The 576716-nt window shown below is 34.5% G+C and overlaps 1 protein-coding gene across 1 annotated transcript; it reads left to right on the plus strand.

The window, feature by feature from the left end:
• The first annotated feature begins 175010 nt into the window (after positions 1-175010).
• Positions 175011-178920, plus strand: LOC149530652 (transcription factor MYC2-like). Its single transcript, XM_089811021.1, has one exon. It carries the CDS (start codon positions 175267-175269, stop codon positions 177781-177783), a length of 2517 nt encoding a protein of 838 aa, XP_089667147.1. The 5' UTR covers positions 175011-175266; the 3' UTR covers positions 177784-178920.
• Positions 178921-576716: the final 397796 nt, after the last annotated feature.

The following is a 576716-nucleotide window of genomic DNA, read 5'->3' on the forward strand; positions in this document are numbered from 1 at the left end:
GTGAAAACCACATTGTGGTAGTGTTAGAACCTAAAATAGTAAAATTAAAAGACATATCCAAGGGTGAAAACCTCTCTGAGCCACCTACAGATGAGATATTTGATGCACTTCCTAGTCATTTTTAGGAAAGATCACTAGTATTGATAGAGTTAACACAACCAATTAACTTGGGAATAGAAGAACAGCCTCACGTGATACATCTTTCACAGTCATTATCTCCTAAGGAAAAAGAGAAATTCATTGCTTTCTTCCAAGAGAAAAAGATAAATTTTGCATGGACATACTCAGACATGCCATTATTGGATCTTGACCTCATAATGCATCATCTATCTATTACACCAAGAGTTAAACCAATTAAACAAAAACTTAGAAAAATGCATCCTCATGTTGCATTGTTGGTCAAAGATAAATTGAAAAAGCTTCTAAAAGCCTTTTGCATCTATGCTATTAATTGCGTTGAATGGATATCGAACATTGTTCTAGTCTCCAAGAATGAAAATCTATTAGAGTTTGTATAGATTTCTAAGATCTGAACTTAGCATGTTTGAAGGATGATTTTCCACTCCCCAACATTGATATGCTAGTGGACATGATAGTAGGATATGAAATGTAGTCACTCATGGATAGATTTTCTAATTATTATCATATCAAAATTGCACCAAAAGATTAAGAATATGTTTCTTTCAATTATGCATGGGGAACCTTCTATTGGAATGTGATGCCATTTGTTCTTCAAAATGCTAGTGCCACATATTAGAGGGAAGTTACTATAATTTTTTATGACATGATGCATAAAAAAATGGAAGATTATGTGGATGATACTTTGGTTAAGAGCACAAAACACAACTCTCACCTTCAAGATTTGGGACCTATCCTAGATCACATGGAGAAATGCAATCTAAGACTCAACCCCAAGAAATGTTCATTTGGTGTAACATCTGGGAAACTAGTTGGCTATATTATGTCTACAAAAGGAATTGAGGTTGATCCAAAGAAAGTTCAAACAATCATGGACATGTTTCCACCCCGTAATATCAGTTAGATGAGGGGCTTACAAGGAAGACTTAAACCTATTCGTAGATTGATCACAACCATTTACTGAGACTCTACATAAAGGTGTGAAATAAAGTTGGAGCCAAGAGTGTGATCAAAGTGTAACATAGATAAAGCAATACCTTGCTAATCCATTGATCTGGATGCCTCCTATCTATGGGAAACCTCTTATTTTGTACATCTTAGCAACAGAGTCATCTCTTGGCATTTTTATAGCTCAAGAAGACAATGACAATAGGGAAATAGTTATCTACTATCTGAGTTGCGTGCTAATTTCTTATGAAATGAATTATAGCATCATTTAGAAGGCTTGTTTGGATGTTGTCTTTGCTTCCCAAAAGCTAAGACACTACATTATTACTCATACTATGTGACTATTGCTAAAATTGATCCACTAAAATGCTTACTCAGCAAGCCAACTCTAGTAGGAACGTTAGCTAAGTGGGTCATGATACTAAGAAAATTTGACATTCAATATGTTGAATGAAAGGCCATCAAAGAATAAGTGATTTCTGATCAATTAGTAGAAGTGCTAATGAAGACTCTTCTCCCACTAAACATTGATTTCCCAAATGAATCAAATTCTGATGCTCACACATCAAAATTGGGTGATGTTCTTTGATGGTTCCATCACATAATAGGGATCTGGTGCTAGACTATTGTTTATAACACCACAAAAGTATTCACTTCCTAAGGCATACAAGTTTCCATTTCCTTGTACAAACAACATTGCAGAATATGAAGCTTTGATTAATGATATGAAGATCACAATTGAATGGAGAATGGATGGATTAAATGTTTTTGGTAATTCACAACTCATAATCAACCAGGTCAATGATGTATATCAGACAAAGGATGAGAATTTGATCCCTTATAAAAGCATGCTGGATGACCTAAAGAAATAATTTGTTCATATAATTTTTCAACAAATTTCTCAAGTAGACAACAAAGTGGTTGATGCCATGACTACTCTTACTTCCTTGTTACAAATACCATAAAATGATCTTCAACATGAGTTCTTGGTGGAAACCTTACTCTACCCTAAATATAATTCCCTTGAATCTTAGATGATCTATTTTATTGTAGGACATGACTGATCCCGCTACCATCATATATACTCTTACTTGCATGACCAAACAATTCTGGATGGTCTAAGATCGAATAAAAATGTCACCTTATTTGCAATGCTTCATGGTATGTTATTATTGTTGATGATTTGTTTAGGAGAGATCTCAATAGAACACTCCTTAGGTTTCTAGAACCTGATAAGTCCAAATACACATTAATTGATGTACATGAGGGCATTTGTAGATCACACTCTAATGGATTGACACTAGCTCATAAACTTATTAGAGCTGGTTACTATTGGTTGAATATGGAGCAAGAGGCAATCAAATACACCAAATCTTGCAAATAATGCTAGCTCCATGTGAATCTAATTCATGCTCCAACCAAGGATTTAATTCCATTTATCACACTATGGCCATTCCAACAAATGGGCCTTTGATCTTGTGGTTTAGATTCACTCGTCTTTTTCAAATGGACACAAGTTCATCATTATAACTATAGACTACTTCACTAAGTGGGTAGAGGTAGTCCCCCTCTCTATGGAAAATGGAAAAATTGTAGCTCTATTTATTATGAATTACATCATATGCAAGTATGGTGTACCTTCCTCCATTATTATTGATAATGGAGGACAATTTAAAAACAAGGACTTTAAGGAGTTGTGCAAAAAGTTTAGAATCACACAACATTGGTCTTCTATTTATTACCCCTTGGGTAATGGTCAAGGGGAGGCATCCAGCAAGGTGATCCTTAAGATCTTGCATCACACAATTAACAAATCTGGAAGGGACTGGCACCTTCAAATTAATCCAACTTTATGGGCTTATAAAACAAGTATTAGAACGCTAATGAGTACAATGCCCTTTGCTTTGGTATATGGAGTGGATGTTGTACTTCCATTGAGGTTGAGATTACTACTCTAAGAATCTCAATGAAGGGCCTCATTATTGATGATGACTATAGAATATCTCAGCTTCAAGAGTTAGAATTGTTAGATGAGCATCGACAAGTGGTGTGTGATCATCTTAGAGCTTATCAGTAGCATATGTCTAGAAGCTAGAATAAGAAAGTTAAGCCATGTAACTTCCAACTAGGTGATCTTGTTTTGAGAGAAAACCCTAAGAATCAACAACTACGAGTAGAAAAAGGGAAGTTTGAACCCAACTAGATTGGTCTAGTTTTGGAAGCTCTCTGTATGTACTTAAATGTCTTGAAAAAAAGTCTACAAATTGAAAAAATTCCTTAAAAAATAATTATATTAGTGAAAACCTAGAAATAGGTGCCTTGGAAATACCAAAAACATTTAAAAAACAAAAAATAAAAAAAAAAGAGAAAAATACAAAAAAAAAATGAAAAAAAGTGCTACTGATGAAAACTTGGCAAACAGGCATCATGGTAGGGAAAAAAAAAACTTGGTAAATAGGTGCCTCTTTTTTCCAATGCTATATCTTGCATTGCATCTTTTGGCTTCCTGTGCAGTTGCTTTCCTACTTTAGCTTCCTACTTACACTCATGTATCCATAGATTGAATATTGTCATAACTCAAGGGAAACACCCTACAGTGACATAGGAATCTCTCACATTAGTCACCAGTTGTTCTAAGTATGTCTACCTACTGTCACTTGTGTCACTTTGGAAATTCCTCTCACAGAACATCTCCTATGACAGTCACTAGTTTTTCTAATTGTGTCTGCCTACTATCACTTCTGTCACTTTGGAGATTACTCTCATGGAACATCTCTCATGAAAGTCACCTATTGTTTTAACTGTGTCTACCTACTGTCACTCGTGCTACTTTGGAGATTCCTCTCATGGAAGATCTCCCACAAAAATTGCCAGTTATTCTAACTGTGTCTACCTACTGTCGCTTGTGTTGTTTTTGAGATTCATCTCATGGAAGATTCATCTTTGACTTCAATCACCAATTGTCCCAACTATGTCTATCTACTGTCACTTAGTTTCTGCTAAGGTTCTTCTTATTAAAGATTCCTCTTTGACTTTAGTTACCGGTTGTCTTAACTATATCTGTCTATTGTTGTCACCCTACTAAAGAGATTTCTTTCATGCATGTTATGAACATTGACACTTGACATCAATCCTATAACAAAAAAAATGAACTCAAAATGATGAACTTGTTTGGATATGTTGAGCTTTTCTTTTCTTGTTTACTTTTGCTTTATCATGTCTCTTTGAGCAACTCGATGATGTCTCTTTTGACTAGAGAAGCAAGGACCAAGGGCATGATATTTTCTTTTCTTTTTGTTTGATGCCAATGATTTGAAGCATCCTTATAACATGGGTCTCCACTATAAGAGCCTCCATCTCATATCAGATGGTCGTGCATACCTCAACTCCTTTTATATGGACTCTTCATTGAATTTGGTTCTTTTCCTTGCTTTTTTGAGTGAATTTTCTATGCTACAATAAATACTGATACTTGTTCTGGTAAGTGAATGTATGGGTCACTACGAGTATACTTAGTACACTTTTGTCTTAGGTTACGAAAGTAAGGGTTCTTGCGGATATAATACCTATTGATTACTTAGCATAAGAAGGATCTCTCATGTGTCTGGTGTGTCTATATGCAAGAAAAATTCCATTCATCCTAGCATTTATGCTCTAATTCTTATGTTCACTTGCTACATCAAAAGGGACAAATGTTCTAGTCATTTTGGCTTCTTGTGCCTCAAATGCTTATATTTAATCCTAACAAAACTTGATCATGTGTCATATTCATATTCCTATGATTGCAATGTCAGTTAGAATTTTATGACGTGTGGGATTTTGTTACATGCTCAATAATGATAATGTCGAAGCTTGGTAACCAAACTTAAGGTTGCATCTAGCATAAGACTACAATGCATATACACATGGTTTGATCATTAATCTAATTGCATCCTTCATGATGAGGGAATTTTTACTTCTTCAAATTATCATGTTTCTTCATGGCTACACAAACATTTGGTTTTTTGGTTTATCCTATCAATCTCCATGGGATATGTATCACTATTAACAAAGCAGAACACTACATGAGATGTTAGTTCATTTACATTTTGCATTTCATACATAATTCCATAATTCATCTCATCTACACTATGTTAAAATATCAAATCAAATTTTCATTCATAAATCATAGCATAAACATCTCCTGTACAACAAACTATAAAGAGATAAATTGACACATATAGAGGTACTCGAATCAAAATATCATATATGTATATCAAGTCAAAAGTGTACATCAGTGCAAAAAATGGATGCTACTCGAGTGCTATCGATCTAAAAAATGATACAAAATGGTGCTAGCACACCAATCGATACATAGCCAAACCAAAATTAGAACAAATAGAGCTAACTTTCTCCTTCCCCCTCACCCCCCACTACCGGAGGAGGAGGAGGAGGCATATCTGGTCTCACAAGACTTCATGCACCCCCTGACTCTTGTGCATGCTAGGAAAATCAAGGCACCTACTCTACCTCATCTAGCACTACCATCGTATATGCCACAAAATAGTATGTTGCTCTAGCTTACTGCATCTAGATCTCATCTTACTATTGCTTTGATCTTCGAGCCTCTTGCTCTAGGTACTTTTGTAACTTATAAATCTCTCAATCCTACTCTACAATCTTGGTGTCTTGTACTACAACCTATATATGCAGCTCTCCTAGTTTCCCACACCTACTCTTGAGACTTCCTTAGGGCCTCTTGGGTTTGTACCAAGATGTCTCTACTCCGTAGCCCTGCAACAGGCTGATCTTGCATCTCCTTATCATCTCCACCCTACTTTGCCTACTCAACTAGACACTTCACCTCTATGTGTGGCCTCTAGGTGTCTCCTCCAATGGCTCCTAGGGAATGCATATCACCTTGAGGACATCTCTATCTTGTACCACTCCTACTAGTACCTAGGTCTACTCCCATCTGTTGAGGTAGAATAGGCACCTACTGTGTCCTTTTCTTGACTCTCTCCTTCTATGGCTATTGTAGTGGTCCTTGCTATATAGGTCTAGCCATCCCTATTGGGTCTATGACTAAGGGAAGGGATGACTCACAAAATATGCTTGATATGTAGGAGTCATCTCCCCATCTACTACCGCCACCAGGTAATCCCACTATGTTGCAAGTAAGTTGCGTACATCAATCATCGACCGACCTGGATCTAACCTTGGGGACCACCCATTGTCCAAATATGTAGCTAGCCATGTGTATGAATAGTATTCTTGTGCTATATCTTGAGGTCAACCATACTGTCACCACACATGAGTCAGTGGGAATCTCTCTACAATTTTTACAGAGTGACCTATCAGTGGTTAAGAAGCAAACATATACCCAAGCTCTCTAAGTGTATCATCTCATGCTTTTGTCTCCCTCTATGGCCACCATACTACTACTACCAGGTCATCTGTTCAACCTCTCCATTGATCAATCTTCCTAAGAGCTACATGGATCAACTGACCTCTATACCTACATATGTAGGGCTCCACGGGCTGCCTCTCATATACAAAAATGGGTTTCATCACTGGAAGGTGCTCCCATGCCCATATCTAAATAACATAGACCCCAATGGCCATGCTCTTCCTCTCACAATATACAATCTCATGCATCTCATGGAACATGTGGGTGAGCATGTACTAACCCCATCCATATCTCTCGAGTGTCTCTAACATCGGTTGTAACATCCAACCCCATCAACACTCTAGCCCATGCCGACCTCTATCTAGCATTAGGAAGCAACTGATAAATATACTCAATACTAATGGTAGCCTATGTGTAGGTCCATATGTATGAACTAGCTCTTCCCATGAGATGGCTCTACCCATGTTCAACTCTTCCTAAAAAATGGTCCTGAGTGCCTCTGTACCTATCCATGGTACTATGTCATACACCACCTATGGCCCATGGAATGGGATCTACAATATCTTGTAGATTTCCTCTAGGGTGATCATCATCTCTCCTTATGACAGATGGAAGGTGTTCGTCTCTGAATAGAAATGCTCCACCAGTGTAGTCAAAAGGTCATGATTCACTAGCAATGTTGAGATTTGGAAAAGATATGACACTCCTAGAGCATCAATATGTGCCATGTCGACATCATCTGACTATCACAATAGAGCTCTATTAGGTAGATAATGAGACTTGAATCTAACATTGGGAAAGGTAACCTACATGCACAACAACAACGTGCAAACAATTAGTCTTACATAGGCAAAATGACAAAAGAAACTATAAAATAAAATGACAAAAATAAAATTTTAAACATTTAAACTGTAACAATACACTAGTATTTTACGTGAAAATTCAAGTTCCTGTGCGTGATTTCACATTTTCATGCAAGCATACACTTTATTACACGAAAAGTGATCAAACAATAAGCAAAAAAGTTAGCATTTTTATGGTTTCTTGTGCGAAATATGGACATCTTCTATGTGAGGAAACCCATAGAACAAGGAAAAGAAGTATTGGCCTGGTACTTCTTTGTGTGAAGGGTGATTAGGCTCATGCAAGGAGAGACATCCTCATGTGAAAATTGATAGGAAAACTTAAAACTTCCCTAAAATGTGCTAAAAAATGCTCAAAAAGCATAAAATTTCAAAAACAAAGCAAGATTATTGACTACTCACTAGATGTCCATACTTTTCCAATTAGCTATGTTGTTGAGAGTGCTTGAATTGATGTGAATGCATGGGGACCACCATATTTCTCCTCAAAGCTCTCTTCTCCATAAAAGAAAAAAGTACAAATGGACTGGAAATGACCCTTTGGGCACTTATATAGGTGTTGACTTAATTTTTCAAAGTGCTTTGATTGGCGTGAAACTACCCCCCTAGCTAATTTGGATGTTCTAAACTCATTTTTGTCATCAAATTTGAAATTTGATACACTTGAATAGCTCAAAATTACATTTTAAAATCTTGGGACTGATGCAATTGAATGCTTGTGCAGTCCATTTTTTTGATACTTTATGCATTTTGGAATCTTTCCAAATCATATTTTCTTCAAAATTTCCAATTTTTTTGGAATAAGTCAACTTAAGTCAACTCTAGTCAACTTTGGTCAAGCTTGGTCTTTTGGACCTCGAAATCACTCCGAATTGACTCCAACTTTTCTTTAGATTCCACTGATCTATTCTAAATTTATTTTAAATCTTAGATTTCTTCAATATCTCTCAATCTACTATTGTGCATCACTATTTTGGTGTGTCATCTTTCAATTTCACTCCCAAGGGGGCAGGATGATTATATCATTGAATCTTTCAAAACTAGCTTCATCTCATCACTTTGAATCTTATGTCCTCAGCACTTGGGGCATATTGTTCCTCTCTATCTAGCATCTATCTCATCTATGTCATCTTTTCATCAGCTAATCAATCTTATAACAATCTTGCCAGAGTTTGATGGACAGGTATCGGGATAGTCTAACCCCGACTCTTGAGGATCAAGTGTTGTTCTAGGGATGATTCTATGACTCATGATTGGATCTTGTTATCTTTTATGGACCAGTATTTAGGTGTGCTATCTAGACCTTGGGGGATTGAGCTTTGTTCTAGAGATTATTCCAAATTCTTGCTAAGGATTAAACTTCATTTCGAAGATAACCATAACTCTTGTTTGTGAATTAATCCTCATTCTGGGGATGATTATGAGCTCTTTCTTTTAATCACTATTCAATGGACAAGTATTAGGATAGTCTGAACCTCAAATCCTAAGAGTTAAGCCTCCTTCAAGGGATAATTCTATGAATCATGATTAATCTTGTCATCTTCTAATGGACAGGTATTGGGACAGTCTAAACCCCGACTTTGGAGAGTTTAGTCTTGTTCTTGGAACAATTCTATGAAGTTTGACAATCTTTGTCTTATCAATCTTGGTATCTAGGTGTTTTATCTGGATCCCTTAAGGTTAAGCTTTGTTCTAGAGATAACCTTAAAAATCTTATCAATTGGCCTCTATATTATCAATTTCAGAACCAATCTCATTTCTTGATCTATGCTTCATACTTCTTATTTCTTTGAATTGAATATGCTACTCACACATTTATTTAAAGAGGGGCAAATGTAATTACCCCAAAATTGGCACATTTCCATGTTAACCAATTCTGGTCTATTTGATCAATCCTAAATCCTATTTTACTATGCAATTCTAATTCCAATACTCACTACTTGACCAAAGTGTCAGATGCAGAAAACCCTAATCTATATTAATCACACTCTTTATTTAATTCCTAAGTATTGACTCAAATTAGCTACATTAAACCTATAAATTAAGTTTGATTTAATTATAAGTCTTCATACTTTGATTAAATTAATCTTGCCTCTTTAGCTAATGTATGAATGAATTAAATATATTTAATTTAATAAGATAATGTCCTTATTTTAATTATTGAGTTTAATTATTCAATTAATTAAGATTATGCATTTATGAGGTCATATTCTATTAAATTAAATATCTTATCCAAAATCTTCTCTTCATTTCAGAAATGGTAATTCTGAGTGAACTAGAACTCAAAATGGAATTAACTTAGATAACTCCCAATCACACTCAAATTTGAATCAGTCAACTTCACCTACACAAGGAATTCTCCATTCTGATTGAATCTCATTTTTAATCTTGACTGTTCATTCTAATTGATCTCAACCATCGATTGATCCTGGGCTTCTATTTAAGGAGCCCTCAATTCCTCATTAGAAAAAGGTTGAATTGATTTGGCATCAAATTTATGTTGAAATATCTACTCATTTTGTTCATACATCCATAGTTTAATTTCTTGCATTATAATCTCATATTAGGTTAATATGCATACATATAGTATAATTTTTTTTCTTTCATTCTTAGATTAATTGCATCTCATCTAGCATAATATTGCATTCTCATATAGCTTTTACAAAATCCTTTGTACTAGAGCTTTGGTTGCTAGCTTCTCGTTCTAAGAGCAATAACATAATCCTTCTATCTAGAAGGGAACAAATTGATTTGCTGAATTTTTTAGGTGAACGAATCAATGTTCATCCCATGATGGTTTTGCATGTAAGGATCATGTTGAAGTTTTGTTGATTAATAGGCCATAATTAATGCATACAACTACTAAGCCCCATATTATGAATGTCGAGTTGCATTCATGAACTGAGTTACATTTAGATGTTGAGTTACAAAATGAAGTTCAAACACATTCAAATTTTGAGATTAGTGTGCATGAAAGAAATGATGAACTACCTGATAGAGATGTACATAGTGACTCAAAAGTTGAAAGACCAAATGAAGAAACTAGAGCTGAACCAAGATTGTCTAAAAATGTCAAGAGACATCATATTGCTGCACAAATCATTGGAGATAAATATGCTAGACCAATGACAAGGAACAAGTTGAGAAATGATACATTTTTGTTGAGCATGAAAGAACCCAAATTTGTGAAAGATGCCTTAGAAGATGTGGACTGCAGTAAAGCCATGGAAGAAGAGATTGAACAAAGTGAGAAAAACAAGACACAGACTCTAGTTCCTAGACTAGAAGACAAAAATGTGTATGGCACCAAATGAGTATATAGAAACAAGTTAGATGAAAATGGTGATGTCATAAGGAATAAGGCAAGATTAGTCTGCAAATAATATGAACAAGAAGAAGGAATTGAATATGAAGAAACATTTTCCCCTGTTGCTAGATTGGAAGGAGTAAGAAGTCTGCTCGCTTATTCTGCATACAAAGGTTTCAAAGTTTATCAAATGGATGTTAAATCTACATTTCTAAATGGTATATTAGAGGAAGAAGTTTGCATAGAACAACCATAAGGATTTTTTGATGTTAACAATAAAAACATGGTATGTAGATTACATAAAGCTTTATATGGTTTGAAACAACCAAGGGCATGGTATGAGAGATTTCATAATTATCTTGTGAAAATTGGATTTGAAAGGACTAATGATAACAACAATTTGTACTTGAAGATAGAGAAAGGCAAAGGTATTTTGTTGTCTAAATTTTTTGTTGATGATATCATATTTGGAGGTCAATATGTTTTATGTAAGGCTTTTGCAAATGAAATGAAGCAATAATTTGAGATGTCTATGTTTGGAGAGATCAAGTTCTTTGTGGATTTGCAAGTACATTAGATGAAATATGGTAGATACATCACTTAGTCAAAGTATGTCAAGGAGATACTAAAAACTTTTGGATTGGAGGTTTCCAAACTATTAAGTATCATTACTTGAGAGAATTAGTTCAAGATAAAGAGGTGAAGATGGAATATATTAACACAAAAGAGCAAGTTGTTGATATCTTCACAAAAGCATTACCTAAGGATTCTCATGAGTATCTAAGAGGTAAACTAGGGGTGATACTCCTATCAAAGGCTATCTGAGAAATAAGAGGAGTTCCTTGCATCAAACATGTTGATTGACATATGTTACACATTGATGTAGTGGATATTAATTTAAGAGCTTCCTAAAGTAATCAAAGAGTTGAAACTACAAATCAGTCATAAGCAAGGTGACAAAGATAGAAACTAAAGTTCTTATCTACATATTAAGATGACAAGTCTTTGGCATTATTGTCAAAGAGGGAGACTAGAACTAATCAAAAGAGACATATAACTAAAGGATTTTACATATAGGATAAGGGAGATTAGAACTAATCAAGAGAAATAGTATGAGAGAGATAGACATTGAACAAAGAGGGAGAAAGCCTAACACATAGTATGAGGGAGAAATTTTTGACTATTAAGAAAGAAATTGTATCTACTGATTACATCTACCTAGTAAGAGGAAGATAAAGTTGAGGGAGATATAAGAATTAATTCAGAGGGAGGCATAAGGATGTGTTGATTATTTGTTGATCATAAAATAATAGAATTGTGTAACCTATTTAGAAGATGACAGTTGCTGATAGAGGGAGAGATTTCAATATAAGGACTTATTTTCTTTTTGGTATTGTGTTGATCTTACTATTTAAACTAAGTTAGTTTGGTTTTCCGTCAATTCCAAAGAAGGAGATTGTTGAAAATATATTGATATAACTATGATATATGTGTTTCAATTGTTGTTTTGTCACTAATGTCAAACTTGCTATTTGTTCTTAAGAAAACTGCTTATATAAATTTAGTACTATCAATTATTTGATTGATGAAGAGGATTTGATCAAATGATGTAACAATAGCACCTAGAGGAAAGGTTGAGTTATGATATGGAAAGCGAGTACAAGAATCAGCTAAGATAGTGATATCATAGTGCATTGATTATCTACTTAAGGTTGCAAAGGTTGGTTATACTAAGCAAGTTCAAAAGAACAAGTTAAACAAAGTTTGTCTACCAAGCTTGACCAAATGGATAGTAGGTGCCAAGAAAAGTTAGTGCAAGCTCAGCAAAAAATTAGTTGGAGCCGAGTAAAAGTCTATTTTAGTGTATGCTGAGTAAAACAGTTGATGCCAAGTAAAGTTTAGTTGATGCCAAGAACTAGTAAACTTTAGTTTGTGCTAAGTGATTTTATAGAGGATTCTGAGAAATGTAGTTTTTGTTGAGCATCAAAAGCAAGTTAATGCCGAGTGTTAGCATTATTAAAAAGATCATGAATTTGATGGATCTAAGCTAACACATTTGTTTTCTTAGATTGTGTGAACTAGGTGGAAGATAAGATTAATGAGTTGATGGTACAGAATTCATGGTAAATTTTTTTGAGGCAAATTCAAAGAGGATTGAAAGAGAAGTTTCTAGAAATGAAATGAAATGAGGGGTAGATTCATTTAATCCTACCTAATTTCTGCTAACCCTAAATTGGATGATGGAGAATGAACAAAAAAAATATGTTAATTCTCTATTTATAGGGATGGCTGGTCAAAAGCAAGGATTGTCATGTGTGAGAACCTAAAGAAGATAAGGAGTCTAGGGTATTGCTTCATTCAACTACCTAAGTGAAGAATCTACATTGGAAAGCTAAGAAATAAGGCTTAATGGTAGGGATTCTTGAAGGGTAAACAAGCTATCAGAGCTAAAGTGTGTGAAAGCCAAGTAGAATGGAGGATTGAAATAGAGATTTTTAATTTGCAAATGGAGTTGTAAGTAGTTGTTATCAGATCAAGCCTTACTATTGCTCTCTAACAATTGTATCAATCCAGGGTAAATCCTTTGGATTAAGGTTGACCTAACAGTCATTTGTAAATCCTTTAACTGAGTGGCATTCCAAGTGAATGATCTAAAGTCCTCTAACAAGGCTCACTCCTAAAAGGGTGATTGAAATCCTTTAACTGAGTCACATTTAATAGTGTGCATTGTAACCTTTAATAGGGCTAGCCTTTCATAGGGCATCACTTTAGAAGAGTGAGAAAGAGTAGCATGTTACTAGTGGTTTTTCCTAAATTGGGTTTCCACATAAATCATTGTGTCAAATGTGTTATTGAATCTGTTATGTTTCATGTTTACATTTTTGCAAATTGATTTGACAATAACCTACAAGTTTTAAGTGATTTCATAATATTATGGATGCATGCATGATGATAAATGTTTTATGGGTTCACTACGCCGCAAAAATATTTATTTGTACATGTGGACCTTGGATAACTAATTCACCCCCCCTCTCAGTTATTCTAAATAATTCCAACATATATCTCTCTATTTTAATCAATAGTCAATTTCATTATTAATTTGGTAACACACTGATATTACTGATAACCTAATTATTAACCATTAACAATTCATGCAGTCCATATTCTTGAAGAAATTGCATCCTATGTATTGGTTATTCATTTTTTTGTTGAACCAAATGGGCTGCTCTCCCCACTCTCCTGCCCAAGCGCTTTTTCAAACTGGAAGATCTATTGCGACTCCCCTGTCTCCGTCCTATTCTAGCATGGATGCTGGAGTCACTTCTGCTCCTCCTGCGAGTGGGGCTTCTTCTATGGGTGGGGCTAAGGCTCTTTTTGCATCTCGCTCGACCTCTTTCGTGGATGGGGGTAGGGTCCCGTTTGCCCCTCTGTTGGCTTCTGGTTCTCTTGCTCCTGGTTCAGGCTCTTTTGGTTTCGGGGGAAGAACTTACACTGACGTTGCCGCCTTTGAGGCTGGGCTTCATGGTGCTTTCCCTCATGTTAACTCATCTGGCCCCTCTCTAATTTTGCCTATAAGTGCTTTAAAGCCTATTAGGGTCCCTTTGGATCCAGATTCAGTTGAAGACATTTTCCAAATGGTAGATGACCTTTCTTCTTTTGCTGCAATTTTTTGCTTCCGTGGCTATTGGCCCTCCCTTGCTGATCTACATGGCTGGATCTCCAAGAACTGGTTGCCACTGATTGATAATAATGTTCACATATTTTTGTGTGCTAAAGGTTTTTTTATAGCTAAGTTTTAAGATTCTAATGACAGGAAGATTATTTTATGTCACAATAATTTCTCTTGGCAGGGCAGATTTCCACTTATGGCCAAACTGTGGCATATGGATTTTGATCCTCTCTCAGAATCCTTTAATAAGTACCCTATTTGGGTTCGGCTCCCTAATCTTCTGATTCATCTTTGGCAGGATTCAGTTTTTGAATCTATTGGGAATGTTATTGGGGATTTCTTATATGTGGATGCTGACACTTTGGATATTTTCCACTCGACTTGTGCTCGCTTCCTTGTTGACTTGGATATTTCTAAAGGACTTCCTGAGGCGGTCTGTTTGGATTCTCCGAGGGGGTCTTGGTCTCAAATGTTGGATTTTGAGGGAATCCTTTTTCATTGCAGGAAATGCCACTTGATGGGTCACGTTGCTACTCGTTGTGTAGCTGGAAAATCCAAACCCAGGCGTTCCTCCTCTTGGTGGACTGGGGCCTCCTCTAACCATTATACAGTGAAACAATCCTTGATTGCTCCTGCAGTTTCGGAGGCTAAGGCTAGTGTTCCTTTCATGCCAGTGGTTTCGGAGGTTACTTTGGCGTCTCATCCTGTGGATTCTGTGGTTGTGGGAAGCATTCTTTCCAAGCTGGTGGTAAAGGATTTGGTCTCTTCCCCTGCTTCGGTTGACCCTCCTAGGGGTCAGTTATCATCTGGGTTGCTAAGGCCTCCGCGTCCCTTGGGTGCCACGGGTCTTTTTCCTCTGAGGATTGGGTGACCAAGGTAGCGAAGTTTGAGGACAGTTGGATTGCGGTTAAAGGGAAGAAGGCTAAGCCTTCTGCTCCCCCTTTAGATATGACCCTTCGGTCGTGTAAGGGTAACCTCATTTTAAAAGGATAATCTTTTGTTCCCTTATGCTGACTGGTTCTTCTGGGTTGGTGTTATGGTCTTGTCACTGGTTTTCTGGTATTTGGTTTGGATAGCCTTCCTGGCTGCTTTGTTCCAGTCTGTTTGTCCTTTCAGATTCCAGAGTTTTTGGTTAATTTTACTAGTTATATCTGCTAGTTTTAGGTCCCTGCAAAACTCGGTTTAGTTGTTTGGCTGGTTTCAGGTCCTTTTAAAACCTGGTTGTGCTTAATGGTTTATCTTTCTCTTTGATGTAATGGGTTTCAGGGCCCCTTCAAAACTTGCTTTTACCTTAATCTAAAACCATTAACAATTCACATGCATGAAAATGAATAATAATCCATGAAACTAATGAACACCCACATAACACTTAGATTTGGTATCACTTAAAACCCTTGGATAGAGGGAAAAAATGTGGTGGAGATAGAACCCAAAAAAATTTCACTATAGTCAAAAAGATTTTTTGATTAGGCATACAATAGTGTTTTCTTCTAAGAAACTTCACCTTGTGAGAAATGAATGATATAGTGCTAATTATATCTTTATCCTATTAGGACTACTCAGCTAAAAGCCAATTAAGTATTTGTACAAGATAACTTGACCTATTCAATTCTTCTCCCTTAAGATTATAAGATCCAATTGTTTTTCTTGTCCTTTCACTATGATGTTCTTGGTTTTTGTGCTTCTTGTTCATGAATTTATCTCTCTTGAGGTTTTAAAGGTTGAGAGAAATGTATCTAATCAAAAATTCATGTTAATGTGCCACATCGTAGTACACTGCATGTTCAACACAACATAAAGGGAAAAGTTCCAAACACTTATGCAATGTATATCCAAGATTCTATCACATTGGTCATTGAATAAGCATCACACCCTTAAAGAAAAAGTGCCATTTATTGATCCAAAATAATGTCTTGAGGTAGATAAAACCCACAAACAAAGTGTAAAAATAAGTGTTCATGACAAGTGGAATTGAGAAGTTTACTTGTCATGATATAAAATAAATTGAAAATCTAACAAATGGTGTTCATGCTACATGTGTGGAAGGAGAGTAATTATATAGGTATTACCCATGCTAGAGTAGTTTTAACAATCTCCATAACAACAACATATTTTCATATGATATATATAAGCCTTTTTAGTTTTAGCAACCTTTTTTGGTTAGAGTTAGAGGTTTTTTTCCTATATTAGCTTGTAGGCACATTATAATACATGAGTTTTTCCCACTACATTTGAAAGGTAAAACACATAAAAATGGCAACAACACCATTATTAGACCTTTTTTTTATTATATTAAATAATAAAATAAAATATATCAAATTGTGTTGATTTTTCCTCTATTGTGTATTTACTTTGGCTTTGTGGATGATTTTAGTTCTCCATGTAATTCTAAATTAACACAACCCTTAATTGTTGTAGTTTTCAACTTTTATAATTTCATCACAGATACATAGGTTTTTGAATATGTCAAAAATTTGGATAGGGGGATGCATGAAAATGATACAGAGTTATAATTTATGGCAACATATACCTACTATCAAGAAGGAAAAACATGATATTAAGTTTTGGATACTTCGACTTAGAAAATTTTCTAAGTGATATTCAACAAAATTATCAAAATATTTTATTTAGCATGGTTTACTAGAAGAACTTGAGACTATGAATGGTTAAGGGAAGGAACTACAAGATGTATAAGGAATGTGGTTAAAAGTGCTCAAGAAGATTTTTCGTACGAACAGAGTCATGTCGAAATTACCAGGTATAGGTCAAAATTAAAAAAATAAAGAACATGATAGAGTAAAGGCATTTTGGTTAAGGGATTTTTTTGGTTCACCAAAAAATATACTTAACAAGGTTAGGATGACATCCTAGATGTTAACCCTCAGTTAGAAAAAAGTTACTTCAAGTTTTGGGAAATGTGCAAGGTATTGAAGACCGATTGGTTAAGCAGTTGGTATAAAGGAAAACACTTTTTGTTTGCAATAAGTGTGGCATTGCATTGTAATTATATAATGCTTAAATGTGCACTTTTTATGATCTATATTGATGCAAATCCGCTGATAGTATAGTATATTATGGATGCATGATCATTTTTTGTGAAGAGAGATATAAAGGAAAAATAAAATATTGAGGATATCATAACTGTCAGAAATGTTTTTAATCTACACCTTTTGCATACATATTTTACTATTGTATGTGCATATTTGAGAAGTGGGCTCAACTTGCTACTTTTGTATTTTAATAATGACTCTAATAGGGTTGAGGCTTCCAATGAGGCCTAATATTTTAACAAGGACATATACACTATACAAACATAATATATTCCTAACAGGGTCAATATCTTTCATAAGACTTTTGATTAGTAGATTATTTTTTGTATACCATCCCCACTGGGGTTTTCTCTTAGCCTGGGTTTCTTTAGTTAACAAATAACGGTGTTATGAGTTGCATTGAATTACTATTATGTTTACTTTTTAGTTTGATCATATATGCAAGTTTAAAGATTGTTAATGATATCCATAGTTGGGAAAAATCTTGTGGAACACTAATTCCACCCCACCCCCTCTCAATATTCCCTATTTATAACAATTAGTATTAGAGTAAAGTTACTTAGAGGAGGCCTAACAACTTGAGCAAGATCTTTATGGCTATGGATCAGTTATAGAAGAATCTTGAGGAACTTGATATAGTTACAAAGGAAAGAAACAAAATGAAGATAAAACTTAGAGATGCAAATATTGCATTCAAAAATTGAAATTGTAGGTTGAATCAACTAAATCCAAGAAGAAAGAGTCACATGATTAGATTAGGGACTCTAAAGCAATTTCTAATATGATGGAGAATAAAATTTTGAAGCATGAGATTGAGATTACAAACTTGAAGATGAGTATGATGGAAGATGAAAAGTAAAATCAATCCGATTTGAGATATGAGAATGTAGATCTAAATCTAAACTTATCAAAGTGACATATGAACTTGAGACTAATAAGCTACAATACACAAAACTTGAGAAGTACAACACTATTGTGAAAGGAGAAATTACAAAAGCAAAGAAATATCTTGAGAATTTATATTCAAGCATTGAAAATATTGATGAGAAGAAGTCATATATAGAAGGTGAAACATCTAAAGTATCTGAAGTTACTATGGAACTATATCTAGTGAACCAAAAACCTAAACAATAGGAAGATCTGAACAAAGAAGTACCTAATAAACCTAATCAACTTGAATAAGTAAGGAAAAAATTTAATGGAAGATTCTTTGCATGTAATCAATTTAGAAATATGAAGAATGATTGTATAGATAAGTATTCTAAATCCTTTTCTAGTCATTGTTATAATTGCTTTGGTTATGAACATAGAGTTAATGAATGTAGAAAACCTAAATTTAATAATAATAATAATGGAATGCATGTAAGTACTAACCTTGAAGCTAGTGGACCATTGGGAATAACAAATTTCATAAAAAATGAAGTTATATGTTATAACTACAACAATTTTGGACATATTGCTAGGGATTGCAAATTGCATACTAATCAATTTGAACCTAGATATGGAAACAATGTTATAGCATGTTAGATTTGCATTAACTTGGGACATACAATAAGATTTTATAGAATGAACAACATGAGAACACCAAATATGAGATCACAAAATATGAAATTTTGAAGGAATGTAAACAACAATGTTAGAAGGAATGAAGACATTGAAAAAAGGAAGAAGGAAAAAATGAAAGAACAAATAGAAAATTTCAATGAAATATTTGTTAAAGAAAAGACACCTATAAGAACAAAAATATGGGTTGAGAAGACAAATGGCACATCTGAGAAAAAGTTGAAATCAGTTGTAGTAGCTAAAAATCCTCATAAACTCAAGCAATTAGTTCATTAAGAGAAAATAGGGGATAACACACCAAAAATTCATCAGAACCTAAATTGGTTACATTAAATTTTGTGTACTTGGGAGAAGCTAGGAAAAGTGTTTAAAATAAACAATTAAGAGTGCATAAATAATTGAGATCATATGTGAGCATGAGAATGAAATTCAGCCTATTGCATATAAAATCAGCTCTTTGAGTTTTGCATACTAGCACAATTAATATAGATTGGATTTGTGGTAGTTAAAAGGACATAAATCAAAGTAATTAACCACCATTTGAGCATTTGGAGCCAATAAAATTTGTGGAGGATATTTGAGAGTGAATTGATGGAAATTTGAAGCATTTGGAAAGAAAATTTAAACAATTTATGCAAAATCCCTAATTCTATGATTTTAAGGTATTTATCTACATAGTTGAGGCTATAATGTGAAGTAATTTGAAATTTGTAAAATGAATACCTCTTTACTTCATGATATCATGAACAAACCAAGATTTAAGTTTAAGAAAGGTTTAATTACATATTTGGAGATGACCCCGCTAGGGCCCATTTTCAAAAATTCTTGAAGGAGTCTTAATTGTAGAGGATGTATGGTCTTATATTACTACAAATCTGAAACATTAGGAGATTCAACCATTTCAGTTGAATTTGACAAGGTATATAGGAAAGATGTGATTTTTAAGGATGGACTAGAACACCTAGGGCAATTGAGGATTGTGCAGTTCATATTCAGATATGAGTTTGACAAAAAAGATTGGGAAAGAATCATTTTAAGTAAAATTCATAATAAAAAGTTATGGATTAGAGATCAAGTAATTGAGATAACTAGTTACCTAATATATAAAGTGATTGTTTAAGAAACAAAGGCAAGATACCAATTAATGAGAAAAATGTGAAGAAAATTGTACAAGAAAACACTAATACTAAATGGAATAGAAGATGTATGATGTTAAGTGTGATTCATGAGCAAGATGATTTGAGATTCATTAGCAAAATCTTGGCATACAAGATGAGTTCCAGCTCAAGTGAAGACAAAGTCACAACAGACTTTATTAATGTAGCATATAAAATGTGTGTTGAGAGAGTAGAAGTAAACTTGTGCGAAATTATGAAACAACAACTCTTTGACAATTTAGAGAGGATAAAAAAGAGAAAGTATGAAACATTATGATTTGGATCTTTGATAACATATGTATTCTTTCATGTCAGGAAGAGATTCCCTTCTATGCCAATAACAAATTAGAATAGATAAGTGCACTATGGAATCAATTAGTTATTGTTATAGAAAGTCAATAGAAGATTTCATGACCAAAAGAATGTTAGGCATGATTAAGACATTTTAGACAGAGATGAGTGAAAGAGTAAGGATCCCTATGTCTGTTGTAGAGATGCATAAAAAGTAGATATGTTTCATAGTAGAAATCGACAAGACCTTTATAGAAGAAATTGTTCCAAGAGTCTTGTTTGTTGAACCCTTGAGATATGAGGCTACTAAAATAGAAATAAGTTCAAGTATGTTAAAGATATTTTGAAGGAAGATGTTGATGAAGATAGTGACAAATGGAAGACTATAGAAGAAATATTAGCAGAAGCACAACAATTGTATACCTCTAAAGAATCTAAGTGAAAGGTATTAAAATTTGTAAGAGAAATGCTTAAGGAAACTGAGATGAAAAAATAAGAATATGTTAAAGCTAAGAAAATAGTGGAAGAGATAAAGGAAGATGTTAATATCTTACTAGTTCAAGCACTATCATCAATACCTAGTTCATTATGACCAACAATACTTACCCCTGCAACACCTATAAGTGTTGTTCTATGAGGAACAAAAGATCACCCAACACAAAAATAGTATGCGATAGGCATCAATGGGAAGAGCACCCCTACAATTTCTAGAAAGTCTACAAGGACCTCACAATTAGTAATTTTAGCTCCAATCAAGAAAGAGAAGGAGGAGGAGAAAAAGGAGGAAGTGAAACCAAACAGATCTAGAAGAATAAAAGAAATGGCTATTGGTCCAGGTACTAGGAAGAAGTCTAAAGTCATGATGAATTATGTTGGGAAGAAGTCTCTAGAATCAGAAAAGATAGAGGCAACACCAAAGAAGATGAAAGGGTAGATCACACCACCATTAGTTGAACCATTAGCCAAACTAGAATTAAACCATGGAAAGTAGAGAATAATGAAAGGAAAAGAGAAAGTTGGAAACTAGAGATTGGTAGAATGATTCAAATAATAGTTAAGGATGGAAATCTTACACAATTGAACAAGTATTATGACTTGTATGACACCTTGCAAAAGAGATAATTAGAAAATACATTTTCAAGATATATGATAGATTTCAAGAAACTATTTGTTTACATTCATTGTAACATACGAGAGGAGTTGTACAATAGATTAGTAGAAAAGAAGGCCTAAACAAAGGTAGAAGATAAGAAAATTAGTGAGCATGCCATTAGAAAGCTATGTGATATTCCAAGTGATAATGAAATGGAAGAAATAATGAAGAAGATTAAGACACTATTGAGAAATAAGAAGAAATCAATATTAATAATTAGAGAAGAGTATGGGCTAGTAACTAAGGAGACTGAATTTGCAATTGTGAAAGTGATGACAAAAATAACTTCTACACCAACATCAGCAACAATAGTTGAGCCAAAAGACACCTCACCAATGGATACACATGATGACAAAATGATGATAGGGGGAACCACAATTACAATAGACACTAGTGAAGATCCCTTTGCTAGTACTACTAAAGACCCCTTTGTAAGTCACCAAGATGATTAGGTTAGTAATTTGGTTATAGGTAATGTAATAGATTACTCCAATTGCAACAAGTAAGAGTGCATTGAGAACACTTGAGGAAATGACTGGGAAAATTTAGGATATCATTTAGATTTAGCTTAATGAGTCTAACATAGAAATGAGAGTAGAAAAGACTATGGAAGAATTTAATATGAGGTTCTCTACATTAGTGGAAGTTACAACAGTTAGGATACAAATCACTCATGATGCTAAACTATTTAGCACTATCTGCAACAACATCACTGGTGATATATTAGTTCTTGATACTTGTATCAAGGAGCTAAGGAGATGCCTACAAGAAGGAAATGATTTATATGGAAAATGTGAACTATCATTTGCATATACTCAAGGAATTCAAAAGGTGATAAAGGATAATGAGATAGAATTGAAAAGCATTACTGATGAACTAAAAGATCAAATGCACATATTACTGATTTAGAAAGAAGAATCAGTAATACTCATGATGAGTTGAGGCTATTGGAGTTGTAGAAGGAGAGAACCATAAATAAGTTTTCATTGTTAAGGAAATAACTTGCATTGAAAAGTTATCAAGTACATAGGAAGCTTAAAGAGTGCACAAATGTAAAAGACTCATATGGTAGATTGGTGTATTCTGATCTTAATGTAGCCAAAGATGCATGTTATGGCTTATGTGCATTGATCAAAATATTTGAGGTAGTCATTGATACATGGGAGAAAGAGTTCACCAGCTTGAAGTAGAACTTTGGAGAGTGCATGACACTCATTAATAATCAACAAGCTTGAAGAAGAGGAGCTAACCAGCTTTTTTACATGTATATAAGTTTTGACTCACCTTTTCCATTGATGTCAAAGGGGGATAGTATTGAGGAAAATTTTTATGTATAAGGAGGTATAAGAAGGATAAAGTATAGTATAAGATGGTATACATTTTTAAGATGATCCACAAATTTTGAAAATTTCCCAATGCCACAAAATTTGAAGTTTTTGTAAGTTGCCAATTATCCCACATGTTGCCATAGATGTGAAAGGGGGAGATTATTGGAAATTTGGCTTGGAGGATGCATGAGGATGATATAGATTTTTCATCTATGGAAACTTATACCTACTATGAAGAAGGAAAATTTTGATATCAAGTTTTGGATACTTGGACTTAGAAAATTGTGTAAGTGATATTCAACCAAATAGTAAACAGTCAAGGTATTTTCTTTAGCATGGTTTACTAGAAGCACTTGAGACTATGCACAATTGAGGGAAGGTAGTACAAGATGTATATGAGATGTAGTTAAAAACACTCAAGAAGATTCACTCTATAGACATAAATTTTAGGTACAGGTCATGGTAGGAAGAATAGAGAAGATGATAGAGTAAAGGTATTTTGGTCAAGGGATTGTTTTGGTTTACAAAAATAATGAATTAAAAATGTTGGGATGGCATCCTAGATGTTAATCCTCACTTTGCAAAAAGTTATTTCAAGTTTTTTGAAACGTGCAAGGTATGGAAGTTTGACTAGCTAAGCGATTTGGTATAAAGGAAGATACTTTTTGTTTGTAATAAGTGTGGCATTGTATTGTAATGATATAATGTTTGCACACTTTGTATGATCAATATTTATGCAAACTTGATGATAGTACAGTAAAGTGCGTATGCATGATCAATTTTTGTAAAGAGAGATACAAAGGACAAATGAGATATTGAAGATATCAACACTGTCAGAAAGGTTTTTGTATCGATACCTTTTTGTGTACAGATCCTACTATCGTATATGCATATTTGAGCAATGGGCTCATCTTGCTACTTTTGTAGTGTAATAAAAACTCCTAACAAGGTTGAGGCTTCTAACAAAGCTTAGTCCTCTAACAAGGACAAATACACTATACATATGTAATAGAATCCTAACATGGTTAATATCTTTCATAATATACTTTTAATTAGTGGATCATTTTGTGGGTACCATCTCCACTAGGGTTTTCCCTTGGCTAGGGTTTCCCTAGTTAACAAATAATGGTGCTATGAGTTGCATTGTGTTACTATTATGTTTACTTTTTCAGTTTGATAATATATACAAGTTTAAATATTGTTAATGATACCCATAGTTGGGAAAAAATTTGCAAGACATTGGCTCACCCCCTGCCCCCTAACCCCCTCACTATTCCCTATTTCTTACATAATCACATTTCATACTTTCTCAATCATCTTTAATACTTTTTAAATTTTGGATAATACTATGTCATTTGGTGAGTGAAATTCACATAGAGTAATTATTATTATGAGATAATAGGAACATCTCCTATGAACCTTAATGAATGCTTCTCATAAGGAGCTCTAAACATTTTCTCTATTATTGCTTAACTTTTTCATTTTATTCCATTTCCACTGATGAAGAGTTTATGGCATTTTGTGCTCAATCTTCTAAGGTCGCTTGTTCCTTTTATTTCTTAAAGGAGTTACAAAGTTTTGTCAAAGTTGTAGTGCATTGCCTTGTTTAGCTATTTTAATTTTTTTTTCCTTCTTTATCCTTTCCATCCCATTTGAACACAAAGTGTAAGCTTCTAAAATCCCATAGGTTACTTTGCATGATGCGTTAGGTCCCCAATATGCAAAATTTTCCATAAGGCTTTTTCCCTTAGGTATAAACTTTAAGAATTGGTACATACAAATGGTGCAATTTAAATTGATAGTTAGCACATGACCTAAGTCTTTATCGATCTCCATTTGCACACAATTTGTATTATTTCAATCTTTGCATTATTTCATTCTATTCATTTGATTAGATTCATAGTTGCACAAACAATGTAGGTCAAATTTGTAATAACAAACACTACCATTAAAACTATAGCATTCAAAGTGATATTTAGATTCATCTTAACTCTCCCACATAATCGATATATACTAACTCAAAGTATAAAATATTTTATTCATTACTTTTGTATTCTATTCAAAAGAATAACCATAGCTCATTTTACACTCTTTAAAAAATGTAAATAAAATAATAAATAAAATTACTATATTATCTACTTACATGAACAGAGAAAACACATGGTACATTTTTGCTTAATTTAAAAGTACACAACCATCCTTGTCACATGCAAACTTTAAACACCCCAACCAAGTGTTTGTAACAAGCACAGAAAATTATACTAAGCTAAAGACAAACATTTGAAGATTTCTAAAATTAAATTCATTGATCTAGATCAAATACATACTTGTTAGATTTCTAGATACATTCAATTAATCTTATATTTGTAAAAATGACCCATTTCCACAATAAACATAAACTTTATTTTCTAAGCATGAACAAATCTCTTCATAACATATAATCCTAATCTATGTTCATCGATATTCCAATCTAATATTACTTTTTGATTATTTAATTTCCTTACACTGAACTCCATATATAATCAGAACTCTTATCTCAAACAAATCCTTAGCATGACAAAAATGTATTTTATTCCCCTTTCAAAATCATGAACGTGTTCCACATCTTTCAACTTATAAATCAATTAGTCCACTTCAGTTTCGTTAGCAAAACGGTTTCCTTGGCGTGAAGACACATACGAGATACTTTTTAATTTTTTCGTATTATATGATTAGATGTTATGTGGAAAAAGGAAGTAGATCATTCACATGTTTTACATGTTCATTTCAACGTGTTCATGCACCGAGGAGTCCATCAATTTTCATCATGAGCTCAAATTCAAATTTCATGGAAGAATTCTAGACCTTGTTCAATGACTTTTTACATGTGATTGACTAGTAAGAGCACAAAATTCAAAAAGAATAAAAACTAGTCCCTCCTTTTGGAGAGATGCCATTTATTTTTAAAATAAAAATTCAATAATTTTGCTGCATAGACTTTTAATTACTTATGCATTCATTCATTTATAAATGTACAAGTTTCCTATTGAGAACTACTTTTGATTTAGAGTTATCAATAAGTGGAAACTAGAGACATCACTTTCATTTAACAAAGTTGATGTTCAAACTCGCAAATACTCTAAACTAGAGAAGGCACAAGCTCATGATCATGATGGTTGAGCCAAAGCTTGAACCTTGGTAGAAAACACACCAACACTACCATGTCACCAACAAACTAGTTGATACACCCTTATAATTTACGAATTAAACAATAAATTTAATTATAAATATTTAGATTTAATCTTACATTTTGATTGTTGGATTAATTGTCGTTAAGGACATTCCAAATATTTTATCAATGGAAATATAGATGAAACAAGAGCTTGGTTTGAGCTTGAGTCCCTACCTTTAAAGAGTGAAAAATAGATTTTGAAGGAAAATAAATTACTAGAAACATAGAGATTTTAAAAGAAAAGAAATTGCTGGAAACATAGATTGATGGTGGTTAAAATAGGAGTTTGCTAGTTTAAATATGAGTAAATAGGTTTGATTTGATTAGCAGAAAAGAGAGGGAGGTGCCTACAAGCAACGTTGAATGAATACACATATTTGCAAATGTTTATTTCTAGGATTTAAGAAATAATATGACTATTTTTCAGTTTGCTAGATGCAATTAAAAAATTTCATATACCTTAAACTTTTTATCAAAATGCTCCTGAAGAGTAGACTTTTACTTTTAGTAGTAGACATATGATCAAAGATTTATGCATATGAATATGAGAGTAGTAATGTCTATATATTTAGCAAAAGTAGAAGGGCATTGTATTGGAATAAAGATAAAGTGCTTACCAATTTGAGATTTAAATAAAAATATGTATCTATTAGAAATCTAAATTGTACAAGGAGTTTTGAAAAATCTATTAAACCATCATCAATAATAATGGAAACCATGAGATATAGTAGCATACACACAAGACAATAATAATGACAACCATGAGATATATTAGCCTACACACAAGACAATCGATGAAAAAATGTGACGAATTCTTTAATAGTTGAGAAGTTCAAAATCAATAAGTGTTGTTTTTTTTTTGTTACATTAAAAATAACAAGAGTAAATAGAAACTTGACAAGATGTTTTTTGTGAAATTAAAATACAATGAACTTTTTTTTTCTCAATGTGTTTTTTGTCTTGAACTTCCTTCATTTAAGTGTAATCTTCAAAAATCGCCATTGTTCTACTTGTTAGCATTAATGTTGATGGTATTCCTTTAGGTGAGTATCCTAAGCATTGGAGAGCATGTAGCAGTATTTGTTGGAAATATAAGAGGAGTAACTAAGAGAGAAGAGGTGAATTAGTTACTACTAAAACAAATCCAAATCCTTTAGATGTCAATAATAACTTCCTTGAAACACACAACTCGGTTAGAACTAGAAATCCACTATAACTCATTTAGCAAAGCAATCTAATATATTAATGTGCATTAACCTTTAGTAACTTAGTTGCAGAAAGATAAAGCAATAAGAAAATAACATGAACACATGGGATGCCAAGATTTAATGTGGAAACCCAATTTGGGAAAACCACCAATGCAACTGGTTACAACTTTTCACTCTTCTAAAGTAAGCTCTATTAGGAGCCAACCCTATTAAAGGTTACAAAACACACAGTTACGTTTGACCCTGTTAAAGGATGTAAATCACCCTGTTAGGAGTGGCCTTATTAGAGGTCTTAAGACACTTCAATTTAGAAACATCACTTAGTTACATGATTTACAAAATGACTATTAAGTCAACTCTATTAAGAGATTTCTTCACTACTACAATTGTTTGAGAGTAACAATGATTGACTTAATTTATGAAGCAACTAGATTGTAGATTCATATCATCATTCTAGTTTATCCTCTAGATCCCTCTTGATCAAAATATTCTTTGTAGCTCCTTGGATATTTTGTGCTTAATTAGATATACTTCTCTATTTGCATCTTATCTTCTTCAACACTTGCACATTATTCAATCCACATCTTGACCTTTCATATATATGAAATACAATGTCAAGTCGACTTGAATATTCTTACAAATAAATAAATAACATCCATTGAGTCATCTTACATAAACAAAATAAATAAAGAAAATTATTTTGATGTAGGTCGTCATGAACTAAAACTGAGTCACTCGGTTACCACTGAGTTCTTTGGTAACCGACTTGACTCGGTTGACACTGAACTTCTAACTTGGTCACAAGTGAACTCCTTTGGTGACCAACCTAGCTCAACTGCAACTAGATCACTAAACTTGTCTTCTACTTCACTGATATAGGAGTCTTCAAAGCTCGGTTCCAACTAGTAGTGCTCGGTTAGAGTATAACATTTGTGTAATATCAATGATAATATACAATTGAATAATTGTTATCAACAATCTCCCTCTTTGGCACTAATGGCAACACACCATGTCATTATGCAAAGAAAACTTAGAGCAATCAAATGATTTAAAATATTTTATAATATCCTTAGTTTCATTCTAATTCTATATCTATCCATGAGAACTCCCTTTGAGATTCTCCCTTTGACATCTTATCTTCAGACTCCATCAAATCAAGTTCTCCCTCTTTCTGATATGCATATCACTTCCTCTAATCAATTTCTCCTTCAATGAACATATGACATGATTCAATCTCTCCCTCTTTGACATCACATGCCAAAGACTTGACATAGTACTTTTACAATGTACCTGATGTACTGATTCATATGTAATGGGATTTGACTTCTTTGCTTCAATTTGATAGTTCTTCAATGAAGCTCAGTTGATGCATCACTAATCTATACTCTAGTGAGCATCAGATAGGGGAATGACCCCTAGCTTTCCTCTTAGATACAAAAATGTATTCTTAGGTAAAGGTTTGGTGAATATGTCAGCAACATGTTCCTTTGCATTAACATATTCCAATCTAACCTCTTAGAAAATGATACTTGATTGCAATATATTTTGTCTTGGTGTGCATTACTAGATTTTTGGATATGTTGATTGCACTTGTGTTATCATAATAGATAACCACTGGATATGTTGAGTGTAGTTGTATTAACAATAGGTGATCTCTTCTCCAACTTGGTACATCATCGGAATTCATTAACACGAGGCAAAAACTAGAACTAAAAGGTCGCACAATCATAAGAACACAATAAAACCATTGGCTCCATTATCATTCATGAACATGTATTCACAAAAATAACACACTCCAAAAAGAATAACTACACTCAGATTGGCTACACTCTTTGTGCTTCTCTAGACCAGTAACACTCATGGGGAGCAGAGTATGTGTGGTGAGCAGGAAAGAGGAATTCAAAAATTTAGGAGGGAATGGGGTAGGATCATCTAGATCTAGAGATCAGGTAGGGACGACTTTAAACTCTAAAAAGGGGAAGGATCCCAATGAAGGTGGGACAACAAAGGATTCAAGGGGGGTCTCGGGCCTTTTGTTTTTCTAGTAAAAAAGTGGTCCAGGTTTGGTATCAAGTTGGTAGGTAAGTCCTTCTTTCCACTGGTTAAGAATATTTCTTTTGATCAGAAAGGTATGTTAACATTGGAGATCCCAAATCAAATCATAGATAGAAATATTTCTAGAATGGATTTGACTCTGGTTGGAAGCTTTTTAGGAGTCAGGTCCAATATTGAGGTTGTTCATGCCTTTTTTTAAAGGAAATGAATTTTGAAAGGCTAGGTGGACATCGCTACTATGGCTAAAGGATGTTTATCCTTTAGCTTTTCCTGTGAAGAAGATAAACATGAGATTCTATGCAATGGTCCTTGGGTTGTGGGTAAACATACCTTGATATTGCATAAATGGTCACCAAATATGAACTCTAATGATAAATCTATGATTTAAGAACCCATATGGATTAGACTGCCAGGGTTACCTCTAGAGTTTTGGGTGGAGGATGTGTTTCAAGATATTGCTAATGCTTTTGCTGAACTTCTTTCTATGGACCTAGTTACAGTTTCTAGAAGAAGATTGACTTATGCTAGAATTTGTGTGGGAGTTCTTCAAGGAATGGATATGCCAAAGGTTATTTCACTCAAATCTAAACTAGGAACTTGGAAGTATAAGATAGAGTATAATCCATTCCCTTTTCCTATTCACATTACAAAAAATTTGGTCATTGGACGAAAAATGTCCATCTTTGATTGGAGCTCAAAAAACATTTTTAAAAATTTGGGTTCACAAAGGATTGAATGATAAAGTAGAAGTTTTGCAATGCTTCTCTAAGGAAGGCAATACTCAAGAGGGTAGTGGTATTAAGAAGGGGACTTTTGTGTCTAAATTTCCTGAATAGGTTGAATATACCCAACAAGATAAGAGTGTTGGAGTGGAGAACTAGGATCGAGTACCTTCGGATCATAATAGGGAAGTACCATAATGGCACCAAAAAGAGGTGTGGGAAGTCTCAAAAAATGGGATGAAGAAGTGGATGGTGAGATTCGAAGTGAAGATTTTAATAGTGACAATTTTGATTCCCATGAGAAATAGGACTGTATCATTATAAGGAAGGAAACTCAAAGTTTGGTTAGACATCTTTCAGATGTTACAGCTATAGAGAGTAATAAAAAATGGGGGTATGTTGAGGACATATCTAAAGATTTTTTTGGGGAGGATGATGACTTTGGTGTAGACTGGACGAAAGTGGGGGCTAAAAGACCACAAAACCAAAAAAGAAAAATGAGGTTTCATCTTCTAAAAAGAATAAAGAGAATGCTCTATTGAAAACTAGAAGTAATAAGATAGGGGATATCCTCAACACATCATTTGGAAAGAGCATTAAAAAAGGTGATCTTAAGAGCAGAAAAGCTAGGGACTATTGTTTACCTCCAACACTACTTGGGAAAGGTATCAAAATTCAAGACGTTGGTTTATCTCCTACCTCTATAGGAAGACCCTTTAATGTGCAGAGAAGAATAGTGGAGACTAATAGGAGTATAGCAGATGGTAGTTAGAGGACTATCTCAGATTCAGAATCTTTCCATAAGAAATGAAGTTTATATCATAGAATGCCAAAGGATTAAATAATCCTCACAAGCAAGATATAGTGAAAAATATGATTAGGGATAAAAATCCATATATTGTTTTTATTCAAGAAACAAAAATGTTAAAGGATAAAGTTGAAGGTTTTTTCATTTTTTGGGGAGGTATGGTTATTGCGAGTGATTTTGATGGGGCCTCAAGTGGTATGGAAATTTATTGGAATGACAGATGTATTAATGGGGAATTTATCTCTCAGAATAGAAATATGATGAACATTAGATTTACCAATTCTAAGGATGGCTCTTCTTGGGTGCTTACCAATGTTTATGCCCCCAATTCCAAATGGGGTAGAAAGGCACTTTGGGAAGCCCTTACTAATTAGAGAATGAGAAGATGAGAGGAAGTTAGACTAACTTGGATAACATATTAGAGTTGATGGATTTTATTGATAGTCATCTCTTGCATGATATGGATTTGCATGGGGTTGATTAAACTTGGACCAATAGAAGATTTGGTAAGTACATCATCCAAGTTAGATTGGATAGAGCCCTTATTAGTAGTGACTGGTTTTTGCAATAAAAATGTTCTCTTTTTGCTCAAGTTCGAGTTGGATTAGATCACTACCCCATTTTCCTTCTAATTGACCCTTAACTTTTAAGAATAATTATCCCTTTAGGTTTGCAAAAATGTGGACTCTTCATCTGAGGCTAGAAAACCTTGTTAAAAAATGGCGGAGTATTCAAGTAGAGGGAACAACCATGTTCAAAGTTGCTAATAAGTTGAAAAATAGTCAAAAGAATATCAGAAGATGGAATAAGGATACCTTTGGGAACATTTTTTACAATAATAGGAAGGTTATTGAGGAACTTAAAGAGATTGAGGATAGTATTCATGTAGAAGGGTATGGGATAGTTTCCAAGGAGGAGAGCTTGAAATTGACTGAGATGCATGATATTATCACTAAGGAGGAGATGTATTGAAGATAGCGGTCTAGAAAAGTTTTTTTGAAGGAAGGGGATCAGAACACTAAGTATTTTCACATGACTACCTTGAAGCATAGAATGGTTAATAGAATTTCCATGCTTATTGCTAATGGGGTTCCTACAAAGGATGAGGAGATTATGAAAAGGGAAGCTATGGATTTTTTAAGTAATTTGTTGAAAGGTGATCACAACCTGGATAAGGATAAGAAAAAAAAGTTTCTTGATTGTATTGCACAATGTATTTTAGAGAATCAAAAGAATTTCCTCACTATTATTCCATCTAATGATGAAATTACCAAGGTTGTCTTCTTCTTTGATGGTGAAGAGGCTTCTAGTCCAAATGGGTTCCCTTTCCTATTTTTTCATAAGTATTGGTGTATCATCCGAGAAGATTTTTATAATGGGGTTAAGGAGTTCCTTGGATCAAGGAAAATTCTCAAGGAGTTGAATGATACTTTCCTCACTTTGATTCCTAAAAAGCTTGGAGTTGATTGCATGGATCAGTTTAGATCAACCAGTCTTTGTAACTCTTTTTATAAAGTTATTTCTGAAGTTCTAACACTCAGAATTTTATCTTTCCTTCCTAATTTGATTTCTAGATAGTAGAATGGGTTTGTTCTTGATAGGAAGATTTTAATTTCTATCATCTTCGTGCATGAGAATATTCATTCTCTTACTATATCCAAGAGAGAGGGGTTCCTTCTTAAACTTGATTTATCTAAAGCATATGATAGGGTTGATTGGAATTTTTTACAAAGAGGGTTGGAAGCTTTTGGTTTTAATAAGAGATTTTTGGAGTTGGTCCTTATGCTGGTTTCCTCTACCACCTTCTCTATTCTTGTTAATGGTTCTCCAACTCCTTTTTTTTTAGCTTCTCATGGGTTGAGACAAGGGGATCCACTTTTTCCTATCCTCTTCATTCTCATGGTTGAATGCTTAGGTGGATTTGTGGAGAAAATGGTGTTTGTGGGGGATTTTGTTGGGCTTAGACCTTCATCTAAAGATCTGACTTGTTCCCATCAGCAATTTGCGGATGATTCCATTGTGATAGGAGAAGCTTTTGTTAGGAATGCAAGGAATATCAAGAAATATCTTGAATATTATGGGCATGCCTCTGGCCAAATTATCAATTGGAACAAAAGTGTGATATATTTCATCAATGTTAATAATAATAGGTATAATAAAATTAAAAGAGTTATTGGCTATGATATTGGTACCTTATCGAGCTCTTATCTTGGTTTACCCCTTTATTTTGACCTACCTAAGATTTTTTGGAGTTCGTTGATTGATAAAATCCATTCTAAGTTAGCTGGTTGGGAAGGTTATCTCCTTAGCCAAGCTGGTAAGGTTATTCTTCTTAAATCCACCCTACAAAATGTTTCGTTGTATGCTTTGAGTGTTTTTAAGATCCCTAGAAAGTTTTCTTTGGCAATTGAGAAAATTCAAAAACTTTTCTTATGGACGGGTATGGAAAAGAAGAAAAGATTAGCTTTGATTGCATGGGAGAAAGTATGCATGTCTATCAATAAAGGAGGTCTTGGTCTTAGAAGGGTTGCTTCTATGAATGGTTCTTTTCTTGCCAAGCTTATATGGAGATGGTATAAAAAGTAGGGAGAATGTAGAGACATTTGGAATGATAAATATAATAGTTAGAATCAAGATCTTAAACTCTTCCTTAGAAAAGAGACTTTACAAGGAGGTTCAATGATTTGGAAACACACATAGAAAAATAAGGAGATTATCAATAAAGGGATCAACTATAAGATGGGAAATGGGAGGACTATTCTTTTTTGGGATGATATTTGGATTCTTGACCATTCCCTTAGTTTAGATCAAAGATGGAATGGCTTTATGAAATAGTATAACAATTTCTTTAGGATTGACATGAACAGATTTCCACAATCAAATAAAGTATTAAGATGAGTATTCTAGATTCGATTGTGTGCCATATTTTTGCATCAACGTTTCAAATCACACTATGTGATCCATCATTAGGATATGCAAAAGCTTTTCATATCCTGATGATGGATCACAGAGTGTGATTTGAAACATTGATACAAAAATACGACACACAATCGAATCCAGAATACGCATCTTCATTATTTGGGATTTTTGTTGAGGGCTATTGGAAGCAGAATAATTGGGTTAACCTCAATAGAGCGGATGATAAACTTAATGATCTCAACAAGATTCTTAATGATTTTTTTTGAGCCAAGAGGAGGATACTTTGATATGGAAATATAATCCTAATAGGTTATTTTTTGTGTCTTTAGTGTATGCTAATGCTTTTGAAGAGAATCAAGAGCCTTCCTAGGTCAAAAATACATATTTTTTTGGATTCGTTTACAGGATAAAATTTTGACCACAAAAAATTTGTTGAAGAGAGGGTTTAACATTGGCAATAGATGTTATCTTTGTAAGGAAGCTAATGAATCGGTTAATTATATGACTATTCATTGTTCTTATACTAGAAGATTATGGGAAAAGGTTTGTGGGTTGTTGAATATTACTTGGGTTTTCCCCCTTACCATTCAAGAGTTTTTCAATGGTTGGAAGACTCCCTCTACTAATACTTTGGTTATGAGGTTGTGGGATTTCATCCTCCCATTCCTTTGCTAAGGCGTTTGGAAGGAATGAAATGATAGGGTGTTTAGGGGTAAGGAAACTAATTCAAGCTAGCTATTCTACAAGATAAAGAATATGGTGACAAAGAATATTAGATCTTGTGGAAAAGGGCACCAACCTCAGAATGCTTGGGAAGAATTAGTGTTTTAGAACTAGAATTTGGATGGTCTTTTTCTTCTTCAAAAAGGTCTTAACCTCAAGGATTTGGCAAGATGGGATTTTCCTCCTAAGGATTTGTGTAAGATTAACTTTGATGGGGCTTCGAAGGGAAACCTAGGAACAATGGGCTCTGGTGTCATCATTAGGAATATGAATGGGGATAGATAGGGTTCCTATTAGAGTTCAAACTAATCATGTGGTGGAAGCAAATGTGGCCCTCTATGGTCTTCACTATGCCAAAAGTTTGAATTTGAATAAGATGTGGCTTGAAGAGAACTCCCTTAATATAATAAATTGCCTTAATAAAGTTACTAATACTTCTTGGACTATTAATAATATTATAGGAAATGCCATTGATCTTATCAATTCCTTTGAAAATTGTGTAGTCACTCACAACTATAGAGAAACTAATCAAGTTGCCGACTGGGCTGTTAATGTGGCATGCAAAAGTGATGAAAAGTTACTTTGGAATCAAAGTCACATTATTCCTATCGAGGGGTTTTTATTGATCAAGCATAACAAAGCTAGAAGTAAACAAAAGTTTCATTAATGATGAATATTCCATCAAGGATTAATAATGATATGGGTAGGATTGGGAAGCGACAGGTTATTATGAGACAGATAGTGTATTGTGATTCATTACCACACAAATTATGGGTCTTATTTCCCACTAAAATCCTTAGCTATGATTTTGATTGTGGTCTCTTATTGCAGTGGGTATTTTTGAGAAGTGAGAGCCCTATTTTTAGTGTGAAGAAGATGGGAGGAAGGAGAAAGAGAATTGAACCAACGAGCTACAAATAATGGAAGAAGAAGAGTGAGATTTGGGACATTCTGAAACAAGGGCATTTTATAGGATTTATGGAGAAACTGAAAGGTATTAACCCTGTCATTACTCAGAAATTCATTAAAACTTGGAAATACAGGAGTATATTGGTGGGTAATTAGAGGATGGAGATTTCTAAAGATATTATTGTTGAACCAACAGGTCTCAACACTAAGGATATTAACTTCTACTAGGATGAGAAGCTTTCATATTCGGCAGTTGAAGAGTTTGTGAAAATGGCTAAGGAGAGCAACGAGATGGTCAAAATTGGTAATTCATACTTTAGCCCTATCTCCATTTCTCCCCCTTGGATATTTTTTATGTTTGTGGTGATTGAGTATCTTACTTTAGATGGCCACTTTACTAAGATATATGGATACTATTTTATGTTGGTTAACCATTTTAGGCATAGGGTTAGGCTAAATTTACCCTTCTAACTCAGATAATCTTTGGGTAACACTATTTTAGCCATTCAAAATGATCCTGAGGGTGATCATGCTTGTCATGAGGGGTTAATGGTTCTATTTATGAACCTTCTGAAATCCAAAAAAGTGGATAGACCCTGGTAGAGTAAGAAACATTTAGATTGTGAGATGGAGGGAAGTGAACCAAAGGAGGAATTTTATGAGGATATAGAGGATAAGATTGCTGAGGTTAAGATGAAGCAGAGGAAGAAATGTGATATTGGGAGCTCATCTAGGAAGAAAAGGAAGGATACAGAGATTCATTCTGAACAAGACATTGATTCTGAAGAGGAGCAGGAAGAGGGTATTAAGAAGATAGGAACATTGGGCAAGGTTTTGAAGAAACGAGGGGAAGAATGTTCAAAGGGATTATGCCCCCTCTGATGATGAAATCCTAATTAAGATGGTGGAGAGAAAAAGGAAAAAAGTTCTTGCCCATGATTTGGATGTTGATAAAGAGCTTAAGGAGGCTAAGTTGGATAGGAACAAAATAGGGGGGCATAAGGATTACCTTGTGCATAACATGGATGAGGAAGACCAGGGCTTTCTAAAGGGAATATTTAGTAACCCAGGGATTATGATGAAGGATATTGGCAATCTAAAGAAAAAAATGTAGGACATCTCAAGGGGTTTTTATTAGCTTAGTAGGACAGCTAAGGGGGAGAGAACATTGGGTTAGCACATTGACAAACTTTATGAGGTTATATACAATGTTGAAGAGATAAAGAATTTGATGAAATGTGTTCCACCACTTGAAGCCAAGAACAAAAATTTAGATCAGCTAGGAAAAGACCTTCAAAAAAGAGTGGATAGTTTGGATACCAGAGTGCATAACTTGGAGAAAATGGTTAAGAAATTAGTCGATAAGAACTACACTATCTTGAACACCCTACTCAACAAGCTTGAACATGGTAAAGGCTAAGACTCTAAGGATATGAAAGAGAACTAGGGTCTGAGCAAGAAAACAAGAGCTAATTCTAAGAAGAATGAGGGCATGGAAACAAAAAAGTTGGAAGATATGAAAGCCTCTATAGAAAACATGAACATCCTGGCAAATCAAGTAGTGAATCTTTTGAAGACATTGTAGTTGTCTTGGGGCTATCTTTTTCCTTTCCTTTTGTTATCTTTTCATGTATAGTTTTATTCTAGCCTCTTGTTTTTAACTTTTCTATTCTATTATTTTTTCGGCTATGAGGCCTTCTATTTTCTGAGCTTCTCTGCTCTTGTTTGTATCATACTTTGCACAAGGTTTTAGGTCCTTTAAAACCTATTTTTATGTAATCAAAACTACACTCAGAATGAGAGAACCAATATCATATATTATTGCATAAAAATAATGGCTTGCACTACATATTACATCCATGTATTTATAAGAAATCATCTCCTCCATTTGTATTAGGAGAGAGAGTTCATAAAATGTAAGTGATGCTAAAGACTAATAAAACAAATCTAATTATATATGAACTGACTCTCTAAAAGGTGGTAAGTAGGTCTCCATCCCTATTTATATCAATTAATGGGTGCGTAAGCCTTTATATCACTTAAAACAATAAAATAAGAAGTATAGAAGAACAAAGGAGTTGTAATATGATCTAGGAGTCTTTGGAAGCTCTAAAAATGGAAGCTTAGCCTTAACTGGGCATTTTTGGGAGTTGAACTACTATCAAAATGCATTTCCAGTGCATGGAATGCTCTAAATTAGGAACTACTAGTTAACTATTGGTGCACTACTTCTTCTTCAAAACTTTCAATGCACCTCTATGAAAAGTGCAACTATGCCCCTGCATGATAGATTCTAAAAATGCAAAATTTTCCTAAGTGTCAAAACTAAATTTTCAGCATCTGGGTTTTCTTTCTCTTTATACCAAAATGATGTCTAGATGTTTTGTCTTGAATTTATCTATTATTTCCATCACTTAGGTATTTTTTGTAAAATCCAAGGCTCCACATTTTTCCTTTGCTAATTGTTGATAGTTGTTGACCTCTATTTGGGTTGCCATAAAATCCTCAAGTTTAGTGTCCAACTCCAACAATGCCTCTTATGTCTTGAATGCTTGCCTAATATCTTCATCTGGAAAAGCACCTTCAAAGGTTCCTTAGAATTGTATGAATATTGATTGCAACGTATTGAGCTTAGTCTTTGACTCATCTTCAAAAATCTCAAGGTAAGCAACATTGTAATACCTTTCTACTTCCAAAATTTTCTCTTTAGGTTGGTCTCTTATTTTCTAAATATTTACGTGTAGACCCTCCATGAATTTATTGCCAGCATCTATCTTCTCTATCCAGTCATCCTACTTTTCAAGCTCCTCAGTGATGAATACTACAATGAGTGTATGATACCATTGGCCTTTTATTGATTGGAGTGCTTGTAAGTCTTTAGCCCAGGTATGCACCTCATCCATCGATCCAAAATCCTGCTTCACTATGGATACTAGCTTATCCATACTTGATTGAATATGGTGCAATAGGTTCAAGTTATTGACATTAAGGTCAATTTTTCTATCAGTGACTCAACACTTAGTCAAATGGTTACATTTCTACCAAGCTCTATAGTTGCTACAAAGATTATCATTCATCTACCAGTGTTAACCAAGTACCTCAGCTATTACCAAGCTAAAAGACAATTTGTAGTTCATGTTGAGCTTTAGCTTCAATTGAGTGGCAAAGTTTCTTGAGTGTTGATAGTGTTTACCAAGTATCATAACATCATTGAGTTTCTCTTCAGAACTTGAGTTACAAAAAATGGATTGACTTTGTGAATTATGATGAATTTGGTATTGCAACTGACTCTAGAAGATAATGAATTGGATTAGTATATATGTAATTCATTGTATCATATCCAAATAAGTATGTGAAATAGAATAAGGTGTGTATGAGTGAGAATTAAAGAAGACTACAAGCAGTATAAGAGAAAACAAAGATTTATCTATCATAGCCAGGTGATCATTGTAATACAAGGAATCTCATTATGAAAATATAAGTTGCAGATCAGAGATCAGCCACTAATTCATCCTAACAGGTGCATCAATCAAATCCTTTAATAGGGTAGACTTAACAATCTTTTGCTAAATCTTCTAACAGAGTGCACACTTCATTGTATGTTTGTAAATCCTTTAACAAGGTGGACCTCATAGTCCTTATTGCTCCATAAAGGCAGAACACTAGAAGTAGTCCATTGTAAGCCTTAATAGGTTAACTTTATACTGTAGTACTAAAGCTTGTGGGTATCATCCCCATGCCAATTTTACTTTCTAATTGGAAGGTTTCTAGGTCACCATATCTTGTGTCAAATTGGTATGAATGTTTTATTGCTTTCATTCTTTCATGCATGCAATTAGATTAGAATAATATATGAAGGATTAATTGGTGAAGTAAGATAAAGTTTTATTTGTTCTTGATTCACCCCTCCCCTCTCAGTAACCTAGCCTACCTTATATTTCCAACACTAGTTCCCTTGTATTATTTGTACACCTTTCTTCTTAAAATTGTCACGCCATTGCTCACATGCCTTCAAAAATGGGTCTAAGTGTACATTCCTCTTTTCTTTCCTCTCTAATGCCACAACTAGAGTGATCTTTGGATTATCCTAATCTATAGGGCCTAGAACTCCATACAAATAGCCCCTTAAAAAGTTGTTCTATTTTTGCAATTTAATCAACTTGAACTCATCTGAATCCATATGTATAAACACCTCTTTCATCCTTGTAGTGATCATCACTTGAGTAGTATCTATTGTGGGTCTACACAACATGACCTCCTTTATTTGATAGCCCTTAGGAGTAAGTTGTTCGGTGTCCACATGCAAAGGAAGAATAGCTATGTGCACAAGCAAATCCTAATCTTGGTACTTCATTATGAAGGCCAATTTTTGTGCATCATACATAGGTGGCTTAGGCTTCTTGATGGCTTTGACTAGCTCTCTCATTCCCTCCTCAATAGTTAAATCCAACTACTTCTTTTTATCAAAACATAACCTCCCTCTTCAACCATGTCAGTGTAATGCCCATTAAAGACATATACTTGACTGGAGAGAAATATCACCAATTAGATTCTCTTTATTTTCTTGGGCTAAGGTCCTAGCCTATGTCATGTGAGGATTTTATTGAGGCTCTTCAATTATTTTCCCTTCCTCTAATACTTTATTAACTTGTAGTTGTTGGGCTTAGCTTCGTCCATTTCTTGTTCTTCTATTTATGCAACCTAAGGAAGTGGTGTTACTAAGACTTTATCCAAGAATGTTAAGTCTTGAGATGGTGGTGGAGGAATGCGTAAAGGTCCTTTAGGTAGAGGCAACATTTTATTCCAGTACTCTCCTAAGGGTCACTCATAGGAGTATCTCTTATCTTCTCTCTTAGTACCTACTAGCATGAAATCAAAATTGGAGAGGTTGAAAACATCTATTTCTTGACCCTCTATATTAGTTATCCACTATTGTTGCTTATTCTTCTAATTTTGAAACTTGAATAGGTTATTTTGGAGAAAATGGAGGTGTCATTGTTGAGATTTTTCTCCTTTCCTCTTCCATTTCCCTAGCTACATGTGTTCTTTGATTCAAGGGGAAATATTCAATATACTCCCCTTCAACTTCTTTTGTGTCAGCTTCTAGGATTGTTTCAGGGACCTTTGTGTAAGAATTTTCCTTAAGGAAAAATCACCCAAGATCAAGGAACTCAAGCACAAGCATAACAGTAGACCAATAAGGTATGATCAAAATAACAATATCCAAAATTGATGTATTCTCATTCAATGTTCTGTCATGTTCATACACACTAGGAGTGCCTAAATATAAAGGCCTTTGGAATGCTTCTAAAATGCCTAGGAATCAGTATACTGATAAGTCTTACAACAAGCACATGTCCACTAGGAGTGGATTATCCTCCATTAAGCATAGGAGTAAGTGTGATGATGAGAGGATAAGCCTACAAAGGTGTAGCATGTAAAATTATGTTATAGAACTATGTGCTAAATTAGGAGTGCAAATAAGTGTGTTGTCTACATGAAAACTCAGTTAATTATGCAAACTCTAGTGTTGTAGACACCATGTGCTAAATTAGAGCTGCTTACTCCAGTGTTGTCAACATGACAACTCATAAGAGTATGAAAACTCCTAAGTGTCTCACCTAAGAAATAATAAAATAATGCATTAACCTAAGTAAACTTAAGTAAAGTGTAAATAGTGAATAATTATTTACACAAACACTCCCCCTTAAGTTCAACTTAGGGGAATGCAATTAAGCTTATGAAAGCTAGAATGAATATGCATAATGGGTCCTAGCTACTAGGCCATGTTAGGTACCCACATACAAAATGCAATGAAATCTCTCATAAAGTAGAGAAAGAGGGAAAAACTCATGGGAAAAACCCTCCCCCAAAAAGAGAGATGAAGAAACAAGATGCATGGATGGATGGAGTGATTAAGACCCCTTCATTATGACATACATCAAGTATATACAAACTAGAAGTAGAAGGACAAAACCCCATAAGAGGAAAAAGTCCCCCCATAAAAGAGAAGAAGAAGGAGACAAGGTAGTCCCCCCCTAAATGTAGAGTGTCAATCAGTGAGAGCTACTTCAATGTAGAAGTTGATCCATGACTATTGAATAATGTTTCTCCCCTTTGGAAGAAACAAAGGCATAGGTAAAAATGACATGCTTTTCCTATTATAGAAAGAATCTCAATGATGAATGGTGCCTCTAAAGCCCGCTCAACTATCCCTATGTTGATATTGATGGTTGCCCCTTCCAAGACTACTAAAAAGAACAAGTGCATATCTAGCAAGGATGGATGTAGAACATGTCCCAAAGAACCAACTATCTCCTCAAATGATAAAGAAACCTCCTGCAACTATTGTACATAAGGATCCACAATCACATCAACCTATGAAGACTGATCATGTACAGAATGGATAGGAGAGTCAGAGTGAGCCCTTGTGACAACTAAAGAAGATTCTTCTTCATCAAAGAGAAGATATATATCATCAATTTTGTCTCCCAAATCTGCTATGTATGACTTCACAAATAAACCTAAAATATATGTCAAGAAGTCATCGACTAATGCTAGAGTTGGAAGACAAGGTGTACCCTACTATGTTGGACCAATCATTATGGAAATGGATGAAGTATTCACCTCAAAAAAGAGAAGAAAAATGTCATCGATGATGTCTCCCACATCTTCAATGTGAGACTCCACAAACATCCTTGCAATGTGTGGAAGGAAGTTGTCCCATGAAGCTTAAGTAGGAAGACATAGTGTTTCCTACTGCACTAAATTAGAAACATCTATGGCTAGAACTAGATCAGTAGTAGCAACAGGAGCATCAGGAGGTCTAATCTGATTTGGAGAGGATGCAACTATAGTTGGAGCTAAAAGATCTTTTGGAAATGGAGGAATGTGTGGATCTCCATACATCTCCCAAAGATACATCCAAATATCATATAAATCAATTGACTTCATTCATCAAGTGAATCCATAACCTCCATATCCATATGTATAAAGAAGGCATGAAAAATGATGGAACTAGTGTCACCATTGTATGAAAGTCCTTTTCCATATGGAAATTCATTATGCTGACTAAGATAAGAGAACCAATTAACTCCACTACTTATAGTTTTTTGTTGTCAAGGTAATTAAATCTTCCTCATCCATGATGTACTAATCAATGTACCCCCCAAAATGAAAAAAAAAAAAATCAACCCTACCCCTAATGTATGATTTGGTGCTTTATAGATAGTGCATGTACAATAGACCACTTGTCAGAAATGTACAAAGTGGACTTTTGATTTTGATGTTTACAACTATTTTTTGGTGTTCAAATCTGGAACTTTACAATGTAGCTCAGAAATACAACAAATTTGAAACAATATAATACAAAGAATGGACCTATTTATGAAAGTGATATTTCTATCCACACAAGCCTATAATCTGATTGCAAATTTGCAAAGTAGACGAAAAATGATGCACTTTCAAAAAAATGGAACCTGATTATGTGTCTAGATGAGCCCATACTAAGCATTTGAAGTTGCAAAATTTGGGATTTGTGATTTACAGAAAAATTCAGGAATAGAGAGCTCAAACATCCTACACCAATGTGTAGATCATGAAATTCTACCCCAAAACAAAAATAATTTCTCAAAAAAAGGAGTCCATATGAAGGAGATATGGCTATTTGAAAATCATCTCTATAATTATTTTTCCTGAATCGCCACCATCGCACCTCCAAAAATCAAATAACTCTAAATTTCACCTTATATGTCTGATTTTGGTGAAACATAAGTTGATTTGGGGGGTTTTTTGACCTTTTAAATATGATACAAATATCTGATTTGCACCAGCAAGCTCTAATCTTCACCTGCAAAAAACTCTCCTACTAGCCTGATGGCCAAATTTTTTTTGGACAAAATATACAAATCCAAAAAGTAATGTAGAGAAATTATAGAGATTAAAATAATGAAATATGTAGTTCTAAAAATTAAATTTAGAGATCTAAAATGATCATACCAAATTCTACAAATCGAGGCCTTTGGGTGCTGGTTTGCAAAAAAATTTGCCTCAAAATCGACTTTGGCCCAATATAGGTGAATTTATAGTCTATTTTCACTGAATCGATGCTCTAGATGTAATGGTGATGTTTGTTTTGGTTCTAGATTCTCCAAATATCTATGGATTCTTTGGATCTAAGTCAACATGTCCTTAGAGAGGTGAAGCAAGATTGATCTCCAATGGCTATGAAATGATGCCTCTATGGCTCTAATACCATGTAATAATTTGGTATAACTCTAATACCATGTAAGAATTTTCCTTAGGAAAAAATCACCCAAGATCAAGGAACTCGAGCACAAGCACAATAGTAGACCAACAAGGTATGATCAGAATAACAATATCCAAAATTGATGTATTGTCATTCAATGTTTTGTCATGTTCATACAAACTAGGAGTGCCTAAATGTAAAGGCCTCTGGAATGCTTCTAAAATGCCTATGATTCAACATACTAATAAGTCTTATAACAAGCACATGTTCACTAGGAGTGGATTATCCTCCATTAAGCATAGGAGTAAGTATGATGATGAGAGGATAAGCCTACAAAGGTGTAGCACATAAAATTATGTTGTAGACACCATGTGTTAAATTAGGAGTGTGAATAATTGTGTTTTCTACATGACAACTCAGTTAATTATGCAAACTCCAGTGTTGTAGACACCATCTGTTGAATTAGAGTTGCTTACTCCAGTGTTGTCAACATGGCAACTCATAAGAGTATGCAAAATCCAAAGTGTCTCACCTTAGAAATAATAAAATAATACATTGACCTAAGTAAACCTAAGTAAAGTATAAATAGTGAATAATTATTTATACTAACACATTGGGGGTGGAGTGTACTTCTTTAGTCTTCTCCTTCATGTTCCCACCATAGTCGATTTGATCCTTTCCCTTCTAAATCTGGGGGGAGGCTTCTTCCTCTTGTGTAGTTTTTGGTGGCACCCTCTTCTCTTTTAGCTACCCTACTCCTTTCTTTTCATCATGTACTTGTTCTTCATGTGGAGGTACTTGTGGCTCTTAGTTGGGCTCTTGAGCTTAAGGATTAGCTTGTGGCTCTTGTTCTTGTTGATATCTTTGGGATGTTTGATCCTTTTCCTTTGTAGACACTCTCTTCTTTTTGTTCTTTCCCTTATCCATCCTAAAGTATTCAACCTCCCTCTCATGTTGACGTACCATTTTTGGCTGTATTGGAGATTTAGCTAGGAAGGTTGGTACTATGAAATTTTCACCTTTATCCTTAATAGGTCATGTGAAGAGGAATAGCTTGAGGAACTAAATCAAGTCTAAAAGGTTTGTTGATCCATTCCTTTGTTGATTGTACTAGATGGTGAGCTCTATGATTAGTATCTACATTCTCATCTCTTTTAATTTTTGCATTCATTATCAATCTATCATAGATTTTATCCCTATTATATAATTGATCCAAGATGTCTTTGGTATCCTTTTTTACAACCTTTAATAGGATCTTCATTTTGGGCACTTTCTCTACTAGATATAGATTCATCCTACAATAATCCCTTATTCATATATCATATTCATCTACTACATTCATCTAATGATCTTCCAATGCATCATCCTATACAAATTGATTCCCTACCAAATGCTACACGATCCCTGTGTTGTCGAAGTAAGGGTGAGGGGAGTTGTACTCTTCCAAGGGATACTGATCCCATTCTAAACCAAAGGTCATTGTATCCTACTTTTTTTGACCTCAAAAGCATCGATCATTATAGGCCATACCCATGTCTTTTTGTGTTTCTTTCTCACTCTCTCATATGCAGATGTGAGTTGTTAGGAAAACTCTAGAAAAATGAGCCTATCTGATGGATATCTTATGAGCTTCTTAAGGTTTTCCAATGTACTGACTACCCTTAGGTAGGTGAATGTTTTGAATTGGATGTAGTATGCACCAATCTCTATGATCTTGGTCACTGCTTCTACTAACATCCTTTTAGCATAATCACCTTCAATGAATTAGATGATTGCAAATATGAAACTATCATTCACCACCCTATATTTTATGCTCTTCTTTGAGAGTTTGTTCCTCACCAGTTGAGGGTACACCACATAAGGCTAGATATTAGCATGTTGCATACTTCCCTTCTTATAAATTCTTGGTTAGTTTGTAGTTCTAGCTGCCAGTACGTACACCAAATATGATGTCATAAAGAATCTTGGATTGACTTTGACAAGTATTAGTTGCTTATCTAAGTTATCACTTAGAATAGTGGCCCAATCAATTAGTATCTTTGTCATCATGATGGTTTCTATGAAGTGGACCATCTAGGTTTAAAGGTTTCTTGCTACTGGTAGTCCCATGACCCTACTCAAAAGCACAATGGCATATGCAATGTCATCTTTCATATACCCCCAGGTCATGTCTACTTTGTTGACTCTACAACCCACCGGTGTTCTATTAATTAGGAAGGATGGTTGAATTGTCTCTCTAGCTTCTTTCTCATTCTCTTGGTACCATCTCTTAGCTCCATCATAAGGAATCATCAAATACTAATATGCCCTAGAGAGATGAAATACTTTCTCAATGTTCTAAGGTTGGAGGTTGAGGACTATTTCTCATGTGACACACTTAGTGACATTTTCTTTGGGCACATAGTTGTTTGCAAAATCCATTATTAGTTTTGAAGATTGAATATATTTTAGATATGATGTTGTGTTTACAAGACCTAATATAATAAGAGTTGACACTATCACAGATCATTCTTTAAGTTTGTTTCAAATGGTAAGGAATGTGTTCCAATCTATATGGCCAAGTTTGGTATCTCTAATCTCAACATGCTATGAAAAAGATTTCTTTGGTGCACCTTGGTACTTGAAAAAAATGGCTTTGGAGCTATCTTTTCTACCATTGAAGAGGATGATGATGCCATCTTATTTGCACAAGACAGAAGATAGTAGTCTAGAAAGCTAAATTTTGACCTAAAAAAACCTAATTAACCCTAAACAGGTGAAAAAACAACCCAAAATAGTCAGAACTTAGTTAATTCCCATCAAATGCCCCATTTTTCTTCTTAGCATACCCATTGCACCCTTATAGGTGTGCTAGTGTGCTAAAATGGACCCAATTTAGTCATTTGTGCATAGTTGTGCACAAGCGCATGTGCACAATTGTGCAAGTGTTGAATGGGGGAATGAACTTAGTTTTGATTTTAGCTTTAGGCATCGGTTGATGAGGTACTCATGTGCACACCCTGATATGCCTTTAAGTATTTTATGCAGCTTTAGGAGGTGCATATGTGCACACCTTCACATTGGCTTAGGTTCTTTTTAACGTTGTTTTAGGTTTGATGCTTAAAAGGTGTGCACATGTGCACCTTCTTATGTCTTAAATGTTAAGTCCCTAGGGTTTAGGTTTTTGTTTTGTATTTTAAGGTTTGAAAGAAGTTGTGCACATGCGCACCTTCAAGAGATGTGCATGCACACACCTTCTTCATGATTTCTAACCTTGTTTGTGTTGGTAGGTTAGGAGGGGAGCTAGGATGTACACATCTGTGGGTGCAAAGGTATGGGAGTCTAGAGAGTGTGGAGTTAAATGTGATGGAGGGAGGTTTGAGGTCTTATATAGACTTTGAGCCCTAGTACACACCTCTGTGGGTGTGTTGCATACCCTTTGCACATGTTCACATGTGCAAGTGTCCATCTTCAAAAAGAGATGAATACACACTTGCATACTAAATGCACCTATACACCTTGAAAAGGTGTGCATGTATTCTAGTGTACATTTTAGCACTTAAAACACTTAAAACTTTATTTTTTCAAATATTAGGCTCTCCAAAATTTCCTAGATAGAGACTGGGATTGACCTAGACTCCTAGGGGAGTCCAAAAATGATCCAGGACCTAGACTAGGGGTCTAGGAGACAAAATAAAAATATTAAGGTTACTATGGGGTCCCTATTTCTAGGAGAAATGGGGTGTGCATTGTGAGACCACAACAAATAGCCCCATAAAAAGGGAGGAAATAAAAAAGGCATTTCTCCATCAGTAATTAACATGTATCAAATAAAAACTAAATTCTAAACCCTTCAAGCAACCTTCAAGTTCCTTCATAGTCAAAACTTTAGAATCTTGAATCTTCAAGCTCAATTTGTGCATAGTGTAGTCATTTTCTTTGACATTTCAAAGTGCAATCTATCATGAGCTTTTAGAAACTCAGAGACAATATTTCACTCCACGAGTCCATTCATCAAGAATCTTTGTAAAACTTTTGTTTCAATCACTATCTAACTACATGAGAGAATCTATATGAGAGATCTTGACAAGTTATAAATTTTGAATTTTAGGTCCTCAGATATCTCTTTTGATTCCACTTCATGAAGCTCACACATTTCCATTTGATTCTTCTATGAAGAAATTTGTAGATATGATGGATAGCCATTTTGAAGTGCATATCCCTATTGCCTGATTACATTTTTAGATCCTTTGGAATCTTTATTTTTGAAACACCATTTTTTTCCTTTTTCTTTCTTTTGTACCCTAACCATGCTTAGACTATGTGGCCAAGGCATTGGTGTCATTTCTTAGATTCTATCTTTAGTTTGATGACCCTTGCATTCCTCTTTTAGGAACCTTTGGATATTCTCATGCCAAACAGTGACCTTAGCAGTTCTTTGGAAAGACCTTTTGTTTGAATCCACAAGTTTGGAATATCCTTTCCTACTGTAGACCTTGATTTGAAAATACCATGATAGTTAGTCTTTAAATTTGTAAAGTGTTAAGCAATATCAATCTACAATTCTAATTTCAAGACTAAAAGTCCTTTACAACTATAAGTAATGTCCATTTTTTAGTTGGTACAAGAAACAAAATCATTTTAATGATTTGACAAATAAATACCTCTTCCCAAAAGTCAAAACCAAAAGAAGTGATCTATGAAATATGTTAAGAAAAGATCTTGATTTTTCCTAACCCCTTGACTGACAAGAAAAGATAGACACAAATTTTAAAGAAAAAACATAACTAAAAGTAAACACATAATTGAAAGAAAACACACTCTCATAAATAAACACACTTGTAGAAAATTAATTAATTAATTAAGTAATTTTTTGAAATGTTTCCACCTTCATGCCTTGAAGTTATGTTTCAAGAATTGGCCATTGACTAGAAATGGGAACAATTCCCCTTGTAGGGAACTCGACCTAAAAGTATTTTCTCCCAAAATCTCTACAATTTGATAAGGGTCAATCCACAATCATTGAAACTTAGTGTGACTACTCAGATTTTCTTTCTCCTTGTCTCATAGGAGAACAAGATTAGATATTTTGAAAGATTTGATTATGTCTGGCTTGTGGAACCACCATTTGATGATAGCTTGATGTTTCAGCATATGCTCCAAAGTTTATGTCCTTCATTCATTCAATTCCAAGAGATTAATTAATATGATCTAAAATATATCAATGCCCTCAACATATTCCTTAATAAATTTCAAAACTAGATTGAGTGGGAACACGGGTTCTTGTCCATAGATGAGTGAATATGGAGATTTCCCCAAAGGATTTTTATCCTAACTTTGTCCATCCATAATGAATATTTTAGTTGAGTGTGCCAATCTTTTGGGTTTTCCTATAGCAATTTATTTATTGTTGTAAACAAGTTCTTATTGTTGGACTCAACCACACCATTCCCTTCAAGATAATAATTAGAGGATAACTTGATTATGACATGATTGTTTAATGCCCATTGAGTAAGGAATGTTGACAAAAAAGATGACCCATTATTGCATACAAGGAAGAATGACATACCAAACTAGGTAACAATATGTTCTTCCAAGAAATTTTAAGGTTCACTTTTGCTGTGCAATTTTGAAAATTTTTAGCTTTTTTGTATTGTGTGCAATATTTTATAGCTGTGAGGATGAACATATTCCCTGTAGATGATGGTAAGTTTAGTGGACCAATAAATTACAACACCCACTTAGCAAAATGGTGTAACTCAAACACTGGTTGTAGTAGCATAGCTAGATGTCTTTTTCTATTGGCACTTGCCTAATAAATGAGGCAAGAAGATACATGTTCAAATGTATCCCTAAAGATGATAGGCCAAAAGTAACTAGGTCTCAAAATCATGTGAGTTGTAGCTTCTCTTAATCCATGTCTTGTGCCATACCTATCATGAATGTTAAAAAAAGGAATTACTAGGGGGAGGGGGTAAACTAGTAATTTACAAACTTTAGTTCCCAATTGGATATTATTTCTTACTTTAAACCATACATAACAATGTAATAAAGTAATGCTAAATAGTAACAATAACCATGAACAAAGATAACTGATAACACCATTTTTTAAACTAGGGAAACCCTGGCCAAGGGAAAACCCTAGTGGCGATGATACCCACTAGATAATATACTGATATATAAGTTCCTTGTTAGAGAATGGACCCTATTAGGATTCAATGAGAAAATTTAGTATAGAGAGTCTCTATTAGGAGAATCTAAATCCCTATTAGGAGATTTCAACCCTATTAGGAGTTGTGCCAACTGTGTTAGGATTTTTAGTACAATAGATACAAGATAAGCCCACTACCCAAACATGCATTTCCAATTACAAGATGAGTTCACTACTCAAAAAATTAATCAAACTTCAATAATATAGATTCTTTCTCAGTTCAATCTTGGATCACAAAATAGGTTCAAAAAATTTGCATATATTGCTTTCACAAAAAATTGCATACTATTGCTCAACACAATTTCTCTAAGGTATCACAATTGCCCACTTTTAGTTCACAAGATGTCCTTTGCATATATACCATGCCTTTACACAAATTGTTTCTAGTTTGGCTAAGACCACAATACACTTTTCCAACTTAGAGTAAACATCTAAGATGTTGGCCCTAATTGGACAAGTAATTATTTTGCAAACAAAATAATTCCTTTCCTTTAATTCTGTTGTCTTCTTGTATTGGTAAAATACAAATAACTCTTTTCTATAGATTTTATACTAACTTCTGTGGTTATACACATCATCAACAACATGTATACTATCTCCATCTAACTTTTCTAGTCATAATATGACATTAGCAACAAGTTACAAACAAAACAATACATTGTTGCATACCAAATTCATACTTAGATAATTTTCTGAGTACCAAAAGCTAAGTATCTTTAGTTCCAAGGTTTCTTGTAAGCATGTACATCATGTGTTTCCATAAATGAAAACAATTTCATATCCTCATTATCCAATTGTCAACAATCTCCCCCTTTGGCATTGATGGCCAAAAAATAGGGAAAATTGCCTAAGTATCAAAAACTCAAAATAAATAACATATAAACATTACATCTATTACAATTTTTCCATCTTAGATATGCTCCCCCTTACAATATGATTTCATACTTTTCTCTTTACTTGATTTACAATTTTCTTATGTACTTTTCCCCTTAACAATTTTCTTATGTAATTCTCCCCCTTTGACATCAATGTCAAAGGTTAAAATGTCAACAACTATCTAAAAACTATCCATCTATTGTCAAACATTATGTACTTCTACCTTAAGCTCAAAGTATCTTCATGCAATCATCAACATTTTCTTTTAGACTATCCATACCTTTAGTCCATGTATCTTTGGTTGCTTTAGCAAAGGTGAGAATTGCACATAGAGCATATGATGCAATCTCAACTAAATTAAGGTTAGAGTATAAAAAGTTAGAATAACTATCCTTGGCCTTAACACATTCCTCCAACTATTTCTCAAAAAAAGATATTTTTAGAGTAATAGACTCTTTGAAGTCCAATACTCTCTTCAAAAAAATTTCCTTCCAAAGTTCTAGTTTCCTAATATTACTCTGACTATTGGCCACTTTTCCTTCAAAATCATCAATTTTACCAGCATGAAGTTGTAATTTGCTAGATAGAGCTTCTAGCTCACTCATTTTTCCTCCAATATGGCCATCAATATCCTTAGTCAATTATAAGATAGGGTACACTTAATATATAGTATCTTCCCATCTTGTTGATACTTCCAAACTTCCTTGATACAAGTATCAAGGCTTATCAAATCATTCTTAATATTTTGACAAATGGTGCTAAACAAGTTAGCATCATGTGTGATCTGTGCCTTTGATTCTCTAACATTCAAAAAAATTGTGAATTCTTCATCAAAAGACTTTAGCACTACTTGTGCCCTTAGTTTTGGATCTTCTTCTATGTGTTACACTGCTAGAGTACTATATAATCTATTAGTAACCTCCATCAAGGTTCTCTACAGGCTCTTCAATGTCTTGTTCTTCTAAATAAGTTTTGATCATTAGTTGCTAGGCTAGCAAGAGAAAGTGGAGTAGATGAACTAGAAGTTTTAGTGTCATCTTCCCTTCACTTCTTTTTAGTTGCATCTTTGACTCTTCTTTCTTCTTCCTCTTTATCTTCCCTTTCCTTTCTTTCTTTATCTTTCTTCTTTTCCTCTTCTAATCTATACTTTTCATCTTCTTCTATTTTCCTTTTCATTTCTTCTTTAGCTACTCTTTTATTTTCTTCCTCTTCTTCCCTTTTCATCTCATCTTCAAGCAATTTATACTTGGACTCTTCTATTTTCTTTTTCCCTTCTTGTAGTAACCTCTTCTCTTCTTCAATTTGTCTCAGTTGTTCTTCAATATCCTCGGTATGAGGTTCATTTTGTTTGAAACCTTAAAATGGATTTGTACAATCAATTTTAATGGTAACAATGATCTGATCTATCTACATTGTGTTACCACTCACTGACACTTCTGAGGTTTTGGGTGCTAGTGAAGATGTTTCTTTAGACTCTGTCATCATCTAACATATAGCTATTGTAGTTTCACTTCTTATCTTATCTTTCTCACCCACCATAAATAGAAATGGTCTTACCTTATTTCTTAAGTAAGACACTAGATTGTTTAACAATCTCTTGACTTCTTCTTCAACATCAGTCTTGCATATTATCCTTAACATAGACTTCTAAAATTCTATGTCCTCTTCTCTAGCTAATGCCTTCTTTTCAATAAGTCTATCATAGAATTTCTAGTGTACTGTGCCTTCAATATCCTTTAGTTTCAAATCGTTAGCTATAATTTAACTCATAGTAGAGATATCAATTTGATCGTTCTCAAAGTCATTATACAAATAATAGAATTTGTTCATCTGAACAAAGTTTCCTTCATTATCAATAGTTGAGTTTATATTCTCTATCTTTGGCTTCTAGGGTGGCTGCTTAGAACTTGTTACCTTCTTTCTCTATTTAATTCATTGTTCTTGTTCTTCTTCTTTGCTAGACTCAACAATTGTCAAAAATGTCTTTTGTCTCTTGCTTGGTCTAGTGGCTTGTTGCTTGACCCTTTTAGTCTTTATAGTCATAGCTTCCACTAATCTCTCATATTTTCTCTTTGGTTCACTTGGTTGAACATCAGACTCTACTATATAAGGAAATCTCTATTCCAAAGATGTCTTTGCAATAAACACTAAAAATGGTTGCACACTTAGTATACCTTGCTTCATGGTTTGCCTAACTACTTGTGACTCACTCTCAGTCATACTGGCCTCTGATAAATCTTTCTTCATTATAGATTCTATCTTCTTGTGATATACCTTCTCCAAGGATGCCTGATGAGCTGATTGGGTAATCTCATCATAAGTTCCAAATATGTGTTCAACTTGGTCCTTTTTTTATTTCAACAGTAAATAAATATATCCAACTATTGTTTCATCACTCAATTCATAACCTAAGGGATCAAGAAATGTTTCTAGAGGTTCTATTGCTTGAATACAAGTAAAATCTATATCAACCATAACACAAATATCTTCCTTAAAACCATCTACAATTGTAGGTGCAATTCTGAATCTCTATCTCATTTCATTCAGAAATGTCTTCATTATCAAGTTCCCACTATCTAATATCTTATCTGTTGGATGTCTTCTACACACTTCTATGATCTCCATTGTACATCTATCACTACTCATAATCTCTATGACTAACAAATATGGAAATCTTTTAAGCACGTGAAAGAATATGTGATTAATCAATGACTAAAATATAAACACACCATTCTAAGTCCTCTTGATCTTTTCTAGGTTCTCCAGAAGTTGCATTCTTAGTACTTTAGTGAGATTAACTTGTTCCTTCTCAATACATATCATGTAGGCTACATAGATGAAATTGGCTGACAATTCATCAATCTTTGAACTTGCACATACAAAGTAGGCAATGATTCTACTCAAGAATCTTATATCATCTTGCTTAATGGTGCTGATCACCATGGCCTTTCCATTATATACTGCTTTGGTGAAGCTCTCAACTTTCTTCTTAACCATTTTTTCACCTATAGGTACATTTCCTTGTTTACAAAGACTAGTTACCTCATGAATAAGGTTGGTTGAGATATCAACTACACTATCTTGCATCGATAGTTTCCCATCATGTATTCTACTCAGTATGATCTGTGTCCAATCATCTATGTCCAATTCATGGTAGAAATGATATTTGAATAGGTTTAGTTCCTTCAAGTGTTCAAATCCATGCTTCATAGTCATATTGTGGTTAAAAAATAATTCCATATCCTTTTTCATTTATTTACTCCTAATAGATTCAAACTTACAGGAAAGATAATTTCCTACATCTTCCAAATACACTACATTGTTTAGAGTAATGGATAATGTTGAGATAGGGTTTCCTTCTATAGAATTCATGGAAACAATCTTTAATTTTGGTCTCTTCTCATTCTCAACATTTTGAACTACTAACATATCCATGATTCTATCAAATATGAACTTTTATCAAATAAATTCTATGGATAAATGATAAAATACCTCTTTCATAAAATAGGGTTTGCTTTGAAATCTCCTTAACAAGTTGCTTCTAAGTGCTCTCTACTTTAGATGTAATCACAATAAAGTAAAAATAAAGTCTATGCTCCATTTATTCCATCAACTTGAACTTGCATTAATTGCGTACTTTGCAAACACATAAAATCTATCAATTATATTATGTGATCAAATAACTACTCAATATTTTCTATCTAATTTTTAGATGTTACTTGAGGTTTTCCATAACTTCCTTTCATCATGAAAAAACTCCACAAAACTTTGCTCCATGAAATTCTTAGCAAAAACATAGTTTTCATCTTCTGCTACAAATTTAACTTTCTCTGTAATAATAGTAACTCTCAATTCCTTTATAACTAGTTTAGATAAGCTCCAAATTACAATTGATCTTAGATACTATATAAATTTATCTTAATACACCTTTTCCCAACTTCACTACCCTTACCTCAATCTCTGAGTGAAGTTACAAATTTTGGTGTTGTGAACAAGCTTAATTCAACTTATTTGAATCAAACATGATAACTAACTTTGATCTTCCTATCTCATCATCTTCTAGATTTTATTTAGAGATGTCTAGTCCTTTTACAAATGCCTCATTGAGTTCTTCTCGAACTTTACTAACTACATTTCTTTGTTCCTCATTGTCTTTGTTAGTTCTATAGTTCCTCTCATGGTTCCTTCTATCATTTCTAACATTTCTTCCATCATTCCTTATATTTCTAAAGTTTCTTCCATTGTTCCTTCTATCTCCAAAGTTTTGATCCATTCTACAATACTTTGTTATATGTCTGAAGTTCTTGTACAACTGACATACTAGAGTTCTACTTCTAGGATTTTACTGATCATCAAGTGCATGACAATTCTGAGCTATGTGTCCAAAGTTGTTACACTTATAACACATGATCTTTCCTCTTATCTTATTAGGTCTTCCTTCTCTTGATGTCCTTTCATTAGATCTTCTTCTATCTACAAGGTTAGTATTTCTAGACATTCTACTATTTCTTCTATCATTATCATACTTAGGTTTCCTAAAATCAATTGCTTTATGACCCATACCATGACAATTATGATAATAAAAATCCTTAACATGATTAAATGACTTATTTGTACAATCTTTTTTCATATGACTTATTTCATTACATGAAAAACACTTATCTCTAGATTCATACTTGCTTTTCTTAGAAGATTCCACTTTTTTTGGTTCATCCAAAATTTCAACTTCCTTGTCTTGTCTAGCTTTTTTAGGTTTATTAGAAGATTGACTGGATTCAATCTTATCATCAAATTTATCTTTTTCTTTTGGATCTAATATAATCTCAGGTTTCTTTCCAAACATGTTAAATAAATAACCAAGACTAGTATTATCATAAGTAGGTCTTTGTATTGAGATTGAATCATCAAGATTTCCTCTACTAGAATAAAGCTTCTCAAGTTGTTGCTTGCATTGAGTTAATTAACCTTTAACAATTGTATTGTATTTCTGAAGTTTTTCATGATCTTCTTTCAATGTTTCAAGCTCAGATGTCTTCTTTGCCAGACTTATTCTAAGATCTGCATTCTCATTTTTCAAATTAGATTCAACTTTTCTAGGATCATTCCTAAAAGTCAACTTCAGATTTGTAATCTTCAATTCATGCTTTAAGATCTTGTACTTTGTCTTCAGCTTTGAATAATCACCATTACTAGTTTCAAATTCAGTAGATTCAAGCTTGGATTTTAGATGTTCAATCTTTTCCTTCAATTGTCCAATGTATACTTTGGAGTCTTCATATCTATCCTTAAGCTTATATATTTTTCAGTAAGGAGATCAATTTGTTCAAGTTCATCTTCAAGTTTCTCGATCAATTATTCCATATCCATAGGGATCTTACTCAAGTTGTTAAGCCTCTTCTGAGTAACTATGGTCTAACACCAGTTGTTACAAATAGGAATTACTAAAGGAGGGGTGAGTCAGTAATTTACAAACTTTAGTTGCCAACTAGACATTATTTCTTACTTTAAACCATACATAACAAAGTAATAAATTAATGTTTAATAGTAATAGTAACCATGCACAAAGATAACTCATAACACCATATTTTGTTAACTAAAGAAACTTTGGCCAAGGGAAAACCTTGGTGGGGATGATACCCATTAGATAATTTACTAATCTATAAGTTCCTTGTTAGAGGATAAACCCTATCAGGAGTCAATGAGAAAATTTAGTATAGAGAGTCCTTGTTAGGAGACTTTGAATCCCTATTAGGAGATTTCAACCCTTTTAGGAGTTGTGCCAATCCTATTAGGAGTTATAGTACACTAGATGCAAGATGAGCCCACTTCCCAAATGTGCACTTCCAATTAAAAGAAGATCTCACTGCCCAAACAAGTAATCAGACTTCTAAAATATAGATTATTTCTTAGTTCAATTTCAGATCACAAAATAGCTTCACAAACTTCACATATATCACTTTCACAAAAGTTCGCATACAATTGTTGAACACAATTTCTCCAAGATAGCAAAATAGTAGAATTGCACACTTTTAGTTCACAAGATGTCCTTTGCATAAATATCATGCCTTTACACAAATTTCTACTAGGTTGTCTACAACCACAATACACTTTTCCAACTTAGATTAAACATCTAGGATGTCAGCCCTAATTGGACAAGTAATTATTTTGTAAATAAAATAAATCCTTTCCTTTAATTTTTTGTCTTTTTATATTGGTAAAATACAAATAACTCTTTTTTGTACATCCTATACTAACTTCTAAGGTTATACACATCATCATTATGTATACTATCTCCATCTAACTTTGCTAGTCATAATATGACATCAACAACAAGTTACAAACAAAACAATACACTGTTGTATACCAAATTCATACTAAGACAATTTTCTAAGTACCAAAACATAAGTATCTTTATTTCTGAGGTTTCCTATAAGCATGTACATCATGTGTTGCCATAAGTGACAAAAATTACATATCCTCATTATCCAATTATCAGTAATGAAACTATTCCAAAAAATTTGTTGCTTCTTTGCATCCCAAACAATTCAAATAAATTTTGTCATGTTTCTTTTGTAAAGTTTTATATCTTGAAGCATATAGGATTAACATTTCATGTTGTGTCATCAATGCTGGGAGCTATTCATCTAGTTAGGGTATTGATTTTGTAAAAGATAATAGACAATATCTTGATACCACACATCTATAATTATTCCTTGATCAATATCCACTTGAGATACTATGATATTTTGTTGATTCTTGGTGTTGATTTTATCATTAAATTGAGCACCAATCTCATTATCAGCAATTATCTAAGTTAGTCCTATTCTTCTTACCAATTTCATTGGTTTAATCTCTAGGTCAAACTCTTGTAATATAGCCATCCATTTTCCTCTTCTTTCACTTGATTTATTCTACATTAGCAGTGTTTTGACTATAGGGGCATGCACAATAGCATATACCTTACTCTTGAGTATGTAATGGTGAAATTTATAAACTTTCTTTATCAGGGAAAAGGATTTTTTTTCAATATTGGAGTAATTCAAGTCAGCATTCTTCAAGAGACAACTCATGAATGTGATAGGTCACTCATCCACTTTGTCTTTCTTTTCAGTGAGGATCCTGATGCATGAATGTTCTAATGCAAATGAATAGATTTTGACTAATAAATCATAATCTGGACTAAAAAGAATTGGGGCCATAGAGATTGCTCCTTTGATCTCTTGAGAAAATTTCTTTATTTTAGGAATCCATTCAGTCTTTTCTCCTTTCTTAAGAAAGGCATTAAGAGGTCATACTATCTCAGCAAATCCACTAATGAACTTACATAAAAATTTGATTTTTCCAAGGAAATATTTCGGCTCTTTATGACTATGAGGAGGTGACAGAATAAGAATTTTTTCTATCCTTCTAGGATCAATTCATATCCCAACTTTAGAAAATAATATGACTGAGAAGATTTGCTTTTGTGATCCTGAATGCACACTTTTTTGGATTCTTTAATATTTCATATCTTCAACATTAGTTGAATACTTGTTTCAAGTCTAAAATATGAGTACTCCTATCTTTGGAAAATATAGTAAGGTCATCCATGTGGATAACTATACATTTTTTTATCATCTCTTTGAATGCTCCATCCATCACTCTTTGGAATGTAGCTCCCACATTGATCAATCCAAAACACATCCTTTGGTATGCAAATGTTCTCCATTTTTTTGTAAATGTAGTCCTCAAATTTTCTTCTTCATCTACCATTACTTGGTTATATTTGGAATTTTTTCCATCTAGAAAAGACATCATTTCATACCCATTCATAATTTTTAATACTTCATCAAGCGAGGGCAGAGGGTAATTATCCTCCTAAAAGCCAACTTCACATTGTGAAAATCCACCCAAAGGTGAATTTCTCTAGTCTTTTTCTTTACTAGAGCCAAGTTAGAAACCCATGTAGAATGTCAAATTGGGACGATAATTTTAGCATCAAGTAACTTTTAGACTTCAATTATGGGATTCACTGGTCTTTATTTTTGACAAAAGGGTTTGGCATCAAGCTTCAACAGAATGTCATGAGTGATGATTTATGGATTGTACATCTTGAGTTTCTCATAACTCCATGGTATGACATCTTTGTATTCTATAATAAATTGAATCACACTTTCTCATTCCTGAGGGTTACATGCCTTTCTGATTCTTACTAACTTAGGAACTTCTTCCTTACCCAAGTTATATGAATCACATTCTTCAATCCCCTTTTCTTCAACATTTCTTTTAATGCATGTTGATTCATCTTGATCAAAGATACATTCCAACTCTACCATCCCTTTATGGATAGTATTGGTCTTCAATTTTATAATCCCATCTTCATCCTCTATCTCATCATCTTCAGGTTTGTCATTGGGAGTATCATCAATCTCTTATCCTTTGAAAAGGTCATTGCACATAATGAACTCAAGAATATATTGGTCATCTTGGAAGACTTGGAAGTTCCTAATATTGTTTATAATAGATGAGGAAATGGCCAATTCAATTGAAAGTCTCTTTATCTTTGTTCCTTCAATGGGTTGCAACACACTTGCCGAAATGCCAAGAGCATCAGATACCATGTTATTCTTCTTTGGAATGGACCTTATGTTCAATGCCTCAAAACCTTCCATAAAGTCCCAAAATCTTTTTGGTATGCAAGTAGTCTTCAATTATCGCAAGAGTAGATTGATTTCACCTATCTAATAACCAACTAAGAGTCTCCTTCAATTATGAGAGCTTTGACATCTTTCTCTAATGCAAAGAGAAGTTTGTAAATCAAGGTTTCATACTCTAAAAAATTGTTAGTACATCTAAATTGTAAGTTATATGCTACATAAAATGACCTATCTTTGGGATTAATTAATTCAATACCTACACTAGCTTCTACTTTGCATTTAGATTCATCAAACTTGAGTGTCCAAATTAGTGGTTCTTTGGGATTTCGAGACTTGTGTTTATTTATACATAGCTTTTCCTTAACTTGAGTTTTAAAAGATTTTTTCTTTGGGATCCATTGCAATCTTTTACATAGTGGGATTAGTGAGTTTCCATAGTTTATCTTTGATATAGGGGCCATTTATTTCTCTTATTGACTTTGAAAATCTTTCATTAATTAGGTAACTTTATCAATTTGGGGTTTCAAATGAACAACCATTGAGGTCCAACCTTGTCCTTGTAAAAAATGTCTTCTCCTTAGGACTTTGATCATCCTAGGTGGAGGATTAGATAAACCCCCACCATCTAAAGAAGTGTCCATATAAGTTGCATTAGAATCTTCTTTTTCTTCTTCATCAAACCCCACAAATTCATATATGCACATGGAACTTGAACTTTTCTTTTGTACCTCATTTGGAGTTTGACCATTTTTTTATTGCATTATCTAAGTGAGTACCCTAGAAACTACTTCCTAACAATACAAGCATTCAAATTCTAAATGACTAACTTTGTGTAACCTACAAAATCCTAGAAGAAGAAAAATATCCGGGTCTGCTTCCTTGCCTAAGCATTGTAAGTTTTCAACCATACTATCTACAAATTGAGTTACGAGTTCTTCTTTTGGGGGAGGGATCCTAGATTCTTTATTCAGACAGTCGAGTCTCTTGGTTGAAGTTATGTCAAGAGACATCACTTTGTGGAAACTCAGCTTGGAAAAATGCTACTTGATTTGCTGCATTGTATTATGTGATAATTGTCTTTAACTATGGATCAACATCAATCTTGATCTGATTATTCAATCCCTTCCAAGATAGCCATAGTTGAGTAAAATCAGTTCAGAACCATCCTCTTAAGTGCTTTGTCCATTCTCTACTTAGAAATAATCTGTATGTTTCTAGGATTTCCACCACATGTATGTCTATAATGTCTTGAATTTGGGGGCCTAGAATTAACTGTATTCTAAAATCTTTCAATATCTCAGTAAATTTCACTTCCATCTTGTCAAGTTGTATAACTATCTGATTTGAGGGTTGAGGAGTAACTCCTACCCTTTGAGCTATCAAAAGTGGTATGATGTTACAAGAAGCTCCTAAGTCTATAAGAAAATTATGTAGGTTCTTTCTAAAAAATTTGAGACTGAGCAAATAAGGAGGCACTTTAGCCTTTTCTTTATACATGGTAGGCATTGCTTTTAAAGTGTTGACTTGTTGTGATGTTGTCTTTTGAGGAACTATATTTGTAGTAGGTATTGCCTTTTCATAATCAATAGTCTTTAGCATTTCTTCCCTTTGATTAGGACAATTTTGTAGCATATCAAAAATGGACATATTAGCTTTGGTTCTATTTAGATCTTCCACTACACTATACTTTTCAATTTCCCATATAGGGTTCTTTGGAATTGTATGCATGTTCGATTCATTTTTATTTTGTTGTCCAACATAGGTTCCTCTAGTAGGTACTAGATTGTTATTAGCTCTTGGATCAGGAGGTGTTGGATTCAAGGTAGGAAGAATCCCATTAGTCATAGGTTCCCTTTAGTTACATAAATTGTAACTATTATGATTGTCATTTTGAAAAGATAACATCTATTTTGTTTGAGGATTCAATTCTTGACTAAATGAAAAAGTAAGTTCTTCATTAGTTGGTTGTTCCATTTTAGCTAGGGATTTATCTTTGTGCTACATAGAAGACTCAATATTATTTCCTTGTGAAATCTGGTTCAATTCTTGATTTCCATTGAAATATGAGCTATCATCATTAGGTATATTTTGATTACTGTCATACTAGTTGATGTCCAGAAACTAAGTATTATTGTTATTATTAGTAAGGATGCTTCCATTGTTTGGACCGAGTATTCCATTGTCGACTCTCAGCCTTTGAAAACCATTGTTACAATATAGAGGATTATAATTGTTCCCTGCATTATTATTTCTTATATTTTTATTTATGCTGAAATTATTTTTGTAATTTTGAGCATAGTTGTTGTTGTAAGGAGTTGCATTCATTCTCTAAAAGTTATTGTTTTTCCCTTGTGACAACCTCAATCCCTTGTGACAACCTCAGTAGTCTTCTTCATTTGACCAATCTTAGATCTGACATTATTTTCTACTTCAGTGGATATTTTTGCCTTATGCTCAAAGAAAGAAAATTTTGGAGGTTCATATCCTATGTAAGTTATGGTTGGAACTGGTATAGTTGTTTCTTGTTGTAGTGGGACTAGATTCATCAAAATGAATTAACTAGGCATCACTAGTGCTCTAGGAGGATATGTTAGTATCATTTTAGTAGCTTGAGCTAGAACCATCAATCCTCCTTCATTAGGATTGGTTTTTTTGGTAAAGGTAATTGCTTCACTAAAGACCTTTTTGATGTTTGCAATAGGTAGCCTTTGTAGAAAGATACCAGTGAGATAGTCCATAGCATTAAGATAAATCTAGATTGCAGCTTGAATTGGTATAGAATAGGGTGTTTCCAACTTGCAGTAAGCCATGTGAAAGCAATGATTAACATTTGAAATGGTCTTCACTAGATCCATTTTGATTGATATGAATTCATGATATATCATGGTCATGTTGATGAATGTTTTAAATTGATTGAGGAACAACTTTTCAATGATGGCACAATTCTGGATACATTCTAGTGGAAAATTTATGTACTAGTTAAAAAAAACTTCTCCCAATGAGTATGGGAATAAATAGAGGACCACATTCTCCTATTTAACTTGCTTTTGAGTGCATATTTCTTTAATGACTTTGATATGGTCCTCAGATGTTCGTGTTTCTTTGCAGATGAACCTTGGACAAAATTTCTCAGGATTCTTGGGAAGGTCATTAAGTGCACCTTGCAAGTTAATTAGTGAATCTACTATGTTTGCTAAAAAGGCCATCAATGGAGGATTTGGTGGAATAATGGATGGATGTTGGTTCAAAGGTGGAACTAGAGAGGATGAAATTTGGAATGAAAGTGGTAGAATTTTTTGTAGTCCTTTGTTGCTACAAGGCTTATGAAAATGATTAACTTCTATAAATTCTAGTTCACTATTTAAAGATCTTAAAGCTTGCTGAAATAGAGATAGTACATCAAGATCTTTCAGTTTGTGTCAATTTTGGAAATGGTGCACCTTTAAAAAAGCACACTCTCAAAATAGTATGCTTGCACACCTTCTGATAGTTTCAAAAGAAATTTTTTCTAAACTTTTGAAAACTATAGAATTTCAAAACAGTGAGTTATTTTTTCTTTTCTGAATGGTTTATGGTCTCCTTCTAGCTTCACTTCTATTGAGTTATCATTTTGCACGATGCTTAACGATAGGAATCCTTTCAAACTCCTCTCTTGAAAAGCTACTCTAGGATCAACTCCAAGGTTTTGAGTGATCTTATGACCTACTAAAATCTACTCAATTGAAGATAAATGTGTATGTTCACAAGGATGCATTTCCTAGTTTGAACCAATTGTAGATAAGATGTTTGATCTGTTGTTTGAAAAGTAACCACAAAAGAGATATATTTTTAATATTTTACATTTTATGATGAATGTAATTTATTGATGCACCAATATGAATTCTTATTTTAACCAAGTGTTAGAAAACCAAATAACAAAGATAAGGTAACAAGAGATTATAACAAATAACTTGAAAGGGAAATCCCTAACGAACATAAATCATGGTAACAACATGTCTGTAAGTTAAATTGTCAAAAATATCAGGTAGAAAACCAATGAAAATAGGAGTAGCACTTCCTCAATTCTACTAATGGAATTGTTGATGAGAACTCAATAATAACCAAAAGATTTTTTACTTCTCATAAAATTGCAAGGCCAAAAATAGTGCACTCATGCGAGACAAGAAGTTATGCAGGAACAATAGGTGATCTTTTCTCCAACTCAATACATTAGTGGAATTCATTAACATGAGGCAAACACCAGAAATAAAAGGTTGCACAATCATAAGAACACAATAAAACCATTAGCTCCAGTATTGTTCATGAATCTTCATTCACAAAAACAACACACTCCAACAAGAATAGCTACACTCAAAATGAAAGCACCAATAGCATATATTATTACATCAAAATAATGGCCTAGGGTACATATTACATCCATGTATTGATAAGAAATCATTTTATCCCTTTTTGTTAGGAAACATAGTTCTTATAATGAAACTAATGCTAAAAACTAATAAAATAAATCTAATTATATATGAATTAGCTCTCTAAAAGGTTCTAAGTAGGTCTCCACCCCTATTTATATCAATTAATGGGTGCATGAGCCTTTACATGACTTTAAAAAAAAAAATAAGAAATAGATAAGAAGAAAGAAGTTGTAAAATGATCTAGGAGTCTCTAAAATCTCTAAAAATGGAAGCTCAATCTTAACTGGGCATTTCTAGGAATCAAATTGTCGTCAAAATGCATTTATGGTGCATGAAATACTCTAAATTAGGAATTGACAGTTAACTATCGGTGCATTGCTTCTTCTTCAAAATTTTCAGGGCACCTCTGTGAAAAGCACACCTGTGCACCTTGATGATAGGTTTCAAAAATACAAAAATTTCCCAAGTGTTAATTAAACTAAATTTCAACATCTATTCCCCTTTATACCAAAATGATGTCTGGATGTTTACTCTTGAATTTATCTATTATCTCTATCATATGGGCAGCTTGTGGAAAATCCAAAGCTCCATATTTATCCTTTTCTAATTGTCAATAGTTGCTCACTTCTATTCAGGTTGCCATAAAATCCTCAAGTTTAGTGTCCAACACTAACAATACCTCTTTAGTCTTGAATGCTTGCTTGAAAACTTTATCTAATGAAGCATCTTCAAAGATTGCTCAAATTGTTGGACTACTAATTACACCATGTTGAGCTCAGTCTTTGACTCATCTTCAAAAATCTCAAGGCAAGCAACATTGTAATACCTTTTTGCTTCCAAACTTTCCTCTTATGTTTGGTCTCTTATTTTTCAAATATCTACATGTAGACCCTCCATGAATTTATTTTTGGTAGCTATCTTCTCTATCCATTCATCTAACTTGTCAAGCTCCTCAGTGATAAATACGTCCATGAGTGTCTAATACCTTTGGCCTTTTATTGATTGGAGTACTTGTAGATCTTTAGCCCTAGTATGTACATCATTCATCAATTACAAATCTATGGTTACCATCTTATCTGCACTCAACTGAATATGGTGCAATATGTTCAAGTTCCCCTATATTATTTGTACACCTTTCTCCTCAAAATTGTCATGCAATTTCTATCATGCCTCCAAAAATGGGTCTAATTGTATATTCCCCTTTTCTTTCCTCTAATGTCACAACTAGAGTGATCTCTATATTATCCAGGTCTATAGGGTCCACAAATCCATGTAAATAGCCTCTTAAAATATCATTTTGTTTCTGCAATGCAATCAACTCAAACTCATCTTAGTCCATATGTATTGACGGCTTGATTTTTCATTTAGCGAAAAAATTGTCATATTTTGTGAAATCAAGAAGAAATTATTTTCAGGTTGCTTAGGGTTTCTAAATATTTGTTTAACCTAATGAAACCCTAGGGAAATTTTTTTGTCTTTTGTGTGGATTGAAGTTCATTCAAAATTGACTTGAAAACTTTAAATAGGGATATGTGAAAAAATCTTGCTTATATCTTTATATCCCTAAGTTTTTGAGCTAATGTCACTTTATATCTCATGCCCTTTCTATCCATTAAGTTGCGATGCTACAAAATTTCTTTCATCGCAACATCACTCTATTTTCCTCACTAACCACTATTGAGGGGTTTGAGAGTGCAAAATAGCCATCAGCATGGTTAGCATAGATTCACACCTGCTAAGGTCAAATGGTGAGATTAGGTTGCCAAGAAGAAATAATTTATTGGTTGCAAGGTTGCAAGTAGTATCTGACTTAAGATGTTATGAGTTGTGATTAAGCGATGAATGACAAAGCAGTTAATTTCTATAGTTATCACATGATCATGGGCTAGTGATGAATTAAAGGATTTTAAGTTGTGATGGTGTGCACAAAAGGAAGAATTCAACAAGATGGTTATCACAACATCGTTGGGCTAGATGAATGTAAAATTTTATAGTTGCGAGGTTGTGATCAAGGGAAACAATTAACTTCAAATAGTCATTGCAAGGTCATAGGCTAGAAATAATTGAGTACATTTTAAGTTGTGATGGCACAAAAGACATAAACAATAGTCTAAATATAAATTGGCACATGATCACAAGCATTCAGAGTAACTCTAAAGTATAAACCATGAAGGTGCAAAAGAAGGACAATAGTGGTTAAGTTTTAACACTAGCACATCTTTACAGGTAGTTAAGAGAAAACTTGGGTTAAGGAGGTGAGGCTGGGAAAGCTTGTAATTGCTCTTTCACAGGGTTATTTGTTGAGTTATCTTTTAAAGTCACAAATCAGTGACAATGAAGAAAATAGTCAAGTTAATTATTGATCACAATATCATAAGTGTTTGAGTTATAATAAAATACTAAGTTGAAAGCTTGCGAGATGAATTTAGAATAGTTAAAGTTAAATGCTAGCACAAGATCACAGGGTTTTAGTCATAGTAAAGGTATTTGGTTATGAAGGTGTGAAAAGAAGCGATATTCAAACAAAGAAAAAATTACATCTTCATGGTTCAAAAGCTATAGTTAAGGAATGAAGTTACGAGATGAAAAATAATCAATGTGTTACAGTTAAAGGTAATCATCACATCTTCATATGGCTTCATTTTTTATTAATACTTTAAGTTTTGAAGTGGTGAAGAATTTTTTATCACACTTTTGCAAGCTTTCAAAGATAGTTAGAATATTAAGTTGTGATATTGCGAGATGAAGTAGTAGTCAAAGAGAAAGGTTAATGAAACATTGTATGGTTAGAGTAAGCATCATGTTTGGCAGTTGTGAGGAAGTGACAAGGTAATTATATAAAGTATCACATCATTGCAAACATGAAAGATGTTAGGTTCCAAACTATAGTGAAGATGTGAAGTAATAAATAAAGAGGTCATCGCTAGATCATAGTAGTCAAAAAGATAAAGTGTTAGATAGTTACAAAGTAGTGAACAAAGGGAATCACAATGTCACAAGCTAGACTTAGTAGTTAAAGAAAAGATTAGATATGTGAAATAGTACAGATAGTCTTATTCTCATGATGATTTCTAGAGATAAGAAAAGAAGGGAAACCATGGTGAGGAAGCAATAAAGAGGTAATTGCATTATCACAACTTGTAGTTTGTAACTTATAAAATGGTTTTGAACAACCATGTTAGAGATGGGTAAAATGAGTATGAGTTGGAAGTACAAGACATGAAAAAGAAAATATTTTGCTAGCTTTTTGAAGATTGATAGGTTTTGAAGTGTTCTGACTTAAATTTCATTAATGTCAGACTCTTTTTGTAGAGACAGATAAATTATGACAAACATAGTGATTTTCATTGTCAGTTGCCTAATTGTGTGAGCTTTCATAGTGAGTTTGACTTATAGAGTGATTTGGAGAAATTTCTTAGCAAATAGTTTTCTAAATATTTGAGATAATTTTGAAGAGATGGCTAAGAAAGAAGGTGAATTGATTACACAATTCCAGATTGAAGAATCTACATCACAAATAAAAACACCTAGTTTGTTTGTTGAAGAATGGATGCATATTCTACCTAGTTCTACTAATGCTCAATCTGCAAATGACCACACCTTTAGAGATCCATATGCATTCTATAGAGATGTAGAGGTTCTAGATAGGAATTGATATGAATTATTATGGTTCTTTTACAAGAACAAAATAGAGAAAGTTCCAATTTGAAACCCTAGGGTTAGAAATTTAGGCAAACTAATTATGCCAGAAGTATTTGTGGATATGGACCTGGTAAAAGCATTAATCAAATATTACAATCCAATCAGCAAGTCATTCAATAGGAGAGACAGGATCATTTTCCTAGTCCTAGATAAAGAGATATTCATAGAGGCATTCGATCTGGGAGGCTCGATGTCATTGCCTATTAACATTAATGACCTAAATGAGAATTTCAAAATCCAAAAGAGCTTTTACATGGGTATGGAAATGAAAAGACACATCCCTCTATCTAGAAAAGAAAAGGGAGAGATTCCAAAGAAGAAGGAAGTAGATAAAATCATGCCTCTCAAATTCTTTCAAAGGTATTTCTAGAGTATTATCTTTCGCCTCAAAAAAGTCTTACATTTAGATAGAACCATGAATGCCCTAGGAGGACATTATGTCATGGCCTTGAATATTCAAGATCTTAACACCAATGTTGGGTATGATTATGTGAGATATATCATTGACAAGATACATGAGGAGATCATTGTTGCACAACAGGGACAATTAGAGAATTTCAAGTTCCCTCATTACTCTATGGTCATGTATTTGATCCTTGTAAAAAATGCTAATTATTTTGATCAAATATTCATCAAATGCATAGATAAATGGGGATGAAGGCTATCGTTAGCCATTTTTGTTCCCTCTACCAATATTTTGAATTTTTAGGGTGATTAGCATGACCAATATTCAAATTTGACTACTCAAATATCTCAGGCCATGCAAGCTCAATAGGAATATGTAAAAACCTTGGTTATACCCCTTATAGTCCTAAGTCTTCAAATTTTTTAATATTTTCATTCTATATACTTATGAAAATTCAAGTTGTGATCATGCACTCATTCCTCTTCCCACATAGTCACAGGTAGTTAGGGAGTAACTGTTAGTCAAGTCACAAACATTCAAAATATTCATAACAAGGTAGGTCATGGCCTCACAACTCAAGGGAGAAGTGTTTAGTTCCAGGTTATGAAGGTGCAACTAACCATCAGTGCAACATCATAGGTGGCTCAGATTGATCTGAGGTTAGGGTTGCAAGACAATGAAATCCCTTGATCACTCATTCACAAGGTTAACATCTGGGTTAATTATTCAAGTGGTGACATTGTGATTATCTCTTCATCGCATCATTGCAAGGGTCAATTTTGAAGGATATGTTAAATAAAATCAAATAAAATCAATAAAATCAATGTAATTCCATTCAAATGAGCTTTAGTGATTTAAGATGTGAAGGTGTGATAGTCAACAGCTATGATAAAATTCAATGCTTTCACACCGTCGCACTTGGTTAAGGATCGACCAAGGTTTGAGTGGTGATAATGCAAAATGATTTGATCACTCATTCACAAGGTTAAATAATGGTTAAGATTTCTAGTAACACGGTTGCAATTTAATGTAAATATTAACTCCTTGTGGCTTTCGAAACATCTCTAGGTTAAATGATAGGAAGTAACAAGTGGTCATGATGATGTGCATAGTCAGTTTGAAGGTTAATCACAGCATCACAATGATTAGTTTAAAAGGATGGAAAAGGGTTGTAATGCTATGATTATCAATTATGATTTGTTTTCATAGATTTTTAGGTCAATATAGTCAACAAAAGAATTAAGTGGTGAAGTTGCAATCAAAGGAAAATAGTTAGCTTCAGAGGGCATCACAACTTCACAAGGTATGTTAGCAGTTATGTCAAATGGTTTCAAAGGAAATAGATCATTAGACAATCGAGAGGGTAGTCTTCACAAGGTCACAAACATTTGATTCCAAGAAAGAAATAAGTTGTGAACGGGTGACAAAGGCAAGAGAGCTAATTTTTCATCTTCACACATTTTATTAAAAGATAGGCTCTAAATGTGGAGAGGTTGTGAGAAGGCTCATTCTGTGATGTTTGCAAGGTCACAATGTTCAAGGGGTTGAAAAAACAAAGGGTTGCAAAGTAGTGATTGACATAAAACATGAAGGTTTCAAAGTTTTGTGAGGAAAAATAGTTAATAGATAAGATGATTCACGAAGCCATGAATTCAAGTGGTTGGTAGGGTGGTGAACCACTTTGAGGACATTAGGCCACATCACAAGTTAGATGAGTGAATTTAATTGATAAATCTGATTTACCTGATCTAGCATGTCAAGAATATTGTAAAGAGAAACTCTTTAATGGTGAACCAATTCCTTGATCATTTGCAACTACTTATTGATAATCTTCATGCTTGTTAGATACAAAAGACACTCTGAGTTAGCTTTCTAGCTAACTATATAGTTATGACAATCATTTCTATCTCTTCGAGGTTAGAATTAGTATGAAAGACATGATTTTCTACATATGGGAACACAATTGATCTAAAAAAATTTGGATTAGTAGTGATTGTTCTCTAGGAATTAAATGGTAGTACTTAAGCTTGGCTTAAGGAAGAAGTTTTCTTAGTTATGCTTGAGCTATAAAAGCAAGTGTTGTAACCCTTCCAAGGGTCATTCTTTTATCTAATTCTATAGCATTGTATTCTATGCTTTACTATAGTAATTTCCCTTTTTCCTATAAATGAACATAATTCTATATTATATCTCTGTATTTCATTAATATATTGTGCAATATCTTCTTGCCTTATATTGATGTATTACTTTCATTCTTTGTTTATGCACTATTTATATTTATCTTTAGATGATATAGAGTGAAGCTCTTATATCATTTTATTGATCTTTGACTTGTGCATGATTTATGAGTCAAAGTTAATATAGAATTTGTATATCTAAAAATTATATTGATGAATTGTGCTCCCCTGGGTAGAGATAAGATTGAACAATACTATTTGGTGTATTACCCCCTCTATATTAGAATAGGTAGTTTTCTTTTATACATTCCTTCTCCTTTCTCCTCTCAAGAAGTATTTAAGTACACCCTGATAGTAAGGAATTCTTCCTTCTCCAGAGACTCAATATCTAATTGCAAAGTCCCACACTTTCAAAAAAAATTCCATGTTACATGAGGTCACCTTTAAGTAAAAACTTTAGGCTTGGGTGCAAACTTTTGTGTCAATAGTTTTTGGCACGCTTGGTGCGACTCATATTGAAGCATTCTTAAGTCTATTGGTTCACTAGTGTCAAAACAAAAGATCTTCAAAATAATGTTGAAGAGATAGTGTTGCTCTCAACATTTAGGCCTTCAAGATGCTCACATTCAAGCACTTAGTGACTCTACTCTACTTCTACATCTTGGTTTCAAGCTAGAATTATTGTGATTCATGCCCAAAGCTCACACAAGGGCATCTTCTAGAGGTACTTTTCAATATATTGAACTTTCATTTTTGAATCCTAGAAGAAAGAGAACTAGACTCTCTCTATCAATAGTTAGGAGTTCAGCAACAACACATGCACCTACAAGATCTTTTTCTACTCCTCATGTTGATAGGTCACAGCCTAGGGTACTATATTTTCATCTAAATAGATCATTATTTCACATGGATCTCCCTATAAATCAAGTTTTTTCCACCTTCAATGGTGGGAGTCCTCTCATTCTATCCCAAAGACATGATATCCCAGTATCTTCTCTTAAAAGCCTACCTAATTTTATTGGTGAAACTTCCATCTCTCCTATGGAGCACATCCAAGAAATTCCAAATATCTATAATATACATGGCATTATAGAGGATGGTATTGTTGTTAGACTTTTAGATTCATCACTAAAGGGAAAATCCTTACAATGGTATAGGAGATTAGCACATAACTCTATCATTGATTGTGATGGGCTAGGAGAAACACTTTTTAAGCACTTTGAAGATAAGAGTGATCATTTGTCACTTTTAGAATAGCTAACCACCATTAAGAGAGCACGCCATGAATATATAACTAATTTTAACTATAGATTTTAGAAAACATAGGATAGAATACCTATTGTAGTAAAGCATACTCTTGGTAATGCCTTTTTGCATTACCTTAGAGCATTTAACACTGATATTGCTACAACGGTGCAAACTATAGGAGGGGACACTTTTCCAGTTGCATATGAAATTGCTATAAGGGAAGAGAATATCTTGATACAAGGAGGAAAATTAGCTCCAAGACCTCCTATTCCTTTCTTTCCTGACACACCTAACCATCAGCCTATAATAGCCACTATTCCTATCACATCTACAAGTCAACCTCTTGCTATAGCTTTGATAGCTTCTACATCTTCTAAAGGTGTAGGTAAGATCGAGGCCATGATGCAAATGGTGATGCAAAATATAGACAAAAAGTTGAAAGATTGAGAAGACAAGATGGAGGAAAACTTCTTAGTGGTGCAAAAGATGAGCAATGAGTTGGTGACCATTAAGAGACAACAAGCTCAAAGCAATAGGCCTCCCCAACCTCATTATCAAGGTCCCATATATAATAGACCACCAAATCTAGGTCAGGGTTATGCTCCACACAAATAAAATAGATCTATTAGTAATCCCCCTACTGCAAATGTAAACACAAATCCAAATAGGGCATTAGTCCCCTAGAACAACCTTTCTTAAGAGCAAAAATTTTATCCTTCTTGCAACTATTCCTATGGGCATTGTATGTGTCAAAGATCAGAACCATCTCAGGCATTGGTCACATAGGATCAAGTAGTAGAACTACAATGTAATGCTCATCAATCTATTGATGTTTATCATATATAGCAACATGGTGATTATTCTTGTAAGAATTTGCCTTAGGGAAAAGTGAAACCAAGATCAAGAAGCTCAAGAACAAAGCGCAATATGGACCAAATGATGTATGATCATAATAACAATATGAGAATGAATGAATGTACATGTACACTAGAAGTGCCTATATATAAAGGCCTCTAGAATGACTAGGAGTTGGCAAAATAATAAGCCTCACAACTAAGCACATGTCCACCAAGAGTGCATTATCCTCCACTAAGCACAGAAGTTTGTGCGATGATGAGAGGATAAGCTTACATAGGTGTATCACATTAAAAGATGTTGTAGACACCATGTACTTAATTAGAGTGCAAACAACTATGTTGTCTACATGAAAACATAGTTGAATATGCAAACTCCTATGTTATAGACACCATGTGCTAAAATGAGTTGCTAACTGTTGTGTTGTCAACAAGACAACTCATATGAGTACACATGCTGTTAGGTGTCTACATGAAAACTAATAAAATAATGCATTTAACCTAAGTAAACTTAAGTCTAAATAGTAATTAATTATTTACACTAACACCCCCCTTAAATGCAACTTAGGGGAATGCACTTAAGCTCACAAAAGCTAAGATGGAAATGCATGATGCATCCCAACTACTAGGCCATGTTAGGTACCTAGGTACAAATGCAATGCTCTATATATAATGAAATGTGTTGCAATGAAATCTCTCTAAAAATGGAGAAAGAGGGAAAACCTCATGGGAAAAAACCTCCCCCAAAAAGAGATAAATACAATACAATAAAGAAGAGAAGAGTCATGTGACCCCCCCAGTGAAAAATCTCGCACCCCCAATAGATCTTGCAAATGAAGATACTTGACCTCAATGAAGGGCTTGGTGAAGATGTTAGCAATCTATTGCTCTGTAGGATAATACTGCAATGTAATGACCCTCTCATGAATCAGCTCTCTAATGTAGTACATATGAACCTCAATGTGTTTTATGTGTTGATGTTGCACTGGATATTTTTGAGATTTCAATAGCACTATTATTATCACAATGTATGACTATGGGTCTAGGTAGATCAAAACCAAACTCGTTCAGAATCTGTTATAACCAAATAGCTTTTGTTGCCATATTGACAGCTCCTCGATACTTAGCCTCAGTTGATCAAAGAGCAATAGTATTTTTCTTTTTACTCTGCCAACAAATAGGACTAGAACCAAAATGAAACATATATCTTGAAGTGCATTTGTGAGAATCAATATGTCCTGCATAGTCTGAGTCTGTATAACCCACTAACTATAGTCTATTACCAACTTCATAGCATATACCATATGTATGTGTACCCTAGATATAGTGTAGGATGTATTTGGCTACATTCTAGTGAAGTTCATGTGGCTCTTGCATGAAGTGAGAAACCATGCCAACTACAAATGATATGTTAGGGTGTGTATGTGTCAAGTAGATGAGACTTCCAACCAAATATCTATACAAAGTAGCATCAACAAGTGGAGTGGAACACTTTGCTTCTAACTTAACACCTAAAAGAAATGGAGTAGATGTAGCCTTGCAGTTACTCATGTGAAATTGAGCAAGTAGATCAAGGGCATACTTGGGTTGTGATAATGTAATCCCTAATGAAGACTTATGTATCTCGATACCAAGGAAATAATGAAGTAGACCCAAGTCTGTCATCAAAAATCTATCTTGCAAAGTAGCCTTGACACTATCAATAATGGATGTTGTACTTTCTGTAATGACCAATTCATCAACATAAAGCACAAGTAGCAAGTGAGAATTTTCTCGCCGAAGAATGTAGATATTCAAATCAGAATAACATCTAGTGAACCCTACTTAGAGAAGGAAAGAATTCATCTTGGCATACCAAGCTCTTAGAGCTTGTTTAAGTCCATAGATAGACTTTTTCAACTTGCAAACAAGGGTAGAATCCTGAATGAACCCCTATGGTTGCCCTATATAAATTTCCTCATGAAGATCACCATTCAAGAATATGCTCTTCACATCCATCTAATGAACAACCCATCTCTGAGTTGCTATTATAGCTAGTGTCACAATAATGAAGTTCATTTTTGTAGCTGGTACAAAGATCTCAGTGTAGTCAATGTTAGGTACCTAAGAGAAACCTTTTGCAACAAGTCTAGCCTTGTGCTTATCAACACTTCCATCTGTGTCAAACTTGGTCCGATAGATCTACTTACACCAAACCAATTTTCTTCCCTTAGGAAGAGAGACTAAGTCCCATGTATCATTTCTCATAAGAGAAATATATTCTTCCTCAATGGATTTATCCCATTCTAGAATACTTGAAACCTCTTTGAATGATTGTGGATTGGAAGTAACTGTAATATAAGCATGATGCAGTGATTTGTGTTGTGATCTTCTCCTCCTAGTATCTGAAGGATTCCCTACCTATGGTCCTGCCGCATCCAATGTTAGCTGATCTCATTTAGGTCTAGTGGAAGAAGATGTAGAAGGGATATCCTCAACCTTATCTAGTTGATGCCTCTATTTTGGACATGGACAAACATCTTCCAAGTCACTGTCATCACTGTCACTCTTGTTAATGAAGGAGGAAGAAGGAGGAGTTGAAGAAGTAAAGTTAGGACAACTTTCTTCAAAGTGTACACTCCTCTCATAGAAAATATCATGTGTCTTTGGATCCATCAATTTGTAGGCTTTATGAGAGTCTACATAACCAACAAAGATGCAAGGTTTACTTTGAGGTTCCAATGCCTTGCATTTTGGTGGAAGTATTCATGCCCATGTTGGACAACCAAAGACTTTGGAGTGCTTTACAAAATGTTTCGTTCCGCTTCAAAATAAGTTACACCATCTAAAGCTTTATAAGAACTCCTATTCTAGATGTGGTTAGCACAATTCATTTCTTTAGTCCAAAAAACTTGATCAAGAGACTTATAAAGTAGCATGCAAGTGGTCATCTCCTTGAGGGTTCTATTTTTCCTTTCAGCAACACCATTCTACTGTGGCATGTATGGCACTGAATGTTGAAGGTCAATACCCTCTTAAGTGCAAATTTCTATAAGCCTAATTGCTTTTCCACTTGAGCCTTGAAGCTAAGAAATCATTCAAACACTTCACTCTTATGAGCCATGAAGAATACCCAAGTATATTGAGAGTATTCATCAATGAAGGTGAGTGCATAAAGAGATTTTCCAAATAAGTGCACTAGAAATGGGCCCACCACATCACTATGAACTAGTTTAAGAACACATTGTGCTCTCCAAGACTTCCCCCTATCAAACATTTTTTCTAGATGATTCCCAAGTGTGTAACCTGAACAAACACCATATGAAAATTGGACTTGAGGTAGACCATGAACCATGTTCTTGCTACTAAGCTATTGAAGATACCTATAGTTGAGATGTCCAAACCTCTCATGCCATGGTTTGCTTTCTATATTTGAATGCATTAACAAGGCTTGTGCATTAGATTTAGGCACAAAGAAAGAGAAAGTGTAAAGCCTTGAATCATGATTAGCTTCACCTATTGCAACCATAGAATCATCTTTGATTCTTTTCACTACCATTGAATCTGGAAGAAATTCAACCTTATTTCCACATCCATAGTGATTGATTTGGTAGAATAAAAGAAGGTTGGAGGTAAGATTAGGAACATAGAGAACATCTTTGAATGCTCCATTTTCCATCTCAACTTCACCTTTTCCTTCAACTTCCACTTTACTATCATCTCCTACAAAGATGTTAGGGACCTCTAAATGTGTCATGGAAGAAAAATCTCCCTTTGAAGCACCCATGTGATGTGTGGTACCTGAGTCAATAATTCATTCTTCTTGACTAATAGTGTTTATGAGTAAAGCTTGCCCTTTACTCTTAGAATCTAAAGATAATGACTATTTCTCCTTATAAGCGTTAGGCAATGGAACATTGTATTTCTTCATGATGTTTTTCAATTCATCAATCTTCTTTTGATAACACTAATGTTCATCATGACCAATTCTTTTGTAATAGGCACACTTCTTCTTTTCCTAATTATTGTCCCCATTTTTGTTGGTATTACAAGAAGACTTTCCTTTTTGTTGATTTGATGTTGGAGTTGACTTTTCTATGCCTTCTTGTTTCTCATCTTTCCACTTTTTCTTTTTACTCTTTCCTTTGTTTTAACTTTCACCAACTAAATGTTTAGAGCTCTCATTGTTAGCCATCAATGCCTTAGACTTTGAAGAGTTGAGAATCTCCATTATTATCAACTTAGCTAGTTTTTCATCCTCTAACAATTGAGCATAGTCGTCAAAAGTGATTTTCTTATGGGAAGGCCCTAAGGTAGTATTTTTGGTGTTGAAAGAAGAGACAAATGTGGAGCATTCAGATGGTAGCTTATTATGAATGAGATAAATCAACCTGTCATCCTTAACGGGACTACCAAAATCATTAAGTTTTGTTCTCAACTCATTCACCTTAATGATAAAATCTTGGACAGAATCGAAGCTCTTAGGATCTACAGAGACAAGCTCATCTTCAATCTTGTAGACATCCTCCTCAGTCACTTTCCCATATAGTTTTTTAAGGACATCCCAAGCTTCCTTGGATGTGTTATATTTTATGATCTGATAGAGAATCTTGTCATCAACCCCTAACCTAATGAGTCCTAGGGCTTTCCTATCTATTGTTTCCCAAGCATTGATATCACTTTGAGATACTTGATCACCTATTGGTTTAGGAAAAGAACCATCTGCATATTGAGAAACTTCTTTATTCATCAATTCACACCATTTTTAAACTGACCATGTGGCATAGTTATGTGGTGTTAATTTTGGAGTCTTAAGATTTCCCATAGTGCAAGAAAAGAAAGATAATAATAATAAGAGAGGAACACAACTCCAAGAGACACCCCTCCCCTTTTCACTCAATAAACCCCCCCCCCGCCCCCCAAAAAAAAGAATTATTTTGGCACTTTGTACTTAGTGCATTTACAATAGCCACTTGCCAATTTTGGCCTTAGTGGATTTCTAATTTTTCTATTTACAACCTCCTCTTGGAGTTCAAATTTGGTATTAAGCATTGTATCTCAAATGTACAATAATTTTGAAGTTTGATTAAAGCAATACAATGCAAAAAAAAGGGACCTATTTATGAAAGCATTATTTATATCCATGCAAGCCTTTAATCTAATTGCAAATCTAGAAAGTAGACAAAAAATTATGCACTTTCAAATAAATAGAACCTAAAAATGTGTCTAGATGAGCCCATACGGTGCATTTGAAGTTGCAAAATGTAGGATTAGATAGGTATAGTCACCAAATACTGAATTTTCTAACAATTCTATCTACCAAAACTAGAAAATAATAGCATCACTAAAAAATTCAAGAAATTCTAGCAAAAATTTTTTAAAATGCACCTGATTTGGAAAATGGATGACTAAGATATGGCCTCTTGAACTCGGACTATCAAATCAAAACTACATATGGCGAGGGGTCTACATAGCAAAAAAACTATGTTAAAATTGACATCAAAATAGCCATCACAATAGTGCAATCTGGCCTATTGGTGATTGTCAAATGGCCATCAAATTTAGGCTCATGAACAAATGATGTCAATGAAAGAAAGAGCCCCTAGGTGATGTGGCAGTATAGATGATAACATCAGTAGGTCTGCATGGTAGTACAGATGATGACATGGCCCATACAAGTTGCATGTTTGTGATGATGTGTCTGTGTAGGGGATTGGGGAGATGACATAGTGAATAGTTGGATGCACATATGTGGCAGCATCAATGTGGAGCCGCATGGAGCAGACATAGCTTCCTGTTGGTTGGTAGAGGCAAAGCAGTGCTTGGAGTCATAGAGGTTGATGGATAGCAGCCATTGTTAGAAGCTGGTAGGTGGTGTGGGATTAATCCCACATGCACCCCATTTTGGTGCTTTTGAGTGTTTAAAAATAATGTGCCAAAGAGGGTGCAATGGCTTGAAGGTCGTCGGGTTTATGTGAGATCTATCGTGGGTTTAGCTACCAAGATTTGAGAGATAAACACTAGAAGTTATGAAGTCAACAGTGTCGGTTACCAAATATGTATAAGCCACCAAGATATGATGAAGTTCCAGTCATGGGTCCTAGGAATTGATCACCCAGTTACCTACAATAAATGCTCTCTATAGGCCTAACAGCCAAAAAAAATTGAAAAAAATCCAAAAAGTCTAAAAATTGCAGAGACAAAAATTAAAATATGCAAATCCAAAAATTAAATTCATAGATCTAAAAAGATCATACGAATTCTACAAAATCAAGCCTTCGGGTTCCAGTTTGCAAAAAAAAATTGCCTCAATTTTGACTATGGCCTAGGGTAGGAAAACTTATAGTCAAAATTTACCAAATTGACGCTCTAGATGCAATGGTGAGGTCCACTTTGGCTCTAGACACTCCCAATAGCTACATATTCTCTGGATCTTAATCCAGATCCTTCATGAGGTGAAGCAAAAAATGGTCTCCAATGGCTATGAAATGATGTTCCTATGGCTCTAATACCATGTAAGAATTTTCTTTAGGAAAAAATGAAACCAAGATCAAGAAGCTCAAGAACAAAGCAAAATATGGACCAAATGATGTATGATCATAATGACAATATGACAATGAATTAATGTACATGTACACTAGAAGTGCCTATATATAAAGGCCTCTAGAATGACTAGGAGTTAGCAAAATGATAAGCCTCACAACTAAGCACATGTCCACCAAGAATGAATTATCCTCCATTGAGCATAGGAGTTTGTGTGATGATGAGAGGATAAGCTTACATAGGTGTATCACATAAAAGGATGTTAGGGACACCATGTGCTTAATTAGAGCATGAACAATGATGTTGTCTACATGAAAAATCAGTTGAATATGAAAACTCTTGTGTTGTAGACACCATGTGCTAAAATGAGTTGCTAACTCTTGTGTTGTCAACAAGACAACTCATATGAGTACCCATACTCCTAGGTGTCTACATGACAACTAATAAAATAATGTATTTAACCTAAGTAAACTTAAGTAAAGTGTAAATGGTAATTAATTATTTACTCTAACAATTCTTTTAGTAGCCATCAAGCAGAGGAGCATTATCATACTAGTCACGATGTCATAGCTCACAATACTAGAAGCAAGAGAATAGTTGTTGAGGATGCCACACCTCCTTCTCCAAATCAAGCTTCAACTTTAGGTATTGTTTCTCACATACTTGTGATGAATGCATAACCAAATGTTTCTCTCTAATAGAGGCAAGATATGGGTAACAAGAAGTCTACAGAACCTTAGACTACTCACTTTTAGTCATCAGACCCTATAGCTCCCAAGGTTGTGGGTACTCCTCTCAACATTATAGACCAAATAAAGAAGACTACTATTAATATATCCATATGGTATGTTGTTTCCTCTATACCATTGCAAAAGAAACTACTTTAGCAAGAGTTAAAAGGCATAGGAGTGGAATATTAGTCAGCCAGAGAGGAAAATGCAACAAGCCTGGTGCAGCCAACAAAAGAAGGAGAAACAAGTAAGAAAAATAGACCTCCTCCTTTTTATGTCTATTTAATCATAGGGGACAAGCTAGTCCATAATTACATGATTGATTCTAGGGATAGTAGCTCTATAATGCCTAGGTGTATAGCTGACCTCCTTGGTATCAAATATGAGTCAATGGTTAAGGATGTGCTCTAGTTAGATGGGAGGTCTATTAAAATAGTAGGAATCTTTAAAAATGTAGAAATGACCTTGCATGCATGCCCTAGTTGTACTATTACACAAGAGATATCAGTAGCTAAGGTTGAGCTACATTTTTTCATTTGCCTTTCTAGGTATTTCACTACACAAATAGGTGGCTATATTTCATTTGACTGGTCCTATATATATTTTAGAACAAGTTATGGAACAAAAGACTCCTTAAGAGCTAAACCTTTAGCCCTCAATCATATAGAAACTTACACTCCCAGCCCCATAAACATGAATTATACAATCTAGGAGGAGGATGAGGAATTCATAACTCATGAATTTTCCACTTTCTTGGTGGAAATGCTTAATTATCTTTTGGATGATTGGGCTACTACTTAGCAATTTGATCTAGTGTAGGAAGCTCTAGAGATAGGACTTGGCACTTATTGTATATTTGAGGAGAATGCGCTTATCCCTAGTCTCATAAAAACAAAAGAAAATACAAATGGGTTGTGGAGTTTGTTATTTGATGGCTCAAGGAACAAAAATGGTTTAGGTATGTTGGTAAACAGATTTGTTCTTTCAAATTATAACTCTTAGATGCCCAACTTGGAACAATATCTGATCACAAATAGTTGAAAAGTTGCCTATAGATAATTTGGGTTTTCTTTGAATTAGTAGGTACAGCTCCCTAAATAGCTTTTCAATTAATTATGTTTTCTTCCTAAATTAATTTGGGGGTATTTTCTTGACCTAAGAACAGAAGAGGTATAACCAAGCTAGACCTAAATAGAATCTAACTTAGGCAAATAGAAGTTTTGAATACTAAAATAGGTTTATGCATTCACACCTCTTATGAATTCATAAAGTTTATCCAAATAATCGCTAATATTGAACTAAGAAAATTTGAATCCAAATTGTGATTAATAAATTGAAAACACTGAAGAGATTTCTCTTTGAATGAACAATAACAACACCTATTACATTCATTCATTGCTTCAAAACAAGGGAGATGAAACTTTGTTCTTTCCTTGTTTTGACTCTAACAAAAGAGAAAACTTAAGACTAAATATAAAAGCAACTAGAACAAGAAATAATTGACATAAAATATCATTCAATTGTCTCGGCAACAAAAATTATTGCATACCAAAAATTTGCTGACCTTTCATTAATCTTCCAATTTCATACATATAGAGTTTTGAGATTACCATTACAATAGAAGCTCAATTGGTTCATCTTCTAAAAATGACAAATGGAAAGATGTCAGTTTGTCATATGACAAAATTAAAAAATAAAACCAAAAAAGGGCATAATATGAATCATTTGGACTTCTTCCCCTTTTCTGTTTTCACTCTATATGCCTTAGCAACAACTATTACTAGAATGAGCTCCTCATGGTTGGGCACGTGTATATTGGTGAATCTCAAGAGCCATTTTGAATGTTCCCTTCCCAACTCTTTCATAGCATTCAACTAATTTGGCAACTCCTCTACAGCCACATGTATACAACCACTGAGTGTCTAGAGTTCTGCAACTCTGTTTTGACTACTGGAAGTCACTCCAGACAGATTATCCAAAAATGTAGAAAAGTTATTTTTCATTATATCTACTCCAATGATAATCTTGACCACTATTTTTTGAATTAGTGTGTAACCCTTTCATGAGTTTGAATCCTCTATCTTGAGTCTTCTTTGCTTTATCCTCTATTTCCTTGAGTTCCTCTTTAGCTAACTGGATCATTTATAGCTAGAACTGCATGCTTTGGAGCCATTCAAACAGAGGTTCATTTCCCTTCTTCAAAATCTTCACTTCAACTGCTTCTTTTGCTTTCATCTGGATGATCATCTTTAGAAGAGAAATGCAATCATCACATTTGAACCTTTCTCCAACCAGAGTATTGCTATTAGACATGATGTTTTCCTTTTCTATTTCTAGTCCGAGGATAACATTACCAATTTGATCTATGAGAGAAACTCCTTTTGATTTTAGTTTCTCAATCCATTCTTTTCCAATATGATCAAAGTATCTATCCTCCTAAAGTTGAGAAATAAGAGCTTGTACTTTAGTAGCAATATGATTTTGGGTTACTGACACACCAGAGATAGTTTCCAGTGGGATGACTAGTTGCCTAATGAATTTTTTCAACTCTTCTATCTCAGCTTTCATTCTAATCTTTGATAACTTAAGGCTTTTCGATTTTCATTCTATTACTTCATTACTTGACCTCCACAATCCAACCTTTCTGTCATGTTTGGCCTCTCCAAGATCAATTGAATGCAGAGTGAAATCATCAGTCGTCATGTCCTCGATTCTCCCTCCTTTGTTTGGCTTGGCTATTTCCATTGTCAAATGCCCTATTTCTAGATCTTGCCCAAGTATTAACAAAGTCTTTTTCTTCTTAACTTTTGTCAATGTAGTCCCAAAACAAACTACAAGAGATACAATATCTTTTGTGGAAACACTTTCATCCTTTCTCTTTCTCTTCCTTTCCAAAGTATCTTCCAACTAGGAATTTGTTTCTCTCACACTAGAAGCTGTTCCAAGTGATTCAACACTGAACATCTTTTTCTTAACTAGAGTTGTTGTTATAGTAGTTGAAGAGAAAGGATTTTTTAGATCTTGAGAGATTAACCTACAAGAATTCTAGCCCTTCTCTACTTCTAGAGTCTTCTTCATTGCCTCATCTAACTCACTAGACTCATTGTTGCTACTCTTTCCATCCCCTTAGTCTAGTATCTATATAGTGGAACCACTTGGCCTCATAAGTGAAGCATTTACTAATGGAATGAGGCTATGATAAGGAGATGGAATTGGAGTGGTATGCAGAGAAGGAACTGGGGTAGTGTGGGGAGATGGAACTGGAGTAGTATGAGGGGATGTGACCAGAGTGGAGGCATTGTCCTTTGGTTCTTCCATCTTCTTCTCTTCAGTACCAGTCTAGATTCTTAAGACTGGTAGGGAACCATCATAATAGGTTTTAGCTATAGGGAAATTCTTGTCTAGAGGTTGATCACCTCCTCTTGAAGGTTGAGCTAGCCCTTGAGTGGAAGCTATGGTCACACCTGGTGTAGTGCTTTGAGATGAAGTAGGCATTGCAACTACTGGAGAAGCTTGAGTGGTTGCACCTTTACTCTGATTCCTCTTGGTTGTCAACTCAACCCATTTCCCCATTCTCTTGGTGATTCTAGCCATCATGATATCAAGATTCTCTTCCACATCCACATATGGCTCATAACTAATAGGAATCCCCCTTAACTTAGTCAAATATGTATTGCTATACATATTTTGACCATCATCCTCCAATCCTTCAACATTGAGATCAATACCATATGTCTTTACTTGTTCCACTATGAGCCTAGAAAAAGCACAATCGTAGCTCTCTAACTTATCCTTGCAATTTTCCCAATAATCTTCCATAGTGGTGGCATGCTTGATCACACTCCCAATTTGTAGTATCTCTCTTGTATATCCATTTTGGTCAAACATAGGTCTCACAACCTGATATTCTTCCAACTTGTACTTAGTCTCAAATGCCTTAAGCATATGTTTGGCATTTGACTAAGACACATAACTATAAGCTCCAACCTTCATAGGGAATTCATACCCTTTCTTCTTCAAGCTTGCACTTAGCATGTTCACCTGGATCACTTACCTCACAATATCTATTAGCATAATCAAATTACTTGGGTATCTGGGCAGCTTCAAAGGAAATCTGTCAAAAGCTACAAGATGCAAATATGAAAAGGATGAGAACTAAATAAAATAGCTATCAAACTGATTGATGGTTGCCATTTCTTCCAGGCTAAACCTCCTCTTTGAACATCCTCGGAGTTCCCTGCAAATCCTCATTGTAAACAAGTCATTAACTTTGACATATTCTACATAACTATTTTATAATTGCAAGCATGGATAAAATTCATAACTTGTCACATCATTAGGGAAGTTCTCTACTCTAGGAAGGCCTAGCCACAATTGTAGAGAAGCTAACATATAAATCAGGAAAGAAGACATGTAGAAGGTATTGTAAAACTTTGCAACGCTGAGGGCTTTGGACAAATGCTCACTTACCTCATATGCCCAATCAATATAATGTGCATCTAAACAGATGATTTGTACCAAAAATAAATATTTTTCAACAAAATTGAGTGCTTCTACCTCACCTTTCAATCGATGTAAGAGAACTAGAATGTCTACGATCTTGGGCTTGAGATTGATGTCGAATAGAGTCTTACGAACCTTACTCTTAGCTCCTTGTGGATTTTAGAACCAGGACCTCATAATTTCTTTTCTCCACACCATTTTCTTCAAGGAGAACTCAGACATAGCTCCTCCTACTATCAACTTTGAAAATTCTTCTTGCTCTGGAACCTAGAGGCAATTTACTACAGTTTGCCTATCAATGGAAATTAAAACTATATGGCTGGGCAACAAAATTTGTCTGGTGTCCAGGTTGTAATGATTTATACATTTGACAATCAGCTTAGGAGCTTGAACTTCCACTAGAAATCTAGCTACCTCCACTAGCCTACTTCCTTGGAACTTTTCAGTTATGGGGTGAATTGGCTCCAACCTCAGCCTCCTTTGAAAGTCTTGCATGTTGAAGAAATGGAGCAAGGTGTCTATAACATTTTGCAATTTTCATGCCCTAAAATTTAATCTAACAAAACGCAACCATTTTTTTATTTTTTATTTTTTATTTATTTATTTATTTAATTTTATTTTCATAAAATTTTACATATACATATATATATATGCTCTTTATTTATTGTTATCCCAAAATTACCCAAACTTACTAATTATGTATTTGTTGAAAAGATCCTAAGTTCACAACTAAATAAGTAACCATCTAACTATACTAGGATATTTCAAATGTTAACATAGAAAGTGGAGACAATAACAACACATCATCCAATACTCCTATCACACTATTTTAAATATGTGACTTCCTATAAAAATATTTCTTTTAATTTATTTTATTTATATATATATATATATATATATATATATATATATATATATATATATATATATATATATATATATTTTTTTTTTTTTTTTTTTTTTTTTTTTTTTTTTTTTTTTTTTTTTTTTCCTATGGTTTCCAAGGCTATCTCATAGCCAATTAAGTAATTAAATTAATTAAATTCTTACAACTAACTTAATTATCACTTCCCTTCATACCTATAATGATTAGCTCATTTAGTTCTAATCTATTTTCTTAAATCTTAAAAACATTAATAACTTATGTTAAAGTTTCCAATTATTATGGCATGCCTCCTTTTTACAAATTGATGGTTAAAAATGAGATCATGTGTCCCCTAATTCTCTTTGCAAATATATTGCATAGTAAAATGGGGTAGCAAGGAAAGTTATTGCGGCACGTTTTGATGTTGGTCACCTTCACCTTGGAACACTCCCACCCTAAGCTTGTTTAGTATTCACTTCACCCCAAATCGACCCTCAAAGCAAGTGCTCACATGGTCAATTCGCATCACTCTGCTCCAACCCATAATGGGTGCCTGAATCGTTGGTCAATGATGGGACGTATCCCATACTCCCTAAGCACCTATCACAAATTAAATAGGCCCCTTTAGCCAAATATGGATGTGTGCCCCTAGGTATTGTTGTTTTCTGACATGACATGGTCAGATACACTTACAAAATTTTATTGGGTACTATGGATCTTGACGCCTAAAAGGATGGGGAAGTGTAAATCTTTTTTTTTGTTTGTTTTTTTTTTTTTTCAAAAAGGGAAGAAGCTTAATATTATTATATTTGTATATGCTTTTACAAAACATACCACTTAGCATCCTTGGGTAAACTTTCCTAGGTAGGCGTAGTGTCAGTAGTTTAACTATATATTGATTATTTTTATTTGTTTATAATTTTAAACAAGAACAATTTTCAACGGCCAATAAAATGGAGGTACTTTAGTTGTCTTGTATCATTTTCTTATGAGTTTAGCATTTATTATATTTTAGGATTGTCTTGGTATTGGTGTGATACTGTGGGTCACGTGGCACAATGAGTTCTTAATGCCATCCAATATAATGTCTTATTTTATATGCCTACACCATTTTATTTAAATAGGATTTTAGTACCTAGCATACCTACTATTATTTTATTACTCTGTAATCTAGTGAAAAGAATTACTTTCTATCCCATATATTTTCCAGAGAGGTGAAATTCTCACCTACAGCAAAATTGCCAAAGAAGATATCACAATGTCTTCCTTTTCAACTACTCATTCTTGCTTGTTTATCTTCTCAATTTATTTTATTTTTTTGTATTTGTCTATATCATCCTACAACCTTTAGGTAAATATTATATTTGTTGATAGAATGGGTTTGATTTCATAGCAAGTAGTGATACAGAAGAATCGAATACCTAGGTGAATTCCCATGTAAAAATAATAATAATAATTTCATTCCAAGCTATGGAATATACAACATTTAAACATTTACAGAAAACTTTATTCCAAGTAAGATATAAACATACAACCTTTCACATCTTTTTTTTTTTTCAAGTTTCAAATGATAATCAGGATGTTATTACATTTTACATTATACATATACACATCTTCCATTACTCATGAATTTCAAATGTTCATTTCTCAAAAAGAAAGGGACATACATATGCATCATTTTCTACTTCTTCCTCTACCTATTCACAAAGTATGATACAATGTTCCTACATCACAATGATACTTCACAAGAGGCTCTTCAAATCAAGAACTCTGAGAAACAAGAACATTGAATACATGGACATTAAAAAAAAACTCATATACATTGGGCCTTCTTTACACATTTGGTTCTTCACTTTGACAAGGATGAAACCCTAATGCTTCACAGCATGAATCTTCACAAATCCTGCAAAACAACACAAAACTTGGAACCATGGAGGCTCACCTCCCAACCTAGGCTCCTTTGGAGCCACCCACCGAGTAGGGGAAACAAGGACCAAACAGGTTACACACATGCATCACAAAATTTTGCATGAATACACAACACAAACACAATCAACACCCTTCCATGGCTTGCACAATGATTCACCATTGGAATCATAAAACGTTGGGTGAAGGTGGGCTCTTCAAAGAGGAGAAATTCTAACAACATAAATATCATATTGCCAATGCATTTTGCCTCTCAAAGCCACCACAACATAAACAACATATAGCCACTGCATTGCCTCCCAAGGCCTTCAAAACAACCATCTTCTCCTCATCCACAAAACCTCCTTGTACCTCTCAAACAACAAGATTCATGGCCATGATGGAGCCCTTGCTCCATGATAATAACAAACCTCATCATGAGGTAAAAAAAAAAAATTCCTTTCTCACCTACAATGTCAAGCCCAACTTATGCCCTTCACCCAAGACTTCTCTACCCTCCCAAGGGTGAGTGAAGCCTTCACACCCATAGTCACAATCAACACTCACATTCAAACAAGAAATAGCAACAAAACACATGAGGAACAAAAAAAAAAAACCAAGAAAGGATCTCCAAAAGCACAAAACGCATTCCCTTCTTCCCAACACAATGACAAACTCATAACACAAGATTGACAATGCAATGCATACTCCATTGATAACTTTTCACATTTGCATATTTTCTTATCCATACTAAAGAAAAGAAATAAAAGAACATGCTTGAGTCACAAACCTTGGTCCAAGCTAGGGTAAGGATAGTTGTAGAAGAGCTCCCTTAATCTCCCTCCAAAACTTAGCTGTCTCTAAAATTAGAGAGTGGGTGAACCACCCATTAACTTGTCACTCCCCCCCTAAAAGACTCTCCACTAACCATTTTTAGTAAGAACATCAGGCCTCCCTTTCTTACATTGTTGCTCCTCCAAAATAAGAAGGTTGACCAAGTGGGGTTGTGAGGTTTCTATCATGGAAAAACTCCCAATTTCGAATTGGTCTAAGTTAGCCTTGTTTAAGGGGTTCCCAAAACTAGGAAAACATTAAAATAATTAAATTTAGGCCCCTAACATACTATACTACCATTAGGGTGGCTTTTTAACAACAAAGTAACACCTTAGGATCCCATTTAGACCCCCCAAAACTCCTTGTCGAGTTTGGATTCGAATTCTAACATGATGTGACCCATCCAAACACTCTCTCCCAAATGGGAGTACTTAAGCATTAATTTGAAAAGAAGGAAGAGGACCAAGATTGAGTAACCTTGAAACCAACACTATAGGTGACATGTCATCAACACATAGACTATACAAGTGTCAAGTGACACACCTAAAAAAAATGCATTACATTTTCCTTGACATGCCCTTAATGCACCTAGGTTATGATTAAACATATTCACAAGCAAGCAAGCAAGCATGCAATTATGCAGAAAATTACTTCCACAATGAGGCTTTTGAATCTTCAAAAGATTCACCTTGGTTAAACTATGTCACAGGGTTTGGAACTTGTTTCCCCCAAGAATTTCCATGGTTCCACTTCCTGCACAATAAACTCGAGCATCAGTAGTCCAAGGAGTCATATAACATATATAACATATAAGTGTATAGTGATAATCATAATTCAGGTAATTTTTTTTTTCTATTTAAATCATCCAAGATGTTAGAATAACAAATCTACATAACATAAGTCATCAGATAAACATCTATGTGCATATTAAAATCAATTTATCATTTACTAGTGTATCATAAATCATCATAACTGCTTCTCTGACTATCATAATCATCCATCTCATAAAGCATCATAACAAAATTAACATCTATCCATAATCATCTTATCATTTAGCATCACATAAAAATTCTAATAATATCAATTCATGAAATTGCATCCACATATTTCAACCATTTCCTACACAATAGTAGGTTCTAAGTGCATATGATAATGTAAACCACTACTACTAAGTATCAAGGTGCGTAAATAAATAATCCAAAATCCATCAAGTCTCAGATAACTGTCAAAATATCTAGATCCTAAATATCCAAAATGTAAATAAAATATCCATGCTATGACGAGTCGGGGTGAGGCCTCACATCCTCCCCCCCTAGTTATGAACTTCCTTCTGGAGTTCATCAAAAAGGTATGGGTACTATGCCTTTATCTGAGCTGTATCCTCCCACGAGGTCATGACCTCGTTATAAAAATCCCATTGGACCCTAACCTAGTCCATCTCTCTGCCTTGAAGTTTGAGGGTCTGCCGACCCAATATGCATATGGGCTCCAATGATATCTGACTGTCCGACTCTACCTGCAAAGCATCCCAATCTATAATGTGAGACTCATCATAAACATACCTCCTTAATACAGATACATGAAATGCATTGTGGATGCATGACAAGCTAGGTGGCAAGGCTAAACGATAAGCTACTAGTCCTATACGCTCCAAAATCTCAAAGGGACCCACAAATCGAGGTGCTAGCTTAGAGCCTTTTCCAAAACAGATTGGGCTCTTATGCATTGTCCATCACTAATTTAATGGGAACACCGAACCTAACTAGTATGCTTTCCTTTATGAATTTGCATACCACCTCAGAAGAATTTTTTGTGGTAGCTTTAGCTTCTACCCACTTAGTGAAGTAGTCAGTTTCTTTTATTTTGTGTTGGTGATCGACACTAAATGTAGGACTTATTAAACCAATAAAGTCAAGACCCCATTGTTGAAAAGGTCCTTTGATGATGATAGGTCTCAATGGAAAAGCAGCTAGTTGAGGGCACCCAGAGAACATCTTGCACGTCTCACATCTTGCTACATAGGCATAAGCATCTTTAAACATTTCAGGCCAGTAATAGCATTGCCTTAGTATTTTAAAAGTTGTGACTAAAGATGAGAAATGTCGTCTGCAAGCTTCATTGTGAAATGTTCTCAACAGTTTTCCTTGCTATTTTTTGTCTACGCACCTAAGGAAAGTGCCATCAATGGCTTTTTTGAATAATTTACCATCCCAAATCACATACTTAGCTACTTTCAATTTAAGATCTCTTCTTTGTTTTGTAGTGAGGCCTTCTAGTCATTCACCATATTTTATTAGATAAGAAATATTCTCAAACCATGAATCATAGAGACTTAAAGCTAACACCAACTACTTCTCCCCCGATTCTTCTGATTCTTCAGTGATCTTGTTTTTTGCAATCGCCTTGCATAGAGAATTTCCCCTTATTAGCTTGGTAGGCTTGACTTCTATATCATACTCCTATATTATTGCTACCCATGCTCCTCTGACATTAAACCTACATGTTGTTGTGTCAACACACTCTTTACTGCTACATCTAGGACAAAAACTACAAAATGTGAATGAAGGATATAGAATAAAAAAAATTGAGTGCCTTGCCCACTACATAAGTGTGTTTTTCATTCTATGAATATTTTAGTTCACGATTTTTCAAAGGTATGTTCATGAAAGCTATTGCGGCTTGTACCCCTTCGCCATTATTTTGCATAAGTATTGCAGATAGAGTATGTTTACAAGCGTAACAATAAATGATGAAATATCATTTATAATTTGGGTGACATAAAATAGTGAATTGGTTGTAAATCAAATCAAGAATCAAAATTTCACAAAGAAAAATCTTCTCAAGTTATACAAATATTGGGTATGGAATTTTCTTGAAGGTTTTCAAGCATTCAACATTCAAAGTATTCCTAGGAATAAGAACAACCATGCTAATAGGCTTGCAGTGATTAGTGATCATCATGATATACTAGAGCATTGCTAATGAAAGCGAAAAAAAAATTAGAGTTTTTGTAAGGTTTTTTTTCCCAAATAATTGCACAAATTGGAAAGTGTTTGATTTCGATGTGCAAATTGTCAATTTCTTGCAAAATGAAGCAAATTTTTTTGCCAGAAACAAATCCAAGCTACAAAGTTAGTATAGGGACTAGATTATAAACCTGAACTCCGAAAATTTTCCTAAAGGTCTAGTCACCTTGGAAGGCATATACAACTCTAATAATCAAGCAAAGGGAAGAAGCTCAAACTTGACTACAAGGAGGGGGGATTACACACCTCTTACTATTGATGATGGAAAGACTGTCAACTTGGGAAAGGTATGCACTAAGGCTGAACAAGAAGTCTTCATTAAATTATGTGAATAATTCAATGACGTTATTTCTTGGACATATAAAGACTTAAAAAGTTTTGACCCAAAATTATTTCAGCATACCATAGATTTAAACTGTGATGTTAAGCCTGTTAGGCATAAACAAAGGCCAGTCAACCCCAAGATTGAGCCATTAATGAGAAAAAAACAATCAAAGTTCATAGAGGCTAACATTATTTTCCTTACCAAGAACTCCTCATAGGTGGTTAACCTTGTTCCTATTACGAAGAAAAGTGGAGAAATTAGAGTATGTGTAGAATTTAGGGACCTTAATAAAGCTTCTCTTAAAGATCACCATCCCCTTCCTTCTATGGAACAAATCCTTTCCAAGGTTAGTGGGTTAGAAAGATTTTCTTTCTTAGATGGTTTTTCAGGCTACAATTAGGTGTTAGTCCAAGAGTCAAACAGATATAAGACAAAATTCACTACCAAGTGGGTTACCTATGCTTATTGTAAGATGCCATTTGGACTAACCAATGCAGTGATAGTTTTCAAAAGGCATAAAGATGGACTTCAAGGGTGTGCTAGAGAATTTTGTGCTAATATATCTTGATGATATAATTGTCTTTTTAGAACATGTAGCTGATCACTTTGATCATTTGAGATACATATTCATAAGATGTAGAGAATATGGTGTGTCCTTGAATCCCAAGAAATGTGTGTTTTCCACTAACCAAGGAAAGCTCCTAGGAAACATTAAATCAAGAGATGGGTTAAAAATACAACCATAGAGAGTAGAAGCAATCCTCTCTCTCCCACTTCCTAGCCACAAAAAAGAATTGCAATTTTTTCTTGGTAGGATAAAATTTGTAAGGAGGTTCATCCTTGAACTTGCTTCTATGGTGAAGCCTCTCCGCTATGTTGAAGAAGAATATGATGTTCACCTAGACTAAGGAAGGGAAAGCCAACTTTAAAGAGATCAAGAAATTGATTGCATCATCTCGCAGTCTTGTCAACCCCAACTTTAAAAGAGATTTTATCCTCTATTCTCTTGGAGGAGAGTCAAGCATTTCAACCATTCTAACATAGCTAAATGAAGAGAGTTTAGAACAGCCCATTGCTTTCTTTAGTGAGGGTCTTAAGGATTATGAAGGTAGATACAACTATTTAGAGAAACAAGTCCTTGTTGTTGTAAGGGCTCTAAAAAAATTTAGACATCTTCTGTCTCATGATAAGGTCCAACTCTTGGTCCCACATGCAAGTGTGAAGGATTTGCTACTGAACAAAGATATCATTGAAAAAAGGGATGGATGGATTAACAAAGCCAAGAGAAGACAATTCAAATTGCAATCTATTCCTTATGTCTTGATGAATGGAGTAGTGTTTAGAAAGGATTCTGATAGACTCCTATTGAGGTGCATATAGGGTGATCAGATCAATAGATTGTTAAAAGAGTTTCATGATGGCCCTATTGGTGGTCATTTCTCAACCATAATTATTGCAATGAAAACAATGAGGGTTGCTTATTATTGGCTGACCCTATTCAATGGTTGTCATAGATATGTGAGGAAATGTGATAAATATGCTTTCTTCTTAGGAAAGAAAAAATTGGTTGCCCTTCCTCTCCATCCCATTCAAGTTGACCAACCCTTTACTCAATGGGGGTTTTATTTCATTAGACCAATAAATCTACCTTCTATTTCTAGTCATAAATGGACTTTGGTAGCCATAGATTATTTCACAATATGGACAGAGGCAGTGGCTCTATAAGATGCATTAGAGGCTTCTATGGTTGAATTCCTTGATAGAATTGTGACTAGATTTGGTGTTCCATAAACTATAATATCAGATAATGCAAAATCTTTCATTAGAGCTCATATATGCTCTTGGGCCCTAGAACATAGTATATATTTGAGCACTTCCTCAAACTACTATCCTCGAGGGAATGGTTTGGCCAAATCCTCTAATAAGAACATCATCATAATCATTAAGAGGACAATTGAGGATAACTAGAGGTGTTGGCATGCCAAGTGGAAGACTTGTCTTTGGGCTGACAAGATTACACCCAAGAGAGTAATTGGGAATTCACCTTTAATGCCAATATATGAAAGGGAAGCAAGGATTCCTATTTCACTAGAGTTCCCCTCTTGAACTAGCTCATTAATTGGAGCTAGCTAAGAACAATCTCATGATAGTCATGTTAGGATTAAACCACAGACATAAATAACAATTACATGCAAATATAACCCATAATAGAAAATAATAGATCACACAAAAAAGAACACAAGACACCAAGATTTAACATGGTTCACCCAATCCTTAGTCTTTTTTCACCAAATAGGAAGTTTGATATTATTAGGATCCAGTGATATTAACCTGATTACAATCTATAATCCCTTACAGCTCAATACCACCACAAGAACCAATTTCACATAACAGCTCTAAAATAATCCCTAACCCTAAGCTCTTTTATACAAGTATTTTTACCACTTTAGGGTTATAATCAATAATTACATGTTGGCCCAAAATCCTAATAAAATAGGGCCCCAAAAAAAATTTTGAGGTGATGCCACGAGCCCTAAAGAATTATGAAGTATGTACAGTACTTTCCTAATCAATCACCATAATCTAACAATCTCCCACTTGGGAAATGATCAGGCTCCGCACTAAAAAAAAATCTCCCTCTTTGAGAGTGATCTTTTAGCTATGTCGCTATTCCATGAGGTTCCCACTAGATCAAACCACCCTAGACTCTACTATTCTTTTATTCATGTTCAGTCTAGAAGACCAACCAAAGCTGAAGAGGAGTTCAACTTCTCCCTTGTTACTACCTTTGTCAACATATCTATTAGATTTTCATTTGTATGTATCTTCTCTAGCTTTAACTATCCATCCTCCAAAACTAATCAAATGAAACGGTACCACAACTATATGTGTTTGGTCTTTGAATGTAGAGCTGAATTCTTTGCAACATGAATGGCACTTTGACTATCTATAAACAATAATTATCCTTTTGAGGGTGTCCCAATTCTTCCAAGAATAACTAAAGCCATATCATATCCTTGGCTACCTCTGTAGTAGCTACATACTCTACCTTTGTAGTGGCTAAAGCATAAACCTTCTATAACCTAGAAACCCATCTCACAGATGCCTCACCAATAGTAAAGACATAACCTATAGTACTTCACCTGGTATCAATATCTCCTGCCAAATCTTAGTCAACATAGCCCTGTAAATTAGTAGTAGAGCCCCCAAAGTGTAAGCACTTATTAGATATTCCTCTCAAATATTTGAGAATCCATTTGACGATATTCTAATGCTTAATTCTGGGATGACTCATATACCTGTTAACGACTCCCACTACATGTGCAATATCTGGCCTAGTAAATACCATAGCATACATCAAGCTTCCTACAGCTGAAGCATAGGGTATTGTGGACATCTTATCCTCTTGTTCTTGTGTCTTAGGAAACATCTCCTTAGTCAACTTTAAATGACCAGGTAAAGGTGTGCTGACAGCTTTAGCATTCTCCATAGAGAAACATTGCAACACCTTCTCAACATAATCAGCCTGAGATAGAATCAATGTTCTATTCTTTCTATCTCTACAAATCTTCATACCAAGAATTTGTTTTGTTGTCCCCAAATCCTTTATAGCAAATGCATGTAATAATTGGCATTTTAGCCCCTTAATGTGATCCATGTTAGGCCCAACTACAAGCATATCATCAACATATAAACATAAAATAATGTAGCTTTCATCATTCAACCTCTTAAAATAAACACAATGATCTGAATGACACCTATTGTATCCATGCTCATGCATAAAACTGTCAAATTTCAGATACCATTGCCAAGGTACTTGCTTCAAGCCATATAAAATTTTCTTCAATTTGCCTATGGTTGAGCCATATTAATCTCTTCATCCAAATCACCATGATGGAAGGTTGTTTTAACATCAAGCTACTCTAAATGAAAATCTTCAGTAGCCACAAGACTTAAAATAGTATGGATAGAACTCATCTTAACAATAGGAGAAAATATTTCATCAAAATCAATGCCTTTTTTCTATGCAAATCCTTTCGCAACTAACCTGGCTTTAAATATTTTCTTACCTCCATCCTCTTCTTTTAACCTATAAACTCACTTATTTTGTAAAGCCTTTTTACCTACAGGCAATTTGCATAAATCCAAAGTCTTATTTTTCAGCAAAGAGTCCATTTCTTCTTTCATTGCAGACTCTCACTGAATCTTAGTATCCACCTGCATGGCTTCATCATAACATTCAGGTTCACCAGCATCTGTTAATAAAATAGAATACAAAGAGGGAGAAAATCTTTCTAAAGGTCTAATTTTCCTTGTTGACCGTCTAACATTCACCGGTTTTTGTGGTGTTTGTCGTTGTGGTTGTTGCACATCATGAGGAATGGTTGGAACATTAGCTTTTGGAGTATCATCTAGCACTACATAATCATCTTCTTTCTTCTCATGTTGCTGCAATAGATCTTTGTACAACACTTTCTCATTGAATATGACATCCTTGCTTCTTAAAATTTTATGATTTTCAAAATCCCAAAGCCTATAACCAAATTGATTAATGCAATATCCAAAAAATACACATTTCTTTGACTTAGCTTCCATCTTGGTTCTATTTTTAGAATCTATGTGAGCAAATGCTTCATAGCCAAAGGTTTTGAGAAAAGAATAACTCACCTTCTTACCAATCCATCCTTCCTCTGGCATACCACAATCCAAAGGAGTAGAGGGGCCTCTATTAATCAAATATATAGTAGTATCGATAGCCTCCACCCATATGTGTAAGGGCAACCTAGCATGCAACCTCATGCTCCTTGCGCACTCCATTATAGTCATGTTCATGTGTTCAGCCACTCCATTTTCCTGTGGAGTCCTTGGAACAATTTTTTGTCTACAAATACCATTAGTGGAGCAATAATCTTCAAATTCACAACTGCAATACTCACCACCATTATCAGATCTGAGACATTTTAATTTCTTACCAGTCTCATTTTCAACCAAGCATTTCCATTTCTTAAAAGTATTTTCTTCTAAGGAAATAAATTTGTACCTTTCTAGTTGTGCCATCAATAAATGTAACATAATAATGAGAGCCTCCAAGGGAAGATACTAGAGCTGGTCCCCATACATCGGTATGCACAAGCTCTAATTTCTCCTCTTTTGTTTCCTTCCCAATCTTTACAAAACTCACTCTCTTTTGTTTTCCATACACAAAACTTTCACAGAAATCCATATTAATACATTTTAGACCTGGTAAAACTTTCTTTGAATGAATTACTTTCATACCTTTCTCACTCATGTGCCCAAGTCTGTTGTGCCATAGCGCTGTATCAAAATTTATAGTAGCTATTTGTTCTCCCTACTCAATTACAACAATTATTCCTGAACATTCATTTTTCTCTGAAACAATTAAAGTAGAAGGAACAATATGACCTATACAAAGATATAAGGTGCCTACTTTCACACCTTTTGCTACTACAATGGAACCTTTTGAAACCTTCCAATTTTTATCACTAAAAGTAACTACACAACCCTCATTATGAAGTTGCCCTGCTGAAATTAAATTCCTACTCAGCCTTGGAACATGTCTTACCTCATTTAGTAGCCAATGATTCCCATTCTGCAACTTAATCTTAATTTTTCCCTTTCCAACAATCTGACAGGGTTCATTATCCCCCAAATAAATAAGTTCAAAATCCCCTTGGACATAATCAATGAAATAACCTCTATGAGGTGTACCATGAAATGAAGCACCAAAATCTAAAACCCATGAATCATCAACACTTTCTAAAGATAGAAGCAAAGCATCCTCTTCATATTTGTTACTTACCACATTTTCCTCCTTGTCTCCATCTAGTTTATCTCCTTCATTTTTCTTTTGATTCCAACAATCTTTGTTTTTATGCCCTAGTTTTCCATAGTACTAGCAATCATTCAGTCCTCTCGATTGAGACCTCCTCCTCTTTGACTTTCCTCTTGATCTCCCATGATTTCTAAAATTACTTCCTCTCTTAGTCATTATGCCCCTACTTTGTGCATTCAAAGCACTTTCTAATGTAGATCCACCTAAGGATTTCCTATGAGTTTCCTCACTCAAAATAACACCGATCACATCATCATATTTTAGGGTACTAGATCGAGGAACAAAATTACTCACAGCCATTACCAAGCCATTCTAGCTTTCAGAAAAAGAACACAAAATCAAGAGAGCCCTAATTTCTTCTTCAAAATTGATACCCATAGAAGATAATTTCCTAGTAATAGTATTAAACTTATTTAAATGATCTGCAGTAGATCCACCTTCTGACATTTTCATATTAAATAAATGCTTCATGAGAAATACCTTGTTTGAAGCAAAGGGCTTTTCATATAGTTTCACTAGGGTTTGCATCAATTCTTTTGTTGTCTTTGCTTTTGTAATATTAAATGCCACTAATGGCGCCAAGCATAATCAAATGCTTCCAAGTGCCTTTCTATCCAAAAGATCCCATTCATCATTTGACATAGATCCCTGATTCTTGGCTTTTCCTTCTAACGGCTTCCATAAATCCTTCTAATAAAGATAGTCTTCCATTGGCATCTTCCATAACTGGAAGTTCTACCCATTAAACCTATCAACCCTCAGCTTACCCTTGTCTACCATCCCTTCCACTCAACCATCAGACTTTCTTGGAGAGGATAATTGAAAAAGAACCTCACTCTGATACCACTTGTTAGGATTAAACCATGGATAGAAATAACAATTACATGAAAATATAACCAATAATAGAAATTAATAGATCACATAGAAAAGAACACAAGACACCAAGATTTAATGTGTTTCACCCAATCCCTGGGCTATGTCCACCAAATAGCAAGTCTAATATTATTATGATCTAGTGATTATAACCTGATTACACTCCATAATCCCTTACAACTCAATAGCACCACAAGAAACAATTTTGCATCACAGCTTCGAAACAATCCCTAACCCTAAGCTCTTTCATACAAGTATTTTTACTCTTTAGGGTTATAATTAATAATTACATGTCGGCCCAAAATCCTGATAAAATAGGGACCCAAATTTTTTTTTTTGGGGTGATGACCTAAGCCCCAAAGAATTTATGAAGTATGTACAGTAGTTTCCTGATCAGTCACCACAATCTAACAAGTCAAACTGGTAGAATAGGTTGAATTAAAAGAGAAGAGACAACAAGCTATGCATACACTTGAGGCACGTCAGTGGTAGGTCAAAATAAGTTTTGAGAAGAGGGCTACAATCAAAGCATTCAAAGGAGACCTTGTCCTCAAGTGGGATGCATATAGAGCTGAGCCTTTCAGGCACTCCAAATTTGATGCTATGTGGAGTGGGCCATATGTTATTATCAATTGTAAAGAGGCCAATGCTTTTTAGCTATCTAGGCCTGATGGTAATATTTTTCCAATTCTAGTTAATGGAATTTACCTTAAGCATTGCTTCTAAGGAGGGTTAAGGTTTTTGTATATAAGTAGAATATTTTCCTTCTTTTAATAAGTGCATGGACATAGGCTTATCTATGAGAGATAGCAGTTCTTTTAGAGTTTTGCGGTTGTAGAGGAAACGAGTTTTTGTGAGATTTTAGGCCATTTGTGGACTCATTTTTTCTGTGACTCTAGCCTAATGGATTTCTAAAGGCCATTGGTCCATGCTTAGCAGGAAAGCATCCCCTCTAAGTTTGTAAAATTGTTAGCTATTTTTGTCCCCCAACCAATATTTTGAATTTTTAGGGTGGCCAACATGACCAACATTAAAATTTGACTATTCAAATATCTCTAGCCATGCAAGCTCAATAGGGATATGTAAAAACCTTGGTTATACCCCTCACAATCCTAAGTTTTCAAGTTTTTAATATTTTCATGCTATATCCTTATGAAAATTCAAGTTGTGATCATGTGCTCATTCCTCTTCTCACACAATCATAGGCAATTAGGGAGTAATTGTCAATTAAGCCACAAGCATGCAAAATAGTCAAAACAAGGTAGGTCATCACTTTATAGCTCAAGGGGTAAGTGTTTAATTATAGGTCATGAAGGTGCGACTGACCATTAGCATAGCATTGCAAGTGGTTAAGACTAATCTGAGGTCAAGGTTGTGAGACATCAAAATCCCTTGACTGCTCATTCGTAAGATTAACATTTGTGTTAATGATTCAAGTGGTGACATTGCAATTATATCTTCATCACATCACCACGAGGGTCAACTTTGAAGAAGATGTTAAATGAATAAAATCAAGTCACTTCAATCAATGTGATTCCATTGAAATGAGCTTCAATTATTGAAGTTGTGATGGTGTGACAATCAATAGCTCTAGTCAATTTCAATGCTTTCACAGTGTCACACTTGGTTAAGGATTGACCAAGGTTTGAGTGGTGATGATGCAAAATGCTTTGATCACTCATTCGCAAGGTTAAATATTGGTTAAGATTTATGACTATAAGGTTGCAATTTTATGTAAATGTTAACTCTAGGTGGCTTTTGTAACATTTCCAGGTTAAAGGACAAGAAGCAGTAGGTGTCACAATGATGCTACAATAAGTTTGAAGGTTAATCACAGTGTCATAGTGGTTGAAAAGGATGCCAAAGCATTGCAATGGTGCGATTATTAGTTACGAGTCATTTTTATAGATTTGCGGGTCAATATAGTCAGCAAAAGAATTAAGTGGAAAGATTGCAATCAAATGAAAATAGTTAGCTTTAGAGGGCATTGCAGCTTCACAAGGTATGATCTACAGTTATGTCAAATGGTTGTGTAGTTACAATAGATCATCAAATAGTCGAGAGGGTAGTCTTCACAAGGTCATAGAGATTTGATGCCAAGAAAGAAATAAGTTTCATAAGGGTGATAGAGGCAAGAGAGATAATTTTCCATCTTCGCATGGTTATCTAAGAGATAGGCTCTAACCATGATGAGGTTGCAAAAAGGCTTATTCTATGATGTTCACAAGGTCACAATGTTCAAGGGGTTGAAAAAACAAAGGGTTGTGAAGTCGTGATTGTCATAAAACATGAAGGTTTCACAGTTTTGTGAGGATAAATAGTTAGTAGATCAGATGAGTCACAAAGCTATGAACTAAGGTGGTTAGCAAGGTGGTGAAACACTTCAAGGACATTGGGCCATGTGGTAGGTTAGATGGTTGACTTCAGTTGACAAATTCAATTGGGCTGATTTGGCACGTTGAGAATACTATAAAGAGAAACTCTTTAATGGTGAACCAATTCCCTAATCATTTGCAACTACATTTTGATAATCTCCATGCTTGTTTGATACAAAGGACACTCCATCTCCACTCTAAGTTAGCTTTCTAGCTAGCTATGTAGTTATGACTATAATTTCTATCTCTTCAAGGTTAGAATTAGTATGAAATACATGATTTCCTACATATGGGCACACACTCAATGAAGTCTTCTTTGGATCAGTAGTGATTGTTCTTTGGGAATTAAATGGCAGTAGTTGAACTTGGCTTAAGAAAGAATTTTTCTTAGTTATGCTTGAGCTAGAAATGAAAGTTTTGTAACCCTTCCAAGGGTCAGTCTTTTCTTTGATTATATAGCACTGTATTCTATGCTTAGTTATTGTAATTTCCCTTTTTCCTATGAATGAGCATAATTCTTGATTGTATCTCCTTTCATTAATATATCATGCAATATCTTATTGCCTTATATTGATGTATTACTTTCAATCTTTGGTTATACACTATTTCTATTTATCTTTAGATGATATAGTGTGAAGCTCTTTTCTTATATTATTTTATTGATCTCTAATTTTTGCATGATTGTTGAGTCAAAGTTAGTATAGAATTTGAATATCTAAGAATTGTACTGATGAACTATGCTTCCCTAGGTAGAGATAAGATTGAACAATACTATTTGGTGTATCACCCCCTCTATATTAGAATAGGTAGTTTTCTTTTATGCATTCCTTCTCCTTTTCTCTCTCAAGAAGTAGTTAGGTGTACCCTAATAGTAAGGAAGTCATCTTTCTCTGAAGACTCAATCTCTAGTTGCAAAATTCTCACACTTTTGAGATTATTTCCATGTTACATGAGGTTTCCTTAGGTAAAAACTTGAGGAAAGGGTTCAAACTTTCATGTCAACAACTACCAGTGCAAAGATGGACAAGGGTATGACAAAGGTTCTACCCATATTCTAATTTTATTTCCTTTTATAATGATTTTGTCCATCTTTTTTTTTTTAAATGATAGGATTGGCTAATGAAAGAATACCTAGGAGTGTTAGGAAGGTTGTTAAGCCTAAGTTGTGTTTTGATGCTGGAAAACAATTGACACATGATTGGGGAAGTGTTTTTCTTTTTGAGGAGTAAATGATTAATAGAATATATGGATGCTCTCAACCACCTTAAATTCTTCCCAAATATGTCCCACAGAGACTAGAGTTTGTAGAATTTTTTTGGCAACTAATCTCATTAAACAAAGAATATCTAGGCAAAGTTGTCAAGAAAGGAACATTTTTGTGTAGATGCACTAAGGTAGGAGAGTTCGAGATAGAAAAGAATGCCATTGAGGAGATTGATGCCTAATTGAGAGGCTATAATTTTCCAATTGGACCAGCAAGAACATATGACCCCTGTAATGTAGTTAGGCATGCCCTAAACAACATGAGGGGATACAATTTACCTCCTACAAAACCTCTATGGGAAGAAGATGTCATTGCTAATAGATTGAATGAGGATGTTTGTAGAGAGAGAGAATGATAAAATATAGGGATGTTCTCAATTTTGAATAGGATATGAAAAAGGTAGATCCATCTTTTAAAGGATTCTATGTTGAGGAAGATTACTGGTCAAGATTGGATAAGTGTGTAGAAATGTTTAATGAGATCTCAGCACAAGTGCCTAAGGATATAAGGAAAAAAGTTGATCTTGACTGCTCTGATGAAAACATTGTTTTTGAAGTTAGTGATAATGAGGAAGATCAACCTAAGAGCTCAAAGTAGGCAGAGTAGGTGAATAAGAAGGAGAAAATGGTGGAGATTCCATAAAAGAATTAGCAAAAGGCCTTGCAAATCTTGCTTAGGGGTAGATAGTATTTTGATGATGTTATAAGGAGATATTTGATATCTTAGGCCTCTGAGGATGAGAAGTAGGCTAAGAAACTGTAATTAAAAATGATTGATGACAGGATCATAGAAACAAACATGTTTATGAGTGATGATAATTTCATCAAGACTAAAGAATTTAAAAGATTCTTATTCAAGTTGAAATAAAATGAGTTGTCTCTACAAATTAAGTGAGGTGATTCTGATGAAGTAGTTTCTAAGTTAGTGTAGAAACTACAAGAATATGATCCTACTAGTGAAACCCTCATTGCAAAAGAGGGCAGAGACCTAGTGAGAAGAAGTGGCGTGATTTTCTTTCTAGGATGGGATAGTAGTTCCTCTTGTCTACTAGACCAAATGAGGAGACATGACAAGTCAATTTCTTTTGAAGATGAAAATCAATTGGGAGAATTGAGAAGGTCAAGTTACAACATTGATGCTCAAACAATGGCTATATGGAGTTGAGCTACAGAGCATCAAAAGCTTTCCCTTATGAAAATCAAAGCCCCCAATGGGGAATGTGATATTTTGGAATGTGCACTCCACTTCTAGTAGTCAAATATATGGAAAGCAAAAATCTATGGCACTATTGGGAAAGAACCAAATGGATGTGCTTAAAGCACAGTTGGAGGGAGCTTATGAGAAATATATCAAAACCAAGACGCACTATGAGGAAGAAATGAAGAAGACTTATTTCTTAGAGTAGAAAACCCTCAGATTGGAGAATAAAATAGTAGCACTCAAAAAAACTATTAGATTAGCTATAGAGATTAAAGACTGGGGCATCTAGATAGAGGGCCAAACATCTGAGATACAAGGTACATCAACTCAGGTCATGGAAGTTGATGAAGAGAATTTTGAATTAGGCAAGGAGATTGAAATTAGAACCATCAAGAACTTGTTGGCTCACAAAATAAATGCATTGAAATTGGTCTCCAAGAATTTGTACAATAACTATCTTGTGTTGCAAGGAGAAAAATACAGATGTTCAGAGGTAGTTACCCTACTATCTCCTCTTTTTACTAGATGGGGTCTTTACACTCCATTTTTTGATAGACTTGTACCTTTTTGGCATAAAAGAAAGATCTACACAAGGTAATTGTAATAAATAATAGAAAAATGATAAACAAGGTAAAGGATCTGAATGGTTTCTTTACTAGAAAGTTGCAATTAATTTAGAATAAGATGAGAGCAATTTCCATAGGAACAACCAATTTTGTGCCTAAAATTTTGTGAAATGATGGGAGAGTTAAGGACTAGGAGGAATGATCAGTGTCCTTTGATGGTATTCTAAATCATCTCATGTTCATGGCATATTGTAATGATGAAGCAAGTATATTAGTGCTGTATGATTTGATTGACATGCTCAACAAATTAGAGTCATAAATGTCAAAGATAACTATAGAGTTTAAGCCAATAACAAATTCCAAATGACACAAATGCCCCAAAGATTTAGATACAATTAGGGATTCTATTAGAGAAAAAGGATAATTTAATTTCATTTATTAAATTACCTTTTCTCCCTTCTTAAGATGTCACTTTATGCATTTTTTAGATTTCTCTATTTAATAATTATTAAATAACTTTCACCTTTAGGTTACCCTTTGTAACTTATTAGGTTACCCTTTTCGAGTTTTCATCTCCTTTTATAAGGATTGATCTCTTTGTAATTATCAATCTCTTTAATCTTTTCTTCATCTGAATATATAATTTTCATGTTTTCAAATCAAACCCTTGCCTCTTCTTGTCTTTTTCTTCTCCATGATAGGCTTTCTGCATGTAGGTATTCTTGGGCTTTGTGGATTCAATTTGCATATTTGCTCAAATCCTACATATGCAACTTGGCTTGATGTGGACTTTGACATAGCCATTTGGGAAGTCATTGCATATATCAAAGCTTTACCATCCAATGACAGTGACTAGTATGGCATAAAGATGTAGTTAAAGAGTAGAAGAGATAAAAGGAAAAGAAAAGGTAAGGAAAGCAATAGAGCTTAAAGACAAACAAAATTTTCTCAAAGACACCTATAGAAAGAACCACCTACCAGTTTTGTAACTGCATCCAAAATTATGATAAAGGTACAAAGAATGTTTGTATTGTAAAAAAAGATAAAATATATTTGTATTTGGTTTCCAATTCTTTTTTGACATTTTTCCTCCCATCTAAAGCTTATTGCAATCCTTCCTATAAAAGGATTTCCAAGATGTGAAGTGAGGGTTTGAAGTCTGTACAATCTTATTTTTTATGCTATGTTGCAATTAGACTAGTTAGTCTTTGTGTCAATTTTTGTGATGTATTTAATTTTGTAAATCTAAGAATACAAGTGAGTATTGAATGAAAGTTTGTCATATCTTGAACTATTCTTGAGTTTATACCAGTATTGTATAATTTTCAAGGAAGATTAATACAAAGGAATGTTCTGCAATATCTATGTCTCTGATTTTTTTCTCCATTTTCATATGTCTAAAATTTTGGAATTGAAAGGAACAAGGTTCTTTCATTTTAATGTAACTAGGATAGGTTTGTATATCAATTTTACTATTACTTTTAATTCAAGAAATTAAGTAAATTCTTCATAAATTGATAGGGTTTCTAGTCATGTGAGAGTTATATCATAAGAATGAAATTTAGAGTTAACTGGTGATAAAATTGATTGTAAGGTAATTAATTAGGTCAAGTTTTGTTGATTAGACTCTGTATAGAAATGGATAAGGCATTGATCATCAGTTTAGATGTAAATTGAAAATTTTATTTGGTTACACAAATTACATTTAAAATCAAATCAATATTTACTTTTCTGTATGAAGAACCAAACTCCTAGTCATCAATTATTTGTAATAGTCTTCCTATGAATTATAGTTAGCTGTTGTAATCAAGGAGTCATGACAAATCTAAGAAGAATTGTGACCATTTTCTTCTATAGGGGATAGATCTAAAAGAAGCATATTAGAGCACATGTTTGAAGAGAAAATAAAAAACTAGTCACATTTCCATCCCTAAGGTGTAGCTGCTTTGGCCCTATAGAGCCTAAAGTGTAGAAAGTCCTCTGTGATTCTATTGAAGTTGGTCTAGTTCTGAAGAAAATTTAGTTGAATATAAGAGATAGCTAACCCTTTGAATGAATTTTTCCTTCTACATCCTAGTATTGGGTCTTTTGTAACTTGGTAGTTTTCAAACACCAACATGTCTAAACACCTCTTTCATCCCCATAGTGATCATCACTTTAGTAGTATCTACCATGGGTCTACCCAATGTGAACTTCTTTATTTGATAGTCCTTAGGAGTCAATTTTTTGGTTTCAACATGCAGAGGAGGAATATCTACGTGCATAAGTAAGTTCTAATCTCAGTTCTTCAGTATGAAGGCCTAAGTTTGTGCATCACTCATAGGTGGCTCAGGCTTCTTGATGGCTTTGACTAGCTCTCTCATTCCCTCCTCAATAGTTAAATCCAACTATTTTTTTGTCAAAACATAACCTCCCTCTTCAGCCATATCAGTGTAGTGCCCATTGGAGACATATACTTTACTGAAGAGGTAGTTTCCACTATAGACCTTTTTCCTTCATTTGTCCTCTCTAAAGTCTTTTCCATTGAGAAAGGTCACTAGTTGGAATCTCTATGTTTTCTTGGGATAAGGTCATATCCTTTGTATTGTAAGGATTTTGTTGAAACTCTTTAGGTATTTTCCCTTCCCCTAATACTTCATCAACTTACAGTTGGTGGGGCTCAGCTTCCTTCATCGCTCGTTCTTCTATTTTCATAGTCTGAGGAAGTGGTGTTATTGAGCCTTTATCCAAGAATGTTAAGTCTTGGGATGGTGGTGGTGGAATGCCTAGAGGTCCTTGAGGTAAAGGTGGCATTTGATTTTAGTCCTCTCTTAAGGGTTCACTCATGGGAGTATCTATTATCTTCTCTCCCACCATCTCAATACCTACTGGCATGAAATAAAAAATGGAGACGTTGAAAACATCTATTTCTTGACCCTCCATATTAGCTATTCACTAGTGCTACTAATCTTTTGCTATTGAAACCTGAATAGGTTCTTTTGGAGTAGATGGAAGTGTCACTGTTGAGCTTCTTCTCCTTTGCTCTTCCATTTCCCTAGCTGCACATGTCCTTTTATTCAAGGAGACATATTCAATCTACTCCCATTCTTCTTCTCCTATATCAGCTTTTTGGATTGTTTTAGGGACCTGTGGGAGTGATGTGTTCTTCTTCTTTAGTTTTCTCCTTCATGCTTCCACCATAGTTGATTAAATCATTTCCCTTTTTGGAGATAAGGGAGAGGCTTCTTCCTCTTCTATAGCTTCTAGTGGCATCCTCTACTCTTTTAGCTACCCTTCTTCTACATGTTCATCCTAAACCTATTCTTCATGTGGAGGCAATTGTGACTCTTGGTCGGGCTCTTGTTCAGGCTCTTGAGCTTCATGCTTAGCTTGTGGCTCTTGTTCCTATTGAGCTACTTGGGATGTTTTCTCATTTTCCTTTGCAGACACTCTCTTCCTTTAATTTTTCTTTCTCTTATCTACCCTAAAGTATTCAACCTAGCTCTCATATTGATGCACCATTTCTAGCCTCACTAGAGATTGAGTTAGGAAGTTTGGTATTGTTAATTTTTCACCTTTACCCTTAATATGCCATGTTGTGGCTTGAAGAGGAATAGCCTGAGGAACTCAATTAAGTTTGAAAGGTTTCTTGATCCATTCCTTTTTTAATTGGACTATATGACATGCTCTATGATTGATATCTACATTCTCATCTCTTTTAATTCTTGCATATATTATCAACCTATCATAGATTTTTTCCCTACAATATAATAGATCCAAGATGTCTTCAGGATCCTTTTCGATAGCATTTAATGGGATCTTCATTTTGAGCACTTTCTATGCTAGATATATAGTCATACTATAATAATCTCTTATTCAAATATCATAGTCATCTACTATGTTCATCCAATGATTATCTAACACATCTTCATGTACAAACTGTTTCCCTACTAGATGTTGCACTATCCCTATATTTTAAAGTAAGGGTGAGGGGAGTTGTACTCTTTCGAGGATCCTTAGCCCACTTTGAATCAAAGGTCATTATATCCTACTTTTTTTGACCTCAAAAGCACCAATCATAAGGCCATACCCATATCTTTTTATGTTGTTTTCTCACTCTCTCATATGCACACATGAGTTGTCGAGCAATCTATAGAAAAATGAGCCTATCTAATGGATATCTTGGAAGTTTCTTAGGGTTTTCTAATGTACCAGCTACCCTTAGGTAGGTAAATGTTTTGAATTGGATGTAGAATGTTCTAATCTCTGTAATACTAGTCATTACTTGTACTTACATCCTTTCAACAAAATCACATTCACTAAATTAGATGATTGCAAATATGAAACTGTCATTCACCACCTCATATTCTATGCTCTTCTTTGAGAGTTTCTTCTTCACTAGTTGAGGGTACACCACATAAGGCAAGGCATTAGCATCCTAAATAATTCCCTTCTTATAAAGTCATGGGTAATCTATAATTCTAGCCTCAATTAAGTACACCAAATATTATGTCATGTAGAATCTTGGATTGACTTTGACGACTATCAATTTCTCATCTAAGTTATCACTCAGAATAGTGGCCCGATCTATTGGCGTCTTTGTCATCCTGATAGTTTCTATAAAGTGGAGCATCTAGGTTTGAAGGTGTCCTCTTGTTGGTAGTCCCATGAATCTTCTCAAAAGCACAATAGTGTATCCAATTTCATCTTTCATATACCCCCATGTCATGTCTACTTTGCCAACTCTATAGCCCACTAGTGCTCTATCAATTAGGAAGGATGATTGAATTATTTCTCTAGCTTCTTTCTCATTCTCCTAGTACCATCTCTAACTCCATCATAAGAAATATATAAATACTAATCTTCCCTAGGGAGATGAAATACTTTCTCAATGTGTTGAGTTCAGAGGTCAAGGAATCTTTCTCTTGTGACACTCTTAATGACCTTTTCTTTGGGCACATAGTTGTCTACAAGAGTCATTATCAGTTCCAAAGACTGAATGGGTGTAGGATGTGATGTTACATTTACAAGACCTGATCTAATTAGAGATGACACCATTGTAGATCATTCTTTTAGTTTGTTGCAATTGGTAAGGAATGCATTCTAGTCTATATGGCCAAGTTCGGTAATTTTCTTTTGGCATTTCCATCTTGTCCTTGGTACACCTTAGTACTTGAAAATAATGGGATTTAGAGCTATCTTTTCCTCTATTGAAGAGGATGATGATACCATATATCTACACAAGAGAGGAGACATTAGTTTGGAAAGCTAAATTTTGACCTAAAACAAACCTAATTGACCCTAAATAGATGAAAAAGCAACCCAAAACAACCCAAAATAGTCAGAACTCAATCAATTCCCACTAAATGCCCTATTATTCTACTTAGTACACCTAACACACCTTACAAATGTGCTAGTGTGCTAAAATGGACCTTATTTAGCCATTTGTGTGGAATTGCACACATGTGCAGATGTGCACCATGGTAAGATGTGCACATGCATAGCTAAAAACATGCATTGTGCAAGTGTTGAATGGGGGAATGAACTTAGTTTTGATTTTATATTTAGCATAAGGGTGCGCACATGCACACCTTGATGAGGTGTGCATGTGTGCACCCTAATATGCCTGTTAGCCAATTTTTCCCCCCCTCCCCACCCCCCCATTTATTTTCTTGACACCATCATAAAATCCAATCAAAGATACCTTTCATGGCATCAAAACCATTTAGCTCGTCAAAATCTGCTAACCTAGCTCTTTGTGCCTTTTAATTTTTAAATTTTCCATCAGAGCTATGATCTTACTATCAAGTGCTTTATCATCTAGTCATAGGCCCTCCTTGTATTTCCTTTGATTGTATGAAGAATAGTGTATTGGGTCATCGTAAGGTCAATTTCTCAGCACCCCGATCTCATAATCCTCCTTATATCTTTATATCTTAATATCTTAGGTTGTATTTTGAAATGGTGCAATCTTAAGATAAGTTCTCCTATCATATGATTGTAGGTTTATTTAGCTAATGATAAAGTGAGTTCTGAAGCCATGATGTTATAATCTTATGATCGATAGTTGATTGTAAGATCATCGGGCAAACTAGGAAAGTTCATGATATTACAAAGCCTTGTGGATTGTAAGATCATAGAGAGGCATGTTGATTTTTGCATAGGATGATGTTTTCATAGCATCATAGGGTCAGATTTTCATAAGCTTGAATTTTGGGTCCCTCGATGTTACGAAAAATACAAGATCATAAGATCTCAAGGCTGATTCCCAAGGCCCCTGAAGCTACAAAGTAGGGTGTTCATGAGTTCATGATGTCATATCATAATGAGATCATCAAGTCATAAGGGAAAAAAGGAGTATTTATAGTTGTGATGGTGACTGTTAGATCTTAGAGGATCAATAATTGGTGTATGTGTGCTTTTTGAAGATGAACAAGCTTTAACTAAAGCGAAGAAGCGAGCTGTTGCCATGTGGATTTGTAGGACCTATTTCATTGTGTGTGTTGAAAAAGATGAGGGATGTGTTAGATTTTTGATAGGTTGGTGGGTTTCTATCTAGTTGTATTAATTTCACCAAGGGTTTTCGGTTCTTTGGCAGTCATCAATCAGATGAAGATCTAGAATCATCATATTCCCACATTTCCAAAACGCTCAAGGTTTAACTAAAGTGGGGAAATGACAATCTGCCATGTGGCATGGTGTGTTAGAATTAGAGAGGCCCTCTTTTCTACATCATTACAAAGGTAATACATCTAATTGAGTGAAGTCTTTTTCATTCAATTGATATATTATTTCAAAACAAAAATTAAGGGTTTCAAGTCACGAGGTTGCGAAGTTAACAATGGTCAAACCCTATTGTCGTAGCATCATGAGTATGATTTTCAAAGGAGGATGTGTTGATGTTATGAAAATCAGTTGATTCTAGGATCACAAAGGCTATTCTTCCAACTGAAGATGCTATGATAAAGAGGATATCGTAAGATTGTAAGGCAAATGCTAAAGGGTATGACCATATGAGGTAGTTGTTGTCATGTCATCGAGGTATTGTAACGTCAAGCAATTGTAGGATTGTAAGAACATAAAAGTTGAAGAAGGGTTTTGATGCTATGATAAGGTAGTTGATCATAAGATCTCAAGTAAAAGTGGATTGGCTTATAATGCTATAGGAAATAGTTTTTCGTGTGGTCATGATATCATAGGATCATGGAAAAAATAAAAGGGTAAAGGGCCAATTTCAAGGCAATCTCCCATCGGATGAAGAGATAAAGGTTTCAATTGAAGTTTTCATTGATAGGGGTAGGTAAAGAGGTGTTCAAATCCTATGATGAAGTATTTTTCATACGATCGCGAGGAGAAAACAACACACTATCAAAGATTCAACAAGGAGTTAGCTCACTACAATCATAAGATCATAAAGATAAAATTGTTTGTTGTCAATGTTATCACAGACTATGATCGTGAGATCATAAGGTCATTTTAACTATATCATAGCATCATGAGGAAAGAGGAAGGGTCTCACAACACTATGCTATAGGTGTTATCGTGTGGTCGTGACATTGTTAGATCATAAGATTTTGGATGTCTAATACATATGCTATGCCAAAGGCATTGTCATGTGTTCGTGTGTTCATGAGATCAAGCAATCATGAGATGAAGTGCAAGAGAAATGTGACCCACAACCAAACAAAGTAGTGGTATATCATGAGATCATGAAGGTAAAATTTGATGTTTTTGAGGCTACGATAAGGGTCTAGTTTTTTAATTAATCATAAGATCATAAGGAACAGGTCCCCAACTGAAGATGATATGAAAAGGGTTGGCTTCATTCATGATCATAAGATCATAGGCCCCTAGGTTGACTAAAGGGTTTTTTTACTTGTTCGAGCTAGAAAATAAAAGGGTCTTCGACTAATGAAATTGCAAGAAAGGTATAGAGCGAAAGTTGAATATTGTTGACTTGCTGATTTTTCTAACTTGGCATGCTAAGAACAAAGAAGAACATCTCTTTAATGGTGAATCAGATCTTTTTGATCATCTACAATTTTTTGTCAATGTTCCCCATGCCTAATTAATGCAAAGGACTCTCACGCTACTTTGATTACTTTCTTATCCAATCAAATGATTATGGTTGTCATTTTGGTCTTCTCAAGGCTTTATTGGGTGAAAAAAGCATGATTTTCCTACATTTGGATGTGTACCATGATGAAATCTTCCCTAGATTTGTAGCACTTTTTCTCTAGAACTTCAATGTAGTTATTGAGCCTTGCCTTAGGGTAGAATCTATCTTAGTTATGCTTGAACTATAAAAGCAAAATTTGTAACCTTTCTTAGGGTTGAGCTTTCTTCTAATTCTATAGCATTGTATTCTATGCTTTTCTACTATAATTTCCTTTTTTTTATGAATGACTGTAATTCTTTTTTGTACCTCATTCTCCCATCAATACTAGTGCAAATCTTCTTGCCTTTGTTGGTGTTTTTTTTTCATTCTTCAATTTGCATGATAGTATCTACTCCTACTCCTTGAATGTCATAGAGTGAAGTCCCTTCCTTATAGTATCCATTTGGTTTCTTATCTATATGTGGTTGTTAAGTTAATGCAAAGGTGAATCAGTTTATTTTGAGGTTATGTTAATGAATAGTGCATTGTTAGGCAGAGATAAGGTTGAACATACTATTTTGGTGTATCACCCCCTTTAGATTAGATTAGGCAGTTTGTTTTCATGCATTCCTTCTCCCTTTTCCTCTCTAGAAGTAATTAGTTGTACCCTAATAGTAAGGAATTTGGCCTTCTCTAGAGACTCAATCTCATTGTTCAAGTCCCACAATTTGGAGATTATTACCATGTTTCACAAGGTTGCCTTTAGGTAAAAGATTTAGGCGAGGGTACAAGATTTTGTGACAATAGTTTTTGGCATGCCTAGTGGGACTAATATTAAATCATTCTAAGTCTACTAGTTCACTAGTGTCAAAGAAGAGAACTTCAAATTCATGCTAAGAAGATAGTACTTCTTTAAGTATTCCAAGCCTTCAAGAGGCTCATTTTCAAGTACTCGGTGACTCTATCTCTATATTATAGTTTCCAGACCAAAGTTTTTGTGATTCATGCCCAAGGATAACCTAAAATATATTAAGCTCTCATTTTCAAACCCTAGAAGAAAGAGAAGTAGATTATCCCTATCACTAGTCAAGAGTTTATTAGTAACACATACACCTATAAGATCTATCTCTACTCCTCCTATTGATAGGTCACAACCTAGGGTGCCATCTTTTCATTTGAATAGGTCATCATTCCATATGGAACTTCCTAGAACACATGCTTTTTCCACCTTCAATTGTGGAAGTCCTCTCCTTTTGGCCCAAAGACATGGTATCCTAGTATTAGCTCTTAAAAGTATACCTAATTTTACTTGTGAAACTTCCATCTCCATTGTAGAACACATTCAAAGATGTTTAAAAGGAAAGGCTTTAAAATGGTATAGAGGTTTCCCCTGATCTCCTTGGCACTATGTATGAGCACATAGTTAGGGATGTCCTTCAATTAGATGGTAGCTCTATAAAAATTGTAGGGATCCTAAAGGATGTGGATATGGCATTGCATGCATGCCCTAGTTGTACTATAACTCAAGACATATTAGTAGCTGAGATTGAACCATATTTTTCCATCTGTCTTTCTAGAGATTTCACTACACAAATAGGAGGTCATATTGCAAAAAATTGGTCCTATATGTTCTTCAGAACAAGATATGGGACAAGAGCTTCTTTAAGAGAAGAGCCTTTGGCCCTTAATCACATAGAAATTTATACTCCAAGCCCCATAAACATGAATTGCATAATTAGGGAGGAGGATTAAGGGTACACAACTCATGAACCTACTAGTTCCTTGATAGAAGTGCCTAATCATCTTTTGGATGAGTGGGCTACTGCTTATCAATTTGATCCAACACAAAAGGCTCTAGAGACAAGTCTTGGCACATATTGTATATTAGAGAAAGATACTCCTACTCCAAGGTTCATGAAAACACAAGATTACACTAATGAATTGTGGAGCATGTTCTTTGATGGCTCAAGAAATAAGAATGGCTTAGAGGCTGGTGTCATGCTCATTTCCCCTTAATTGGAGAAGTACTATTTTTCTTATAGACTCCAATTTAGCTGAACCAATAATGTGGCGGAGTATGAAGCTCTGATCCAAGGTCTCAAACTTGCACAAAAGAGAAGAATCAAGATCTAAGGGTATTTGGGGATAGTGAGTTGGTTGTCTTGATCAAGTAAGGAGCTAGAATATCACCAAGAACAATTTTCTTAAATCATATAAACATAGATTGTGGAATCTATTGAAATGCTTTCAGGCTTTCAACATCCAGAGTGTTCCTAGAAGAGAAACCAAACATGTTGACAAACTTGTAGCCATTTGTGCTCATTATGATGTACCTGAGCATGTTGAGGATAATAGAGAACAACAAATCAGAATGGTTGTAAGGCTTGTTATCCTAGACAATTGCAAAATTTGGCAAGTTTTTAATTCTAATGTCCAAATTTTCAACTTTTTGCAATGTGAGCCAGAATTCTCTAAGAGGAATCAAGCTAGGCTACAAGGCCAATATGGTGATCAAATCATGAATCTTAGTTCCAAAAGGTTATCCAAAGGTCTAATCACTTTGGAGAGTATATTCAATCCTAGTGATCAAGCAAAAAGTAGAGGGTTGAACTTGGTTACAAATAAAGATGATCACATACAAGTTGCCATCACTGATGGAAAGACTCTCAATGTGGGAAAGGTATGCTCTGAAGTTGAACAAGAAAATCTTGTTCATTTATTTCAAGAATTCAATGATGTATTTGCATGGACATATGATGATTTAAAGGGTTTTTACCCAAGTCTATTCCAACATACCATAGACTTAAGTAGTGATGCAAACTTCTTAAGAAAAAGAAAAGACCAGTCAACCTTAAGATTGAGCCCATGATGAGAAAGGAGTTATCCAAAGTAATGGAAGCTAATATTATTTTTTCTATTAAATATTCCTCTTGGGTATCCAACCTTGTGCCTATTAGGAATAAGAGTGGAGAAATTAGATTATTTGTATATTTTAGAGACCTTAATAGGACTTCTCTTAAAGATCACCATCCCCTTCCTTCTATGGAATAGATCTTGTCCAAGGTCAGTGGTGCTGAAAGATTTTCCTTTGTAGATGGGTTTTTAGGGTATAACCAAATGTTAGTCCATGATTCTGATAGATACAAGACTGCTTTCACTACTAAATGGGGCACTTATGCCTATAGCAAGATGCCTTTTGGACTAACCAGTGTAGGTGCTACCTTCCAAAAAGCAATGGAAATGGCCTTCAAGAGCATGATTGAGAAGCTTGTCCTAGTCTACCTATATGATATAACAAAATACTCCAAGAATGTGGCAGATCATTTTGATCATCTAAGGTAGGTATCCATCAAATGCAGAGAGTATGGTGGGTCATTGAATCCTAGAAAGTATGTCTTTACCACCACATATTGTTTTTAAAGAGGGTTTTACTATTGATCCATAAAGGACAAAGGCAATTTTTGCTCTCCCACTTCCTCCTCATAAGAAAGGGTTGTAAAGATTCCTTGGTAGAACCAAATTTGTAAGGAGATTTATCGCTAATCTTGCTACGATGGTCAAGCCTCTTATGGCTATGTTAAAGAAGAATATGATTTATACCTAGAGAAAGGAGGGGAGAGTCAGTTTTGAAGAAATCAAAGTAGCAATAGCATCAACTCCTACCCTTATCAATCCCAATTTTGATAAGGATTTCATTCTCTATACTCTTGGAGGAGATTCAAGTATATCAATTGTCTTGACATAGTTGAATGATGCAAATGAGGAACAACCTATAGCCTTTTTTAGTGAAGGGATAAATGATTATGAAGGAAAGTATAGTTATGTGGAGAAATAGGTCCTCTCTATCATAAGGGCCTTGAAGAATTCAGACACATACTATCACATAACAAGATCCAACTCCTAGTTCCACATGCAAGTGTAACAGACTTCTTCTTGAATAAAGATGTCAATGATAAAAAAGTTGGATGGATCACTAAGGTCATAGAGTATGACATAGATATCAAGATCACTAAGTTGGTTAGAGGTAAAGGACTATGTGAACAAATGATTTCATCCTAGAAGACAACTAAGGAAGTTTCTCTAGTTATGGAAGATGTAGAACTAGTAAGGGATGGAAATCTAAATAATTGGATGCATGATATGACAACCTTCTTGTTGGGAGGAGGATATGGACAAGGATTAAGCAAAGCTAAAAGAAGGAAATTCATATTGTAGTATATTCCTTTTGTCCTATTGGATGGGATTCTTTTTAGAAGAGATTTTAATGGAGCCATATTGAGATCCATTACCCCTGAGAAAACTAATAGAATGATCAAAGAGTTTCATGATGGCCCTGATGGTGGCCACTTCCTAGCTAGAACAACAACCATGAAGTTCGTGAGGGCTGGTTAATATTGGCCAAATTTTTTCCATGACTGTCATAAACATGTAAGGAAATGTGAGAAGTGTACCTTCTTCTTAGGTAAAAAAAGGTCGATAGCTCTTCCTCTTCATCCTATTCAAGCTGATCAACCATTTATTCACTAGGGACTAGATTTTGTTGGTCCAATCAATCCACCTTCCAATTCTGGTCACAAGTGGATCTTAATTGTAACAAACTTCTTTATAAGGTGGACAAAAGCAATGGTTTTGAAGGATGCCATAGAAACTTTAGTGGTTGAATTCCTTGATGGAAATGTCACTAGGTTTGGTGTCCCTTTAACAATAATATCAAATAATTCCAAATCTTTTGTTGGGACCCATATTTGTTCTTAGGCAGTTGACCATGGTATCTATTTGAGCACTTCCTCAAATTACCATCCCCAAGGTAATGTCATGGTCGAGTCCTTTAATAAGAACCTAGTCAAAATCATGAAGAGGAAAATTAAGGATAACAAGAGGTGTTGGCATTCAAAATTAAAGATAGCCCTTTGGGCTAACAAAATTACACCTAAGAGAGTAGTTGAGAATTCACCTTTCATGTTGGTTTACGGAAGGGATGGCGGGCTTCTTATTTTACTAGAGTTCCCCTCTCTTGAATTAGCTCATCAATTGGAGTTGATTGAAAATTATACCATGACAACCAGGATGGCAAAACTAATGGAGCTAGAAGAAAAGAGACAACAAGCTATACAAACACTTGAGACACATCAACAACAAGTCAAAAGAAGCTTTGAAAAGAAGGCCAAAGCTAGGGTTTTCAAAGAGGGAGACCTTGTTTTCAAATGGGATGCAAAGAGAGCTAAACTAGGCAAGCACTCCAAATTTGATCCTATCTAGAGTAGGCCTTATGTTATCACAAACTTTAAAGAAACCAATGCTTTTCAGTTGTCCAGACCCAATGGTGATATTTTACCAATTCTAATTAATGGAATTTACCTTAAGCCCTACTTCTAGAGAGGGTTAGGGTTTTTTGTATATATTAGAGTAGCTTTATCATTTCCCAAGAAGTGCATGAGCATAGGTTATTTCTCTGTAAGATAACCAAGTTTTGAAATTCTTGTAGTTATAGAGGAGTAGGATCCATTTTTCTTATGACTCTATAGCCCAATGGATGCTTAAGGTCACTAGTCCATGCTTATCAAGCAAGCATCCTTGTAAGAAAATTTGCAATAAAGAATATAACTATTTCCACATAACCCATAATAGATCTGAAATAAATATGGAATTAAAATCCACATGCAAGAGAATAGACAACATACCCACAAAAATTGTGACACAAGATATACCCTGGGAAACCCTTGTTGAGGTAAAAACTCAACCTCCAAAAGCATCCAACACCATGTATTATTCAACAAAAATACCATTGTAATAAAACCATGGAACCCTTCAAAGTCATAGCCACAACCGAGCAATCCATGTGAACAAGAATGAATCCACACATCCCATGTAATGCTTCTAACCTTCACAAATGCTCCCTTGGCTAACTTGTCAAGCCTTGTCCCACTTGACTCTTGCCTTTTTTCCTTTTTCTTCTCACTTCTCACACATCAACAACCACCCTTGTGGTTGCTTATATAATATCAAGTTCCACAAACCCACCAAGTGGTATTACATAAACCGTGTACTACCCAACCCATTGACCCCACATTTAATATTAGAAATTTCATTCTTTTCCATAATATTAAATAATTACATGAAATATTATCACAATTTTATAATATAACTCATCAAGTATATCCTCTAGGAATCTTTCCATGGTGCATGTCCATCTAGGTATAACATTACATAATAAAATAAAACAATACAATATAAGAGATATTATGCAATGTGTGCAACACCCGTTATCTCAACAATCCCCTCTTAGTCACCAGAAATATTAGCCAATTTTTCCCACCCCCTCTCCCTTATTTTCTTGACACCATCATAAAAATCTAATCAAAGATACCTTTCATGGCATCAAAACCATTTAGTTGGTCAAAACTTACTAACCCTAGCTCGTCACGCCTTTTAAGTTTTAAATTTTCCATAAGAACTATGATCTTATGATCAAGGGTTTTATCATCTAGTTGTAGGCCCTCCTTGTCTTTCTTTTGATGTTATGAAGTATAGTGTATTGGGTCATTGTAAGGTCAATTAATCAACCCCCCAATCTCATAATCTTCCTTGTATCTTAACATCACAAGTTGTATTTTGAAAGGGTGCGATCTTATGATAAGTTCTATTGTTCTATGATCATAGGTGTCTTTTAGCTGATGGAAAAGTGAGTTCCAAAGCTACAATGTTAGGATCTTATGATCTATAGTTGATCATAAGATCGTTAGGAAAACTAGGCAAGTTCATGATGTTAGGAGGCCCTTTGGATTGTAAGATCATAGGGAGGCATGTTGATGTTTGCATAGGATGATGTTGTCATAGCATCAGGTTTTTGTGGCATTATAGGGTTGGACGTTCATAAGGTTGAATTGTAGGTTCGTCGATGTTATGAAAAATGTAAGATTGTAAGATCTCAAGGTTGATTCCCAAGGTCGCCAAAACTATAAAGTAGGGTGTTCATGAGTTCATGGTGTCATATCATCTCATGTTGTAAGGGAAGAAAGGAGTATTTATAGTTGTAATGGTGACCATAAGATCTTTGAAGATCAACGACTAGCATATGTGTGCTTTCTGAAGATGCACAAGCTTTAACCAAAGTGGGAAAGAAAGTAGCTGCCATGTGGATTTATGGGACTAGTTTCATTTTGTGGGTCGTGAAAGCTAAGGGATGTGCTAAAGTTTTGATAGGTTTTCAGGTTTCTATTGGCCAGTTGTATTAATTTCACCAAGGGTTTCTAGTTCTTCAATAGCCATCAATCAGATCAAGATCTAGATTCATCGTATTCCCACATTTCCAAAATGCTCAAGGTTTAACTAAAGTGGGGAAACAATAATCCACCACGTGGCGTGGTGTGTCAAAATCAGAGGGGCCCTCTTTTTTTGCATTGTTGCAAAGGTAATACATCTCATTGAGTGAAGTCTTTTTCATTTAATCGATATATTATTTCAAAAAAAAAAAAGGGTTTTAAGTCATGAGGTTGTGAAGTCAATAATAGTCAAATCTCATTGTTATACCATCATGAGTATGATTTTCAAAGGAAGAAGTGTTGATGTTATGACAATCAGATGATCGTAGGATCATGAAGGCTATTCTTCCAACTGAAGATGCTACAATAAAGAGGTTATCATAAGATCATATGGTTGTAGCATCATAGGGTCAAGTTATTACAAGTGAAAACAATAAGAGTCTAGATGCTATGATGGTTGTTTTTGTGAAATCGTTAGGAAGGTCAGGCTGAGGTAAGATGATACAATGGTCAAGGTTCGTAAGATCAAAGATTTTGAAAATTATGTTGGCGATGTTACGAAGTGTTGTTACCATAAGATCATGAGATTGTAGCATCGTAATGATCATAAGATCATGAGCCAAGAGGAAAACCTACCCAATGCTACAAAGTAGTCAATGATCATAAGATTGTAGCATTCAATGTTCAAGCCTCTGAAGCTACAAAATGGTAAGCCATCATAAGATCATGTGTCTTAATGTGTTACAGGTTTGACAGGTGGATGGTTCCTGATTGGTTAAGGGTGTTGGAATATGTGAAGTGCCTCAACTTTATTGTGATCATCAGATCTGGAGAGATCTATGGCTATTGTATTCCCACATTTTCAAAATGTCTAAACTTAAGCTATTGCGAGAATATAACAAGATGCCACATGTCTAAGTGGCTCAGGTTCAAGGGGTTTTTCTTTTTCACATCGTCATAGGGGTAAAATGTCATTCTTCAAATGAGGACTAATATATTCAATTGATTCTCTCCATTGACAAGCTTCAAGGGACCAAGTTGCAACACTATGAAAATCAAGGACAATTTCAATTTTGATCTCCACTGTCAGATTTCCAAGATCAAGGGCCAGCGTATGCATGCATTTTGAATGTGCATGATAATTAAAAAATGAAAGGAAATGAAAGGATTCCAAATGTTCAAGTTGGTTTGGTCTCTTTAGTTCTTGTTGTCTTAGTGTCACAAGTACCATTTTCAAAGGTTAATGTATTGATAAAACTTAAATTGTTCACTTGACAAGTTTCCATTGAAGAATCAAATCAAGAGATCTCCCAATATCATAATACCCTATTGTCATGAGATCATGAGGGTAAGTGGAGAGAGTCTTTGATGCTATGAAGTACTATGCATCATGAGATCATAAGGAAAATGTTAAAGGGTCATGACCATACAAGGCAGATGTTGTCATGACATCAAAGTATTGTAACATCAAGTGACCGTAGGATCATAAGAATATAAAAGTTAAACAAGGGTTATGATGCTATGACAAAGAAGTTGATTGTAAGATCTCAAGGAAAAGTGGATTGGCTTCTGATGCTATAGGAAATGGTTTGTCCTGTGGTCATGATATTATAGGATCATGGCAGAAATAAAAGGGTAAAGGGCCAATTTTAGGAGAGTCACCTATCAAATGAAGAGACAAAGGTTTCAATTGAAGTTTTTATCGACAAGGTTAGGTAAAGAGTTGTCTCAATCTTGTGATGAAGCACTATTCATAAGATTATGAGGATAAAATAGTAGACCACCGAAGACACAACAATGAGTTAGCTAACCATGATTGTAAGATCGTGAAGATAAAATTATTTATTGTTGATGTTACAAGAGACTATGATCATGAGATCGTAAGGTCATTTTAACTATATCCTAGCATCATGACAAAAGAGGAAGGGTCTTTTAACCCTACCCTAGAGGTTTTTCCATGACATTGTGACATTGTGAGATTGTAAGGTTTTGGATGTCTTTTATTGATGTTATGCCAAAGGCATTGTCATGTGTTCATGAGATTGGGTGATCGTGAGATTGAAAGGAAAGAGAAATAAGACCCACAACTAGAAAAAGTAGTGGTATATAATGAAATCATGAAGGTAAAATTTTACACTTTTGAGGCTATGAAAAGGGTCTAGTTTTTTTATCGATTATAAGATCATAAAGGGTAGGTCCCTAGCTGAACATGATACAAAAAGGATTGACTTTGGCATTGATGATCATAATATTGTAGGCTCTCGGGTTGACTAAAGGATTGTTTACTTGTCTGAGCTAGAAAATAAAGGAGTCTTCAACCAATGAAATTGCAAGAAAGGTAAAGAGAAAAAGTTGAATATTGTTGACTTGTTGATTCTTATAACTTGGCATGGTGAGAACAATGAAGAACAACTCTTTAATAGTGAATCAAATATTTTTGATCATCTACAAATTATTTTCAATGTTCCCCATGCCTAATAAATGTAAAGGACTCACCTCCCTCCACTTTGGTTACTTTCTTATCCAATCAGATGATTATGGTCACCATTTCTTGTCTTCTCAAAGATTTTTTGGGTGAAAAAAGTATGATTTTCCTACATTTGGACGTGTATCAAGATCAAATCTTACCCATATTTACAATGATTGTTCTCAATGAATTCAATGTAGGTGTTGAGCTTTACCTTAGGGTAAAAGCTATCTCAATTATGCTTGAGCTATAAAAGTAGGTTTTGTAACCCTTCTTAGGGTCGACCTTTTTTCTAATTCTATATCATTGTATTCTATGCTCTGCTACTCTAATTTCCTTTTATCTATGAATGAATGTAATTCTATGTTGTACCTCATTCTCCCATCAATACTAGTGTAAATCTTCTTGCCTCTATTGGTGTTTTGTTTTCATTCTTCAATCTGCATGACAATATCTACTCTTGCCCCTTGAATGTTATAGAGTGAAGTCCCTTCCTTATACTATCTATTTGGTTTCTGATTTGTATGTGGTTGTTGAGTTAATATAAAGGTAAATTAGTTTATTTTGAGGATATGTTAATGAATAGTACATTGTTAGGCAAGATATGGCTGAACATACAATTTTGGTGTACCACCCCCTTTAGATTAGATTAGATAGTTTTCTTTCATGCATTCCTTCTCCCTTTTCCTCTCTAGAAGCAATTAGATGCACCTTGATAGTAAGGAATTCAACCTTCTCTGGAGACTCAATCTCATTTTTCAAGTCCCACAACTTGGAGATTGTTTCCATGTTTCACAAGGTTACTTTTAGGTAAAAACTTTAGGCAAGGGTGCAGGCTTTTGTGACAACAATGCCTTTAAGTGTTTTGTGACAATAAAATGGTATGCACATGTGCACCTTTAGGAGGTGTGCATGTTTGAACCTTCACATTGGCTTAGGTTCTTTTTAACATTGATTTCTACGTTTGATACTTAAAAGGTGTGGATGTGTGCACCTTCTTGTGTATTAAGTGTAAAGTCCCTAGGGTTTAGGTTTGTCTTTTGTATTTTAAGTTTTAAAAAAGGTTTAAAAGAAGGTGTACACATGTGCACCTTGAGGAGGTGTGCATGTGTACACCTTCTTCAAGGTTTCTGACCTTGTTTCTATTGTCAATATTGGAGCAGAGGAGTTGGGATGCACACATCTGAGGGTGTGGAGGTGTGGGAGTCTAGAGAGAGTAGAGTTAAATATAATAAAGGAGGGGGGTCTAGGCTCTTATATAGACCTTGGGCCCAATGCACACCTTCGCAAGTGTGCACCCTCTAGAGGTGCACTCCAAAAGGAGATGAGTGCACACTTGCACACTAAGTACACTTTGAAAAGGTGTGCATGTGCACTAGTGCACATTTTAGCACTTAAAACACCAAAAACTTCATTTTTGAAATATTAGTCTCTCTAGACTTCCCTATTTAAACTGTGGATTGACCTAGACTCCTGGGGAAGTCCAAAAATGACCCAGAGCTTAGAGGAGACAAAAAAAAAATTGCTAGGGGGTCCCATTTCTAGAAGAAATTGGTCATGCATTGTGAGACCACAACAGTACCATAGATCATAATCTTGAGTACCTTTTAGATATCTCATGATTCTTTTGATTACCATCATATGATTTTCTCTTGGATTTATAGAGAACCCTGCAAATATACAAACTGCTAATGCAATATCAAATTTTGTGTGAACACCATAATGAAGTTTTCCAATCATAGATCTATAGGTAGTCTAATTTACTTCTTTTGAATCACCATCCTTGGATAACTTTTGTCTATTAGACATAAGTGTTCTAACTAGTTTGGAATCTTCCATTCTAAAGGTCTTCAATATCTCCTTGATATATTTTGACTGAGTAATGCAAATTTCATCTTTCATTTGATGAACTTGTAAACCAACAAAAATTTTTATTTCTCCAAACATTGAAATTTCAAACTCTTTGCTCATTTCTTTAGAGAATGACTTGCATAAGTCATTATGACCTGTAAATAAGATATCATCCCTAAATATTTCTGCTAGAAAAATTGTGTTATGTGGTTCCTCTTTAATATATAGACTGATGTTATAATTGGTTCTTTGAAAACCAATCTTTATTAGATATCCATGAATTCTCTCATACCATGCTTTAGGAGCTTGCTTCATACCATATAAAGCTTTGTGTAGCTTACATACCATGAATGTTTTGTGTGGATTAGTGAAACCTTTAGGTTGATCAATGTAGACTTCTTCTTCTAGAATTCCATTCAAGAAAGATGATTTTACATCCATTTGATACACTTTGATTTCCTTTAAATGTAGCATATGCATGTATTGTTCTAACTCCTTAAAGTCTAGCAATAGGAGAAAGTGTTTCTCGATAGTCTATGCCTTCTTCTTGAGTGTATACCTTGTACTATCCTTGCCTTATTCCTTAAGACTTTTCCATTTTCATTAAATTTATTTATGAATACCCACTTTTTACCAATTACATTTTTATCCTTGGGTCTAGGAACAAGAGTATAAGTATTGTTCCTTTCAATTTGCTCAATGTCTTCATCCACTGCCTCTATCCAATTTTCATTTTTCAATGCATCATTAACAGTTCTAGGTTCAAATTCAGTAAGTAAACATGTGTCTTTTAGTTTGTTTCTTGTCATTGTACCCTTTTTCTTATCTCCAATTGTTTTCTTAGGTGCATGATGCCTTCTAACATATCTAGCAAGTACAAGCATCTTACTTCTAGATTCAAGACTAGATTCACTTGGTTCACATGGTCAAAGGTTCTACGAATTTATAAAAAAATTTCTATTTCTATTGTTTAAGACTTGGTTCCCAAAGACTATGACTCAAGTTCCTCTGTATGAGACTCAATTTGAACTATTTTCAGCTTGGGTTGCATTGGCTACAACTCAATTGACATTCCAGACTTGGGTGATTCAAGTAGAGTAATCTATTGAATGCTAGGTAATGTATTAGGTTCAAAGTAGATAAACTTTATGTAATCTTGAATTTCTTCTCTACTTTGTTCTTTACTCTTTTCTACAAACTCATCAATTTTTTTACATGTGCACTTTATATAACCCTATTAATAGCAAGATTCAAACATTTGTATGCTTTTCTCTTGTTGGAATATCCTAGGAAAATGCCTTCATCACTTTCACATCAAACTTTCTTTTCCTTGATTCTTTCAAGATATAACATTTGCTTCCAAATACCTTGAAATAATTGACATTAGGTTTATAGCCATACCATAATTTATAAGGTGTTTGATATGTACCTTTCTTCAGTTGAACTCGGTTCAAGGTATGAACTACAGTGTTGATTGCTTCCTTCCAGTATTTGGTTGCAACACTTTTCTCTATCATTAGTGTCCTTGCGCAATCCATGATGAATTTATTCCTTCTTTGTGCTATGCCATTCTGTTGAGGTGTACCAGGTGTAGATACATGTCTTTTGATTCCTCTTTCATTGCAAAATTCATTGAATTCATTAGAGATGAATTCTCATCCTCTATCTAATCTTAAGCATTTTAACTTCTTACCTATTTCTTTCTCAACTCTTGCTAGATATCACTTGAATTTTTTAAAAGATTTAGATTTATCCTTTAAGTACATTATCCTTTAAGTACATTACTGTCATCATCCTAGAATAATCATCAACAAACAAAATGAAATTTTTTTCTCCAATATAGCTCTTTATACCTATTGGTCCCTAAAGATCTGTATGGACTAGTTATAAGACTTCTTTAGTATTGTAATTCTTACTTTTGAAGCTAGTTTTACCCATCTTTCCAATCTGACATTGTTTACATATGGCCATTTTAGATTTCTTCAGATTTGGAATATCTCTTACTCTTCTATTTTTTCTTATAGTAACCAAATTATCAAAGTTTACATGACACGTCCTTTTATGCCATAACAAACTTTCCTCTACATGTGCCAAAAATCATGAACTATCAAAGAGATCAAGATAGAATATATTACCTTTTGTCTAATTGCCAGTTCCAACTAAGTTTCCTTTTCCATCCAAAAGCCTAACCTTCCCATTCATCAATACTACCTCAAATCCAATGTTGTCCAATTGTGCCACACTTAGAAGATTGTGTCTGAGTCCTTCAACCTAGTAGGCATTATCACATCTAATTCCATCATTCGATGCAATGCAACCTTTTCCCTTCACATAACGTGGTTCATTGTTTCCAAATTTGATACTTCCACCATCATAGTACTCCAAGTGTTCAAACTTTATTTTACCACCAGTCATGTGATGACAACAACCACTATCTATTATCCATGTGTCATTCTTTCTTACATGAGAAATAAGTGCCATCTTTTCATAATCCTCATCATTTGATTCATCCTCAATAGCAATATATACCATTTCATCTTCATTATCACTGTTAGAATATTTAGCAATATAACAAGATTTCTTACCTTTGTCTATGTAGTCTTTGTAGCTTTTGAAATCTTTCTTTCCTTTGAACTTGTTGAGTTTTCTGTCATCTTTACTTTCCTTGTTTGGACACCCTACAACAATGCGACCAATTTCTTCACAAGAAAAACAAATCAATGGAATTTTGCCTTTATATTTACCTTTGCCTTTTGGTAACCTCCTTGCAAGTAGGGTTACAATGACTTCAAGATCATCATTAGATTGTTAGAGTGTTTTCTTTTAGAGTTTCCTCCCTTTCTACCAAGGTTTAGTTTGGCTTTGAAAGTTGATTCCCTGTTTCAAGATCTAGGATGATAGTTATCAAATTTATCCAACTCAAATGTTGTTAACCTTCCCACTAGTGTATCCAAAGTTATATCTTTTTTGGGATCACATCTCATCTCTTGAATAGTTGAAACTCTGATTTCATAAATAGAAAGAAGAGTTCTTAATACCTTGTTGACTATAGTTTCATCTTCTATTTTTCCTCCTAAGGCTTTAATTACACTCACACTTGCTTTGATTTTGTCACTATATTTTGTAATGTTTTCATTTCTCTCATCTTTATCTGATCAAATTGACCTCTTAAAATTTGTGTTTTGGCTATCCTCACATTGTCATCTCCTCCATAGATCTTTTGCAACTTGTTTCACATTTCATGAGTAGTAGGACAATCTTTGACTTCATCAAATTCAGCATAATTGAGAGCAAAAGAAATTCCAATCATCATTATGTTGTGGTTCTTATTTTATAACATTTGATCCACAACCAAAGGATTAGGAAGTGACACATGCTTAGTGTTTAGGAATTTTAGACTTGTGTCTCCAACAGTTCCCAAATATAGCTTCATGAGATTCTACCATGCTTTGAAGTTATCTTTGTTCAACTTGGGAATCTCTCTTCTGTAAGACATCTTGATCTTTAGCTTAGGTCTTTGAAACCTTTTCTACAAGTACCAACAACTATGATACCAATTGCTGGAAATATAAGAGGAGCAACTGAGAGGAGAGGGTTGAATCAGTTACTACTAAAAAAAATCCAAATCCCTTAAATTTCAATAACAAATTCCTTGAAACAAAAATCTCAATTAGAACTAGAAATCCACAATAACTCGGTTAACAAAGAAATATGATATATTAATGTGTATTAACCTTTAGTAACTTAGTTGCAAAAAGATAAAGTAATAAGAAAATAACATGAACACATGAGACACTAATATTTAATGTGGAAACCCAATTTGGGAAAACCGCCAATGCAACTAGTTATAACTTTTCACTCTTCTGAAGTGAGCCCTATTAGGAGCCAACCCTATTAAAGGTTGCAAAACACATTGTTAGGTGTGACCCTGTTAAAGGTTTTAAATCACCCTATTAGGAGTGGCCTTGTTAGAGGCCTTAAGATACTTCAATCTAGAAATGCCACCTAGTTAGAGGATTTACAAAATTATTGTTAAGTCAACTCTATTAAGAGATTTCTTCACTACTACAATTGTTTAAGAGTAACAATGATTGACTTGATTTATGAAGCAACTAGATTGCAAATTCAAATCAATGTTCTAGTTTATCCTCTAGATCCTTCTTGATCAAAATATTCTTTGCAGCTCCTTGGATATTCTACCCTTAATTAGATATCCTTCTCTATTCACATCTTATGTTCTTCAACACTTGCACACTACTCAATCCACATCTTGACCTTTCATATATATGAAATATAATGTCAGGTTAGCTTGAATGTTCTTACAAATAAAAAAAATAGCATCCACTAAGTTAGCTTGCATAAAATAAATAAATAAAGAGAATTATTCTAATGCAAGTCAGCTTGAACTGAAACTAAGTCACTTGGTTACTATTGAGTTCCTTGGTAACTAACCTAACTCAGTTTACACTGAACTTCTAACTCGGTTGCAACTAAACTCCTTTGGTGACTAACCTAGGCCAGCTTCAGTTGGATTACTAAACTTTTCTTATGCTTGACTGATATAGGAGTCTTCAAAGATTGGTTCCAACTGGTAGTGCTCAGCTAGAGCATAAAATTTGTGCAACGTCAATGATAATAAACAATTGAATAATTGTTATCAATAGTATTTACATGTTGCATTCATAACTATGTTTGTCATTGATGTCAACATAGTAGTAATTCTATGATGACTGACAAAGTAGCAGATAGAGATCATGATCATATGGAGAGATTTTTAATTGTTAGGTGACACACAATTAAGGACATGCTCCACATAGGTTCTTGATGATAAGGTTAAGTGCACATAACGTAAGCTGAAGACATGTGAAAGTTGTAAGTGATTTATAGAGAGTAGTATAGAAACATAATACCTAAGAAGTAGTTTCTAATGATCCTATTATATCATCTGACATAGTTACAATCTGGAGATACATAGTAAGTCATTGATAGAGGATAACCTATTAATGATGTTAGTAATTATGCAAGCCCTAAAGTTGCATGTGTGAATATTTTTATAGACTATGAGCCAATAATGCTATATTTGTGGTCCTATTATAATTAATTGAGAAAGCCTCAAGGCCAATTCATGGGATTTTTTTGATGAGTTGGTATAAAGGAAATTATTTTCCAAGTTTGTAAGAGGTATGGAGCATGCAAAGTGATCAAGGAAGTGTGAATAAGAGCATAGTATTTTGGTAATGCAAGTAAGTGATCCAAGTGATTATTAGATGTGAAGTTCATGATCTGGTACCAAGATTAGAAGAAGTAGAAGTCCAGTTGATAGGACAGAGAAAGAGGAAGGAATAGTATAATTTAATTATATCATTCTATAAGGAATAATACAAAGATCATTTGGATAGTGAGTTCATTGGTCTTGCCCTTGAAGCTATTTGGAAAGTGGGTCCATCTTCTACCACAACTCCTTATAGGGTTGGAATCTCCTAACAAGAATTCAAAGTCTCCTAACAGGGACTGATATATACTAAATGTATTTCATAGACTCCTAACAGGGTCTATCCTCTAATAAGGAATATTTATATTAGTACATCATCTTGTGGGTATCATCCCCACTGAGGTTTTCCCTCTAATCAAGGGTTTCCCTAGTTAACATATCTAGTGTTATTATGCATAGGCATCTTATTGTGGTTTTCGATTATATTGCTCATATGGTTAAGATTTAATAATGTTGATAATTGTGATAATAGTTGTATAACTAATTCACCCCTCCTCTCAGTTATATTGGTGGACTATATATTCTAACACTACTATGTAGAATTCACAAAGGGCAAATTTGAGGCAAGTTAGTAACATGTATTAGATCTTGTTTGTTCAGTAGAATACCAAATGCAAATCAAAGGTATAAAGAAATATTCCATTATTATTTCCATCATTCTACCTACCTCTATCAAAATGGAGCCTTAATTGTAGAAGCCAAAAACTACTTTATTTTCATAGCTATTCACAAATTCTTTCCTTAAAACCAACTATGAACTAAAAAGGATACAAAGTATTGTCTAGCTAGGAGCATTTTAGAAAATGAAATAATTAATAGAAAATTAATTTAATTGTATTGCAGGTTCCCCTATATAAGCATTGACTATTTTAAATGTTAGCCATATATGACTTAAATATTTGGTCGGAAATGCAACATAAAGAGTTACAAAAGTTAGAAAAATATCTATACATGTAAATGATTGGAGTTTTTGAAATTATTTATTGGAATTAAAATAACATGATTACTCTAATTAGTTGTTCAAATTGTTTGTTTGAACAACTATAACAAGTTGTTCAAACTTCGGTAATTTTTTTTTTTTAAATTTTTTTTTTAAAATATTGATTTAACATATTTAATTTTCATTATTATTCTCTTTACAACTTATCACTGATCTATACTCCATGGTCAATGATAAGTTGTAAAGAGAATAGTTATGAAAATTAAACATGTTAAAATGAATATTTTCTTTCTTTTCAATAAAAAATAGTGTTGAAGTTTGAACAACTTGTTATAGCTGCTCAAACAAACTATAAGAACAACTCATCAGAGCTTTTTATTTATCTACTCTAGATTACTATGATGAGTTGTTCAAACAATGTATTTGAACAACTATAACGAGTTGTTCACACTTTAGTAATGGTTTTCTATTGAAAATAAAAAAACATTGATTTAACATATTTAATTTTCATAACTATTCTCTTTACAACTTATCACTATACAACTTAAACATATTTTCATAACATAGTTGTCTTCATGGTCTTTTTAAATCAAGTCTACAATTTAGGTGATGCTAGAATCCCCCTTTCCTATGTGCACACCCTTATTTTAGTTGGTTAAAATCAAAATTTTCAATACTTTAGATTAGAAAATACAAATGAAGATCATTTTTTATATGAAGATGCATTCTCTTTAAAAATAAAGTGTAAGATGTGATTGATTTATTTAATTAATTTTAGAATTTCAATGTATTTTGGTATAAAGGATACATATAATTTACTAGTTTTATGTGAAAACCAAAGTATATATTCAATAGTTATTTATATTTTCAAATTATTATAGCCTTATTATCAAATTAAATATTTAAATCTTTATAATCTATCATCAATGCTAATAATGTACTATATAGAGCTATTATCTTTGACAATTTAAGTAAAATTTGCACACCTATAATATACAATTATGTAAAACCTATTGATAAACCATAAAATATCATAAAATACATATCTTTTACAAGCATACCAATGAAACTATGAGAATCCAAATAAAATATTAATTCATACAATCTTTATATGTTTCTTTGTTCCATTATCATCCATCCCCTTGAGACTATGTTTGGTATTTCTCTCTCAAAAGTTAACACTTCCAAGATGGATTTAATGAGATTAGATTTGTGGTAACTAAAATGCAACTAGGTGAAAGCTGAAATACAATACCATGAAGATGGATATAATAAGCGTATATGAAAGCTAGATGCTACAAATGAGATATCCATGGTTAAACTAAGATGATGAAGTTTGCTCTTCCTGAGCCACCCAACCCCACCAATGTATGGGGTTCTAATGATCATCAAGATCCACCTCTCTTAACTGGCACTGCTCTTGCGATCTAAAGGTTTATACTATTTTTTGATGAATAGTTAGTTGTTGTCTTTGGCCTCAATGCCATGTGGACTCTCATGGGGTGATCTAGTATCCCTTGACCTTTTTTTTTTTAATATGTAAATTTATATTTTAAATTAATAGAAAGGGACTATTTACAAATTTTTTTAATAATATAATAATTTAATAATGTCAAATGTACACAAGATATCTTATAATAAACTAAATCACCAAAATGCTTTAAATCTCAAGAATGTCAAAAATTCTCAATTAGTTTCAAAGTAGGAAAATGAGGTCTATTTATAGGCATTTAATGACTTTGATCCCATCAGGCATAGTTATATGGTTGATATTGAACCTTGGAAAGATGGAGGGATGAAAATTGACTTGGCTAAATGGAAGGAGAAAGAATTGGGAGAATTTAAATGCAAGGGAAATAGAAGGGAGATGTTCCTCCTACTTTAACAAGTTTGAGGAATATGAGGGAAAATAAGTCACTTCTCCAATGTCTCCACAAGACTCTAATAGAAATATGGAAGAATAATTCAAGTTTTTTGAATGTGAAAGGATAAATATGACTCTTGAAACACTTGTCTTATGAGTCAACTTTGACTAGGTAAGGTGGAGAGAAAATTGAGTAGATAATAGGAAATATAGAAAAATACTTAGTCTTGTAAGGGCACATAAGCCTCCACCTCCTTTATGAATAAGGATAATTTTTGAAGATAAGTAGCCTATCCAATTATTAATATAAATTATTTTTGCTAGCCAAATGTGGATGGAATGGCTAAAGAAGTGATAATATCATGTAGATTAGGGGATTTTAAATTTTTCATGTGATAACAAGGGTGATGAAAATGTATTAAATAATTTAAGAAAAATATTTGTTTGATAATTTTAGAAGACTTAGGCTTATAGGAATAAGATAAGATGAATAAATGAGGATAATATCATTTTTCATTTACAAATTTAATTCCATAATCCAAATAATCAATGATGTTAGCTCTAATGATTTGTATATATATGATCTAGAAAATGTGTTTCTTAGCTCTTGTTCTTATTAGTTTCTTATATGTACCATGTGAAGGGGCTACTACTTTGACCTATAGGGCGACATAGTTTTTAGTGCAACCCATGGAAGGACTTTGTTGCAATGGTGTGGGTGAAATTTTAAGTTGGGGAAGGGTACTTGTGCAATTTATAAATCTATTTAAATGTGGTAGGAACCTTGTTCAAGAAGCTCTCATTTTTTACAGTGTGTATTTTGGTTTGGAAAGGGTTTCATCTATTAGGTTCCTCTAACCAAGGAGGTCAAGACTTGGGATTTTAAGGTATGTGCATTAATCATATGGGATTTTCTTTGGGTCTTGTAAGTTCCTAGGAAATGGATATTTCTCATATATCTATTATGTTGCATGTGAATTTTAAAGACTTAACTATGAGCCTTTTCATAGTTGCGCCTCTTCAAAGAAGGTTGCAAAGAAAACAAGAACATATTGATTTGGTTATCCAACTAGAAATAGTTATAGATGATATGAATATTAGAGAAGTCATGCCCTTATCTATATATTCTTAGGACTGCATCTTCTTTACCCATCTAATAATCTTGGGAAAGAAACATATAGAAGCTTGAAGGGGATATAAAGATAATGATTGCCTCCAAAAACCATTTTTGGTCACATTTTCCATTAGAAGTTTGTTTAGTGCTCCAACTTAGGATTCGTAACTAGGGATTAGCTACCTCCTATTTATTATAAGTTGAGTAGTTGTATCAGACATTGATAGATCAGTCTTTTGGTGCAATGAAAACCCCACTTTAAGAAACTTAGTATCAGAGCTTGGTCATAGGTGTGAATCCTTAGACCCTCGGGTAACATTAAGGGGGAGATTGTTAGAAATTTTTTAGTGCTTCACTTGGGATTTGTGGTAAGGTCTTAATTACCTCATGTGTACTATTAGTTGAGTGGTTGTATTGGATATTGATAGAATAGTCTTTTGGTACAATAACAACCCCACTCTAACATTTTTCATGCATGACTAACACACATAAATATTTTGAAGGAGGTCAATGTTTCTTCAACTAGGACGGGCTTTTTGTGAAGCCTTTGCATACATGATTTAACTTTGTTGAGGAGCTTCCTTTGTAAGTTCTATTTTGGATTCACCTTCAAGGCTCTTTTTAGAATTATGGCATGGGAATATTATTCACTTTATTGGCCTTGTAATACAAAAATTAATTAGTATTTATATAAACTCAAGATAACAAGGTAATATCTTATGCTAAAACTTATGTGAAGTTGATTTGAATAACCCATTACCATATTTTGTAGAAATGTGTCTCGGTTCTTCTTCTTGGATCCAATAAATAGATTTTGAGACAAAACCATTTAGGTGTAAAATATTTCATGATTATGGACATCTAAAAAGAATATATCTTAGACATAGGCTTACATTTTTTCTAATGCCCTCTCTATATTATCTAGTTTTGATGTTGATAAAGGGAAAACTACTTTTTCTGAAGGGTCTACTAATAAGGATGATTTTACTACAATTAAAAATTTTAATTAGGGCAATGGCCAAAAGAGATCTTGGATGGATAGGAAGAACAATGGGACATTCAATAGTTTTTAAGTAACACATATCTTCATTCAAGAGGAGGGCATTCTAGTGGAATTATTTGAAGATGCTAGAACCTTGGGAATGATACTAGATGAAAATGGTGGGAAAATTAACTAGAATGAAACTATAGTAATTCAAGTGGATAGTAAAATGTACACTAGTACATGTATCTAAATATTGAATATTTTGCAAAGCCTAGAGGGATTGAGATCTTAAAGGAGGAAATTGTGGTTTCCTTAGATCCTTTATCAATGAAGGAACATCCAAAATCTAAGAAGAGCTCTAAGGTTTCTCTAGCTTTAGACCTTAAATAAAAACCATTTAACAAGGGAGCTATAGAGAAACTATCAATAATTTGATAGAATATGGAGTAGGAGAAGGTTAAAATTATTGGGGATATATTTGTTGACTTTGGGTTGTGACACCATTAATTCACACTTCTCCTTCTGTTATAAATGATTATTTTGTCTTGTAATGTGAGGGGTTATAACAACATCCCTAGACAATAAGTTGTCTAGAATTCAATTATTTCCCATTCTCTTAACATTGTATTCATTTGGAGAAAAAATTATCCATGTGAGATATAGTAAATAAATATGGTAAGACATGATTGTGTGGAGTTAGTCAATATATTGGTGCTCATGGTAGTTATGGAAGAATATCTTATTTCTAGGACTTGAGGAGAGTTATACCTTAGCAATGGATTTCAAGTTGGTCTTCTACTCTTTGACTCCCTCTTGTATGGACTCAAGTGAATGTTTTAGCAATATTTATGCTCCTACTACCCTTTTTGGTAAATCTCATTTCTATGACCATATTAGATACATCCATTCTTTGGCCTCATTTCTTCCCTGCATTATGACATGGGCCTTTAATGTAGTTTGTATTCTAAATAGAAAAAGAGGTGTTGTTTCCAAACATGTCTCCTTTATAATTTTCCTTAATGATATTGTTGAGCTTTTAAATGGTATTGATGTGAAGACAAATACTAGCATGTTTAGTTATAACAACAAGAAAAGTAGATCTGGTAGAATTTATGAGAGACTAGATAGATTACTTGTTTCTTGCTAATGGTGTAGGGACAAACGAAACACTAATATAAATATTTTAGAATGGTGAAGGTCTAATCACTAGCTAATAAATATATATCTTTGCATGATATTGGCACTTCTAAGAAACTCACTCTCCAAGGTTCTCTTTATATTTGGTGGGATGAGGGACAATTTTCTTATGGTAAAACTATGTATTCCTTTGTTAGGAAATCAGAACATATGAATTATAGATTTAAAATATGAAATAGGCAATGATTTTGGAGTTTTCATTATCAGAAGCAAGCAATCCAAGATCAATAGGATTCTATCACTTTCTTGATTCAAGATTGGGGGTGTACTTTGGATTTGAGTCAAGAGGAGGCTAAAGATTTTAGTAATTTGGAGTAATAAAAAATTTGTGGGGAGATCTTCTACAAGTAGAATCCTAGAAATGATCAGCTACAATTACGCTAATATTTTTCATAATTCTATCAAGGTAAGATAGATTAGTAATCTCATTACTTATTTAGTGTCTCTATAGGGAGATCATTTTTCCCTAATGCAAAATATCTCTAAGGCATCTTATCAATATTTTTCTAATCTATTTAAGGAAGTTTAACCTCTTGCTATGGAAGATAAATTATGATTATTGATTACATATTGTCTCTTATTCCTAATCAGAAGAATGAGACCTTTATTCATCTTACCTTAATGGATGAACTAATTATTTTTTATATGAAAAAGGGAAATTACCTAGAACTTGATGTTTTTCCTATAGAATTTTGCTAGGATCACTTTAAAATTATCAAATGGAACATTCTTGAAGTGGTTCATTAATGATAGAAGAATAAGAGTATTATACAAGTTCTAAAATCTACATTTTTCTCTCTTACTCCTGAGAGGGATAATGTCAATAGAATTGATCAATTCGTAATAATCAATCTTTGTGACGTGGTTTACAAGATCATCACAAAATTGATTACAAAAGGACTCTAGATCCACCTAAATGCTCTTATATCTAATAAATAGGGGTTTTTTTCCCCTTTTAGATGAAGTCTTAATGGGGTTCTTATTTCTATTGTGGGAATTCATTCTATAGAAATGTATGAGGAGAAAGTGATGTTTATTAAACTATATGGAAAATGATTATTATGGGGTTAAATGTTCTTTCTTATAGAAGAGTTTTTTGGCTTTTCACTTTAGTGTTAATTGTATGAGTCAGGTTATGAGTTTTATTTCCTCCACTCCTTTCTTAGTCCCAATTAATGGAGATCATTATAATTTTCTTAGTACTTCTAGAGGTATTAGGAAAGGAGGAGTTTCATCTCCTTATCTGTTTATCATAACAGTTGAGGGACTTGGAAAATTTATTAAACCAACTAGAGTTAGAAAAAGTTGAATTCATGGTTAGAGATGGTGTGAGAATATGTCTCCTTATTCCCCATTTTATTTTTTGGATGATATGACCATGATGGGAAGGGGTTAGATCAATGAAGCTATATGTTTAGTTATATGTTAACCTTGAGTAAAATAAATAATGAAGCCAATATATCTATCAGTTCTTTCTTGATACTCTTAACATAATTCTAAATAGGATTTATCAAATCCATAGATTTTATATTGATTCTCTTCCTCTAGTCTACCTTAGTATTTAAATTTGTGTGGGATCCAAAATTGGGAGTTCTTGCAAGATATTTTGGGTAAATTTCATAAGAAGGTTAGTAATTGTACTTGCTGATGGATTTCATTTATTGAAAGAGTGACCATGGTAAAATCAATGGTTCAGGTTCTTCCTATTTAAAAGTTCTTATGAAAGAATTTGATGTTCTCTCTTGTAATTCCTTTAGTATGATAATAAGTTTGTCTTCCAAATGGAGCCTTGTTATATGGATGTAAATTATTAAACCCATGAAAGAGGGTTTTTGGGTATTCAACTTGCAAGATTGATTAAATAGGTTTGAGTTGTCAATTTATATTAGAGATGGTGTACTTTCCAAGATTATGATTGGGTCAAAATTATCACTCATGAGTTCCTTAGGGTTTTAGATGATTTTGACGTACCTTGATGTGATTTGATGGGGAAAGGATCATAATATGGGACTCTAATAAAAGGGGCGCATATTATAAAGGAAGACCTAGTATGGATTTGTAATGATGTTTGAGAGGATCTCTTTTGACATGATTCTTGGGATGGGAACCCCCTGACCATTTCTTAATTTCTTCACCTCTATCTTGTTTGTGACATCCTTTTTTAAGTTGAACGAAGTAGGGTGAAAAAATTGATGAATTATTTTTAGAGGAAATGTATAGGTGACTAGTTTGAAGACCCTTAGGAATAGCTAGTAGATGGCACTACTAAGAACTATTAGACATAATTAGTTAGTATTTTATCTAGTAGGTTATGTAATTATCTTTAGAGAAGAGATATCTTGGCTTGGAGTCCTAATGTGAAGGGAAAATTTATTGTTGATTTTGGATATCTAGAATTGTATAGGAGATATGATGGATAGGGGGCATCTCTAGATATAAATAGGTGTGAAATTTCTTCTCTTGGTGTAAATATAATTTTTCCTTTGGTTGGTCACCCAAATAAAATGTCTCACTTGGGATAACTTATAGAAGAGGGGATTCTAGGGCCTATTGAATATGTTGAATAATTGAGAAGGGGTGAATCATTTATTCCACATACTCTTAAAAACTCCTCCAAATATCAGATATAGAAAAGCTTATATTTATTGTTAATTTATTTCAGTTAATGCACAATAATACAGCATCACTTGATACACATAAAGAACATAGGTACACTGACATAATGAAAACATGATATAACATGGAAACCCAAACTAGGAAAAACATGAAGAAACTAATTCTCATAAAATGAACAACACCAATTAAGGTTTCACCAATTAGGTGATTTGATAAAACAAGGATAACTACCATAAAGTACTGGTGGGAGGCTAACTTCCTGAATAACTACACCTTAATACACAACACAACTCACTTAAAAAATAAAAAATGAGGCCAAAAGAGGTTGTATTGTTAGGCCTCTACAAAATCTAGTTGTAAACTATCTAAACCTCCTTGATCAACTTTACTAAGTCATTCACACTTTTATTACTAAGAACAAATCATGCACCCAAATATGCATACCACTATTAGGAACAATGTAAATTTTTATTCCCAACACACTACATTTATTCACTCTTTTTAATACTTTGTTGACACTTCTTGGATGCAAACAATCTTCCATATATATACTGGTATTCAATATTACCTCTGTCATCCACCAGTAACAATTTTTTTTATTAAACCTCCAATGCATTGATTTTTTTGATAAATTTGATTCTAAGCATCAAACATAAATAAAAATCCTTATCACCATGTTATAATATTACAAAAATAGGTCACACATAAGATTTTTAAAAATTGCCAAAACTGCAAGAATGCTACAACGAAGTCCAAAACATGGAAACCTAAATATCATTAGATAAATCAATAACCCTAGGTAACATGTCAATGAAACAATGAATAAAAAAGTGTATTGATAAGAATAACCAAGTATATAATTCCACCAATAACAAGGAATACTGGATATTATTATTATGTATACTCTTAATGATGACCAATAGAATTATGTCCAGAACCTATACTAGGAGAATCGATATAGAAAATTGAATATACAAAAACCAATATTAATAGAAGATGTGTGTGTTGGTTTGTAGTGATTAGATTAATAAGAGGAGTGAGGGGGTGTGAATTAGTAATTAGAATATCAAACAACATATTCACCTTTTCAACCACAAATGGAAATCAAACTTAAAGAATAAAATCAAACATTTAGCACATGAAATCATTGATATATTTTGACATTGATATTTTGACTGCACAAAAACCCAACATAGATCAAAACCACAGTGGGGATTAGTACACACAAATAATTTGTACTCTTCTAAAGTATGCCCTATTAGTATCTTAACCCTATTAAGAGTTTACAAAGACACAATTAAGTACAATCCTATTAGGGGATTTACCTTTAGCCCTATTGGGAGCTTTACCCTATTATGAGAATCCTTATTAAAGGAATTTAAACACTAGTTAAACTATCATCATGTTAAAGAATACAATGAGGACCTACTAGGATCCACCTAGCTAAGGGATTTCATCTTTTGTAACTATTAGGGAATAACAAAAAGATTAATATATAAAATATCACTACCTACCTATTTAGATCCACTTAATCTCTTCAACTCTTCTCAACTCACTTCTCTTCTTTATAGTTGGTCCACACCTTCAACTTCTTTACACATCAATTAGACCACAGTCAACAATATCAAGCTTGTCCTTCTTTCACCTATTATACTAGTTTTTGCTTCTTCCACCTACTTAACAAAACCCTAAACATATTACAATTGGTAAATTCAAATATCACACTCAGATCCAACTAACATAAAATGCTATCTTATGTTAAAAGTCACTTTTCATGATTGTATCAAATTAATTCAAAGTATTTTGTCAAAGTTCAAGAATGTTTTGACCTGTAATGAAATTCCTCTAGAATCTTCTCCACAAACTCAATCACAATTATTGTGATGCTAGATCATCACCTCTACATGTATATTCATGTCACTAGATTACAACTAACTCATTGCAAGTGATTACAACCTTAATACCTTTAACTAATTCTAGCTAATTGATCATTACTCAAGAACTCATCCTTTATTAACATGTCTAGCTCTTCCTTAACTTGTCTACCACAACTTTACTGATCACATGTCCAACTTGAAACTTTCTCACCTATCATCTTTCCATCCTATAAATTCTTTACCTATCATGATAATGTGTTAATATTTAATGAACCTCTAATTTTGACATATAATTTGAAGTACTAGGAGATATTATTAGTACACTAGGGTTATTTGAAGGTAGGCTTTTGTCTAATTATTTGGTCTTAACTATTATGTTATGCAATTTAGCTTGAAAATGATAGAACTAAGAAGATGAAATATTGTAAGATTGTATTTAAAATGTTTGTTTGATTAGGATATTGAATATTACCTAGCACAAAGAATCTCCCATGATATGTAATAATTGCACGTCTACATGATAAAACTCTAAATCAATCCTAATGATACCATCTATTGTGAGATATGGAGTCCTATGATATGATTATTATTGATGAAATAAATATAAATTGGATATGTATTCATATTGCACCCTCATTTTCCTATAGAATAAAATGTTACCATTTTAGGCATATTCTTATCTTACGATGTCCATCATCACAAAACTATTATGTAATTATAATTACAAAAGGATGCCTTGTTCTTGCTTTAGTATCATACTTTCAATCATGTTTTATATTATTCTTTGAGAACATGAATTTGACACATTATTTATATAAATGTTATAGCTATAAATAAAGGTTCCTTATGATTCATGATTATGATTTTGGTTTAAGATAATCCTACTAATCCATCATGTCTTATATATATATATATATATATATATATATATATATATATATATATATATATATATATATATATATATATATATATATATATATATATATATATATATATATATATATATATATATATATATATATTCTTTTCTTAGATTGTCTATTGGATGAACGGACACCATCATTTTCACTCTCGCAGGATATGGTACTATGATCCACACATGCACCAGTTTTGATAAGAAGTCAATCACCTAGTCTAGGGATTATTTTTACCATTCTATTCGATGATTCAATCAGTGAGGGCTAGTGTTTAAAATTAAGGTGTCTTGGTCTTGATATAAAAATAAATCATGTATTATCATGTGGTTTTCTTATGGTATATGTATGGTAAATTTAAATAAGCATATATGGGTACACACATATATGTCTGCATAAATATACATATTAACATCATTAATGTACTTAATTATTTGTCTATGTTTATAAATTATCGATGAGTGATTAATTAATATTATTGATAATAAAGAGAATTATGAGATAATATAAAAATAAAGAAAATAAAATAATAAAATAAAAAGAATAAGTATCTAAACAAAGGGTAAAACCTAATACCTCATTAAGCTCGCACTGGGACTTAAAATGAATGGTTATACCATGCATTCAAGAGAAAAATCTATAATTGATATGTGTTACCCATGTGAAAATATATGACACTAGAACATAAATGCAACGACACGCATAAAAAATAGAATGTAAAGCACTATGGAGGGTATTTACATCATGGTTGGACTATCTATCCATTATATACCCCTAAAATTTCCTTAATATACTTATCATATGCCTAAATAGCTTGTAAAAAGGTAGTTAATTACATAAACTAAGGTATTTTCAGGAGTTAGAATTATTTTTATTTAAAAGGGTAGTGTCTTTTCACCTAAAGGGGTGTAGAAACTATTCAACTACATATATGCGGTGTAAAACGTAAACACAAAGTGGGGAATGGAAAATCATTTTTTCTTTAAAAAATGGAATTTAAAAAAGATTAAATATTATGAATAAATATAAATAAATGACTAACATTGTCTTTTCTCAATGATTATAATTATATGATTAAAGGATTTGGGAGGCTTGGTGGCAAGGGGAAGAATAAAGAGTGAGTTAGGCTTTAGGAAAGGATCTTCACAAGAATCTAGGTACAATCTACAACCAATGAGACTCTTAAATGTGTGTGTGTGTGTGTGTGTGTGTGTGTGTGTTCATCTACATTTTTGTGTGTCTGTAATTTAAAATGTATAATATTTCATATGATTGCAAAATATGAATACGTATATAGAAACAATGTTAATCATATTTAAAGAATTAATTAAAGGAATGAAATTTCATGCGTATACAATTTGAGTGTATAACTATGGTCTAATTTATAAGTTGGTAATATAAATACATATTTCAATTGCATGAGATATTAAGTATTATCATTTTTGTATGGTTTCTTTAGCATGCCCTTGTCAAGATATTTTGTAATATTGTATTAGTACCAAAGGCATTTATAATATTATTTTTGGATCGACTGTGTTGTCATTTTATGTTTATACTTTGCACATGATGTGTTTGTGAACTTTTGATGTGCTTGGAAGACAAAATAGTAGGGTTAGAGTTTAGGGATATCCTAGGGGTATGCAACCCATGAATGCTTCCTAAACCATCATGTTGAATGTATAGGTGTCTTTTTTGTGCAACCATACATCCTATTTTCATGTTGATCGGGGTTAGTTATTTCAAAATTTTGGCTAAGAGGTGAGTATGGAAATATGTTAAGGTTTTCATGTATGGAATCATATCATGTATATTATGTCCACATATATTACAGATAGAGTTTTCCTTTGAAGACTTAGAAAATTGTTAAGTATCATAGAGTTTATTTTTCAGTACAGATACTTTTTTTATTTGTAAAGTTCATAGACAATTGAATTGGCATGTGTTCACTTGAGGGAAAAGAGAACATGGTATGATGATTCTACATACAAGAGCACAAGTCATTATGGGTAGTATAGATGATGATATTAAAGGTTTAATGATTATAGGTTTGCATAGGAAGAACAAGACAAAGTTAAAGGAAGTCATAATTTTAGTTAAGGAGTTTTTTTGTTTACCAAAATAATTACTTAATCAATCAAGGATGGCATCCTGGATGTTAATCCTAACTTTGAAAAAGTCTATTTTTTATTTTGAGATACATTTGAAGACATGAAGGTCGATAAGATAAAATAACATGGTATAAAGGACAGAGTTTTGGATGCGAAGTTGTGTAATGTCTTTTAGATATTGTTATTTACATGTTTTGTAATGTCAAATTGATGTTAGAGCAAAGAAAGATCAATATATGTAAATTTGTGTACAAAGAACTACAAAGGCCATATCAAATATTGTAGATGTCAACATTGTCAAAGGATTTATATATTTATTCCTTTTGTGTAAAATATATATCATTGTAATTGCATGTTTGGGAAGTGGGATCATCTTCAAAACATTTTGTATATGTAATAATAACTCCTAATAGGGTTGAGGATTATAACAAGGCCTAGTCCTCTAACAAGGAATGATACACTATACATATGTAATAGACTCCTAACAAGGTCAATATATTTCACAAGATACTTCTAATTAGTGGATCATTTTGTGGTTACCATCCCCACTAGAGTTTCCCTTGGCTAGGGTTTCTCTAGTTAAAAAATAATGTGTTGTGAGTTGTGTGTGTCATTACTATGTCTACCTTTTAGTATATTTAAATTTGCATGTTTTAAGGTTATAAAAGATATCCATAGTTGGGAAAAACTTTGTGAAATATTTATTCAGAACCCCTCTCAATATTTCCTATTTCTAACAATTGGCATCAGAGTTTAGTTACTTAGAAGAGGCCTAAAAACTTGAGTAAGATCATAATGGATATAGACTAGTTTTAGAAGAATCTAAAAGAATCTCTTGATGAACTTGATGCAATCACTAAAGAAAGAGATAGTATGAAGAAGAAATACAAAGAGGAAAATAATTACATCCAAAAGTTAAAAAAGGATATTGAATTTACTAATTGCTAGAAGATTGAAGAAGATGATCAAATCAAGGAGACCAATGCAGTTTCTAAGCTTAAGAAAGAGAATGAGATCCTAAAGAATGAACTTGACATTACTAATATTAAGATGAGCTTGATGGAAGATGAAAAGAAAAGTTAATTAGATTTGAGATATGAGAATGTAGAAATGAAATCCAAGCTTACCAAGATAACATTAGAGCTTGAGAATTCAATGTGATAATATGTAGAACTTGAAAAGTACAATACTATTGTGAAAGGATAGCTTACACAAACAAAGAAACATCTTGAGAATTTGTAATCCAACACTAAGAAGCTTGATGAGCATGTTGTAAATTTGATTAGGTTAGACATTCTGGTGTTGTCATCTATGGAAACATATCGTCTATATAAATGTGAGAAAAATAGGAAGATAAAGTTATGGCATGAATACTTAGAAAATTGTCTAAGTGTTACATAGTTTATCTGTCAGATTAGATGTAGTTTTGATTATGGCAATTTACAAAGGCTATATTAGCATGAGCACACTTGGGGATATATAGTACATAGTATGAGGACTCTATAGTCAAGACCGCGGGATAGTATGATCATAGTTATGATGGATTTACCAGTTACAATAGTGTATAAGCAAAACATAGCATAATAAAGAAATGGGTATATTTGGTTAAGGAATTATTTTGTTTAAAAAATAATTACTTAACTAATCAAGGATAAAATCCTAAATGTTAACCGTAAGAGGGAAAAAAAATTTAAAATTTTGATAAAGTATATAAAGGTATGCAGGCTGACTAGATATATATTTGATAATTATCAAGGTATAAAGGATGATTGCTAAATACAAAGTTATATGTGAGTGGATGTGATATTTATGTAATATTTTGTTATGAAAATTTTGATGTATGATCAGAGGAATGCAAATTGTGATAATGTTTTGATGAGAAACAAAGACAGTATTAGATATTGAAGATATCAACAATAGTGTAAACAGGTTTTTGTATCTATCTCTTTGTATTAAAGAACTATATTATACATTGCATATTTGGGAAGTGGACTCATCTTGCATAATTTTTTTAATTGTATATAACAAATACTAATAGGGTTGAGGCTTCTAACTAGGCCTAAGTCCTCTAACAATAATTGTGACACTATATGTATGTAATAGACTCTTAACATGGTCAATATTTTTAACCAAATACTTTTGATTAGTGGATCATTTTGTGGCTACCATCCCCATTGGGCTTTTCCCTTGGCTAGGGTTTCCCTAGTTAACAAAATATGGTGTTATGGGTTACTTTATTGTATGGTTATGTTTATTGTTCATCATAGTTAGTTTAATTTCTCATGCAAATTATAAATCTATTAAACATATCCAATATTGGACTAAAGTTTGTGAAATACTAATTTACCCCCCACCCCCTCTTAGTATTTCCTATTTTGAACAACTGGTATCAGAGTACAATTACTCAGAGAAGGCTTAACAACTTGAGTAAGATCTTTATGGATATGGAAAAATTATATAAGAAGCTCTTGAGAGAATTGATACTCTTATAGAAGAAAGAGATGTTTTGAAGAAAAGATATGAAGATGCTAAAGACTACATTGGAAAGTTGAAAGATAAAGTAGATCATCTAAAGTCTAAGAAAGAGCCTACAAATGAAGTTTCAAGACTGAAGAAAGAAAATAAGATCTTAAAACATGAACTTAAGATTACAAATCTAAAGTTGAGCTTAAAGGATGTGTTGGAACTTAAAATTAAAGCTTTGATTTTGAGTACCATTCTAAAAATTGAGTCAAATCAAGCCCCTATAAGTGTTTTTCATACATGTGTACCTGACTATCATTTCGAGGCCCATGATATATTTTGTGTGTTTCACACCTTTCATTTAGTATATGCATGCATCCCATGATGATAAATTTCCATTCTAAATCATTCTGTAAAGTTTTATTTTGAGCATTGCTCAAATCTACATTTTTGCCCAAGTGTCAAATAGTGACAGTTGCCTAGTTTGCAATTGAATATCTTGCACCCAGTAACGTTTCATGACTCATCACTTTGGAAGTGTTTAGTTTGCATATCAAAGAACCTATGTTTCATATTTAAGTTGTTTCAATATGTTTTGACTAGGTTTTGAATCCATCAAATTTGGTTGTTTATTGTTGTCATGTTGATGCATATTTCTAAGAATTCCAAAATGCCTTGTTTGACCAGTTATAACATTGACCCAGTTGACCAAAAATCTAAAAATTATTATTGCATTAAATTATAGGGGTCAAACACATGTTGTATTCTAGATTTGAGCTTAAGATGAATGTGTTTGACTAGTTTTCAAATGCAATTTATAAAGTTTTACTGGTATCTAAAGGTGTAGATGGATCAGTAGTCATGTTTGGGATGTCATAACTTTGAAACTGTGATTGTTTGAGCCAAATGGATTGTACCACTATGTTCTACTCTAAAAATAATTCAAGTATTCCAATTTTCAAGTCTTGACCAACTTGTCTACATACTTTCCCAAGTCCATTCTATTTGTGAAAATTGATGTTCTATTAGTGTTCACAGTTCTGCATTTCCAAGTATCCCACTTTGAACACCTGTCAAATTCACCTAGTTATTTTTCATGAGCCCAAATCACAAACTTATACTCTCCACATGATAGTGAACTAATGCCCTATTTTTAAGACCCTCAAGTGATCATTTGACCTATTTTTAGAGCCAAATCTGAATGCATTTTATTATTTTCTAACATGTTTGTTTGCAGGCAGTTTGAAAAGTACAACTTTGCCAATCAATAACTTTTGACTAGTTGATTGTCATGAAGTGAGACTTTGTAGAATGAAAGAATGTAAAAAAGATAGCAAGCATGTCAGTTTTCAAGGATATGTCAATTTTTTTGGTCATTTTCTAAAGCCAGCTTCAAAGGCTTCTTGGTAGAAAATCATAGTTGTCGAAACAATAAAAAATGAGCTTTCAACCTATTGGCTCCTAAATTGATAGTTTTTTAATAACCAATGAGAGGGACAAATACATATAGGGGTAGCTAATTTACATGTTCAACATACTCATTCAAACACTAGGGCCAACTATAAGTCTATACTCCTTTAGGCTCTACAAGACCTAGGCAGGTAATCCTATAGATTCTATTATGGTACCAGTTCCCATAAACATAAATCTAAATCTATCTTTAGAAGATAAAAAACCAAATTATTCTAATGCTTATGCAAACAACATAGACATGAAATAGCCAAAATCATGACCTATGAACTTGGTAAACTAAGTGAGGGCAAATCCTTTCAGCTCTTCAACAAAAAGGGAAAAGATATTGATTAATGTGTTGAATATCAACAAAACCAAAGTATGAACAACAAAAATCATAGACTTATAGATGATTGGTGCCTTATTTATTAGGAAATTCCACAAATTACTAACACACATCCTTGAAAATCATTGATGCATCTCATGTATCAAGACTTCTAGATCTATCCATTCACCTTGTAAATCAAACATCTGCATCAATTCTAAATATCATACTTCACCTATCTCTTCATGAAATTTGCAACCCTATTATGGCAAATTAAGCATTTACATGAATCCTTGAATCATATAAGTAAACACACCAAAATATACAACCCAAAATAGATTGCAACTAATATTTGTGCTCTTTGTTCAGAGATCACAAAAGATTACAAACATCACGAATAAGATACAAGAACCAAACTGAAGATAAACTTGTTGCTGTATTTTTTTAAAATTTCCTTAAACCAAATACATAAAGGATGCATGAAATTAACTCAGAGACAATAGAATAAACTAAGAATGCCAATGTTTTCTCATTAGCTATTGTTCATCACATGGGAGAAATGTTGAAGAATGGTGGAATCACAACTATGGAAATTTTCCAAAAGTTTAGAACCAACCCTAAAGATGAAGAAGAGAAGAGAATATCAAGATAGGAAGAATTCCTAGATTAGATTAGATGCTGCCATTTGTCCACTTGAAAATCTTCCACTTGTTGATGGAAAACCTCTCTCTACCTTCTTCCTATAACTAAAAATCAAGTTTTATCCTTGCTACTAAAGAATACTTTGAAAATATCTCTAGAATTACGGAAACATGCAACTAATTTGCAAGAAGATGCCAGGTCTAATTTTAAAACACATGCTAAAATACCTGCCAAAATGACTTTAGAGGCAAAATGAAACTCTCAAAAAAAATTTCCCCTCCCATATTTTCCTTTTGACTAAATTCTAAAGCTTAATCATGAAACTCACTCATTCTATTAAGAATGCCCCCTATTTTACAAAACGGTCTATATCTCTTACTAGTGAATACCTATGCATATTCTGACTACATGTCTAGAAAGCTCATCTTCTCCTAATTCCAATAGTATACTACACTCTATATTTATGATAAAAATGGGCCCTCTAGTGCTTGTCTGAAAACCTGAGGCCCATGACCATGTTTAGAACATTTAAAATGATTTTTTTTTAAAAGTATATAGTTTCAACTATACAATATTTCAAATATGGGTAAATTTTTCATCTCTGAATGCACATGAAATTTTGAAAGAAAAATCAATAAAAATGTAACACCCTACCAAGGGATCCAAAAGAAACGACCTAAAGTTTTGCTAAGTTTGCCAACATTTTTTTTTGAAACAAGAAAGATAAATCATTCACATCAAACACATAGTAGCGAAAGTAATAACATACAATCAACTAAAAACATACATAACATGTTACATTTCTTAAGGATCCCAAGACATTGAATTACATATAAATTTAACCTAATACTAAGTCCATCAAATACCACATCCATATGAAAGAATAATTATAAAGTCCAATGTCCATTTAAATAATATACATTTGTTTTGAATACCTCTTGGCAAATTATTTTGGAATGCTCAATCATCCACTATACATGTCACAGGGTATGAAAGGCTTAAAAAAATATATACATATGTAGAAATAGAAATACATCATCCTCCTCGGATCCATGATACAAAGTACAATAAAATATATGAAACCATTCACCATACATGATACATCCATCCATCATAAAAGATATAACCATCCATCAAATGATACATAGAAAGAATGAAAATAAATGTAGATAAGGAATGCTCTAGCCACAATGACTACGGGTGGATCTCAATGGTAAGAGTGAAAAAGCACTACACCCGACCACGTAGAACCTAAATGGCCCACTCCTAATACACTAAGGAGATAGTCTCAAGTCCCAAACAAGATATCAATCCACATATCAAAATACTCTCTAAGTCCAAGAAATCCAAAAAATATTCTAACTCAAAGGGTTCTAAGATAGGTGGACATCTATACCCAGAGGCACATAAGACACATAGAAAACCTACTATGTAAGTGGGTAAGTGTCATCATACAAATCATGTTGGAGTTACTCTAGCCATCTCTCAGGACCCCTGGGTCCCTAGTGATCCTTATGCGGCCACTAGTATCCTCTCGTACTGACAAGGCATACTACAAAATGCAAGGTCGCAACCAAGCGTTCTCTCTACTCCCATTCTAGTCTGTACTAGCACTCGAGACATGGGCAAGAACATACAAAGACTCTTATTAGGGTCATTTTACTCTCATTTAATGTAATTTTTTCACTTATTAAACAACTTATAATGAGTTACCCTGGCAGCCACTTAGGGCCCCAGCCCCCATTGCAAGCCACTTCCTAACACTACATGTAGATAACCTACCCTAGGCTCATAAAAGTACAAATCAATAATCATATAAAAATCACCTCAGCCCTATACAAGCAACTAGAAAGCATCAAAAGATAATCATAATAATCACATTATTTTTCTGTGAGCAATTGGAAAGCATCAAAGATAAATCACAATATCCATCGGTTCTCAACGAGCAACCAGAAAGTATCCCAATAATACTGATCAATGACTCAAAATGGTTAATTCAAACATGTCACAACATGACATCATCAAGAACATAGCAAACACTTCAGTCCCATCAAGGCGACTAGAAAGTAACCCAAGTATAACTAATCAAGGACACAAAAATGATTAAGCCAAGTAGGTCATACATTCACCTCAGTGTCACAAAAGATCACTAGAAAGCAATAATAATCAATAGATCAACATATATCATAGAGCATACCATCACATTACCATGGTTGGTTTTAAAAGATCGAGATCAACATCAAACATCACACTCACATAACCTCAAGCCTCTGATAAATGTCCTAAATTGGTCAACACTCTAGTCAACCCCAATCCCCAAACATAGACATCACACAGAAAATAGGATAATCTCATAGTCGGGTTTGATTGATAATATATTGTTGAGTTAATGTAAAGTTTCAGTTTTCATTTCAGTATATATTTCTAGTAGGTGAAATTCCTAGTTTTTCCCCACCAACTAATCCATTTTAATATTCAAAATCAAAATAAAATTACCGTTATTAGTTAGAGTCAATTTTCTAAAAATACTCCAAGGGTAAATTTATTTATTTAAATTATTAAAATAATTGATGTAACCACAAGGTTTGCTCTTGCTACCTAGTCCTTTCCTAGGGCTTATAGGTCATTCCTTTGACCTTGATGGTGATTACCCACTCACCAACCTTGGATCAATCCAAGATCCACTCCATTCACCTTGTGACACCAATTGAAACAAAGTACAACTTCATAGGTGGCTGAAATTTTCTTTCACCACATGGCTTGCCAGGTGCTTCCTAGGTAACTGGCCACAATATGCTCTCCAGCCTTTCTTGAGGTTCTTGGTGGTCTTCCCATGCTTCATCAAACTTTTTTTAATCATGTTAAAACCAAAATAAAACACTTTAGAAATATTTTCCAACTTTACAAACAAGTTGGCAAAGTGCTGCTATAATGTTGCCAAAACAAGGCTAGAACATAGACCTTGTATTTTTCCAACTTCCTTCATCCTTGAAGACGTTTCTACTGCCTTAACATGTTCATATTGAAATTATCAAGCCAAGAAACAACTTTTAATAGAAGATCTTACAAGTTCACACAAAGACTTTTACAAATGCTGCTGTCATACAACCAACAAAAGAGGGTTTCAACACTTAAAATCGTGTGCTGCTCACAAAACCTACATAAAAATCCTAAAACAAATTAGGGATATGAATACCCTTTTCAAAAACAAAGATTATTCCACCACGTTTAGGCCTCCACCATATGCCAAACACCCAAAACACAAAAATGCTAAAAACTAAAGCTAGAAGTAGTTTTTGAACCCGGTTTTGCAAAATCTTGCATAACTTTCTTTCTAGAGCAAATAATCACCTCCAATTTCACCAAGAGTACTGTAGGAACATTCCCTACCACTTCCCATACTTGGTTTCACATTTTCAATCACCCAACATGTGATATGTTGCTGGTTACAACAATATTTCCACTAGCCAAGACACTTTTCTTGCCTAGGGCATCAACGAACGATTGTTTTCCTTCATATTTAAGAGCCCTTCTTATTGTAACATAATTTAAATTGTATCTTCCTCCAAATACCACAGCATCATGAGATTTCAATGGTGGAAAATGGAGAAAGAGTCCATTTAATTCAAACTGCTGCTATAAACTAGAAAACTGGCAAAAACTTCAAAAAAACTTATGTACAGTATTAACAAAGCTTGTACTATCAACTTGAGCACGTGAAAAAGATTAAAACTAATGCATATAACTATTCCAAACAAGAAAAACCAGACTTACAACCATATTCAACACCAAAATGCTCATTTACCAAGTGGCTGCCATGAAAAAATGCACACAAAATCCATACATGTATGGCCACTAAACTTGCCAACCCCTAAAACTGATCAAGAATGGACTTATATAGGTGTTTCCAACCTATTTTGGTCATGCTCAAACCCCTAACTAACTCTTTTCACTCATTTTCAACTTTGCAAGAAAAGTTGCAAAAAGTTGCAAAATTGCAATTTTGAGCAATTTTTGCCATAACTTAAAATTCTTAACAAATGAGTTCACCAAACTTGGTAAGAGTTCATATTAGGTTTATTTAGACATTATAAGATGGTTTTTGACCCTTGGTCAACTTTCCTACCACTTTGGTCAACCTAACCCCTGTTGAGCAACTTTTTGGCATAACAGCAACTTAGGAGCAAAAACCCACTTAGCAACTAATGAAACCTTACCTAAGGACCTATTTGGTCTTATTAAACCACTAGTGATGTGGCTAGCATCACTACAAGCCAAAATGACAAGAAAGAAGCACTAGGTACAAACTAGCCTACCTAGGTGCTCCTGCACCATACTCCCCCCCCCCCCCCCCCCCCCCCGGGGAAAGTCAAGCATTTTCAGTTTGAAGAAGGTCCAATGGAATGTTCAGCTTCTTGAAGTCAGCTTCAGCCACCCAAGTAGCCTCTGAGTCAGGTTTACCCTTCCACTTGATGAGGTGTTCAAAATACACCTTTTGCCTAGTAGCCTTCTTGGGTCTTGTTTCTAAAACCTTTTTCGCTTTCAACTTTGTGACCTGTGGTGTAGCAGCAACTTCCACATCTCCATGAACATCTACAGGAGTCTGAGATATATCACCCTTAAAAGCTATCAAATCTTGAACATTAAAAACTGGAGAGATGCCCAAATCAGAAGGAAGTTCTACCTTGTAAGCATTTGCACCATACTTAGCCAAAACTTTGCAAGGTCCTATTCTCTTCATTTGCAACTTGGTGGGAACACCTTTTTGGAGTCTTGCTTTGTTCAAATGTACCATGACATAATCACCAATAGCAAATTGTATATCTTTCCTCTTTTCATCCAATTTAGCCTTGAGTTTTTGAGTGTTCTCTTGGATAGTTTGCCTAACTTGGTCTTGAATTTCCTTCATAGTTTGAACAAAGTCTTCAGCTTGTCCACTCCTCTTATCTAAGTCTCCAAGATTCCTCAACTCACACACACCTCTAGGATGCATGCCATAAACCACTTCAAAAGGGCTTTTGCTGGTTGTTCTATTTTTGCTATCACTGTATGCATATTCAACTTGTGAAATCACCATATCCCAAGACTGACCATACTCCTTTGTAAGGCACCTTAAGAGGTTGCCTAAGGTCTGGTTAACCACTTCAGTTTGACCATCAGTTTGAGGATGGTAAGATGAACCGAAAGACATGTTAGTACCAAGCCTCTTCCAAAGAGTTTGCCAAAAATGACTCATAAATTTCACATCTCTATCGGAAACAATGCTCATAGGGAGTCCATGAATCCTAACCACCTCCTTAAAGAACAAATGAGCAATATGAGCCATTTTGCTGAACCTATCCACTACAACAAAAATACTATCAAATCCTTGCTTGGTTTTGGGTAAACCAAAAATGAAATCCATACTTACACAATCCCATGGACAGTTAAGAATTGGTAAAGGCTGGTAAAGACCTGCATTACTCATACCTCCTTTTGCCTTCATGCATATGATGCATTGCTCCACATACCTGGTAACATCTTTGACAAGTTTAGGCCAAAAGTAGAATCTTTGTACTAGTTCCAAAGTCTTGCTCATGCCAAAATGGCCACTTAAGCTGCCATTGTGTTTCTCTTGAATGAGATTCTCCCTTATAGATCCCTTGGGAACACACAACTGATTACCCTTGAAGAGTAACCCATTTTGCAAAGTATATTCTAAAAACTTGTATGAAAATGGTTCTCAAAATCTGCACATACCTTGTATGCTTCACCAAAAGCTTCATCATCTTTGTATAGGTGTTTGAATGCCTCTATGCCCATGCTATGGAGCTGTACTTCTTGGACTGTCATGATCCTTCTACTAAGTGCATCTGCTACTTTGTTAAGATGCCCTTTCTTGTGCTTAATGGTGAAAGTGAAAGCCTGCAAGTATTCCATCCATTTCAAGTGCATATTGCTTAATTTCTCTTGGGTATTTATGTAACTAAGGGCTTGGTTGTCAGTAAACACCACAAACTCCTTAGGTAACAAGTAATGCCTCCACTTCCTAAGACATTGCACTAAGGCATACAACTCCAATTCATAAGATGAATACCTCTTTTGGGCTTCATTAAGTTTTTCACTATAAAAAGTTATGGGCCTACCCTCTTGACTCAAAACACCACCTATGGCTAAACCACTTGCATCACATTCTAAGGTGAACAACTTCTCAAAGCTAGGTAATTGCAATATAGGCTAGGTAGCTACATGTTTCTTCAACAACTCAAAGGATTTTTCAGCCTCTAGGGTCCACTTAAAATTTGTTTTGACCCCTCCTTTGATAGTATCCAAAAAAGGTGCACAAATCCCACTAAAGTTCCTAATGAACTTCCTATAGAATTGTGACAAACCATGAAAAATTCTTACCTTGGTGGCTGTAGTAGGTGTTGGCCAACTCAAGATAGCAGCAACTTTCTCTTTATCCATCTTCAAAGAACCTTTGGATACAACAAAACCCAAATACACTAGCTCTTGTTTGAAAAATTCACATTTCTCAAGATTAATAGCCAACTTCTCTTCATGAAGCCTCTTTAGGACTGCCTCCACATGCTTGAAATGGTCCTCCTTTGTCTTACTATAGATGAGAATATCATCTAAGTACACCACCACGAATCTACCCGTGAAATCTTTGAGCACTTCATTCATGAGTCTCATGAATGTGCTAGGAGCATTGGAAAGACCAAATGGCATTAAAGACCATCATTTGTCTTAAATGTTGTTTTCCATTCATCTCCCTGCTTTATCCTAATTTGGTGATACCCACTTTTCAAGTCCAACTTTGTGAAGTACCTAGCACCACCTAGACAATCCATTAGGTCTTCAATCCGGGGTATGGGAAACCTATACCTGATTGTGATCCGGTTTATTGCTCTTGAATCAGTACAAACCCTCCATTTTCCTCCCTTCTTGGCTGCCAAAACCATAGGAACCGCACATGGGCTTATGCTCTTTTGAATTAGGCCTTGATCCAACAACTCTTGAACTTGTCTTGCAACTTCCAAATTCTGATCCAGGGTGAGTTTGTACGCTGCTTTATTAGGTAGAGAGGCACCAGGAACAAAGTCAATTTGATGGCTAATGACTCTCCTTGGAGGCAAAGTAGATGGTGTACCATCACTCACATTTTCCTTGTACTTATCAAGCAAAGTTTGAACTTCAAAAGGCAAAGGTTCTTTGACTATTTTTTCTTCATTTTTAGACTTTAGTATGATAGCAAAACCCTAATTTTCCACTTGTTTAAGTTCCCTTAAGAACTCCTTCTCACCACACAACAACACTTTAGGAACCTTTTCTTGTGTTCCCTCTTCTTCTAGTAAAGACTGAATTTTGAAAGTCTTACCTCCTTTCTTGAATGAAATGGAGTTTTCTCTACCATCATACTTCATCTCTCTATCAAATTGCCATGGTCTACCAAGCAAAAGATGACATGCATCCATGGGCAATATATCACACAACAACTTGTCCTTGTAGCTGGCTATGGAGAATTCCACCCAAGCTTGCTCATTAACCAAGATACTTTGCCCCTTATTTAACCAAGTGACCTTGTAGGGATTCTCATGAGGTATCATTGTCAATTTCAGTTTAGTAACAGCCTCTTCAGAGATGACATTATCAGTGGATCCTGAGTCCACTACCACCTTGCATACTTTGCCTAGAATCTTGCACTTGATTCTAAACAATGCCCTTCTTTGTTTGGGTTCATTAGGGGCAGGTTGTTTGATTAGTACCCTCCTATACATCAAACTCTCTCCTTTTCACACTCAAGATGATCTACATCAGCATCCTTGTTGTTTGAACAATCCTCTTGTACAAATGCCACTCTCTTGCTTGGATTCAAAGAAGAAGGCTTCTTAGGACACCTATAAGCAGGGTGTCCAAGCTAGCCACAATTGTAGCACTTCATGCTTGCAAAATAAGAACTTGATCTGCCTACTCCTCTTCCTCTTTGAGAGCTGCTATGATTGCCTCTTCCTCTATTATGACCTCCTCTTTGTGAGGTTTCATTTGGCTGCTCATTGGTCTTACTTTCAGCTTGACCTTTTGGTTCACCACCTCTACCATGGTAGCCTCCTCTTTGCCCTCTTTGGTTCCTTCCTTTTCCTCTAAAACTTGAATCACCTTTCTTTTTGTGCTTCTCCTCCACCTTTATAGCAAGTTGATGGCATCTTTGGACTGTTGTAGGTGTCCACAAACTAAGCTCTTCTTGAATACTCCATTTTAGGCCACTTAGGTACCTTGCAACTTTGATAGGCTCCTCCTCTTGCTTCTTGGATCTCAAACACAATCTTTGGAATTCTTCTATGTAGGAAGCCACATCTATATCTTTTTTTTTCAGTCCTTGCCTTCTTTGATGAAGTTGGATTTCAAAATCCTTCGGAAGAAATTTTTCTTGAATCTTCATTACCATAGCTTTCCAGTTCACTATGGGTGCTTTATCCTGCATAACTCTCTCACCTTGGACATATTTCCATCAAGTGAGTGCTGATCCTCTAAGTCTAGAGGTTGCCACCTTCACCTTTTGAGCCTCGGTTACCCCTTCACACTCAAAATGGTTCTCCATTCCTTCAATCCAATCTAAGACAGCATCTAAGTCCATCTTTCCTGTAAACAGAGGTATTCCTTCCAAAGCTTTGCCACCTAGTGCTTTGATGGCTTTTAAAAATGGCTCTTCTTGCAAGATAGGATCAGGTTCAGGTACAATGTCTTCCTCTGCTACCTTTTTACCCTTACCATCTTCTTCTTCATCTCTTTTCTTGGCTTCCTCTGTAACTGCATCCAATTTTTGCTTCACCTCTTCCAGTGCTTCTTCAAGAAGCCGATTTCTTTCCTTTTGTTCATTAACCTCTTTGGCTAATTCCACATTAGTCACCATCATGGATTCACCTACTGATTCTATAGCTTCAGACATCCACTACCTTTTCCCAAATCTTTAACTTGCTCTGATACCACTCTGATGTAACCACAAGGTTTGCTCTTGCAATTTTGCAACTTTTGCAATTTTGAGCAATTTTTGCCATAACTTAAAATTCTTAACAAATGAGTTCACCAAACTTGGTAAGGGTTCATATTAGGTTGATTTAGACATTCGAAGATGGTTTTTGACCCTTGGTCAACTTTCCTACCACTTTGGTCAACCTAACCCCTGTTGAGCAACTTTTTGGCATAACAACAACTTAGGAGCAAAAACCCACTTAGCAACTAATGAAACCTTACCTAAGGACCTATTTGGTCTTATTAAACCACTAGTGATGTGGCTAGCATCACTACAAGCCAAAATGACAAGAAAGAAGGACTAGGTACAAACTAGCCTACCTAGGTGCGCCTGCACCAATAATTCTTGTTGATTTTCCAAGAAAATAATATATGATTCTATTAAAATCAATATTATAATAATTTAATAAATTTAAGACTTAATTAAATAAATTGCCTTATAAATTACTCCTAATTAAATCATATTTAATTAAGTTAATTAATGAAATACATAAGTTGCAATTTTACAATCCCAAATCATTATAATAATAACTTAATTAAGACTTGATTAAATGTTATTAAAATTTAAGTCACCTAATTAAGTTATTAATATCAATTATTTATTTAAATATAATTTTTAATTATTACTAATGATTATTAATTTATTAATAATATAATAGCTAGTAATTATTTATTACCATTTCATAAATTAAAAACTTATTAATATTTAATATATAAATATATTAAATAACATTTAATATATATTAATTAATATAAAATAAAATTAATATTAATTAATAAATATACTAATAAATAAATCTTAAAACATAAATTTAAAACTTTAATAATTTTTTTTTTAAAAAAAAGAAATTAACATCATACACATTTAAGGTTCGTTGGCCATAATGATTGTGGCAGCTGTTGTGTGACAGGCGGACTGCTACCATAGGCGGTGCCTCCGTGCAACAGTACGCCTGCACACACAGGTTGCGAACATTGAAGGTAAGGGGGTAAGGTGTGGGTGAAACCCACCACTCCCCAATTATTATTTTAAAAAATAAAATTAATTCATTTTTATATAAAAATTTGATTTCCCAAACAATTACACCCCTTCCAATATATATATATATATATATATATATATATATATATATATATATATATATATATATATATATATATATATATATATATATATATATATATATATAATTTTTAAATTAAATGAAATTTGTCTCCTCAAATAAATAAATAAATATATATATATATATAGATAATAAACACTTGCCATTTTAACCTGATAGGAGAAATATAGACAACCATTCAAATTTCTAAATTAAATTTTCTTTTAAATCTCAAACCCTCCCTATTTTAAAACTAATTTTCTTTCAATTTGTAGAACAAGGTCTTCTAAATAGTTTTTCAATCTAGATCCATAGATGGAATTGAATAGCAAAAGATTCAGAACAATAGAGCAATAGATTCATGCATCAAAATCTAGAGAATTGATCTCAACAATCAAGAAGAAGACATGATTATCTAAATAACATAATTCTAACTAGGTGAACAAAACTCAAGAACCTACCTGGTTCTGATGCTAAAATCGCAACGCCTAGAAGATTTGTGAGAGGATTTGCTTCTATCTAAGAACTTCTCTGTAACAAATCTGCCCAAAATTTCCTTTCCAAAATTTGCATCCAAATTCATCTTTCTCCAAAATGAACCCTCAAATTGTGATAAAGAGTTATCTCCTTAAATCGAGGCACTAATTGTGTGTTCACCCGGGAGAACTCTCTGCTCACTAGACTTCAACTCCTATTAACTTTTCTTTTTCTTTTCTTTTTTTCTTCCCATGCACATTTAATGAATTATTAAATAACTTTATTAAATTTTCACTTGACTTCGCTTTTAATTAATTTATTAAATTTAATCCCATGCGCACTTTATGCAATTAAAATATCTTTATTAAATATACTTGTTTTATATTTTTAATTAATTTCTTATATTCTAGTCTCATGCACGCATGTGAACTTAAAATTTTTAATTAAATTAATATATTTTCTACTTTTTAAATTTATTTTCGAAACTTAATTAATAAAATATTTATTAACTTAAATAATAATAATATTTAGTATTTATTTAAAAATGAACTCTAAATATATTATTACTAAATTAATTAAATATTATCATGTTCTAAAATTATGCTTAAAACTTTTATCTTCAAATTTAATTCTTTTTATGTATTTAATTTTCCAATTAATTAAATATAATTAAATATTAAAATATCATAATAATTTTCAATTAAATTAAATCATTAATTTAATCTTTTAATTAGACTTAATTAATAGATAATTCACCAAAGGCTCATAAAGTAAAATACGAAAACTCGTCATAGAAAAACACATACAAAATCAAACTAAAGGGTTATAATCATGAATTAACGTCATTTGACATATTTGAAGGGTACACGACTTGGATACTTGTCCTACTTATCAATCACAACAAATGGCTCAAGGGCTTAGGATTTGGACTTAAGAATTTATCTCCCCTCTCTTACCATTGAGATAATGCGATAGGGTACGCTCATTTAGGCAATTCAGGGAAGTAGATACCTAGTACCTACAACCTACATAAAATCCACGCATATACAAACATGATATATACTAAGCTTAACAAACAATGACAAGAAGTGGTGCATCATGTAGATCCCGACTAGTAGGTGACTACGACTCCCTTCCTTAACCACATCAGAAATGCCATACATAAAGAAAACAAACACGCACACCATACACATGCACTATGGGGTAAGTATCCATAATAAAACACATATGATAATCCATCTACTAATCATCATTAATAACTAAAAACATTGCAATAAACATCATGCATACATGAAATATAGAGTACCAAGTAATCTCATCATATAACCAACTAAATGTAAAACAATATCTAATAATCTTAAAACAATACTACTAGTAATCAAGCATAAAACTGGCCTAAATGAGTTCGGCAATGATAGCAAAAATGTAACTTAAGGGCAAGCACTACAAAAAATAAATTTTTATGATTTCATATATTTCTCTCATCTATAAATCTAGGTCAAACCTGGTTGACCACCTGGGTGCCATGTGTTAATGCCTAATTCATCAACCTCTACAAGTAACTGCCACTTGGGTACTATGTGGCAGCCTCCCATTGGCCAGATCTACCACCTCACTCACTACATCATTAGGCTCTACCACATGTCGACTCCTTGCAACTTTGTGGCTTTAAACCTTAACCATGGCTAAACCCAAGTGACCAAGCAACTAACCATCTTTGCAACTTCAGAGCTTGTTTTCCTTAAACATGGTTTAAGCTTGTAACCCGGTGAAATAAGTTTTTTCACAACTCCAAGGTGGTTTTCTCTGACTTCACATTTAATGTTGTGACAGTGTGATGATGTTAAATCTAACTTTTTGCATTGTTACGCCTCAATCTCCTAAGCATGTGGTTTGAATTACGTGTGCACGATTTGAAGCCACGTGTCCACTAGATGATGCTATTCTTTGGCTTGCGGGTTTGTTCAAATTTTCTTTATTATTTCCTCCAACTGGCCATAGGTGGGCCCCTCCATGCAAGCCTTACATTGCCTTTTAAAAGGCTCATGTCTCAAAGACAATATCATACATTGTGCAAAGGTATTTAAAGAATTAAAAGTCCCTCTGCACAGTGAATGTGGAATTATATGTTTGAAGTTCTTCTCATCAGGTCATCGCTGGAAGAAGATGGAGTGAAGAATCATGACAACCACACCTTGGAAAGAGAGGGGTTAGAAAGGTCGGTTTCATTTGTGATGAATGCCAGTCACTTTTCTCTCTATGTTTCTCTCCTTCTCCCCTTCCATATAACACACTACAATCATTCCCTCACAAGTCTCATCTTCCTTAGTGACCCTGACATTGGCTTAGGTTACCATTTACGACACAATGTAGCTCATTAGTTATACTGCCCATCCTCACTGAGAATACCCTATCTCTGCAATATTTCCCTATCTAATCAAAATGCCCATTAGATTAGACCTTTTCTCATGCCTTTTCATGGAGATCTTTGTACCTTGGGGAAAACTCATCTCCCTCTTATTCATCCTCCTCCCATAAGAAGAGACTAGCTGTATTATTCTCCCATGGAGGGAGAATTTTTGCCTATTCTAGAATTTTGTTAATATCTTCTAAACTCTAAGGAGGGCTACCAGAGTCATCAAATAGGTAGCTTGCTTCTGCACCTTCCATGAGTTCCCTCAGCAAGTTTTTCCTAAACCAAGGGTGGCTCTTAATCTCCTCAATTTTAATCCTCTTGGTGAGATTGGCCACAAAAATTTGGGCAAGAATATGTTTGCACTCAAGAGACACATGTACATAATCGAGAATTGTGTATTGAACATTCATTATATGCTAAACTATTTCCCTAAAAAAATTGGGATCCTCTTGATCCTCAAATGGGTAAGTCCCCACTAACATCACATATAGTGTTACCCTACATGACCAGACATCTGCAAGCTTCCCATCATACTCTTCCCTTGACAAAACCTTAGGGGTAATGTAAGCAGGTGTCTCCACTGTTGATTTGGGTCATGACTGAAGGAGAGAATTCTTTGAGCATTCAAAATTAGTTCTATCTTAATGGTCTAAAAGGTTTATAACCATTTACTTCATAAGATGACTCTTAGACAACAATTTTGAAGGATTGGCCATATTTAAAAAAAAAAATCCTCAACATATGTGCTTAGCATGTTTAACTCTTCCATTTATACACCATTTGATTTGTTATGATCATGGTTCCACACACCAAAATGTTTAATGATCATAATCATTCAAACATATTTTGAGCAACTTCCCTCCCCAACAACTTATTAGCTTGATAGAATTAGTCGGGCCCCAAAGTGGGTCCGGCTAATTTTTTTTTTGAACTAAAACACCTAACCCTTCAAACTAATAAATTTAATCCATCATACTAATTTGATTCAAAATCCATCACTGCATTATCATTTAAAACCTATTTTACCTTATTTTTGAAACTATAACTTTCCGACTGGAAGGCTTTAAGACTGGCTTTAAAAATTGACCAAAACTAAAAATTGAGCTCTAAGATCTGACATATTGATTCTTTGTTCCACATTCTTGTATCCTATCAAATTTCACCTCATGAAAACATCTACGTCAAAAGATATTGACCATAAAAGTTGCCTTCTTTGAACTGCCTGCAAACAAACATGTCTAAAAACCATAAAATGCATTTGGTTTTGGCTTTAAAAATAGGTCAAACAAACACTTGGAGGCATGAAAACTGAGGAATTAGTTCACTGTCATGAGGAGAGTATAAATTTGTGATTTGGGCTGATGATAAGTAACTGGGTGCATTGGGCAAGCATTCGAAGTGGGGTACTCAAAATTATAGAATTGGGAGCATTGACAGAACAATAATTTTCACAAATGGAATGGACCTAGGAAAGTGTGCAGACAGATTTATCAAGACTTGAAAAATGGCACACTTAAAGTATTTTTAGATTAGAACATATTGGTACAATCCATTTAATCTAATCAATCACAGGTTTAGACTTATGACATCCTGAATAGGGGTACTAATCAATCTGCACTTTTAGACACCAATAAAACTTTACAAATTGCATTTAGAATCACATTTTTGAAAACTAGTCAAATGGATTCTTCATAAGCTCAAATCTAAAACATAATAAGTGTCTAACCCATATAATTTAATTCAAAATGAATTTTCTCATTTGGGTGAACTGGGTGAAAGTTATAACTAGTCAAACAAGGCCTCCCAAAATTATGAACAATTTACATCAGCATGACAACAGTAAACAACCAACTCTAAGGGATTCAAAACCTATCAAAAAATATCAAAATGACTTGAAAATTAAAACAAAGGTTTTTTTATATGCATATCAAACAAACCCAAAGTGGCAAGTCATGAAACTTAACTGGGTGTAAGATATTTAATTGTAAACCAGGCCTCATATCGTTGTTTAACACTTGAGCAAAAATATAGATATGAACATTACTCATAATGAAACTTTATGGGATGACTCAAAATGACAATTTATCACCATGGGACACATGGAAATGTTGAGTGTAAGGTGTTAGAAACATAAAACACCTCATAGGCCTCAAAATGACAGTCGGTCTCACAAGCAAGAAAAGCACTTATAGGGGCTAAATTTGACTCAAAATTTTAGAAAGGTACTCAAATTAGGAATGCAATTTTGTGTCCCATTAGTGGATTTGTCTATGCATGCATGTCCTTTTTAGGTATGGCAAGGATTCAAATCTATGGAGGAAGAAGACTCCAAAAAATCTCTCGAACAACTTTATTGAAAGCAAGAAAAATTACTCCTAAATTGTACAAATGATGGCGTTGGGCCACTGAAACTTCAACAAAACTTCTTACCTCTATCATATACCTAATTTTCATCTCCATTTTCATGAGGTAAGCTGAAAATATATTTTTCATCAGTTTCACCAATCAGATTAGTATTCTGAAACAACTCGTTTGGCAAAACAAAATCACTTCACTCTCATAGTGCATATACCAATTGGAATCTACTTCAACATCATGCTCATAATGAGAAGCTGAATCAACATGCTCATATAAACTAACATCAAATTGAAAACCATCATCTACATATGACAAATGCATGCTACTAACCAAAAACATGAAGGCTTCATACTCTACTTTGTTCAAAAAGTTGCTTGTGTCAAAAGTTTGCAACTCACCTTGTGTAACCGGGTGTGAAGAACATATAAAATCTGATTTCTCATCCTTTGTAGTCCTATTACTCATCCAATCAGATTTATCACACACTAAAACTCCTTCACACTCCAATAGTGGATTAGTCACCAAGTTCAAAAAACTATCATGAAAATGCTGACATAAAATATGTTGATCATAATATTCATCAAATAATTCATTAGAGTGAACTTTGAACTCATCAATCTTATCATCACAAGGTTCATCAGCACATAAGGAAAGTTTAGAATCAGATTTACAACTTCCACTATTTTCCTTTCCATCACATGAAACATCAAAATTTATTGCAGCATCAAGAACATGAGAAGAATCTGAAACAATATCAAATTTCCCTTCAACAATATCCCCTATATCTAACAAGTCATCGTGTACACAAACACTTGAGGTACTGTCATATACACCTCCAAAACTTGAAAAAAATAGTTCTGATTCTATATCTCTTTCCACATAAAATTTTGGGGAAATAACTTCATTAAGTGAAGAAACATCATAAGGGAAAATATAAGCATCCTTAGAAATACTTACACATCTTTCAAAATCATGAGCTAACAAAGCTAAAATTTCATCAGCATTCAAAAAGACTTCCTCACAAATCTTCTCCTCTTGGCTATGACTATTATCAGAATGACATGAAGAACTTACAACAACAAAAACATTAATAGTAAAATCTGAAAAATCAAAACTCTAACTACACTCATTTTCATCATAATAAGAATTATCTCTATTGTTGTTACACATTTCTTCACTCTGTCACACACTATCACAAGATTCATTTTTTGGTTACATATCGATCTTTCTCATGTTGATTGCAATCATCTGATTCACTAAAATTTGAATCCTTCTATTCACACTTAGAAGACAACTTATTATTATCTACAGATTCATTACATTCATTTTAACTTTTAGCACATTCATTAACATCATTAGAAGACTCAACATGAATTCTATTGTTATACAAAATACTTTTCATCTTCTTGATGTATTCTTCAACTTGCAAAACCTTTTGTAATCTTAAATGTGTTGGCCAGTTAACTAAATTAGTCATAAAGACATCTAGGAAAATAATAGGTAACGAAGATTCCTTAGGTCTTAAAGAAAAATTCAACTTCATGAGTGTTAATTTGAACTTTATATAAACTTGATGATCTCCCAAACCTTGAATACTTCTTACCATATTCCTTATAAAACTAACAATCTTATTGTAGATTTCCTTTTTTAACATAGTAATATTTTCAACCACACTTTCATAACTTGGTAAATTAACTTCAGATTTGAGATCTAATTCCATTTTGAAATGAAAACTCTACCTCTTTCTCCTAGTGTTGAAAATCACTGAATAGAGGCACTGATTTATAACACTTGACTTTCATGAAAGGAAAACTCATGAAAAGCAAAATAACTTAAGTGTTGAGGTTGAACTCCAATCTATTGATTTGGCACAGGTGCAAACTTCACTTCTTTACACCATTTATCAAAACCATGTAGAGTTGCCACATCCTTGAAGAGGACAAATGAAATCATTGTTGTGATTCTTTCTAACATTCAAATTCTTAAAATATTAGATGCATACAACACTTAAATTTTTCTATCAAGAACTTTTATCTTCTTTTCAAGGAACCACTATCGAAAGCTTTAGATCTACCCATAGAAGTTGAAAGTCCTTCAATTTTTTTTACATGAAATCAACTAGGATACTGGTACAGAGATTTAGAGTCATCACTCACACTTCTGAGAAATAAAATATAATTTGTCACTTGACAAATCTAAACCAGACTTTCAATTTGTAGGAAACATGCAAATCATCAAACCACTCTTGGAGATTTACAAACTTGGAAAAGAGAACAAACACTTTTGCTCACTCTTGACTCTAAAATTTTACAACAACACTTTGAAAATATTATCCAACCGAATTGATTGAAGATAAACTCTCTTAGTAATAATACAATTTACACTCAACCCTCAAAGCTACTATTGTCTTGAATAAGGTAACCACTGGGATGCATGACTTTGAGTAAGAAACTAGAAAGCACACTAAAGACTCACTGCTGCAACTTTTTTCATGCACTTCTTCTATTGTATTGAATCTCTTTTTAGATTCTCAAGGTTTGTCTATCTTACTGATTAATATAGTCCCTAGTAGAGTTGCCATTTTGTTGGCTCCTGAATTGATAGTTTTCTAATAACCTAATGATAGAAACAAATACATATAGGGGCAACTAATTCCCATGTTCAAAACACCCATTCAGACATCGAGTCCAACTATAAGGCTATAGTCCTTCTTCTTCTTCAAGCTCTGCAAGACCTAGGTAGGTGAACCTATAGATTCTATTATGGTACCAGTTCCCAAAAGCATAAATCTGAATCTATCTTTATTAGATAAAAACCCCAATTCTTCTAATGCTTATGCAAACAACATCAACATGAAATAGCCAAAATCATGACCTATGAACTTGATAAACTAAGTGAGGGAAAATTCTTTTAGCTCTTCAACAAAAAGAGAAAAGATATTGATTAATGTGTTGAATATCAACAAAAGCAAAGTATGAAAAACAAAACTCATAAATCTTGTAGATGATCAGTGCCTTATCTATTGGGAAATTCCACAAATCACTAACACACATCCTTGAAAATTATTGATACATCTCATATATCAAGACCTCCAGATTTATCCATTCACCTTGTGAATTAGACATCTGCATCAATTCTAAATCTCATACTCGACCTATCCCTTCATGAAATCTGTAACCTCATTATGGTAAATTAAGCATTTACATGACTCTTTGAATCATAGGCAAAACACACCAAAACATACAACCCAAAATAGATTGCAATTTAAATTTGTGCTCTCTATTCACAAATCATAAAAGACTACAAACATCATAAGTAGCAGACAAGAACTAGACTGAAGATAAAGTTGTCACTACATTTTTATTTATTTCCTTAAAACAAATGCATAAAGGATGCATGAAATTAACTTAGAAACAACTAAATAAACTAAGACTATTACTGTATTCTCATTAACTAATGTTCATTACATGAGAGAAATGTTAAAGAATGGTGGAATCATAGATATGGAAATTTTCCAAAAGATTGGAACCAACCCTAAAGAAAGAGAAGAGAAGAGAATATCAAGACATGAAGAATTCTTGAATCAAATCAAATACTTCCATTTGTCCACTTGAAACTATTCTACTTGTTGATGAAAAACCTCTCTCTACCTTCTTCCAATAACGAAAAGTCAAATTTTATCCTTGCTATTGAAGAATGCTTTGAAAATATCTCCAACATGATGTAAACATGCAATTGATTTGCAAGAAGATTTCAGATATAATTTTAAAACACATCCTAAAATACCCATCAAAATGACTTTAAAGGCAAAATGAAAGTCTCAAAAACATTTTCCCCAAATCTAGAGCCAACAAACTCCCATATCTGCCTTCTAACTCAATTCTGAAGCTTAATCATGAAAATCACTCATTCTATTGAGAATGCCCCCCCATTTTACAAACTATATGTATCTTTTATTGGTGAATAACTATGCATATTTTGACTGCATATCTAGAAATTTTGTCTTCTCTTGATTCCAACAATATACTGCACTCTATGTTTATGATAAAAATGGCCCCTCTAGAGCTCATTTGAAGAATCCAAGCTTGTGACCATGTTCAGAGCATTTAAAATGAGTTTTTGAAAAAAGTATATAGTTTCAACTATAAAATATTTCAAATACATTTAAATTTTCATCTCTGAATGCACATGAAACTTTAAAAGAAAATTTTTCATATTTTTCTCTCATCTCTAAATCCAAGTCAAACCTAGTTGACCACTTGGGTGCCCTATGTTAGCATATAATTTGTTGACCTCTACACAGTCACCACCATCTGGGAGCCATGTGGTAGCCTCCCATTGGCCATATCTACCACCTCACTCACTACATCATCAGGCTCCACCACATATCCACACATCACAACTTCATAGCTTTCATGAGGTGGCCCACTTGTAAGAGATAAAACAACCTTGGGGTAATACCCCTTTTATGATTTCCAAGGTGCTACTAGATGGTTTTGATGCTAAGTGGTTTTTCACCATCTTGTGGCCACCATCATGGTTGTAGTGCCTCTACTAGGCCTTTTGATGCAAGGAGGGCTAAGAATAGCTAGGACCAAAGGTACACCCAACAATCCAACCAACCTTGCAAAGTTAACACAACAAAAGCAAACACACACAAAGAGAACAACACCCAAGAGAGAGAAAACAACACTTTTATTGATTCTTCAAATAATTAGCATACATGCCCAGTTGTAAGGCCTTCTAGGTTATAGCCAGATACAAAATACATTCAAAATCCAAGATCTAGCTTCAAATTCGCACTTCTAGACACATATGCATTGAACTTTCTAAATTCTCCCAATTCTAACCCAAAATATCTACCAAAATCTCTCTCTCTCTAACTCTAAACCTAAACACCCTATTTATGCTTGCCAAAATGACTTACAGAAGATTCTAGAACATTACAAAACAGAAAGGTCGACCCTAAAATGGTCTACACACATCCCAAGAAAATATCTTATCATAAAATTCATGATCAAAATTAATCCCACAAGTTGGCTCTCATTAAAACCAAAACACAAAAAAACTCATCCAAAATGCTGACACTCGGCATCAACAAGTTCACTCAGCACATGAAGGAATGCTTGGCAAATTCTAGATAACTCAGCACACACTGGATAGCTCAACACACACCACAAAACTTGTCGCACACTATAGAGTAAAAAGGGATAACACACTAATATGAATTTTAACATGATATAGAATAACTTCAACTCAGCTTATACTGCAAAATTATTGACACTTGACAATTGTTATAACTTGGTAATAACTGGTAGAATGAACACAAATGAATAGGTTAACATGTCAATCTAGGATGCTCCTACATTAGACAACCAGAGCAGAAAGAAATGATTCTCTTAAATCATTGAGATGTCACAACCTGAGTTGAATCCAACTCAGATTGAGAAATCCATGTAGCATCTTCAACTGGTCTATTTTTCCACTTTACCAAATATTCATAATATTTTTTTCCTCTTGTGCTTTTACCAAGTCTCTGATCCAATATCTGTTCAACCTCTTCAATCTGCTTCTTAGGATAATCATTAGGTACAACAACTTCATACTCTAACTCATGATACTTATACAGATCAAAAACATTAAATATAGGAGATATATCCATGTCATCAAGTAACTCAACTTTATACGCATTTCCACTATTAAACTTCCTCAAGATCTTACAGAGTCCAAACTTCTTCATCTTTAGCTACTGTACGTTCCAACCAGAAATCTTCCTTTCTTCAAATGAACCATCACCTCATCACCAACTTCAAAAATATGATGTCTTCTAGACTTATCATCATTCTCCTTGTACTTCTGATTAATTTGTTCCAACTTCAACTTTACTTCCTTATACAAAGACTCTATAAAATTAACAAATTCTTCTCTCATGGTACTTCTCTTCTCTTCACTAGCAACATCCCTTAAATCTAATACTCCTCTAGGTTGCATCCAATAAAAATCTCAAAAGTTGTCTTCTCTTTACTCCTATTTATTGAATTATTATATGCAAACTCAGTTTGTGCCAATACCATCTCCCAATTATGTGATTCATAGCCAACTAAGCATCTCAACAAATTACCCAAGCTTCTATTCACAACCTCTGTCTATCCATTTGTCTGTGGATGGAATGTACAACTAAATTTCAACTCAGTACCCATCTTCTTCCACAAAGTTCTCCAAAAATAACCAACAAACTTACTGTCTCTATCAAAAATAATACTTCTTGGTAATGTATACAATCTAACAATCTCTTTGAAGAAAAGTTCAACAATATGCTTAGCATCTAATGTCTTCTTACATGGTATAAAATGAGCCATTTTGGAAAATCTATCCACAACAACAAATATAGAATCATACACCTTTGTTGTCTTAGGGAATCCAAGAACAAAATCCATACTGATATCACTCCAAGGTTTCTCAAGAATAAAAATAGGTGTATATAATCCAATATTTTGACTTACTCCTTTTGCAACTTGACAAATTCCATAACTCTTCACAAACTTTTGAACATCCTTATACATTTGTGGCCATTAATTCTTCCCCTTCGACAAACTCAATAACTTATCAATTCCAAAATGTCTAGCTAGACCACCACAATGTTTTTCCTTAATCATATTCAACCTCATAGAACTTCTAGGAATACAGAATTGAATACCTTTGAACAACATACCTTCTTGAATAAAATACTCATCATACTTACTTAGGTGATCTATTAGATTTGGTGCTCTGCACTCTCTCCATGCTTTAGAAAAATCAGGATCAATATCATACAATGTTTCGTTTCATCAAAACCAAGAACTTCAACCTTTATCTCAGTTGACAAACAATGTCTTCTGCTCAATGCATCAACAACTCTGTTAGTAACTCCACTATATGCTTAATCACAAATGTAAAACTCTGCAACTATTCAACCCATTTCATATGTCTCTCACTCAATTTATGTTGACTTCCCAAGTACTATAAAGCTTTATGATCAGTATACAAAAATAATGTCTCCACTTCTTCAGAGCTTGAACAATAGCATAAAACTATTGATCATACATAGAATGTTTCCTTTTAGCATAATTCAAATTCTCACTAAAGAAAGCAATAGGTTTACCTTCTTGACTTAATATAGCTCCCATTGCACTACCACTTGCATCACATTCAACTTGAAATACCTTATTGAAATTAGGTAAAGAAAACATAGGTAACTCAACAACCTTTTGTTTCAAAGTCTCAAAACTTTTTATCAGCTCCATGTGTCCACTTGAATTTTTTTTAATCTCCTCTCATTGTCTCAGTCATAGCATTACAAATAATGTTGAAATTCTTTATAAACTTCCTATAGAAACTAGCCAAACCATAAAATGATCTTACCTCACCCACATTCTCAGGTATAGGCCATTCCAAAATTGTTTTAACCTTCTAAGGATCTATTCTCAAACCATCAGCTAAAATCACAGATCCCAAATACACAATCTCTTATTGCATAAAAGAACACTTCTTCAGATTAATCATCAACTGATTCACTTTCAATCTCTGCAATACTTGTCTAACATGCTCAAGATGTTCTTCCTTAGTCTTATTGAATATCAAAATATCATCCAAATAAACAATCACAAACTTACCCAAGAATCTTTTCAGAACTTCATTCATCAACCTCATGAAAGTACTGGGTGCATTATTCAAACCAAAAGGCATAACCAACCATTCATACAAACCATCTTCTTTCTTGAAAGTAGTCTTTCATTCATCACCTTCTCTGATTCTAATCTAATGATAGCCACTCTTCAAATCAATTTTGGTAAAATACTTTGCTCCACTTGAATAATCCATTATGTCATCCATCCTTAGCATAGGAAACTTATATTTTACTATGATCTTGTTAATAGCTCTGGAATCAGTACACATCCTCTATTCTCCATTCTTTTTGGGTGCCAATACAACATGTACAACACATGGACTCAAGCTTTCTCTAATCAAACCTTTCTGCAACAACTTGTGCACTTTCTTGTTAAGTTCTTCATTCTTTGTAGGTGTCAATCTATATGGTGCTTTGTTCAACAAACTAGCTCCAAGAATTAGATCCATACAATGACTTATACTTCTTACTGGTAGTAAATCATTAGGAATATCCTTTGCAATAATATCTTTGAACACATTCAACAATCCTATAATTTCTTCTGGTACTTAGCCACCACTATCTGTCACTCGGTCATTACCAGCTTTTGTTGCTCGGTCATTACTACCAACACTCAGTCCTCTAGGAACTATGGCAAAACATACTTGATTCTTCGTGACATCTTTTTCAAATTGCTTTCCATTAACCATGCAAACTTTGATTGCAATACAATTAATCTCATCTAGACTTTCAATCAAAGGCAATAATATTTGTTTCTTCCCATTTACCCAAAGAATATATTGATTCAATCTTCCATCACAAACATCATATCTATCATATTGCCAAGGTCTACCCAACAAAATATGACAACAATCCATAGACATAATATTACACAAAACTTCATTCAAGTAATGTCCAATCTTGAACTTCACAACACATTGTTCACTTACCAATATCTTATGTTCATCTTTGATCCATGAAATATGATAGGGTTTAGGATGCTTCAACCTTTGCAACTGCAACTTTGCAACCAACTCTTCTGATGCAAAATTTGTTGAACTTCCACTATCAATGATCACTTTGCAGCATTTTCCAACCATCTTACATCTGGTATTGAAAAGACTTCTTCTAAGGAAATGTTCCTCATCACTTCCTTTATTACATAAGGTTCTTCTCACCATCAGATTTTCTCCAACCTTAGGCCCACTAAGTGAGATTTCAACGTCTTCTTGAATCACAACATTTCTATTACCTTGCCCATGTTCAAAAGATCTACATTCAAAAGATCTATGCCCTTCTTTACCATATCTGAAACAATTACCATGAAATCCACCTCTATAATAAGAATTACCTCTTCTTTGGTAAGAACCAGTACCTCCTCGATATGAACTACCACCTTTCCACTCGGTCTTATCTTTGTCATCATTCTTGCAATCAAATTTTCCTTTATTCTACACAGAACTGTTAGATCTACCACCTTCACCATAAGGTCTACCTCTACCTCTCTAGAATCTACCACCTCTACCTCTTTGTCTTTGTTCATGCTTCTTTGTCAAGATCTCCTCAGCTTTCAACGCATATTGATATGCTTCTTCCACACTTTCCAATTTCACAAACTTATTTCATCTTTTATTCCAAATCTCAATCCATTTAGATATCTTGCAATTTTCTCAACATCATCATCCACATGTCTAGATCTGATGTCCAATCTATATAATTCCTCAGTATACTCCTTCATAGTCATGTCTCTTTGCCTCAAATTTTGCATCTCTCTCAACCAGCTAACTTGGTAATCAACAGGAAGGAATTTGTTCTTTACCTTATTCAACATCTTCACCCAAGTTTTGATCTTTTCCTTTCCTCTCCTTTGTCTATTAGTTTGCAAATGCTCCCACCACAGTGAAGCATGACCTTTCAATATAATAACTATAAGTTTCACCTTCCTATTATTAGGAGTGTTTTCATACTCAAAGAACTTCTCCATATCAGAGATCTAATCCAACACAACATTGGTGTCCAATTTTCCATCATAAGGAACAACTTGTATAGTAGGCTTTGATTGTGCCCTAGACAATACTCTCAATAATCTTTCCTTGTCTTGATCTTCTTTCGATTCCAAATTAGGGTTTGGTGCTACTACTTCATCATCACTCACATCATCAAGATGCGCTCCTCTCCTCTAGGTTGTCTCCACAACATCTAATATGGTTGCAATTTGTCTCGATGTATCCAATATGGGATTATCGACATTTCCTCTACCTTGAACCATCTTTACAAATTAGGTTCCTACAAGATCATAACCCTCTGCAAGTTATAGGTCAAATCCTTAGATCTAAAACCCTATAACCAAATTTGAATTAGGACTCTACATGATCTAATCTCCAGAAGGACAAACCTTAACCTTTGATACCACCTAACACAAGGAGGGTTGAGAATAACTAGGGCCAAGGCACACCCAACAATCTAACCAACCTTGCAGAGTAAACACAATGGAAGAAAAAAAACAAAGAACAACACCAAGGAGAGAGAACAAAAAACTTTTATTGATTCTTCAAATAATCAACATACATGCCCAGTTGTAAGGCCTTATGGGTTACAACCAGATACAAAATACATTCAAGATCCAAGATCCAACTTCAAATTCACACTTCCAGATACATATGGTGTTTTGCTCTCTCTCTCTCTCTCTCTCTCTCTCCCCCCCCCCCCTTGGCGTTGTTCTCTATTTTTTGCTTCTGTTGTGTTTACTTTGCAAGGTTGGTTGGATTGTTGGGTGTGCCTTTGGCCCTAGTTATTCCCAGCCCTCCTTATGTCACCTTTACACACACACCACATTTAAAGCTCCTTGATGCCACTCACATGACTGTCAGGATCCACCCATAGGTGGTCATATTCATCATCTCCTAGTGGTTTTGCATCTAGGTGTCCCACTATTGGTGGTTCTCCTCCTATTGCCTTAGGTTGGCCTAGTTCAGGCATATATTTAGGTTGACCCTCCTCTAAATGGTTTCCCTAGTTTTCCTTGACAATTTGTTTATGTAGAGTGGAGAAGGAAGGGAAAGAAGAGACAACCAATGGGTGGAATATTCCAAACCTTGTGCTTTACCCCACCAATGGTTAGAGAAAGAATAATGATTGAGACCCTTGTTCAGTTGGTACTGAATTAACCACCTAGGGGTTCTCTTATTCTAGGCTATGTCCAAGTTTCTTATGGTTAGTGTTTTTTGGGTTGAGCCAACTTGAGACAATTGGGAAGTGACCTTTTCCTCCCATATCTTAATTTTTAATTGTTATACTTAAGTTTTTAATTTAATGTAATGATAAGCTATTTTCTACAAAAAACGAAAAGAAAAAAAAGAACAAGAAATGCGTGAAGCAAAAATCAAGTTTGAGTTTCAAAAGTTAAATTAAATGAGAACAAATTTTAAGATCATATTATCAACAAACTTCCATGTGAATGATCACTTTAACATACCAGTTGTACTACATATAAAACCTTAATGCATAAAGAACTAAACATGCAACAAAATCCTTGAAGTAATGTAGAGGTTTTCAAATAACTCATACAATAAATTATTTTAGTATAATTTATATCAAATACCTCAAGGGTAAATATTTGGAATGCTAAATAAACAAATAAATTATATAACATATAAAAATAACATATTCCAACACTTACAAGTAATTTAGTGTGATTCGAATTTTCCCATCTGTTAAATGTGAATCGTCAATATTTTAGAAAATTGGGATTTTCAAATTGAATGAATTTAAATATGCTAAAAATATGTTAAGATCATTTTCATGGCTACCAAATTGATTTGATGAGAATGCAAGTTTGAGTCAAACTCGTAAATTTGAATGAAACTAATGATTTTGATTTTTACTAAATTCCATAAGTATTTTATCAACTTGCTTGACATAAAAGTATGCTTTGCATGCTTAAAAGTTCGTGTAATGTCACAAATAGTTATTCCCTTCTATTTAACTCATATAAGATTCTCAATCCCATAAAAAATGAAAGCGATTAGAGAAAAAGAATACTCACAAAGTATGTCTTATCACATTTGTTGTAAGCTGATATCACTAAATGACAATTTTTAGGTTCATGAGGTGCACTAACACATGTTTGATAAACATGTTTGGTAAGGACAAAATGCCCATGAATAATGTCCTATTGCATTGCTATAAGTCGATATCACTAGACGACACACTCCATATTTGTGAGCTACACTAAAACATGTTTAGTGAACACACTTGGACTTGGTGTAATTCACATGTTCTCTATATGTTTTAAGCGAATTAGAATTTGTTTTTAAATATATGCTTTCATATTTTAAATCAACTCATAATGGTCTATTACAAGGGAAACAATTGTACCCGATATTGAAATAAAATAAGATAATTTACACAAGTGCAAAAGTGATAACAATAATAGATCTAGTCTAAAATAAGAAACATATAGATCAAAGATCACAGTTCAAATTTTAAAATAAATAAACAAGAAATATACAAATCACTTTATAAATCAATTAACAAGAAATGCACATCAAAAGTCACTTAAAGATAAACATAAATAAGAACAAATCCTAAACTCAAATTATCTACCAATCTACAACTTCCATGTGACACTAAGGGCCCGTTTGGTGAGCGGAATAGGAATACGTATTCCAAAAATTTTGAATTCCTTGTTTGGATGCACCAAAACGGGATTGGAATACGAAGTAAAATAGGAATACGTATTCCAATTTTGGCCCAAAAATGGAGTTTTGCAATTCCACCCAAATAGGTGTTATTGGAAAACGTATTCCTATTCCATTTTTTTAATTTTGAAAAATATAAATTTTCGAGTCCGCGAATTCGCATCAAATATTGGCTGAACCAAACGGAGAACAAAAATACTTTCTATTCTAGAATACATATTCCAAAATATGTATTCCAGAATATGTATTCCTATTCCACTCACCAAATGAACCCTAATCATCAATATAATTACTAGCCGAATGCAAATAAATCAAATCAAAATTTGTCCAAATCAAACCTAAAACTTTACAAAATATATAACTTTCACCTACACATTTAACCTATTCATTGTTATTATTATTATAATTACTTTTGTTATCCTCAACAACTGCGGCTGGCGGGAAAAGAAGACCCCAAATACATTTTCCCCAAGGACACACGGAAATGACATTTTACCAAAGAAATTATGGATAAGCAAATCCTTAATAATCACTAAACATAATTAACTTGCCTAATGATCTTTTCCCCATGAATAATGTTAATAATCAGAGCTGAATTAAGAATTCTTAAAAAGCACACAAAGTGCCCTTGAGTGATTTGTTGTGACAAGCAAAATTCATGTACGAACAAATTCCATGAATTAAGACAACATTATTATTTTATTAAAAAAATAAAGAGATTTGATATTAATATTAATTAATCAGAACAGACCACATACAATGTAGATTTTTTTTAGATCACGTGAAGAAGATGGACTTTATCTTTTTCCCCACTCGATAAGCCCTTTATACCTTTAAAATATTACTTTATAGGAAAAAAATTTAGGAAAAGAAATATCCTGACACAGAGAAACCCGATTCAGACCATATGAAATTTGGAAGAATTCTACACGCGGATTTGAGACGAGTGCCCAATTGCGCACGCGGAATCCGCAATGAATAAGGCCAAAACGGATCGAATTGACTTGTTTCGGTGAATTCCAAAAGAAACAGTGATATGGATCGATCACAGCCACGAGAGATACAAAGTCAAGAAATGTGGGCGAAATCAATTTGAAAATCTCGTGGGAGAAAAAAAAAGGGATTATGGGCATGAGCACCCAGGGTGTAGCTATGGCGGGAATGAAGCTGTGGAGTGATGATGCAATGGTGGAGGCTTTCATGGCGTCCTCGGCTTCTCAGACGGATTATGGGTGGAGCAATGGTGGCGGCGCAGCGGTGTTGGAAAATGGGGGAAACTCTGCGTTCAATCAGGAGACTTTGCAGCAGAGGCTACAGATGTTGATTGAGGGCGCTCGGGAGAGCTGGACTTATGCAATTTTCTGGCAGTGGTCGTTTGATGCGGGCGCCGGGGCTGTTTTCTGCTGGGGCGATGGGTATTTCAAAGGGGGCGGAGCGGTTGAGGATGAGAGGCAGAGAAGTGGGGCCGAGCAGGAGCTGAGGAAGAAGGTGCTTCGGGAGCTTCACTTGCTCATTAATGGCAGTGGCACGGCGGATCAGCCCGCTTCGGAGGCCGACGAGGAGGTGACTGACGCGGAGTGGTTTTATCTGGTGTCCATGACGCATACTTTTGGGGGCGGAGATGGGGTTGCAGGGCGGGCGTTTGTGAGCGGCGCTCCGGTTTGGCTTTGTGGAGCGCAGAGGATGGAGGGGTGTGCTTGTGAGAGGACTAAGCAGGCGGCTCAGTTTGGCATTCGGACCATGGTATGCATTCCTACTCCTAATGGTGTTGTGGAATTGGGGTCTGTGCTTGTGTTACAGGAGAATTGGGGGCTTCTTCAACAGGCTAAGGCTTCTTTCACTTTTTCTTCGTATAACTTATGGGAAGACAATGGGAACAATAACAATACGGGGAGTATTAATAATGGTAGTAATATGAATAGCAGTGACAACTTTTGTAACAACAACCAGTCCTTGTGGGTTCCAGGGTCACCATTTTTCAGTGGGCATGTCCAGGAATTGCCGTCTGCCGATTTAGGTTTCTTCGGTAGTGAAGAAGGCAGACACCCAGTTCCTAATCTTACCCCAGCCCTAACTCCTATTCCAAGCCCGGCCCCTTTGCTGGCGGAGAAACCCTTACTCGTGCCAGAGAATTCTAGCTCCACCTCTTTTTCTGCGAAGAGAAATACCCAAAGCCCACTGGAGGAACACCGGAGCTCTGCCTCCTTTTCTGCTCAGAAGAACCTCGTAGTCCTCGACGAGCACCCAACGTTTCCACCTGCCCCGAGGAATCCCATCGTGGAAGGGCCGCTTTCGTCCGTTCCAAAGGCGGGGGTATTTGACGAGAAATCTAGTGAAATGTCATATTCTGTAGCTCAGAACATTACCCAAAATCACAATTCTTTGCTCTACCCCGGTGCTGTTCAGGAGCCCACCCATAATCACAGTTCTTTGTTGTATTCTTCTGCTTCTGTCCCTACTCAGAAGCCTCCTCAGAATCACAATTCTTTGTACACTTCCTCGTCTGTTCCTACTCAGAAACCCGCACAAAATCACAGTCCTATGTTGTATTCCGCTGCAGAGAAGCAAGCTGCTGTATGTGATGACGGTAACAATTTCCTTTCATATTTGAACGCTCCGAAACCTGCCGCTTTTAATGGGCCTTCACAGTATTTGAATCACGGTATGGTGCACGTTCTGGATCAGAGCAGCAACGGATCCCCGCCATTCTCTGTCCACAAGGCCGTGGAGGACAAGCGAGGGTTTGTAGCAAAGGAGGAGGAAGCGGAAAATTCAAAACCCATGTTGCGATTTTCAAATGGTGGTATTCAGCAGGACCCTTTTCTAAACGGAGAATCTCGGAGCTTAACGGAAGAGAAGATGAACAAACAAAAGACTCTTGACGAGAAGCATGGTTCCTTGCCTTCTATTTCCTCCAGTGGGTTCTTTGGGGGCGTTCGATCTGGTGCTGAGTCAGATCACTCTGATGTTGAAGCTGCCTCCTTCAAGGAAATGGAAGAATCTGTCGTTGAGAAGAAACCTCGGAAAAGAGGAAGGAAGCCCGCAAATGGACGAGAAGAACCCTTGAATCACGTTGAAGCTGAGCGACAGCGGCGAGAGAAGCTGAATCAGAGGTTTTATGCACTTCGAGCTGTGGTGCCCAATGTGTCGAAGATGGATAAGGCTTCATTGCTTGGTGATGCCGTGTCCTATATTAATGATCTCAGAAGCAAGGTGCAGGAACTTGAGGCCGAAAGAAAGGATCTTGAATCTCAAGTCGAATCTACCAAGAAGGAATTGATGTCGTGCCACTCTGGCTTGTCTGGCAGCAACTTTGGGTTTGTTAAAGATCATTCTATTTCTTCTCGCGTGCCCGATAACAAAGGATTTGGCACAAAGCAGTGCGCTGGATTGGATTTGGATGTCCGAGTTCTTGGTCCAGAAGCCATGATTAGAATCCAATCTGCCAAGAAGAATCATCCTGCAGCAAAATTGATGACGGCATTGCAAGAACTAGATCTTGAAGTTCATCATGCCAGTGTCACAACAGTCAATGAGTTAATGCTTCAAAATGTTATTGTAAAATTGCCAAAAAGTTTGTATACAGAAGAGCAACTCAGTGCCATCCTCTTTAAAAAGTTATCAGATCCAGGGTTTAGTTAACTATGTGGTAGGAAATTCTTATTGTATGAATTGGATCTGTCATCTACTATGATGGCATGGAAATCAAAGTTTCTTTGCAAGGGAGAGAACTGGCTCCAGAAACTCCTTTTCAATAGTAAAATGTGTTTCAATAACTAGTCCTGTAACCTAACTTCCTATTCAGATAGATGTCTGCAGTATCTAGAGGAGGAATGTCTTGTAAAAATTAAAAAATATATACTACCAAGAAAAGTTGACTGTTGGACACTGCTTCCAGATTCTGTTTTCATCTTAGAGGATGATCTTCATGATCAGTATTTTTCTTCAGCGGACTGGGCGGGAAATGAGGTCCGCTCTTCTGGTATCTTGGAGTGTTGTATGCTGCTTGTTTCGCCAAAAGCAGTTGGAACTGCAAACTTGTGTAATTCGCTAAAAGTCGATTCCTCGGTAAGATAATGTCAGCGGATGTAACTCATTGGCTTGTTCCATATTATTAGAGTGCACCATTCAGCTAGATCATTGAGAGAGCTGCAGTCATGTTTCTAGAATGCTATTTCAGATCTCAAAGGTGCATTGATAATGGGTGATGCTTTGTTCATAAGATTGCAGTGGAATTCGATCCAAGGTATGTAGCATGCTTGAATTAGGTTGAGGTGGCATTTGATTCAGTCCTGTAAATTAAGGCGCTGAAATGGATGCCTCAAGTGTATTGTTGGAAAGAAACGCAATCACCTGTAATTGTATCTTTTCTAATGCTAGTATAGGACAAATTGTTTCCTGTAAATGAGTACCCTCCTTACTACTGTACTCAAATAAATAGAAGATAGAATGTTTGCCAGGGTGACTAGGAAGTCAGAAGATATCTGCATCACCGCCCTTGCCAGTAACTACTTTGTAGTTATTTGCTTATAGAGCAAGTTATGAGGTGTCCTGGTCCCCAAATAGTAAATTACCTGAAACACAGTTTCCAATGAACTGGGAAGATATAGATCAACAGTTGATTTTTGAGAACACATTCTAAATCTTTAGCTTTAGCTCATTCAATTTAGTACCAAGCTTACCTCATAAAGAGTGGGTGCTAAAGTGATAATTCCTTCTCCAGCTTCTGGAAACGATGGATGCTACTTCAATAATTTATTAATTTTATTAATTCTGGCATTGAATGATTTTATTACTTCAAAGTTTAAATGTCTCTGCATTGATACTCAGTAAGATTACAATAATAGATCATGCTTTTTGATGCTAGGCTGAAATAAGATCGACGTCTCTTCCAGTGTATACCATGCTCTTGGTGGATCACTAGGTATGTTAGGGGTTGATAGATCCGGAACAATATAAGAATAAACAGTTATATGCAGAAACAATAGAAGAAAACACAAAGAACACAGATAACACAGATTTAACGTGGTTCACCCAAAACCTGTGCTATGTTCACCTACACAGCCTTGAACCTTTCTATTATCCAGCAAAAAACGTTCACCAACATTACAATGCATTATGCATCTCAGCCGCTTATAAAAACATTTTTGGGCAACCTCTAAAATTGATCATTTTAGGGTTTTTACAATTTCGGTTTTATGTTACCGGAAAAAACACTAAAATTTTTTGGCGCTGTGCACCTGCCAGAGGTTTACGGCTACTGCCCCTCACCTCCGGCAACTACCTGAGAAGGCACCACAACATCAACCCCCACTACATGAGCAGTCGCCACAATATCAACATAGGTATACCTATTGCTAAAACATATGGAATATCTTAAGGATAACATTATGAGAAATGAAAATGATATTTCCTTGGTTTTCATAACTCTGTTTGTATTCTTTGTCAAACTTGACTGGATTTACATTCGCCACTTTTAGATTTGGTATAGTTAATGCAAAATTTGAAACATCAGAAACTTGCTTCTGTCTCTCAGCTCTACTGGATTCGTCCATATACTTGATTTGCAATTTAATGTTTGGTATTGTAGTAAATATATTATTCTTTGCCTGTTTTCTTTCTTAAATCAACAATTGTCTTATATTGTATTATAACTCACTCATATTTCATGGATGTCAATTTTATATTTGTTTCACTTGTGATTCAACTATACCTAAGTTACTGCGTACCACTTGGAATTCTTCTCTGTAACTTGACAGTCTGCATGTTTGATCAGTATCGGAAGTGGAGTCTATTCATGTATAATTGTTATTTCGTGGCAAGGAATTGCCATTTGTTCATGCTCATCTTGACTTTCTCAAGTGTTTGTTCATGTTAACAACGCAGACATGTACACCCCATGATATTAATGCCAAGTTTTTGAAACTGACGGTGGCAAGTTACTGCTACTAAATACCAAAATGAGGCTAACAATGTTGATTTTTATATTTTATCCATGTATACTGAACTTCCTAAAATTTGTCTTTGGTATACTGAACGTGAAGTAAATGAGTTGTTCTCTATGACCTATCCACAAGGAAATTAAATGCTAAAATAAATGTTTGAACTCTTAGATCAAAATATTGACCTGAAATATTTGTTTGAGAAGCTTGTCAGTAAGACACATTACTAGTTCCAATAGCTGATGAAATTTGTCTTGCCCGTTTGGGGTGCTTCTTGGATATGGGAATTAAATTAGCCACATTTTCAGGTTATCAAGTTGCTATATATAGATTTGCATTTATGCCTTTTGGCAACAAATGGACTCATTTGCTTGGATAAGTTGCTGCTTACACGTCATGATGTATGCAGAGTGCTCTTAATCTTTTATTTTGTGAAATATCTCTAGGATTAAGGTGTAATTTTTTCCATAAAGCAACATTTTGTCACAAAGCAACATTTATTTTCCACTAGATTAAGGTGTAATTTTTTTCACAAATAACAGCTGGGTAGCAACAACAGCAGCATAGAGCTGGAAAAAAGCTAGCAACAGCAGCAAAAAGTGGAAATTGTAGGAGCTGCACCAACAGTCACAGCAAGAGTCACAAATTAAGGCCACAGTCTCCAGCAATGCATCAAGAAGATAAGTCAATTACAATGGTAGTAAGAGTGGCCACAACTACCATGAACTGACACTTCGTTCCAGATGACAGTGGGATAAGTATGTAAAGAAGAGGAGGGGATACAGATATGTAGCAGCAAAGGTGGACATGAATGTTCATTTAACCCAACATGCTGGAACTTTGTGAATTATATGCATCAATGAACATTTGCAGGGCAATGAGTATCATATCCCTAATTTGTTCATGTCTTGTCTCAACCTGAAGCACCAAAGGCGTGGTGGGCCTTAATAACAATAACTATTGCAGCAGTTTGAGACACAGTGCAGCTGAGGATAGTTGTTGAAGAAACTCTCAATAATCTGGTAAAAACTCTTCATGCCCTGAGGTTGAGATCATAAGTTGTGGAATTGTTTTGCAAGGTCATTAATGCCTTTGAATTGCTCTTGATCTTAATGACTGCAGCAATTTGAAACAAAATACATCCGAGGAGATTAGTTGAAGAAAATCACCCTATAATCTGAGAATAGATAATATGCATAACCTCGAAGCCCTGCATTTGGGATTATAAGTTGTTGTCGTAGAAGCTCATTGTTGCCCTTGAATTGGTTTTTGATCACTATGGCCAGGTTATAATCTGGAGCCATGAATTGGTGTACAATATATGAATTTCAACTAGCTTTCCTTACAATTTGTTTGTGGATAGAGCCTACTTAGTCCCAGACAATAGTTCTCTTTTCATTTTGTTTATATATAACATCTCTAAATATCCCTAAGTGAGACACCAATACCAAATTGAAGGTTGAAGTATCCAGTAATAGTGCCATGTTTCATCCCTTCTAGATTGTTGGGGTCCAGGATGTGGGGGTTAGGATGAGCAATTAAAAACTTTGTTTTAATGTATTTTTAAGTGGAAGCTTGAGGCTACACAAAAGCAATTCCAAGATATCTACAGTACTCTCACTTTTTTGGTAGAATTTTAGATGAAAATAATGTTATCATCATAAAGTGCGAGATGAGTGCCTTAGTATTATTCTAAGAGATGCCTGAAATGAGGTTGTTAGCTTGGGCATGTTGGACGTTTAGAGGTGGAATTAGGGGAGAGGAATATTTATTGCTAACTTAACATTTGCATCCATGAAAACATTTTGATATGATCACATATTTGGGGGCTAGATTCTATCCAAAAAGCTTCTAGAAAATGATGGCTAACATATGCTACTAGAAACTTTATTGAAACCCAACTTGATGAGAAGAACATACTGGGAAGTTTGTTAGGCCCATTTGTTTGTTGTCAAGGCCAAAATTGGTTTGCTCATCACAAATCAGCCATCCAAGGAGCTAGTCTATTTAGATCTCATGATTTGTTGAGTTATGGATCTAATTCTTTGAGCCAAAGGCTTATCAATAATTTTGTAAACGTGTGCAACATTGACCATTAATCGTATCATCTTGTTTGCCCCTCCGTATGATTTAAATTGGTCTTCGAATAATGGAAGCTCCTAGAGATTCACTTTCAATGCTTTCAAGATAAACATTGATAACTAGGAGATAATTTCCATAGCAAGTCAAATTGTGATATTGTTATAAGGATTTAATAGTGTGATTTTGGGTCAAACTCATTGACCCATGCTTCACGAGTATTGATTCAACATGAATCCATCTCTCATGAGAATAAATGGAACACTTGGCACTCATCTGTGAGCATCGCCTAGATCCAATGAGTGCCAAGTGTTCCATTTATTCTCATGAGAGATGGATTCATGTTGAATCGCTAGTCGTGAAGCATGGATCAATGAGTTTGACTCAAAATCACACAGTTAAATCTTGATAGCAATATCCCAATTTGACTTGTTGTGGAAATTATCTCCTACTCATCAATTGATGAGCTTAAGGGGCTTTCTAATGAATGGTTCATAAGGCACAACACTTGGTGAAGGTTTTGCAAATGGGCTTGCAAGCAGAGTGGGTTTAACCATGGAGGAAACTTCGTAGTTAAGTGTGCTCAAGCTGGAGTAGTACTAGGATGGGTGACCTCCCAGGAATTCCTAGTGCTTACACTCTGTAAGCATCACTTGTAATGCCCCACTCGAAGATCCTTGGAACAAGGATAAATATAAGTGAAGATAATTTAAAAAAAAAAAACAAGTATGGATGCACATGACAATCAACATACAAGGATCACAAAGATCACAACAGAGGATGAAACAAACATCCAACACCAACAAATCTCCAAACGCCACTATTGACAAAAAATGACAAACTATGGAAGTCACAAAACACATTCAAATTTGAAACATCTCGAATTCAGGAGGTCAAACACTAGGGTTTGAGAAATTTGTAATGGGTATCCCAATCACCTCTCGAAACCTTTCGGTCAAGTCGAAAAGTGCATGTTGGTCACTTGAGCAGATTTTTTTACAGACCCAGGGAACAATTCCAAACAGCCATGGGCGATACTTTACTAGTATCATATGACATTTCTACAATGGCCATGCGATACTTTTAGGGTTCGAGCGATAAAGTTTCTAAGGCCGTGCAACACTCTTCCAATGTCGTACGATAGTTCTCCAAAAGGCGTGCGATACTTTCTAGTATCGCACGATAAACTTCCCTTGGGCATGCAATACTTTCTAGTATTGCACGATATTTCTTCGTTGGGCGTGTGATATGAAAGTATCGCATGATATTTCTTCTTTGGGCATGTCATACGTTATAGGTATTGCCCAATGTTGGAACACTGTCGCCCAGGAAATGCAAGAAATGTCCCAAGATCACTTAGAGGGATAAAACAGAGAGTTAGAACCTCCACATTGGGGAGTACCAAATCCATGAGTCGAGGCTTGGACACTCGAACACAAGAGCAGCAAGACGGAAATACAACTAACCATCTAAACCATAGTAGCATAAGAAAACGTATTGAAAGCACTCTCGCAATCTACAAAAACAACTATACTCTTGCGCAGTTCCTCCCAACTGTAATTGCATCATGAGACCTTGAAGGCCCTAGCCATCACTTGCGTGTAACACCCCAAATTGTTGACTGAATAGTTGGAGTTGTCTTATGAGGGCGTCACTACTAAACATAATAACATCATTAGAACAAGAACATCTAATCATGCTACAACCATAAAATAGTAGACATTCCCAATAAGTAAATCACATCATCTATCCCTATGCTAACATCATAATAAAGGAATGCGTCAAGTAAACTAACAACATCTAAACATGATATCCAAGCATCCCAATAAAAGCATAAATCACAAGCTAACGTACTCCGAAAATTGAAATACCAAGTGAAACATCAAGCATCGATCGCACTGGAATAATAGATAGTCTCGTTACATTGGTCCCCAGCAGTGGTATAAGTAGCTATGTCTCCCAATCACGTGAACCTTGTAGGTCCACTCCTGCCATGCTGATGGAGATAATGATCCAACCACAACCACACATAAAGCAAACATCCATGACTAACACTCACGCCAGAGAATAAAGATGATTGAAACCAAGATCATGAGACAATGCAAGTGGATTAGGACTTGGTTAGACACTCTATGGGTCACTATGTAATACGCTTGGGATTCCCAAGCTAACCTAGTGTGAAAACACTCTCAAGGGACTCCCTTGGAGGTCATCACACTAGTGTGGAAACACTCTCAAGGGACTCCTTTGGAGGCCATCGTTGAGTGTTCTCGGAATCAAACTGTAATACACTCGCCCTCGAATAAACCAAACAGGCATTTCATTTTATTATCTTAATTTTATTACCCAGTAATTTCACTAGTTATCGCTTGTCTAGAACTTCTTCATGCCAACCTTTTGGGATATAGTCACCAGATTGCGAGAGAAGCACTTCCACTGCCTACCCGATATATACCCATACTCATCACACGATGAGTGCAAGTAGACATGCATATTCCCAACCCAACCCCAATGAACATAACTCCACTGAAATACAATCAGGAGTTCAAGCCTCGCATGTCACTCGACAAATGCACATGTGCACATGCTTGTGTGTGGCGCACCACCATCACAAAGATCATAAAACAAGGGTTGGATGAGAACACAAGCAAAAATCACACTCAATCGAATACAAGCTCGGGAGTACAGATGCGGCACACATCCCAATGCAACATAAAAGTGCAATAGTGGTATGACTGACATTGTACTGATAATCCAAGTCCACGACCTACATTATGCTAAGAAAACTTGAGAAAAGTGGGTGACACACAAATCAAGGTGAAAAACCTCAAAACTTAAAAAGTTCAAAATTAAAACCCGTTTAGTCTTTAGGGCACAAAAGCCATGAAAATTCAATATAATTTAGGTTTGAACATCATATATGAAAATGACCAACATAACAGTGCGAAACTCCAAACCCTCATCTTGAAAAATCAGGAAAACATTCATACTCGGCCAACTGTGCACAACTAAGAATAAAAAACGAAGGGGAACACTAGTTCTCACAGTCTCCTAACATACAACTATCATAAACAGAAGCAGATTTGAAGCAGAAACTTAAAAACGAAAGAGCCCTACTTGACAGCCAAAAGGGCTAAAACGGGAAACAACCAAATATAATAAATATCCAGTGGAAGTTGCCGAAAGTCACAACAATCCAAGGTCTCTCCTAGCTGGATCCAACGAGACCGATCTCGTGAAGATCCCGTGCTCGTAGCTCCTACAACGAATAGAAACACAATCCTCCAGAAGAGGATTTTGCAAAAAGCTCTAATTTTCTAATTTCCAAAAGTGAGAAGGAATAAATTTCCTCTTTGGACACTTATTCATTTTTCGAGTGAATAATCAATTGGTAAATAATTAGATAACCTAGTTAAACCCTGAGTCAACCCAAACGAAAACAGGCTATTTCAAGTAATTGGCATTCATCTATGGCAAAGCTGTCGAGAATTAAAATTAAATCAAATAAAGTTCGAAATTCCCTTAAACCAAAATCACAGAGTTTCTTAAAACTTTCATGACAAATGTGAACCTCTAAATGCACAGACACACTCACAGGTCTAATCACATAATGCAAATGAGTCAGGATTTATTAAATCACTTGAAGGTTTACTTTAAACAATTAAGTAAGATGTGTCGACCATACATGGACGACATTGGCTAGATTTGAACAATTGAATCACTAACTCCATGTGCCACTGCCAAGGATATAAATCTTGCACACTAAAATACACGATCAAGTGCAAATGCATATATTAACATAGCCGAAGCAATAAATGCATTAAATAACTTAATTTAACTTTTTATTTAATTATAGTGAAATAATCTTTTTACATCACTCACTTTCGCATAAAGCATCACAAAGCAAGATTGAAGCAAATTACCATAGCATTAAATCCAACATACAACATAATCAGAGATATGTCCAAATACTGGATAACATATATCATCATAAAACATAATGTCATCTCAAAAGGCATCATCATGCAGTTATGATCGACTGAACAACATAGTAATCTAACATCTATGATACTGGAAATAAAGTATAACATCTAACCCTCAAGTCATCTCAAATATAAAAATATCATGAGTTAAAAGTATCTCTCAAATCAAAATATAATAAGGTACATACTGCAAACACGAGAGGCACTACACCACCTAGATTCAATGAGTGCTAAGTGTTCCATTTATTCTCACGAGAGATGGATTCATGTTGAATCACCACTAATGAAGCATGGGTCAATGAGTTTTGACTCAAAATCACATAATTAAATCCTGATAGCAATATCACAAGATAAACATCGTAAAAATTCTTTTTTCAGATGTGAGACCAAAGGGCCCCACAAAGTTAACTAGGGACTCATCCATATTGGTGCTTATTTTTGTTAGTGTAGTTTTTTATTTTTCCTATTTTGATAGTTTTTTCCTACACTTTTAATAATCTCGCTTAGGTTAATAAAGCATGTCTTATTAGGTGAATGGTTGTGAGGTGTCACCTTCCTACATGTGAGCATCCATTAGCTATCTTGGGAAGATACTTTGCTATCTTTAGTCCAATAGATGGTTGCTCCTCATTGGTTGGTGTTGCCACCTCCTCCCTCTTCCTAGCCTATAGAAGCATGCTACCTGGCTTGTATTTGCATCTCTTGTTTTTGCATCCTCTTAATGCTATTTTGCTTCCAGCATTTGCATTACTCTCTTGGAGACTAACTCTATGATGCTATTTTGATTTTGTATCATTTGCATTCATAGTTTAGATATTTACTCTTTGCACTAGTTTTCTGGGTTATTAATCTTTTCAGATTCTAACATGGTATCAGAGTTTTTCTATGTGCAAGAGTAGATTTTAATTTCCTTATTTGAGAGATTCAGGGGGGGGGGGCAAATAAATTTTATTGTAGTTTTTTGAAAAACAAAGTATGCTCTTCTCTTGCATCTTTGGATGATCCTGAGAATTAGAAAAGTTTTGACAAAAACAGTTTTTCTCTGGGGTTTCAATCTCAAATCTGACAACCAACTTGCATATTTGGAGTTTTCAATCAGTTTTGCAGGTTCCAGCATGCCATTGATGGACTTAAGAAGCTGATCCAACATTTGCATGTCATATTTTGGTTGTTAGGGTCGTTTTTTGATTTTTGGAGCCGTTTTTTACTGTTAAAGGCGTCTAATTTACACTACAACATCTTCTGTTCATCAGCAAGAAAAACGCTTTATGGGTTTTGTTCGCAGCCCCGAAAAACCATCTGGGTATCTTTTAGATTTTGCATGCAAGCTGTACATTTTTCAGAATCGAGCATTCAAAGCTACAGCCATACCCCTCTCCGTTGGCAGTCGCAGATTTGAATGCAGTTTTCAAATGTCTCGTTCTTGCTCATACGGACTCCGATTTTGATGATTCTTGTTATGAACTTGGCTATTTTTTTGTGCTCTATCCACTAGTGGAGTTATTTTTTGATTTTCATGCATGAATTTTTAAAAAATTGCAGATTCTCAGCCGTGACTGTGCACAGTTCTCGTTTTGAAAACTTCGGAGGATCATAACTTTCTCATACGACCTCGTATCGAGGCGATTCTTTTTTTGAAAGTGCATAATTTTTCGAGTAGATTGCAGTGGTGCTATTTGTTTCCTTGATTATTATGCCCAAGTTTCACTTTTAGCATATGCTCTTCATGAGGGTTTGTAATGCATTGAAATCAAGACCACTAAATATCTCTTTCTAGTGGTAGTTGTAAATGCATTAAAATAAAGTGCCAAATCATATTTCTTTGGGGGGGGGGGGGGGGCATTGTCGTGGCTGGGTTCTCTTCTTTTTAGCATTTCTTCTCTGCATTTCTTCATCATGGATCAAACAAATATGCCCATCCTAACTCCATACAATTACTTTGAGTGGAAATCATGCATGACAATTCACTTAAGGAAAGCTGGATTAAATAGGATAACTATGGGACTTGAAACTGAACCTGCTAAAGATGAAGATAAGCCTAAGTGGTTTAACAAATGTGATGAGGCATTTGGAACATTGTGTTTGTCTGTTTCTTTTGACTTTCTATTTCACATTGAGTCTTTGGATACACCAAATGAAGTATGGACAAAGCTAGAAACACTATTTGGCACACAAGATTCAATGAGGGGTCATATGTTGGAAAATGAATTAATTAGTTTGAGTCTAGACAATTTCAACACAATCCAAGATTTCTTCACCAAATTGAAATCACTAAGGCTGCAGTTAAGACAATGTGGAGTTGAAAAGAAAGATGAACAACTGATTCTTAGTATTCTCTCTAAGCTAAGTTCAGAATATTTTGTGTTTGTCTCTACCTTCTATGCTACTAAGGGTGCACTTGGTACTCAATTCACCATGCCATCTTTAGATGATTTTGTTGTCAATCTCACTCGAGAACAGGACAAGCTAATCCAAATGGGCATTCTTAAGTCCTCTAAGTCACATGCCTTGGTTGCCAACCAAGGCACAAAAGAACAACAAGGACAAAGTAGTAACAACAATAGTAAGGACAAGAAACACAAGAATAGCGAGGAGAAGAAGGATCAGATGCTAGTTTCTTCAAAAGCAACTATTGATACACCATCTTCCAAGGGCGATAAGCCTAAGAAAGAAAAGGTCAAATGTGCCTATTGTAAAAAACCTGGTCATGATGAACATAAATGTTTGCAGAAACAACTTGATCACTTGACATACATTCTTGAGAAGAATAATATCATTGTTCCTGAGTCTATCAAACAAAGTTCTAATGAAGGGTCTAACAAGGAAAAAGAAAACATCAAGGGGAAAGGAAAGGGCAAGGCCCTTTTTGCAGTTGCTTCCTCACCATCCACTTGGGTTCTTGATTCAGGTGCTTCACACCAAATGGCTTCATCTAAGGAAGAACTTGCATCCTTGGAGCCGTGTATTATGCCTTCTATTTTGATGGGTGATAACACTCTTGTTGAGGTGTGTGGGAGAGGGTCTGTTGATGTGGGGGATGGTACATTCCATGATGTTCCTTATGTACCCTCATTGTCAACTAATCTCCAATCCTTACACCAGATCACTCACAGAGGTTTAGGCAAGCGGGTTGAGTTCACTCCTAGTTCAGTGGAGATATGTGAGTTTCACAATGATTCTACAGTTGCAGTTGGGAGAGCAGATCATCAGTCACGACTCTATATGTTTTCTCACTTTGTTCCTGATCCTCCTTTGACTGTTTCACTCACTCACTTTAATGATGTGAGCAGATTATGGCATGAGCAGTTTGGCCATCTTAACTTCCACTACTTGCATCAGCTTAACCAGCGGAGCATGGTCACAGGATTGCCTTCTACTTTGACATTGGAGTCACTTGGAATACATGATAGATCTTCTGACGGGTCAGATTCACTTGAGCAGTCTTCTACCTCCACTTTTGATGCAGAGAGTGATTCAGAGGACTCACCTCCTTCCTCTCCTAGTCATCATTCACATGTTGATGATTCTCCTCTAGATTCTCCATCTTCTGGTCCACTTTGGGCTAGACAGACCTTGCAGTTTGCAGGTGATTGGGTTGGGGATCCATCAGACACCAAGCAAACTCGTTTACAATTCCAAGATGCTCTACATATCTTCATTGCTACTGCCTCAAATCCACAATCCTTTCATGAGGCTTCTGGTATTTCTGAGTGGGATATAGCTATGCAGGAAGAGTATAGTTCCTTGATGAGGAACCACACTTGGGATGTTGTCCGTTTTCCTAAGGGAAGAAAACTTGTTCGATGTAAGTGGATCTACCAGACAAAATTTGCAAGCTTTGCTGGGGGTGTGGGATGCTTCATCTTTTGGGGGGGCCTCTTCCTCTCACTTGGAGTCCTAATTTTCTTTGGGGAGTCTCTTTTCTCTCTTTTGGGGGAATTTTATGTACATGGGTACCTCATCAGGCTTGACTTGCCGGGACCCATTTCTACATCCACCTTAGCTTCGCTTATGGGGGGGTGTTAGTGTAGTTTTTTATTTTTCCTATTTTGATAGGTTTTTCCTACACTTTTAATAATCTCGCTTAGGTTAATAAAACATGTCTTATTAGGTGAATGGTTGTGAGGTGTCACCTTCTTACATGTGAGCATCCATTAGCTATCTTGGGAAGATACTTTGCTATCTTTAGTCCAATAGATGGTTGCTCCTAATTGGTTGGTGTTGCCACCTCCTCCCTCTTCTTAGCCTATATAAGCATGCTACCTGGCTTGTATTTGCATCTCTTGTTTTTGCATCATCTTAATGCTATTTTGCTTCCAGCATTTGCATTACTCTCTTGGAGACTAACTCTATGATGCTATTTTGATTTTGTATCATTTGCATTCATAGTTTAGATATTTACTCTTTGCACTAGTTTTCTGGGTTATTAATCTTTTCAGATTCTAACAATTTCTAGGGTTGGGTTGTTCATGCATTCCTCAATCTCATTTATGGAAAGATATTGGTCAAGATATGTGTTGTACTTAGTTAGGTTTGATTATATAGGGGATACAAACAACAATGATCTTTATGATTTGGAATCTTAGAATCATGAGCAGAGTTGTTAGCTAATGATTGCTTGTGATAATCATAGAAAGTTTCCTTAAACATTTCATGGATAGAAGGGGAAGTACCCTTGCCAATTTTGATGAGAAATATGCCCCATTTTTGTCTTTGTTGTCATAATTGGAAAATAATTTGCATGCCTTGTCCACATCTTTGAGTCATTGTAGTTGGGCACACAAGAGAGTACCTCGTTATTATTTTTCAACTTTTTAAGTAGTTGTTCGATGTGGGTAGCTAACTGTTGGAGAGGGGTGCTAAGGGGGCTATTAGACAAGAGGCTTTTGTTGTGCTCAAGTTGCCCCTTATGTAGCTTCTCAAGTCCTCAACATTTAGTTGCAAATTTTCTTCTATATTCTTGAATAAATAGAGTTCAAGTTGTGATTAAAAAATATAGTTTGAGTTGTGGTTGTCTACCACCAATTGACTCATCTATCATGTTAGGGTTTAGATTTAATATTCTCAAAAGAAAGAAGACTGTAAGACAAACTTTCTTTTGAAAATAACATTAAACTTAAAGGCACGATCATTGGGAAGAGTAGGGGGCTTAGAGAGGGATAAGGTGGTAAAGATGGGGAGGTGGTTTGAGACAATGGCTGCAATATCAAGATGTATGAGGTGAGGCCAAGGGAACATGGTTGAATATGGAAGTTAGAGGATGAGTAAAATCTATCCAAGCAACTAGTTTATCTCAAGAAGCCTTCATGAAAGTTGTTTCAAGTGTTGCAATATGACTTTTGAGTCTCTGATTTTCTGTAATGAGGTTAAAAACACCCAAGGATTCGTAGACTACTATATAGGCTTCCAACTAAAATTGGGATTTAGGGATTCTCTTAGCTATAATCAGTTGAGTGCTCAACCACAGTTAAGTTTCCATGGGAGATATAAATGTTTTGGCATGAGAGTTTTATCATTAGGCAAGATGGGGTTGTCAGTTAAGCAAAAACTAGGCATTATATCTTGAAAAAGAATAACAGTTCGAATGCAACGATTATGAGCGCTGGTGTTATTACCTTCAGGTGCAGGAATTGTCATTAGACATTCCATCTCGCCACGTGGTGCTCCTCTGATAAGGTTAGATTGAAGAAATCACCTTCTTGATAATTGGGGGTTTCAGACCATCATTATACGATTCAAAAAGTTTCCAAGGATGAGGATAGGGTGGATTGCTCATCTTAGAATGATCTTTCCTTGGCAGATGGTTCTGTTGTTGTCGTTGATGATACAGATGCTGTCTCTAAGGCGACTTTGATACAAAATGTTGATGATGTCCCTTCTTTTGTTGCTATCTCTGTCCAAAACATTATTGCTGGTGTTGATTCAATTGTCTTATATCCTGTTGCTATGGGTATTGAGGCCCATGTTTCTTCTGCGAGGGTTTTGGAGGTTGGCAATGGTGCTACCCCTTCCCCCCCATGGATAATCTTGCGGTTTTTCTTGGTTCTTCAGGTTTATCTCTAGATTGGTAGGTGGCTACTGAAAAGGTGGAGGATGGATGGACATCAATTAAAGGAAAAAATGTAAAATCCTCCAAACTTTCGTTTGATATGTCATTACGTTCTCAAAAGATTGGACCAAAATGTAAATCTTGATGGTCTTTTATTTTTTTCTGGGTTGGTTTTTAGCCCTCTTGCGGTGAACTTTGGTGTGTCCCTCTAGTTTGCTGGGTGGTGTTCCACAATTGTATTTAGATCCTTCATTGTTATATCTTTCTTGTCTCTTTGTACAAGGTTTTGGGTCCTTTCAAAACATGTGTTTACTCAATCAAAACAATTATGAGAGCCGGTGTTACAAGCGACAATTGATTTGGCAAGTCAAGGGCAAGATCTCAAGCAACCCCCTTGTTGCCCTTAGGATGAGTAGTGTAGAGGAAGTGGGCCTCTTGCTTGATTGTAACCAAGTGTGTTCTAATTGGACAACACTAAATGCTATGTTTGTGTCATTTTGAATAGATTCTTAACATCACACTTTTGAGATGGGATAGACAATTGCCTTACATTCCAAGATTGACACTGATACTTCAGTTGGAAGACTTGAGAGAAATAACATCATCCATGAGGTGACATGGAAACAATTTTTTAATGTATTCACATTTGATAGACTTACATTAAAATTGGTACTCATGGAGTTATACATTTATGTTTGGGTTTTGATTTTGATTATTTATTGCATGACAATCAACAATATGTTCAGAATGATTTAACTTTACATGAAATCATGAATATGATAATTGTAGGTTGTTTTTCACAATTAACATTCTTTTTAATATCATGATTTGATTTCAATTATATTATGTTAAATATTATATTGTTAGGATTTTGAATTAGTAGTGAAAAAAAAAATACAAGTGTTTAATCACGATGAAAACTAAAAGGATACTGATGAAATATTATTATACACTAAATGTGAATCATGTATAATTATGATGGTAAATTTTAACTTGTAAATGTCTATATTAGAGTTAATTATGTGAAATATAGATCGAATAATAAATGATACATTTAAACAATATTGACGCTTCAATTATTTTATAAGAATATTGGTTTTTGTTGGCAACTGTGCAAGTTATGATGTGGCCAATAGAAAACTTTTGAAGGTTCCTAAGAAACTTTCATAATTATTCCTTAGTGATACCATTGCCAATAAAAGGATTCATGTCTTCATTTTTGATAATATTTTTAAATGTGGATGTATACATATTTAATATTTCTTATTTTACTTTGAAGTTATACTATTGGGCTATGCGTATTCTTAGTTACAAATTTTGGATTTGATCTTAACAAATATATTTTAAAATACCATAGAATATTTTTCTTATAAATTAAAAATAATTCCTAATAATGGATACATATGCGATGGGTACTGATTGAAACAAATTTGAATATTTGAGAAAATATTCGGGATGGATGTCAAAATTTGGCATCGGAAAGAAGATTATTTTGAATAGTATCAAACTATTCCTTATTGTGGTTACCAAAGGTGACATGTGAGCATGTAGGTTGCCAAGTAGGGATAATTTAAGAAACCCCCTCTTGGGAAAAGTTGTAAAATCCTGGCGAAGCCTACATTATGTGGGGGGGGATTTTCATATTGATGGCAGATTTCTTTTTCAAATTAGGGGAAAAAATTAGTTTGCATTGTCATTTTCTTTTTCCTACCATAGGAAAATCCCACAAAATCAACATGATTAATTCATTAATTTGGGGGAAAATTATAATATATGAGGCAATTTTTGGCTTTTGAAGGAAAATATATTGGATTGTACAGGGCAATTTTTTCGCTTTTGAAGGGAAATATCTATATTGTATGAGGTAAATGTTTTTCTTGCAAATGATTTTTGTAAATTGTATTGGTGGACATTATCTAATAATAACCACTTTTCAATAGTTGTCACTTGTCATGTTGGCCTATGCCAAATGCCAAGTGATCAAAGACATCACTCTGCCCAATGTTATTGATAAGCGCAACTACTACTATTTGTACCTAACATCCATCTACTATTTGATGGTTATAGACCAATTGTTGAAGTTCTATTTCAGGTTGAAAGTCATGAAGGAAACTTCAATCTTCTACATGTCTCTGAAATGGTGACAGTTATCCTTGCACCTAGTCCCATTTGTAATGACATTAAATTAATGTATTGCCATTGTCAGTGACATTCTCTATCTTTGATACGCTCCACATACACGACTTCTAATTTGGTATTGGCGATATTACTAATAAACCAAAATACCAATTTCGTATAATTGTGCATTTATAATTTTTTTTTACAAAGATTTAATCATTTAAAACAATTGGGACTGGAAGGAAAAAGGAATGAATAAGGTTAGATAAGGAATTGCAAGGTAGTCGAGGCTATTTATAGAAAATCTAGCTTCTTTCTTCCTTAATTCATCTTTGATAGGTAAATTGGTATAGCTACCTTTGGTTTAGGTCATTAATGTAAAGATAATTTGGTTTCTAGGTTTATGAAGATTTCGATGGACACTCCTATTAGACTTAGATGCACATTTGAGGAGGCCTAGAAGGCCTTTTTGGGCTCCTTGTCAGGTGAAACCCTCAATTCAATTTGTAGGTAGGGTGAGCCTTTCATAACTAAAGCTATCAAAATGGTGTTGGGCATGAACACAAACATTATCCTTGAATTTCTAGCATCTCTTCTTGACCTCAGAGGAGAAAAGGTGGACATATTGATGATGGCGAGGAAAGTTTTTAGAGAAGAATACCTCACGGACAACATTGATTTTTTCATATTTGCAGAAATAGAGGGATCCCTTGGGCAACTGAAATACCCAAGCTTCTCCTCCCAAACAAGATGTGGGCATGCAATCTTTTCTATTGGATCTAAATGCTGGGCAATTGAAGCACAATAAGAAATGGGTGCTAACTGCTAGGGATTTAGTTGATTTTTTCTCAATGAAATGGAGGTAGGAATGTACGAAGAGCTTGATAAATTCTCACAATTAATCTTGTCTTTCCACATTTGAAATAACATGGTGGAGTTTTAAAACTACAAGCTTAAAAAAAACACCAAAATACCACATAATGAGATACCTAGGGATCAACTACTTCCCATTTTCAGCAAAACCTATCTAGATCTAGACCAACTAATGAAGCAATAGTGCTTCCTACACTTTAGGCTCTGCTAACGAAGGCGGGTTTAGCTAGGGATTTCAACATTTTTGCATATTTTCACGCTATACATCCCTTTAGAGCAGATTTGGTCTCTTAATCTTCATGAAATTGAAATCAACTGTTGAATTATAACAGCTAAATACAAACTAAAAAGCTATCACAATAAGTGAATGACCAACATATAATTTCTTGTTACAGACTTCAGATATTGATTTGTTTTAAAATGATTTGTGCTACTAAATAATTTCTTCAATTTGCATCCTAACTAATGACTGTGCCTTATCCATTGTTACACATCGTCATTTAAGTAGATTTCGATACATTTAATTGACTTGCAACCAAATATATCAACTACTAACCCTAAATCACATTCTTATGATATCACTTTTATATACTTGGAAATCTTATCAGCTCACTGAAGCATTTACTTATTTACTTGAATTAAAAGAAACAATGAGCTGATATACAACCTATCCAAGCTGCATTAAATGGAATGAACTTTGTCACTCAGTATCAGAATGACAAGTACATGAAAATGGAGACAAAAAATACGGATACCAATATTCAATAACTTCCTTTTGCATTAATCTTCTTGAGAATGATACATATATCTGATATAAGACTCAAAATTAACTTAGGATTTGATAGTATTTCATTCATTCACCATGTTCTTGATATACAAATTTGAAACAACAAAAATCAACACAAGAATTTGGACCAATTGCAAAATAACATTATCATTAAAGAAAATAGAAATTGGACACTCTCTCCACATCTTGGAAATCCTTTTATAAGACAAGGATTGCAAACAAGCTACAAATGGGAGGACACTTGTCAAAATTTGATTAAAAAATAAATACAAAGACATAGAATATTTTCTTTTGCAAAACATTCTTTGTACTTGGATGGAAGATGGGAAGCAGTTTCAAAACTGAGGTGGCAATTGATCTTCAGGTACAGTCTGGGTTTGTTTCTGCAGGTGTTTCCAAGATAAGCATGTGTACAACTCAACAACCTATTATAATCATTGTCCTTTCTCTATATTGTCTCTTTTGCCATTTAGGTACGATTTCTAATTGCTCCCTGTGAATAACCTCGCTTTTTTCCCAACTGCTTAGTCACTATCTTCGAATGGTAAGATTTTATACCAGCTATGACCTCCCAAATTGCAATATCAGTATCAATGTATGGCCAAGTGACATCTCTGATTGTATTCAGTTCATCAAGGCACTTACTCCATTTTGCATATGTTATGACCTTCACTTCTGTAGTCACCTTTACCATCTCCGATTCTATTTTATACAATGAATTAATCATATCATATACTACCATGACATTTGCCTCATTGTTACAATATGCAACAAATCTTACATGTTTTAGAATATCATCAAAAGAGGATGACCATTCTTTCCACCCCTTCACATTTCCATTTTCATCAATGATGTTGGGCACAAAGTTGGGAGTCCCTATGGTAATTGTTTTCATTTTATTCTGGATTAGTTGTAATTTCCCTATCAAAAAACCATTTAATTATTTAGCTTTATGAATCAATTTTCTAACAAGGATAATTACTCTCTTGGGTAAATCCTTTTGTGTCAACATTGGTACACGATTTTCAAAGAATGGTGTATATGGGCCCCACATTGTGAATAAAGGGGATAATAATGAAATTGCTTCTGATCACTGATACTTAGCTCCTTGCAAAGCAATGCAACTATTATGTACATTCTGTGAGGAATGTTTCAAAGAGCCTATCTTATGAATCAACAAATTTTGCATTGTTTTAAATTTTTGTCTCCTTGCTTGATTCTAGGTCTTCCTTGTCAGTGACCATAAGTTTGCCTACTATATCACCTATGTTTGTTGCATAATCATCTATTTGTACAACTTTGTCTTCAATCTCAACAACATGCCTAGTAGTATCTTCCAATGTTTTTACCTCATCCTCCAGCAGAAGATTTCTTTGTTCTAAAACATATGTATTTTTCATCTCCTCCTCATAATGTTTCCTTGTATCCACATACCTCTCAAAGGCTCTATACAATTGTTCCTCCAACACATCAATTCTATTCTTTCCTAGCAATGATGCTGAAGTCATCAGTCCATAAATTTGATAACAGAATGTAGAATGAACATTCCAGAAAATTACATTTCCACTAGGGGAATCTCTAACCTCCATGAGGGTTGGCTTTTCATTTTTTGGAGCCAAGCTCCATATTTCCATGGTCTGTGCATCAATATTGTAACCAAGCCCTCTTAATTCTCCCTATTGGTCAAAAGAAAATTGTCTTCTCCTTCTTCTCATTAGGTCAAGAAAAAATAAAGAGCTGATTTCCCACCCTGGAAAGATGATCATGCCACTTCTCTTTATCAGTTCTCTTGGCTCTTCTATAGTTAAGTTTTCACTCTTAGGATCATACTCCTGTAGCCTTTTGACCATTTCTGCTACCTTTTCATCGGAGTCACCTGGCTTTAATTGTAATTACAATTCATTTTGCTTGATTTTGAAAAGGAAGCTTTTAAAATCTTCTATTTTTATGAAATTTTCATCTTTCATAAATTCTCTAGCTTGTATGATCCTGTCATCTATCATCATGATCTCCAGCTCTATTTTTCTTAGTGTTTTTCTCATCCTTAGTGGCTTGTGCCATAAAAAATCTTTGCCTTGTATCATTGAAATACTTGCTACCCCTTGGCATAACCTATAAGGCTTTCTCCCTTGCCTTTTGAGGAATCTCAACCATTTTTTGTTTCTTCCTACCTCTCTGAGCCCAAGTTGAGCTTTCAAGCTCCTCCTCCTCCTCATCTACTTCTAGTATAATCTTAGGCTTAGGAGATTTAGGATTGACTTTTTTTTAAATTTCTTCAGGAACTTGCACTATAATCTCATCAAAATTTTCAATACATTTATCAAATCTAGGCCAATATCCTTCTTCATGATAGAAACCCTTAAAAGATGGGTAGATTCTCTTCATTTCTTCTTCAAAGCTCATTATTTCCCTCCATTTTATTGTCCTATCTCTACATACATTTTCATCTAGAAAATCTGCAATGACATCCTCTTCCCAATACTTCTTGCTCAAGGGCAATTTATATCCCCTCATTTGCATTAGGGAATCCCTAACAACATCAAAAGGATCATATGTCCTTGTATGGGTAGTTGAAAATTTAAAATTTCTATGGAATGCATTAGTCTCTTTAATTGCATTCTTACCAATATCAAAGTCTCCACACTTAGAACTTCTACACAAGAATGTTACCTTCCTAATAGTAGGTCCCAGATACTCCCTATTTGTAGATATCAATTGCTAGAAAAATTCAACAATCCCTAATCTTTCTAGAACAAATCTAGAAAGGAGATGTGGTGGTTGAGGGCATGAAAAAACCCTAATGATTGTGCAATTTTCCAACAGAAAAACACTTCCCCAATCATGCCCTAATTATTTTCCTTCATCAAAGCACATAGAGGGTTTAAGCAAGTTCCTAACATTTCTAGGAATCCTCTCTACTACAACCCCCAACATATTTAATATAGGGTAGACAAAATCATTATAAAATGAAAGAGAATTTGAGTAAGGGTAGAACCTTTGCCATAACCTAGTCCATCATTGCACAGACAAATTCTCTCCAAGTTCTTCTATGTTCTCAATGAAACTTGGGTCAATGTACCTCACATTCTTGAACAAAATCAAATGCATCAGTAGAGAATACTGATGAAATTTGAAGTTTCCCAATTCTCTGTGCTGAGAAAAGACAATCTCATTGTGAATGTGGTTTGCTATGTAGGTGATAAAATCATATCCAATGTTGGTATGTGGATTCTGAATATTCAATGCCATGATGTAAAGTCCACCATAACCATCCATAGTCCTAGCCAAACCTAAAACCTTGTTTAGACCAAAGACTATACTCTGAAGATATCTTTGAAAGTACCCAAGAGGCATATAATCTCCCACTTTCTTTGCTATGTCTCCCCGTTCCTTCATCGATTTTGCAATATACCTCAACATGGCCTTCCTAGTGTAGAAATTCTATTGCTTCTGGAAATCATCATCAAAATTTTCCAAGTCAATAGGGAATGCCATAGGTCCCCCTATATTGAAAGCCTCAATGAAAGTCTCCTTGTCTAATATGCAAAATATAATTCTGTCCTTTTTGTGGAATGCACAACTAACAAGATTGTATGCTTTGATTAATGCCTTTAACAAATCGACATCAACAAAGACCTTAGGCATAAGCAACTTGCCCAAATTTCTATTCCAAGGGTTTGATATAGGGACCTCACACAATCTCTTGTTATAAAATAAGCAAACAATTCATTCCCATTTCTATCTAGCACATTTGCATCTCTACAAAAACTATATGAGTCTCTAAAAGCATGAGCATTTGTAGATTGAAGATTTAATGAACTTGGAAAAAATTGTAACCATTCATCAAAAAAAGGGCTAGGACCCCTGGCCTTTGAAATACTTGATGGAGCTTCTTTAATTTGAACCTACGCAATCAATCCTCCGTCCTTTTGCACCATTATTTAATCTCTCACAATATCACCAAACTTTGCTCTGGAACCCAATTCTGCTCTGTAATTTCAAACACTTTGCAATTGGTGAGAAAATCCTTGTCCCTTTTACCTTTTATTTCCTTTTTACAAATTGGAGTGTGGCATTAATGACATTAAAAAAATATGCATGCAAATATTTCAGTGTTTCAAAATTTTTCCTACATTTAAATTTTACGTTGCTCGTACTTCCAACTCATCATTTGGTGCCATCTTGGAAATGCACTTTGTTTTCTATTTTTTTCCTTCAAAACATAAGGTAGCGATGTGGCGATTACCCTTTTTCTCCACTTCTCAGCTTCTTTGTGCCCTTCATTAATCTTAGTCGTGACAGCACAAACACGGTTACCATAACCTCCTCCCTGCTTATCTGTCAAATCGCCAACTTCAGCCCAAGATTTCACATTACTCATGCATCTCTGTTTCAACACCATATAATTCTATTTACAATGGAGACCCATGAAGAAATGAAAAATACTTCATAACCTTTCGTGCGACATCACACTAGTTATGAGTTTAACATTTAACATCATGGAGATGTAGCATTAACCATTGAATCATACCTTATCACTCCATCGTAGCTCAACTTTATATTGTTTGCAAGTAACTCGTGAAGTGGTGAACTTGGTCATCATAATCATTTCACAGCTTCACAATCATTCAACTAACTATCCCACTAACTGCAACAACCCAACAATTTTTTATTGTGAACAACAGCTTAACCTTTATCGCCACATCTCATCTTTAAAATTTATTGCAGCTTCAACCTTGCAAAGGCACAATGACCGCCTATCTCTTCATCGCTACTTGTTATCCTTGTTTACCTTTTAGCCTTGCAATGTAGAAAAACTCCCTTTTATGTACATCTCTAGGTCTCCACAGTTTATAACTTAACATTTATCATATTGGAGATGTCATGAAAACTTTATCTTAGCTACTTTGATGCTTCGTAATAGTCAACAACCTATCATCCTTAACCCACACGATGATGCGAACACTACCTTGGAGCTAACCATTACTTTCTTCGCCGCTTCACATCCATAAACTTTAACTCATAACTTAACCTTGTGATGCTGCAACCACTAGTTGTCTCCACATCTCCACTCTCTACTTACTTCACCTTTGACTGCAGGAGATGTAGTGATAAATTGGCTTCTAATCACTATGGTTAAACTTCACAGGTTCACAACTTAAAAATCACCTTGCAAATCATAAGCCAAGACCTCGCAATTCAAAGTTGTTCTCTACTTAGCAGCCTCAACTTAACTATTAGCCTTGCCACCTGAGATGTAGCGTGAACCTCCTGATTGATTGCTTCACAATATCGCTACCATTGAAATAGTTAGAAAATATAATGCAGAGCTTCAGTGATTAAAAGGTGTTCACTGTTAAGGTTGTACCTTTTATCAGATTGATTTTATCATGAGATACCTTGTCGATGGTAAATAATCTTTAAGATATATATATATATATATATATATATATATATATAAATAATATAATATATTATATATGCAATATAATATATATATATATATATATATATATATAATATAATATATTATATATGTAATATAATATATATTATATATTATAGATTATATATTATTATATAATAATATATTACATATATGGTTAACATATTAATATTACATATATGCTTAAAGATGAGTTATACATATGGTTATTTATATTATTAATATATTAACTAATGATGATTAACTATAGAGACATGTCTCCTCCTCTCATATTTATGAGTTCAAATATGCATTTGGAAGATATCAATCACATTGGGAATGTTAGTACATTTGTAAAAAATGATCCATGTTACTTAACATGATATCATAGCCTAGTTGCAAATGTAGAAAAGAAGATGAAACACACAGACTTCAACAACTTTTGCATCTATTGACTTGCCTATCACAAAGTATAGTTGAAGATATCGATTGCATGAGGCTCATAGATATATGCAGAAAATGCATTCAACCAACACCCATAGCATGTTGAAGGTAGCAAACAACGGTTGTTATGTTATTTAAGCAACAACAATAGCTAATCTGAAGTCACAATATCTACACAATGGCATGAAAATTATTTTCATTGAAATGTATATGCACACAACAATTAAGTAGGAGTATCGTGCTTTTGAAGATCCCATTGGGACTTAGTAATTTAGTAACAGTTGGTACCCAATATGGACACAGTTTCAAAATTTTTAATTTATGGTTTCGAACCGCTTTGAACTAAGGTTCAAAGTAGTTCGAAGTGGTTCAATGGTTCAAATGGGCATCTTGCAGGTTCAGTTCAAGAAAATTTCATATTCATGGCTTGAAATGCAAATCTGTTGACTCAAAAAGTTTATAATCCATGATCAAATTAAAACTAGAATTCAGTCTTAGTTCATAATTCAAGTTCAGTGGTTTATTCCGAAAGGTTCATATGTACAATTTGGTAATTTAGGCTAAGATGTCTAACACATTTGTCTCAAGCTCAGTGATTCAGAGATCAAATCCGAAGACCAAGTTCAATACAACAATTTCAAATGCAAATTCAAAGGCTCAACCATCACCATAGAGGCATGTTCCCTCAATTTGATCACATTAATTCATGGGTATGATTTCAAGTTTTTAAATCATAGACCTAGATAATAGGTTTGATTAATTAAATTTTGTCAAATCAACTCAAATCTTATAATTTCTCCCTATTTTGGGAATGGGCTGCATACTGCCATGAAGCATTTTAAGGAAGTAGATACCAACTTAATAATATATATCAAGGGAATCAATTTCAAAGTGGGTATGTTTGTAGACAATTAAATAACAAATGAAGACTTTCATAATTTGCATGGAGTCATACACCATGTGACTCGAAGCCTGGCCTGATGTAACTATCTCATTTAATCTCTATTTTAAATGTTGATGGATGCACTTCCCTAACAGACCCAAGTCCCTATGTGATGGTATTAAGCTTAAAGCATACATATGCGAAGTCGAGTTCTTGACAATGATGCACAAGATAATCATTGGATGCAATGGGTAGCATTGAACTTAAGCAACATGTATGATGCTCAGGATTCACTTTGGTGTCAAGAGTCAAAAGCATCTATTTCACAATTTCACAATACGAGGGACAAAGACATCTAGGGCCCGTTTGGTGAGCGGAATAGGAATACATATTCTGGAATAGAACATATTTTTGTTCTCCGTTTGGTTCAGCCAATATTTGATGGGAATTCGCGGACCTGAAAATTTATGTTTTCTAAATTTTTTTAAAAATGGAATAGGAATATGTATTCCAATAACACCTATTTTGGTGGAATTGCAAAACCCCATTTTTGGGCCAAAAATGGAATACGTATTCCATTTTTAGTTCGTATTCCAATCCCGTTTGGTGCATCCAAACAAGGAATTCAAATTTTTTGGAATACATATTCCAGAATACGTATTCCTATTCTTCTCACCAAACAGGCCCCTACAAAATTCTATGGGCGGTGCCCCAATAGAAATAGCACTCACGGCTTAACATGGAAAAGTACATACTATTGTAATGAATTGATTGTCGAAGGCACAAGTTAAATAATCAAAATATTAGGTAGAATATTAAAAGGGACCCGATGCATTAGATATTGAGTTCCACTGACCTGAATACCTATGAGAAGCTGTAGTGGAGCCAATGCATTGGCTTGGAGCCTAAACTAAAAGTTGAGTGTTAGGCCCACACTCTGATTGGCTCAGGCATGAGACACATGAAATAATTCCCAATGATATTGAATCAGGTTTTTATAAACCCATTTTTTCTGTAATATCGATGAGATTAAAAGCGTGAATAACCCACTCAATCATGGTCGAGAATATCAAAGTAGAGAGTCAGGAAAGTGGAATACCATTCAATCCAAGAATGGAAGGTCAAGTCCCAAACCAGAATGTAGTTACAGTACATGATAGACATAGAGGAATCACTCACAAGTTTCAGGTTCCCGAGGACCAGTACATACTACAAACTGTAGAAGATCAAGATATATCATTACATGGGTGCTCTACAACATGTTTAGTACGTGTGAAATTTGGAGTGCTACACCATCCTGAGGCTCTTGGAACTTCTTCTGAATTGAAGTATAAGGGATACACTCTTCTCTGTGTTGGTTTTCCAGCATCAGATCTTGAAGTTGAAACTCAAGATGAAGATGAGGTTTATTGGCTTCAATTTGGGCAGTATTTTGCTCGAGCACCTATTGAAAGGGATGATTATGCACTTGAGCAGGCTATGGGTGATGAATACAAATTCTTCTCTCTATTAAGCTTAAGTGCTTTGATTGAAATGGGAGATCTAAATCAGTCTATCAAGCCTGATGGAATTACAACTTTAATGATGTCATAAGTTTAATATTTTCTTATTATGAAGGAGATAAACATTATGTTCTTAAAGATTGTAATGTTAAGAAAATAACAAATAACATATTTCCAAGAATCAGTTACTCAAACCGAATTGAAACTGATAGGAGAAAAGATAAATATGCCATTTGAACATGAATTAGAGGTTCCACTTTTTCTTCTTGAAATTGCAGACTATGTGCTATAGTAGGAGGGGAAATAATTGTTCCAGATTATTTCATTTCTTGTGAGGGAGGGAAAGAAGAGCTTATTTTTGAACTATGTGTTAGAGGAAAGGATAAATTTTGATTTGTTTTACATAATTTAAGGGAAGAGCTTTAGTTTTCTTTAGATAGTGACTTTGATTGTAAATGTGTAAGAGGATCTTTATTGTCTTTAAACTTTAGAGAAGGGAGACTGGAGGATAATTGCATCAAAATTTTGATTATGAGGTAGTTTCTTTCCACTGATCACAATCTTTGTATTGTTTTCAGTTTTCTCTAAAATACATTTAATGTCACTATTTTCTTATTACGTTATCATTTCAAGATATATTTAAAAGCTCTAATTTTTCATTTTCTCAAGAGGATGGAAGATACATTCTTCGTTTTCACTTTGTAATGCAACATTTTGGTAAATGAACTTTGTATTATTTTCTGTTCAATTTCTTTCAGTTAGTTAATCTTTTACATCTATTTCATGTTTACGAGTGGATGTTTGTAAAACTTTCATGCTTTCTGGTTAAAAGAATCCATATTTAAATTCATTGTAAACCATGTGTGGGGAGCTGTACCCAATAAATTCAGAGGAAGGTTATCAATTCAATGATAACCTATCCAACTGTTAGTGTTGATTCAATCTTCCTATCTGGGCATTTAGAGTTAATTTGTATTTATTTCTTTGGAGGACAATCTGTTCATGAACAGTAACTATTGTAGAGGACTCCAATGTAGATATGAATCTCTAGCTCTTGCAAGAAAAGTTCAAACACAAATATGTAAAAGGCACGATATGCATCAGTAGCATATGATTCAGAGTAAAACATTACAGGAACATCATGGTCAAAGAAACATTCATAAATGTTTTAAGTCTCCAGCCTAAATGGTTTATAGAAACAATATGCTTGATATATTTTTGGTGAGAACCCAATGATAAAGAAAAAAATATGGTTGAATGAAATACTAGCAATGAAGACTATATACCATATGAAGTTTTTATAAAATAAAGTGTCATTATTCCCAAGGAACTTGGAGGCTCAGCTTCATGACATTAGAGATGCTGTTAACTATTCAAATTCTGATATTGTATTGATGCTAGACACTAATTTCTCAGGATGATAAAATATACAACATGAGTAATAAGAAGATTGGTCTTGATGAAAGGCCTTAAGGAATGCAGTCATGGTCAACTGGGAATTGGCTTCCTACAACATCCTGCATTTATTAAGTGGACAACAATGACCAACAAATCTATTCTTCATTCTTTATTTTCATCATACTTTCATAGGCACTAAGTATCGATACTCCAAAATGAAGCCAAGCGATTGAATGAAATACCTTGAATGTTTAGGGCAGAGATAAACAACATGAGAAAAGTTAATAGGAAGAAACACATGGATAAATATGTGCTACGATCATTGATCACGAGAATTACTTCTAAATATTAACTAAAATGATTAATAATATGTGATATGACAACAAATTAATACTCAACGAGGACTATTACTGGAGTAATAAGCTAATCGTGCTAGGGGTGCTCTTTGGAGTTATTGAGAGTTATAATTTATGAGGGGATCAATAATCAATAAATCAGAGTCTATATCTAATATAGTCAACATTAAATGTACAATCATCATTGCAAATAGGAAGTTATGATCTGACATAACAACTCAATAGGTATCGACAACTAACAAGGATAATTCTCTTAGATTCATTGATAGCGACCTTTGATCACAGACAGAGTACAAAGAATATGAGAATGAACTCTTACTAGTGATCTAGGTGTATAAAATAACTACAATAGCAAGAAAAAATAGGGTGTTAGAATTCTTTTAGAATAACTGAGAGGGGGGGTGAATCAGTTATTCAAGGTCCAATAATGTCCAATACAATTTTTTTAATAAAACAGGGGTGAATCAGAAGTACTAGCCTTTTTACTTTCTTGTCAAATCCTTAATGGCATATAATTGAAATTATCATGCATGCAATTAAACATTAAACAATCATGAAAAGTAAACATGCATCACCTCATAACACAAAGGATTTTGGTGACCCAAAAACCCTCTAGGAATAAGAAGGTAGAACTGGGGTGGGGATGACACCCACAAAATTACTGCATAATTGATTTCAACCACTTCTGATGGTTTTCCCTATTAAAGGCCTGCCCTATTAAAGGCTTTACACACTATCAGATGTGACCCTGTTAAAGGATTTTTACACCTTGTTAGGAGTGTGCCTTGTTAGAGGACTTAAGAACATTTAACTTAGAATGCCACCCTATTAAAGGATTTACACAAAGCTGTTAGGCCCACCCAAGTCCATGGGATTTATAGTCACCTTCTCAAAAGAATCTTTTATCCCTCTCTAAGAATCTCCTATCCTTCTCCCGAGGATCTCTTATCCTTCTCATGGGGATCTTCTATCCTTTTCTTGAGGCTTATCCACCTAGCTATTAAGCTAACCTAGCAATGTATGATTTCAATGTCTAATACAATGGTAAGAAAGTATTAGAAAGGTTTTGACCTGATAAAGATTGTAGCTCTAACCTTGCAGATTTCAGATCACTCTTCAGTTCTTTTCTTTGCTTGGCTTTTCTTTCTTGCAGCGCTGACAACTTGTCCACACTTCAAATCCATCTCCTTGAGTTCTTCCACTTGTTATGCCAATGCACTCTATGGTCACTTGATCAAATCAGAGTCTTGATGCTCTGTGCTTACTCCTCACTATGTCCTCTTCTTGGCACTTCACACTAGCTTTCTCTTGGCTTCTTCACACGACCACACTTATGACCAACTCACTCTCTCATTTTTGATCTCTGACCTGTAACTCCTTATAAAGACGTTCTGTTCTTCATTTTTTGCTCAAGTCTTCCCGCTTATCAATTTGAATTGATTTTGAAATTGTTTTCCCTCCAAACTATTTCTTCTAGAAAATCCATTAGTATTCTCCTTGAATTGGTTTGCATGGTTTACATAAAATTCTGTGACATTTACTCATCATCCCTATCATCCAACTAATTCACACAATTCAATGTAAAAAACTTATCATTACTGATCTGGCAATTCTTTTGACTTAACAAATAATGTAGCAACTCGGCATCATTGGTTTATTGATGCTCGACATTAACTGGGTTACTTGGTTTCTACTACTATTTACTGATGCTCAACACCCTAAGAGATTTTCTCGGCATATAAAGAAATTTTCTTGGCATCCACTACCTTTTTCTAATGCTCGGCACCTGAAGGATTGCTCGACATCTGAAGAAATTTGCTCAGCATCCACTACCTTTTTCTGATGCTCAGCACCTAAAGGATTGCTTTCCATCTGAAGAAATTTGCTCGGCATCCACTACCTTTTTCTGATGCTCGGCACCTAAAGGATTTCTCGGCACTCATAGATGAACTTAGTCAGTCTTTGCAAAAGGTTGAGTCAGAACTTGCATTTTGTAGTGTCCATTCCCTTTGTCTTAAAGTATGTCATTAATACATGATTTCATCATTGTCTTAGCTGATCCTTATATTTCATTACAACATCATAACTTCAACCTTTCTCTAGGTGTTCTAGTTACATCTTGTCAATCAACTAAGTGATAGTATTTTGATCACTTAAGCAATTGTCATTCCTATAGTTAGCAATTTTGACATCAATGAAAAAAAAATGATTGAAAGCATTCTTTACCAATTCCATCATTCTTCATTCAAAGATCTTTTCAATCATATCCAACATAGGGAAAGTCTCTACCACTATTGGTTTTTTCAAATTGTCTCCCTAATATTAAAAAGAGATGGAAGTCTTCATTTAAGAGATGAGAAAGTCTTGAGTATTTTCATACGCTATGAGTCCCATACAAATATGATAGAAGGGAAATTCTCGAACACAAATTTATGGGGACATTCCATAAGTCAAGTCACATGATAAAGATAGTTACATGCGACATTTAAAAATGTACAATGTTATAACATTAGGTCTGACCGCCATGACGAGTAGAGGGTTCCACTATGAAAGGAAAGGTAAGTATATAGGTATGAGTTTATTTCACAAATATTGATTTCTATGTTCAATGTTTATTAGATATTTTTATATTTGATTATTTTGAAATACTTGTCAATTCATATGGCTAAATAGCTAATAAATATAAAATGTGTATGTATGTGGAAATATCTTTTAATTTAATAATTTGACATTATTAAATGTAAAAGGATTAGTTGGTGTGAGCCAAGATAGTAATATAATTTCTTATGAATATAAGTAAATCCTTAAATTAGATTTTTATATATATTCGAACAATCATATATTGTTATGCAAAATTATTTAGTATCCTTCAGTATTTTCTTTAACTAATCAATGAAGTCTCTCTCTTATTTGTATTTTTATAAGAGCTACGTGCCTTGATATTTTCCTTTGAGAATGTTCTTGTAGGAAAAGAGGGAGATTGACGTTTCAAGCAACTTTGAAAGACAAGAAGCATATAGAGGATATGATTTAGTCAACCTTTGGTGATCTTGATCATATTCATTTAGAGGGAGTAAACCACATTGTGATAGATTCATTAATGATATAAATTTGGAATACACAGATTTCAAGATGTGCGTAATATAGGTTTAATCAAAAGATAAAAAAATACCTTTGCATGAAAAAAGGAAAATTGAGTTGTTGTGAGACATCAATGAAGTTTTAAAGAATTCATTTGAACCATCTACGAGTCTCTCTTTGATGAATGAAACTCGACATATGAGTTGTGGATTCATACATGTGGCACAATTATACTCAATCATTATATTGGCATATTATGGACAAGTTTGAGAAAATGGAAGGACATGTTCGTTTCCACTCTTAAACCAAATGAATGTTTGGACCTTCAATGGATGAAAAAAGAAAGTTGGAACTTAGAAAGGAGTTGTCATATTTGATACAAAATTGTTCAACAATATAAGAATGAGTGGAAATTTTACATTGTTGGGGGAATAATAGTCAGTGTTCCATTCCCACTTGAACCTGCTTTAGAGGGGAGATGTTCCATTCTCACAAGAAAAGAAAGTTGGTACTTTACATATGCTACTAGATATTGTGCAGACTCAATCTAATGATAGTAGCTCCAAAGACCTTGATGATCAAGATGGATAAAATGAGGCTCTTGAAGAAAGCATCTTTGATGATTGAGATTATGAGATTCTTCTACATTAAGAGGGAGTATGACACTTCTTTGTGTTGCTTAGAAGATTGATACTCAGAGGGAGTCTAGAAATACATGTGTCTGACTGCATGATTTAGATGTGCATACTCTTGAGTGCATCATGAGAAAGTATTGACTTATCACTAGAAAATCTAAGATTGATATCAAAGTGAAGAGATCTTTTGATGAAGTAACTAGAGGACCTGACTTCCCATGATCGATGTTCAGAGGGAGAATTTTGAGGTGCAATCCTTTGTAAATGATATCTTCTCTATGAGAAGTTCTAAGTAAAATTTAGTATAATGTATTATTCTCTATGAGATAGAATTGAGGTGAAAGTGTTTGCACCGCCCTTTGACCTGGTTCACAGTGGTTGATGATCTTATAATGGTAGACCGGTTATCATGACAATCTTCATTAATTTGTTGTCCTAGAGTATTGGAAATCATGATAACAAACAAACAAAAGGTAACCATTGTAAGGTCATGATCTTATAAATGGTAGACTTGTTATCATGGTTCTTTGGGCCAAAGTTTTTTGGACACCATGATAACGAACTTGTTATGGTTCTTTGGGCCGAATCTTTCCAGACACCATAGTTACTACTATAGACCACACTTAAGGTGGTGTTTTTATAGTTTTGGAAATTACTTCAATTGTGTGTTATGAAAGATGGGAAATTTAGCCTCATAGTGAATTGAATTTCATACTGAGATGATATCTCTTCTTATTGTTGAGAGCATAATGTGTTTTATAAATCCTCCCTAGCTAAGAGAGAGTGTTAAGGTTGTATCTTCTGTCAGATTGATTTTATCATGATATATCTTGTTGATGGTAAATCATCTTTAAGATAAATATCTTATATATATTAAAGATGAGTTATACATATGGTTATCTATATTATTAATATATTAACAAATGATGATTAACTACAGAGCCATGTCTCTTCATGAGACATGTCTCCTCTCATATTTATGAGTCTTCAAATCTGCATTTGGAAGATATCAACCACATTGGCAATGTTAGTACATTTGCAGAAAATGATCCATGTTACTTAACATTCATGACTTCACGACTTAATTTTTTTTAGGACTACAACATTATACCACATGAATTTAAAACTTAACTTAGGGATAAAAACATTTATACGTATAACCAAGGTTTTATCATATCACCCTCTTTAAAATTTGCAAACCAAAATGTTAATAACTTTGAAAAAATCCTACAGTCTAAGTAAAATGAAGTTAGGCTTTCTCCTAGAAATTGGTGAGAACTCATGTAACCCTAATCACAAAGATATATTTCTTCCTGATTTTCATAACAGATAAAAAATTTAAGATTAGTGAAAATTCAGGCCATCAATGGCTCTGTCTAGGGATAATGGATAGCTGGTATCCATATAAGAGTCTAGAATTTTTGGAAGAGAAGACCACATACTTGAAAAAACATGACAACACTTAGAGAGCAACACCTAATAAAGCAGGTAAATACACAAAAAAAACAATAACCATAGGGTTGTACAAAATATACAAAACCCTAAACTAATGTTCATGAAAAAACTAATATCTTCAACATTAGTACTTTTTCAAGAATTGTTCATGAACTAGAAATTCAAGAATATCTCCTAATAGTTCTTTTATGAAATAAGAATCCTCACCATGATTCTCATGAATCAAATATGGACCTAACCATACAGGATCAAACTTTCCATGTTTTCCCTTTTCTTCTTGCCTAGCATTCCATAACAACACTAGATCTTCTGGTTTAAATTTCCTCGCTACTATCTTTTTGTCATATAAGTTCTTTACTTGAATATGCAACTTAGCATTACTGGCCACCCGATATGTAGCATGAACCTCTTGAATAAATTCTTCACAACATCACTACCAAAACATAATGCAAAGATTCAATGCAAACATAATGCAAAGATTCAATGATTAAAAATGTCTTCGCGACTTAAAACATTTTACGACTACAACCTTATACCACATGAATTTTAAACTTAACTTAGGGATAAAAAAATTTATACATATAAACAAGGTTTTATCATATGCTCCTCTTTAAAATTTTCAAACAAAAACCTTAATAACTTTGAAAAACCCTACAATTTGAGTAAAATAAAGTAAGGGCTTTCTCCTAGAAATTGACAAAAACTCATGAAACCCTAATTGAAAATATATATTTCTTCCTAAATGCAAAAATTCACCTTAAATAGTAGGATATCTTCTTGTCTTCTTCTCTCATGCATCCATGGCTTCCATCATGAGGTTTCATCCTTGCATTTGCATATTAGCTTAGATCCATATTTGTTTTCATAGATTAATATGGCATTGTTATTTCCTTTCCTAGATTAGGTTTCTTTTCTTGCATTGCTTTAAATTGTCATCATTTATATTAGTTTACATTTTCATTTTCATGCATATTTTAATTCTTGAATCTTTTGTTTCATGGTGTACTTTCATGGGCACAAACTAGGTCAAACTGAGGGCCTCCATTACAAACTCTTGCACTCCATGAATAGAGAGCTATGAGCTGCCATTTGAGACCTGATTTTTGAGCAATCTTGGATATAATGACTCATAGAAGTGTGCCCACATTTTAGGCATACATATCCAACATATTCAATGAGACATAGGTATATTCTTATGGAAACATATTAATACACATGGACTAAGGTTGAGGCATTCCACAACTATACTACCCAATTCATGACCAACTTCTTGAAAAGTGAATTATCACAAGATTTTGAATAACCTTAATTCTGGTATGTGATAAAAAAACCTATTTTTCTTTGTTAATTCTAATGCAATGGGCATTGGAAAATATAGTAATCATCAAATTCTCATCTAACTATTATCGTCAAGGAAATATAGTTCTTGAGTCTACTGACAAGAATCTGATCGATATGGTTAAATGCTTAATTTATGAGAATATGAAATATTGACACTCACAATTAGAATATGCACTATGGACTAGTAAGGTTAGGGTAATAATGTCATAGGTACCTCCCCTTACTTGTTGGTCTATGGTCAAGGGCATGTCTTCCCAATGAATCTATAGACTCCTGTATTGAAATTCATGAGAGGATATGTGGAAAACAAAGATAAGGTTCAAGTTAGGTTGATGAGTCTTTTGGAACTAGATGAGAGAATAACATTGGCATTAAAAAAAATTGTTGAACATCAAGCTTTTCTTAAGCATTGGTTTGACAAAAGAGCTACAATAAAACATTTTAAGATCCTGACCTAGCTCCCATATGGGACAAGGAAAAAGAGAAATCATGTAGTCACACCAAGTATCAATGCTTATGGATTGGTCTATATAAAATCATGGAGATTTTGGGAGAGAACACTTTCAAGAAAAGTACAATAGATGGAGAGTTGGTCTTTTTTTTTTCAATGGTTGATTCCTCAAATGATATTTTTGGTCCTTAAGAGTGAAAGTTACACCTTGTACCATAGTATATTGTTCTAGGGTTTTTTGGATCTTTTGTCATTATGTTGTGTCTTTTCCTTTTCTTCTAGGTCTTTGAGTAAGGGAGTCAATGTGTTTTTTTAGGGTTATTCCTAGCATGTGGTCCATCCCAAAAACTCTTATCTAATGGAAGAGGTATTTCTTCATCAAAGTGCTCAAAGATCTTGTCTTGCAAGAGACTTTATATAGATATCATATCTATGGAGATGTTGATCTCTGGTTATCAATCTCAAAATCCAAGGTTAATTATTCTCATCACATCAAACACTTAAGCATAATTCAATGGTCATTGATGATCTAGGTGAGTAGTGTTTAAGATTTGTCTACGTTGGTCAACATGTTTGATGGTAGTTCTCAAAGGAATTCTCCATATACTTCTTGGCTTGTGAGTTTCCAGAATTCAAAAAGAGGAATGCAAACAATGGGAGTTAAAGGGAAGAATCAAGAAAGTCCAAACGCATCAGTAGAATAGTCTAATTGCTACCTAGGCATTTCAAAAAGAAAAAAAGAAAAAAAAGGATAGAAGATCTCATAGGGTAGCATAGTTTAATCATTTCCCTGAACACTCAAAATAAGAATCAAGGAGAAATAAAATGAAAACATATGAGCTTACTTGAAATGCAAATATCATATTTTAGAAATGAAAATAAAAATAATTTGACTCATTAAAAAGCCCTGTGAATAGATTCTCACATCTAGTCAGAAAGATAGAGACACATGACTCTAACAATCTCTACTAGGAGTGAAAGGCTTGTATGGTTGTAGAGCAATGTTAGATTGAGTCTATTGAAGTTTATATCAGTTTTAAAGGGTTTTTACTAAATAATTCTTATTTGTGGTTTCCCTCACCTAAGGATTGAAAGAATGAAGACATTGAAAAATATGAAGATGTGAACTTTCTAGTCAGGGATACTTAATTCCCACCAAGAAATTTGTATTTGGTCTAGAATAAGGATTCTCCTAATATTTTTGGATCCTTTGTACAAAAAATATGAGATTTATAAAAAGGTGATTGGTGCAAGAGCACCTCACACAATCAATTTGGAGAAGAAGACTAGGTAGACTTTCAAGACCTTTAAAGAAAATCTAGAGGATGAAATGTAAAAACCGGGTCAATAGATCAAATGGAGTATCTTGGCACCTATAATGTTATTAACATAATGCGTTTCTTCAATTAATTTGTAGTGTCCTCAAAGGACTAAAATGTTATGTTTGTAATGTCCATCAAGGGACTTAGAATTGGATTGTCTTAAATTGATGTTGTCCAAGGTTTAATAATGCTTTCAATAATGTTTTAGGAGTCTAAGCTAGGCATTCAATGGGTCTAGGTCAATAAGGAACAATTAGAAAGGAGTTATATATTCAAAAAAATCTTGTTATGATTTTGAAATTCAAATATTCAAACATAAGTGGTTAGTTAAGGAGTTAGAGAGAATCTTTAATTTGCTATTGTTTTAAGTCTAAACTATTCAACTCAACGATGAAAGTTGGTTGAATTAGTTTCTTAAGTGGTTATAGGGAGTCTCTTATATTTACATTGAAGGAGTCTCTATTTAGAGAGGAGAAAAATTAGGCGTGTATGACAACAAGCAATAAAAATGTAATTTTTGCAGATTTCCTTGATCTTTTGAAGTCTAAAATTGATTGGTCTAGTGTTTTGTTGGATTACATAGTTAATCATTCACTCACTGCCATTATTGGATGAACTCTCCATTATTTTGAAATTTTTGTGGCACTAGTTATTGCAATAAACTTTCTTTAGTTATTCTTATTGTTGTAGTCAAGTTTTAGGTAGAATGAGGATCATCCCATGAACGTAGAGGCCTAACCTTCATGGGATGAAATTGTTAACATGTACTATAAGCTGCTAACAGTGCATATGCAGTTTTGTGGGGTGTAGAAGTGATCACAGTTTGAAGATATATATTGAAATTGAAAGTCGTTTACAATAAGGAATGATTTGCCTGAGTTAGGAGTAGATTCCATGCTTGGGAGCATTTCATTAGAGGAAGGCAAAGTTGTATCCATCACTAAGAGGATTGTGTGGAGACTGGGTATTGAATAGCCTGTTAAGGTTTTGGGTTCAATTTGAGGGAATTTTGTGAAGTGGGAATGGGATTGAAGTAAAGCTCTAGGATTCCCTGAATATAGGCAATTGAAGTCCTTATAAAACTAAACTCCTCATTTAGGATCCTTGAAGGTAGAATTGATAGGTCATTTCTTTGATGAATTTAGGATTGTTGATAGCACCAAGTGTCTAAACCTTTGAAATTTGTAACTCTCATTGTGCATTTAATACCACCACCATTCCCTTTGCATCAGTGATCACCATTCTCAGAGTGGCCAAGCCAAAAAATGGTGATATTGGATTTTGATCTAGACATGTAAAGGCACTCACTTTGAGTTGGATCACCAATCTATTCCCTTTGGATTTGGTTGCACAAAGACCGTAGTTGGTAGCATCTACATAACCTAATAAAGATAAAGGAAAAAAGGTAAATGTTCCTACATAGGGGCAAACTACACCAATAAATCCTAGGAAAGTCTATGGGCATGAGAGGGAGGTTTCCTATGAGCATAAATATGAGATGGCTATACGAAAAGACAAGAAGAAAAAGTTTCAATTGTTGAAGAGAAATTGATAGAAGGATGAGATACACCTAGGAAGCTGATTATAAAGAAGAAAAGGAAAACTCTCATGATGATCATGCATGGACCTATCAAGGGGAAGGAATATTAGAGAAAGAAGGGGAGTTCCACTTCATCTTCGACAATGGGATCCATTCTTAAGGAAAAGGAAGAAGATCTAGAAGACAATGTTCCTCTAATTAAGAGAACTTGGGTGAGTGTAGATGCAAAGGAGGAGAGAAGGAGGAAAATCCAAACACAAAATCCTCTGTCTACAAGGGATCAACCCATTCATATTGATGATTCCATAGATCAAGAACAAAGTGATACACCAGAGGAATGGGGTTCATATGTGTTTGCTCTTGGAGATTTTAATTTCACTCCATAAAGACATGTTGAAGTAGAGGACACTCTCCCTATAGTTTCCCCAATTGTAGAGATGATATAGAAGAAGATGGATAAATAAGGGAAAATATACTTATAGAAGATATTAAGGGAAATGATTCAGAGGTAGTACCATCTACTAAGGAGACAACTTTACTTCCTTTGGAGAATCCTAGAACTCCACCACCTTTTCCTCTTGAGCAAGAAGAGACAGTTTCACCTCAACCTCCAAAAATAGAGAAAGAGGAGATGGTAGCCAAAGAAAGTGTTGATAGTGAGAAAACACCTTAGATTCCTTCTTAAGCTCAAGTAGAAGATTTCAATTTTCAACCCTCTCCACCTAAGAAGCCAAAAGATACAACATTGCAAACAAGGGATACAAAAGTTAGGGTTAAAACAAATCATTTAGTAGATAAGGGAAAGGAAGCTTAGCAAGTTATAGTGTTATCGCTAGAGAATCCAAAGTCATCATCCCATATCTCTAGACTTATTTAGTTGTTCAAGGCTATTTAGCCAAGGAAAAGAACCTACATAGTGGTAGAGGACATGGATATTCTCTTAATGGGTGAGTCTTTTTGGTTGCCAATAGTTTCTTTGGAACACCAAAGAATGTCTTTCATGACATAATATTAGAGGGGTACTTAGAAGGCTCAAATTTTAGTTCCTCCTACTTAAGGGGACACCACCAACCTCAACCTAGAAGATTAAAAAATTGAATAGATAGATCTTGGGCAACCCATTAGCGAGGTTGGTAAGGAATTGACTACATTGGGCATGAATCATCTATTCAAGGAGATAGATAAAGATGAGGCTGAAATTAAATCACTTGGAAGTAGAATGAGGCCTTAAGAGAACTTGTTAATAAAAGAGCGGTCCAATTAACTTGACAAATCTAGATATTTCTTTGAAGGATGCACATGAAAAGTGATCCCATACTACTATTCCTTTATATTCTTTCTTAAGAGTATGCTCTGAACAGAGGCATAATTTTGGTAATTTTGGAGAGAAGTGTATAAGAAAAAGAATGCAACGCATACATTCTATTTTTGATAATGCATCAAGGCTAGCTACCTTGGTAGAGAGCCAAAGAAAGATTTTGGATCAGATTTATGATTGGGTTGTTTTGAGGTTAGGATTGAAGAAAATTAAGAAGAAGAGTTACAAGAAACTCTTGGTCCTATATGATGTCACAAAATTAGATAAATCTAATGATTAGGTTAAGAAAATTGGAGTTGGTGAGAAGAAAATGATGGATATGTTCTTGCAAATATAGGAACTTCGAGGAAAGGCTTCTAATAAAGTAGTAAAAGGAGATCATATATTCAGTAAGGAAATCTTAGAGATCTTCAGGGGTGATTCCAAGATGGAGTTATGATTAGTTACAATGGTGTCACTATAGTTCCATGCCTCATTTAAGACTATCTATTAAGGAGGAGCTACAAGGATTATTCTAGAGAGAAAGTTTTTAGGAAGCTCGATCACAATGATGAGAGTTTTGAGAATACAAGAAAAGAAGTTCAAGAATTTAGAAAGAGGACTACAGAAGAACTCATGGCTTTGTATATGCTAGATTTTAGCATGAATTTTGATGATATTCCTATGAAGGAGTATCCTAGAATTGGTGGAGAATTTGGGAGATTTTTAGTATGCCTATATGTTGCATTCATGGAAGTGTTTGTCATTGATTTTGACACGGGTTATTCTATATAGGTTGACAGAAAAACAAACAAAGATTGAGATTGTGAGGTTAGAGGGTTGAAGACAAGGTCAAGCGTAGTTGAGGATTTGTTCTATAGATTGTTTTAATGACATGGTTAAGTGTGCATGTAGAAATTCATAGATTAGTGATAGTTATCCAATATATAATGAAGTCAGTATATAGATAGAGTTCCTGAGAAGTGTTTCTGGTAATTGGATTATATCTCCTAATAGAGATAGAATCTGGTTAAGCACAATTAGGCAAAGGTAGAAGACATCATGATGATGATGTGGTTGAGTATGTGAAGTTCAAGGTTGTACATGTGAATATTAGTGAAGACTCTGAGTCAACGATGTTATATAATCATGAAATGATGTAATGTAACATGAATTGTTTTATCTTAATGAGGTCCTATTGTAGTCATAAATTGAGAAAGCCTCAAAATTGACTCAATAAATTAATATGAGGAATTGGTATAAAGTGTTGGCTTCTTAATTAATTTTTTTTGAATAACCCAATGATAAGAACACATACACCTAGGGGCAGCTAATTCCCATGGTCAATGCACCTATTCAGACACCAAAGCCAACTATAAGGCTATACTCTCCTTCTTCTTTAGGCTCTGTAAGACCTAGGTGGGTGGACCTCAGATTATTTATATGGTACCAGGGTAAAGGCATATAATTGAATCTATGTAATAGATAAAACCCCCTAATCTTCTATGTTTATGCAAACATTCATGGACATGAAATAAAAAATAACAGGGCACATGAACCTAATAAACTAAGTGAGGGAAACTCCTTTTCAACTCTTAAACATAAAAAGGAAAAGATATTTGATTAATGATTGAATCATCAGCATAACCCAAGTACGCAACAACAAAAACATGTAATCTCCAAGCTAATCAGTCCCTTATCCATTGGGCATTCAATAAGTCAGAACATACACATGGACACCTGAAATACACTCATATATCTAGATATCTGATCTATCTATCTACCTTGCAAATAGAAATCAATATTCAAAATTTTTTTGTACTTATTAGATCTTCCTATGATCCCTGTAGTTCTGCCAATGCAATATCAAGAAAATTTACTTAGGTCCTTGACCCAACAACAAGATATAGACCAACATATAACTTCAAAACAAGCTGCAACTAGACAATATGCACTTTGGGCATATATCAACAAAAAACTACAGACCAACAAAAAAGGAGATAAACTTTAGAATGGAATTTTCAATGAAACTCTGTATTCATTTCTTTAAAATCAATACATCATGGTGCATACAAAACTCAAAAAATACATAACAGATGGCTATATAATCTAAATACATCAAATAATTACACTGCTACTATTCAATACAAAGGAAAATATGTTGAGAATGTGGAATCACAATTCTAGAACTTGAGCCAACCTTATGGTCTCACAGTCATAAAAATTGGAACCCTATTGGTCTCACAATAGTGAGAAAATCTCAAAATTGGAACTCGTACAATGAGAAATGAAGAAATATTTATAGAGAAGAAGAAGCTCCTAGATATGAAATATGATTCTAACATGTGTCATGCTGAAATTTCTTTTCTCTATTGCTATTGAAACTAATCTCCTCCATCTGCCGACAAATCAAATCTTGATTAATTGCTATTGTAGAACATCTGATATATCTACCAAAAGGTAATCAACAAAACCCCTTTCAGAAGGAGACTGATATATGATAAGATGTGTAGAGGTTTTACAATCTGATTTTATTTGTTTTGTTCTACCCTCAACTATAAATCTTTAACTGCTCTTGTTGACAAAACTCATCCTTTGCATTTGCCTTTAAACATATTCAATTCTCACTTTATCGTCATTAGTGCATCAAATCTTATCTAAAACTTATCCAAATCTAATTATATTCCATCAAAAACAATAAATCTACATTATTATCAAGGATTCCTTGAAATCATAAAACCTCATGTAGCTTCTTCTAGTGAATACCTATGTAAAAATTGACTACAAAAATGGAAAATTTAGATTCTCCTAGTTCTGATGGTATATAATAGTCCATATCTCTGATGAAAATAGTGTCTCTGAGGTTGATTTGAAATTTCTAGGCTCTTGCCATGAACATAGCAATAAAATTGAAAAAATTAAAAAGCTATATAGTATAAACTATATCCTATCATTAATTTAATTTAAATCTTTCAATTTTTAATTTCTGATGCATTGAAATATCTCTAGACTTTATTTATTTTTTTCCTTTTCCCTTGCCATTGGATGACACTTGTTGATTCCCCATTGGTCAACTACTTGGGCGAGGCCCACATCTTTTCAAGTATCATTGAAACATTTCAATTTGAACTCATGATCACATGACAATGTCGTATTATCTTGTCTAAAAAATTTCCTATTTATGATCACCCAACACTTCAAATTTTTGTAACATCTTAGACTTTAATGCTAAGTTCTCCAATCTCCCAATACCATGACCTTATGATGAAATTGTAACATCTTAGTCTTAAATTTGATGAAATTGTAACATCTTAGTCTTAAATTTGAAAACTTCTGAACACATGACTGATCATAGCATCACAGGTCTCCATTTTTCACCTCCCAATCCTACACCAATCTTAACTTTGTAACTCAAATTTATTGCCTCTCCTAATACTGTGAACTGCCAATATCATGACCATTTTATACCATCAGAGCTCAATTAATTTCATCTTATGATATCACAAACCCTCTTGGAAATCACATGCATTTGGTCAAAACTTTGTTGATCATGCTGTCAACTGGCCACGATGGGCCCCTCCTTGCATGAGCTTGTGGATTGTCTCTCAAGAGAACACGTTTGAGACACTTAAGGATGTTGTGTTCATAGATTTAAAGTAAAACATACCTCCTCCCACAATGAATATGGGATTAAATTATTTGGCATTTCCCTATTCGAATGCAGACCTTTGCTCACCATTTTCTTTGCATGTGCAAGCCACAATGCCCACCATTTCCCTTGTCCCTACCTGATCATACCATTCTTCTACCATGGACCTTGCTCCACCTTTTTTGTGGGTGTCCTTCATCTCAGATCTCCACCCAACATGATGGAGCTCTCCCTTTACATGCTATTTTCCTACATTGTTCCTACCGTAGACGTTGCTCAAGCTTTGAGCTTCTTCAATGTGGGCTGTGGTCTTTTCCTTCCCTCTTTAATGTTGGTGGAGTGATCCTTTACCATCATCTTTCATGTGGACTACAACATTTATTAACACCGTGGAGATGGATGCCAGTTCTTTCCTCCTTTCCTCCTCATGTGGATGCTCTTCTTTTCATTGATTGGAGCTCTGCTCACCTCCATTGCTTGTTGTGGATGACACTTCCCATGGTCTGCAACCTCTTCACCTTGGTTTGTGAATGGTGGAGGTATCCATGTGATGGAAGGCACTAAAAGTTGCTTCCTTAATTTTACATTTTGAAATTGATGTACCCTTCCTTATACATGATTTCCTCCAATAGTCTTAGTATAAGATAATCTATAACCAAATGAGAATATTCCTTGTCATGGAGCTCTGTCCCAACCACTAATTTTGTATCATGAACAAAATATACTTTTGAAATGGCATGCTCAAGAGAAAGATCCTCACGTTAAAACATTGGTATCTCATTTCCAAAATAATGTACAATTTTAACTTGCCAATAATGTTTTGGGTCAATGACTGTAGCCCTACTGGTGTTTTTTTTCCATTCAACAATAATACTCCTCCAATTGTTTCTACCCAAACTCATGGTGGAGGAACTTGCCCTCTAGTTTTATTTTTGAATAAAGATACCCAATGATTCAATTTTTTTCTTCATAATCCCCTCACTACATTGAGAGATGGGCTTGCACTGCTAGGCAACCTGGGATCATATATACGGTCTAAACATTCTCCTCTCAAATGCATTCAATTTCCTATCACAATGATGCCCCTTGAAATGAAACTCATGGATAAATTGATCAACTTAGAACAACATTCATCCTAACATGCACCATTATTCCCATACAACAAAACATTTAATGATCATAATCATTAAAAGATCTTCTAAGCAATTTCACTCCCTGACATCTTATCAATTTCCTCCATTGTTGGATTTGAAGTTGTGGACAATGTTTTTCTTGATCATGATGATATTTTTCTATTCATACTTGACCACCATATTACCTCTCTACAAATCAAGATCGTTTTAAAACCTCAACACACCTTTAGGATTTCATGACATTCTACCAATCTGAAGCAATCAGTCGAACCCCAAAGCGGGTCTTGCTAAATTTTTTTTGAGCTAAAAACACTTGATACCTCAAATTGATCCACCGACAATTTGGTATTGACTAGAATCAAATTCAAACCATGAAACATCATTTAAAGCTTGTTTACCCTATTTTCACAATCTATGATGTTTTGATAAGAAGGCCTATAGGTTGGCTTTAAAAATTGACATAAACATATAACAAGGCTCTGAAAGCTGATATGCTAATACTTTATTCCTCATTCATTTACCCTATCAAATCTCATCACATTACAACTTTTGGGTCAAAAGACATTAATCATCAAAGTTTCCTAGTTGAAATTGCCTGCAAACCAACATGTTAGAAAATAGGAAAGTACATATGGATTTGGCTTTGAAAATAGGGAAAATGGATACTTGAGGGTATATAAATTGGGAAAATAATTTAATGTCATGAGGTGAACACAATTCTATGAATTGGGCTCATGAAGAATAACAAGATGCATTTGGAAGGCATGTGATGTTAGGTACTTAGAATTGTAGAATTGGAAACATTAGAAGAACTGTGGTTTTCTCAAACAGAATGGACTTGGGAAAGTGTGCAGATGGATTGCTCAAGACTCAAAATCTAGCACACTTGAAGTATTTTTAGAGTGGAACATAGTGGTGCAAACCATTTGATCTCATCATTCATATATTCAGAGTTATGACATCGCGAACAGGGGTACCAATTAATTTACATTTTATGACACCAGTAAAATTTATAAATTGCATTTGGAATAGCATTTGAAAACTGATCAAATAGATTTTTCATAGGCTCAAAATCTAGAACATAGAAAGTGTTTGACCTTTAGAATACAATGAAAATAGAAATTTCTCAGTATGGTCAATTGGATCAAAGATATATCTAGTCAAACAAGACCTCCTAGAATTTAGGGCATTTTGCACCAACATGACAGATATAGGTACCCAACTTTGAGGGATTCAAAACCTAGTCAAAACATATCTAAATGACTTAAAAATTGAAACATATGTTCGTTGATATGCATAAAAAAAAAATCTTAAAGTAGCGACTCATGAAACATAACTAGGTGCAAGATATTCAAATGCAAACTAGGCTTCTTGTCACTATTTGATACTTAGGCAAAAATGCAGAAATGAACACTACTCAAAATAGAACTTCACAAAATGACTTAGAATGATAGTTTTTTATTATAGGATGCATGGACACACTAAATGCAAGGTTTTAGAAACATTAAACACCTCTTAGACCTCAAAGTGATAGACGGGTACACATGCAAGAAATTACATTCATAGGGCTCAAAATGACTCAGAATTTTGGAATGGTACTCAAAATGAGAATGCAATTTTGAGTCCCATCATAAAGAAAAGTTGTTTTTCTTGTTGTTAAGTGTGAAAGTTAATTGTAAGTGTAAATTTTAAATTATATGTGAGTAAGTTCTCTAAGGGATTTATGTGACTCAAGTATCCATATTTGGTATTGAGACTAGCGAAGTGTTTGGTGCTGTAGAGGCACAATGAAAGAGCAAAGTGATTGTATTTTATAGAGAGTGCTAGAGGACAGTTGATCATTTGGTATTGTTTAGAAAAGAATAATACTAAGGCCAATTGGACAGCGAATTTGATGATCTTTCCCTTGAATCTATTTATATAGTGGGTCCTTCCACCTTCCACAAATTGTAATAGGGTTGGAATCTCCTCATAGGGATTCAAAGTCTCCTAATAGGGATTGATATCTATAGAATACATTTCATTGAATCCTAATAGGGTCCATCCTTTTGTGAGGAACTTATATAATAGTACATCATTTTGTGGGTATCATTCCCATAAGGGTTTTCCCTCTGATCAAGGGTTTCCCTAGTTAAAAATTATGTTTCTATTGTGTATGGTTATCTTCTTGTGGTTATTGAACTTTCTCATTACATGTTTAAGATTTAATAAGGTTGATAAGATTTGTTTTAATTGGATAATTAATTCACCCCTACCCCACCTCTTAGTTATCTTGGTGGACTTTACTTTCTAACACTAGATTCATTTGATGTAATGGGGATTATAGAGAGGTTCAACTCTAGATATGTAGGAGTACTCTTGGATTCATAAGGGAGAATACCCAGATCTAAGTTTTTGAAATTTTGGACTTGGCTAGTTTTTTTCACATTTTGTTAATGAAATCTCAAGGCTCCACACTCCAAAACTTTGAAGGAGACTCCATAGCTCACTATGTAGCTTCTAAGGAATATTGAGACTCAACATATGGACATGGAATCTCCTTCAATGATTTTGGTGGTTGACATGTTTATGCATTTTTCACTACCCCTTCTTATTTAGATAGCTTTCTTACACATTTTTTGGTGAGATGAAGTACTTGGAGGTTAAGTATGAGTTTTATATGGATGGGGAAGGTCCTTATATTTTAAGATGCCATATTTTGAAAAGTGAAGCTCAAATAACACTTCAAATGACAAGTTTAAGCTTGAGCTTCAACTTCTTCTTCTTTTCTCTTTTGCTTTAGTTTTCTTATCATGTAATGACCTCATGCACATAATAAATAAATACACTATTGCAGGCCAAGTTAGCATCATTTTAGGAGTTAGTTTTGGATATAATTGAGTTAAAAAATATTATTTTACATACTTCTTGCATGGTTGAAACCCTACCTTTGAAAATCATAAATTTGAGGTTGGTTTTCTATAAAAGCATGATTGATTAATGAATTAAGGGTTGATGTTTTGTGTAGTAGAGATATACAATTGGTGCTTTTATTCTATATGTGGTACATCCTACTTGAATATTGCAACATCATGATTTTTTTATTATTAACGATGAAAAAGAAACTTATTTATTGCATGTGATGCTTGTTGATCTTAGTTTATTGAAGTTTGGCATGATTACTATGGAAACCTCTATAGTGATGAATTGGAAAGGGAATTTTTGCTATCACAATCAAAGTAATTTATCTTGTGTGCACATACACTTGGAGAGATTGCATAATTTTATGAGTTATGAAGATTCATAAAATGCTTGAAAATTTATTTTGACAATTGCATCTACAAATTTATGGTTGTGTTTCTCCTAACTACACAGGCTCCTTACCATTCCCTCATAAATTCAATTTAAAAAAGTATTACATGACGCAAGGAGGGAGAGAAGAACTAGGGCCAAAGGCACACCCAAAAATCCAAACCAACCTTGTAGAGTTAATACAGTGAAAGAAAACACACAAAGAGAATAACACTTTTATTAATTCATCAAATATTAGCATACATGCCCAATTGTAAGGCCTTCTAGGTTATGACCAGATACAAAATACATACAAGATCCAAGATCCAACTTTAAATTCACATTTCCAAATACATATGCAATAGACTTTCTCAGTCCTATAAAATCTCTAAGATCTCTACCCCCAAAAATCTTTTTAAAACTCTAATCCTAAACACCCTATTTATACTTGCCAAAATGGCTTATAGAAGATTCTTGAAAATTACAAAATAGAAAGGCCAAACCAAAGATGGTCTATACACATCCCAAGATAATATCTAATCATAAAAGTCATGATCAAAATTAATCATGCAAGTTTTCTCCCATTAAGAATCAAAATGTAGAAAATGAATCCAAAATGTTGACACTCGGCATCAACAACAACACTTGACACATGAAAGATCACTTGACACATGAAGGATAGCTTGGTACACACTATGTAACTTAACACATACTACAGAGTGAGATGGGATAACATGCTAATCCAAGTGTTAACATGACATGGGATAACTTCAACTTAGCTTATATTGCAAAATTACTAGCACTTGACATTTGCTAGAACTCAACAATGATTGAAACTTGACAACAATTGGAAAAATGAACACAAATGAGCAAGATAACACGTCAACCCAAGATGCTCCTACATCAGATAACTAGGGTAGAAATAAATGATTCTCTTGAATAATTGAGATGTCACCACCTAAGATGAATCCAACTTAGATTGAGAAATCCATGTAACATCTTCAACTAGTCTATTCTTCCACTTCACCAAATATTTGCAGTAGTCTTTTCCTCTTGTGATTTTACCAAATCTATGATCCAATATTTGTCTAACCTCTTCTATTTTATTCTTAGGATAATCATCAAGTACAACAACTTCATCATATGACTCACGATACTTATATAGACAAACAACATTGAATATATGAGATATATCCATGTCATTAGGTAACTCAACTTCATAAGCATTTCCACTGTCAAACTTTTTCAAGATCTTACAAGGTCCAAAATTCTTCATCTTTAGCTTACTGTATGTTCCAATAGGAAATCTTCCTTTCTTCAAATAAACCATCACCTCATCACCAACTTCAAAAATATGATGTCTTCTAGACTTATCATTATTATCCTTGTACTTTTGATTACTTTGTTCCAACTTCAACTTCACTTCCTTATGTAAAGACTCCATAAAATCAAAAAATTCTTCTCCTATAACACTTCTCTTCTCTTCACTAGCAACATCCCTTAAATTTGATACTCCTCTAGGCTTCATTCTAGTAACAATATCAAAAGGTGTCTTCCCTATACTTCTATTCATAGAATTATTATACGTAAACTCAACTTGTGCTAATACCATCTCCCAATTATGTGTTTCATCTCCAACTAAGCATCTTAGTAAATTACACAGGCTTCTATTCACAACCTTTTTCTATCCATCAGTTTGCGAATGGAATGCAGAACTAAATTTCAACTTAGTACCCATCTTCTTCCACAAAGTTCTCCAAAAATAGAAAACATGTTTACTATCTCTATCATAAATAATGCTTCTTGGTTATCCATGCAGTCTAACAATCTCTTTGAAGAAAAGTTCAACAACATTCTCAACATTTGATGTCTTCTTACATGGTATAAAACAAGCCATCCTAGAAAATCAATCCACAACAACAAATATATAATCACACCCCTTTTTTGTTTTGGTAAATCCAAGAAAAAAGTCCATACTAATGTCACTCCAAGGTTTCCCAGGAATTAAAATAGGTGTATACAATCAAGTATTCTGACTTACTCCTTTTGCAACTTGACAAACTTCACAACTCTTCACAAATATATCCTTATACATTTGTGGCCAATAATACTTCTTCTTCAACAAACTTAATGTCTTATCAATTCCAAAATGTCCAACCAATCCATCGCTATGCTTTTCCTTAATCAGATTCAACCTCATAGAACTTCTAGGAATACACAACTGAATATCTTTGAACAACATACCTTTTTGAATAAAATATTCATCATACTTACTGATGTGATCTATAAGATTTGGTTCTTTGCAGTCTCTCCATGCCTTAGAAAAATCAAGATCAATATCATACAAGTCTTTCATTTCATCAAAACTAAGAACTTCAACCTTCATTTTAGTCAACAAATAATGTTTGCTACTCAATGCATCAACAACTCTATTAGTAGCTCCATGCTTATGCTTAATCATAAATGTAAAACTTTGCAAATAATCAACCCACTTTATATGTCTCTGGTTCAATTTATTTTGACTTCCCAAGTACTGTAAAGCTTTATGATCAATATACAACACAAACTCCTTAGAAATCAAATAACATCTCCACTTCTTCAAAGCTTGAACAATAGCATAAAACTCTTGATCATACACATAATACTTCCTTTTAGCATTATTCAACTTCTCACTAAAGAAAGAAATAGGTTTACCTTCTTGACTTAATACAACTCCTATTGCACTACCACTTGCATCACATTCAACTTGAAATACCTTATGAAATTAGGCAAAGCCAATATAGGTAACTCAACAACCTTTTGTTTCAAAGTCTCAAAACTCTTATCAGCTCCATGTGTCCACTTGAGTTCCTTTTTACCTCCTCTCATTGTCTTAGTCATAGCATTACAAACAACATTGAAATTATTTATAAACTTTCTGTATAAACTAGCCAAACCATGAAATGATCTTACCTCACCCACATTCTCATGTGTAGAACATTCCAAAATTGCTTTAACCTTCTCAGGATCCATTCTCAAACAATCAACTAAAATCAAAAATCCCAAATACACTATATCCTCTTGCATAAAAGAACACTTTTTCAAATTAATCATCAATTGCTCGTCTATCAATCTCTACAATACTTGTCTAACATGCTTAAGATGTTCTTCCTTAGTCTTACTAAATATAAAAACCTCCATTCAAATAAACAATAAAAAGCTTACCCAAAATTTTTTTTAGAGCTTTGTTCACCAACCTCATGAAAGTAGTAGGTGCATTAGTCAAACCAAAAGGCATAACCAACCATTCATACAAACCATCTTTTGTATTGAAAGAAATCTTCCATTCATCACCTTTTATACTTTTGATATGATGATAGCCACTCTTTAAATAAATCTTGGTAAAATACTTTGCTCCACTTAAATAGTCCATTATGTCATCCATCCTTGGCATAGGAAACCTATATTTCACTGTGATATTGTTAATAGCTCTGGAATCAGTACACATTCTCCATTCTCCATTCTTCTTAGGTGCCAATACAATAGGTACAATACATGAACTCAAAATTTCCCTAATTAATCCCTTATGTAGAAATTCATGCACTTGTCTATTAAGTTCTTCATTTTTTGTCGGTATTAATCTATATGGTGCTTTATTCAGAAAACTAGCTCCAGGAATCAGATCCATACAATGACTATACTTCTCACTGGCAGTAAACCATTAAGAATATCCTCAACAAAAATTTCTTTATACTCATTCAAAATTTCTATAATTTCTACTCATACTCGGTCAATATCACCAATTTCTACTGTCACTTAATCATTACTACCCAATTTGGGTCCTCTAGGAATTATGGCAAAATAGACTTGATTCCTCTTCCCTTCTTTTTCAAATTGCTTTCCTTTGACCATGTAAACTTGAATAGTAGTATAATTAACCTCATTTGGACTTTCAATCAAAAGCAATAGTATTTTCTTCTTGCCATTCACCCAAAGAGTATATTGATTCAAACTTCCATCATATACAACATATCTATCATATTGCCAAGGTCTACCCAAAAAAATATGACAACAATACATAGGCATAATATCACACACCACTTGATAAAAGTAATGTATAATATTGAACATCACAATGCATTGCTCACTTAAAAATATCTTATGCTCATCTTTGATCCATGAAACATGATAGGGTTTAGGATGTTTCAGCCTCTGCAACTACAACTTTGTAACTAGCTCTTCTGATGCCAAATTTGTAGAACTTCCACTATCAATGATCACCTTGTAGCAATTTCCAGCCATCTTACATCTAGTCTTGAAAAGAATTCTTCTAAGGATAGGTTCCTCATCACTTCTCTTATTACATAAGGTTCTTCTCACCATCATATTTTCTCCAGCCTTAGGTCCACTTAGTAAACTCTCAATGTCTCCTTGAATCACAAAATACCTATTACCTTGACCACTTTTAGAGGATCTACATTCAAAAGATCTATGCCCTTCTTTACCACATCTGAAATAATTACCACAAAAACTAGCTCTAGAATAATAATTGCCTCTTCCTTAGTAAGAACTAGTACCTCCTCAGTATGTACTACCACCTTTCCACTCAGTCTTATCTTTGTCATCATTCTACCATTCAGATTTGCCTTTATCTTCCATAGAATTATCAGATTTTCCACCTTCACCATAACACCTACCTTTGCCTCTCTGGAATCTACTACCTCTACCTCTTTGTCTTTGTTCATACTTCTTTTTTAAGATCTTAGATTTCAAGACATATTGATATGCTTCTTCTACACTTTTCAATTTCACAAAACTCATCTCATCTTGAATTCTAGATCTCAATCCATTTAGATATCTTGCAATTTTCTCAACATCATCATCCACATATCTAGATCTAATGTCTATCTATAGAATTCCTCAATATACTCTTTCAGAGTCATGTCTCTCTGTCTCAAATTTTTCATTTTTCTCAGCAAGCTAAGTTGGTAATTAGTAGGAAGGAATTTTTTCTTTACCTTGTTCACCATTTTCACCCAAGTTCTAATATTTTCCTTTCCTCTTTGTTTTCTATTAGTTTGCAAATGTTCCCACCATAATGAAGTCTGACCTTTTAGCCTAGTAACTAAAATCTTCACCTTCCTATTATCATGAGTATTTTCATACTCAAAGAACTTCTCCATATTAGAGATCCAATTCAACACAACATTGGTATCCAACTTTCCATCATAAGGAACAAATTTTATAATAGGATTTGAATGTGCCTTAGATAGTACTCTTAACAATCTCTCCTCATCTTAATCTTCTTCTGGTTTTGGATTTGGGTTTGGTGCTACCACTTCATCATCACTCACATCCTTAAGATGCCCTCCTCTCCTCTAGGCTATCTCCACAACATCTATTTAGGTTAAGATTTGTCTCAATGTATCCAATGCAGCATTATCAACATTTCCTCTGCCATGAACCATCATTATAAATTAGTTTCTTGCAAGATTGTAACCCTTTGCAAGTAATAGGTCAAATATATAGATTTACAATCCTACAACCAAATTTGAATCAAGGTTCTACATGATCCAATCTTCACAAGGATGAACCTCAAGCTCTGATACCACCTAACACAAGGAGGGAGAGAAGAATCAGGGTCAAAGGCACACCCTACAATCCAAACCAACCCTCTAGAGTTAACACAATAGAAGAAAACACACAAAGAGAACAACACTTTTATTGATTCATCAAAATATCAACATACATGTCTAGTTGTAAGGCCTTCTGGGTTACATATAGATACAAAATACATACAAGATCCAAGATCTAGCTTCAAATTCACATTTCCAGACACATGCAATAGACTTCTTAGTCCTCCAAAATCTCTAAGTTCTCTACCCCCAAAAAATCTCTTTTAACTCTAAGCCTAAACACCCTATTTATACTTGCCAAAATGGATTATAAAAGATTATAGAATATTAAAAAATAGAAAGGCCGATCCAAAGATGGTCTATACACATCCTAAGACAATATCTAATCATAAAATTCATAATCAAAATGAATCATGCAAGTCAGCTCCCATTAAGAATCAAAACACAAAAAATGCATCCAAAATGTTGACACTCAGCATCAAGAGGAACACTTGGCACATGAAGGATAGATTAGCACACACTGTGGAACTTGGCATATGATATAGAGTGAGATGGGATAACATGCTAATCCAAGTGTTAACATGATATGTGATAACTTCAACTCAGCTTATACAAAAAAATTACTGGCACTCAACAATTGCTGTAACTCGACAACAACTGACAGAATGAACACAAATGAGTAGGATAACACATCAACCTAGGATGCTCTTGCATCATTATAGTAGTGACTTATGTCCATTTACATTATTTTAATTTTTAGCAATTTATTTATCTCTTGACACTTTATCTCTTTGCATTTATTGTTTGAATCTGGTTAAACTTGAAAATACATATCAATTACATGTTAGAATTTTTATGCAATGAAAAATAAAAATAAATATAGAAAATATTAGAAGTTGTCTATTTTCATAGTTTTAACAAATTTTCACAATCACACAAAATATCAAACAAACATAGGCCCACTTGTAAACATTCACATTTATCTCCTCTTGAGCTACCCAGGTGGTTGAAAGACAATCTAAAGAAACCTTGGAGTTGATATATTAAACTTTGCAATATAGAAATTTATCTCAAACATCTATCATTGTCATTGTGTAAAAATGACACTCAACAAATACTTACTTTGATAAGATCATTGATAAAAACAATTCATCTTGTGATTTTTTTCTTGTGATATACTTTGTCATTTTATTTTATTAATCATAACCAAAATTGACCATCACTCCAATTGACTTTATCAGATGATTATGTTTCCGTACAATTAGAAATTTCATTAACTTAGTTTTGGTCACTCGCCAATAATGATACCCTCCAAGAAAACATGTACCATTGAAGAAATATTATATAATGCTCTCATGGGGGAAAAGTGAGCTACCTTGGGCAACTTGCCTATCAATATTATATAATGCTCTCATGGGGGAAAAGTGAGCTACCTTGGGCAACTTGCCCATCATCACCATTATAGCATCATGGTAATATGATGGCATAGGAAACCCTATAATCAAATCTATGCCTATAATATCCCACTTTCACTTAGGAATATAATGTGGCTGCAAAAGGCCTATAGGGTAGTTATGCTTTGCCTTCACTCTCTGACACTCAAAACATAAAAAAAAAGAAATAAAAAATATCATACCTCATCCCTAAAAAAAAGTATAACTATCTAAGGTTGGCATGCATCTTCTTAATGCTAGGATATGCAAAATATGGTGCACAATGTACCCCTCAAAAAAACAAAGAACAAAGACTTGATACTAGCATATAAATGCACTCCAAGTGTTACAATAGCTCATCAAACTTTGAAGAGAAACCTATAAAATTCTTGTCAAAGGTATGTCTAGACTCTATCTCCACCCTAACCTCTTACTACCAAGTGTCTCTGGGTGAAGCCTCCAATACACGACTACGAAAATCCACCCCCAACGATAAAAATGAAATATTGTGCCTCCTTTTTCTCAAGGAATACATGAAAACATTATTGTTCCCCTTTATGTAATGAACATCAAAATTATACTAAAAAAATAACTCCATCCAAAAATAATGTTGTACATTCAAGTTTGGATGAGAAAATATATATTACAAGCTATGATGATCACTATACAACTGAAACCTATGAACCAAAATAAAATGCCTTTTAGAAGACTAGTTCATGAAAATCACCTCTAACTACAAATCATGAGTCAGATAGTTCATCTCATGGTCCTTGAGCTTCTTGGACTCAAATAATCACATGTACCTCCTGCATAACCATTTCCTCCATACCCTTTAATGACACATTGGTGCACAACTTGAACTCACCATACAACTAATAATCATGAAGACACCACAATACCTAGCACAAGTAGACCTCAAGCTCCTATTTGGTCTTAGAATAAATTTCTATGTTCTCAAGAAAAATAAGGACCAACTGATTGAGATACATGAAAAATACCTTGCTCATCAAAATTTTGAACACTGATGGTGCATTAATCAACCCAAAGGGTAAAACCATGAACTTATAATTGTCATACCATGTAGGTAAAGCTTTCCAATAAATATCAACATCCTAGATAAAAAGCTCATAGTATCCCAACTTTAAAACTATATTTGAGAACACTCATTCTCCCTTCATGTGATAAGTCAAGTCATCAATCCTCAATAAAGGATATTGGTTCTTCATTGTCACCTTATTCAATTTTAGTAGTCAATTCACAAATGCAAAGATCTATCCTCCTTCTTAGTAAAGATGAATGGTGCACCCTATGGGGATGCAATAGGATGAATATTGCCCTTGGCCAACAATTCCTCTAGCTACAATAAAAGATCATCCAACTCTTTCAACTCTTGAGTAGTCACACAATAAGGTGCCCAAGAAATAGGCTCTTCTCTAGGGATGAGATCAATGTAGAAATCAATATTGTGTTGAGGTGGCATACCTGGTATCTAATCTAGAGACACATCAACATACTCACATAGGAGTGGATGATTTTTGTGTGATACCTCTCGACTCTCAGCTCCATCTAGGTCAGTAAAAAAGACTAAAAACATCTAATATGCCTATCTCACACTCCATTTTAGCTACTTGAATAAGATCATCTAAAATAAAATGTGTCTTTGGACCTCTACATGTTAAACTCACCTACATATTTTAAGACACTATACCAAATTACATCAATAATTAACACTCTCCTAGTGAGGGGCTAATGTTAGTCTAACATGCATCTTTGGAATGAGGAGTAAGAGAAGCATTGAGTGTTGTCATTGATGGCCAAGAACATCTATTTGGAAAAATGTGTCACAACTAGTTGAGAGCAAGTAGGAGAAGGAAGAAGTCTAGAGATACCAATTGAGAAGCACACTAGTTTAAACTCTAGCCCACCTACTGGAAAGAAGTTAGAGATGGATATCAATTGATCTAAGTCATCAACATGATGAGTCACTAGTGATGAAATAGAAAGGAGAAGCTAAAATGATGCAAGTAGGAAAGGATGAAAGGCCACCATTGGTGTGCAACTAGGATTGGAAAAAGATACCATCCTATACCTTAGGAATAGGGTTCACGAGTCTTTCATGAATAAAGAATACATGGAATTCAAAGTGAGAGGGACAAATTGGTTATGGGTAATTGTGCCCTGACATCAACAAAAGGAATACACAACAAAGTGTGAATGTTGTTGTCAAGGTTATAGAAAATAGAGAGGAAAGAAGTCAAAAGAGGGTAACTAATGCAAGGGGAGAAGCAAGAGAAGTAAAGTGAAAGAATAGTAGCAAAAAATTTTTGTAAGAAATTGAGATAGAGAGAGGTGAGGATAAAAGAACTCATGAAACAAGAAGGAAGATAAGAGCTTCTTCAAGGGAGACATAACATAGGTCTTCATGGAAAACCAATACCACATTTAGGTGAAACACTTTTGTATGCTTTCTTACCATTGCATCCTTCTTGTAAGCCCTTAATAGGGCCAACTTCATTTGGAAGCCTATTGTGAAATCCTCTAACAAGGTGTCTTCCTAAAGGAGATTTGTAAATACTTTAACTAGGTAGCTATAAAAAATCTCTAGTAACCCTAAAAAATTGCAAGGATTCCTAATAGGATGTGTTTTTAGAAGAAGCACTTGTAGCTCTTAATCAAGTGACCTTTTATCTATAGTAAAGGGCTAGTAGGTATATTATTCCCACCATGGGTTACATCCTCTCATTGAGGGTTTCTAAGTACAATATACTTGTGTCACTAGATGAATGTTTTTGTGTGAGTGAGTTGACTTGATTTACCTTGATGCATTTATCTTGTTTTTAAGTGTGAAGTATATTTTACTAAGGTTAATTAGATAAATAAGGATAAAAATATATTATGAGAAGTACTAATTCACCCCCAACCCCTTCTTAGTATAGATTGAGACCAACAATTGGTATCAGAGTGCAAATCCCTATTACAACAAGGATAACAACTTGAGGGAAGATCAAATGAAATTACTACAAAGATAGCTAGAAGAAGCCTTGGACACAATTTAAGACTTGAAAGAAAAGCTAAGAAAATCCTTAGTTAAGATAAAGAAGTTGATGCTAAAACTCAATGAAAGTGAAGAAGTTATAGAACAAAAACATAACAATTTAAAAGAGTCAGAGGAAGCCATCTTTAACTTAATGGTTGGAATACAACAACTGAAGGGAACCTATGCCCAACTAATAAAAGAGAGAGATGAGAAAATTAAGGAAGTTGGTAAAGCTTAGGTTGAATGAGATGCAACCATCCTAACAAGAGATGAATCCACTACAACAAAAAGAGAGCAAGTGAACTAAAGACCAAAAAGTGTAGGTGCTTGAATATGGAACAATTCATGGAACTGGTAGAGTAATTTCTCAAATTCACTAAAGAGATGAGAAACAAAAATGAATAAAATTACAAAATGAAGAGATTTAATTAAAGCTCTGAAAAGACTGATTAGCAATTGAAGGCTTAGAGAAGAAATAAAAGTAAATTAGTATTTGTTACCAAGGTGATAGATTGAAGAAGGAGAGACCTCTAGAGAAAAGAATGAGAACATCAGAAGATCAAGGAATAAGTCTCCAAAAGGAAAGGGTATTGATAAACCACATGTAAAATTTATGGTAAAATAGGACACACATATCGCATGTATTGGAATAAACATATGACACTTGTTCAACAATTTACCTACAAAAGGTACTGCAACAACTGCCATCTCTATGGCCACACTAAAAAATAATGTATATCTAATTTTAATTAGAAGTGAATAGATAGAAATTGCTACTACTATAGAAAGTATGGGCATAGAGAAGAAGATTGCCAAACAAAAGATCGAGATAATCAAAGTTCTCCTAAGTCATTGAGTCCCATTGGAAGGGATAAGTTTCTCGCACTAGTCTATATGATCTATGGAAATGAAGGTCACCCAATAACTCAATACAAGATGAGGACGAATCCAAGGAACAAAACTAGACCATGGAAAGGCATCAAAATGACCTATTATATTTGCCACAAAATTGGGCATCTTGCAAGAGATTGCAAATGTAGTAGAAGACAAGGCAACAAGTCTCTAGTCAGAAAGGAGAAAAAATTTGCCACTAAGTGGACAAAGAAGAGTGAAGAGGTTGAGACTAAGCTTGACAAGGTGGAAAAATCACCAGTCATTGGTAAGAACTCATGAAATAATTAAAATCATGCAACTTAGAGGGGTTAAGAGACTAAAGTAACAATTAGAAATTGACCCCTACTACAAAATCAATAGCAATGCACATGAAAGAGAAGGAATGGATACATCAAGCATAACTTGTTGATCAAGTCTCTGTAAAAGTAACCATTGCAAATGACTCAAGGCATTAATGATATATATCCTTTTTAGATAATTGGAAGGGGTGGATTAATTATGTATGTCTAGTTATCTCATTGTCTCTTCAAACATTTCATCACCATCAAAACAATATAAGCATTAACAACATTAAATTTAATATATCCAATCTCTTGGTAGACATTTCCAACTTGAAACTTAACTTATACATCAACTTCTTTGCAAACTATTATCAAACCATTCCTGCATTACCAACTATCACTAAATTTCCATTAATTATTAAAAGATAACTTACTTTTATTTTTGATTAAGGAAAACAAGATTTAATTGGGCCCTACAACCCTTACAAAACATATAAAAAAATAAAGAAGAATGCTTAAAGTATCAAAAGAAACTAAAAGAAAACATCTGAAACAAATCCCTGAAACTAAAAGATAAAACCAATAAAAGGCTAGGGAGTCAAGACAAAAAACTAGGACTAGCCAAAAAAATCAAGGGTGCTCAAGAGATATCTCTCAACATTTATGCTGCACTTATTTCTAGCTCAGTCAATCTACTAGCCGCCTCCTTCATGTTTGATAGATCCTGGCTAGGTTTTAGGGTATCCTTCTTCCTCATGCTAGATCTAGTGTGCTTCCTTGAGCTATGATTAGGGGTCCTGTCCATAGCACTATGGGGAGCAGGGTCATCCTCCTTATTGATTATTTTCTCCTCCATATTGTTAATGAATAGCTTAATATTCTCATTGGCCTCTTTGAGAATATTGTAGCTTTGTTCCACTATAATATGCATCGAGCTCTCCATCATTTGGACTCTGTTCGTGACCTCCTTCACTCTATTATCCATGCTTTTTTCTTCCTCTATTATCTTGTTCTTAAAATTGAAGTTCCCCCTTTCTAGGCTACTAACCCAATATTTGAGCTCTTGGATTTCATAAAAAATCCACTTGGTGGTGTGGAAGCTGTCCACAATGTTGTTTTTGGCATTGTTCAGGACATCCATATCCAGATTTTCCTTTGTAGTGTCACTAAAAATCACCAGGGCTGGGTCTATCAACTCTTCCATTTGTATTTTACCCTCCTCATTCTCTTTGACCAGAGTTTTGATCAAAACATGATTTATCCCCATTCTAGCAGAGGTTGTGTCAAAGTTCCACCACACCACATTCCTATCCTTCCCCATGATTGAGCATCTATATTTGCTGGTGCCGAATTCCTCATGGCCCTACTCCTACTCCTCCCTATCAATCTGATTGGGGTCCCCTTCCACCCCCTCCTTCTCCACCCCCTATTTATCCTCCTTGGCCCTAGATAGGTTCCTTTTCTAGGCTCTAGGAAGTCATGAGTTCGTCCTCTTTATTAGTTATAATTTTGATGATGATGTTTTTCTTGCCCCTCTTCTCCTCCGTGCGTTCTTCTTCTCTAAGATCCTCCTCTTCTTCTGCACTTTCTTCCCCCATGTCCATTCCTTTAGCCTTTTCATTATAATCCCTATCTGAGGATGTGTCAAGGCCTTACTTGGGATCAGGAAGAGCTTTTTTCTCCTTCCTTTTTGTTTTTGATCATTTTTTTGCCAGAGCCCCCTAGAGGGCACTCATCTCTCTCTAAGTCCATATGAATCTCAAGGCTATCCTCAATATCAAAAGGAAAATAGTCCTCTTTTGATTCTTTGGAGTCCCTTCTACCCTTCTTGCCCTCCTTCCTATACTTAATTTGTTTCCCCATTGCCCTAGCCTTAAAGAATTCATAGATTAATAGTAAAATCCCCTCATGGAGTGCTAAATTCCTAGTATGCTTCTCTTGATAATCATTAATTTTCTCATTCATAGAAGAGTATAAGTAGAAGGGGATAGAAATTTTTGCCCCATGCCTAAAGTGGTTAAGTAACACAAAGTAGTGGGTATAAAGGTGGTCAAATCTAGTATCGAAGAAGATATATTTGATGATGCCTCATAGCACGAACCTCCATAGTGGCTTGATGGAGCTGAAGAGATAATGCATTCCTTTCTTCACCAGTGCCTTTTTCTCCTCTTAGTTAAAGAATTCATAGATTAATAGTAAAAGCCCCTCATGGAGTGCTAAATTCCTAGTATGCTTCTCTTGATAATCATTAATTTTCTCATTCATAGAAGAGTATAGGTAGAAGGGGATGGAAAGTTTTTCCCCATGCTTGAAGTGGTTAAGTAACACAAAATGGTGGGTACAAAGGTGGTCAAATCTGGTATTGAGGGAGATATATTTGATGATGCATCGTAGCATGAACCTCCATAGTGGCTTGATGTAGCTCAAGAGATAATGCATTCCTTTCTTCACCAATGCCTTTTTCTCCTCTTAGTCCTTTGTGAATTCCACCACTGCTTGTCCTGAGATTTTCCTATCTCTGGAGAATCTTTTTCCCACAATGAGAATGCCAGTAACAATAGATATGACATCCTCTATCATCATGAAGTTGACCCCATCAATTTTAACTATTCCCTCATTCCAGCTCTTTACCATACTCCTGGTAATGGATGGTTTCCAACCATGAAGTCTTTCAATGAAATTCATGATTCCCCTTTTTTCAGAATGTTCCACACTTTGGAAAGCCTCCACTAATTCTGGGCTTCATCCTCTGGTTCCCTCCTATGTCTTTTTCCCCACCATGTTATCCTCCTCCGTGCAAGCTTAGTAACTAGTATCAAAGCCCTTCAAAATCAAAAAAACTTTGGTGCTCCTCATTTTCTTAGATCTTATTTCCACCTTGTGAATTTTTTGCCCAAAATTGGTCCTTGAAAAAAGTTGATATAAATTGTTGATGTGCGAAGTACAAGTGATATCATACTTCCACATCACAATTATGTACATACCCCATAAGAAAATAAAAATCATAATAAATGTACTCATCATATTTTTGACTACATCCCATAACTTATTAACAATCATGATGAACTTTTTATGATACCCAATCTACCTAAGATCATTTCCCTTTCGATTAACTCATTAATTTCTGACGGGATATAATAGCCATCTGTCCACTTAGCCACTTCATTGTACTTAACTGCCCAGTTAGCCAACTTGTCCGCCACTTGAGATAACTTAGTTATTACCAAGTTGTAATAAATTGTAAAACATATAAATCAACTTGTAAAAAATAACACTGACACAATTTTGATACCAATATTTAACATGGAAACCCTATTAAAGGAAAAACCACCTAAGACCAATAACCCAAAAATTTCACTCTTCTAAAGTGATCTTTGTTAGGAGATTACCTTGTTAAAGGTTACATACACTTTGTTAAAGTGACCTTGTTAGAGGATTTCACCAAAAGATAATCTAGACCTCATCACTCCCTGTCTAGTACTAAAAAGAGTGTCTTAATTTAAAGGACATACAAACACCACTAATTGATGTTTTTGATTAATAAAAATAGGTTTTACAGGGATCTTGAAACCTGAGAGTTTCTACATACTCATTGGCACTCTGGGTCTCCACACCCACACTTTCTTGGTTTGGGTCGTTAGTTCATTCCACCGAGCCCCTAGTCTTTTTCATTTCTCCTTTGATCTTCCTGAGGTCCATGTTGGCCTTTTCTTCCTTTTCCCCACTAATGCCTACCTTTTTCAGTGATTCCTCTAGACTATCTCATTTAGAATGTTAGCAATCACGTCATTAGCTAGGCTTTGGTTCGATATCTCCATCCTTTGCATCCTTTTCTCAAACTTTGAGAGATGATCCTCTTGGTCAGTGAGCTAACCCTAGTTGCTGCTCATCCTATAGCCTTCCCCCTTGCTCCTTTTCTCCTTGAGTGCCTCAATCTCATGGAACAACCACTTGATGGAGCAAAAATGATCTATCATGCCACCACTAATTGATTTTACCATAGAGGATTTCATAAACTTGTTAGGTCCACTTAGTGCTTTTGAGATTTTTTGCTACAAATGTTAAATAGTAATAGTATAACGTGATCCGTTAAGAATAGAAACTACCTTTAATTTTTTAGATCTCTATTCTTGCTCTTTCTCCGTCTTTTACTCACTCAGTTGATTCTATCTTCCATAAACATCTTTCTATTCTTGTCTTCTCTTTGTGCTTCTCATTTCACTTGGCTCAACACTTAGCTCTTTTCTCCTTCAAAAACTTCACACTTCACATAAACTTTTGAGACTCCAATATAATCAAATTTTGGCTAGCAACATGAGATCAACTCCACAACCTTTTGAAATTAGGTCAACAACCTAAAATATTATTTTCTCCTCCTTAAATATAATTTTCAATGCTTCTAGATCCTACCATCTTTTGATTCTTAATTAGAATAATTGATCTTACGTTTACAACTAAATTTATTCATACAATGAATTTAGACACATAGAAAATATAACTTTTCATATAAATTTGTGTCAATCTTTATCCTTATTCAATGTCCTTCATTAGATCCTTCTTGATTTTTCTCCATCATTGATCTTGCAAAAAACTTTGACTCTCACAATAGACCTTCTCAAAATTTCTAAATTTTCCACAAAATCAGCTTTAGATTCCAATTTCTCAAACTTATTCATCTTGCTATCACTCGATAAATATTACAATTATGCAAGCAATATAACTTTGTTAATACTGACTCACTTGGGAAATACTTCTTTCTTATTTCCTTTGCAATCACTTAGGTAATACTGTAGTCACTTGGTGAATATAATCACCCTTCATTAACCTTGTGACTCGATTAGGAATTGTGATCTTCAATATATTACACAAATGCATGATTGCAAAATAATCAAACCAATATTACATCATTATTATCCAACTCATTCAAGTACCCATTGAATACCTTACATATCAACTTCAAATTCATCATACTTTCTAGAAATCCTCTTCATCAATCAAATACTCTTCACCAATCAAATGATATGGTAGTTTCCTAAGTTAGCATAATGTATATCCCATTAAGAATTTGACACCAATGCCAATATAACAACTAATATGACTCTTTTACATACATGAACATAGCATCATCACCTAGCAATCTCCTCACCATCTATTAAACTATTAGTTGGGGATAAAATTCCCCCCCTTTAGAATTGATGACAAAACATAAAATAAGATTTTACATCAAAAAAAAAACATAGGATAATAAGATTGTATGTATGATCAACAATAAAACTTTACAATTCTGGTTCTTCAAACTAGTACTCTGTTTGTTTCTTCAGCAACAAAAAAACATCAATATTATTCCCACTTTGATTATGATCTCTTGTTCATGTTCAATCTTCTATCTTCTTCATTTGATTATTCTCCCATTCCATATCTTCTCCATTGTTTCTCTCTCCCTTACAACATTTTCTCCCCCTTTGACAACAAAGCCAAAGGTCATTATAAATTTCAATGTGAAACTTACAGAACATTGTAGTTACTTTTGTACATTGCATGTACATATTACATCAAATTCATCATAGTTAACTTTAGAACTTTAGAAATAATTTAAAAGTGTGAACACTTCTGCATCAACTTTATAAGATTTCTCAATTCATCCATGAATTAATGCAATATGCAACTTCACCTAGTAAATTTTGAATAGAGGCAAGACCCCCACTTTACCTCTTAGATACTGAAAAGAATCCTTAGGAAATTGCTTGGTAAATATGTCATTTATTTATTCCTTAGACTTTATATACTCAATCCTTACTTGGTTTTCTTGTACTTGCTCCCTCAAGTAATGATACTTGATTGATATATGCTTTGTTTTCCCATGTATCACATATATTTATAACACTTGTGTTTTCATAGTAAATAGTGATAAGCTCAGTTACTTCTTTCATTCCTTCCAAAAATTGTTTGATCCATACAATATTTGAACAATTAATTGCAACATCAACATATTCAACTTTAGCACTAGATTGTGAATTACAATGTTGTTTCTTGCTTATTCATGTGATAAAATTTTCTCCTAAGAAAAATGCTCCTCCACTTGTGCTTTTTCTATCATAAATATTTCTATCCCAATTAACATCTATCTAGACTTTAAGATTAAAATCGTCCTCTTGTTTATAGCATCAGCCATAATCTTTAGTTCCTTTGAGATATTGGAGTATCCTTTTTACAATAGTCATACATGTTTTCCTTGGATTAGATGAAAACCTTCCAACAATTCCAACAGCTAGGGTAATATCTTCTCTATTATGTACAGAACATTGTAGCTTCCCAATCATATATTTGTATTGTGTTTGATCAACTTTACCAATAATGTCTTCTTTTGACAATTTTACTATAGTAAGCATAGGTGTATTGACTAGTTTAGATTCATCTATCCCAATTTTTTTCAAGATTTCCTTCACATACTCAGATTGAGAGTGGTTGATAGAATTGTAAATCTCTCCAAACATCGATATTTCAAATTTAGTACTCATTTGATCAATAAGTGACTTGCTGAACATACCATTTCCACCAAATATTATATCATCAACAGATATTTTAGAAATCAACAAATTGTTTTGTTATTCATTCTTCAAAAATACATTACTATTTTCACTTATCCTAGCAAATCCTATCTTAATCAAGTAAGAGTGTAACCTTTCATACTATGCTCTCGAGGCTTGTTTTAGTCCATATAATGCTTTGTTGAACTTTTTGTCCATGTCCTTCTTAACATGTTCAACAAATCCTTCAGAATGTTCAATGTAGAATTCCTCTCTAGTATTCCATTTAGAAATGTATACTTAACATCCATTTGATATACTTTGAATTTCTTGTATATAGCATAAGACAATAGAGTTCTTATAGCTTCCAATGTTGCAAAAGCCATAAAAGTCTCACCATAGTCAATTCGTTCTTCTTGGGCATAACCTTTGCAAACCAATGTAGCCTTATTTCTTACCACTTCTCCATTTTCATTCAATTTTTTTAGTGGAAATCCACTTTGTTCTTGTCACATTCTTATCAGCTAATCTTAGTACAAGTGTTGACATTTTGTTCTTCTCAATTTGATCAATCTCCTCATTCATAGAATTAATCCAACATTCATCATTCAATGAAACTTTTACTCATCTAGGTGAAAATCAACAAGTAAACATGTACCTTCTTCTTTTTTTCCTTCTTTTTTGTACTCCAACACTTTTATCTTTAATTATTTATTTAGGTGGATGGTTCTTTCTTGCATATTTGGCCAATATAGGTTCAATTGTCTAATTATTAGTATCTTCTTCTATCGGTAAGGGTTTAACTTCCTATTTGGGTATTATCTAGTGCTAGGGTATAATTGTTTGAGACTCAAGTGCTACTATCTATACCTTAGTATTAACTATCTAATGCTCGGTAGGCCTATGCTATAACTCAGGCAGAGTATCTAGTGCATCTTCATAGACATTGTTATAATCTTTAGGTTCTGTTGGCGATCAAAATTGCATTCTCAGTTTGAGCATCTTTTTGAAATTTTGAGTCAAATCAAGTCCCATAAATGCATATGTACTTGACTATACTTTTGAGGCCCAATGGGTGTTTAATGTTTCTAACACCTTGAATTCAACCTATCTAAGTGTTCCATGATGATAAATTACCATTCTGAACCATTTTGTGAAGTCTCATTTTGAGTAATTGTCATATCTACATTTTCACTGAAGTTTCAAACAACGACAGGAGGCTATGTTTGCAATCGAATAACTTGCACCCAAATTTTTTTTAGGACTCACTGCTTTGGGAGTGTCTACTATCCATACCTAAGAACCTATGTTTCAGATTTCAAGCCGTTTCAAGTTCATTTGACTAGGTTTTGAATCCCTCAAAGTTGGTCAGTTATTGTTTTCATGCATTTGCAATTTGCACATAATTCTGGGAAGCCCTGTTTGACATGTTGTAACTTTTGATCAGTTGACCCAAATGTTGAAATTATTTTTACCTTGCATTGTAGACGTTAGAGAATTCCTATTTTTCAATTTTTAAGTCTTGATGAATCCGTTTGATATGTTTTTGAGCGTGATTCCTGTGTGCTAAAATGTTGCCACACTTCTATGAATCATTACATGTAAGAAAAATCAAGAATGAGCCCTCACAAATCGATCCATAGCTCTCTACTCATAGAGTGCAAGGGTTTGCAATGGAGGCCCTCAGTTTGACCTATTTTTGTGCCCATGAAAGTACACCATGAGATGAGAGATTCAAAGAGGAAAAGCAAGAATGCTAGTCTCCATGATCTTCAAATATGCATGAAAATAAGATCTAATCTATGAAAGCAAAATCTAATTAATAAATGCAAGATCTAAGCTAAAAGCCCATGAGGGGTGCAAGAGAGAAAAAGACAAGAAAATAGAAGTTCTCCACAAAAAGATTTTGTATTCAAACTCCTTCAAAAATTGGTCTTCAAACCTGCAGCATAACGATAGCATAATCATGGGTGTCTAACATGAGGAGAGAGCTCTTCCTTATAAAGGAAATTATGGAGGTGAGAGGCTTATCACAACCAATATGGGATAATAGAGCTTGATCCATGTGAGACAAAATTCCACCAATGAGAAAAGAGGAGTGGTTGAGAAGAAAGTGGTTTATATTAAAATTAATTAAAATGATAATAGAAGATATTTAATTAAATTAAAAGAGAGGTTTTTCTCTTAATTAATTAAATGTGGATGAACTGTTTAATTAAAAGAGAGGTTTTCTTTTAATTAAATGGGGATTTTATTTTATTTAATTAAAAGAGAAAATTTTCTTTTAATTAACTAAGACTTGGAATAAAATGATCAATCTTAGAAATGAAATAAATTGAATTTGATCAAGGAAATTGATTTGAATTGATTTAATAAAATATTACAAACCATTGATTCAAAAAAATTGATAAATTGATAAATTGAATAATGGGGGCCCATAGTCTAGGTGACCATTTTTGGGTGCATACAATTCCAAACACATTTTCTATCTTTTTACTGGTGTCAACATTTGCAGATTGTTTGGTACCCCTGTTCAGGACGTCATAACTTGAGATCTGTGATTGCCTAAATTGAATGGATTTTACCACTACGTTTTCCTTTGAAAATACTCCAAGTGTCCCAGTTTGCAAGTCATGACGAATCTATTTGCACACTTTTCTAGGTCAATTCCATTTGTAAAAAATGTTTTCTGTCAATATTTCCAATCCGCAAATTCTGAGTAGCCCACTTTGACCGCTCGCCATTTGCATCTTGTTATTCATCATGAGCCCAAATCATAGATCCATACTCTCCTCATGAAAGAGAACCAATGCCCCAGTTTTCATATTCCCAAGTGTCCATTTGCCTAGTTTTCAAAGCCGATTTTGAACCCAGTTTATTGCTTTCTAATGTGTTTATCTGCAGGTGATTCTGAGAAGGTGACTTTGACAACAAATATCTTTTGACCCCAAATTCGTCATGAGATGAGATTAGATAGTGTAAAAGCATGTAGAACAAAAAATCAGTGGGTCAGGTTTCAGGGCCTAGTCAGAGGTTTGGATCAACTTTTAAGGCCAGTCAATGGACCTCCTGCCGCAAAAGTGACAGGTTGCAAAAAAGGATAAAATGGGTTTCTAATGACAAATTATTGATCGAATTTGATTCTAATCAATTTGAAGCGATCAATAGATTAGTTTGCTAGTTCAGCTGTCTGGGAGTGAATTTTTTTTTAGCTAGACCCACTTTGGGGTCCAACTATTTCTATCTGATTAACAAGACATTTGGATTTTGAAATGTTTAATAAAGAAGAGATGTCAGGATTGTTTTAGAATCATCACAAAGATGATTTTAAATTAAGGATGGTGTGAATGATAATTTGTATTGGCATCTTTTAAAAACAAGGATCAGTTTGTGTACTAACGCATAAAAAAAGGGCAAGCTACAGCATTAAAAGGAAGCTTCCATGCATTGTTAAGAGCATCCAGAGCATCCAGAGCATACAGCCAGTTAGAGAAAGTCAGCTCAAGCAATAACAAGGAAGATGTTGGAAAAAGGCAATCTATAATTTCAATGCCAGAACCGTGGATTAAAAAAAAAAAGTAGAGGGAAATTCAAAGAGTTCATGCCGATGCAAAGATAAAGGCCCACAACTTTCAATAAGGGGAGCTATCTAAGAGACCCACGTAACATTGAAGATCATCACCCATGTGGGCAAAGAAGCTTTCATAAGAAATTGGCTAAATACATATTCTAAGCTGCTGGTCAAAGGCACATTAAAGCCGTAGTAAGCCAAGCTAAGGAAGCCCACGACAGGGGCATTCTTTGGTGCAAGAGAGACAATACAAAACCCACATGATTGGCAGGGGATTGTAGTCAAAAGGAAGTAGCTACATGCCAAAGGAAGAGATAGCAACTAAAAAGAGAAACCTAGCGCCAAAGGGAGCAACTTCATATGCTATTTATAAGAAAAAACACCCACAAGTAGATCACGCCAGTCATTGGCAATCAAACCAAAAGAAATTCATGCCATATGAAGAGGAACAAATCTAATCTATTAATGGCTGTCACAAATTGCAAAGCACCGATGCAAAGGAAGCTCACACTGGCAGAAAAAACCATCTAATGCAAAGTTCTAAAGGGAGAATTTTCAGTCATAAAGGGGGCGTCAACAAAGAAGCTGCCGTATATAGCCAAAACAATAGATCACGCCAAATCAAAAAAGAGACCACGTGAGGCGCAGACCAGAAATTTAAAAAGAAGCTGCCCATGTGGACAATAGCAGCTCATGCAACAACAAGAGAAAGGCACCAACTGAAACAAAGACTCACACATATAGGTAGGAGTGGGAGTTTTAAATAGCAAAGGAAGCATACACGCATTCAAAGCGATGCCAAAATTGAAAGCTGCAGTAAGTAAAAGATGTCAGTAGCAAGTTGATTGGAGAAGCTAGCATATAGATGAAGGAGACCCCACGACTTTGATAAAAGAAGGCTCCAGTCATACCTCCATGCAAGCAATGAAAGAACGCCCAGCCAATCAGAAAAACACAACAGAGCCTCATGTATAAGTGAAATCTGCAGGTTCAAAGAGAAAGGGAAGCCTACACAACACATTGATTTAATCGCACATTTGGAATGTGGTGTTTTTCAAAATAGTTTAAATACAACACAACATGTTCTATAATGTGAATTCAAGATGGAGGCTTTTATAAGCTGCTCATTGATGCAAGGAGGGCCCACTCATCCAACTCAGCCAGTTAGACACAGTCAAAGCATAATTTTAAACAAACACGTAGTCAAAGTTCGTGACATCAGCAGATGGAAGCAACTGAAAAGCTCAAAAATTCGGTGCCTCGCTACTTCGCCAGCCAAAAAATGCAAGGTTTTTCGGCTAGTGAATAGCGAGTTGCCAAAAAATCTCCAAAATTTGATGAAATTTGAATAAGCCTATGGGTCTCGATTGTAGTATGAGCAACGAATCAGATCATACCAAGTGGCAGTGAATGTGAGGCAGGTTGTGATGTGGTGAGTAGGTCTAGAGATGCACTAGATCATGCCACGTGGCAGATTTGAGGGTTCTCGTTAACTCACTATAAGAAAGATGTAGGGAAGATGACATGGTGAAGTAGTGAGAAGATGACACGTGGTGCTAATGAGGATGTCCAATCAAAATGTGACACATGGAACTGCTCAAGTTTGAGCCAATCAAAACATGACACGTGTCACTAGTGGTCAAACTTGGGTTGACCCAAAATTGAAAGGGCTGGGTAAAAAAAAATAAAAAATTTTAAAATCTCTTCTTAAAATAGTTTTTCAAAAACTTGCATGTTAGATTTAAAAAAGTTTCAAAAGGGTTTTTCTGTTCTAAAGTTTTAACTTTAGAGATATTTTAAATTTTTCAAAATTTAAAATTTAAGATGTGCATAGCTGAGTTTTCTATCTGGAGGGCATTTTTCAAATTGAGATCAAATGGGTTTCTAATAAGCAAAATATGCGATATTGTATATCGTCAAAACTGGGAGAATCCAAATTTTCTAAATTTGAGGTCGGTTCTTGCACATGTGTTCACTAGTTCATGCTGTAAGTCAATTTATGTTTTCCAGGGCATTGGCAGTGGAATGAGAAGATTTCTTCATTGATGACCAAAATCAATTACATCCTTTCATCATCAGATTTTTTAGATATTTTGATGCCTTTGAGGGGTGAAATGATGGGGATTTTATTTTTGGTTAGAAGGAGAAGTTAGAAAGAGATTTTTGATCTTCTTGGGAAGGATTTCTAAAGGGACACTTGTCGATTGTAAATTCAATCCGAGAATTGCCCTTTTCATACATATTCTTTCTTCTTTTCTAAATAGGTTGTTGGTTGGTTTTCTATTTTCTAGTTCTTGGAGCTCTGCTCAGGTGGTGAAAGCCACACACCCAACATTTCTCTCTTGTATTGAACAACATTTTATGTTTTATGCAGATAGTTCTTGTCTGTTAGGTGATTTATGAGTTTATTTCTATACATTTCCTATATTTGGTTTCAAGGAAAGAAAATAAAGCACATCAAAGGGTTTCAAATTCAGTCAGAATCTTGTCTCCTGCTCATGGATATGTGATCTTTTCCAGTTTGTGATCAAAGACCATAGATTAGGTTGCATCTCATTTAGTGATGTATGTGATTGAAGTACCTTGCTTATGGAACAAAGAGTCATGTAATTTCTTGTGTTTATCATAGGGTTTATTGATTTCATGAAAGGATTATCTGAGTATGAGATTCAAATATGAAGCAGATGTCTATTTACAAGGTGAAAGATAGATCAGGGATCTTGACGTAGGAATTATGTCAGAGGTTTCCAGGAGATGTACTATTGTAATTCATTTAAATTTCCCAATAGATAAGGCACTGATCAGAGATAGGATCATTAAGTTCTGTTGCTCATATTTGGGTCTTGCTATTATCAACATATTAAATCAATTTTCCCTTTTATGTTGAAAGCTATTCAATGTTAACCTGCACTTAGCTTGCCAGTTTCATGAGTTATGTTCTTAGCTATTTCATACTTGTGATTCCTAGTTAAGTATAGAGGATTTAGGGGTTTTATCTGCTTTACATTAGATTCAGTGTATGCTTTGATAACTGGTACCATATAAAGAATCTATAGGTATACCTGCCTAGGTTTTGTAGAGCCTGAAGTGTAGAAGGAGTGTAGCCTTATAGTTGGCTTAGGTTCTTGGTGAAGTGTGTCCATTCTTGGAGATAGCTTCCCATAGACGCATTCTTGCCTTGCATAGTTGGTTGTTTAAAGATTGTTAAATCATGAGCCAACAGGTTCCTTTATTTTTTTTAGATCATTCTTCTCTGCAAACTCATAAAATCTTACATTTTCACTTTAAATCATCTTGTTAGTAGCCTTGTTCAAATATTTGCAAGCTTTAATCTTAGATGAATATACTAGGAATATACCTTCATTTGCTTTAACATCACATTTACCATTCATAGCATACTTGTGAATATAACATCTATTTCCAAAGATTTTGAAATTACTTACATTCAGTGTATGACCATACCATAGCTCGAAGGGTGTCTTTTCTATTTCTTTCTTCAATTAAACTTGGTTGAGAGTGTAAATAGAAGTATGCTTTCTTCTCTCTAGAATATTTGAGAGACTTCCTTCTCAATCATCAGTGTTCTTGCAGAATCCATGATGGATCTATTTCTTCTTTTAGCAATACCATTTTGTTGTGGTGTCCTTGGTGTAGATAGCTATGTTTTGATACAATTCTCAGCACAAAATTTACTGAATTCAACCTACATAAATTCACCACCTCTATTAGATCTTAAATTTTTAGCAATTTACTAGTTTCTTTTTTAACTCTCACTTTGTACCACTTAAACATATCAAAAGAATGTGATTTCACTTTCATGATCATTATAATCATCATCCTTGAATAATCATCCATGAACTATATAAAACATCTATCACCATAGCAACTATCAACTCCAATTGGACCACATAAATTAGTATTCACTAATTCCACAATATCATTGGAACTCTATGACTTTCTAGAAAAACTAGACTTTTCCACCTTACCAAGATGACATTCTTTGTACATACCATTTTCAATTTTTTGCAGATTTGGTAAGCCTCTAACTCTTTTCTTTCTACTAATTTTCACCATATTTCCAAAGTTTACATGATACAACCTTTTATTTCATAGCCAAACATCCTCAATTCTAGAAAATAAACATGTCTCAACTGTAGGATCGAGGGAGAATAATTTACCTTTAGTTTGCACTCCTATTCCAATCATATTACCTTCATCATCAAAGATATTGACCTTCCTTTCCTCGAACTCTAGCTTGTGACGTGAGTTATTAGATTGAGAAACACTCAAGAAATTATATTTAAGTCCTTGAACCCAATATGCATCATTACATCTAATCTTATCATTCAACATTAGTGATATTTTACCTTTCACCAAATAGGGAATATCACTACCCAACTTAACAATTCCACCATAATCAATTTCTTCAAATTTTTCAAATTTATTTTGATCACTAGTCATATGATGTGAACAACCACTATTAATAATCCTTGAATCATTATTTGTAACATGAAAAATAAGGCTAGTTTCATTCTCATATCTTTCACCATTTGGCTCTTCTTTGATTCCAATATAGACCATTTCAACTACTTCCTTGCCATCATTAGAACTTGTTTGTATGTGTTATTCTTCAACAATGTAGCAGGACTTCGTGTTTTTGTCTTTATAATCTCAATTCTTCCTGTAGTTTTAATATTTCTTTTCATTTCTATCATTTTTATTAGATTTGGCCCAATTAGGACATTTAGCAACAAAGTGACCAACCTCATTACATTTGAAATAGATCAAGGACAATTTACCTATGTATTTGCCTTTATCTCTTGATAACCTTCTTGCAAGAATGATTCAATCTCATCCAGATCATCTTCAATTTTAGATTCACTTTCTTCTTTAGTTTTATTTTCTTTCTTTGTTTGTTTATGGTTAGGGAAGGCTTAATTTTTTTTCCAATTATAACCATACTATCATCATAATTGATCAACTTAAATGCATTCAACCAACCAACTAGACCATCAAGTGTTAGACCATGTTGGAAATGATTGAAATAATTATAAGAAAAGTTGAGGGAGATTGTTGGAATAAAATATGGAACTAGTAAAGAATGTCCTCAATCATTGTTTTGTCATTGATGTCAAACTTGCTACTTGCAGGGATGACAATTGCTTTAGTGATCCAAATACTATCAATTAGTTGATTGTCGAGGTGGAGACAATTAATAAGATGTAACTAAAATACCTAGAGAAAGGTTGAAGTTATGATGTTGTAATGAAGTACAAGGATCAACTAAGCCATTGATGAAAGAATGTATTTGATGACATACTACAAATAATGAGCACACTGAAACATATCAAAGATTTAAGGTTTTAGCTAAGTCTTTTGTAAAGCTCAAACTAAGTTCATTAGAGAGAAGGAGCTGGGCAAGCTAGTAAGAGCCGAGAAAATTCTAGTTAATGCCGAGTAAACTTCAGATGCCGAGTGGTTCCGAGTAGAATCAAGTGCCGAGCAAGTTCAAGTGCCGAGTAAGTTCAAGTGCCGAGTAAGTTCAAGTGTCGAGTAAGTTCAAGTGCTGAGAAAGTTCAAGTGCCGAGCTATTATAGGTGCCGAGTAACACAGAGGTGCCAAGCACCAGTAACTCAATAATGCCGAGTTGCTGCATTATTTAGGAAATCGAAGATTTGCCAGATCTAAGCCGACAAGGTTGTTATCTAGAAATATGTGAATTAAAAGGAAGAGAAGAATGATGAGTTGGTGGCATAGAACACCATCTAGAACATTTTTAAGATACAATTGGCAAAGTTTCAAGAAGAAAACAAGATATGGGGTAGGTACATTGTATCCTACCTAATCAATTTTGAAACCCTAAAATTGAAGAGGGAGAATTGAGCGGTAAAGGCAAATCAGACTTCTATATAAGAAGACATAAGTTAATGAGAGAAAGAGAGAGTGAGAGGGGATAGAAGGAAAGAGAGACAGTGGTCAAGCATAAAAGCATGAAATGCTGAAGAATGTGCCTAGGAGAAGATAGCACAGAAATTCTATTTGTATAGATGACCAAAAAGATGAATGCATTGACATAATGAGTTAGAAGACTCAAGGAGACGAAGCTTGAGAGGAAGACAAGCAGTCAGAGCTAAAGAGATTAAAGCCAAGCATAAGGATTGAACTAAAAGTGTGATCTGAAATCTGCAAAGTATGTTGTAAGTTATATCAGATCAAAAGACCATTATTGTTACTTTCTAGCAATTGTAATTGTAAGTATAAATCCTATGGACTTAGGTTGGTTTAACAGCCATTAGAAAAATCCTTTAATAGGGTGACATTCCAAGTGAATGTTCTAAAGACCTTTAACCAGGTCCATTCCTAACAGTTTGGTGAAATCCTCTAACAAGGTCACATTTAACAGTGTGTTGTAAGCCTTTAATAGGGCAAGCTTTTAACAGGGCATCACTTCAAAAGAGTGAGAATCAAGTAGCATGTTATTGGTGGTTTTTCCAAAATTGGCTTTCCACGTAAATCATTGTGTCATGTGTTGATCTTGAGTGTTTTATCTTTGCATGTTGATTTACTGTAACTTGCTTATATGATTGATTTAAGTTTGAACAGATGAAAAGGGTATGGATTCATTAAAAGTAGTAAAAAGGTATTAATAGGGCATTTCGACCTTGAATAATTGATTCACCCCCCCCCCCCCCCCCCCCCCCCCCCCTCTCAGTTATTCTAAACAATTCTAACAGACCATTTCTAGATATAGCTCTTACTTTTTGAATAGTAGAAACCTTGATAGCATAAACATGCAAAAGAGTTCTCAAGACTTTACTTACAATTTTAGAATCTAATATGGAACCTCAAGTTACTCTGATTGCACTCACAACATCTTTGATTTGGTTCACATATTGTGCAACATTCTAACCTTCTTTCATTCTTATCTCTCAAGCTTTCAACTTTGTCTCTTCTTACATTTCCATATCCTCCATGGACAAGCTATAGTTTATCCCATATATGCTTTGCATTGGAAAAGTTCTTGACATCATAAAATTCAACATCATTGAAAGAAAATGCAATATCAATGATCAAACTATTATGATTCTTCTTTTCATTCATTTGATCCATAGTTAGGGGACTAGCAGGTGTAAAATACTCATTCTCAACTAGTATATGCCATTATCTCCATTACTTCAAAGATGTAGCTTCATTCAATCTTTCTAGGAGGAAAATTTCTTCTTATTTAGCTTTAGTGACTCTCTCTTATACATCTTGATCTTTAGCTCAAGTACTTGTAAATTTATCTCTTCAAGCACTCTTGCTTTGATACCAAGTTGTTAGATAGTTGAGAGGTGGGTGGGGGTTGGGGGGTTGATGAATCAGTTATGTCCAGTTGTCTCATAGTCCCTTCAAAAATTTCATTACCATCAAAGAAATATAAACATTAGAAACATTAACTTCAATATATCTAATCACTTGGTAGAAATTTCCAACTTGAAACTTAACTCATACATCAACTTCTTTCTAAACTGTTAGTTACATTATCGACTATTAGTAAATTTCTAGTAATTACCTAGTGATAAATTAGTTATTATTGAGTTGTAATGAACTATAAAACATGTAACTAAACTTGAAACACAAACAACATTCGCACAATTTTGACATTAATATTTAATGTGGAAATATTGTTAAGGGAAAAACCACTTGGGACCGGCAACCCAAAATTTTCACTCTTCTAAAGTGATCTCTATTAGGAGATTACCTTGTTAAAGGTTACATGCACTTTGTTAAAGTGATATTGTTAGAGGATTTCACCAAAAGGTAATCTAGACATTATCAATCCCTATCTAGGACTAAAAATAGTGGCCTAATTTAAAGGACTTACAAACACCACTAATCGATGTTACCATATAGGACTTCATAGACTTGTTAGGTCCACTCAGTGCTTTTGAGATTTTTAGATATAATGATTAAATAATAATAGTATAAAGTGTTCTATCAAGAGTAACATCTACCTTTTTTTGTTTGGATCTCTGTTCTTTCTCTTTCTCTTTCCTTTATTCACTTAGCTGATTATGTCTTCCAAAAACTTCTTTCTCTTCATGTGTTCTCTCTGCTATGCTCAGTTCACTTAGCTCAACAATTGGCTCTTTTCTCCTTTAACAATTTCACACTCCTCAAAAATTTTTAACAATCCAAAATAATCACCTTCTAGCTAGTAACATGAGATCATCTCCATAACCTTTCAAAATCAGCTCAACAACCTAAACTATCCTTTTATCCTCCTTAAGAATTTTTTCAATACTTTCATATCCTTCCATCTTTTTATGCTTAATCATAATCATTGTTATTAGGTTTACAATTTAATTCCTTCATAAAATGAATTTAGACTCATAGTAAATTCAAATATAAATATAAATTCATGTCAATCCTTATCCTTCTCTAATATCCTTCATCAGATCCTTCTTTATTTTTCTCCATTGTTGATCTTGCAACAAACTTTGACTCTCGCAATAGAGCTTCTAGAACTTTCCAAATTTCTATCAAAAGTCAACCTCTAATTCTAATTTGTTAAAATATTTCATCTTTCTCTCACTCGACAAACATTAAATTTAATTGGGAAACATATAACTCATTTAATACTGAATCACTCAGGAAACCCTACATTCTTCCTTCCTTTGTAATCACTTAGGCAATCCTGTAGTCACTTGGTGAATACAATCAACCTTCATTAACCTTGTGACTCAATTTAGCTTTTTGATCTTTAATACATTACAACAATACATGATTGTAAAATAATCAAACCAATATTACACGATCATTTTCTATCTCATTCAAGTACCCATTGAATGCCTTACATACCAACTCTAACTTCATCATACTTTCTTCAAATCCTCTTCACCAATCAAATCCTCTTTATCAATCAAATGATATGGTAGTTTCCTAAGTTAGCATAATGTCTAGCTAATTAATACTTTGACATCAATGATAATATAACAACTTATATAACATTTTTACATACATTCATAGCATCATCACCTAACAATCTCCTCATAATCTATTACAATATCAGTTGAGAGTGATAGTACTTTGGTAGGCAAGGAACTTTCTGACCATTGTAACCCTAACAATGGAAATATTATGACATAAATACAAGGATCTAGAGTAATTTGACACTTTTCATTGTGAAAAGGCTTGTGCTTTCATACTATAAAATCTTAAAAACTCAGAATCAAGAGATTGTGAAAGTATCATCTACAGAGAGAAATTCTTACAAATCTATTCAATAAGGAAACTTGAATAAGGTTAAATGGAAAAAGAGATTAACAAGGTGAATCTGATTGATAATAAGCAAAGAAGTCCCCAAGAGTATCAAAGAATTATAGCCAAAGGGAGAGATGTTGAAGATGTAACCATACTATCATATTTGCATGATGATATCCCTCTTAGAGAGGATGTGATCATATATCAAGAAGTTGAGATAGAAGAGATCAACAACAAAGAGATAAGGGAACTATATGAGACATTCTGTATAAAAGGTGCCCTCGAAGAAGAATACAAGGATCTAGTGGAGTCAACACTATAAAAAGTGATGGAAATACTAATTTATTTCATGATAAATGGGTAAGAGTTTTTCTTTGCATACTCCATTAGAAATACATGTGGTTGGATAAAGTATATAAGGTCACCAAAACCCTAACTGAAAGGGTAATTGGGTTCAATGCATATGGTATTAATTTTTCTTTGAATGTTGTCTTGGTAAGAAAAACAACCTCATTTTATAGAGAAAGGAAAATACAAGGTGGAATGGGATGCACCATAAGTGGCATTCCAAGTTTAAAATTGAAGTTTTTGACCATGGTGTTGGGATACAAATTTTGCCACACTAGTGAAAGTGACCATGTCCCACATAACATAGCTTACATAGAAGTTCAAATAATACACAACAAGTCAAAAGTTGATCTGTGTAGATATCTTCATAGACATATGCTTGAGAATATTGGAAAGATAAGGAATGATCATCAGAATCAAAATTTGAGATATGAATCCATACCGGTATGCATTTTCTACCTATGGCGAGAATTCCCTAGATCCCCAAAGATCAAATAGAGTAAAGACCAAATGATCATGGATCAAATAGGAGAGCCATATAGAATATTGTAAGGAAAAGGAAATTCCATGATGTGGGATTACTTCAAACATTTTCAAAAGGAAATGAATCAAAGAGAAAGAATAGCCACTAGTCTAGTGGAAATCTACAAGAACATGATTTGGTTTTTGGCAAGCACGAATAAGTGCATCGTGTCTTCAAAAAAACCCAGAGCTCTATGGCTAACACCTTTTGGATATGAGGTCAAAGATGAAGAAGGTAGGAACCATATAGAAAGGCTTCTAGCCTCATAAAAAAGTATCATTCTGCCTAGGTTTGGCACATGTGAAAAGATTAGAAACAAGCTCTTATTGGAGAAACAAGAAACACATAAGTCCACTTAACCAAGAATGACAAGAATTCATGAAACTAAGTCCTCCATAACTATGCCATACAAGAACACAAATGGGATGAAATAATATCTAGCAACTAGTTTTCCTCAAGTGACTACAACAATAGAGAGGAGAAGTGAATAATCTCTTGAGGAACTAGAAGCTAAAGAAATAGAATTAGAAGATGATGCAACTAGAGTATCTATGATCACAAAAGCTATTGAAGAGGAAGCTTTACTAGGGCCTAATAAAGGTAATAAAAAGTCTAAACCAATTCATATTAGCAAGGTTGTATACATAATTGTAAGAAATCATGATTACAGTATTCTTATGAATATATTCACAAGATTTACCAAGGAAAACAAAATAAAAGCTATAAATGTTGTACTATCTAGTCTAAGAATAAGAGACAAAAGGCCATATAATGTTGGGTTAAAATTTCCAAATATTTAAGAAAGTTATTGAATGAAAAATGTAAGCACTGGAGTAAAGGATTATGGAAATATGGTGGAAGATACTCTAATGAAGATGAGACTTAGAATGAGAAAGTCTTAGAAAAAATGTATAATAGGAGCATATAGAGGAAGATTAAATAATACTAGGGATATAATAGACCTCATAACAGGTTGAAAGAACCATTAAAAAAATAATCAACCAAAATTTAAAAGAGCCAACATTAGACATTGATAATTTCCTAAAAGGAAATTAGTTACTAGGAGATGAAATGAGTATGGGAACTGATAGGCCCAAGATAATAGGCATAGAGACCCACTCAAGGATAGAAGTAGAGAGAAAAGAACAAGAAGGGAGACATGAAGCTCCCAATCCTCAAAGAAAGGAAGAGGTCTTAGAAGAAGAGGAAAAAGAACCAGCTCATGCAACTAAAAAGGAGGTAGTAACACATAAGGACATTGAGCTAGACAAGTTTTCCATCAAAATAGAGAAAGATGAACAATTGGTAGAAACCTCACTAGTCACACTAGAGAGTAAGAAAAAGAGAGAGGATAAAGTATGAAAACTGGAGGACATGAATCCTCAAAATATTGATGAAAGAATCAAAACCATGACCATATCTATAGATTCAACACTAGAAAAGGAAGAAGATGAAGGGGAATAATTACCTTTCATATTTCACATACAAGATGAAGAACCTATGAAAGAAAATTCCCCAGTTATGAAAGAGGATGTGGAATCCATAACTAAGGAAGGAGAAAAGGAAAACGAGTTAAAGAGAGAAGGACAAGGTGTCACTATTAGGCCAACACTATCATAATCAAAGGTTTTTGAAAGAAAGACACATAGATAATAAAGTAAAAAGATAGACCTAATCCTATCCAAAAAAATAGGTGGATACCAAGTAAGAAAGAGAAAAAAACCAATCAGATACATGACAAAATATTTATCCTCATCATAATCATCATCTTCTAGCTTAGAAGATGAAAGATAATTTTAGAAAAGAGAAGCTAGGCTAGCAAAGGGAAAAGAGGAGCTAGATGCAGTAATTCTTGAAAATAAAGAGAAGATTTAGGACATGGGAAAAAAAAATGAATATAAGAAACATCTAAAAAGGTAGGTAGAGCTCAAGAATGAGAAATGAGATAGAACATTGGTGATTACCAAAAACATCATTGTAGACCTAGAATCTGATGTCAGCTATGATCCTAATATGGATCTCATCAACCAAATATCTTGTTTGGTTGACAAAGTCAAAGAAGACCAAGTGTAGAAGAAATGGTCGAGAAGAAGCTTGCAACCAAAAGAATTAAAACATTGCAAGAACACGTGGCTATAAAGTGGACTGCCTTACAAGAAATCAAAGAAAATTTGAAAAAAAATTTACATGTCACAACCTTAGTTATGAACAAGTCATATGATCCACATGCCCTATTACTGCTCTATAACAAAAAATTCAATAAGCTCAATAGGAGCTAAAAAATTTGCAAAAAAACTACAAGATAATCACTGACTCTATAGCTGACTCTTTGCACAAAACACAAGGGACACTACATCTCATACATGAAATCAAGGATGAACAAAAGAATAAAACACTTAGGCTCATAGAGGTACAATGAAAACTATCTCCAATTACATGTATCATTTAGGCACAAATTACAAGTATGAAAGTTGTCATCAACAAAACCCCAAACAATGACATGAGTGAATTGGAAACACTCTAGGGTGAGATGAAAAGTGAGATAATTTCTCTCACAAAAATGAAGGCCTTTTAGGACACCCATATTACTACCATCTATAGGATTTGAGAAAAAGTGCATAACAAATCCATAAAGCCCAAGAAAACCTGCATGCAAAAAACTTGTCACGGAGAAGACAAAGACAAGAAGAGGCAAGGGTTTGATCTAAAAAACTCAGATGAAGAAGAAAAATATTATTCAATGGATTCAATAATTTACAAAGAGATTAATCCTTATAAAGGAGATCGAAACTCAAAAAGGGTAACCTAAAGCCTAAAAAAGCTAGGGTTTCATATTATAATTAATAAAATATTAATTATATGTACCTACGAGATAGCTTAAGAAAACTAGAGTAATAGGCAACTTAATTAATTAAATCAAAGTTATTTAATTAATAAGTGAAAACAACTAATTACTCTAACACCCCCCCTTAAGCGAAACTTAGGAGGTAAGCTAACCTAACACAATTATGAAAGCATAAAAGTGGGTCTTGGCAACAAGGCCTGATCAGATACCCAATACAAGGAAATCTCTGTAAACCAGAGAAATAGAGAAAACCACATGGGAAAAACCCTACTCCAAAAAGAGATAGCAAAGAATGTTCCAAAAGAAAGGAACAAAGAGAGATCATGAAGAGAACCACTGAAGCATGAAAAGCCATAAAACTCCGTCAAAAGGTCCTGATCTGTAGAACCTCCACAAAAATAGAAGGCACAAACTAAGCGTGTCTATATGGTAGATGATCCATCTCACTGAAATGCATAGGCAACCAGCCATTGCAATCACCTAGTATGTAGGATCAAGTACTAAATACATATCTCACACTAACAAACCATCAAACTAAGGAAGCATTAGAACCAACAATATAACCCCCCCTTAATGCAGATGGGGTGAGGTGATAGGAAACTAAAAAGATGGGCAAAAAATCTCCTACAACACAGGAACCAAACACATCAAGGGTGAGGTACAAACACCTATAAAGGCCCGTGTCATTGAAATATCATGGGGCCAATGCTGTGGAAGGGACACTCACTTGATAAAGGAAGAGGGCCTAAATGGCAATCAACTATCCCCCCATGGCACTTTATAAAATAGTGCAAGTATAACAAATCACAATGATGAAAAGGATCCTGAAATGTAAGAAGTGGCACTTTATCTCAGTGTGTTTGCATAAAGATGCTTACAATGAATATCAATAATGATCAAAAAAATGATAAGACTGATACAAAAAAAGGTACAAACCAAAACGAAGCATCTGAAGCAACAAAATTGATCCCCAAACTTGAAACAACCAGGATATCCACCAGAATGAAAAAATGCATAAGATTGAATAAAAAGTTCTTGAAGAAGAATCTAGAACAACAACCAACATCACTAGAAAGAGTGCAAAAACAACTTTCCAGCGATATAAAGAAGTCCAAAATTAGAGATCTAATGCTCAAGATATGCCTCCTGGAGTGCAAAATAGAACATCTGACTTTGACTACCAAAACAGGCAACCAAACTACATCAAAACCCAAAAAAAAACTATACCAACATCTCCATCTCATAACCAGCTCTTTGACGCATTTTTTGGATCGAAAAAATATGTCCATATGCTCAAGCTACGGAGAAAAAATTGATAGGGCCTCTGAAAATGCATGAAAAATTATTATTTTTAATTTTTAATTTTTTTTAAAAAAAAGCCACCCCCATACCACCGATGGAGTGGCAGCCAGGATAATGGGAGGGAAAAGGGCCATCGTGGGGTAGAGTGGTGGTGGGGCCGCGACGGGCATCATTGACGGAGCCACTGGCAGACCGCTAGCGGTTTGCTAATTGCCGTGGGTTAAAAACCACATTTTTTCAATTTTTTTTTTTGATTTTTGATAATTTTTGCCTCAAACTACATGCTAGGGGCCATATGGCGCTGTACAACAAAAATATTTTGCCTCCTAGATCAATGTTGTCCAAATGAAATAGATTTTATATCAAAACAAGGGTTTTGATGCCTTTTTAATCCATCTATGACGTCCGTTTGGCCTCAAACTAGTCCAAAAATTAGTGACTCCCTTGTTTTCTCAAAAAAACTTGAAAAAACACCAGATCTGATTTGCCAAACCCTTGTTCTCCCTTTTCCTTGAAACACCGAACAAGCTACAACATATTTGGCTCTGATATCATGTAGGATTTGAGAAAAAGAACATAACAAATCCACGAAGCCCAAGAAAACCTGCATGCAGAAAACCTATCACGGAGAAGAAAAAGACAAGAAGAGGCAAGGGTTTGATTTGTAAAACTTAGATGAAGAAGAAAAATATTATTCAACAGATTCAATAATTTACAAAGAGATCAATCCTTATAAAGGAGATCAAAACCCGAAAAGGGTAACCTAAAGCCTAAAAAAGCTAGGGTTGCACATTATAATTAATAAAATATTAATTATATGTACCTACAAGATAGCTTAAGAAAACTAGAGTAATAGGCAACTTAATTAATTAAATCAAAGTGATTTAATTAATAAGTGAAAATAACTAATTACTCTAACACCATCCAAGGAAATTATCAAGATGCATTCAAAAACCTATAGTCATCCCAAAACTATGTTTTTTATTGATGAAAAAAGGGGGAGAATATCAAAAGGAGAAGAATATATGAAATGTGAGGAAACTATGAAAAGTGGAGAGAGATAGGAAGAACACACAACAACACAAGAATCACTTGAAAGTGACACTAGAAACCAAAGGGACATGAAATAGAAAAACACACTATAAGGAGAATGCCCAATGCATTTTGTCCAAGTTCATGTACACCTTTCACTAGTACAAGAAAAAATAGGACAAAAGGACTTTAAATAAAGAAATAGGGAGCATGGTGGTAAAAATGTATTGACATCAGTGCCAAAGGGGGAGATTATTATCCCCACATGCATGTTTTGCATGAAGAGTAAGATAGGCATCGAGTCTTTTCATTGATGGAAAAGAATGTCTATTTGGGAAAATGTGTGAAAACCAATTGAGAGCAAGCAACAAAAGGAAGAAGTCTAGAACTATTGGTTGAGAGGCACACTAACATACACTTTGATAGACCAACTAGAAAGAAGTCAAATATGGATATGAATTTATTTGAGTCATCAACATGATGAGTCACCACCAATGTGATAGATAGGAGAAGCTAAAATGGTGCAAGTAGGAAAGGACAATAGGCCATTAGTGGCATTTAACTAGGACTAGAAAAATCTTCCAGCTTAGACTCTAAGTATAGGATTCATAGGTCTTTCATGAACACAGAAGACATGGAATTCAAAATGAGTGTGAGAATTTGGTTATGGATAGCCATGCCCTAACATCAACAAAAGGTCATACACAAAAAAGTGTGAACATTTTTCTTGAGGTTGTTAAAAACAGAGAGGAGAGAAGTCAAAAGAGAGAAACTCCCACAGGGGGAGAAGAAAACACATTAGAGTGAAATAATAGAAGTGGAAAACTAATGTAAGGAGGGACATGAATAGGTAGGGCCAAGGGAACACCTAATTATCCAAGAGACTTTCTTAGTAAACACAATGGAAGAAAACACATAAAGAACAACATCAAGGAGAGAGAGAACACACACTTTTATTGATTCATCAATTTTTTAGCATACATGCCCAACTGTAAGGCCTTTTTGGGTTAAGATCAGATAAAAAATACAACTCCAAGATCTACAATACAATTTCAAATTTATATCATTTTCTCTGAACTCTCTAAGTCCCTCTCCGTCCTAAGTTCTAGCCTAGACTAAACCAAATACCTCTCATTATACTTGCCAAAATAACTTACAGAAGATTCTATAACATTAAAAGAAGAAAGGAAAAACTCAAAATGGTCACCACTCATCCTTATACAAGATCCTATCATTAAATTCATGATGTGAATTAAATACAAGAGTTGGCTCAAACTAAGAACCAAAACCCATACAACTTGGTCAAAGAAGGACCAGAGCATCAAAAACACAGGTCCACTCAGTGAACAAAGAAACATTCAGTCAAAAAAGGAAGAGCTCAGTTCAGAATGAAGGAACTTGGTTAAAACTAAAGAAGTTAGTTTACATTGAACTACTTGGTAAAAATTGCAACTCTACAAGGTCTAAAAGAACTTCGTTAGAATTGCAACTTGGTAAGGTCTGAAAAAACTTGGTTAGAACTGCAACTCAAAAAGCATATACAGACTCAATTAAACTATCAGAATGAAAAAATGTGTAGGATACAAGGTAATCTAGGATGCTCCCACATCAAACAACTAGGAAATAAATGATTCCCCTAAATAATACAAGTGTCACAACCTAAATTGAATCCAACTTAGATTGAAAAATCCATGTACTGCCTATTAGAAAAATTAGTCCACCAAGATAACTGAGGTGGGGGGGGGGGGGGGGGTGAATCAGTTATCCAATAATTAAAACATTTATCAATCTTAAACAATCTTAATCACTCAACAAAAGTAAACAAAAACCATAGCAATATGCACATAGATAATCACACTAGATATATTAACTAGGGAAACCCTTGATTAGAGGGAAAACCCCAATGGGAATGATGCCCACAAGATGATGTACTAATATAAATATTCCTTGTTAGAGGATGGACTTTTTTGGGAGTCTATTACAACATTTAGTACATGTGAGTCCCTATTAGGAAGCTTTGAATCCCTATTAGAAGATTCTAACCTTGTTAGGAGTTTTACCAACCCTATTAGGAGTTGGAGAAGAAAAAAGGACCCACTATCCAAATAGCTTCTAGGGGAACATCACTGAACTCACTATCCAATTGACTCTCAACTATTCCTTGTAGAATAATTGTATGTGCTATACTTTAACTTCTTTCCTCTATCTTTCGAACTAGACTAATCACTATTTGACCTTGTAGACCAAGCCATGAACCTTGGATCCAAGTATCCAACTTTGGATTGCACAATAAAACCTTAGCAATGAAGTTTCCTTCACATTATCTCTGCTCTGCTTAACTTCACATTTTTCTCTTTGTGCCGCTTATAATCATTTGTACATCTTCATCATTCATCATACATGATAAAGGAAAATGTCCTTCCTCTATATTTAATCCATAAAATAATTCCTTGAGTTGGCTATTACACCTTCTCAATTAATTATTATAGGACCACATTAAGAACATGTTACACTTAGTGATAACATTAATCTTTTTCCTTGTAACTTGAATATCTTTTTGTACACATATCATTATGATGAGAGAGCTTAGCTACATCATCTCTAGAATGTCTTCTTCACATCTTTAAATTTGGCTTCTCAATATAACAACTCTACTAAGAGATATAAGAAGTTTACTAGAACATGTCTCTATAAACTCTATCTCATAACAGTCTTCACCAAAACTTGCATAACTTCTTCCAAACTTAATACCTTATGATTTTGAGGTTACCTATGTATACTAGACATAAATTATAATGTCCCTTTAACCTAACTACTAAAATTACTCAATGATCTATCTGTACCAACTTGATCTTTCCATTGTTCTTCTGTCAAATACCATTGAAAACTGCTATGTTGACATCAATGAAAAACATAGTCATGAATGTAACATATCATCATGATAATGATCTAATTGAGTTTCTACAATACTCCCCCATAGGAATATCATCATCATTCATTCTTCCAACACCATCTTCAATTGGTCTATTCTTCCACTTCGCCAAATACTCATAGTTATATTTTCCTCTTATTCTCTTACCAACTCTCTAATCCAATATCTATTCAATCTCTTCAATATTTTTCTTAGGATAATCATCTACTACAAAAAAATCATCATCCAACTCATGATACTTATACAAATCAACAACATTGAAGATATGAGATATATCCATATCATTAGGTAACTCAACTTCATAAGCATTTCCACTATCAAACTTCCTCAAGATTTTACAAGGTCCAAACTTCTTCATCTTCAGCTTACTATATGTTTCAATAGGAAATCTACCTTTCTTCAAATGAACCATCACCTTATCACCAACTTTAAAAACATGATTTCTTCTAGAATTATCAACATTCTCCTTATAATTTTGATTACTTAGTTCCAACCTCAACTTCACTTCCTCATGCAAAGACTTCATAAAACCAACAAATTCTTCCCTTTCAACACTTCTCTTCTAGTCACCAACAATATCCCTCAAATATGATATTCCTCTTGGCCACATTCTAGAAAAATATCAAAAGGTGTTTCTCATGTAATCATATTCACATAATTATTATATGAAAACTCAACTTATGCCAATACCAGCCCCCAATTACTTGGTTTATCTCCAACTAAGAATTGCAGCAAAATAGCCAAGCTAATATTCACAACCTCTATCTATCCATCTATCTATGGATGGAATTAGAACTAAATCTCAACTTAGTACCCATCTTCTTCCACAAAGTCCTCCAAAAATAAGCAAAAAACTTACTATCTCTATCAGAAATAATACTTTTTGGTAATCCATGCAATCTAACAATCTCTTTGAAGATAATCTCAACAACATGCTCAACATCTGATGTCTTTTTACATCGTATGAAATGTGCCATCTTAGAAAATCTATGCACAACAACAACTATAGAATCATACCCTTTTGCTGTCTTAGGTAATCCAAGAACAAAATTCATATTGATGTCACTCCAAGGTTTCTTAGGAACAAAAATAGGTGTATACAAACCAATATTTGGACGTACTTCTTTTGCAACTTGACAAACTCCACCACTCCTTACAAAATTCTGAACATCCTTATACATTTTTAGGTAATGGTACTTATCCTTCAAAAAAATAATGTCTTATCAATTCCAAAATGTCTAGCCAACCCACCACAATGCTTTTTCTTAATCAAATTAAGTCTTATAGAAATTCTTAGTATACACAACTAGATTCCTTTGAACAACATACCTTCTTGAATGAAATACTCATCATACTTATGTGATTTGATACATTTGATGCTCTTCACTCTCTCCATGCCTCAGAAAAATTAGGGTCAGTATCATACAATTCTTTCATTTCATCAAAACCAAGAACTTCAACCTTCATCTAAGTCAAAAAAGAACGTCTTCTACTCAATGCATCAACAACTCAGTTAGTAACTCCATGCTTATTCTTAATCACAAATGTGGAACTCTACAATTACTTAACCCACTTCATATGTCTTTGATTTAATTTATGTTGACTTCCCAAGTACTTTAAAGCTTTATGATCAATATACAACAAAAAATCCTTAGGAATCAAATAATGTCTCCACTTCTTCAAGGCTTGAACAATAACATAAGACTCTTGATAATACACATAATACTTCATTTTAGCATAATTCAACTTCTCACTAAAGAAAGCAACATGTTTACCTTCTTGACTCAATACAACTCCTATTGCACTTCCACTTGCATTACATTCAACTTGAAACCCTTTATTGAAATTAGGTAAAGCCAATATAGGTAACTCAACAACCTTTTGTATCAAAGTCTCAAATCTCTTATTAGCTCCACGTGTCCACTTGAAATCCTTTTTATCTCCTCTCATTGTCTCATTCATAGCATTACAAACATAACTAAAATTCCTTATAAAATTTCCATAAGAACTAGCCAAACCATGAAATGATCTTACCTCACCCACATTATCAAGTGTAGGCCATTCTAAAATTTCTATAATCTTCTCAAGGTCCATTCTCAAATCATCAGTTGAAATAAAAAATCCCAAATACAATATCATCTTTGCATAAAGGATTTTTTTTAATGTTAATAATCAACTTCTCTTCTTTCAATCTATGCAATACTTATCTAACATGCTCAAAATGTTTTTCCTTAGTCTTACTAAATATTCAAATATCATTTGAATAAATAATTACAAACTTACCCAAAAAATCTTTTGAGAAGTTCATTCATCAGCTTCATGAAAGTACTAGGTGCATCAGTGAAACCAAAAGGCATTGCCAACCATTGATATGAACCATCTTTTGTCTTGAAAGATGTCTTCCATTCATCACCTTCTCTGATTTTGATTTGATGATAACCACTCTTCAAATCAATCTTGGTAAAATACTTTGCTCCACTCAAACAATCCATTATGTCATCCATCCTTGGCATAGGAAACCTATATTTCAATGTAATCTTGTTAATAGCTCTAGAATTGGTACATATCCTCCATTCTCCTTTCTTCTTAGGTGCTAATAAAATAGGTACAGGACAAGGACTCAAACTTTTTTTGATTAAAAGTTTCTATAAAAACTCATGCACTTATCTGTTAAGTTATTCATTCTCTTTAGGTGTCAATCTATATGGTGCATTATTGGAAAATGAGCTCATGGAATCAAGTAAATACAATGAATTATACTTCTTACTTGTGGTAAACCATCATGTATATCTTCTACAATAAAATCTTTATATTCCTTCAACAAACTTGCAATTTCTATTGGCACTTGGTCAATACTACCAACTTCTGCTATCACTTAGTCGGCACTAACTTCTATCACTTAGCCACTACCAAATAGGACTCACTTATTACTAAGTGTCAGTCGGTTATCATTTTTTTTTGCACTCAATTATGATTAGCATAACTCAGTCTCCTGGGAAGTATGGTCAAATAGATTTGATTCTTCTTTATTTCCTTTTCAAATTGCTTTCCATTAACCATGCAAATCCTTATAGGAGTACAATTAACCTCATCAGGACTTTCAATCAAAGGAAACAACACTTGATTTCTCCCATTCACCCAAAGAGTATATTGGTTCAATCTTCCATCATGCACAACATATCTATCATATTGCCAAAGACTACCCAGAAAAATATGACAACAATCCATAGGCATAATATCACACATAAATTCATCAAAATAATGTCCAATCTTGACCTTCACAATACATTGTTCTCTTACCAATATCTTATTCTCATCCTTGATCCATGAAACATGATAGGGTTTAGGATGCTTTAGCATCTACAAATGAAACTTTGTAACCAACTCTTCTAATACTGAATTTTTTGAACTTCCACTCTTAATGATCACCTTGTAGCTTTTTTCAACCATCTTACATCTAATCTTGAAAAGACTTCTCCTTAGAATAGGTTTCTCATCACTTCGCCTATTACAAAATGTTCTCACCATCATATTTTTTCCAACCTTAGGCCCACTTGGTGAACCTACAATGTCTCCTGAAACCATAACATTCCCATTACCTCATGCATTCTTAGAGGATTTACACTAAGGATCTATTCCCTTCTTTGTCATATCTAAAACAATTACTAGGAAAACCACATCTAGAATAAGAATTACCTCTTCCTTGGTAAGAATTACACATTTCCACTCAGTCTTGCCTTTTTCATCATTTTTCCATTAAAATTTGGCCTTGTCTTGCACATAATTGTCAGATGTTCCACCTTCTCCATAAGATTTACCTCTGCCTCTTTGGAATCCTCCACCCCTACCTGTTTGTCTTTATTCATGCTTCTTTGTCAAGATTTCCTCAACTTTTAAGGCATATTGATATGGTTCTTCCACACTTTCAAATTTCAAAAATCTTATTTCATCTTGAATTCTAGATCTCAATCCATTTAGGTACCTTGCAACTTTCTCCACATCATCATCCACATGTCCAGATCTAATGCCCAATCTATAGAATTGCTCAACATACTCCTTCATAGTCATGTCCCTTTGTCTTAGATTTTGAATTTTTCTCAACAAGCTAAATTGGTAATTAGTAGGAAGGAACTTCTTCTTCACCTTGTTCACCATTTTCATCCATGTCTTGATCTTCTCCTTTCCTCTCCATTGTCTATAATGTTGCAAATTCTCCCACCATAGTGAGGCATGACCTTTCCACCTAGTGACTACAAGTTTCACCTTCTTATCTTTCCTCATCTTAATATTCTTCAAGTTTTGGATTAGGGTTTGGTACTATGGATTCATCATCACTAACATCATCAAGATGTGCTTCTCTCCTCTACCTTGAACCATCTTTATAATTAGGTTCCTGCAAGATCATAATCCTTTGCAAGTTATAGTTCAAATTCTTAGATCTTCCACCCTACAACCAAATTCACTTTGGGTTCTACACAATACAATCTCCACAAGGATGAACCTTAAGCTCTAATAACACTTGATGCAAGGAGAGACATGGATAGGTAGGGCCAAAGGAACACCTAATTGTTAAAGCATCTTGCTGAGTAAAAACAACATTAGAAAACACATAGAGAACACCACCAAGGAGAGAGAGAAAAAACACTTTTATTGATTCATCAAATTTTCAGCATGCATGCCTAACTGTAAGGCTTTTTGGGTTATTACCAGATTCAAAATACAACTTCAAGATCTACAACACAACTTCAAATTTGCAACATCTTCTCTAAACACTCTAAGTTCCTCTTCCTCCTAAGTGCTACCCTACAATAAACCAAATACCTCTACTTATACTTCGCAAAATGGCTCATAGAAGATTCTAGAAAATTTTCAAGAAGAAAGGTGAACCTCAAGATGGTCAACACTAATCTCTAAACAAGATCTAATCATTAAATTCATGATCTAAATTAAATACAAGACTCAAATAAAACTAAGAACCAAAAACTAGACAATGAAGTCAAAGAAAGACTTGAGCATCAACAACAAAGGTTCACTTGGAGAATGAAGAAATGCTCAGTCAATAGAGGAAGAACTTAGTTCAAACTAAAGAAACTTGGTTGACACTAAAGAGCTTGGCTCACACTAAACTACTCAGTCAACACTGAAACTTAGCAAGGTTGGAAAGAACTCCATTAGAACTACAACTTGGAAAGGTTTGAAAGAACTCTATCAGAATTGCAACTCAAGAAGTACATACTAACTTAGTTAAACTACCATAATGAATAATAGTGTAGGAAACACTACAACCTAGGATGCTCTTGCACGAAGAACTACTATAGCTGACTGAGAGAGAGAGAGAGAGGTGAAGATGAAAGAACTCATCAAACAAGGAGGTAGATACAAGCATCTTCAAGAGAGATAGATAATAGATGTACATGGAAGACTAGTACCACATTTAGGTCTAACACTTAGTATTATTTCTTACCATTGCATCCTTTTTGAGCTCCTAACCTAGCCAACTTCATTTGGAAGCCTATTAAAAAATCCTCTAACAAGGTGTCTCTAAGAAGGAGATTTATAAATCCTTTATGTAGGTAGCTATAAAAAATCTCTAGTAACCCTAATAAGTTGCAAAAATTCCTAAAAAGATGCACTTCTAGAAGAAGCACTTGTAGCTCTTAAGCAAGAATCCTTTTATCTATAGTACAAGGCTAGTGGGTATATTATTCCCACCATGGTTTTCATCCTCTCATTGAGGGTTTGTATGTACAAAATAATTGTGTCACTTGATGAATGCTTTTTGTGTGTGAGTTAACTTGTTTTTTTTTTTTTTTGTTTAGACTGCAGGAATCGGTGCAACACGGCCCCCCTATAAATTGCAGTGCACCTGGTAAAATTTTTAACATGATCGATAGTGCTGGCGTGACACGCCCACCGGTACCACGAGGACGGGGGAGACTAGAACCCGTGACCAACCCCCTGCAACAGGGAAGATTTAGCCAACCGAGCTAGGGCCCCTGCCCTATGAGTTAACTTGTATTACCTTGATGCATTTATCTTATTGTTAAGTGTGAAGTAGATTATACTAAGGTTAGTTAGAGAAAGAGGATAACCAGTTTTATGGGTGGTATTGGTTCACCTCTCCCTCTTAGTACCAATTGGGGCCAATAACTAACTAGTCTATACCCAACATAATTTCATATGATCTTAAAGGGTAGGATGTGAAGATCAATGGTGGTGGTGAAGGTGATCAAATCCAACAAATAACAATGAATAGGGAATCCATGGTCTCTTTGGACCTACAGATAACTCTAGCTACCACCTATCTACCTATCATGTTTTCATTAGACCACATCACTAAACAAGATAGAGTGAACTAAAAGGATCTGCAACAATGAAACAAAAAAAAAAGTGGTATAAATATAATGTAATGCACTTGTATTTTAAACTATGATGACATAGTGTTTGTCCTATCAATTATCAACCACCATAAATCCTTTGTGGGACCTACCTACATCCCCAACTATAGGTTCTGACATTGAAACACCCCTTCTCAATCCTATTGATGACTGTTGAGGACATTTTGAAAATTTTTGACCCTTTTGGTCACAAGAAAAGAACACCCCAAAGACATATACTCATCCCCTAAGAGGAGCACTAGTCTAATGAAAAATTCCATACTAGGATTTTTTTGCAAACTCATAATTAATTGACTAGACTACATCTATCTTCCTTTCTTCTAAACATACCCCTTCCCTCTTGTTAGCTCCTTTTTGAGCCCCATTGTTTCAAAGTGATTTTGGAATACGTTTGAGTTTCAATGGTTGTATCTTCTATCTAGTGTAAATGTTTTGAAAACCCTTGTATAGGGTTGTTTCTATTACTAGGTTTTATTTTATAAGAATGGGGTTAATTCTTTTAATTTCCCTATTTTTGTCTACCTATGGTTGCATCCTGGCTAGTTTACATACTAGTTAAATATGTTTGATTAACCCAAGTGACTATATTTTTCTCAATCATTTGATTCATCTCAGATCAATGGATCTCTCTTCATCACTATTACAAGTTACAACCCTTTTAGGTTTTGAAAAAATGCAAGCTTCTGACATCTGTCTAGTGGGACCAAAGAAATGTAGTAATCCTCACAATTAATCTTATTCCTTAGATGCTAAAAGGATCAAAACTTGTTTCTTTTTCATCAAGAAAACTTGTGTATACTTTAACAACTATGACATAGTGATATATTAACATTTGAACATGGTGAGAAGAAAAGACTCTTAAAATGTTACATCATCATAGGACAACTGTCAGGTAGTGGTTATTTTATCACTCAGGCCAAGCATATTTTTTGGGTGACTTCTTGATCCTTGACCACGATGAGAATTCACAGATGTCTTATTTTTTCCATGGAAAGGTACCCAAAATTTAATCCTTGCAAAAATGAGAGAAGCTACCATGTGTTCTTGTGGGTCCCAAAAGGATGGATATGTTTTCATCATAGGTAAAATCTCTAGCCATTGATCAGAGGTGAAATCAATGATTGTTGTATTGTCACAATTTCAAGGTGCATGATGTTTAATTAGAGCAACAAAATGACTACATGACATGTGTCTAGGGTGGGGCTAGGTAGATCACAATTTTCAAAAGGAAAATATCTCATCATAAAGTATATGTGGTATGTTGTGATTTTCCCTTAGTTCATTTTATGCATTGATGAGGTGTTGTTCCTAGCCATTGATTAAAATAGAGATTAATAATCCTGACTTTGTTGCTTTAGGAAGTAGTAAGGTCATTAACCAAAGTGATTCTACAACATGATGACACATGTCCTTGTGGGCCACAAATAAGGAATGGAACTAGAGACTTCCAAATCGTCTGATCAAAGAGGGATCAAAGGTCATTTCTTTGTCGCTATGAAAGATGCTCAAGTTTTAAGACGTGTGACAAAGAAAGAATTTTCCATATGTCCCTAGTGGGCCCACTTCTAAAGAAATACTAAGAAGAAGCAATTATTCCTAATTGTTCGATGCATAGGTGAACAAGGATTATTCCTATCTTGCTAGTTTAAGATGCATAACTTTTAACGAAAGTGACAAAGTGAGAAATTGCCATGTGTCCTACCAAGTGAAAAGATGACTCTATACCAATTTTAAATCACAATCATCAGATTTCTTTCTGATCAATGACCATTTTTAAAATGTCTTGCATTGCATGCTCAATCAAACTATTGTAGGCATTAACGGTGGATTAAGATTTTCCTCATGTGAATAAATTCAAAATAAAATGTGTAGGTTGTTCCTCATTCAGTACAATGCAAGACACACTGGAGCCAAGTAAATAGAGCTTGAGTTTCTAATTCTTTAGATTGCAAATTGTTCTAATTGAGGTAGTTTTTGTTGTGATCAGAAGATTGCAAGTAAGTATTTAAACATTTTTTAAGAAATTTTTTTCCTCTTTAAGATTCTAAAGTTGTAAAGATGCCTCCTCAAAGGTACTTTTCTAGGAAAACACAATATCAAAATGTGAATTTTCATGATTATTTCCTGGATAAACTACCTACTTCAATGAACAAAATGGCTAAAGGCAAGGACTTGGTTCCAAAAGATCCTAGGTTGAAGATTGATGAAGGCTTCTATGATAAAGGAAATTGGTTGAGGGATGTAGAAACATAAATGGGTGGCTTGGAGCTATTTAAAAAATGGTTTTCACAAAGGAATCATGATACATCACTCAACAATGTCTAGGAATTCGACATTGGGAAGCTTGTTGTGCTAGGTGCTTCTATGGATGTTGATCTGTTGACAATGTTGGCCAAGAGATATGACCCTATATTGTGGGTTGTAAAGAACCATTTTGGGGATAACTTGTTCAAAGTTATAGCTAAAGGAATTAGAGAAGTATTTATGTTGAACCCCAACATCGCTCTACATGAGAAGATTGACTTTGATGACTTGTAGGCTAGATATGATGCACAAAGATTATTTCTTTAAGGTGGACCACTACAAGCACATTTTTTTAAGGTAGGGAATCTAACATTGGTGACACCATCTACCCAAGATCCCCTTTTGAAGAAATATTTCAAACCTAGGGTATAGGCTCTATATATTTCACTCTGTAAGAATTTTGGCAATGATGAACAAAAACATGTTCTAGTGCCCCTAGTTTCCATGATGGCACAAATATTACAATATGGAAATATTTGATTTTTCTTCCCATTTAGTTGAAGAGATACATAATGGATTAATTGGCATAAGAAAGGGTAAGGAAAATAAACCTTTTGGTTGGTATTCATTCCTTATATACACGTGTCTACTCAAATGTGTTTTTGTCTTTAGAAAAGATATGAAATTAGAATGCAAAGGGATGGTAAATAGCTACGAGTCCAACTATGGAGTGCAAATGTAACTTGGGAAGTCAATAATGCCAGTTTTGTCCATTTTTATTAACACTTTGCATCTAAGATTAGGGCATTGTTGGTTCAAGACAACCCTCAAATTCCTAAACCCTTACTGGATCTGATCATGCCACAAGATCATGCTAAGGGTTTGAAGGGTAGCCACAATTGAGGAGATATTATCCCATATTCTATTTCCACTATTTTTAGAAAATATAGTTTCCAAGGGAAACATCATTTCCTACCCTACCAAGTACCATTAAAGGTATGTGTTTCTAAATTTCTTTGGTAAATTGGAAAGCTCAAAGAGAGAGAGTTGGTGGGAAGATCCAAAGAAACATTTTTTATGAATTTCACAATTGCCCACCATTTTGTGATAACAAAGGGAGGATAGAGATACCTCAATAAGTTCCTACATAAGTATTGGATGGCCCAATCTCATCTTAGGTTTATAGATTGAGAAGGATTTTATGAAATGTTTAGAGAAAGAACTAAGGCTAAATCTTATAATCACATATTTTACTATCCTGAGAATATAATTAGAAATAAGTTTTTTTTACAAGAACATGATGTAAAGAAGAAAAAATAGAGAGTTTTTAGAAGAGTTCTTGAATTTATTAATGCATTAGATAGTAAAAATGATCCATTAGGTGACATAATTTTTTTGGGAGATTAAGTAAATAAATTGAGGACACATTTTGCTAGGATTATGCAAACCTTGAATGAGAAAAATGAGGCATTAATAAAGGCATATTGGGACCAAGCCAAAGAGGTGGAGAAACTAATAGTAAGAAGAATTATCATTAGTCCAAGGAAATACACCCTCTAGAGAAAGGCTAAATATTTAGTTGCTAGAAATGTGGGGGCACATCCTTTGCCAGTTTATCAAAGGAAACATTCAGAGAGCCCACCTTTAGAACCAACAATTAAGAAGAAAAGGTTGGAAGAGGGATCTTCATCAAGGATGGAAGAATAATCTCACTCTCAAACCCCCATACATTTTTATAATGAAGACTCCTTGAGGGAGTAATTAAAATTAATTGGCAGCTAGGATGATGTTTTAATTACAACATAAAAAATAGAGGATGGAATGCCTCAAGAAGTTCTAATGCCACTCTTAGATCTCACTATTAAGGATTAAAAGGTGAAGGAGATAGACCTTATCATAGAGCAGGCTGCTAGAAAATTTGTGACTAATGATGAATTTTTAAATCTAAGGCCTTCATTTAATTTTTTTGGAGAACCAATATTTCCAATTTTGATGCGAAATGTAAGAAATAAAATTAGAGCAACCTAACAAACATGAATTTGAGATTGAAGAAGAGATTAAGGCCAAAGTAATACATAATTTTGATTAGATGACCCCTGAGGGGAAGACAGTTACTCAAGGATACATGTGTTCTTATATTTCTTGAATGGGACTTTGCTAATGCAATGATTTTTTGAAGCCATAAGAAAAGAAAAGGATACCAAATTTAATACAAAAGAAGAAGTCAAGGAAGCCCATAGAGGGGTAAAATATAGTAAGAATGAAAAAGCCCTAGGTATGTGCCTGATTTAGAAAAAAGATGAATCTAGACTTCAGGAAATTTTAGATGGCAAACATATAGGAAGCTTGGTGGTGTATTGAGTAGCAGATGTAGACAATGGAAAAACTGCACTAATGAATAAGGAGGTGGCTTATTTCAATTTAGTAGTTACCAAAAAGGACAAGTATACATTTATTGAGCTAAATACTAGGTTTGAAAAGGTGTTAGAAGCCTACAGTGATAGAGAAAGAAAGAAAAATGAAATGGAGAAGATCATTTAAAATTTACAAAAGCAACAAGGAAAGAGAAAAATGATGGAAGCGTAAAGCCAACTCATGATTGCAACCTCCCCTACTCCACCTCCTCTCACTAGGCCTATTATTGATATCGTACATACACCTCAACATCAAGAGTTCTATACCATAGATGAGTTAAATAAAGACAGATCTAAACTAAGGGTAACTATAGCAGAGGTGCAAGTGAAATATGAGGATAGGGTTAGGGATACAATCTTGTTTCTAGTTGATAAAATAATTTTTCCTATGTTCCATTTAGAAATATCAAAACTAGTGAACATTTGGAATGAGCTAAAAAGTGATGAAACTACTTTGAGACAAATTTTGAACAAATGGATCAATAGAGAAGATCATATCACTGTTATGTGTTTTACTATTATTGACAAAATTGATGATCAAATTGAGAAAACATATGACCAAGCAAGTGACCTACTGGATTTTGATTTAAAAAGAGAAATGTTGCAAAAAAAGATAAGATTATGTTTCTCCAAATATCTTAGTAGGAGTTTTGATATTTTTCCTCATGTGCTAAAGGGACTTGGTAACATTGAAAGTAAAGAGGAGTGGGGAAATTAATTAAAAGAAATAATGACTATAAGGATGACTGATGTTGTTAAGAAAGAAAACTATATCTAGTTTTCTAGGACTATTGAAGAAGTAGTTAGTGTCTAGATATTCTTTGATTCTTTCAACTAGGAATTTGAGGAAATAAAGAAAATTGCAAATGATGTTCTAAATAAAGAAAAATAAATTCTTAAATTCATTTTTCTAGATGACACTGTTTTCAATAAATGGATGGAAAAATATTCTTCAATTTCAATAGTTTTACAGGTGACATCTGAGATGCAATCAATGGGAAGATCCACAACCACTAAGGAGAAATAATTGATTGACAAGGCTATTCAATAAACCATGGTAGAGATACATGGGGTGGATTTTCAACTGGCACTTGAAGTTGAAGGAAAAAGATCAAAAATAGTTGAGGAAAAGGACATCCAATTATGAACTAAAGAGGCAATAGAATTTGATTAGAGCTGAACAAAATAGGAAAAGGTTGCCCCATCTTCTGAAGGAGATCAAAAATTTGAAGATGAATCATTAGAAATTGTGGTTGAGCAAGAAATGGATAGAACAAAAGAAATACCTACCCCACTAAAAAGCACTTGACGAGAAACTAGTTTGTTGTCAAGAAAAAGACATCATGAATGTTTTTAGTTTTCTTGTGCTCTAAGGATGGTGATATTTTGTCTTTAGTGTAACCTATTTTTCAAAAGGACATATTTCCTTTCCCCTCTATGCCTAAAGCTTGTTGCAATTCATGCTATATAAATGAGTTCCCAAGGAAAAATAAGGGTCAAAGAATCATTTTGTTGAATTAGTTTTGTTCATTTTCTAAGTCAGTCCATGTATATTGTCTAGTGACTTTCATGGTTAGAATGAAAAAGATGGTTAACAATTTTTGAGTCTAGTTGAGCATATCTGCAAGAAATTAAAATTGAAATATATATTTTACAAGGAAGATAATACAAAGGCATTAATAGAATGGTTGTTCAATCTAAATCTTGTCTCAATTTTGCAATTTTTGATTTTATGAGATTTTATAGAAAAAATTTATTGAGTCTTAGTTATGATCCTTTTTGGAATTGTATTTCAATCTATGTTTTTCTTATAATCCAATGGATTATGTAAATCCTTGATGTGAGCTGAGAGAGTGATTGGTTATCATAAGAATATACTAAGGAAAATGAGATTTCTAATTGAATATTGATTTCTTTTCACAAAGTTTTGACATAGATCTGATAGTAAATGTCAAGTTTCTATGAGATAGTAGCTCAATGGATAAGGCATTGGTCGTCATCAAAATTTAAATAGCTTGGAAGTTCATATGGTGTATCAATTTATAAATTAAATCTTTACTTTTTCTTTGTTGAAAGTTTGGAAGTGAGCTTATGCTTGATTCATGGAGTCTTAGTGTTGGAATTAACAATGGGAAAGTAAGTTCTAGGGGGGGATGAATTAACACTTAAATTTTTTACATCTAAAAAATTTCACCATACATCTATCTCATAACTTAACCTAAATTGAAATAAGCAACAATTCATCCCATCCAAAGCATGAAATAAGTCAACACATAACACATAAGATTTTGGTTACCAAAAACCCTCCAAAGAGAAGGTAAAATTAGGGTGGGGATGACACTCACAAATCTTCACTACTATAGTTGTAAAGTGTGGCCTATTATGGCTACAAACTTTTGATCACAAGCTATGATCTACCTGATGAAAGGTTTTCCCTATTAAAGGCTTAGAAGACTGTTAGGCTTTACCTTGATTAAAAGATTTTAACTCACAACTAAGTAACCACTCTGTTAGGATATTTACAAAAGCCTATTAAGTATACTCTATTAAGATATTTACCCAATATCACCTGTTAGAATGATTCAAAACCTAATCCTTCAGTTGGCACCTTGCTACTTGATGTCAGATCTCCTCTTCATTAGTTATCTCTTGATCCTCCTGATCAAATAATATGTCTTCTCTCTCCTTTCACTATCTATCTCTATTCTTCTTAAACTAATTTTGCATTGTAGCTCCATAACTTAGCCATCATTCCACCTTGCAATGCTCTCTTCACATCCTCCTTTTCATGCATAATGTTCTTTAGGGTTTACCTCTTTTGTACACATTATGTAGATAGGCTAGGTTAAAATCAATGGCTGTGGTTGATCCTTATTGTTTCCTAACTCTTCCCTTTATCTAATTGGCTGCATGTATAAGCATAGGGATTTGTAATATGAATGGATCCTTAATTCTTAATATCAAAAATTCATGCTCATTTTGGCCAAAAATGGTTTATATATTAGTTTGTGATATAATAAACATCTATGTGAAAGATTGTTAACTCGACATCAATAGACCCTAATGCTCGAACTTCAACGTGCTCCATATAATGATATTACTTGGCACTTGAATCACTTGAAACACTATGTTTTCATGGATCCTTTTGTTTTCTCAACACCTAAGTGACTCAATACACATTGACTACTCAACACATACTAGTGCTTGGTATTGACTGTCATATTACTCAACATGTATTGTCTGGAGGCTTATGTTTGACATACACTATGCACTTGGCTTTCACTATTCTCTATTGAATAATGACTAAGTTTTTTGTCACTAATTTTTCAAAACCATAATGAGATTAACAATCTCCCTCTTTTACATCAGTAGCAAACAAACTTTGTCATGGCATATGCAGTCTTATTTTATGCATAAGTCAAACAATATAGTATCTCTATTTGGCTCCTATGCAAAATTTCAAAATCTCAAAATTTGCAAGCTATTGTCTCCCATACCTTATTACTACCCCTTAGTAAATACTTAATTTCATTTCTATAGCTCCTTCTAAGTAGATATCTTCCTTGAAAAAATTTATAGAATCTTTAAAATCCCCCTTTTTTGACACTTATGTCATTTTTGTGGTACACTGATAGTGTGTTTTTCCCAAAATAGCTTGTTAAGTTCAATTACGATTCCCAAAGCCAAATCCCAATTATTATTGGAAACATCTAAAGATTGAATATGTATATCTGGATTCACTACCATATCTACTAAACCTTCTTGAGTAGAAAGATGAGAATATTTCTTAACTAATGTTTCTATGCAGGCAAGTTCTTTCTACAAAACTTCCATGTGCAGAGTCAACATGGACTAAATATTGATCAAAGTGGATATGATATTTGCATCCTTTGCTTGCAACTCAGAATGCCTACTTTGTGTTTGCAATAATTTTTGAAAATGAATTTGACTAGTCCTAGGAGATTGCCTTAATGTAGTACCTATTAACTATAGATCTCATTACAGCTGGTCAATTGACTATTGAGTCTCTTTGGTAAAGATATATACGTGACACAGTTTCTTGTATAGAGAGAAAATTTTATTCAAAACTTGCTTCAAACTCTTCATCTTTGTTGATAAATCAACTTGTCTTAGTGGAATGGCACTAGACATCTTGTCCATAACCTTAGTGTGAAACTTCCTTTTAGACCATTCCATTATCTTTACATTTGACTCTATATCTTTATCCTTAATCTTATCAACTATATGTACACATTTCTTTAAGATAGGATTATTAGAAAATTAATCTAAGATATCAAAAGTATCTACATAAATATCTCTAATATCATGTAGAACTTGATTTTGCTTGTTTTCGCTTCTCAAAATTTCTTGCCTTGATTTCCTTTGAAAAGCCTCTTGAAGAACAGCCATTTCTTCAAGTGTAATTTTTGTGTGACCAAAATATGGAAAAATAATAACCTCATCTATACTCACATCCTCATATGATTTAGTTTCACTACTCTTAGGTGTACTAGTACTTGGCCTTGATACATGCAATGGTGTAGCTTGAGTACTCAACCTTTGAAGAGTCTCATTACTAGGAGGAGGTGTAGTGATTGGTAAGGTTACTAGTGTCTATATAGCTACCTATTCCTTGGTCTTAGTAGTCATCTTGTCCTCTTCCTCTTTTTTCAACCTTTATCCAATCTTTAATAGGTTTTTGTGAAGTGAGTGTAGGATTCTCTTCATTATACTCTTTCTCTTCATTCCCCTTACTATCAATTATGACAAGTGCTGGAAACCTTGAGCTTTGTAGATTCAAAAGTAATTTATCTTGGGTATCTACCTCCTCCTTCTTTATCTCAACAACAAGAGTAGTCATTGAAAATGGTGCTTGATTAAGCTCACCTTGTTGTTCTAGGGTTACACTTTGAACTATTACTTGTTTATGGGGTTCCTTCTATTTAACATCTACAACATGTGGGGGCACAAAAGATGTGTCTTGTTGTATCTCACTGGATGCAATCTCAACCTTTTGAGATTCATCAATCCGTACTAGTATAGGACTTGTGCATGGTAGAACAGTATTGGTGGATTCCCATTGTAGTGACTTCAAATATTCCTCACTTGATGGGTTTAAATTTTGTGTAGAGTGATTGGGGATGTACTCAATGGCCACTAAATCCTATTGAATCTCTTTCTCACTATGTGTAGGACTCATGCTCAGAACATTAACATCCTATGCATCTTGTGCATCTCACTCCCTCAATTGTCTCATCTTGAGTAGTCTCAACTTGTTCTATTTCAGTTTTCTCTACCTCTGCTCCTTTCTTCTCTTCCATGGCTTGTGTGGTCAACCCATACATTTTTTTCCATAGTGACTTGCTCTTGGTTACCACCTCTTCAACTCTACTTCTCAAGATATGAAAGGCCCTATATTTTCAAGAATATCTCCCTTTGTGTTTCTCAACTGCCTTTGCAATCTATTTTTAGCAAATTTAGGCATGACTTGAGCTAAAGTAGCCTCCTTGATTTTCTTTTTGGTCTCCATGCTGAATTTCCATTTCTTCTCAACTCTTTCATATATGCTCTTGGGTAATGAGTTAGCAATTTCTAATGGAGTGGTTTTAAATGTGGCCATCATATCACAAATAGCCTCTTCAATATCATTCTTATCTCCATTGTCAAACATATCAAAATCAACATGCTGAGAACCTGACAAATCTGCATCACTCTTTATGTTGTCACATAGGTTTTCAATATTAGATAAAGGATTGTGGCTTACCACTTTGAATTGACTATTATCATTTGATTCATTCCTTTCCTCATTTGATTTAGTCCTTATCTCATCTGATTCATCCTAAAGTTTCAAACTTCTCTTCAATATCTTAGCAGGCATGCTTGGCTCTACTATATCATAGTTGTTTTTCTCTTTTTCTAATTGCGCTTTCTTAGCTTGTATGGTGGAAGCCATTGTGCTTGACCTTGTCAAAGGTGTAACTAGATTCTATTGTTCTTTCTTATCCATAGTCTTAGGTTTCACAACCTTCTTCTATAGTGACTTGCTCTTCTTATCAGTCTTCTTAGGTTCTATCTTGACTTCCTTTTCACCCTCTAAAACTTCATCTTGACCTTGTCCTTGTGTAAGATATAAAGGTCCTTAACCTTCATCATCATCATCATCATCATCTTCTTCTACTTCTTCTTCTCCTTCACCAAACTTCTCCTTCAATTTCTTCTCCATCTTATTCTTCTTTTTGATAATTGTGGTAGTTTGTAAGTTTATAATTATTCTTTATTTTGCTTCATCATAATTCCCAAAGGATGTAGCATCTTTGTCAATCTCTTCTACCAACAATGTAGTGATGGTTGCAGATGCCTCATCAACATTTATCTCATATGGTAGTGGTCTTAACCATCTAACCCTTAGAACTACTACTTGAACATGAGTATAGTCAACATCTACTAGGAAACATACATCATTATAATGTTTCTCCACTAGAGGTACAAGGATTCTTGACCCATGCTTCACACATCTCTCAAAATATTCAAAATAATTGGTCATAACTGAATCAAAATTCTCTCCTAATTGCTCAATGAATTCACCTATTTGTTGGGTAATATACTGACTAGACTTCCAAACTAACTTTCCAAATGTAGGAAATGTGTTTTGCACACAAAAGAATGTACAAACAAGGAGTGAACCAAACTTACATAAATAACTCTTTGCCTTTCTGATAGCTTCAAGGTTTTCTGAAAGTTTTTGAAGTTGCAACTTAGCTAGTTCATAAGAATGATCTTTCTTTATGATCTTGTAACCTAGGTCAATGAAAAGGCATGACATATTGTTGAGTTAGATCAACTAGTAGAATCTATATGCAATCACCCTCACTATGAATGCAACAATAGGGTCTTCAATTCTATTGATTGAAATTCCCCTCTTGTTCCATATGGCTGCAGTATTCTTCTCGATTACTTCTTTTGCATCACTTCTCAATCTATTCAAACTATCTAGGGTAGGATACCCTATCACTATGTGAATGGTCCTCTTTGATATTTTGATAGGTCAATTCTCCAGTAATAGCTAATTATCATGTATTTGGCTCAATATGATCTTTATCCATTTCCTTTTTGATAGCTTCAAGGTTTTCTAAAAGTTGTTGAAGTTGCAACTCGGATAGGTCATAAGAATGATATTTCTTTATGATCTTGTGACCTAGGTCAACAAAAAATGCATGACACAATGTTGATTTAGGTTGACTAGTAGAATTTGTGTGCAATCACTCTTACTACAAATGCAACAATAGGGTCTTCTATTGTATCGATTGAAATTCCCCTCTTGCTCCATACGACTCTAGTATTCTTCTCAATTACTTCTTTTGCTTCACTTCTCACTATCTTAAACCTATCTAAGGTAGGATACCCTATCACTCTATCAATGATCCTCTTGTTATGATAGGTTCATTCTCTAACCATAGCTAATTATCATGTATTTAGATCAATATGATCTTTATCCATTCAATTTTGAAAACTTGCAGAAAATATAGGGCATGTGTTAACCCTTTTCACTCTACAATTTTTTTTTCCTCCTTCAAAACACCATTCTCATACAACTTCTGATAAGTCTCTTTGATTTATAAATTGCCAAATTTTCTAGCCTTGTATGTGTAACAACATATCACATCTTGAATCATTAAAACCTTGGGCTGAATGGTCGATAATGCGCTCGACACATTTCCTTTGTATGCAATCTTTGGAATAACATGAAATGGTGGTTGTTGAACATCATTGCTGATCAATTGTACATTGGTAACCTCTTTACCTTCCTTACTCCTGTAGATGAATTTGCTACATATTTCACTTGCCAGGGTTTGCAAAATGTGAAACAAGATAACTCAAGATAGGTGAAATACATTTCAAATTGATGTAAAATGTCATGTTGCAATTGAATCTAGTATGTAGTTGCTAGAATCTCTTTCTCAAATTTCCTTCATGCTCTTCAATAAGTGGAAAATGCAAATGAATAAAAAATATAGCCTTCAAAACCTTGCAATTAATTCTTAGTGCATATACACCTATAAGCTTGATCAATATAGGGTTTCCAATTCACTCAGCTATCATATCTAGCTCGATAGTCACTACAGTGCCTCATTACTTGACACTTGCTACAATTCTTCCAATACTCTACAACAACATAACAATGAACATAATGTTAGATTGTTTCTTTATTCTAATCAGTTACTTACATTTTAATATATGTTGATAGATCATTTTCATTACTTGAATGCTTGGAACTTGTTGGCTCCTAAATTAACAATTTTTCAATAACCCAATGATAGGAACAAATACATATAGGGGCAACTAATTCTCATGTGAAACATACCTATTCAGACACTGGGTCCAACTATAAGGCTATACTCCTTCTTTAGGCTTTGCAAGACTTAGGTGAGTGTACCTGAGATTCTTTTATATGGTACCAATTTCAAAGCATACAATCTAAATCTTATAAAGTAGATAAAACCCCTATTTCTCCTATTCTCATGCAATGGAAAAGATATGTAATAGAAAGTTGTAAATCCTATGAAATCCACAAGCTGAGTGAGGGCATCCTTTCAACTCTAAAATGGAAAGGGAAATGGATAATTTATCAAAGTTTGATATCAACCAAACCCAAATATGCAACAACAAGAAAACGTTTATTCTTTAGCTAACCAATGCCTTATCTATTGGGAAATTCCATAAATTACACATATACATCCATCATACCAGTGACATATTCCATACATCAAGATATTAGATCTATCCTATCACTTTGTGAATCAAACATCAGTGTTCATAAATGCCTCATACTCATAAAATATCCTTCTCATGTAACCAACAACCCTGTCAAATATATCAAGCATTTACTTAACTCTTTGATCCAACAAAAAAACATATTTAGACATACAACCTTAAGGAGCTAAAAAAGGGTTTAAGTTCTTTGTTCTTGAACCAAAAAACAATGCAAATAACAGATATAAGAGATGAGAATCAGAATGAAACTAAGAAGTTTTCTATTCATTGTATTCATTTCTTTGAAACTATACATTCAAGATGCATGTAAATAACTCATAAAACCATTGAATAAACTAGAACTATCTATATTAGTTTTATTACTATTGTTCATACAAGAGAGAATTCTAAAAAATGGTGGAATCACAACAATAGAAAACTTTCCAAACTAGAACCATCCTTATGGTATCATAGTAGTGAAAAATATCCAATAAACTAGAACCAAGCCAAAGAAAGAAAGAAAAAAGAAAGATATAAATGACATATGTCCACTTGAATCTCTATCCCCTACTGCTACAAAGCCTCTCTCTTCTCTCTACAACCAAAATCTAAATGGAATCTCATCATTGTGTTTCAACAAAATCAAAATATCTTCTCCAAGTGATGAGAAAACCTCATTCTAATAAAAAAATCAAATATGCATCTAAAATGCTGATAAAATCTTCAATAAACTAATTTAGAGGTGAAAGGACATCACCAAATGCATCTCTACTAATTTTGGTGCACATCCAGTTTATCACAACACCAAAAACCAAGTCTAAACTACCCTACTAGAATATAGTTGAAAAATAAGAACCTGGGACAAAACCCTGAATATCTCACACATACTAATTCTAGTGCAAAAATAAATGACAAATATGGAAGGTTCATTCTAATACCTTTTCGTTGATATATGATAGTCATATGTTTTCTTATCATACATGCCCAAAAGATCTATTTGATGATAAGGTTCTTAATAGGAGTACATTTTTACTAAAAATTATCTTTTGCCTAAAGTCAAAACTTTATATTATAACATTTTAAAATGGACTTTTGCATATACTTTCAAAGGGAAATATTAAAATTTTTAATGCATTTTGGATTTTTTCCTCTAAATTTTCATCTAGGTCAAACCTTGAGTTGACCACCTATGACACATGTCACCATGTGATTGGTCCATCCTTTGCTCTGCCACCACCACTTGGGCACCATGTGGCACCCTTGACTAGACCTCCATGTATGATCACTGCCACATCATCAACCTCTTAGGGCCTCTTAGGGCCCCTGCCATGTGGCATTGCTCCTGCTTAGTCATCACCACTTGGGCCCACTACCACATGATACCTCATTGCTTTCCCACTTCCCTTAACTACCTTGCATCTTTAAATTGTAGGAATATGTGAGCTGTTCATCTCACCATGTATCACAATTTGGTGAGTCACATTTTCTCGGTGCCACATCACCATCAATGACATGTGACACCTTGTTGCATGCCTGCTTTTGTTAATGATCGTGCATCTTTAAACTATGGGAAAACAATGACCATTGAATGTTCCACATGTCATAATCATTTAAAGTCATTCTACTTGACACCACGTCATCTCTGCTTAGTCTTTGTGCCAAACTTTGAACTATCTACCACATGTTGTACTGCAATTGGTTCACTTAGGTGCCACATGTCCACTTCAGATGCTACCATGTCAGCATCCTTGATTTGCATATTCATTCAAATTTTTTTCTACACATCACCTCTTACTGGCTGGGGCCCCTCACACAAGCTTGTGGCTTCAAAATACATGCATCTCTTAAGACTCTATTGTATTGTATGTATAGGTATTTCAATATTAAAAGGCTCCCCAACCCGCTCAATGTGGAATAAGAGGGATAAACAATATTCCATATAACTGTGTGGCTATCGAGAGGATACTCCATAATAAAAAAGTTCTTTCTTCAAAAAAACACCATTATTACTATGATTCCAACTTTATACTATCTCCATATGTCAACAAACCTATAGCTCTTCACACACCCCTTAATGAACAAGATAGTTACCCATAATAAAAAATTATCTGTTGCCATCTGTTCCTTTAGAAAAACATCTACACCTATCAAAATGGTCAAAGTCACTATGTTGTAGATCAAACCATCCCTTTGTTTGTATTTTCAACACCAAAGAGATATCACAAGGGAAGTAGGTGGAAAAATCTTCAATGTTATCATGCCAAAACTAGGCTATTATCACGTTAAGTGCAATGCCCAAAATGTATGCCACACTATAAATCACAGGCTCACAAGCATTTCTCCTAACAAAATAGGCTGTAAGTGGTAGTCTCACACAATGGGCATTGGTCCTTGGTTATAAGCGATAGCTTCACGCAATGTGCATGTGTCTATTCACTCCCAAGCTTGGCTTGTAACTCTCTACACCTTCTATTTGTTATTTGGATCATGAGTAGTGTGAATACTGCTAGCTTTAGATAGACCCATCTTAATTCATTGTAGCATCCCCACGTCTTTGAGTTGGAGTGCTACACTTATGTGTGCATAGATCATTTGACTAAAGATAGTGTTTTGAACTGTGTGCATGTATTTATGAGGAATTCATAATGATGCACATTTGGAGCCCACTCTACATGGACGCATAGATAGGAAATTTCCATGTGCTCATAGATTATCACTACGTATTCTAGGATCTCAAATTTGCGAGTGGAACTGGGTAGCTACTCATGATGCATTTACCAAGTTTGGCTAATCAAAAAAGAATGGCTAAGCATAATTGCACTGGGAACCCTACATTTATGACTTCATCTATTTTCTCTTGAATATATTGGCTATAACCAATAGTGGGTGAACAAAAATCATTGAATTATGGTGCTTCAACCAAGAGGAAGGAGAAGAGGATGGGTTAGTTGGTGCCCTAATGAAGCACTCTATTGGCTGTGTCTTCACTAGATTGGCTTCATTACTGGTGAATTTTCTCTACTCATATTTTTTCATTTAAGCACTCCCTATGTCTCTAAAAGTGTCCTTTTCCACATAATTAGATAATTTAAAAATCTTTGTTCTTTTATTAACTCACTTCCATCTCAATACATTGCCATTGATTTACACCTAGATAGCATGCCTCTCTTCTGCTAGTTATGAGAAATGAATTTTACACTTAGATAGCGATATCTTCAAATATGTATGGATTCAGGGAAAGCTAAGGGATCTTTGATATATTGGGTATCCATCATCAAACTAGGTTGAATACTTTATGAAATAAGTGGAGTATTAGAGACTATAGTGAGAGCAACTTTTCAAATCATTGCATATAAAATGCCTATACATACTAAATTTATTACTAGTTTGCATAAGTAATGCCAAACCGAAGAGATATTTCTGGCAGAAAAAGATCATTTATTTGATAAGAAATACATTTTTTTCTGCCAAGGTAATAATTGGAGGAAAAATGATTCAGTCCCAAACTTACTTGAATGTAGTAGACAACAGTGGAGCCCTATTTATGCGAGTATTTGGAAACCTCATTTGATGATAACCATGCTTGTTCCCATTCTATTTTTCCTTGTTTATCAAAGAGCTTTGATTCAGAGACAACCTTGGCTTCAAAATCTAGTAGTAGAATTCTTTATTGGAGTCACTTTACAATTGCTAAACCCTGCCCTTTTCGGTAAATCTATCTATACCCGATTAATCAATTTGATGCTATTCAGATATAGCAGAAATTTTTTATTTCTGTTGAGTACCATAGCTAGATGGTTGAGCAGAATATTTCTTTTTGTAAAAATGACAAATTTTTTTGGTTCACGGGTGGAAAATGATGTTCCCTTAAAAAGGGATAGAAAGGGAGAACTTTTCACCTTCAGTTTTCAAATTATTTTCTTCGGCTATGCCATGCTGGCATGCTGTGGGAGGAATCCTTCTCTCATTGCTACTAAGTGGAATGATTCAAGGACATTCATTCATGGTCCTCAAGAAGAACTTGAAGAACTATCATTAGAGTTATCTGATAAGAAAAAATCTTTTACGAGTGAGCTAAAGGCATCAAACAAGAAAACAAAACATAAGAAGCACAAGCCTAAGACTCCTATTAATATTCAAAAAAATGAGGAGAATGTTAATAAGCTGTCCATTCCTTTGCCTTCTTCTTTTAGAATGCTAGTGAAATTTTTATCTGATCAATTGATATTTCATGCTGACAAAGAAAAAATATTACCTTTTATAATCAAAAGGTGGACATTAATAGTGTTGGATTCTAATTGGTTTAACAACCCCCTTTGATACGTGAGTATAGGAGATTATATTTGGATCACCTAGTTATGAAGTCACAACTCTTCCTCCAACAATGCTCATTGTATTTATACCTCACACCAATGCTTTCATCATGCTCAGTCATAGGCACCTCATTCATTTAATCCCCATCTCCATCTCATCTTCATATGAAAGAGAAACATCATGCTATGTTTAGAAACAATGCCAAATCAATTTGACATATGGAAATCTCAACCTTAAATGGGCTACCAATGCTATGATTTCCTTATTATTTTGGCCAATCATCCTTAAAAGTAATAGAGATACCTTAAGATTACTTGATCCAATCATCATTATCATTATTCTTGACACAAATTTACTAGTTTGATAAAATTAGTTGGGTCCCAAAGTTGGTCTGGCTAAAAAAATTCCAAAGAGAAACACTTGATCCTTCAAAATGATCAATTAAGTTTGCTATACTAATTGGAATCAAAATCAATAACTGATTGGTCATTCAAAAAACATCTTTACCCCCTTTTGCAAATTGTAATTTTCTGATAGGAAGGCTTTGAAACTAGCTTTAAAAATTGACCAAAACAAACAAATGGGCCATGAGAACTGAGATATTGATTCTCTACTCCACATTCATGTACCCTATCAAATCTTGTGTCATGATGACATCTGGGTCAAAAGATATTGATCGTCAAAGACACTCACTTGAAACTTCCTGCAAACAAACATGTTAGAAACAATAAAATGTGTTTGGTTTTGGCTTTGAAAAAAAGTCAAAATGACACTTGGAAACATGAAAATTGGGGCATTAGTTCACTATCACAAGGATAGTATAAATTTATGATTTGGGATCATGAAAAATAACTAAGAGCATTTGGTAAGCATGCGAAGTGGGGTACTAAAAAATGCAGAACTGGGAACACGAGCAAAAAAGTGATTTTCATAAATGGAATGGACTTGGGTAAGTGTGTAGATGGATTCATCAAGACATGAGAAATGGAACACTTAAAGTATATTTAGATTAAAACACATTTGTATAATCCACTAGGTCTCATCTATCACAGATTCAAAGTTATAACATCCTAAATTGGGCTACCCATCAAACTGCACCTTTTGACACGAGTAAAACTTTATAAATTGCATTTGGAATCACATTTGAAAATAGGTGAAATAGATTCTTCATTGTCTCAAATTTGGAGCATGGAAAGTGTCTAACCATTAGAATACAATGCAAATTGAAATTTCTCATTTTAGTCAACTGGATTAAAGTTATATCTAGTCAAATAGGACTTCCTAGAATTCTGAGAAATAAGCATCAGCATGACAACCATAAATAAGCAACTTTTAGGGATTCAAAATGTAGTCAAAACATATCAATATGACTTGAAAATTGAAATATAGGTTTTATGATATGCATACTAGACACTCCCAAATTGAAGAGTCATGAAATTTAATTGGGTGTAAGATATTCAATTGGGAACTAGGCTTCCTGTCACTATTTGAAACTCAAGTAAAAATGGAAATTTGAACAATGCTCAAAATAAAACTTCATAGAATGACTTGGAATGGAAATTTATCATTATGTGATGAATGCATATACTAAATGCAAGGTGATAGAAACATAAAACACCTCATAGGCATCAAAATGACAACTAGGTACACATGCATTAAAAGCACTTATAGGGCTCAATTTTTAGGATGGTACTCAAAATTAGGGCTTCAATTTTGAGTCCCAGCAAAACTGATGCAAAATATATCATTTAAAATGTTAGTTTCACACATACCTTTGATTTCCTAGTTGGTGATGATGTGATCACCTGATCCATTGGATAAAATGACCTCATCTTGACTTGATGTGCTGCAATCTTCCTTCTTTCTCCATGTCTTGTTCATTTGCATCTTTGTCTTTTCAACATCTACCTTTGATTTGCCTTTGCTGAATTCATTTCTCGGTGTAGGTGATCGAGTTGGATAGTTTTTTCTAACATGACTAGTCTTAAGACAATTAACGCATAAAACCTTATTCAACCATCTTTTGTAATTACCTCTAAAATGTGTCCTAATACAATTTACAACAACATGACCATAATCACCATAATAATGACAACTATACCTTGTATTGTAATCTCAATCATAAGTATTCCCATGATGATGTACCTTGGTTTTCTTGTTTGATGTCCACTTGGGTGTAGATCTGCATTCATATACTTCTGATAGTTGTAACAATATCCTTCAAATCTCTAAGTGTTGGTGGTCTTTGTCCTGCATTCATGTGCCTAATGTCCTTCTTTATGTAGTTATGGCAATGTCCCTTGAATTTTTGCTTAGGGTTTTGATTTCCAGTGTTGCTCCTGCAAATGTTTGCTATGTGAACCAATTTTCCCCAATGATGAAATGTGAGCTTGTTGATCTTTCCCTTATATTTCCTTTGTTCACCACTTCTAGATGATTGTCCTTTCTTAGTGATAGAATATCCCAATCCAATAGTGTTATTATTTGACCTTGGTGCTTCTATCAATTTTTCAAAGTACTTTATGACTTCACTAGGCTTGTTAAGCTTTTCCTTTTTTGGCTTTAATTCATCCTATAGTAGGCTATTCTTTGTTTCCAAAGTTGTAATCCCAATGACTTTCCTATTGAGTTCTTGATTTGTAATCATCATTTGATTCATCGGATCCAATTGAATGCTTGATAACTTTTGCACATTTGATGACTTCTCCTTAAGCCTATTAGCTAGTAGTCCTTTCTCTTCTTCAATCATGACTCTATCTTCTTCAATTTTATTTTTGAGTTTAGTTGTCTCACATAACAATATTGACTGAGTTTCTTGTTCCCTTTTCAAATTCCTAAATTCTTCATTTAGGGCACTGTTATTTTCCATTAGGTCTACAATAGCTGCATCAAATTTATTTGAGTTTTTGTCCTCAAATAATCCAGTAGTGCCTTCTTCTTGATATTGTGTGTCATTTTGCTGAATAGCCAATTCTTTTCTTTTCTTCAATGAATGTTGCAGTTCATCTCTTGCCTCCTTCAGTTGATGTAGGGAAAGTTGTATTTCAATCTTCTGATTCTCAATAGTCTTTCCCAATTTTTAGACTTCCATCTTCAAGATCTTACCTCCAAACCTATCAAAATTTCTTTTCTAGAGACCAAAGATCTGAAACCAATTTTTAGAATTAACAATGGGAAAGTAAGTTCTTAGAGGGGGAGGGGGGTGGGTGAATCAACACTTAAAACTTTAACATCTAAAATATTATACCATACATCCATCTCATAACTTAACATGTAAACTTAAATAAGTAACCATTCATCAGATCGAAAGTATGAAATAAATCAACACATAATACATAAGATTTTGGTTACCCAGAAACCCTCCAAGTAGAATGTAAAACTAGGGTGGGGATGCACTAGTACATTTTGGCAAATATGTGACTATGTGATTGAAAATTTTAGTCACACCACTAAAATTTTTAGTTACATGACTAAAATTGATCACATTCTACTTTTCATTGTAATTTACAACTATAGGTGACTCAATACATGACTAATGTAGTCATCAGGTAAAATCACAAGATCAACTAAATAAAAGTGACTAAATAAACTACCAAATAAGTGACTAAAAAATTAGTCACCTAAACAAGAACTACTCAATAAGTGCCTATATAGTTGGTAACCAATAATGAGTCACCCAAAAAAAAATGAATAAGTAAAATATTATTAAATTATATAATACAATATATTAATATGATTAAGATATCATAAATAATCAAATTATATTATTAGTCCATTTATCTCATATATATTATATAAACATCAAAATACTAATTGAAATTAAAATGAGATAATTGAAACATCAAATGATATTAATTCAATAAACTTACAATGGGCAATTGATTATAAATGAAAAGGTTGTAGAAAAAACCTTCATAATCACAACACCTTGATTAATATATTGTTATGAAACAATGACATTCTCAAGTTATCACAAAAATAGTAAAAATATGTTGGAATACCTTATATGTTGATGGAAAAATACTCTACATAATTTGATACAAAAATTGCATATTATTGTAGTTTTTAGTCAAATGTGTTTAGGGAAACCATTGAGAATTTGCAATTCTTTTTTTATAGGATTATTGTGTGGGAAATCCATCTCTTTCTTTTGTGAGCCAAAAATTTAACTCTTTGTCAATTTAATTTTTTTTTATAAATAAACAACTTTTAGAGATAGAGTCATAATGTAGTTTCTTATCAAATAATTTTTTAGCTAACAATGAATAATTGCTATCAAATAATTTTAACTCTTTAAATAAAATAAATTTCTAATTGTAAAGTATCTTTCTATGCCTATTTTTCCTTTAAAGAGTATAATAGCTTTCTATGCTTCTTAGATCTTCCAAATATTTTGTAGATATTATTAAAACACATGTTCATAATTTGAAGAGGTGAAATGTTTAAGAATAAATTATCAAAAAATATATATTTTATATTAGAAACATAATTTTTTATTTTAATTATTTTTAATTATTAATTGTCCTAAATTAAAATTAAGACAAAATACACATTTTTTTCATTAGGGGGAATACAAAGAATGATGGGAAAGAGTTGGGAATTGGGGAAAAATAGGGGGAATAGTGGCAAAGAGTCAGGAATGGATCAAGGAAATCAAGGATAGGGAAAAATATTATGGAGGTTTTTGCATTTGGTTCATTGCCAGTTCTCCTACGTCAACCTCTATAAGACTACATTTCTGTAGGCCAACATTTGAAAAGAGAAATAAAGTTGTGAGAATTACATAGCCGTGGTTGAAAATGAGAGGGTCATACAATTCTATGTATATGTCTTTATGTCCAGGTTGCATGGACTTGAATAGTTAAGGTAACATTCATTGGAGTTTTTAGAGTTTCTCTTGATCTTCATTGACAAATTCTAGGGTTTCCTTATTATGGTAGTTTTGAAAACTCAAAATTGTTGAAGTGCTTCTTTTTCTTTGTCTATATTGTATTTGGTTTACATCATGAGTTTATTGGATATGATGTGAAGATAGAAAATATGTTTATTATTTAAAAAAAAATTGTATTTTTAATGTAATATCAAGTCACTATTGAAACAAAGATATACCCACTTTTTCTAAATGGTGTTCATAGCCTCAAGGTTGTTTTAATTATTGTAATTTTTTCTTAAAATATTGAAAGATACCTTGCACTATTCTCCTTTTTAGTTCATTTCCTATTATAGTGTGTGCATTTATATTAAGGTCTTTCATTGGTCTAAAGATCATTAAATCATTGTGTAAGGAATTACTTGCATTCTGGAAAAGGTTAGAGCACCATATTATTAAAGGTTTTCATGTCAAGCTAAAATCCAACCCCAATTATATTTAGAATTTATCTTTGAATACTTATCATTTTAAAATTAGCAGCATACGAGAGAAAGAGCATGTTCCATTAAAGATTTCCCATACACTATCTTTTTAGACTGACATATATCATAATCTCTACTAACTGATACAAAATTTCATTCTTGATATGTGAGGTCATTTCCCTAATGATCTTGTTGAGCTATCATTTTGCACAATGCTCAATGACAAGAATCCTTTCAAACTCCTCTCTTGAAAAGATAATTTGAGGATCAACTTCAAGGTTTTGGGTGATCTTGTGAACTACTAGAATCAACTCAGTTGAAGATAAATGTGAATGTGAATGTTCATGAGGAGGCCTTTGCTAGTTTGAAAACTTTGGATAAAATGTAGAATCTGCTTACTATGAAAAGAATAAAATACATACAAAAAGAACTATATTTTTGTATTTTTATATTTTTAATGAATGCAATCTTACAATGCAACTTATGAATTCTTAATTTAACCAAGGGGTTTGTAAAGAAAATAATGAAGATAAGGTGATGAGAAGTTTAATAACATAACATGAAAAGTAAATCCTAACAGACATAAAATTTACAAACAATGCATTTGCGAGTTGAGCTTTTGAAAAGATCGGTAGGTGACCAATGAAAGTAGGAGCAATGCTTCCTTAATTCCAATGATGCAATAATCAATGGGGAATTCAGTAACTATAAGATGTTTCACTTTTCATCAGATCACAAGGCCACAGAAAGTGTGCTGATGCAAGACAAAAAGCTATGCAGGAACAAGATGATGATCTCTTCTCGAACTAAGTATGTCAGTGGAATTTATGAACCCATAACAAACACCAAAATTAAAAGATCGCACAACCAGAAATAACACAATAAAATTTTGGCTCAATTATATCCCATGAAAATACATTCACAAAATATAACACACTTAGGCAAGAATCACTACACTCCAAATGCGAGCACTAAAAACATATATTATTGAAAAATAATGGTGGCCTTGATTAGATATTACAATCTAGAATTTATAAGAAATCTTCTCCTTAATTTGTGTTGAGAGTGAGAGATATCTTTATTCAATCATATGCTTTTAAACTAACAAAATAAATCTATTTATGTACAAGCTATCTATCTAATTGGTGCTAAGTAGGATTCCATCCATTTTATATCATTAATTGGATGCATGAGACTTTACATGTCATAAAACAAAGAAAGCATGAGAAAATAAGAAAGAGAAAGCCTTTAGTTGATGTAAGAGTGACTTGGCAAAAATAGTAGCTCCATCTTCACTAGGCATCCATAGGAGTTAAACTGCCATCCGAATGCATTTTTGATGCATGGAAAAATTGGTAGTTAACTGTTAGTGCACCTCTAAGATCTTCAATATCTTCTAGAACACTCCTAAAAAGTGCACTTGGCACACCTAGCACACTAGTGCACCTTAGAAGTAGGCTCCACAAATTGTAAAATTTCACTAAGTGTCAAAATTGAAATTATGGCATCTGGGTTTTGTTCCCCTTTATATCAAAGCTATGTCTATATCTTTGTCCTTGAATTTCTCAATTATCTTAGTGACTTGAGATGCATCTACAAAATATAAGGTGTTATAGTTATCTTTCTCTTTCTACCTATAGTTGCCCACTTCTCTACGAGTTTCTGCAAAATCTCTGAGAATTACATCAAGCTCTAATAAAGCTTCTTCCATTCTAAATTCCTACTTGATATCTTCATCATTAGAGGCTTCTTCAAAAGTCTTTCAAAATTTCTCAACTATTACTTTTACTAGTACTAGCTTCTCTCGTGTGTCATCTTCAAAAATGTCTAAACATGCATCACTATAATGTTTATTAGCTTCAAAAATTTGCTCTTGGTCTTGGTCCTTGAGCCTATGAATCTCTACATGTAATGATTCCATTACTTTATTACCATCCACAATATTTTCAATCCAATCATCTATTTTATCTAACTCCTCAGTTGTATATACATCCATCAACATCTGATACCTTTGTCCTTTAATAGACTACAATACTTTCAAGTCTTATCCCTAGGTATGCACTTCATCCATTAGACTAAAATCCTGATTCAAAGTGGCTACTAGCCTATCTAAATTATCTTTCATGATGTGTAAAAAATTCAAATTTCCTTGTATAATCATTACACCTTTCTCCTCAAAATTTCCCTCCAATGTTGACAAGCTCTCAAAAATGGATCCAATTGGGCTGTACCTCTATCTCTTCTATCAGTTGCTATATTCAAAGTCTCCTCTGAATGCTTAGGGTCCAAGGGACCAACAAATTCACTTAGATATCCCTTTAGGTTTTCATTTTGCCTCTTAAGTGTTATCAGTCCTATCCCATCCTGCTCCAAGCTCCTAAACACCTCATTCATTCCTATTGTAACCATTAGTTTTGTAGTATCCAAGGTAGGCTCCCTGATATGATAATCTCATAGAGTCAATTCTTCAACATTTGAATGTAGAGGAGGGATAGCCACATGAGCAAACAAGTCCTATTTTTGATCAATCATAATAAAGGCTAATGCCCGTGCATCTTTTGGAGGTGAATCAGGCTTCCTCAGGACTTCAATCAAATCCATTCTATCTTCCTCCTCTATGGTGAATTGCTGCTTTTTATTTCTTATTACCTCTTTTTTTAGCCACCTTGGGATACGTTCTAATGGAGATTTTCTTTTAGAGGACGAAGGAGTCTATTCTGTAATGTCCTTTCCCTTATCTCCCCTTTTTAGAGTCTTTTCCTTCTATGAGATATCAACACCAGGAGTCTCTATATATTTGGAACTGACAATTCTCACCTCGATGTCTTAGGAAATTTTCTATGGTTTTTCACTTATCTATCCTTCTTCAGACACTTCCTTGGTGGATACTTGTTCTGGCTTTCCCTCCTATCCCATTTGTACTTGCTCTTCTTCATTGCTTGGAGGAATTGGAGTAGCCAATCCCTTATCAATACCTAATGTGACTTGCACCTGGGATGGTGACATTACCTTAGGCCCTTGTGATTCTAGTGGCATCTGACTCCACTCCTCCTATTGAGGTTGATTGGTTGGAGTATCCTTGATCTTATCTCCCACCAATTTAGTACCCATTGACATGGAATAAAAATCTAATATCTTGAACCCATCAGTGCCTTCCACATCTTGCTCATCTATCCATTTTTGCATCTCATCTTCTAATGTGGTAGTTTGAATGGGTTTCTCAGGAATAGATAGAGGTGTGATGGTAGAGCTTCTTCTCCTCTTTGACTCTATAGCTCTTGCTAGACAAGTCATCTAGTTCAAAGGTAAGTTATCCTCTTCATCCTAATCATCCTCTTCTTCCACTTCTTCAGGGATTGGTTTGGGAACTGATGGGAAAGGAATCACTTTCTTGATCACCTTTTGCCTTATCTTTACTTGAGTCTTGAGCTTTCTTCTTTTAGGTGCAGAGGGGGAGGCTTGCTCTATGTTTTGAGGTAGGGAAACCTCTTGTACTTTAGTTTCTACTTCCCCTTGGCCCTATTTAGCTGGTAGTAATTGGGGATCTCCTTGAGCTTGTGAAGCTTCTACATCTTCTAACACTTGTACTTTTACTTCCCCAGTCTACGCAGGTGCTTGAATTTTTACCTCTTCTAGTTAAGCTTGTTGAGGAGAATTCCTCTTCCTCTTGCCCTTACCTTTACCCTTTTAATCCTAATAATACCCAATTGGTCTATCAAGTTGGTGCACCATTTTTGGTCCTACTAGTGACTAGACTATAAATGTAGGCATGATGACCTTTGCTTCTCTACCTCTACTTGGATGAGCTTGTGCATGGAAGATTTCTATCTTAGGAATTGGATCAAGTTTGAAAGGTCTTTTGATCAAATTATTCATAAATTTGATCTTGTGCCCTACCCTATGATTAATTTTTGAGTTCTCTTCTTTGTCAATCTCAACATTCATGATAGGTCATTCACCAATCTTATCCCTATTGAATAATGGATCATGCAACTCCTTCATATCTTGTTGCACTATCTTCAATAGAATCTTTATCTTCAAGGCCTTTCTCTGCTAGATACAAAGTCATCCTACAATAATATGTTATGTGAACATTGTAGTCATTTGTCACATTCATCTAGTGATCTTCAATGGCATCTTCATGTTGAAATGTTTTACCAGCTAAGTGTTCTAGTCTCCCAATGTTGTCAAAATACAACTGAGGAGAATTATATTCATCCAAGGGATACTGATCCCATTCACATTCAAAAGAAGGAATATCTTGCCTTTGATCCACTTGAAAAGGTCCTATAGTCATAGGCGACATCCAACATATTTTGTGTTGCTTTCTAAATTTGTCATATGTAGATGAGAGTTGTCAAGAGATCTCCAGGAGAATAATCTATCACTAGGATACCTAGGGAGCTTCTTAGGGTTGATAATTTTACCCACTACCCTTAAATATGTAAATGTCTAGAATTGGATATAATAAGCTCCGACGAGTGATATCTGTGCAACTACCTCCTCTGATATTCTCTTCACATAATCCCCTTTTATGAACCAAATTATTGAAAATATGAAAGCATCATTTACAATTCTATATTCTTTTCTTTTCTCTAAAAGCCTCTTCTTTACTAGTTGAGAATATCCAATATATGGCCATGCATTTGCCTCATGCATGCTACCCCTCTTATAGAACCCTAGATAATCTGTTACTCTTGTAGCTAGCAGGTATACCAAATATGAAGTCATATAAAATTTCTTGTTATTCTTCACCACTATTAACTGCTCACATAAATTCTCACTGAGAGTAGAAGCCCAATCTAGTGGCATCTCTTCTTTCTTTATTGTCTCAATAAAATGTACCATAAAAATATTCAAGTGTGTGGCTACCAGAAAACCCATAACTCTACTCAAGAGTATGATTGAATATCTAATGTCTTCCTTCATGTATCCTCTTGTCATGTCTACTTTTCTTGCTTCCTTTCCTAGAGGAGACTTCTCTATAAGGTATGTAGACTAGATGATCTCAGAAGCCTCACAACATGTTGCCTATACCATCTCTCTGCTTGCTCATAGGTTTTTCTAATGAATTGATCCACCCTTGGGAGATGGAATACTTTCTCAATATTCTTGGGTCGTAGATCAAGGATGATCTCTCCAATTATGTTTTTTATAACCCTTTCTTCAAAAACATAATGTTTTGCGAGTGTCATAATCAAGTCTAAGGATTGCATTGACACTAGGTGTGATGCTGCGCTAACAAGCCCTAATTAGACCAATGTGGATATCATCTAAGATATTTTCGTGGGTTGGTTGCATAGTGTTAAGAAGGCACCCAAATTTGTGTGACCAAAATTTGTATCCCCCATCTTTGAGTACTTATCCTAAAATTGTGAATTTGTAGGAATGCCCTGGAACTTGAATACTACTGGTTTTGGTGCCATTTTCTTAGGAAGGAAGGATGATGAAGATGCCATCAAATCTACACAAAAAGATGTTCATCAGTCCAAAGTTGAAAGAAAAATGATCAATCAGATCCTAGTACTAATACGAGAAAAAACTAAAAAACCTAGTTCCTTTGAAAACATGAAAAAACTTGATTTTAAGTCCTGAAATGCAAAAAACATTAGCACACTTGATAGGTGCACCTAGTGTGCCCCCCCTTTTCAAATCAAATTCTTAAGATAAGGTGCACAATAGTGCACCTCATGGGGTGTGCTATTGCACACCCTACATTTCAACTCTTGGCAAAAAAACAAGTGTTTTGTGAAGCTTTTAAGGTGCGCATCAGTGTATCTAATTAGGTGCAATGATGCACACCCTAATTTAGGTTTTTCTTGTTTATTTTTTAGGTTCCTTTTATGTTTTAATGGACAAAGATGCAAAAGAGGTGTGCATCAACACACTTGGGTAGGTGTGCTAATGCACCCCTCCTTTTGGTGTTGTTTGATGTTTGTTTTCATGTTTTGTAGATGGAGAAGATGAGCAAATGAAGAATAATGGAAAGGAGAAGGGTGGGGGTTATTATAGGCCCTATCAACTTTGGTGTTGTATAGGTGTGCAAATGTGCATCTGCAAAGGTGAAATGCCTCTTTTCTTGATGTACTTTGGCACATTAGCATACCAGTTGAGGTGTGTTGGTGCACCTCTTGACTTTTCAAAAGACTTGTCTCTTATAGAAATTATGATTTTTGACAACTGGGCTTTCCAGTCAGGACCTAGACGTGAACTAGGAAATTAGATAAAACCTTCAAAAGGACTTGGAGCTTAAACTAGGGTTCCAAAAAATTGAAAAATAAAGTAGGGGGTCCCCATTTCTGGTCAAAACAGGGTGTGCACTGTGAAACCACAATAGATCTATTTCTTGATAAATATTCAACATTCCTATAAGTGTGTGTAAGTTTATTTCATCTTAGTTAATGATCCATAAATACTATAAGACTCTATAATAATATTGGTAGTTAATGAATCCACCTAGAAATCTGATCACATAATTTCTTCAAAGACATCATTCACGATCCCAAGCTATGTCCCCTTAGCATAGAAAGTCATTAATGTTGTATAAATTGTAGTAACTAGGAGAAATTTCACATCTTATGCAAACTTGATAGATTAGAATCTAATATAAACTAAAAAATATTGAAATAATGGTATGATCACTTGCATTCTCTTATGGTAACTTCAAAGTAATTAGCACAAATAAATTTATGCCACTTCAAACTATGTGTGACTTTTTCAATTTAGTAAGAATAAATTGATTATTTGATGAAATATTAGAGTTTTCCAAGGATTGTGTGTGGTTGTATTTTGGAGGGAAAGAGAAAAATTTAAAATTTCATATTTAATCAAGGGTGGGTTTGAGAGAGGACATGCTTGTTTATTCATTAACTTTACTAAATATATTGGAGACTATGTTTGTCTATCACTATATATTGGAGGAGAGAAACTCCTTAATTTCTATGACTTTTTAGTGGATACAAAACCCCTTGAACTAGTTGCAAGAAGTTCCACATAGGAATTATAATGGAGCTTTATTGATTTTCTATTTGGGTGGCTTTAATAATGATCATTTGTTTAGGTTTAAGGGAGATTCTTTGTACCTTAGGTTTATAATTATGAGATGACACCCATAGGACCATTCTAAATTCATCATATTTATTAATAATAATATAGATTCTATTTTTTAACAAGTCTAGTACACTTAACTGACTACAAGTGTAGTTTTTGTTATAATTAGAAGAGTAATTTGTTATTGTGAGTAGTTTGTGGTGATTGTTCATTTTGCACGAGTTTATAGTTTATTTTTACATATATTTTTAAGTATATTACTTGTTTAATTAGATGTGAGTGGGTGTCAAAATATTTACTTATTACCACCTAAAGATCCATCTCTAGGTATAAGAAAGATATGGGGTGGTGTAGATCAGTATTGATGCATACATGCTCTATATCAATATACATAAGAACTTGCTTCTTTGATTTCATACATTTTAAGTATATATTAAGTAACAAAATATTTGAAATTTTATTTTCTATGTATCACCATCTAATATAGAACATGTATTTATGTCTTTAGAAATACAGGCTTGGTAAGAACCTTCACACTTAAACCAAATACAAATAGTGAAATTCATGATTGAAAGTTCACGTGTTTTTTCTTCTTTCTTCTTTGTTCCTCTAGTATTCTTTCTTTCTACAAAATACATGCTAACATCATTACATGGGATGGGAGTGGCATATTTGAGCTTTTCTAGAAACAAACTCTCATGAAGGATATATTATAGGTTGCTTTGCAGCAACATGCAAGCCATATGAAATTCAAGGTATCAGAAATACTGCCCCAAGAATGATGGGAGCTCACATGATAGAGTAAGAGTCCACTCAAATGGTTGTTCTATTTTTTTAATAACATTAAATTTTTTTACATACACATCACCAACTCCACAAATTCTCTTTAGACACCCTTGTATGAATAAAATGTGACCAAATCCTCATGTTACTGTCATGTGTCTAAGATAGTTTTTATTATTGTTCTTCATTAAAACCATGTGATATTACTTTGTGTGGTGATCTAATTTTTTTAGAAAAATAAAATAAATGTTTCTTATAAAGCTATTACATTTTTCCAACTCTTGGGTTTCCCTAGTAAGGGTTTGTACAACATGTACTAAAAAATAAATAACTTTTCCAATACTTGATGGAATTGGGTGACACAAAAATTAACATGAATTAGATGAATTCCTCCATCCAAAAATATAGGTTTTAGAACAATATTTTAAGTTTACAGTATGAAACAATTTCTACAATTATACTCTAATGTTATAATAGAATAATTAAAATTATAGAAAATGTTTCTTACCTACACAACCTTCACTAGGAGATTCTTTTAGAGAATTTCTTGTACATAAATCACCAAAAGTTTCTTCAAAACCTTAATTAAACCCTTTGGACTTCACAATACATTAAAAAACTATATTTGCATCTGATATAGATACACTTTTTGTCATAGTCTCTGGCATAGAGGAAAGTGGTCTTCTTTCACAACCCCATTTACCTACTTACTTCCCCTTCACCTTTTATCTCCAAACAAGCCTCAAAAGGTACTAAATCTTCACACAACACCCTACTTCCTTGCACTCTCTAGGATCTTGAGCTTCCTCACACCCCTTTGTACTATTTTCTAACATCTCAAAAGGTTTCATGACTAGACAATACATTTTAAGTATCTCAATAGGCTCAAACAAAAAACTCCTACAAGTAGACCTAATTGGGGCTCTTCTTGTAGACCCTTTTTTCACTTTTTTCCTTCTATAACTCATAAATATTCCAAGTAACCCCACAAAAAGACTTTGGAATCTTCAATAGGTTACCAAATATAATGAATTTCAGAGAATTGGATCTGGTGACCCAAAAAAAGCTAAAAGATTTATGCAATTTGTGTGTGAAAGTATTGATAATCTAAAAATATATTTTTATTTATGAAGAATCAAATCCAAACTTCCCATATTCTTCCCCAATATTTTTCTCCCCAATGCCAAATTCAAGCCAAAATAATGTATTCTTTCTCCAATGAAATTGTGCTTTGATGTCACAATGCAATCATTACAATGTATTCTATCTATTCTTCTCTTAGTAAACCTAAACTTAAGAATTTAACATCACAGACCATAACCCACATTCCATTTAATATTTGTAGCTAGGACCCTCCTATTTTTCTTCCTCAGCCATAAGGGTGCTCTTGTAATAAAACAACATTATTTTTTTTTGGTGGAAACAAATTTAGAGCTTTTTTGGTCACTTATAGAAAGCTTTTTGCTCAATATGTTGGATACCTTTGTAACTGTTAAATTAAGAAAGGTTGTATTTTACTCTTTCTTTGAATTTCCACTCTTAAATTATTTGATTGAATGGAGGAACCTCAAGCTTCTTAATATTTTTGTTTTCACTTATTAGAACAACTTGAATCCATTTTTTTTTTTTTGATAATTGGATTCTTTATCTTTAAAATTAATTTTAGCTATTGTAAAGCTTGCAGGGTATGCCTGCTCGACTATTAGCTATGGTGTGATGGTGAAATTAGAGCCATTTAAAATATATAAGAATACACCATTAATGAATTTAAATCCATTTTTTTGAAGCAATGGATAATAATTTATTCTCATTTTGTTTTATTTTACCCTACAAATTTTCTATAAAATACTTTATTTTGAAGAAGCATCCATCTAGCATTATTAGTTTCCTAGCTGGTGACCCAAAAAAATATAAAACATTTATGAAATTTGTGTGTGAAGGTATTGATAATATAAAAATATCTTTTTATTTATAAAGAATCAAATCCAAACTGCCCATATTCTTCCCCAATTTTTTTTTCTTCGAAGCACCAACTTCAAGCCTAAATAGGTTACCAAAGTGAGCACCCAAAACAAGCTTGTGGCTTACACCTATAAGATGAACATTCTTACTTCTAGGAAATAGACATGCACACACTCGAGGCTTGTTATTTTTCCCATTTTTCCTTAATGTATCAATCAAAAAATGGAAAATCCTTATTAGGGCTTCATGATAACATGTGAAACTCACACCCCTAAACTCTCAAGCTCAATCCATGTGAAACCTCTTGTGTTCTTGCAAAAATGACTACTATTCATGGAAAGGTTCCCCTACCTAAAAATAGAGCTTTGAACACCAGCACCCACCTTTAATCCCTTGAGTTTGATGTTAGTGTCATATGATAGGCATGAACAAGCCTACTATTGGAATACTTTAGAATAACTTGGGGGGGGGGGTGGTGGTGGTGAATTAGTTATCCAAGGTCTAGATGTATAAATAAAAATCTTCACATCTTAGTGAACCCATAAAACATTTATACTCATGCATGCATCCATAGATTATGCATTTAATTAAAACTTGTAGGTTACTGTCAAATCAACTTGTAGAAATGTAAACCATGTAACATAACAGATTCATCAACACATTTGACACAATGATTTACATGGAAACCCAATTTGAGAAAAATGACAAGTAACATGCTACTCTTTTCACTCTTCTAAAGTGTTGCCCTATGAAAGGCCAACCCTATTTAAGGTTACAATACACACTACTAAATGTGACCCTATTAAAGGATTTTAATCAACCTATTAGGAATGAGCTTTGTTAGAGGACTTTAGACAATTCACTTGGAATGTCACCCAGTTAAAGGATTTACAAATGACCATTAGGTCAACCTTAATTTAAAAGGATTTACCCTAGACTGATACAACTATTAGAGAGTAACAGTAAGGCTTTGATCTAATACAACTTACAACTTCATTTGAAGATTATAGATCACAATTTAGTCCTCAATTCTACTTGTCCTTCATACTTTGCAGCTCTAATAGCTTGTTCACTCTTTAAGAATTCATCTCCTTAAGCATTCTTGCTTAACATGCCATTGTAGACTCTTCTCTTAGGTCACTTAATGAAGAAAAAACCTTGACTCCTTGTCTCCCTTAGGTTATCACACATGACAACCTTGCTTCATGACTAGCCATTTCTATAAATAGGAAATTAAGATATTTTGCTGCTCATTCTACATCATCCAATTAAGGGTTTGGATGGATTAGGTAGGATACAATGTATCTACCCATATCTCATATCTCTTCTAGAAACTTCTCCAAGAATCCACTTTGAATTCACCTAAAAATGTTTATCCTTGAATTTTGTGCCACTAGCTCATCAACCTTATCTTCCACCTAGTTCACATAATCCAAAAAAAAACTTGTCAGCTTAGATTCATCAAATTCATGATCTTTTAAACAATGCAATAGCTTGGAATTATCAAAATTCTAATGCTTGAAACATATTGCATTGCTTGACATCCATTGTGAAATTACTCATCATGAACTAAAGTTTACTGGTGCTCGACATCAACTAAACTTTGCTCAGCATCCACTATTCTACTCAACATAGACTAGAATAAGCATTTAATTGGCTAAAACTCATTTTTTGCTTGGCTTTCTCTGACTTTTCTCGGTACCTACTATCTACTTAGTCAAGCTTGGTAGAAAAACCTTTTGTAACTTTTTCTTCTAAACTTTCTTAGTGTAACCAACCTTTGTAACCTTAAGTAGATTACCAATACATCATGTCATCACTATCTTAACTGATTCTTGTGCTTCATTACATAATCATAACTCAACCTTTCCTTTAGGTGTTATTGTTACATATTTTGATGAAATCCTCTTCATTAATCAAATAAGTGATAGTATTTGAATCTTATGAGTAGTTATCTTACCAACAAATAGCAGGTTTGACATTAATGACAAAACAATGATTAAAACACATATTCTTCTTCAACGATCTCCCTCTTTCAATAATCTCTCTCAATAATGATATTTTCAATCTATTTTCAACACCTAGGCCTAGTTTCTATTTAGGAACATAGTATATTCTACCTCTACGTTGTATAGTATGGTATAGTTAGCTAGTACTATTACTACTACTACCACTACCACTGACTGTCCTTGCCTTCTACTGCTTCTACTAGCCACTAATGTGGTTATATGTAAGCCACTTTTATTGGAGTGTGTATACAACACCCTTGATGTAGAGTGCACAATAGTAACTTCTCTCCAATCTAATCCTTCAATATGGATCAATATGCTAATGTAATATTTATTCAAACTTTTACTTTCCCTTTCCTAGGTTCTCACTTTACTCCCAGGGTCCAACTTCCTTAAAAAGGCACTACAAACTTCAATATTCTGATCCAAGTCCTAGGGTATCCTATAATGGTTCAAATGATGGATTTTATTCTTAGTTCCAACCACCAAACATCTCAAAAAAGAACTGATTACCTAAATTGTAGTTTTGTGGCTTTTTGACCTTCTTGTAAACTAGGTCTCTCTTGACAACTTTCCATTAAAACAAGGTTAAGGATGTGGATTTGGGAATTCTTGGAATGAATTAAATAGGTTCAAACACAACCCTTTCACTCCCTCAAACACCAATTATCAGTTTCATTCTTCCAACACAAAACAACTGCAAACACCACTTTAGCCTAATTGATCAAGTTAGGCTAGGGCTTGATAGAATTGCCTTAGTTGGGTGTATGAAACAAATTTATTGATTTGCTAACCTCCTATAGAAATATTTTGAACTATTTCATCAAAAATAATTTACCCACAACCTTCCTTTTTTGATCACACACTCAAACAATGCATTTTTAGGCTAAATACAAGGTTATATTTAGGCTAGGGTATAAAATTAAAAATAGCAAATGGGATTTTCCTATCCCATGCTTTTGAAATAATAAAATATAACATATTAAATTGTATTTCATATAATGACATTAATTTCCAATGGTGAAATTGCAATTTAGGGCCATCTCTTTGCTCCAAACCCTTGAATTGAGGGTTTCAGACCTATACTCAGTAAAAATGATGTATCTCCTTTCAAAATTAAGAAAATTCAACCAAACCAAGTGAAAATGAAAGCTAACTTGGAGAACTAAATTTACGCATGCTATATTTTTTCCCACAAATTTGTATAGGGCCATACAACAAAAATTGTTCCAGAAAATAGGTTTTTCTTTTCATAAAATGTTGTTACCATCCATACAAATTGATGATATGATATAGGAAATATGTATTATGTATTAAATACCTTAAATCAACTTTTGATGGTTATTAATGTTGTGATTTTAAAATGATTTTTCTTGACAACTTTTGAAAGACTTGCATTTAGCAATTTTACCATTTTTTGTTGAATATGACAACTTTTTACATTTTTGCTCCTTTTTGTTACCAAATGATCCCAAACCTTTAGGAATGGTGGGAAATACATATCTAACGTTAAAACAAACCCTTTTTTAGTTATTAGACTCCAAAACACTCAAAACCAACAAAACTTAACCTAGTGGACTAAGGGCTTTCTTGGTTTATAAAGTGACCACAAAGAGCCTTGTCCACACAAAAGGTTAAAAAAAACACAAAATGGATGGTGTTATCACATCCTTATTACATCACAAGAAAATAACAAAATAAATCTTCAAGAAGGAGATAGGTATAGACTCCCTATACTAACCCTTCCTTTTCCTTTTCCCTTTCTTCATTCTTGATTAAAAAATATCACTGCAAAGACATATCACAAGGACATAACAAGAGAAAAAGAAATATATTCACTCCTAAATTCTAAATGAATGAATGAATGGAAAAATACGTGACCAACATAATTAAAAATACTCCAAAACATCATCCATTGCATTCAAAGCCACTTGACTATCTAGATGATTGGTAACTATAAGGAAACCAAAAGGTTGGTGAATGCAAAATTAGGTTAGAAGGGAACAAAAATGAGTCCATGGGGTTGTAGAAGATTGATAAAGGATTATATGGATTGTCTGCTACAATTCATGTATTCTAGTTTCAACAAACCTCAAAGTTTGGAGGCAAGCATATGATAGGAAAAATAACATGTATAATATGATGGAAGAGGATCATGCATCATTTTTCATGTGTACACAATGCAACAAAGAATGATACTAGTCTTAGATAAGTCTGTGACAACAATATGAAATTTTTTACAAGTTTTTAAATTCAAGGAGTGGTTTAGTGAAGTTTTGATTATGTTGGAAAGTAGTGGAAATGGACTGATCTTTCAAAAAATGTAAGAATGAATAGCACTCAAAATGGAGGGTTGGAGAGTTATTTCTTAAGGGTTATTGGGCATGACTATCCCTGTCTAATTTGGTAACTTGTTAATTTGGTGATAGAGTGGGAAAGCTCATTTACACCTTTCTAGTTGTCTACTCTACATCACAAGGGCCTTAATTGAAGGTGTAAAATCATATCATGGGCATGAAAAAGCCTAGTCCTAGTTATTATTTATGATCATAGTATAGTCTACCTATGCACAATACAGTAAGGTATAGTTAGTGCACATATCAAATTCATATGGAGTGTAGATAATAGTCTACTTCATCATGAGGTTGTTTCTTTGTTTTCTTTATCCCTCACACCATAAAAGGTAGAGCAAGAATCCTTGATTTTGGAATATATTGCTCTTCACCTTCCAAGACCTTAAATTCATCCTCTTTGGCCTTTACAATAATTTGGGATTTTAGTTTATCATTAGAGCCAAGAAGAGTTTATGTGTCATCATCATCTTCATTGCTACTTTCATCATTGGTACTATCATCATTCATAGAATGAATATTCTTTATCAAAACAATGTTCATACATAGTTTCTTAGCTAAGGAAACTTTAGTCCCCTCATCTTGTGTTTGTTGTCCAAACTTTAATTCTCTCTTCTCCCACTTAGATCATGTATTTTTTCTCATTAATGTTATGCATTCCTTGACATGCTTGAATTCCTACTTCATAGACAATTCCTTTGTAGCTTCAGGATTATTAGATGTGTTTCCTAATCCATATTTTCATCTTTCCTTCTTTAACATGCAGTAATATGTATTAGAATTATTATTTTTAATGTGTTTTGCTTCCAACTCATGTCAAAAAAATAAGACTATATTTTTGCAAGTCAACCATGTCATTCCCTTACTTCTTCAAGAGTAACCTTATTTAATTCAAGTAGCTAAACTCAATCCATTCTCTAAGCTTCAACCACATTTTTATCCTATAGAAAATCCATAAACTATTTATTAAATTTAGATAGATTATGGAAATTTGATAGATTTGAATCATGAAGTTGTTGACAACTTTAATTCTAAATTTGAAAACATTAGTTAAGGGTTGGACCATGTTAGAAATATAAGAGAAGTAACTAAGAGGAGAGGGGTGAATTAGTTACCACTAAAATACACTCTAGATCCCTTAGATGGCAGCACAAAACATAAATACTACTAAAAATATTGTTGTTTGGAAAACACATAGGCACTTGGTTAACATTGATAATATGTTGTAACTCGGTAATCGCTAAAATAACAACTTTAGCTCGACAAATGCTTAACATGAAAATCTTAAGATGCTTTCTATGATTAACCTAAATTGACTTAGTTTCATACACATGAAAGAAATAACATTAGCATAAGTGACACCAAGATTTTAACATGGGAACCCAATTTGGGAAAAAACCCACCAATTGCAACTAGTTACCATTTTTCACATTTATGAAGTGAGTCCTATTAGGAGCCAACCCTATTAAAGGTTACAAAAAACACTGTTAGGTGTGACCCTATTAGAGGATTTAATCACCCTATTAGGAGTGGCCTTGTTAGAGGTCTTTAGACACTTCAATCTAGAAATGCCACCTTGTTAGAGGATTTACAAATAGTTGTTAAGCCAATTCTATTAAGAGTTTAAGATAACTGCTACAATGGTTAGAGAGTAACAATGAGATGAAATTATTTCTTATCCAATTAAATTGCTAATTATAGATCTCAATTCTAGCTTGAACACTTGATCCTTTCTGATTGAATGTATCTTTGCAGCTCCTCAAGGATATTCTGCTTATCCTTCTAATTCACTTCCTCTAAGCATCTTCTATTCTTCCATACACTTTCACACATTCAATCTTCAACTTGACCCTATACTTATATCATATCCATTATCAAATTGTATTGAATAGAACTTAAAATAACTAATATTCATCTCCTTTGTTGGCTAGAACAAACAAACAAATCCATTAAACTCAATATGCCAAAACAAGAAAATCCTTTATTAGCTGACCCTGCTCGGTAGACACTAACTCAGAATTAATTTTCCTATGTTAACCAAGTGAAATTCGTTAACACTGCATCTTCAAAAAGTTCCTTTGGTAACTAACTAAGTTGAGTTAACACTCATTCCATCCAACTTTACTTTGTCACTCGAGTGAACTTGGTTAACACTCAACTTCTGTGAGCTTCTTTTTGATGCCCAAGTGAATTCGGTGGACATTGCCTTTTGAACTTAGAAAACACTAGAATGCTTGGCAAACATAAGAAACTATCTTCATTTCCTGAGTGATGTTGACATACACTATCTAGTAAAGATATGACATTTTGTTTAACATCAAAGACAATACACAATTAACCAATTATTTTCAACAATCTACCTCTTTGTGATTGATGGAAATACAACATGTCATAATACAATGAAATTTTAGAGAAAAATAAAGAAAAATATCTTTAGTTTCATTTTGATTCTCATCCTTGAGAACTCCCTTTATCAGTGTGAACTCCCTCTGCCTTTAGTTTCTCCCTCTATCAATAAACTCTATCTTCAACATCTTCTTCTGATAGCAAACTCTCCTTCTTTGATATTAGATGAAGTTCTTCCTTTTTTACATCTTATGCAATTTTTTTTGATGATATTCAAAATCTCTGTCTTCAAAAAATTTCTATGATATGATAGCCAAACTCTCCCTCTTTGACATCTTATGCCAAAGACAATATTTAGTGAATATCAATGTACCTCAAGTACTGATTCATCTACAATCTACCCTTTTCAATACTGCATCAACTAACTGATCTTCAACATACTTTGGTTGATGCATCACTAAACTTAATTTAGTGATCTTCAAATAGGGGATTAACCCCTAACTTACCTCTTAGATACAAAAATTCATCCTTAGGTAATGACTTAGTGAATATGTCTTCAATTTTTTGTTTTGTATTCACATTTTCCAATCTTACATCTTTATCTTGCACTAATTCTCTTAGAAAATAATATTTTATAGCAATGTGCTTGGTCTTGGTATGCATCACATAATTTTTTGATATATTAATTGCACTAGTATAATCACAAAAGATAACTAGTGGATCCTTGATTTCTATCTTCATACCTACCAATAGTTGCTTGAATCAAACAATATTAGAACAATTAACTGCTGTTAAAACATACTCTACCTCTGCTATAGATTGAGAAATACAATTTTTCTTCTTACTTGTCCAAGACACTAGTCTTTTACCAAGAAATAATGCTCCACCATTGGTCCTATTCCTATCATCAACACTTCCTACCTAATCTGCATCAGTGAAGGCCTTTAAATCCAAATTTCCTCCTTTCTTGTACCATAATCCATAGTCTTCATTACCCTTCATATACCTCATGATTCTCTTGATTTCCATCATGTGATTTTATTTAGGATTTGATGAGAATCTTGCCACCATACTAACTACTAATGCAATATCAGGCCTTGTACGCACTACATATTACAATTTTTCAATCATTGATCTATATATGGTCTGATCTACTTCCTTGGAATCATCATTCTTTAGAAGATTATGTCTAGTAGATATATGTGTTCCAGTTGGTCTTGAATCTTCCTTTCCAAACTTCTTTAGTATATCCTTGATATACTTGGATTGATTAATGTAGATAACACCTTTCTTCTGCTAAATCTATAATCCTACAAAGAATATTTTCACTTCAAACATGGACATCTCAAATTATTTACTCATCTCTTTTGAAAATGTCTTGCATGAGTCATCATTTCTAGTAAATAATGTGTCATCCACAAATATTTCTTCCAATACATTCTTCTTGTCTGGTCCTTTTTTGATATATAGGTTGCTGTTATCGTTTGTCCTCTAAAAACCAATCTTTATCAAGTAGTTATGAAGTCTTTCATACCAAGCTTTGGGAGCTTTCTTGAGACCATACAATGCTTTGTGTAGTCTACAAACCATATCCTTTTTTCTAGGATCTACAAAACCTTCTAGTTGTTTTATGTAAACTTCCTCTTCAAGAATTCCATTCAAGAATTTAGATTTCACATCCATTTAATAAACTTTAAATCCTTTATGTGCGGCATAAGAAAGTAAAGTCCTAACACCTTCTACTCTTGCAATAGGAGAAAAATTTTCACCATAATCAATAGCTTCTTCTTGAGAATAAACTTTGCATACTAACCTTGCTTTGTTTCTATAAACTTCTCCATCTTCATTCAACTTATTTTTGAAAACCCACTTTGTGCCAATTACATTTTTGTTCTTGGGTTTAGGAACAAGAGTCCAGGTCTTATTCCTTTTTATCTATTCTATCTCTTCATTCATTGCTTCAATCCAAATTTCATTATCCAAAGCATCTTTAACTGGTCTAGGTTCAAATTCAATAAGCAAACATGTACCTTTCAATTTGTTTCTTGTCATTGTCCCATCTGACTTGTCTCTAATGATCTGATCAAGTGCATGGTGCCTTTTGACATATATTTCTAACATAGGTACTTTGGATCTAGAACTTGTTCCACTAGCCTCTCCATAATATTTTTTATCAAGTGCAAGTCCCACTATTTGTGACTCAGGTCCATTAGACTCGGTTAGCTCTAGCAAAAATTCAATAGCTTTTGATTATGACTCGAGTCCTTCATACTGTGACTTAGGTTGCATTGATTGCAACTTAGTAGCTTCTGGAGATTTTGGGGACTCAGGAGGTGAATTCACTTGACTTCCAATTGGATTTGGAAATGTATCAAGTTCATAGTAGATAAAAGTTATGTAATCCCCAAGTTCTTTGGTGCTCTCTTCTTCACTCTTTTCTACAAGCTCATCAATTCTCACTTGCACACTTTCTATGATCTTATGAGTGGATAAATTCAAACATATATATGCTTTAATTATGTAGGAATATCCTAGAAATATGCCTTCATCACATTTGACATCAAATTTACCTTTGCTAGATTCCTTCAAGATATAACATTTACTACCAAATACTTTCAAGTAACTTACATTAGGTTTGTAGCCATACCATAGTTCATAAAGAGTTTTATTTGAGTATTTTTTCAACTATACTTTATTCAAAGTATGCACTACAGTATTGATTGCTTCCTTCTAGTATTTGATTGCCACATTGTTTTCTATCATCAAAGTTCTTGCACAATTCATGATGGATTTGTTCCTTCTTTCAACTATACCATTCTACTATGCTATACCAGGGGATGATACTTTTCTTTTACTTCCTCTTTCAATGTAGAATTCATTGATTTCATTGGAGATGAATTCACTATTAGTCATTTTTTCCTTCTTTCAAAAATTGCAATATTTGAAGTCAAATGTAGTAACGTTCACATATTTGAAATCTCAAATAAATGGGGTACATAAATAATTTATATTAAAACCTTATGTTATATTGTTTGGCATTATTTTAATATTTCTATGGGCCCATGTTTCATCCACCATAATATGCAAAAGGATTGAGGGTGTTCTCTTTATCACCATCAAAAACTGCAGTCTCTTTTTTCATAGTGATGAGCAATAGACTGCCATGTAACACCATGGGCCCATCCCTCTCTAGGTTAGTGCAGTTGTTAGTAGGACTTTTTGTTCATCATAAGATCTTTCATGATATATGGCCATCACTTTGTCACTTTTTAGAAGTTCTTGTTCTTTATTTTATGTGACAAAGTGATGTCATAACATGTGTCTAGGGTGGGCCTTCTTTCTCGGCATTGGTGAGTTTTTTGATAGGAGTCCAGCTAGTGAGTTCTATTATTCTCTTTGTTTCATGGGCCAATGTTTATTCTACATGTTTCATCCATTGTCATATGGATTAAGATCCATGGCCATCACTTTGTCACTTTACATAAAAGTGAGGTAGTCAATTCATGGGACAAAGTGAGCTTTTGACATGTGGCACTATGGGTCTCGTTTCTTATTGTGGGTTGTAGGTGAAGTGGAAAAAGTGCTAGATGAGTTGGTGTGAGGCCATGTTTCCTATTGGTTGTTGTGCTAACAAGATTAATGCATTTTTGGAGTTGTCAGATAGAGGTAGATCAACATCTCTTATTATGTTGCTATGGGAAAATGATCAATATTTAGTTATAGTGACATAGTGAGGTCTTTCCATGTGTCTCAATGGGTCCAATTTAGAAAGAAAGGTAGGAAAAATTGGGAGTTAACATCACACTTAACCTTTTTTTTTGTATCCTTCATAGTTATGTTTTAAAGGGTGGCACAATTATTTGATTAAAGTGGTTAGACATGTGAAGACTCCATGAGGTGGAAAAAAGAGATAGCATGGTTGGTCCACATGGCTTATTTTAGTTGTAGAACTCAGTTGACCTACTGACTTTGCTAACTCATGAGCTGGAAATGAAGGGAATTGGGTTTTCTTGCATGATTTGATTTTCTTGATTGATCCCAACCACTTGCAAATGAATGCTAGGCCAAAAAATGACACAAAGGACATTTCTTCTACTATTTGATTTCCCATTTTACGTTTTTTTTGCATTGAATGGTGCCATTTTTGTCATTTCTAAGGTCCTTCCAACTATGTTTTTAATGATTATGTTGCATTTGGGATTGTTCCATGATCAAATTTCTTATAGATTTCTAGTAAATGCTGAGTGTAGTGGTTGAGTTTGGTTTAGGGGAGAAAACATCTCAGTTATCCGTAAGCTATAAAGGTAGATTTTGAAAATTTCATAAGGGTTGATCTTTCTCTAATTATTTGATATTGCTTTCCATGAATACTACTATAATTTATTATGCCTCTGAGCCATTTTAATTCTCTCTTGTGTCTCTTTCAGCCCTTAACACATAGTGCAAGACCTTTTTCCTCTTGTTAATGTTCTTGTCTATATTCTGCAACTATATGATTGTATCTATTTTGGAATTTGAATGATATTATGTGAAAATTCTTCCTATAGAATTCTTGTGTTGTATAATCTATATGTGGTTGTTAGATTAAACAAGGTTTGAATCTATATTCTTTGAGATTATGACTGGTTAATTGTGCATTTATGGGTAGAGATAAGATCAAATGCTCTATTTTCGTGCATCACCCCCCTTAGGATAGATTAGGTAGTTTTATTCTATGCTTTCCTTCCCCCTTTTCCTCTCTAAGAGTAGTTAGGTGCATCTTGATAGTAAAGGAAACTGACCTTCTCTAGAGACTCAACCTCATAGTTCAAGTCCCACAACTTGAAGGTTATTTCCATGTTTCATAAGGTTGTCCTTAGGTAAAATTTTTTGACAAGGGTGCAAGTTTTGGTGACAAATTTTTTTGGCATGCCTAGTGGGACCAATGTTTAGAAGATTTCAAAGTCTACTAGTGTCAAAGAGAAGAATTTTAAGTTGATGCTAAGAAAATAGTGTTGCTCTTAACATTCTAGGCCTTCAAGAGGCTTCCACAAAGCACTTGGCAACTCTATACCCTTCATATCTAGTTTAAGACTGAGTTGCAGTAATTCATGCCCAAAGATGAAACAAGGGCATCTTCTGGAGGTAAATTTTAGTAAAAAGAGCTTTCATTTTCAAACCCTAGAAGAAAGAAGACTAGATTGTCTCTATCACCAGTTCAGAGTATAGAGGAAATATATACATCAACAAGATCAATCTCCACTCCTTCTATTGTTAGATCTCAACCTAGAATACCATTTGATCATATCAATAGGTCACTTGCCTACATGGCTAGAGATCATGATTTTTCCACCTGTAATGGTGGAAGTCCTCTCGTCTTGGCTCAAAAACATGACATACTAGTAACAACTCTCAATAGTATACTTGAGTTTAGTAGTGAAATTTCCATCTCTCCCTTAGAACACATTCAAAAGGTTGAAAATGTCTACAATATCCATGGTATTATAGAAGATGATGTAGCTATTAGATTCCTAGATCCATCTTTAAAAAGGAAAGCTCTAAAATTGTATAGGGGTCTACCACATGGTTCTATAACAGATTGGGATGGATTAGGAGGAGGACCATGTAAACATTTTGAGGACAAAAGTGACTATTTTTCACCTTTTGAAAAACTAACTACTATAGAAAGAGCCCCCCATGAATGTATGACTGATTTTAACTACAAATTTCAAAAGACATGGGACATAATACCTATTGGAGTGAAGCCTACCCCTAGTAATGCCTTCATGAATTACTTTAGAGCCTTTAATAGTGATATTTCCACTACAATCCAAACCATGGGAGGAGATACATTACCCAATGCTTATGAAATAGAAATAAAAATTGAAAATATCCTAATACAAGGAGGAAACTTATCCCCAAGGCATCCTATGCCCTTCTTACCTGATATGCCTAATCATAGATCAAAAATAGCCCCTATTCTCACATATTCCTCATCACAACCCCTTGCTCTAGCCCCTAAAGCTTCCACCTCTTCAAATGGAATTGATGAAATTAAAGAGATGATTTAGTCTATGATGTAAAACATAGATAAGAGATTACAAGGTCAAGAGAAGAAGCTAGAGGATGGTCTCTGCGTGATGTAGAAAGTAGGCAATAAGGTGGTGACTTTGGAGATGCATCAAGCTTAGGGTCATAAGGCTCCTCAACTATAATATCAAACTCCAAATAGTGGTAGGCCTACAAATAATATTCATGCTAACAAGTCTTTTGATTAGAGTAGGAAGAATAACCATTCTTTTACCTAAAATGCAAATCTAAGTATGGTGTTAGTCCCTCAAAACAACATGGCTCAAGATCAAGATTTTTGTCCCTCCTGCAATTACTCCTATGCCTATTGTATGTGTCAAAAGGTTGAATCCTATTTGGATTTGACCACTCAAGAGCCTACACTAAGATATACATATAATGAGAGCCAACCTAGAGATGCCTCACATATGCAAAGATAGGGTGATTGCTCCTTCATGAATCACGAGGTGGAGGAACATTGCATTGTAAACCAAGATTTCATTGCTCACAATACTAGGAGCAAAAGGAGAGCTATTGAAGATGCTACCCTTCCTCCTCCTAATTATGATTTGACATCAAATATAATACCGCATGTACAAGCATTGAATGATCAAGCCAATTCTCTTCAACAAAAAAGATAGAATAGTACTAGAGGAGATGTGAATAGTCCCCAAGTTATTCCATCTCAACCTCTTATACATAAAACTCCCAAAACTTCTATCAGAGCACCTAATGCATCATTAAATGTGGTAAAATACATGAAAATGACAAATGTAAACATTTCTATGTGGGATGTTGTTGGTACTATACCTATGCAAAAGGGCTGCTGCAACAAGAATTGGAGAGCATTGAACAAAGGGATCATCCAACTAGCATGGAGAGTGCCACAAGTCTTGTACAACCATCAAAGGAAGGAGAAATGAGTAAAAATGTTAAACCTCCTCCATCTTATGTTTCTTTGATTATAAGGGATAAGCTAGTCCATAATTGCATGATTGATTTAGGGGCTAGTAGCTCAGTAATGCCCAAGTGTGTTGCTAATTCTTTAGAAATGAAATATGAGCCCATTGTTAGGGATGTATTATAGTTGGATGGTAGTAATATCAAGACTATAGGAATCCTTAGGAATATTGAAATGGCCATTCATGCATGCCCTAGTTGTACTATGGTCCAAGATATATTAGCTATTGAAGTCAAGCCACACTTTTCCATTTGTCTCTCAAGAGATTTCATTGCACAAATAGGTGGTTACATATCCTCTTAATGGTCATACATGTTTTTTAGAACTAGATATGGAACCAAATCCTCGATCATAGTAGAGCCTCTATCCCTCCATCATATTGATCCGTACACCCCTAATCTCATCAATTTGAATTGTACTATCTTAGAGATAGATGAAAATGATATAATAGATGAGCTTGCTACTTCCCTAGTAAAGATACTTGATTTTCTCTTATATGAGTGGGATAATGTATACTAGTTTGATCCTATATCAGAGACTCTTGAGATAGGCCTTGGTACTTATTGCATGTTAGAGAAGAATACTCTTGTCCCTAACCTTATGAAGAAAAAATAGAATACAAGAGGGATATGGGGCATGTACTTTTATGGATCAAGGAATAAAAATGGATCAAGGGTTGGTGTGATATTGGTTTCTCTTGCACTAGAAAGGTACCACTTCTCCTTTAGGCTCCAATTTAGTTGTACCAATAATGTGGCCAAGTATTAATCCTTGATTTAGGGTATCCTACTTGCTCAAAAAAAGGGAATTCAATCCTTAAGTGTATATGGAGATAGTGAGTTGGTGGTTAATCAAGCAAGGAATTAGAGTGTCACAAAGAATGGTCTGCTCAAGTCTTATAAACATAGAGTATGGGATTTTCTTGAAGGTTTCAATGCATTCAATATTAAAAGAATCCTTAGGAAAGATAATATACATGTTGATAGGCTTACAACATTGGGTGCATCTTATGATGTGCCAAGGAGCCTTGAAGATGAAAAGAAGTAGCAGATTAAAGTGGTGGTTAGGCCTTCTATTCTTGACAACAACACCAATTAGAAAGTGTTTGACTTTGAATTGAAAATTGTTAATTTCCTATAGAACGAGGTAGAATTTTTAGATAGGAATCAATCTAAGTTGCATAACCAGTATGGAGATAAAATAATCAATCTCAATTCCAATAAGTTTCCTAAGTGTCTCATTACCCTAGAGAGTGTCTTCAATCCTGATGACCAAGCAAGCAGAGGCATGAACCTAGCTACTGACAAAGATGATTACACACTAGTTTTGGTTGCTAATGGAGAGACCTTAAACATGGGGAAGGTATGTACTGTAACTAATCAAGAGAATTTCATTCATCTATGTCAAGAATTTAGTGATGTATTTTCTTAGACATATGATGATCTAAAGGATTTTGACCCAAGTTTGTTTCAACATACCATAGATTTAATTGATAATGTCAAACCAGTAAGACAAAAATAGAGCCTAGTAAATCCTAAAATTGAACCCTTAATGAGAAAAGAGCTATCCAAGATGATTAAGGCTAATATAATTTTCCCTATCAAGAACTCATTATGGGTAGGAAACCTTATCCCTGTTGGGAAGAAGAATGGAGAGATCAGATTGTACATGGACTTTAGGGACCTAATCTGACCTCCCTTAAAGATCATCACCTTCACTCTCCCATGCAACATATATTGTCTAAGGTTAGTGGTTTAGATAGATTCTCTTTCTTGGATGGATTCTTAGGTTACAATCAAGTGTTGGGAAAGGAGTCTAATAGATATAAGACTACATTCACAACAAAGTGGGGCACCTATGCCTATAGTAAAATGCCTTTTGGGATAAAAAATGTAGGTGCCACATTTAAAAAGGATGTAGTAGTCAAAGAATGTAGTAGATCATTTTTTCCATCTTAGACAAGTACTTATTAGATGTAGAGAGCATGGTGTGTCATTGAATCCAAGAAAGTTTGTATCTAAGGATGGTCTAACTATTGATCCTAAGAGAACTAAGGCTATTGTTTCTCTCTCCCTTCCTAGCCACAAGAAATGGCTGCAAAGTTTTCTTAGTAGGATAAATTTAGTGACGAGATTAATTCCTAATTTAGCTACCATGGTAAAACCTCTTACAACTATGTTGAAGAATAACATGGAATTTGCATGGAGAAAAGAAGGGAAGACAAGTTTTGAAGAGATCAATGTAGCCATAGCTTCAACTCCTACCCTTATCAACCCCAATTTTGATAATGACTTCATTCTATCAAGTATGATAGCCCCAATTTTCATTGAGCTTAACTTTACATTTTTTAAAGTGTTGAAAATGCTGTAAAAAGAGTGTTGTGGTGTTAGGGTTTATATGTTATTAGTTTCCATTTTTAAAGGATGGCCCTAATAGACTATTTTTCCCTAATCTAGTTATTTTTCCTTGTCCAAGTATGAAAAGTTATTCCCTATGGGTTACTTTCTCATCTTATCCTACAAGAGATTTCATAAAAGGTAGAGTCTAGCCCTTACCCTAGGTTTTAAATTTGAGTGGGAGCTTATTTGTCTTTTACATTATCTCTTACAACACTATGACATAAGGGTTACTAGAAGACCATAGTGTAAGGTTTTTAGTTCCTTGATATTAAGATATGCAATACATCATAGTATCATAGATAATAAAGTTAAAATGCTTGAGCTTATGATTCCTTTGTGTCATGGTAATATGTCATGTCGAAGAGGTTCCAATTCTAGAATGTGATATTGTGACAAGGTGGTGATCTAGACATCAAGAGGTCTTTTGAAAAGTTGTAAGATGTTACAATGAAGTCCTGACCATAAGATCAAAGAGTGGGATTGAGAATGTTATGATGCTGTGAGGTACTTACGATCATAAGATCCTAAGGTTCCAAGTGATAAGGCTCAGTGAAAGTACATTGTTAGGCAAGTGATAGGTGTCTGATCCTAATTTATTAATTGTAAAATGTACATCACTTGGTGGCTAAGTTGGACTGGCAGGGTCAAAAAATTATTTTATATATGCAACATAATGTAATCTCCAATCTTATAATAAATAGTGTATCATAAGATCTCGCTATGAGGTTATGAAGAAGTATGTGTCATGAGATCATAAAAGTAAAGGATAAAGCTAGTGATGCTATGGTAAGAGAGATGATAGTGTCTCATAGTATCATAGGGGTCTAGAGGGAAACATGAGATGTTACACTATGCAGTATGAACCACATATTGTGAGATCATAAAGTTTTTCCAAGCTTTGCAACAACGTGATAATTCATTTTGACTTCAAGAGATCGTAAGATCGAATTACATCTCTTCCCTACCTAAGAAATTATGAGGGTTTGTTGACCATGGAGTCAATTGTAGGATCATAAACCTTAAGTGACATTTTGTTTTCCATCTTTTGAGCTGGAAATGACAAGGGGTTCTCGGCCAATGAGATTTAAGAAATGAACATAAAGTACAACATTTGATAATAATGACTATGCTCCCCTAAGGTGATAGAATAAACTAATTTTATGGCTTGAGCATGCTAAAAATAAATGAAAAGATGAATGTTGATAATATACATCAAGCAATAAAGACATTCTATCAATTAGTTATAGTTTACCATTTGCTGAGAAATGGATTTTGAGCAAGTATAGAGTTTCAAGGCATATAGATAATTGTTTTTAGTACAAGAGAGAGAAATCCATACAATTTTTTTTAGCATACTTTCAACATGTATGATAAGGAAGTAGAAGAAATTCAAGCATCGAACATGGAAGTGGCAAAAACTTCAATTTCTAGGGGAGGGAAAATGGGACAAAGAAAATCTAATAGGTTTGTCAAAGATTGGATTAAGCTTTTTCCTAGTTACTCAAATGCTAATGCTATAAACAACCATTCTTTCATTGACCCATATGCTCTATGTAGAGATTCTATATGCCCTGGGGCCATAGGTTCTAAGCTATTCAAATATTTTTATCATAACAGGGTGAACAAGATCTTGGTGTGTAATCCATGGAAAAAGAACCTAATGAAGTTGATATGTCTAAAGGTTTTCATGGATGTAGATTTGGTGAAGGCCCTAATTTGATCATTTAATCCAACAACCAAATCCTTCCATAGGAGGGATGGAACTATTCTCTATACACTTGACCATGCGTTATTTATTGAATATTTTAGATTGGATGGAGCCATGGGCCAACCTATAGATTTGAAGGATTTGCAAAAGAAGTTTGAGAGAAATACTTGTGCCTACAATGGGAAGTCTATGCTGCAACATATCCCTATGGATTTAAAGAGTGTAGGTGATTACTCTAAGAAGGTGGAAAAATGATGCCTTTGGACAAGTTTAGGAATTACTTTACAAAATAGTATATGGTGTCCACAAGGTGGTTGGAAAATATGGAATTGATAAGGTGTATGGTGCTGAATTTATCATTTCTAGAGACATGAAAGACTCCTATCATGGGGGGGAGTATGATTATGTTGAATAAATTTTAGAGGTAATGAAGGAAAAAATTGACCTAGCGTAGAGTGGAGAGTTAAAAGATTTGAAGTTCCATCTTTATTCATTGCTAATGCAGCTAATCCTCTACAAGAATGTGGGGTATGTGAGCCTTAATTTCATTGATCATATCATTGATGAAAATGGAGAGCTGCTAGTTCAACTATGGACATAGGTATGAGACAATAATTATTATTTTTCTGATTCTATTTCATTCTTTAATAATTTTAGTATTGTAATAATGAGAATGCTAGATCCAAGTTATTTTAGGGCACCTGAGATTTTGAAAAGTCTATTGAGACCACCCGTACTTCTTGAGGGTAAGAGATTAGACCATAATTGGAGGGACATTTTCTTATTTCCAAATTTTCCTTGATGAGAGTCTATGGTTGTTCCCAGCCACCTCACATATTACCAAAGTTTATTTCCCCTAGGTTGGGTATAATGCAATTCATATGGCAATTTTTTATGGTCAATAGGGAGTATCTAGGCTCTACAATGCATAAAGGCACTTTCTTATGTAGATGTGTTAGCGTAGGGGACTTTTCAATTAGAAAAGAGGATCTTCATCAAATCTAGTCCTTACTCCACCTTTATAACCTATCAAATGGTTCCTACAAGATGTATGACCTTGACAATTGGATGAAGGGAACCCTTTAGGAAATAAGGAACTATGTGCTTGGAGCTACCACATGAGAATATTATTCCAAATATAGTTGTAGAGGGTGAGGTAGCTAATAAAATAACAAAGTTGGATGATGTTTTAAGGGTGGAGAGGGAATTAAAGAGAATAGATCTCAATTTCATGGGATTATATATGGATATCCCCTATCCTCATAAGATTAGGAAGATGGTCACGAACCATGATAAGATCATGGACAAAATGCCAGAGGGACCTATGGGAGAAGAAGAGAGGGTGTGTCTAGACAACCCTGATGTGACTCTAGAAATAGAGGAATATGATGCTCCTGAGGCATCATGGGTCATGAAAGGAAATAAGAGATAAAAAGTGGTCCATATCCCTACAGAGGTGAAATAGAGGACCCTACAAATTTTACCAAGCAATAGTCAATATTTTTCTGACTTAAGGCAAGGCTATCTCTAGGATAGAATTAATCCAGCTAAGAGCACAATCACAGACTTGGAACTAGCAACAACAAGGCTAGATGATAGGGTCATTCAGGCTCAACAATTTATAGAGGATGATGAGTTCATCAAATCAGCTGAGTTCAAGAGCTTTTTATATAAATTAAAAAAAAAATGAGTTGGTGCTAAAGATGAAACCAAGAGAATCAGATGCACAAAAGCTAGAACTAGTTGAGAAGCTATAGGCCTATGATCCTGAAAGTGAAATCATGACTCTAGAGGAAGTAAGGGACCTTGTGTAGAGGAGTGGCATGTTGTTAGTACCCAAAAAGGATTTGGAGAAAGAATTTATGCTTGATCAAATAAAGAGATAGGAGAATATCATACCATATGAGGCATTTGGTGCTAATGGACTATAGACAAGAACTAGATTCAACAAGATACAAAATCTATAGCAGTTTGGAACATGGCTCCATCATCAAATAAACTAAAGCTAATAGATGTACCTAGCATAGAAAAAGGTAACATGATTTTGTGGAATTTTCAGGAAACCTTTGGTACATAAATCTCAAAGGCCAAGAAGTATTTCTCATTCATGAATGAGGCTAAGGTAGAGGATATTGAGACCAAAATTTCCAAGTCCATACATTATTACATTGATGTAAGGAAGCTCTATGAGAATGAGCTTAGAGACAACCATGTATATAAGGAGAAAATTTTAGAACTTGAGGCTAAGGTCCAAGCACTAAAGACTAAGGTTGTAGTCTTAGAGAGAAACTTAAAAATGTAGAGCAAGTGCTTGTTATCAAATAGAGACAAGTAGGAAGATTAGGAGCAACTAGACAAGGACACAATTGAGGCCCCAACACAAATAGATGGTTTGGAGGTAGAGGATAAAACTAAACTGAGAAGAATGAGAATTGATGCTCCACCTAATTAGTAAGGATATGAGGTAAGGACTAAGGTCCTTCAAAGTTTGATGAGCCACAGGGTTGAGACTCTGAAGAATATATCACAATAGGCTCATAGTTTTTATGTTTCTTTACAAAGTGCTAAGCAATTTTGCAATGAGACTTTCATGGTTATCTCCAACATTCAATCTATGGGGGCCATATATACAATATTTAGAGAGGCTTATTGTATTGATGGCCCAAAATCTAGATTTTCCTAATAAGATAATCATAGTGAAGGAGGGCTTAGAGGTAGTCAAATAATTAATTGGCTTCTTCACTAGTAAATTTCAAATTATACAAGGTAAACTAAAAGTTTTATCTTAGGGAATACAACCCTGTATACCACCAATTTTGGATACCACTAATATAGTGAGAGATTGGAAGGAATGGTCTAATTCCTTTGGTGCCATTTTGACTCAAGAGGCCACTGTGACAATTTTTGAAGACAACTTTGATACCCCATATAACAAATTGATTGACTCTCTATTAAGAGTCAAGATAGACTTAAACAAGTATTTTGTTGAGTTTAAATCAATTATAGATGCTAGGTAGACTAAATCCATGAAGGACCTAGAAGATGTTACAACTATTGAGTGGCCCACTGAGTGAGAGATCTATGTATGGGAAGTGGTGGGAGAAATAAAGTCCTTGCTAGCAGGAAGTAGCTAAAACATTATTAAGGTTAAAGGAAAATAAGAGATCAAAAGATAAGATTAGATACATTGATCACTTTATCAAAAGGATAAAAATCTCATAATGGGTCTATCAAATTTTGAAGCTTTTGAGGAAATGAATGGCAGAAGAAGAAAAAGTAGAGTAAAGATAAAATTGCTATAGTAAAGTGCCATGCGCTAACTTTTCAACTACCCTCCTAATTTTGGATCAAGCACAGGAGAATGTTTTTTTTATTATCTTTTTGTTTATGTCTTTCCTTTCTCTTTACCATTAAGGTGATGAAATGTGTCATCCTCCCATATGTAGCTTGTTGCAATCCTAATTAAGGATATCCAAGATGAGGAGTTGAGGTTGGAAGTCCATATATTTTTCAGCTTATGTTATATTTATAGTTTGTCCAGTCTTTTGTGATTGTATAAATATGTTCAAACTTGTGAATTTGAGGGAGTAATGAACATGAAAGATGAAACTGCCAAGTTCTAAGTTATATTGTGAGTCTAAACCTAGTGTTGTATGCATTTTCAAAGGAAATTAATACAAAAGGGAATTTTGGCACATCTATGTATCTAAATTTTGTCTCCTTACATATTTGTGATTTTGAGATTGAAATGAACAATGTTATTTCAGTTTAATATAGTTCAGATAGATTGTATATCTCTTGTTGATTGCATTTAGTTCAAGGAATTAAGTAATTTCTTTCAATAAGAGGAGGGATTTTGGGTATACGAGAGGGATATGATAAAAATGAAGTTCAGGGTTCATTGTTGACAAATTTAATTGCAAGTCTGTTAAATAGGTCCAAGACTACTAGTATTGAATCTCTATAAGAATGGATAAGGTACTAATCACTTAAGTTCAGTTGAAATTTGATAGTTTATACAATTGCAGGATATATACATCATTTATAACCAATTTTCCATTTTAAGTAATCAAAAACTAAAGTTGCTGGTCAATACTTATTTGTGATAGTTTTCCTATTGATTAAAACTAGCTATTTTAGTCAAGAAATTTATTGCAAACCTAAGAAGAATTTGTGAACAATATCTACTATAGGGGATAGTCTTGAAGATAAGAATATCAAGTCAATAAGATCAATCCCTAAGGTTTGCCCACCTTGGCCCTGTAGATCCTAAAATGAAGTGAGTCATGATGACTCTATTAATGTTGTCCTAGAACTAAGATTTAGCCCTATTGAATATAGAATTTAGCTCATCCTTAGGTTTGTCCCTATCTTATGCTTTCCGGTATTGGGTTTAAAGTACCTAGTAGTCTAAAAAACAACCAACAAAGTATTTTTGCTATCTTGACTCAAGAAAATGTTAAGAATGAAGAAAAACCCATAGCCTTCTTTAGTAAAGGGCTTAAGGAATATTAAGACAAGCACAATTATGTAGAGAAATGAGCCCTTACATTCATAAGAGCTTTGAAGAAATTTGGGCACCTTCTATCTCATAACAAGATCCATTTGCTAGTGCCTCATGTAAGAGTGAAGGACCTTCTTTTGAGAAAAGATATTAGTGAGAAGAGAATTAGATGGGTCACTAAGGTAATGGAGTATGATGTTGACATCCAGATAACCAAGCTAGTAAGAGGGAATGATTGTGCAAGAAGATGGTCTCATCTTAGGAATCAGATTGAGGAAGTTGCTATGATATTGACAGAACGACAAGAAGTTGGAAATGAGAATCCAAGGAATTGGATAGATGACATGATGACCTTCTTATTAGGTAATGGATATCCTTGGTGATTGGATAGGGAAAAATGAAGATAGTATAGGTTGCATTCAATTCCTTATGTCATAGTTGATGGTATCCTTTTTAGGAGGGATTTCAATGCAACCCTATTGAGATGCATTGATATAGACCAATCTGAAAGAGTGATCAAAGAGCTTCATGATGATCCTAATGGTTTCCACTTTTTAGTAAGGACAACTACAATGAAGATAATGAGAGCTGGTTACTACTAGCCATCCTTATTCCATAATTGTCATAGGTATGTGAGAAAGTGTGAAAAATATTATTTCTAATCTGGTAAGTAGAGGCTTGAACCTCTTCCTCTCCACCCTATCCAAGTTGATGAACCTTTAGCTCAATGGGGATTATATTTCATAGGACCCATCAATCCTCCTTCTAGATATCATCATAAATGGATCCTAGCTACTATAGATTACTTTATTAGATGGATAGAGGTAATTGCATTAAAGGATATCACAAAATCTTTAGTTGTTGAATTCTTTGATGGATTTTTTACAAGGTTTGGTGCTCCTTCCACCATCATTTTAGATAATGAAAAATCTTTTTTGGGAGCTCAAATTTGTGCATGGGAAGTTGATCATAATATATACTTGAGGACATCCTCAAAATACTATCTTTAGGGCAATGGCTTGGCTGAGTCCCCCAACAAAAAATTGATCTAAATCATTAAGAGGACTATTAAGGATAATTAGAGTTGTTGGCACTAGAAGTTGAAGAAAACAATGTGGGATGATAAGGTAAAACTAGAAGTTGAAGACAACATTGTGGGATGATAAGGTAACACATAAGAGAGCCATTTATAATTATCCTTTCATGTTGGTGTATGGTAGAGAAGCTAGGCTTCCTATTTTATTGGAATTTCCTTCTCTTGAACTAGCCCATCAATTAGAATTGATTGAAGTTAATGCTATGTCTTTAAGAATAACATAGTTTTTGGAGTTGGAGGAGAAAAGAAACTAGGCCATGCAGACTTTGGAAACACATCAAGTCAAGAAAAGTTTTCCTAGGAAGGCTAAAGTCATAATTTTTTGAGAGGGTGACCTTGTGCTAAAGTGGGATGCAAATAGGGAAAAACTAGGGAGGCACTCAAAATTTGATTCATTATGAAGTGGTCCCTATATGATTATCAGTTGCAAGCATGCTAATGCTTTCCAGTTGAGTAGGCCTAAAGGCAAAATCTTGTCTATTCCAGTCAATAGAATATACCTCAAGCCCTATTTATGATAAATATGAATGTTTCATGTCAATAACTAGTTTAGTTTGCTTCCTATGGTTTCTTATTTTACAATAAGTGAACAAGCACATGTGTTTTTTTGTAGAGGTTGCAGAGGATTTTGGTTCTTGGTATCAGTTATAGAGAGTAGTTTTTAGGTTCACTAGGCATTTTTTCTATGGTTTTAGGGTTTTTCTGAGTGGATATTCATGATTTTTGTGACTCTATTGCCCAATGGATGCACAGGCTACTAGTTTATGCATAGCTAGTTTGCATTCTCCTCGAGTTGCCAAATTTGTTGGTCATTTTTGGCTTCTTACCAAAATTTCCATATTTGAATTCAAATATAGTAATGTTCACATATTTGAAAATTGAAATAAATGGGGCACAAAAATGCTTTATATTAAAACCTTATGTTATATTATTTGGATGCATTTGAATATTTCCACGGGCCCATATTTCATCCACCATCAGATGCACAAGGATCAAGGGCTGTCACTTTATCACCATAAAAAATTGTAGCCTCTTTTGTCATACGATAAAGTGACAAACTGCCACACAACACCACGGGCCCATCCCTCTCTAGGTCAACACAATTGTTAGTGGGACCTTTTTCTATTGTTAAACCTTTCATTATCTACATCCATCACTTTTTTTCTTTGCAAAAGTGCTCATTCTTTAATTCGTGTGACAAAGTGATGTCATGACAGATGTCTAGGGTGGGCCTTCTTTCTCACAACTAGTGATTCTTTTGAAAAGAGTCTAGCTAATGAAATCTATTTTGCTCTTTTTTTCATGGGCCAATGTTTATTCTGCATGTTTCATCCACCATTAGATGGATTAAGATCCACGACCATTGCTTTGTCACTTAATAGAAAAGCAAGGTAGTTAATTCATGTGACAAAGTGATATTTTGACATGTGGCACTATAGATCTAATTTCTTATTGTGGGCTATGGGTGAAGTGGAAAGAGTGTTAGATGAGCTAGCATTAGGCCATGTTTCCTATTGGTTGTTGTGCTAACAAGATTAATGCATTTTTTGAGCCATCATATAGAGGTAGATGTACGTCTCTCATCATGTCTCTATGATAAAATGATTGATCTTTAGTTATAGTAATATAGTGAGGCCTTGCCATGTGTCCTAGTGGGTCCAATTTGGAAAGAAAAGTAGGCATAGAATGGAGCTAACATCATAGTCAAGTTTTTTTTTGTAGCTGTCATAGTTATTTTTTAAAGGGTGGCACGGTTAGTTGATTAAAGTGGTTAGACACATGAAGATTCCATGAGGTGGCAAAAAGAGATAGCATGGTTGGTCTATGTGGCTTATTTTGGTTACAAAACTTAGTTGACCTATTGAATTTGATGAACCATGAGCCAAAAATAAAGGGAATTAGGTTTTCTTGCATGATCTGATCTTCTTGATCAATCCCAACCACTTCCAAATGAATGCAAAGCCAAAAAATGACACGAAGGATATTTCTTGTATTATTTGATTACCCATTTTGGGTTCTTTTTACATTGAATGGCACCAGTTTTGTCATTTACAAGATCCTTCCAGCTAGGGTTTTAATGATTATGCTTCATCTAGGATTGTTCCATGATAAGATTTCTTCTAGATTTGCAATAAGTGCTAAGTGTAGTGGTTGAGTTTGGTTTAGGGCAGAAAACATCTCAGTTATGCCTAATCTATAAAGGCAGATTTTGAAAATTTTGTATAGGTTGATCTTTCTTTGATTCTTTGGTATTTCTTCCCATGCATACTACTGTAATTTATTGTGCCTCTAAACCATTGCAATTCTTTATTGTGTCTCTTTCAAACATAAACACACTATGCAAGAAATCTTTGCCTCTAGTTAATTTTCTTATCTATATTCTGCAACTATATGATTGTATCTATTTTTGAATTTGAATGATATAAGTGAAGTTTCTTTCTATATAATTCTTGTGTTGTCTAATCTATATGTGGTTGTTAGATTAAAAAAGGTATGAATCTATATTCTTTGAGATTATAACTAGTTAACTATGTATTTATGGACCGAGATAAGATCAAACACTCTATTTTGATGCATTTCCCCTTTAGGATAGATTAGGTAGTTTTATTCTATGCTTTCTTTCTCCCTTTTCCTCTCCAAGAGTAGTTATGTGCATCCTGATAGCAAAGGAAGCCGACCTTCTCTGGAGACTCAACCTCATAGTTCAAGTCCCATAGCTTGGAGGTTGTTTCCATGCTTCACAAGGTTGTCCTTAGGTAAAAAAATTGGACAAGGGTGCAAGCTTTTGTGAAAGCATTCACCACCTCTATATGATCTCAAACACTTTAGCTTCTTTTTAGTTTCCTTCTCTACTCTTTCCAAATACCACTTAAACTTTCGAAATGCTTTAGACTTATCTTTCAAATACATTACAATCATCATTCTAGAATAATCATCATCAAAAATAATAAAATACTTATCTCCACTGTAGTTCTCAATTACAATAGGTCAACATAAGTCTATATGAACTAGCTCCAAGACTTCTTTAGGATGATATTTTTTTCTTTTGAAACTTTTCTTGCCCATCTTACCAATTTGATAATTTTTTCATAGGCCCATATAAGGTTTCCTCAAATTAGGAATATGTCTCACTCTTTTATTTTTGCTTATCTTAATTAGGTTATCAATGTTCAGATGACATAACCTTTTTTGCCATAACCAAATTTCTTCTACTTGAACAATAAAACATTGAACTTTCACTAAGATCTAGGTAGAATAAGTTACCTTTTGTTTGGATACTAGACCCAACTAGATTTCCTTTTCCATCAAGGAGCTTGGCCTTCCCATTCATGAGTTCTACCTTGAATCCAATGTTATTCAATTATGCCACACTTAGTAGGTTATGCTTTAGTCCTTTAACCCAATAAGCATTATCACATCTAAGTTCATTGGTTAGTGAGATATAACCATTTCCCTTTATGTAACATGTTTCATTGTTTCCAAATCTCATAGTTCCACCATCATAATGTTTCATATGTTCAAAATTTATTTTGTCACCAGCCATATGATGTGAACAACAACTATCAATAATCCATGTATCATTTTTGCTAACATGAGAAATAAGTGCCATTTTATCTTCTTCATCATTAGATTCATATTTTACAACAATATATACCACCTCATCATCATCACTACTATCTAAATCTTTAGCCATAAAACAAGATTTCTTATCTTTATCCTCATAGTATGTTGGTTATTTTTTAGACTACTAGGTACTTTAAACCCAATACCACGATGAATAAGACATAAAAAAAGTTTACTATTCACTAAATCCAATATTCAGTATGATTAGTCTCAGCTCTGGACCAACTTAAATAGAGTACAAAATAATCCCTACTCTTTAGGCTCTATAGGGCTCAGGTGGGTGAACCTTAGAGATATGAAGGTGATTGATGATTTGAATTTTCTCGTTAGAAACTTACTTATTAATACTTTTTCCCTCAAATTTATCCCTTATAGTAGATCTTGGTCACACTTTCTTCTTATCTTTGTAATAAACTTCTTGATCACAATGGCTACTTATAATCAAGAGGAAAAATATTACAAAGAAGGGCTGACCAAATTTTTTAGTTCTCCATTACATAAAATAGAAAATTGATTTTTATTGATATGTATATTTTTTGACTATATAAACCATCAACTTTCAACTAAAATTAATTGATCAGTGCCTTATCCATTGTTATATAGAGTCAAAACCAACAATCTTAGACACATCTATTTGACTTGTAACTAAATTTTTCAATAATGGACTCTGAATCTGATTCTTGTCAAATCCTCCTTATATACCCAAAACCCTACCACTTACTGAAAGAAATTACTTAATTCTTAAAACTAAAAGCAATCAATAAGAGATATACAACTAATATGAATTGTATTAAACTCAAAAAGAATTTTCTAATTTCAATCTCAAGATCACCAATATGCAAGGAAGGAGACAAAATTTAGATACATAGATATGAAAACTTTCCTTTTTGTATTAGTTTCCTTTGAAATAGACATATAATACTTGACATAGAGTCACAATATAACTCAAAACTATTTAATTTGATCATTCATATTCACTATTGTTTCAAATTCACAAGCTTGAATACATTCATACAACCACAAAAGACTTGGATGGACTACAAAATAACATAATACTAAAAAATATACAGACTTTCAATTCCCACTTCCCATCTTGGAAATCCTTACATAGGATTGCAACAAGCTACATATGGGAGGACGACAAATGTCATCCTCTTAATTGAAGAGAAAAAAGGAAAGACATAAAAAAAAAGATATTCAAAAGCATTCTCCTGCACTTGATCCAACATTAGGAAGGTAGTTGAAAAGTCAATAGGTGACACTTTACTACAACAAATTTACCTTTAATCCACTTTGTCTTCTTCTGTCCTCTGGTTCCTCAAAAGTATCAACATTTGATTAGCATATTAATAAGAGATTTATCCTTCTAATGAATTTCTCAGTGCATCTAATCTTATCCTTAATCTCTTGTTACCTTTAATCTCAATTATTCCTTAGCTACTTCCTACTAGTAGAGCCTTTATTTCTTCCAGTGCTTCGCAAACATAAATCTCTCACTTTGTGGGCCACTCTGTGGTTTTAACCTCTTTTAGGTCATTCATGGATTTTTTCCACCTATCATCTATTATGGCTTTAGACTCCACTATGAATTTATTCAAGTATATTTATGCACTAAATAAGGAGTCAATTAAATTATGGAAAGAGGCATCACTATTGTCTTGAAAAATTTCCACTGAGGCCTCTTGAGTTAATATTGCACTAAATACATCAGACATATCATGCCATTCTTTCAACATATTACTATCATCCAAAATTTGTGTTATGCAAGGTTCAATTCCTTGAGATAAAACTTTTAGCTTACCTTGTATAATTTGTAATTTCCCAGTGAAGAAAGTAATTAAATCTTTAACTACTTTAGGTTCTCCTTTACTATGATTATCTTATCAGGAAAATCTATCTTTTTAGCCATCATCATAATAAGTCTTTCTAAGAACTGAGCATATGGTCCCCACATATTGAATGTGGGTGATAGCTATGAAGGTGCTTCATTGCAAAATTTGTCAACATCTTGTAAAGAAATATAGAATTCATGAGCATGTTGTGATATATTCTTTGGAGTTTCAACCCTATGGACAATCATACACCTAATGATAGATGTCCTTACCTCATCTCCTTGCTCAGTTTGTGGAGCATCAATGCTCATTCTCCTGGGCTCTGATGTATCCTTTGCCTCCAACTCATTTTTTTATTTTGGGGCCTTAGTTGTGACCTTAGATGGTTACTCTTGGTTGTTCTATTCTTTGCTCTATACTGTAGTAGCCACTTTCTCTACATTGGATAATTACTCTCTAAGAGATGCAACCTTAGCCTCTAACACTTGGACCTTGGCCTCAAGCTTTTCAATCCTCTCTTTGTAGACATGGTTGCTCCTAATCTCATCCTCATAAGGCTTCCTTACATTAATGTAATCATGCACAAACTTGGACAACCTTGTCTCTATCTCCTCTATCTTGGCCTCATTTATGAATGATAAATGATTTAAGACCTTTGAGATTTCTATACATAAAGTACCTTGAAAAGTCCATAAAACCATGTTACCTTATTCTATGTTCTACACATCCATCAACTTAGATTTATTTAATGAAGGATCCATGCTCCATACTGCTATAGATTTGGTATTAATGTTGAATCATGATCCTCTCTATAGTCCATTAGAACCATATGCCTCACATGAAATGGCATTTTCTTATCTTCTAATCTAATCAAGCATAAATACAAATCCCATCTAGACACCAACAACATCCCACTCCTTTGCACAAGATCCTTTGCCTCCTCCAGAGTCATGACTTCACTCTTAGGATCATAGGCTTGCAATTTCTCAACCAGTTCTAGTTTTTGCTCATTAGATTCTCCTAGTTTCATTTTGAGCATCAACTCACTTTGTTTTACCTTGTACAAAACACTTTTTAAGTCTATTGACTTAATGAATTCATTATCCTCTATAAACTATTGGGCTTGGATGATCCTATCATCCAACCTTGCTACAACTAGTTCTAAGTCAATGAGTGTATTCTTAGCTGCAATAACCCTCTTTTGTATATAGCTTTTCCTTAAGTCAACAAAATACTGAATTTTTCTAGGTAGTATTTGTAGTATCCTCTATTTTACCCCTATAGGGATATGGAAATTTTTTTGCCTCTTATTTCCCTTGGTGACCCATGATGCCTCAGTAAGCTCTTCTTCTTCTTCTTCTTTTAGAGTCACATCAGGTTCAGGGCTATTATGACATATTCTCTCTTCTTCTCCTATGGGCCCCTTTGGCATTTGGGCCATAATTTTAGTATGTTAAGTGACCATATTCCTAATGCTATGAGGATAGGGGACATCCATATAAGATCCCTTAAAATTGGGATCTACTCCCTTCATTTTCCTCTCTACCTTGAACAAATCATCAAGTTTGGCTAGTTTTTCAGTTGCCTCCCCCTCTACAAAAATATTAGGGATAACATCTTCATGCTGTAGCTCCTTGGTATTAGGAAACACATATTTCTTTATTTCTTTGAGGGTGTTCTTCATCTAATTATCAGGATCATACATCTTGTAAGGAACAGTTGATAGGTTGAAGTAGTGGAGGAAAGAGTTAATTTGATCTAGGGCATCTTTTGCAATTGAAAAGTCCCCAAATGTGAAACAACTACACAAAATTTTTCCCTTAGAAACCTTAGGTCCTAGATACTCCCTATTGACCATAAAAAACTACCACATAAATTCAATAGTGGCCAGTTAAGGAGGGATGAATTTTGGAAATATGTGGTGTGGTTGGGGACAACCATATAATCTCATCAAAGAAAAGGTTGGAAACAAGAAGATATCTCCCAATTATGGCCTAATATCTTGCTCTCTAGGAATAGGGTTGGTCTCAGAAGACTCTTTAGGATTTCAAGTGCCCTACAGTAACCTTGGTCTAGCATTTTCATAATGATAGTACTAAAATTATTGAAAAATGACACAAAATCAATTTTTTTTAATGAACTATCCCATACCCATGTCCATAGTTGAACTATAAGCTCTCCATTTGCATAAGAGGTATGATCAATCAAATTAGGGCTTATGTACCCCATGTTCTTATGTAGGATAAGGTGCATCAATAGTGAGTAGTGATGGAATTTGAAATCTTTAATCTCTCCACTTTGAGCCAATGTAATGTTTTCCTTCATCACCTCTAGAATATACTCAACATAATCATATTCCTCTCCATGGTATGAGTCTTGCACATCCTTGGCTATGATAAACTATACTCCATACACCATATCTATTCCATCCATGCTAACCACCTTGTGGATACCAAACACCATTTTTACAAAATAATTCTCAAATATATCAAAAGACATCATTTTCTCCACCTTCTTAGAGTAATCACCCACACTCTTTAAGTCTATAGGATGACCCATGACACCATGCAATCCAAAAGCTTCAATGAATGAAGCATGGTCCAGTGTACAAAGAATGGTTCCATCTACTATATGGAATGATTTGGTGGCCAAATTGTATGACTTGATTAGGGATTTTACCAAATCAACATCAATAAAAGCCTCTAAAAAAGCAATTTTGCCAAGTTCTTCTTCCATAAACTACAAAAGCTTAATCCATTCTTCAACAAAACTATTAGGTTTCCTTTGTCTTTTTTTTCCTCGCTTAGAAGTTTAAGTTTCCGCAACCTCCATGTATGATACCTGAATCTCTTCTACTCTCTTATTAGACATTCTAATTGTATGCTGGAAAACACTAGATAAAATTTATACTCAAGCACTAAAAGAAATAAACTATATGCATTGAAAATTATATAATTTCTTGGATTGTCTTCTCTTTATGAATGATAAACTATAATAGAATGTCTCTATAACTCATTTTACAACATCAATGTTCCTTTTGCATTGATTTCCAACATGCTTGAGCCTTAAAATCAATTTTCTTTGTCACCTCAGGAAGGAGTTTCACCATTACTATCCAACATTACATTTTCTATACATTAATCATATCTCTTTGGTCAAGAGTCACTTATAATTTCTAGCTCAAAAAAGTAAAAACACATTTTTAGGTCAAAACCAGTTTTTACAATCTTATGATCAACCTAGAATTCAAACCTTTCATAACCTCTTAGGTGGGGGAAGAAATTCTCTATGATCTTATGATCCTTTAAAATCAAACCCTAATCACACTATTGTAAGCTTTAAGAAGAGCTTTTATGATCTCACAATACACTAGTTATCATGACATTAGAGCTTACCTTTAAAACTTTTATGATCTTACAAGAGGCAACTTACACTTACTAGCATACCATCTTATCTTACTTTCCTTTACCTCAAGATCCTATGATCATGGTTTAGTAGACCATTTCATAACTTTTTCAATCATCCATCTCACCCTTATGATGTTATGAGAAAATGTTACCTTTCTTCTTTATAGCATCACCAACATTAATTTGACCTTTACGATCTCTCGATACACTTCCTGTTGTAGCATCATAAATTTTAATCACTTCCCTTGAGATCTTACAAAATACTATTTGTCATAACATCAAAGAGTGAGATCTATCATATTGCCATAAAAATTATGCAAAGACATCTTTGGCCCTACCAACCCATCTTGGCATCCACCTTTTGTGTGCTATAGTTTTGACCAATTAGGATAGAAAACATGTCATTTCTCTAACACTAAACTACCAGCTTGCTTTATCATTTGTTACCTTATGATCTTATGACTGTCTATTCATTGTGGCCTTGACCCTTACATATTTTTCTCTTACAATCCTATGATCATAAGAATATCATATCTTCATAAATCCTTTTGAAATGCCCTATGATGCTTCGAGCTTCCCTTTGTCCTAGGATCAGAACTCTTCACATCATTCTTGTGCTAATCACTACCTTATGATCTTATGACAACCATTTCATTGTATTGTCATGAGTCTTAATTTGTTTTCTTGTGATCCCATGATGACCCTTTTGTCATGACATTGAGACTTTGATCTTAGAAACCCTTCCATCCAATAATTAAGATTATATAGCACAAAGCCAATCATAAGATTAGATACTATATTATTCACAATTGCAATGCTACAACCACACAATATGTCTTAAGATTGGGGAACTTAAAAAACCTCCCTACAATCCTCTGCTAGTGTCCATACTATAACATTGAGAAACAACAAATGTGAATTCATGACTAGACACCTAAGCCATGATTGTAAGATTAGAACTCTATGATTTGAAAGGTGTACAATCTCCCACTTAAAAGAAAACTTAGGATAATGACAAAAGGTTATAGATTTAATGAATTCTTTTAATGGCAAGACAAAAATATGGCATTAGGATACCAAATTATTTCCCCAGGGCATGATTTTCAGTATTTGAACTAGGGGAAAATAACCAAGCTAGGGTTTATTTGAAAACTAAAAATAAATGAAACACAAAATCCTAACAATGCAATGCAATTCAAAGCATTTTTACAATAGATATTCAAAATTTTGATACAATGAAAATCAGGGCTACCATAATCTTTAAAGTTCTTGAAATCCTCCTTTCCTTTGAACTTTTTGTGCTTCTTTTCATCTTTGTCTTCCTTTTTTGGACACCTTGCAACAATGTGACCAACTTCACAAGAAAATAAAATTAAAGAAATTTTACCTTTATACTTTCCTTTGCCTTTGGGATACCTTCTTGCAAGTAATGCTTCAATAGTTTCAAGATCATTGTCAGAACTATCTTCTTCTCCACTTTCAAATTTTTTTTCTTTTGACCTTTTAGCTTTCTTCTTGAGTGACAACATGGCTTCAAATGTAGACTCAAGACTGCTTGAACTAGGAACATAATTATCATAGTTATCTAGCTCAAATACTGCCAATATTTGAGCTACTACATCTAGTGTTATATCATTCTTTGGATTACATCTCATTTCTTGAATTGCTTATACTTTGATTTCATATATAGGAAGAAGTGTTCTAAGAAATTTACTTACCACTATATCATCTTCAATATTTCCTCCTGAAGATTTCTTTGCACAAATAATGGCTTTGATTTTGTTGTACTTTGTAATGTTCTCATCTACTGTAATCTTTATTTGATCAAATTATCCTTTGAGAATTTTAACTTTAGCTCTTCTTACATTATCATATCCTTCATATATGGATTTTAGCTTGATCTACATCTCATAAGAAGTTCCACAGTCTTTCACTTCATCAAATTTAACATAGTTGAGAGATGAAGCAGTATAAATCATCATAATGTTATGACTCTTCTTCTCTACAATTTCTTCAACAGTCATAGTTCCAACAATTGTCACATATTTGGTGTTTAGATACTTTAGGCCCAAATCTCCAATGGTTTCCAAATGTAGTCTCATGAGTTTTTGCCATGCCTTGAAGTTATGTATGTTTAGCTTAGGAATCTCCCTTCTATAAGACATCTTCATCTTTAGCTTAGGTCCTTGAAACCTTCCTTGCAAGCACCAAAATATCTGATACCAATTGTTGGAAATAAAAGAGGAGTAACTAAGATGGGAGGGATGAATTAGTTACCACTAAAATAAATTCTAGATCCCTTGGATGTCAGCATAAAACATAAACACTACTGAAAAATACTGTTGTTCAAAAAACACACAGGCACTCGATTAACATTGATAATATACTCTAACTTGGTAACCACTAAAATAACAATTGTTGCTCAAAAAATGCTTAGCATGAAAATTTTAAGATTTTTTTTGTGATTAACATTAATTAAATTAGTTTCACACATTAAAGAAATAGCATGAACACAAATGACACCAAGATTTAATGTTGAAACCCAATTTGGGAAAAATCACCAATTGCAACTAGTTACTATTTTTCACTCTTCTAAAGTGAGCCATATTAGGAGCCAAACCTATTAAAGGTTATAAAACACATAGTTAGATGTAACCCTATTAGAGAATTTAATCACCTTTTTAGGAATGGCCTTGTTAGAGGTCTTTAGACACTTCTATCTAGAAATGCCACGTTGTTAGAGGATTTACAAATAGCTATTAAGCCAACTCTATCAAGAGATTTAGATCATTACTAAAATGGTTAGAGAGTAACAATGAGATAACTTGATTTATGATGCAACTAAATTTCTAATTATAGATCTTAATTTTGGCTTGAATACTTGATCCTTTCTGATCAAATGTATCTTTGTAGCTCCTCAAGGAATTATTCTTATCCTTCTAATTCTCTTCCTCTAAGCATTTTCTATTCTTTCAAACACTTTCACACATTCAATACTCAACTTGACCTTATAATTATATCATATCCATTGTCAAGCCAACTTAAATATCACTTAAAATGATTAATATTCATCTCCTTAGTTGGCTAGAACCAACAAACAAATCCATTGAACTCAATATGCAAAAACAAGAAAATCCTTCATTAGCCAACCTTGCTCAGTAGATACTAACTCATAAACAATTTTCTTGTGTTAACCAAGTGAACTTGGTTAGCACTACATCTTCACAAAGTTCCTTTGGTAACTAAGTAAACTTGGTTAAAATTGGTTCCATCCAACTTTACTTTGTCACTTGAGTGAGATTGGGTAACACTCAACTTCTGTGAGCTTCTCTTTGATGCTCAAGTGAACTTAGTAGACACTACCTTTTAAACTTGGAAAACAATGGAATTCTTAGTAGACAAAAGAAATTGTCTGCATCATTTGAGTGATCTCAACATGCATTGTTTGGTAATGATATGACATTTTGTGTAACATCAAAGACAATACACAATTAACCAATTATTTTCAATAGACCAATCAAAATTGGTTATAAGGGTAGTTAAGAGGCTATTGTTCATCAATAGTATAGGAAATTTTTAAAATTTGGATGTAATTATCCTAAATGATAAGAGGAGTCCATGTAAGGAAGTTTTGAGCATTTATACAATAAAGGTTTTGTGTGAATTCTCATGTTATTATACTATTAACCAGTTTGATTCCCTTAGATTTTGTCGGAAATATATTGAAGATGTGGTTCATATCTTTTAGAGGTTGATGAAGAGATGAATACTCAACAAATTGGGCCTCACTTCATTTTATTTCAATTTTTTAGAGTAAGATATTTTAAGATTGGTGTAACTAGTAAAAACCTAACTTAAGGTAACTATATAGATAATAAAATATGGTCCCTCCATATCTATGTGGATTTGAACCCCATATTTGATAGAAAGATGGGGGAAGATTTACATTACAATCCCATGAACTTGTAGGAGTCCATGCATGATATGTCATGTTCTTTGGATATAAAGAAGTATAAAATCATTGTCTCAGACTAGTCACATAATGATGTGATTATTTAATTGTGCATTTTTTAGATCCAGGTGTTTGAAGGGGACATAATAGACTTGAGGATATATAAGGGTCAACCTTGAAATATTGTATTGATTGGTAGTCAGGATAAATGTAGTTTAGTTTCCTTTGTGACAATGTCTATGGTTAGAAGTCATAACTATCAAGAATTGATAGTCAAAAGATTAGAGGGATTCAAAAGGAGTAATTTCAAATGAATAGGTAGATTGAGGGATGTGCGGTAATATGTTTTTAGTCTACTTGAGTGATATAGGGCTAGGGGAACATAGGTCATGGTCTAGTGAAGAACCATCTCTACATTTAGTGTACGATTCTCATAGTTGATAGGGAATTGGGGATCATAGAAGTAGATCAATATTAGTCCATGAATTTTAATGTGGTTAGATGTGGGACATGACAATTTTTTCTTTTAAAGAGAAATGAGGATTCAAGGTATAAGGGGGTGAATCAATCAAAGGTTCGTACAAAAGTTTGAAACAAGAGGCCAGTCACATGAAAAGTTTAATGTTATAATGGATTGTGTTGTTAGGTATTATGTAAGTCTTCGGGACAAGGAAGATGTCTATATCTAAGAGGAGTTAGTGCACTTATTATGGTTTCTAAGTATTAGGGATGGTGTTAGTTTAACATTATTATCAAATAGATGTGTAATCAGTCAAAAATATTGTATGATCATACTTGGGAATCAAATGTATGCTACTTTCTTTGAGGGAGCAACTCAATGATTTTTTACTACCAATATTGAATACCATTTTAATATCCTTGAAGGACTTAATTATTTTTTAATGCCTATACTCCATTTTTTTGTAATTTACATATATAGTTTTTCCCTCATAGATCTAATACCACTGAAATGTTCTAACTAAAAGTATTCATTAATAAACTTAGAAAATGGTAATAACACAAATATTTTATTTATTTCTTATCATTTTTAAATTACAAATAGGAATATAGAAATATAATATGACTTATTGAAGGGACTAGGACATAGATATGAGTTCTAGAATTCCTTTTGGAAACCTACAAATGATTCAAAATTGGTCCGGATATCCTAAAAAATATTCATTATCCCAGCTCATGAGAGATTTCTTCCTCATGTGATGGAGAGTGATTCAAAAACCTAAATTTCCTTAGAATGCTAAAACTCTTTCCAAAAACTCAATTTAATTGAGGCTAGACATTGTCATATTACTTTATCATAATAAAATAGGATATACTCCTACACTTCATACACATGAATTACATATGGTCATGATTTTGATTACAATAACCATTTACTAATCCACTCATAACTTTGAGTTTTTTTGTTTGAACATTAAGATAGCAACATATGTCAACAAAGACAAACTATAATTTATTTACCTTTATCTCTACTCACAAGGCATTCATCTAATAGAAATAAATTGATCCTCATTTCATCATCAAATTTAAAATATAATAGAAAAAAATTTAAATACTCTCTTAGCATCTTCTAACACTTACATATCCTTTGGACACACAACTACTATTGATATCTCTCAAAGTAGTGGCAATTTCTCAACATTTGCATTCCTTTATCTTTCATGACATGTTTTGATAGTCATACTTTCTCTAAGAATGGAGACTTAACTTTCTTGTTTTAAAGGTTATAGGTATATACAATTTTGGCATGATTGAATTTTGGCTATGGTCCTTTGGTGAAGAAAGTGGTTGTGGAGAAACTAACATTGATGACAAGCTAGCACTCAAAGACTACTATAGAATATCACTCTTAAGAGGAACAACCAAATCCTCACAATAATGGGAAAGAAAAAGAAAAATACCTCTTCTAGGTGAGAGAGAATCCTCCTTAACCTCTATCACATCTAGATGCATTGTACCTTGATGAATCACCTATAGTATGGGAAAATACTCTCTATCATCGGCACTAGAAACATCATCCATTGTGCCTATCTATAACTATAGGATGTCTATTGCAACCATACCTATAGAAAAAGGATTTTAAGCTCTATGAGATATTCAAGATTAGTCTAAATGCATGTAAGATTATTCTAGGAATAAGAAAGAAAAATTAATCTAAATAGATGCATTATTAAACTATATGAGGTTGAGATTGAGATGCAAGAGCAAATGAGTAGATATTCCAACATAAGTTTGATGCAAATTCTATTCAACCTCCTTAATTAAAAATTGAAGGCTTCTTAAATAGAACCCTAGGATTGATCAACAATCAAGATTAATTAGAATGGATAGTCAAGATTGAAGATGAGACTCAATCATAATGGAAGATTCCTTATGAAAATGGAGTTAACTAATTTAATTCCTATTCTGACTTTTAGTTCACCCAGAGTTTCCATTTTTGAATTGAAAAGAACATTTGGAGAGAATATTTAATTTAATAAAATAGAACATGACCTCATCAATGGATAAACTTTAATTAATTAAATAATTAAAAAGAGGAGATATCTTATTAAATCAAATATATTTAATCCCTTTGTATATTAGCTCAATAGGTAATTTTAATTTAATTAAAGTATGAACACTTATAATTAATTTAAATTAAATAAATAGGTTTATTATATCTAATTTGAGTCCATACTTATGAATTAAATAAATTGTGTGATTAATGCAATTTAGGGTTTTCTACATTTGAAACCTAGGTCAAGTAGTGATTATTTAGAATTTCCTAGTAAAATAGGACTTAGGAAGAATTGAATAGACTTGAATTGGTTAATATGGCAATGTGAAAATTCTATGGTATTACATTTTGCCCCTCTTTGAATGAATGTGTGAGTAACATGTTTGATTCAAAAAAATCAAATGTATGAAGCATAGATCAAGAAACAAGATTGGTTTCAAAGTTGATGACATGAAGACCAATTGATAAGCTTTTTAAGGTTATCTCCAGCACAAAGCTTAACCTTAAGAGATCTAGATAGAAAATCTAGATAGAAAAATTGATAAGCTTTTAAAGATTATCTCTATCATGAAGCTTAACCTTAGGGGATCCAGATAGAAAACCTAGATATTGAAATTGATAAAATAAAGATTGTCAAATTTCATAGATCTGTCCTCAGAACAAGAATTAATCCTTAGGAGTCAGGGTCTAGATTGTCCTGATAACTATCCATTAAAAGATGATGAGATTAATCAAGATTCAAAGAATTATCCCCAGAAAAAGGTTCAATTCTCAATAAAAAGGATAGGATTATCTCCAAAATGAAGCTCAATCCTTAGCAAGAATTTGGAATTATCTCCAAAATGAAGCATAATCCACTAGAGTCCAGATAGAACACCTGAGTACTAGTTCATAGAAGATAAAAAGATCCAATTATGAGCTATATAATTATCACTAGAACAAGGCTTGATCCTCAAGAGTTGGGGTTTAAACTATCGTGATACCTATCCATTGAGCTCTGATAAGGAGTCCTATAAGATGTGATTGGTTGATGAAAAGATGAGATAGATGCTATAGATGTTAGATAGAGGGGAACAAGATTCCTTTAGTGATGAGATGCCCTAAGTGATGAGGACATAAGATTCAAAATAAGTTAAAATTTAGATTCAATGATGTAATCATCTTGCCCCTTCAGGAGTGAAATTGAAAGATGACACACTAGAAATAGAGATGTAGATATAAAGATGATTTGAGCATTCCCAACAACACAACTGGCCGATAGAGTATGGACATCCAGTGAGTAGTTAATAAACTTGTTTGCATTTAATTTTTCACATATTTTAAGGTATATTGAGCATATTTTTAGGTGTTTTTATTTCATTGTGTGCCGATTCTCATGCCAGGATATCTCTCCTCTTGTGAGAGTAATCAGATCTCACGTGAATAAGTACCAAGCACATAATTCTTTACCTAGGGTAATGGGATTTCTCGTATGGGAGATACCCACATGTCACACAAAAAGCCCTAATCTTTGTGCACTTTTCACCCATAGTTTGATCGCCCTTCATGTGATAAAGTGTATCCTCGTATGAAGATGTGCAATCTTGTGTGAGACTTTGCATGTTTGAATAATAATCTAGTGTTAAATACAAGTTTAAAAATTTGAAATTTGGTTTTGCATTGCAATTTTGTGCTTTTCTTCATTTTGTTCATTTATCATAGATTGATCATTTGCTTGTTGTGTTCATGTGTGCAAGTTACATTTCTCAATGTCAGATTTTGATCCCATTTCCTGCCTTATGGAGTTATATTGTGGTGGCTTGATGATGCTAAAATGGGGCATATTGATAGATTGGGATTGTCTTATCTTTTCTAAATTCCACCAGTGTTGGTGAATCATAGCCTTCTGATAACACTAGTGGAGAATTTCCATTTGGAGATGAACACATTTCATCTTCCATAGGAGGAGATGACTATTACACTAGAGGACATCTATCGGATACTATAGATACCCTTCCATGGGCAAAGAGTAGTGTATGACATAGTGCTATAGATAGGCACTAAGGCACTAAGGGCCATCTTTGAGGAGGAGTTGATCATGGGCAAAGCCATCACATAGGAGGAGCTGCTCCACACATATGGACACACAGAGATTGATAGCAGTGTTGAGGATATTCATCAGTTGTTTCTTGATGCCTGATAGAGGCCAACATGTATTGGAGTGTAGGTGGGGCCAGATGCTCTAGGTGATGCTGGAGACACTAGAGAGACATGGGTGGGCTTAGTGCATGCTCACCCATATGTTCCATGAGATGTACGAGATAGTCTACCATAAGAGGAGGAGCATGGTGGCCAATGTATATGTTCTTTAGATATGGACACAGAAACGATTGCTAGTTATGAGACCCATTTTTATGGATGAGAGGCAGCCCATGGAGCCTTATATCTATTGTTATTGAGGCTAGTTGACCTAGCTAGCTCTAGGGAAGACTAAGCAATGGAGGGCTTGATTAGATGACCTAGTGGCCATAGTGTGGAGACCACGGAGAGAGACAGAGGTCTAAGATGATGCATAGGTGGAGCTTGGATATATGTGTGCCTTTTGATAACTAATTGGTTGGTCAATATTAGTCACTGAGAGATTTCCTTTGACTCATGTGTGGCGATAGTATGGTAGACCACAAGATATTTCATAGGAGTATTGTTTGTACACGTGGTTGGCTATAGATGTAGATCAAGGGTGGTTGCTAACATTAGACCCAAGATGATCAATGATTGACATACACACCATAGTGGACATCCAGTAGGACTATCTTCTAATAGTAGTAGATGGGGGGATGACTCTTGCATATCAAGCACATTTTGCTACTCATTCCTTTCCATAGTTCATAGACCTAGTAGGGATGGTGAGGCCTATTCAGCTAGTACAAGCACCATAGGCATCACCATGGTAGCCCCTATAGGAGGACATAAGACACATGACACACTAGATGCAGATCCTAGCCTGATAGATAAGAGTGGACCAAAGTGTGGGAGGTAGTAGGACAGTGTAGAGTAGGCCACAAGGGGAGATGAGATCTCTAGGATCCATAGGAGGTGACAAATAGAGACCTCACAGAGAGGAGTAGTAGCCAAATGAGTAGCTAGCTAAGTAGGGGGATGAGGAGATGTAGTACCAACCTACTGCAAGGACCTAGTAGGGACCATTATTTCATAATTATGAAATTTTTGCATAACTCCATAAGATCTTTGTTTTTAAATTATCCTTCATTGTCAGTAATAATGGAGGAAGGTACACCATACCTACATATGATATAATTTGTGATGAATAGAGCTACAATTTTTCCATTTTCTATAGAGAGAGGAATTACCTCTACCAACTTTGTGAAGTAGTTTGTAGTTGTAATAATGAACTTGTTTCCATTTGAAGATGATAGGTGAATTTGACCCACAAGATCAAAGGCCCATTGTTAGAATGGCCACAACGTGATAGATGGAATTAGCTCCCTAGCTGGAGCATGAATCAGATTCCAATGGAGTTAGCATTGTTTATAGGACTTGACATATTTGATTGCCTCTTACTCCATCTTTGACCAATAGTAACTAGCTCTAATAAGTTTATGAGCTAGTATTAAGCTGTTAGAGTGAGATCTGCAAATGCCCTTATTAACATCAATTAACATGCATTTGGACTCATTGAGGTCTAGACACCTAAGGAGTATTCCATCAAGACCTCTCCTAAATAAGTCGTCAGCAATAAAAACATATCATGAAGCATTAAGGATAAGGTGACATTTTCATTCTAGGTTAGATCATCCAAAATTGTTTGGTCATGCAGATAGGAGTATATACAATGCTAGAGGGATGAATCATGTCCTACAATAGAATAGACCATCTGAGATTTAGGGGAGTTATAGGCAAGGTAGAGTAATGTTTCCTCTAGGAACTTGTGTCAAAGATCACTCTTTGGCATCTATAACATGAAAGAAGGAGTAGCCATGGCATCATCTGCTTTGTTGTCTACTGAAGGAATTTGTTAAAAAGTGATATGAGAAAAGTATTTCTTCATGTCATCCAACATGCATTTATACAAGATCAACTTCTTATCCTTTGTCTGATATATGTCATTGACCTAGTTGATTATGAGCTTTGAATCACCAAAGATATTCAATTGATCTACTCTCCATTCAACTACCATCTTCATGCCATTAATGAGAGCTTCATATTCAACAATATTATTTGTATAAGGAAACATAATCTTGTATGCCTTAGGAAATGAATACCTTTGAGATGTCATGAATAGTAGCCAAACAATAGATCCCTATTGTGTAAAGGAATCATCAAAGAACATCACCCAGGTTTGGTGTTTAAGCATTAGAATTGATTCATCAGGAAAGTCAATGTGTAGTGGAAGAAGACTTTGCATTGGTGCTTCTACTAACTGATCAGAAATTGCTTGTCCTTTGATAGCCTTTCATTCAACATAATAAATATCACATTCACTTAAGATCATGATTCACTTAGCCAACCTCTCTATTAGAGCTGCCTTGATGTGTAAGTATTTCAATGGATGAATTTTAGCAACTAGTTGTGTAGTATGAGCAAGCATGTAGTGTCTTAGATTTTGGGAAGTGGAGATGACTACTAGGAAAGCCTTCTCGATAATACTATAATTCATTTCATAGGAGATCACTGTGCGACTCAAATAGTAAATATCTCTTTCCTTGTTATCATTGTCTTCTTGAGCTAACAAGATATCGAGAGATGTTTCTATTGTTGAGATGTATAGAATAAGAGGCTTCCTATGAATAGAAGGCATCAAAATTGGTGGATGAGCAAGGTAATTCTTTATCTATGTTAGACTCCATTCACAATCTTGGCTCCAATTATATTTCACCTCTTTATGAAGAGTTTTGGTAAAAGGTTGTGACCGATACAGTAACTATGAGATTAATCTATGAATTGATTGAAGTTTACCTTGTAAGCCCCTCATCTAACTGTTATTATGAGGTGGAGGCATATCCATGATTTCTTGAACTTTCTTGGGATCAACCTCAATTCATTTTGTAGATATGATGTAGCCAAGTAATTTTCCAAATGTTACACTGAATGCACATTTCTTGGGATTAAATCTCATACTGAATTTCTCCGTGTGATCCAAAATAGGTCCCAAATCTTGAAGACGAGTGATGCATTTTGCACTCTTAACCATAGTACCATCCACATAGTATTCCATTTTTTTGTGCATCATGTCATGAAAAATTGTAGTAACTACTCTTTGATATATAGCACTAGCATTTTTCAAGCCAAATGGCATCATGTTCCAATAGAAAGTTCCCCATGCACAAGTGAAAGTAGTCTTTTCTTGATCTTCTAGTACAATTTTGATTTGATTATAACCAAAAAATCCATCCATGAGTGAGTACATCTCATATCCTACTATTATGTCCACTATCATATTAATTTTAGGAAGCAAAAAATCATCCTTTAGACATGCTAAGTTCAGATCTCAAAATTTTTTACATACTCTAATAGATTATAGGAGATTGTAAAAAATCTGCACTAGATGAATTGGACATTGACCATGTATAAAATTAAGAGTGACATCTATCATGATTACCACCTCTAGTTCTACCTCATCTAAATCTAGAAGGATAAAACACATTTCTACTTTTTGTTGCCACAATCATAGATAAGGACAAAAAGAGAAAGCCTAGACAAGGACCACACTAGAACATAGTCTCAAAAAAGTAAGATAAGAGTGTTGTATAGTAGGGTACAAGTTGTTTGAGTAATGGATAGAACATCCAAAGATTAGGACTATCATGACACAAAGAATGAAAAACATGAGGGAGAAAAGACAAGATAACTAAGAGATGAGACTAGTTTGCATGTAGGTCACAAGTTTTCAACTAGGCAAGATGTTGCTGTTTGATACTATTTGCAAAAAAAAGAGGTAAAAAGTTGTAGGTAGAGACTAGACTTAGAGCATAGATAGCTCTAACATAATAGTTTTATAGTTTTAAGAAAAATCCTGCACAAATATTCTTAGGGAACCACGTGAAAAGGCGTAGAGAACTAGACAAAGATTCAGAACATCAAATTTTGACCAAGTTCCTCATGCAAGGACTTGTATAGAGCTGTGCAAAGATGTGCTAGATTGACAAGAAAATAGGGTTCTGACATAGAAGGAAAGATTTGGAAGATCTCACATAGAGTTTTACACAAGATTGCACAAAAGGTTGCATGAAGAAGTGTGAGCTCAAAAGGTTCTCACATAGAATTTTGCAAAATTGGGTAGAATTTGTGGACTAGACTGACAACTGAGATATAATTTTGAAGAGATTTTCCAAGTTTTAGAGAGTTCTGGATAGATTGTTGATTGTTTTGACAAATTTTAGATAGATATAAAGATAGTTTTCAAGTTTTTGAAAAACATTTTGGTTTTAAAAAGATAGTTTTTTTTAGGTAACGTGGGAAGCAAGTAGTAGTTGCAAATAATCAAATTGAGGATGAAGCAACTTAGAGGGATGGGGGAGTCTTGACCTTTTGTTCGTTTGACAAGTTTGGACAAGTTAAAAGATTCAATAATGAACACACTTTATGTTAGGATTAAACCATAGATAGTAATAACAATTACATACAAATATAACCAATAATAGAAAATAATAGATGACATAGAAAAGAACACAAGGCACCAAGATTTAATGTGGTTCACCCAATCCTTGGGCTATGTCCACCAAAAAACAAGTCCAATATTTTTATGATCTAGTGATTACAACTTGATTACAATCCATAATCCCTTACAATTTAGGTTTATAATTAATGTTATCATTTTTTCGCCCCGCCAAGTTTCAAATTTCAAATGTCCAGCCCGTTCAACAGCTAATTCCCAGAGTTAATATTATTTTAATGCCTAAGCAATCAAGCCTTATAACATGGTTTCGGCAGCCCATAGGTTCTCCTTCGTCAAATCTGAGGAGATCGACGGTTAGCGCTATGTCACTTTTCAAAATATGCATGGCAGATAGCATAGCAACATCACGCCCTGTCAACGCATGTCTGGTGGGTCTAGTTTGCAGGTCATCCAAGGTTCTTTGACGGGTCAAAAAAGTTTCATGGCAGGTGGTCAATTTCACGGGCCGGAGATGAGAAATGCCGGTGAGGCGCTATGTCGCCACTGAAAAACTCACGAGTTTTTCGATAGTGACATAGCGCCTAACAAAAAGTTGCCGCAGAAAAGAACTTCAGGCAGGCGAGTTGGGTCCCATTTTGTACTTTTTTTGCCTAGTTGGAAGGGTCCTCGATCCATGCTAACAAATCAAAACATGCCACATCTGTGAGGAAGAGCTACTCAATGAGTCGAGGTAGTACAAGTCACTAGGATGATGCTACACGGACCAGTGTGGGGATGCCATGTGTATTATGGGGCCAGGGTTTCTAATGTGATCAGTAGGATCAGGGCAAGTCTTTCCTGGCCGTCAGATCTAAGGAGATCGATGGTTGGCACTATCTCGCCTTCCAAAGTTGCATGGTGAATATGATGGTGACATAACACCCTTCTGCCACATGTTTGATGAGTCTCAGATGTTAGCGAGGATCCATCAGATAGTTAGTACATGGCCAATTCCTATTCATTGATGTACTAAGAGGGATGATCTATCTTACTCACCGTCAGATCGATTCAGATCAATGACAAGCACCATCTCACTATGGTGAAGTTGCACAGTCTTTACCATGATGACATAGCACCTCAGTGACACATGTCAGGTGGGGCTGTGTTATCTTGTAAACCTCAGGGGTGATGCCAGGTGTGCTGATAGCGAAGAAGCAAAGTGCAAAGTATAATGAGTCTTCATGATCGTCAGATTAAGTCAGATCAACAAAAGATGCCATGTCACTATGGTGAAGTTGCATGATCTTTACCATAGCGACATAGTGCCCTTTCACCACCTGGATCAGCGGGGCCAGGTCTCGCCAAGGTATGTCTGTTAGGTATTGCCAGGTTTCATTCGAGTGTGGTGCGGTTACTGAGGTGGCACCAAGTATGATGGGCCCAGGGTAAGAACAGTATAGTGGTACGATGAGTCTTCACAATCATTAGATTTAAGGCCGATCAATGGTTGGCACTATCTCACCATCAGAAGCTGCATGGTGGATACCATGGTGACATAGTGCCTTGTTGATACGTGTCTCGCTGGCTTGGCCAAGGTTGGAAATTAACGGTTGGTAGTTAGTGTGATCATCATAGTTAATGATAACAGTTTGAAGGGTGGCACAGTTAGTTCAATAAAAGGAGGTCAACCGCAGAGGACTTCCTAGGTGGCAGAACAAAAAGAAGCAATTGGCCCCCATGGCCCAGTTGGCTTGTGAAACTAGGTTGACTCACTAACCCTGCTAATTCATGAACCAAAAAAATGAAGTGATCTATTTTGTTGTGCAATCTGATCTTCATGATCGATCCAAACCACCAGAAATGAATGCAAAATATAGAGAGACACTCCATTGTTTCAAACGATCCATCTACCTAGTTAGAGCGCAGTTATGGCACCGTTTCTATCTTCTCAAGGAATTATTTGGTAGCAAGATCAAATTTTCTTTAGATACGCATGATTGTCCTCCACAGGACTTAATGGTAGGTAGTTGCAAAGTCATTTCAGCTGGAAAAGATCTCAGTTATGCCTAAACTATAAAAGAAAATTTTGTAAATTTTGAGGGAGGACCTTCTCTCTGATTTTCCTCTGCTATTGCTCTGCAATTCTAGTGTAAATTCCCCTGTGCCTCTGAATTGTCTAATTCTCCACTTATCTCCTTCATCCATTGGTATTAAAGTGCAAGAATTCTTTGCCTGTGCCATTGTTTTGTGGAAATCTGTAATCTACATGACTGTATCTCTGCTAGCCTATGAATGATATATAAGTGAACTTCTTCCTTGTGTCATTCATCTTGGTTTTCTGATCTGTATGTGGTTATTTGATTAAAGCAAGTCTGGATGTGTATATCCTTAGTTTCATTCTGGTTCAGTAGCGAATGTATGGGCAGAGATTGGTCCGAACACTCTATTTTGGTGCATCACCTCCTTAGATTAGAACTAGGTAGATTTGCTTTCATGCTCTCCTTCTTCCTTTTCCTCTCCAAGAGTAGTTAGGTGCACCCTGATAGTAAGAGGAAGGTGGCCTTCTTCGAAGACTCAACCTCGTAGTTCAAGTCCCACAGCTTGGAGGTTGTTTCCATGTTTCACTAGGTTGTCCTCACGCATAGGCCTTGGACAAGGGTGCAAACCTAAGTGAAAACAATTTTTGGCATGCCTAGTGGGACAATATCAAAGATTCAAATCAGTTCCAAACCTCCACCAATCATACCAATATTTTTTGGCACGCCCGATAGGACAATATCAAAAATTCAAATTAGTTCCAGACCTCCACCGGTCATACCAACAATTTTTGGCATGCTCGGTGGGACTCACCTATTAAAGATTTAAAGTCTACTGGTGTCAAAGAAGAAAGAGTTTCAAGATTAATACTGAAGAGATAGTATTGGCTTTGGTGTTGAATCCTTCAAGAGGCTAATTCTTCAAAGTACTTGGCGACTCTGAACATTAACGAATCTGGTTCTAGGCAAAAGTTGCAGAAATTCATGCCCAGAGCTGAAACAAGGGCATCTTCTAGAGGTAAATTTCAATATCAAGAGCTTTCTCTTTCAAACCCTAGAAGAAGGAGGACTAGAATTTAATTATCACCAGTTAGGGGTACAATAATAGTCGATATACCTGTAAGATCTGTCTCTACTCCTCCTGTTGTTTGAACTCAACCTAGATTACCATCAACACTCATCAATAGAACACTTGTTAACATGGCACAACCAAGAGTTCATGCTTTTGCCACCTTTAATGGTGGAAGTCCTCTATTGTTAGCCCAAAGACATGATATACCAGTATCTGCACTCAAAAGTATACCTAACTTTACTAGTGAAACTCCCATCTCCCCTTTAGAGCATATTCAAGAAGTAGCAAATGTTTGTAATATTCATGGTATTATAGAAGATGATGTTGCTGTCAGACTTCTAGCCTCATCTTTAAAAGGAAAAGCAATACAATGGTATAGAGGCTTAGCTCATGGTTCTATAACTGATTGGGATGGACTAGGAGCAAGATTATGCAAACATTTTGAGGATAGAAGTGACTATCTGTCACTTTTAGAGCAGTTGACTACTATTAAAAGAGCCCCCCATGAGTGTATGACTTATTTTAACTACAGATTTCAAAAGACATGAGATAGAATACCTACTACAGTGAAACCTACCCCTGGTAATGCCTTCTTGCATTACCTTAGAGCTTTTAACAGTGATATTGCCACTACAATCCAAACTACAGGAGGAGATACCTTTCCTAATGCCTATGAGATAGCCATAAAAGCTGAGAAAATCCTAATACAAGGAGGAAAGTTGGCTCCAAGGCCCCCTATGCCTTTCTTTCCTGATGTTCCCAACCACCAACCAGCAATGCCCCCTCTTCCTACAGCTTCTACATCACAAGCCCTTCCTCCAGTCCCTCAAGCTCCCACATCCTTAAATGGGATAAATGAACTCAAAGAGATGCTCCAAGGTCTAGTGCTAAATACAAATAAGAGAGAGAAGACCCTGGATAAAAAATTGCAAGATCAGGGGAGGGAGTTGAAAGACCAAGGAAATAGATTAGAGGATAGTTTTTCTATGATACAAAAAATGAGTAACAAGGTGGTGGCCTTGGAGAGGCACCAAGCTCAAGGTGGCAAGCCTCCCCAATTGCAATATCAAGCTCCAAATAGTGGTAGGCCTCCTAATCAGTGGAATAGCTCTTTTGATTAGGGTAGGCAAAATAGTCATGCTTCTGCTTCAAGCTCAAATCAAAATAGAGCTATAGTCCCTCAAAATAACTTGGCCCAAGATCAAGATTTCTGTCCTTCCTACAACTATTCTTATGCCTATTGCATGTGCCAGAAGGCAGAATCTTATTTGGCCCTAACTGTCCAGGAACCTATAGCAAAGCAATCATACAAGGAGGATCATCCCAAGGAGGCCTCATACATTCAAGGGCATGATGATTTCTCTTTCATGAATCATCAGATTAGGGAGCATTGTAATGTAAATCGGGATTTCATCGCTCATAACACTAGAAGCAAAAAAAGAGCTATGGAAGATGTTGTCCCTCCTCCTCCTAATCAGGCCTCAATTTCAAATGTAGCATCTCATGAGCAATCAACAAATGGATGAACGAGTACTTCACAGCAGCAAAGGCAAGATTCTAGAAGGAAAGATGCAAGTGATCCTTACGTTGCTCCATCTCAACCCCTTATAAGTATGGCTCCCAAAGTTTCTACCAAAGTTCCTAATGCACCATTTAGTGTGGTAGAACAAATGAAGAAGAAAAATGTGAACATTTCTATGTGGGATGCTATTGGTACCATACCAATGCAGAAGAGGATGTTGCAGCAAGAATTAGAGAAGATTGCACCCAAGGATTAGCCATCTACCATGGAGAGTGCCACAAGTCTAGTACAACCAGCAGGGGATGTGGAGACAAATAAAAAGGTTAGACCTCCTCCATTCTATGTTTCTCTGATTATAGGGGGAAAATTAGTCCACAATTGCATGATAGATTTAGGGGCTAGTAGCTCAATGATGCCTAGGTGTGTTGCTGATGCTTTAGGAATGAAGTATGAGCCCATTGTTAGGGATGTGTTATAGTTGGATGGTAGTACTGTCAAAACTGTAGGTATCCTTAGGAATGTGGAGATGGCCCTACATGTATGCCCTAATTGCACTGTGATTCAAGACATATCTGTTGCTGAAGTTAAGCCCCACTTTGCTATCTATCTTTTAGAGACTTCACTGCTCAAATTGGTGGTTTCATATCAGCTGATTGGTCATATATGTCTTTTACGACCAGATATGGAGCCAATGCTTCAATTAGAGCAGAACCTCAAGCCCTTCATCATACTGAATCCTACACCCCCAACTTCATCAATATGAATTGTTCCATTTTAGAAATGAATGAAAATGACATAGTAAATGAGCTTGCCACTTCCATAGCAGAGATTCTTGATTTCTTCTTGGATGAGTGGGCAAATGCATATTAGTTTGAGCCTATGTCAGAGACTCTTGAGACAAGCCTTAGTACATATTGCATAATAGAGAAGGATGCTCAAGTTCCTAATCTTGTTGGGACTAATGATGATATAAATAAAACATGGAGTATGTACTTTTATGGCTCAAGGAATAGAAATGGATCAGGGGCTGGTATTATGTTGATCTCTCCTGCACAAATAAGATACTACTTCTCCTTTAGACTTCAATTTAGTTGCACCAATAATGTGGCCGAGTATGAATCCTTGATTCAAGGCCTCCTACTTGCCCGAAAGAGAGGAATTCAAGCCTTGAAAGTATATGGAGATAGTGAGTTGGTAGTCAATCAGGTGAGAAACTAGAACATCACCAAAAATGGCCTACTCAAGTCTTACAAACACAGAGTCTGAGATTTTCTTGAAGGCTTCAACTCATTTAATATTCAGAGCATTCCTGATAAACATGCTGATAGACTTGCAGCAATAGGCGCATCTTATGATGTACTAGGGAATCTTGAGGAGAAGAAGAAGCAACAAATAAAGGTGGTAGTGAGGCCTTCCATCCTTGACAACAACACTCATTGGTAGGTGTTTGATTCTGATGAGCAAATTGTGAGTTTCTTGCAAAATGAGGCAGAATTCTCAAATAGAAACCAATCAAGATTGCAAGATCAGTATGGTGATCAGATCATTCATCTTAGTTCTAACAAGTTGCGTAAGGGTCTCATTACCTTGGAGAGTATCTTTAATCCTGATGATCAAACAAGAGGCAAAGGAATGAATCTAGCTGTAGAAAAGGATGATCATGCCCCAATTACAATTGCTAATGGAAAATCTCTGAATATGGGGAAGGTATGTTCTAAAACTGAGCAAGAAAACTTCATTCATCTATGTCAAGAATTTAATGATGTATTTGCTTGGACATATGATGACTTAAAAGGGTTTGACCCTAGTTTGTTTCAGCATACCATAGATTTAATTGATAAGGCCAAACCAGTAAGGAAAAAATAGAGGCTAGTGAATCCTAAGATTGAACCTATAATGAGAAAGGAGCTATCCAAGTTGATTGAGGCTAATCTAATTTTTTCCATCAAGCACTCATCATGGGTAGCTAACCTAGTCCCTGTTAGGAAGAAGAATGGAGAAATTAGACTGTGTGTGGACTTTAGGGATCTTAATAAGGCTTCCCTTAAAGATCACCATCCTCTCCCTTCCATGGAGCAGATTCTGTCCAAGGTTAGTGGTTCAAGGAGATTCTCTTTTCTTGATGGATTCTCTAGTTATAATCAAGTGCAGGTTAAAGAATCTAACAGACATAAGACATCATTTACTACTAAATGGGGCACCTATGTTTATTGCAAGATGCCATTAGGGCTAACAAATGTAGGTGCGACATTTCAAAAGGCAATGGAGATGGCCTTTAAAAAATTAATTGACAAGTTTGTCTTAGTATACCTTGATGATATAACTGTATATTCAAAAAATGTAGAAGATCATTTTGATCATCTAAGATAGGTATTTCTAAGATGTAGAGAGTTTGGGGTCTCCCTTAACCCAGCCAAGTGTTTCTTTTCTACAAGCCAAGGAAAATTATTGGGACACATTGTATCTAAGGATGGGCTGACCATTGATCCAGAAAGAACAAAGGCAATACTTGCCCTTCCTATTCCTAAACACAAGAAGGGGTTGCAAAGTTTCCTTGGTAGGATAAATTTTCTAAGAAGGTTTATTCCTAATCTTGCTACCATGGTGAAACCTCTTATAGCTATGCTTAAGAAAGGTATGGTCTTCTCATGGACCAAGGAAGGGAAGAAGAGTTTTGAAGAGATCAAGGCAGCCATAGCCTCAGCCCCTACTCTCATGAACCCAAATTTTGAGAAAGATTTCATCCTCTATACTTTAGGTGGTGAGTCAAGTATCTCTGCTGTCTTGACTCAAACAAATGACAAGGATGAGGAGCAGCCCATAGATTTCTTCAGTGAAGGGCTTAAGGAATATGAAAATAAGTACAACTTTGTTGAGAAGTAGGCCCTTGCGGTCATTAGAGACTTGAAGAAATTCAAGCACCTCTTATCCCACAATAGGATCCATTTGTTAGTGCCCCATGCCAGTGTAAAAGACTTCCTGTTAAGCAAAGATATCAGTGAAAAGAGAGCTAGATGGATCACTAAGGTAATGGAGTATGATGTTGATATTCAGATTACCAAGTTGGTAAGAGGGAAAGGGTTGTGCAAAGAAATGTTATCAAGTCAGGATTCTGATGAAGAGGCTGCTATGGTATTAATAGAGCAGCAGGAGGAAGGAAATGTTAATGGTCCAAAGAGCTGGATAAATGATATGAAGAGCTTCTTATCAGGGAATGGACACCCTCAGGGATTGGACAGAGCTAAAAGAAGACAATATAGACTGCAGTCCATTCCCTACGTTGTAATTGATGGTATCCTATTCAGGAGGGATTTTAATGGGACCCTGTTGAGATGCATTGAAGAGGATTAGGCTGAAAGGATGATTAAGGAACTTCATGATGGCCCTGATGGTGGTCATTTCTCTGCAAGAACAACTACCATGAAGGTCATGAGGGCTGGTTATTATTGGCCATCCTTGTTTCATGATTGTTATAGATATGTGAGAAAATGTGAGAAGTGTGCTTTCTTCTCAGGCAAACAGAGGCTTGCAGCTCTTCCCCTTTGTCCTATTCAGGTGGATCAGCCCTTTACTCAGTGGGGGTTGGATTTTATAGGCCCCATTAATCCTCCATCTAGTGAAGGTCAGAAATGGATTTTGGCTGCTACTGATTATTTCACTAGGTGGACAGAGGCAGTTGCCTTGAAGGATGCCACAAAACCATTAGTTGTTTAGTTCCTTGATGGGATTGTATCTAGGTTTGGTGCTCCTTCTACTATCCTCTCGAACAATGCTAAGTCTTTTGTTGGGACCCAGATTTGTGCATGGGCAATGAACCACAATATCTACTTGAGCACATCATCAAATTACTATCCCCAGGGTAATGGTTTGGCTGAGTCTTCCAACAAGAATCTAATCAGAATCATGAAGAGGACAATAGAGGACAATCAGAGGGCCTGTCATAAGAAATTAAGAACTGCTCTATGGGTTGATAGGATAGCACCCAAGAGATCTGTTGGGAATTCACCTCTTGTGCTGGTATATGGTAGGGAGGCCAGACTCCCAATTTCATTGGAATTCCCATCCTTGGAGTTGGCCCATCAGCTAGAATTGATTGAAGATAGTGCCATGTCAGTAAGAATGGCAAAGCTAATTGAACTAGAAGAGAAGAGAAATAAAGCTATGCAAACCCTAGAGATACATCAGTAGCAGATGAAGAGGAATTTTGACAAGAAGGCTAGGATCAGAACCTTCAGAGAAGGAGATTTAGTTCTAAAATGGGATTCAGATAGAGCAAAATCAGGAAGACATTCCAAATTTGATGCATTATGGAGTGGCCCCTATCTGATTGCCAGTTGCAAATAGGCTAATGCATTCCAGCTGAGCAGGCCCAATGGTGAAGTTTTGCCCATTCTAGTCAATGGGATTTATCTCAAAGCTTGCTTCTGATGAGGGTCGAGTTCTTGTATATAGGTAGTTTAGTTTCTTTCTATCATTTCCTACTTTTCAAGAAGTGTACGGGCATAGCCGTCTTCTTGTGAGGTAGCAGATTTTGAGGTGTTTTAGTTTGCAGAGGAAGTTTTGTTTCGGTTCTAGTTGCAGTTGCAGAGTTTTAGGGTGTTCATGTTTTAATCTCTCATAGGTAGGGTTAGGGTTTCACAGTATGCACAGACCCATTTTTTGACTCTATAGCCCAATGGATACATGAGGCCACTAGTCATACACATAGCAGGTTTGTGTCCCCTGTGAGTCACCAGAAATGTTATCATTTTTTTTCCGCGCCAAGTTTCAAATTTCAAACGTCCAACTTGTTCAACGGCTAATTCCCAGAGTTAATATTATTCTAATGCCTAAGCGATCAAGCCTTATAACATGGTTTCTGCAGCCCGTAGGTTCTCCATTGTCAGATTTGAGGAGATCGACAGTTAGCGCTATGTTACTTTTCAGAATTTGCACGATGGATAGCATAGCGACATCGCACCTTGTCGACGCGTGTCTGGTGGGTCTAGTTTTTAGGTCATCCAAGGTTCTTTAGCAGGTCAAAAAAGTTTCATGACAGGTGGTTAGTTTCACGGGCTGGAGATGAGAAATGTCGATGAGGCACTATGTCGCCATCGAAAAACTCACGAGTTTTTTGATAGCGACATAGCACCCAACGGAAAGTTTCCACAGAAAAGAACTTCAGGCAGGTGAGTTGGGTCCTATTTTGCACTTCATTTGCCCAGTTGGAAGGGTCCTGAATCCACACTAATGAATCAAAACATGCCACATCTGTGAGGAAGAGCTACTCAATGAGTCGAGGCAGTACAAGTTGTAGGATGATGCTACACAGACCAGTGTGGGGATGCCACGTGTATTATGGGTCTAGGGTTTCTAATGTGATCAGTAGGATCAAGGCAAGTCTTTCACGGCTGTCAGATTTGAGGAGATCGACGGTTGGCACTATCTCACCTTTCGAAGTTGCACGATGAATATGATGGTGACATAGCACCCTTCTACTACATGTCCGGTGAGTCTCAGATGTCAGCGAGGATCCATTAGACAGTTAGTACGTGGCCAATTTCTATTCATTGATGCATTGAGAGGGATGATCTATCTTGCTTGCCGTCAGATCGATTCAGATCAAGGACAGGCACCATCTCACTATGGTGAAGTTGTGTGGTCTTTACCATGGCGACATAGCGCCTCAGTGACACATGTCAGGTGGGGCCATGTTATCTCGTAAACCTCAGGGGTGATGCTAAGTGTTCTGACAGTGGAGAAGAAAAGTGCAAAGTATGATGAGTCTTCACGATCATCAAATTAAGTTAGATCGACGAAAGATGCCATGTCGCTATGGTGAAGTTGTGTGATCTTTACCATAGCGACATAGCGCCCTTTCACCACGTGGATCAGCAGGGCTAGGTCTCACCAAGGTATGTCTGTCAGGTATTTCTAGGTGTTATTCGAGTGTGGTGCAGTTGCTGAGGTGGTGCTAGGTATGATGGGCCCAGGGTAAAAATAATATAGTGGTACGACAAGTCTTCACGATCATCAGATTTAAGGCCGATCAACGGTTGGCGCTATCTCGCCATCGAAAGCTACATGGTGGATACCATGGTGACATAGTGCCTTGTTGAAATGTGTCTCGCTGGCTCAGCCAAGGTTGGTGGTTAATGGCTAGCATTTAGTGTGATCATCACAGTTAATGATAATAGTTTGAAGGGTGGCGCGGTTAATTCAATAAAAGGAGGTCAACCGTAGAGGACTTCCTAGGTGGTAGAACGAAAAGAAGTGATTGGCCCCCGTGGCCCAGTTGGCTTGTGAAACTAGGTTGACTCACTAACCCTGCTGATTCATGAACCAAAAAAATGAAGGTGATCTATTTTGTTGTGCGATCTGATCTTCATGATTGATCCAAACCACCAAAAATGAATGCAAAATATAGAGAGACACTCCACCATTTCAATCGATCCATCTACCTGGTCAGAGCATAGTTATGGCACCATTTCTATCTTCTCAGGGCATTATTTGGTAGCAAGATTAGATTTTCTTCAGATCCCCATGATTGTCCTCTGCAGGACTTAATGGCAGGTAGCTGCAAAGTCATTTCGGCTGGAAAAGATCTAAGTTATGCCTGAACTATAAAGGAAAATTTTGTGAATTTTGAGGGAGGACCTTCTCTCTAATTTTCCTCTGCTATTGCTCTACAATTCTAGTGTAAATTCCCCTGTGCCTCTGAACTGTCTGATTCTCCACTTATCTCCTTCAGCCATTGGTATTAAAGTGCAAGAATTCTTTGCCTGTGCCATTGTTTTGTGGAAATCTGTAATCTGCATGACTGTATCTCTGCTGGCCTGTGAATGATATATAAGTGAACTTCTTCCTTGTGTCATTCATCTTGGTTTTATGATCTGTATGTGGTTATTTGATTAAAGCAAGTCTATATGTGTATATCCTTAGTTTCATTCTGGTTTAGTAGTGCATGTATGGGCAGAGATTGGTTCGAACACTCTATTTTGGTGCATAACCTCCTTAGATTAGAACTAGGTAGATTTTCTTTCATGCTTTCCTTCTCCCTTTTCCTCTCCAAGAGTATTTAGGTGCACCCTGATAGTAAGAGGAAGCTAGCCTTCTCCGGAGACTCAACCTCGTAGTTCAAGTCCCACATCTTGGAGGTTGTTTCCATGTTTCACTAGGTTGTCCTCATGCATAGGCCTTGGACAAGGTTGCAAACCTAAGTGACAACAATTAATAATTACATGTCAGCCCAAAATCTTGATAAAATAGGGCCCAATTTTATTTTTTTGGGGCAATGCCCAAAACCCCAAAGAATTTATGATGTACAGTACTTTCCTGATCATTCACCACAATCTAACAATCTCCCACTTGGGGACTGATCAGGCTCCACACTAAATAATAATCTCCCACTTGGAAACTAATATTATAGCAATACCACTACCACATAGGGCTCCCACTAGATCAAACTACCCTAGACTCTATTGTTTTGTTATTCATATTCAATCTAGAAGACCAACCAAAGCTAAAAAGGAGTTCAACTTCTCCCTTGTTACTACCTTTTTCAACATATCTACTAGATTGTCATTGGTATATATCTTCTCTAGATTTAACTATCCATCCTTCAAAATAGATCGAATGAAATGGTACCACAATTGTATGTGTTTGGTCTTTGAATGTAGAGCTAAATTCTTTGAAAGATGAATGGAACTCTGACCATCTGTGAAAAAATAATTATCCTTCTGAGGATGTCCTAATTCTTGCAAGAAGAACTAATGCCATATAATCTACTTGGCTACCTTTGTAGCAGCTACATACTCTACCTCTATAGTGGATAAAGTATTAACCTTTTGTAATCTAGAAATCCAGCTCACAACTACCCCAGCAACAGTAAAGACGTAACCTATAGTACTCCACCTGGTATCAATATCTCCTACCAAATATGAGTCAACATAGCCCTATAAATTAGTAGTAAAGCCACCAAAGTGTAAACACTTATTGGATGTTCCTCTCAAATATCTAAGAATCCATTTGACTACATTCTAATGCTCAATGCCAGGATGACTCATATACCTGCTAACAACTCCCACTGCATGTGCAATATCTAGCCTAGTACATACCGTAGCATACATTAAGCTTCCTACAGCTAAAGCATAGGATACCTTGGACATCTTATCCTCCTCTTCTTGTGTCTTAGGACACATCTCCTTAGTCAACTTCAAATGATTAGGTAAAGGTGTGCTGATAGCTTTAGCATTCTCTATAGAGAAACATTGCAACACCTTCTCCACATAATCAGCCTGAGATAGCATCAATGTTTTTTTCTTCCTATCTTTGCAAATCTTCATACCAAGGATTTATTTTTTTGCCTCCAAATCCTTCATAGCAAATGCATGTGCTAATTGGTTTTTCAGCCCCTTAATGTGATCCATGTTAGAGCCAACTACAAGCATATCATCAAAATATAAACATAAAATAATGTAGCTATCATCATCCAACCTCTTAAAGTAGACACAATGATCTAAATGACACTTACTGTAACCATGCTCATGCATAAAACTGTCTTATTTTAGATACCATTTCTGAGGTGCTTGCTTCAAGCCATATAAAATTTTCTTCAATTTGCATACTAAGTTCTCCTTACCTTTGACCGCAAATCCTTGTGGTTGAGCCATATATATCTCTTCATCCAAATCATCATGAAGGAAGGCTATTTTCACATTTAGCTGCTCTAAATGCAAATTTTCAGTAGCCACTAGACTTAAAACAGTATGGATAGAAGTCATTTTAATAACAAGAGAAAATATCTCATCAAAAAAAATTCCCTTTTTCTATGCAAATCTTTTTACAACTAACCTAGCTTTAAATATTTTCTAACCTCCATCCTCTTCTTTTAACCTGTAAACCCACTTATTCTATAAAGCCTTTTTACCTACAGACAACTTGCATAAATCCCATGTCTTATTCTTCAGCAAAGAGTCCATTTCATCTTTCATTGTAGACTCCCACTGAATCTTAGTATCCACTTGCATAGCTTCATCATAACTTTCAAGTTCACTAGCATCAGTAAGTAAAATAGAATGCAAAGAGGGAGAAAATCTTTGTGGAGGTCTAATTTTCCTTGTTGAAAATCTAAGATTCATTGGTGTGTGTGGTATTTTCTGTTGTTGTTGTTGCACATCATGAGGAATGGCTAGAATATTAGCTTTTGGAGTATCATCCAACACTACATAATCATCTTATTTCTTCTCATGTTGCTACAATAGATCTTTGTACAACACTTTCTCATTGAATATGACATCCCCACTTCTTACAATTTTATGATTTTCAAAATCTCAAAGCCTATGACCAAACTCATTAATGCCATATCCAAAAAATACACATTTCTTTGACTTGGCTTCTAGCTTGGTTCTATTTTCAAAATCTATGTGAGCAAATGCTTCACAACTAAAGGCTTTGAAAAAATAATAACTCACCTTCTTACCAGTCCATGCCTCCTCTAGAATACCACAACCCAAAGGAGTAGAGGGACCTCTATTAATCAAATATACAATATTATTGATAGCCTTCACCCACATGTGTAAGGGAAACCCAACATGTGTTCATACATTCCTGTTCATGCGTTCAGCCACCCCATTTTCTCGTGGAGTCTTTGGAACATTTTTCTATCTATGAATACCATTAGTGGAGCAATAATCTTCAAATTCATGACTGCAATACTCACCACCATTATTAGATTTGAGACATTTTAATTTTTTACTAGTCTCATTTTCAACCAAGCATTTGAATTTCTTTAAAGTTTGAAATACATCAAATTTCTATCTAAGGAAATTAACCCATACTTTTCTAGTTGTGTCATCAATAATGTAGCATAGTAATGAGGGCCACCAAGGGGAGATACCTGAGCCAGTCTACATACATCAATATCCACAAGCTCTAATTTCTCCCTTTCATTTTCCTTCCCAGTCTTTGCAAAAATCTCTCTCTTTTGTTTTCCATACACACAACTTGCACAGAAATCCACATTAACACATTTTAGACCTGGTAAAGCTTTCTTTGAATGAAGTATTTTCATACCTTTCTCACTCATGTGCCCAAGTCTATTGTGACACAATGTTGTATTAGAAACTACAATAGCTATTTGTTCTCCTTGCTCAACTACAACATTTGTTTCTGAATATTCATTTTTCTCTAAAACAATTAAAGTAGAAGGAACAATATGACATGTACAAAGATATAAGGTGCCTACTTTCACACCTCTTGCTAGTATAAGGGAACCTTTTGAAACCTTCCAATTTTTATCATTAAAAGTAACTACACAACCCTCATCACCAAGTTGCCCTACTGAAATTAAATTCCTACTCAGCCTTGGAACATGTCTTACCTCATGTAGTAGCCAATGATTCTCATTCTGCAACTGAATCTTAATTTTTCCCTTTCTAACAATCTGATAGGGTTCATTATCCCCCAAATAAACAAGCTCAAAATCCCCTTGGACATAATCAATGAAATAACCTCTATGAGGTGTAGCATGAAATGAAGCACTAGAATCTAAAACCCATGAATCATCAACACTTTCTAAAGACAAAAGCAAAGCATCCTCTTTGGATTTGTTACTTACCACATTTGCCTCCTTGTTTCCATCTAATTTATCTCCTTCATTTTTCTCTTGATTCCAGCAATCTTTCTTTTTATGACTTGGTTTCCCACAGTACCAGCAGTAATTCAGTCCTCTCAATTGAGACCTCCTCCCCTTTGACTTTCTTCTTGATTTTCCACAATTTCTAGAATTACTTCCTCTCTCAGTCATTCTACCCTACTTTGTGCATTCAAAGTAGTTTTTGATGTAGATCCACCTAAGGTTTTCCTACAAGTTTCCTCACTCAAAATAACACCGATCACATCTTCACATTTTAGGGTACTAGATCTAAGAGTAGAATTACTCACAGCCATTCCCAAGCCTTTCTAGCTTTTAGGAAAAGAACACAAAATCAAGAGAGCCCTAATTTCTTCTTCAAAATTAATACCCAAAGAAGGTAACTAACTAGTAATAGTATTAAAATCATTTAAATGATCTGTAATAGATCCACCTTTTACCATTTCATATTAAATAAATGCTTCATGAGAAATACCTTTTTTGAAGTGGAGGGCTTTTCATATAGTGTCACTAAGTTTTTCATCAATTCTTCTGTCATCTTTGCTTTTGTAATATTAAATGCCACCAATGGTGCTAGGCATAATCAAATGCTTCCAAGTGACTTTCTATCCAAAAAATCCCATTCATCATTTGACATAGATCCCTAATTCTTGGCTTTGCCTTCCAACGGCTTCCATAAATCCTTTTGATAAAGATAGTCTTCCATTTGCATTTTCCATAACTGGAGGTTCTACCCATTAAACCTATCAACCCTCAGCATACCCTCATCTATCATCACTCTCACTCAACTGTTAAACTTTTCTATAGAGGATAACTAAAAAAAAACTAGGATTTGATACCACTTGTTAGGATTAAACAATAGATAGAAATAACAATTACATGCAAATATAACCAATAACAAAAAATAATAGATCACACAAAAAAAGACACAAGGCACATAGATTTAACGTGGTTCACCAAATCCCTAGGCTATGTCCACCAAAAACCAAGTCCAATATTTTTATGATCTTGTGATTACAACTTGATTACAATCCATAATCCCTTACAACTCAATATCTCCGCAAGAACCAATTTTGCATCACACCTTATGAAACAATCCCTAACCCTAAGCCCTTTTATACACATATTTTAACCACTTTAGGGTTATAATTAATAATTACATGTCAGACCAAAGAATTTATGAAGTATATACAATAATTTCTTGATCAGTCATCACAATCTAACACTTTAACCCTATAACCAAAAATGCTAAAGGAAGAAAAACCTTTTGTCCCATAATTTATGTGCATGTGTTCACCTCACACAATCATGTTACTCTACTAGAGAGCGCACATTTTTTTAGTGTATTGCAAGTGCATAATAAAATATACACTAAATGAACACCCTTGTGGCTAGGGTCAAGTGCATATACCACCTTCCAACTCCTAGGTACATGCCTATGGTGAGTTCTACAAAAGAGATTCTTCCTCCTCCTTGCACAAAGATTATGCCTCCTTTTGGAGGTGAACTAGGTAGCAACTAAGTAAGAGGTTTTCACTTGGCTTCCATTCATATTAAGCCCTAGTGGCTTTGCAAGTGAAGTTGAGGCCACCAACCCACACCAACATCTAAAAGTGCACACACTTGACTAAAAAGACTATGGTCAGTGCCAACCAGTGTAACAATATAGCCTCTTCTTGATACATGATATCAAAATGAAGAAGAGAAAATTAATATGGCTTTGGAGTCTTTTAGTCTACAAAGCTTCTTTATTATAGTGAGTTGGAATCTTTGGCAAAAGGTGTGTGCTCACTTGGGTCATTCCTAGAGGTTGGATCACTCTAATAGGCCCTCTAAAGGTTGACTTAGATTGGTGGTTTAGATCTAAGGGTCTAGGTTTTTGATTTCCCTCAAGGGGAAAGAGCATAAACCTCTACCTCATCACCTTACCAAAACATGCAATAGATGTTCATCACCGAGTTAGCTTATTGATCCCATCTTGTCCTATTCCAAGACTTTGATCCCCTAAAAGGAAATCATAATCTCTTTACTAAAGGATTCATTTGGGAGAACCACTAATTTTCTTACCTCCCTTAGGTACCATCTTTCAGAGGCTTCTAGGTTTTAGATTTACTCTTGGGCATCACTTCCAAGTAGTAAAGAGCATACTCCCCTATTCCCCTATCTTAAACCCTACAAAGTTCATAAGTTCTATTTATACTATGTGTGGAAAGAAATAAAATAAAACACAACATTTAAGTGGGTTTGAAATGAGTCTTTGACATGTGTATCTTTGATAAAGCATCCTACAATCACACAATTAGTACTTGTTTCAAGTGTTTTGATAAGGTGTGTTCAACATGTATCTTGCAAAACACTATCAAGCTATTTGAAAACCAAAAATTAGAAATAAAATGCTTTAGAAAATACCATTAGTCAAATGCATAGTGATAAATCTAAATTCTAGAATTTGTATTTGCATATGTTGTTGCAAGATTTTGTGCAAAATCACACACAGGCTCGCATGAGAAAATGATTTGCACCATGTGTGAAACCATGCATTTATGCAATTTTTCATGTGAGGATCCTTAGTTCATCATACAAAAATCTAGAAAATGGTATAGATGACCATGATAAAATCATAAAAAATGTAGAAAATAGAGTAAATGAGGCCAAAATTTTTGATTTTTTGGGCCTCATGTTGGGTGCCAAAAATGTATATGTGAAATGCAGGCCTTAGATCCTCACACACACTTCAACATGGTCATTATCTAAAAGATCATCACATAATGAATATGATATTATTCATCTGAGTAATCCAATAGTGCAACCTGTTGCCTTCTAAATAGAAGGATTTTGCCTTTGCTCTCAGAATGAGAAGTGAGCAACCAGACCTCTACAACAAAGGATTTTAAGTTAGATATGAGATATGTGAGATTAGTGGAAATGTATGCAAGATTATTTTAAGAATAAGAAAGAACAATTAATCTAAATGGATGCATTATTAAACTCTATGAGATTGAGATTGAGATTGAGTGCAAGAGCAAATGAGTAGATATTCTAGCATAGGTTTGATGCAAATTCTATTCAACCTCCTTAATGAGGAATCAAAGGCTTCTTAAATAGAACCCCAAGATTGATCGATGGTCAAGATTAATTAGAATGGATGGTCAAGATTGAAGATGAGATTCAGTCATAATGGAAGATTCCTTATGAAAAGGGAGTTAATTGATTTCTTTTGAGTGGAAAAAGTATTTAATTGATTTAATTCCTTTTTTGATTTTTAGTTCACCTAAAGTTTCCATTTCTGAACTAAAGAGAAGATTTGGAGAGAATATTTACTTTAATAAAATAGAATATGAGCTCATAAATGGATAAAATTTAATTAATTGAATACTTAAAAAGAGGAGATATCTTATTAAATAAAATATATTTAATTTCTTTGTATATTAGCTCAAGAGGTCAAACCTTGAGGACAAAGATGATGTGTCCCTTGTTTGGAGAAAGAATCTTTATGATGTAAGGTATCTGTAAAACTTGCTCAAGTGTCCCTATGTTGATGTTGATGATTTCTCCCTCCAAGACTACTAAAAGAACATTCGAACATCGAGCAAGGATCCATGTCGAACTTATCTCAAAGAACTAATAGTCTTCTCAAATGACAAAGAGACCTCTAACAATTGCTATACATAAGTATCCACAGTCACACTGACCTGTAAAGATTGATCATGCAGAGAAGGCATATGAGGGTTAGAGTGGGCCCTTGCAACAACTATAGAAGGATCATCCTCATCAAAAAGAAGTAGTAAATTATCAAAGAAGTCCTCAAAATCTATTGTGTGTGACTCCATGAACAAACTTGAAACATTAGTCAAGAAGTCATCACTTGAGGCTAGAACTGGAAGACAAAGTGTACCTTGCTATGCTGAAGTACATAAATATATCACTGTGGAAATGTATGAAGTATTTGCCTCAAAGAGAAGACAAATATCATCAATAGTGTCTCCCAAATCTTCAATGTGAGACTCCAAAAATAGGCCTCTAATGGCATTAAGGAAGTCATCACATGAAGGTAAAGTAGGAAGACATAAAGGGTCATGCTGCACTGAATCTAAAGTATTTGTGGCCAAAACAAGATCAGTAGGAGCAATAGGAGCATCTGGAGGTGTGATCTCATCTAGAGAGGATGTAGCTACAACTAGAGGTATGAGATCTTTTGGGAATGGAGGAACGTGTGGATCTCCATACATCTCCCAAAGATAAATTTAATTATTATAATGATCAAATTTCTTAAGGTTAGTAAGTGAATCCAAAACCTCATAATCCATATATAGATAGAGAATAGTACCAATGAGGGAAGAACTCTCAGGATCGTATTCAAGTCCTCTCGCATATGGCAGTGCATTTTGCTGACTGAGATATTTGATAGCCAATTGACTCTATTCCTAATAGTTTTTTGGGGTCAAATAAATCAAATCTACCTCTTCCACGATGGACTAATCAATGTAACCTCCAAAGAATTAAAGAACCCCCCCTAAAAAAGATGCTTTAGCACTTTATAAGTAGTGAGTGTACAATGGGCCACTTGTCAAAATGAATAAAGTGGACCTTTTGATTTTGATTTTACAACTACCTCAAATCTGTCACTAAGCAATGTAGCTCAGATATACAACAATTTTGAAAAGTAATCAAAGTTTTACAATGCAAAAAAAGCCCTAGTTTTGAAAGTGAGATTTTTGTCCACACAACCTTAGAATTTGATTGTAGATGTAGAAAGTAGACAAAAAATAATGCACTTTCAAAAAAAATGAAACCTAAAAAAGTGACCAGACTTTCCTGTACAAAGCATTTGAAGTTGCAAAAGGGAGGATTATGCAAGTATAGTCACCAAAAAACACAATTTTTGAAAAATCCTTGCACCAAAATCATAAAATAACACCACCACTAGAAAATTTAGGAAATTCTAGCCAATTGCAAAAAAAATTGCACTTGAATCAAAGTTTGGATGTCCAAGTTATGGGCTTGCAAAGTTAGCTTGCCAAATCAAAAGTCAATCTAGAGAGGGGTTTGAAAGGCTAACTACTATCTTAAATTTGATGGCCAAGTTTCTATCATAGTAGTTATAAATGGCCAAGTTTTTATAGTCAAATGATTGTCAATTTTAACCTAGCAAAATGATGACATCAATAAAAAATTACCTAGGCTGACGTGTTAGGATGACTAGACCTTCCATATCGTACAAGATTGATGACGTGGTGCCATATGGTGATGACATATCTATGTGTCAAGATTGATGGGGCATGCACTATCAAATGACATGCCAAAGGACTTGCAGGGTGCCACATGTCCTGCAGGTACTGTACACATATCAGGAGGTAGATGAGATGGCCAGTGCCACGTTTAGTGTCTAAACTAGGCTTCTGTTGAGCTAGAATACTAAAGCTGATGCCAGAAAGACACTACATGGATAGGTTTAAATTTTTTTCCCAAATTGAATGCACAAAACTACATTAGACAATGTGTCGGGAATAGAGATCAAACCCCATGTTTGTTAGGTCGATGCCAAAATGTCTGCTTACTATCAAAAATTCAGAGTGATGACTGAGAGCAATGAAACCCTCACTGAAAAATAATTGTAGGTAGTGGGGTATTTAATGTTTCTAAAAAAATATGAAAGGCAGCATCAAAAAGTGAAAATGTGCCAGAATATGAGGAAATGGGTGTCAGAGTTTATTTTATATATCGCACATTGGTGGGAATACAATCTACAGACTATTTTATAAACAAGTTGCCACAAGTTTTATAATAAAAGGCTGCTAATTTATGTGGACTGATCAGCTAATGGGAGGTTGGGTGCCACTAGGAGATGATTTAGCTACTAAATTACTTTTTACGACCTTTGACTATGATGTGCTCATCAATTAATAAAGGAATATTCCTTTGCGTAGGGTGCAGGGCTAGGATCTGACAACCTGGTACCTGCTAAAACATTTTCTCTACTGGCAGCCTAAATAGAAAAAGAATTTTGAACTAATATAGATAAAATAAATATAGAGAAAAAAAAATTACAGATTTGAAAATAAATCAAATAGATCTACAAATGACCATACCCGAACTACAAATCGGGGCCTCTAGGTGCTGATTTACAATTTTTTTTTGCCTCACAATCAACTTTGGGCTAAGATAGTGAAATTTATAGTTGATCTTCACTAAATTAGTATTTTAGACACAATGGTGAGGTTAGATCTAGCCCTAGACACTCCCAATTTATGTAGTACTCTAAATTTGGGCTAAGGTGTTGAAGCAACTATGGTCTCAAACAACTATGTGATGAGAAAATCTCTAAGCTCTGATACCATGTAAGAATTTTCCTTAGGATAAGATTCACCCAAGATCGTAGAACTTGAACACAAGTACAACTGTAGAGCAAAAATGGATATGATCAAATAATTAGAGTATGTCCTTATACATTGCTCTGTATTGTATATGCAAACACACTAGGAGTGCCTATATATAAAGGCCTCTGAGGAAGCACCTAGAATATCTTTAGAAAGAGCCAAGAGATAAGATAAGCATGACAACTAAGAACACATCTTATCCATCATTCTAGATGAGTGGATCAGAATGAAAAGGTTGTAGACACCATGTGCTTAATTAGTGTGCTATCTCCTATGTTGTAGACACCATGTGCATAAAAGAGGTGCGAACTCCTATGTTGTCAACATGACAATTCATAAGAGTACGCATACTTCTAGGTGGCTAATAAATATATAATAAAAATATACATTAAACTAAGTAAAATTGAGTAAGTATAAATAGGAAATACATATTTACACCAATAGTTTTCATGGACTTTTTGTAATTTTTAGATTTTTTTAGGAGATTTAGATATATACAAAGAGCTTTTGAAACAAGATCAATTGTAGAATTGCTTTAGGTGAAGAGTGTTGATGGACTTCTTGAGCACCTCTCCCTTGGTTGTAGAAAGTTGGTAAGCACTAGATCTGAATATTGCACTAACTATATAAGGACCAAGCTAGTTGGGTTCAAACTTCCCTTTTTGTACCCATTATTGCTAATTCTTAGGGTTTTCTCTTAGAACAAGATCACCTAGTTGGAAGTCACGTGACTTAACTTTCTTATTTTAGCTTCTAGAAAAATGCTATTAATAAGCTCGAAGATGATCACACACCACTTGCTAACATTCACCTAACAATAGTAACTCTTGAAGCTAAGATATTCTTTAGTCATCATTAGTAATGAGGCCCTTCATAGAAATTCTCAGAGTAGGAATCTCAACCTCAATAGGAAGCACAACATCTACTCCATATACTAAAGCAAAGGGTGTTGTACTCATTAGAGTTTTGATACTTGTTCAGTATGCCCATAAAGCTAGATTAATTTGGAGGTGCCAGTCCCTTCCAAATTTCCTAACTGTGTAATGGAGGATTTTAAGGATCACCTTTTTGGATGCCTTTGCTTGACCATTACCCTGGGGGTAATAGATAGAAGACCATTGTTGCATAATTATGAACTTTTTGCATAACTCCATAAGAACTTTGTTTTTAAATTGTCCTCCATTTTTAGTAATAATGGAGGAAGGTACACCATAACTACATATGATGTAATTTGTGATGAACAGAGCTAAAATTTTTCCATTTTCTATAGAGAAAGGAATTTCCTCTATCGACTTTATGAAGTAGTTTGTAGCTATAATAATGAACTTGTGTCCATTTGAAGATGACAGGTGAATTTGACCCACAAGATTAAAGGCCCATTGTTGAAATGGCCACAACATGATAGATGGAATTAGCTCCTTGTCTAGAGCATGAATCAGATTCCCATGGAGCTAACATTTTTTACAGGACTTGGCATATTTGATTGCCTCTTACTCTATCTTTGACCAATAGTAACTAGCTCTAATAAGTTTATGAGCTAGTGTCAAGCTGTTAGAGTGAGATTTGAAAATGCCCTTGTCAAAATTGATTAACATGCATTTGGACTCATTAAGGTCTAGACACTTAAAGAGTGTTCCATCGAGACCTCTCCTAAACAAGTTGTCAGCAATAATAACACATTGTGAAGCATTGAGGATATGGTGACATCTTTCATTCTAGGTTAGACCACCCAGAGTTGTTTGGTCATGTAGATAGGAGTATATATGGTGGTAGTGGGATGAATCATGTCCTACAAAAGAATAGATCATCCAAGATTCAGGGGAGTTATAGGTAGGGTAGAGTAATGTTTCCTCCAAGAACTTGTGTTGAAGATCATTCTCTGGCATTATAACATGAAAGCAAGAGTAGCCATGGCATTGGCCACTTTGTTGGCTACCTAAGGAATTTTTAAAAAAGTGATATAAGCAAAGTATTTCTACATGTCATCCACCATGCATTTATATGGGATCAACTTTTCATCCTTTGTCTAATATATGTCATTGACCTAGTTAATTATGAGCTCTAAATCACCAAAGATATTCAATTGATCTACTCTCCATTCAACTACCATCTTCATGCCATTAATGAGAGCTTCATATTCAGCAATATTATTTGTACAAGGAAACATAATCTAGTATGCCTTAGGCAATGAATACCTCTAAGGTGTCATGAATAGTAGCCCAACACTAGATCCCTATTGTGTGAAGAAACCATCAAAGAACATCACCTAGGTTTGGTGTGTAAGCATTAGAATTGATTCATTAGGAAAGTCAATGTGTAGCAAAAGAAGACTTTGCATTGGTGCTTGTACTAACTAATCAGAAATTACTTGTCCTTTCATAGCCTTCCATTCAACATAATAAATATCAAACTCAGTTAAGATCATGATCCACTTAGCCAACCTCTCTATTAGAGTTGCCTTGATGAGTAAGTATTTCAATGGATCAATTTTAGCAACTAATCATGTAGTATGAGCAAGCATGTAGTGTCTTAGATTTTGGGAAGTGGAGATAACTGCCAAGCAAGCCTTCTTGATAATACTATAACATATTTCATAGGAGATCAGTGTGTGACTCAAATAGTAAATATCTCTTTCCTTGTTATCATTGTCTTCTTGAGCTAACAAGATACCTAGAGATATTTCTATTGCTGAGATGTTCAAAATAAGAGGCTTCCCATGAATAGGAGGCATAAAAATTGGTGGATGAGCAAGATACTTCTTTATCTATGTTAGACTCTATTCACAATCTTGGCTCTAGTTATATTTCACCCCTTTATGTAGAGTTTTGGTAAAAGGTTGTGACCTATCTGCTAGCTATGAGATTAATCTATGAATGGATTGAATCCTACCTTGTAAGCCCCTCATCTAATTGATATTACAAGGTGGAGGCATATCCATGATTTCTTGAACTTTCTTGGGATCAACCTTGATTCATTTTGTAGATACAATGTAGCAAAGTAATTTTACAAATGTTACATTGAACGCAAATTTCTTGGGATTAAGTCTTAGATTAAATTTCTCCATGTGATCCAGAATAGGTCCCAAATCTTGAAGGTGAGTGATGCATTTTGCACTCTTAACCATAGTATCATCCACATAGTATTCCATTGTTTTGTGCATAATTTCATGAAAAATCGTAGTAACTACTCTTTGATATATAGCACCAGCATTTTTCAAGCCAAATGGCATCATGTTCCAACAAAAATTTCCCCATGCACAAGTGAAAGTAGTCTTTTCTTGATCTTCTAGTACAATTTTGATCTGATTATAACCAAAAAATACATCCATGAGTGAGTACATCTCATATCCTACTATCATGTCCACTATCATATTAATTTTGGGAAGCAAAAAATCATCCTTCAGACATGCTAAGTTCAAATCTAAAAATTTGTACAGACTCTAATAGATTGTAGGAGATTGTAAAAACTCCTCACTAGATGAATTGGACATAGACCATGTATAACCTTCAGAGCGACCTCTTTCATGATTACCATCTCTAGATCTACCTCATCTAAATCTGGAAGGATAAAACACATTTCTACTTCTTGTTGCCACAATCATAGATAAGGACAAAAAGAGAAAGCATAGACAAGGACCACACTAGAACATAGTCTCAAAAAAGTATGATAAGAGTGTTGTATAGTAGGGTACGAGTTGTTTGAGTAAAGGATAGAACATCCAAAGATTATAATTATCATGACACAAAGTATGAAAAACATGAGGGGGCAAAGACAAGATAACGAGACTATTTTGCATGTAGGTCACAAGTTTTTAGCTAAGCAAGATGTTGTTGTTTTACACTATTTGCAAAAAAAAGAGAGGTAAAAAGTTGTAGGTACAAACTAGACTTAGAGCACAGATAGCTCTGATAGAATAGTTTTATAGTTTTGAGAAAGGTCCTACACAAATATTCTTAGGGAACTACATGAAAAGGCATAGAGAACTAGGCAAAGATTTAGAACATCAAATTTTGACCAAGTTCCTCAAACAAGGACTTGTACAGAGCCATGCAAAGATGTGCTAGATTGACAAGAAAATAGGATTTTGACATAGAAGGAAAGATTTGGAAGATCTCACATGGAGATTTTCATAGGACTACATCAAGGGCTACATGAAGAATTGTGAGCTCAAAAGGTTTTCACATAGAATTTTGCAAAACTAGGTAGAATTTGTGGACTATACTGATAACCAAGATAGAATTTTGAAGAGATTTTCTATTGATTGTTTTGATAGATTTCAAATAGATATGAAGATAGTTTTAAATTTTTTGAACAAAATTTTGGTTTCAAAAAGATAGTTTATTTTTAGATAACATGGGAAGTAAGTAGTAGTCACAAATAATCCAATCGTGGACAAATCAACTTAGAGGGATGGGGGAGTATTGACCTTTTGTTTGTTTGACAAGTTTGGAAAATTTAAAAGATTCAATAATGAACACGCTTTATCCCTATAACCAAAAATGGTAGAGGAAGCAAAACCTTTGTCCCACAACTTATGTGCATGAATTCACCTCACACAACTATGTTACTCCACTAGAGGGTGCCCATGTTTTTGGTGTATTGCAAGTGCTCAGTAACATATACATTGAATGAATGTCATTGTGGCTGGGGTCAAATGCATATACCACATTCCAACTCCTAGGTACATGCCTATGGTGAGTTCTACAAAAGATATTCTTCCCCCTCCTTCCACAAATATTATGCCCCCTTTCAAAGGTGAACTAGGTAGCAACTAACTAAGAGGTTTTTACTTGGATTCCATTCATATTAACCCCTAGTGGCTTCGCAAGTGAAGTTGAGGAAAACAACCCACACAAAATCTAAAAGTGCACACACTTAACTAGCAAGACTGGGTTCAGTACCAACTAGTATAATAGACACAGCCTCTTCTTGATACATGATATCATAATGAAGAAGAGGAAATTAATATTGCTTTGGAGTCTTTTACTCTACAAAGCTTCTTTATTATAGTGAGTTGTAATTTTTGGCAAAAGGTGTGTGTTCACTTGGGTCATTCCTAGAGGTTGGATCACTCTAATAGGCCCTCTAAAGCTTGACTTAGACTAGTGGTTTGGATCTAAGGGTCTAGGTTTCTAATTTCCCTCAAGGGGGAAGAACATAAACCTCTACCTCATCACCTTACCAAAACATGCAAGACATGTTTATCACTGAGTTAGCTTATTGATCCCACCTTGTCCTATTCCAAGACTTTGATCCCCTAAAAGGAAATCATCATCTCTTTACTAAAGGCTTCATTTGGGAGAACCACTAACTTTCTTGCCTCCCTTAGGTACCATCTTTCAAAGGCTTCTAGGTTTTTGATTTACTCTTGGGCCTCACTTTCAAGTAGTAAAGAGCATACTCCCCTATTCCCCTGTGTTGCACCCTATAAAGTTCACAAGCCCTATTTATACTATGTGTGGAAAGCAATAAAACAAAACAAAACATTTAAGTGGGTTTGAAATGAGTCTTTGAAATGCATATCTTTGATAAAGTATCCTGCAATCACACAATTAATACTTGTTTTAAGTGTTTTGATAAGGTGTCTTTGACATGTATCTTACAAACCACTATCAAGCTATTTGAAAAATAGAAATTAGAAATAAAATGCTTCAAAAAATACCATTAGTCAAATGCATAATGATAATCTAAATTCTAGAATTTGTATTTGCATATGCTATTGCAAGATTTTGTGCAAATTCACACACAGGCCCATGTGAGAAAATGATGTGCACCATGTGACAAACCATGCATTTATGCAATTTTTCATGTTAGGATCCTCAGTTCATCATGAAAAAATGAGATTTCTCATGCAAAAATATGGAAAATAGTACAAATGACCACGACAAAATCATAAAAAATGTAGAAAATAGAGTAAATGAGGCCAGCAAATTTGATTTTTTGAACCCCATGCTGGGTGCTAGAAATGTATATGTGAAATGCAAGCCTTTGATCCTCACACACACTTAAACATGGTCATTATATAAAAGATCATCATGGAATGAATATGAGATTATTCATCTCATTAATCCAATAGTGTGATCTATTGCCTTCTAAATAGAAGGATTTTGCCTTTGCTCTTAGAATGAGAAGTGAGCAACCAAACATCTAAAAAAAAGGATTTTAAGCTAGATATGAGATATGCAATATTAGTGTAAATGTATGCAAGATTATTCTAAGAATAAGAAAGAACAATTAATCTAAATGGATGCATTATTAAACTCTATGAGATTGAGATTGAGATTGAGATGCAAGAGCAAATGAGTAGATATTCTAGCATAGGTTTGTTGCAAATTCTATTCAACCTCCTTAATGAGGAATCAAAGGCTTCTTAAATAGAACCCCCAGATTGATCGACAATCAAGATTGATCAGAATGGATGGTCAAGATTGAAGATGAGACTCAGTCATAATGGAAGATTCCTTATGAAAAGGGAGTTAATTGATTGATTTTGAGTGGAAAAGCTATTTAACTAATTTAATTCCTTTTTTGATTTTTAGTTCACCCAAAGTTTCCATTTCTAAACTAAAGAGAAGATTTGGATAGAATATTTAATTTAATAAAATAGAATATGACCTTATAAATGGACAAAATTTAATTAATTGAATAATTACAAACAGGAGATATCTTATTAAATAAAATATATTTAAATTCTTTGTATATTAGCTTAATAGGTAATTTTAATTTAATTAAAGTATGAACACTTATAATTAATTTAAATTAAATCAATAGGTTCATTATAGCTAATTTGAGTCGATACTTAGGAATTAAATAAATAGTGTGATTAATGTAATTTAGGGTTTTTTTCATTTGACACCTAGGTCAAGTAGTGATTATTTAGAATTGCCTCGTATAATAGGACTTAGGAAGAATTGAATAGACCAGAATTAGTTAATATGGCAATGTGCCAATTTTGGGGTATTACAAGTGTTGGTGTTTTATTTTGATGTTAACAGTACTAAAACTACTAAGCGACAAAAAGGCTTAGTACCTAGATATCAGTACATACACAACCTAAAGAATAGCCAATTCTCATTATCACTTGCATATGCAAAGTATTAGGGCCCAACTTCAACAAAACCTTAGACGGTTTTCTACTCTTTTGGCTCTGTAAAACCAGGGTGAGTGCACCCGGGGATGGTTCAAAGATGGAATAATTGTATGAGAATTACCCTTAGTTTCATTTTGATTCTCATCTCTAAATCCTCAAACATATAGGTAAAAAACTGATAAACACATCCCTTGAACAGATATGGCCAAGAAATCTTCTATAGCTCTGCAGATGTTTCCAACAACAATGGCTAAATGAAGCTAAAACAATCCAGGCAGGTAAGTGCTGGCCAACTTTGAAAATCTTATAGGAAAGATAAATGAAAATTGATTTTATGATGCATTTTGAAAAAAGCTAGTTATAATATACTTCTCTTTTGGCTGAAATACTCTCGATCAGTGCCTAATCCATTGGGAATTCAGAGTCAAGTAAATTCTTAGATCTAATTTGTTGCCTTGCAACAAATTTTCATCAGCAATTCTTACCAGAATTTATCATTCAAAAATCCTTATTAACACCCAAGCAACCTCATCACATTCATCAAAGCCTTTACTTAATCCATTGAATTAACAGCAATAACAAATGGATGTACAGTTTTTACTAAATTGCAATCAATTGCATAAGCTTTTACTCACACAACATCAAGGTAATTCAGTATTAAAAAGGAGACAAAATTCAGAGAAGAACAGATATGGGGACAGTTCATAATTTGTATTCATTTCCTTTGAAAATGGTATATCCTTTACAAAAGACCCAGAAAAACATTCATAGAAGAAGCATAGTTCTTTCTACATTCATCCATATCTCAGAAATTTTGACAGAAAAAGTATACTATAAATTTCTTTTCCAAAATGTTTGGACCAAAAAAGAACTAAGCACAATACTTAGTGAAAACCAAATTTGGACCCATCTTTAGCCTTGGAATCTCACTTAAATAACGTGAGATGCAACAAGCTTCAGGCTACAGTAGGTGACAAGTGTCCTTCTATTGAAAAACAAAAAACAAGAATAACAGAAAGGTTGATTACAACAGCACTTCTTGGCGGGTCCCTTTCTGTTATGCTTCTTGGTTGTTATGATCTGCTCTCGCAATCATTCCTCATCTTCAGAGTACATACCCATAAGGTCTGCAAGTGATGTATCATCTTCTGTTACATGCAAAATCACTTTAACCTGGGGATTTTCTATGTCATCATTGCTGACTACAAGAGTAACTATTACTCTTACATCTTCCTCGTCATCTTCTCTTGACATCTGTTCACTAAACTGATCTTTCCATCTGTTGAAAGTATCATCATCTGGCCAATCAAAACTTAGGGTTTCTCTTTGTATCTTTATTAAAGAATTGGCATTTTCTTCTAAATCATCGAATTCTTTTCTTATATCAGCATAATACAATTGTATCTTTACCAGCTCTTCATTTGTCTTTGCCCAAAACCAATAGCCAGTCTCACTGATGATGTTTGTTATTCTGTTATCAAATAATTCATCCATTTCCTTTTTCCATTTGTCCTTTTCCTTTACTGTATCAACAGATTCTAAGGCACAAGGAAATAGGGTGAATTTTTTAGCAAGATATCTTGAAAAACAGAGTGCCAATTTCCTCTATAAAGAATCTCTTTTATTTTCAAAATTATCTAATTGATTCAATAAATCAAAAATCCTCTCAACCCGATGATAAGGCATTTGAACTGTAGATATACAAATAATTGTAACATCATTATTCCTCTGTCTCCACTTCTGTGCAAGAGGGTCTAGTCCATTCTTTTCTTTATTTAACTCATCTATGAGGGCTACAATCCTTGTCAACTGGTCATAAAAATTTGACCATTGTATTTTATCCCTCAAGTATGTCACACCCTGCCTCCATTTCTCTTCCTGCTGATTTCTAAATTCTATCTGCCACTCATGCAATTTGGTTTTTTCTGCTTCAAATTCCTCTGCAGTATAGAATTGGGGTCTTTCAGGGGTGTCAGGTATCTCAATAATAGGGGTTAATCCCACAGATGACTGTGGGGGATATGCAATTCTTAGTGTACTGGATTCTCCCACTTTTCTCTTTCCAAGTACCTTTTCCAATTGAGATACCCTATTTTCTAACTCAATTCTCCTCTTTACCTCTTGATTATAGGCTTCCACCACTAGTTCATATTTATTATGCATATCCATCATTTCCCTCTCTTCTCTTTCCACAGTAGCCAGGGCAAATTTAGAATAATCCACATTCATGTGGGCTGCCTGTACATTTGAAGTGTCAGCAACTCTTCTTACAATGATATTCCCTGTTAATCCTGAATCATCAGGCTGTGATGAAGTAACTCTGGATCCTCTTCTCAAGGACCACATAACAAGGGCAGCTTGATCATTGCTGAATGCTGTACCCAAGAATTCCTCTTTATTTGGATCTTGGAGGCCTAAATTATTTGAAACAGAATTAAAAATTAATGCGTCAGCAATGTCCCAATTGGGCAATAACAAAACATTAGCATTTTTTACCATCTGTCTTCCCTCATCAGGGGTTATATTTTGGAACTCTTGAACCATTTGTTCCTTTATTAGATTTTGAATGGAAGTCTCATCCATTTCTGGATGTTCTGCTCTCATATTATTGCACCTTTGCTCAAAAATGTGCATGTTTACTCTCCACGCAAACTGATGGAAAGCCCTAGATCTTACAAAATTGTTATCAGACAAAAAATGCTAACTGGCTTGTTCCAAAACAGGGTCCAATTCCCTTCCTTTGAAATCTGCTGTAGTTAATTCAAAACTTGGTACAAGGGGTTCCTGAGGGTTCCCTTCATCAATCTTTGCTTGTGTAACAAAAATTTCTCCTTGCGACCCCATTTGTTCGAATTGCTCATTGGTGAGCTGTTCTTCATCAACTCTTATTGGGGTTTGAGAAAGTGAGCCACTTTCATCAGGGGATTCTTCCTCCCTTATTATTCTCCTTCTTTTGGGGGAAGGTTCAGGGGGTCTTTCTTCTAGGACAGTGCTGGTGGATCCAACAATCTGTTTTTCTTTATGCACAACGGGCACCTGCTGTCGGACAATAGTATATCCTGTTTTCTTCCGTACCACCAGTGGACCTATTCCAATGTTGGGAGTGAAACCCAATTTTCTCATAATTTCTCTGGCTTTATCTGGAAAAGAATTAATAAAATGCTGTTTCTTCTCATTCATTACCTCCATTATCTCAGAGAAATTACTCATGAGCTTATGTATTTTATCTGCATTGTTTGCAGCATTACTAAGAGGACTGAAATTTTTATCAAAACAATTAATGAATTCCAAAACTTTTGAATAGACTCTCCATTTTTCTTTCTTTATTTCTTGCTCATGGAGAGAATATTCATTTCTTATTACATCTTCTGGAAAATAGAATTCATGCTGAACTGGACGCAGCTTGATTCTCAATCTAAGGGTAGAGTTAAAGAAACCTTCTGTATCACAAAAACGAGAGTGAGACACTGCCATTTTGTATTGATCCAAAAATTTATGGAGAAAGACCCACCCTTCTTTAGTTATCACAAACTGGTGGGCTATAGTACAAGTAGGAAAAATTGATCTTGTCCCCCTTTTGTGCAAAAAGGCCTCCTCCACTCCTCCCAACTGCCACAAAAATTCAGCTATCCCTACCTTCAAGGGTACCTGATAGGGTAACACATGGGGTGTTCCTTTGAAACCATAGACCCTGATGACCGTTGAGACTGAATATGGGATAATAGCTCCCCAATTATGTGAAACTTTTAGATTGTGGGTTTTGTCCATAGGCCTGATAAGGTGCATTAATGCCTTAGGGATTCTGGGATTATCACTCAATAAGAGGCACCTTAATTTGGAGGCAAAGTGCCTATCAAATCTAACGAAACTAGCATTTTCTACTTCCCAGGTCATGTCTGCACTCCATAATTGGACTGGTAGTGCTTCCCCTTCTTGTTCCCTAATTAAAACCATTTCTTTACCAAAATAAGTGGCCCCTTTAAAAAGAAACATATGCATCAGTAAGGAATACTGACCCCAAGCCTTTTCCACCTTGCCCTGTGCAATCCCCACCAATCCATGATGGATCTCATTTGCCAAGTAAGATGCAAAATCAAAAATTATTTCCACACCAAAAGAAGAGATTTGGGTGATCATATACATGAAGCTCACCGGAATAAAGTCTTCTTCGCCCTCTCCGAAGACTCTGCACAGGGTCCTATATATCTCCACTACCCTGGCATTAAAACATGATTTCTTGAAGGGCTCTTTAGAAGATGATGTTATGGTTGGGAGGCCTCCAATCCGGCCTATGTGGGCTTTCAGTGCACCCTGTCTAACTACATCCCTCTTGGATATATATTATTTTTCTAAATCTATCAGATTAATGGGCACATGATACATGGTGAGGGGTCCCAGACTGAAAACCTTCCTAATCTCCTCGAGAATGATGGTAACTAAAGCCTCACCATCTATTCTCCTCACTACCTTAGTGGCTTGGTCATAGTTTTTTGCTATGGCTTCAAGCAGGTCAAAATCCATAAACACGCTGGGAACAACAAGCTTCCCAAGATCAAAATTCCAAATGTTGGCATGAGGGGCATATAACTTTCTCTCTGCAAACCATTTCTTGAATAAACTCAAACCAGTCTGAGCAGTTTGAGCATCCCGGACCCAATTACCCTTATCATACAATCCATCAGCTACCCTAAGCCTAGGATTGAGTGAGGTTAACCTCTTAACTTGCACCGTTTCTACAGTGGACTCAGGAAGTAACTCAAGAAAATCATCATGCACATTTCTATCCAGGTAGTTTACTGCACCTGTAAATCCCTTCTTAGGAGGCATCTTGGGCTATCCTTTTTAAAACTTAAAAGCTCACGAAGATGATGGCAGTTTTACTTACTTGAATTTTGTCTCAATTCTCCTTTGAATTCTTGCAAAATTTCAGCGAACAGATAACTTGACAATTTTTATCAACCTTGGCACGCTTTTCTTTCAGTAATAGCTTCTGCACAAGAATGGCTTCAAATCTTTTCTTGCGTGAAATGAAACTGATGCAATCTCTCTGTATTATACTCTATTTTTTCTCACGGACGAAGCTTTCTTGTCTAATTAATATAGAGAGTGGCACTACATTTTTTATTTAAAACTGCGCCGTTGATCTTCAAAGGTCCTACGATCATGCGGTACAAAGAGAACAACTAGGAGTTATATTTGCCATGTCAGTTATTTTACCCAATGAGAGCTTGCCACGTACATAATTCTTTCTTTTGATGGCACTTACCTTTAGACCCACTGACGACGGAGAACACGTGTCAGCATGTCGCTACTTCGTTATGCATAAAGAACTAGCACCTTGCCATAACGAGGCAGCGACAACTGTTGATCGGATCAAGAAATGATCGAAAGATACGCTACAGGACTTCTTAAGAAAGAAGGCGGTGGGCCCATCTCGCTATGTCGCTGTAATTATCTTCCTTGCAACTCTTCATAGCGAGGTAGCGAGCTCCGTTGATTCACTTCAAGCTGATGTTCCATATTTCTTGTACATTTAGTCAGGTAGGTATTAATGAGAATCGGATCTCTGCATAGCTGGCACATGTCAAAATTATCACAGTCATCTGTCATTACATGTCATCATAGATCTTGCCAATCTTTTTCATTTTACGGGGCCTCGCTAACTCGCTAACGGTGAGTTATCTCAATTTTCCGATAGCGAGGTAGCGAGCTTCGGCACTTTAAAGGATTCTGTGCCGGAAAAAGCAAGGGGGTACCCAGTAATTACTTCTGTTAATTAAAACTGATTCTGACAATGGTATTTATGACTGGTCATGCCACCTGGTGTAATTATGATACAAGCAAGATGCAATGTCATCATTTTTAGATTTTCACGTGGCCTCGCTACTTTGCTAACGGTGAAGTGCCTGAATTTTCCGATAGCGAGGTGGCGGAGCTTCCGAAAAAATCAACATTCCGGCTTTGATGTCAGATATTCTAGTGGGTCCTTCTCCCCCTTTTTATGGCGAATTGCAAAGTGTACCTGCACAATAAAGCAATTAATAAGCAAATCTCCGATCGCCGCACCTTCACTTCATGGTCCCACCACTTACAAACTCAACACTCGCTATCTCGCTATACTTAATGAGCATGCAACTTTCAATAGCGAGGTAATGCCAGTGGTAGATCTAATCGGATTTGACGGTTGGGACAAAGAGGAAAAAGGTAACCCGGGAGAGAGGAAAAGGAATACGAAAGCATATTCGCTTCTTTTTTAAAATTTGAAAATTTCGCGCCTGACCATTTATGAATAGGGATGAATATAGGGCTTATATGGCAAATATTTCTTACAGATGGTTTATCCAAAACCTTATACTTCATTTAGACATAGAACATCTGACTTTTCTATGGTTTAACTGAAAATTTTTTACTGCAGAAAAAGTCAGACCAACAACAAGAAGCAAACTATGGTTGGTTTGGGAAATTTTCATTAGTATCTGTTTATGAATTGACATTTGGAACTATTTTAGATTTTCTAATCGAATGATCTATGAATCTTAGTGAGCTTCAAACAACACTATGAGGTTATATAACCGAATTGTTTTCTTTATGCTTTTAAGAAAGGAAAGGTTCTTTTTAGGTCCATGATGCCTAGTGCTTGGTGTGCTTATTTGCACTAAGACCAAAAGGTGCATTTGGCAGTATGTAGATTATGAGGTATTCCTATCTAGACCCCTCAAAATTTGAACATGTTCCTACCCCACTCAAGTATGTGAGGTGTGTTATTAGGTTTCCTTGGGCCAACCTAGTAATTAGGTAGTGATGAAGCTAGCAAATTTTTTTATAGAAGAAGGATAACATTGATGAATATATTTGGTCATTTCCCTAGTATTATTTTATTGCCTAGCACTTTTGATAGGATATATTAGATTGAAAATGGAGTATCAATGATTTGTATTATAATCATATGGCCATTATAGTGTGCATGAATTGATTCCAAATAATACTATAACATAACATAAGAGATGCTAGTCGAAATTAAAAAATATACTTTCATTAACTAAAGCATAGATATAGGATCACAAGAAGAAGAAAATGATTGAAAATGTGATAAATTATGATGCTTAGAGGTAAATCATTTAATAATATTGTGTTGGTCATAGTCTTGCTAGCTAGACTATTTCATTTTTCCTATCATACTATTATTGGTACTATTTGAACCTTTATTTGTTGATTTCCCCATATGTTGTGGGTTACTGCACACATTAAAGAAGTTCTATCTTTAGTCCCAATAACCTTTAGGTGGTCACTTTTTGGAAATTAATAAAATTTTTCATTATCTTTATCTTCATTACTATTTGAGGTTCTTTTCAAGGAAATCATAGTTTGATTTGTTGCCACACAATCTAAAAAAAATGTACAACTTCTTAAAAGGTTTAGGCCCTATGACTATAAAAGCTATGGTATTGTATTTAAGTTGTTGTAGTATTTGAAGAGGAATTTACACCATATGTTGGAGATTTATTGATGAGTAAATTTTTCTTGAGTTTTAAAATATGGTGTCGTAGTCTATATCAATATTCATCTTCTTCCCATCTAGATTTTTCTCACAGGAGTGCAAGATTATGCGCCAATTTCTAATTTTTGTGTGCATATGTTTCTAATAGATATTTCACATATCCTTAGCTATTTTTTTTAGTCAATGAGTTGTCTTCCACCATGTTTTGTTGGGTGTTTAATTTTTTTGATAGTTTTATGATTTGAGTTGGATGGGAATAAGGAGGTGTAGACACTCAAAATGGTTCGCATCTATGGTTTCATCACTTCCTCATACTAATTCACCCCATTTTCTTATTCTACTAATTCTGATCTTTTGGCCAACTTGATCATATCTCAACAGCGTTTGTCATCATTTGTATACTCTTTTACATCCATTTCATATAATTTCAAAATCATTTCATATCAACTCAAAACCATTTCATATCAACTCAAAATCACCCAAAATCAACTCAAAATCACACAAAATCAGTCCTAATAAATGAAGAACACATCAAACATCCAAAATCAATCATCATCTATCCAATCCTAGGCATTTTTGTGGCTTTTATTGCCTTGGAAACCTACCAATCTATCAAATCTTGTCAATCTAACCTTAGTATTTTCATGGCTCTCAATGTTAGGTCAAACTATCATTCTTGTCATTCGATCATGTACATTATAGAATCCCTCAGTGTCAAATCATGACATTATCAACCATTTTAATAATATTGATAGTGTTTGTCGATGTTATTATGATCAACCTTATCAATCAATCTCGATCCTATATCATTTATAATATCAATTAAATGTTATGTATCTTTAGTTCATGTCATGTGTCCTTGACATGTTATCAATTTTGATCGATCAATCAATTTGACCATGGCTTTGGTCTATCCATCATCATCCTATTCAATCTGTATCATCATCACATTTTCACCAAAGGATACTATCACACTTATTTAATCAATTTGGCCAATTATTTACTAATTTTCTCTATAGGATTAAATAACCCATAGTTTAATCCTATCATTCTTACTAATTATTCTTCCTAATTTTCATCCTCAATCAATTAATTAATTATATTAATTAATTGATTTATCATCCCCAAACCATGGAAATTCTTAATTTCCTAAGTCATATTTTCCTCTATTAATTCCATTTTACTAATTTCTATTGTGTGGAATAATGGATTTTTAATTCAAATATTCCACATAATATTGACATCATCATGACACTAGGCATGACACATCATGGATTCTCCTTTGACACTTGGCTAATATATGTCATAATACAATATTCTTATTCCCTTATGCACATCCATATTTGGCTTCCACTGTCATAGATTCTTGGCTTTAAGTGGGTTTGAGGTGTCATATGACGTGTCATAGATTCTCTTCCACATTTAGCCATGTTTGACTTCCAAGCATCATAGAATTCCACACTTGGCATCTTGTGTCATATGTGTCATGTATTTTCAAAGGAATCTCTTGCCATGTTGCATATCCAAGATGACAATTCCAATGCTCTCATCCTCCATGTTGATTATAAAATGAGCATTCTTTCTCTCATTTCCATTCCTTAGGTGCTAATTCTTAAGTATTTTTATTCCCTATTTTTGTCACATTTTTCACTCCATTTCACTCACATTCAAATAAAAACTTCAATTATTCTCATAGCACCATCATTATCATAGACTTTTGCTTCAACATTGTGTGTACTATAGGCAATTTGGAGCTACATCACATGGAGAAGAAAGAAGGACATGGGCGCTACAAATGATAGAGGGAGTTTTAGATTTTATTTCTTGTTTTGATTCATTTGGCTTTCATGGTAGACTAGAGGGTGTTAACATATGTTTATTGAGATTGTGATTTTATCATAGTGTGTTAGACATTAGTCCATTTTCTAGGTCCTACAATTGGTGAATCCATTGTGAACATGCTTATCTAAATGTGGTTTTCTTGTTTTGTGCTTGTAGGTGTAAGGAAGGAGCTCACTTGGAAAGGTATAACAACTATTTACACTCCCTTATCACACCTATATTAATTAGGGGGTCTATTAATATGGTTATATGCTTTCATTCTATGCATTTTGTTAGCTTGCTGCCCTAGGGTGCACTCTGCTCTATTAGGGTGCATTTGGGACCCCTAGGAGTAGTTTTAAGGGCCTAGGAGACACCATAACCCCTATTTACTATTCCTAATTGTCCCCAAAAACTACCAAATACACCCTTCTAAGCCCCAAGTGCACCATGGGCACAATCTAGACTGTCTAGGCACACTTGGTAGTATACATGTCAAAAATTTTAGTTTCTAGGTCTTGATTGGGCACCATTTCCCCACAACTTGCCACTGACCTCCCAACTACATTCAGAAACTACCAACTAAACCCTTCTAAGCCCCAAGTGCACCATGTCCATAGTTAGCACTATTTGAGTGCACTTGGGGGCATTCTGGGTCATTCTAGTCTTCTGGGGCACAGTCTGCTCTGTTAGAGCGCACTTGGTTTATAAAAAGAACTTGTTTCAATTAGAATCTACATCTAAGGTTCCTTTTGCTTCTAGGAAATAGGTTAGATGATTTTTTGTTACTGATGATCTATTTGTAGCATGAGATGATTGTTGGATGAAGACTAAGCATTGAAAACTACTAATGATTATTTGTAGGACATTGTTGAAGACCATTATGTGTTTGTCAAAACCATGTGTGTGGATTTCCTAGATTAGATAACACTTCATTTGGTGCTTAAAATAAAATTTTTCTTTTTTTCTTGGCATGTCTACAATTTTTAAATCCCTAGGAGTTGCATGGATGTATTCTCTCCCCTCGCCATTTGTGGATCTTGGGTGTAAGACAAATCCATGTAACTTCTATATGAAGCCTACCTTGGACCAAGATACTTGATATTGGGTATGCCAAGGGACAACTTGAGAGTGGTAATGGGCCAAAAGCTAGGTCAAATTTCTAGCCACTATATAAAACTTGATTATAGTGAAAGCCATATTAGTGGTATTGTTGAGTGATAGCTCTCCTCTAGTACACTTGTAGTGCGTCAAACCCTTGTTCTTGAGGCTAGGAGACCTTCTGCGAAAGTTTATCATTAACTTGCCAAATAGAATGTCCTTACTAAATACCATGTTTTAGTGGCCAAAATCCTTTCTATCCACTAGCTCAAGGGGTCACCCATGCCTATGAAGACATCCTACATTCTCATGGTCCTTAGTAGAGACAATAGTCCCTTGGGAAGTCATGCCCCTTGGGAAGCGGATCTTGGTAGCCCTAAGAAGTGAGTGTGCTATAAGGGGGAGCCTATGGTGCCAAGATCCTAGGTTTTCTACTCTAGATAAGTGTGACTAAACTTTAGTTCAAGTATGAATTCAGTGGATATAGTCCTAAAGCCTAGGTTGTGGTGTGCTTGTTCACTTTTAACAATAGCTATTCTTGTCTTAATATGTCTTGCATGTGTGTAAAAAATTAATCAAGATAACAACCAAATCTCAAATTTACACCTTAAACCTTGTCAAAACATAAAACACTACCAAAGCATTGCAACCTTGTCAAAAATTTGTAAACTTTAGTCCAATACATTCAAAACTTGGGAAACATGGAATACTACATCCCTAGAAGTGCTTGGCATACCTTAGGTTTCATATTTACATAGAATGCACTTGCATTCACCCTAGTTCAGGCCTCATATTTGCATCATATAGGCTTCATCTTGCATCTTCTAGTCCTCATTGTGCATCCCTCATCCTTCACATTGCATTCATTAGGTTTTAGTTTGCATCCTTTAGTCTTTGCATTTCAACCCCAAAACTTGCATTTTGCATTATCCATCTTGCATCTTTTCATACCCAACCCTCATCTTGAACACTTTAGCCATCATTAAAAGTGTCATAAACATAATTTTGAGCCTTCATTATGGTCTTAACATTGTCCTCTACTATTTACCTCACTGTGGCATCAATCTGGAAACCCCAACACCTAAAATTGCCTTAGTTTCAGTCCAGCTTCCCAACTACGCTCTAAAACTACCAACTATGCTCTAGCTAGCCCCAACTACTCCATAGGAATAGTTGGTATTATTTGGGAAACACTTGGTAGTCTAAGAACGTATTTTGGACTTTCAGACAACATTTTGAGGCTTCAACAATGTCCTTAGGTACCTGGATAGGCCCCTATCTTAGCATGCCTTGATTTGCATTCTACATCTCCTAACCTTTATTGTTTTCACTTAAGACATCATTCCTTAGGTCATAACCTTCACTATACATCCCATAACCCATCATAACATCAAACCCAACATCCTAGCTTCCTAGCATAGCAACTTGACAACCACCTTGCTTAGAATCATTAGCCCTTCAATCCAGCCTCCCAATTGTGCCATGAAACTACCAACTGCACCCAAACTAGACCCAACTACACCATAGGTATAGTTGGTACTGTTAGAGTGGACTTGGTGCTGTTAGAGCATAGTTGGGCACTTGTATGACCATTTTGGGCCTCCAAACTACATTTGAGGACCCCAAAACTACATTTCGAAGCCTCTAAAGGTCCTCATTCTGCACATGACCGAAAACTGCATCTTGCACCCAAAATCTCATTTTACTTCTTAGGACCTTTGCATATTTAATATCTAATCATAATTACCACCATTTTGAGTCACCTAAATATCATTTTGAACCCCAAAACCTTTGAACTTAGTCAAAAATCTAAACAAAGTATGAGTCTTAGAGTATCTCCTAGTGTTGATGGATGATGGATCTTGACTAGTCTTTTTTTATCTTTTCTTATCATTTTCTTTGGTCAAAATTTTTCTATGTCTTGATATATTTGACCTTTTCATATTTATCATTTTGATCTTTTTGTCTTTTATGACTTTTTGGTCAAGATCCAAAGTCCATTATCACAAGGTTAAATTCCAAGACAAAGTACTTTCTAAAGATTTCCACTAAGTTCAAAAACTTTTCATACACCCTTGCCATTGCATTTCCATATTCCTAAACATTATTTTGACTCACCTTAATGGTATCCCACTCATATTTCATTGTTCAAAACCTTAGCATCATTTCCACTATCAAACCCTATCAACCTGCCAATCAACCAAATTTTATTTTTGATCATTTATCCTCATTTTGCATATCCCAAACATCATTATCAATCCTAGAACACCATACCTTGCATATTACACCTTTCATACATCAACCCATAGCATCATTACCAAGTCCAAAATCCAACCCTAACCTTCACTTTTTCATACTATAGGGTCATTTTCATCTCCTTTAATTAATCTCCAAAACATCACTTTGCATTCGCATTTGCATAGTTTCCCTAGGACATTTGCGTCTTGCATGTCAAAAACCCACTTCATTTAGCACTTTCCTAGGTTTTACAACATCCTTAAACACCTAAAAATCAAAAAAACACTCATATCTTGGATACCCAAATCTCAATTATCAAGTTTTGACCTATTTTACGAACTGCACCCTTGTTTTACCAACTGCACACTTCAAGTGCATAGTCAGAAGTTTAAGAACACACTTGGTAGTTTTAGAGCACAATTAGTAATTAAGGGTTTCATTCTAGGTTCCAAAAGCCTAATCTTCACTTCCACACCTTGCATTGCATCCTTAAAACTTTCAAAACACTCTAAAACACTCAAATCATTCATATTTTGCATTTTAGGCACCCTAACACCTCTGTTTACCCATTGCATATGTCCTACTTACCAATTTCTTACCTTTAGGTCCCAAGTGCACTAAGGGAACCCTTGGTAATGTTTGAGCATAGTTGGTAGTTTAGGTGCACACTTGGGAGGTAAAAAGTCCATTTAGGTTTTCCTCCATTCCATCTGCATCCTTAGGTATCATGCCAACACTCACTAGGACACAATCAACTCAAAGACCTGAAGAACTTTATCAACCTTTGTTTTTTGAGGCACCAACACAACCAAAGCCTCATACAAGACAAAATAAGAGCAAGAAAACCCAACAAACCTTTGACGATGACCAAATTAAGGCATCACAACCATTACTTGTAGACCCCTTGAACATTTATCTGCAAGATCACCACAACCAAGAGATGATGCAACAAACCCTAAACAATGCATCTACCATGAGGTTTCCTTCAAATACTTCCCCTAGACATGGGATGGTTCAATGGAGTCTTGACTTTGAGCCTATATTCATGCCAATACCACCTGGAGGTGGAACTATACCAACCACACTTGAGGATAAACAAACACACTCCTTTGAATTTAGCAAACCCACTGCAAGTACCTTTAACTATGATACATCAAACACACAAAAAGGTATTGTACACCTAAGTGATGACTCTAACACTGACTATGGCATCACTAATGAAGAAATAGCTAGGTCATGTCAAGACAAAAATTTCCACAAGAACTTCAAACTTTTGATAGCCTAAGAAATTGTTAAATTCAACCCAAATGTGGAGGGACCTAAGTCCAAACATCAAACCAAAACAACAATTGAAAACATACAACCCATGATCAATTTGGACTTACATAAGGGAAAAAAAACTTTTGAGTTTTCAAATACAATAATGGCACCTATAAGGTCCCATCAAGAATCAACCATTGAAATCCTCTAAAGTACATTTGAACACATTAACATTAATCCCTTGTTTGATGAACCACAACTAGTGAAGGGAAACAAGACTCTTCCTAAGTATCTCAAGAGGATGTTAAAACTTTATCTCAATCACATGGTCTAACAAAAAGACATACCTAAAGGGACTTGTGCTCTAGGGATGCCAAATATACCTCCTTTGTAGGAAAATAAGAAAAAGTGCACCTTTGCTCCTAACTCTACCAAGTGTTATGACATCAAATGTTATGGTGCCTCCCATGAGTACACTATGTGAAACATTGACTACAACAATCCCTATTGATGCACAAAGGAAAAGTTTTATTGTCATTATACCTATTCCCAAAAGGAATGCACCTCATTGTCAAGTCAATATGATGTCCCAAGGAGAAACCTCTAACACACAAAGGTGCCAAAGCAACCTTACCAATATGGTGATCAATCCTCAAGGACACAACCAACCACCCTAATGAAATCAACCTAAAATAGTCCAAGGACTTAATGCTTCAAACACACATGCAACATATCAACAACAACATCAACCACACCAACAAAAATCTCAAGTGGTGCAAGGATCCAATGTCCCTAATATGCAATCCAATGTAAACCGACTTGATTTATATGTAATGCATCAACAAAAATTCCAACAACAACAAGCCATGTTTTCTAAGCAACAAGAGCAACTCAAACAACATGAATATCAAAGATGCCTTGAGTAGAAAATTGCATACCAGCAACATGTGCCACAATAGCCTCAATAGATACCTCTACAACAACAATCATATACATGGTCTCACATATAACCAACAAAGATATCCCAACAATAACCACAACAAATGGTAAAACAAGAACATATAGAACATCAATCACAGTCGATACTACAACAAGTGCCACATCAAATACTACAACAAGCACCCCAACATGTGTCACAAAAGGGACCCTTTTGTCTTTGAGGTACTAACATATCTCCACCTTCTAGTGATACATCATCAGACTCATTAGACACAAAAATGTTAGAACCAAGTAGACAAAGCTCCCACCATAGCAAACTATCTACTCATAGGTACAAAAGACTTGAAGGTAAAGGTATTATGCAAAACCCTAATGAAGAGCTATTGCAACAATTCAAACAAATTTCCAAACAAGTTGAGGCATTGGGAGTCCAAAAGAAATAGGCTCTATATACAAAAAGGGACCTATGTCCTAATCCATTTGACAAAAGTCTGCATATGCCTCCATTCCCAAAACACTTTGAGGCTCTAAATTTTGAAAAATACTGAGGAAAAGGCAACCCATTGATCACATCTGAGAATTCTATGCCTCTTTTACTAAAACTCAGTGATGAGCCCACATACCTCATGAGATTGTTCCCTCGTTCTCTAGGCGGGCCAACCCTTGAATGGTACCCCAAACTTCCTAGTACTATCAAATCTTGGTCAAAGATGGTAGACAAGTTCATCTCCCACTTTTTATTTATATTACAAATGAGGTGATGCTTTTAGATTTGTGCTCAACTAAATAGAAGATGGGAGAACCATTTATCACATTCTTACTGTGCTGGAGAAGCTTCGTCAATCAATGCTCACTAGACATTCCTGAAGAACAACAAGTCAACTTGTCCATTGAAAATTTAGTCCCTAAATTAATGTATGAACTCAAAATCAAGAGTCCAAGTACCATTTCTAAACTGATGAAAAAAGGGGCTAGCATTGAAGATGCTCTTATCCATAAGGGAATCCTCAAGAAAAACAAGAAAAACACAAATACCAACTCATCTAATGACAAGGTAAAATTTTTCTCCAAAAACAAGAATGTGACTAATGATGGCATTGTGGATGCATGTATGATTAGAACAACACAACCTCAACTGATTTTGAAAGGTACAAACCCTACAAATTCATAGACTCCTAATGAAGCATCATCTCCACAATAGAAAACTAAGACTCCACACAGGACAAACCCTGAAGACATCCTAGAACCAAGGATAGGTAATTCACACCATTGGGGATACCTCTTGAGACTGCACTAGAATAGTTACTCAATAAAAAATTCCTACAGTTACCCCCAATTAAAGATGAGCCATTAAATAAAGTGGATTGGTGGGATGACACAAATTTTTGTGATTACCACCGCACCAAAGGACATAAGACCTCATCATGTTTCCAACTAAAGCATGAAATAAAATACCTCATAGATGATGGTATAATCATAGTTGATCCATCACTACTAGCATCCAACTCTAATCATACTATCTTTAAAGATCCTTCGAGTAATCATGACAAAGAGAAACCCTCCAATTCAAACTCAAACTCAAAAGGTAATGTGAATTACACATGCAATAGATATGAATAGACTATCAACTATTTCAATGAGTCTTATTCTTGCATATCCACATTGACCTTAAAAGCTAAAGACCCTAATTGCACTGTCACTACACATCATACCAAGATCACCCTACCTAGAGTCCCATCTAGACCTATTGCCTCTACTAGACTTGCACCCCCTAGTAGACCTACTACTCCTACTTCATCTAATTATAGCCCTATTGAACACCTTGGCAAGACCCCTGTGCAAATATCCATCTTGGACCTACTATGTGCATCTCCCCAACATCAAAAGGTGTTAGATCAAGCCCTTAAAGATTCAATAGTCCTAGATAATGTTGATGTTTCCTAGTTCCAAGCCATGGTGGGGAACCTATCTACATCACATCATATCACCTTTTTCCCTAGGGATATTCCTAAGGACAAACATAACCATAATGGTCCCCTTCATCTTGAAATCTTCATCCATAATGCAAAATTCAAACATGTCTTAATAGATGGAAGAGCAGGGCTAAATATCTATATACTTAAAGTAGTTAAAGGTTTGGGTTATTCTAAATACAATGTGGATCCCTCTTGTAGAATTAAAAAAAGGGTCTATGATGATTAGGAACACTTCTCCAAGGGCATCATCATATTACCTATCAGAGTTGGTCTAGATGCTGAAGATACATTATTCCATGAACTAGACATAGAAATGAATTGTAACATGATACCAGGATGCCCTTGGCTTCATTCTATGAAAGTAGTGCCCTCTACATATCATCAATGTTTAAAATTTTCCTATAACAATGTGAGGTTACCATCCTTGGTGATCCAGACCCTTTCTAGTTTTGTGCTAATCTAAGAGATGCTACTACATACCATGTCCCAACAAATAATGAAGCACAACCCATAGGTTCCTTTAATATGTGGATGCAGATATACTCCTCAGTAAGGCCAAGGAAAAGATGAAGATTGAAGATAATGGGTGTGGAGAATACTTAATGTCTGAAGTATCCCACATTAGGGAGTCACCACTTTCTCCCCAATATTATGGTAAATCACAACTATTGCAAGCACAACATTCTAAGATTAGTACACAAAAAACCACTTCTACCAATGAGGATACTTCCATTTGTATGGGGAAAGCACAAGAAGAACAAAAACCCACGTTGATATCTCCTAGAAAGTATGGATGTGGGTTTACTATCATGCAAAAATAAGGCTATGATGGATGTAGTGGTCTTGGATCTCATAAACAAGGTATAATTGAACCTATCACTACAAAAGGATGACTTCCTAGTTTGGGGCTTGGATTTAAACCATTATGAATAGGTCCTCCTAGTACTACGATACCTATGTGTAAGACTTTGGATGTTTTGAACAATGAAAAGGCATCTAAGGATATCCCACTTGAAACCAATAATCCTCTAGCTTTTGAGCATAACCCCAATGATACAATGGAATCTAATGCCCATATCCATACCTTTAACCAAAGCCCATTCAGCACTGATGATGACATCCCCTTAGGTTATGCTAAACTATTGGATTGGGACCAATGTGGACCACCAATTTTTGATCAATTCAATAATGATGACAGTCTTATAAAAAACTTTCAAATATATGGAGGTATTATGAGCAACAATCATATAGAAGAAATTTCTCCTAAGTGAAAACATTGACATAATGTTGGGAGTCAACTCCATCTTCCAGTTATGAAATTGAAAGAAAAGAAGAAAATAACAAGCATAGATCTCTTGGTGAAAATTGAAAGGCACCATTAGATTGTGAAAAATAAAAAGCTAAGAAACTCCCAAGGATACACAATGAAAAAGATGATGCCATGAATATCAGTGTGCTAGTGTTCAACATGCCACAAAGTCATTTGTAGCTCTCCTAATCAATGTTCATGTGGGAAGTCATTGGTCTCAATCCTCCCAATCCTTACTTATATCCAGTTGTGTATCCCCAAATCCAACTACCTAATCTATCCAACACCCAAAGTAAAACCTCTATCCATCAAGCCTTTGAGCCTATCATCATTAGTGACATCCCATACAAAGAATCCTTTGACCCATTTATCCTTAGATGCCTTGATTCACAAGAGGTAGCTACTATCTTATATACAATACACAATGGTATATCTCGAGGCCTTTCCAATGGTTTGATCTTAGCTACAGACTTGGATCGAATCCTGCATAGTTATGGTCAATTGTGGGTCCCAAGATTATTAGCTAGCAGTACCAACAATAGATTTCTTCTTAGTTTTCATCAGAAACATTCACGATTCTATCTAAAAGTTCTAACTAAATGGCAAAAAGTCCTGAAAAAGATTAAAAAAAAAAAGCAAAAAGTCATGAAAAAAGAAAAGAAAAAAAGTGAAAAAAATTCATGAAAAAATGGATGCCTTGATGAGAACCTAGCAAACAGGCATCTTGGTAGGAAAATTTGAGTCAAGAGAAATTTTTTGTCAAAAGTGAAAACCTAACAAACAAGCACTTTGGGAAAGTACCATGGTGAAAACCTGGCAAACAGATGCCATGTATAATCAATTATTGCTCCTCCATCTATCAGGATTCCATCTAGTTTTCCCCCATCCTTTTGTCATTCCCTAATCATATCCATCATATTGCAAGACATCCTTGGCTCCCTGACCATGGCTCATGAACTAGTTAATATCCGTTGTTATTTTACCTAATGCATTACCAGTTTGTACATGCTCTATCATTGGCCTTCATACATAGTTTGCTTCTTGTCTAGGAGCATATTACCTACATGGTGCTTGAGTTGAACTTGAACTAGGGGCATATCCCTATGAAATTTTTATCCATTGGACCTATCGCATAATGGATTGGAGCTAACACTTGTATATGCTTATATGATCCTGAAAAATCCTAAAAATTCAAATACAATCCTAAACATTCAAATATCATCCTGAAAAAATTCTAAAAACCATAAAATGTCTTGAAAATGTACTAAAAATCATAAAATGTCTTGAAATAACCACATAAAAATCATAAAATGTCCTGAAAAAATCCCTAAACATCATAAAATGTCCTAAAGTAAACACTAAGAATCATAAAATGTCCTGAATAAATCGGTCACACAAAAACATCAAATATCCACAAAAATCCTAAAAATCACAAAATCCATCAAAAATTTGTAATAAAATTTGTACATAATCATCCCTTTTGCATAAAAACTCACACTTTTGTAGATTTAAATTCAAAGCACTACACTTCCATGTCAATCACACTATTTGAGAAACATGAACTGAGAGTCAATCTGACATGTCACTATGAACCTATCAACTGAATCAACAAACCAAACTATCACATGAAAAACTTGTCAAACATTATCTGCAGACCTAAAACACTAAAAATAAAGTAATAATAGACAAGAATAGCTATTGGCTCACATTGTTCAGTGAGTGATTTATTTTTACTTTTTTTTCTTTGATCATGTTCCTATGCCACTTGATGATATAATTAGATCTATGAGAGTGGTCAGGATTGTTCATGGTCATCTTTTATTTTCTATCTATTACAATGTACATTTGAGAGTCTAGGGCATGTACATATGCCTTAGGAAGGACAAGATCATTTTTTGTCTGCATCATGCTTGTTTATGCAAAAGGTTTGCATTAGCACTCTAGCCCTTTATCCCATGATGTGTCACATTCCATTTGCCATATCAAAATAAAGCTCCATTTGACATGTAGTGCACTTTACAAAAGAAAAAGTCTTTCCATCATACTAACTATTCCTCATCTCATCTCCTCCATCTTCTATGTGTTCTTCATCCACTACCTTGCATCTCATTATTGACAAATTGACCTACCATTTTCATATCTCAACTAATTTCTCAAGGGGGCACCCATATATATCATTCCTGGGGCATGTTGTTATGGCTTTCTCATCATTATTCTTTGACACAATTCTCTAAATCACATGGTATCAAGGAGAGGCAAAATGTAGATGCTCAAAAATGGTTCGCATCTATGGTTTCATCACTTCCTCATAATAATTCATCACATTTTCTCATTCTACTAATTTTGAAATTTTGGCCAACTTGATCATATCTAAACAGTGTCCACCATCATCCATATACTCTTTTACATCAATTTCATATCATTTCAAAATAATTTCATATCAACTCAAAACCATTTCATATCAACCCAAAATCACCCAAAATCAACTCAGAATCACTGAAAATCAGTCCTAATCAACTTAGAACATATCAAACATCCAAAATCAATCATCATCTATCCAATCCTAAGCATTTTTGTGGCTTTTAGTGCCTTTTAAACCTATCAATCTATCAAATCTTATTAATCTGACCTTAGTATTGTCATGGCTCTCAGTGCTAGGTCAAACTATCATTCTTGTCATTCAATCATGGACATTGTAGAATCCCTCAGTGTTAGATCATGACATTATCAAGCAATAATATTGATAGCATCCGTTGATGTTATTATGATGAACCTTATCAATCAATCTCAATCCTATAGCATTTAGAATATCAGTTAAATGTTATGTATCTTTAGTTCATGTCATGTGTCCTTGGCATGTTATAAATTTTGATCAATCAATAAATTTTACCATGGCTTTGGTCTATCCATCATCATCCTATTCAATCTGTATCATCATCACATTTTCACCAAAGGATACTATCACACTTATTTAATCAATTTGGCCAATTATTTACTAATTTTCTCTATAGGATTAAATAACCCATAATTTAATCCTATCATTCTTACTAATTATTCTTCCTAATTGTCATCCTCAATCAATTAATTAATTATATTAATTAATTGATTTATCATCCCCAAACCATGGAAATTCTTAATTTCCTAAGTCATATTCTCCTCTATTAATTCCATTTTACTAATTTCTATTGTGTGGAATAATGGATTTTTAATTCAAATATTCCACATAATATTGACATCACCATGACACATGGGTATGACACATCATGAATTCTCCTTTGACATTTGGGTAATATATTTCATAATACAATATTCTTATTCCCTTATGCACATCCATATTTGGCTTCATTGTTATAGATTCTTGGCTTTAAGTAGGTTTGAGGTGTCATATAACACATCATAGATTATCTTCCACATTTAGCCATGTTTGACTTCCAAGTGTCATAGAATCCCACACTTGGCATCTTGTGTCATATGTGTCATGGATTCTCAAAAGAATCTCTTGCCATGTTGCATATCCAAGATTACAATTCCAATGCTCTCATCCTCTATGTTGATTATAAAATGAGCATTCTTTCTCTCATTTCCATTCCTTAGGTGCTAATTCTTAAGTCTTTTTAGTCCCTAGTTTTCTCACATTTTTCATTCCATTTCTCTCATATTCAAATCACAACTTCAAGTATTCTCATAGCACCATCATTATCATAGACTTTTTCTTCAACATTGTGTGCACTATAGGCAATTTGGAGCTAGATCGCATGGAAAAGAAAGGACATGGGAGCTACAAATGAAAGAGGGAGTTTTAGATTTTCTTTCTTGATTTGATTCATTTGGCTTTCATGGTAGACTAAAGGCTGTTAACATATGTTTATTGAGTTTGTGATTTTCTAATAGTATGTTAGACATTAGCCCATATTCTAGGTCCTATAGGAGGCTATGCTCATCTTTGGTTTCAAGCCTACATAAATTACTCGTGAGTAAAGCTAAAGCATGAGCATCATCTTGGTAAAATCTACAATAGTGAGATCAAATTATGTGCTCAATAAGTGTATATACTTATGCAATGGTTGTGTTCAACCCTAAAATTAGAGGATCCTTTAAAATTAAAATGATATCTTGTTAGTTATCACTATTAGGTTAAAGATTAAATTCTAATTTAAGGCATACTTGACCTCAACTAACTGATGGTTATCTTTTTTTAGATAAATTGTATTGGGATTTTTATTGAAATTAGATAAAGGTAAATCTAAAGTTTTACAACAACTAAAGAATTTCTATTAATGATAATGCAACAATTTGATACAATCTTTTAATACTCCAATAGCTAAACTTGTTACATACAAGGATGAATTCTCAAGGGTAAATGTATTCACATAAGATATGTATCTGATTTAAAATAAAATTTCATAATCACATGATAGACATAATTAGTTCTCAATTTGGCATCTCTTGAAGATGTTCAAGAGGATCCTATACATGAAAGGATCAAACTCTTTATCCTATAGTAATAGTTCAATAAACATGTGTAGTTAAATATATCACCAATAATAACCTTTAATATTGTTACAAATTTTTGAAGAAATGATAGCAGATTCCATACTATAACCTAAAGCCAACAAGCAACACAATTATATCTTAATGGTCACAATCTCTTTTCAACGCATATTTTTCTACTAAGTTGGTTATTGAGCTGAAATAGTCTTACCAACCCCTTTATTTTTTTGTATTGTTCTATCCTCACACATTACCAATGATAAACACCACTTCAAAATTAAATCCATATAAAACACAATTTCAAAAATAAAGCTACACATAAAACCCCACAAATAGTTTTATGCATAAAGTCAACAACATACAAAGCTTTGCACCCAAACTTTGACTCACTTACCTTGACACCTTCGAAAACAACATTGTTATTTCAAATTTTCTATTCTCAAATTTGATATTATGGATTTATTATCTTGAAATTAATGTGGAAACAATTTCAACTGATAAGACCAAATCAGATAAATACCAAATAAAGACATCAAGATTGGGAGCAATGTCACAAGATGATTATGTAGGTGAGGATATCATTTCAATTAAGAAGCCCAAACATGATAGAAACTACAAAAAAAAATTAGAGAATGATTGGGGAGATGTTGAAATAATTTCTATTTAGGAATTTAAATAGGATGGAAGCTAGAGAAAGCCATCAAGATAAAGCCCTTATCCTCAAAGTGGAATGACAAAATGTATGAGGGCTAGAGCTTCCAGAAAACCAAGCTTCCATCAGCATGGATTGGGTAGAGTGGTATCAATTTGACAAAATCTATAATCCCCAATGCTTCTAGTGATGTTCATGTTTGTAGAACAAAGTGAGCAACAAACCAAATTGGAATTAGCTTGTGAATTTTCTTAATTCCACCTATAAACCAAATTGGAATTAGCTTGTGAACTTTATTAAGTCCACCTATTTAGATAGAAGATTAATTTTTGTATCTAAGGGTAAATGAAGATACCAAATTTTAATCTTTCTAAATTTTAATTTCAATTTTATGCGTCCAAACAAATGCTAATATGTCAATTCTTCTTGTTCAATTTTGATAACCAAACAAGCCTTACAGTTTAACCAATGATGAAGCATTCTATCTCATCACATATCACACTTTATCTCATGCTAGGGAATATTGTATATTAGTATACTAATCACTAATGCTATGGGTTGACTATAATTTTGAAATTTCACTTCAACTTAGTTTGAATCTTACTCTCAACCCTACTTTCTAAAGGCACAATTTTCTTGATAGCATTAGTACAAATAAGCCTCCATCTAATTTAATCATTTGAGCTTTCTAAGTGTTAAGTATTTGTTGACTATATTTAAATATTTAATTAAAACACATGTTTTTTATAGATATTTAAGTTATATAAGAATGTTTTTATAATATAATATATAAAACTTGGTTCTTGATCATGGCAACCCATCAACCATGTCCCTCTAGCATTAACTATTATTTTCAAGTTGACAGATGTTCAATTTTTGGTGTAACAATATTGGACCTAATGAACATCACAAAGATAATCCACTTGAATGTGCCACCTCATAGTACAATCAATACATCTATAGTTTTGGATGAAATTGGTGGATCAACAAAAAATATTGATGGTGGTTCAAGAGAATATATTCCTACTACTATCAAAAGACAATGATTGAGAAAAATTCTATATAGATCTATATAGAAGAAAGCAAAAGAAAGAGTATTAGAAGGTAAGAATCCATTCATGGTTGAGGTATCAAGGGATGGTGAACCTATTGAGTGTAATGCTGTAAAGTGGGCTATTGAGTTGGGCATAAGATGTATAGCTCATTTCAATATTTGCAAATTAAATTTTACAAAGAAAGGTCTATAAAATGTGGAACTTTTAACAAAGAAAATGGAAAATTCCTTAGACACAATTGGTGGAAAAATCTCTAGGAGAGACTACAAGAACAAGATGAGACTTCTCGTGAACAATTTTAGATACCATTGCTGAAAACTAATCATAGAGGGAAAAGAGAAGTCAGATTCAACTCTATCTCTAAAGAAGTGGGAAGAATTAAAAGAAAGTATTCATTTTTAGGAATATTTAACAAAGAGTAATAGAGGCAAGAGAGAAAGAGATAGTGTGAGAGCTAAATATACATATGGTAGAGGTGGGTTGTAGGCTAAAATGGACAAAGTTGGAGTAAGTGTGACTTTTTGTTAAATTTACATCGAGCTATTTAAATTTTTTATTTTTTATGAATTAGGTATTTTTTGACATTGACATTCTATATTAGGTGGAGAACCCCAATAAAGAAATAGATTTTGAAGATGTTATAAACTATATGACAACACTAGATCCCACTATATACAACAACAATAATGAGTCAAAATTTATTTCATCAGTAGAGATTTCACAACCATTGGTTCAATGTCCAATAAGAGCCTCTTGAAATCTTGTCAACACAAGTGAAGGGCTACAATATATAATGGATTTCTTACATAGTCTCACTGAGAAATTTTCCCATTTGATTGCCTCAGTTCAACCTATAGTTTCTATATGGAATGAACATAATTCCACGGATTCAAATTATGTAAGAGGTTTTAATTTTCCTCCAATTTGATTAAATTAAATTCAAATATCATCTTCCTATTACAATGAACTAGATTCAAGTATTACCTTTGTATATAACTTTCTATCAATCTAATAGCATTTTATTTATTTGCAACCTTGTAATATCCCTTTTCTAGCATTACTAAATTTGAAATTGTTCATATGTTCCATCTTTGTTCGCATTTTTCTTCTTGTGCTAAGTTTTAAATTTTATAGTTCTAAAAAAATCTATTACCATTCTAATCCAAGTGGAAAATCATATTTAAAATTGTACTATTTCATTCATGGATGTATTCTCTGGTGTGAAAACTTAGCAAGGAGCTAGCCCAAAAGTGCATTAATAGCAACATTGGAGAGTTAGATATCATTAGACCAGATGTTTAGTCATGTTGTAGAAGAAGACCTAATGCCATTGTTTGCTGCAAAGAAAAAATGCCTAGTACCAAGGAGATGAATGGTCTTCCAAAAGAAATATATTCTACCTAGAAATCACTAATATAGCAGCAATTATGGCTATCAATGAAAAACAAATATCATTTAAAATAGATGCCAAACAACTAGAATTACTTGTGAGATAAAATAGTTCTAAGTTTTGTTTCATGAAATGGTACATCTCCTATGCTACAAGTAAACTGTATTTTAAGGTGACTTCATATAGTTCCTCACTTTGGAGAATTTTAAGTCTCTTCCACTACTTTTCCATAAATTGATAAATGTATTACTATTAATGTTTATCAATATAAAGGATAGTGGTTGAAGTAATATTTAAGCAGAAATAGGTGCTCCTTTCCATTGTGAATTAATTTTTTTTTTTTGGCATAACAACTCCAAGAAGATGTTATAGAACTAGAATAAATTCCAATAGGAATGGATCAAAATCTCCTACTATAGATCCACCTAATGCTAGCCCACTCAGCTGCTAGCTCTTTAATATGTTAGTAGACTATAGAGTTTTAAGGTGCTGAATGGATGATTTATTATTGGTTGTATACAAGCCTCTTTTTTTTCAATTTTAAATATACTATAGTTTCCAAAATATTTGACCATTTTTTTCTTGATGTTTCAAATACATGTAGAATACAGTTGTTGGTATTGATGTTGACCATGATGATCTAGTTGACAAGAGTCTAAAACATAAAAGTACTTCTAATGAAGTTTAGGTAATATAATAGTTGTGACCATTCTAAACTTGAGGTGAGGTGTATATATATATAAGTTGTATATTTATTATTTTTAATAAGGTATCATCCTTGTTTTACTAATCAAATGTCTAACAATGTTTTCATAATCTTATATGTCAAGTATGCATTCATGGTAATGTCGTGTTTATATTTGGGGCTTCCATAATTAATTATGTAACATAATGTTTTATGTTTCTCTTTGTAGAAACATATTGATAATAAGCTCATGGAAGCACATGATGGTTTTGTTGAAGGAATTGGGCAAATTTATTCCCTATCTATTTCTCATGGAGTCAATTTGAAAGGAATAGGAGATGCAAATTTGAATATTATAAGGGTCACAAAAAAATTCTTCTTGTTTATAATGACAAAGTAGATGGAGCCATTACTCTAAAATAGAAAGTGGGGACCTTCACACGATGGCCAATGAAGTATTTGTAAAAAATCATAATCAAACATATTTATCACATAGTAGACATTGTTAGACATCTGTTATTCCAACACTATTTTATTCAATATTTTAAATATGTTGTTTAAGGATTTTAGTGATCATGGTGTATTTCAAAGAGTTCAAAACTCTTCAGACGACTTTGGAATTTTGATAAAATTACATATATACTCTAAGATTTTATGTATCTATATATATATATATTTGCATTAAGTTTTTGTATTTTAGTTTCTTTTTAATTATCAAAATTATTATGTTGAATCAATCTTATTCTAGTAGTGCTAGCATATTGCATAAGTTTGTTCATATATTTAATATTATAAAAAAAAATTGTGGCTTAGTTTGAGTTTAAGGTTATGATATTTTACATTATTAAATTCATGGCATTAATAAATTATTTGTCATATGACTTATTTAATTTTACTAAATCTAGTACTAAATATGTGTCTAACCACATAGTTAAATATATAATAAAATTGACTACTAAATGTGTGACTAGCAAAATGATTAAATAACTACTAAATATGTGACTAACCATACAACTAAATCAATGACTAAATTAACTATTAAATACGTGATTAACATGGCAATTAAATATACTACTAAATCAACTACTAAATATGTGGCCAACCACACAATTAAATCAACTATTAAATATGTGACTAACCACACAATTAAATATACCACTAAATCAACTACTAAATATGTGACTAGTGACATGATTAAATATATTACTACATCAACTACTAAATATGTGACTAGGAAAATGATTAAATACACCACTAAATCAATGATTAAATAGATGACTCAAAATTTTTACTATTAAATTTAGTAGTGTTATAAATGACTAGTATTAAGTACTATTATTCACATGACTAAGTTTAGCCACCTATATAAGAATTTTAGTGTTTTTTTTAGTCACATATTACTATTTTTGTACTAGTGATGACACCCACAAATCTTCACTACTATAGTTGTAAGTGTGGTCTATTATGGATACAAGTGTTAATCTCATATTGGTTTTGATATATGAGTGACAATATACTTAAGTGATTCACTTAGTTAATGCCAAACACGTAATGTATGCCAAGCATAAGTTGTCAGATAGTATATGTCAAGCAAGAGATATATAGTATATGCCAAGTAACTAATAAGTGTCAAGTCACTCAAGTGCTGAGAAGATAGTGAGTGCTGAGTCATTTAGATGTCGAGTGATCAGTGGATGCCGAGTCATTCACAGGTCAAGTTACAACATTGAAGAGATAGTGGATGCTGAGCATCAAACACTTCAAGTGCCCAAGTAATAAAGTTTTGACATAGTTGTTTGTAATGGCACAAACTACTATGTAGACTGATTTGGAACTAACCTAAGGATTTTTTTATGATCTAAGATGATAAGGACAAATCTTTATTGAGAATCTCTATGTAGTACATGTAGCCAATCATAAAAATGGAAGGATTAAGAGGAAATATGCATGAATCACAATCATTGATTCATACCTAACCCTAGGTCACCTAGGTTTTCTTAAGGAGGAAAAAAAAAAAAAAATTTATGTGTGGAAGGAGAAAAAAGAGAGAAAAGTTTGCATATGAAAAGAGAGCATTTGTGGTGATTAAGGTATGGTAAATTGAGATACATTGCATAATCAATTGAAGGAGAATAAAGGAAAGGAGCCAGAGAACAAAAAAGATACATTTGATCAGTGAGGATCAAGTACACATTAGGAAAGAGGTGATATGTTATCTATCAGTAGAGTGCTAACTGTAGGATCATTGTTGAGACATTCTAATTGGTGAATTAGTTAAATCTCTTAATAGAGTAGTCTTAATAGACTATTGTAAATACTTTAATAGGATGCTTACTTCATTGTAAGTTAAAGTCCTTTTACCAGGCACACTTCTAACAGGGTATTGAAATCCTTTAATAGGGTAAGATCTAACAATCTTCTAAGCCTTTAAAAGGGAAAACCTTTAACATGGTAGATCATGTTTCTGATCAAACATTATAACCTTCATTAGATACACTTTATTACTATAGTAGTGGAAATTTGTGGATGCCATCCCCACCCAAGTTTTACCTTCTTCTTGGAGGGCTTCTGAGTAACCAATATCTTGTGTCATATATGTGTTGAATGTTATTTTCTTTCATACTATGGATGAATATGTTTAGCTAGCTATTTCAATTTACATGTACAATTGTGAGATGGATGGTGAATGAATTTATGGTTAAAGTTTTGAAGTGTTGTTTCCTCCCCACCCCTCTCAGAGTTTACTTTCCCTAGTGTATTTCCAACAATTGGTATTAGAGTGAAGGTTCTCTAGAAAAGAAAGATTTGCAACTTTGAGGAAAGATCTTGAAGATGGAAGTCTAAAAGTTGGAAAATGTCATGTTCCCTTTTCAAATAATTAAAAAAATAATAATCTTTGCTAAGGCAGGCATGCCCAAGAAAGTGAAGTTTCAGAAAAAGGGGGTTAATCTTTGGAAACCGTTGGACTAATAAATGAAAATTATTATTAAAATATTTTCATTAACCTATCTTGGATGTGAGTTATGGTTATGCTCTCTTTTAAGGGGTTTGGAGGCATTTTGGGCTGATTTCCAGAACTTGATTTTTGCTCATTCTTTGTTATTCTTTAGAGGCTGTCAAACCTGTGGAGAAGGAGACCCAAGAATGGGAGTTTGCAGGTTTCCAGGGAGACCCAAGAATGGGAGTTTTTAGGTTTTTAGGAAGGCTAAGGATGACAGTTTGAAGCCATTCCATGTGCATGCTCATACAGAGTTTGCCTTTGTGCTGAACAGTGCAGATTTGTGGATTTTCAGGTGTGTTTTTTGTATGAGTTGGGTGTTTTCAGTTGAGTATTTCATATCAGTTTGGGTTGCTACTATATTTTAGACTTTAAGGTGTTAAAATAGAGTTAAATATATGTATTGGGATGTGATTAAACTTCTGAGATAGATTATTAGTGTTTTTGTGGTGTTTTTGGGCATTTTTGTGTTAATTTTGGGAGCCCGATGAGCATAGTTTTTGTCCTACATTTGAGAACTGTTGTGTAAAGGCTATATAGATCTGGAAATGTCATTTTGTAGGCTGTTATGATGCTGAAATTTTTGTAAAAAATCCATTTTCAGATTTATTAATAATTTGTGAAGTTGTGAAGCTTTTGGCACTATTTTTGGCATATCCGATTTGGGGTTTCTTGAGAAATTTGGTGGATCTTTGTGATATTAGTTGTTTGATCTTGAAGATCTGATTAGAGGCTTGAAATATCATGTAAAATCAGAAAAGGGAAATTTCAGTGGTATCAGAGCCATGATCTTGCCAGCTTGAGGGTTTGTAGAAGCTTGCATGTCAGTTTTGACAACTACCCAGATCTTGCATGTCAGTTTTGACAACAACCCAGATCTTGCATGTCAGTTTGGTTGAGCTATAATTGTTAGTTTGATTATGGATTCCTCTTGGTCATATTGCAAAGGATATTGCAGGAGCCTGTGTTAATGGGTAGTAGTATAGTTCATGACTACATTTGAGATCTAGGTGGATTGATTGGTTTATTGTTCAGCCATTGCTTGAGAACAAGCAATGTTTGGGAGGGGAGGAATTTTCATGTCCGCTTTTCAAATAATTAAAAAAATAATAATCTTTGCTAAGGCAGGCAGGCCCAAGAAAGTGAAGTTTTGGAAAAAGGGGGTTAATCTTTGGAAACTGTTGGACTAATAAATGAAAATTATTATTAAAATATGTTTCATTAACCTCTCTTGGATGTGAGTCATGGTTATGCCCTCTTTTAAGGGGTTTGGAGGCATTTTGGGCTGATTCTAGAACTTGATTTTGCTCATTTTCTTTGTTATTCTTCAGAGGCTGCCAAACCTGTGGAGAAGGAGACCCAAGAACAGGAGTTTACAGGTTTCCAGGGAGACCCAAGAATGGGAGTTTGCAGGTTTTTAGGAAGGCTAAGGATGGGAGTTTGAAGCCATTCCATGTGCATGCTCATACAGAGTTTGCCTTTGTGCTGAACAGTGCAGATTTGTGGGTTTTCGGGTGTGTTTTTTGTATGAGTTTGGTGTTTTTAGTTGAGTATTTCATATCAGTTTGGGTTGCTGCTGTATTTCAGACTTTAAGGTGTTAAAACTGAATATATGTATTGGGACATGATTAAACTTTTGAGATATATTATTAGTATTTTTGTGGTATTTCCGAGCATTTTTGTGTTAATTTCGGGAGCCCGATGAGCATAGTTTTTGTCCTACATTTGAGAACTGTTGTGTAAAGGCTATACGAATATAGAAATTTAATTTTGTAGGCTATTATGCTGCTGAAATTTTTGTAAAAATTTCCACTTTCAGATTTATTAATGATAGGTGAAGCTGTGAAGCTTTTGGCACAATTTCTGGCATACCCGATTTGGGGTTTCTTGAGAAATTTGGTGGATCTTTGTGATATTAGTTGTTTGATCTTGAAAATCTGATTAGAGGTTGGAAATATCATAAAAAATAAGATAAGGGAAATTTTAGTGGTATCAGAGCCATGATCTTGCCAGCCTGAGGGTTTGTAGAAGCTTGCATGTCAGTTTTGACAACTACCCAGATCTTGCATGTCAGTTTTGACAATAACCCAGATCTTGCATGTCATAATTTATGATTGCATGTTGCTTCTAATCAGCTGCATGTAAAAATTTATGGTTGCATGCTACTTCTAATCATTTTGATGTTAGTTCTTAATGAATTTGGTGGTTGTAGAAGTTTGCATGTTAGTTTTGACAACTACCCAAATCTTGCATGTTAGTTTTGACAACTACCCAGATCTTGCATGTCATAATTTATGATTGCATATTGCTTTTAATTAGTTGCATGTCAAAATTTATGGTTTCATGCTACTTCTAATCATTTTCATGTTAGTTCTTGGTGAATTTGGTGGTTGCATGTTGCTTCTAATCAGTTGCATGTCAAAATCTATGGTTGCATGCTACTTCTAATCATTTGCATGTTAGTTCTTGGTGTTTGAAGAAGTTATATCCTATTGGGGTTACACTCTACTTTATCTAGAATTGACAGGTATAGTACAGAGTCTCAGAGGACACAATCTTAGACAATTGATATCCAGAGTCAAAATAGTAGAAAGGATGGTTATTTAGACATTCTAGATAAACTTATGAAAATAAGCCATGACATGTCTGAACAGTTGATTGAGCACCACTGTATAATGAATGACATGTTGTCCGACCCAGCTAAGGTGGATAAGTTGGTTGGATTTCTATTTGGCAAATTTTCTCACAGGACAGATGACACAATTCCCAAGAACTTGCATGAGGAGTTTGAGAAACTAGCTGAAAGCCAAGTAGAGGTCTCAGATTCTACTCTGCCACAGGAGGTGGTGGGAAAGGATATTACACAGATTGATAGTAACGGTCAACTTGATACTCAAATTGAGACAATTGTTTGCAAGTCGTCAAAGGGTGATGCCACAGGTATTCAGGATGGTACAGTTACAATAGGCAGTGACTACAGTGTAGTGGGTTCAGATGATGATTATGAGGATGTTGTTGTGCAGGATGTTGAGATACCTGGTAGAGATGAGCAGACATTGAGCATTCATGATTTTGCTGAGAAAGAGTACCAGGCATAGTTAGATGCTTCATCACATGAGGTTGAGGCTGGTAGTACTTCACATGATTTGTCCAACCAGCTAAAGGTGAACAAAGATAGTATTGTGACTTCATTATGTCATCATGATAGGTATGTGGAGTTAGTTGGTATTGGTCATATTACTCGAGTGAGGAGTTTTCTTGAGTTACCAGCTGATTCTAGTTTACAGATATGGACTCAAGATTGTTATATTGGCATTTGGGATTTAGTTGACAGGAGATCTTTAAAACTTTTTGGTAGCAGTGTTTGTTTGGGTGCTATCATGGATTTGATTAGAAGATTGCACGGTGTTTTCTTTTCTTGTGCTAGTAGCTTGTCCAATGTTGGTATTAGTTTTTATACACCAGTGTTGGGCTTTGTTCATATATCCAGTCGACCATACTTGCTGGAATGTGTTGATGATCTTTCATATTTGGCAGTGTGTACAGATGAGTCCCAGGATCATATTGGCATTGATGACATCCAGGAGGATACAATGGCCAGTTTTGAAGACTTAGTTTCTTTGGGTATAGAGGAGTTGGACAGTAGTGCTACAATTTTTGATACTTCGTATGTTGATATGAGCTTTAGATTTGATTCACAAGATATGGATGGTAATACTCTAGAGACTAGTAACTTTGAGAATACTCCTTTAGATAGTGCATCAAAGGAGGTTTGTAGGAGACAGTCAAGCTAGTGCCATCATGTGTCTAATCAGTTGAGAGTTAGTGATTGAGACATTACTATCACTTGCCAACATTTCGATGTTGCTCGTCAGTTGTTAGCAGTTTATGGATGGGGTTCTCCTACTAGTGATGAGCATGAAGGCAGTTATCTTTCCTTGATAGAGATCCACTCTTTATGGGAGGCTATTCGGATTTTGAGACAAAATTATATGCAGTTGGTAGCCAACAAAGATTATCTTATGGAGTGGGGTAGTACAGCATATGATGCATTGTTGGCCAAGGAAGATGAGGTGAGTGAGCTTACTGAGCAGCTTGAGGTGACTTCTGAGATTCTTGAGAGCACACAATTGGCTTTCAAGGAGTCATAGTTTCATTTGGCTAAGGTGACCATGGAGTTAGAGTGACTACAGTCTTTACCTGATTCTATACAGTCACAAGCTATAGTGTTTGGTGATCCGAGGATGTCCATGGCCGAGATTGTCAGAGACAACGGAGATGGGGATGCATCCATCCTTGATACTAACATTGGCATATTAGGTTCATTCCCACAAGATTCAAGTTTAGTTGAGTTGGGTGCTGTAGCAGATTGTTGTGGTATGCCTGACATGGTGGTGACCTCTAGCACTAATGGCATGAAGACTAGAGATGCTGTATCAAAGACCATGTGTGATGTTGGTGAGCTGATAGTTGGCATGGTTCCTGCTAGTAATACTACTCCCTTGGTGATATCTTCAGAGGTAGTAGTCAGTTCCAACATGGTTAATGATCAATTGTAGTTAGTTTCATCTAGATTACAGTCTGAGCCACTGACTGAGATTGGTGAATTCTATCGAAATTACACTGTGAGGTACACTCATCAATTTACCTTTGATGACCATGTTGATGAGATGATGATACGAAGATGTACTTTGGTTCCTAGTGCTTATCATCAGTTATGGGATAGTTTGATGCCTCAAGATGAGAGTTGTGATGGGCATGACATGGTGATAGGTTCTGCAATTGACAGCTTGATAATATGTGACTTAGAGCAGGAGTTTGGGAGTGATGCTTCAGTGGGTGTTGTTATTGATTCTACTCCTTTGGCTATGACATCTCCTAACTTAGCTAGTGATCAGTCACAATGGGTTGTATCACTTGTTCATGTGCATGGGAGTTATGGTTATGAGATAGTGGCCAGTGATTTGTAGAGTTGTGTTGACTGCAGGAGTTGTACAATGTGTGGATTCTCCATACTTGGTAGAGTTTCATTCGAGAGTGTTCACCATTGTTGCAGAGTTGGATTGTACATTCCGTATAGGCCAGTGGGATGCGTTGATGGTATTTACTATGTTGGTAATTTGATTTGTCCACTTTACTTGGGTTCTGATGTTCTAAGAGTTTGTGTCTCATGGGTTTTTGACTGTGGTAGTGGTGATTTTGGAATTTGGTTGAGTTATAATTGTCAGTTTGATTATGGATTCCTCTTGGTCATATTGCAGAGGATATTGCAAGAGCTTGTGTTAATGGGTAGTAGTATAGTTCATGACTACATTTGGGATCCAGGTGGATTGATTGGTTTATTGTTCAGCCATTGCTTGAGGACAAGCAATGTTTGGGAGGGGAGGACTTGTCATGTCCCCTTTTCAAATAATTAAAAAAATAATAATCTTTGCTAAGGTAGGCAGGCCCAAGAAAGTGAAGTTTCGAAAAAAGGGGGTTAATCTTTGGAAACCGTTGGACTAATAAATGAAAATTATTATTAAAATATGTTTCATTAACCTCTTTTGGATGTGAGTTATGGTTATGCCCTCTTTTAAGGGGTTTGGAGGCATTTTGGGCTGATTCTAGAACTTGATTTTGCTCATTTTCTTTGTTATTCTTCAGAGGCTGCCAAACCTGTGGAGAAGGAGACCCAAGAACGAGAGTTTATAGGCTTCCAAGGAGACCCAAAAATGAGAGTTTGTAGGTTTCCAGGAAGACTAAGGATGGGAGTTTGAAGCCATTCCATGTGCATGCTCATACAGAGTTTGCCTTTGTGCTGAACACTGCAGATTTGTGGGTTTTCGGGTGTGTTTTTTGTATGAGTTTGGTGTTTTCAGTTGAGTATTTCATATCACTTTGGGTTGCTTCTATATTTCAGACTTTAAGGTGTTAAAATAGAGTTGAATATATGTATTGAGACATGATTAAACTTTTGAGATATATTATTAGTGTTTTTGTGGTGTTTTCGAGCATTTTTGTGTTAATTTTGGGAGCCCGATGAGCATAGTTTTTGTCTTACATTTGAGAACTGTTGTGTAAAGGCTATACAGATCTAGAAATTTCATTTTGTAGTCTGTTATGATGCTGAAATTTCTGTAAAAATTTCCACTTTCAGATTTATTAATGATAGGTGAAGCTGTGAAGCTTTTGGCACAATTTCTGGCATACCCGATTTAGGGTTTCTTGAGAAATTTGGTGGATCTTTGTGATATTAGTTGTTTGATCTTGAAAATCTGATTAGAGGTTAGAAATATCATACAAAATCAGATAAGGGAAATTTTAGAAAATACTATTGAGAACTAGAAGATTGAAATACAACTTGACCTACATCAGCTAAATGAAGCAAGTGATGAGTTAAAATGATCATTGAAAAGAAGGAAAGAGATAGCTATTAAAGAGAATGAAACACATTACCAAGATATTAACCGTGCTAGATTATTTATAGATGGAAACACAAGTGAATTTGATGCAACAATTGTAGATCTAATGGAAAAGAATCGAGCCCTAACTGACGAGGCCAAAAATCTAAAAATAGAATAAGAAGTCCAATTAGTATTGCTATGTGAGGTGATTGAGCAAAAAAGAAAGCTAAAGAAGACAAAGTTGTGATTGAAGGTGACAAAAATATATTGACCAAAAGATTAGAAGAGAAGACATTAGAGGTGAATATGATTTCTCACATGTAGCTAGAAACATTTAATCAAATAATGATTGAAAATCATGAATTGAATGGAAAAAATATTGAGATCACAACACTAAAGTTGCAGAATGAAAAACTAAGAAATAATCTAAAAAGAGAAAAATAATTTGCTAAAAGTTTCAATAGACCTAGTGAAGCCATCAAGTATTTTTAGAAATTGATGAGATCTCCTAGATCCAATAGTGATACTACTAGATTATGCTAAAAGTTTCAATAGACCTAGTGAAGCCATCAAGTATTTTGAGAAATTGACAAGATCTCCTAGATCCAATAGTGATACTACTAGATTATGCTAAAAGTTTCAATAGACCTAGTGAAGCCATCAAGTATTTTGAGAAATTGACAAGATCTCCTAGATCCAATAGTGATACTACTAGATTGGGTTATACTAGTATTGAAGAAGGAGAATCATCTAAAATTGGTGAAAAAAGGAATGTCAATGGTAAGAAATCCAAACCTACTTGTCATAATTATGGAAAATTAGGACATACTACTAATGTTTGCAGAAGTAAGAGTATAAATCAGAATCCTAAGCAAAATTTTGTGGGTCATTGCCACAAGTGAAACAAGAAAGGACATTAGGCACATGAATAAAAAACCAAGACCATAGGCATATGAGTGTAGATCCAAGCCCATGTGTTCATCAAATAGTAGAAAAAGGTAAAGCATAATGGGAACTCCTATAATTGGGATTATAATACAAGGTATAGTTGTCACTATTTTCAAGAGTATGGACATATTTTTTAAAATTGCATTAGAACACATTTTGGAAGTGACTAGAAAAGATGGTTGAGTCCAACTACATGTTTTAGCTATTTGAAGATTGGTCACATAAGAAAAAATTATCCAACAAGGTCAAAAGAACATAACAGTGTATTTAATAAAGGAAAAGGAAAGGTTGATGTTAAAGAAGTCAGAGTGTGGATGAACAAGTCATGGAAGAAGAAGAAATATTGTAGCACATCAAGTTCAGATGAGATCACTTCATGCAACAAATTAGGTGATCACACCATCCTTAACTAGGCAATTAAGAGGTATGTATGGGACTAATATTTCAAAGTTCAATTATACATCAGTTCCAAGGATTGATTTTTGAAAAGATCATATATGCATGAATTATGCAAAGTATTGGTTAGAACTTGGAAGAAATCTATAGGTTTTCATGTTGTTTCCGAGCATGAAAAGTTTCATTGTGGTTGTCGAGTGAAAGTTAGTTGATGCCAAGCTATCAAAGGTGACAGTGTTGGCCAAGATTGTAGTGGTTTCCAAGTATGAAGAAAATTACATGGAAGCCGAGTGAGTTAGAATCACTATTGGAGTTGAGCTTGCAGTTGTGTAAGCACTGAGCATTTATTGTGAAGTTTTAAGGGATATATGGTCAATTTTATACTCATTTGTAATCATTCAAATTGAGAAAGATCATGATGAGATAAATACAAATTGGAAAGAAGGATTCAAGCATTTGAAAACCAATTTCAACTACCACTCAACAACAGTTATTAGATTTGAGAAGGTATTTATTGTGTGCTAAGCTATGTTGTTTGAATTTTTGCAAACCCTAGTTAGTTTTTATGACATCCAATTATTCTACTACTATGGTTAAGGAAGGAGAGGAAGTTTTGAATGTTTAATTAATAAGTAATGAGATCAAAAAACAACATTTCTTGGTAGTTTTTGACATTGCATATAAAAGAGACCCTTCTAGTGCATTGTCAATGATACCACCATAAGTTTTAATGATACAAGATGTAAGGTGTTGCTACACTTGTAAGGTTGGAAGCACTGGAGACATGGAAATAAGAGTTACATGGAAAATTGTGTGAGAATAGTGCACTAAAGGAAGAATTCAAGGTTGTAGAGAGAAAAAGGGCTAACTTGTGCCCTAGATTTTCCAAATGTCTTAAAAAATGAATGGATTAAGATTGTTATTAGTAGAATTCATGAAAATTATGCATGGTTGGAGGATGGCCCTATTAAAATTACAAATAGAATCATTCATAGAGTGATAGGGTATCCAACTCTAGATAGACCTAAGACAATGAGGAGTGGTGAAAAAGAGGCAATTGAAAAGAATACAGGGACACTATGGAACAAGAGAGGAATGACTATAGACACAATTTCTAATCGCCTAATTGCTTTTGTAGTAAGAATTATTGCACATAAGTTCTTTCAATATAGTACATTAAACCATGTACCATGTATGGATGTGGATTTAAGTTACAAGATTGTGAAGAAAGACCACTATGGATGTGGATTTAAGTTACAACTCCAACAATTATCTCATAACTTGGGATCCATAAGGGAAAAAAAAAGTGCACAATGCAAATTTGGCTCAATACTAGTTTATATATTTTTCTATGTGTAGAACACTTTTCCCACATTTGGAAAAGTAGCTTGGAAAGATAATGGATCAGTTGTAGTATAAATTAGTGAATCTATAGAGCAACTTGGAGAAAATTTTGATGATGACTAGCTAGTTTAAAGACTTTAAGAAGTCAATGAAACAAACAAAAATGGTTCTAGTATCACTAGTAGAGAAATATTTCAATTATGTTTATTTTCTAGTTGATGTTGATTTCACATATGTTCAAGTTTCTATTCCAAGGGTGAGATGGCTCAGACCACTACCTTATGAGATTAATGTTGATGAGGCATCTATAGCCATCACTACTTTACTAGCAAAAGAAGTAGATAAGGATGCTACTACTTTTGGAAACTATGATGTAGCAAAGTCAAAGATAAAAATGGACTTAAAGACACCTTTTGTGATGAGAAAAAATAATAAGCTTGTTGGTGTTTGAAAATGTTACCCATTTCCAATTACCCTAATGAGAACAAAACGCATCTAAGGGGCAGCTAACTCCCATTATCAACACATCCATTCAGACACCAGGCCAACTATAAGGCTAGTCCCTTCTTCTTCTTCAGGCTGTGCAAAACCTAGGTGGGTGGACCTATAGATTCCTTATATGGTACCAGTTGTCAAAGCATACACTGAATCTAATGAGCAGATTGAAACCCCTAATATCTCCTAATGGCTTATGAAACAACACAGATTCTACAATAGCTAGGTGCAAACCTATATTATTCATAAACTGAGTGAGGGCATTCTATGATAGCTCTTCAACATGAAAGGGGAAAAGAATTTGATTTTTGATGTTGATTTCAACAACCCTCAGATATGCAGCAGTGAGAAAGTAATGACCCTATAGCTGATCAGTGCCTAGTCCATTGGGCAAATTCATGGATCACAAACATACATATGAATATATGAGACATGTGTGTATCTTCAGATATAGATCTATCTATTTAACTTGTAAATAGACATCTATGTTTAGTTTAAAATCTCGTTCTTACTTGATATCCTCCTCAATAAATCTACAACCCTGTTGATTTCTATGAAGCATTTACACAATTCCTTGAACTATCAGCAACAATGAAACAACATACAGTCTTAGGGGACTGCAACTACAACCTAAACTCTTTGTTCAGAGATCATAAAACATTGAAATTCAATGAGAACGGAGACAAGATTCAACTGAAACTTAAATTATCTACTTCTCTTTGCATTGTTTTCTTGAAAATATACAATCATATGCATGAAATGAAAGACATGAAACAACCTAATAGATCTCAACTATCTGAATTTATCTTCCTACTGCTGTTCACATGAGAGAAATTGATGAAGAAATATATGGTATCACAGTATGGGAACATATCAAAAATGGATCCAAAATCTGGTATCTCAGTAGTGACTAGTTTTTCTCCAAAGACTGGAACCCATCAAACAATGAAAGATAGAAAAATATAGCAAAGGAAAGAATCTCGGATCTGATCTTCATGTGACAAGTGTCCATTTGAAAAGCAATCCTCTGTAACTAAAAAACATCTTTCTTCCATCTCCATTGTGATCTGATCTTGTTTCATCATTATCTACAACTGATTTGCACAATATCTCTGTTGAAATGATGAAACATTGCTGAGTCACCATAATATCTGATTTACCCATTGAAATGCTTGGCAAAATCGGGTTAAATTGAGTGAATGTGAGAAACGTGAACTCCAACTGCATTCTTACCAAGTTTTACTGATCCCCTGACTGGATTTTCAATTTTTTACCCATTCCATTGAGGAAGCCCCAAAATTCACATTTCTGGCTATAGCTCAAACTAGGAAGCACATGTGCAAAAAATGACTTCAGAAATGGAAAATTTGGATTCTCACGATTCCAACGGTATATGATAAGGCATATCTAGCCTCTGGGAAATGCCTGAAATCTTCGTTTGAAAAATATTCCCCTTCACTAGACACTCATGTCTGCACATTTGATTTTTTTCTTTAAATTTGAAAAATTTTAAAAATTCTAAAGTCAAAACTTTAGAAAAGATATCTCTTGGATGACTGAACTTGCATGTTTTATAAAAATAATAATAAAATATTATTATTTTTTATTCTTTAATTTCACTGCCTTTTGAAACTGTGGTCAACTCTATGTTTGACCAGTGCCACGTGGCACTCCATGATTGGACACCTGATCTGCATCATCCACCACATGTCGTCTCCTTGCTACTTCACCATGCTTAACCAGTGAGCAACTTCGATTAGCGAGATAACGCGAACCGTCAGATCTGCCACGTGGCTTAATCTGGTGCGCTCTTGACATTTGCTCGCCGCATCATAATCCAGTTACTCTATCACCGCCACTTGTCACCATTTGATTCGCTAATGGAATTGCACATGGGACCCAAGTTGCATTTTGACCCTTGTCGGATTTTCGGACTCTTACCGAATTTTTGAAATTTTCTGGCAACCTCGCTATGTCACTAGCAAGACTTTTTTGAAATTTTTGGCTAGCGAAGTAGCGAGGTGCCAGATTTTTAGTTTTTCGGTTGCCTGCAACTTTCTAACATCATCCTCTTTGTTATGCGTATTTATTTAAAATTTATTATGTCATCGTCTAACTGGTCGGCTGGACCCACTTGCACATGCACTTGGCTTCAAAAGCCACTGTCTTATTGACATTGAACTTATTGAGTGCATTAGTATTTAAACTATAAAATATTTCCTCACCCACCCAATGTGGGATAAAGCATTTTGACTAGTTTCCTCTGTTAATGGCGTCTTCTCTGCTGAAAATGCGGATGCTTCATTGATATTGAATGCGTGGGGACTTTCTTCTGGTTAGTGCAGACTTCTGTCTTTGCAACTGACTCATCTTTGCCTTTAAACATGTGGAGAGTCAGCACTGGGTTTGTTTCAACGTGTCTAGTCTTGTATCCTTGCTGCCGGCTTCAACATGGAGGGTCTACTCTGCTTCAGTTGGCGCCTTTCTCTTATTACTGGTTGCCTTCTATTTGAATGCCAACACCCCTATTTTAAGATGTGGTTGCCTCATTTTTCACTTAGATTGGTTGTATGTGGAGCCTCTCCTACTGCAAGGCGTCACTCACCTGCAACTCCTCTTAGTTCACTGTAGGTTGTTTTTTCCTCAATGTGGATTGCCTTTGTCTTCTTGCGTGGCGTTGACTCTGCCCTTCTCTATTTAAAATGCACTGATCTCCTTTTATACCTGCATGATGTCTTCTTTGCCAGCATGTAGCATCCATTTCATTGTGTGAGTGCCCTGCTTCTATGGATGCTTGATCTCAAACATGGACCTGTCCTTTCCTTTTGCAAAGCTTCTTTAAACTTGGGTGCTCTACTACCACTTCCCATGAAAAAAAAATGTTGCCTCCTCTTATTGCTGTTTTGAAAAGAATGTTTTCAATTTTTAATAGCAAAATCTTCATTTTAATTTAGTTTTTTATTTTTCATAGCTGCGGCTTCCTCCATTTCCAACGTGGAGCATTCTTCTTAATGAGCTATGAAACTTAAAAGCTAATATTTTTCAAACCCATATTTTATAAAGCTCTTGGACTCTCCCAATACATGATCCTTTATTTTATTTGATTCTTTGCACAACTCCTCATTGTGCCTTCCTTAGTAACTTATAACCTTTAATAAAGTTTCCAATTTTTTGCAAATGATACAACAATCCTCAATATAGAGCATAGGGATTTTAATTTTTCATACTAGCTTGTACTCTTTTCCAAGCCATTCATTGATGCTCACCTATGAAGAAATGAAGATGATGTCTGACGATATTAGAGGCTTCAAAACACTTTCACATGTTCTTTAACATCTCATGCATCTATTTTGATTATTAAATTAAGTATCACTTCTTGCCTGCAAACTATGAATTTGTGTCTGGAGGCCCGGCAGCTGGGCTTAAAAATTGACTCAATCAAATAGTCAAGCCACAAAAATTGGCACGAGTGTTCAATCCTACACACTCTATCATATTGCAATTATTTATCCCATGATGAACTCTGAGTCAGGAGATTTTAATTGCCAAACATCCATACTTCAATTAACCTGTAGGCAAACAATGTTAAAAAACATAAACTGGGCTCGGGTTCGCCATTATAAATTGGGATTGTTGATCACTTGGACTTCTAAAAACCTGGATATAGGTTCTTTGCCATGGAGAGAAAATAATTCCATGTTTTGGGCTCATGACGAATCACAGGGCACATTTGGCGAATTTCCAAAAATAGGCACTTGGAAATTTTAACTAAGAAATGTATCAAAAAGTAATTTTTGGAAAATGTACGAACATAAGAAAGTATGCAAATGGATTTGTCATGACTTGGAAACTGGCATACTTCAAGGATTTTTAGGAGAAAACACAATGATATAATCCATTTAGGCTCACCAATCACAAAGATCAAAGTTATAATGTGCCGAACAAGGGTACGGATCAATCAGGATACCTTAGCAGTGACAAAACAATATAAACTGGGTTTTGATCATGTTAGCAAACTGATCAAATGGATTTGACATGATCTCAAAATTGGAACATATGAAGTGTTTGACCCCTGGAACACAATACAAAAAGAATTTTTTGATTTGGGTCAACTGGGTCAAAGATATGATCGGTCGAACAGGGCTTCCTAGAATTGTGAACTAGTTAAATGCACAAAACAGTAAATGACCAACTTTGCGGGGTGCAAAACCTAGTCAAATGGATTTGAAATGACTTGAAAATTGAAACATAGGTTCTCCATTATGGACACTAAACATCCCCAAAGTGAATAGTCATGAAACGGTCTTGGGTAAAAGATATTCAGATGCAAATTGGGCCTCTGATCGCTATTTGACACTTGGCAGAATTGCAAATTTTGACACTAGGTCAAAATGGGACTTCACAGAATGATTCGGGACGGCAAAATAACATTGTGGATCATATGCATATGTCAAATGAAAGGTGTTAAGCCACTCAAACACCATCTAGGCCTCAAGCTACCAATTGTCCACATGCATAAAAGGCACTTTAGGACATGATTTTCCAAAATTTTCAAAATGTGACTAAAAATGAAGCATGCAATTTTCAGTCCCAACAGTGGCTCTGTCTGGGGATGCATGTACCTTGCGGGCATGGCAAGGATTCAGATCTTTGGGAGAAGCAAACCACACACTTGATAGCAAAAGCTTTCTCGAACAGCTTATTGAAAGCAAGGAAACAACTACTTCTACTATTTGCAAACGATGACCTCGGGCCACCAAACTTCAGCAGAATTGTTTACCTCTATCATAAACATGATTCTCATCTAAAATTTCATGAGGTAAACTGAAAATTCTGCTCCTATTAGTCTCACCAATCAGATTATCATCCTGAATCAACTCATTTAGCAAAACTGAATCCAAACCTTGACTTTCACAATGCAAATAAAAACTATGTTCATCTTCAACCACTTGCTTATTATGAAAATACTGATCAGCATGCTTAAACATATCAGACTGAAACTGAAAACCCTCTTCATTTAATGGCTCATGCATGCTATCATTCTCGAATATGAAGGCTTCATATTCAACTTGGGGAAAAAGACCACTCATATCTTCAAAATGTGTATCCCTTTGCATAGCCGGATAGGAATCAAATGAACAATCTAACTGATATTCACATATGTCATCCACATCAGAATCTGAAACTAATCCATAATCTTCAAATGGTTCTTCACAATCAGCAAATAGATTAGTCTTTACATCAGAGATTTCATCATAAATCTCATTGCAAGGTGCATACTAATTTTCAAAAACAACTTCGTCAAACACCTTGTCATTTACCTCCTCAGATGCTACATAATCATTAGTTTCACTATCAAACTCGGAAGAAGAACATTCTAATCTCTTACAGCAGTAAGACAAGGTATCATCATCAAACTCGTTCTCAACTAAATCTGAATTGTCCATGTGTTCTTCAAAAAGAGGATTGATAATTCCATGGAAAGCGCCTTTGTAGACATTAGGACAAGTGATGTGATGATCAACATCAAACTCCTCACCATATAACGGATTAGTGAAAACTTTAAAACCATTTCTAACATCATTGTCATGGACACTTTGAACATATGAAGAAGAAAAAAATAGAATCATATGAAGACTCAACATCCACTTCATGAACGAAGCATGTAAAATACAAATCAAAGTTGCTTTCATTGTCTCCATATAGGTGATTCAAATGTCTTGCAAGAAAATCATCATTTATCTTACCAAAAGGTGCTAATGCATTAATCTCAGGATCAATCACGTACTGATCATCACTGCGCTCATCCTCAAGACATTCTTCTACACAATTAGGTAATACGTCTCTATGGATAACCTCTTTGTCTTCATATTGTGTAGACACATTTTCTTCATAACTTTCAATCTCAAACTGATTTACACTATTCTGAAATGGACACTCACTTTCAGATTTAAGAAAAGAATTCATACCTTTACTGACATACGAGTGCTCACTTTCATCATTACTTTCTTCTTCCTTGTCTGCATCTGATCCACATGAAGATGGAAACACACTAGCACTATCCTCTTCTTGACTTGAGTAATAACTCTCATCATCAGCTTCATATGACACCTCTTGATAATATATTGGATCGACAACTTCATTATCACTTGAAAGATGACTTTCAGCTTTATCATACTCACATTGATATAATTGTCTTTCAACTTCAAATTTAATAATGTTCTCAACATGATGCAATCTCTCAATGAGATAATTCATTTCTTGCCTATCCTGTTGGTCAAGAGAATGCATCTCACTGCTGAAATATTATCAACATATGAGCTTAGTTCTTCTGATTGTGACTGAGATACATATGATTTACATTCTTTATCTTAGGTCATCTCTCCATGGCGTGTCAGATCAGCAATTTCACCTTTATCACTTGATAGATCACTTCTGATTTCTTCCTCCTCATACTAAGATGAATACCTTTCAACTTCAAAGTTTACGACATTCTCAACCAAAGGCATATTATCAATAGTAGGAGAAACAACTGAATTTATTTCTTGCATGTAAAATTCATCAAGTGAACTATCTTTATGTTCTAATGTTGTAATACCATAAACATGTGCATTTAATTCAGCAATAATGGAATCATTTCTTCTTTGCAACAGAGAGATTTCATGTTCACATGTTTTTATTTTTGAATCTTCAACAAAACTATTTATAACAGCAGGAGTGCTTATTTTCTGATCTGAAATTAAACATTCTATATGACATTGATTTGTTCTTTGCGCCTCATCTTGCCGGCAAAAATTTCTAGAGAAGTGACTCCGAGTTAAGCCATATTTTATGTTATTCTCAATCTCTATTGCTATCATGAATGCCTGATGCAAAGTTCTAGGTTCCTTATCTCTTAACAGATAGTTCATCTTTTTATCAAATGCACTGAGATAAACCACTAAACACATTTGATCATCCAGCTTGTAACTTTCAGGAATTTCATTTAAAATCTTTGCAAATCTGATATTAAATTCAGGAACTAACTCACCATTCCTGATTTGAATTTTCAAAAACTTATCAAAATAATCAGAGATGCTTACTCTTTCCCCGAACTGCATCATGAAGGCTAACATTAATTCATCACAGGATGAAATTGAACATGCTGGTAGGAATGAAAACCAGTCCCTAGCATCATCCTCTAAAGTTTGAACAAACAATTTCATCTGAATATCTTCACGAGCAATTTCAAAATCACCAACCAAGTCAATAAACAACTGAACATGATGACTGGCTGAATTTTCATGGTTTCCACTAAACTTAGGTAAATACTTTTTGAGATCATAAGGCATAATATTTGGACACCATGAATACCATTAAAATTCAATGGCATATACCTCCTGGTAGAGATGGATCTAGGAATTTCACTAACAGGCTGCATACTAGATGAGATGAAACTTGACATTCTTCAACTCAAGACTCATTCACCATTAAATACTTTCAGAATTCATAACTTGCAGTAGATCTTTACAGCCCTCTACCAAATGAATGCTTCAAATACACTTCACAACTTTAAAACAACAATTGAAACCAAATCCAATGAAATGTATAAAACACAACTATTCTCCTCTTTTTAGTGCTCGAACTTCACTTGATGGAGAATACATATGTGAAACTAACTTTCATGGGAAATAAAATTGCATGAAAGTATAAAATACCTTAAGTGTTGCTGTATGAAACTACTGATCTGCTGATTGGCCTGGTGCTAACATGAATTTCTCACACCACTGATCATAACCTTACAGAGTCGCCATCTCCTTGAAGAGAGAAATGAAATCACAGCTATGATTCATCTTTATCATTACAAAATCTTACGACAACAGATCAAACAACACTTCCAGACTTATTTGTTAGAAACTTATAATAGGTTTCTCTTCTTGCTTGCAAATTCATCTAACTTTCAGATCTGCTTGATTCCACTAAAAAATCTTGAAAACAATTTATACATCACTGATCTACAATGATTCAGAGATCCTTTAGATAGAGTCGCCACTCACTATTGTGAGAAAGATTTTAAACATGATTCATAACACTACAAGTCTGAACTGAAAATTCAACTTGAAACCTTTGCAAATCTTTTAAAAACATTTAAAAGAGAGAAAACATCTTTCATCAATTCTGACTCTGAATTACAATAGTATTCTGAAAACAACAACCGGTTGACATGACTGAAGATGAACACTCTTAGTAGCACAATCTATATTCAACCTTGAAAAATACTTTTGTCAATGGATAAAAACTTACTAGGGTGCATGATTTGGAGTAAGAAAAATGGAAAGAACATCAGAGAACTTACTACTAAAACTTTTTAATGCACTTCTCCTGCTGTATTGAATCTCTTCTTTTCAAATTCTCAAAGTTTGTCTTAAATCTGATTCAATACACTCCCCAGTAGAGTCGCCATTTTGTTGGTGTTTGAAAATGTTACCTGTTTCCGATTACCCTGATGAGAACAAAACACATCTAAGGGGCAGCTAACTCCCATTATCAACACATCCATTCAGACACTAGGCCAACTATAAGGCTAGACCCTTCTTCTTCTTTAGGCTCTACAAAACCTAGGCGGGTGGACCTATAGATTCCTTATATGGTACCAGTTTTCAAAGCATACACTGAATCTAATGAGCAGATTGAAACCCCTAATATCTCCTAATGGCTTATGAAACAACACAAATTATACAATAGCTAGGTGTAAACCTATATCAATCATAAACTGAGTGAGGGCATTCTATGATAGCTCTTCAACATGAAAGGGGAAAAGCGTTTGATTTTTGATGTTGATTTCAACAACCCTCAGATATGCAGTAGTGAGAAAGTAATGAACTTGTAGCTGATCAGTGCCTAGTCCATTGGGCAAATTCATGGATCACAAACATACATATGAATATCTGAGACATGTGTGTATCTTCAGATATAGATCTATCTATTTAACTTGTAAATAGACATCTATGTTTAGTTTAAAATCTCGTTCTTACCTGATATCCTCCTCAATAAATCTACAACCCTATTGATTTCTATGAAGCATTTACACAATTCCTTGAACTATCAGCAACAATGAAACAACATACAGTCTTAGGGGACTGCAACTACAACCTAAACTCTTTGTTCAGAGATCGTAAAACATTGAAATTCAATGAGAACAGAGACATGATTCAACTGAAACTTAATTATTTGCTGCTCTTTGCATTATTTTCTTGAAAATATACAGTCATATGCATGAAATGAAAGACATGAAACAACCTAACAGATCTAAACTATCTGAATTTATCTTCCTACTGCTGTTCACATGAGAGAAATTGCAGAAGAAATATATGGTATCACAGTATGGGAACATATCAAAATTGGATCCAAAATCTGGTATCTCAGTAGTGACTAGTTTTTCTCCAAAGACTGGAACCCATCAAACAATGAAAGATAGAAAAATATAGCAAAGGAAAGAATCTCAGATCTAATCTTCATGTGACAAGTGTCCATTTGAAAAGCAATCCTCTATAACTAAAAAACTTCTTTCTTTCATCTCCATTGTGATCTGATCTTGTTTCATCATTATCTACAACTGATTTGCACAATATCTCTGTTGAAATGATGAAACATTGCTAAGTCACCACAATATCTGATTTACCCATTGAAATGCTTGGCAAAATTGGGTTAAATTGAGTGAATGTGAGAAATGTGAACTCCAACTACATCTTACCAATTTTTACTAATCCCCTAACTGGATTTTCAATCTTTTACCCATTCCATTGAGGAAGCCCCAAAATTCACATTTCTGGCTATAGCTCAAACTAGGAAGCACCTGTGCAAAAACTAACTTCAGAAATGGAAAATTTGGATTCTCATGATTCCAACGGTATATGATAAGGCATATCTAGCCTCTGGGAAATGCTTGAAATCTTCGTTTGAAAAATAGTCCCCTTCGCTAGAAACTCATGTCTGCACATTTGATTTTTTTCTTTAAATTTGAAAAATTTAAAAAATTCTAAAGTCAAAACTTTAGAAAAAAAATATCTCTTGGATGACTGAACGTGCATGTTTTATAAAAATAATAATAAAATATTATTATTTTTTATTCTTTAATTTCACTGCCTTTTGAAACTGTGGTCAACTCTATGTTTGACTAGTGCCACATGGCGCTCCATGATTGGACACCTGATCTGCATCATCCGCCATGTGTCATCTCCTCGCTACTTTTCCATGCTTAACTAGTGAGCAACTTCGGTTAGTGAGATAACGTGAACTGTCAGATCTGCCACGTGGCGCAATCTTGTGCGCTCTTGACATTTGCTCGCCACATCATAATCCAATTACTTTGTCACCGCCACTTGTCACCATACGATTCGCTGATGGAATTGCACGTGGGACCCATGTTGCATTCTAAACGTTGTCGGATTTTTGGACTCTTGCCAAATTTTTTAAATTTTTTGACAACCTCGCTATGTCGCTAGCCGAACTTTTTTGAAATTTTCGGCTAGCGAAGTAGCGAGGTGCCGAATTTTTAGTATTTCGATCGCCTGCAACTTGCTAATGTCATCCTCTTTGTTATGCGTATTTATTTAAAATTTATTATGTCATCGCCTAATTGGCCGGCTGGACCCACCTACACATGCACTTGGCTTCAAAAGCCACTATCTTATCGACATTGAACTTATTGAGTGTATTAGTATTTAAACTATAAAATATTTCCTCACCCACCCAATGTGGGATAAAGAGTTTTGACTGGTTTCCTCTGTTAATGGCGTCTTCTCTACTGAAAATGCAGATGCTTCATTGATATTGAATGCATGGGGACTTTCTTCTGGTTAGTGTAGACCTCTGTCTTTGTAACTGACTTGTCTTTGCCTTTAAACACGTGGAGAGTCAGCACTGGGTTTGTTTCAACGTGCCTGGTCTTGTATCCTTGCTACCAGCTTCAACGTGGAGGGTCTACTCTGCTTCAGTTGGCGCCTTTCTCTTATTACTGGTTGCCTTCTATTTGAATGCCGACTCCCCTATTTTAAGATGCGGTTGCCTCACTTTTCACTTAGACTGGTTGTACGTGGAGCCTCTCCTGCTACAAGGCGTCACTCACCTGCAACTCCTCTTAGTTCACTGTAGGTTGTTTTTTCCTCAACGTGGATTGCCTTTGTCTTCTTGTGTGGCGTTGACTCTACCCTTCTCTGTTTAAAATGCATTGATCTCCTTTTATACCTGCATGATGTCTTCTTTGCTAGCATGTAGCATCCATTTCATTGCGTGAGTGCCCTGCTTCTATGGATGCTTGATCTCAAACATGGACTTGTCCTTTCCTTTTGCAAAGCTTCTTTAAACTTGGGTGCTCTACTGCCACTTCCCATGAAAAAAAATGTTGCCTCCTCTTATTGCTGTTTTGAAAAGAATGTTTTCAATTTTTAACAGCAAAATCTTCATTTTAATTTAGTTTTTTATATTTTCATAGCTGCGGCTTCCTCCATTTCCAACGTGGAGCATTCTTCTTAATGAGCTATGAAACTTAAAAGCTAATATTTTTCAAACCCATATTTTATAAAGCTCTTGGACTCTCCCAATACATGATCCTTTATTTTATTTGATTCTTTGCACAACTCCTCATTGTGCCTTCCTTAGTAACTTATAACCTTTAATAAAGTTTCCAATTTTTTGCAAATGATACGGCAATCCTCAATATATAGCATAGGGATTTTAATTTTTCATACTAGCTTGTACTCTTTTCCAAGCCATTCATTGATGCTCACCTATGAAGAAATGAAGATGATGTCTGACGATATTAGAGGCTTCAAAACACTTTCACATGTTCTTTAACATCTCATGTATCTATTTTGATTATTAAATTAAGTATCACTTCTTGCCTGCAAACTATGAATTTGTGTCTAGAGGCCCGGCAGCTGGGCTTAAAAATCGACTAAATCAAATAGTCTGGCCACAAAAATTGGCACGAGTGTTCAATCCTACACACTCTATTATATTGCAAATTTTTAGCCCATGATGAACTCTCAGTCAGGAGATTTTAATTTCCGAACATCCATACTTCAATTACTCTGCAGGCAAACAATGTTAAAAAACATAAACTGGGCTCGGGTTCGCCATTATAAATTGGGGTTATTGATCACTTGGGCTTCTGAAAACCTAGATATAGCTTCTTTTCCATGGAGAGAAAATAATTCCATGTTTTGGGCTCATGATGAATCACAGGGCACATTTGGCGAATTTCCAAAAATAGGCACTTGGAAATTTTACCTGAGAAATGTGTCAAAAAGTAATTTTTGGTAAATGTACGGACATAAGAAAGTATGCAAATGGATTTGTCATGACTTGGAAACTGGCATAATTCAAGGATTTTTAGGAGACAACACAATGATATAATCCATTTAGGCTCACCAATCACGAGATCAAAGTTATAATGTGCCGGACAAGGGTACGGATCAATCAGGATACCTTAGCCGTGACAAAACAATATAAACTGTGTTTTGATCATGTTAGCAAACTGATCAAATGGATTTGACATGATCTCAAAATTGGAACATATGAAGTGTTTGACCCCTAGAACACAATGCAAAAATAATTTTTTCATTTGGGTCAACTTGGTCAAAGATATGATCGGTCGAACAGGGCTTCCCAGAATTTTGAACAACTAGTTAAATGCACAAAACAGTAAATGACCAACTTTGCGGGGTGCAAAACCTAGTCAAACGGATTCGAAATGACTTGAAAATTGAAACATAGGTTCTCCATTATGGAAAATAAACATCCCCAAAGTGACTAGTCATGAAATAGTCCTAGGTAAAAGATATTCAGATGCAAATTGGGCCTCTGATCGCTATTTGACACTTGGCAGAATTGCAAATTTTGACACTAGCTCAAAATGGGACTTCACAGAATGATTCGGGATGGAAAAATAACATTGTGGATCATATGCATATGTCAAATGAAAGGTGTTAAGCCACTCAAACACCATCTAGGCCTCAAGCTACCAATTCACCACATGCATAAAAGGCACTTTAGGACATGATTTTCCAAAATTTTCAAAATGTGACTAAAAATGAAGCATGCAATTTTCAGTCCCAACAAAGCTTATGAGGAAATAAAGAACAATTTGGTGAAGAGGTAGAAGGAGATGAACAAGAAGAAGATAATGAAGATAATGAATATGCACCTACCCAAGCACCATGTGCCATCACACAAGGTCAAGGTGAGAACCAAGGAGAAGAAGAAGCATAAATTGATGAAGGTGCCAAGGGAGTAGAAGCCAATGAAACACCTATTAACACATAAGAAAAGAAGAGGAAAGAAAAGAAGCCTAGAGAAAGAAAACCTAAAAGGGTTGTGAAATATTCACAAAAAAAGTCTATAGTTACCATTACTAGGGATAGCACTAGAGCTACTACCAAGAAGACTCAGAAGGTTTAAAAGCCTAAAGTAAAGAGAGCTAGTACAACTACACAAGGAGATGAACTTGAGCAGAAAAAAGAACGAAGTACATTTCCCCAACTAAATCATATGAGAAGAGGATAGAGTTAGATGATAACAACTAATTCAAAGTGGTAAGTCATTGCCCCTCTTCTGATTTGGACAAATTGTGTGAAAATATTAAGAATAATGCTAATTTAAGTGGATTCACACATGATGAGTTTGATAAACTTGGAAAGTTAGATATGGATAAAGTAGAAGAGTCTATATATGCCATGTTGTCAACCTTTAAGATGAATCTAATTGAGATTTCCAACTCTCTACAAAAGAACCTATATGGTAGAGTTGAGCAAAGGTGGAAATATAGTATCACAATAGAGAGAAATATTAGAGAGACTACACTTGCAAGAGTGATGCTAGATTTTGACAAATATAAGATGAGAAAAGCTATTGAGAAGTGTAAGGGAGGATTTACTCCAAAGTACCAAGCTTTAAACATTTTAGAGAACACGATTGGAGTTGTTTTCTAGCAAAGCACATAAAATGGAATGTAATTTATGGGTTGACAACACAAAAGGCTATTGAGCAAGCACCTGAAGAAGTAGGTGAAGACAAAATAGAGGAAGATATAGTTAAAGAAAATAATGATGAATCGATAATGGAAGTACATGGGGAAGTCACTGAGGCAATAGTTGAAGAAGAGCAACAACTAGACTAGAATGTACTAGAAGTACAAATGAAACCACCATTCAGAAAATCAATCCCCTAATAGAGGAGGATATGAAAAAGATATTTATTGACTCCACACCAAGGCACAATCTTGTAGTCATCCTATGTTAGTGAGTGTGGATGAGATTGAGAAGGTAGAATTGGCATCTACAAGGGAGAAAACTCAAGCTTTATCAAGTGCCTCCTCTCAATCTCTAGGGATGCAACCTACTATGCCTATGGTAGTAAACCATAGGAAGGACATCATGCATTCACATATCAACACCAAGGTACCTGCAATTACAATAATTGAAAAAGAAAGGACACTAGTTCAAATAGGTTAGGAAGCTAGTCCTACACCTACACCACAAGCACAAGGTGGAGAAGAAATCAAAGAGAAGGAGAAGGATAGTACTAAAGATTCAATATTGACTACAAATCTAGAGGAAGTAATAGCAATATAGACACTAGTTACCTTACTAGACATTGCTACTCCTACTCCTACTCCTACTCCTAGTCAAGCACTTCACAGGCCGAGTGCTAAAGCTACACCTTTGCAAGCATCAAGACCAATTCCTAGCACATCTAAGGTTGATGAGGTTACATCCTATTGTGAAATAAACTTAGATGAGGTGATTGTGTTACCAAAGTACAACCTTACTACAATTACAATAAAGTAGATGAACATATTGTAGGATGCTCTAGCTAGGAAGAAACACCAAGAATTACTCAGAAAGGAGCATAGGTAGAAATAAGTACTTCATTACATAAAGGACATATTTCTTGATGCATTTATCCTCCCTATACTTGATGATGATGAAGCCAAGCCCATTATTGAGTAGTTGGCAAATATTGTAGAGAAAATCAATGATGAAGACCTAGATACCAATGTCAAATTATTGGAATGGTCTAAGAATAAATTTCAAACCATGGTAGATGAACATATATCTAGTACCATTACACTACACTAGGTTGAGTTAGCAACCAAGATTGAGGGTGTAAAGAAAGTATTGGAAAATATTTTCTCTCTTTACACCAAGTTGTGTGATACAAATCTACTTAGTAGGAGTATTTAGTTTTAGTTTAGAATAGAATAATCAACTCAAGGGGAGTTATTGAATTTTGAGGTATGACTAATGAGTCATAAGTTTTGCAAAATTTTGAACTTTTGAATTTTTTTTATGTAAGACAAATACTATATGGATATTATTTCAGTTATCCTTGAAAGGCTAAAGTTATTCATGCATGACCAAGTATTTTTCCACCCATGTCAAAGGAGGAGATTGTTAATCTCAAATTGGTTTGACATATGAGTGACAATACACTTAAGTCATTTGCTTAGTTCATGCCAAAGAAGTAATGTATGTCGCACATAAGTTGTCAGATAGTATATGTCGAGCAAGAGATATACAATATATGCTGAGTAACTAGTAAGTGTTGAGTCTGTCATGCTAAAATTTATAGGGGAAAACATAACTACAATTTTTTTTTTGAAGGCAACATTTAGGAATTTACATAAGAAGCCTTACATTGTTGTACTAGGTTAAAGATGAATTAATAGATTGTAATGCTTGACACCTGACCCAATCATGTATTTAGGATTGCAACTTAATATCAGTCCTTGATATGATTTGATCCTAACTAGAGTGGTTGGAGTTCCATCTCTAATATATTCTTGATGCTAGAATATATTGGTATCATAGGTTGTCTTGACATGATGATCAACTCGATATGATTTTAAACTTTGCATTAGGATATGATTTTCTTTATAATGATATGCTAATTGAAGATGTGGAAGCATGTTTTTTATGCATAAGATTATGGATTATGAATGGATTATTAAACATTAGTCCACTAACTTACATAATGTGCACAAATACTTTTTAGTTTTTGAATTATGAGTTATTCACCACACATAATCTACCATAATGCGAATTCCATTTCCTTTCTCTTGGTACACATCTTGTTTCAAACATTAAATTTTAGTTCATTTTAAACATGTTTAATGTTAAGTTCCATTACTATTCATTATTGAGTAATTTATTTGTATAAAAATTTTGTACAACTTTATTAGTGAAGGGTATATAGTTATATGCATATACTTAAATCGATTGTATTTCTTGTACATCACAATGAAATTAGCATAAGATAGTAATGTAATTATATTATAATGGTCATGTTATATTCATATTCCCACCATTCATAAACATAAATGATTTATTTAATTCATAGATACATAATCATAAAATCATAATACTACTTAATGTATAACCAACTAGTAGGTGATAAATGTACTATACCATGAGCAATTATTTTAATGTATTTGTTAATCACAACTATTAGATACATTATTATTTCCTCTACTTACTAATACTAACACACCATTTAATCTATTTATCCTTTAAATTAATTTATATCCTTATTATTCCACCATAAAATATTTTTGGCTAACTTAGTATGTTAGCCATTTAACATTGTGTACTAAAGATTTACTATCTCAATTTCTACAACATATCCTATTAACTAGTTTAAACATTGATCTACACTAACAAAAATGATCATAAATAATACAATTCCCTCATTTTTTTATCATTATTTCCCTACCATCAACTAAGTATGATCCTTTTTTTATCATTATACATCAACTTCAACCTCAACTTCATTATTTTCTAACAATTTCTTTTTTTCTCACAAGTGATGCACTCGAAATGATGAATGCCATTACTGCGGTAGAAGAATGGGTCGCACCTGACAAGAATCTTGAAGACATGAAAGGCAATAAGTATGACAACAAAGAAAACTTGCACCAAAGTACAGTTGGTTTTATGGGAAAAGGTGGAATCAAAATTTTCTAATATCATAAGAGGTCAATCCATGTAAGGATGTGATGGGTATTTACTATAAACAACCATGCAAGTCTTGTCAAGTACAGGTGAAATTCTTGTTATAAATTCTTTCACCCACTCATATTTGTTCTAAGATTTCCAAAAAATCATTTCTTAGAATTTTCTTTTTGGCTAGTATAATCTCTCATTTGGTCATTCTGAGCTCTCGGCGTCAATTGGTAAGCAAAAGAGGTGGAGGGTTAAGCTCTATTAAGAACACTAACTGCATCATACCATTTCCTCTATCATTTTTATTGTGCCTAGTTTTAGTTTAAAGTGTTTTGGTTTACCTCTATAAATCCTCTTTTTTCGAAACCATGACTCTTTTTCATCCTAAGATGCCTAAACTAGAAAAGCAATGCTTGTTAAGCTCCCTTCCAAAAATCTAAGATACTTTTCTAGTGAATAAAAACGTAGCTGATATATTAGAGTAGGAGCAAAAATTCTTAGTTTAGACCCATATATCAGAAGTTGTCTAGTAGTGGGTTGCTAGAGGCTTCCACCTTTCCATCAACCATTGGGTGTCTGGAGCTAGTTGTTGAATGCAAAAATCATTATGACCCTAACACCAGGAGCATCAAGAAAATTTAGAGAGAAGCGTTGTTGAGGATAAATAGGGTTAGTATTAGTTTGGCTCCAAGAATTCCTAAGGAAGAACCTTATGAGCCCTAGACATTTGAGGAATCAAAATGTTTGTATGGGAATAATAAAAAAGACTATAATTCTATTGTAGCTCAAACCTAGCTTTGAAAACTAGCTAAAGGAGGCTATAGATTTCCCAAACCCTTAACTATTGAGAATTTCATTAGAGAAATTTCCAACTTTATGCTTCTCTTAAATAGAGTTAAGGGTAATGACCATGCCTTTCACTAGGAGAGCTGGATATACTTTCTTATCTAGAAGATTGTCGAGGGTGAAAAGTTCATTGATTGGACTAATTTGATTGCTGAAAATTTACATAAAGGTCTAATAGTAGTGAGTAGCTTCAATTCATTGTTTCTATCCTCTTTCTTAATCTACATTCTAGCAACATCTAAAGAGTGGGAGGGTCTCCCACACCGGCCCTGGACTGATGAAATGACTATCGATCAATACTATAAAGATCTCTAGGAAAGTGAATTTTGCAAAGAGTTTAGGAGGGTAAATGATGTATTTCTTAGAAGGTTGGTTTTAAAAATCCAAGGACATGAAAATCAAACATTGTCTAAAGAATTAGTGCAAGCCATCAAGATTTTCGGTGAACTTCTTAGGTTACCACATTATTGTCTACGCAATATTATCTTATTTGAGATATGTAGATAGTTTGTTTCTATGATAGAATCTTTTGAAAAAATCAAAACTCATCTTCTTTCATATTCCCCATAGAGATTGGTCATCATAGATGCTCAAATTTCAAGCAAGTTGTATTAACAAAAACAACATTGTCACACCTATGCCTCAAACTCTACTCTCCCAGAGAAATGCTCAAGAGCCAAACATAAAAATATAGACCCAAGGTCAAAGGTTATCACTAACCCTAGTATTATTGATCCTATTGTAGGTTCACCTAAAGTTGAAGCTGAAGTAACTTCATAGCCACTTCAACTTCAAGTTCATAAAGAGGTGCCAAATGTTAGAAGGATAACCTACTCTAGTACTAGGAAAGAAACACCAAGCAAAGGAAAAGATAGGGTGACTATTGATCTAGATCCTATAGAGGCAAAGTCAAATTTAGAATCAAATCTCTAGTTCCCCAATGGTAGATAGTGTATCAGATTGTCAAAATTTTCTTGAGAGCATTGTTACTCAATTCGGTACCCTTGCTTTTACTAATGTTTCTCCTATGGCTAGCAAAGCCCTTATCATGCCTAAGTGTCCAGAGACTTCCATTGAATAGAAAAATAAGTATGGTGCTCCTATATATGCCTATTGTTGACTTAGTTAGCAAATATTTTGGAAAATCTTTGAAAACCAAAAAGTCCAAAACTGAATACAGAATAAAGTTCGATAAAATTTTAGGGCATTGGTCAACTGAGATTTCCAAGTCACCAGAAGGTAGCTTACATGAGGATCTCACTCCTCAAGATTATCAAGTGTCAAGGATTGATCTTGGAAAGGGAAGTTGTGTAGTGGATATGAAGATCTTTGAAGCTTCAAACAAAAAGATTGCAGATAGAGTTTGAAAAGACACTTAGGATAAACAAGATATGAAGGAATCAATGAGGAGCATGGCTCAATACATCAACACTATCCTACACCCAGAACCTAAAACTTTGAGTGCGATGTCTACAATTGTGGATGTGACATCTGTAGAGTGGTTGTAGTATGTCTTGAATGAAACTATAAAAGCTTCAAAGGAAACTACTATCATCATCAAAAAAGTGGAGTTAAATAATGAAGGCTATGAGAAAGAAAAGAAAAGTTGGGTAAAAGTAGTGCTCTAGATAGAAGAAATTCAAGGATTCTAGTTGCAAAGGTTCCAAGTTGAGTGCCCTATGGCTGACCTTGATCATAAGGCTATGTAGGTGATTAAAGATTGTATTGAGTGGTAGAATGAGACACTCGTTCATGGGGTAATTGAGATCAAAGAAATTTTGGATGGTCTCAAACTTGGGGATGAGATAACTCAAGGAGATCTAAAGTGGTTCAAAAAGCATTGCAAAGGTAAGGAAAATGACTCTGTAGCCTAGATGGAGGAAATAATAAATGAAGTACAAAAGAAAGTAATAGAGATGAAGAGGGAAAAGGAATTTTAGAAGTAGAGAATTGCCTACATTAATTCACCCCATTAGTCAGTTATTGCCTCATTTACTGCTACTTATGAGACATGGAAGGCTACAAGAATTGCGACTAGTGTGGATAGTTCTTCCTAATATAGCACATGATCATTAGATAGTTGCATTTTGTTTTCTCCTATTTATTTCCTTTTATTCATTTTACGTAACATAGTTGTGTTATCTAAAAGACAATTTACTCCTGGCAGGGTAATTTTGGATAGTTATCTAGCCCTATGCCATATAAATATGTAATAGCTAATATCTAATAGGGGTTCATCTCTTCGTAGACACTAAGAAAAATAATTTTTTTCTAATATTCTACACTTCAAATTTTGAATATAGTGTTTTCTAAATTAGTAGAAAACTTTAAAAAATTCTATAGTTTTATGTATTGTAGCTTTCAAAAGAAGGTACTATTATCTACTCTATAGTAATTTGCATTCTTGAGAAGGTCTATTATGTGTGGAAGTTAAGCTATGTTTGCTATGTATTCTAGAATTATTTTCTTTAAAGCTTGAAGGTGGTGAGAGGTGAAATTCATACTACCAATCTATTCATTAGTTTCAACATTGGGTCATGTGGATGATACTGATCATTAGAATTGAATAGTTTTTTAGTATTGTAGACGCTCAAAAATGGTTCACATCTATGGTTTCATCACCTCTTCATAATAATTTGTCCCATTTTCTCATTCTACTAACTCTAATATTTTGGCTAGATTGACCATATTTTGTCATTTGTATCCCCTTTCACATCAATTTCATATCAACTCGGAATCATATCAAATCAACTCAAAACCATTTCAAATCAACTTAGAATCACCCCAAATCAACCCAGAATCACTCAGAATCAGTCCTATTCAACCCAAAACATATCAAACATCCCAAATAAATCATCATTTATCCAACTCCTAGGTATTTTTGTGGCTTTCAATGCCTTGGAAACCTATCAACTTATCGATCTTATCAATCTGACCTTAGTACTGTCATGGCTCTCAGTGCTTGGTCAAACTATCATTCATATCATTCAATATTTGATATTATTGAGGCTTTCAATGTCAAATCATGGCATCATCAACCATTTTAATAATATTTCAACAAATCCAATGCTCTCACCTTGAGTGTTGATTATAAAATGGACACTATTTCTCTCATTTCAGATCTTAATGCTTAAGTCTTCAAAATCCAAATTCTTGAGTCTTTGAGTCCCCACTACTTTGCATTTTACAATTCTTTCTCTCACACTAAAATCAAACTTCTAGTATCCTCATGGCATTATCCACATCATAGACTTTTGCTTCAATTTTGTGTGCACTATAGGCAACTTTGGAGCTACATTATTTGGAGAAGAAAGAAGGACATGGGAGCTACAAACGAAAGAGGGGGTTTTTATTTCTTTCTTTATTAGTTTGGCTTTCATGGTAGACTAGTGGGTGCTAATGTATGATTATTGAGTTTTATGATTTTCTCATAGTGTGTTATGCATTTAACCCATTTTCTAGCTGCTACATTTGGTGAACTAGACATGAACATGCATATCTAACTTGGGTTTTCTTGTTTTGTGCTTGTAGGTGCAAGGAAGGAGCTCACTTGGAAGGGTATAACAACTATTTGCTCTTCTTTTTCACACCTAGATTAATTAGGGGGTCTAGTAAGATACTTGCATGCTCTTGTTTCATGCATTCTATTAGCTTGTTGTCCTAGGGTGCACTCTGCTCTATCAAGGCACACTTGGGAGTCCTAGGAGCCTAGAAGCCACAAAAACCCCTTTCTACTATTTTTGACTTACCATCTGCATCATAAAACTACCAACTATGTCATTGACATAGTTGGTACTATTTGGGTGCACTTGGTAGTATAGGTGTCAAAAAAACTTAGTTTCTGGGTCTTCATTAGACACCATTTCCCCACACTTTGCACCTGACTTCCCAACTGTGCCCTAAAACTACCAACTGCACCCAATTGGGCCCCAAATTTTTCATTGATGTAGTTTGCACTATTTGGGTGAACTTGGGGGTTTTTAGAGCCATTTTGGCCTTTTGGGGAGCAATTTTCTCTATCAGAGCACACCTAGGTTCACAATAAGAACATGCATCAATCAAAATCTGCATCTAAGGTTCCTATCACTCTCTAGGACATAGATTAGATGATTTGGTGTTATTGATGGTCTATTTGCAGCATGTGGTAATTGTTGGATGAAGACATGATCATAAGAAACTACTAATATGTTCTTTGTAGGACGTTGTCAAAGACTTTGTGTGTCTTTCAAAACTATGTGTGTGGATTTCCTAGATTAGATAACATTTTGTTTGGTGCTTAAAATGAACCTTTTTCTTTTTTGCCTTCTGTGTCTATAGTGTTAATTCCCTAGGAGTTGCATTGGACGTATCCTCTGCCCTCACCATTTGTGGATCTTGGGTGTAAGAGAAATCTGTTTAACTTCTATAGGAGGCCTACCTTGGACCAAGATACTCGATATTGGGTATGCCAGGGGACAACCTCAGAGTGATAATAGGCCAAAAGCTAGGTCAACATTCTAGCTGCTATATAAAATTTGATTACGGTGAAAGCCATGTTAGTGGTATTGCTGCTTGATAGCTCTCCTCCAGTACCCTTGTGGTGTGTCAAACCTCGGTTCTCGGGGCTGTGAGACCTTCTGTAGAAGTTTATCATTCACTTTTCAAACAGAACGCCCTTACTAAAAACCATGTTTTAGTGGCCAAAATCCTTTCTATCCACTAGCTCAAGGGGTCACCCATGCTCGTGAAGACATCCTACATTCTTGCGGTCCTTAGTAGAGGCAACAGTCCCTTGGGAAGTCATGCCCCTTGGGAAGTGGATCTTTGTAGCCCCAAGAAGTGAGTGTGCTATAAGGGAGAGCCTCTGGTGCCAAGATAGTAGGTTGTTCACTTTGGATAAGCCCAAGTAAACTTTAGTTCAAGTAGGAATTCAATGGATATAGTCCTAAAATCCTAGGTTGTGTTGTGTTAGTTAACTTTTAACAACAACTATTTCCTTCTTAATGTGTCTTGCATGTGTGTAAAACATAATCAAGATAAAAGCCAACATTCAAATTTACACCTTGGAAATTTGTAAATGGTTGCCAAAACATTTCAACCTTTATCAAACTTTGGATCAACACACTCAAACCTTCAAAAACATGGCGACTTGTGCTCCTAAACATGCTTGGCAAAACATAGATCTCACACTTGCATAGACTTCACTTGCATTCACCATAACATAGGCCTCATTCATGCATCATATAGACTTCATATTGCACCTTTTAGTCCTCATTTAGTATCTATTACCTTTCATATTGCATCCTTTTAGGTTTAGTTTACCTCCCTTAGTTTTTGCATTCCCATCTCAAAATCAACACTTTACATTCACCACCTTGCATCTTTGCATACCTATTCATCATCTTGACCACTTTAACCATAATTATGAGTGTCCTAACCATAATTTTGAGCATTCATACTAGCCCTAACATTGTCCCCTACTATTTACCTCTCTGTGACATCAATCTTGAAATCATAGCTCCCAGAATTGCCTCAGTTTCAGCCTAGTTTACCAACTGTGCTTAGAAACTACCAACTGTGCCCAGAAACTACCAACTATGTCATTGACATAGTCTGAACTATTTGGGTGCACTTGGTGGTCTTGGGACCTATTTTTGGATAACAAAAAACATTTTGGGGCTTCAACAATGTCCTTAGGTACCTGGTTAGCTCCCCTTGCACTAGCTTGCCTAGATCTGCATTCTGCATCACCTAGTCTTCATTACCTCCACTTAAGACATCATTATTTAGGTCATAACCTCTATTATACATCTCCCATCCCATCCTAACATCAAACCTAGCATCTTAGCTTCCTGGCATATCAGTTTGGCAACCATACCACTTAGAATCAACAAACCTTCATTTTGACTTACCAACTGCGCCCAAAAACTACCAACTATGCCAAAATTGGCTCCAAGTGCATCAATAAAATATTTGGTACTATTACGGTGCACTTGGAACTATTAGGGCACACTTGGGTATCTACATGACCATTTTGGGCCTCCGAATTGCACTTTAGGACCCCAAAACTACATCTAGGAGCCTCTACACCTCCCCATTCTGCACTTGACCCAAAACTACATCTTGCACCGAAAATCCCCTTTTGTAGCATAGGAATTGTCCATCTCACATATCCACTCAAAATCACCACCATTTCAAGTCATCAAAACATCATTTTGAACACCCAAAACCTTCGAATTTTGTCAAAAATCTAGACAAAGTATGAGTCTTAGAGTATCTCCTAGTATTGACGGATAATGGATCTTGACTAGTCTTTTTATCTTTTCTTATAATTTTCTTGGGTCAAAATATGTCTATGTCTTGATAGATTGGACCTTTTCATCTTTTATCAATTTGATCTTTCCATATTTTATCAGTTTTTGGTCAAGATCCAAAGTCCTTTATCACAAGGTTAAACTCCTAGACAAAATACTTTCTAAAAGGTTTTACCTAAGTTCAAAACTTTCCATATACCCTTGTCATAGCATAATCATATCCCTAGCATCCCCAAAAGTAATTTTGACTTACCCTAGTGGTATATCCCCTTCATCTTGCATGGTCCAAACCTTAGTATCATTCTCACTACCAAACCCTATCAGATTACCCATCAACCAAATTGCCTTCTTGATCATTTATCCTCATTTTTCATATCCTAAATGTCATTATCAACCCTTGTAAACCATCCTTTTCATAGTCTACCTTGCATACACCTATCTTTAGTTTCATTACCAAGTCCAAAACATAACCCTAATTGTCATTTTGCATAAATTAGAGTCATTTTCATCTCCTCTAGTCAAACTTCAAAACATCACCTTGCATTTTGTATTTGCATAACATCCCTAGGAAAGTTTCACTTTGCACATCAAAACCCTAATTAATTTAGCATTTTCTCACATTGTATAAAATTCCTAAACACTAAAAAATCCCAAAAAACACTCATATCTTGCATACCCACCACTCTAAATCACCCAAAACACTCAAAATTTCCATTGTATCTACATTCTTAGGTATCATGCTAAAACTTACTAGGACACAATCAGCTCAAAGACCCAAGGAAATCTATCAAACTTTTTTTTTTGAGGCACAAGCACAACCAAAACCTCATCCAAGATAGAAGAAAAGTAAGAGAACCCAAAAAACCATTGACGAAGACCAGATCGAGGCATCACAACCATTACTAGCAGACCCCTTGAACATGTATCTGCAAGATCCTCATAATCAAGCGATGACACAACAAACCTTAAACAATGCACCTACCATGAGATTTCCTCCAAACACTTCCCCCACACATGGGATGGTTCAATGGAGTCCTAACTTTGGACCTATATTCGTGCCAATACCACCAAGAGGAGGAAGTGTACCAACCACACCTAAAGATGAACAATCACACTCCTTTGAATTTAGCCAACCTAATACAAGTACCTTCAACTATAACACATAAAACACACAACAAGTTACTATACACCTTAGTGATGACTCTAACACTGACTATGGCATCACTAATGAAGAAATGGCTAAAGCATGTCAAGACAAATTTTTTTGTAAAAACTTTAAAGTTTTGGCAACCCAAGAAATTGTCAAATTCAACCCAAACGTGGAAGGACCCAAGTCCAAACATCAAACTGACACAACCATTGAAAAAATACAACCCATGATCAATTTGGACTTAGATAAGGGAAAACAACCTTTGGATTTTTCAAATGCAATAATGGCACCTATAAGGTCCCATCAAGAACCAACAATTGAAATCCTCCAAAGTACATTTGAACACATCAATATTAATCCCTTGTTCGATGAAATACCACCAATCCCTAAACACCCCAAAAGGACATTAAGACTTGATTTTAGTCACATGATGCAACAACAAGATGCACCTAAAGGGAATTTTGTTCTAGGGATGCTAGAAATACCTTCTCTAGAGGCAAATCAACAAAGTACACCTTTGCTCCTAACTTTACCAAGTGCTATGACATCAAATTCTATGGAACCTCTCATAAGTACAACATGTGAAACATCAAGTGCAACCATTCCTATGGACACACAAAGGAAAAGTCTTATTGACATTATGCCCATTCCCAATAGGGATAGATCTCATAGTCAAGTCAATATGATGTCACAAGTACGAACGTCTAACACACAAAGGTACCAAAACAACAATCCAAACATGACGTTCAATTCTCAAGAACTTAGTTAACCCCCACAACAACAACAATCTATAGTGGTACAAGGACTCAACACTTCCAAGGTACAACCAAGTCTACATCCACTTAACACACATCCCACATATCAACAATAACATCAACCACAATGAAAAAAACCTCAAGTGGGGCAAACATCCAACATTCCTAATACATAGTCCCATGTGAACCCACTTGACTTACACACAATTTATCAACAACAATTTTGGCAGAAATTCCAACAACAACAAATGATGTTTGCTAAACAACAAGAGAAACTCAAGAAATAGTTGGAATACCAAAGATGCCTTGAGCAAAAAATTGCATACCAACAACATTTGTTACAACAACAACATGTGCCACAACAACCTAAACAAATACCTCTACAAAAACAAGCACATACATGATCTCACATACAACCAATAGAGGTATCCCAACAACAACCACAACACATGCCAGAACTACAACACATGGTACAAAAATCGTACTCAATCCCACAACAAGTGCCACATAAAATACCACAACAAGTTCCCCAACAATAGGGGCCCTTCTATCTTTGAGGTACCAACATACCTCCACCACCTAGCGACACTTCATCAGACTCATCAGACACAGAAATGTCAGAACTGAGTAGACATAGCTCCCACCACAAAAAATGGTCTACTGACAGACACAAAAGACTTGAAGGAAAGACTATCATAAAAAATCCCAATGAAGAGCTATTACAACAATTCAAACAACTTTCCAAACAAGTCGAGGCATTGGGAGTCCAAAAGAAACAAGCTCTATATACAGAAAGGGATGTACTTCCTAATCCATTTGATAAAAGTTTGTATATGCCTCCATTCCCAAAACACTTTGAGGCTCCAAAGTTTGAAAAATACTGAGGAAAAGGCAACCTTGTTGATCACATCCGAGAATTTTGTGCTTCATGTACCAAACTCAGTAATGAGCCCACTTATCTTATGAGATTGTTACCTCATTCTCTAGGTGGGCTTGCACTTGAATGGTACTCCAAACTTCTTGGTAATATCAAATCTTGGTCAGAGTTTGTAGACAAGTTCATCTCTCACTTTGCCTTTAACATTACAAATGAGGTGATAGTTTCTGATTTATGCTCAACCAAACAAAAGGTAGGAGAGCTACTCATCACATTCTTACTTCGTTGGAGAAGCTTAGTCAATCAATGCTCACTAGACATTCCTGAAGAACAACAAGTTAACTTGTGCATTGAAAAATTAGTCCCAGACTTAATGTATGAACTCAAAATCAAGAGCCCAAGCACCATTTCTAAACTAATGAAAAAAGGGGCTAGTATTGAAGATGCTCTTATCCGAAAGGGAATCCTCAAGACAAACAAGGACAACACCAATACCAACTCATCTAATGACAAGCCAAAAAATTTCTCCAAAAACAAGAACATGACTAATGATGGCATTGTGGATGCTCAAACAATTAGCACAACACAACCTCAATTGACTTTGAAAGGTGCGAACCTCACAAATTCACAAACTCCTAATCGAACAACACCCAACAATAGAAAACTGAGACTTCCACGCAAGACAAAAGACATCCTAGAACCAAGGACAAAAAATTCACACCATTGGGGATACCTCTTGAGATTTCATTACAATAGTTACTGAGTAATAACTTCTTGCAATTACCCCCAATCAAAGATGAACCATTAACTAAAGCCGATTAGTGGGGTGACAAAAAGTACTATGATTACCATCACACCAAAGGACATAAGACTTCATCATGCTTCCAATTGGAACATTAGATACATGACCTTATTGATGATGGCATAATCATGGTTGACCCATCACTATTAGCATCTAACTTTGACCACACTATATTCAAAGATCCTTTGGGTAATCACAACAAAGAGAAACCCTCCAGTTCAAACTCAAACTCACAAGCTAATGTGAATTACAGACACAAGGGATATGACTACAGTGTCAACTGTTTCAATGAATCTAATTCCCACATATCCACATTCACATTGAAGGCTAAAGACCCTAATTGTGCTATCACTATATGTCATGCCAAGATCACCCTACCTAGAGCTCCATCTAGACCTAATGCTTCTACTAGACCTACACCCCCTAGTAAACTTTCTGCTCCTACCTCATCTGATTATAGCCTTGTTGAACAACTTCGCAAAACCCTTGTGCAAATATCCATTTTGGACCTACTGTGTGCATCCCCCCAACATCAAAAGATCTTGGATCAAGCCCTTAAAGAGTCAATAGTCCCAGATAACATTGATGTTTCCCAGTTCCAAGCCATGGTTGGGAACCTATCCGCATCATAGCATATCACTTTTTCCCCTCGGGATGTTCCTAAGGAAAAACCTAACTATAATGATCCCCTTCATCTTGAAGTCTTCATCCATAATGCCAAAGTTAGATGTGTCTTAATAGATGGAGGAGCAGGACTAAACATTTGTACTCTTAAGTTTGTCAAAATTTTGGGTTATTTCGAAGATGATGTGGATCCCCCTCGAAGAATCACAATAAAAGCTTATGATAATAGTGAATTCTTCTCCAAGGGTGTCATCACATTACCTGTTAGAGTTGTTCCAACTACTAAAGAAACATTGTTCCATGTCTTAGATATAGAAATGAACTGCAACATGATACTGGGACACCCTTGGCTTCATGCTATGAAAGAAATACCTTCTACCTATCATCAATTTCTAAAGTTTTCCTATAAAAACATGGAGGTTACCATCCCTAGTGATCCAGATCCTTTCTAGTTTTGTGCCAATCTAAGACATGCTACTACATACCAAGTCCCAGCAAACAATGAAGCACAACCCAAAAATTCCTCTAAGTATGTGGATGCTAATATACTCCTCAGTAAGGCCAAGGAAAAGATGAAGATTGAAGACAATGGGTTTGGAGAGTTCTTTATGTCTCACGTATCCCACATTAGGGAGTTGCCACTTTCTCCCAATGAGAATACTTCTATTTGTATGGAGAAAGAAAAAGTAGAATGAGAACCCACTTTGATATATCCTAGCAAGTATGGACTTGGGTTTACTATCATGCAAAAACAAGGTTATGATGGCTATAGTGGTCTTGGATCTCAGAAACAAGGAATCATTGAACCTATCACTACAAAAGGAAAACCTCCTAGTTTGGGGCTTGGATTTAAACCATTACAAATAGGTGCTCCTAGTACTACATTACCTACGTGTAAGACTATGGATGTTTTGAACGATGAAAAGGCATCTGAGGATATCTCACCTAAAACCAACAATCCTCTACCTTCTGAGCATAACCCTAATGACCCAACTGAATCAGATACCCATATATCTACCTTCAACCAAAGCCCATTCAACATTGATGATGACATCTCCTCAAGTTATCCTGAACCTTTGGATTGGCACCAATGTGAACCACTAATTTTTTATCGATTCGATAATGATGGCACTCTTATAATAGACTTTGAAGGCATTATGGACAATAATCATAAAGAAGCAATTTCTCCTGAAGAGAACACATTGGCATATTATTGGGAGTCAACTCCATCTGACAGCAAAGGAAAAAATAATGAGCATAGGTCTCTTGGTGAAAACTGAAAGGCACCATTAGATCATAAAAAATCAAAAGCTAAGCAACTCCCAAGGATACAAAATGAAAAATATGATGCCATGAATATTAGTGTTCCAATGTTCAACATGCCACAAAATCTTTTGGAGATCTCTCGATTAGCATTCTTGTGGAAGGTCATTGGTCTCAACCCTCCCAACCCTCCCTTATATCTAGTTGTTTATCCCCACATCTAGCTACCAAATTTTCCCAACACCCAAGATCAAATCCTTCTCCAACAAGCCTTTACAAATTTCAGCATCAGTAATATTCCATACACAACATCCTTTGACCCAATTATCCTCAGATGCCTTGATTCACAAGAGATAGACACTGTCTTACATATGGTACATGATGGTATATCTCAAGGCCTTTCCAATGGTTTGATTTTAGCTACAAACTTGGAATGACTCCTATGTAGTTATGGTCAATCATGGATCCAGAGCTCATCAGCTAGCAGGACCAACAATAGATATCTTCTTAGAATTTGTTAGTAACATTCTTGATTCCATCTAAAAGTCCTAAAAAAAATTAAAAAAATAGCAAAAAGTCATGAAAAAAGAAAAGAAAAAAGTGAAAAAAGTCATGAAAAAATGGATGCCTTGATGAAAACCTAGCAAATAGATGTCTTGGTACGAAAATTTAAGTCAAGAGAAAAATCTTATATGAAAGTGAAAACCTAGCAAATAGGCACTTTGGGCAAGTACCATGGTGAAAACCTGGAAAAATAGGCGCCATGTGTAATCAGTGTTGCTCCTCCATCTATTGGGATTCCATTTGGTCTTTTCCCCCTCTATCATTCCTTGATCATATCCTTCATATTGCAAGACATCCTTGGTCCCTTATCATGGCTCACAATCTGGTTAATGTTCTTTGTTATCTTGCCTAAGCATCACGAGTCTGTACACACTCTGTCATTGGTCTTTGTGCATAGTCTGCGTCTTGTCTAGGGGCATATTACCTCCCTAGTGCACGAGTTTGAACTTGAACTAGGGTCATATCCATAAAGAATTTTTATCCATTGGACCTATCACATAATGGATTGGAGCTAGCATTTGTATATGCTTATATTATCCTAAAAAAATCCTAAAAATCCAAATACAATCCTAAAAAAATCACTAAAAATCACATAATGTCCTGAAAAAATCCTAAAAATTCAAATACGATCCTAAAAAAATCACAAAAAAAATCAAATATCCCCAAAAACACTAAAAATCACAAAACCCATCAAAATTTGCAATAAACCTTGTACATATTCATTGTGGATAACCACCCCTTTTGTGTACAAACTTGCACTTTGCAAATTGAAACTCAAAGCACTACACTTTCAAGACAATCACACTATCTGAGAAACATGAACCAACAATCAATCCAACATATCACTACGAACCTATCAACTAAATCCACAACCAAAACTATCACATTATCAACTTTTTAAACACCATCTAAACACCTAAAACACTAAAAAGAAAATAATAATGGACAAGGATAGCTGTTGGCTCACGCTGTTTAGTGAGTGATTTATTTTTTGCTTTGTTTTTCTTTGATCATGTTCCTATGCCACTCGATGATAGAAAACTAATCTGAGACTGGCTGGGATGGTTCATGGTCATCTTTTTCTATTTCTATCTATTACAATGTACCTTTGAGAGTCTGGGGCATGTACATATGCCTCAAGAAGGACAAGGTCATTCTTTGTCTGCATCGTGCTTGTTTATGCAAAAGGCTTGCATTTGCACTTTGGCCCTTTATGCCATGATGTGTTGCATTCCATTTTCCATATTAAAATAAAGCTCTATTTGACATATAGTGCAATTTTTAAAAGCAAAAGTCTTTCCATCATACTAACATCTCCTCATCTCATCTTTCTTTTCATCTCATTCTTCATCACCATGATCATGTCTTTTGATTCACCAAATCATCTTCATCTTGCATTCATGCATTCTTGCATCATCCTGCACTGTCAATTAACTTTTTGTGGCTTTCCACCTAGTTAAGCCTCAGTCTAAAACTTGTCTCATCATCTTTGACCAAATATGACCATTTTTTATGATTTCACTCATGCTCTAGCATCTTTCCATCATTTTGGGCATGCACGCAAAGTTTCGGGGCATTTTGAGTCCAATAGGGCTATTTTTGGCCCCCAAAACCTTTTAGGGTGCAATCTACACTTTCAAGGCATAGTTGGGGTTCCCAACTACGTCATTGATGCACTTGGTAGAGTTTGGACACACTCAGGGACCTAGGTTATGTAGAATTGCTCCCAGAACCCCTAGGTTGCACTTTGGAGGCCATAGCTTTTGTGTTTTAACTCTGATTTACAAACCATTAGTTGCATTGGACTCATATCTTTGTTGTGAAAAAAATGAGCTATCATTTCCTTTATTTGGTCACCATATTGAATTTTTATCCTTGAAATTACTCTTGGGCTCCTAGTTGCCCTTCATCATGTTGATTTTGGCCCCTTGAGCCTTTTCGAGCACATCTTGCACTTTTTTGAGTCCACTTGGGCTTCCCAAGTGTGTCACTAATGCACTTGGTACTTTCATGGTGCACTTGGGCCTACCAATTGCATCATTTATGCATTTGGTTGAGTTTTGGGTGCAGTTGGGACAGTAGGATGCCCAAAACTGCTCCTGGAGCCTCTATGTTGCACTTTGGAGCCCATAACTTTTGCATTTTAACTCTGATTTGTAATCCATCAGTTGTGTTGGATTTGTATATTTGTTGTGGAAAAAATTAACTATCATTTTTATCATTTTTTGTTTTTCTTGAGTGGTAACCCATGCAATTACTCTTGGGCTCCCGATTGACCGTGTTCTACACTCTAGACCTCATAACTTTCACATCTTAGCTCTGATTTGTGATCCATCAATTGCTATGGTTTTTTCTTCTTGTTGTCAAAAAATTGACTTATCATATGCTTATCTTAGTCAATTTCTCAAGGGGGCACCCATATATATCATCCCTACTAGGGCATGTTGCGGCTTTATCATCAACATTCTTTAACACAATGCTCTAAATCACATTGTGTCAAAGAGGGGCAAAATGTAGATGCTCAAAAATGGTTCATATCTACAATTTCATCACCTCTTCATATTAATTTGTCCCATTTTCTCATTCTACTAACTCTAATCTTTTGGTCAGATTGACCATATTTTGTCATTTGTATCCCTTTTCACATCAATTTCATATCAACTCAGAATCATATCAAATCAACTCAAAGCCATTTCAAATCAACTCAGAATCACCCCAAATCAACCCAGAATCACTCAGAATCAGTCCTAATCAACCAAAAACATATCAAACATCACAATCAATCATCATTTATCCAACTCCTAGGTATTGTTGTGGCTTTCAGTGACTTGGAAACCTATCAACTTATCAATCTTATCAATCTGACCTTAGTACTGTCGTGGCTCTCAGTGCTAGGTCAAACGGTCATACATATCATTCAATATTTGACATTGTTGAGGCTTTCAATGTTAGATCATGCCATCATCAACCATTTTAATAATATTGATAGTGTTTGTCAATGTTATTATGATCAAACCCTTTCAATCAATTTCAATCTTGTAGCATTTACAATGTCGGTTAAATGTTACATATCAACCAATTCATGTCATGTGTCTTTGGAATGTTATTGAATTCAATCAATCAATCTAACCATGGATTTGGTCTATCTTTTCATCATCTTATTTGATATCCATCATCATCACATTTTCATCAAAGGATACGATCGCATTCATTTACTTGGTTTGGCCAATCATCTACTAATTTTCTCTATAGGATTAAATAACCCATAATTTAATTCTATTATTCTTTCTAATTATTCTTCCTAATTATCATCCTCAATTAATTAATTTTATTAATTAATTGGTTCATCATCTAAAAACCATGGAAATTCTTAATTTCCTAAGTTCCATTTTCTATCATTAATTCCATTTCTACTAATTCTTATTTTGTGGAATAAAAGGATTTTTAATTCAAATATTCCATAAAATATTGCATCATAGTGACACTTGGATATGACACCTCGTGGATTCTCCTTTGACACTTGGATAAGATATGTCATAATCAAATATTCTTATTCCTTACGCATGTCCTTATTTGGCTTATTTGTTATAGATTCTTGGCTTTAAGTGGGTTGAGGTGTCTTATGACATGTCATAGATTCTCTTCCACATTTAGCCAAGTTTGACTTCCATGCATCATAGAATCTTACAATTGGCATATTTTTTCATATGCATCATGGATTCTCAAAGGAATCTCTTGCCACATTGCATATCTATGGGTGAAAAATCCAATGCTCTCACCTTGAGTGTTGATTATAAAATGGACACTCTTTCTCTCATTTCAGATCTTAATGCTTAAGTCTTGAAAATCCAAATTCTTGAGTCTTTGAGTCCCCACTTCTTTGCATTTTACAATTCTTGCTTTCACACTAAAATCACACTTCTAGTATTCTCATGGCATTATCCACATCATAGACTTTTGCTTCAATTTTGTGTGCACTATAGGCAACTTTGGAGTTACATCATTTGGAGAAGAAAGAAGGACATGGGAGCTACAAATGAAAGAGTGGTTTTTTATTGCTTTCTTTATTAGTTTGGCTTTCATGGTAGACTAGTGGGTGCTAATGTATGATTATTGAGTTTTGTGATTTTCTCATAGTGTGTTATGCATTTAACCCATTTTCTAGCTGCTACAAGTATTCACATTCTTTTTATATTCATGAGATGACTTAAGTTTTTTAGTATTTTTGGCAAAATATTCATTGGAAAGATTTTCCCTCAATAGAGGACTAAATAATTATCTTTTCATGAAAGGTTAGCTGCACCTTATATAATATAAAGTAAATTTCAAACATATAATTCCTTATTTGTAATTAAGAATTCAATCTATTAGTTTGCAATACTTTTCCTATTCAAAAGTTTTAAAATCTTGGGAAAAATTGTTTACTAACATGTAGTAACCAATGTGACCAAGGAAACTTTTGACATCCTTTTGCTTAGCTAGTGTGGGAAGTGTATTTATAACTACAATTTTTGTAGGATCAACCTAAATTCCAAAAGATGAAAGATAATGTCCTAGGACTACTCCTTCCTCCATCATCATGCAACACTTTTCACTATTAAGAGAGTGATTATAATCTTGACATCTCTTAATAACCTTTTACAAGTTAGCTTGTGCTTCTTCAAATGTTGCTCCATGAGTTGTAAATTTGTCCATATATATTTCAACACAATTAGTAGCAATGTCAGAGAAAATACCCATCACTACTCTCTAGAAAGTAGTAGGGGCATTACATAATCCAAATGGACTAAATAAGAAAAGGTTCCCCACATTGTTTTTTCTTGATCTTCTAGTGATATTTGTATCTTATTATACCCACTGAAGCCATCTAGAAATGAGAAGTACTTTTTACCCACCATATTATCAAGCACTTGGTTAATGAAAGGTAGTGGAAAGTGATCTTTCTTAGTGTCTTTGTTAAGTTCTCTATAGTCAACATAGACTCTCCACTTTCCTCCTTTCTTTGGAACAATGACAAGAAGAGAAACCCATTGATTGTTAGAGATAGGATAAATAAAACTTGCACTAAGAAGCTTTTGCAACTTAGTATTGACTATGTCTCTCAAAGTAGAGTTTATTCTTCTTTGAGCTTGCCTTATTGGTGTGTATTCTAGGCTTATATGTATTTGGTGAGTACAAATTTTAGGATCTAGGCCTATCATGTTAGTGTAATCCCATGCAAAGGCTTGCTAGAGATCTTGTAAAAGCTTGAGAAGACTAGACATCTAAGACTCAATGAGGTTTTTATTAATATTCAATGCCTTTCTTGAAGCAATTTCAACTCTTTCAACTTTTTCTAACATCAACACTTCTACGATGGAAGGAGACTTTATCTCATGAGGTAGCAAAGTGTGAAGGTAATTAGGTGCTACATGAAACTGAGATGTGGTTTGTTTGGGAAAATATTGTTTGAAGGGAACAATTTGGATCATCACAAGATGACTCCTCAAAACCATATTGTTTGTTAAAGATTTCTACAAGAATGTCATCTTCTTCTTGGGATACCATGAATGGATTTATCTCAATGACCATGAGTTTTTGCACAGAGCTTACTTCAAGAGCAACATCTCCTAAGTCATTCCAAACAACTTCATCAAGTTCATTTTGGGGTTTTGCTGGAGAATACAGAGTTAACTTCTTGGTATTTATTCCATCTAATATGATCATCTTCCTTGAATTCCATGCAATGCAAGCATCAGTCGTGACTAAAAAAGGCCTTCCTAGGATTCATGGGTAACCTCCAAGAGTGGCTTTGGGTGACAAGACTGTAAAATTTTAAGGGTACTCTAAAGAATCTAGAGTAACAACAATATCTTCAACCATACCATCAAGCTTGACTTTGGAATTATTAGCTAATCACAATATTGTTGGTGTGTCCTGCAAACTAGTGATTCTAAGCTTCAACAAAACTTCTCTAGTCATAACATTAATTAATGTTCCCAAGTCAATTAAAACATTCTAAATTTGGGTACCATTAATGAAGATGGTTACAATTGGACTTCTTGGGTTTGAATACTTAGTCATGACAACTTTACTTAGCATGAGATCAGAGAACTAGCATAAGACATGGATAGTATTAGGGTCTTTCTTTTTCCTTCTAGGCTTCTTTAATTTTTTTGGTATAGACAAGAATTTCTTTAAGCACATTCAACAAGGGAATCTACAATGTCCTTTGTTTGAGATGATAGATCAAATTAGTGGCTATGAGATTTTCTTTTGGAGGAACAACTTGAGACAATCTTTGTGGATAAGGAGGATTCTTAGGCACTAGTGTAGTTTGAGCAATAGGTGGAACATTAATAGGCTAGTTCATGGGTATATCCTTAGTATCAAAAACTTTGGTTATTATTGGCTTTTTGGGTGTAGGTAGTGTAGTTCCTGATCTAACATGGATCTCATTTATATGTAAGGAATAAGCCTACTACTTATTATTAGGATTTGGAGTTGGATGAGCTAGAAGTTCAGTTGGCTTTTGAGGAGTACTATTTGCTACAGGAGGTAGTGGCATAATAGATTGCTACTAAGGTGGAGGCATTAACGGTGGTTGATGATTAGGTTGATTGGGTCCCCATTAAGGTTATGATTGCTAGTTACCATGAGGTGGACATTGGTTATCCTATTGTGGCTACAGGAGGTACTAGCATAATAGCTTGTTGCTAAGGTGGAGGCATTAACGGTGGTTGATGATTAGGTTGATTGGGTCCCCATTGAGGTTATGATTGCTAGTTACCATGAGGTGGACATTGGTTATCCTATTGTGGCTACTAATAGGAGTTATATTACTATTGGTATGGGTTAAATGGTGGTTGCTATGGATAGTCTTGGTTATAGTATGGTTGTTGATTGGAGCAATTATGATTCCAATTCTAACCTTGAAGATTAGAACTTTGGGGGTTTTGGTTTGTCCAATAGTTACTATTGTTATTGTAACCAAAATTATTCAGTGGGTTTGGAGGCATACCTTGTCTTTGAGTCCATGGACATCTTTGAGAAACATAGAAAACTTCTCCATTCCCCTCATCTATAGCTTTGAAATTGGTGGGCATTGAGTTAACATCTATAGATGTAACCATCTTACATTTACAATTACTTTTCCTCTCTTTTCAATGAGAATATAACTCAACAAGCACAACATTTTACTCTTCCTTCTTCCTCCTTGCTTGCATGCTATTGAGCTGAGTGGTGGCATCATTAATGATGTCTTTCTTGAAATTATATAGTAGATTAGATAGCTCCATTTTAGATACTTGAAAACAACCATTGGACTTATGTGGTAGGGCTCTAAGTCACTTACCCTTCTTCAAAGTGGGCCTTGAGTAATTTTCACATATATTCTTTATGTCAACCCATGCTTTTTGCATAATATCACCTCTTTCCATTAGGTCTAGAGCCTCAATACTTCCTTCATTCACACCTTTTGAGAAAAGGTACTTCTGAGATGCCTCATTTAGCTAGTGTTGAGTATTACATTGTAGGTTAAATATAAATCTAGATACATAATCCTCTAATGTTTCATCCTCCCTCTAAGACATTTTAAAAATGTCACCACCTTTCAAATCTTAACCTCTACAGTACTCTTTGTACTTTGTAAGAAACATTATATGCATGGCATCCTAATCTACTACAACATTAGAAACCAATCCCATGAACCATCTCAAAGAAACATCTTTTAGAGTTGATGGGAAAAACTTTAGCTTGTTGGCATCATTGGTATAGTCATAACTCTGGCAAAGAATATCAAATCCAAAGAGAATTGTCTCAAGGTCTTCTGTTAGGAGGCCATAAAATTTAGGAAGTGTAGCAGTACTTATATATTTTTTATATTTTGGTTGCCTTACTATTGAGGCATAGGAAAAGGGAAGGGAGCTTGAGTAGCCATTCTAGGAGGATCTTGTGGTGGTGGCTAATATACAACAAGAGCAAGTAGATTATCTTGATATTAAGGTTGAGAAAATACATCGTTCAAATGCATTAATTTTTTAGATGATGAAGAGGATATGCATTCCTAAGCATTAGCAAATGGATTTTCAAGGGGTTCTTCTTCTTCATTCTCATTTTGTAGTTCTTCAATTTAAGGATTAAATAAATCAAATGGTTCTCCTTAATAGTTATGAGGAAGCAATTTCCCGAGGTGATCTCTTCTTCTATGCATAAAAGTGCTTAGTGAAGTACTAAATTAAAACTAAGAATGAAACTACAAGGATTAGTTTGAAAAAATACCATCCTTGGCAACACCACAAAAAATGTTTGGCTAAATAATGGTATTAGAATCCCAAAGCAATGAATTGTTTAATTCAAGATTGGAAACCCCAAATGATTCCTAATGCACTATTTAGTCTTATTTAATTATCAACAAGGGATGTAACTGGGAATGGCATCTACAAAGTATATGCTTCAAACTTCCTCTTCTAAGCCTATTTAAGGAATTTAAATGCTTATGCTTCAAGAAAACTAAACTAAAATTGGTAAGAAAATGTATTCTAATCAAAGTAGGAAATTATAGTTAGGAATTATTCCAACTAACTGTGCTACAGGAATAGGCTACTAATTCTAGTATCAGTGGCTACAAGAACAAAAAAGTTCTAAAACATATAAATGAATAGGAAATGAACTCTATATTAATAAATAAATTCAATATTCAAGTGGGCCCCATTGAATGAGTGAACAAAAAGTACAATCTATCATGCCCAAAATTTGAGGGCAAAAACACAACCAAATTTTTTTCTTTATTGTTTGAAGGTAACATTTGAAATAAAACATAGGGAACTAAACATATCTATACTAGGTTAAAGTTCAAAATGCCTTTTAGTTACGATCTTATTTCTTTAATTGAATTGATCTGAATTAGTGTGTGTAGGAGGTTTCAAACTTACTTCCAAATTAGAACACATGTGAAACTAATAACATTCTAGTATGTTTCCTCTGAGGATGGTGGATGGGTTGTTGCTCAATAAAAAGGCCATATTCATTATCATAGATTATTTCTAAAATGGTTCGATAAACTTTTAAAGAAACTATTGATTTTTTCCCTAACCATGTTATTTATGTAATTAAATAAAATATAAATATATTATTCCCACCTGATTTCTCTTTACATGTAGTTGAATTTAAGTCTACTCATGAGATAATTTGATAAAATCACATAGTAATGAATTAATTCACCTACTTAGGAATTTCTTTAAGATCGAACCTCTTTGATAGTCGAGCAACTAGTACTATCTATTTGTTAATTGACACGTATTTTTAAACCTTTCCATCTATTCCATATGAAGGAAGTACAATTATATTTCATTATGAAACTAAAATTATATATATATATATATATATATATATATATATTCAAATCAAATTGGTTAACCATTACTTTTATTATATAAATGTAATACCTTACATATTAATAAGTTCCACTTTTTTATTAACTAACCACAAAATACAAACAAACCACATCTCTCCCCAACTAGCTACTATTAGATTTTAAAGGTAAATGTTATAATGCTATCCTATTATCCTTAACTCCACTAAAATCTCCTTTACCTAACTAATACCATATTCCATTTTTCCTAACACATCTATCTAACCTCAAAGTCACAACAAGAACATCAAATTAACTTATTACTATGCACTCCTCCTAAACCCTAATTCAAATTTCACTTCTTAATGTTTCTCCCACATGACATGTGGACTAGGTACTTCATTGATAGACCCCATCTCTTAGGTAGGTGGCAGCACTTTGGGGAATGTGGAGTTCCTTCTTAATTGTTAATATTTTATTTTGTTTATTTCCTAACCACCCACATTTTTCCTAACCCTTCTATTCCCCATCCCATGCATTTTATCCCACTTTCCTTGGTATGTGAGTGGGGGTTTGCTTGGGAATTGTGAGCCTACACTTGGGCAGCTATAAAAGGCATAAACTAAAATCTTTTTGAAAAGATCTGGGTTGACCAAGATGGGATGTTGATTGTAATAGTTTATTTTTCGAAAGCATGGATAGTGGCTTAGAAGTTTGTCATCATTTTTTTAAAATCTATTTATTTGATTTATGGTTGCCTTTCCCTTAAGGGTTCATGTGGGTGGCTTTATTAGATGCCTAGGCTATGAAATAAGTCTCATTCTTTCCTTACACTTTTAATATCAACTTCAACCTAGGGATTTGCAAATAAATTTTCGAATTGATAGAAGAATGCATTGGTTAAGGGGCCCCTAGGCTAGCTAAGCACTAAAATGGTTAGATTTAGGCCCTTAACATGTTATGCTAACATATGGGTGGCTTATTTTCACAAAATGGCACTATGGGACCACTTATTGACCGTTAAAAATCCTTGTAAAGTTTAAATTATATTTTCCCTTGATGGTGACCCATCTTGTCCTTTCTCTAAGTGGATTTACTTAATCTTTGAAAGGCAATTGATTTAAGATTAAGTGCACCCTTGACCAAAACCCTAGGTGACATTCCATCAACACATAAATAATTATAAGTGTCAAGTGACACATTAAAACACATTGCACATCACCATGACATGTCCCTAATGTATTTGTGAAATTAAATTTATCACACACATGCAAACTTATATTTATGAAATAAACACATCAGAACAAGGCTTTGAATTGTCCAAAGAATTGCCTTGGCTAAACTATGTCTACATAATTTTGGACCTCATTTCCCCAATAAATTTCCATGATTCATTTTCCTACGCACTAAATTTGAGCATCAGTAGTCTAATGAAAATCTTATAAAAATACATGTATATAAGTGCATGCCAATTTACTATTGCATAATTGACATTAATTAACATATCCATTTATCACAATTAACTTAACCTTCTAGTCATTTTCATAAGGAATATTCAAACCATTATAATATCAAATCTACATATCCATTTTCATTGACACACTTAAATCCACATTCCTAAACACAACACACCATGATCATTCTTATCTACTCTGAATGTAAAATCAACTTACATACACCAATGTAGGATTCAAATGAAAAATAGATAGTTAAATTAATTTGCATTAACAATAATGGTATATGAATTATAACCCCAAATACATAAGTATGCTAAATCATAACCAATTAAAATCACATGGAAACCATGTATGATAGCTAAAGTATCACAATTAATGTATCAAATTAGTATCATTGTGGCCTATAGAACATAAGGTAGTTGAATAATCATGTCTTAAATAACATCATATGGAATCATCACATAGTCTAAAGGATCCAAAATATCAATGTATATAAAATTTCCTAAACAAAAACACATGAGATTATCATGTTGTCCAAATGAGAAAAATATCACTACCCTCCAATAAACAAAAGCAACATAAATAATTTACACTATAATCTCAAATAATGTTAAATTCCTTTCCATTTTAGAATCCTTCCATCTAGTGCACATTCTTCTTGTCATACTCCCTTTTTAAATTAATTATTTATAATAATATTACTAAATCCTCCCATTATTATCCTAAGATGAGGCATAACCCTAAATTTTCTTGACTCAACTAATCAAGATTCATACTAGTTATGTCATCATTGATTTGGTAAATTTTCATAGCATCTGAGGTAGATGAGAACAACTTCAACCAACATATCTAGCTTGCCTATTTATTTTAGCTAAACTCTAGTTCCATTTCTATCCTAATTAAATCATATACTCTCTCAAGCATCTATGAAAGTAACCCAAACTTACAATTTATTTTAGTTATCATTCCCATATAGATAATTCATACTCACCATAGTATAACACTATAACATTTTATCGCATGTGACCTTATGAATTTTATGCACATTAATTTATCTTAATGCCTAACAATATGTTATCACATTATGGTGTTCTAAGTCCTCAATGAAAATTCCCATGAAGGTATAAGTAAGACCTATTAGAATTTCTTTAGAATAACTAAGGGGGGGGGGGTGTGTGAATCAATTATTCAAGGTCAAGATGTACCTTGTAAACTTTTAAATAAGTGTGATAAATCCATTCAATCATTCATTCATACAAACTTTAACTCTTTTTTTAAATTAGCAAGTTACTATAAATCAACATGCAAGAACGATACGACACACAAGAAATCAACACATGACACAATGATTTATGTGGAAACCCAATTTGGGAAAAACTACTAGTAACATGCTACTCAATTCTCACCCTTTTGAAGTGATGCCCTATGAAAGACCTATCATGTTAAAGGCTTACAACAAACACTATTAAATGTGACCTTTTTAGAGGATTTAACCACCCTGTTAGAAGTGGGCCTGGTAAAAGGACTTTAGAACATTCACTTGGAATGCCACCCTGTTAAAGGATTTACAAATGGCTATTAAGCCAACCTAAGTCCATAGGATTTTTAGATCTAATATAATTGCTAGAGAGTATTAGAAAAACTTGACCTGATTACAACATACAACTTATCTTGTAGATCTCAGATCACTTCTCAACTCATACCCTTTGCCTGGCCTTCTATCTCTACAACTCTTAATTGCTTGCCTTTTTTTTCAAGCTTTGTTTTTTTGAGTCTCCATGCTCAATGTACCTGTGCAATCATCTCTTCATGACCACTTGTAGAAGTGGAGCCTTTGTGCTCTTCCTTCTCCTAGATGTCTTCTCCTTGACACCCTTTCAATCACTTCATAGATTTTTGGCACTTCTATAGCAACAGTATCAGTAGCTCTCTTCTTCTTGGTTTATGACTTCTTGAATAGGAGTCTTGAAGTTCCTTTTCTCTCTCAATTCATCTTTTCCTCAATTTCAATTTGCATGGATTAGGTAGGATTCATTGCATCTAACCCATATTTTGTTTCCTCTAGAAACTTCTTGAATAATCCATTTGAATTTGCCCAAAAATAGTTTACATAGGATTCTTTACCAACAACTCATCATCCTTATCCTCCAACTTGTTCACAAAATTCAATGTAACCACTAAGTTGACTTGGATTTGATGAATCTTTTTTATTTGCAATAATGTAGTAGCTCAATAGTATTGAAATACTGGTGCTTGGCACATACTGTGTTATTTGGCATTAACTATGTTTTTCCTGATGCTCGACACCTAAAGATTACTCGACACATATTGAAATTTTTTTGATGCTCAAAACCTGATCTTTTACTCAGCACTTGAAGATCACTTGGCACTAACTAAATTTTTTTTTACTCGGCTTCTATTAAGAATTTTCTCTGCTTCAACTGACTTGCTTGACACCTTTTGATGATCAAAGTTAAAGCTTTGTAGTCAACCTTGTTACAACTTCTTCTTCTAATGTATCTAAGTGTGACCAACCTCTATATCTTTGAGTTTGTCATCAATACATTATGTGACCATTGTCTTAATTGATTCTTGCACTTCATTACAATATCATAACTCAACCCTTCCTTTAGGTACTCTTGTTACATCTTGTTGATTAGATCCTCTTCATCAATCAACTAAGTGATAGTGCATGAATCTTGTAAGCGAATATCATCCCTACATATAGAAGGTTTGACATCAATGGAAAAACAATGATTGAAATTTTTTTTTCACAACAATCTTCCTCTTTGATCTTCAACAAAAATGATCTTTTCAATCACATTTCTAACGAGACCATTGTTACCAAAATTATCCTTTGGATTTGAACAACTATGGTTTTATTTAATGCATAGGAGGAGGGGTCTTACAAAGTCACTCAAGTCTTGAATAGATAGTAAGTATGGATTCATTCAAATGCTAAGTGATCAGTGGATGTTGAGTCATTCAGAGGCTGAGTTACAACATTGAAGAGACAGTGGATGTCGAGCATCAAACACTTCAAGTTCTGAGTAATATAGTTTTGACATAGTTGTTCATAATGGCACAAACTACTATGTAAACCATTTTGGAACCAACTTAAGGATTATTTTGCAATCTTAAATGATAAGAATGAATCTTTATTGAGAATCCCTATGTAGTACATGAAGCCAATTAGAAAAAGGGAAGGACTAAGTAGCAATATAAGTGAATCACAATCGTTGATTCATACCTAACCCTAAGTCACCCAGGTCTTCTTGAGGAGGGAAAAACCTAAATATTTTATCTGTGTGGAAGGAGAAAAAGAGAGAGAATTTTGCATGTGCAAAGAGAGAATTCATGGTGACTAAGGTATGGTGAATTGAGATACATTGCATAATCAGTTAAAGGAGAACAAAGGAAAGGAGTTAGAGGATAGAAGAGATACATTTGATTAGTAAGGATCAAGTACACACCAAGAAAGAGGTGATCTATTATCTACTAGCAAAGAGCTAACTATAGGATCATTGCTAAGACATTTTAATAGGTGAATTAGTTAAATCTCTTAATAGAGTAGTCTTAAAAAGATATTGTAAATACTTTAATAGGGTGCTTACTTCATTTTAAGTTAAAGTCCTTTTACCAAGCACACTTCTAATAGGGTGTTGAAATCCTTTAATAGGGTAAGATTTAACAATCATTTAAGTCTTTAACAGGGCAGACCTTTTATAGGGTAGATCATGTTTCATGATCAAACATTGTAACCTTCATTGGATACACTTTATTACTATAGTAGTGGAGATTTGTGTGTGTCATCCCCACCTTAGTTTTACCTTCTTCTTGGAGGGTTTATAGGTAACAAAATATCTTGTGTCATACATGTGTTGAAAGTATAGTAGGTTATGCATCAGAGAAGTGTCTTTTCTATGTGATCAATTTTTCATTTCCCAAAGTGTATTGTAAAAGAAGTATTTTTTTGTATTGCAAAATTCCATCCTCATAGTATTTTTTATATTTTTAGGCCATATTAAATTTTTAACCTTAAGTGGGTGGTGACTAAGTCAAAGGTTTAGTAGTTAGTGATATATTTTAAATATTGTTTGAAATGGCTAATAGAAGAAAAAACATGAGCATATATGAAGAAAAATCTAAAGGTTCCTTTATACACATAACTACCTCATGTTGGTAGGATGAAATAGCCTAAGAAAATGGAAGATTCTAGCCATACATGGAAGCCCTGAGATAATACTTTAGCCCATTCATAGTATCAACATGTGATGGAAAGAGAATCCTCATCCCTAAATTTTGAATCTGAGAATACTAGGCTTCTAAGTGAATTTTTCACTACCCCATTACCTAAAGAAAGATTATACCAGGATAAACCTATTTCTTCCATAGGAGATACTACTTTTACACCCAATCTGTTTAAAGAGTAAATCAATGATGGGGATATAAGAGCACCCTAAATATTAGACCAAACCTCAGGAAAATTCCATATGTTGAAAGAAATCTCATAGATCTAGATGATCTTGTAGATTCATAAACCACCTCTGCAGATCATGATGACCTATTATCTAAGATTGAAATACTTAGGAAGAAGGCTATAGAGGAAAATGCCAAATGTATATATTTGGAGAAAGAAAAGGAGGTAATTACCATGAATTCCCTTATAGAGAGGGAATATTTTCTTAGAAGAATGGGAGTAGTTAAAGAGGAGAACATGAAGTTAGAAGAGAAATCATCTACTTTACACTCTGATATATTTGGTGATATAGGAGAAATAAGGTCTAAAATCCAAGATTAAGAATGTGTTATAAGAGAAAAAGAAGGACCTATCATTTCTCAAGTTTGACCATATAAATCAATTGAAGAGAATATGATAGATCTTACTACCAAGAATGTTGGTAAAGGAAAGTAGAAGGTGGTGGGTGTTCAAATTAATGAGCCTACTATTCCTCCCAAAAATATTGTTTTTTCCAAAATTGATTTAGAATTAGAAAGGGAAAAAAAGGAGAGGGAAGATTTGGCAAAGGAATTAGAAAAATTGGAAAATGTGGTTGAGGTAGTAAAGACAAGAAGGAAGATTCATTTTCTTAAATCAAACTTTGGCTTAACAACTTGGAAAAACTAGGCTTCATAGGCTATATCTTATATCCCACCCTTTGGACCTGTGATGAATAGTAAAAGATTTTCCCAATCAATACTAGCTTTCTCTTCTACTACTACTTCTTAGTTAATTGCACCCAACAATGAAAAATTCCCATGCAAACCCAAGGGGCTAGACCTAGTACTTCAAATGTTTTAGGGTTCCAAAAAAGGCCCATCTATATGGAAAGATATAACCATATGTCTTTTATAGGTATTCTTGGCTTTCCTCATCCTATCCCAAGTGAGTTGAGAGATAAAGCCATAAAGTTATCTAGAAATAATCCCATCAGTGGTGAAGAAAATCTCAAAAAATTTAGTGATATGTTGAATGATTATGAAGTTGAGCATGAAGGTGTTTTCATGAAGTTATTTGTACATTCATTCACAAAAGATGGCAAATATTGGTTAAAGAGACTTCCTCATGATAGCATTGGTTCATGGGATGATCTAGAAAAGTTTTTAAGGAATGGTATGGGGATAACACTAATGCAAGTTTTATGCTGAATGAATTCAACAATATCAAGAAAAATCAAAATCAATCTACATTTGATTTTAATGTGAGATTCCAAAAAGGAATGTATAAGCTATTCCAAGTCATGAGATTAGGAGAGAATGTATGCCTCACTACCTATTTCAATTCTTTTGATAGTAAAATGGCTTATATTATGAGTGAAAAAGACCCTAAAACATTAAGGGATGCTTTCAAGATAGCCATCAATATTACAATTAATAGGAGAGAATTTAGAAAGCTTGGAAGGAGAGATAATCACAGGTTGATTAATCCTAGGGAAAACAATAAATGAGGAGATAATCCTATCACAACCAAAAATCTTGAGGAAGATAAAATGGATCAAGTCTTGAATTTTCTTAAGAAATTGAAACTTCTAGTTAACAATATGAACAAGCCTAATACTGGTGAAAAGCCATAGTTCAATAACAACTATAATAGGAAAACCAAATTATAAAATTATGCATACAAAAAAATTGTAAATATGGAAATCCCATCAGTAATCCTGTACAAGATAGAAATGACAAGAATACACCAGATCCGTTGCAAAAAAAATCTATAAATATGATGGAAGAAATTCCATGGTGTATTATTTACCAATTGTTTCATTCTCCTTATTATTGTGTAGTTGCTCAATTATTCTCTATACCTCAACAAACGTAGCCTAAAGAGGGTTAGGAAGAAAATAATCATGATGATGTGATTGATCAGCATCCAAAAGGCCATCATTTTGAGATCCTTTTATCTTGTTTTCAGCCAATTATCTTGGAAAAATAGTTATAACTCTACAATTTTAAGAAAATTAACTTATGTTTTTATGAATATGTTATCTGTATGTTAAGACATGAAGTTGAAGTATCGATAGTTCAGATATTCTTTATTTTCTTGAATCTATGGATTTGTATGGTATAATGAAGGAATATTACATGCTGATAAATATTTTTGCATCCATGCTATGTTTTGGGTAGATTCCTTCCTATAGCCATAGGATTTGCAAAGAGTGGTAGTTTAAAATTTATACCTTTTTCTATAATTGATGATGAAATAAATATTTTCATGTGGAAGTTGTATGCATTCAATGTTTTACAGGTACTTGCTACATGTAGTCAAAGTCAGCACCTCAACACTAAGTCAATGCCAACCATATTTTTGAACCACCATAAATGAACAAGTTATTATAAGTTTTCTATTATGGAAGCACACAAATATATCTCCCTCAACCTACTATATTCGTGGAGGATTTAATCATGGTTAATGATATTTTTGTTAGAAACTTTGTGAATCTATAAATGATCCTCATTGATAGAGTGATCGTAGAGTTAGAAAGTTGTAGTTTCCCTTTAAATAATGCCTGTTGTAGCTTTAAGAGGAAGTTTTTGGAGGAAAGATAGAATAGATTGATTTTCATAGTAGTAATGTGTGATCTTGTTTTTAATCAGATGTAATATCTTACCATGAATGAATAGAATACAAAGTTCAAGTTTACATCTTTTGTCTTGATTTCCTTTTCTATTCACTCATCTGAGGGGGGCCACTTGGTGAGTGAACAACTCTATTATAATAGATTTCATTTCCTTGTTTATTTCTTCACAAGGTAGAATTCTATTGTTCTTGTAGCCATTGATAATAGAATTAGTGAACTATTCCTGTAGCATAGATGCATAGATAGATTTACTATTTGCAGTATTACTTAAACTTTAAGTTAAAATGTTGTTTTAGTTTCTAGCTTAAGTCACCTTCAAAATTTTCTTTGTCTTAGTTGTAACAACTTAAAGAAGAATTAGAGCATATACTTTGCAACCACCCTCTCAATCTTATGCTCCCAAGTTGAGAAAATAAAATGAAGTATGCATGTCATTTTATGAAAATACATGATTTTGTCTAATCATGGAATCACTATGAAAGGATGCCCTATCCTTTGTTACTAAGGCATTAAGTTGAACGACCATTTTTGGCACTATTTCTAGGGAAGGTGTCAATCTAATTTAACCCTAAAGTTTTTATGTTAGTTTAGATTTTGCATTATTTTGCATGCATAGAAGAATAGATCTCCTTGGGATATTTCTTCCCTGTAATATTTAGGAAGACATTTTTAATCTTGAACCTAAAGGACCTCACAATGAGAAAAAAGAGGAGGAACCTTTTAAAAATCAATTTGCTACTGCTCAAGAATGAATACCCTCATCCTCTGAAGAATACTTGCATTTGAATGATCTTGCTACTGAACTTGAATACCAAGATAATCCACTTTCTCTTGTTATCTATCAACCACAACCACCAGTACCTCCTCTAGGAATGGCTCAGCCTCATCCTTAGCCTCAACCAACATTTCCTTTTCCTATCTCTCCTCAGTAGGGTAACCAAAACCTAAAGAACATACCTATTGCTTCCTTTTCCAAGTTTTATGGCCTAATCACTGAAGGAACTGAATATTTTCTCTTTGAGTTTGACATTCTTTGTAGAAGTTATGACTATAAAACTAATTCCCATAAATTGAATTTCTATCCTTCTACCCTAAAAGAAGCTTATCTGAGACGGTTCATGGGGTTAGGCGCCAACACTATAGTAGGCCTACCCTCTAGTGAGCAACTTGTTCCTCACAAAATATAAGGAATACTATAGGGGTCAGGATTTAATAAGGGATGCCATTTTCAAAATGTCCCAGAAGGATGATGAAACCCTAGAAGATTATGTTTCTCAGTTCATGTTCAACCTACAACATAACACATAGCATTAATTGAATGAGGAATCAAAGAAACATATTTTTCTAAGAGGCATGAATGATGGAAGAATTGAAGCTCTAGATCTTATGGAAAGAGGAGATATCACTCAGAAAACTTGGGCTAATATATAGAATATATGTCTAAATTATTCTAGAGCCACTGTGAATAAAGATAGGGGACTTAGAGATCTACAACATAAGTCCAATGGAATTTCAAAAGTATTAAAGATGGAATTATCCTATTTTCTATCAGATTTCAAGCAAGACATCATTCATGATGTAGCCACTCAGTTAGACACCATGCAGGTAAGAAGGAAGAAATATGAAGATGATGCCATGTTGACTGAATACAATCCACATTGTAGGAAAATAAAAGGCACTGTAGATATAAGTTTGTTGCAAATTTGGAGACAACGAATGCCTAATGATTTTAAAGCCATTGATTAAAATGAAGTGGCTCTTTATGTCACTCAATGAAGGTGATGGGCTTAAAGAAAAGGTAAGCCACAAGATCCTCTTCAAAGTTATGATAATAATAATCAATGGAAAAAAATTCAAAATATTGGTTTTAGTGGATATAATAATTGACAAAAACCCCAACAAGGTTGGCAACAACCCCAACAACATTGGCAAAAATCTCAACTAGGTTGGCAACAAATTCATAATTGGAATACCTAACCTAGTCAGAAAACCCTATTGCCACCACCCTATCATAAAGCTTTAATGCCTTCTCTTGTAGTCTCTAATACTCCTACCAAGCATACCCAACTACTAGTTCAACCTAATACTAATTTGAACAATACTAAACAATAGGCTCAACAACAAAGCTATGTTATCTCCTTGAATGATATTCACTTAAGGTTAGACACCACTCTTCCTTCACCCCAAAAATCTATAATAACTAATGTTGAAGATTCTCCAACTAAGAATACATATGAGTAAAATAAAAATACCTCTCCCATAGCCCAAGAACCTCCATTCCCCCATAGGTTGATGGAACAAACCTAGCCTATAGAGAGCCATGCAGTCATTAATTTGCTTAATCAATTAAAGAAAATGATAGTAAAAATATCATTACTGGATGTTATCAAGGATGTCCCTTCCTATACTAAAGCTATTAAGGAAGCATGTATTAAACAACCAAGAAGGAAGAAGAAAAATCCAAAAACCATTCATGTCCTAGGACAGTTGTCTAATTTAATGATGGAGAAATTAACTATACCTAAATATTCTGACCCTAGGAGTCCTATAGTTATAGTCACTATCTATGGGATCCAAGTTCAAAATTCTTTAGTTGAATTAGGAGCATCTATAATTGTTATGACAAAAGAGGTATTGTCTTGACTTCATATCATTGACCTCAGAGAGACACCCACCATCCTTTAGCTTGTTAATACCTCTAGTACTAAGCTATATGGGATGATAGAAGATGTCATAGTCACCTTAAACTCTTGGTAGTATCTAGATGATTGTGTTGTCCTCTCTTGAAAGGATAATATGAGAGGCTATCCTTTAATTATAGGATGATCATGGTTGGCTATTGTAGATGCTTATATATCTTGCTGATCTAGAAAGATGACAATATCCAATGGTATTCATACCAAGAACCTAACTTTATACTCCCTTTCTCAACCACTATTACTAAATGATCAAGTAATTTGGCCAAATTTGGGTGATGATGATCCAGAGGTCAATTCCATCCATCAACTGATGATGATAGGTATAGAATTATTTATAGCTACTCAAGAAGAAGATGAAATAATTTCATCAATTATTTTGAATGAATATGGAATAGAGTCTCAAGTGTGTCCTCAAGCTACATGTAACTTAGAGACCATATTAGCATCCTTGGATTCACCACATCATTTAGAAGTATCAAAATTTATCCACTCATTATTAGCTCATGAGATGGATTCTTCTCCAATTTCCCAATTATTCATGGAAGATAAGGTTATTAAGATGGAAGTTGGTCTAGGTAGAGAATTGAATGTCAACAATACATTATCACCCTCCCAATAGAATATTATGTTGTAATTATTGCAGGAGAATCAAAAAGCATTCACTTGGGATTACATGGACATGAAAGGACTAGATCTTATGCTATGAACTCACAAGATTTACATCAGCCCTGACATCAAACCTTTCTGACAGCATCAGAGGAGAGTTAACCCTATTTTAAAAGATATAGTTAAGAATAAATTGTAGAAACTACTAAGTGTTTGTTTTATATACCCCATCTTTGATAGCCAATGGATCTCACCCCTAGTTATAGTACCTAAGAAGGCAGGAAAATGGCGAGTTTGTGTAGATTATAGGGAGCTCAATGAAGTCACTAAGGAAGACCATTCTCCATTATCATTTGTAGACCAAGCCCTTGACAACCTAGCTGGAAAAACATATTTTTCTTTTCTAGATGGTTTGAGTGGTTACAATTAGATACAAATAGCTCTAGAGGATCAAGAAAAAATAACTTTTACCTACCTATGGGGAACATTTTCCCACTCAATTTTACCTTTTTCCTTGTGCAATACCCAAGCCACATTTCAATGAGTCATCATTAGTATCTTTTCAGATACATTTGCTAATTGTATGGAGATCTACATGGACAATTTTACTGTTTATAGAGCCACTTTTGAGGAAGCAAAAGCTAATCTAGAAATGATAATCAAAAGATGTCAAGACAACAACCTTTCCTTAAATAGTGAAAAATATTTTATGATTATGGAGGAATGTTTAGTGCTAGGCCATTTCATTTCATCTAAGGGCATCTAAGTAGATCTAGCAAAGATTGAAGTTGTTAGTACCTTCCCTATGCTCGAGAAGTAGAAGGATGAACAATTTTTTTTGGGAGATGATAGATATTATAGAATATTCATTAAAAAATTCAATCAACTTGAAGTACCCCTCTACAACCTTCTAAAGAAAATTTTGGAATTTTCTTGGGACTCTAACTATGCTACATCTTTCTTGTAGCTTAAGGAAGTTCTGACCACAACACCTATTCTAAAAGGACGCAACTGGGGACTACCTTTTACATTCATATAGATGCCTTAGACTATGCTATAGGTGTCATGCTAGGAAAAAAGGTAGTCTTAGTTGAACATGCCATTTATTTCATTAGAAAAAATTTGCAAGGTGCACAATTTAACTACATAGTCACTAAAAAGGAGTTGCAGTCATCTATGCCCTCAATAAATTTAGGTACTATATTACTAGATATGAAATAATTGTCCACACTAACCATTCTACTATAAAATATTTGGTGAAAAAGCCTACAATATCAAGAAGATTGGCTTGCTAGTTGTTACTCATACAAGAATTTGATATCACCATAGTTGATAAACTTCACAAGGCCAACATGGTAGCTAACTTTCTCTATTGGTTGCATGCCACTAATGATCCTACAACCATTAATGAAGTTTTCTAAATGAACACCCTTTTTTTTTGTTAGCATAGAATCCATGGTATGCAAATATTGCTAACTATCTCACAATAGGTAAAATGCTAGTTCACTTTTCTCCCAAAGAAAGAAAGTTACTAACAGAGAAGAGCTTTAACTATTTATGGATTGCTAGATTTATGTTGTATACTAGACCTGATCAAATAATGCATTGGTGTCTAAGAGAGGATGAAACATATGATGTGTTAAGAGCATGTCATGATGAGGCTTGTGGATGTCACTTTGTAGCTAAAGAAAAAAAATTCAAAATCTTGACAACTGCGTATTATTGGCCAAGTTTTCATAAGGGTACAAATAGATATACAAAGAAATGTGACAAGTGTCAACATATGGGAAGACCCACTAAATTAGATTAAATGCACCTATAGCCTTAAGTAGTTGTTGCACCCTTTGACAAATGGGGCATTGAGTTTTAGGAACTATTGAACCTTCTTCATAAGGAAAATTCTATATTATAATTTATAATTACTATGTCACCAAATGGGTAGAGGCTAAACACATGAAACACCCAAGGGATACAAACATAGCCAAGTTCTTTTATGAATCCATCATTACATGGTTTGAAGTCCCCACAAAGTTGACATCTAATTGAGAGGCTCAATTTACATCACATCTGATAATTGCTCTTATCTAGGAGTATACTATCAGTTATGGTAAATCATTACCTTATCATCCACAGGCTAATGGACAAGTAGAAGTTACTAATAGGGAGATATAATCCATCCTCATTGAGATAGTAGCACTCCATAGGAAGGATTGGGTCACATGCCTTCTTGAAGCTCTCTTGGATTATAGTACCACTTAGAAATCCACAACTAGTTTTATTGCTTTTGAGCTTGTCTATGGTAGGTCAGTTGTAATGCCTATGGAGTTTGAATATAAAACATTGAGGACTACCTTGGAGCTTAGTATGGAATTTACTATTGCACAATAGGAAAAAATCCTAAGTATAAATAGTCTTGATGAATGGATAAAATCCGCTTTGAACAACACTAAACCCATTCAATACTAAAGGAAATAGTGGTGTGATAGGTTTATCAAATAGAAAATGTTTGCTATAGGAGATTGGGAACTCATTTATGACTCCAAATACTAGCATAATCCAAGGGTTTCAAACACACTGGTTAGGACCATATGAGATTGTAGTTGTATTTCCAAATGGTGCAGTTCAATTGTCTACAATTGATCCTATCCAATTCAAGTTACTTGTCAATGGGCATCACCTCAAGCTTTACAATAAACTAGTTAGCCATGAGGAGTTCTAGTAGCAATTCTAGCATAGTGAGGATATCTTCATTCCTATAGCTAAAGAGTCTAGGTCTCCTACCCTATCTCCTAATACTTCTTGACTCTATTCAAGGCATTCATAATAAACACTTTTTTCTTGAAAGTACTTTCTTCAGCATCCACTCCACTTCACCTTCTCTCTTTCCCATCTTACCATTCCATCCCATCACTCTATCAATTCAAATGATCTTTTCTAGAAAATCTTTCCTACTATAGTTGCCAAGTACAAATTTCATAACTTTGTATGCATTTTATTTTATTCATACTTTGTTTCGAATTGGTATTTTTTACAATTATTCACTCTTCCATATCCTAGCCTAGTGGGACCCATGTCTTTTCATAGTTGGGGGGAGAGGAATATTTCAATTTTTTTTTTCAAATCTCATGTAAACTTTTAAAGTTAACTGAGATTAGTAGAAGTAATTGAATGCTTAATGTCACATGTTGATTACTTGTCCTTCTATGATTGCATCATTATGAAATTAAGGACATTTAAAGAAATTAATTAACTTTTAATGATAATTTGCAACATGTTCAGGTGACATACCTGTACATGAGTGGAAATTATGAGATACTGTGCATTAAACTCTCCAAGTATACACATTTCTCTAAGATAATCAGTGCCATAATATTGCAAAATTTGATTCAGCAAGCTCTGAAACATCATGATTTTGCCAAAATTCTGCTAAAGCCAACAATGCATGGAGGTTTCAAAAGGTATGAGCCAATTGATCACCAGGTTCTTCTGGGTGATGAAGCTAGCTGTTAGATGTTTAGAAGAAAGGGATGGTTGGATTACTATCTTAGTCTAAAAGAATTTTATGAAGAGGTCACTCTTCAATTCATGAACACCTTAAAAGATGGGATTGCAATAGTTAAGGGACTAAGAATTGAGTTCATAGAAGAGGTGGTAGCTGAGGTCACTAGGTTACCCCAAGAAGGAGAAAATTGGAAAAAATATTTTGACCTACAGATAGCTAGGACACAGTTTAGTGTACATTAGGACCCTCCACAAGAAAATGACAAGAAGTAGGGTACTTCTAGATTATGCTTGACAATGGAGTTCATTCAGCCAACAATTTTTATCATCTAGTACTTCGTGTGTGAAGGACATTACACATACCTACATGCCCTAAATTTCAAGATTTTGGCTCACTTACAACATGATTATAGATAGGAAAACCTTTTAAATTTCCCATTTAACATTGTTAAGAAGCAAGCTTCTTTAGTACAATTAGGAAAGGATCAGTCCATCTCTCACCATTGCTTAATAAAATCAATCATAGAAAGGGAGTTGAATAATCAATCAATTGGGACATGGGAAGAGTTTTTTGTGGTTAAATGAGGTAGATCCTAGTTTTGTCACCTTTAGAGGCTAGGGTGTTGGATGAAGGGAAAGGACATCTACTAATTTTTATAAGGTTGTTCCCATAACTAAAAATGTTCTTGAATCCTCTCCCTCTAGTTCTAGACTAACTATGAAGAGGATTACCAAGGCTGAAGCCTCCATTACCAGCAAAAAGATAAGAAAATTTTGAGAAGCTACTAGTGCTCCTAAGAACCCATCATCTGATAAGACTAGGTCTACCATTAGGGAAGGTAAAGATAACTCTATGGAACTCAAAGAGGAAAAGTCAGAACAATAACCAAATGATGAGAGTAATATTAATGAAACCATGTATTCAAGAGGAGGAAGATTTAGAAAAACCTCCTAAAGCACCTACAATGGAAATACCTATAAACAAGAGGAAATGAAAGAATCCTCCATGTTTGCCTACACCACACACAAGGCGAAGTGCAAGGCTCCTTGAAGGAAATAGGGTTCCTAAAACCTCTATTCCAATACTTACCCTTGAGTTTTCTAAATGTGAGAAGGAGTCCTTTTTAGAGGAAAAATTTTAGCAAAAAATAGCCAATGAGAATGTATATAAATTCTAGAATCCATAACCTAAAGTTGAATGTAGTGTTGAATATGTGCTTATTGATAAAGATAAGGAATTTTTTGAGCCTAAAGCATTCAAGGAGTTTGAGGAGAGCCCTGATATGCAAGAAATTGGTGAAAACTCTATAGAGTTTCCTTTAGAGGACTATCCAAAGTTTAGACAAGAAATTGTTAAGGAAGTAATTGAAAAACTTGATCAAGATGGGCTAGATACATTAGCTACAATAGCTACTAAATCTAGTAAGAAAGAGAATGTGGTAACAACAATTGTCATATGAAAAGGATAATTCTCTACACCATAGAGTGTCAACAAACCTCCCCATTTGGCATCTACATGGATAGAGGTTTTTAACCAGGAACCATTTCCATCACCCAATTTGTCTACACCTTTGTCTACATGTATCAATTTTTTTAAATAGTTGTTATGAGGGAGAGCTCAATGGAAGTTGGAAAAAGAAATATTAAAACATGTTATTAATGAACATAGTTATTAGTTGAAATAGAGCTCAGACCAAAATGAAGTTTTGAAAAAAAAAATTGAATAGACCACATAATTGATTCTTGAATTAATGGAATGCAGGTCACCATCACTAGTGCATGCCTTATTTCTCAAAGAGCATTTTGCAAAGTTTAAATTGACTAGAATTGTGGAAGGTCATAATCACTTTATTTCTACCCCAAATGACTTTTATGATGCATTCCAATCTATTCCCATGCCTTTGAAAAACTTATTGTGTGAATTGTATCTCCATAATCTAGCAATTCCTAATGACACAGAGTGGAACTCACTCTTATATGTAGGGGATGTGCAATTGAGAGAATTGATGTCATGGATATAGAATGAGATAAGAACATAAAGCTATACCTTACAAGGAGAGTAAAATGACAACATCATTTCTCATGAGACTAGAGGTTCAACACTCTAGATAGGAATTTTTGGATTGGATTTCCATTTTGGGAAACCCTAGAGGATCTAGTAAAGTGTGTTCAGTCAGAGAATGAGCCTTTATAGACTGGGAAAAACACTCATCTCAAGATGTTGAGACAAAAATTATTTCTTCAAGGCAATGATGGACAAGGATGCCACATGATATAAGGATGAGAGAACCCCACTCTCTTTAGAATTTGACTCTTGATACTATTAGGGTTCCATGGTATATTGAGTTGGGGAGAAATTAGTGTAAAAATTGGCTTCCACTAAGATATAAACCTCCTAGTCTCCCACAATCACTACTAGTAGTAAATGAAAGTGTAGAGGATCATGATATGATAGCTAAAGAGTGACACTAGAGAAGGCCCAATGCAAATTATGGTTACTTCAAATATGTTCAAAATGAGCCAGGAGAAAGGACACCTAGTGATTGGAGAGTTTGGGCCCAAATCAGGAACTTCATGGTTGTTGGTGACCAGCAATAGATTAGTTGGGGGGAATGATGGGCCTCTAAAAGGTCATTATTTTGAGATCCTTTTATCTTGTTTTTAGACAATTATTTTGCATAAATAGTTATGACTCTATGGTTTTAAGAAAACAAAACTTATGTTTTTATGAATACTTTATCTGTATATTAAGACATGAAATTGAAGTATGGATAGTTTTGATATGCCATATTTTCTTGAATCTATGGATTTCTATTACATAATGTTTCCTCATCCATGCTATGTTTTGGGTAGATTCTTTCCTATAGCCATAGGATTTGCAAAGAGTGATAGTTTGAACATTATAACTTTTTCTAACATTGGTCATGAAATAAATATATGTATGTGGAAGTTGTATGCATTCAATGTTTTGCAGATACTTGCTGTGTGTACTCAAAGTTAGCACCTCAATGCTAAGACAAAGCCAACTAGATTGTTGAACCATTGCAAATGCACAATTTATTTTATGTTTTCTATTATGGAAACACATGAATATAGCTCCCTCAGCCTACTATATTCTTGGAGGATTTAATCATGGTTAATGATATTTCTATTACAAAATTTGGGAATCTCTAAATGATCCTCATTGACAGAGTGATCATAGAGTTATAAAGTTGTTGTAGTTTCCCTTTAAATAAGACCTGCTATAACTTTGAGAGGAAGTTTTTGGAGGAAAGATAGAATAGATTTATTTTCGTAACAATAATGTGTAATCTTATTTTTAATCAGATGTAATCTCTTACCATGAATGAATAGAATACAAAGGTCAATTTTACATCTTTTGTCTTGATTGTCTTTTTTGTTCATTCATCCGAGGCAACCCACTTGGTGAGTGAATTTCTCTGTTAGAATATATTTAATTTCCTTGTTTGTTCCTTTACAAGGTAGAATTTTTCTATTCATATAGCTATTGATAATAGAATCAATGAACTATTCCTACATCATAGATGCATAGATAGATTTACTGTTTGCAACATTATTTTAAACTTTAAGTTAAAATGTTGTTTCAGTTATAGCTTAAGTCTCCTTCAACATTTCCTTTGTCTTAGTTGTAATGACTTAAAGAAGAATTAGAGCATATACTTTGTAGTCACCCTCTCAAGCTTACACTCCTAGGTTGACAAAATAAAATGAAGTCAATATGTTAGTTTAGGAAAACACATAATTCTATCTAATCTTGGAGTCACTATGAAAGGATGTCCAAGTCTTTGTTACTAAGGTATTAAGCTAACCGACCAGTGACCTACAACATAATTAATTCATGTGATAATTGTGAAGAATCTGATGGAGAGGGTTTTGAAATGGATGTGAGAAATCAGCGAAATATGTATCAAGTATACCATCAACAAATCTTCTCAGATGATGAAAACGAAGTTGCTGAGAAGAAATGCAACATGATTTTAGGGGTTGAAACATGAACTTGAGAAAACCTTCCAAGGAAGAAATTGACAAAATAACTAAATAACTACTGATATGGTTGCTCAAGTTCATAGTACATATAATCTAAGGAATAGAACAATAAATAATACTACTAGGAAATTTTTAAGCATATTCATTAAGGATATAGCCCAAAAAATGAATAATGACAACAAAGAAGAGGACCAAATGGTTGTCAAGATCAAGGATAGTAAAGCTAAGAAGTGGGAACCCAAGAAGAATGTACAAACTCATGGTGTAGATGCATTCAAGAAAAATGCAAAAGAAAGAAAGTTAAGTCTTGATGCTATTAGAAAAATTGAGGATCCTACTGCTCAAGTGCCAGTGACTAAAGGTAATTCATGAAAATGCTTTATTTATGACCCTGTTGACATGATGTCTATTTTATCAAAAAATACTATCAAGGTTCCTTTCTCTGAAATGTTTAGGATAGAAATACATAAAAGAAAATCCCTCTCTTAGTTAGGAGGTATTGGGAATTGTAATTAAGGGAGAATCATCATTACGACATGAGGTACAAGTTTTAGTTAAAGAAAAGGTAGATAAAAGAGTCATATCCCAAATACCCTAAATGTATTTGCATAGTTCATCAGTAGCATATATAGAGAATATTGACCCTTTCTTCCTTAGGATGATTATAAATGAAAAAACCTTGAAGAATTGTATGATTAAAGAGCTTCTAATAATGTCATGCCTTTTAAAATCATAGAATCCCTTAGTCTAAAAGTAGATACTTAATAGGGTAGATGTCAATCCATGAATGCAAGAGAAGTTCCTATTATAGGTACCATCAATGCATTACCATATAGGCTAGCTTCTCACCCTAATGTTGACTTAACCATCTGTTGGGGTTTGATAGATCTGGAACAATACAAGAATAAATAGTTATATGTAGAAATAATAGAAGAAAACATAAAGAATAAAATAACACACAGATTTAACATGGTTCACCCAAAACTTGGGCTATGTCTACCTACACATCTTTCAAACTTTTTATTATCTAGCAAAAACATGCATCAACATTCATTATGTATCTCAATTGCTTATGGTAGCATTTTAAGGCAACCTCCAAAATTGAATATTTTAGGGTATTTATAATGTTGCCAGTGTTCTTTTCTTGAAAAAGCACAAAAAAATTTCAGAATTGTGAGTTGACTAGAGGTTTGGGGCTACTGCCCCTCACCTCCAACAACTACCAAAGAAGGCACCACATCATCAACCCCAAGTACATGATTAGTTGCCACAATATCAATGTCATGAGTATCTTAGTAGTTGATATTCATCCTTAGTATGGAATGTTACTTTCAAGAAAGTGAAGTACTATAATGAGAGAGAACCTGCAATGTGACCTATCTTTTGCTACTTTTTACATAGATGAAAAAGCTGTCAAGATTAATAGGGAACAAAGAGTTATTCATATGATTGAAGAAGATATTGATAGTGATGCTAAATGTTTCTTAGACATAGAGGTAAATGGTTTTAGGGCTGAAATTACTATCCTAGAAACTGAAAAGACAATCCCATTGATTTCATAAGAAGCAATAAGGTGTATAGATTCACAAAAGGTCTAGGTAACGTATTTTGATGGGGCTAGTTCTAAAGAAGGGTTAGGGGCTAGAGTAGTTTTTATTTCACTAGAAAAAAACACATTTAGGAACTCCTTTACCTTGAACTTCACTTGCACCAATAATATAGAAGAATATGAAACACTTTTACTAGAATTAAAAGTAGCTATTCATCATGGCATTAAAAAATTGCATGTTATTGGTGACTCTGATTTATTTGTATCCCAGATTAGGAAGACCTATGCATCTAAGAATAAGAGGTTAAAACAATACATTAATGCTGTATGAGATGAGATTAAATAATTTTGTGCTTTTGGAATCACTTAGATGGATATGACTAATAATAAAATGGTTGATCTGCAAGCTAATGTGGCCATAAAACCTAATGATACATCCTTTTCTGGGGTCTCAAAGATTGAAGTGTAGAATAGGACCTCAATTCCTAATAATATAGAGAACTAGAAAGTATTTGAAGATGACAAAGATATTCTAAATTTTCTTCTAATTGAAGACAAGTACCATGGTTAGGAATTATATTGCAATACCCTTTTTGAGAACATAAATGGGAAGGACACTATTTTTGGTCAAGAGATATTACAATTGAAAACAAGTAAAGTACATAAAGGGATAGTAGTATTGGAAATAATTTTTGACAATCAAGACAAGGTCTTCTTAGAAGTCAAAGACAAGAAAATAGAAGAGTTGGAAGAAATTAACCTTGGAATAAATGAGTCTCCCAAAAAGGTGTATATAGGTAAAACTTTATCCCCTGCTATAAGAAAGTCCTTAGTTGAACTATTTAGGAATTTTAGACAAGTATTTGCATGGTCTTATGATGATCTAAAGGCTTATAAAGAGGACTTATTTCAGCATGTTATCCCCTTGAATGAGAATTTCAAACCATTTAGCAGAAACAAAGACCTGTTAATCCCACATTATCCCCAAAAATGCAAGAAGGAATGATGAAGCTTAGGGATGGGGGAATTATTAAGCCTATAAGGTATTCTACTTGGGTATCTAATTTAGTGATAGTCAGAAAGAAGAATGGTGATATTAGACTATGTGTGGACTTTAGAAATCTTATTATTTCCTCCCTAAAGGATAATTATGGTTTACCCAAAATGGAATATATGTTGCAATAGGTTATTGGCTTTGAGTTGATGTCTATGATTGATGGATTCTCTAGTTGCAACCAAGTAATGGTTAATGTTGTCACAAAATTTTGCACCCTTGTCCAAAGTTTTTACCTAAGGAAAACCTTGTGAAACATGGAAATGACCTTCAAGCTATGGGACTTGAACTATGAGGTTGAGTCTCCAGAGAAAGCCATCTTATTTTACTATTAGGATGTACCTAACTACTCTTAGTGGGAAAATATGGAGAAGTCATCCACAAGAAACCAACCTAATCTATCCTAAGGAGGCGATGCACCAAAATAGAGTGTTCAAACCAATTTTTTCCATACATGCACATTTGAACTATTATGACATCAAAGATATATAGATTCAGACTTGTTCAAATCCAAAAATCACATGTGGATTAGAAAATCAAAATGAATAACACAAGGAAGAAGAAAGTTCAATTATGTATTATTCATAGGTTGAAAGAGATATAATCATGCAAATTGTAGATAGCCATAACACACTGAAGAGAGGCAAATAGATCTTGCATAGTCATTAATGGCTAAAGAAGATAAGGTAGAATGCGATTAGGTCTAGAGGCATGTTTTAGATTATGGTAAAAGAAGGTTTTGAAGGGGCCCTGAAACCCTTTAACAACAAGAGAAAAGATAAAGCAATAATAACCACCAGGAAAAATAGTCTTGAAACTTACTGAAAAACAACATCAAAATCAAGTTTTACAAGGACCTAAAACCACAAACAAAGTCCAATAAAAGTACTCAGGTTTTACAAGGACCTAGAACCTCAAATATAGTTTAGATTGAAAAGCAGTAAACAGGACCCAAAACAAGAACCATTTACTACAACTAGAAAATAGGACCAGAATAGGAACAAAACCAATGAACAAGACCCAATGCTACTATTGCAGCTCCATAATCATCTTGAAAACCTCCTTACCAATCGCAACAATATCTTGGATGGAGTTAGCAGTAGCTTTCAGGGCTTTCTTCCTTGAGCTCTACCTTGTTCTCTTGCTTGGACCCTCAAAAGATATAATTTCTTCATTAGCTCTTTTTCCAAGGCTTGCAGTGGTAGCACATATACTAGATGTAACTTGTTCCATCTTTGTTCCACTTTCCTTGATAAGAATTCTAAGATTTTACTCATAATCTTTAAGTTTATTTGGGATATCTCCCATTTGCATCTCCAATTGGCTGATTTTGGCATGGTTAGTATCCTGGTTGTGTTGTAGAGTTTCCACTTTCTTCTTTAGCCCCATCAATTCATTATAAATCTCAACTTGTAGAATGGAGTCAGATTTGAGCTTGGTAGAATGCAAGAAGGAGAGCTTGGTTTCCCTCTGTAGAGAGTCACTGGTGTCTTTTGTAATCTCATGAGAAGGGGAACCAACCTTGTCAATATGTTCCTCCCTTTCCATCTATTACTCCTCCCTAGTCTCAACAGGGTCCTCATTCTAAACAAGGTCCTTCTTATCTTATCCCCCAATCTTTGTAGTAGGTGAAGTAGGCTTAACCATATGATCCTCCTCTCTCATATCAATAGGATTCTCAACTAATTTTTCTTTGTCTTTATCACCTCCACCAAAAATAGTCTGATTGCCCTCATTATTAGAGTTACTCTATTATGAGTTTCCTTCACTTATGACTTCCTCATTCCCTTTCTCTTTTTTTCCTTTGGTCTCCAGATACCCCTCCAAATTGGAACTAAAATCCCCAATATCTGTACCTTCCTCTTCCTCGAGGATATCATTCTCAAAGCTTTTAGTATTCTTAGACTCAGAATCCTCTTCTACAATTTGTTTTTGAGAATTAGAGGGTTTAAGTTTAAGAACCTTCTTACTCTTTTTAGAGAGAGAACCCTTATGTTTGTCAATAGAAGGAGTGGAGGCTATGGATTTATTTTTAGGTCTAGAGGCATGTTAGGATTAAACTTAGACATAAATAATAGTCACATGCAAATATAACCAATATCAAAAAATAATAGATTAAACATAAAAGAACACAATACACCAATATTTAATGTGGTTCACCCAATCCTTGGGCTACTTCCACCAATAGCAAGTCAAATATTATTATTATCTACTAATTACAACTTGATTATAATTTGTAATCCCTTATAGCTCAATACCACTGCAAGAACTGATTTTCACATCACACACTATGAAAATCCCTAACCTTATGCTTTTTATACAAGCTTTTTTTTGCTTACAAAATTAGGGCTAGAATAATAGAAAAATTGTAGCCAATGCCTTTTACAATATAAGATCATTTTTGGCTTTGAGAGTGTTACCCCTCAAAACCCCTATGAGGTATTTCCCCTCAACCCCACCCTGTATTGCAATAGGGAGCATATCTTGGGTACTACCCTAGGACCTTGCAGGGGCACTACCCCTTGACCCCATCTTGGAGGTGCTACCCCAAAACCCCCATAGAAATAATATGGGGAGAAAATCACACTAAATAAACCTTCAAGTCTAATAAAGCTCCACATCACAACAAGGTAAAGGGGATTTATAGAAAACTTGCAAAGCAATATTAGAGAAATAGAGAAGAGTTGACCTTAACAAAATTTACAAAAAATTGCTTTTATAGCTTTGGCATAATTGAGATATCTTTCCCTAGAAGCCCAACTCAACTACTAAAAATCACCATTATTATAAATCTAGAGGGAAATATGATTAAGGTAGACACCTAGGCATATGAAAATCACCAAACCCTAGTTGGAAGGACCTTGGAAATGATAGAAATGATTCCAATTAATGCAACACCACCCCCCCTCCCCCCCAAATGGATGATCAGATGGTGGAAGGGATGTCTTTGCATCATTAATAACCTAGCATTAACTCTATAGTAGTTGGGATCCATCAAAAGATTAGATCACATGAGAAAACCCCATCTTTCTTTGTTCTTGGTTCATGAATTAGCAAAGTCAATAGGTTAACCCGATCACACAACTGGAAAAAGCCACACAAACCAACCATGTTATTTCATTTCACAAACTCATAGAGTCTTCACATGTTTGACCACTTTAACCAACTAACTATACCACCCTTTCAACTTAACTGTGATAGCTTACAATATTGTCAACCTTAACTGTGATGTCAACTCAACTATGCCTACCAGGACATGTGACCATTTATCTCTTTCTCACAATGTCTAAAGATTGAAAAATTCTAGAATGTGAGAAAGCAATGATCATTGATCACCAAATGATCAATGATCATGAAATACCCTCATTATTGCAACACTTTTCCCTTAAGGTTTTGGGCCCACTAGACATTTAGTATCCACTTCATCAAACACATAGACTCTTGACCAACCAAAGCCCACTGACCAACCATGCTACTCTAACAAGTTTTACTTTTATGGCCCATCAAGGGGAATGACATCATGAAGTCCATGTATCATGATGTTGCTTTATCACACTGCATAAAAACCTTACAACTTCATAATGTGACAAAGCGATGTCCATAGATCCTCTTTGATCTGATGGTGAAGGAAGAAACTAGGAACATTCAACCCACCCAACTAACTATGTTAGAGAATTAGCCAATGAAATACCCACCATATGCCATATCAGTTTAACTCATCATCTTGTTAGATTATAGTGCACATGATGGAAATGGACTCACAATTACCACATGGTAGAAATTTTCTTTCTTGCATCATATAATATTCTGACAATTCTCATAATGTGAGGAAGTTCTAGTCACTGATCTATGAAGATCCAAATACAGATAAAATAAAGGCCCAAAAGATATAAAAAGAATAGCCAAACAATATAACATAATGTTTTAATATAAAGTATTTTTGTGCCCCATTTATTTGAATTTTAAATATGTGAATGTTACTATGTTTGAATTCAAATATGACAATTTTGGTGGGAAGGAAAAAATTACCAATAAATCTAGTGACTTAGGGGGAATGGAATCCAAATATGCAAAGACCAGTTGCCTATGCATCCATTGGGAAATAGACATAGAAATCATGAGGATTCACCTAGAAAAATCCTAAAATCATAGGAAACATGCCTAGTAACCTCAAAACTGCCTCTTTGCAATTGAAACCAGGAATAAAAACTCTTTACAACCTTGATAAAAAAATACATGTGCTCATGCACATCTTGGAAAATAGGAAACAATAGGAAAAAAACTAGCTAACTCCATATATGAAACACTAACCTTTCATCAAAAGCATGATTTAAGACATATTCCATTAACTAGAATAGGCATAATTGCACCATTAGGTCTGCTTAACTAGAAAGCATTACCCTTCTTTCAACTGATAACCACATAGGGACCACTCCATAGTACATCAAATTTTGAGTGAATCCCTAGTTTGGCCTTGTCTACATCCCATTTGAGCATAGGGTCACCCACTCTGAAAATTTAGACCCTAGTTCTCTTGTCAAAGCTCCTTTTGACTTGTTGTTTATGTGTTTCTAAGGTCTACATGGCCTAGTGTCTTTTCTCTTCTAGCTCCATCAATTCTTCTATCCTTACAAACATAGCATCACTTTCCATTAACTCCAACTGATGAGCCAATTCTAGAGATGGAAATTCTAATGAAATTGGAAGCCTTTCTTCCCTACCATATACCAACATAAAGGATGAATTTCCAATTTCCCTTTTAAGCATTATTCTATCAGCCCATAGTGATGTCTTCAACTTTTGATGTCAACACATCTGGTTATCCTCTATAGTCCTTTTCATAATCTTGATTAGGTTCTTTTTAGATGACTCAACCAATCCATTTCCTTGAAGATTTTAGTTTGAGGATGTGCTCAAATAGATATTATGATTAATTGCCCATGCACAAATTTGAGCTCCTACAAAATATTTTGCATTATCTAAAATAATGGTTGAAGGGACACCTAACCTGGTCAAAATTCCATCGAGGAATTCAACAACTAAAGATTTTGTGGCATCCTTCAATATAACTACTTCTTTCCAGCTTCCATTTATGACTAGAGCTAGAAGGGGGATTGATATGGCCTATGAAATCCAATCCCCATTGATCCACCTAAATGGGATGAAGTGGGAGAGATGCAAACCTTTGCTTACCAAAAAAGAAAACACATTTTTCACACTTTCTCACATACCTATGACAATCATGGACCAAGAATGGCCAGTAGTAACCAACTCTCATGATCTTCATTATAGTTGTCCTTGTTTAAAAGTGGCCACCATCAGGACCAACATGGAGCTCTTTGATCATCCTTTTAGCTTGTTCTATATCAATGCATCTCAATAGGGCTCCAATGTAATCCATCCTAAAAAGGATACCATCAACTATGGCATAAGGAATTGACTACAACCTGTGATATCTTCTTTTAGATCTATCCAATCCTTGAGAATATCCATTCCCTAATAAGAAGGTCATCATGTTGTCCATCCAATTCCTGAGATTCCAATTTCCTACTTCTTGTTGTTATATCAATACCATAGTAACTTCCTCATCTGATTCCTAAGATGAGATCATCTATTTACACAACCCTTTCCCTCTTCCCAACTTGGTGATCTGGAAGTCAACATCATACTCCATTACCTTAGTGATACAACTTGCTCTTTTCTCACTAATATCATTGCTTAGAAGGGAGTCTTTAACACTTCCATGAGGAACCAATAAATGGATCTTGTTGTGTGATAGAAGGTACCTGAACTTCTTTAAAGATCTTATGACTACAAGGGCTTTCTTCTCTACATAACTATACTTGTCTTCATATTCCTTAAGCCCTTCACTAAAGAAGGCTATGGGATGATCTTCATTCTTATCAATTACTTGAGTCAAGATAGTAAAAATACATGGTTCACCTCCAAATTTGTAAAGAATGAAGTCCTTATTAAAATTGGGGTTGATAAGGGTAGGAGCTGAAGCTATGGCTACCTTGATCTCTTCAAAACTTGTCTTCCCTTCTTTTGTCCATGCAAAGACCATGTTTTTCTTAAGCATAAATGTAAGAGGTTTAACCATGGTAGCAATATTAGTGATAAATCTTCTCACAAAATTTATTCTACCAAGGAAACTTTTCAGCCATTTCTTGTGTTTAGGAAGGGAGAGAGAAAGTATGGCTCTAGTTCTCTTTGGATCAATGGTTAAAACCTCCTTAGATACAATTTTTCCTAATAATTTCCCTTGACTAGTGGAAAAGACACACTTGCTTGGATTTAGTGACACACCATACTCTTTACATCTTATGAATACTTATCTAAGATGGCCCAAAAGATCTAGTACATGTTTTGAATACACTATGATATCATCAAGGTATACCAACATGAAGCTTTCAATCATGTTCTTGAATGCCATATCCATTTCCTTTTGAAATGTGGCATCTACATTTGTTAGACAAAAAGGCATTTTACTATAAGAATAGGTTCTGCACTTTATTGTGAATATAGTCTTATATCTATCAAAATCTTTGACTAAGACTTGATTATAACTAGAGAATCCATCCAAGAAAAAGAGTCTCTCTAAACTACTAACCTTGGACAATATTTTTTCCATGGAAGGGAGAGGGTGATGATCCTTAAGGGAGGTTTGGTTAAGATCCCTAAAGTCTACACATAGTTTGATCTCTCCAATCTTCTTACTAATAAGGAAAAGGTTAGCTACCCATGATGAGTGCTTGATAGGGAAAATAATATTTTCCTCAATCAATTTGAACAACTCTTTTATCATTAAGGGTTCAATTCTAGGATTCACTGACCTTTGTTTATGCATCATAGGTTTGACATCATCAATTAAATCTATGGTATGCTAAAACAAACTTGGGTCAAAACCCTTCAAATCATCATATGTCCAAACAAAGATATCATTAAATTCTTGAAATAAATGAATAAAATTCTCTTGCTCAATTTTAGTACATACCTTCCCCATGTTTAAGGTCTTTCCATCAACAACCACAACTAGTGTGTAATCATATTTGTTAACAGCTAGGTTCATGCCTCTGTGCCTTTCTTGGTCATCAAAATTGAAGATTCTCTCTAAGGTAATGAGACCCTTAGGTAAATTTTTGAAAATGAGATTGATTATTTGATCCCCATACTGATCATGTAACCTTGACTAGTCTCTATCTAAATATTCTACTTCATTCTTCAAGAAACTCACAATTTGTGTATTAGACTCAAAGACTTGCTAATTGGTATTATTATCAAGGATAACAAGCCTAACCTACACTCTAATTTGCTACTTCTTTTCATCTTCAAGGCTCTTTAGCACATCATTAGATGCATCCATTGCTGTAAGTCTATCATCATGTCTATTTTCTTTCCTAGGGATGTTTTGAATATTGAATGCATTGAAACCTTTAAGAAAATCCCATACTCTATGTTTATAAGACTTGAGAAGACCATTCTTAGTGACATTTGAATTTCTCACTTGATTGACAATCAACCTACTATCTCTATACACACTTAAGGCTTGGATCCCTCTTTTTTGGGCAAGTAGAAGACCCTAAATCAATGCCTCATTCTATTTTATTAGTGCAACTAAATTCATGTAGTGCAAGATAGGAGAATCCCAAAAGGAGATGTCCAGCTATACAACCATGAAATAGAAACACAACAACAAGAAGCAATAATGCAAGATCTAATACCAAATTACAATACTTGATTATAAAAGATAACTAATTACATGCAATATGCCCAATTGTAAGACCTTTTAGGTTAGGTCCAAATATAAAAGCAATTACAATAACAATCAATTCTATAAGATTCTTCAAGATCCAAATTACAAACCAATCTCAGCTAGCCCAGATCTGTAACATAACAACAATCTGGAAGAAACCACCAACGAAATATAAACTTGGGCTCACAAGCCCACCTAAAAATCTCCTTTTTTTCTAGCCCCAGCCCTATCTCTTATCCAAGATCCAAGATCCAAGTGTAAACTGCCTCACATTTAGTGCTATATCCACACATTCACAACTCCATCTTAATCCTACTGTAAACTGCCTCACATTTAGCACTTTGTCCACAGACTCAAGAAAACTCGCCCTTTACCTGCTACCACAAATCATTCCATCATTAATGAATAACCAAAAGACTCCAAAAGACCCCTAATTATACCAATCTAAGCCACAAGTTGTCCTAGAACACAAATTAAATAGAAATACATAAATTAAATGCCACAAGTTGGCCTACAACAACAATTAAATATCCAAAAATTGATATCTAAATAAAATCATGATATCTCCTAGCTCTAATTGAATTAGAACTCACACTTTGAACTATAGTTAGAAATCTAGGTCCTCTACAACCTCTTAAATTTACAAAGGTTTTTTCCCCAAGGAAAAGTGTGCATCCATCCTAAAAGTCATCCATAGTAGACTATCATGTGAAACTACAAGAAATTGATACTTTGGGAGAATTTTGATATCTCCCAACCTATAATGAATTAGAACTTGTGCACTAGATAAGGAATTATTCTAGACCCTCTTCAACCCTTGAAGTGAGTAGCTTCCCATTCATTAATGATAATTAGTTATACACTTTACAATAGGCACCTAGAAACTAGAAAAAACACAGTTCCAACAACAAGGAAAAATAGTTCAATCTTCAACTCAATCCATCCAATCTCTATGAAATTGTGAGGAAAAATTCCCTAATGCGTCTCCAACACATTCCTAACCATGAAAAGCATAGGTCCACCAAAACCCAATCTTGATGCTCCTGCATCAGACTCCCTAGGTAAATAGAAAAGTAAGTCCCATACTTTGATGCCTAAAGAAAGATCTGCAACCAACTTCATCTTTACCAAAGGCTCCCACTTCATCAAAGTCAATAGAAAAAATCTAAAAATCCACCATCTATGCTTCATCCACTAAAAAATTAGAATAAAATAGATATCAGTGACCCAATCATCATGCTCACACCCAAGAACAAACTAAACATAATGCTTCAACAATAAAACATCATCCACATCAGCAACTAGTGAATCCACACCAACAATAACAAACTCCATGTCAGCATGTAGATTAAAATCCCCAATAAGAAGAACATGTAAATCCTCATAATTAGCAATCTCATTGCTCACAACAAGATGCTCTACAACACACAACTCATCACCAACAACAACTAGATCATCCATGACCAAGTGCTCTACAATTTCAATGTCAGATTTGACCAACTAATCATGAAAACCAACCTCTGTCCCAACATAAAAAAGGTTAAGAATATCTTCAACAACAACCTCCAACTACTCTACAAGTTTTGTATTAGACTTCACAAACTGATCAAAAAAACCAACCTCTTCCATCTTGACCTTGTTATGCCATCTTCTCTCATGAACAAGTCTCTTAACCAACCAAACAATTCTCTTCTAGATCAGTAGACTCCAGCTCCACAAATATCTATGAAATTTCTTCCTCACTCCATCCCTAACTTGATCAGCCATGCTAGCTTCAAACTAAGCAGACATCTCAAAAAACCTCCTCTCCACCACATCACAAAGATTAGCAATCATCTTAGGGTCCAATCCTCTTGAAGGCATCTCCCAAGATCTTCATAAACCCTCTGCAACAAATCCTTCCCACACTCTTTGTGACAAAATTGAATTGTTTGCAAGTTAGATTGTAACCTACCACCTCACATGAATAATCAGTAACCATATAACAAGCCCAAGACCATAGATCTACAATCCCCAAACTCTCTACATTCATGCCTCAACAAGATCAGTATTCCATCTTTGCATCCATTGATCCATCAGTAAGACCTCTACAATTGCAAGTTAGAACCATGATCTACCACCTCACAATTAGGAGATCTAGGACTCCAGAAAGAAAATCCACCACTAGATCAAGATCAAATTAGATCTACTTCTCTAACCCAAGTTCTAGTACAAACTACCTCTGCTTTGGCAATTAGTCTACACACTTAGGAAAAACCTTCACTCTGATACCACTTTACATAGTGCAAGGTAGGAGAATCCTCAAAGGAGATGTCCTAGCCCCTAGCTATACAACCATGAAGTGAAAACACAAGAAGAAGAAGAAATAATGCAAGATCTTATACCAAATTACACTACTTGATTATGAAATATAATTGATTACATGCAATATGCCCAACTATAAGGCCTTCTGGGTTAGGAAAAAATACAAAAGCAATTACAATAACAATCAGTTCTACAAGATCTCTCAAGATCCAATTTAAAAACCAATCTTAGCTAGCCTAGATCTATAACATAACAATAATTTGAAAGAAACCACCAAGGAAATCTCAACTTGTGCTCGCAAGCCCACCAAGCAACCTCCTTGTTTTCTAGCCACAACCCTAGCTTTTCTCCAAGATCCAAGTTTAAATTACCTCACATTCAATTCTCTATCCATACATTCACAACTCCATCATAATCCTACTGTAAATTGCCTCACATTTGGTACTCTATCCACAGACTTAGGAAAACTTGCCCTTTAGTTGCTTCAGTGAATTGTTCCATCATGATTGAATAACTAAAAGACTCCAAAATACCCCTACTTGTACCAATCTAAGCCACAAGTTGGCCCAAAACATAAATTAAATACAAATACATAAATTAAATGCCACAAGTTGGCCTGCAACAATAATTAAATGTCTAGAAATTGATATCCGAGTAAAATTGTGATATCTCCTAGCTCTAATTGAATTAGAACTTGTGCCTCAAAATTTCATTATAAATCTAGGTCCTCTAGAACTTCTTAAATGTGAAAAGGATGATTCCCTAAGGAAAAATGTATATCCATCCTAAAAGTCACCCACAATAGACTATTACGTGAAACTGCTAGAAATTGATACTTTGGGAGAATTACCATATCTCCCAACCTATAATGAATTAAAAATTGCACTCTTGATAAAAGGAATAAATATAGGCCTCTTCAATTTTGGAAGTGCACATCATCTCATTAATTAAGGATAATTAGTTATACACTCTACAATAGGCACCTAGAAACCAAAAAAAATACAGTTCCACTATTAAGGAAAAATAGTTCAATCTTCAACTCAATCCATCCAATCTCTATGAAGTCATGAGAAAAGATTCCCTAGTGTGTCTCCAACACATCCCTAATCATGAAAATCATAGCTCCACCAAAATCCAATCTTGATGCTCTTGCATCATAAATTTAAGCCTAAATGAGAAGTAGTATTTTTCTAGAGTAGGAGAAACCAACATCACACCCACCACTAATCCATTCTTATTTCTTGACCCATCAAAAAACATACTCCATGTTCCACTTTTTTTCTTTTGTCTTCATTAGGTTAACAACAAGGGCATCCTTCTCTGATATATAGTAAGTACCAAGGCTTGTCTCTAGGGTTTCTAATATGGGATCAAACTAGTATGCATTAGCTCATTCATCTAAGAGAAAATCATGTATCTCTACTAGAGAAGTATCAAGCTCATTTAGTATATCATTATCCTCTATTTTATGGATGGTACAATTCATATTGATGACATTTGGTGTGTAGGGCTCAATATGATTAAGAGTTAAAGGCTCTACTCTAATTGAAGCTTTTGTTTCATATCTTGTTCTAAAAAACATGTATGACTAATCAAAAGACATGTAACCAACTATTTGGGTAGTGAAATCTCTTGAGAGATAGATGGAAAAGTGTGGCTTGACTTCATTAACTGATATATCCTAAACTATAGTACAAATAGGGCATGCATGTAGGGCTATTTCAACATTCCTAAGGATCCCTATAGTCTTGATAGTACTACCATCTAATTGTAAAACATCCCTAACAATAGGCTCATATTTCATTTCTAAAGCATCAATAACACACTTAGGCATTATTAAACTACTAACCTTTGAATCAATCATGAAATTGTGGACTATTTTATTCCCTATAATTAGAGAGACAAAATGTAGGGCATGTAACCTTTTTAATTATTTCTATGTCCCTTGATTGTTGTAATAGACTTGTGGTACTTTCTTCTCTTGATGGTTGATCCATCAGTTTACTGCTCTCCAATTCTTGCTGTAGCAAATTCTTTTTCATAGGTATAGTAGAAACAACATCTCACATAGAAATATTCACATTCATCTTCTTCATCTACTCTACCACACTAAACAATACATTAGGTGATTTGGTAGGATCCTTGGGAGCTACATGTGTAGGAGGCTGAGATGTAATAACTTGAGGACCACTCACATCTCCTCTACTAGTATTCTATCTTTTTTGTTTAGGAAAATTAGGTTGATCATTTTCTACTCATACATGAGGTATTGCATTTGATTTTGAGGCTTGATTTGGAGGAGGAGGGGTAGCATCTTCAATAGCTCTTCTTTTTCTCCTAGCATTGTGAGCAATGTAATATTGATTCACATGACAATGCTCTTCTACTTGATGATTCATGAAGAAGAAATCACCCTATCATTACAAATGTGAGAAATCCTTAGATTGGCTCTCCTTGTATGATTTCCCTACTATAGGCTCTTGAGTGGTCAAAGATAAATAGGATTCAACCTTTTTGATAGATAAAATAGGTATAGGAGTAATTACAGGAGGGACAAGAATCTTGATCTTGAGACATATTATTTTGAGGGACCAAAGTCCTACTTTGATTTGCATTTGAAGTAGAAGCATGACTACTCTACCTATTTTGATCAAAAGAAGTATTCCCATGATTATGATTTGGAGGCCTAACTTTTTTTGAAGTTTAATATTGTAGTTGAAGAGCCTTATTACCCTCAGTTTTCTATCTATCCAAAGTCACCACTTTGTTTCTCACTTTCTACATCACATAGAAGCTATCTTCGAACTTCTTCTCTTGACATTGCAATCTATTATCTATGTTCAACATCATAGACTTCATCATCTCCTTAATTTCATCCATTCCATTTGAAGATGTGGAAGTTTAAGGGGGTAGAGAGAGGGTTGGGATGTGGAAGGTGTAGGAATGGGGGCTATTTTTGGTTGGCAATTTGATCTATTAGGGAAAAAAGGCATAGGAGGCCTCAGAGATAACTTTCCTCATATCAATATGTTTTCTTCCCTTATTTTTATTTCATAAGCATCAGGTAATGTATCTCCTCCCAAGATTTTGATTGTAGTGGCAATATCACTATTAAAAGCTCTGATGTAATGTAAGAATGCATTACCAGGGTTAGGCTTCACTGCAATAGGTATTTTATCCCATGTCTTTTAAAATTTGCAGTCAAAATCAGTCATGTATTCATGGGGGGCTCTTTTTATAGTAGCCAATTGTTCTAAAACTAAAAGGTGGTCACTCCTATCCTCAAATTGTTTGCATAGGGCTACTCCTAACCCATCCCAATCTATTATAGAGTTGTGAGGCAAACCTCTATACCATTGCAATAATTTTCCTTTCAATAATGAAGCTAAGAGCCTAACTACTATATCATCTTTAGACATTCCATGTATATTAAAAATATTTGAAACCTCTTGGATATATTCTAAGGCAGAAATTAAAGTTTCACTAGTAAATTCAAGTATAATTTTAAGAGCCGATACTAGTATGTCATGTCTTTGGTCTAATAGGAGAGTAATTCCACCATTAAAGGTTGAAAAAGCATGAACTCTATTCATGTAAGCAAGTGATCTATTGATATGAGCTGATGGTATTAGAGGATAAGATCTAACAACAAGAGGAGTGGAAATAGATCTTATAGGTGTATGTGTTGGAAATATAAGATGAGTAACTAAGAGTGGAGGGGTGAATTAGTTACCACAAAATATATCACAGATCCCTTTAGATGTCAATACAAAATAAACTCTAAAAACTAAATACTATTGATGCTCAACAAACACACATAAAATGTTGTAACTTGATAAATACTGAATATGATTGGTAAGTACTTAACATCCAAATTTTAGATGTTATCCGTGATTACCATTATCTTAAATTAGATGCACACACATAAAGAAAATAACATGAACACATTTGACACTAGGATTTAACATGGAAACCAAATTTGGGAAAACCACCAATTGCAGGTATTTACTGTTTTCACTCTTCTAAAGTGAGCCCTATTAGGAGCCAACCCTATTAAAGGTTACAAAACACATTGCTAGGTGTGACCCTATTAAAGGATTTAATCACCCTATTAGGAGTGACCTTGTTATAGGTCTTTAGATAATTCAATAGAACTACCACCTTGTTAAAGGTTTTACAAATAGCTATTAAGCCAACTCTGTAAGAGATTTAGATCACTACTACAATGGTTAGAGAGTAAAAATGAGATGACCTGATATCTGATGCAACTAAATTGGTGATTCTAGATCTCTATTTTAACTTGTACTTGATTCTTCTTGATTGAATATATCTTTTTAGCTTCACAAGGATATTCTACTTATCCTTCTGATTTGCTTCCATATTGCATCATTAGATCTTCAAAATCCTCCATGCTTTCACACTCTTTTATACTTTCAAATTCTCAACTTGACTTTATACTTATATCATTCATATTGTCAAGTCGGCTCATATACAACTCAAAATAACTAATATTCATCACCTTAGTCAGCTAGAACCAATAGATAAGTCAAATAAATTCAATATGCAAAACTAAGAAAATCCTTTGTTAGCCAATTTTCTTGTGTTAACCAAGTGAACTCAGTTAACACTGCATATTTGCAAAGATCCTTTGATAACTGAGTGAGCTCAGTTAACACTAGTTCCATCCAACATTTCCTTCACTAACCAAGTGAGCTTGGTTAACACTCATCTTCTATAGACTTTCCTTTGATGCCCAAGTTAACTCGTAGACACTACCTTCTAAACTAGGCAAGCACAGGAACACTAGGTAGACATAGAAAATTCTCTTCACTTCCCAAGTGAGCTCTATTAGAAAAAATAGTCCACCAATATAACTAAGAGGGGGGTGAATCAGTTATGTGATAATTTAAAAAATTGTCCTCTTTAAATAATCTTGATCAATCAATCAATGTAAACAATAACCATAAAGAGATGCTCATACATAATTACACTAGATATGTTGACTAGGGAAACCCTTGATTAGAGGGAAAACCCTGGTGGGAATGATGCCCAAAAAATGATGTACTAATATGAATATTCCTTGTTAGAGGATGGACCCTATTAGGAGTCTATTACAACATTCAATACGAAGAGTCCCTATTAGGAGATTCCAACCCTGTTAGGAGTTGTGCCAACTCTATTATGAGTTGTGGTAGGTAGCTAAACCCACTGTCCAAATAGCTTCAAGATTAGATCAATGAACCCACTATCCAATTGACCTTAGTACTATTCATTTTATAGTAATAGATGTGTAATAAGCTTTCACTTCTTCCTCTTTCCAGTACGTTAGACTCCTTCACCTTCAGACCATGCAATTAGATCTGAAACTCTGTAATCAATAACAATAACCCTTAGGGTCACTTACACACATTAGTATGTCACTCTGCTCTACTTCTTAGTAATTCACAAGTCTTCTCTTTATCCTTATATCTAAAACATGGAAAACATCTTTCCTTTATACCATACTTAATTAATAAATCCTTGAGTTGGCTTCATACTTCATTATCATACCTTAATTAAATGAAATACACACTTAATTAATCTTGTTGGCTCATAGTTATACACAAACTTTCACATGTGTGACTTTTGTACATGTGCACTCTCTAACATCATCAACATTCAGCAAAATATCTCTAGTTCACTACATAACCCTTCACTACAATTGTAACAAGTTGTAGCAATTATGCAATAGGAACTACTTTCCTGATACTTTATTTCTATATGGTTCTCTATAAATCAATCATATCTTTTGTACATTGTCAATTCAAGTCCTATGCACTTGCCTATGTAGAAAATACACACTATAGTATGCGCTGGTAACTATGCATCATTAGATAAGTATTATAATGTTCTCAATATAGAAATCATAGTCTATTGCTCTGTCAATCTTTTACAAGCTTATTACTATGTTGTCATCAATGACAAACATAGTTATAAATACTTCTTATCAATTTTTTGTAATGCTCCCCCATAGCATCAACATTCATGATAAAAAATCTCCCCCTTTGACATTGATGGAAACATAGATGAAAAAAATCTAGTTCCAAGAATATCAACAAGTCTTTTCAAATCCTTTTCACCAATCAAATCTTGCTTCATACAAATCCTTTATTACAACACTTCTCCCCCACAGTACAATGTTTTTCATTCCATACTTCTCCACCATTGACATCAATGTCAAAGATAGTACACAAATGGTTCAATTTTCTTGAACATCTAATAATTTATTAGCATGACCACATGCCAATCTATTGCTTTAAAAATTTGTATATAAATCCATAAACAACTCAAATGTCTAAAGACACTATTGTATACCAATTATCAATTACCAAGAGTCCTTTGCTGACTTTGTTCACCACAGACACTCCCCCATTGAGGAAGCATCAAAATTTAGTCTAGTCTAACAATGATGCTACGTACCTTGGACTGATGCACTTATGTGTCTTTTATTCTAAAATAGGTAGGGGCATAACCCCAAGCATACCTCTTAGATACTCAAATGTATACTTTGGTAAGGCCTTTTTGAAAATGTCTACAATCTATTCCTTGGTGTTAATGTACTTCGGTCTAATTTCTTTCCCTACAACTTTCTCTTTCAACACATGATATTTTACTAACAAGCTTGACATGCATTGATGGATAATGATATGACATTTTTGTAACATCAAAGACAATACACAATTAATCAATTGTATCCAAAAAACTCCCTCTTTGGCATTGATGGCAACACAACATGTCATATCACAATGAAATTTTTGGAAAAATAATAAAGTAAGAAACATATCATTAGTTTCATTATGATTCACATCTATTAAACTTTCTCTATCAGTATGAACTCTTTCTACCTTCAATTTCTCCCTATATCAGAAAACTTCTCCTTCTAATTAAAATTTCTTATGAGATATGGTAGTAATTTTTTGCCTCTTTGACAACACATCCCAAAGACAATAATTATGTTAATATCAATGTACCTTAAGTACTAATTCATTCGCAATATTCCCTTCTCAATGTTGGAATTACAAGAGGACAGGTAAACTTCTAGGGGGGGTGAATTAGTAGATTAAAATTGGATGCATAAAACTTTCACCATTCATTAATCACATGCATTAATAAGCTGAAATAACATGTAAAGCATATGCATCTAAATCATATAACTATATAAGAATTCAAACACATAAAAATAGATATGATTACCCAGAAACCCTCCAAGTACGAAGGTAAAACTAGGGTGGGGATGACACCCACAAATATTCACTACTGTATCTAATGACGGTTATAATGTTTTGACCATGGAACATGATCTACCCTATAAAAGGTCTGCCCTATTAAAGGCTTACACAGACTATTAGGTCTCACCTTGTTAGAGGATTTCAACACCCTATTAGAAGTGTGCCTTGTTAGAGGACTTCAACTTACAACTAAGTAAGCAACCTATTAAATGATTTCATATAGCATGTTAGGACTACTCTGTTAAGATATTTAACTAAAATCAAATGTTAAAATTTCTTCACATAGTAGATCATGTGGTTAGCACTTGCTTGCTTAATATCATATCACCTCTAAACAATGTCTTATTGATCCTTCATGATCAAATGTCTCAATGTTGTATCCTTTTCTTTATACTTTTTTCTTCTCTAACTAATTCTGCAATTCACTCTTTCTTCTTGTATGCCTAAAATGTAAGAACACTTCTATGAGTCATTATATCAAAAATTACTCAAGAATGAGGTCTCAAATGGCAACTCATAGCTCTCTATTCATGGAGTGCAAGGGTTTGTAATGGAGGCCCTCAGTTTGACCTAGTTTGTGCCCATGCAAGTACACCATGAAACAAGAGATTCAATGATAAAAAAAATATGCATGCAAATGAAAATGTAAACTAACCTAAATGATAACAATGCAAAACAATGCAAGAAAAGAAATCTAATAACAATGCAATACTAATCTATGAAAATAAATATGACTCTAAGAGAATATGCAAATGCAAGGATGAAACCTCATGATGGAAGCCATGGACGCATTAGAGAATAAGACAAGAAGATAGAAGTTCTCCACAAAAATATTTGATGCTCAAACTCCTTCTTCAAAAATCGCTCTCCAAACTTGTAGCATAACAATAGCGTAATTGTGGATGAATTATGGATGAATTGAGGATGAATTACAGATGTCTAAAATGAGGAGAGGGCTCTCCCTTATAAAGGAAAATATGGAGGTGAGAGGCTTCTCACAACCAATATGGGATAATAGAGTTTGATCCATGTGACACAAAATTCCACCAATGAGAAAAGAGGAGTGGTTGAGAAGAAAGTGGAAAGATAAGTCCCACTTAGAAATATGTGCATTTCAGTGTAGAGAAAATAAATAAAATATTTATTTAATCTTTATTTAATTTATTTCTTTTTTCAAGTGGGTTTAATTTATTTAATTAAAAGGGAGCAAATTATTTTAATTAAATAGGAGATATTTAATTTAATTAAAAGAGAGGTTTTCTTTTAATTAAATGGGGACTTATTTTATTTAATTAAAAGAGGAGATTTTCTTTTAATTAAATAAGACTTAGGATAAAATGATCAACATTAGAAATGAAATAATCGAATTTGATCAAGGAAATTGATTTAAATTGATTTAATAAAATATTGCAAACCATTGATTCAAGAAATTTGATAAATTGATAAATTTAATAATGGGGGCCCATAGTCTAGGCGACCATTTTATGGTGCATACATTTGCCCCTCTTTGACTAATGTGTGATCAATTTAGGAGCACATGTAGTCAAAGAAAGAAATTGAAGTTTGAGGTCGATTTGGGATCACAAAACAACCCAGATGTGTGGTCAAATCAAGAACACATCAGGACAAAGAATACAAATAAATTTTGACTTGAAAAAGTCAAGGATAAAATTGATAAAATTGAATCAAAGATTGAATTTCATAATTATTGCCCCCTCGTGATCGAAATTGAAATGAGATAGAGGAGAAACAACAAATTAATAAATTTGATCAAATTGAACAAAAGATAAGGTTCTTGATGTAAGATGAAAGATATAAGAATCATAGAACCAAGGTAGACCATCAAGCATGAAATATTATGCCCCAAAGGTGATTTAGAAGAAAAGAAGTGGGGAAAAAGAAAATTGAAGATAGAAGTTTGAAAGATATAGAAAGAAATATAAAGAAGAAAAGAAAATGCCCCAAAATCAATCAACTGTTTAAGATAGAAATTTTGATTGAGATCATGAAAGAAGATAAGGAAATGAAGATCAAAAAATGACCATAGTTGTTTAAAAATCCACAATAAAGATGAAGGGAGAACCCTCTCAAACTCATAATGCAGCCTAAAACTGCAAACTAACATGAAGCCTAAAAATGCAAGCTACATGAAAATTCAATGGTGTACTTGCAAAAGAGCAACTGTAACATAGGATTTTGTGTTCATCATTCATTAGAGAATGTAAAAGAACTTATTTTCATCATTGGGCGATTATTAACGGACATCAAAAAATCACACAATCATCACTAGTCACAAGTGCAACTATGAAGATATGAATGTAATTTATATCAGATTGGAATGTGGAAAGATTCTAACATAAGCATCAAAGACATAAAGGTCAAGATGACTTCGATGTTAGCTTACCCAATTTAATTTAGCAAAACCATGCTCACATCAAGGCATAGATGCCAAGATGACCATAAGAACGGTTGTGCAAAAACAATCAAGGATGATGCCTCAAATCTTCTAATTGTTTCAAGGGGATAACAAGAGACACTCTTGAGTTTCAACACCACACCCGCAAGAAAATAAAAAATAAAACAATGTCCCATGCCCCAAGTCCTCTAGTGATGCATCATGGAGAGACTTATCAGACAAGGACACTAAACAAAAATCAATAATAGTCAGCACACAAAGAAAAGATCATGACATAATTCAAGCATTAAGTATTGTGTTTAAAATTTAAGTGTAATAACTAATACTGAGTTCTGAGGATAAGGATCAAATGCTTGTAGGAAGGGAAGATCACATGATGATAATGGGTAAGACCAGTCCAATAAGTGTTGAAAACACTCGATGTCAACAATTGTATTTAAAAATACAATTGGAGTGGTGTTGAAAAACATCATTTGCGAGGTGTCCTAAAGACTAACACATCCAAGAGACCAAAGCTAACATAGTTATGCCACCTAGACAAAGAAAAATTCCAAACCAAGGCAACAAGGACAAGGCATGATGGAGAAAGGCTAAGTGTCGAGGACATGCGCTGAGAAATAGGGGTGCAAAGGCCTCAAGTAGCGCCTGTTTCTAGGTTTTCACCACTTGGATTTTTTTATTTTTTATTTTTTTGTATTTTTGGAATATATAATTTTTTTGGAGATACATCAAAGTGCCTATTTTAGGGTTGTCACTAAGAAGATCATTTTTTCAGGACATTTTACAATTTTTAGAATTTTCACAATATATCATTTTTTTGGATTTTTGAAATATATCAATTTTTTTTTGAATTTTTAAAATATATCATTTTTTTGTATTTTTTTCAGGATCAATAAATATGTACAAAAATGCCCTCAGATAGAATGGGCATCAAGCTCTTAAGCAAGATTGCATCATGCAGTCCCAATGTTTAGCAAGGTAGAGGACATGATGGAGCAACAAGCTGATAAATATAATGGATAAGGAGTGTATGAAGCAAGTGAAAGTGATCTTCAAGGACTGACTCCTCAAGAGTACCCAAGCTAGGGAAAAATTGTCATGTAAAGAACATTTGGACAATAAATGAAAGGATGGTATAAGATAATTCAAGAAAGCATAATGTAAAAGTCGGAAAGATGCAATCCAAAGGAGTAGACATGTCAAGAGGCTTCATATCATCATATTTTACTCTGTTTTATTAGATCAAGACCAAAGGGGTAAATGGGAAAAGGGTAGCGAAAGACTAGAATGAATGGAGGATAATAGATATGAAGGCTAAACATGAAAGGAATAAAAATAAGATCATCATGAAATAACTCACAAGATAGCCAAATGTGTGTGTATAAGTCAACATTGTCAAGATCAAAGAGAGAAGATAGAATGGATGAAGATGTAGAAGAACTATGCATGATGCCTGATTGCCAGGTTTTCATCATGGTACTTATCTAAAGTGCTACAAGGGAGTGGTTTTCACCATAAGAAAAATTTATTTATCTTTAGTTTTGCTACCAAGGTGCCTGATTACCAGGTTTTCACCAAGGCACATTTTCAAAATTTTTTCTTTTCTTTCTTTTTTTTTCAATTTTTTTAATTTTTAAAATTTTTTTTTGGAAGAAGTCAAGCTTTTGAGATAATGCTCCTTGAAATTTTTAAACCATGATATGCAAAGGAGTTGAAATGATATGCTCAAAGATGCTAATAAGGAATGGAAGATGGAAGACAAAAATGGAAGACATGGCTTTATGCAAAGCAAGTGAGATTGGAAGATGGAAATGACGGAAAGATCAACGTCAACGCACACCTTGAAGGGTAGAGAGAGGATGTAGAAATCTTGAACGAAGGAATACATGAAGGAACATTGTAATGGATAGAAGAGGTTGCGGTTTAGGCACATGAAATGGGAAAATTATTTTGGAAGAAGATGAAGTGGAATTCTTTGAAAGCTTGAATGTCAACTTCAATTGTTATTCAACATTGGACTCTCTCAAGAGAGACTTTGGAATCCATATAGCCTTAGGCCTCTTTAAATCTCTTTTTGATGATCTGGAGATAATATCTTCAATGATGGATTTTGGAACCCATACTTGTCTTATAATTTTTTTCTTAGATATCTCTTTTGACTTTATGCCCCCATGTCGATTAGAGGATACATGGTGGTCTTCCTTTTTATATGGATTTTTGAATTGCTTCTTTTTCTTCTATTGAACATTTAGGTTACTACCAAAAGACTTGGGACTTGTGAAAGAAGAAGGATGATATGGCTGGTTTATGTGGGTGGGTGGATGAAAAGGATTCAAAGATATGCATCCATGTTGATCTTGAGAAAAGATAGGAGAGGGAGGGACATAAGGACCCAAGATGGAAGGAAAATATGAATCATTTAGTATTGGTGGGGGAGGTCCAAGGATGGATGTGGAATATGAAAAAGGGTAATCAATAAGTTCATTAATAGCTATATCACGATCAAGGACATCAACATCTTTAGAGTGAGCATTAAGATTTTCAATAGGATCATGAACATCTTGAATAGGAGAAACTTCTTTGATAGGAGTACTTGAAGCTTGAGAAGACTTAGGAAGAGTAGAAAGTGGAAGCGAACACAGAATGGTAGAACAAGAAGATGGAAGACTTTGATCTTGACAAGGATCTTTGGATAGCATAAGTGTAAAGATTTTCTCTTGATTTTTAATAGGCTCAACATTGGAAGTAACAACATCATTTTTAATAACCTTAATGGAAGTATCATCTTTTGAAGGAGCAACTATAATAAGGTCATTTTGATTGTCAATAAGCTGAATAGTGTAAGTAGTAGCTTGATCTTGCTTAGGAGAAGACTTAAGATATGGTGGAATGAATGAGGAAGGGTGTAAGGGATCAAACGAACCATGAAATGTATCAGAGACATCATGAAAATAATTGGATGACATTGAAGGTTCTTGATCTTGATCTTTCTTTATATTCTTTTCTTTATCATTTTTAGAGTCCTCTTGACATGGAGCCACTCCTAAGGATAAGGAAGCATGTTGAAATTGTATGGAAGACTTTGGAGGAGATGATGAAGGGCTAGATGAAGTAGGCATTATAGTGCATGAAGGCTTAGGCTCTTTAGGTTTAGCATTATCAAAAGTAATTGCAGTCAAGTAAAGGTTAGCTTGAGTTTCTTTAAGAGGTAGCCCTTGAGGATAACTATAATGAACCGCATGAAAATCATAAGGATATTTGTTGGATGAAGGATTGATAGAAGATTTGAGAGACTCAAAATCTTTAAGGGATGTATGGATAGTGGAGGAAGTAGAAGATGGAAAGGGAGCATCAGAAGACAAAAGTTCAACATTAACATGATCTTGCTCAAGAGTTTAATCTTTATTTTTAGCATGAGGTTTCTTAGAAGAGGAACTCTTATCCCATTGATGTTGTATTTCAGCAAAAAAAAATGATTTCCCTTCATCAAAAAATGTAAATTTATCATTTAGGTGTTGCTCAAAAAATTTATCAATGTTGTTTTCAAGATTCAAGTCATATGGATTCCCATCAATATCTTTCCATGACTCATCCCCTTTAAGCATAAACATAGGACTGGAAGGACTTTTAGGATGCCTAGGAATATAATAGTCATAATCATCATAATCATTGTCACTATAGTCATTATAGATAGGCATATCACAAGACTTTTCATGTTGTTCATTATCATATGTCTCAATAAGAGGAATACGATTCTTGGTAGAAGTAGAAGAAGAATGATATCGTGAAGAAGAAGTAGGTGAAGACCTAGATGAATGATATTTAGAAGAATCATGGTAAGACTTAAAAGATGAAGAATGTGAACGATATTTAGAAGAATCATCATAAGACTTAGAAGATGAAGAATTTGAATGATATTTAGAGGAATCATGATAAGTCTTAGAAGATGAAGAATGTGAAGGATATTTAGAAGAATCATAGTGAGACTTGGAAGATGAATAATCATGATAAGACTTAGAAGATGGGAAATATTTGGAAGAAGGATATTGTGATTTGATCTTGCACATGATCCTAGCAAAGGTGTCTGATTTATCCATTTTTTTAATCATTTTTGTTGCAATGTTAGCATCCATGTATCTATTGGAGTGACAAAACTTTTCAAATTCAAGAAGGAGGTGGATTTCATCTAAGCTCAAATGAGGATCCCTAAAAGGATATCCAAGATACATGGTTCTAAAAGAAGAAGAATCAAGCATGGAAGAAGAGAAAGGATGAATAGAAGAAGGTAGACTATATGATAATAGGAGGAAAATAATCAAGAAGACATGAAGAAGAGGAAGAGTGGAAATGGGAGATTAGAAAGACATGGAAGATGAAGAAGAAAGAAGACCAAGAGTCATTTTGAGAAATTTGATACCATTTGAATTCATTTGAATGTTGAGCAACATGTAATAGCACTTGTAACCAATATGAAAGAAAAGGTACTAGTTGATAGGATAACCCTAAGAAACATTGGTACCAAACTAGGATAGAAAAAGCACTAACTTGTCCAAAAGAGATGTGATAAGATAGAATTTTGCAATAGGCATAAACTAACACTACCACAAAGGTGCTCACAACTTTGGGTGAATACCCTAGCACATATGGACCAAGAGGATGATTTACCCAAATTATAAATAATTAAAATTGAATTTTGATGAAAGTGGATGGATAAGATATTACTAAGACTCTCCAAGCATAATATCAAAGAATCCAAGGTATATCTTTCTCAACAAGGACGATCTCTAACTCACCAACTCCAAACAAGGTCTCTTGTGAAATCAATGATTACTAATTCAAGAGGTCAAAGTACAATAACCTAAGGTGCAAAAAAGCTTCTCACAATGGGGTAAGTAGCCTAATCCAAATAGGATCAACCTAGGGAGACTATAAATAATGGGATAACAAAGTTATTTGATCATAAAGTCTTAGCTCAAGAACTCAGATTTTGTTCATTTTAAATATCCAACTAGATGTATCAATAGATTCTCTATCATAAACCAAGCACACAAGATAGCAATAAGGGATTTCAAGCAAACATTCTTCAAACAATGAGCAAGGGGCAAAGCAACCTTACACATGAACAAGTATAGTAACTTAGTATTTCTACTCCTTAAAGGTTCTACTTGTGTATGTTCTTGACAATGTTTTAGCAGGCACTTAGAACACAACAACACCTTATCAAGTTGTCTACAAGGATATACGTGGCTTTCTAAAAGGAGTCCTTGATAAATGCAAGGTATGTGAGGCCCAAATTCATAGATGAGAAGAATCTAAAATCACATAGTTGGGGGGAGATGGTAACCCAAATCTCCTCCTTCACTTCTCAAAGGTATAAAGTTCTTTGAGGCTTAGCCAAGAGTGATATCAAACTCAATTCCCAAGAGAGATGTCTTCAGATTCACCTCCCGATATTTATACTCCGCCGAAACACAGGAGTTAAGGTTGTCCCTTGAGGTGGTGTGTCCCCAAGTAGGCCTTATAGAAATAAAAACTAAGTAATTCACTATCAAAAGTATTTAGAGCACTAAAGGTGGAATACTTAAATCTTCAAGTAAATGTGAAGTGAGTCCAAAAGTGGAGCATTTAACCCTTTAAGATAATGTGAAGCGAGTCCAAAAGTGGAACATTTAACCTTTCAAGAGAATGTGAAGTGAGTCCAAAAGTGGAACATTTAACCCTTCACACAAACTCAAAGTAAGTCCAGAAGTGGAACATTTAACTCCCCACATCAACTCAAAGTGAGTCCAAAAGTGGAACATTTAACTCCTCACATCAACTCAAAGTGAGTCCACACCTTAGAAAACAAGTGAGTTCCAAAAAGCACAAAAGGGTTGCCTAGTGGAGCAATTAATGCTTCTTTCTTGTAGACCCCTCCCCCTTAATGTGGCGTTGATCTTGCAACCATGGGGCAGAAATGAGGGGTCAATGGATTAGCGAGTCCAATAACCCAATATAGCAATGTAGATCAATCACAAGTAATCTAAGACTGCTAATAAATACTACTCACAAATGAAAAAGGGTTGAACAATGGAATATTTAACTTTCCAAGTAAACATAGAGTGAGTCCACAAAGTGGTGCATTTAACTCCCTATGTAAACAAGGAATGAATCCATACCCTCAATCACTTAATGAGATATTTGATATTGGAACCAAGAATTACTTAAGTTTTAAACACAAGCATTCACTTACACAAACTTGTATGAAAGAAAATCTATGTTCATTCATTTCCCATTAAGAGCATCAATTGAAATGTGTTCTATGAAAGCATGTGAAACACTCAAGCCAAAGAAACGAGAGGTTTAATTTTAATCCCAAATATAAATGATTTAGAGTTCAAACAAAATACTTGATAATCCTTACAACGTGTCTTTTCTTTGTTGTAACTTTCATTTACGCTTGATCGCTCACTCGCAACGAACAAAGCAACAAACAACACAAGCAAACACAAGATATGCAATATATGTCCAACTCATGCAAAACTATGGTTAGCTCTAAAAATCTAAATTTTAAGACTAATAATAATCATCAAATAACCCAAATGAAAGCCCATATCATGCATTGATTCATTGTAAAATTGAAACGCAAACTATTCATTAAATGCCTTTTTTTTTCAATTGATTTTTTGACTTAGTCATAAAGATTAGATCTACATGATATGAATTCGGATCCAAAACTCAAAATAGAAAATTAACCACTATCCAAAATCAAAGAGCTTTCCAAAAATGCAAAATTTTTGAAAAGATCTTTTAATTCGTGCCCTAGGGAGTCATTTTGTCAAAACAAACTAGTTTTTGTAAATCGAGTTATTGACCCCTAATATGACCTCTAAAATTGAAACACAAAGAACCAAATCTATTTAAAATTCCAAGGGATTTCCAAAAATATAAAGTTTTCCAAAAAACGTGCTGATTTACTCCCAAAAATGATTTTTTATGAAAAATCAAGGAAAAATCATAAAAAATAAAAAATGTTTCAAAAAAACTTGAAAATTTGATCAAACCTTTTCGGATATATCACCACCCTGCAAAATAAATTTCAGATCAAAATACTTAGCCGTTTGAAAGATATGATCAAATCTTTCAAATCTAGGGTTTCTTTGAGTCTACAAATAGATCTACACAAAAACTAGCAAGCAAATGTGGGTTGTGTTAGATTGTGGTGACTGATCAGGAAAGTACTGTACATACTTCATAAATAGTGGGGTTCAAAATTTTTTTTTTTGGAAGTAGCCGACATGGTAGCCAACATATTATGGCCGACATGTTATAAACCTAAAGCGGTTTAATACTTGTGTAAAAAGGGCTTAGGGTTGGGTATTTTTTAATGTGTGGTGATACGAAATTGGTTCTTGCAGCGGTATTGAGCTGTAAGGGATTACAGATTGTAATCAGGTTGTAATCACTGGATTGTAATAAGATCGGACTTGCTATTTGGTGGACGTAGCCCAGGGATTGGGTGAACCACGTTAAATCTTGGTGCCTAGTGTTCATTTCTGTGTGTTCTATTATTTTTTGTTATTGGTTATATTTGCATGTAGTTTTTATTTCTGTCCATGGTTTATCCTAACAGGTTGCCCCACGGTGGGCACCAAAAATGTATGCCTAAATTATAAGCACACTTCTATGAGTCATTATATCCAAAATTACTCAAGAATGAGGTCTCAAATGGTGACTCATAGCTCTCTATTCATGGAGTGCAAGGGTTTGTAATGGAGGCCCTCAATTTGACCAAGTTTGTGCCCATGCAAGTACACCATGAAACAAGAGATTCAATGATAAAAAAAATGCATGCAAATGAAAATGCAAACTAACCTAAATGATAACAATGCAAAACAATGCAAGAAAAGAAATCTAATGACAATGCAAACTAATCTATGAAAATAAATATGACTCTAAGATAATATGCAAATGCAAGGATGAAACCTCATGATGGAAGCCATGGACACATGAGAGAATAAGACAAGAAGATAGAAGTTCTCTACAAAAAATTTTGATGCTCAAACTCCTTCAAAAATTGCTCTCCAAACCTGTAGCATAACAATAGCGTAATTGTGGATCAATTGTGGATGAATTGCGGATGATTTGTGGATGTCTAAAATGAGGAGAGGGCTCTCCCTTATAAAGGAAAATATGGAGGTGAGAGGCTTCTCACAACCAATATGTGATAATAGAGTTTGATCCATGTGATGCAAAATTCCACCAATGAGAAAAGAGGAGCGGTTGAGAAGAAAGTGGAAAGATAAGTCCCACTTAGAAATATATGCATTTAAGTCTAGAGAAAATAAATAAAATATTTATTTAATATTTATTTAATTTATTTCTTTTTTCAAGTGGGTTTAATTTATTTAATTAAAAGGGAGTAAATTCTTTTAATTAAATAGGAGATATTTAATTAAATTAAAAGAGGGGTTTTTCTCTTAATTAATTAAATTTGGATGAATTATTTAATTAAAAGAGAGGTTTTCTTTTGATTAAATGGGGACTTATTTAATTTAATTAAAAGAGGAGATTTTCTTTTAATTAAATAAGACTTAGGATAAAATGATCAACATTAGAAATGAAATAATCGAATTTGATCAAGGAAATTGATTTAAATTGATTTAATAAAATATTGCAAACCATTGATTCAAGAAATTTGATAAATTGATAAATTGAATAATGGGGGCCCATAGTCTAGGCAATCATTTTAGGGTGCATACACTTCTTAGATTCTAAGTCACCTTGAATGCTTTGCATGCAAACTATCTTGTTCGCTCCTTTATCCATCTCCAACCATAATCTCTCCATCATAAAGATTTTAGAGCATCATCCTCCTTAAGACGACTTAGGTGGCTTAGGGTTAGGTATGAATCTATGGCTGAGATTCATCCATTTTGCCACTTAATCCTTCCCATTTTTTTATTGGTTGCATGTAATTGCATAGAGAATCCAAATTGAGATTATCCTTATCTCCAAAATATCAAAATATAATCTTAAGTTGGCTCAAAAATTGTTTACATTGTTGTTTATGCCATTACAAACAAATACATCAAAACTGTGTTACTTGACATATAAAGTCTTTGATGCTCGGCATGCACTATTTTGTATATTATGACTCGACACCTACATTACTTAGCATCCACTATTTACTCGGCTCCTGAATTACTCAACATGGTCTATCTGCTTGGCACCTGGGTGACTCAACACCTGAGTGACTTGGCACATGAGTGACTCAACACTCATTTTAACTTGACATGGTCAATTATTTACATGTTGTTTTCAACATGCATTACTAGTTTGGCATGAATTAAGTAAATGGCTTAAGTGCGTTGACACTCACTTGTCAAAACCAATCTAAGATCAACAATCTCCCCCTTTGACATGAGTGTCAAAAAAACTTAAATATACAATATTATCCTTAATTTCTTGAGAACAACTAATCCATGACTTGGCTTATATACAAAATTTCAAAATTTTGCACTAACTTGTATACCTCAAAATTTTATAACTCCCCTTTGATCAATATGTTTGTATTGTATCCATAATTATGTGCTTCCTTTGAGTAAATGTGTTTTTGTTGATACACTTTTACTTCGATGTGATGTATTACTAATAATCTTTCATCTAATATGCTCTCCCTTAGCTAATATCCATCCCTTTTTGCTACTTTCTCCCCCAAAAATATATATCACCCCAATGATATATCTTCCATTATTCTCCCCCTTTCTTATTTATTTTCCTTTTGTTCATATTCCCCCATATTATGTTTCTCCTCCATTTCTCCCCCATGTTATAGTTCTCCCCCTTTTTGACATGTATGTCAAATGAGCTATACACCTATGGTGTATTTGTTGAAAAAGGATTTGTGGACATACATTATTATCCTTAGAGCTACATCCTAGTTATCACATGAAAAATCCAATGACTTAATTTGGATTGCAATCTTGGCAACAAGGTATACTAGACTATCTAAAGTAGAAAGATAGAGTTTTAGCATATCCTAGCTCCTTGCGTATTATCTCCATATGTGGGGTGAGGGTAGCTTGAATATTTGTCAATTTGGCTCTAATATTAGCCTCATCTATTGTTAAGACAACTGACTCTATGTCTAAAGAAATCTTCTAAAATGCTTCTCACTTTGAGCTAGATTTGATGGTAGTCTTGCACCTGATGCAGATATTTAACTTTCCAAACTCAAAATGTGACTTCTAGTCTCTTGGGTGAAGAGTGTAGGATTGAATAGTTTTGTGTATAGTGAGAATATACTCTCAAGTACCTTCTTCACATCCTCAAGCTTATTTTCTGATGAAACATGTTGTAGTGCTATCTCACTAGATATTTTCTCATTTACCTTGCCTTGAAACTTCCTTTCAGGCCATTCTAAGAGTTTTGCATTTGTATCAAGGTCTTCATTAGTGACCTTTTCCACTATATCTATCAGTTGTTCTATTAGTGGCTTGGTCTCTTCAGGAGTTGGTAGACTGAATGCATCTAGAAAGATGACCTTGATATCTTGAAGTGCTTGCTTCTACTTGTGTTCTTTCCTAAGCATTTCTTGATGTTTCTTCCTTTCTAAGGCTTGTTGTAAAATGCCTATTTGTTCCAATATCATAGTATCATAATCATAGTTTGGAATAAAAATTTCTTAATCAAGGCTTATGTCTCCATATTGTATTACCTTTTCTACCTTTGATGAGCTTGGGCTTGGCATTGAGATCTCCAGTGGAGTAGCATCTGTGCTTGGCCTCTAAAGAGTTTGTGTAGAAGGAATGCCATATGTAGGTAAAGTTACCAGTGCTTAGATGGAGACTTGTTCCTTCACCTTTGGTTCTTTAGGCTTGCCCTGGTCTATCACTATGACTTGGCTTACAACTTGTTCTTATGTTGTAGGTATAGATGAATCTATCTATCCTATTTCTTGATGTTTTCCTATAGTGGTATCTTTCTCTTCTTCTTTCTTCTCAAAAGTATCAATTTTAACACTTGTATCAACTTTGGTGGATGTTTCTACTATTTTTTGAATCAAATTTTGTACATGAGTAATTAAACAGATGATTGAAGGTGGTTCTTGGATTCACTTTTTTCCTAGTGGCATTAGTTACTACCTTTTGTAGTTCTTGTACACTAACAAAAACTAGATTACCACATAGTTTGGCTTGGAGTGTAGATTGATCCAATATCTTCTTTAAATCTTCTACAATAAAAGGATTGATGTTCTAAACTAATGTATTAGAGACATCCTTTACATTTATAGTTTCAGTGGTTTTGGTTGTGTCATGGGGAGGACTAACACTCGATACTTGTGTGTTCTGCACACTCTATTCATCTTGCTACTACTCAGCTATTGCCTTGTCATCATCTTGCTTTTTTGTCTCTTCCCCAAATGTATTATCTTTATCATCATCTTTATCATCATTTTTTTCATCATCTTTATCCTCTAAAAGGTCAACTTCTCCTTGCTTGACAATGGTTAACCCATAAATGAGTTTCCATATTTGTGTTGACTTTTTCACAACATACTCAATATTATTTTGAGAATGCTAAAGGCTCTATATTTAGGTGTGAACCTAACTCCATTGTTATTGACTACCTTAGCAATTTGTCCCTTTGTCAAGTTTGGCATTACTTGGGCTAGTATGGTTTCCCTGATTTTTCTTTCCAAATTCAAACAATAATGCCATTTTTGCTCAACAATATCATATAAGCTTTTATGTATTGATTTGGAAAATTGTAATGGCGTGCTCTTAAATTATGACATCATGGCATATAATGCCTCTTCCACTTGGTTTTTCTCTTCTTTTCCCAATTTATCAAAATAAATATGATTAAAACCTAATAAATCAACATTGCTCTTGAAATTTTAACATAAGTTCTCAAGATCTGAGAGAGGATTGTGACTCACCACTTTGAATTGACTATTATCATCTAACCTTGTCTTCTCTTCCTCAGAATTTTGTTGTGCCACATATTTTGTTCTTGGTTTCTTTTGTTATTGGCCTCCTTTTTTTTTTCTTTGTCTTTTCCTTGGCCTTCTAATTATTTGCGCGTGTGTTGGCTCTAGTGGTAGGTGCAGTAGGCTTCACTTGGCTAGGTTTGACAATATTCTTTGCCTTAGCCATTGGTTGTGCCTTTTCCTTCCACTTCTTTTAATTGGCAAGAGTAGGTGCTTCCTCAGCTTCTTCTCCCTCAACACTTGTAGTCTCCTCCTCTTCTATATCTTTTCCCATGCCTTGAGTTAAAGCTAGAGGTTCTTGAGCTTGTGTTTGTTCTTCCTCTTTATCCTCTTCTTCTTCTTCATCTTCCTCCTCAACACCCTCTCCAAGTTTTTCTTTCAATTTCTTTACCAGCTTGTCCTTTTTCTTGATTGTGGAGGGATTTTTCAATTCCACAAAAATATTTTATTTCATCATCTCATAATTTCCAAAGAGTTTAGTAGTCTTATCTACTCTTTAGCAAGTAGAGTTGTTATGGCTTCTGAGGGTTCATCTACATTGACCTTATAACCTAAGTGTCTTAACCATCTTACCCTTGGTGTGACAACTTGTACAAATGTGTAGTTAACATAAACAAGAAACCATAGATCATTATAATGTTTCTCTACCAAAGAAACTACTATCCACATCCTTTCCTTCATTGACTTCTTGAAATCTTCAAAGTATCTAGTCATTATGGATTCAAAGTTTTCTCCTAGTTGCTCAATGTACTCTCCAATTTGTGTTGCAACTGACCTATTGGTCTTCCATCGTACTATTCCAAATGAGAGAAATGTGTTCTGTGCATAAAAGAATATGCAAACTAGTATAGAACCAAACTTTCATTTTGCACTTTTGGTTTTCCTTATTGCTCCAAGGCTCTCCATAAGTTGTTGTAATTGAAGTTTTGCTAGATCATATGTATGATCTTTCTTAACAATTTTATAACTTTGATCCATAGCTATGCAGGGTACACTATTCAATCTACTAGATTAATAGAATTTATGTGAGATTACCCTAATAGCAAAGTTTAGCAATGGATAAATGATTGTATCTATAGTCATACCTCTTTTATTCCAGACTACTCTAGTATTCTTCTCAATCACTTCCTTGGAATCACTTCTGAGTGTCTTTGGCCAATCTAGGGTTGGGTAGCTAGTAAACCTATGAACTATTTTCTTAGTTATTTTGATTGGTCCTCCTTCCAGCCACAAGGAACCATCATGAATTCAAATTAGCACAATATGTATCCACTCAATTTTAAATACATTTGGAAAATCTAGGGCTCATGTTAAACCCTTTTTCTCAATAATTTTGAATTCTTCCTTCAAAAAATCATTTTTACACAATCTCTTGTATGTACCTCTTATTTCCATGTCACCAATTCTTCCTATCTTGCAATTGTAGCATTTCCTCACATCTTGCACCATTATCACATTTGGCAAGATTATTGACAATGTGCCAAAGGGGTCTTGTTTGTAAGCGATGTCAGGAATGGCTATGTCTTCTATATCCTTCTTCATTTGTTCAATCACCTCACATAGTAGTATAGCTTGTGATTCTTGTTCTAACTTGAGATTTCTAATTTCCTCATCTTGGACTCCTTTCTTTTCCATTAGATCTATGAATGCTGCATCAAATTCATTTGAGTCTCCATCTGCAAATAGCTTAATAGTATCTATCTCTTTGTATAGTGTGTCATTTTCTACAATAGAAATCTCTTTCATTTTTTTCAAGGATTTCTTTATTTCCTCTCTTGCCTTATTTAGTTGATGTATTTCAATCTCCTAGTTTTCAATAGTCTTTCCCAACTTGTAGACTTCCATTTCAAGATCTTTCCTCAACGCTGCAAAGCTTCTTTGCTAGAGAAAAAGGCTCTAATACCAATTGTTGGAATTAAAAGAGGAAAGGTAAACTTCTAAGGGGGGGAGGGGTGAATCAATACTTTAAAATTGGATCCATAAAACTTTCACCATTTTTTCATCACATGCATTAATAAGCTGAAATAACATGTAAATCTTATGCATCTAAATCATATAGTTGTATAAAAATTTACACACATAACACCATATATGATTACCTAGAAACCCTCCAAGTGAGAAGGTACAACTAGGGAAGGGATGACACCCACAAATCTTCACTACTATAGTAATAAGTGTATCTAATGAAGGTTACAATTTTTTGACCATGAAACATGATCTACCCTATGAAAGGTCTACCTTGTTAAAGGCTTACAAATACTGTTAGGTCTCACCTTTTAAGAGAATTTCAACACCCTGTTAGAAATGTGCCTTGTTAGAGGACTTTAACTTACAACTAATTAAGAACCCTATTAAAGGATTTAATATAGCCTATTAGGACTACTCTATTAAGATATTTAACTAAAATCACCTATTAAAATGTCTGACCATAGATCCTACGATTGGCACTTGCTTGCCTCATATTAGATCACCTATAAACAATGTCTTATTGATCCATCATGATTAGATGTCTCAATGCTGTATCCTTTTATTTATCATCTATTCTCCTCTAACTAATTCTGTAATTCACTTTTTCTTCTTAGCTTCAAAGTCACCTTGAATCTATGCATGCAAACTATCTTGTTTTCTCCTTTATTTATTTCCAACCATAATCTCTCCATTGCAAAGAGTTTAGGGCATCATCATCCTCAAGAAGACTTAGGTGGCTTATGGTAAGGTATGAATCTACAGCTGAGATTCATCCATTTTTTACTTAATCCTTCCCATTTTTTGATTGTTTGCATGTAATTGCATGGGGAATCCAAATAGAGATTCATCCTTATCTCCAAAATATCAAAATATAATCTTATGTTGGTGAAAAAATGGTTTACATAGTTGTTTATGCCATTACAAACAAATATGTCAAAATTGTGTTGCTTAGCATATGAAGTCTCTGATGCTTGACATGCACTATTCTATATATTATGACTTGACACTTGCATTACTCGACATCCACTATTTACTTGGATCTTGAATCACTCGACATGCTCAAATATTTACATGTTGTGCTTGACATGTATTACTAGTTCAACATGAACTAAGTAAATCGATTAAGTGTGTTTACACTCACTTGTCAAAACCAATATGAGATCAACATTCTCCCCCTTTGACATGAGTGTCAAAAGCACTTAAATATACAATATTATCCTTAATTTTTCAATCATAACATATCCATCACTTGGCTTACATACAAAATTACAAAATTACAAAATTTTGCACTAACTTGTATACCTCAAAATTTGATAACTCCCCCTGAGTGAATATGTCTATATTGTATCCAAAATTTTGTGCTTCCTTTGAGTAAATGTGTTTCTACAGATACACTTTGACTTTACTGCAATATATTATTGATACTCTTTCATTTGATATGCTCTCCCTTAATTGATATTTGTCCCTTTTTTTTCTTTCTCCCCCAAAAATCCTAAAAATATGCCTTCATCGCCCTTGACATCAAAATTTCCTTTACTAGATTCTTTCAAGTAACTTACATTAGGTTTATAGCCATACCATAGTTGATAGGGAGTTTTGTCTAAATCTTTCTTTAATTGTACTTTTTTCAAGGTATGAATTGCAGTGTTGATAGCTTCCTTCTTGTATTTGAATCTAATATTCTTTTTAATCATTAGTATTCTTGCACAATCCATGATGGATCCATTTCTTCTTTCAGCTATACCATTCTGTTGAGGAGTACTAGGAGCTAATACTCATATTTTGATCCCTCTTTCAATGCAAAATTAAATGGTTTCATTGGAGATGACTTCACCACCTCTATCTGATCTCAAACATTTTGAATTCTTTCCAGTTTCTTTTTCTATTGTTGCTAGATACCACATAAATTTTTGAAAAGCTTCTAATTTTTCTTTTAGACACATTAGAGACATCATTCTAGAATAATCGTCAACAAAGAGAATGAAAAATGTTTCTCCATTATAACTCTCTATTCCAATAGGTCCACATAAGTCTATATGCACAAGCTCTAAGACTTCTTCTAAATGATAGTTCTTACTTTTGAAACTAGTCATTCACATCTTACCAATTTGGCAATTTTTGCATAGACCAATATCATTTTTTTCTCAAACTAGGAATATATCTTACTCTTTTATGTTTTCTTATCTTAACTAGATTATCAAAGTTTACATAAAAATATTTTGTGCCATAACCAACTTTCTTCTACTTGAGCAATAAAACATGAACTTTCACTAAGATCAAGATAAAATAGATTACCTTTTATTTGCTTGCTAGATCTAACTAGATTTCCTTTTCCATCCAGTAGTTTGGCCTATCCATCCATGAATTCTACCTTGAATCTAATGTTATTCAATAGTGCCACACTCAGTAGATTATACTTTAATCCTTCAACCCAATAAGCATTGTCACATACAAGTTCTTTTGTCAAAGAAATACATCATTTTCCTTTTATGTTACAAGGTTCATTGTTTCCAAATATCATAGTACCTCCATCATAATATTCCATGTGCTCAAATTTTGTTTTGTCTCCTGTCATATGATGTGAACAACCACTATCATTAATCTATGTATTATTTTTTCTAACATGAGAGATAAGTGCCATTTTATCTCCTTCATCATTAGAATCATCTTTTACTACAATATATACTATTTCATCTTCACTATTATTAGAATCTTTAGCCATAAAAAAAGATTTCTTACCTTTGTCCTTGTAGTTCTTGTAGTTCTTGGAATAATTCTTTCCTTTGTGCTTATTTATTTTCTTTTCATCTTTGTTTTCTCTATTTGGACACCTTGCAGCAATGTGACCAACTTCTTCACAAGAAAAGCAGATCAGAGGAACTTTACTTTTGTACTTTCCTCTACCTTTGGAGTACTTCCTTGCAAGTAGGGCTTCAACAACTTCAAGATCACTGTTTGAGTTTTCTTTTTTTTATTCTTCTTCACTTCCTAAGTGACTAGGCTTTGATTTCTTACTCTTTTTCTTGAGTGAGAGTTTAGCTTCAAATATAGACTCAATACCTTTTGAGCTAGGAACATAGTTATCAAAGTTATCTAACTCAAAAGCTATCAATCTTCCAACTAGAGCATCCAAAGATATTTTATTATTTGGATCACATCTCATCTCTTGAATATTAGACACTCTAATTTCATAAATAGGAAGAATATTTATAAGTACCTTGCTTACAACTATTTTTTCTTGAATGTATCCTTCAGATGCTTTGATTGCGCTCACACTTGCTTTGATTCTTTTCACATATTTTGCAATGTTCTCATCTTCTCTCATTTTCACCTGATCAAAATGACCTCTAAGACATTCAACCTTAGCTCTTCTTACATTTTCTTCTCCTCCATAAATGTTTTTTAGTTTGGTCCACATTTCATGAGAAATTTTACAATCTTTTATTTCATCAAATGCAACATAACTAAGAGTAGATGCAATATCAATCATCATGATGTTATGATTCTTCATTTTAGAAATATCTTCAACTAATAGTGTTCTAGTGGGAGTCTTTTATTCACCATCAAGATATTTATAGTCTAATCCATTGATGCTATCCAAATATAACCTCATGATTCCTTGCCATGCTTCAAAATTGTCTCTGTTCAACTTGAGAATATCTCTTTTTTAAGACATCCTGATATTTAGCTTAGGTCCTTGAAACCTTCTTTGCAAGCACCAAAATATTTGATACCAATTGTTGGAAATAAAAGAGGAGTAACAGAGAAGGGAGGGGTGAACCAATTACCACAAAATAAATCCAAAATTCCTTTAGATGTCAATACAAAATAATCTCTCAAAACTAAATATTGTTGATGCTCGACAAACAAACATAAAATACTATAACTCGGTAAATACTAAATATGCTAAAAAAGTACTTAACATGAAAATTTTAGATGTTATCTATGATTACCATTATCTTAACTTAGATGCACACACATAAAGAAAATAACATGAACATATTTGACACCAAGATTTAACGTGGAAACCCAATTTGGAAAAACCACCAATTGGAACTAGTTACTATTTTCACTCTTCTGAAGTGATCCCTATTAGGAGCCAACCCTATTAAATGTTACAAAACATATTATTAGGTGTGACCTTGTTAAAGATTTAATCACCCTATTAGGAGTGGCCTTGTTAGAGGTCTCTAGACAATTCAATAGAATTGACACCTCATTAGAGGTTTTACAAATAGTTAAGCCAACTCTGTTAAGAGATTTAGATCACTACTACAATGGTTAGAGATTAAAAATGAGATGACTTAATTTTTGATGCAACTGAATTGATGATTATAGATCTCTATTCTAACTTGTACTTGATCCTTCCTAACTGAATATATATTTTTAGCTTCATAAGGATATTATTCTTATCCTTTTGATTTGCTTCCTTACTACATCATTAGATCTTCAAAATCCTCCATGCATTCACACTCTTTCACACTTTCAAATTCTCATCTTGACCTTATACTTATATCATTCATATTTTCAAGTCAGCTCATATATAACTTATAATAACTAATATTCATCAACTTAGTCAACTAGAACCAATAAATAAATAAATTAAACTCATTATGCCAAAATAAGAAAATCCTTCGTTAGCCAACCCTACTCGGTAGGCACTAACTCAAAAATGATTTTCTCATGTTAACTAAGTGAACTTGGTTAACACTGTATATTAACAAAGATCCTTTGATAATTGAGTGAGCCTGGTTAACATTGGTTCCATCCAACATTTCCTTCATTAATTGAGTGAGCTTGATTAACACTCATCTTCTACAAACTTTTCTTTGATGCCTGAGTTAACTAGGTAGACATTGCCTTCTAAACTAGGCAAGCATAGGAATGCTCAGTAGACACAGAAAAATGTCTTCACTACCCAAGTGAGCTCAACATGCACTGATCGATAATGATATAAAATTTGTGTAACATCAAAGACAATACACAATTAATCAATTGTATCCAACAGTATGTGTTATTGTTGTACTCCTAACTAGTGATAAAGACACCCTAGTATTTCTTCTTCTAGGTTTTAAAAATGAAAGCTCTTGGTATTGAAACTTACCTCTAGAAGATGCCCTTTTTTTAGCTTTGGGCATGAATCTCAACAACTATGGTCTGAAACCATATGTGAATGATGTAGAGTCACCAAGTGAGCCTCTTGAAGGCTTGGAATACTAGTAATAACACTATCATCTTAGCATCAACTTGAAATATCTCTTTTTGACACTAGTAAACTTTGAAGTCTTTTGAATATGAGTCCCACCGGGTACGCCAAAAACTATTGTCACAAAAGTGTGCAACCTTTACCAAAGTTTTTACCTAAGGACAACCTTGTAAAACATGGAAACAACCTCCATGCTATGGGACTTGAACTATGAGGTTGAGTCTCTAGAGAAGGCCGACTTCCTTATTATCAGAATGCACCAAACTACTCTTAGAGGGAAAATAGGGAGAACGCATGCAAAAGACACTAACCTAATCTATCCTAGCACCAAAATAGAGTGTTCAAACCAATCTTTGCCCATACATGCATACTTGAACTCTTATGACATCAAATATATACAAATTCAAATTTGTTCAAATCCAAAAATCACATGTAGTTTAGACAACCAAAATGAATAACACAAGGAAGAAGAAGATTCACTTATATATCATTCATAGGTCAAAAAATATACAATTATGCAAATTGTAGATAGCCACAAAACATTAAAGAGAGGTAAATAGATCTTGTATAGTCATCAATGGATGAAGGAGATAAGGTAGAATTTCATTAGGTCTAGAGGCAAAGGGGATTTACAGTGAACTTGTAGAGAAATATCAGAGAAATAGAGAAGAGTTGACCTTAAAAAAATTTACAAAAAACTACCTTTATGCCTTAGGCATAACTGAGATATCTTTCCCTAGAAGCCAATCTGAACCACTACAAGTCACCATTATTGCAAATTCAAAAGGAAATTTAATTAAGGTACACACCTAGGCATATGAAAATCACCAAACCCTAGTTGGAAGGACCTTGGAAATGATAGAAATGATGCGAATCAATACAAAATGCCCCCCAAAATGCATGATAGACAATGGAAGGGATGTCTCTACATTGTTAATAACCTAGCATTAACTCTATAGTAGCTGAGATTGATTAAAAGATTAGATTGTGTGAGAAAACCCCATATTTCTTCATTCTTGGTTCATGAATCAGAAAGGTTAGTAGGTCAACTTGGTTATGCAACTGGAAAAAGCCATGTGGAACAACAATATTATTTCATTTCACCAACTCACAAAGTTTTCACATGTTTGACCACTTTAACCAACTAACCACACCACCCTTTCAACTTAATTGTGATGGATTATAGTGCTATCAACCTTAACCACACTGTCAACTCAACTATGCCTACCTTTTAAACTGGGCTTGCTAGGACATGTGGTTGTTTGTCACTTTCTCACATTTTCTAAAGATTGATCAAGTCCATAATGCAAGAAATCAATGATAATTGATCACAAAATGATCAACAATCATTAGAGACCCTTGTTATTATGACACTTTTCCCTTAGGTTCTTGGTCCCACTAGACATTCAGTATCCACCTCATCAAACACATAGAATCTTGTCCAATCAAAGCCCATCAACCAACCACACTACTCTAATAAGTTTTACTTTTATGGCCCACCAAGGGGAATGATTTCATGAAGTCCACGTGTCACAATGTCACTTTGTCACATTCTATAAAAACCTTGTAACTTCACAAAGAGACAAAGTGGTGGCCATAGATTCTCTTTGATCTGACAGTGAAGGTAGAAACTAGGAATAGGAGGCCCACCCCATTGATCATGTCAAAGACTTAGCCAATGAAATGCCCATTGTATGCTAGCTCAATCCAACTCAACACATTGTCACATTGAAACCCACATGATGGAAATGGACCCACAATCTCTATATAGAAAAAGGTCTCTTTCTCACATTGTACAATATTTAACAATTCTCAAAATATAGGGAAGCACTAGTCATTGATCTTGGAAGATCTGACAATGGATAAAATACTAGCCCATAATATATAAAAACCATAGCCAAACAATATAACATAAGTTTTAATATAAAAAATTCATGCCCCATTTATTTGAATTTCAAATATGTGAATATTACTACATTTGAATTCAAATATGGTAATTTTGGTGGGAAGGGAAAAATGACTGACAATTAGTGAAGAAAAATAATTTGTTGGAGAGATCTAAAATACCTCACAAGAGCTCTTCTAGCTCTTTCTAAAGCCTATCCCTTGGTCTTTCTAGGGTCCTCTTCTTACCCTACTTAGGGATAACTCCTAGAATCCCTATCCCTTTTTATAACTCTCTACCAACTTAAAACTCCACTATACCTCCATTTTCTCCTATGCACTCATGGGCTCAATTAGCCACTTTAATGTCCAAGCCATACTTGGGGTTAAGAATAGGTTTTCTCTCTATTCTTGGTGGTTTTCACTCCATCCTAATCCATACTATTGGCTCTTTACTTGGGTTTCCTATCAATATCTTATTTTGCTAGCTTTAGGCCTTGTAGCCTTTTTGCCCCCAACTAGGCCTCCTAGAAACTAGGTTCCTTGAATCTCTCAAAAACTTCCTTAACAACACCCTGAATCAAATATGGATTATTTCCACCATTATTCAGATAAATTATTTATTAGTTCTTTGATTGTGACACTTTTTGTACACTAGATTTCTACCAAACCTCTATTTATAAGGGTTTCTAGGACATGTTAACTGGTCTAGTTTCTTTGCTTTCAAAAAGTTCTTTAAAGGTCTTCCCTGTGCACCTCCTTTCTTTATATATATAAGACACATAACCCTCACTTCCACACTTCTATATTGGCACATCCATTCCATATAGCAAGCCTGCTTGCCACTATTATGAGCAAGCACCTAGCCAAAGTGCCTCTACACTTGCCTAGGGATTGTTAATAAAAATACCTCCTCTACAACCCATGGCTCAAAAAATCATATTTAAACTAATTACAAAGTCTTTTACTTTATTCCTAGAGGTCATGGAAATTAAACCATTAGAACTCAAGTAGGAGCCATATTTACATTATTGGTAATGAACTAGGCAATGAACCAACAAAACATAAACAATTAACAAAATGATAACTGATCTTGTGAAACAACCAAAACAATGATAAGATGGATAGGTGCACAACACAATGTCAAGGTTCAATGCATTATTTCAACCCTTTCAATCCATGGATGATTGGATTAAGTTTTTTTATACAAATAGAACCAATTTCTTGGTCTTCCCACACCATAATCCGTACAATGTCCTTCTTAACCATCACATTAGGGTTTGGATAATGTTATATATTACCTTACCACATGTTTGGAACCTTATGTTAGGATTAGAACATGATTACATGCAATTACATGCAGCCAATTAGAAAATGGGAAGGATTAAGCAGCAAAATGGATGAATCTTAGCGGTAGATTCATACCTAACCCTAAGCCACCAATGTATTCTTAAGGAGGATGAAGCCCTAAACTCTTTATGAGGAATAGAGGGATGAATGAATGAGTCTAAAAGGAATTGAAAGAGTGAAGAGAATAGTTCACATGCAGAGCATTCATGGTGACTTAGAAGTGAGAGTGAATTGTAGAATTAGTTAGAGAAGAATAGATGATAGAGTAAAGGATACAACATTGAGACATCTTATCAAGAAAGATTGAGCAGACATTATTTAGAGGTGATCTATTATTAGGAAAGAAAGTGCCAACTATAGGATCTATTATGAGACATTTTAACAAGTGATTTTAGTCAAATCTTTAAATAAAGTAGTTCTAATAGATTGTATGAAATCCTTTAATAGGTTGCTTACTTAGTTGTTAGTTGAAGTCCTCTAATAAGGCACAATTCTAATAGGGTGCTGAAATCCTCTAACAAGGTGAGGCCTAACAATCTTTGTATTCCTTTAATATGGAAAACCTTATAGAGGGTTGATCATGTTTCATGGTCAAAATATTGTAACCTTCATTGGATACACTTTATTACTATAGTAGTGAAGATTTGTGGGTGTCATCCCCACCCTAGTTTTACCTTCTCATATGGAGGCTTTCTAGGTAATCATATATGGTGTTATGTGTGTGAATGCTTACATGTTTTCATGATTTAGATGTATATGCTTTACATGTTATTTTAGTTTACTCATTGAATGCATGAGATGTATATGTGGTGAAATTTTTATGGGTCCAAATTAAACTACTAATTTTCCCCACAACCCCCCCCCCCCCCCCCCCAAAAAATTTTACCTTTCCTATTGTAATTCCAACAATTTTTGTCAGAGCCTTGTTCTCTAAAAGAGAAGCTTTGCATCTTTGAGGAAAAATCTTGAAATGGAAGTCTACACGTTGGGAAAGACAATTGAGAACTAGGGGATTGAAATACATCTTATACTACATCAACTAAATGGGAACTAAATAAATCCTTGAAGAGAAGGAAAGAGATTGCTATTGTGGAGAATGACACACAATACAAAGTGATAGACACTACTAAGCTATTTGCAAATGGAGACTCCAATGTATTTGATGCAATAGTTGTAGATCTAATAGAAAATAATAGAGTTCAAGCTAAGGAAATTAGAAACCTTGAGTTAGAGAAAGAATCACAAGCTATATTACTATGTGAGGTAACTGAACAAAAGAAGAAAGCCATGAAAGACAAAGCCATGATTGAAAAAGACAAAATAATTTTGGCCAATAGATTGGAAGAGAAGTCAATAGAGCTAACAAATATTTCCAACATGCACTTGGATACTCTAAGTCAAATGATGAATGGAAACTATGAATTGAATGTCAAAGATATTGAGATAACTACATTGAAGTTGCAAAATGAACAATTGTAGAGTGACCTAGAGAGAGAAAAAGAATTTTTTCAAAGTTTCAAAAAACCAAATGAAGCCATCACATACTCTGAGCAATCATTGAGATCCCCTAAATCCAAGAACGAGACATCAAGACTATGATACACAAGCAGTAAAGAAGGAGAATCATCCAAAAGTGCAGAAGAAAGGAACAACAAAGGTAAGAAGTCCAAACCTACTTGTGATAATTGTGGTAAGAAAGGAAATACTACTAATGTGTGTAGGATAAAATCTACAAATTAGAATGTCAAGCCTAAGAACATTATTCATTATCATAAGTGCAACAAGCAAGGTCATTAGGAACATGAAAGTAAAGCCAAGACCATGCATACACAAAGATTTGAAGGATATTGCTACAATTGTCAGAAGTGTGGACATAGAGCTTTTGAATGCAGATCCAAATCCATGTGGTCATCAAATAAGAAAACTAAGGTAAGGAACGATGAAAACTCTTATAATTGGGATTATAATACAAGATATAGCTGCCATTATTGTCAAGAATATGGACATGTTCTTGATAATTGTATTATGACACACTTTAGAGGTAACTACCAAATGTGGTTAAGTCAAACTACATGTTTTAGCTATTTGAAGATTGGTCACATTAGTAGGTATTGTCCAACTAGGTCAAAGGCACCAAGTTGTGAATTTGATAAAGGACAAGGTAAGGCAGATGTTGAACACATCAAAGATGAGATCAATAAGACATGGAAATAGAAAGATGTTTCCAACACATCAAATGGAGAAGGGATCACTTCACCCAATGGGTCAGGTGATCACACCTCATCAAATTGGAAAAAAAAAAGAGGTATGTGGGACTAATATTTAAAGGCTATACCATGCATTAGTTCCAAAAGGAGATAGTATTGAAAATACTACATTAGCATGAACAAAGATGCACAATGTTGTTAGAAATTCAAGACAAATCTTTAAGTTTTTCATGTTGTTTCCAAGCATGAAAATTTTCCTATATGTACCAAGTAGAATGCTAGAAGATGTTGAGCTATAAGACTAGGTAGTCAATGCCAAGCTCGTACTAGTTGCCAAGTGATGGGAATGACAAATGATGTCGAGTGAACCTAGAATTGGTTAATGTTGAGTTTACAACTATGTAAGCACTCAACATTAAATGCAAGGTTTTCAAAGAGTATATGATCAATTTCAGCTCATTTTTTCTTTATTTCAAAATTGAGATAGAGTGAGAAGAGCAAGAGATCTATAAATCTATTCAAAGTAGATTGTAGAATATTTGTGCAATGATTCATCACCATTTCGTCTAGTCTTGCAAGGTATTTATCAAGAGCCAAGCTATGCAGTTTAAATTTTCATAAACCCTAGTTTGACACAATGGCATCAAGTTCAAAAAATGTTGAAGGGAAGGAAGTTTTAAATGTTCATCTAGTTAGTAATGAGCTTAAGCAACCTATGTTTAAAGCCATTCCTAACATTTCTTATAAACAAGATCCTTCTAGCACATTGTCAATGATCTTGTCAAATGTGATAATGGTATAAGATGTGAGGAAATTCCATAATTTCAAGATAGGAAGCATTGGTGAAATGGAAATAAGAGGTGCATACAATAGGTTGTGTGAAAATGGTGTTTTGAAAGAAGAATTGAAAATTGTTGAGAAAAAAGGGTTTAACACGAGCCCTAGATTTTCCTAATGTATTTAAGACGACGTAGATATGAAGAATATTGAGCCAAATTCATGATGGTTCCTTATGGTGAGAGTGTGGACCTATCAAAATTACTAGGAGAATAATTCATAGGGTTACTAGCTACCCAACCCTATATTGGCCAAAAACACTAAGAAGTGACTACAAAGGGATGATTGAGAAGAATACTGGAGTAGTCTGGAATAAAAGAGGTATCACTCTAGATGCAATCACAAATCCTCTTATTAACTTTTCTATAAGGGTAATAGCACATAAGTTCTATCAATCTAGTAGATTGAACAATGTACCCTGCATAGCTATGGATGTTGGTTACAATTTTATCAAGAAAGATCATACATATGATCTAGTAGAACTACAACTACAACAACTTATGGAGAACCTTGGAGCAATTAGGAAAATCAAGAGTGCGCAATGCAAGTTTGGTTGAATATTAATTTGTATATTATTTTATGTACAAAATAAAATCCCTCATTTGGTACTATGGGATGGAAGACCAATAGATCAGTTGCAATATAGATTGATGAATACATTGAGCAACTAGGAGAAAATTTTGAATCCTCAATAACTAGCTACTTTGAAGATTTCAAGAAGTCAATGAAGGAGAGGCTAAGAATACTAGTTTCTTTAGTTGAAAAAAATTATAATGATGGATGTTTTCTTGTTGATGCTGACTACACATTTGTACAAGTTGCCACACCAAGGGTAAGATGGTTGAGACACTCAAGGTTGGGGTAAATGTAGATGAAGCCTCAACAACTATAACAACCCTACTAGTAGAAGAAGTGGACATAACTACAAAAGTTTTTGGAAACTATGAGATAGTAAAGTCCAAGTTTACCATGGAACTAAAAATTGCATCAACTATTAAGAAAAAGGACAAGTTGGCAAACAAGTTAAAAGAAAAATTTGGAGAGGATTTTGAGGAGGAAGAGGAACAAGAAGAAGAGGATTAAGAGGAAGAATAAACTCAAGCTCAAGAACCTCTAGCACTGACACAGGGCATGGGAGAAGATAACGAATAGGAGGAGATTGAAGGTTCTAAGGGAGAAGAAGCCAAGGAAGCACCTGCTCCTGTCGAGCAAAATAAAAGGAAGGCTAAAGCATAGCCAATGGAAAGGATAATGAAACTTGTCAAACCAAGTCAACCAAAGCCCACTACACCTAACACTAGAGCCAACACACATGCTACAATAGAAAAGGCTAAGGAAAACATAAAGCAAATAGAGCAAAGAGGACAAGAATAGAAAAGGCAAAGAAGGAAGTATGTTGCACAGCCAGATTCTAATGAAGAAAAGATAGAGTCATATGACAACAGTGAATTCAAGGTGGTGAATCAAAATCTTCTCTCAGATCTTGAGAATTTATGTGAAAATGTAAAGAACAATGTAGATTTATCAGGTTTTTTGTCATGTTGATTTTGATAAATTGGACCAAGTGGAGAAAAACCAAGTTGAAGAGGCATTATATGTCATGATGTAAAAGTTCAAAATAACTACACTAGAATTTTCCAACTTTGTACCCAAGAGTCTATATGACATTGTTGAGCAAAAATGGCATTATTATCTAAGTCTAGAAAGACAAATCAGTGAGACAACACTAGCCCAAGCAATGTCATAGTTGACTAAGAGAAATTGCTAAGATTGTAAAGAAATATGTAGTTAGGTTCACACCTAAATATAGAGCCTTTAGTAATCTCCAAAATAATATTGAGGATGTTGTCGAGAAATCAACACAAATATAGAAACTCATTTATGGGTTAACCATAGTGAAGAAAGGAGAAACTAATCCTTTAGAGGCTAAACATGATGATAAGGAAGATGATGACAAAGATAACATAGTTGGAGGAGAGACATAAAAGAAAGAATATGACAAGGCAATAGCTGAGCCTAAGAAAAAAGAAGAATAGAGCGTGCATGACACACAATTGTTGAATGTTAGTCCTCCCCATGACACAACCAAGACAACTAAAAAAAAAAATGTAAAGGATGTATCTGATCCATTAGCTTAGAACATCAATCCTCTTACTATAGAAGGCTTGAAGAAAATACTAGATCAAACTACATTGCGGCCCAAACTAAGTGGCAATCCAATTTTGGTTAGTGTAGATGAAATATAGGAGGTAGTAACTAATATTACTAGTGAAAAGGTGAATCCACAAGAACCACCTTCTATCATCCCTTCAATTACTCATGTACAAATTTTGGTCCAAATGACAATAGATACATCTACCAAGGTTGATACAATTATTAAAGTTGATATATTGAGAAGAAAATAATAGAAGAGAAAGACACCATGACAAAATAGAGAGAAACAGGTTAGATAGACTTATCTGTACCTACAACACAAGGACAAGGTGCAAGTCAAGTCATAGTAGTAGACCAAGGGAAGCTTGAAGAGAGTAAGCTAACACCAAAGGTGAAGGAATGAGTTTCCATCCAAGAACTAGTAGCTTTACCAGCATTTGGCAATCCTTCTACACACACTCTTTAGAAGGCGAGCATAGATGCAACTCCATTATAGATCTCCATGCTAATACCAAGCTCATCAAAAGTTGAATAGTTAATTCACTATGGAGATATCACTCTTGATGAAGAAATCATTATACCTAAGTATGATTATGATACTATGGCACTAGAATAAATAGGCATACTATAGCAATCCTTAGAAAGGAAAAAGCATCAAGAAATGCTTAGGAGAGAACATAGGCAGAAGCAAACACTTCAAGATATTAAGGACATCTTTCTAGATGCATTTATCTACCAACTCCTGAAGAGACCAAGCCACTAATAGAACAACTGATAGACATAGTGGAGAAGGTTATTAATGAAGACCTTAATACTAATGCAAAACTTTTAGAATGGTTAGAAAAGAAGATCCAAAATAAGGTGAATGAGAAAATATTTGGTGATATAGTACTTACACAAGTTGTATTGGTAACTAAGTTTGAGGATGTGAAGAAAGTACTTCAAAATATATTCTCATTGTACACCAAACTATGTAATCCAACACTCTTCACCCAAGAGACCAAAAGTCACATTCTAAGTTTGCAAAGCCAAATATTTGTATTAGGTGCAAGATTACCTACAAATATAGGTTAAGGTGAGAAGCATTTTAGGACATTGCTTCAATCAGAGAGTCAAATAGCTATATTAATAGTAGATGAGGCTAACATCAGAGCCAAACTAACAACCATACAAGAAACCCTCACCCCACACATGGAGATATTGCACAAGGAGCTATACTATGCTGAAACTCTATTGAAGAAAGACCCCAATCTTTCTACTCTAGATGGTCTAGTACACCTTGTTGCCAAGCTTGCAATACTAATTAAGTCATTGGATATTGTATGTGATAACTGGGATGTAGCCCTCAAGATCATAATGGATGTCCATAAATCTTTTTTGGACAAACACACAATCAGTATATAGCCCATTTGACATAAGTGTCAAAAGGGGGGAGAAATAATTTTGGGGGAGAATAAAACATAGGAGAATAAGAACAAAGTGGGGGATATATATTTTTGGGGGAGAAATAAACTATAAAAAGACAATTGAAGTCAAAATGTATTAGTAGAGATGCATTTACTTAGAAAGGAGCACAAAATTTTGGATATAAAACAAACATATCAACTCAAGGGGGAGTTATTAAATTTTGAGGTATACAAGTTATTGCAAAATTTTGAAATTTTGAAGTTTTTTATATAAGCCAAGTCATGGATATGTTATGCTCAAGAGATTAAAGATGATAATGTATATTCAAGTGTTTTTGACACTCATGTCAAGGGGGGAGATTGTTGATCTCAAATTGGTTTCGACAAATGAGTGTCAACACACTTAAGCCGTTTAATTAATTCATGCTGAACTAGTAATACATGTTGTGCACAACATCTAAATATCAGACCATTCCAAGTTGCAATTAGTTTCAAGTCACTCATGTGTCGAGTCACTCAAATTCTAAGCAAATAGACCATGCCAAGTGATTTAGGAGTCGAGTAAATAGTGTATGCTAAGCAATATAGGTGCCGAGTCACAATATAAAGAATAGTGCATGCCAAGCATCAGAGACTTCAAATGTTGAGTGACATAGTTTTGACATATTTGTCTGTAATGGCACAAATAACTATGTAAACCATTTTTGAGCCAACTTAAGATTATATTTCAATATTTTGGAGATAAGGATGAGTCTCTATTTTGATTCCCTATGCAATTACATGCAAGAAATCAAAAAATGGAAAGGATTAAGTGACAAAATGGATGAATGTCAGCTATAGATTCATATCTAACCCTAAGCCACCAAAGTTTTCTCAAGGAGGAAAAAGCCTAAAAATCTTTATGAGGAATAGAGTGATGAATGAGTGAGTCAATAAGAAATTAAAATAGCAAGGAAAATAGTTCACATGGAGAGCATTCATGATGACTTAAGTGAGAGTGAATTGCAAAATCAGTTAGAGAAGAATAAAGGATAGAGTAAAGGATACAACATTGAGGCATCTGATCAAGAAGGATCAAGAAGACATTATTTAGAGGTGATTTGTTATTAGGAAAGCAAGTGCCAACCATAAGATCTATGTTGAGACATTTTAATAGGTGATTTTAGTCAAATCACTTGAAAGAGTAGTCATAATAGACTGTATGAAATCCTTTAACAAGGTGCTTAATTAGTTGTAAGTTGAAGTCCTTTAACAAGGAACACTTCTAACAGGGTTTTGAAATCCTCTAACAAGGTGAGACCTAACATTCTTTGTAAGCCATTAATAGGGTATACCTTTCATAGGGATCATGTTTTAGTGTCAAAACATTGTAACCTTCATTAGATACAATTTATTATTGTAGTAGTGAAGATTTGCAGGTGTCATCCCCACCCTAGTTTTACTTTCTCACTTGGAGGGTTTCTAGTTAATAATATCTGGTCTTATATGTGTGAATTCTTACATAATTTCATGATTTAGATGTATATGTTTTACATGTTATTTTAGTTTACTCATTGAATGCATGAGATGAATATGTGGTGAAAGTTTTATGGGTCCAAGTTTAAACTATTGATTCCCCCCCTCTTAGAAGTTTACCTTTCCTATTGTGATTCCAACATTTAGGACACACAACTATTTTCCCTTCAATAGTAACCCATTCTGCAATGTGTAATCAACATATTCACTATGAAAATGATTATCATATTCAGTACATACCTTGTGGATTTCTAAGAAGTCTACATATCCTTTGTAGAGGTCTTTGAATTCCTCAACTCCAATGTTGTGCAACTAGATCCCCTAAATGGTGAGAAACCTCCTACTAAGTGCATCTACAACCTTATTATTAACTCCCTTCTTATGCTTGATAGTTAAGGTGTAGGACTATAGTAGTTCCATCCACTTGATATGCTTTAAACTCAATTTGTCTCAAGTGTTGATGTAACTTAGGTCCTAGTCATCAATATAAACTAAAAACTCCTTAGGCAATAGGTAATGTCTCCACTTTTTAAGGGCTTGTACTAAATAATATAGTTCTAAGTCATAGGATGAATACCTATACTTGACCTCATTTAACCTTCCACTAAAAAATGCCACTGGCCTATGCTCTTGGCTTAGGACTGCACCCACTACAATGTTTCTTGCATTGCTTTCTACTATGAATGGCTTGTCAAAACTTGGCAATACCAATATAGGTTGGGTAGCCACTTCCTTCTGTAATCTCTTAAAACTCACGTTGGCTTCCTTTGTCCACAGAAACTTTGTCTTGAGTCCTCCTTTTATTGTGTCAATGACTGGTGCAAAAATTTCACTGAATCTTGTTATAAACTTCCTATAAAACTACACCAACCCATGAAAACTTTTGACTTTAGTCCCTATTGTAGGAGTAGGCCAACTTAAAATGTCTTAAACCTTTCTCTTTTCCATCTTCAAGTTTCCTTTTGATACTACAAATCCTAGGTATACTAGCTCTTGTTTCATGAACTCACACTTTTCAAAGTTTATGGTGAGCTTTTCCTCTTGGAGTTTCTTCAACACAAGTTCTAGGTGTTTCATGTGTTCTTCTTTGGTTTTACTAAATATGAGGATGTTATCTAAGTAAACTACCACAAAGACACTTATTTTGTCCTTTAACCTCATTCATCACCCTAATAAAGGTACTAGGTGCATTTTTAAGCCCAAATAACATTACTAGCCACTCATATAACCCCTCTATAGTATTAAAGATGACTTGCACTCATCTCCCTCTATCATTCTAGTCTATTAGTATCCACTTTTTAAATCAATATTGGAGAAGTATTTAACACTTTCTAAGAAATCATCAAATCTTCTATTCTAGGAATAGGAAACCTATAGCTAATAGTTATCCTATTTATTGCCCTAGAATTAATACACATTCTCCACTTACCTCCCTTTTTAGGAGCCAACACCACTAGAACAACACATGGTCTTATACACTTTTTTATTAGACCCTGATCCAAAATCTCTTAGACTTGCCTTACTATCACCCTATTTTGTTTCAGTGTCATCTTGTATGAAGCCTTGTTAGGTAATGATACCCCTGGCACAAAATCAATTTTATGGTTGATTTATCTCTTTGGTGGAAATGTAGTTGGTGTACCTTGACAAATGATATCCTTGAACTTGTCTAGTACTTTCTTCACCTCCTCTAGCATGAGTTATTGTTTAGGCATCTCCTCTACCCTTTCTTTCACCAATATGGCATAGCCTACTCCTTCTTCCTTCTTTATATCCTCTAGAAACTCTTCCCCACTCATCAATAGTGCATTAGATTTTTCCTTCTCCACTTATTCTCCTTTCCATGGTGTACTACCTCCCTGTCATACTACCATGATCTACCAAGCAACAGATGGCATGCATCCATTGGAAGAACATGACAAAGTACCCTATCATGATACTTACCTATGGTGAACTCAACCAACAATTGTTCATTAACCAATATTTTTTGCTCCTTATTCAACCAAGTGAATTTTTAGGGGCATTCATGGGGTATATTATTAAGTTTCAACTTCTAGACTGCCTCCATTGAAATGAAATTATTAGTAGATCCTAAATTGGTTATGACCCTACATACTTTTTCTGGTATGTTGCACTTGACTCTAAAAAGAGACCTTCATTTATTATTCTCATCCTTGGTAGGTTCTTTGATCAATCTCATAATCATCATGAGAGTCTCTCCTTTCTCTAAATCTAGGCCCACCTCTTACTATTTTAGACAATCCTCTACTTGGACATAGGAAATCTTCTCCTCTCCTTGTGAAGATGAGGGTTTGTCAGGACACCTATTTGTTGGGTGACCCAACCACCCACAATTATAGCATTTCATGGAAGAAGTGAGAACTCCTTCCAAAACCCCCATAATCTACCTCTACCACTATTGTAATAACTTATGCCTTTTTCATATCCACCTCTGTTATTGCTTGGCCAAACAATGGTATCAAAAACCCAAAGCAATGGATTACTTAATTTAGGATTGGACACTCAAAATAATTCCTAATGTGCTATTTAGTTTCATTTAATTATTGACTAGGGACATAAACTTGGAATGGAATCTACAAAGTATATGCTTCAAAATTCCTCTTCTAAGCCTATTTAAGGAACTCAAATGATTATGCTTCAAGAAAATTGAACTAAAACTGGTTAGGAACTATTCCAACTAACTATGTTGTAGGAATAGACTACTAATTTTGGTATTAGTGGCTATAGGAGAAACATAGTTCTAAAATAAATAAATGAATAGGAAATGAAATCTATATTAACAAAGTAATTCACTCATCAAGTGGCCCCCCTTGAATGAGTGAATGGAAAGTACAATCAAGATGAAAGTTACAAACTTGAACTAAACACTCTATTCATCCATAAAAATGATTACAATTTTTTAAAAATGGTATGCAAGAGTTCTATATTAAAACCTAACTTGTTCGACTAACTCTAAAAGAGTTTCAATATTCAATTATTTAAAAGGAAAGCTACCAATAACTCCTAAACCTACAATCACTTCATAATGAGGATCGATAACAACTCATAAAGTTTCATAACAGAAACATTATTGACCATGAACAATTCAAGAATATATCATACACTAAATCTGCATGTTGCATGCAATAGGAAGCATTGACTTTCTTTGTAAGGATTTGGAAATTAGATGATTCTTGCACTAGTATGTTGGTCCTTGAATATCCATGTTCAAGTCCTACAAGATAATCAATACACACACATCAAACCATATGCATAGATATCCACATAATCAATATTAGGAAAATGTGTTAGTCTTAATTATCACTCTTGCAAACCTATGGCTATAGGAGGTAACTAACCAAAACATAGCTTAGGAGAGAAAACATCCATTAACAGGTATAACTATTATATTGACTATTCTTGTCCATGAAATTAAGCATATATTATGTCTCTAGAGGCATCCACATTCCATCTTATGTTTACACACATATATATAATCATATACATAGAAACCATAAGTTCATATGCTTAAAACCATAAATATATGTCTATGTGCAATCAAATGTCATAGAAAGAGGATGAAAAGTGGTGATAAAAATGGATAATTTAGGAGCCCATCATTCCACCAAACTGAACTATTGTTGGCCCCTATCAATCATAAAGTTTCAAACCTTGACACAGACCCTCAAATTATGAGTTTCTCTTTACCCTGGCTCATCATGAATATAATCAAAGTATCCACGAGTCTCTTTGAGTCTTTCCAAATGGTGGACTTCAAAGGCCATGTCATAATCTATTGCATTGTCATTCATTGCCAGCAATGAAAAAGTCTTTTACTTCTCCTCATAGGGGGTGTGGAAGAGCTCAAAGGACTCTTCTATTTCTTTTCCTTCTTAATGACCACCTCCTTTGCTACCACTTCAAGAGGTTTTTCAGAATTCTCTTCCCTAGGGGATTGTAGGGTTTCTTCCATATTATTAGCATTGTCACTAGGCTGAGGTTCTAGTGTTTCCTCTTCTACTTCCATTACTTTACCCTTAACCTTCCTACATGAAGACCTTTTACTTGCCAACAGTGAAGACTCCAAAATATTAGGAGCTTTTGCACTACTTTTTTTCTTCCTCTGAGAAGTAGAGGCTCCAAAATTGAACATTGTTTTTCTAGGTGACCTAGAAATGGAAGGAGAGGCTTCTTGATCATTCTCTACTCTTTGAAAAATTTTATGAACCGTAGAAGATGTTTCTTTTCTCGTACCAACACTATGACCTCTAGGGCCAACTATTCTAGGTTCAACCTCATTCATCCGCAAAAATGCTTCCCATCTCCCAACCTTTTGTCTATTCAATTCCATTTCTACCATTATTTTTATTAAGAAATGGTGTAAAATAGATTGGTTGCTTCCTAGCTAGACTAACAAAGATTTCTTTTTCACAATGTTAATTAAGAAGTTGGGAAGATTTACTGGTTAGCTATGATGGCAGAGATGACTAAGAATTTTGAAGTACACAGCATGTAGGTATTTGTAGCATCCCTCATAGGTGAAGTACTACATAAAAAATGTGGTCAACTAAATGAACTCTTGGGGCAAAGATAATCACTAGGTTCCATGCTTCTTATTGATATCCAAATGAGGATCACCATGCAAAGTGAATTGTGCTCTTGCTGATCACAAGTCAAAATATTTCACACATTGTTCACCTTCCTAAGGAAAACCTATCACCTTAACAACTACATCTTCTATGAACTCAAATTTCAAACTTGTAACTTCTACAACCCCATCTTTTAAGCATTTCATACGTGAGTGCATCATTTCACAAAAATATGTGGTCCACTAGTTCATGCCTTTGGAGGTCACCTCCCATTGCTTCTCTCACACAAGTTTCCAAATTGTAGGAAATTAATTCTTATATAATTTGTGATGGAAAGTCACAAACCTCAATGCATCACGGAACAAAATACTATAGAAGAAAGATGGCATATAGACCACAACTTGATTCATAAAATTAAAGATTTTTTTGCACAAAATCAAGATCATCTTTTAATATCTTTAATTAATTTTGACTATGATGATGTAATAACAAAAGGATAGATCAGTACATCATGTCATAGACATATTTCAAGACACAAACTTAAATTTTACCTACCAATTTTTAAATTTTGAAAATAGAATAGTTTGCTGCCCCCCCCCCCCCCCCCAACTAAGGAATGGGATGAGTCCCACCAAGCCTAGTTATGCAAGAGTGAAAAATTAAAACAACATAAAATTCTAAAAATTAATGACTAAAAAAAAAATATGTATAAGTATCTATGGCACTAACTTGGAGGTACTATAGAGAGAGTTATCCAAAAAAAAATGCACCTGCATATGTGAAGTGATGGAATGGGTTGGACGGGTGGAAAAGAAAGAAGGTAAGAAGAAAAATTATTACAAAGAAAGTATTCCACGAAATGTGAAATATTTATTATGGAGGTCTTGAATGGAATCAAGAATCAATAGATTCATGGGTGGAAGAGCTAGATTTTTTGGCTATACGAACTATTGCTTCAAATGAGATCTAGAACTACTTGAGGAACTCATTGTGACCTATAGGTTTGTGGTAAAGTTTCAAATGATGCCCATTGACAAGTAACTTGAATTGAACAAGATCTATTGTTGAATGTTTTATAGCTCCATTTCCAAATATTGATATAATCTTGTAAGGCCCAAGCCATCTGGTGTGAAATTTCCCTAGTGTATGTTGGTATCATGAATCATATAATAGTGCCCAATCTCCAACAAAAAATTTCTTATCATGGATGAACTTATCATGCCACTTTTTCAATCACTGTTGTATCAACTTTGTATTGTGTAGAGAAGACTTCCTATATTCATATAATCCATTCAATTGCAATAACCAATCTTGTTGTGCATTGGTGATATATATATCTAGATCTAAAGCAATGCGAAATGTATTATGCTAGAAATCAATCAGCATAGAGGCATATTTTCCATTTACCAACTCAAAAGGAGTAATTGCTATGGTGGTTTTCCATGTGGTACGATAAGCCCATATGGATTTAGGAAGGTGAGTAGCCCAATCCTTTTTATGCATTACTACTATTTTAGTGAGAATATATTCTATTTTCTAGTTTTTGATTTCAACCTGGCCATTGGCCTAAGGGTGATAGGCTAAAGACTTTCCATAATGCACCATGTACTCCTACATCAACTCAGTGATGAGGTTAGATGTGAATTGTACCCCTTGATCTATGACAATCTCCCTTGGTACTCCAAATCTAGTAAATATGCATTCATAAAGAAACTTAGCAACTTTGTGATCTGTGGCATGTCTCATAGCTTTGGTTTCAACCCATTTTGTTGCATAATTTGTACATATTTAGATGTCAAACTTTCCATGAGAAGAGGGCTTAATAGGTCCAATGAAGTCAATACCCCACTTGTTAAAGGGTGTGACAACTATCTTCAGCTGTAGAGGCATTTCATCAGTCTTTGTTGGAAATCCCATATGTTGACACCTATCATAGTGCCGAGTATGCTTTGTTATATCCTTATGCAAAGTAGGCTAGTAGTACCTAGTTGTCAAGATTTTAGGCTGTCCTTTTTGTTGAAAAGTGTCATCCACATGGCTCATCATGGCATGCCCAAAGGATGTCATAAGTTTCATCATCTCAAATACATCTCCTTATGACCTAGTCTAGTCTTATATAAAACATAAAGTCGGAGATCCAAGAGAAGTTAAAACTCTTGTCAACAAATAGATGACACTATTTAGGAGAAAAGTGAGGTGGTGTTATCCCTATAGCAAGGTAGTTTTCCAAGTCTACATACAATGGGTTAAAAGAATTAATAGAAAACAAGTGCTCATCAGGAAAAGTATCATTAATTGCTACAAGATCATCTAGCACATGCAGTTGTGACAAGAAATCAGCCACTACATTAGCCTTGCCTCATTTGTCTATAATATTTACACCAAAGTCATATATTAGGAGTAACTAGTGTGCTAGTTGACCACTAATTATAGGTTTATTCATTAAGTATTTGATAGCTAAGCTATCAGTATAAAAAAATACTTCATAACTTGTAATGTAGTACCTAAATTTGTTTAGTGCATAAGCAACTGCTAACAACTCTTTTTCAATAATAGTATAATTCAATTCTACTCCTTGTAAATTTTTACTAATATAGTAAATTGCATGTTCAATGATATCTTCCTTTTGTACCAGAACTACTCAAATAGCATAATCAAATGCATCTATGTGGATATGGAATGGAAGCTTCCAATCAGGTTCTCTAAGAATAGGTGTTGTTGTCAGAACATCCTTCAACTTTTGGAAGGATGCTTCACATTCTTCTGTCCATGCAAATTCATCTTCTTTCTTCAAAAAATTATACAATGGTGTTACAAGTTGGCTAAAATATTTTATGAACCTTTTGTAGTATTACACCACGTTTTGCACAATATGCAGTGTGGTTGGCCAAGAGTCCTTTTCTAAAACTTGAAGTTGAACTTGAACTCTTAACATACTTCAACTTCAAGTTCAGGTCCACTCACTCCCATTACCTAAGAAATTCTTTACCCATCATCTCGATTCAAGTCCTGTGAGGTTGAATTTGAAGTCAAGGTTGATTCAAAGTAACTTCAACTTCAACCTCAACTTCATGATTTTCTAAAAAATTCTTGCTTTCTCATAGGTGATGCAATAGAAATGATGAATTCCATTCCTGAGGCAAAAGAATGGGTCCCACCTGATGGGAATCTTGAAGACATGAAAGGCAATAAGTATGATAGCTAAGAAAACTCATGCCAAAGTATAGTTGGTTTTATGGAAAAAGGTGGAATCAAGATTTTCTGATATCATAAGAGGTCAATCCATGTATGGATTTGATAGGTATTTACTATAGACAACCATGCAAGTCTTGGCAGGTACAAGTGACATTCTTGTTATAAATTCTTTCACCCACTCAAATTTGTCCTAAGATTTCCAAAAAATCATTTCTTAAAATTTCCTTTCTAGCTAGTATAATCTCTCATTTGGCCATTCTGAGCTCTTGAAATCAATTGGTAAGAAAAAGAGGTGGAGGGTTAAGCTCTGTTAAGAGCTATAAGTGCATTATACCATTTTCCTCTTTTATTTTAATTGTGCCTAGTTTTAGCTTAAATTTTTTTGGTTTACCTCTGTAAATCTTCCTTTTTCATAAGTAAACCATGACTCTTTTTCATCCTAGGATGCCTAAACTAGAAAAGCCATGCCTGTTAAGCTCCCTTCTATAAATTTGAGATACTTTTCTAGTGAATAAAAACCTAGCTGATATATTAGAGTGGGAGAAAAATGCTTAATCTGAACCCATATATTAGAAGTTGGCCAATAGTGGGTTTCTAGAGGCTACAACCTTTCCATCAACCATTGGGTGTCCAGAGCTAGTTGTTGAATGTGTAAATCATTATGACCCTAACACTAGGTGCATCAAGAAAATTTACAGAGAAGTGTTGTTGAGCTTAAATAGGGTTAGTATCAATTTGGCTCTAAGAATTCCTAACAAAGAACCTTATGAGCCCTGGACATTTGAGGAAGCATAACATTTGTATGGGAATAATAGAAAAGGCTATGATTCTATTGTAGCTCAAACATGGCTTTTAAAACCAGCTGAAGGAGGCTCTAGATTGCCCAAACTCTTGACTACTGAGAATTTCATTAGAGAAATTGCTAACATTGTGTTTCTCTTAAATAGAGTTAAGGGTAATGACCATGCCTTTCATTGGGAGAGCTAGATGTACTTCTTTATCCAGAAGATTGTTGAGGGTGAAAAGTTCATTGATTGGGCAAATTTGATTGCTGAAAATTTACATAAAGGTCTTATAGTAGTGAGTAGTTTCAGCTCATTCTTTCTTTCCTCTTTCTTAATCTACATTCTAGAAACATCTAAAGAGTGGGAGGGTCTCCCACACTTGCTCTAGACCAACAAAATGACTATCTATCAACACTACAAAGATCGCTAGGCAAGTGAATTTTGCAAAGAGTTTAGGAGGGTAAATGATGTATTTCTCAAAAGGTTGGTTTTTAAACTCCAAGGACATGAAAATCAAAGGTTGTCTAAAGAATCAGTGCAAGCCATCAAGATTTATGGTTGTTTCTACATTCAATTTCCCAAATTCATGTATCTTTGAGTTGGACATTTTTCTGGTGAACCTCTCAAGTAACCACATTATTGTCTAGACAACATTATCTTATCTGAGATATGTAGACCATTTTTTTCTATGACATAATTTCCTAAAAACACCAAAAACTCATTTCCTTTCATATTCCCCATAGAGATTGGTCATCACAGATGCCCAAATTTCAAGCAAGTTGTATTAACAAAAAGAACATTGTCACACCTATGCCTCAAACCCCACTCTCCCAAAGAAATACTCAAGAGCCAAACATAAAAAAAAAACACCCAAGGCAAAAGGTTGTCACTAACCCCAATATTAATGATCCTATTGCAAGTTTACCTAAAGTTGAAGCTAAAGTAACTTCGTAGCCACTTCAACTTCAAGTTCATAAAGAGGTGCCAAATTTTAGAAGGATAACCCACTCAAGTACTAGGAAAGACACACTAGGCAAAGGAAAAGATAGGGTGATTGTTGATCTAGATCCTATAGAGCCAAAGTTAAATTTAGAATTAAATCCCTAGTTCCCCAATGGTAGATAGTGTATCAGATTGACAAAAGCTTCTTGAGAGCGTTGTTACTCAATTAGGTACCCTTGCTTTGACTAATGTTTCTCATATGACTGGTAAAGCCCCTATCATTCCTAAGTGTCCAAAGACTTCCATTGAATAAAAAAGAAGTATGGTGCCCCTATCTATGCCAATTGATGACTTAGTTAGCAAATGTCTGGGAAAATCTTTGAAAACCAAAAAGTCCAAAATTGAATACAGAATAAAGTTTGATAAAAGTTTAGGGCATTGGTCAGCTGAGATTGCCAAGCCACCAGAAGGTAGCTTACATGAGAATCTCACTCCTCAAGATTATTAAGTGTCAAGGATTGACCTTGGGAAGGGCAGTTGTGCAGTGGATATGAAGATTTTTGAAGCTTTAAACAAAAAGATTGCAGATAGAGTCTGAAAAGACACTTAGTATAAACAAGATATGAAGGAATCAATGAGGAGCATGGCTCAATACATCAACACTATCCTACACTTGAAACCTAAACCTTTGAGTGAGATGTCTACAATTGTGGATGTAACGTCTTCAACCAACGAACAATTCCTTGATAATTTATACAAATGTAAATTTCATGCAAGGAAATCTATAGAGTGGTTTTAGTATGTCCTAAATGAAACTGTGAAATAGATAAATCTTTTAGACAAAGCTTCAAAGGAAAGTACTATCATCATCAAAAAATTGGAGTCAAAGAATGAAGGCTGTGAGAAAGAAAAGAACAATTCAGTAAAAGTAGTTCTCTAGATAGAAGAAATTCAAGGATTCTGGTTGCAAATGTTCCAAGTTGAATTCCATATGGCTGACCTCATGATAAGACTATGTATGTGATTAAAGATTGTATTGAGTGGTAGAATGAGGCACTCATTCATGGGGTAATTAAGATCAAAGAAATTCTAGATGGTCTCAAACTTGTGGATGAGATAATTCAAGGAGATCTAAAGTGGTTCAACAAGCATTGAAAAGGTAAGGAAAATGACTCTGTAACCTAGATGGAGGAAATAATAAGTGAAGTATAGAAGAAGTTTCAAGAAATTCAAGAGAAGAAAACACCATCTAGGCAAGATTTTTCAAATGTTGCTCATAATGAGGCCATGTTGATTATAAACTAGAAGCATTTGGAAATGCATGAAGAGAAAGTAACAGAGTTGAATAGGGAAAAGGAAGTCTAGAAGTAGAGAATTGCCTACATTAGTTTACCCCATCAATCAATTATTTCTGCATTTACCACTACTTACAAGACATGGAAGATTTTTTGAAAAATACTCATTGGAAAGATTTTCTGCAAAATACTCATTGGGAAGATTTTCCCTCAATAAAGGACTAAATGATTATCTTTTCATGAAAGGTTAGCTCCACCTTATATAACATAAAGTAAATTTCAAGCATATGATTCCTTATTTGCAATTAGGAATTCAATCTATTAGTTTACAATACTTTTCCTATTCAAAAGTTTTAAAATCTTGGGAAAAATTATTTACTAACATGTAGTAACCAGCATGACTAAGGAAACTTCTAACATCCTTTTGCTTAGCTGGTGTGGGAAGTGTATTTATAACTGCAATTTTTGTAGGATCAACCTAAATTCTAAAAGATGAAAGATAATGTCCTAGGACTACTCCTTCCTCCATCATCATGTAGCACTTTTCACTATTAAGAGAGAGGTTATAATCCTAAAATCTCTACAAACTATTATACCAAAGGTTTGTTTTGTGGCCCCCAAATCCTTCATAGAAAATGCATGTGCTAAATGGTATTTCATCTCCATAATGTGATCCATGTTAGACCCATCTATAAGCATATCATCAACAAAAAAACATAAAATAATGTAGTTGTCATCATCCAACCTCTTAAAATAAAAAAAATGATCTGAATGACACCTATTGTATCCATGCTCATGCATAAACCTATCAAGTTTTAGATACCATTCCTAAGTTGCTTTCTTCAAGCCATATAAACTTTTCTTCGATCTGCATACTAAGTTCTCCTTACCTTTGACCTCAAATCCTTGTGGCTATGCCATATATATCTCCTCATACAAGTCACCATGAAGTAAGGCTATTTTGACATCAAGCTTCTCCAAAAGCAAACCTTCAGTAGCCACACTATTTAAAACAATGTCAATAGAAGTCATTTTAACAATAAGAGAGAATATCTCATCAAAATCAATTTCTATTTTTTAACACAGAAAATACCATGTGTTATTTTTTAGCAAATAGTCCATTTCTTCTTTCATTTTCAACTCCCATTGAATCTTTTTATCCACCTACATAGCTTCATCATAACATTTAGGTTCACTAGCATCAGTAAGGAAAACAAAATACAAGGAAGGATAAAATATTTTTGGAGGTCTACTCATCCTTGTTGATCATTTTACATTCACTGGGGTGTGTGGTATTTGTTATTATGGTTTTTGCACATCATAAGGAACTATTGGAACATCAAATTTTGGAGTATCATCATGTACTATGATAGGGAGTGCACCTAGGGTGCTACCATAGGACCCTGCTGGGGTTCTGCCCCTTGACCTCATCTTGGGGGCAACCCCATAGGAATAATCTAGAGGGAAACCATGCTAAATAAACCTCTAAGTCTAATTAGGCTCCACATCACATTGTTAACATGTTGTGCCCTTGCTCTATGATTTTGTTGTCATGCCCTAGCTTTGCAATTTTCTCCAAGGGTATGTAAATGTTGATTTCTTTTCCTTCCAAATAGGTATCTCTTTATATCTCCTTCTGAACATGTACATTTAGAGATCATTTTTAAGGTGCTTATTACATCTTAACTACACAATAGAAAAATTGAGCCAGTTACATACATATTTCAAAATCCAAATTTAAAAAAAAACTCACTCAACCTGTGCTAAGTGACTTACCTCAAGATCCTCCACAAAAATAATGCAAACTAGGAAAAAGGGGCAGAGTTAACAAGAAATTTTACAAAAACATATCATAGAAAATATTTTTAGAAAGAAACTATCCATAACCAATTAAATGGATCTAGTTGTTGATTAGTTGGGTTGATTACAAATTCCTATAGAACTATCATTAGATTAGGTACAATAAAAGGAACAATCAATTGTTCCTAGCTAGCAAGATCAAGTACAATTTTCCAAGGTGATAAATTGCATATGCAAGGAATTGAAGAATAACTTCAGTGAAGAGTTGAGTGTAAGGAGTTGAAGAAGTAAGTTCTACTTCTATGTAAATTTCATGCCATGAGGCTTATTTCCTTGTAGAAGCCTATGTCACAATGACATTACCTCTAAACCATGCAAAGGATGTTGAAGTGATTCCCAACCTTGAAACACTCTTATAAGCATTTGATACTTGGATTTTAAATTCTCAAAGACACTTGCAAGTGATTCCAATGTCATAGTACCTACCACAACACTTTCCTAGATTCTATCTAGTGGCTCCCATAATTTCATCTATATTTTCTAGTTGTTGTTTCTATCATGTTGTCTCTTTCTAAATCCACTCCTCATTCTCTTTCTAAAGCTGCTCCTTCTCCTATGCTCTTGTGCCTTAAATTTTGATTATCAAACTTATGAATATCTACCTCTACCTTATCTAAAATCAACTTCATAGTGTGTTGTAACTCTGGCATATGTGGTTAATCATTGATAGCTTTCATTTCAGCATTCAATTTTTCAAGATTGATCAACACCCTCACTTGAAAACCTCTCATGTCTAGCACTTTTTATACTATTTTGACATCATGTTATTGTTTCTAAGCTAACAACTCTTTAGATGCATTCTCTTATAAAATTTAATTTAGTTGAACAATTGTAAACTCTTAGAAAGTGCATTATTGTTTTCATGTATGTGTGTGTGTGTGTGGAGAGATCTTGTGGATTATGGGTTATAAACAAAAAAAGAAAAGAAAACATGACATTAATCATTCCCCATTTGTTTTTATTGATTGTGGAGAACTACACAAGAAAGAGGGTGGAAAGCTCTAAATGAGGGTGGAGAGCTCTTAACATTGGTGGAGATCAATGGAGATCTAGGATTTTGTTGTCATTCCCCTGTGATCTCCATGTCCTTGCTTTGCAATTTTCTTCAAGGGGAGAAGAGGTACCTATGTAAATGCTCTTTTCTTTTCCTTATAAATATCTATCACTTATTCATATATAATAGCTATTATAAGATTCAAGGATAACTGATTATGATGATTGTCTACATATGTGCATGTATGCATGCAAATTAGTTCACTATGTGAACTACTTTACATGCATACATACACAATTGCATAGTACTTGTGATAAATTAAATTAATTATTCATGTCTTGAATTCACACAAGCAATTATCCTTGCATTCAATTGAATTTATTCATATAAAACTAAGTATGTAGAAATTTGTACTTACAGATTATATTATCTCTTGGTGATTGAGTAAAGATCTCATACATAATATCATATAGGTAATAATAGGATGCATTCACATTAAGTATAGGATCAAGAATTTTGTGATTAGAAGCATCCTCTATTGCCTTGTAATCTTGCACTTTTTGTTTATTCTGCTAGTTGTTGTCGAGCTCTAGTTTTCGTCGAGTGCCAATTTCATGTGGTTGCTAAGTTCTTAGTTATTGTTGAATGATTTCTTTGGTCACCAAGTGATACTTTGGTTTCTGAGTGATCCTTTGGTTGTTGAGCAATTCCTTTTGTTGCTAAGTAAACCTTTAGTTGTTGAGTCCTCCATGGTTGCTTAGCATTAGAGGATGTCATGTTTGTAGTTGTTGCTGAGTGGTTCTTTGGATGCTGAGCTTATTTGGATGTTGAGTGCTAGTTTTCAAAAAGATTTCATTTGCTAAGTACTTTGTATTGGTTCCTATTTGGGCCAACCTTGCTTGTATATAATTTATGTAGTTAATAACTATTGTGAGTAGACTTGTGGCTTTCATATGTTCTAGAATCTATTGTAAGATATTTTGGCAAGTATTTAAGATAGTCCAAGATTGAGTTTAGGTAGATTTTTAGAGGAAGATTTGTAGAACTTAGAACAGAGAAGATAGGAATAAGGTGATATAAGTTTGGAATGCGAACTTGAAGTTGGATCATGAATCTATAAGTTATATATATTGTAATTGGTTGTAACCCAGAAGGCCTTATAGCTGGTCATGTATGTGGATTATCTAATGAATATATAAAAAAATTGTTCCTTCTCTCCTTGGTGTTGTTCTTTATTGTTGTGTTTTCACTGTGTTGACTCTTGCAGGCTGGATTGGATAGTTGGGTGTGCCTTTGGCCCTAGCTATATTCTTTTCTCCTTGTGTCAGGTGGTATCAGAGTAGGTTTGTCCTTGTGGAGATTAGATCATGTAAAACCCTAAGTGAATTTGATTGTGGGGTACCAAATCTATAGATTTGACCTATAACTTGTAGAGGGTTATGACCTTGTAGGAACCTAATTTTTAGAGATGGTTTGAGGTAGAGGAAATGTTGACAATGCAATATTGGATACATTGAGACAAATTGTAGTCAGATTAGATGATGTAGAGATAGCCTAGAGGAGAGGGGCACATCTTGATGATGAAGTAGTAGCATCAAACCCTAATCCAGAACCTAAAGAAGATCAAGATGAAGAAAGGTTGTTGAGAGTATTTTCTAGAGAAAGTTCAAAGCCAACTATAAAAGTTGTTCCTTATGATGAAAAATTGGACACCAATGATGTGTTGATTGGATCTTTGAAATGGAGAAGTTCTTTGAGTATGAAAGCACTTTTGATAATAGGAAGGTGAAGATTGTAGTAACAAGGTTGAAAGGACATGCCTCACTGTGGCAAAAGCATTTGGAAACTAATAGACAAAGGAGAGGAAAGGAAAAAAATGAGAACTTGGGTGAAGATGGTAAGGTAAAGAACAAACTCCTCCTTTCTTATTACCAAGTTAGCTTGTTGAGAAAGATGCAAAATTTGAGACAAAGAGACATGAGTGTGAAGGAATATACTAAGGAATTCTATAGATTAGACATCAAATCTAGACATGTGGATGATGATGTTGATAAAATTGCAAAGTACATAAATGGGTTAAGATCTGGAATTCAAGATGAAATAAGTTTTATGAAATTGGAAAGTGTGCAAGAAGCATATCAATATGCCTTGAAAGTTGAGGAGATCTTGACAAAGAAGCATGAACAAAGACAAAAGGGTAGTGGTGGTAGATTCTAGAGAGGTAGAGGTAGATCCTATGGAGAAGGTGGTAGATTTGACAATTTTGTGCAAGATAAAGGAAAATGTGAATGGAAGAATGATGAAAAAGATAGGACTGAGTGGAAAGGCAGTGATTCTTACCAAGGTGGTACTACTTCTTACCAAGGAAGAGATCATTCTTATTCTAGAGGTGGTTTTCATGGTAATTGTTTCAGATGTGGTAAAGAAGGACAAATATCTTTTGAATGTAGATCCTTTAAAAGTAGGCAAGGTAATAGAAATGTTGTGATTCAAGGAGATGAAGAGGGTTTACCAAGTGGACCTAAGGCTAGTGAAAATTTGATGGTGAGAAGAACCTTATGTAATAAGGGAAGCGATGAGTAACTTGTTCTTAGGAGAAGTCTTTTCAAAACTAGATGTAAGATGGTTGGAAAATGTTGCAAAGTGATCATTGACAGTGGAAGTTCTACAAATTTGGCATCAAAAGAGTTGGTTACTAAGTTTCAGTTGTAGAGGCTGAAGCATCCTAAACCTTATCATGTTTCATTAATCAAAGATGAGCATAAGATATTGGTAAGTGAACAATGTGTTGTGAAGTTCAAGATTGGACATTACTTTGATGAATTTTTGTGTGATATTATGCCTATGGATTATTTTCATATTTTTTTGGGTAGACCTTGGCAATATGATAGATATGCTATACATGATGGAAGATTGAATTAATATACTATTTGGGTGAATGGGAAGAAGCAAATTTTACTGCCTTTGATTGAAAGTCCAAATGAGGTTATGTGGTGCCTCTCCCATTTGACTTTTGTAAGTCGTCCTGATGGATGCAACCTTGCTGATCTTTGAGATTATGTTGTGATTTTTGGTTCACTGAGGTTTGTGCCAGTGGTTACCAGGATCGATGTGATATCATGAGGTTGTTCTATGATTACCCTGAGATGTGTGCAGAGATTGCACTGTGTACTATTACCATGCTACACTGGACTAGGTTCCTCTCGCAGTGGTTAGTCATGTTGATGACTCTGTTTGCTTATGTGTTTTAAATGCCTTTTTAATGCAAAGTAATCAATCATTATTAAATGCTTAAGTAATTAGAATGGATTGTTCTTGTTGGATTATTTGGTTATGTGTTGCAGGCATTTACCTTGTTATATTTCTGATTAGAGAGATATTTGTTACTCATGTGATGTTTACATTTGAGAGGACCCGAGGGTCAAATGTTACTCTTTGATTCTAGTATCATAGATTTTAGACTACTATGCTGTTCAGTTAATCATATTGCATGATGATGCCATTTTGAGATGACAGTGTGTTTTACGATGTTATCTGGTATTTGGACATACCTTTGATTTGGTTATGTGATGGATTTAATGCTATGGTTATTTACTTCATTCCTGCGTTGCTATGCCTTTTGCGAACGTGAGTGATGTAAATAGATTATTTTAATATAATTAAATAAATGGTTAAATTAGGTGATTTAATGCATTTATTGCTTCGGCTATGTTATTATATGCAATTGCACTTGGTCGTGTTGTTTAGTGTGCAAGATTTATATCCTTGGCAGTGGCACATGGAGTTAGTGATTCAACCATTCATATTTTACCAATGTCGCCCTTGTATGGTCGACGTATCCTTAATTAAATGTTTAATTTAAACCTTTCGGTGATTATTAAATCTAAACTCATTTGCATTATGTGATTAGACCAGTAAGCGTGTCTGTGCATTTAGAGTTTCGCTTTGTCGCGAAAGTTGTTTAGGAGATTTATGTGTTTTTGGGTTTTCAAGCTTTTTAATTGATTTATTTTAATTTATGGCAGCTTTGCCATAGATGAATTCCTATTTATAGGAATAGCCTATTTTCGTTTGGGTCAATTCGGGGTTTAGCTAGATTGGCTGGTTATTTTCCCTGATCGATTATTCACCCAAAAAGTGAATAAGTATCCAATGAGGAATTTAATTCCTCACTTCTCACTTTCAAATTGGAAAGTTGGAGAGTAAAACCCAAAATCCTCTTCATGAGGATTTACTATTTTGTTTGTTGTAGGAGCTACAGGCATGGGATCGTCGCGAGGTTGGGCTCGTTGGATCTAGCTTGGGGAAACCTTGGATTGCCGCGATTTTCAGCTACTTCTGCGAGATATTTATTTTATGGTTTAGATTCCCGTTTTGCCCTTTTGGCTGTGAGGTAGGGCTTTCCCATTTTATTGTTTCTGCTCCGTTTTAGCTTCTGTTTTTGGTAGCCGTTTGTTTGGAGGTTGAGAACTAGTGTTCCCCTCCGTTTTTGTATGCTAGTTTTACCCGGTTGGGCGGGTATGAACATTTCTCTATTTTTTGAGATGAGGATTTGGGATTTTACGCTGTTATGCTAGCCGTTTTTGCATACGGTGTCCGATTTCATTTATTTTTGGATTTTTGGGGTTTTTGAACTCAAAGGCCAAATGGGTTTTAATTTTGAAGTTTTCCAATTTTTTTGGGGTTTTCACCTCATTTTGCATGCCGCCCTGTTTTCTCGAGTTTTCTTGGCACAATGTGGGTCGTGGACCTTGATGATCTATTTGGATATCAGTCAGACCACTTTTGCACTTTTATGTTGCATTGGGATGCATGTCGCATCCGTACTCCCGACGTTGTGTTCAGTTGAGTGATTTTATACCTGGTGTTATGGTTTCCTTTAGACCTTTGCTTTTGTTTCGTGAACGCTAGGATTCGGGTAGAATCCATACTCTCGGATTGAGGCCAATTGAGTGAGTTCATGATGTGTGGTCTTGTTACATCATTGGGATTCGTGTAGAATCCATACTCTCAGATTGAGGCCGATTGAGTGATTTTATGATGTATGGTTTTATTGGCTTTGGGATTCGTGTAGAATCCATCCTTCCCGTGTCGCTTTTAGTTGGGTGTTTTCTTTACATTGTGTTCTCATTCCTGTCCTTGTGTTATGATCTTTGTGATGGTGGTGCACCACACACAAGTACGTACGCGTACATTTGTTGGGTGACTTGCGAGGCCCGATCTTCTGTGGATTTGCCAGAAGTTATGATTATTGGGGTTGGGATGGGAGTATGCATGCCCACGGGCACTTGTCGTAGGATGAGCATGGGTAGGGTAGGGTAGCATATGGAGGGGGCTTCTATCTCGCAGCTTGGTGACCTTAGTCCCATAGGGTTGGCAGAGGAATTTTTAAATAAGTGATAATTAAAGAAAATGTGTGACTAATAACAAAACTTAAGATAATAAAATGTGTGTGCGGGGCCCTCCGTTGAGGAGTTGAAACGCACGATCCGAGCTTGGGCTTGTCGATGCCAAGCGACTCTCCATGATGTCAGCCCCTACTTAGTAGCCTTTTGAGTGTCTGACCAGGACCTTTACTCCTTGCATTGTCTTAGGTTCTTGGTTCATCCATCATACTGTCTAGCGTGAGTGTTAGCCTTGGTTGTTGTTTTGTGTGTTTTTGGTTGGTTCATTATCTCCATCAGCACGATGGGTGTGGACCTATGGGTGCCACGTGGTTGGGAGGCATAGCTACCTTCACCACTGCTAGGGATCGGTGTACAAAGACGGTCTCTTATCCTAGTGCGACCGTTGCTGGATGTTTTCACTTGGTACTTCGGGTTCCAGAGTATGCTTTCTTGTGATTTATGCTTTCATTGGGATGCTTGGATATCATGTTTAGATGATGTTAGTTTACTTGACGCATTCCCTTATCATGATGTTTAGCATATGATTATATGACATTATTTGATTTAGTAGTATATCTATTGCTTACTGCTATTTAGCATGTGATAGGTGATGTTATCTATTGTAGGATTATCTTTATGCTTTACTACTAGCATGTTAGATTTTCTTATGCTTATTTTGTTGCATGTTTTAGTAGTGACATCCCTATTATGACAGTACTGACGATCTGGTCGGTGGCTTGGGATATTATGTGCGGGGGATGGCTAGGACCCACGATGGTCTTATGATGCTATTGATGGTTGGGAGGAACCGCGCATTTATTTGGTTGTTTAGTTCAAAAATGTATTTTGTTCATTGCGATGTTTATTTCAGTATGTGCTTTACTTTTATGTTTTAGATGGTTAGATGTTCCTCTTTCCTTGCTGTTAGTGCTCTCGAGTGTTCATTCCTCAATTTTCGTGGATCCTGTACTCCCTGGTGTGGAGGTTTCCTTGTTTGTTTAGCTTTTTGATTGTGTTTTGTGTCACGCTGATTTGTTTCCTCGTGCAAGATTGTATTTTCCTCGTGCGAGATTGTTTCTTCCTCGCGCGAGACTATTTTCTCCTCGCGCGAGACTGTTTCTTCCTCGCGCGAAAGAATACACTTCCCGTGCGAGAATGTAAATCTTCGCGTGACGCATAGGAATCCTCGCGCGAGAATGTGAATCCTCGCGCGAAGCTCAGTAGTTCTCGCGTGAAGCAGTGAAAGATCTCGTGCGAAACTCTAGACCAATTTTCTTTCTCGTGCGAGAAACAGAGGCTATCTAGGCTTGTCGGATGGAAGTTCAAAAGTTGGTTTTGGACACCCTTTTGGTTTTTACACCTTCTAGGTTCAAAACAAATTTCCTAGGGGTTCAAAATATATCGTTCAAGTATAAGTTGACGTATATTTAATTCCTTATACTTAAGATATATTTTAATATATGCGAAAAATCATTTGAGATAGGTTTCAGACCTCTTAGAGATAAGTTATGGATTCTAAGGAACTTCAGGGCTTCAAAAATCCAGACTTAGCCAATTTTCAAGGCTTTAGGATTTCAGGCTTAGCCAAATTTTGAGATTTTGCATATTACCCCAGCTTGGTGTTTTGTTGATGAGTGGTCATTTCTTATGCCCTCATCTTGTTGTTGTCATTGTTGGCTTTGTTTGTGTGTGTCAGTTTGGTAGTGGTGTTCGGAGATTCGTTGGTTGTCGAGATTGTGTTGAAGTCTTCCATTGCAATCGTTGTGATCCCTGTATGATGTTGTCTTGTGCATTCATACTTGTAAAAAAAATATATATCTTGGCTTGATTTGAATCCTTGTTTCCAAGGATCTCCGAGCGAGGCATTACATCTGGTATCAGAGCTCATGTTCAAACATTGAGATCTCTGTGTTATGTTGCCCTTGTAGTTGTTGCTGCGTAGGTTGAGTGCGAGTGTCTCGGTGAGAACTCATGATCTTTGTTGCTTTGGTATCTACTCATGATGGACTTGCTTGTGTAGTAGAGGCAACTAGAGTAGTGTGTGGAGAGGGAAGTGAGTCTTCCTAGTTTTGTTAGTGGGATCGATGTGCCTTGGTTGGTTGGTTGCTTGTGTGACCCTTTTTGGATGGAACCACTGATTGGTGTCCATGTGTTGGCTTTGAGAGCCTCTTTGTTTCTCCTTGTGGAGTTAGGTGCATTGTTTCCCTATTTTCTCCTTATTGCAAGTAAATGAATGAATCTTAATTGTGATTCTTTATTTTGTTGTTATAATGATGAAATGGTTCCTTTCATTGAAAATGAGTGTTTATTGTGAATCATTGCAAAGTTGTAGTTTTGCATTATATATTTGGGTTAATGACTTAAGTCCCCAATCTGGTTGTTTCTTAAGCTTATGTAGAACTGTATTAATTTGATGAATATTTAAATGTTGCATTGCATGGAAATTATTGTTGTCTGCATATGCATGAGGTTACTAATGGTATACTGTTTGATGTGTGTGAGTGTGTTCTCTAACATTGCTAGGATGATGTATTCCTTAGCATTGTGTGGTGATTTATCCCTCTTGTGTGACTGTACTCGGTCATCACTTGTAATTTGATTTGTTTGATGCCTTATTTTTTTTGGCTGGAGGTACTCTCCTCATGTTGTTGGGCTAGCATTAGTCTTTAGTATTTTCCTCTCTTGGAGTAGTCATCAAATTTTATCTATCGCTCTCTTTGTGGCAGTTGTCACATTTGACTTATTGTTGAAATGAGCTCTTTTTGGTACTTACTGTTGGAATCGACAATTCTCCCATTTGGGCTTTTTATTTTGTTTCATGATGACTATTCTGGATGTGTTTTATTGCTGCCCAGTTGTGTGTTGTGAATCTATCATGTTCATCTCAAACCTCTGGTAGTACGTTCAAGGGATAATATCATGGAGAACATGCTAGTGTGTCTTTGTTAGATCTAAAGTTGTTATTGTAACTGAATGGTTTAAATGGTGATTAAACTTAATGTTATTTTTGAAAGAAATTGAAAGGTATGTACTTGTTCTATAGTGACTCTTGGACCCTTGCTTGAAAATCTTTCAGTTCATTATGCATTAGTGCTTATGTTATGCTTAATTAATGAATTTATGAAAGAAAAGTAATGATGGTTTCAATGTGTGATTTACCTTTCTTTCGATGCCTTATGTTGTTCTGGGCATGTGTGCTCCTGTGTGGATTTGGACATTTCGTCTGTTGCTTGTCTTGGTGACCAAGGCTAATGGTTCTGTCTTTGCTATTTTGATTTGAGTGGTGGCTCAGATCGTAGGTCTTAGGTCTCTCTTAGCTCCATCTTGTTGTAGTCCTTGTTGATATCTTTTTGACACTTTTCAAATGGATTCTATCCGAGTCCGGCTGTGATGCTATGGCTTTTGGAGTTGTTGATCGTTGTTCTGAGTACCTTTTCGAGTAGAGGACAATTCAATCATGACATATTGTATTCTTGGCCATTGGAGAAGTTTAACTCCTCATGTTATTCATAACGGAAGAGTTATCTTGTCTTCATAATCTACTAGGTACTTGTTTGGGGTTCGTGCTTGGGTTTTTGTGCTTCCTATTGCACTGAACTGCCCTTGTGAGGTGTAGTGTGGTTTGTGAGCATTCCTTGTTGTGGATGATGTTGCCTTATCGTTTGGGAGTGACTTAGTTCTTTGATGAGTCTACATTCTCCTTTCTGAATGTTGACCTTGGCACATCTCCATATTCTTTCTCTCTTGAGAGAGTAGGCTAGTGTGGTTATGCCACTAGCTGAGTTAGTGTTCTCTTGTGAGTATGTTGATGGTTGGGGGAATTGTGAGTTCCCTAATGCATCTTGGGCTGATTTTGTGCAAAGGTTGAGAGCAACTCCCTCTCAGTCCTAATACTCTGTAGTATCCTTCTCCCTAAGCGTATATCTTCATGTGGGCTGTCTCAGTCAAGCTTTCTCTTAAATCATTGACTTGAGGCTGGAGCTTGAGTTTAGTGGTAGTTTGGGTGTAGTTTTCCTAGCATGGTGCTAGAGGTACATGGTATCGTTGGACACATGTTACCATCTCGTGAGTTGGTATGTAGACATTTCGTGATTGTGTCCACTGACGAAAGTATTTGAACCTTGTGAGAAGGTGATATCTTGTCTGGTTGGGTTGTGCTACCCTAGTTTCCAGTGGTAGTTGAGCTTTTGTGCCTTGGTGAGGTGTTGTGCTCCTACGCTTGGTGGTGAGTAATCTTTTGGAGTGTAACCTTTTGTTAGTAAACTTTCATCCTCTTTGTTCTAAAGGAAAGTTTACGTGGATTCCAGAATGATCATGTGTGACATGATAGTATTCTTGGGAGTTTGGGATGGTTACTCCCCATGATTCCAACTTTTGTTGGAAGTGCTTAGTGTTTTGACCTAGTTTTGTGGTCATGTGGTTGGTGCATGTTGTAGTTGGGCACTTGTTGACGAGGTAGAGAGGGATTTTCCTTACCTTGCATTGTTGACTCTATGGCTAGTTGGTTTCTTCCTAGTGCATAGAAGGTTCCTTGTTGGAGGATCTTGTGTCTGTGTGACACCCATTCTCTCGTGGTTAACCTATTTGGGGGTTAACGTGATGGTTTGAGAATGTTGGAGTGATTTGGGTTTGACTTGTAGAGACTTTCTTGAGTCATTCCTATTGCTCGCTTTTGATTTTGGTTCTTGTGTGTTTTGGTTTCTATTCTTGGATTGCAGGCTTCCAGGAGTAAGCCTAGTCTTTGGGGGGGATGATGTGGTGCCTCTCCCATTTGACTTTTGTAAGTCGTCCTGATGGATGCAACCTTGCTGATCTTTGAGATTATGTTGTGATTTTTGGTTCACTGAGGTTTGTGCCAGTGGTTACCAGGATCGATGTGATATCATGAGGTTGTTCTATGATTACCCTGAGATGTGTGCAGAGATTGCACTGTGTACTATTACCATGCTACACTGGACTAGGTTCCTCTCGCAGTGGTTAGTCATGTTGATGACTCTGTTTGCTTATGTGTTTTAAATGCCTTTTTAATGCAAAGTAATCAATCATTATTAAATGCTTAAGTAATTAGAATGGATTGTTCTTGTTGGATTATTTGGTTATGTGTTGCAGGCATTTACCTTGTTATATTTATGATTAGAGAGATATTTGTTACTCATGTGATGTTTACATTTGAGAGGACCCGAGGGTCAAATGTTACTCTTTGATTCTAGTATCATAGATTTTAGACTACTATGCTGTTCAGTTAATCATATTGCATGATGATGCCATTTTGAGATGACAGTGTGTTTTACGATGTTATCTGGTATTTGGACATACCTTTGATTTGGTTATGTGATGGATTTAATGCTATGGTTATTTACTTCATTCCTACGTTGCTATGCCTTTTGTGAACATGAGTGATGTAAATAGATTATTTTAATATAATTAAATAAATGGTTATATTAGGTGATTTAATGCATTTATTGCTTCGCCTATGTTATTATATGCAATTGCACTTGATCATGTTGTTTAGTGTGCAGGATTTATATCCCTGGCAGTGGCACATGGAGTTAGTGATTCAGCCGTTCATATTTTACCAATGTCGCCCTTGTATGGTCGATGTATCCTTAATTAAATGTTTAATTTAAACCTTTCGGTGATTATTAAATCCGAACTCATTTGCATTATGTGATTAGACTAGTAAGCGTGTCTGTGCATTTAGAGTTTCGCTTTGTCGCGAAAGTTGTTTAGGAGATTTATGTGTTTTTGGGTTTTCGGGCTTTTTAATTGATTTATTTTAATTTATGGCAGCTTTTCCATAGATGAATTCCTATTTATAGGAATAGCCTATTTTTGTTTGGGTTGATTCGGGGTTTAGCTGGATTGGCTGGTTATTTGCCCTAATCGATTATTCACCCAAAAAGTGAATAAGTATCCAATGAGGAATTTAATTCCTCACTTCTCACTTTCAAATTGGAAAGTTGGAGAGTAAAACCCAAAATCCTCTTCATGAGGATTTACTGTTTTGTTCGTTGTGGGAGCTACAGGCGTGGGATCGTCATGAGGTTGGGCTCATTGGATCCAGCTCGGGGAAACCTTGGATTGCCGCAATTTTCAGCTACTTCTGCGAGATATGTATTTTATGGTTCAGATTCCCATTTTGCCCTTTTGGCTGTGAGGTAGGGCTTTCCCATTTTATTGTTTCTGCTCTGTTTCAGTTTCAATTTTTGGTAGCCGTTTGTTTGGAGGCTGAGAACTAGTGTTCCCCTCCGTTTCTGTATGCTAGTTCTACCCGGTTGGGCGGGTATGAACATTTCTCTATTTTTTGAGATGAGGGTTTGGGATTTTATGCCGTTATGCTGGCCGTTTTTGCATACGGTGTCCGATTTCATTTATTTTTGGATTTTTGGGGTTTTTGAACCCAAAGGCCAAATGGGTTTTAATTTTGAAGTTTTCCAAATTTTTTGGGGTTTGTACCTCGTTTTGCGTGCTGCCCTATTTTCTCGAGTTTTCTTGGCACAATGTGGGTCGTGGACCTTGATGATTTGTTTGGATATCAGTCAAACCACTTTTTCACTTTTATGTTGCATTGGGATGCGTGTCACATCCGTACTCTCGACGTTCTGTTCGGTTGAGTGATTTTATACCTGGTGTTATGGTTTCCTTTAGACCTTTGCTTTTATTTCGTGAACGCTAGGATTTGGGTAGAATCCATACTCTCAGATTGAGGCTGATTGAGTGAGTTCATGATGTGTGGTCTTGTTACATCATTGGGATTTGTGTAGAATCCATACTCTCGGATTGAGGCCGATTGAGTGATTTTATGATGTATGGTTTTATTGGCTTTGGGATTCCTGTAGAATCCATCCTTCTCGTGTCGCTTTCAATTGGGTGTTTTCTTTGCATTGTGTTCTCATTCTTGTCCTTGTGTTATGATCTTCGTGATGGTGGTGCGCCACACACGAGTACGTACGCGTACATTTGTTGGGTGACTTGCGAGGCCCGATCTTCTGTGGATTTGCCGGAAGTTATGATCATTGGGGTTGGGATGGGAGTATGCATGCCCACGGGCACTTGTCATAGGATGAGCATGGGTAGGGTAGGGTAGCATATGGAGGGGGCTTCTATCTCACAGCCTGGTGACCTTAGTCCCATAGGGTTGGCAGAGGAAGTTTTAAATAAGTGATAATTAAAGAAAATGTGTGACTGATAACAAAACTTAAGATAATAAAATGTGTGTGCGGGGCCCTCCATTGAGGAGTTGAAACGCACAATTCGAGCTTGGGCTTGTCGATGCCAAGTGACTCTCCATGATGTCAGCCCCTACTTAGTAGCCTTTTGAGTGTTTGACTAGGACCTTTACTCCTTGCATTGTCTTAGGTTCTTGGTTCATCCATCATACTGTCTAGCGTGAGTGTTAGCCTTGGTTGTTGTTTTGTGTGTTTTTGGTTGGTTCATTATCTCCCTCAACACAGCGGGTGTGGATCTATGGGTGCCACGTGGTTGGGAGGCATAGCTACCTTCACCACTGCTAGGGATCGGTGTACAGAGACGGTCTCTTATCCTAGTGCGACCATTGTTGGATGTTTTCACTTGGTACTTTGAGTTCCGGAGTATGCTTTCTTGTGATTTATGCTTTCATTGGGATGCTTGGATATCATGTTTAGATGATGTTAGTTTACTTGACGCATTCCCTTATCATGATGTTTAGCATATGATTATATGACGTTATTTGATTTAGTAGTATATCTATTGCTTACTGCTGTTTAGCATGTGATAGGTGATGTTATCTACTGTAGGATTATCTTTATGCTTTACTACTAGCATGTTAGATTTCCTTATGCTTATTTTGTTGCATGTTTTAGTAGTGACATCCCTATTACAATAGTACTGACGATCTGGTCGATGGCTTGGGATGTTACGCGCGAGGGATGGCTAGGACCCACGATGGTCTTATGATGCTATTGACGGTTGGGAGGAACCGCGCATTTATTTGGTTGTTTAGTTCTGAAATGTATTTTGTTCATTGCGATGTTTATTTTAGTATGTGCTTTTCTTTTATGTTTTAGATGGTTAGATGTTCCTCTTTCCTTGCTGTTAGTGCTCTCGAGTGTTCATTCCTTGATTTTCGTGGATCCGGTACTCCCCAGTGTGGAGGTTTCCTTGTTTGTTTAGCTTTTTGATTGTGTTTTGTGTCACGCTGATTTTTTTCCTCGCGCGAGATTGTATTTTCCTCGCGCGAGACTATTTTCTCCTCGCGCAAGACTGTTTCTTCCTCGCGCGAAAGAATACACTTCCCGCGTGAGAATGTAAATCTTTGCGCGGCGCATAGGAATCCTCGCGCGAGAATGTGAATCCTCGCGCGAGAATGTGAATCCTCGCGCGAAGCTCAGTAGTTCTCACGCAAAGCGATGAAAGATCTCGCGCGAAACTCTAGACCAGTTTTCTTTCTCGCGCGAGAAATAGGGCCTATCTAGGCTTGTCGAATGAAAGTTCGAAAGTTGGTTTTGGACACCCTTTTGGTTTTTACACCTTCTAGGTTCAAAACAGATTTCCTAGGGGTTTAAAATATATCGTTTAAGTATAAGTTGACGTATATTTAATTCCTTATACTTAAGATATATTTTAATATATGTGAAAAATCGTTTGAGATAGGTTTTAGACCTCTCAGAGATAAGTTATGGATTCTAGGAAACTTCAAGGCTTCAAAAATCCAAACTTAGCCAATTTTCAGGGCTTCAGAATTTCAGGCTTAGCCAAATTTTGGGATTCTGCATATTACCCCAACTTGGTGTTTTGTTGATGAGTGGTCATTTCTTATGCCCTCATCTTGTTGTTATTGTTGTTGGCTTTGTTTGTGTGTGTCAGTTTGGTAGTGGCGTTCGGAGATTCGTTGGTTGCCGGGATTGTGTTGAAGTCTTCCGTTGCGATCGTTGTGATCCCTGTATGATGTTGTCTTGTGCATTCATACTTGTAAAAAAAAAAATATCTTGGCTTGATTTGAATCCTTGTTTCCAAGGATCTCCAGGCGGGGCATTACAGGTTATTTGTACTACAATAACAGTTTTCATGGTTAATGGAAAGCAATTTGAAAAGGAAGTAAGGAAGAATCAAGTTTGTTTTTCGATAGTTCCAAAGAAGGTGAGTTGTGCCAATAGTAACCAAGTACCAAAAATAGTGTTAACTGAGTACTAGTCAGTGGTGATTGAGTGATAGATGATAGTATTGACTAGGTACTAGAAGAAATTACAGAGTTGTTGAATGAGTATATTGAGATTGTTGTGGAGGATATTCCTGATGGTTTACCACCAATGAGAAGCATAAGTCGTTGTATGGATCTGATTCCTAGAGCTAGTTTTCGAAACAAAGAACCATATAGATTGATAGGTATAGAGAATGAAGAACTTAATAGACAAGTGCATTAATTATTGGAGAAAGGATTGATCAGAGAAAGTTTGAGTCCATGTGTTGTACTTTCTATAGTGGAACCTAAGAAGAATGAGACTATAGAATGTGTACTGATTCCAGAGCTATTAACAAGATCACAGTGAAATATAGGTTTCCTATGCCAAGGGATGGATGACATAATGGATTGCTTGAGTGGAGAAAAGTATTTTACCAAGATTTATTTGAAGAGTGGCTATCATTAGATTAGAATTAGAGAAGGTGATGAATGAAAGATAGCTTTCAAGAAAAAAGATGGTTTGTATGAATGGTTGGTTATGTCTTTTGGTTTGACTAATGCACCTAGTACTTTCAAGAGGTTAATGAATGAAGTTCTAAAAAGATTCTCAGGCAAGTTTATGATTTTTTATTTGGATGGCATTTTGATATTTAGTAAGACTAAGAAAGAACATATTGACCATGTTAGATAAGTATTGTAGAGATTGAAAGAGAAGTTACTAATTAATTTGAAGAAGTGTTCTTATATGCAAGAGGAGATTGTGTATTTGGGATTTTTTATTTTAGTTGATGGATTGAGAATGGATCTTGAGAAGGTTAAATAAATTTTAGAGTGGCCTAAACCTAAAAATTAGGGTGAGGTAAGATCGATTCATGGTTTCACTGGTTTCTATAGAAAGTTTATAAGAAATTCTAGTTTTGTTTGTAATGTTATGACTGAGACAATCAGATGAGATAAAAAGGAATTTAAGTGGACACATGGAGCTAATAAGAGTTTTCAAAATTTGAAACAAAAGGTTGTTGAGTTACCTGTGTTGGCTTTGCCTAATTTTAATAAGGTATTTTAAGTTCAATGTGATGCAAATGGTAATGCTATAGGAGTTGTATTGAGTCAAGAAGGAAAACTTGTTGCTTTCCTTAGTGAGAAATTGAATGATGCTAAAAAAAAGCATTTTGTGTATGAACAAGAATTTTATGCTATTGTTTATGCCTTGAAGAATTGGAAACATTATTTTATTCCTAAGGAGTTTGTGTTGTATACTAATCATAAAGCTTTATAGTAGTTGGGAAGTCAACATAAATTGAATCAGAGACATAAGAAATGGGTTGAGTACTTGCAAAGTTTCACATTTATGATTGAGCACAAGAGTGGAGTTAGTAATAGAGTTGTTGATGCATTGAGTAGAATATGTTCTTTTTTTACTGAGATGAAGGTTGAAGTTCTTGGTTTTGATGAAATGAAAGAGTTGCATGATGCTGATCTTGATTTTTTTGAGGCATGGAGAGAGTGCAGAGCACCAAATCTAATAGATCACATAAGTAAGTATGATGAATATTTCATTTAAGAAGGTATGTTGTTCAAAGGTATTCAGTTGTGTATTCTTAGAATTTCTATGAGGTTGAATTTGATTAAGGGAAAGCATAGTGGTGGATTAGCTAGACATTTTGGAATTGATAAAATATTGAGTTTGCTGAAAGAGAAGTATTATTGACCACAAATGTATAAAGATGTTTAGAAATTTGTGAAGAGTTGTGGAATTTGTCAAGTTGCAAAAGGAGTAAGTCAGAATATTGGTTTGTATACACCTATTGTTGTTCCTGAGAAACCTTGGAGTGACATCGGTATGGATTTTATTCTTAGATTGCCTAAAATAGTGAAGGGGTATGATTCTATATTTGTTGTTCTGCATAGATTTTCTAAGATGGCTCATTTTATACCATGTAAGAAGACATCAGATGTTGAGCACATTGCTGAACTTTTCTTTGAAGAGATTGTGAGATTACATGGATTACTAAGAAGTATTATTTTTTATGGAGATAGTAAGTTTGTTGGTTATTTTTGGAAGACTTTGTGGAAGAAGATGGGTAATGAGTTGAAGTTTAGTTCTACATTCCATCCATAGATAGATGGATAGATAGAGGTTGTGAATAGAAGCTTGGGTAATTTGCTGAGACATTTAGTTGGAGATAAGTCAAGTAATTGGGAGATGGTATTAGCACAAGCTAAGTTTTCATATAATAATTACGTGAATAGGAGTACAGGGAAGACACCTTTTGAGATTGTTACTAGAATGCAGCCTAGAGGAGTATTAGATTTGAGGGATGTTGTTGGTGAGGAAAAGAGAAGTGCTATAAGAGAAGAATTTACTAATTTTATGGAGTATTTGCATAAGGAAGTGAAGTTGAGGTTGGAACAAAGTAATCAAAAGTATAAGGAGAATGTTGACAAGTCTAGAAGACATTATGATTTTGAATTTGGTGATGAGGTGATGGTTCATTTGAACAATGGAGGATTTCTAGTTGAAACATACAGTGAGCTAAAGATGAAGAAGTTTGACAATGGAAGTTATGAAGTTGAGTTACCTAATGACATGGATATATCTCCTATATTCAATGTTTCTGATTTATATAAGTATCATGAGTTAGATGATGAAGTTGTTGTACCAGATGATTATCCTAAGAAGTAGATTGAAGAAGTTGAATAGATATTGGAACAGAGGGTTAGTAAGAGCATAAGAGGAAAAGATTACTATGAATATTTGGTAAAGTGGAAGAACAGATCTAGTGAAGATGCCTCATAGATATCTCAATCTAAGTTGGATTTAGCTCAGGTTGTAACACCTCAATGATTCAAGAGAATCATTTCTTCTAACTCTAGTTGTCTGATGTAGGAGTTCATTCTGCCAACTATTACTGAGCTCCAGTTTTTGTCGAGCACCACTTTTCTATGGTTACTAAGTTCTTAGTTATTGCCAATTGATTACTTTGGTCACCAAGTGATCCTTTGGTTGTTGAGTGATCCTTTTCTTTTCGAGTGATTCCTTTGGTTACCAAGTAAACCTTTGGTTGTCAAGTGTTGGAGGATATCATGTTCATAGTTATTGCTGATTGATTCTTTGGATGTTGAGCTCATGTGGATGCCAAGTGCCAATTTTGGAAAAGCTTTCATTTGCTGAGTACTTTATGTTGATTCTTGTTTGGGTTGGCCTTTCTTGTATATAATTTATGTAGTTAATAACTGTTGTGAGCCGACATATGGCTTTCCTATGTTCTAGAATCTTCTATAAGCCATTTTGGAAAGTATTTAAGGAAGTCTAGGATTGAGTTTAGGTAGGTTAAAATTTATAGGAAGATTGGCAGAACTCAGAATAGAGAAGATAGGAATAAGGCAACATGAGTTTGAAATGTGAACTTGAAGTTGGATCATGAAATGGTAAGGTATATATATTGTAATTGGTTGTAACCAGAAGGCCTTATAGGTGGGCATATATGTGGATTATCTAATGAATCAATAAACATTTTTTCCTTCTCTCCTTGGTGTTGTTCTTTGTTTTTTTGTTTCTACTATGTTGACTCTTGTAGGGTGGATTGGATAGGTGGGTGTGCCTTTGGCCATAGTTTTATTCTTTTCTCCTTGCATCAAGATGATCCATTTATCTTACTTCATACTTGTTTTATTGAACATTTTGTTTAACACAATCAGTAATACTAGAAGTACATAGCTATAGCTAGTACTCTTGTTTATTTTATTTAATCATATACATTTAAAACAATTATTTTTCTTAAATTTTAGATTTTATATTTGTTATCACCAAAACACAGATATAGATCTTTGATAGTTATCTTTTTTTTTAATTTCAAGATCTTCATATTTAACGTGAAGAGTTTCCACTACTAGAAAATGGAATAGCCACATAGCTCATGGATTTTTCCACCAAATTATATTTTATTATATTTTTGTCCTTCAAAAATATTATAGGTGAATATTCTTCTAATTTTTCATATATTTAATAATTTTTCACTTGTCATTTCAGGTAATTTTCTATTATGACATAGAGACATCTATATGGACATGCCAATTTTGATCATCCCACTTTCAAATTTGATTCCCTTATCAAATTAATGAAACTACTTGCAATGAACAACTTGATTTTTTGCAACTTGCCCAATCAATCATTCATATAACCATCTTCCTCCTACCCCACCATAGCATGTAGCCCTTTTTTGAGGCTTATATCTTAGTCCACCATTTCAAAAGACCAAGTCCAGTGATTTGTATCTATGAAATTGATGACATAGAAATTCAGTATGGAGAAGGATATATTGACATAAAAAAAAAAATCATCCCATATCCATAAACAACATCTAATCTTTTGTAAGTCTCTCTCCTCTAAAGACCCAATACATGGAGCCATTATCATCATGAGTAGACTCACTCTCCTCAGAAAAATTCAATCAGAACTATTCATACCAAACTAAGTATGGAGAAATCTATACTTACAAATTATATTATCTCTTGGTGATTAAGTAAATATTCAATATAGTTTTCCAAGGTGATAAAATTGCATATGCAGATGTATGTATGTATGTATGTATGTATGTATATGTATGTATATATACATATGTATACGTATATATGTGTATATATACATACATACACACATATGTGTGTCTATGTATGTATCTTTATATATAAATGGAGAGATCTCTATATATATACATGCGTACATACATAGACACACATGTGTGTGTATGTATATATACATAAACAGAAGCTTCTATATATACAAAACATATATAAACATACATATACGTAAAGAGAAGCTTCTCTAATCACTTGCTAAGGGAAATACAAAGAGATATAGGTTTAGAAGGAAAAGAAAAGAACACTTACATAGGTACCTTTTTTCCCCTTGAAGAAAATTGTAGAGAAAGCTCACTACTACATTTGGGCCTGAATACCAAAAATTACACTGTCATTGCAATTTGACTCCAAAAGTTGTAGTGCTAGAAAGGGCACAAAGAACACAAGGGCACAACACGACAATGGAATTGTATATCAAGGGCATAGAGATCACAAGGGCATGACAAAAAAATGCAAAGATCACAAGGGTACAATAACAAAATCCTAGATCTCCAATAATCTCCACCAAGGGAAGGACAATGAAATGAAGAGATCATAAGGGCATGACAACAAAATGTAGCGATCACAAGGGCATGACAATGAAATCTCTACCAATGTTCAAAGCTCTCCACCCTCATTTGAAGCTCTCAACCCTCTTTCACATGTAGCTCTCCATAATCAAACCAAATGGGGAATGATTTATGTCATGTTATATATATAATCAACTTCACATTTTGTGTAACTCTACCTTTGGTGTTTGATCCTTGATATATTTCATTTCAGCATTTAAACATTCAATTTTTCAAGTTCCCTCTTCATTATATAGTCCTTTCCACCCTAAAAACCACTTTGTTACTTCACAAAATTAGGACTTGATAAAATTGCATGTATGTATGTATATATGTATGTGTGTGTATATAAGTATGTATGTGATGTAGCAGGTCAATCTTGATTCATAGAGAAATTAATAGATTCATAACAAAACACATTACAGATTCAAAACTCTCAATACTTCATTCCTCCAAAAACTGCTTCTACATGGATCTCTAACTCCATTAAGTAACAACTAGCACAAAAATAGGAAATTCCCAAATTTGGCAGATTTTGACAATGGGAAAAAATGTCATTTTTGGTAACTTCTAAAAAACCTCCGAAAGCAATTTCAAAGTTTCCTAAATCTACCCTTTAAACAAAAGAGGTGAATTTCCATCTAATCTCCAAAATTTAGAAAAAAAATTTGAAGTTATTACAAAGCAGAAAAAACAAAAAAAACACCTTAGATATTTTAAAACTAAAATTCAAAGGTCAAGATGGAATTTATGGCTCTAAAAAAAGTAGTCAAAATGGCCCCAACAAAGCTAGCTAGGTTGGAATCCACCTCAACTATAGATTTTGAAAAAAACTAGAAAAATCTAAGAAAACCCAGATTCGACTCAAAAGTTATGACTCTTCGAACTCCCTACATCAATATGTATGTATATATATGTATTTATATATATGTATTTATATATATGTATTTATATATGTATGTATGTATATGTATATATGTATATATAGAGAGAGATCTTGTCAATTGTGGAGATCAGTGGAGATCTACGATTTCATTGCCATGCCCTTGTGATCGCTGCATTTTGTTGTTGTGCTCTTATGATTTCTGCATCTTGTTGTCATGCTCATGTGATCTCTATGTATGTATGTATGTATGTATGTATGTATGTATATATGTATGTGTAAAACCCCAAAATTGGTTCATTTCCATGAAACCAATTCTGGACTATTTTTATCAATCCTAAGTCCTATTTTACTAGGCAATTCTCATTCTGATTCTTGCTACTTGACTTAATTGTCAAATGTAGAAAATCCTAATCTGCATTAATCACACTCTTTATTTAATTCCTATGTATTGACTCAATTAGCTACATTAAACCTATTTATTAAATTTAGCTTGATTATAAGTGTTTATACTTTAATTAAATTAAATTAATTCTTTAGCTAATGTACAAAGGAATTAAATATATTTGATTTGAATAAATATTCTCATTCTAACTGTTGAATTGAATTATTCAATTTAGAATACTCAATTATGAGGTCATATTTAATTTCCCTAAATCAAATATCTTCTCCAATATTCTCTCTTTAGTTTATGAATGGAAAATCTCAGTTGACTAAAATCAAAAAAGGAATGAAATAAGTTAATTCCTTATTTCACTCAAAAGAATTCAATTAACTTCCTTTTCATAAGGAAACTTTCCATTATAATTGAATCTCATTTCTAATCTTGACCATTCATCCCAATTAATCTTGACCATTGATGGATTTTGGGAATTCTATTTAAAAGGCTTCTAATTCCTTATTATAGAGGTTGGAATTTTGGAATTGCATTGAATTTCTATCAAATTGCATACTCACTTGTTCTATGTTATCATAGTTTTTCATTACTTAGCATCAATATCATCTAGTTTAATACAATGCATATATATATAGATTAAATGTTTTTTTCTTATTCCTAGATTAAACTACATCTTTCATCTAGATTAATTGCATTATCATATAATTGTATAAAATCCTTTGTACTAAAAGGTCTGGTTGCTTGCTTCTTGGTCTGAGAGAAAATAGGTAAAATCCTTCTAGTTAGAAGGCAACAGGTTGCTCTGTTGGATATTTTGGGTAAACAATCTAATGTTTGTTTTGAGATGATCTTGTAGGTAAGGACTATTTTGAAGTGTATGTGAGGATCAGAGTCCCCCAATTTTACATATACATTTTTGGTGCTCACCGTGGGGTAGAGAAAATCAAATTTTCTAGCCTCATCTACTTTATTTTCTAATATTTTAATGATTCTTTCGTACCTGTACATATAGATTTGAATATTTTCATGTGAAAATCTCACTTTTACATGAAGATTTGAGGGTTTCACTTGTTTCTTTGTACTTCCTCATGCAAAAAACTACCCCATTGCATGATTTCTCACATGGCACCTCATTTTCTTGTGTAAGCCTATGCAAGATTTTGCGCAAAATCTTGGAACAACACATGCAAAATGCAAAATTTTTAGAATTCATTTCATCATTTGATTTGACTAATGTGTTTTCTCTGAAGCACTTTCTTTCAACTTTCTAACTTTTTTGCAACATAACTGTGGTTTGCAGGATGATTGACAAAGATACCTTGTCTTTAAACATATCAAACATGAATTGACTGTGTGTTTGTAGGATGTTGTCAAAGATACGAATTTTGAAGATCAAATTTTAAACCCACATTAAATGTTGTGTCTTTTTCCTACTTTCCACACTAGTATAATTAGGGCTTGTGAACTTTTTAGGGTGCAAGATAGGGGAATAGGGGAGTGTGCTCTTTACGACTTGGAGTCCATGACCAATGGTAAATTACAAACCTAGAAGCCTCTTAAAGACAACATCCGAGGAAGGCAAGAAATTTAGTGGTTCTCCCAAATGAAGCCTTTAATGAAGAGATGGTGATTTACTTTTAGGGAATCAAAGTCTTGGAATAGGGCAAGGTGGGATCGATTAAGCTAAATCGATGATTAACATGTCTTGTGTGTTTGGGAAAGGAAATGAGGTAGGAGAGTCTGCTCTTTCCCCTCAAGGGAAATTAGAAACTTGGACCCTTAGATCTGAACCACCAGTCCAAGTCAACCTTTAGAGGGCCTGTCAAAATGATCCAACCTTCAAGAATGACCCAAGTGAGCATACTCCTTTTACTAGAGATTCCAACTCACTATAATAAAGAAGCTTTGTAGAGTGAAAGACTCCAAAGCCATATTAATTTCCTCTTCTTCATTCCTAATATCACATATCAAGAAGAGGCTCTATCTATTGCACTGGCTGGTGCTATCCCCAGTCTTGCTAGTCAAGTGTGTGCACTTTTAGATGCTAGTGTGGGCTACTAGTTTCAAATTTTCTTGTGGAGCCACCAAGGATTAATATGAATGGAAGCCAAGTAAAAACTTTTAGTTAGTTGCTACCCGGTTCATGTTCAAAAGGAGGCATAATCTTTGTGCAAGGAGGGGGAAGAATCTCTCCTATAGAACTTGCCATAGGCATGCTACTAGGTGTTGGAAGGTGGTATACCTACTTGAACCTTGCCACAAGGGTGTTCATTCAGCATATATGTTATTGAGCCCTTTGAATACACCAAAAACATGGGTGCCCTCTAGTGGGGTGACATGGCTATGTGAGGTGCACGCATGTGCATAAGTTATGGGACAAAGGTTTTGCCTTCTCTACCATTTTTGGTTTTAGGGATAAAGTGTATTTGTTATCAAGTCTTAAACATGTCCAAACATGTCTAAACAAACTGAAAGTCAAGACTCCCCCATCCATCTGAGTTGCTTTGCTCTCAGTTGGATTGTATTCAACTATTGCTTGCATTCTGTGTCTCTTTGAAAACACTTGTCTTGTTCAAAAACCAAATTTTGTGAACAACTTGAAAACCAACCCTTCTATCTATCTAAAATCTACAAAAATTGACCAAAAATCTATAGAAAAATAGTCTAAAATCTTCAAATTCTCTTCAAAATTTAGTTTTAGTTGTTAGTCTGGTCTCTGTTTTTGTGCTCAATTTTTCTAGACCTCATGTGAGTTCCTTTTGACTCTGCATCCCTTCGTGTGAGTAAGAATTTATTCATGTGGCCCTGTCAAGTTCTTCCCACTTCCCAGTGGGAATCTCTACGCAAGATCTTGCAACTTTGTTCTCTTGTTAGAATCATGTTTCACTTGTCAGTATAACACTTCCTCCACTAGTACATTTGGACCCAATTTTTGAACAAGGTTCGTCGCTATTTTTCTCATCAAAATTTTGACCAACCTACAATTTGGACAAAATTTTGATGTGAAAAATAGCAACGAATCTTGGTCAAAATTTGACCAAAATTGGTCAAAAATTGGGTCCAAATTTACTAGTGCTCGTGCGACTCTCTGTGAGTTTTCATGCGAGATTCTAGGTTTAAAATTGTTTCTAAGTCTTCACTTGTCTTGGTGTAGTTTTTTGTGTCGTTCCCAGAGAATCTTCAAGAAAAATCTTGAGTCAAAATTGATAATTCGGTCTATCAAAACTATCCGCACTCTAATTTTGGTCTATTCCTACAACTTGTTAACTCTTTTCTATCTATGAACAGTCCCAAACAATGGCATCCTGCTTGGTTGATGACTTGTGATCTACACTTAAACTAGTCTCATTCTTTAGTTTTCTTGTTCTTTTCCTTTAGTACTTATTATACTCCATATCATGATAGTCATAATCTTTGGCTATTCTAGCCCTTACTTAGACTACTCATACTTTAGTATACAACACTCTTTTCTTGCTTTTTTGAGACTATGTTCTAGTGCGATTCTTTTTTAGATCTTTTTTTCTTGTCCTTGTCTATGATAGAAGTGGAAACATGTTTTATCCCTAGACTTAGATGGGGTCAAGCTAGGGATCATAATTGTGGTAGAGGTCACCTTCTAATTGGTACATGGTCTATGTCCAATTTGTCTAGTGAGGAATCTTCATGATCTCCTTCACCTGTCAGATCACCTCAGGTCTAGAGAACATTCTCTATAAACTTACAACAAACCAAGAACCCCTTGTACCAAGAGGATCCTAAAACTAGCAAAGGTCCCACATCTCCAAATAATATATCTGAATTCTTTTTCAAAGGACCTTTCCAATCACAACATACTAAAATCAAACACATTCCTACAATGCCTGATCATGAACTTGAACATGGTGAACACAAAAAAAACCAAGATCAACCTAGGAATGAGAAATAGAAAGATCCTTACACTGATGAAGATGAGGAAGAGGTGGAAATACTTCTTAAGAACATAGAAAAGTTTCATAATGACAAAAAATTCCAAAAGGTCATGGAAATCATGCTTAATGAAGGGAAAGAAAAATACTTTCTCAAATTAGCCCAAGAGGGAGCTAAGCTACCCCATCATTTTAATGTGGAAACTATCATCATGCCTGAAAAGGAAACTGATACTTCCAAACTCCAAAAACAATTGAAAATCATGCAAGATCAACTAGCCCAGATGATGTGTGATAAAGACATGCCTACAAAAGCATACACCTTAGAGGCTCTTTGTCCATTCTCATTTGACAAGAGTATAGACATGTCTCCTTTTCCAAGAGCAATAGAGCTACCTAAGTATGAAAAATACTTTAGAACTGCTAATCCCCAAGGTCATTTGTGGAAATTTGGGGCCTTGTCTATGGAATTTATGCATAATCAAAAATATCTCATGTGTCTATTTCCAAGAAGTATAGGTGGTCAAGCTATGGAGTGGTTTTCACACTTGCCTCCTGGTATACATTTGATGAAATTGCCAACTTGTTTGTCTAGTAGTATTCTCAAAACATTCAACACCCTATTAACATCTGAGATTTGTGTAATCTTAAATAGAGGATTTGGGAACCTTTCCTCACATTCCTTTAGAGATGGAGACAACTTTATACTAAATATTCATGCAGGATTCCAAAAATGAAAAAGCTTGACATCTTCACTAATAATCTCCTACCTGATTTCAAGTATAGAGTTCAACTTTAAGGTCCATGCACCTTCAAGGACATGGTCACACAAGCTATCCACATAGAGGAATTCATGGTCAAGAAGGGTGAACTTACCCTTCAAAAGGACACAAAACAGGAATCCACCTCTAAAAAGGAGAAACCCAAGTATGTCAACAAGAATTGAGAAGTTGTACATGATGGTGTTGTTGACAACATCACTCCTAAACTTTCTTAGATAGCCTTTAATCTCACTGATAATCTCAATGTAGCCAAGAATGTTGAAAAATCTCTTTCTAACAATTAGGCATCTGGAAACAAACTGAGGAGTTCTTGGGTCTCATGCCCAAAATGAGGGTATACACCTATTGGTGAATCTTTAGATGTGGTCTATAAGACCTTGATACAAAACATTCTTATTTTACCATTAGACAACTCTCATCCTTATGATTTGCAACCACAGCCACCATGGTGGAACAAAATTGCATTCTGTGAATACCACCAAAATAAGGGTCATAAAACTAGCAACTACATAAACTTGTGTCAAAAAGCCGAAGACTTGATTGATGATGGTGACATTATGGTATATGGATATAACAAGAACTTAGATCACAAGGCTTTCAAGGAGTCCTTCCCGTCTTACAAAAAAGGAGAGAGCTCAAAACCAAAACCTAACAACAAGGTCAACTATACATACTCTAATGATGACAATGTGGCCAACATGGTTGAACCTATGTATTTTGAGTATTGTGATGTTATTACCATCAAGGGAAAGCAAGATAACAATAAACCCAAGACAATATGCATCTTGAAGGGTCCTACTTCCCACACATTTAACAATGAATCTTTGCAATATTGTGCCAATTTTGTTACACATTCTTGTGCCAAGTTGGTACTCAAAGGCCCTGCATCTTCTACTCTTGATATTGAACAACTCAAAGATAAAACCCTTGTTGTTCCATCTGGTAAAGGTGCAAAACTTGCAAAAAATTTATCAGCCATTAGCTATAGTGTTCTTGATCAGTTAAAATGAAATAATGCTCAAATCATGATCTTTAAACTGCATAAAATCTTGCCTACTCATAGGCAGATTCTTGATAAAGCCCTCACTGAGGAAAATGTCCCTGAAGATCTTGATCTTGAGTGATTCCAATCTATCATAGGTCATCTAACCTCACCTTACTATATGTCCTTCTCTAAGGAGGACAATAATTCATTGAATCACCCACACAATCAAGCTCTACACATTGAGGTCATGATACATCATAAACATCTCTGTCGAGTGCTCATCGATAATGGAGCTAGATTGAACATTGTCTATGATACTCTACTTAGATAATTAGATTATTCTAAGGAGTCTAAGTGTATGAAAAAGTTGAGAAAAAGTCTCTAGGTCTTGTGGTGTTGCCTCTCTGCATTGGTCATGTAGAAAGGGATGTCACTTATCAGGTCCTTGATATTCCCTTAGCTTATAACATCCTGCTAGGAAGATCATGGATAAATGAGATGCATGTTATACCATCCACCTATCATCAATGCATAAAATTCCCATTTCATGGATCCAAAGTTACTAACCCTACAAGTACTAGCTATACCTGTAACATGCTAAAAGCTATTGAAAAATTTGTACCTACTAATAGGGAATATTCCAATTATCATGATGAAAAGCTAAAGCAAATCAAACAGTCACTCTGGCAGAAAGAAACTAGAATGGGTGAATATCACATAGAACCAGTATCATCATTAACATCTCTTATTGAGTCTCCCCATCATTATGAGAGACCAACTAAAGTAAAGAATCCATTTGTGTTGACACCTCAAACCAATTATAATGGTACTTTTTTCAAGGATTCAATCCCCCCTAGAAGATGAAAGTGAAAATAGAGCCATTGTTGCATGGCTTTACAAAGACAAGACTCTAGCTGACCTCATAGAATAGACTCATGAGAAATATGGCCCTAGTCTTAAACTCATGAAACATTTTGGTTATAAGGGAACTAGTCCTATTGGATGTAACAACAATGGTCTAATCAATCCTATTAAAGCAATAGCTTGAAGAAATAGAGATACATCCGGTCTAGGCTTTAAGAAGGTTCCCTTCCACTTAGGGATTAACAAATTCATACTAGAACATGAGAATTCATCTAGAAATGAATCACAAGCTAAGTCTGACAATAAGGAAGATAATACTAATGATGAGGATCCCTATCCTTATCCTATTCCTCATGATCTTGCTAAATTCTTTGTTGAACTTGATGACTTTGTACCATGTGTCAGCACTATGGATGGTACTAGTGATTCTTTTGAGGGTGCTACTGATTCACATCATGCTCATTCAGAATAGGAAGAGTCTAGTCAGGCTTTATGCATTGAGTACTTGTGCAAAATTCTAGATGATGAAGGAGAGTATGTCCCTATCACTATTGGGGAATTCTACAGTCTATTTCTATGTAGCACTAATTCTAAAGAATATGAATTTGGCTCTCTTTCAGAAGCAACTATAGATAAAGACATCAAACAAGTTCATCTCTATGAAAACCAACTCAAAGTAGGTGAAGCATCTAGGGTTAGGCCAGATGAGTCTGATTCAAATAGTACTCTTGAGTCTTTGATTGATGGTGTTAGTACTCAAAGACATTCAAACACACCTATGGATGAAGCCACTCTAGGTCTCGAATTGCTTGTCCAAGAATTTAATGATTATACTGTGAATGCAATCAAACCTACCATTACTCTTTTACTCACATATCCTGAGCTTATAGACTAGAATTCCAATTTTTCTAGTGAAGTCCCTACATTCTAGAATGACTATGCTCTTGCTTACTACTTAAACATTATTGAACCAATAACATCTTCCACCAACAAAAAAAAATCAATATGACTAAAGTTGACATCAAATATCTTAATCATACAATCAAAAAGAAAAAAATAGAAGGTCTGATGGTGAAAACCACATCATGGCAATTTCAAAACCTAAAAAAGTAAAAATAAAAGACATATCCAAGGGTGAAAACCTCTCTAAGGCACTCATTGATGAGATATTTGATTCACTTTTGAGTCATTTTCAGGAAAGATAATCAGTGTTGATAAAGCCAACATAGCTGATCAACTTTCGAATTGAAGAACATCCTCACATGATACATCTTACACAATCACAATGCCCAGAGGAAGAAGAGGACTTCATTGCTTTTTTATGAGAGGAAAACATAAACTTTGCATGGACATATTAAGACATGCTAGGGTTAGATCCTAACCTCATTATGCATCACTTGTCCATCAAACCAAGTGTTGAACCAATCAAGCAGAAACTTAGGGAAATGCATCCTCATGTTGCATTGCTCGTCAAGGCTGAATTGGAGAAACTTTTGAAAGTTGGTTTCATCCATGCTATTGATTATGTTGAATGGATATCAAACATTATTCTAGTATCCAAGCATGAAAAATCTATTAGAGTTTGTACTGACTTCTATGATCTCAACTTAGCATGTCCAAAGGATGATTTTCCACCTCCCAATATTGATATGATAGTGTACATGACAGCAGGATATGAGATGTACTCACTCATGGATGCATTTTTAATTATAATCAGATCAAAATTGCACCAAAATATTAGGAAAAGACTACTTTTACTTGTTCATGGGGAACCTTCTATTGAAATGTGATTTCATTTGGCTTGAAAAATGCTGGTGCTACATATCAAAGAGTAGTCAGTAGAATTTTCCAAGATATGATGCATAAGGCCATGGAGGACTACATGGATGATACCTTGGTCAAGAGTGAAAAATGCAATACTCATCTTTAAGATTTGGGGCCTATCTTAGATCGCATAGAAAAATTTAGTCTAAGGCTTAACACTAAGAAATGTGCATTTGGCATCACATTAGGGAAACTACTAGGATACATTGTGTCTGCAAAAGGAATTGAGGTGGATCAAGAGAAAGTCCAAGAAATTATGGATATGCCACCACCTTGTAATATTAGTTAGATGAGAGGCTTACAAGGAAGACTTCAATCTATTAGCAAATTCATCTCATAGCTAGTAGATACATCACAACCTTTTACCAAGACTCTACATAAAGGTGTGAAATATAACTGGAGTCAGGATTGCAAGAAAAGCTTGACATAGATAAAATAATATCTTGCTAATCTACCAATCTTGATGCCTCCTATCTATGGGAAGACTCTAATTTTGTGCATCTTAGCAATAGAGACATCTCTGGGTATTTTATTAGCTCAAGAAGACCATAATAACAAGGAGAGGGCTATTTACTATCTTAGTCATACGTTGATCTCTTATGAGATGAATTACAGTATCATTGAGAAAGCTTGATTGGCAGTGTTCTTTTCTTTCCAAAATTTGAGACACTACATGCTTGCTCACACTACCTGGCTGGTGGCTAAAATTGATCCACTAAAGTACTTACTCAATTGAGCAGCTCTAATAGGAAGATTGGCTAAGTGGGTCATGATGCTAAGTGAGTTTGATATCCAATATGTTGAACAAAAGGCTATCAAGGGACAAGAAATTTCTGATTAGTTAATAGATACACCAATGCAGAGTCTTCTCCCCCTGAACATTAATTTTCTTGATGAATCAATTCTTATGCTCACACACCAAACTTGGGTGATTTTCTTTGACAGTTCCTTCACACAACAGGGATCCGGTGCTAGATTACTCTTCATTACACCACATAGATATTCACTGCCTAAGGCATACAATATTATATTCCCTTGTACCAACAACATTGCAGAATATGAGGCTTTGATTAATGGCATGAAAATTGTAGTTGAATGGAGAGTTGATCAACTAAATATCTTTGGGGACTCTCAACACATAATCAATGAGGTTAATGATGTATATCAAATAAAGGACAAGAAATTGATCCCTTATAAATGCATGGTTGATGACATGAAGAAATACTTTTCTCATATCACTTTTCAGCAAATTTTTTGAGTAGACAACAAAGTGGCTAATATCATGGCTAGTCTAGCTTCTTTGCTACAAATGCCAGAGAATGATATTTGACAAGAGTTCCTAGTGGAAATGTTACTCTACCTTGCCTATGATACCCCTTAATCTTGGATGATCTATTCTATTGTAGGACAAGATTCATCTCACTACCATCACATATACTCCTATCTGCATGACCAAACCATTATGGATGGTCTAACCTGAAATGAAAAATGCCACCTTATCCATAATGCTTCAAGGTATGTCATTATTGCTAATGACTTGTTTAGGAGAGGTCTCAACGGAACACTCCTTAGGTGTTTAGAATCTAAAGAGTCCAAATGCACATTAATCAACATCCATGAGGGTATTTATAGATCTTACTCAAATGACTTGACACTAGCTTGTAAACTTATTAGAGCTAGATACTATTGGCTGAATATGGAGCAAGAGGAAATCAAATATGCCAAGTCCTAAAAACAATGTCAGCTCCATGGGAATCTAATTGATGCTCTAGCTAGGGAGCTCATTCCATCTACTATATTGTGGCCATTCCAACAACGACCCTTTGATCTTGTGGGATAGATTCACCCATTTTCTTCTAATGGTCATAATTTCATTATTATAGCTACAGACTACTTCACAAAGTGGGTTGAGGTGGTCCCTCTCTAAATAGAAAATAGAAAAATTGTAGCTCTATTCATCATGAATTATGTCATATGCAATTATGGTGTACCTTCATCCATTATTACTAACAATGGAGGAAAGTTTAAAACAAGGACCTTAAGGAATTATGCAAAAAGTTTAGAATCACATAGCATTGGTCTTCTATTTATTATCCCTAGGGTAATGGACAAGTAGAGACATCCAATAAGGGGATCCTTAAGATCTTGCATCGCACAGTTAGTAAATCTAGAAGGGACTGGTACCTTCAAATTAATCCTACTTTATGGGCTTACAAAACAAGTATTAGAACTCCAATAGGTACAATGCCCTTTACATTGGTCTCTGGAGTGGATTTTGTGCTTCCAATTAAGTTTGAGATTCCTACCTTAAGAATCTCTATGAAGGGCCTATTACTAACAATGACTATAGAATATCAAGGCTTCAAGAGCTAGTATTGTTAGATGAACTTTGGCAAGTGGCATGTGATCATCTTTGAGCTTATCAACAATGTATGTCTAGAAGCTACAATAAGAAAGTTAAGCCATGTGACTTCTAGATTGGTGATCTTGTTCTAAGAGAAAACTCTAAGAATCAGCAAAAAAGGGTCCAAAAAGGGAAGTTCATACCCAACTGGCTTGGTCCTTACATAGTCACAGCAGTGTACGGATCTAGTGCTTACCAAATTTCTATAGCTAAGGAGAGGTGCTCAAGGAGCCTTTTAACACTCTCCACCTGAAGCGGTTCTACATCTAATTTGATCTTAGAAGCTCTCTATATATACTTAAATGACCTAAAAAAAATCTAAAAATTACAAAAAGTACTAAAAAAATATATTACCTTGGTGAAAACCTAGCAATAGGCAACTTGGTAATACCAAAAACATTTGAAAAACTCAAAAATACAAAATAATCAAAAAGAGAAAAAAAAAAAATACAAAAAAAAAAAAAGAATATCTGCGAAGAAGGTGAAAACCTGGTAAACATGCACCTCTTGTTCTTACTGCTTCATCTTGCAACACACCATCTGGCTTCCTATATAGTTTCTTTCTTGCTTTAGTTTTCTACTTTCACTCATGTATCCATGGATTTAATCTTGTCATAACTTGGGTGCAACACCCTACAATGTCATAGAATCTCTTTTGCGAAAATCACCATTTGTTCTAACTATGTTTGCCTATTGTCACTAGTGTCACTCTTTTTTGAGATTCTCCTCATAGAATCTCTTTTGTGACAGTCACTAGTTGTTCTAATTTTGTCTGTCTATTGTTTCTAGTGCCACTTTTTTTGAGATTCTCCTCATACAATCTATTTTGTGATAGTCAGTAGTTGTTCTAACTACATCTACCTACTATCACTTGCATCATGGCTGAGAGTCACCTCATGGATGATCTCTCTTGCATCAGTCACCAGTCATCCTAGCTATGTCTATCTACTACCACTTAGTCCTACTCAAATTCTTCTTACTGAAGATTCCTCTTTGGCTTCAGTCACCAGTTGTTATGACTGTGTCTACCTACTGTTGTCCCCTTACTGAAGAGATTTCTTTCAACCATGTTCTGAACATTGACACTTAACATCAATCCACCAAAACTAGATTGCACTCAAAATGATGAATTTTTTTGGATGTATTGAGCTTTTCTTTTTTTTCTTTGCTTTTTTTCTTTCTCCTGTCTCTTCAAGCAACTCAATGATGTCACTTTTTGGCTAGAGAAGTAAGTACTAGGGGCATGATCTTTTCTTTGTTTTTTGTTTATGGTTTAGTTCCACATAATCTGAAGCATTCATATAAGAGGGGTGTCCACTATAAGAGTCTCAATCTCATATTGGATGGGTGTCTATACCTTGACTCCTTTTATATGGATAAATTAGTGAGGTTGGTTATTTTCCTTTCTTTTTGGAGTGAACTATTTATATTACAGTAAATACTAATACTCATCCTGCTAAGTGAACGTATGGGTCACTACAAGTATATATAGCACACTTCTATCTTAGGTAATGAATGCAAGGGTCATTGTAGATAGAATACTTAATGAATACTTAGCATAAGAAAGATCTGTAGTGTGTCTCATGTGTCTACATGCAAGAAAAATTTTGGTCATCCTAGCATTTATGCTCTAACGCTTATGTTAACTTGCTACATTAAAAGGGAGAAATATTCTAGTCATTTTGGATTCTTGTGTCTCAAATGCTTAAATTAAATCCCGAAAAAACTAGAACAAATGTCCTATTCATATTCCTATGATTGCAATGTCAGTAGGGATAGTATGACATCTAGGATTCACTATATGCTCAGTGATGAAAATTGAAGAAGCTTGATAACCAGACCTAGGGTTGCATCTAGCAAAGGGTTGCACTAAATAAGTACATGATTTGATGGAAAATATACTTCTATCCTTCATGATGAGGAATTCCTAGTCTCTTCAATGTATCATGATTCTTCATGGCTACACAAGTGTTTAGTTCTTCGGTTTGACCTCTTGCTCCTCAATAAAACACCTATCATTGTTAACAAAAACATGGAACACTACGTGAGATGTCAGCCCATTCACATTTTCATTTTTTACATAATTTCATAATTCATCTCATCTACATTGCATCCATACATCACATTATATTTGCATTTCATAATCATAGAATAAACATCTCATTGACATCAACTTACAAGACTGACAATGACACATACACATGGTAATCAACTCAAAATCTTGTATATATATATATATATCAATATCAAAAGAATACATCATTGCAAAAATGGATGCTACTCGAGCACTATCAATCAAAAATGATACAAAATGGTGTTGGAACACCAATGGATACATAGCCAAGTCAAAACTTAGAGAAATATCAATCTAGCTCTCTCTTGCTCCCTCACCTCTTGGAGGTAGAGGAGGAGGAGGAGGCAATGGAAAAGGCATGTCTGGTCTCACAGTTGGTTGGACACTTCCCAAATTTTGTGCATATTGTGAAAATTGAGGCACCTACTCTACCTCATCTAGGACAAC

The sequence above is a fragment of the Cupressus sempervirens genome, chromosome 11 (assembly GCF_028749045.1).
Source record: "Cupressus sempervirens isolate cs-2001-9-10 chromosome 11, ASM2874904v1, whole genome shotgun sequence".
In the NCBI taxonomy this organism is placed as follows: domain Eukaryota; kingdom Viridiplantae; phylum Streptophyta; class Pinopsida; order Cupressales; family Cupressaceae; genus Cupressus; species Cupressus sempervirens.

Excerpts from the sequence above, each read along its gene's own strand:
- LOC149530652 (XM_089811021.1), top strand. The coding sequence starts at position 175,267 with ATGGGCATGAGCACCCAGGGTGTAGCTATGGCGGGAATGAAGCTGTGG.